The 480,018-nt window shown below is 42.1% G+C and overlaps 7 protein-coding genes, 1 long non-coding RNA gene and 1 other non-coding gene across 40 annotated transcripts; 5 read left to right on the forward strand and 4 right to left on the reverse strand.

Moving 5' to 3' along the window:
* The first annotated feature begins 68,714 nt into the window (after window positions 1–68,714).
* LOC114801407 (uncharacterized) lies at window positions 68,715–69,313 on the forward strand. The gene is made up of 3 exons (XR_003751519.1): window positions 68,715–68,833; window positions 68,913–68,957; window positions 69,035–69,313. It is a non-coding gene; the product is annotated as an uncharacterized LOC114801407 (long non-coding RNA).
* Window positions 69,314–143,535: 74,222 nt separating this feature from the next.
* LOC114799379 (mitogen-activated protein kinase kinase kinase kinase 1-like) lies at window positions 143,536–145,885 on the reverse strand. Its single transcript, XM_028995983.1, has 10 exons — window positions 145,878–145,885; window positions 145,475–145,557; window positions 145,331–145,389; window positions 145,000–145,042; window positions 144,794–144,863; window positions 144,597–144,698; window positions 144,369–144,429; window positions 144,216–144,285; window positions 143,994–144,059; window positions 143,536–143,549 (listed from the first exon to the last, which is right to left on the reverse strand). The coding sequence occupies exons 1-7, from the start codon at window positions 145,883–145,885 to the stop codon at window positions 144,417–144,419; spliced, it is 378 nt and encodes a 125-aa protein (XP_028851816.1). The 3' UTR covers window positions 143,536–143,549; window positions 143,994–144,059; window positions 144,216–144,285; window positions 144,369–144,416.
* A 4,836-nt stretch (window positions 145,886–150,721) lies between these two features.
* On the forward strand, window positions 150,722–160,392 carry mfsd8 (major facilitator superfamily domain containing 8). 2 transcript variants are annotated; one of them, XM_028971846.1, is made up of 12 exons: window positions 150,722–151,090; window positions 155,504–155,577; window positions 156,047–156,090; window positions 156,536–156,776; window positions 156,884–156,997; window positions 157,083–157,227; window positions 157,324–157,382; window positions 157,573–157,681; window positions 157,806–157,940; window positions 158,192–158,295; window positions 158,630–158,847; window positions 159,000–160,392. In XM_028971846.1, exons 1-12 carry the CDS (start codon window positions 151,032–151,034, stop codon window positions 159,204–159,206), a joined length of 1,509 nt encoding a protein of 502 aa, XP_028827679.1. In that variant the 5' UTR covers window positions 150,722–151,031; the 3' UTR covers window positions 159,207–160,392. The 2 variants fall into 2 exon arrangements, with proteins under 2 accessions (XP_028827679.1, XP_028827669.1); XM_028971836.1 differs by lacking the exon at window positions 150,722–151,090 and adding an exon at window positions 153,611–154,644.
* zcchc4 (zinc finger, CCHC domain containing 4) lies at window positions 159,452–171,614 on the reverse strand. The gene is made up of 13 exons (XM_028971859.1): window positions 171,441–171,614; window positions 171,184–171,302; window positions 170,990–171,072; window positions 170,571–170,849; window positions 169,236–169,322; window positions 165,020–165,092; window positions 164,786–164,936; window positions 163,249–163,349; window positions 163,030–163,151; window positions 162,835–162,910; window positions 162,642–162,693; window positions 161,433–161,556; window positions 159,452–160,697 (listed from the first exon to the last, which is right to left on the reverse strand). The coding sequence occupies exons 1-13, from the start codon at window positions 171,538–171,540 to the stop codon at window positions 160,601–160,603; spliced, it is 1,464 nt and encodes a 487-aa protein (XP_028827692.1). The 5' UTR covers window positions 171,541–171,614; the 3' UTR covers window positions 159,452–160,600.
* LOC114785544 (tripartite motif-containing protein 14) lies at window positions 160,694–169,245 on the forward strand. Of its 3 annotated transcripts, XM_028971889.1 has the most exons (8): window positions 160,694–160,751; window positions 165,586–165,663; window positions 166,088–166,268; window positions 166,402–166,497; window positions 166,725–166,946; window positions 167,047–167,066; window positions 167,219–167,352; window positions 168,502–169,245. In XM_028971889.1, exons 3-8 carry the CDS (start codon window positions 166,095–166,097, stop codon window positions 169,104–169,106), a joined length of 1,251 nt encoding a protein of 416 aa, XP_028827722.1. In that variant the 5' UTR covers window positions 160,694–160,751; window positions 165,586–165,663; window positions 166,088–166,094; the 3' UTR covers window positions 169,107–169,245. The 3 variants fall into 3 exon arrangements, with proteins under 3 accessions (XP_028827722.1, XP_028827705.1, XP_028827715.1); XM_028971872.1 differs by lacking the exon at window positions 160,694–160,751 and having other exon boundaries at window positions 165,586–165,679; XM_028971882.1 differs by lacking the exon at window positions 160,694–160,751 and having other exon boundaries at window positions 165,586–165,679; window positions 167,222–167,352.
* A 629-nt stretch (window positions 171,615–172,243) lies between the features above and the next one.
* Window positions 172,244–227,165, forward strand: ablim2 (actin binding LIM protein family, member 2). 22 transcript variants are annotated; one of them, XM_028957986.1, is made up of 23 exons: window positions 172,244–172,574; window positions 191,123–191,293; window positions 200,884–201,067; window positions 202,449–202,561; window positions 202,772–202,898; window positions 203,825–203,921; window positions 207,535–207,622; window positions 210,759–210,817; window positions 211,322–211,360; window positions 211,801–211,878; window positions 212,081–212,224; window positions 212,477–212,509; window positions 212,925–213,042; window positions 213,350–213,547; window positions 216,679–216,780; window positions 218,304–218,357; window positions 219,763–219,821; window positions 220,009–220,117; window positions 220,262–220,320; window positions 221,727–221,784; window positions 222,021–222,028; window positions 222,149–222,229; window positions 223,556–227,165. In XM_028957986.1, exons 1-23 carry the CDS (start codon window positions 172,565–172,567, stop codon window positions 223,667–223,669), a joined length of 2,103 nt encoding a protein of 700 aa, XP_028813819.1. In that variant the 5' UTR covers window positions 172,244–172,564; the 3' UTR covers window positions 223,670–227,165. The 22 variants fall into 22 exon arrangements, with proteins under 22 accessions (XP_028813819.1, XP_028814659.1, XP_028814913.1 ...); XM_028958826.1 differs by lacking the exons at window positions 172,244–172,574; window positions 213,350–213,547 and adding exons at window positions 183,925–184,197; window positions 213,990–214,058; XM_028957724.1 differs by lacking the exon at window positions 172,244–172,574 and adding an exon at window positions 183,926–184,197.
* A 909-nt stretch (window positions 227,166–228,074) lies between these two features.
* On the forward strand, window positions 228,075–281,107 carry afap1 (actin filament associated protein 1). 4 transcript variants are annotated; one of them, XM_029001683.1, is made up of 18 exons: window positions 228,075–228,170; window positions 256,806–256,934; window positions 257,133–257,215; window positions 266,102–266,210; window positions 266,358–266,569; window positions 267,009–267,188; window positions 271,956–272,048; window positions 272,211–272,286; window positions 273,884–274,036; window positions 274,539–274,750; window positions 275,395–275,540; window positions 275,719–275,836; window positions 276,070–276,300; window positions 277,435–277,555; window positions 278,019–278,183; window positions 278,379–278,572; window positions 278,943–279,107; window positions 279,268–281,107. In XM_029001683.1, exons 1-18 carry the CDS (start codon window positions 228,152–228,154, stop codon window positions 279,292–279,294), a joined length of 2,433 nt encoding a protein of 810 aa, XP_028857516.1. In that variant the 5' UTR covers window positions 228,075–228,151; the 3' UTR covers window positions 279,295–281,107. The 4 variants fall into 4 exon arrangements, with proteins under 4 accessions (XP_028857516.1, XP_028857524.1, XP_028857507.1 ...); XM_029001691.1 differs by lacking the exon at window positions 228,075–228,170 and adding an exon at window positions 239,319–239,368; XM_029001674.1 differs by lacking the exon at window positions 228,075–228,170 and adding an exon at window positions 250,072–250,243.
* Window positions 281,108–281,322: 215 nt separating this feature from the next.
* Window positions 281,323–473,188, reverse strand: sorcs2 (sortilin-related VPS10 domain containing receptor 2). Of its 5 annotated transcripts, none has more exons than XM_029001644.1 (28): window positions 472,797–473,188; window positions 421,111–421,178; window positions 365,099–365,198; window positions 317,191–317,355; window positions 315,865–315,938; window positions 315,057–315,121; window positions 312,605–312,723; window positions 307,269–307,358; window positions 303,100–303,279; window positions 301,926–302,072; window positions 299,095–299,197; window positions 297,956–298,032; window positions 295,606–295,697; window positions 294,735–294,842; window positions 293,104–293,224; window positions 292,160–292,293; window positions 291,881–292,009; window positions 291,218–291,389; window positions 290,578–290,764; window positions 290,302–290,435; window positions 289,948–290,071; window positions 287,573–287,685; window positions 287,204–287,326; window positions 286,998–287,097; window positions 286,734–286,778; window positions 286,158–286,257; window positions 284,794–284,939; window positions 281,323–284,628 (listed from the first exon to the last, which is right to left on the reverse strand). In XM_029001644.1, the coding sequence occupies exons 1-28, from the start codon at window positions 473,097–473,099 to the stop codon at window positions 284,564–284,566; spliced, it is 3,384 nt and encodes a 1,127-aa protein (XP_028857477.1). In that variant the 5' UTR covers window positions 473,100–473,188; the 3' UTR covers window positions 281,323–284,563. The 5 variants fall into 5 exon arrangements, with proteins under 5 accessions (XP_028857477.1, XP_028857461.1, XP_028857486.1 ...); XM_029001628.1 differs by having other exon boundaries at window positions 284,794–285,014; XM_029001653.1 differs by lacking the exon at window positions 286,734–286,778.
* trnat-ugu (transfer RNA threonine (anticodon UGU)) lies at window positions 360,223–360,294 on the reverse strand. Its single transcript has one exon. It is a non-coding gene; the product is annotated as a tRNA-Thr (tRNA).
* Window positions 473,189–480,018: the final 6,830 nt, after the last annotated feature.

Genomic DNA, 480,018 nt, shown 5'->3' on the forward strand with positions numbered 1-480,018 from the left:
GCAATTCGGCTAGGTACACATCCGCGCTAAAATATCAAGGTGAAAGTCATCATAGTGTAGCGGTTCTTCTTCTGCGTTGTGTAACTTTTTTATTTCGTTTCTTGAACCGCAAATGACGAGCTGACACCCAAGAAATTTTCTGTGCAAAGTATATTCTGTATAAAAAGCAAGGTCGTGTCAGAACAATGCGTCTTTCTGCACCTCTCTCTACAATATACAGTATTAAAAGAACATAAAAAAATATTCACAAAATAACACACATGCAAAATATTCCTAATATGTACATAAATTAAAATGAAGGAAACACAAACTCCACGCTCCTCTCACAGCTCACGCCATGTGTCCAAGAGACCTGAACCGGGTCTCAAAAACAAAATAAATGTCTTTAGGAAATAAGAAACTAAAAGACACAAGAAAGAAGCAATATACTTATAAATCTAGTGTAACCATTTAACTCCGGCACAATAGCTTGTGTAGAATAGACCCAGCTCCCAACCCAACTTTTAAATAGTGGTGGGCCGTTATCGGCGTTATCGTGCTATTCACAAAGATATAGTTATTATGATAAAAAGCAGATTAAAAAACATTTACTTACAAATCTCCTCACCTCAAGCCTTGCATGAGTGTATGCCATCTTGGTTATGTTTTCTGGTAACGTCAGTTAGAACAATGGCGTACATCCTGACGTAGATGACGTCACTAAACGTCCCTCCGTATACTTAAAAATATCACTTCATTGGCAATGTATACTCAAAAATGATGAGCAATGCAAAATTTGTTCAAAAAATGCTATAGTTAAGTTCAATATTTATAGTGTTCTTTTTTTGTAAGTTAGTAGTACTGTTTGGGTTCGCAGTGTAGGGTGTAGCTGAGATATTGAACCTCCTTTTGTGCAATTTGTGCCTTCTCTTTGTAGTGGCAATTAAAATGTCATCCACTGGCATCGATCTCCAGGCCCACAGTATGAGAGATAACCTGGTGTTTTCAGGTATCCCTAAATCTGCTGAAGAGGACGAAGATTCTACAGTTAAAACCTTTATCAAGACTCACCTAAAATTACCGGAGGACACAGTGAAAAACATCCGCTTCAAAAGAGTCCATCGGCTGGGAGCCAAGAGGCCTGGAGCACAGAGGCCGCATCCTATTGTGTCCAAACTTGGATACTTAAAGCAGATGGAGCAGGTGAAGAGTCGCGGCAGGGAGCTGAAAGGAACGGACTTTAGCGGAAACTATCAGTTCTCCAAAGAGATCTTGGAGCGCCGCAAAGTTCTGTTCCCGCAGTTTCATCCAGAAGGGCTCCCGAGCTGTCATCACCGTGGACCGGCAGCTCTACCGCGACTCAGTCAACACCCCGTATCTTTACACACCTGCACGGCACAACCATGTACATGACCTCACAGCGCACACAGACATATAGGACATACATGAACAGAAACGCGTACACGCTCACACACATTTTATTCATTTGAGCATCACACCCAGTGTGCAACATTAGCTACACACACTCATTTATGGGCACACTAAGGTTTGTCACATGGAATGTGCATGGAGCTGGCTCCAGAGAGAAGAGGTTAAAATATTTAGCAAGCTTAAACAAACTACAGGCAGATGTTTTATTACAAGAGATTCCTAGACCTGCCAGATGAACTTAAAACAAGGGGGGTAGGCAAAGGGGAGTAGCAATCTTAATACATAAAAATATTTATTTCACAATACTCAACACAGTTATAGACCCAAAGGGTAGATTTCTAATCATTAAATTTTCTATTCTTAACAAAAAGCTATGTATCGTCAGTATATGTGGTCCAAATGTCAATGACCCCTCATTTTCCAGAATTTTTTTCCACTGCACTCTCTGAACACCTAGATTGTGCACTTGTTCTTTGGGGGCGACCTCAACTTTGGTCTAAATAAGGAAATGAACAGGCTCAGTTGCAATTGGGAATCCACAAAAATAGCTAAAATTGATCAGTTTCGTAACTCTTAACTCTGGCATAACTCTTCCAAAATTATCAGGAATTCAAGCGATTGCTCTGGATTCTGAGCTGACACCAGATGAATTCCAGGAAGCCATGAACAGAATGCCCAATAATAAGGCCCCAGGTCCAGATGGATTTTCAACAGTATTCTATAAAGAATTATGGACAATTCTGGCCCCAACATTCTACAGAATGTTGCTAGAAACCAAGGAAAATGACAGTGTACCATCAAATATGAATTCTGTCTCAAGACCCTATATTGTCTACCAGCTATCGTCCAATATCCCTTCGTTAACGTTGACCTTAATAATCTGCAAAGCTCTCTTTGCAGAATAGAGAATATAACCCCTCTCATAATTCATTCTGACCAAACTGGTTTCATAAAAGGGAGGCACTCATTAACATATACACGTAGATTACTTAATTTGATAGACTATTCATGTAATAAAAACCTTCAGATTACAATACTGTCTCTTGATATGAGCTAATTCTCCAACCGCAGGTGTCAGGACAAATGATCAAACATCCTCCAGCTTCAGTCTCAAGAGGCGCACCAGGCAGGGATGTCCCAGGGATTTTTCCTCCAGCATTCAGAATCCACTTTCTGAGATTATTACATTAATAAACTCTCTCAAGAGTCTCAGATTATTCAATAAACTGGTTAAAATCTACAGTTCTTCCAGTTTACTGCTCCTTCCAGAACTCTTACTCTGCTCTACTGCAATTTGGAAATATTAAATATTTAGGTATTAAATGTTTCACCTAGTCTGGCAGAATTAACAAAATTAAACCACATCCCACTTTTAAAGAAGGTAGAAGAGAATCTAGCTAAATTTAGCTAAAATTACCTGCTGAATGAAGGTAAGTTTTGTTTATATATAGGTGTCTTATGTTGTGACAGTAGGTGGTATATTGCACAATTTGCTATTTGAACGGCACAAATGGAGAAAGGGTTTACTCACTGAACTGATCTTGAAGAACATAGATGTGTCATCTCCAAGAATGATTGGAAGTTCTCTCAAGAAAATATCAGTTTATTTGTCCATATAGAGAAATACCACAAGGGAAGGTTTGAACAAGTTTATGTATTGAACTAACAATCAATACAATCACAAGAAGAAAAAAGAAATATCAACCCACCGTTGTGTTTTGTAGCAGGTCAGCTAATTGCTTTCCAGACCTGTCTTCCTCTTGAAATTTCCATCAAACTTGGACACAACCCATCAATATTTCTACCAACAATCCTGTTTAACTCCAGGTAAACCTGAAAAATATCAAATATGCTCAGTTTTGTTATTCAGACAGTTATTTTTAACACAAACAAACCTCTCTGAACATGATGTATGTAAAACAAATAAGAAAAAATCATTAAAGAACATTCACAAACCTGGATTTCAGTGAAAAGTGCTGGTCAGAGTTGGATCATCTGGTTGATGTCAGGCTCATCCTTTACAAATGTGATTTCCTGATGCAAGCAAGGAAAGGGCTCAGTTTTTGCATAAGTTCCCTGTTTTAGCCTGTAATGTTTAAAAAAACTGTGCTCTTCTCGCACTACTTGCATTTCCAAAGCATTTTAAAGTGGCTTTAACCAAAACTAGTAGTGCAAAAACATTTGGCATATGTATTTACGTTTTCAAACCTACATTTGAAATTATTTGAATTCTACAATACTTTTGCAAAACTATGTAGAGAAGTAGAGAGCTATTCTAAAAACACAATGCTGCAAGTATAAATTATGAGGTCGTCTTAAGTGAACAGTGAGCATTTCAGACACATTCAAATGCATGTTTCAAACTACAAATGTTCCAGCAGTTTCTAATTAGTAGTATTTGAATAGAGAAAACTACTCACCTTGTTAATCCACAAAATGGTTTCCTCGTTACAGCAAGCAAAAATTCTTTCCAAACTTGAGAAAGACAAATGTAGACAGAAAGGTATACTTCTAAAATTAAACCCAAAACCCCCTTTCACAGCGTATATGCAAAATAAACCTTACCAATCTCTGTGTGAGTGAATACACACACAAATTGGTTGCACCAATGCAGTCGCAAGATATTAAGCAGTGTTAGCATAGCAAGTGTTATTTAGCAAGATATTAAGCTTCAAAATTTCTCCTCTCTCCTTCCCCCCCTGCAGCTTTTCTTTCAATTTTTTCCCGGCCGTCTCCTACCCCCGCGGCTGTCTCTCAGATTCTTATTTTTTTGCCCCTCAGAAACTAAAGACTGTGCAAAGACAATGGCAGCTCCTCTCGCTGATGTCCCTGGAAGTTGAGGTGACGTGCGTGCTCTCTTTCATGGCAGGGTTCCCAACCCAGCACCAGTGGGTTAGAGATCAAGACCGGTTTTCAACCCAAATAGGGTTAAATACACCCAACAGCAGTCTCAACCCAGCATTTGGGTTGAAACTATGTCACGGCATTTTTTTTTTTCGTATTTTGATATGGTTCCTGCTGGAGATAATGTTCCCTATCATCGTTGAGGCTGCGCAGCCCTATTGGGATGAGGTATGGGGACTGGTTAGTGCTGCTACGTGCGGTAAAACATCATGTGTTCTGTACTCTTCCGCAATGTTATGCCTTTTGTCGAATAACTGCTGTATTTGTTTCAATAGCCATCAGTCATTACGACCTGAGCTGGGACGCCGGGAGTTAAGCTTACAGCACTTGTGGGAAGGGTGTGTAGTTTGATGACAGTGAACACACGCAGGGTCCCGTGACCCCTGGCCTTCAGCTACCCACTGTTTTACCACGATGGTCAGATTTATTTTTTGCTCTGCATTATATTTTAGATGCCCATTCAATCAGAGGCATACATCTTTTGTGGTGGGCTGATGATGCTTGTATGCGAGATCAAGCATTATTGTTTAAAAATTGCAGTAGTCTCATTTTCTACTTGTTCATGGTGCGAGTATTCCTGAAATGAGACCCCACATGCATTCAGCGTATGACTCGAATGATTCATTTGGGGTTTGCTTAACTTCAACACCTACATCATGGGATAAAATTCTTGGACCTCTTACTTCCAGCACCGCTTTTCGTAAGCGTTCATACACAGCTGCATCTGCTTCATCTTCTTAAACGAGAATGGATCTTGATCCTATTTAAGATCTTCTCTCAAAAGGGATCGTGAGTAGAATTACTTGCCACACGTCTCTCAACTCCAATTTATAGACACTGGCTTGTAGCATTAAGTTGACCCAATATGGTTGAAACAGTCCCCTTCTAGGCATCATCCCCACAGCTTGTTTGTGTCTAGCTGTTTCATCACAAGTTAAAGGGAGGCTTACAGTAGTTTCAGCATCTTCAGTTTTTGTCTGGGTTTTTAAATACTGCAACATTTGCTGGTTTGTGTTGTGCTGCACTGCACTGATCAGGTTATTACAGAGCTCTGTTTAGATTTGGTCGGCCAATTTGAACATTAGGATTCATTTTTGGATATTTTCTGCTGTTAGGTTTATCTGTCAGTCTTACATTTACTAAACAAAGAGAAGAAAGACACAAAGCATTTGAGTCCGTTTTACTTGCAAGGAGAGCGAATGGAAGTCACGCCTTACAACAGGCCTCCAAAAGCTCTGGTGTCCTTCATCGCATCTCCTTCTTTTATTTGGTAGGTTCATTAGGGTTCACATAAAATCACACCATATTAGTTAATAATTGTGTATTACACGTAGTCTTATGAATTGATCTTTGGTCGAGTCATGGTGACATGGTGACATGTTCATCTTCGTCTGTAGATTCTTCAGGTGATTGGACTCTGCTTGTTGTTGGTCCTCAGGTCGCGGTCATGCAGTCCTGCAAACTTAAAACCTTTGCTTTGAGATTTGTTAATGATTAAGAGTTGTCAGTAATATTCCAAGGATTAATACATATTCGTGCTTAAAGGATATGAATAAAAGAAGTAATTACATGATAACATATATACATTTTTCCAACATCTGCATATTTACGCAACATGTTAAAGAATGTGCTACTGTGGGAGGTTGACTGTGAGCCTCCTATGGGCAATAACTCCTCTGACTCGTTATTGGCCATAAAACATTCATCCTCACAAGTGTCATGTGACTGGTAAACTGGAGTTGGTGTTCCGACGCAAAGCACCACAGGTATCGTCCCAGCTGTTGGTTGGCCCTCTCCACCTGGCCGTTGGTCTGGGGATGGTAGCCAGAGGAGAGGCTGCAGGTTGATCCAATAAGGCAACAGAATGCCTTACACACAGCTGAGACGAATTGGGGTCCCCGATCGGAGACGATGTCTTGGGGGAACCCATGAAAGTGGACCACGTGTTGCAGCACGAGGAGAAGCAATCCACTACGGTCAGGATGGTGGTCATACCATTAGCTTCTGGGAGACCGGTGATGAAGTCCAAGGCAAGGTGGGTCCAGGGGCAATGAGAAATGGGAAGAGGACGTAGGGGCCCAGAGTGTTGGGAGTCTTGGCCCAGGCACAGACGTCACAGGTATCCATGTAGGCCTGTACGCCCTGCCGTACCGAGGGCCACCAGAACGGGCCAGGGTCGGACACCTGGGCGGCCCGGACCTTGGTCTCTAGGGACCACCGGAGAGGGCCCAGGATGCGGTGAGGAGGAAGAATGGGTTTGGGGTCGGATATGAGATTCTGATGGTTGGTCCAGACCAGAAACGGGGTGTCACAGCTTTGTAGCCAGTGTTGCCACTCCTCGAGGGCCCACCTGACTGCCAGCAGCTCCCGGTCCCCTGTGCAGGGGTGAACTTCCACGAGAAGAAGCAACACGGGTGCAATTTCCGGTCCGGACCGCGTTGAGAGAGGACGGCGACAGCACCCACCTGTTACGAACCGGTCTAGGGGCTCCGGCCCATAACAAAAGAAAGGACACAAAATTATCCGTTTCGTCTTAGTAGGTTTACGTTTAACAAGTATTTTATTAACAACTAAATGTTACGTCCTTTAGGCCTTAGAATGGCTTGGGGTGCTCTGTTTTGTGCGTGTTCTCTTTTAGGCTGTCTGCTGGGGGGAGGAGATTTGGATTTATAGCTCCACCCACCAATTCCCTCATCAACTGGCAGCCAATCAGCGGACAGGACAGAGAACTACTGAAGGACCCTTCCAGCCACCATTCAGGGCTCATTGTTGTGGAGCCGTAGGAGGAGGAAGCGAGAGGAGAGTTTTGGAGTTTTTGGAGTTTGGATTGTGTTAGAGTTAGATAAGAGTTGTTCTTGTGTTAGTGATTAGTGTGGTTAGTTGTGGCTTTGTTGTGTAGTTGTTTTGTCTCTCCTTTCATGGTGTGTTGTCCTCCTGTGAATTGTGTTGTTGTTGTATTTAGCACTTTTGGTTTGGTTTGTTGTTCACTGCTCACTGTAAATAAAAGCACAATATTTCACTTGGGTTTGGTATTTGTGTCTTCCCACTGCACATATTCCCCTTGTTTGTTGTCACGTCCCTGTCTAGGGGTCAGGAGACATGACACTAAATATATAAATAAAGATGAAATACATACGAAATGAATTACAACGAATAACGGCAAACAAAACAGGAAAACAGAGGAAAAACAAACACAGAAGCAGGCCGACACAACAAGTTGCGTCGCCTCCTAGGGGAAGCGCAGGGGAAACCGGAAGTGATGTCAAAGGGAAATGGTAGTGTAAGAATGGACATCACGGGAGCCTGCTTTTGCCTTGCATAACAGATGTCTGCAGGGGGAGGTGTGACATTCCTGTGTCGACGGTTGTGGGTGAAGATTCGACACCCCGGTTTTTACATGCCTTTTGTCCGACGTCAACGTGTGAAGTATCAGCCGTCAGGACCGCCCACCCTCTTTGTCTTCCCCAAATGGGAGGCACCGGGGGCGAAACAACAGGTTCTGATTGGTCAGTGACAACTTCCTGTAGGCCAGGGGTATAAAAGTCTGCTCACATGTGGAAAAAAGCCGGAAGGCTTCTGAGACTTTATCTCCCCCTCTCTTTCTCTTCACCCTCTTTACTCTTTCTTCTCATGTTTATTTTCTCTGCAACCTTGGTACCTTTTTACATTCAATATTCACATGTAACTACAATAATTATTTACCGATGTTAATAAATTTGAAACTGTTCATTTTTAACCTCTATTGTGCCATGCCTCTTTCTGCCAGGTAACATCAAATTGGAGTGGTTGGAATACAGTGCTTTGTGTGTAGGGAGAAAGAGTTTTTTCTACACACTCTATTCTCTTCTCCCACACCACATGGTCTTCATTGTTTTTACAGTAGGAAGGCGGGTGGGTGGATGGCACGGCAAGCGCAGCCCCGAAAAAGGAGACTGAGGCTCCTTTTATTCTGTCTGTCCCACAGCAGGTACAGGTCGGCTCAATTTACAATCACCAGGCACCTGCAAACAACACAAACACAGAACAGAAACACACCCCAAAATGCCAGGACGTAACACCCCCACCACTAAAAATCAACATTTACTGTTGATCTAAAACATTTATTAGTAGGAGCGTGACAAGGCGTCCGCCAAAACGTTATCAGAACCCCTTTTGTACCTGATCTCCAAATTAAACCCTTGTAGATATAAAGACCAGCACATAAGACGCTGATTAGTGTTTTTCATCCTGGTGAGGAAGACAAGAGGGTTATGATCAGTAAACACTTTAACAGGAATGGAAGTTGATCCCACATAAACTTCAAAATGCTGCAATGACAGCAACAACGCCAAGGCTTCCTTCTCGATGGTACTGTAGTTGAGTTGATGTTTCAAGAACTTTTTAGAGAAATAACAAACGGGGTGATCAAATCCATTTGCATCTTCCTGTAAGAGTACAGCACCTGCTCCAGTAGCACTTGCATCCACCTCTAGTATGAATGGAAGATTAAAGTTTGGAGCAGCAAGAACTGGAGAACTACAAAGCAACGCTTTGGCATGTTCAAATGCCTTCTGGCAATCTGCGGACCAAACAAAGGCAGTGTTTTTACGGAGCAGATTCGTCAGTGGCAACACTACATCAGAGAAGTTTTTACAAAAACTACGGTAGTACCCAATCATCCCAAGGAACCTACGCAGCTCTCGCTGAGTGGTTGGTACGGGAAAGTCAGAGATGGCTACTACTTTAGCTGCAAGGGGACAAACTTGTCCCTGACCAACTTGTTTACCCAAATAACTCACAGTTGCTTTAGCAAACTCACACTTCGCCAAGTTTAGGGTGAGCGAAGCTTTACACAAGCGGTCAAACACAGTGTGGAGTGACTCGTCTACCTGGTCTGACCATGTGCAATGAATGACTACATCATCTAGGTACGCCTTACAATTTGGCACTCCTGCCAATACTGTAGTCATAAGACGCTGAAAGGTTGCTGGTGCATTCCGTAACCCGAATGCCATTACGGAATACTGCATAAAACTATCTGGCATTACGAATGCTGAGACCTCAGCAGCTCTAGGTGTCAGTGGCACCTGCCAGTAGCCTTTTAAAGCCCATTGAGACATACTTTATGTGATTTCGGGCTATATAAGAAATAAATGTTGTTGTTGTTGTTGTTGGACGAAAGAGTGGTCTATGAAATTTCCAGCCACCCCGGAATCCACAAAGGTGGTGGTGGAGATGACTCGCTGGTTCCATTCCAGGACGGCCAGAAGAGTGAGCCGGGAGGTCGGCGTCATCAGATGGGGAGGAATTGACCCAGCTGACCGTGCCGGAATCTTGCAGTGAACTGACTGACAGATGAGGAACCCTGGCGCAGATGGTAGAGCTGCGACGCAAAGTCTTCCACACCGTCCGGATGGCAAAAGGTGTTTTTCAATTCCTCCACGAATTCGGAATTAGAGGTGTGAACCTTCACTGGTCTCACGATTCGATTATGATTAGCAGTGCCTCGATATCGATGCATCGTGATGCATCCAAGACATTTTCTACATGGTCACATGATGTTTCCAAATACCAGAGTTACGGTCTCGTGCGCCTGTGTGGACGCTCTGATTTGCTCCAGAGCAGAAAAACTTGTTACGTTCGCACTCACCTTGTAACAGTTATATATACTGGTAGTTCTCCTTTAAATGCACACGACACTATGATGTGGGCGGAGTTAATCGTCTGCCCCGGTCCTGATGCAGATCGACATCTCCACCAAGCAGAGGAACAGAGGTCCTTGTATTATTTCATTTTGTATTACATAAAAGCAGTAATATTTGGTACGTGTGATGTCCAAATTGGTCACGTGAAAATACGTGCAGCGTAAAACTCCTACCCGGAGTGGCGCTGTTCCCAGATCAGGCTGAAATTGAATTCCACATCATCATGATATTATTGATTATTCAGTGCAGAACATAGTCCACGTCTGCATCTCGATGCATCGATTATAAGATTATAATCGCCGCTCCCCTTGGTCTCATTCCAGCGCTCTGGGAGCGTCAAACTAGGTTCGGGAACCGCAGGGGGAAGAGGGCTCTGCGCAGCATTCGCCGCTTCATGCTCTCGGTGCACGACAGTCATCTCATGTAAATGCTGCCGAAGGAAGCGAACCTCCTGCGACATACATTCAATCAGATTTTCCTGCTTCGCTACTCTATCACATAAAGCAGCAAAATCTGAAGCATTTACCGGCTCGGTCATTCTGACACACAAACCAGGATCAGAATGAGAGAGACGTGTAGGAGGAGACGAGAGACCTCGGTGCTGCGGGACGCACGGAGGCAGGTAGGTTCCTCCGCGTTAATCTGTGAAGCAATAATAATACCTATTCTTAAACCAGGGAAAGACCCAACAGATCCTTCTAGTTACAGACCAATTGCCTTGACTTTGCATTTATGCAAAATCATGAAACATATAATTACAGAAATAATTACTTCCTTCCTGGAAAGCAGATTGATATGGAGATAAAATATGAGTGGGTTTTGTAAGGGTCGAAATACTATGGATTTCTGTATTATGTCTTGAGTCAGATATAAGGAAAGCACAGACCAACAAAGAAGTAGTAATTACAGTCTTCTTTGATGTGGAGAAGGCATATGATATGCTCTGGAAGGAAGGACCATTGATAATTCCCACAGATTTTAATTTTAAGGGTAGAACATATAATTTGGTTTTGGACTTTTTACTTAATAGGAAGATACAAGTGAGGGTGGGTGAAGAATATACTGTATATACTATATACTGTAGAGAATACACACACTACCTTGTGGAGTACAGTCCGTTATTATTCAATATAATGATTAATGATATATTCTCTCAGGTTGAACAAAACATAGGGAAATCTTTATATGCTGATGATGGGGCTTTGTGGATTAGAGGCCGGAATATACCATATGTCAATAAGAAAATGCAAGCTGCAATTGATGAAGTGGAAAAGTGGACTAATAAATGGGGATTTAAATTATCTATAGCAAAAACAGAGGTTATTTGTTTCTCTAGGCGACACAAAATTTCACCCCTTTCCTTGTATCTGTACAGGCAACAACTGGAGCAAGTAAAAGTTAGGTTCCTTGGGGTTTGGTTTGATGAAAAAATGACATGGAATAGGGTTCGCTGTCTATCAGGGCAAGAATGGGGAGCAAGTAGAACATCTCTACAAAGCATATATTGGGCACTTATGAGACATCTGTTCTTGACTGTGCTGCTGACATGTAAGCTATACACCCATAATCAAACCTCAGGGAATTAGATGTATTGCAAGGCCCTGAGAATATGCAGTGGGGCATTTCAATCATCCCCGGTGTCATCAATGCAAGTGGAAATGGGAGAAATGCCATTAAGGATCAGAAGGATAAAATTAATGATGGCATATTGGGTCAGTCTCCAAGGACAAAATGAAAAACATCCTGTCAAAAGTATATTAAAAGAGTTCTGGGAACACAATGAAACAATATACACAAGTTTTGGGTGGATAGGCGATGCGAAAGCAAGAATCGTAGGACTACATCAATTGCAGTATAGTAATACAGTCCCACTTTCTCCCATTCCTCCCTGGTTATTTCCTTTGCCAGTAGTAGATCTTAGCATTCAGCAGGAACTAAAGACAATTATAATAACATTCCAATATGGCATATAGTATGCAGGTTGTATTTACAGATGGATCCAAAGATCCTGAAACACACTGCTGCACCTGCACATCCTATGTCCCAATATGTGAGTTTTATATTAAGAAAAGAGTAACAGACCATCTCTCAGTATACACTACAGAGTTACTGGCAATATTAATGGCCCTAAATTGGATAGAAGAAATGAAAATAAATAAATAAATAAATAAATAGTGTCATTGCATCTGACAGTTTTTTTTTGGGCGAGATGGCATCCACCCCATTTGGGCAGGTGCCATTCAGTTGTCTGAAAATCTGGCTCATAGTCTTAGAACAAAAAAACAAAGCTGACTCGCCAGAGCCGAGACCAGGCGGCAGACAGACTGGCTAAACCGAGTGTCTGCCATTTGCGTAGTCACCACCCACCATGTACACTATTGACACTGTGTCTTTACCTCACTCTATTAAAACAAGAGATTGTAAAAGAAACATTAATAATAGAACGCATCAATATGCTGACACTGTGTCTGTTCCCCAGGCTGGACGGGGTGTCTGTTTCAGCAACTTATTACCTGTTATTATCATTTCCTCTGAACGTACCACCTGATATAAGAATAGGATTATTAAATGTTAGATCTCTCACATTGTTAATGAAATTATTACAGATCAGGGGTTTGATATACTGTGCCTGACCGAACCTATTTAAAACAAAACTAATTTGTAGCATTAAACCAGTCTAGTCCTCCTGGATACAGCTATGTACACAAACCTCGCTTAACTGGAAGAGGAGGTGGCGTCGCAGTAAATTATAATGATAACCTTGATATTACACAAACCCGGACATGGATTTAACACTTGAGATTCTACACACCAACATAACTCACGTAGTCAATTCCAAGTTAATTCCATTGATTATCATTTATTGACCCCCTGGACCTTACTCCAAGTATCTTAGTTGTTGACATCTTTAACATCCACTGTGATAAATTAGAAGACTCACTAAGAACAGTGTTCAGTCCTTGTGCACATACACAGGGACTGTACCATCACACATAGCCAAGCAGCTGTAGGAAGTAATCGGTGCCATGAATCCTGATGGTGTCACAGAGATAATAAAAAATTACAGTCATTATTGATGTTGGGCAACATTTACTAAACAAAGGTGGAACATCAGGCAAGAATCAACAGTATGTGCGAGAGAAGATGAGAGAACAGGGAAAACTTGTTTACAATGCTAGGAAAGTCACCACCTTAAATAAAATGGAGGATTTCTTGAACCCAAAGTAGTAGATGGAGACAGTCAAAGCAGTAAAGTTCATGTGTGAAAGGAAGGATCCTAAGGAAGATCCTGAAAGATCACTGTCATTCCAACAATGAACTCTTCTCTCTTCTAAGGTCAGGGAAGTGCTTCTGCTCCCTTAAAGCCAAAACAGAGAATGAGGAACAGCTTCTTCCCTCAGGGTATTTGGTCCCTGAATCAGGTGTAGATGTAGACACTCTCTGTAACCACAATCTGCAATTTATCCTTACTGTCATACTGTTTCTACTGTTTTTCTGATCCGGACTCTGTAATGTATATTCCCAGTATAATTAAGCATTGTATCTTTTAATACCTACAACTGTAACTATCCAAACTGCACTCATATCCACATAACCCCCCCCCCCCCCCCCCCCATATAGTTCTTTATATATCTATTTATATATCATACGTTCATGTATGTATCGTCAATAATTTACCTGCACTTTTTTTCTTATAAACAGACTGTTTCTACTTTATTGTATATACTGTTCCTTTTCTTAGATCGAGCACTGCAAAAAGCATTCCATTGCATGTCTGTACCATGTATGTGACAAATAAAATCTCAATCAGACTGAGCCAGAGCTTGTGGTGCTCAGTAGGACCTTTGGTAAATGAAACTAAAATGTTTAGTGCATTGGATGGTGTTTCTCTTGATTCTATAAAATGCTGAAAAGAAATGTAAAATGTTTAACTCTTATACCATTTGGTGATCAGTTCATATTCTGCTTAACTTCACAGTAAGGATAGTAAAAATTGCAATAATTCTCAATTTTATACTTGATTGCTGATGCTTCTATGGAAAATAAGAGGAGATACTTCCTACTGCTGAGAGGAATGAAGTGGTCACAAGCACTACACTTCAAGAAAATCCAACCGCAATCAGAAAATAAGAGACATTCAAATCCTTCCTCTTAAGGTGAGTCAGTATTGTTTGTTCAATTCTGTGCCTCAATGAAATTTACAAAAAAAAAGGACTGAAGTAGCAAGTGGGACCCTTTACAATTTTAAATCAGGTGTTATGATTTTCTTTTATAAACAAAACATGAAATTAAGATCTACTTAAACTGTGTTTTACCATCCACTTTAAGGTAAAAGTATCCAGAAGAAGAGAGTACCCTGGCAGCGGACAGAGGTACAAGCTGTGAAAAATCACATCTTGCATTGTACCAACAAAGACTGTGAGGCATGTTTGAAGGCTGAACCAGAAGCTCTCAAAATTTCACATTTGTCCAGTCTCTGTTCTTAAGTTTATAATCGCATTACAGCCTACAAAAAGAAAATGCAGTGTAAATTGTTTGATTACCAACTCTCTGGTAAGGTTTCAGTCTTAGCAAATCATTCTGTAGAACAGATATTTCCTTTAATTTTTTAAAAATTATCTCGTTTTACAGCATTTGTCAGGAGGATACATGTGAAAGGAAACATGCTTTTTTGGTTTGTATTTAAAAGTAAGGAGAGTTTTTGTTTTTAAAATGTTCAGGTAAAAATAGAGTTCAAGATGTGAGGTGTTAATTCTTTTGGACGCTCGTGTGGGGTGCCCTCATAGCAGATCATCTTTCTCCTGTAACCCTATCCCTTATGTCTTTACATGTCAAACAAACCTTTCACTTTACTGTTCTCTTCTTGCCTGACTGTTCTAGCCTCAACTTCTTATAAACCCTTCCTCTGCAGATACCCAAACACCGATCTCCCTCCCTCTCTCTCATAAACCCCTTAACTGCAGTAGGGAACACATAGGTTGCATACCGCAGTAATAACCTACCATACAGCCTGATTCAGCATTTAATGCTGAATCATCTCAAAACTTGTACACATTCAACGGTTTATGGCCCTAAAGACCCCTGACAGCACAGAACCAGAGGTCACAATCCCAATGCCCGAACTTCTCTCTTCAGGTAATAAACAACTCTGAGAAATGTTGTTTTCTCTCCTGTGGTTTGGGAGTGAAGGCCTGGACAAATAGAGAACCCATGACCACGTTTCATAATTCACAGATAACAGGACACCACCACCCCACCGCAGTACATAAAAAGACCATAAAAGAATCATTCATACCACCCTCAGCATCACTAACACACTTCAGTAGAACATAATGGTTAAATGAATAATGTCCAGTGCATCAGTGTTGCATTAAAGTATAAAAAACTTTACACTAAGTAAGTCATGTTTGGCATCTCCTTGTTCAGAATTGTGAGTTAAAATTGATAGCTAATGTGTCCAAATGAGAAATAATAGATTTTAATAGTAGGTTGATTTTGGGCTTAAACGCTGCCCCTAAAAGAAGTGCAACCTGCCTCCGCTAAGACTTTCCAGCTCATAGTTTATCACCTACCATCGGGCGTGGTATAAAATCAACCAACGGCGAAAGACCAGAGCAGAAACTGAAACCATGTCAACATCCATAACCTGCAACCTCACAGAAGCCTGTCTTAGTAGGAACACCCTCATGCACAACATTAAGACATTGCCCCACTGTTAGCAATGTGCCATTCACAATACATGTTCTAAAAATGTTAGTAATAGTTGTGGGTTCACTTTCGTTAAATGTATAGTATATGCTTATAGTTGTTAATGTGTGAATTTCTTTATATAGTGATGTTAATTTGAAAATCATACTGATATTCAGGCCTGATTCCAGGGCTCTTTCCAAAAACTAGAGAACCATAATGATAAGATCCTTAAATAGACTACAATTAATGGGGGGAGGGGGTAACTGATTTCAATCAAAATGAATAAAATCACAATGTATACCCAGAGATTTTATTTCATTTTGCAAATCTGGAGGAGAAAAGAAAACTATGAGTTCTTGTTACAAGTTCCAGGTGTGCTGTCTTACCTGCATTGTTCAACATTAACACAAAGGGAATGAGCTCTCCTGTACTTTGATTCTACAGTGTTGTGTACGTTTTTTTTTCAAGGTCCCCAATAGTCACTTGGGAATTTGTGTGAAATATTAATTTAAATGTGGTCCCAATCAGACGCATTTATTGGGTTTTTCCCATAAGTCCCCACAGATCACGTTCCAAACAAAAATACTGCTATTCTGCCTTAATTATTTCATATCTCTAGAACCTTTAAAAAGGGGGTCCCCCACAAGTGATCAGACAGCTGGTCCCAATCCAGCATGAAAATTATGGATGTGTGTGCAAGAGAGTGTGATTTAAATGGTGCGTGTATATCAGTTTATGCTTTTCTTTTGTTTGAGGATGTGGTTTATTGTTGTGTAACCCATTGTTACATGACAAAGGACGGATACAGGGCACAATCTAGTCCACCGTTTGGAAAATCCGACCATGCCGCCATCTTCTTCATGCCTAAATACAAACACAGGCTTAAACAGGAAGTTCCGGTTCAGAGGGAGGTGACCAATCGGTGGCCACTCTTCAGGACTCACTGGATGACCTGGACATGTTTCAAAGTAGTTCCAGAAACATCAGTGAGTTTGCAGAAGCGGTTGTCCATTAGTTTCCCAATGAAACTCACGACACTGGGAAACGTTCTGACGATCGTTTTCTGCACAATCAGAAGCCGTGGGTGGATAAAACCATCCGCGACGCTCTGAAATCTTGCACCGCGACCTATAACGCAGGGCTTGCTTCAGGGGACATGGAACCATACAAGGCTGCGTCGTACAGCGTCAGGAAAGCGGTGAAGGAGGCGAAGCAACGCTGCGGGAAGAAACTGAAGTCACAACTGGAACAGAAACAGGAGGACCCTGCCAGCACTGAGAATGCGTTGACGTGCATGACGTGAGAAGACCCTTCAAGAGCACGAACACCAGGAAGGCAGCAGGACCAGACGGCATCTCGGGGAGAATACTCAGAGCCTGCGCAGACCAGCTTCCTGACGGGAAATATCTCAACCTGGTTCGGGAACAGCACCATGCTGGACAGGCGAGCCCTACAGAGGGTGGTTTGATCAGCCAAATGTATCATCCGTACCAAGCTCCCTGACCTTCAATCCATCTACAGCAAACGGTGCTGGGCCAGGGCCAGGAAGATAGTGAAGGACCCCAACAATGGACTCTTCTCACTGCTGCGATCAGGGAAGCGCTTTCGCTCCCTGAAGTTCAAAACAGAGAGAATGAGGAGGAGCTTCTTCCCGCAGGCTGTGCGAGCTCTCAACATCAACAGTACATAGAACTTTGACTTTCAATCACTCTTGACTCTTTCTACAAAATCCTTGCGTTTTTAACAATTTTTTTTAATCTTATATCATTTGCACACCTTCACCCTACCTGTTACACATATTTTATGTTAAAGATGTAAACGTGTAATATTTGGTTATGATTGCAATATTTGGTCTTCACTGTATACTTGCAATGTGCTGTCCTCACAACACGTGACCATGTGAAGCTAGACAGCCAGCGAACAAATAAAAGAGGTCTCCACACAAGGCTTGCTTTTCTTGTTTTTACTGAAGAACTCTTCTTATATTGTAACTGAAACATTCAAAAAGGGAAAAATAAATTACTAGCTAACACGTTTCAATGCCACACTTAATTATTAGCCTAGCTTACACATGTGCACATTGCATTACATTAGCGTCATATTTTAACAACCAAAAAGTGATTCCCATACATATCTGCATGCTTTATGAACACATCAATACTCACAAAGACGAAAGTTTCCCAAGGCACAAGCGTGTAGGGCACATTTAGCGTGTACATGCGTTGTTTTCTCTCCTAGTTCTGCCGAAGCACTCGTTTACATTTCCGGAGAAAATACGTCAAAGCGTCAAAGACAACTCCATTGTGAGAGCGCCCACTCGCTCATATGCTGCACGTACAACACGACAAGATCATTTGTGATACAAATGTCAGATTTTAAACCCAAAACATTATAAATATTTTCATTCATATGTTCATAGTTAAAAATACTATAAGTAAATAGTATAAGTAAAACTGTTATAAACTAATTACTGCCTTTGACCAAAAGGCATCACATGCAACATTTGAAATACTGTGGTCTTTAGCAGTCGCAAAAAGCATTTCACTGCATATCATACCGTGTATGACTATGTATTTATTTCTTCTGTTTCTCAAGCACCATTAGTTTTACCAGGGATCAAATGCTGATCATTCGGCAAAATTGCTAACAGATTTTGTTTTTTCAGATATTTTGCCGAACATTGTAGTTAGCGGAGCCAGGGTACTGTGGAAGCGCTTCAGGATGCACAGACGGGGGTAGTGAGCCCCCCCTAAGAACTTTAGGCACAATAAAAACAGGACACAATCTTGTACACAAACTTCAAATTCAAATGTCTTTTTTCATAAATGTCATCAAATTCACAAGAATACAAAACTCCCGTGACAAGTAGAAAGGCTTAAACATCTGTGTTGTCAGTCTTTCTGCAGATGCATACCCCTTGAAGGAGATACAGTTGTTGAATGAGTGCAACCATGAGTTTTATATCTGAATACGATGAACACAATTGAGCATCCAGAGCTGTCTTCTATGTATTGCACCACAGAGCAACCCACCGTTTGAGTGTTTACCATGGGAATTTACCTCAGTTTTTATAATTGGAGTGTTCATTCCACCCAGCGCTAATGCAAAGGAAGCACTCTGCATGCTGTAACGGAGCTGTTAGCAATCTGCAGAATGTACAGACTGTTCATTATCGCCCGAGATTTCAACCATGCAAATCTCAAGTCAGTTCTCCAAAGTCCATTCCACACTTTGATTCTTTACCCTTGTGATCACGTGACTGTCTTTCTTCTTTAGGAACTGTGAGACCGTATGTGGAGCTCTGTGCAGGGCACTCCCTTATTGAGCTTTATGAAGGTAACACCGCAGCAACGTTCATGCGTTTTCTTCCCCTGTGTCTTCAGGGCGGTATTTTGTGTTGTTGTCTAGAGCGGTATTTTGTGTTGTCCTTGTTTCTGTGTGTCACTGTGCATCACTTTTCCCTGTGTGTGTGTGTATGTATTTATAAAGGATGATGGTGTCTTTGTTCCTTTATTGTCTGTGTGTATATTGTGTGTTAACCTGTGATAAAACCAAGATGGCGCCGTGTATGGCGGCCTCAGTGCTTAGCTCTCAAGAGTTTGTTTTTGCTAGTATTTCCTTTCTTCTGTTTCTCAAGCACCATTAAATTTTACCAGGGATCAAATGCTGATCAGTCGGCAAAATTGTTAACATATTTTGTTTTTTCAGATATTTTGCCAAACATTGTAGTTAGCGGAGCCACGGTACCGTGGAAGCGCTTCAGGATGCACAGACGGGGCTAGCGAGCCCCCCCTAAGAACTGTAGCCTTTTTACTTGTCACATTTATTTTTTTTGCACATTTATTCTTGTGAATTTTTGAACTCCTCAAGCACATGTGAGCACAGTCTTACAGAAACTAGCAGATCTCATCACAGAGACTGAGCGACAACATCCGGACTCATCCTTAAATCAATCATTCTTGGGGATTTTAATAAAGCAAATCTCACATGAACTGGCAAAATACAGACAGCATGTTAAATGTCCAACCAGAGGCAGTAATATACTGGATCACTGTTACACTGCAATAAAGGATGCATATCACTGTCCAACGAGCAGCCTTGAGGTTTTCTGATCATTGTTTGGTTCATCACATACAGACTTACAGAGAGAATCTGAAATCAGGGACTGTAATCAAAGGACTGTAAAAAGGTGAGCTGATAGAGAGAAGCAGGCTTGTAAATCCTGCTCTGCTTCCACTGATTGGTTTGTTTTTGAAGCTGCTGCCAATGATATGAATAAGATCACAGAGACCGTAGAATCATATCAGTTTCTGTGAGGATATGTGCATTCCTACCAGGACTTGTTTGAACTGGCTGACTTTAGCAGTGATTAATGACTATAGACCTGTAGCTCTAACGTCTGTGGTCATGAAATCATTAGAAAGCCTGGTGTTGGATTATCTGAAGAACTTCACTGGACCCTTACTGGACCCACTGCCGTTTAAGATAAGATCAACCTTTATTAGTCCCACAAGTGGGAAATTGCATTTGTTATGGCAGAAAGTGGATACACACAGAAGTAATAGCAGCAATATATATATATATGCATGTATATATCTACAAATGTACAATTTGAGATCTACACATGTGCAATGGGTAAAGTAATAGGTAAAATGGGAAAAGTGCAATGGGTACACCTGTACAGTTGATAATTACCGTGATTTATTTAAAGTGTGTTTTGTCTGTGTGTGGTCAACTGTGAGGTCTTTGTTGTAGTCTGACAGTGGTTGGTAGAAAAGACCTTCTGAACCTCTCCTTCCCACATATTCAGTGGCTGGCTACTGCACCCATGGAGCTGCTCAGTGCTGTCAGACTTTCCTGCATGGGGTGGGAGATGTTGTCCAACAGGGATGACAGCTTAGCCACCACTCTCCTGTCACTCAGCACCTCCACTGGGTCCAGAGGGCATCCTAGAACAGAGCTGGCCTTCTGGTTCAGCCTGTTCAGTCTCTTTCTGTCCCCAGCGGAGATGCTGCTGCCCCGGCAGACCACAACGTAAAAAAGATTGCTGATGCCACTACAGAGTCATAAAGTCTTCAGGATTGGCCCCTGTACTCCAAAAGACCTAAGTCTCCACAGCAGGTACAGCCTGTTCTGCCCTTTTTTGTAGAGTGCATTAGTGTTGTGAGTCCAATCCAGTTTGTTGTTCAGATGAACCCCAAGGTACCTGTAGCTCTCCACCGTCTCAATGTCCATACCCTGGATGTTCAGTGGTTGCAGTGGAGGATGTTTGTGCTGTGTCAGTTCTATGTACTCCCGTTCGTCCCAATCAGTTATGAGGCCGACTATTGCGGAGTCCTCAGAGAACTTCTGCAGGAAGCAGTTTGTGGAGTTGTAGGAGTCTGCAGTGTAGATGGTGAAGAGGAACAGTGCTAGAACCATTCCCTGTGGGGCCCCCGTACTGCAGACAACAGTGACACACAGCCCTGAGTTCTCACATACTGTGGTCTGTTAGTGAGGTAGTCCAGGATCCATGTGGCAAGATGATGGTCCACTCCTGTGTACTCCAGCTTGTCCCTCAGGATTGTGGGTAGGATGGTGTTGAAAGCACTGAAGAAATCAAAGAACATGATTCTCACAGTGCTCCTAGCGGTCTCCAGGTGAGAAAGGGAACGATGTAGGAGGTGATTTGCATCATCCACAGATGATGCAAGTCAACATGGGACTGCATTATGTACTGCAACATCTGGACAGACCAGGGACTTAGTTGAGGATCCTGTTTGTGGACTTCAGCTCTGCCTTGAATACAATCATCCTATCACTCCTCAACCCCAAATTAGCCCAGCTCTCAGTCCTAAGCTCTATCTGCAGTGAAATACCAGCTTTCTGACAAATAGGCAACAGCCAGTGAGAATATGTAAAATCACATCCAGCACCAGCACTGGCGCATCTCAAGGTTGTGTTCTTCCCCCACTGCTCTTCTTCCTGTGCACAAATGACTGCACTTCTAGAGACCCCTCTGTCAAGCTCCTGAAGTTTGCAGACGACACTACACTCATCAACCTGATCTAGGACATTGATGATGTTAAAGAGCCGGCTGTGTGGTGTAGTCTTAACAACCTGGAGCTCTATTGCACACTCAAAACAGTGGAGATAGGTTCCTCCTAAAGTCCAAAATCGTCTGCTCTTGCCCCCACTCACCATTATGGCCAGCTCTGTGGCTACAATAGAGTCAATCATCTCCCAGGACCAGAAGTGGGACTCACATTGACTCCATTGTGAAAAAAGGTCCAACAGAGCTTATACTTCCTTCGTCAGCTAAGGAAATTCAACCTGCCACAGGAGCTGCTGACACAGTTCTACAGCACAATCATTGAATTAGTCCGCTAAAAGAGATTAGAGATTATCTATGTTCATGAAATGAAAAAATGGCGGCACGGACAGACGCAGGGACTCCTGGGGCCCATTTCCGAAAGCAGGTTTAGTGAAAAACCTGAGTTAGTTAAACCTGAGATGAGGGAAACTGTTTTTTTTTTGGTTTCACGAAGCCAGTTCAGCATAACTGCAGGTTTGCTTCAGGTTTGCTTCAAACTCGGAGTTTCTCCTGCCTGCAGTCTGAAATCAGTAGCAGACATGGCGTGTCCGTTTCTTGAAGAGCCTGTTGACTTGGAAGCGCAGATATTACGCAGAAATCGCTGTCGGGAAAGGACCCAGAGTGGATGTTTTATCACTCCCCGATGAGTATCTGTATGAGTGTTTCCGTTTTTCGCAACCATCAATAATTTAAGTAATATTCTCAGTCCACACATCTCTAATATGACCCATTGTGGAAATGCTCTCCACAACGAGCCCATTCTGTGTATAGCACTTTTTTTGCATATGGTATTGTACAATATCGGTGATTCGGAGCATATGTCCAAGGCAACCGTCTGTTGGGCTGTCAGAAATGTGACCCTTGCGGTGAAAAGACTTCTGTGCACCTTTGCAGTGTTCCCAGGTCACAGAACAACCAGACATCTCAAGAAAGCATTCTACAGAATTGCAGGTATCAGTGTAAGCAATAATTTATGTGGGTTCTAAAGCTTGGAGACTGGAAGCACTCACCAATGTGACATTTTAAAGTTTCCAGGTGTGATAGGAATGTGAGTTCCATCAATGCAGCCAATCATAGCTCCTTCAATAAATGAGGGAGATTATGTGAATAGGAGATCTGTCCACAGCATTAATGTAAGCATCAATAATAGCTTTTAACTTTCCAAAGGAAATATACTTTACAATACAGCTGCTGCAGCTAATTATTTACATATCATTTCCAGCATTGCTCTGTTGTAGAGAAAGAAGTTTGGTTTCAGTTAAGTGTTGTTCTGCAATCCAAGTTATTTTACAAAAGTGTAGACCTCAACAGGCCTCTCTGCATCTTCCCTTTCTGTGGCGGTTGATACGGTGTCATCATCCCCCTGTAGTGAAACAGAAATTCTCCTTAATATTCCAATGTGTTAATAATGGGTGGAATATAAAGTGTAGCTACTTTTATAGTCATTTATAGTAGAGGGCTCCACAAGACCAATTACACAATCACTAACTGGTAGAAGAAGATTAGTCAGCTAATGATTTCCCAGAACAGTGCCCCATCTAATGTGTTTTTGTTTAAATACAGTGCATGTCTCATCACATTTTTTCTGAGTCACCTTAGAATAGATTATCTGAGAGGAACAGCAGCCAATTACAGAGACCTGTAGCCTGTATAATTGAGTGGATAGCATTTACATTTTAAATATGCCAATAATTTGAATTACTTAACTCTTATGTAGGCCCTTGTGTCCTGAGGTGTGGCTGGATCTGATGAGCTCCCTCCAGGGATGCTCTCAGCAATAGGTTGCCCACTGTTTTGACTGGCACACACACACACAGACTAACTTTTAAAACAGAAACCTTATTTTAATGATATGCTTTTAGACTAATTTCTAGTTAAAGAAAATGTGAAAGGATTCAAGTTCTAGAGAGTGGAAACTATTCCTCTTTTCAAACAGTTAATATCATACCACTACTGATAAATAAACTAATTGTAATACTGTTATGAACAATCGAGTGTCCAGAGGTGTCTATTCTATGGTTTTCAGATGATATGCCACACGAAAATGTTTCAACAAACTATAATTTCTATTTAGTTGAACAGTGCACAGAGAGATATGAATAAGCAGCCTGTGAATTACCTATTAACACCTTCTGCTTTTCTACAAAAAGATTTTAAGATTGTATCAACTTTACATACCAATAGGACTCCTGTTTAACAAATAATGTGTATTTTATGAAACATGAACAAATATTTCTATTACTAACTCATGACAGACACACATGACTAACCTAAAAAACATTGGGGTGTTTTTTTTTTACGACCACAATAAACTTGCACATCCCCTTACCCATCTCATTACAAGTTGTAATTTTCTCTCTCTCTCTCTCACACACACACACACACACACAGCACAGATATTTTAATCATTTGACATACATTGAAATTATACTAGAGACACAGAAATGTTAATATATGATAGTAGTAATTAAAATATACTTTATCAAAAATGATTGATGACTTATCGGCATAAGGAAAAAGCACGTGATTTATGACCTCCTTCCCCTTCTCCACCTGGACACCCAGTGCGTAATTTAGGACCTCCTTCTCCCCCCTGGACACCCACACATCCTCTCACATTCATAGATGTCACATAATCACTTAGACAGGCTTTAAAAACAGATATCACTTGTTTACAAACTATGGCTGTTGTGGGAGAGGTCATAAGCCGGTATACCTTTACCCCTTTCTCGCAAACACTGAATCAATGTGTGGCCTTACAAATGTCACACACGCGCACACACAAACTTTAACTAGCAACAATTTTAAAACACATATCATTAAACAGATCACCACATACCCTAATCAGAAGCCTTGGATGAACAAGGAGGTGCGTCTCCCGCTGAAGGCACGCAACAATGCCTTCAGATCGGGTGATGCACAGGCCTACGGCATTTCCAGGGCGAACCTGAAGAGGGGCATCAAAAAGGCCAAGCACTGCTACAAACTAAAGCTAGAGGAATACTTCTCCAATGCTGATCCTTGACGCTTGTGGCAGGGCATTCAGGCCATTACAGACTATAAACCCAGCAACTCAGCCCCCACAACCACAAATGTCCTCTTTCTGAAGGAGCTTAACGACTTTTATGCTCGCTTTGAAAGAGATAACAAGCAACCTGCTGTCAAGATCCCCTCATCTACCGACCACTCGCCCATCATACTCACCTCCTCAGATGTTTGCACTGCACTGAGTCGGATCAACGCGCGCAGGGCTGCTGGACCAGACGGCATCCCGGGGCGCGTACTTAGAGCATGTGCAGAGCATCTCGCTGGCGTATTCACGGACATTTTTAACATGTCTCTCGCCCAAGCAGCTGTTCCAACATGCCTCAAATCTACCTCCATTGTACCAGTGCCGAAACATTCTAGCCCAACATGCCTGAATGACTACCGCCCTGTAGCCTTTACACCCATAATCATGAAGTGCTTTGAGCGGTTAGTCCTGGCACATCTGAGGGACTTTCTCCCACCAACTCTGGACCCACACCAGTTTGCGTACCGTAGCAATAGGAGCACAGAGGATGCAGTCTCCATAGCGCTGCACTCTGTACTCACACACCTGGACAAGCAAAACACATATGCATGGATGCTGTTTGTTGATTTCAGCTCAGCATTTAACACTGTCATCCCCTCTAATCTAATCTCTAAACTTAGAGCCCTGGACATCAACACCTCACTTTGCAACTGGATTATGGACTTTCTGACCAGCAGACCACAGCATGTAAGGTCAGGCCACATCCGCTCCACTACTGTCACGCTCAACACTGGTGTACCACAGGGCTGAGCCCCTTCCTCTACTCCCTCTTCACCCATGACTGATCCATACATAGGTCGGCAAACTCAGTTATTAAGTTTGCAGATGACACCACGGTGATAGGTCTCATCGACAACAACAATGAGACTGCAAGTGGCCAGATGCTGGACCTCCTCCCTGTAGGCACAGAAAATAACCTTCTCCTAAACACCACCAAGACCAAGGAGCTCATTGTGGACTTCAGGAGGGAGAGAAGAGGCTCGCATGATCCCATCCACATCAATGGGATGACTGTGGAGCCTGTTACATCCTTCAAGTTCCTGGGGACCCACATCTCAGAGGACCTGTCCTGGAGCATTAACACCTCCAGCCTGGTCAAGAAGGCTCACCAGCGCCTCTTCTTCTTGAGAACATTAAAAAAGAACAAGCTACCCACTACCATCCTGTTGAACTTTTACCGCTCTACAATAGAGAGCATCCTTACCAGCTGTCTCACAGTTTGGTAGTGAAGCTGCACTGTTGCTGAGCGTAAGGCGATGCAGCAGGTGGTGAAAACTGCCCAGCGCATCACAGGGACTCCACTTCCATCCATTGAGGAAATCCAGAGGAAGCACTGTCTGTGTCGAGCTCACAGAATTCTTAAGGACTCCTCCCACCCGGCCCACGAACTGTTCTCTCTCCTGCCTTCAGGCAGACGGTTCAGGCTACCACGGACAAGAACCAGCAGACTTAGGAACAGCTTTTTTCCCCCAGAGCTGTTTCCTTGCTGAACTCCTCTGCCCCCCCCCCATACACTCCTGATAATCACTGCACTGTATATCACTTTATGTGCGTGTGTGTGTGTGTGTGTGTGTGTGTGTGTGTGTGTGTGTGTGTATATATATATATATATATATATATATATATAAAACTTATTTGAACTGTATCCTGCACTTACTGCTTATTGCACTTCTGGTTAGACCTAAACTACATTTTGTTGCCCTGTACTTGTACATGTGTAATGACAATAAAGTTGAATCTAATCATCTAATTAAAATAAGGTTTCTGTTTTAAAGAAAATGTGAAAGGATTCAAGTTCTAGAGAGTGGAAACTGATGAATAAACTAATCGTAATGCTGTTTTATGAACAAGCCATTCTCCAAAGGTGTCTATAGTTTGTTGAAACATTTTTGTGGGGCATATCACCTGAAAACCATAATAATTTCTATTTAGTTGAACAGTGCACAGAGAGACATATGGATAAGCAGCCTGTGAATTACCTATTTTTAACACCTTCTGTTTTTCTACAAAAAGATTTTAAGAACATTTCTATTACTAACCCACGACAGACACACATGGCATGACTAACCTAAAATCATAGGTGTATTGTTCTTTGACGACCACCATAAACTTGCACATCTCACACACACACACACACACACACACACAGGACCATGCTTATATAACAAGAGCGATCTCCTTCAGACCCTCATTTGACTGTTCGTCAGGACCATCTGTTGAACCACTAAGGACCATCGCCAACAATGAATTATGAAGTTTTTCATAATACATAAAACTATATGCCGTGTTACAACATATGTGCGTATTCATTTATTTATTTGTTAATAGGTGTGATTTTTCTGTAGATTCACTAGAAGGACCATCAACCCTAGCGTTTTTTTGAAACACCATGGTTCGAAAACCTATGGAATGTGGGGTTCGGTGCGGATGATTCTGAACCACAAAATTCATACCAAGGAATTTGTAAAAACCATAGATTTTACTACTAATAATAATAACAATATCACTACATAGTTGTGTGTGTGTTCGTGTATGTATTATATTAGCAAGACATTATCCAACCTCCGATGTTGTAACCGCTGGTGTTTGATGCTCAGCCGACAGTCTAGGAAATATATTTATGATTACCTAATACGGTTTTATCATATGGTTGTGATCACTCGTTATGTACAGCAACCATCAGACAGCTTGTGGCTACCATTCCCGAGCCAGGCCTCGATAATGCTGGGGTGGTTGACAAGCAGTCAGGACGGAAGGCGACGTGAAAGCGGAAACACCTGGCTCCCGTGGTAGATCTGTGTGTGGAAGAGTCGCACAGGCATATGGTGAAAAAGCCACAAGATATGTATTACATATGTTTTTTTTAATGTGATTTTATTATTTTTAATAAAATATTGACAATCAGGTTTGATAAAACTACTAGGAAAGAAGGCGAGAACAGATTTCAAGCAAGCGGAAAAGCCAGAAGGTATGTATTTACACGGGTTTTAACGCATTCATTATTTAAATAAAAATATTAATTTTAACATCGTGTGATTTTGTTACAGGTAGAAAACCCGTAAACGTCGATCTCGACTTTGTCGCGGATTGGACCAACACGGATTACAAAGCCTGGGATGCTGTAGATTTCGGCAGATCAGACGTATCCACACAAACGGATAAGGCCGCTGAAACTACAGATACAAACCACATCACCCCACAGAGGTACCAGTGGCTTTCTAATCATTCTGAATGCTGTGTGTGCCATAAACAGGTATTAGATAGCATTGTTATAGTGTATGCATCGCAAGAGAAGTTGATTAAGGCTGTAGAGATTATAGCCAGGGCTGTAGATCATACATCAGATCTGAAGCGTGTTGATTGGTCGTCGCTAGCGACGGTTTTGTTGCGTTTAAGTCATATTTCACGTGTGCAAGGGTGGTTTTAAACTTGTTGTGTAATCCATAATGGAGCAGTCTAAAAGTCGATGTACTGGTGGAGATGCTGTGTCAGATTTTAATTAAACACTACACGATATATTAAACATCGGGACGTGGGGGGAAATTGAGATGTTTAACGATGTAAGCAGCGTTTTATCGACAGCTATTCTTTTCTACCGATGAGTCTGGCAAAAACAGCTGTGTTAAATCTCACCACCACAGAAAAGGGTTATTTCCCACACAAGTTTAACACTACTACATAGGGCCCGTATCCGGATATGTTGTCATATCCATAAAAGGACTTGTCTAATGCTGGTGTAACCCGCCTTCCCTGGACCTGTCTCTTCCAGGTACTCTGCGTTGTGATTGTACAGTAGACAGGACACAGGACGGTTGCAACTGACGTTTTTACTCTGTAACAAATAAAACGTGGGTTGTGGATGCAGAGCTTCTCACACAGGGCTCCCCTCTTAAAATTGATCACGCTATTGATCACGCTATTCTCCTTGCCAGGTTAGAGAATGTTATCGGGATTAAGGGAACAGCCCTTGAATGGTTCAGATCATATTTGACCAACCGATATCAGTTTGTGGACATCAATGGTGTTTCGTCCTCACATAGTAAAGTAGAGTTTGGTGTTCCACAAGGTTCTGTCCTAGGTCCGTTACTTTTTTCTCTATACATGTTGCCTTTAGGCGACGTCATCCGCAAACACGGTATTAGCTTTCATTGCTACGGTGACGACACACAGCTGTATCTGTCAGCAATGCCAGACCAGAGGCAGCAGCTGAACAAAATAGAGAATTGTCTGAAGGACATTAGACAGTGGATGCTCACCAACTTTCTCCTGTTAAACCCTGACAAGACAGAAGCGCTTGTAATCGGTCCTCAATCAGCCAGGCATAAACTGGCTGACTTCACAATAACCCTGGATAGCCTTTCTATCTCACCGAGTATTGAAGTGAAGGATCTAGGTGTCATCGTTGATGCAGGTCTCTCATTCAGTTCGCACGTAGATAATGTCACTAGAATAGCATTCTTTCACCTTAGAAATATTGCGAAAATAAGAAATATCATTTCAATGAATGATGCAGAAAAGTTGGTCCATGCATTTATTACATCAAGGTTAGATTACTGCAATGCATTATTGTCTGGATGCTCTAGTAGGTGCATGAGTAAACTCCAGCTAGTACAGAATGCTGCAGCCAGAGTTCTAACCAGAACCAGGAAATTTGACCACATCACCCCAGTCCTACAATCACTGCACTGGTTACCCATCAAATTTAGGATTGACTACAAAATCCTACTTTTAACCTATAAAGCTCTAAATGGTCTCGCCCCACAGTACCTGAGTGAACTTTTGGTTCCTTAGAGTTTTTTTTGTGTGGAGTTTTTCCTTGTGTGCAGAAGGGTCAAGTGTGGAGGGTGTCAACAATAGGGCCTGTCAAAGCCCATTGAGACATACTGTATGTGATTATGGGCTATATAAGAAATAAATGTTGTTGTTGTTAAAAGGTAAGAAAGAATCTGACCAGAATCACACAATTGATTCCCCATACAAAAAAGATATACAAAGTGAATATCAATTAAACATCCAATTAAAAAACAAATCACTACTCACAAAATTATTCTATAAATAATTACATAAGAACAGTATGAACATTTACAGTACAACAAATATAACTCACTAACATAATACAAACTAAACTTCTCCATACCTGTAACAAATAAAACATGGGTTGTGGATGCAGAGCGTCTCACACAGGGCTCCCCTAAAGAAATAAAACGCGCTCGGTGAACGAGGTGCAGCACATGTTCCAAGCGTTAACAATTAGCGCATATGCTAGCGCCGAACTAAAACTGTGTCTAACTCTATTAAACACTCCCGCTCCATTACTACCGCTCTAACCTACTTCTAAATGGGAAATATACAGCATAATGAAAATGAATTTTGATCCCAAAACCGATTTATTCGCTTTTCCCAAATACAGCGTGCCACGACAAACCTACCTCTTAATAGGTAAGAAAGGATCTGACCGGAGCACGCATGCGCACGCAGGTACCCGCGCAATCAGCCCAATAATGCGCACGCGCTCGCACACACACCTAAAACCAAAAGGCAGGAGATATCAAAAAAACATATAGAACCAAACAAAATGCACATAACAGGAAAGAAAAAAAAAAAAACACAAAAAAAAAAAAACACAAAATTCCAGAGGTTGCATGTTTTGGTGAATCGCAAATTACATAGCCTGTTACACTGGCAGACGTGAATTTGATGACTGGTACAATGAATCTGCATGCGGTGTTTTTGATTTTCAGAAGGAACTCTGTCTACGGTCGAAACAACATCGTGCTGTTAAGAGATGCATGTCTGAAATACCGTGATGACTTTATAGAATGCACGGGTCTAGACCCTTTTGGTCAGACCACGTGTTGCATGGCTGTATACAAGACACACTACCTACCGCGAGATACACTAGCACTTACACAATGCGTACACAAGCCAAAACAAAGCGTTTTCAGACATCAGCATCGAATGGCTGGAATGTGTCAAAACAACCAGGCATGTGGACATCCAACACGCTCTGACAGAGGGTGAGGTGGTGGTTGGAAAATACTGTCTTGACTGCTATTATGAAAAAAATGGTCATAAACACTGTTTAGAATTTAATGGGTGTATGGGCAGGTTTGTATTTACCATCATGTCCATGACTCAAACACATCCTTTGTCAAAGGTGCCGTACAGCGTTTGAAGGTGCTTTGACAAGGTTGAAACCCTCACCAAGGTGTACGGCTTAAATGTTGAAAATATGTGGGAGTGCGAGTGGCATTGTTTAAAACAGGTCGACCCGTCGGTCATAGAGTTCATGTTGACATATGCACATCCCAGTCGTTTAAAGCTGAGAGTCTCTCTGGTAGTCGAACGAATGCATACAAGCTCTACCACAAAACATTAGACGGAGAAAAAATTAATTACTATGATTTGACCAGTCTCTACCCATTTTGTCAAACATCAAAGCAATTTCCGATCGGGCACCCGCAGATCATTTTGAAAGACTTTTGATAGTCTAGATAATTACTATGGATTAAATCAAAGCAACAGTGTATCCACCACACGGTCTCTTACACCCTGTGCTACTATACCGATGCAAAGGCAAGCTGATGTTGCCATCTTGAGAATCAGAGTGGAAACATGTTCTACAAACACACTGTGCCCATACTGACGGAGAGATCTCTTCCGGGTTGTTGGGTTAGTGTTGAATTGCTGAAAGCTGTACAGATGGGTTATGTTTTGGTCGAGATTCATTAAGTGTGGCATTTTGAACAAAGGTCAGAAACATTGTTTACAGATTATGTGAAAATGTTTCTACAATACAAGCAGGAAGCCAGCGGCAGGGGTTGTGACGGATGCTGAAAAGAATGCGAAGATTTTTTTCAAAAAAAGGGTATCCGTCTGAATCCTGAAAAAAATCTTCTCAAACCCTGCAAGGAGAAGTATTAACAAACTCCTTTTGAATTCACTTTGGAAGGTTTTCCCTCATTGAAAATCGGCCCATTCACAGAGCTGTTGAAAGATCCTGATGACATTGCACGCTACATTTTTGGGGGTGGTCGTGAAATCACACATTTTGCATTTGTCTCGGTCGAAGTGGCATTGGTTCAGTGGTGTTATGCAGACAGTTATGGTGCTCAAATGCGTGATGTGTTTCTCGGAGCGTTTACAACTGCTCATGCACGCCTATAATTATATTCTGTGATTGAGAAATTGGGGGATCGTCTGCTGTACAGCGACACAGTCTAATCTTCGTCTCAAAAGATGGTGACTGGGAGCTCCCCTAGGTCCATATCTGGGTGATATTACTGACTAGGTAGGCCCCGGGGATTACATTACAGAATTTTGTTCAGGTGGTCCAAAAACATGGTTACATCACTGCTAACGGCAAGACATCCATGAAGGCCAAGGGAATCACTCTTAATGCTGAGAATTCAAAAGCTGTGAATCTACGCTCTCTGGTTGATTTGGTTAACAGCTATGTAACAGATAGAGACAGGTCGCAACATATTTTAACACGCACAGACACAATTACCAGGAATAAAAGACACCTCACATTACAACAAATCAGATGTCAAAAGGTTCAAAGTTGTGTACACCAAACGAGTCCTGCTCCCAGACTTTGACTGTCGGGGAGCGTAGTAAACTCTGGGGAAAACGTTTTTTGTGAAAACATTACGTAGCCAATGCAGACTGTTTAAATTTCTACGACGATTGAAAACAGTCTACATTTAAAACTGCTGGCAACCTCTTTATGACTAGTTGTTAATCAGAAGTATCAAAATTTAGAGAAGGGATCCCGGACACTTTAGCTGATGACCAACTCTTGCCACAGACCAAAGCATCGCTATTAATGATTATTTAATGGATGTTGCGAGTGGTAATAAGCAAGTTTAAAAAGTGTTTACATAATATGTGCATCATAGCGCTGAGATTTCTATCTACATGGTTCAGAATTAGTTTTTTCAGGGGAAATCCAACAGGACAATCTGTTTAAACACTAAATGACCTAATACTTTTCAAAAACCCTAGAGACAATCATATAGGTGTGTTAGCAAGACAGGTGTATGCTGGTAATACCAAATATTTTCTTGAATGTTTTAAAAACGCGACTGAAACCCTTTGGTTACATCATGATTGATTATAAATCTAGAACACCTGACACTCTGAAAGCAGATCTGTTCGGAGAAGCGTATCCGGTGGTCTGTTCAGAAAGAGTTTAGACGCTGACATGTCTAATCGTCTTTATAGAAACTTGCCGCTTCTAAAACACTTACTTAAGGCTAAGCCGATGCAGAGACGTCTCATTTTACAAGAATCTTCAAATGAGTTAATTCTAACCTTATGCAAAGTGACTTTGAACTTGTCAATGGTATTGTACCACTGAGCACAAGTCACAATATAAAAAGTTTTGAAAAAAAAAAAATTAAGCTATAAATTCATAGCCGATAAAAAAAAAAATTGGTGTATTAAGAAAGAAATATGTGATCAAGAGGGCGGGTTCCTTTTGCCTTTGTTAAGCGTTGCCATCCCCTTTATAAGCAGCCTAATCACATTCAAACAGGGGGGGCTAATGGAACACTCTGAAAAGATGTATTTGGTCCCCCAGCGACAGCCGGACAGGTTAAAAAAACGATGGCGCACCCATGCCTCTGAGACAACGCGCAGAAAACAATTTGGATTAATCAATAAAAAAAAAAAACGTTTTGGATAGGACTGATGTGGGGATTTTGAAAAAGTTAAAATATACACATGGCTTTTGCAGAGGTATATATCAATGGTTAAGCAGGGTGATCACAAGACTAAATCGATAACGCTTAACCTAGCACAGGTATCTGAAAATTTACAGAAAGCACCCACACAAGAAGCGACCATTGATGACGATGCAACGGTTAGAGGTTTTACAAAAATGTGCCGCAGAGAAGTAAAAGGAATGTTCGGTATACATTAGAAAAATTTATGAAAAATCACAGGGGGTTGCTGCATGGGGTAGAGAGGGTGAATTTGTTTTCAATGGCACAGTCATTCCAGGATACCACATTTTTGATTTGGTTAAGGGCGTCACCACCCCTCAAATGATGAATCCTTATAGGAGACCCAAGGGTTGTCGCAAAATTGAGTGCTATAGCCACTTTGAACATACCTCTTTCTACTGTTCCAAACAGACGTGTTAAAGATGAGGTCAATTAATTTAAAAACATTGACAAGTCTTTTACTACCCATGATGCTGATTCTGAACCACCCATGTTTTCAAGCACAAAAAGAAAAAAAAAGCTTATACAGGCTTGTTTTTAAATGTGTTTGAACACATGACAAACTCAACGATACATGTATTTTGGTTTTTGATTTCTCGTTTCTTTAATAAACATCTCACCAGATTGTATACATTGGGAGTTTTTAAACATCACAATTATAGGCATGTGGATGTAGTTTTTTTCACAAATAACGAGACCTTTTTAATCATTTTTAGTCAAGTCATTGGAATATTTAGATAAAACATCTTCATATCTCAACCCCTTTGACATGTGGTAAAGAAAGAATACACAGTGTTCACCGCATGTAACCGATGATAAATCCTGAACCTGTTTATTTGAATTGTACATTGTAACATGTAGTTTTTAGAAATGTATAAATAGTTTTGAAAACAAACCAGACAAGATGTTTCGCCTCGTCGTCTGCCACCTGAAGCGCGCGGTGTGGCCCCTCTCTCTCCAACGGTTCACCCTTCCCTGCGAGAGGAAGGTGCCACCAGGTTCCGGGGGAGGGTGTCTACTACGGCATGACCACAGCGGGCCCCCTGGGCGTGGCGGTGGGGGCCACCCCGACCAGCACCTAGCAGCCGACTTTGACTTCCCTGGTCTGCACCAGTTCTGACTAATTAAAACAAAGCATTGCGAAGGCCCGTGGCAGGTGTTGACGCGATGTGATTTCTGCCCAGTGCTCTTCACTTTGACATTCAATGAAGCGCGGGTAAACGGCGGGAGTAACTGACTCTCTTAAAAGCGTGCTTCTCCCTTGGGCAAGGAGACATTCATAGTGAAGGCCCTACCTCCCCATGGTTCCCGCTGGATATGGCAGAGACGTGTCTGTCAGCTAAGAGAATCGGCACGCTTCAACATAGTCCCCTGTATGGTGGTGACCTAGCGCCATATTGGTACAGGTCAAATAAAATGGAGAGAAATAACGTACAATCATACTGGATTGGACCGGGCCCAGGTCAACAATGGGCTATGGGCAGATCTCAGGAGGCCAGATCGCTGCCCATTAAAATTAGGCCTCCACTAAACCTGATTAGGGTGAGGGTGATGTTTGTGTCAAGTGGGACACAGACTATGAAGATGCCAAGTCCCTGACATCTGATGACACCCTGAACACATTCAGAAATTGATTCCCTTATCACTCACCATCTGGAATAGTTCTTTCAAAGAACACAGACTGAGTGAGAGCAAGATTGGTGCGAACAGCATAGACTTTGGCTGCTTTCATACCGGAGAGTCTGTAGACGACCTGTCTGATGACACTGGCAATGAGGAGGAAACCAAACTTCCTAGAGCTGGAGGCATCCAGTTATGCCGGTGCTAGGGAATGAGAACACCCCAGAGGGCAAAACTGTGACTATTACACTGTTCTACCAAATTCCATGATCCATTGCCAAGTATGCGGGGAAGTGCCTGGAGATGTTCCTGTGGCCTTCAGTTGCGGAAAAGTGCAGAAAGACAAAAACCCAAAATCGATCCTGAGCCACCATGCAAAGTGCAAATTCGGGGCTCCTCTGATCTCTCTGGCCAGAGGTAATGAGTCCATTTTATGCGGACAGTCTTTCAGTACCATCTTCATTCTTTCCCAGCACAAGGCACATGCACCCCGCAGAATGGAGTGAGGAAAGAATTGTGGCAGCGACACAGCACAAACTTGAAGTGACCAACAAAGGGAGCAAAAACAATTAATAAACTCATTGTTGTGGAACTGGGTAACAAGAGCCACATCCAAGTGGTGTAAAAAAGGCAATTGCACAAATCAGCTACTCCCAATGTCGCGCAAGTTGTGGGTGCGGACCCTCTCGTCTTCCTGATGACCGCTCCAAAAGGTGATCTCTGTTCCATCTGACTCCTTTTCAGGGAGTCCGCTGGGCTATACAGTTCAACCCAAATTGAGGAAGAAGGCGAGCTGGCAGCTGCCCTAAGGAGCTGGGAAAATGCAGTTGCTTTCTCGACAGTTTCCTCAGTACACCCATGGCCAAAGTTGATTTCAAAAACTGCCTCTCGTAGTGATAAGCGAACACACTATGTGAGGGGGAAGCATGACAAGGAGTGTGGGACCTACCCTTCCTACAAGTGGATTAAGAAGAGAGCAAGAAGCAGGGCACTATTTGGAAGATACCAGTGCCAGTATTTTAAATAGGGCACGTCTGGCGGTGCCCATCTTAGATGGCAATATAACCAGATGCCAAATCCCCTCTTCGGAGGTACAGTATGTGTACAAGAAGTGGGAGTAATCCACTCACTATGGAGGTCTGGGGTCCTTTGCACTTGGGGGCAGTGCTGACAATAATGTGTTCAAATGCCTTATCACTAAAGAGGAAATTTGGGAAAACCTGATGGCCATGAACCGCACATTGGCCGCAGGTCCCAATGGAATGAATTGGAAGGACGTAAAGGATCCGTGTGGGGGGTTCGATGGTGGTGGAGCTATTTAATGTGTGCTGGGCCACTGGAAAGATCCCAGTGGTGGTCAAGCAATGCAGGTTAATACTGGCAGATTGACCTCCAGATTGGCAACTGGAGGCCAATTACCATTGGGTCTGTACTCTTGAGACTACTCCCGGATTCTAACCAAGCGATTGGATGGGGCATGCACTTTGAATCTGAGGCAGCGAGCATTCATCCAATCTCCGGGCTGCTGGTAATGGTTCTCAAACAAATCATGGCGCAAGCCTAAAGGAAACGGAAACACCTAGAAGTGGTGTCATAGACATTCGAGTCTGTTTCGCACAACCACATTGTAGACGTGCTGAGGCGATGGGGGCTGGACAGCCACTTTATCGGAGAAATCCAGAACTCATATGAGGGTTGCCATACCTTGATTGAAGTGGGTAACAAAAAGATCCCAGACATTAAAATAAAAAAAGCAAGGTGACCCGATGTCTCCACTACTTTTTAACCTTGCTATGGATCCCTTGTTGGCGACGTTGGAAACCCACGGCTGTGGATTTCAAACTGAAGGCGGGAAGGTTGCGGCTCTCGCATTTGCAGACGATCTTGTTCTTTTGAGCAACGGCTGGGAAGGCGTGATCAACAATCTGTTGATCCTGGAAAACTTTTGTAAGTTGACTGGCTTGACTGTGCAAGCCAAAAAGTGTCATGGCTTCTTGTTAACACCCACGACTCCTACACTGTTAATAGCTGCCAACCAGGGACAAATCGAGAGGGCAGATTTGCATGATTGTCCAATACCTGTCCAAAGCCCTATTTGTACTTTACTTTTACTTTACTTTACTTTATTTGGCAGACGCTTTTATCCAAAGCGACTTACAATGGGAAGGTATTTCTCAGACTCCTCCAGACCAGACACACAAGTCAGCTGCAGCAAAAAAGGGGGCACGCTGGATACTGCACCTGCTCTGACTGACCCTTATTCACCATCAGTCAGCCTTGCAACACATATAGACAGGCCGATTCCACCTCAGAGGGTGAGCTATCCAGTCCCCCGGGACAGGAGAAGACAAGGTCAAGTACCGGTGTCTGCTACAAAGAAACAATCATGGTTTCTGTGGGCCGCATTACATTGCCGCTCTCCAGCTCAGGGCAAACGTGTACCCAATCGAGAAAGCCGCAATCGAGGTATAAGGGGGGCCTTGCTGCACTGCCGGAAGTGCAGCTCGAAATACAAGTCCTGTTCCCATATACTGGGACAATGCCCTGCTATCCAAGCTGCGAGGATAGCACGTCACAAAAAGTGACATTTACTACCAGAACTTTGAACAGCAGGTTCGTGACTACACCAATACCAAAACTGCATTCCTGCTTTCCTGTCGGAGCAAGGGGAAAATGGCACAGTCAGAACAACTCTGTGTTGCGACTCCTCGGGGTGACCATCGGGAGGATGAAGGCCCTTGGAAAGCTGGTCTCGGGAAGGGCCCTTCTATACTCCCTTGATATGCTTGCCATGTCTGGAGGTGGCATTAACTCAGAACAAACATTAACAATGACACGGACCTCCCAGCTAGTAGGCTCTGGGTTACTTTGGCCTCCCGTGTAACTCCATCTTACACGTTGGACGATTCTGCCAGCCTAGTCTCTGCCTGCCCTTCCCCCTCATTCAGCCATGATTATTATATTATAGTCACTGGACGGCCAATGCTGATAGGCAGCTCACAATAACCTAGAAAGGATGGAGTCGAACATCTTTCCGACACAAACTAACCAAATGCCTCATGATCTAATTAGTGACACGCATGAATGGATGAACAAGAACCAGCAGGTGGGGTCAGAGGGAGATATTGTAAGCCCAGCGCATGTGCATGATGTCCGGGGATTGTGAGTGCTGGACCATTTTATCATTTTTTGGATTCTTTTTTATGTCTGGGCATGTGATGGAAGTGTATCCGGCCATGCTACAAGTAGGCTGCTGAGAGATTTTCATTCTGATTTCTAATTAGATGAATGATAGACACCTGCTGCCCCATGTGTCCTTAAAAGCCAGGGTGCTGCATGTGAAAGGAACCTGGAACCCTGAGAGAGCAAACAAAGACTCTGCACCTTCTTTGCAAAGCCTCTTCAGGATTGACTTCAGGGCTCAGCATGGCAGTGGTTTACTTCCTACCAGAATCTACAACAGAGTGAATAAAAAGGTTGTATTCATAGTTGGGGGTCCTAGTGAACCAGAATTGATCTTCATCGATGGGCATCTGCCAAATACCTTAAATGTAAATGTTAAAAATGGCCCCACCTCACTGAGCAAGCCTTCATGCCACAAAAAAATCCTCCCTTTTTGAACATTAACAGTGTTCTCTTAACCAAGGGTTAGGAGAACCCTTTCTTATAGTTAAAAAGAGCAGGAGAGGTGTGCCTTTTTGTGTCATTTAAAATATATCTCTGGAAGGCCCAGATATGCTCTCACTGCATGCTTTTCTTTTTTTGGCATTGAAAAGCACAACACATGACTAATGTTGTAATGATTATTTTTCCTAAGGTCAGGGAGAGGACAGATTTCTTATAGTGAAAATGAACAGGCGAGGGGTGCATTTGTGTAATTTAAAAAAAAAAAAAAAAAAAACCAAGAGAGAAATAAAAAGCTGCCCAATTTGACATGGCGTGTACTGGAATTTTCACCAGCATCTAATAAAGGTCCACAATGTGTCAAATCGCAGGTGAGAGGAAACTCCTTCTGGCTGCAAAATCTGGCTCCCACATCAGAACCCAGCATGGCCTGACGTCCGACGAGTCATCTCGCCTCATCGCAAAGGCAAAGCAGAAAGCAGCACGGAGTGCTTAAGAAAGTTCCAGCTTGAACCAAACCCAGACACTGACATTAGTCACACTCCAATTGCTGCGGGAGCAAGTCAGACGGCTGGAGGAAAAACGGAGCGAGAAGGAAGTGCAGCCACAGCCCTGCTCATCAACCTTCGGTTAATATATTTTTATGTATTAAATGAGGCAACCTATGTATGTATTTGATTTATTTGCTATAACTATGTATTTGTTGTATTCTTTTTAAAGAGAAACTCCTGGAGCAGTACTGGGCCCATGTGCTTGGTCTGCATACAAAAATTTCTGCAACACGTGGGGAAAGATGTCTCCTCCCACACTGAACTTGAGCTTTCTGAAGAACCACACACGGATTTATAGGTACATTTAATAATTTTTTTCCCCCTAACATCACTCATTGTTTAATAACGTGCTTATTGAAATTATTCTTACCAGCTGGGTCTCAAACCTCAAGCAGTTTTAGGCCCACCACTATAAAGGTTTACCTGGGCAACATGTGGCAACAAGTCACCCCCAGTGGACCCACAGCATCCACATACACCAGTAAGAAAATGGTGATTGAGTAATTTATGATCTGCATGTGTACTTGTAATGCTTGAATTGGCCTTTTGTCATTTTAAAGCCCAAAATTCAGGACCACACTTTACTGAACAGAAGGCCTTAATTCCTCACCTGTCTGTATGAGTCCATTTCCCTAGGCAAAGACCTTTGTTGGTAGGCAAGTGGTGATAGAACAATATAGCAATCTGAATGTGGAATCATTATTTTTTATTATTTTTTTTTTTAAGGTTCAAGGACTCAGACGCGCTATGCAGTACACTGAGGAGTTTAAAAATACAATCTGGCAACTGTTTCAGGACAATGCTGGTAGCCTCAATTAAGAAAAAGTATGATATTATTTTTCTGAAAGAGTTATTAGTGAAAATTTTATTTATTTTTGTTTGGCTTCCAGGTCCATTCAGTACTATTAAGCCACCCAGACCTCCTTAAAGAGTGCAAGACATACCAAATGACAGTTCATAATATCAGGAGTCTGATAAAAAAAACCTACATCTTTTATAAAAAGTGTTGTTCCTTTTGACAACTCAATGTGCATGTTTTGACCCCCTGGGGAAAGGTGAGAAGAGATTAGCCAGTGTCAGAAATGAGGTACGTGCTTTTTCATTGTTTTCTGGCTCTGTGTGTGTACAAGAGCAGCGCTTTTAATCCCACAAAAATCCTCCCTATTCTGTCATATCAACCATGTTCTACTAACCTTAGGGACAGGACAGATTTTTTTATAGTCAAAAGGCGAGGGGTGCCTTGTGTTATTAAAATAGGAAATGTCCCCCAGAAATGCTTTTACCACAATTTTTGTCTCTAATATGGAAACCAAAAAAGCAAACTGCCCAATTTGCGACAGCGTGAACTGGAATGTTCAGCATCTAATGCAGATCCACATGTCCAGGGCCTTTTGTGCCTGGAGTCCCACATCAGAACCAAGTATGACCTGACATGAGTAGTCTCGCCTCTTTGCAAAGACAAAACGTAAAGAAGCACAGCGCATCTTAACTAAGATGGCCATTTCAGGGCTACAACTAAAGATTTACCTGGGCGACATCCAAACTCAATTATTTGACTGGGAGCGGCTTTTTGCGGGCGATCTCTGTTGAATGACAGATTGGTCAGTCATGTAAAAAAAAAAGCACAGGCTGAAGGTACAGGAGGTAGTCCAAGAGCATACTGACCCAGAAGACATTAAACCGACTCATCTGGCTGACAGAGCAAATCCCAGAGGCTTTGCATACGTGTTTGGGCTACCTCAGAATTAGTCACGCAAATTCAGCAAACACACCAAAAACGTAAGTTATGGCTCACTCACTAATCCCATGTGCAGTGTGTGAAATGTACAGCTTGACTAACTCAGTCAGTAGTGAGGATTTCACCAATGGGAAGTGTAGGAGACTATTTGAAATGACGGAGAAAATAAATTTAATTAGGGAAGCAGAAGTCTTAATTGACTTTCTAGTTCCGGACACGCACCAGCCCAGTCAGTCGGTGAGTGTGTCTACCCCGGCGCCGGTACCAGTAGCGCCATCCGGACAGCAGGGCAGTTGGGTGACGGCTCGGCGTAAATCACGCAAGCAAGCTTCCCGCCAAGCTCCCCCACCACCTGGGCACCACACACCGGTCCGCGTTCAGAACCGCTTCTCCCCCCTCAGCGAGGCATCCGCTGGGTCCTACAGTCCACCGGCTCTAGTCATTGGCGACTCTGTAGTTAGAAACGTGAGGATAGCGGCACCAGCGAATAAAACCCTGTGTTTTCCTGGAGCCAGAGCGCTCGACATCCGCGCAAATTTAAAATCGCTGGCAAAAAATAACCGCAGGTACTCCAGTATAGCGATTCACGTCGGCGCTACGACGTCCGGCTACGCCAGTCGGAAATAACTAAAGATAATTTTATAGAGAAGCTTGAACTGGCTAAAACGATGTCGGATAAAGTAATCTGCTCTGGCCCATAACCGCAGTTTCGGCATAGCGACGAGACTTGTAGCAGGCTCCTCAAAGACCAAAAAATGTCAATGAAATTATTACAAATCAGGGGTTCAATGTACTGTGCCTGACTGAAACTTGGTTAAAACAAAACGAATTTGTAGCATTGAATGAGTCTAGTCCTCCTGGATACAGCTATGTACACCAAGGAGGTGGCGTCGCAGTAATTTATAAAGATAACCTCGGTATTACTCATAAACCTGGACATGGATTTAGACTCTTTTGAGATTCTACATACCAATATAACTCATGTAGTCTCACAAAATAAAAATCCTAAATTCATTCCATTGATATTTATAGACCCCCTGGACCTTATTCTGAGTTTCTTAGTGAATTTACAGATTTTGTCTCCAACTGGTGGTAGTAAGAGGATTTTGTCTTCAACTGGTGGTAGTAGCCTAGTGGGTAACACACTCGCCCATGAACCAGAAGACCCAGGTTCAAATCCCACTTACTACCATTGTGTCCCTGAGCAAGACACTTAACCATAAGTTGCTCCAGGGGGACTGTCCCTGTAACTACTGATTGTAAGTCGCTCTGGATAAGGGCGACTGATAAATGCTGTAAATGTAAATGTAAACTTAGTTGAATCTGTGGATAAAGCCCTAATTGTCGGCGACTTTAACATCCACTGTGATAAATTAGAAGACTCACTAAGAACAGCATTCCAGTCTTTATTAGACTCAGTTGGAGTTAGCCAACATATAACTGGACCTACTCATGAAGGTGGTCACACGCTCAATCTTGTACTGACCTTCGGTTTAAATATAGAAGATATAGTTACTCTTCTGCAATCTGAAATGATCTCAGATAATTTCATCACTTTTAAAATATGTCTCAGACACAACAAACTCAATCCCCCTTGTTATAGAGACAAATGGACAATTACATCAAGTACGGCACAGAGGTTTATTAATACCTTACCAGATTTATCAACGCTAATAAACTCACCGTCAGACCCCGCTGAACTCGACCAAGCGACCAAATGCCTAGAATTAACACTGCGTAGTACGTTAGATATAGTCGCTCCCCTCAAAAGGAAGATGGTAAGAGATAAAAACGTAATTCCTTGGTATAATGATCACACACGCTCGCTTAAGAAGACCGCCCAGAAATTACAACGCAAATGGCGTCGAAGTAAATTAAACGTATTCCTTATAGCGTGGAAGGAGAGCCTGCTTAACTATAAGAAGGCTCTTAGCGCGGCTCTATCAACGTATCTGTCCTCGTTAGACAAGTACAAAAATAATCCAAGATTCCTGTTTAAAACTATAGCCAAACTAACCAGGAATAAGACAGAAACGAATACTACCCCTCAATATCATCATAGTAACAATGATTTTATGAATTTCTTTAATACTAAAATTGTCGCGACTAGAGAGAAGATTAAAAGAAAATAGCTCCACCGATATTTCCATGGAAAATATTCTAATAGACAACCACCGATTAGAACGATTCAACCTTATTAAAGAGCATGAATTAAATCAAATTAATCTCGTCGTCAAATCAATGTACTTGCATTTTGGATCCGATTCCAACAAGGTTCCTTAAGCAAATAGCACCCGATATTATAAATTCTAACCTCAAAATTGTTAACTCGTTGCTTAGCACCGGCCACATACCAAGTTCGTTCAAGGTAGCAGTCATTAGACCCCTGATTAAAAAACCTGATCTTGATCGCAGTCAGCTTTCAAATTATAGACCGATATCCAACCTTCCGTTTATATCAAAAATCTTGGAAAAAGTCATAGCCCAGCAGCTGAGCACATACCTAGACAGCAACAATACCCATGAAGTATATCAATCGGGATTTAGATCTCATCATAACACTGAGACAGCGCTGGTTAATGACCTGCTGTTGGCCTCTGATCAAGGACACATCTCGCTGCTTGATCTGAGTGCAGCGTTTGACACTATCGATCACGCTATTCTCCTTGCCAGGTTAGAGAATGTTATCGGGATTAAGGGAACAGCCCTTGAATGGTTCAGATCATATTTGACCAACCAATATCAGTTTGTGGACATCAATGGTGTTTTGTCTTCACATAGTAAAGTAGAGTTTGGTGTTCCACAAGGTTCTGTCCTAGGTCCGTTACTTTTTTCGCTATACATGTTACCTTTAGGCGACGTCATCCGCAAACACGGTATTAGCTTGCATTGTTACGCTGATGACACACAGCTGGCGCCGGTGAGGTCTGCTGCCGTCGCGACTGCTCCGACCAAGCTTAGTTTGTTTTTGTTTTTTAAACCCTCTTTTAACAACCCTACACTGGCAAATCCACCACCATGCAATGCATTAAATACAGTAGAGACACTCTTGTTTCTATTAGTATACAATGCACTTACAATACAAAGACTTTGACTGCTTTTCCGGATCCCAGCTGGCCGAGTGAAATCCTGAGGAAGAACAAAGGACGCGGCACGAAGCGGCGGCCCCGGGGGAAACGAGCCGGCGTCAGGAACAGGCTGAGGGCCCGTGCACACAGCACACCTCTGCCTAGCATCCTGCTCGCCAACGTCCAGTCACTGGAGAACAAGCTCGATGACCTCAGGGCCAGGGTAAGGTTCCAGAGAGACATCCGGGACTGCAACCTCCTCTGCTTCACCGAGACATGGCTGAACCCAGCGGTGCCGGACCACGCCAATCCAGCCGGCAGAGTTCTTCTCGGTCCACCGCATGGACCCGACACGCGACTCGGGGAAGACACGGGGAGGCGGAGTGTGTTTGATGGTAAACAGCAACTGGTGCAATTCTATTGCCCCCCTCACACATTCGTGCTCGCCGAATCTGGAACTATTGTCCATCAAGTGTCATCCCTTTTACCTTTCTCGGGAGTTTACATCGATCATCAGCGCCGCTTACATTCCGCCGAAAGCAGACACGGACACTGCCTTAGGCGAACTGCAGGAGGCGCTCACACAGCACCAAACACAACACCGGGACGCTGCGCTTATTGTGGCAGGAGATTTTAATAATGCCAGCCTCAAACGCGCAGCGCCGAATTTCCATCAGCACATCACCTGCCCCACCAGGGGCGAAAGGACACTGGACCATTGCTACACGACAATAAAGGACTGATACAGGGCACAATCTCGTCCACCATTTGGAAAATCCGACCACGCCGCCATCTTCCTCATGCCTAAATATAAACAAAGGCTTAAACAGGAAGTTCCGGTTCACCTCAGGGAGGTGGCATGCTGGACGGACCAATCGGTGGCCGCTCTTCAGGACGCACTGGATGACGCAGACTGGGACATGTTCCAGAGTAGTTCCAAAAACATCAGTGAGTTTGCGGAAGCGGTTGAGAGTTTCATTGGGAAACTAACGGACGACACTGTTCAGACATCGTCAGAATAATTCCCAATCAGAAGCCGTGGGTGGATAAAACCATCCGCGACGCTCTGAAATCTCGCACCGTGACCTATAACGCGGGGATCGCTTCCGGGCACATGGAACCATACAAGGTTGCGTCATATAGCGTCAGGAAAGCGGTGAAGGAGGCGAAGCAGCGCTACGGGAAGAAACTGGAGTCGCAACTCGAACAGAGTGACTCTAGGAGCCTGTGGCGGGGACTACGGACAATAAAGCACCAACATCCGGTACGACGAACGCGGACGTGTCTCTGGCAGACGAGCTAAATACATTCTATGCTCGCTTCGAGGCTGCAGCTAAAGGCGCTAGCGATGCTACGGCTAGCGGCTCCAGCAGCTGCAGACAGGAGGACACTGCCAGCACCGAGAACGCGTTAGTCATCACCGAGCATGATGTGAGGAGAGCCTTCAAGAGAGTGAACACCAGGAAGGCAGTAGGACCAGACGGCATCTCGGGGAGAATCCTCAGAGCCTGCGCGGACCAGCTAGCACCTGTGTTTACAGAGATATTAAACCTCTTTATCTCAGTCGGTGATCCCCACATGCTTCAAGGAGTCCATCATTGTTCCGGTCCCCAAGAAAACCCATCCTGCCTCCCTCAACGACTACCGCCCTGTAGCCCTCACCTCAGTAGTGATGAAGATCTTTGAACGGCTGGTCAGAGACTTCCTCATTTCTTCCTTACCAGATACACTCGACCCACTACAGTTTGCGTATTGTCCCAACCGGTCCACAGATGCCATATCACATCTCCTCCATACTGCACTCACCCACCTGGACACTCGGAAGGGAAATTACGTTAAAATGCTTTTCATTGACTACAGTTCAGCATTTAATACAATAATCCCTTCCACACTCACCACCAAGCTGGAGCACCTGGGACTGAGCTCATCTCTGTCAGTGGATCTCCAACGTCCTAACCGGGAGACCACAGGCAGTAAGGATGGGTGGACATGTCTCAACCTCCATCACCCTCAGCACTGGAGCCCCCCAGGGCTGTGTTTTGAGCCCCCTGCTGTACTCCCTGTACACCCATGACTGTACAGCCACTACTAACTCCACCACCATCAAGTTTGCTGACGACACTGTCGTGGTGGGCCTGATCTCTGACAACAATGAGACGGCCTACCTGGAGGAGGTTGGAAATCTGGTGAACTGGTGCCAGAGGAACAATCTCCACCTGAACGTCAGCAAGACAAAGGAGTTAATAGTGGACTTCAGTACAAAGCAGGAGAGGACCTACCAGACCCCTGTCATCAACAGGAGCCCAGTGGAGAGAGTGGACAGCTTCCGTTACCTCGGTGTTAACATCACGCAGGACCTGTCATGGTCCTGTCACATCAACACCGTGGTGAAAAAGGCCCGGCAGCGTCTTTACCACCTAAGATGCCTGAGAGACTTCAGACTGCCCTCCAAGGTGCTCAGGAACTCCTGCACCATAGAGAGCATCCTGACAGGAAATATCTCAACCTGGTTCAGGAACAGCACCATGAAGGACAGGCGAGCCCTACAGAGGGTGGTTCGATCAGCCGAACAAATCATCCGTACCAAGCTCCCTGACCTTCAATCTATCTACAGCAAACGGTGCTGCACCAGGGCCAGGAAGATAGTGAAGGACCTCAGCCACCCCAACAATGGACTCTTCTCTCTGCTGCGATCAGGGAAGTGCTTTCGCTCCCTGAAGTCCAACACAGAGAGAATGAGGAGGAGCTTCTTCCCGCAGGCTGTCCAAGCTCTCAACAACAGTACATAGAACTCATGCACTTTCACCTCCAATCACTCCGGACTCTTTTGCACAAAATGACTCTGCGCTTGTTTATGGCCCTTTTTCTCCTTTCTTTAAACATTGAAAAAAAAAAACAAAATAAATAAATAAAAAAAAACTCATTTACACACCTTCACCCTACAAGTTACACACATTTTATGTTAAAGACGTAAAAGTGTAATATTTGGTTATGTTTGCAATATTTGCATATTGGTTCATTGTTTACTTGCAACATTTGCAATACTGTGGTCTGTAGCAGTTGCAAAAAGCATTTCACTGCACATCATACCGCGTATGACTGTATGTGACAAATAAAATTTGAATTGGTCAGCAAATGCCGCTGAACAGAATAGAGAATTGTCTGAAGGACATTAGACAGTGAATGCTCACCAACTTTCTCCTGTTAAACCCTGACAAGACAGAAGCGCTTGTACTTGGGCCTCAAGCAGCCAGGCATAAACTGGCTGACTACACAATAACCCTGGATAGCCTTTCTATCTCACCGAGTATATGAGTAAAGGATCTAGGTGTCATCATTGATGCAGGTCTCTCATTCAATTCGCACGTAGATAGTCACTAGGATAGCTAAGAAATATTTCAATGCATGATGCAGAAAAGTTGGTCCATGCATTTATTACATCAAGGTTAGATTACTGCAATGCATTACTGTCTGGATGCGCTAGTAGGTGCATGAGTAAACTCCAGCTAGTACAGAATGCTGCAGCCAGAGTTCTAACTAGAACTAGGAAATTTGACCACATCACCCCAGTCTTACAATCACTGCACTGGTTACCCATCAAATTTAGGATTGACTACAAAATCCTACTTTTGACCTATAAAGCTCTAAAATGGTCTCGCCCCGCAATACCTGAGTGAACTTTTGGTTCTTTACGAACCGCCACACCCCCTTTGATCAATGGGTGCGGGGGTAACTACTAGTACCAAAGGTGCAGAAGGTCACAGCTGGGTGCAGATCCTTCTCCTGTAGAGCTCCGCAGTTGTGGAACAGCTTGCCTGTCAGTGTCCGGGATTCAGACACAGTCTCAGTGTTTAAATCCAATCTCAAAACCTATCTGTTTTCTCTGGCTTTTTGCTAAAGTCCTAGACCCTCTTTTCACTTCACTTTGACGCAGTGTCAATTATAAAGTCCAGTTTATCACAGAGTCCCCCTGTTAGACACAGACAAAGGTAAATTCACCCTAGTTACGCTGTCCTAGTTAGGGTACCGGGCCACTGTAGCACCAATATACCACTATAACCACATATTTCAGTATCGGTCGTACAGTGCAACCGTCTGCCGCTGCTTCTGTCTGTTTTTCTCCGAGACACGGAATCAAGCACCCAGACTACTGGCAGACCCCAGTGAAGAGACCAGTAAATAAATCCTGGTTCCTGACAACTGCTTAACAAGGACATACATGAAACAAACCAGAGGGTCACCGCAGCCACGCCCATCGTAACAACTACAGCTTTTTTTGTGTGCAGAAGGGTCAAGTGTGGGGGGTGTCAACTGTAGGGCCTGTCAAAGCCCATTGAGACATACACTGTATGTGATTTTGGGCTATATAAGAAAATGTTGTTGTGTTTGCTCTTTTAAAAATTTTTTACATAACATGTCTGTGGTGAAGCGTGTAAAGCAAGCATTTAAATACAAAATCAGTGTTAATGTGGTATCTGTTTTTATACAGTCATGCAGCTTAGAAGACCTCACTGATGAAGTGGAGGTCGTGGGGATCTCCCAGAAGGACCAGGACATCATGGTCGAGCTCCTGACAGCCAACATGACGTTTCACTGCTCCCATATCTTGCCTTCAAGGGCAAACAATGGATGAATTGATTCTTCAATTGCCCCTGAAAGTAAGAATAGTTCACATCAATCACATTGTTAAAAGCCTTGAGTTTTAAATATATATAGTTGAAAGGTTGTGTTTTTCTTATTAGTGCTTTTATTGTTTTAAATTCATATCAGTTATTATTTTGGCTTGGAAAGCCAAAATCTTGTTCTTCCACTTATTCTTATTATTATTTTGGCTTGGAAAGCCAAAATCTTGTTCTTCCACTTATTCTTATTTTGGCTTGGAAAGCCAAAATCTTGTTCTTCCACTTATTATTTTGGCTTGGAAAGCCAAAATCTTGTTCTTCCACTTCTTCTTTTTATTATTCTTATTCTACTGACGTTTTTCTAGATGCATCTCCTCTTACAGTTTTCACCCTACATTCTCCAAACTTCACACATGTATCCGGCCTATTGCCGTGGGGTGTGCTTGTGCTTTTCTAAGGGATACGTGGTTCCGCCCACCTGCCACACCCAGTTTTATGAGCCATTTTTCCCATAGACTTAACATTGGAGCGCTTTTTGACAAGCTCTCACATCAACAAATTTAGCCCTACACACCCGAAACTCAATATCCAGCATCTCCATGACCCCCTCTTTCCGTTGCACCCCTTTTTTCCCCAGTGGCCACGCCCACACTCCTCCCATTGAACCCCAAATTCTCCCCATTCACTTATAATGGGAACTTTAACCCTTTCTCACATCAACACACTTCAACATATTGACATGAAACTTGGTACACCCCTCCATCGGGGTCCCGCCTAATTTTCTAGACCACGCCCCTGACGACAACCACGCCCCTTGCACCAAAACCACGCCCCCAAAAACAAAAATTAACCAAATGAACTTTGCAGATCAACAAACATACCCCAATTGCAGGCCACACCCCCTTGTACACCACGCCCCCTTTAACTAAAACCACGCCCCCAGAAACTAAAATTAACCAAATTAACTTTGCAGGTCAACAAGCAACAATTAGAGGCCACACCCCTTGCACGCCACGCCCCTTTTAACAAAAACCACGCCCCCAGAAACTAAAAATGCCCAAAAAATTTTGACAGTCAACAGACGACACCATTCAGCAAAAAACATGCACCTTTTTCTCTTTTAACCTTTTTACGGCTTTCCAAGCCAAAATCGAAGTTTGTTCACAAACTTCCCCTTTCTAGTTCTTATTCTTCATCTCCGGTCATTTTTCTAGATGCATCTCCTCCTACAGTTTTCACCCTACATTCTCCAAATTTCACACATGTATCCGGCCTATTGCCATGGGGTGTGCTTGTGCTTTTCTAAGGGATACGTGGTTCCGCCCACCTGCCACACCCAGTTTTATGAGCCATTTTTCCCATTGACTTAACATGGGAGCGCTTTTTGACAGGCTCTCACTTCCACAAATTTAACCCTACACACCCGAAACTCAACATACAGCATCTCCATGACCCCCTCTTTCCGTTGCACCCCTTTTTTCCCCAGTGACCACGCCCACATTTCTCCTATTGAGCCCCAAAATTTGCCCTTTTTTCCCCTTGACTTAACATGGGAACTTTAACCCATTCTCACATCAACACACTTTAACATATTTACATGAAACTTTGTACACACCTTCATCGAGGTCCCGCCTAATTTTCTAGACCACGCCCACGGTGACAACCACGCCCCTTGCACCAAAACCACGCCCCCCAAAAACAAAAATTAACCAAATTAACTTTGCTGGTCAACAAACAACATCCCCCAATTACAAGCCACACCCCTTGTACACCACGCCCCTTTTAACAAAAACACGCCCCCAGAAACTAAAATTAACCAAATTAACTTTGCAGGTCAACAAGCAACAATTAGAGGCCACACCCTTTTGCACACCACGCCCCCTTTAACAAAAACCACGCCCCCAGAAACTAAAAATGCCCCAAAAAATTGCCACTCATCAGACATTAACAGAAATGAACCATTACCAAATTCACTTTGCTGGCCAACAAGCAACATCTACCAATTAGAGGCCACACCCCTTGCACGCCACGCCCCCTTTAACAAAACCACGGCCCCAGAAACTAAAATTGCCAAATTCACTTTGCTGGATACCCAAAACTCAACATCCAGTATCTGCACGACACCCTTATTTCCGTTGTACCCCTTTTTTTCCCAGTGGCTACTCCCACATTTCTCCTATTCAGCCCCAAATTTAGCCATTTTTTTCCCATTGACTTAACATGGGAACTTTAACCCATTCTCAGAACCACACACTTCAACATATTGACATGAACCTTGGTACACACCTTCATCGGAGTCCTGCCTAATTTTCTAGACCACGCCCCCGACTGAAACCACACCCTTTGTACCACGCCACTAGAAATTATCCATGTCCAATTTTTAACCATGGCACTTTGCTGGTCAACAAACAATATCCCCTAATGATAGGCAACAACCCTGTTAAACCACGCCCCCAGAAACTAAAAATGACCAATTTCACTTTTCTGGACACCCGAAACTCAACATCCAGCATCTCCATGACCCCCTCTTACTGTTGCACCCCTTTTTCCCCCAGTGGCCATGCCCACACTCCTCCTATTCAGCCCCTATTTTTCCCCATTCACTTATTTCCCCCTTATTCACTTAACCCTTTCTCTTATCCACACACTTCAACATATTGACATGAAACATGAAACATGCCTAATTTTCTAGACCACGCCCCTCAAACATTAACCATGGGCAAATTCACTTTGCTGGTCAACAAACAACATCCCATTTGAGTGACCAAACCCCCTGAAAAACCACGCCCATTAAACAAAAAACACGCCCCCAGAAACAAAAAAATGCCAAATTTACTTTGCTGGTCAACATCCCCCATCAAAAGCCACACCCCTAGCAAACCAAAAAGTGACCACGCCCACAGTAAATCACAAATAGCCCAAAAACTTTGCCCATCAACAGATAACACCACTCAGGAAAAACGACGCCCCTAAAAGTCAACCATGGCCAAATTTACTTTGCTTGTCAACAAACAACGCCCCCCCCCCCCCATGATAAGCCACACCCCCTGGCAAACCACGCCCCTTAAACGAAAACAAGCTCCCATGACCACAATTTTCACCGTAGACACACGAAACTCAATATACATCTCAATGACACCCTCTTTGCGTTCAACCCCTTTGGCCACGCCCACACCCCTCCTATTCAGCCCCTATTTCTCCCTATTCACTTATAATGGGAACTTTAAACCATTCTCAGATTTACATACTTCAACATATTGACATGAAACCTGGTTCACTCCTTTATCAGAGGCCAAGCAGGCCAAAAAAGAGAAGCCACACTCCCTGGCAAACCACACCCCCAGAAATCAATAATGGCAAAATTGACTTTGCCCGTCAACATCAATGCACCCCATGAGAAGCCACATCCTCAGCAAAAACCATACCCCATGCCCTTCCGAACAAAACCACACTCCCGTGTATATATATCCAGACACTCCCCTATATATCCAGCATCTCCACGACCCCCTTTTGTTGTTCATCCCCTTTATTCCTAAATGTCCTGTTTAGCTAGGCCACACCCACACTCCTATTTTTCACATTTACTGAAAATGAAAACTTTAACCCTCCCCAGATTTTCACATTCCAACTTACTGATAAGAAACGTGAGAAGCCACAAGACTTAACAATCCACGGCCTACGAAAGAGACCCCAGCAAAGATCACGCCTAACTGAACAGACCAACAGACCACTCTTTAACCCCCATTCTTCCATTATCACTTTTTTATCCTTCCATCAACCCTTTAACCCTTTTTCCCCTAATGACCATGCCCACACTCTTCATTTTCATACCCTTTGTTCTCATTCAATTATAATGGACCTAAAACATATCCCCAGATCCTCACATTTCAACATATTGCCATGAAACTTGGTATACTCTTTCGTCTGAGGCCATCTTAATTTTTTTTGTTTCTCCTACGATTAGGCAACGCCCACATTCCTCCTTTTCATCCTCTACTATTCACTTAAAGTGTGAAATTTAACTCATCTCTCAGCATCTCTGCCATCCGAACCATTCATGCCCATAGGCGCACTTCTTATCGCCAGTCCCTCCTTTAACTAGGCCACTCCACTCCAGACAAAGCCACGCCACACCTGGTTCATACCACACACTGCCCCTCAAACTGAACCCATGCCCCCTTTGGGAAACCATGCCTTCAGCCAAACCACACACCGTACCTGATCCATCAACAAACCATGCCCCCTGTGCAGCGGTTGTACTTTCAGCCTTCAAACATGATACACCCAATGTATCAGGGTCTGGACCTTCACTTGGTGTTAGCATTTTTCAAACTGATATGAGGGAATATTGAAAATTAAGTAATCCATGTAACAAAGTATTAGAGTGGAAAATTCCTAAATACACAGAGCACAAATGAATAAGGACTTCAAGATTCAATATGGTTCAAAATGATTGTTTTAATTGACTTATTTCAAGAATATCAAATGTTTGCAAATACAGAAACATACAAACTAAAACATCTGTAAAACATCCACATATGACTTGTATGGCTGTTTGTGTTTGAGGTGATTGTGTGTATGTATGAATGTGTGGTTTAGGTGATTGTGTATGCTTCCAAATGTGATCCTTAAGGTGGGTTCAAACAGATGTGTTTATGTATGTATTTATTTATTTATTTTACAACAAACACACAAAAGCAAAAATATATAACTAGTAATAAAAGTATAGTATAAAATAGAAACAACATTTTAGAAACAAATAATATTTTAGCATTTAGTATGAACCCTGTATATACACCATGTACTTCACTTTTACAGTACAATGAAACAATGAACAATACATCCACAATAAAAAGTGACATCTTAAAACGTCCATCACACTTTTCTACATTAGTAAATGCGGTCAAAAACAAATGTTACTGTGAGTTCTTGTGAAATGATTGCTTAATACTATGGAAATACCTAATCAATTTGAAATTGAGATTACTTTTTTCATATTAACCATTCCACCTTAGTTTCTTTTCCTGTTTTAGCAATAATGAAGGTGGCAAGTGAAGAAACAATGGCAAAATGTCAGTATAGATTTTAACTACAGCAGTGAGTGATGTTGAGTGATGTGAGTGATGTTCAGCATTATTGATTATTTGTGTTAATATAAGTCCATCTTCGTATGGTAAAATAAATAAAACTTACATTAAAAAAATGTACATAGTTTCTATTAATGTTGTCACAGCCAACAAAATTATGTTTTTTGTCTGTACAAAATGAGGTAGGCATACCTAAACAATCTGTAAGAGATCTTTTTTTTTTACATTATTGATAGCCTTTACCCCACAATTTTCATTGTGAGGAATTAACAAAATAATAAAGTTAAAGAGACCAACAATAAACATAAATTTGTGAAGACACCTGATCTGCTCTTCAGGTTTTGTCACAAAAAAATAATAATAAAAAAATCAATAAAATAACAAATAACAAAAATATGCACAACGCCAGCTGATTCTGTTGATCTGATTAATGGTCAGCTGTGTCCGAGTGCCAGTTTGAGCAAAATCTCTAGTACATTACTGGAGGTTCTGCCGCTTGTCTCATCAGGGCCTGTCACATTATTAAAAAAATAAAATAAAAAGTTAGCCAGCTCCTCTAGTGCGCTGCCACCCTATGGCGCTGGACGTCACAGCAGACCCCTGTCTTCTCAGCTTGTCCTGTTCCTGTCTTTCTGCTTCAACATGGTGTGTTGTGTCCAGATGCCAGGGAGTGTGCAGATGTGCCTCTTGCTTGGTTCAGCAGGGTCTCCAGTTCTTGGTGCTTTACGTGTGGTGCCGATGCTTGCCTCCTCTGGGTCTATCACACTAGTAAAAAAAAAAAAGACAAATAAATAAACAGATGTATAAAATTGTGTAAAAAAAAAAAACACTCTGCTCTATTCTATTTTGCATTTCCAGCATAAGTGGTGGCTGCAGCATTGTTCCTTATAGCACTTGAGTCTGAAATACTTCAAAGTCTCACCTTGACTGAAGACCCCTAACTTCCCAGCTTGTCCTGTTCCTGTCTTTCTGCTTCAACATGGTTTGTTGTGTCCAGATGCCAGGGAGTGTGCAGATGTGCCTCTTGCCTGGTTCAGCAGGGTCTCCAGTTGAGGACGCTATAGGTGTGGTGCCAATGCTTGCCTCCTCTGTGTCTATTCCACTAGTAATCAATAAAATAATAACGTAAACCCATCAGACAAATAAATATGTTCTGTAGGTCAAATTTCATTAAATTAATTTTATAATAAACTATAATACTGATTATATTCAATTACAAATATTAAATCATAGCTGTTCCTTGAAGTATTGGGCTACTTTCACTCACAGCAGGATGCAGTTTCTTTTTTCAGTGGGTTTTCCCTGCATGACGTGGACATGTGGGTGTGGGGTGTCCACTGCAGGGTCTGTCAAACCCTATTGATAGTTTGGGCTGTATAGCAAATAAACGTTGTTGGGTGAAATGGGTGAAGAAGAGTGTCAGTAGTGACAGGTGGCACATGGGTACCAGTAAGCTGAGAGGGAAGGTCAAGACATTAATGTTATATTGGTTGGAGATGGTGGCAGAGACAGAAGGCAGATCTGGAGATGATTTTTAAGGATGTGTTGGGATGACAAGGATGGATAGGACACAACATCAGAGAGGCAAGATTGCATTTGTTTGGACACATACAGACGACAGACACAAAGTATGTTGTGAGGAGGATGCTGAAAATGGAGTTGCAAGGCAAGATGTCGTGACAGATGACATGCAGTTGGTTGGTGTAAAAGAGAAAGATGCAGAGGACAGGGTTAAATTTAGAAAGTTAGTCCTTTGTCCTGCTGTGGCAGTAAAAAAAAGTTTAAGATTATTAGTCACAAGTTAAATTTGTTGAGCAGCATTTCTACATATATTTCTTTATGAAATTCTCAACATTACATTTTTAAATAACTGTATACAGGATTGTGGTAAATGTAGTAAATTTGCATAACTCCAGAAAGCATGTCTGAAAGTGAGTAGTTCCACTTTCTGTTCCAGTATATTTTCAGATTACCTTCATTTTAAATGACACAGAAAACGGGATTATGGTAACTATAGTAAATTTGCATGACTCCAGATTGAATGTCTTGATTTGAGCTGCAGATAAATATTGGATCCAGAAGTGTATTCTTCTCCGTTGTAGCTACTTTAATTACCTGTTTGTATCCTTTGTTTTGAAATGCAGAAGATATTGGCTTACTTCCTTGTAAGAGCTGGTCTTCATTGAAGTCACCACACACTACAATAGGTTTGCAATTCATGATGTCCAAAGCATTCAAAAGAGCATTAAGGTTTGGCATAAACTCTGACAGCCTATAATTTGGTGGTCGATACACAGCAGCAATGATGGCTTGATTAGGGGCTTCCACTTTCAAGACTAAAAACTCTAGGTCTGTTACATTTTGTATGTACTGCACCGGATGTGCCTGCAGGTTGTTTCTGACGTACATAGCAACTCCACCACCATTCTTGTTAGAGAGATTTGTGTAGTTTGTATATGATGAATGTCTGTTGCGCATGAACATTCTGTATCCATTTAGCCTGAGATTGTCTGGAATAACTGATCCATGCAGGTGTGTTTCAGTGAGGCACAAAATGTCAGCTAAACCAAGTTCATGATGGCTCTTAATGTCATCATTGTGGCTTTGCAGTCCCTTTGTGTTGTGATGAACCACTTTAAGTCTTGCATTCAGATCTGTGTTCATTACCAAGTGCCAAAGGGGTTGGGCTGCAGACAAGTCTGCTTTCTGCATGGTGTCCAGCGATGCACTTACTTCAGGGTCACAAAAGATTTTATCTTCATTAAAATCCATGATATGCAGTCCACTGAGTGAGGTTGTTCTGCTAAGTGCAACATATGCCATGCCTGGTTCAAATATCTTTTTCAGAGACACAACAGCACATTGAGTAGTCATCCCTTGGACCTTGTGACAAGTACAAGCAAAAGCAAGCTTCATGGGAAATTGTCTTCTCACTGTACCTTTTTTCCTCAAAGGTTCTTCTGCTCTTTCTATGTACACAATATTGTTGGATTCACCAGGTACTCTGTTTCGATATTTCCGACCTGCTGTTGCATTGTCAAGCTCGAGTCCAATCATTTGCACAAATGACTCACCCATGTGTGGTTTTGTTAGGATCGTTGCCACTTTACCAAACGTGCCATTAACTAGACCATCCTCTACATCGATGTTTCTGGTAAGCATCACTCGTGCTCCAATGGCAAGTGGCAGTGTGTCATTCAGATCTGATTTTTCCCCCTTAAAAGGCACAGGTTGCTGCTGCATTTGACCTGATCTTAGATCTTTCTTATAATCATTGGCATGCACATAGACAATGTCTGTGAAGTGTGAAGACATGATAGAAGAATTGTGGTCATCTACTTCTTTGTTGGTCGCAAAAATGTGTAATGCATCTGAGGGACATTGTTCAGGGGCTCTTGTGACCATTTTCAGCACTTCTCTGTCAGCATCTGACAAGGGTTCATGCCTCTGCTTTAATCGCAGTCTGTTCAACAGCTCAGCATAGGGCATGTCATCCTTCTGACGCATTATTTCTGTTAAGGTCATGACTTTAAAACTGTCCTTCCAAAAGTCCAAAATATGAGGTTCAAGTACACAGAGAGGTCTGGCCTTTCCAAGCGGTGGTAACTGTAAGAAATCACCCACAGCCAGTATAGAGATACCACCAAAAGGTCTTTTGCTCCCTTTGATCTGCTGTAATCTCCAGTTCACATATGAAAACAAGGGTTTTGACACCATAGAAATTTCATCCAAGATACAAATTTGTACCCGTGACAGCTTTGCTCGCATTTCATCCAAAGAATTTCCAAGACCCTGATATGGAGGCTTCAAACTTCTGGGGAGTTTTAGAAGGGAGTGCAATGTTTTTCCATTGATATTGAATGCTGCTGTGCCAGTAAATGCAGTTAATAGGACTGTGGGCTGAGACATGTCCATTTCCTCACTTATACTTGGCAGCTTTGATAAGTCACCTGATCAAATGTGTGTATGCTGAAGCAACAAAGCTCTTTTCCCAGTGCCTGCGGTTCCTGATACATACCAGAGGAACTGGTCAGGATTTTTACCATCAACTATTTTCTTGCACCAATCTCGAATTGCATAGAAAATAGCAGCTTGTGTCTGATTCAGGCTCTGGTACATTTTGCGCATCTGTGCCGGATTAAGCTCTGAACTCTCAATTGCTAATGCAGCATGACTGTTTGTAGCAGCTACTATATTAAAATCAGGGATGTCATCCTGTTCCTTTTCAAAATTGGGATCAGTAGATTCAAGTTCCATCACACATTCCAAACGGATGAGTTCATTGTTTGGAGCTAATGTTGTCCATGCATCTTCAATTGGACCATTTTGTTCAAAGTCTTCAATGGCTTGTTCAATAACCTCACTGTGTTTTTCATATTTCTTTCTATTCACCTTCACAATATGTGCCACACGCTCAAGAGTCTCTGAGTGCATCAGCCGTACAGAAGCAAATGCATGAAAAGCCTCATGTGTAGTGAATCGTGTAGATTTCAGCTGTGAGTCCCTCCAGTGAGGTAGATACAACTTCAGAATTGTTCCGTAGAACTTTTCTGCATTTTTTTCTGGTGAGAATCGTGCATATCGAATGACAGCTGGTTTTCCTCTGGATCTCTTTTGTATGAATCCCATGTCATTTTGTAGTGGCAAAACATTCTTTCCATCTTTCTGTCTTCCATATACAATTCTGTAATCGCTAGCAAATTCAGCCAGACACATGTTACCAAATTCTGGCAAGTACGGTCTGGCTTTGTACTTCTCTGGTAGCCCAGTCATCCACACGTCCTCTGCATCAGGATCTTTATTTTGCAAGTATCTCATTGGTAAACTCATCTTTACTGCATTGTCATCAGTAGGTATGAATACTACAGCACGTGATGACGATTTCAGTTTTAGACTGCAAGTACGTGCCACAGCTTCTTGTGCACTCACTTCTCGGTTTTTGGAGTAAGCTTGCATGACTTGCTTCATGCTGTCATGTTCAGATGTGTTTTGACACGTGTCTTTCATGACTCTTTTCAAATAATCACTTAGTTCATGCTCAGCCTTTGAAATATAAGAAAGGATGTACATAATGCAGGAATATGGACTTAAAATGAATTGAATGTCCATGTTGGCATCCCAGGCTCTCAACAACAAGGGGTTATAACCATTCACCCAACAATCTTTTGGTTCACGTTCCATCAGAATTAGGCTGGACTTAGAAAGAGAGTGCAAACATTCCTCATAGTCATCATAAGTTACACCAGCCTTCTGAAGTAGCTCTGTTATGTTTGCAAATGTTTGTGTTGAGTCATTTAATAAGTCCCACACTGTTTGAAGCTTTTTTATACCGTGTCTTGAATCAGCTTCACTGTCCTCATTTGTGGGGGGCCTTGGATGGGTGATCATGGTTGTTGGTATGGGTGGTTTAGGAAATCCAAATCGGCAATGTTTGTTGTGCTTTTTACAAGATTTTGAGTGGTTACGACTGTGTTTGTACTTCTGTTACAATTTTGTGGAGCTGTGGATCGTTTTTTTGGTCTGGCAACTTACACGAGATGAATTGGTCAATAAAGTCACATATCTCTTGGTCTGGTTTGTCTTCAAACTCAGGTGCATCCTTAATCCAAAACAATGCATGGATGTGTGGTGATCCTCTCTGCTGAAATTCAACTCTGTAAAACCAGTCCAGTACCTCTCCAATAGGTTGTGCAGGAGACATGATTAGGTTCATCAATGCTTCCACTCTTTTTTCAAACATTCGCATTGCAGTGACAGGGTTGCTTCGCAGTATATCACACTTTTGAGACCAATCCAATTCAGAGAAATTCACAGATTCACCCTGTTGCGTTTTAATGGCAGTTATCACTTCTGGCCATCTCATCTCAGCTGCACTGAATGTGCAAAAAAATGTTGGACATCCCAGTTGTCTGAGCATTGCAAACAAATCTCGCAGGGTTTTTTCCCAGTAAGCAGGTGTCCCTCTGAGAGGCTGCATAAATCTGGTAATCTCATTGTTATGCAAAAGTTTTTCTAACTCCTGTTTGTCTTGTAACATTGAGCTATTGATTCTGCGGCCATCACGTGTCCTGGACTTCGCTTTTCTCATTTGAATTGACATGCTTGATCTGGCTAGATGGACTTCAGTCACAAACTGTGCAAAGAAAATGTAATTGGTGTCTTGGGCAAAGCGATTATCGACAGAGAAGAGTCTTGCATTAAAATATCTGCTGGGAGAAAGAGCTGCCTGTCTGTTTGGTTCATCAAATGTATTCTTGCCATCAGGGAACAGTACAGGAAATGCCATAGCTTCAAGCTTTGGGACCTTATAAATGCTTACAGGTTTGTTTCCCTCCGCTGGGGCAATGCAGAAGATACCATCGTCAAAACTTAGAAGCTGCTGTCCAATGTCTGGTGGCTGAAGGCATGTGTCTAAAACAAGGCCGGTGTTGCCTGTGTTCTGTGTCATGTCTTCATTCTCATTGTCTGGGTTTTGTTGTGGCACATTATTTTCCTCAGTGTTCTCCTCAGTGTCCATTTCTTCGTCTGATGTGTTATTGTCACATGTGGATTCAGGGAAAGCATTCAATATTTCATCTGCAGCATTCAATGGGCTAAGTATAATGTCTCTGTACTCTGAATGTAGCTCTTTTAGTTTGTTTAATGCAGACAAGACTTTATGCATATTAAGTGTCTGAAATTGATAATGACCTTGGTAACAGAGTCTTCTTTTAAGTTTCACTGTAAGTAACTGTGATTCACTTGCTGGGCGAGGAAGGACCCTCACAGTAGTTTCAACCTCTGATGGAACAGAGACAACGGCTCCTTTAATTGCTTTTTGCTGACCTTTGGGAAGTGTCACAATTTTAGCAAAAGGGATATACTTTGCAATCACATGTCTTTCAAGCACATTCAATTCAGACAATTCAGGTGGAATAGGGGTGAGGTGAAGTTTATTTGAAGCAGCTATAGCTGGCAGGTGTCCATTCCGTAGATTTTGATGACAACTGTGGCAGATCCACTCACTTCGTCTTTCCTCAGCAACATTTTCATTTTCACTAATATCAACATATTCTCCAGACAGACAAGTTAAGGCAAGTCTTTGATCCTTCTGATAGTTCTTGCTATAACATGGGCGGACTTGATTAGAAAAAAGAGCTCTGTGACAAACAGTGCAAACAAAGGTTGGTCCATCTTTGATCACTTCATTAAATCGGGCTAATGCTTCACGTACAGAAGGGTTCTCATTCTCAGTACGGTCTATGTTATAATGTTTCTTTTGATGTTCCCTTTGTAGTTGATAATACTTTTTCAGTATCTGTCTTGCATACCTAATTGTTTGAAGCCTTTTCAGTAGACTTGAGTATACTTTACCTCGACTGAGACATTGTTCTCTGTGATGAGACCTGAAAACGAAATCAGTTTGATACCTTGTTCTAAGGTATTGTTTCTTTCTTTCTCTGAAAATAGAGTTATCCCTGTAATTGTCAATTCCATACTGCTTCTGTTTCTGTCTAAATGCAGAATTGTTTCTGTAATTGTTGATCACATTAACTTTGCGTTTCTCTCTGTATGCCAAATTATCGTTATAATGTTGTTTGTCTCTTTTTGTGCAGTTGTTGAAATACCACATTGCTATATTTTGTTTTCAGAGATATGTTCTTTTTCAACCTGGAAAGTTCATTTTCAGAATAACTAAAACGTTTACGTCGTTTCTCTTCTTCTCTGAAATGAGGATCATGTGCATATTTTTGTTTTTGTTTCTCATGTCGTGTTTGTGTGGTACATACTTGTTTCCTGGCATACCTTTGTTGATGATATTTTCTCCGCCGTCGTGCTTTGTTCAGCTTGGTCACAGATTCTAGTACGGATGCTGTTGTATTTGCTTGCATGTTGGCACCATCACTGTCAGGGCAGGTTTCAAGTGGCATGACATGGGACTGTTCACAATTGTTAGAAAACGCAATTTGCTTGTTATATAGCTCAGGACCACCTGGCAAGACATCATGCACTTCATAATCTGAAACTGTGTTGTTCACAAAGGAGATATGCAGCAGATCATACTGTACATGATCCCCTAGTCCAAGGCTTCTATACAAACACAGCAACTTGTCTATCATTTCATTTAAATCAGAAAATATCAGCATCACAGCAGAACCACTCTCATTGTCACCAGGTGGCAAGCCTTCAGGAGTTCTAAAGTGTGGATCAAAGAATCCAAAATTGCCATCACGATCTTTAAAAACCGCAATGCAGAGGCCGCCACATAACAGTGCGTCAGTCATATTTTCTCTGAAAGATTTTAGTGTTGTTGCTAGATTCACATACTCATCCATTCCAACTGGGGGAGTATTTACCAAGCTCCCAATCTTAAGGGAATGTCTCAGGATTTTGTACGAGTGCACACCTGTGTGAATTACAGATGGCAGTTCATCAAAGTGAAGGTGGTCACTCATATTTTCCTTCAATCTGCAAGGCCAGTTTTACACCCGTGTAAAGGTCATCACCCCGCTTTAGAATGCTGTCAAGATCCAAATTTTGTATCTCACTCTTTTCACGGTGTACAGCAAGAAATGTCAAAGCGTTACATGTACACTGATGATTTCGAGAGAAACTTGAATACCGGCTATCACCCTGCCAATGTGAAGCAAGAACAGAATGGTATTTAGGGAGTGGTCTTGCACTTACTTGCTCTGGGTGGCTGGTGGTAGCATTCAACTTTGATCTACTTTTGTATTCTGTCTCCGTCTCTGCAAACGTCTGCTGATTTTGAAGATCGTCAGGATTTACCTTTGACATGTCGGTAGTTTGGCTCCTTTGGGATGACTTCACAGTCTCACGTTGCTTTGCTGCTTGTGATCGTTTCCCTTTCTTAGGCATGGCTTAAGCTGTAAAAAAAGTTTAATGGATCGAGATAGATAGATAGAAAAGTAAAAGTAGTCGAGAAAAGTATCTGTGATGAGACCAACTAGGCACAGAATGGGTTTTTGGAGAATGAAAAGCTAGAGCAGCCGAAAGGTACAGCAGCAGAAAGGTAGAGCAGCAGATAGGTTTGTTTTTCCAGGTTTTGGTTTGGTTTCGGTTTGTGGTAGTCAGTAGGGGAGGATGGGGGGGATAAGGGATGTGGAAGTGTACTGGCCAACGGGCTGGTGCGATGAGGTGCTTTAAAGACTGGAGGTCCTGTAAAGAAAAGAAAAAAAAGGAAATTAACACAAGTCAACTTTTCAATTTTCATTAAATCTAGAATTTTACAACCCTTCAGTTGTACAGAAACTAAAAATAGAATAGAAAATTAACAGTTATTTTTTATTCTCATTAGTGAAGCTTTTATGCTGCAAGTATGAAGTTCATCATTTACATGACAGGTAACCATTCAATACATTTTAAAACTTAGGTCACAGTATATATAGCATGTATATAGACAGACAGATGAATAGAGAAATAAACAGATAGACAGACAGAGAGACACAAAGCTTATATTATGCCACAGTACATATAACATACAGATAGAGCAATAGGCATTTATTACTTTTCACCACAAGGCTTACATACTCCATATTCCCTTCAGCATGCACATGCGCAAAGACACTAATAGACCGGTACTACTTGGACAACAAAGAGCAAAGGAGATCATTGTGAAAATCATGTCCTGCCCACAGCCCACTCAGCATCAATGGTTCAGCGGTGGAGATTGTAAAGAGCACCACGTTCCTCGGTGTGCACATCACTGAGAACCTTGTGGACAGCCAACACCACCTCACTGATCTAGAAAGCACAACAGAGACTGCATTTTTTTTTTTTTTTTTTTACAAAGGCTAAAAGATGTAAGCCTTCACACACTTATCCTCAGCACATCCTACAAAGTCACTATGGAGAGCATCCTGACAAGCATCACTGTCTGGTACGACAACTGCAAGACTTGTGTAGGCAAGAGCCAACAGAGGAATGTGAAGACATTATTGGGGTTCCTCTCCCCCACTTTTTGGACACATTCTATAAAACACAGCCTGTAGCATTCTGCAGGAGCTCTATTTACACTCCTGCCCTGAAAAAGATCAGTCAAATATATCAGGTTGAGGGACAGCTTTTATCCTCAGGCTGCCCTGCTCCTTAATACCATGCCGTCCTCTGGATCATCCACATCACCTCAACCACCTCTGAAGCCTTAAACTATCCAGAACTGATGATTAGCCACTTTTCTGCAAACTGCACAAACTGAAAAAAACAACACTACTGACCTTTACCACTTCACACTGTGCTGCTGTATTATTCTTACTATTGTAATATTGTTACTATTATTACAGTTATTATTATTAATATACTATATACTGTACTTATAATAAATTCGCAATATACCAACATAATGATGTTCAAATTGCTGCTACTGGTTTGTCTCAACCTGCATTGTATAATGGGTCCTTTGTTGTGTGTTATATTAAATCTTTCTTTGTTGTGTTCAACACTGTGAATCCCTATCTGAAAAGTTCACATTGTTCAATTACTCCATATAGTTTATTCAAACTATGGTTCAGCAAGCACAAAATCCCTACAAAAAGATTGAGAGCGATACTAATAGAGTTGGTGGCAGATTTTCATAACATCTTGTAAGCGCATATTGACATTATTTTAAAATGCTATATAAATGAATAATATGGGATCATATTTTGACATAAAACTAGAAATATTTTGCCTGCCTTGAAACGCCTAAATATATTACTACTGTGACAGGAAATGTCCATATATTAAAAACCAAGGAGTATGTGGGCTCCAAGGATTTAAAATTGAAAAATAGTTTAGAATTATGAGTGCACACAGAGATCATGTCTCATTTTGCTGAGAACTCCTGGTTTGTGTGGTAAATAAAGCTTCTAGACAGCTCACAAGTAGCTGAGGTGTAACAGCAGCACCTATGCACTGACAAAGTTATACTGCGCATGACGCCCCCGGCCCCCATCACCACAACCACCAACCACAACCACCAACCTCCAACTGGCTAGCAAGGTGTAACCAGAAATTTATTTTCTGCCCAAAATACCACAAACTAAATAGCTCAGTGTTAGCTGCCAAGTTTTTCTGCCAAATATCAGAAAAAGCCACAAACCTCACAAACTCACAAATGTTAATAGATATACAAAATGCACAAAGTGGCTAGCAAAGACATAGCAAAAATTTGCTGGCTAACAATGTGATAACAAATGTTCAGTCTTAAAAGTAAAAAAATGATTTCTTTTAAGCCACACAATATTTATATAGAAAATACTTAGATAAAAAGTACTCAAATTACTTAATTGATGTGTTAAAGGAAGACCTTACCTTCCAACTCTGGTAAACGAGCTGAACGCGCAGCTGTCCAGAAACGTCTGACTTCTCTGCAAAGAAATGGTTGCCAGATCAGCTGATTAAAAGCCATTTGAATATATATCCTTAACTAATAATTAATAGCAAATAGCCCGTATTCAGATTCTGAAAGCTTTCATAAGAGTTATAAGTTTATAAGTGTGTGGCAACCTCCACAAACTGGCTGGCAAGGTGTTAACAGATATCTATTTTCTGCACAAAATACCAATTAGATATCAGAAAAAGCCACAAACCTCACAAACTGCCTACTAAGATGTTAATAGATACCTATTTTCTGTCAAAGCACTACAAAATACTACAAAGTGGCTAGCAAGGACATAGCAGAAATCTGCTCAGGAAAAGCAAACTTGCTAACAGAGTGCTAACAAGTGTTCTGTCTTAAGAGTAAAAAATATATGTACAGCCCAAATGTAACTTTTTTTTAAAGCATTGATGATTACTCTTAAGCCACACAATATTTATATAGAAAATACTTACATAAAAAAGTACCTACATTACTTAATTGATGTGTTAAAGGTAGACCTTACCTTCCGACTCTGGTAAAGGAGCTGACTAGAAACGTCTGACTTCTGGCAAATATGACTCCATTGTGACAACTTTTGCGTCTTGTCTCTCATTATTTGAGTGCTGCTATATCCTGGTTATTCAAAATGTATGCTTGTAACAATAAGTTCACAAATACAAATTTGTTGCATTGTCCAAATGAATAACTTTTTTTGTTTTTTCTTCTCTCTCTCTCAAGAAATGTCATCAAGGTACTCTCCTTACTCTCACCCAGCACCTGTGAGGGTGAAGTGTATTGCGAAAAGAGAGGGCACCCGCACCACCAAATTTGAGTTAAAAGATGGGGTGGTGGTGTCCACTAAAACCGAACAATTTGCGACATGTGGCTTAACTGATGGTAACAAATGTGTAATAGCATGAGGGCAGGTCCTATTACATTAAAAATGCAAACATTACATCAAAATATGGAGGTGAAAAATTATTCCTCACATCGAGTACCATCATTTTTGCCTGTGCCGACATGCCGGTTAGTGCGGAACTCAGTGGTACATGCTACACTGCAGTGTTCCCAAAATCCATTGACTGGCAAGCGGATGGTGACGTGGAAGGCAACCTGTTTTCCCTTTCGGGAAAGATCTCAAAAGTAAGTTTTTTTTATTATTATTTTTTTTTTCCCTCAATTATTGAATGACAACAGACCTTAAATTGGTTTAACTATACAGTAAAAGTTCATATTACTTTTAGGTATACAACAAACAAATTACATCAAGAACGTATTTTCTTTTAAACATAAAATCACTAAAACTGTAACTTTACCCTAATGTTCTTACATTTATTTCTCATTTTATTAGATCTGCACAATCGAGATGGTGACTGTCAGGGGCCAAAACGTCCCTGTTCAGGACCTACTTCTAGACCACCAGGCTGGAAGCTATCCAATCCGTCTGTGGCGAGAGCAAGCCCTTCTTGACGTGACACTGTCTTCCACAGTGTCACACACACACCTTAGAACAACTGACCGGTGGAAGTTTAATTCCACATCATTTACTGAAGTCAAGGTGAGCATTAAAACTACAAAACCTTTGGGGTCCGATATCAATGTAAGGTTCTACAGCCCAAGTAGTAATAATTATATACTTTATGTCAAAAATGATTGATGACATATCTGTATGAGGAAAAAGCGCGTGATTTATGACCATCTACCCTTCTACATTCTCCCCTTCTCCACTGGACACTGGACACAGTGCGCGTAATTTATGGCCTTCTCCCTTTTCTGCCTTCTCCATCGGACCCTGCGCGTAATTTATGACCTCCTTCCATCCTTCCCCCTTCGGACATCTGTTATGTAAGACAAGTATGTTCCCGCGATGTCCATTCTTACATAAACACTTAGACAGGTTTTTTAAAAACAGATGTCTTACCACTTGTTTACAAACTATGGCTGTTGTGGAGGTGTTATAAGCCAGCATACCATTACCTCTTTCTCGCAAACACTGAATCACGTGTGACTTACAAATCTCACACACACCTTAGAACGTTCTTTTAAAACAGAAACCTTATTTAAATGATATATATGTTTTAAAAACTGTTTCTAGTTAAAGAAAAACTATTTTGGCTTCAAACAATGTTAATTTCATACCCCTACTGTTAAAATAAATGAAACCGTTTTATGATTTCCCTCACCCACACACACACACACACACACACACACACAGACCCTAGCACATCCTCCAACAATCTTTTTAACAACTAACGCACCATATGTTTTTACAACGAGAGTCATCTGGTTCCACCATTCTCGCAAACGCTGAATCAACGTGTGACCTTTTACAAATATCACACACCCCTTAGAACTGTCTTTTAAAACAGAAACCTTATTTTTAAGTGTATGGTTTTACTCAACTACTGTTTCAGTGTTTAACACGTTTAAACACAATACTTACACAGACTTATTTTAAAAATACAAACGCATACTCTATTCATATACTGACTGAAATATGGTAGAACCCCATTTTGTATGTAGGAAGTATCACAGCACCTTCAGGCCCCACTCTATCGCTCTCTCCCATGTGACGCATTACAGATGTCATATACACTTAGACTAACTTTTAAAACAGATTTCTTATCACTTATTTACAACTACGGCCATTGCTGATGGCTTATGCCCCATTTCTCCCAATGACATCCCTTTCCCCACGCACATCCCTCCCCGGGTTCATCACACATTCTTCCCCGACACCTAGCAGAGTCTCATATTGACACACACACACACACACACACACACACACACACAGACCCTAGCACACCCTCCAACAATATTTTAACACCTAACGCACCATATGTTTACAACGAGAGTCATCTGGTTTCACCATTCTCGCAAACACCGAATCACGTGGGACCTTACAAATCTCACGCGCGCACACACACACAGAGGCCTATTTAACAAGAGAGGCCCACGAGGTCTTCATTCAACTGTTCGACATCACAAGGATCATCACCGGCTATGGACTCTCAGTAAGTTTTTCATAACACATAAACTATAAGTCTTGTTACAACGTATGCGTGTGTTTATTTATTTATTTGTTAATAGGTGTAACTTTTCTGTAGAACCACTCGAAGGACCATCAAACCTGGCGTGTTTTGAAACACCGGGGTTCGAAAGTCTATGGACCGAGGGTTTTGGTGCGGGTGATTCTGAACCACAAATTTCATACCAAGGTAATTGTAAAAACCACAGATCCTACTAATAATAATACCACTACATAGTTGTGAGTGTGTGTTTTTGACCGTGTATGCATTCTAATAGCAGAACATTATCCAAATTACAACGTTGTAACCGCGGATGTTGGATGCTCAGCCGACAGTTTAGGTAATATATTTATGACTATCTAATACGGTTTTTATGAAATTTTCATCATATGGTTGTGATTGTAATATCTCTCGTTCTGTACAGCAACCATCAGACAACTAGTGGACACCATTCCTAAGCCACGCGTTGATAATACAGGGGTCGACAAGCCGTCAGGTCGGAAGGCTACACGCAAACGCAAGCACCTAGCTCCCGTGGTGGATCTGTGCGTGGAAAAGGCACAAAAACATATGGTGAAAAAGCCGCAAGGTGTGTATTACATATGTTTTAACACATTTTATTATTATTTTAATAAAATTTTGACAATCAGGTTTGATAAAACTATCAGGAAAGAAGACGAAAACAGCTTTCAAGCTCCCGGAAAAGCCAGAAGGTGTGTATTTACATGGTTTTAACGCAATCGTTATTTTAATGAAATATTAATTTTAACATCGTGTGATTTTGTTACAGGTAGAATCCCCGTAAACGTTGATCTCGACTTTGTCACCGATTGGACCAACGCGGATTACAAAGCGTGGGATGCTGTAGATTTTGCCAGATCAGACATCGCTACGCAAACAGAACCAAACCACATCGACCCACAGAGGTACCGGCGGTTTTCTAATCATTCTGAATGCTGTGTATGCCTTAAACAGGTATTAGATAACATTGTTAAGGTGTATGACTTGCAAGAAAAGTTGATTAGTACTGTGGGGATTATAGCCAAAGCTGTAGAACATACATCAGATCTGAAGCGTGTCGATTGGTCATCGTTATCAACGGTTTTGTTGCGTTTAAGTGGCATTTCACGTGTGTAAGGGGTGTTTTAAACCTTGTTGTCAACCATAATGGAGCCGTCTAAACGTCAATGTATTGGTGGTGATGCAGTGGACAATTTTAATAAAACACTACACGACATGTTAAACATCGAGACATGGGGGGAAATTGAGATGTTTAATAATGTTTTACATCAAATTCAAAATGGTTGTGGTGCTGAATCTGATCCAGTATCCTTAGAAGAAGGGTCGATAAGGCATGCTGTGATAGACGGGTATCATGTTACACCTAAACCACGGTTCAATGGGGTGGTACTGCGTCGTGATATTAATTTCAGATCCGTTTCGAGCAGCGACATAACATCATATATTTCACACATCCACGATGTATTCAAAGACATCGTAAAATTCTCACACACACTGGCCGGACAGAGCGGTGTTTTCGACGTCACACTGAGTGGCGATACCCTGGTTTCAGATGTTAATGCGATCCTTTCACCCGCGAATAACCATTCGTATGAAATTCTGATGGACGCCATCGAAAAAATAATCCAAAGCAATAAAAAAATCATGTGCGATGAGACACTACACCTGACTGTTTCAATCGCTAGAGGTCGTGATGGGGGCGCACGGCGTAAATTGCGTGATTTGGCTCATGATCAGATAATAAGCAAGAACAGGATGAATCTATTCTGCCCCGTTAATGTTACAAACCAATTGTGCTTCGCGATATGCCTGGCAAATTTTGTAAACCCTGAGAAACCAACAGCTTATTTAGAAAAATTGGCTGCCACATTTCAGACACGGTGTGGGCTAACTATTCACCATAAAGTCGGCTTTAATGATGTTCCAAAATTTGAGAGCTTATTGGACATCAAGATTGTGATCTTTTACAGATCAGACGTAGGGGTGTTGCAGAAATTTCAAACTAGCACTGTACCGCATACAAAAACAGCCTTTTTATACATACACGACAGCCATTACTACGGAATATTAAACCTCAAGGCGTTCATGGGGGTGCCATATGTCTGTGAATTCTGCTATGCCGGTTACACTTCGTTCCGAGAGCATGGTTGCAAATACAGGTGTGATGTTTGTAACGACCCCGGCTGCCCTTCAAGGGTCACAGGTTCGAGATATTGCTCGTCTTGTGGGAGGTTTTGCAAGTCTGATTTTTGTTTTGACAAACATAAACAGCCGCGTCCTATGAAGAGCGATCCTGGCGTGGTGGCGTCAAATTGTGATCTTACAAAATTTTGTAAGAATTGTAACAGGCGTTACCACGTTAGTGTTAAAAAACCCAAACCACACACGTGTCCGACACCACACTGTGTTCATTGTCGTGAAGAACTGATTCCAGACGCTAAGCATGAATGCTTCATACAACCCATTAGATTGAAGGAGACAAACAACCGCTACATTTTTTTTGATTTTGAAACACGTTTCGAGAACGGCAAACATCATGCAAATTTTGTTTGCGCAATTACATTTACAGGTGTGGAGTTCACGGCTGAGGGTGACGGGTGTGTGCGTGAATTTGTGAATTGGCTCCGTCGACCGAGGTTCAACGGTTTCACATTTTTAGCACACAACGCTGCAGGGTTTGATAATTTCATACTTTTGGAATATTACTCCAAAAACGGGATCAAACTAGATGTGACAATGACTGGATGCCGTCTGATATTCATGTTTGATGCATGTTTTAAACAGCGTTTTATCGACAGCTATTCTTTTCTACCGATGAGTCTGGCAAAAACAACAGCTGCGTTAAATCTCACCACCACAGAAAAGGGTTATTTCCCACACAAGTTTAACACACGCTCAAACAGCCATTACATAGGCCCATACCCGGATAAGACCTTTTATGGATATGACAACATGTCCAATGCTGGCAGACGTGAATTTGATGACTGGTACAACGAATCAGCGTGCGGTGTTTTTGATTTTCAGAAGGAACTCCGTTTCTACGGTCGAAACGACGTCGTGCTGTTAAGAGAGGCGTGTCTGAAATACCGTGACGAGTTCATAGAATGCACGGGTCTAGACCCTTTTGGTCAAACCACGTTGGCATCGTGCTGCATGGCTGTATACAAAACACACTACCTACCGCGTGATACACTCGCTCTTACACATAACAACGCGTACACAAGCCAAAACAAGGCATTTTCAGACATTAGCATCGAATGGCTGGAATATGTCAAAACAACCAGGCATGTGGACATCCTACACGCTCTGACAGAGGGTGAGGTGGTGGTTGGGAAATACTGTCTTGACAGCTATTATGAAAAAAATGGTCGTAAACACTGTTTAGAATTTAATGGGTGTATGAATCATGGACATGATTGTAAATACACACCCACCCAATCTCATCCTTTGTCAAGGCTCCCATACAGTGTTTTAAGAAGGCAATTTGATGATAAGATTGAAACCCTCACCAAGGTGTACGGCTTAAAAGTCGAAGTTATGTGGGAGTGCCAGTGGCGTCGTTTAAAACAGGTCGAACCATCAGTCATAGAGTTCATGTCAACATATGCACACCCCAGTCGTCTAAAGCCGAGAGACAGCCTCTTTGGCGGTCGAACGAATGCGTACAAACTCTATCACAAAACATCGGACGGTGAAAAAATTCGTTACTTTGATTTCACCAGTCTCTACCCGTTTTGTCAATCATCAAAGGAATATCCGACCGGCCACCCACAGATCATTTTGAAAGACTTTGATAGTCTCGAAAAATACTATGGGTTGGTTAAAGCAACGGTGTACCCGCCACGTGGTCTCTTACACCCTGTGTTGCCATACCGATGCGGCGGCAAACTAATGTTCCCGCTTTGTAGAACATGTTGTCATCTTGAGAATCAAGCGTCACCATGTACTCATACTGACGGCGAGAGATCTCTTTCGGGTTGTTGGGTCAGCATTGAATTGATGAAAGCTGTACAGATGGGCTATGTTTTGGCAGAGATTCATGAAGTGTGGCATTTTGAACAAAGATCAGAAACGTTGTTTGCAGATTATGTGAAAACGTTTCTACAATACAAGCAGGAAGCCAGTGGGTACCCGCCGGGGGTTGTGACGGATGTTGAAAAGCATGCCTACATTGAAGATTATTTTCAAAAACAGGGTATCCGTCTGAATCCTGAAAAAATCTGTTCAAACCCTGCAAGGAGAAATATTAACAAACTCCTATTGAATTCACTTTGGGGCCGATTTTCAATGCGGGAAAACCTTCCATACACAGAGTTGTTGAAAGATCCTGACGACTTTTCGCGATACATTTTTGGGGGCGGTCGTGAAATCACACATTTTGCATTTGTCTCGGACGAAGTGGCATTGGTTCAGTGGCGTTATGCAGACGGTTATGGCGCTCAAATGCGTGACATTAATGTGTTTCTTGGAGCGTTTACAACTGCTCATGCACGCCTAGAATTATATTCTGTGATGGAGAAATTGGGTGATCGGCTGCTGTACAGCGACACAGACAGTCTAATCTTTGTCTCAAAAGATGGTGACTGGGAGCCACCCCTAGGTCCATATCTGGGCGATCTTACTGACGAGGTAGGCCCCGGGGATTACATTACAGAATTTTGTTCAGGCGGTCCGAAAACATATGGTTACATCACCGCTAACGGTAAGACATCCATGAAGGCCAAGGGTATCACTCTCAATGCTGAAAATTCAAAAGCTGTAAATCTACGCTCTCTGGTTGATTTGGTTAACAGCTATGTAATAGATAGAGACCGGTCGCAACATGTTTTAACACGCACAGACACAATTACCAGGAATAAAAGACACCTCACATTACATAACAAATCAGATGTCAAAAGGTTCAAAGTTGTGTACAACAAACGAGTCCTGCTCCCAGACTTTACGACGCTCCCCTATGGGTATTGACACAAGATGACTTTGAGAGATGTCACAGGTAAATATGTAAATAAAACATTTTTTTTTTTTTTTTTTATCATTATGTCTGTAACATCTGTATATATGTACAGTTTTCTATTATTTGTATCTGTGTGATTTTCAACATGTTTGTAACATATTGTATATATGGATGTTTGCATTATTTGCATATGTGTGATTTTTTCAATATGTCTGTGACATTTGTATATTTATATTTGTATTTTTATGCTATTATATGCATGTGTGTTATTTTCTACAATAAAAATTTATGTGTATCATCTCAGGATTCGATCTCAGATTGCAACATCCGTTCTCGTGTATAGTAAGCGGACCATCAAACTCTGGAAAAACGTTTTTTGTGAAAGCGTTAATAGCCGATGCCGACCGCTTAATATCTACAACGATTGAAAACATTGTCTACATTTACGACTGCTGGCAACCTCTTTATGACGAGTTGTTAAAAATTAGGAATATTAATTTTATACAAGGTATTCCCGACACACTATCGGACGACCAACTCTTGCCGCCGACCAAACCATCGCTATTAATTATCGATGACTTAATGGATGTTGCGAGTGGCAATAAGCAGGTTGAAAAAGTGTTTACACAATACGTGCATCATAGAAATCTCAGCGCTATCTACATGGTTCAGAATTTGTTTTTTCAGGGGAAATCCAGCAGAACAATCAGTTTAAACACAAATTACCTAATACTTTTCAAAAACCCAAGAGACAATACACAGATTGCTGTATTAGCGAGACAGATGTATCCGGGTAATACCAAATTCTTCCTTGAATGTTTTAAAAACGCTACTGAAAAACCCTTTGGCTACCTCATGATTGATTATAAATCTAGAACACCTGACACACTTCGTCTCAGAACGGATCTGCTTTCAGAGTATCCGGTGGTCTATGTTCAGAAAAAAAAGAGTTTAGACGCTGACATGTCTAATCGTCTTTATAGAAATCTGCCGCTTCTAAAACTCTTACTTAAGGCTAAGCCGATACAGAGACGTCTCATTTTACAAGAATCTTCGAATGAGTTGATTCTAACCTTATGCGAAGTGGCTTTGAATTTGCTCAGCGGTACAATACCATTGACAAAGTCACAATATAAAAAGTTGGAAAAAAAGAAAAAAGCTATAAAATTCATAGCTGATAAAAAAATTGGTGTGTTAAGAAAGAAATATGTGATCAATCAAGAGGGCGGGTTCCTTTTACCTCTGTTAAGCGTCGCAGTTCCCTTTATAAGTAGTCTAATAGCGTCAAGACAGGGGGGCTAATGGAACACGCTGAAAGGATGTATTTGGTACCCCAGCGACAGCTGGACAGGTTAAAAAACGATGGTGCACCTATACCTCTGAGACAACGCGCGGAAAATGATTTGGATGCATCGATAAAAAGTGTTTTGGACAGAACTGATTTGGGGGATTATGAAAAAGCCAAATTATACTCGACACTCTTGCAGAGGTATATATCGGTGGTTAAGCAGGGTGATCATGAGACTAAATCGATAACGCTTAACCTACCACAGGCATCTGAAAATGTACAGACATCACCCACAGAAGCAGCGACCGTTGATGACGACGCTACGGTTAAAGAGGTTTTACAAAATGTACCGCAGAGAAGTAAAAGGAATGTCCGGTATATATTAGAAAAAATGATGAAATCACAGGGAGTTGCTGCATGGGGTAGAGATGGCGAATTTGTTTTCAACGGTACGATCATTCCAGGATCTCACATTTTCGATTTGGTTAAGAACGTTACCACGCCTCAATCTACGAATCCTCATAGGAGACCCAAGGGGTGGCGTGAATTCCTGAGTGCTATAGCAATGTTGAACATACCTCTTTCTACGGTTCCAAACAGACGTGTTAAAGATGAGGTCAATTCATTTAAAAACATTAACAAGACTTTTACCACCCGTGATGATGATGGTGATTCAGAACCACCCGTGTTTTCATCGCCACGTTTAGATACAAGCGCATGGTTACATTTTTAAAAAGTGTATACAGTCTTGTTTAAAACGTGTTTGAACATGCGATGACAATAAACAAACTTGATGATACATATATTTGTTTTTCGACTCATTTATTTAGAATAAGATTTTTTCATAAACACCTCACCAGATTGTATACATTGGGAGTTTTTAAACATATCACAATTATAGACATGGGGGTGTAGTTTTTTCACAAATAGCGAGACCTTTTTATCATTTTTAGTCAAGTCGTTGGAATATTTAGATAAAACATCTTCATAGCTCAAACCCTTTGACATGTGGTAGAGAAAGAATACACAGTGTTCGCCGCACGTAACCGATGATAAATCCTGAACCTGTTTATTTGAAAATTGTACATTGTAACATGTAGTTTTTAGAAATTTATAGACGGTTGACGGAAACATCTTGCTGTCTGGCCTGTTTCCAAAACTGTCAAAAAAACAACCGACGCGGTCTTCAGTTATGTACACAGCTAACCAGTGTTCACCCGGTTGGTCCGAACTGTGTGTGTTAATTATCACAGATGCTGGTAATGTTGCCACAGGTCTTTTGGGTAATTGGTCGGACGGTAGTACGCCTAAAAAACACGTGTTTGTGGAGATTTTGTCCATAATATTTAATAGTTGTACGGTGTTCATTAATTCAGTAGTGGTCCACAAGAATCTGCCTGCGATTGGACACTTCAATCATGCTATCAAATATAGCGTAAACTATTAAATTGATAGTGTTTCGAAGCGGTTGTCTAAAACGCATTTCCAATCTGATGTTCCCTGATCTAATTAACGACATGTGTTGGCTGCATTCTTCGTCCGGCGTGAGGTTAAAAGCGTAGAGTGTGTAACCGTTCAAGAAATCCTCTCTGTCGATAGACAATGCCCGATTTTTTAGATGTCTGCCGGTTGATAACGCCAACTGATAAAACTCTCTTATAGCAGAACCTTCTATGTACTGTGGTTGAAACGGCTTGGCTGGGAATTGCTGTCCGTCCACATACACTGCTAGGAATTCTAAATCATAATGTTTGAATGCAAAAGGGTTTTTAGCATAAGATCCTGAAAATGCGTCATTATCAACCATCCCAATCACAATGGCTTTTGGTAGTGTCCCCAAAAACAGGTTTTCCTGATTAGCGACGCGTGTTCCGGCGGGCACGGAGAAATTTTTTAAGTATACCCTGTCGATAGGGTATTTAGCTGTTGCTGTGAGTAATGCCTGCGCGTGTCCCAACCTGACAGCTGGTGACACTGAAACCTTTTTAACAAACATGGACGCTGCCAGTATGTTTATTTTATAACCCAAATTGTCACTGCGCATTAAGCAAAATTCATCTTTAGCACGTGTTAATCGAATTTTTATATCAACGCCGTTCAACATGAGTTTTTCTTGAAAAAAGATATCGCTGTGTATGGGAGATAATAATTCAACAACGCTACTAGCATTAGTGAATGCGGCCCTCTTGTTCAACCCCCGGTTTGCTCCAGCCGGATCCGCAGTATCCATATGACCCGCAGTATCCTTGTAAAATAGGCCCGCTGAGAAAAGCGTTTCTAACGCATGACGGTCATAATTTATCAAACATTCAAGAATACTTCTGTACGGGTAAGTATTTGAACTCTGTGAGATCAGCCGATCCCCCAGGGATACGTCGACCTGTGAAAATATTGTAGCTCCGGGGTAATTAACCAAGCCGACTGGTGCACCCTCATCTACATCGGTGCCGTCCGGTTTAGTGATCTTGAGTCTTGTGTATAAAAGTGTATTGTTTAAATCAATATAGTCTTCACCGTTTCCAGCTATGAAAAACTCCAGGGGTGCCGAGTCAGTCAGTGCCGAGATAGGCGGCACTTCGATGTATGTACTTTTTTCTATAGACAACTGCGTCATGGGGACTGTAAACAAATCCAACTCTGACTTTACGCATTCATCGGACATCCCATGTATTAACGCCATGACTAAAAGATGGTTTTTAAATTTCTTTTAGTCCGATACTCATGCATGCGTTGTTTACCCCTCGAGTTTCTTTTAGACACTGAGTTTTGTTTCTTCTTTACTTTGCTTTTCTTGCCATGTGTGATTCGTTTTACACCCGGTGGTTTGTGTTCATATCGCCTGTTCATTACCATCATACCTGAACCATCTTGTCCAACATCATTTTGTCTAGGTCTCATGACATTCGTTACTACATCGGTAACAATGTTCTTTGCCGCCGATTTTAGATGGGGTTTTGCTATAGCGAAACCTTTTTTCAATAGCGGTAGTGCCATTCGGAAAAGACCTCGGAAAATACCGGTTATATGTACACATCGTAGAAGGGGTACAAAATAGTCACCCACCGCCTGATATTCTATAAAGTCTGTATAGACAAAAAGGCTATATTCGCCACCATACAGGTCGGCCGGATATGATGCATATGCTCGACTCAACGGATCCACAGTAATGCTTGCGTCAAAAAATTCGTTATTCTTAAATCCTAAAATAATCCTAAGCTTGCCTGATATCGCTATGGTGACAGGTTTGTTCGAATAGACATAAACCTTATTAATAAGGTCATCATAACCAAATGTAACGCCGTGTACCCTGGTATAGCCGCTTATCTCTTTGACTATGTCTGTAATGCTTGTGTAATAACCTACGCGTATTGTAACATCCAATCTCTCCCCTGTTATATTATTAGTCAAAAAGATGATTTTGTCATCCTCTCCAAAAGTCGGCCATGATCGCGGGTACTGGAATTCAATCAGCGCTACTTCCCAATCGCCCTTTAAAATAATAGGTTTCGCGAGTTTGGTCCTATACTTTGATATGGTATTATCAGGATATACGCTCTGTGAGGCATTACACGGCAGGGTTACATAAAAGCCTTCGTCCCCCATGGCGTTGTTTTATCGTGAATGAAAGACTGATTCTGGAACAAACTATTTAAACATCTACTACGTCTTTTTCATCAACCCAAGAGTTAAATTTTTCAGGCCACCCCAACCACTTCACAAAGACCATGCGTCTTTTCCCCATGTTCTTCCTTTCCAAAATTTTCTCAACTTTAAACGGTTTATTACTGATTAGTTTGATCTTTTGCAATTCTTCTTCATAAAAGGTACCGTCTATTATATCGCCGTCATAATCTACCAATTTGTAGACCGGTGGATTACGCGGGATACATGCTGATATAGTAAAGAATTCATCTGTGAAGTTTTGTTCATATCCTTTTGTGAATGCACCTCTTGCTTTAGAAATTCTTACAACGTCGCCTGTTTTGTAATTGAACGTAACATTTTTCTGCTTCGCATCGTTCACACCGTACAATGACTGAAACACTCGTGCTTCATTTGTAGAGCAGACCTGTGCAGGTTTCATTTTAATGCTACGATGGTAGCTGGCATTGTATGATTTTATTAAATCAGGAAGTACGTCTATATACCTTTTAGAATTGACCGATGTCAGATATCGCCACATTCTACCCTTAATAGTCCTGTTAAAACGTTCGATAACGCTTGCCTTTAATTCGCTACCTGTGGCAAAATGGGTGATGCTGTGTTTTCTCATTAGATTTTGAAATCCTTTGTTGAAAAACTCCTTTCCTCGATCGGTCTGTAATTTTTGAGGTACTCGTCCTTCCTTTAGAATAGTTTCAAATGCTCTAGTCACCTCAGCTCCGGTCTTGTTTTTTAAAATACGAGCCCACGCATGTTTACTAAAAACATCTATACACGTTAACATGAATTTATAACCATCGTTTTCCTTTGAATACATAGACATGTCAACAAGATCTGCTTGGAATTGTTTGTCTATACCATACACCACGACTCTATTCCGCTTGTATTTTAAACGCGCTGGTTTGTGTAACGTGTATGCATCCTCCCCTGATAACCAGTCAGAAACCGTCTTATTAGACAACCTGACCCCTGTATTTTTAAACACGGCATCTTTTAACCTTGTTTTACCACCGAAGGAGCCCTCGCTGTCTGGCGTATAGTAGTATTTTTTTAAAAGGTCAGTCATGATGGTTGCTTCGTGAAATAATGACACATTCTATTTTGGTCACACATTATTTATTTTCAAATTATGCGTTGTCGTGGTAATGTAAAAATTTCACACATACGTCTAAATCTCTCTCAATAAGGTATAAACATTCATCATGACATTTTCAGATTTAACAAATCTTTTGACAGACTGAAACCCATGTTTACAGAACAGTCTTCTCACCCCAGCTCTTTAGCGCTTCATAAATTACATCAGCACTTTGTGAGTCAGCAAGCCTCTCAGTCATCTGATCCAGCCTCTGGAAAAAGAAAGGTTCATCTTCTAATTCGTAGGCCAGCGCCCCCACAGCACCGTTGATTTTCTGAGGATGTACATAGAGGCCGCTCGCTGTTAGAACGTTTGTGATGAGGTGGTGTGTCTAAGGCTGGAAAAGTCTCTGCTTTATCTTGTCCATGTTGGTAATGTAGAAATATCCCTCCGGCTCATAGAGACACGGGTGTTGGGTCTGACTCGGATGGTCCACCATGCATCCATAACAGGTTTCCCGCAGCAGTCGTCCGATAATGTTTTGAAGGATTCTGCACACGCAAAACTTTATGGTTTTAAAAGCTTTTAGTGTGGAACATGTCAATTCGTCGCCATCCCATGGGTTTGAGACATCGCCCACATGTGTCGCAGCCTGTGGTGGCTTCTCATCAGAGGTTTGCAACGACGGGATGTCTACCAATGGTCCAGGCATGTATGTCAAATTCTGCAACCCCAGACTGTCACCCAGTTTGTCGATCCAACAACAGTCTTCAACAGCATCAGCAGCACCATTCAGTCTAACAGCCATGACTTAACAGAACCTGTGATCACCCAGATTGTGTTAGGGGTCTGAGGTCCTGTTCTGCTTTTTAATGGTTAGCCGGTGTGGGGGGGTGGTTCAGGGTGTGACGTGGCATTGTCACACTCCGCCTCCCCATGAAAAAGACACACCCTGATTTCGTTGTATCCGGCCAAAATCTCGCTCCATTTAAACAATCTGTCAATCTTCTTGAAGACGTTGTGGAGTATGGCCGCATCACACCACGGGTACATCACTTTCACATCCTTTGGCGATCCATACACACGGCGTTCACCGTCTGGCACCACACGACTGACATTCTTACCACTACACACGTAAATGTAAGACTCTGATTTCTGCTCTTGACATCCACCACACATGTAGTAGTGGTTTTGATCCGTAGCACCGGTCCACGATATGTAGAAAGGACCCGTATTTACATCTTCAATCTTTTTCCACCCGTTATTCTTGAACAAACACCAGTCTTCAGCATAAAACGACACACACAATTGGTCGTCCGGTGTATACTCCTGGTCCGTGTCCACCGAGTACAGTCTCACATGACGTTCCTTCTTGTCAAAAATATAACCGCCGACACGTCCATCGGATAACATCCATTCGTATTCTTCACAGCCACCAGGGTTCTGAAGAAAACTCACCAAGGATCGTGGCCTTCTCCTTTTTGGCGCAAATGGTGTATCACAAACTATCCTGTTTGTAACAGGCGTAGGCGTAATACGTCTGTTCATAGCTGCACCAAGCGGGCTCCCCATTGTAACAGAATCTGTTGTACTCTGTTCAGAGACATCCTACGCCTCTTTTATTACCCTATGCAACCGTGGTAAACACACACACACACACACACACAACACATTAGCCATATGTATGGGTTGGGTTAGAGAAGGGTCAGGGAGAAGGGAAGGAGGTCATAAATTACGCGCAGGGTGTCCGGTGGAGAAGGCTGAAAGGGAGAAGGCCATAAATTACGCGCACAGTGTCCAGTGTCCAGTGGAGAAGGGGAGAATGTAGAAGGGTAGATGGTCATAAATCACGCGCTTTTTCCTCATACAGATATGTCATCAATCATTTTTGACATAAAGTATATAATTATTACTACTAGCCCAGATACAAAAACATGTGCATCCTCAGTACCCATAGTACTGTTCAAAACATTTATTGAATAAAAAATTATGGTAATGTGAGTTTATTGACTAAAAGTGCTTTGGTTAAAATTCTGCTTAAATAGAAAATCAGGCTGAATGTGGTATCTGTTTTTATACAGTCATGCACCTTGGACCTGACTGATGACGTCGAGGTCGTGGGGATCTCTGAAAAGGACCAGGACCAGGACCAAGACGTCATGGTTGAGCTCCTCACAGCCGACATGGCAGTATTCACGGCTCCCATATCTTGCCTTCAAGGGCAAACAGATCAAATGATCCTTCAATTGCCCTTGAAGGCAAGAATAGTTCACCAGAACTATGTTGTTAAAAGCCTAGAATTTTAAATGTACATTTTTTTTTTTTTTGCCTTAAAACAAGATGAATTTAAACACAATAGAAGCATTAGGATAAATTATCTTGATATTTTATATGCAAATTGCTGTTTTTTTTTGTTGTTCTAAATAAACTAATTTGTTGTTGTATTATGTTGCTGTTCTTTCAAAATGATCAAAAACCAAAAAACGTGGTAAATTAAATTGTTGCAGTTGTCCACCTGACTAGGAGGTCTGTATTGGTTTTTCTCTCCTTTAAACCAGGCATTTTCCCAAACTGTGCTCTTGCTGTGCTTCCTCTATCATTTTCTGTTTTAACCTTTTTACAGCTTTCCAAGCCAAAATCGAAGTTTGTTCACAAACTTCCCCTTTCTAGTTATTTTGGCTTGGAAAGCCAAAATCTTGTTCTTCCACTTATTATTTTGGCTTGGAAAGCCAAAATCTTGTTCTTCCACTTATTATTTTGGCTTGGAAAGCCAAAATCTTGTTCTTCCACTTATTATTTTGGCTTGGAAAGCCAAAATCTTGTTCTTCCACTTATTATTTTGGCTTGGAAAGCCAAAATCTTGTTCTTCCACTTATTATTTTGGCTTGGAAAGCCAAAATCTTGTTCTTCCACTTCTTTTTATTATTCTTATTCTACTGACGTTTTTCTAGATGCATCTCCTCTTACAGTTTTCACCCTACATTCTCCAAACTTCACACATGTATCCGGCCTATTGCCGTGGGGTGTGCTTGTGCTTTTCTAAGGGATACGGGGTTCCGCCCACCTGCCACACCCAGTTTTATGAGCCATTTTTCCCATAGACTTAACATTGGAGCGCTTTTTGACAAGCTCTCACATCAACAAATTTAGCCCTACACACCCGAAACTCAATATCCAGCATCTCCATGACCCCCTCTTTCCGTTGCACCCCTTTTTTCCCCCAGTGGCCACGCACACACTCCCATTTTTCCCACACTCCCCACGCACACACTCCCACTTATAATGGGAAATTTAACCCTTTCTCACATCAACACACTTTAACATATTGACATGAAACTTGGTACACACCTTCATCGAGGTCCCGCCTAATTTTCTAGACCACGGCGACGGCGACAACCACGCCCCTTGCAACAAAACCACGCCCCCCAAAACAAAAATTAACCAAATTAACTTTGCAGGTCAACAAACATCCCCCAATTGCAGGCCACACCCCCTTGTACACCACGCCCCTTTTAACAAAAACACGCCCCCAGAAACTAAAATTAACCAAATTAGCTTTGCAGGTCAACAAGCAACAATTAGAGGCCACACCCCTTTCACGCCACGCCCCCTTTAACAAAAACCACGCCCCCCGAAACTAAAAATGCCCCAAAAAAATGCAAAAAATGCACCTTTTTCTCTTTTAACCTTTTTACGGCTTTCCAAGCCAAAATCGAAGTTTGTTCACAAACTTCCCCTTTCTAGTTTCATTTGTTCATCTTGTTTTGTTTAAGATTACATTGTGTTGCAATCTTAATATTGTTTAAAATGCAAATTGTTATTTCTTATTTCAGATTTTTGTTCTAAATAATGTGTTATTGTATTTTGTTATTGTATTTTTTTTTCTCCCCAAATGATAATCAAAAACCAAGAAACCCTTCATAGTCATAACGTTGACCGCTAGTGTTGTGGCAGAGTACATATTTCAATTCCCAATTAGGGAATACATTTACTTGTGATTTGAGCCCTAAGGAAACAAAATAAAAATGTTAGGTAAAATTTTAATTCTGTTGCTGTCGCCTCCACCTGACTAGGAGGTCTGTCTGTTGTCTGCAAATTTTTTCTCTCCCCCCCCCCCCTTTAAAACAGGCAGTTTTCCTGACAGATGGGGGGCTTGAGTGTGCTCCTTGCTTGCTTTTGGTTTGCTAGCTCATTTGGATGAAGAGGTACGGAGGCTGGCCCATCTGCATTTAAGATTGCCGTTCACAGTAGTTCAGGATGATAGAATGGGACTATGCAGAGACTGTTTTTATAGATTATTATTTTTATTTATTTATTTTTTTTATGTGGTCATTGGGAGAAACCACATGATCTGATAACCATCTAGCCATTCAGGACCTGGTCTGTTATGACAAATGGCGGCTGCTCGAGCTCGTGCGTGCGTGTGGTGTGTGTTTGTGAAAGTCGCTGCACATCCAGTTACATGCTGGAAATCCACTAATATGTACTTAACATTTCAATATCACTAACGTTTTTTTTCCCAACGCATCTAGTTTTCATCGTACGTCCTCCAAACTTCACATAAGTAGCTGGCCTATGGCCATGGGGTGTGCTTGTGCTTTAAGGGATACCTGGTTCCGCCCACCTGCCACACCCAGTTTTCTGAGCCATTTTTCCCCATTGACTTAACATTGGAGCATATTTTGACAGTTTCTCACAACCACAATTTTCACCCTACACACCCGAAACTCAACATTCAGCATCTCCATGACCCCCTCTTTCCGTTGCACCCCTTTCCCCCTCACATGCCCACACACCTCCTATTCAGCCCCTAATTCTCCCCATTCACTTAACATGGGAACTTGAACCCATTCTCAGATCCACACACTTCAACATATTGACATGTAACTTCATCAGAGGCCAGCCTAATTTTCCAACCACGCCCCTTACACCAAAACCACACCCCCCCAAATAACTATGCTATCACGTTGCTGGTCAAACACCCCTCATGAGAGGCCACACCCCCTGGCACACCACAGCCCCAAAAGTGACCACGTCCCCAGAAAAGCACAATTAGCCCAAAAATAGTCAGGACACCACCACTCAGCAAAAACCACGCCCCCTTTTCTCTGTCCTTTTCTCTTAATCTTTTTACGGCTTTCCAAGCCAAAATCGAAGTTTGTTCACAAACTTCCCTTTTCTAGTTGGTTTTGCAATAACTTATGTACGTGTGTTGCATTCTTCTTTAAAAGGAAAAAAAAACCCTCTTGGACCAGTCAGCCTGCATACATCAGCAAAGGCTGAATCCAACGCAGCTCAGCAGGTGGTCCATGTACAAAAATTTCTCCAGCACATGTGGGGAAAGATGTCTCCACCCACACTCAACTTGAGCTTTCTGAAGGCCTGCACAATGATCTATAGGTACATTAATTAATCCATTCATTCGTTTTTATTTATTTATTTATCAGCACTCACGTTATTAAACAAATTGATAAATCTCAATAAGCATTTCCCTTCACCAGCTGGGTCTCAAACCTCACAAGCCAATTTAGGCCCACCACCGGTAAGGTTTACCTGGGAGACGTGTCCAAATTAATCAAATATTTGACTGGACCGCCTGCGTGGTACAAAGATCGGTATCAGCTGATTGCGGGCTACTTTGGTTGCATTAAGGCATTTGAACGACACACTGGTCGCTCAGGTAAGGCGTAAGGCGTCACCATGCTGAGCCAGACACTGTTAGAAAGACTGATCCGGATGACGTCAGAGCAAATCCCAGAGGCTTTGCATACATTGTTATTAATAATACAAAGAGAAACAATAATAATATTATTAATACTAATAATAGTTGCGAGTTATCTATTTTGGTAAAAAAAGCCATTAATACTGTGTGCTTCTCGCATTCAGGACTGCCCCATGACCTAGAAAACAGGGATTCGGAGTCTCTGTGCTCATGCTTTGGCCTTCTGGCGAGGTACCTTTTTGCCTGCACAGGCCACCGTAGTGCTGTGGGACCTACCAATACAAAAAGAGCTCTAATTATTTTTGAACATAGAAATAGATTACCTGTCCACATTTAGGTGAAAGATCACAAGACTTGCGCAGCCTTTGGCATGGCAAAAATACCCTTGGCATCAGCAGAAATGGCCCGGCTCTGAAAACTCTTTCCATGCTGCCAGGCCACAAGAGGTGACGACGTTTTTCTTCACGTCAAATGGTCAGCCCTTTTCCAGGATTAGCCAGGTGGTCGCTGAGACGTGTCGGAAGCTCAGCTTCAGCCATAACATTTCTGTGACTGCCATCCAAAGCGCTGTTGCCACTTGTGTGAGACAGCAGACCGGCGGGCAAATCTCATGTGCCACTCAGAGGATGCGGTGAACGGTCCATAATCAAGGCACACGAAGCTCGCTTCAAATTGCACTCTGCACTGGGCCTTGGGGGGGGGGGGGGGGGGGGGGGGGGGGGGGAAGGCAGAAAAGGCAGAAAACGGTGCAGAAATACCCAAAGAGTCACCTGCAGTGGACCCACAGCGTACATAAGAAAGTGGTGATGGGGTGATGTATGGTCTGCATGTGTATTTGAAATGCTTAAAATTGCCCTTTTTGTCATTGTTAAAAGCCCAGAGATAAAGGCCAAGAGTAGCCCACACTTTGCCCAACGTCAATTCCTCACCAGTCACCTGTGAGTGTACTCCTCAGGCTGAGACCTTTGTTGGTAGGCATGTTGTGATGGCGCGATATAGCAACTTGCATGTGAAATAGTTAAGAAAAATGGCTCTGACATTTTTCTTTTTTAAAGGTTCAAGGATGCCGACGCACTATGCAGTACACAAACGAGTTCAGAAATACGATATGGCAGCTGTTTCAAAACCATGCTAGTAGCCTCACTCAAGACAAGGCATGGTTTTTTTGATATGGTTTTTCTGAAATAAATTAATTATTAGTGTATGATTTTATTTATTTGGCTTCCAGGTCCAGTCAGCGCTATTGAGCAGTCTGGACATCCTTAAAGCGTGCAAGGCATACCGGGTGTTCACAATATCAGGAGTCTTTTAAAATGGATGCAATAAAAAATAAATAAATAAAACCTACATCTTGTTGAGTCTCTTATAAAAGTGCTGTTCCTTTTTGACCACTCAGAAATTACCAGAAATGCTTTCACCGCACGCTTTCCGTATTTTTTTGCATTTTAAATAAACATTGACCATGCCCTGCGGCTTTCTTATTTTCCCTGAATTTAGGCACGACTGATTTCTTATGGTCAAAATGAATGTGCAAGAGGTGCCTTTTGTGTTATTAAAAACAATAAATAAATAAATAAATAAAAATAATAAAAATAAGCCGCTGGGTGGCGGCTCTATGCAAATAGCAGATGCTCGGATTTGCCAGTGTGTCTGCTGCCTGGTCTTGGCTCTGGAAAGTCAGGTCAGTATTTTGGTTCTAAGACTATGAGCCAGATTTTTAGATAACAGTGGCATCCGCCCAGTTGGGGTGGATGCCATCTCACCCAAAAAGACCAGGCTTCCCCAAAAATGTTGGCCACATATTAATAAAGCCCACTTTATTTTTTGGGACACCACTCCGACAGCCAGCGATTTATATAGAGGAGCCTGCTACAGGTCTCGTCGCTACACCGAAACTGCGGTAAAGGGTCAGAGCAGGTTACTTTCATGCATCATTTTAGCCAAATTCAAGCATCTCTATAAAGAGATCCATAAAATAGGCCATCGGACATCGTTAGCACCAACATGAAAAAAACACTATACTAGAATATGTATGGTTATTTTTTTGCCAACGCTTTTAAATTTGTGCTCTGGTTCCAGGAAGACAAGATTTTATTTGCTGGTGTCGCAATACTCACACTTCTAACTGTGGAGTAGTAAATGACTAGAAAAAAATGAATTGGATGTGAATTGTAGAAAGAATTAAACTGGTCATTTAAAATAAATTAACAGTATATTTTGTAAATAGTGGTTAAGGAAGTGGTTAATCCCCAGGCAGTTTTCTTGCTGCACAACCACACACACACACAGAAACAGTAGCACAGAATGCTCTCAATGCAACAGCGATAGGAGAACATCAGCAGTTTTTCAGACTGACAGAAATAAGTTCTCTGCTGAACCTTCAGTTCTGACAGGTCCTCCGTGATGTGTACGCCCAGGAAGCGGAATTTGGACACATGGACATGTGTAATGGCTTTGCTGTCAGCAAATGCAACTCTACACCACACTACAAAAGCTACCCTTTGTGTAAGTATTCTCCTATTTCAGCAGGACAGCAAACAGCACTTTCAACTCTACTGAGGGAACAGTGATATTTTTAGTGCATCTAGACAAAACACTGGAAAATGCACAAGAGTGAAGCATAACATTTGGACAGGGGGTCAGCCCCCAGTCAAGCAGCATGCATGTAGAACCTCACTCCCAGGAAAGAGAAGGAGTGGAACACATGGTGCGAGTCAGACCCTGAATCATATGCAGTGCCAGTGGTCTACATTTGACAAATTGTGGGCTGTAGGTTTTCTGGCATTATATTGACCTTTGCTCATTCACCATTAGAACTGGTCATTACACTTAAATCTGCAGTGTATGGTCATTGAAAATGATCCAACAGGCAGATATGGCAAGATGGATTTTGGAGCTGGACCCTCTTAATTAGAACATTGTGTACATAGATGGACAACGTCATGGGAATACTGACTCCCTTTCATGTCGGTATGAGGGTGATGCTCTGGAAGATGGTATTTGAACACACACAGGTTCCGCAACCATGATCAATGCAAGTCCACAGCTTCTGAGGCACCTTGGACAGACCCACAACTCAGCAGAAATGGACGTACATCAAAGGGTGGCCTCACACTGGCACGGTCAAGAGGGGCTGAGCAGAGTGTTCATGTTTATGTAACAGTTTTGTATAGTTTATAGTTGCTGTAGCTGGCAAAGTGTATTCTGGTACTCAAGAGATTGAGGATTTATCAATTCAGAGTTGTTGGCAGGCCACACAGGCAAAATCTAAAGTGGAACAAGTGTGTTTACAGTGCACCTACTACCACTGTAAATCCCTCAAACACTAACAAACTATATATAGACACACACAACACTGGCACACAGCCAGACACAAACAAAGAGGAATCAATGCACATACAAATACAAAGGAGCACGAACACTTGAGACTAGAATAAAGCAAAAAGCACAATGAACAACAATTCAAACTCCAACTCTCTTTACACCAACCCCATGAGCACTAAGCCCCTGTCTTCCACTTTCAGGCCTCCTCTTATGCTTGCAGCTGAAAATTAGCCACAAGCCCATGGGCGGAGCCAGCAATCAGACACCCCACATCCTTCCAGGCCTAAATTAAAGGAAAATACACACACAAACATAAAGACAAGCAAAAGATCCCCTATTAACACTCCCTGGCACAAAGCACCCTAGGACATATAATCTGTAGTCATATAGTGCATAAATATATAGCCAAGCACAAGCACACATAAAGGAGAAGAAACAAATGAAAAAAAATAAGGATAGAAGTTTTAATAATCCTATTCTTGGTATAAGGTAAAGTTAAAGACTGAATAGAAGAGTGCACTAAAGCTTTCAGAGATACAGGTTTGACCGAATTTGCCAACCAATTAATTTGAGGATCTGATGCTTTGGACTGAAGCCAGTATTCAGGATCCTAATATTAGATGTCCTTAAACCTAAAATGTGCTAAGGCTAACCCACCAAGTTGTCTTGGTCTTTGCAAGTACTATCTGCATTGTTTCTGAATCTTATTCCAAATAAACTCTGTGATCTGAGTCAACTTTCTGAAAAAATGACTGAGGCAGAAGTATTGGTATGCATTGAAATAATTAAGAAAAATGTGATAGAATATTCATTTTCACTTTATTAATGTGTGCAGTCAGAGACAGCTTAAGAATGGACCAACGTTCACAATCCTCTCAAACCATAGAGAGCAAGGAAACAAAATTGGCCTGTAAAAGATCCTGTAAAGTTATGATGGGCAATTTTGAAGGGTAAGCTATGAAGAGGGCAATTCTTAGCAGCAGAACTAATGGGAAATAATTCATTTTTATTCAAATTATAACAAGAAATCTGAGAGACTGATTGAAGGGTAGTAAGAGAAGCAGATATTTAAAGAAGCCCTTATAGTCATAATTATGAACATATATATTAATAAGAGCCACACAAGTTAATTTGGCCAGTATCAATAGCAAATATAGGGACAGATTCCCTGAAAAGAAAGAGAGATGAGTTTGATTGATCCAACCCTTAAGTCTAACATGGTCTGAAGGTTTAAGATGTGATTCTTGTAAAAACATATTTATTTTATTTTCTTCATCATGTAGGTGACCATGTAATAACATAACAGAGCAAAAGATAATATATAATAGAAATTTTAAAAAAAAGGACATTTTAAAGGTCAAAGAAAAAAAAAAAAAAAAAAAAAAAAAAGAAAATAGCTCTATTACAGTACATAATCAGATCTTCTAAAAAGATTCAGTGCCATAAAGAGAGTAAATAAAGTGCACTTAAAGTGTAAAAAAAAAAAAAAAAATCAATAAAATTATAGTAAAAAATTCTGCATAGCTCCTGGAAAACATACCTGGAAGCGGGAAAGGAGGAAAAACTGATCTTTCTCTGAGTGTCCAGATATGATCTACACGACATTATCTTACCAGGAATTTAGAAAACCACGTAAAACTAAAAACGCCAGTTTAGTTTGAAAGCTTCAATGAGCAGAAACGATCTGTGTGAGGGTTCATACCTCTAATGTATATACATGCATTATTTTTTTTTATATACTGATTGTTTGAGCTAACCAACAGATATGTGCTGAGGTTAAACGTATCACAAATGTGGACCTCCTTACAACTTTCCGATCAACATGTCGCGATTCATGAGACTGTACAAAAGTAAAAGGGGGATGTTTGGACCAGAAATGGATAATGTACTTGACAGGCTAGAATACCAGGTCATTTCAGATGCTTCATCCAAATACTGTTTGAAGATTAGTAATTACTTAGTAAAAGCAAACAACTAAATCCAATGTACTTTATTTAATTTTGAGTATTCCATCCACTTTTGAAAATTACTAGAAGTTGGTGATGTCTCACAGTGTGCAAGATGTGCTTGAGATACTCAACAGTGCTAGGTTGGTTACATGTAGGTTGAAGCTCACAGAAGCACCCAGACTCAGGTCTTAATGTTTATTGTATATCTTGTTTAGAATTGGATTGAATTGGTACTCAGGATCAGCCAATATCTAAACTGGTTACTGGTGTCAGAACTGAGAAAGCTGGATTAGAGTATCTTTAATTATTAATGTTAATAGAAATATGACAACTGAAGTCTGTATGGACCAGACCAGCAAATGTCTTATAAAAAAAATTAAATAATGATCCTGCACTAAATACAGTGAAATTCATTTTGGGACTTTGGGGAAAAGTGTTGTGTGTACTCAGCACTGGGAACATGACTCTTTTGTGCTGCAGGCTCAGAATCCCCACTAAGGCAAACTGGTGTAAAAGTCATGCAGTGGTTTATGGAGGTGAGAGAGATACTGTGTGTGTGTGTGTGTGTGTGTGTGTGTGTGTGTGTGTGTGTGTGTGTGTGTGTGCTTGTAATAAAATCACTGTATTTACACAGTCATGTCGTGGGGATGTATAACAGCATGGGGACCAAAAACCTAGTTGCCACGAGGAAGAGCCTTTTTTAACTTTTGTGAACTTTTTGTTCCCTATTTACAAAGACTTGACTATGTATACAGTTGAGTAATGAAGATGCAATTATTAAAACATTGTTTAAAGAGCATCATATGTTTGATAGTATACACTATCGAATGAAAAAAAGAAGAGAATCAGATAGTTGTGCTGCAGACAGGATTTTGTTTTCTGCAATAAACATCATGGACAAGGAAGACTACTTTTTTCCTGGGATTCCAACTAAGGAGCTATAAGAACTTGTGGAGTAAAATTAAAACCAGGTAAGCACATTTTTTATGACTAATCAAAACTATAATTCAGTGGCTAATATAGGTTCTTAAATTTGTATTAATGTTAACTGTTAATGGTTTGTGTTGGTGCTTTCACAAACAATTCACAAACATAGTGGAAAATCTAAATTAAACTGTAGAGTACCTTTTTATGAAAAATGTATTTATGAAAATCTATAATTTATGAAACATTATGAGCAGAGGTGACATTCTCCTTTAAGCAAATTACAGAAAGTGTCATGATTGAGTGCGGCTGGGGACCTGGCGCCAATCTGATTGACATCAGGGCTCCAGCCATGGAACAGGTGTGAGAAATTAGGTGGCCATGGCTGGATCCTTGTTATAAGGAACTTCAGAGCAGCCGGTTGGGGCTACAACATTTTATGTGGGCTGTACAATTAATATGTATGTTGTGCAGGGCAGGGAGGGATGCAAGAAGCGTCAGAGGAGACGTGAGAAGACAGGGCCTGCACGTACCTGAAAGGTTCAGCCCTAACTTTTGTGTGCAGGTTGGAGGGAATAATTGCAATGTATACAGTACCAATTGGCTAAATCATATAACTAGTATTAGCTGCACAAAAAAGTACACTCCTAACATTTTTACTATTTAAATATTTCTATCCTTGGGACAACACTGTGATTCAATGTAAAGTAGCCAGTGTACAGTTTGTATAAGAGGGTATATTTTCTGTCCCCTCAAAACAACTAAATACAAAGCCATTTATGACTAAACGTCTGGCAACAAGTGAGTACACCCTAAGTGAAAATGTCCAAATTGTGCCCAACAAGTCATTTTACCCTCCCTGGTGTCAATCGAGTTTTACATCGAGCTCGTGTAAAACTCGCCTATCAGACCAATAACTGAATCTGATATTCCACGACAATTGGGTGTCAGAAGTGGGATCGGTCATGCCTGCCAAGACCTGATCAGAAGGACTGATCACCTGGATTTAAAAAAGATCCATCTCCAAGAATTTTCCCATTTGTGTGAACAGAGTACTCTGGCGCTATATTGTGAAATAATATAGCGTGAAATAAGGGTGTGAGAAGATAGTTTTCTCCGTGAATCAAAATCACTGAATTAGAAAATATAAAATGAGAGATTTGTGAGCTATTAGTGCAACATTCAATTAAAAATTCGTTATCTGTGTGACTAGTGAAATGGGAAAAGTGAAGCTCCTATTAGTTTATCATTTTTATCATTGTATTAGTAAAAAAAAAAAATTAAAACCATGGTAATCCCCGTCTTTGTATGAGCACAGACCCCCTCTCACTCACTCTTTGGGGTGTGTGTGCGCGGGGGGGGGGGCTCCTTTCTCTCTCTATATTGTTCTTGTCTTGTTTTGTGTTAGTACTAGACTCTTTAAAAAATAGAATTTTCTGTCTGGACATTTACATTTTGTTTGTTTTAACTTTCTGAGCGTTTTAAAATTAGGTTTGTGAAAAGCTGGGGAAAATAAATATAAGTTTAAGTATATATTACTCAAGCTGCATTTTTAATGAATTTTGAACTTTTGTATGTCGCTTTGCTTATATGTGTGTGGGTTTTTTTTCTGGTTTTGATTTGATTTGAAAATGGAGACGTGTTTCTGCCGCTGCTGTTGAGTTTGTTTTATTTATTTTATAAATTCTAGGGTATCTTCAGCCTGTCTGAGTCTAGACTCTGCCCCTCCACCCTGCAAAAACAAGATGCAGATCTACAGCCGATTCCTGCTGTAGTATTACTTCTGTCAGAAGATGTCCCTGTTCCAACTCTACAAGAGCCATCCAACGCCAGAACAACTGTTGGCCCCAGCTCAAGTAGTGGACTCTCTGGACTGGTAAAAAAAAGTGTAATCCATGTTCTCCCTCCAATTCATGTTTAGACACTGTTTACAACACCCATGACCCCACAGTGACCACACTCTCCATGATCCAGGTGGCTGGGGGGGGCCCTGTTTTGTTTATAGGCCGTGGTCAACTGATAAAATAATTTACAGCTCTATAGGGCTGCTCCCCCTTGATCTGCTTTAGGGAGATGCTTAGAAGAGTTCAAGATGTTATCAGAGAGTTCACACCAACTGAGATGGCTAGGGTCCTGTTGCTTTATATGACCCCTGCCCAATATGGCCAGTTACGTGAATATTTCACCGCCCATCACCAGTCCCGCACCCCAATCAGCACTTGTATACAGCTGTCCACGGAACTGGTAGAAAGATTTTCTGTTTCGCCTACAAGTTGTTTTTGATGACCACAGCAGCCTTACTCGCCCCAAGGATTATTCTGGCAACCACATGACTCCGTATGAAGCCCTTCTGAAGATCACCTTTATTGATGGCCTTCTTCCCCACCTCGGTGAGGCCACAAAGAATTCCTGCATTATGTGGGCTGATGTTTTGGTGCGTCTTGCTGATGTTCTGCACCACGACCAAGCAAAGACCAAAGAACTTATACTTCTGCAACATGCTGCTGCAGCTCCTACTCCACATTGCAGCCTGGCTCATCAACAAAGCGAAAAACAGTATGATGTGTGCTTTTACTGTGGCCGAAGAGGACATTGGGTGAGAGAATGCCCCAACAAAAGCAGAGGAAAAGGATGCGGCGTCGCCTATGGTGGAACACGTGGACAGAGAAGAGGACAAGTCCACCACGGGCATTTACAATTGGATTGATGGGTGACGAGAGGTAGAGTTCTAGACAAAGGCATGGCTGAAGCCCTGGAGAAAGTTCCACATAAGGTTATGTACATCTACACTGACATGTTGGGAACCAACATACATTGACATAAATTACATAAACGTGCATTCTACACATTTTGCTGCAGATTTCCTTTGAGAAGACCAGCCGAAATCCAACTCCATCACTTCCAGCCAGGAGACGTGGTTTTAATCAAAAGCTTCCGGAGACAAAAGTGGAACCAACAACGCTGGACAGGACCCTTCCAGATCCTGCTGACAACCCACACTGCAGTCAAGGTCGCAGAGAGAGCCATGTGGATCCACGCATCCCACTGTAAGAGGGTACCGGCACCTCCAGAAGGCCCTCCGACCGGAGCAGACAAGGCACCCGAGCAAGATCAGTAAGGAAATCTGTGTCCTTACTGCAACACGTAGTGTGCAAAGCTACCAACCCGGCTCATCATGGATCAGCCTTGCCCCTGGCATCCCTCTCGCATATATGGCTGGTCCCTGAGAGGATCAGTGTGCTGTTTTTTCCTTATCGGTCTCATTACTACACTCCCCATCCTTCTGTGGCATGAACACTTTGATAACACTGAGCCCCACACCTGCCCCTACTAACTTCTTAAACCCAATATCTCCTGACTCCCCTGTCAAGAAGGAAGAGATTAGCTGAAGTGCCTCCTAATAATTCCCAATGTGGTATTAATCATGCACACAGGTCCCTCATACAAGTGTGCTTTCCCATTAACTCTTCTGCCACAATCTCAGTTCCTCTAATTGGCTTGTCCTATAAGGAACAGAGCAATAGACTATGCAGGCTATCCTTGGTATACGACTAATGATTAACTGCATACACCTTGGTCCACCCTAGTAGCAGGTCCCCTCGGATATGATTGGCGCTCCTATACTACTACTGATTGGGCTCGACATCAACATCCCCTACTAAACCTGACTCCTTCTGGGGGGGGGGGAAAAAAAAAAGTGAAGTGACTGTCACATGTGATGCACAGCACACGGTGCACACAGTGAAATTTGTCCTCTGCATTTAACCCATCACCCTGAGTGAGCGGTGGGCAGCCATGACAAGCGCCCGGGGAGCAGTGTGTGGGGACTGTGCTTTGCTCAGTGGCACCTTGGCGGATCGGGATTCGAACCAGCAACCTTCTGATTACGGGGCCGCTTCCATAACCGCTTGGCCACCACTGCCCCAAAGGAACCTACTGATAAGTGTGAACTTAACAAAGACAAGCCTGATCCAACCCTGCATGCCCCGACGTAGTGGCTGTTGGTGGTTTTATTTGTGGGCTTATTCTAGTGGTACCAATGTTTCCTTTCCTATTATCATATGCCAAGATGCAAGTGTTAGCAGTGAACCCATTCTGAGTCAAACATCCGCCTCCAACCTAACCACTGACAACTACTTTGAATGGATCACTGGCATATATGGTCACACTAATAACTTCAACTTATGACTCAAGATAACCTTCTTCTTGCTCTTCCTGGGACCTCCCTTTCCCTGTAGGAACAAAAAAAATCCTATTTTGGATGCTGAAGTGGCTAGTAACAATTTAACGTTTTGTTAACTCCACTCCTGGTGATATCCATGTTAGATCGGTGAATGTCTCGTATTGTGCATCCGTACACAGCCTAACTCGTTCCCCAAAAGTTGTTCGCTCTGACATCTGGTGGTGGTGTGGTGGTAAATCACTAAACATTTATTTCTTATATAGCCCAAAATCACATACAGTATGTCTCAATGGGCTTTGACAGGCCCTACAGTTGACACCCCCCACACTTGACCCTTCTGCACACAAGGAAAAACAAGAGAGGAAAAAAAAGAAAGGAAGAAACCTTGGGAAGGAGTGATACAGAGAGGGACCCCCTTCCAGGGTAGAGTGAGCCTGCAAATGGTGTCAGTGCAGGGTTGATGATATAATAATAAGTCCTACAGTTGTAGGGTTGGAGGAGTCCAGGATGTAGTCAGTGTCATGGTCTAGATTACATGTCCACAATTATGTTACTGGTCCATTTGAAGATCCCTGAAGCTGTAGTTGTTACTCGGGCATGGCTGTGGTGACCCTCTGGTTTGTTTCATGGTATGTCCTTGTTTAGCAGTTGTCAGGAACCAGGATTTATTTGCTGGTCTCTTCACTGGGGTCTGCCAGTAGTCTGGGTGCTTGATTCAGTGTCTCGGAGAAAGACAGAAGCAGCGGCAGACGGTTGCACTATACGACCGATACTGAAATATGTGGTTATAGTGGTATATTGGTGCTACAGTGGCCTGGTACCCTAATTAGGACAGCCTAACTAGGGTGAATTTACCTTTGTGTCTAACAGGGGGACTCTGTGATAAACTGGACTTTATAATTGACACTGCATCAAAGTGAAGTGAAATGAGGGTCTAGGACTTTAGCAAAAAGCCAGAGAAAACAGATAGGTTTTGAGATCGGGATTCAGACAAAGTCTCAGTGTTTAAATCCAGACACTGACAGGCAAGCTGTTCCACAACTGTGGAGCTCTATAGGAGGAGGAGTCAGCCAGTGCCGAAATAGGTGGTACTTCGACGCATGTACTTTTTTCTATAGACAGCTGCGTCATGGGGACTGAACAAATCCAGCTCTGACTTAATGCATTCATCAGACATCCCATGTATTAACGGTTTTTAAATTTCTTTTAGCCCGATACTCATGCAAGCGTTGTTTACCCCTCAGGTTTCTTTTCGACAGTTTTGTTTTCTTTACTTTGCTTTTCTTTCCATGTGTCATTCGTTTTACACCCGGTGGTTTGTGTCCAGACCTCCTGTCTATTGCAATCATTCCTGAACCAGCTTGTCCACTATCATTTTGTTTAGGCAACATGACGTTTGTTACTACATCGGTGACAATGTCCTTTGCCGCCGATTTTAGATGGGGCTTTGCTATAGCAAAACCTTTTTTCAATAGCGGTAGCGCCATTTGAAAAAGACCTCGAAAGATGCCGCCAAGCCCAGCACCACACATAGAAGGTGCAAAAAAAAAAAACAGGAATCCCACCGCCTGTTTGGTTTTGATAGACCCGCATCATTATGTGGCATATTAAAGTGTACGGATTAAATGCCTTCATAGTTTCTCAAATTCTTTGAGCTTGTTTCATGGGTCTGAAGTGTAGTTTTGTAACCACCTTGCCATACTTAAAATGGTATGGCACGATTCTGATCTGATTTCACTTCTACAGCTATATCATTGATGTGTGATTTCAATACATGTACGTAGTGTGCTCGGTCATACTTGACTGACATATGATGCGTACATATAACCGGAGAGTATAAGGGGTACAAAATAGTCACCCACTACCTGGTGTCCTATAAAAGCATGTATAGACAAAAAGGCTGTATTCGCCACCGTACAGGTCAGCAGGGAATGTTACATATGATCGACCCAACGGATCCATGGTAATGCTTGTGTCAAAATAGTCGCGCTTAGGATTATTTTAGGTTTCAAGAACGAAACCTAAGTTTGCCTGATATCACTATGGTGACTGGTTTGACCGAATAGACATAAACCTTAATAATGTAATCATAACCAAATGTAACACTGTGTGCCATTGTGTGGCTGTTGATCTCTTTGAATTCCAATACGAGAACATCAGTGACTTTTTTTGGAGAGGATGACAAATCAGCGCCACTTCATAATCACCCTTTAATAAGATAGGCCTCGCGAGTTTGGTCCTGTACTTGGAACTTGGAAATGGTGTTATCAGGATATACATTCTGAACCATTACTCGGCAGGGTTACATAAAAACCCTACGGTAATCTTTCTCGCACGGTTCTCTGTAGAGGTGAGTGAATAAACTTTAACTTAGCTCGCCTAGTTACGTCAACAAAAACACAAGCACTTCTTAAAAACAAGCTAATCCAAGACAGTCAATGTATTAGCTTTCGCTGTCGTTATTGTTGTCAATCGGCGTCAGTTTCACCCGAACTAGGTACACGCCCACTCTTGCGTAGTTGTGAAACGGGTTATAGTCAACTCCACTACCTGTGGACCGCACCTGTAGCCACTCACAATTTGACCTGTACTTCTGGTACTACTCTCGCGGTAGCGTCAGCCCTTGTGTGAAGACCCAGTTGGGTAAAGACCTGCGACTCGTCCTGCGCGACTCTACCGAGCAGTAAAAAACAAAATACAGGTAAATTCACCCATGTTCTTCTCCTACTTCTTTTTGCTAATCATGTCAATCCAGAACATTCTGCTCATTCACTCCAGGCGCCCTCCTCGATTCAATATACACAGAACACGCAACACACATAACCTGCACACACTCTCCCAGGCCTCATCCTGCCACCCTGAGTACTTGTTCGGACTGCTTTGTTGACTGCCGACTTACAGTTCCACAAACTTCATTCCTGCTTTTGCTACAGAACAAAACCTCCAAGTACTCGCACTGACTGAGACCTGGATCCGCCCCCATGACTCCGCTACACCTGCAGCCCTTTCCACAGACTTCTACTTCTTGGAAATGAGCAAGCCTGTGCCCCCTTCCCTTGCCAGTGGGGCGGGGGGTATGAGAGGACTGGAAATTCACTCCCGTTTCTGCTATTCAAACAACCAGTTTTGCGTTCCATGCAGTAACTATTACACACCCAGTAAAAATGTTCATAGTTGCTGTATATAGTCCTCCAGGTCCGCTGGGGAACTTTGTAGAGGAACTAGACACAACTCTCTCCTCAATTATAGATGATGAACTGCCCCTTGTGCTACTAGGAGACTTCAACCTCGATCTCCTCAAGCCACAAACAACTGACTTCCAACACTTCATCTCTGCTTCCAACTTCACACTTCTCTGCACGCCCGCAACGCACAGAGCTGGAAAACTAGATCTCGTACTCACACGCAAATGCTCCACAGCCAACACATCTGTTATTTTTCTACATCTATCCGATCACTCTTTTATTCACTTCAGACTATCCCCCCTGGCACGCACCACACCCACCTCACACTTAACACAATTTCGCCATAATCTCCGTAATTTCGCCCTACTCAATTGTCTTCCGCTGTTTCCTCTGAGCTCTCCCCCCTAGCCATCCTCTATTCAGGACACTAACTGTGCTACAGACATCCTCTGCTCCACACTAACATCTTGCCTCGAGAGACTCTGCCCTCTAACCTCAAAACAAACACGTGCGACTCCACCCTCGCCGTGGATCTCTGACTAGGTTCGTCGCCACAGGACCCATCTTAGAGCAGCTGAAAGGCAGTGGAGGAAATCCAAGTGCCCGCTTCAACTTAAGTATCAATCTCTCCTGAAATCATTCTCTGCTGCTGTAACTACAAAGACCAGATACTTACTGGACAAAGTAAGCAACTGCAATGACTCTCGAATACTTCGACTTTCAACAGTCTCTTGAATCCTCCACCCCCTCCACTTCTCTCTCATCTGAAGACTTCGCCACCTTCTTCACAGAGAAGGTGGCTGACATTAGCAAACAATTCTCACCGCCTAACCCCAGACCCAGTCCTGCTGTTACCTCTGAAACCAGGAATCTGTCTTCCTTTACTCCCCTCTCTGAATCAGACATGTCTAAATTTCTCCAGTCTAGTCACCCCACCACCTGCTCCCTGGATCCAATCCCCTCACACCTCCTTCAGTCCATACAGCCCACCATATTATCTGCTCTGACATCTTAAATTCCTCTCACAACAGGAAAATTTCCCACTGCTTTCAAACAGGCAGTCATTGCTCCCCTGCTAAAAAAAACCCCACATTAAACCAGTCTCTACTGGATAGCTACCGCCCAGTCTCCAACCTTCCTTTTCTTTCAAAAATTCTTGAAAGAGCAGTCCTGGCTCAACTTTCCTCATTTCTCCACGAGCATGATGTTCTTGACCTTTTTCAGTCTGGTTTCAGAAAAGGGCATTCAACTGAAACCTCCCTCCTGGCAATGATGGACGACCTTCGTGCTGCAAGAGCTGCCCGCAGATCATCGGTCCTTGTCCTACTTGATCTATCTGCTGCCTTCGATACAGTTAACCACAAAATTCTTCTCACCACACTCTCTGATTTAGGAGTTACAGGAACCGTACTAGATTGGTTCACCTCTTATCTTTACGACAGGTCCTTCAAGGTATCATGGGGAGGTGAGACATCTGTCCTCTCTAGGGTAACCACAGGGGTTCCACAAGGCTCTATCCTTGGTCCCCTTCTATTCTCAATATACACTCGCTCACTTGGTCACATCATCCAATCACATGGCTTCTCCTATCACTCTTACGCTGATGACACCCAGCTCTATCGGTCATTCCCACCAGAAGATGCTACTATAGCAACAAAAATTTCGGCCTGCCTCTCAGACATATCGGCATGGATGTCTGAGCGACACCTCCAACTCAACCTATCCAAAACCGAGATTCTGATCTTTCCGGGCAACAATTCTCCTCAGCAAAACCTTTCAATTCAAATTGGATCGCTACTGTTAACACCCACGGCATCTGCAAAAAGCCTTGGAGTTTGGATAGATGACAAACTGAGTTTGAACCATCATGTTGCTGGGATCTCCAGATCCTGCAGGTTCACTCTACAACATTCGCAAGGTTCAGCCTTTTCTCTAACAGGCTACGCAGCTCCTCGTCCAGGCAATGGTCATCTCCAAACTCGACTACTGTAACTCTCTCCTGGCTGGAGCCTCCGCAGTCACCATAAAACCACTCCAGATGGTCCAAAATGTGGTCGCCCGCCTCATCTTCAATCAGCCAAAATACACCCATGTACACCTCCTCTCACCTCTCCACTGGCTTCTAGTAGCTGCTCTCATTGAGTTCAAATCCTTGATGCTTGCTTACATGGAAGTGCACCCTCTTATATCAAAAAACTACTTGCTAGTTACACACATGCATGCCCTCTCAGATCAGCAAATGAAATGAGAGTCTCCAATCCCGATCTACTGTATTCTCCTTTGTTGTCCCTGGCTGGTGGAACAACTTGCCCTGCTCCATTCCACTAGCCAAGACTACTACCACCTTTAACACTAGAACTCCCAGGTTTTTCCTGACCCCCTCAGCGCCTACCAGAGGTAGGCCAAATGGCCCCTTGGTTTGAAACTAACAACTCAATCACCAACAAATGGCTCCCATTCATTTATAAATGGATGGCCGATTGGAATGTGTCACTCCCCTTCCCACCAAGAAGTATACTCTATGACTGCCGTGTACTCAGTGTACTCTAGCTGCCTGTGTGTGATATTCACAGTCACCTTCACAAAAGCTTACCATATCTATAACAAAATATCCCACACACTGACTGACCTGCAAATACGAAACACAAATTCATCAAATATATTAATACAAGTGTTTTATTTATTAGAAATAGACTGAAAATAGAATGAAAAGTTGGTAATAGATGTAGAAGGAAACCTGCTAACACATCAGTCTCCAATTCATGTTTGTTCACAAATGTCATAACCTGAGTGAAGTCATGGGCCATGGATGATAAACATGCACATACATTTACAGAATAAATCACTGAATTATTAAAAAAATAAAAAAATAAAAGAATTTTATTTGTGTGCTCTCTCCTCTGCCTGTTCATATAAAAATAGCAAAATAAATAAATAAAAGAAATAAAAATTCAGGTCCCTCAGTTCCAATTAATCATATCAGTGGTTACTATCCCACGCAGTCTGTGTTTCAAAGTCTGTGTTTGCAGACCCAGGGACCATTGTAGAGATCACACAAAAACAAAATTCACTTTTTGTTTTATACTTCAGTGATTATTCTGCTCAGGTACGAGCATATCAACCATGGACCATGACCTCACTCAGCTTATGACATTTGTGTACAAATATTCACTGGAGACTGATGTGCATTCTAATTTTTTCCATTTTTCATTCATTCTATTAGCAACTTTTCATTCTATTTTCAGCCTTTTTTTTAATAAATTAAACATACTTGTATTTCTATATTTGATGAATGTGTGTCTTTCATACTTGCAGGTCAGTCAGTGTGTGGGATATTTTGTATAGATATGGTAGGCTTTTGTGAAGGTCAGTCACACACATACTGTAGTTTTGGCCTGTCTTGAAGCAATGGTGTGGGTAAAGAAATGCAAATATGCCAGAGTTCACAGGTTGTGTTTTTGCACAACAGGACGACAATGGAGCTGATTGCCTCTCCACAGGAGGTTGGGCCAAAAATCTCTGCTTTTAGCAACTTTTAGCAAGCGAACTTCCTTTTCTGCTGAACTGGATAAAATCTCACTGCACATAGCCTATTACTTCAGTGCAATCAAGAATTCTGTGGTGTACGAACCTCCTCTCCAAAGAAAGAACATGTAGAGAAGACTCACCACTCAGCAGGCCTTAGAAATTCTCCTGAGTGAAGTAAACCCTTGTGACTCGGATTGAGAAGACATAGAACTTCAGCCAGATTCGGACTCAGAGCAGTCTGATCAGTATTCAGGTTATTTTTAATTTCCTATTTCACTCCAAACAAGTAAGTGGGAAAATACCAAAAAAGCAGAGCAGAGTGACAGAAATATCTACTCTGCCTTTTATATTTTCCATTTTTTTGTTTGTGCACCTTAGCAGACGATCACTGCCATCTGAAGTGCAAGACATTTTTCTGCTTTAGTTGTATATTTTTATTTAGAAAGATATTTCAGAATTATTATTAGTATCTATGCATGCATTTGTGATATTTGACTTTGCCCATTGCTCACATGTTGGACAATTTGTTCATACTGCAGATGAAGAGACTGCTAAAAGAGAACTCGTTTGGGGACTGACCTGACAGACAGCGAAAGATGGCACAGTGTAGTGTGAACAGGTGGGGACGCGTCTCCCTTTCACCCCAATAGAAGCGTACGCCACAGATGGAGAGCCAACGGCTAAGGCCAGAAGTAGTATCTCGAGTCGCCTTCAGAGCTTCCTGTGTTTCATCACTCTTGACATGCTTCGTCCAACATGCTATCCAGCATGTACAGCAAACGGAGCATGCTCATTGCTTCATGGCCTTGCGGGGGCTTACCAAGGTTTCATCCCTACATGACTGCTGGTCAGCAAACCTGGGAAACTCACAAATTATTGGAACTATGCCGCGAAACTGCTTCCAAGACATCATGCGACACCTACGCTTTGATGACAGGTCCACCCGCAGTGATCGAGCAAAGTCAGATAAGTTCGCTGCAATTTCCAGTGTGTGGGGATTATTAGTCACCAACTGCATCTCGTCCTACAACCCTGGTCTACATATCATCGTTGATGAACAGCTCTTCCAGTCAAAGACTCGCTGCGGTTTCCTGCAGTATATTGCAACTAAACCTGATAAGTTTGGGAGGCTTGCGACCTAAAATCCAAGTACATTTGCAATGTCCTCCCATATCTTGGCAAGGACCACAGTCGTCCCAGTGGGGAGAGACTGTCTGAAAATCTAATGATAAGGCTGATGGAAGCATTCCTAGACAAGGGCAGAAGTGTTACCACGGACAATTTCTTCACATCGCTTTCACTTGCACAAAAATTGCTTAGCCGGAAAACCATCTCGGCATAAGATTTGCTGGGAAATTCCTCAATCCGCCAGACAAACAGATCGCAGTGAATTCACCACTCAGGTATGTTGCAGGTCTTTTGTGGTTTTTAGAATAAACACCTCCAGCGAACTTATGGGGCAGTGGTGGCCTAGTGGTTAAGGAAGCGGCCCCGTAATCAGAAGGTTGCCGGTTCAAATCCTGATCCGCTGAGGTGCCACTGAGCAAAGCACCATCCCCACACCTTTCATGGCTGCCCACTGCTCACTCAGGGTGATGGGTTAAATGCAGAGGACAAATCACTTCATTGTGTGTAAAAGTGCTAAGAAAATAACTTTCTTATTTATTAGGCGTTTTCAACCACTGCTGCCACACTGACGCGTATTCGGCCAAACGGAAGACCGTCTATGTTCTTAGCAGCATGCACAGCATGGTTCAGACTGATAATACCACCAAAAGGAATCCAAAAGGATTGTGCTCATACTACAGGTGCCTTGTGTGGAGCTTTGCTAAACATGCTGCCCCACTGAATCACCTGATTGGTAAGAATGTTCCTTTTGAATAGTCGGCAGATTGTGAAAATTCTTTCAACTATTTGAGAGGAGCATTGTCATCTGCCCCCATTGTATCTCTACTGGACTTTAAAGTGTTCCTTCAGTGAAGCTGTGGGTGCGGTGCTGGCCCAGGAAAGAGAGTGAATGGAACACGGGGAGTGGAGACACCGAGTGTTGTGGGCTGTGGTGTGGGCTAGGGCTGGGCGATAAAACGATAATAATGTGTTCGATAAAATGTAGTATTTTTTTTATTCTTCGAGGCAGACCAGACACGACACCGATGGTCACGGACCCTCCCGAGCCTGTCGCCCGAGTTAACCATGTGCAGCCCTGGACACACAGTGTTCTGGTGAGACTGGCTATCAGTAACAGAGCAGCCCAGCTGGTAGCATTTAACTAAATTAACTGGGTGGCTAGGCTTACTGATAGTCCACGATTTAGATAAATGCAAACCCGTAAAAGTGGCACATTGTCCATATCTCAGTTTCATTTGTATTTTATATGCAAATGTTCAATGTTTCCCCTCCCATCTAAAATGCATGAAACCTACTACTACACAGTGACACATGCACAGCTTTGAAGTAAACGACAGACTAGACATTTTCCAGCACAGAACTACCACCCCTAAAAACCTAATGAAAACAGACCGACATTGACCCTGCAGCTGCGTAAAACAGTGCAGCGCACATTCAAATCTTTGTAAGATTATTATACAATACATATCTACACACAGGGCAGTGGTGGCCTAGCGGTTAAGGAAGCGGCCTCGTAATCAGAAGGTTGCCGGTTCGAATCCCGATCTGCCAAGGTGCCACTGAGCAAAGCACTGTCCTCACACACTGCTCCCCGGGCGCCTGTCATGGCTGCCCACTGCTCACAAAAGGGTGATGGGTTAAATGCAGAGGACTAATTTCACTGTGTGCACTGTGTGCTGTGCTGCTGTGTATCACATGTGACAGTCACTTCACTTTTTTTTTTTTTTTTTTTTTTTTAAACACAGGCTAATCAGTTTTAGGCAGATTAAACTGTCCAAAACCCAAACTTGGCATTTGTTTATGCAGCTGCTGATCACACCGCTTTGTACGGGATAAATTTGTCATTTCAAGTGCGAGATTGCGAGCTTGTACACTACAGAGGAGGCGGTTGCAATGGTGATTGCAATCCCGATCTGTTAGAATCGGACACAGAGACAAACTACCTGATGCTTTTTACTTACTTTTCACCAAAGAAATTACAGATTTATTAACCAGGACTCCTCCCTGGACTCGTCCTCCTGGCAGGCATCTATCGGTTCCGAGAAGGAACGCGCAGACTCTGGGACTGCGAGACGGGCAACCACATCTTTAGAGTGACCATGTCCAGAAAAACCTTTGAGAATTTCCTGATTGCTGCGGTTTGATAGTCTTTACAGACCACAGTATCAGGATGACAAGCTGGCTGCGATCCGTGAAATATGAGACCAGTGGACTGACCGGCTCCCACAGATCTTTAACCATGGAGCAGATGTATGCGTTGACAAGCAACTGGTGCCGTATCATGGGCGATGCAACTTCCAGCAGTACATGCCAATGAAGGCATGGAGGTATGGCTTTAAAATATGGGCAATCGGCAATGTATGTTTGGAGACTTTCGGTGTACACCGGCCGATCAGCCGGTGCACTGCCAGAAAAACAGCAGGAACAAAGGGTTGTGCTGGAGATGATTGAGGGGCTGACAGGCGTTACTCATCAGCACAAAGCACCAGGAGATCAACTAAAACAGCTGCAGAGGAGGAGTGGATACAATGCATAAGTTCACCTGATCTAGGCTGATTTTACTATTCAACATATCTTTTTATATAAAACATATTTCAATATCTGTGTCTCTGGTCCCAAACATAAGATTGCAGAAGACCAGACGTTGGCCACTGTTTAACATGTTGGACATCAGTGCCCTCAACGCCTGCATCGTCTGGACAGCCAATCCTACAGACAAAGGCTGTTCCTGGAGCACCTTGGGAAAAAGCTGGTCATGCCACAGATGACCCGCAGACAGAACCTCCCACAGATTTCAAAAGCAATCAGCCTCATTGCTCACACAAGCTCAGGTGACCTCACCATGGATTCACCCAACCCCCCACCAACAGCCAGCCACACCCACTTTCCCCACACAGGAGGCAGTGTGCACTCTGTTCCACATGCAAAGCCTGTACCTTAAGCTGCAAGAAATGTGGAAAAGGAGTTTGCAAAGCACATCTCAGTGCAATTTGCACATCCTTCCTCCCCTGAACTTAGTGTTAACATTCATGTTCTTGTTACGATTTTTTTTTTTTTTTTATTAATAATCTACAATAAAGTAGTAAAAATGGCCACAACATGAGGTAAGTCTTTATTAATAACTAAAAATAAATAAATAAATAAATAAAATAAATCCATGTTTACTAATCTTTCACATGTATTAGGCTGCAACAGAAATAATCCATTTTGCATGAAGTATATTGAAAATCAAATTTTTTTTTTTTTTAAGCTTTCAATCGCTCTGGACTCAAATCCCCCACTTTATACCTTGCTGTTACACATATTTAGTGCTTTATGTTAGACATAAAAAGTAATATTTGGATATGTTTGCTATATGTGCATCATTGTATACTTGCAATATTTGCAATACTGTGGTCTATCAGTCGCCAAAGGATTTCTCAGCATATCATAGTGTATGACTATGACAAATAAAATTTGAATTTGGACATGGACCAGCAGTTCTGTGCATGGCCACACAATCAGCCAACAGAGTAGTGGCACTATGCTATGCAGGTTCGTATATGTGCTTAAAGACTTGCTGAACCTCTGTGTGTTTTGATGGACAATGCTGAGCTAGAGAATGAGTCAAGAGGGAGTTAATCCACCAGAGCTTCTCAACGTGGCAGTGGAAAGCTATTCATGGCTTTTCAAACTAGCAGGAGCTGCTAAGGACTGTGGCTACAGCTCATGTAACATTAGCCTCTCAGGCTACCAACACACAGGCATGAGGTGTTTAGAGTGCTGGTTTTCTACTGCAGCTAAAAAGTGGATTTTGAGAATGGGCTGGATTGGCCCTTAAAGCATTTTTTTCATTTTGCACCTTAAATGTTAAGAGATTAGTGTTCATTGTGACTTTAGACTTATGTTTACATTTTCATTATTTGAGTTTTCCATGGTTTACATTCCTGTTTTAATCTGAGGGGGATTATGGTCAGAGAAAGGTTAAATTCAAATGTAATGTATTTTTCTCCTGGTCTTTATTTTAAATGAGTCATTTAAAATAAAATATTCAATAATTAATCAATCAATATGAAACTGATATTGTGATAGAGTTTTTAGCCATATAACCCAGCCCTAGTGTAGGTTTTTCGTGAGATCCGGCATTCACGGCCATTTGAAAGGGCGGTGGCTGACATTGTGGAGCTGCCAGTCACTGCAAAGGAAATAGAAATGTGCTTGTTGTCGACCACTATTTTACCAAATTTTTATGTATAATTTGTATAATTAGATCCCACAAACTTTGAGGATTATGTGCTGGTTCATAGAGTGCCAGAGCAGTTGCACAGCGACCAGGGTTACCAATTCAATGTGGATGTGATTCAAGACCCCTGTCGGCTGCTGAAGATAAAGACTCAGACCACGCCCTACAATCCTAAAATCAGATGAAATGGTAGGGCATTACAATAGAACTGTTCAACTTAAGTATCAATCTCTCCTGAAATCCTTCTCTGCTGCGTCACTACAGCAAAGACTAGATACTTCCAAGACAAAGTAAGCAACTGCAAAGACTCTTGCAAACTATTCTCTACTTTTAACTGCCTCCTGAATCCTCCACCACCTCCCCCCTCTACTTCTAGTAACATTATGGACACGTAATCTAGACCATGACACTGACTACATCCTGGACTTCTCCAACCCTACAACTGTAGGACTTATTATTATTAACTCATCCCCAACCCTGCACTGACACCATTTGCAGGCTCACTCTACCCTGGAAGGGGGTCCCTCTCTGTATCACTCCTTCCCAAGGTTTCTTCCTTTTTTTCTCTCTTTTAGAGTTTTTTTTTTTGTGTGGAGTTTTTCCCTTGTGTGCAGAAGGGTCAGGTGTGGGGGGTGTCAACTGTAGGGCCTGTCAAAACCCATTGAGACATACTGTATGTGATTTTGGGCTATATAAGAAATAAATGTTGTTGTTGTTCTCGCTCATCTGAAGACTTTGTTAATGACAGCCACCTTCTCTGTGAAGGTAGCAAACAATTCACACCCTAACCTCATCCCGCTGTTACCTCTGAAACCAGGACACGGTCTTCCTTTACTCCCCTCTCTGAATCGGACGTGTCACCCCACCACTTGCTCCCTGGATCCAATCCCCTCACACCTCCTTCAGTCCATATAGCCCACCATAGTATCTGCTCTGACATCAGTAGTGATTAAAATATACTTTGTCAAAAATGATTGATGACATATCGGCATAAGGAAAAAGCGCGTGATTTAGGACCACCTACCCTTCTACCTTCTCCCCTTCACCACCGGACACCCAGCGCGTATTTTATGACCTCCTAGCATTCTACCTTCTCCACGGACACCCTGCGCATAATTTATGACCTCCTAGCCTTCTACCTTCTCCACCGGACACCTTTATGACCTCCTTCCTTCCCTCTCCTCATTTCTCCCCCATGGACACCGCACATCCTCTCACATTCATAGATGTCATATAACCACTTAAGACATCTGTTTTTTTTAAATCTTGTCTATCAATTGTTTACAAACTATGGTTGCTGTGGGATAGGTCATAACCCGGTATACCTCTACACCTTTCTCGCAAACACTGAATCAATATGCGTCCTTACAAATGTCACACACACACACACACACACCAAAACAGAAACCTTATTTAAATGATATATATGTTTTAAAAGTGTTTCTAGTTAAAGAAAAATGTGAAAGGCTTCGTGTTCTAGGGTATGTTAACTATACAGCTTTTCAAACAAAGTTAATTTCATACCCCTACTGCTAAAATAAATGAAGCCCTGACCCACACACACGCAGATCCTAGCACATCCTCTAACAATCTTTAACACCCTAATCTTATCAATTGTTTACAACTAGGGTCATCTCCATGGTCTAGGACCCATCTAACCACCATTCTTGCAAACACTGAATCAATGCGTGGCCTTACAAATGTCACACACACACACACACACACAAGCGCTCGTGCTCACCCTTAGACTTTCACACCCTTAGAACTTTTTAAAACAGAAACCTTGTTTAAATGATATGTTTTAAAACTGTTTCTAGTTAAAGAAAAACTATTTTGCTTTCAAACAAAGTTGATTTCATACCACTACTGGTAAATAAACGAATTGTAATGCTGTTTTATGAATAATCCATTCTTCAATGTTGTCTATTCTATGGTTTCAGATGATGTCACACAAAATGTTAACAGACTATAATTTCTATTTAGTTGAACAGTGCACAGAGAGATATATGGATAAGCCTGTGAATTACCTATTTTTAACAACTTCTGTTTTTTTCTACAAAAAGATTTTAAGATGGTGTCAACTTTACATACCAATAGGACACCTGTTTAACAAATAACGTGTATTTTATGAAACATGAACAACATTTCTATTACAAACCCAAGACAAACACATGACATGACTAAACTAAAAACATAGGTGTATTGTTCTTTTACGACCGCCGTAAGCATGCACATCACACACACACACACACACAGGCCTATATAACAAGAGAGATCCCTTCAGACCTTCATTCGACTGATCGACCATCACAAGGACCATCACAGACGATGAACTCAGTAAGTTTTTCATAATACATAAAACTATAAGTCTTGTTACAACATGTGTGTGTGTTTATTTATTTATTTGTTAATAGGTGTGACTTTTCTGTAGAATCACTCGAAGGACCATCAAACCTGGCGTGTTTTGAAACACCAGGGTTCGAAAGTCTATGGACCGTGGGGTTTGGTGCGGGTCATTCTGAACCACAAATTTCATACCAAGGTAATTGTAAAAACCACAGATCCTACTACTACTACTACTACTAATAATAATAATAATATCACTACATAGTTGTGAGTGTGTGTTTTTGACCGTGTATGCATTCTAATAGCAGAACATTATCCAAACTCCAATGTTGTAACCGCTGATGTTGGATGCTCTGCCGACAGTTTAGGTAATATATATTTATGATTACCTAATACGGTTTTATGAATTTTTCATCATATGGTTGTGATTGTAATATCTCTCGTTCTGTACAGCAACCATCAGACAGCTCGTGGCCACCATTCCTGAGCCAGGCCTTGATAATACAGGGGTCGACAAGCAGTCAGGTCGGAAAGCGACACGCAAGCGAAAACACCTGGCTCCCGTGGTAGATCTGTGCGTGGAAAAGTCACAAAAGCGTATGGTGAAAAAGCCGCAAGGTATGTATTACATATGTTTTAACGTGATTTTATTATTTTTAATAAAATATTGACAATCAGGAAAGAAGATGAAAACAGATTTCAAGCAAGCGGAAAAGCCAGAAGGTATGTATTTACATGGGTTTTAACGCAATCGTTATTTTAATAAAATATTAATTTTAATCGTGTGATTTTGTTACAGGTAGAAACCCCGTAAACGTTGATCTCGACTTTGTCGCCGATTGGACCAACACGGATTACAAAGCGTGGGATGCAGTAGATTTCGGCAGATCAGACATCTCCACACAGACCGATACAAACCACATCGACCCACAGAGGTACCGGCAGTTTTCTAATCATTCTGAATGCTGTGTGTGCCATAAACAGGTATTAGATAGCATTGTTAAGGTGTATGACTTGCAAGAAAAGTTGATTAGGACTGTAGGGATTATAGCCAAAGCTGTAGATCATACATCAGATCTGAAGCGTGTTGATTGGTCATTGTTATCAGCAGTTTTGTTGCGTTTAAGTGGTATTTCACGTGTGTAAGGGGTGTTTTAAAACTTGTTGTCATCCATAATGGAGCAGTCTAAACGTCAATGTATTGGTGGTGATGCTGTGGAAGATTTTAATAAAACACTACACGATATGTTAAACATCGAGACGTGGGGGGAAATTGAGATGTTTTACATCAAATTCAAAATGGCTGTGGTGCTGAATCTGATCCAGTATCCTTAGAAGAATTGTCTATAAGGGGTGGTGTGATAGACGGTTACCATGTTACACCTAGACCACGGTTCAATGGGGTGGTACTGCGTCGTAATATTAATTTCAGATCCGTGTCGAGCAGCGACATAACATCATATATTTCACACATCCACAATGTATTCAAAGATATCGTAAAATTCTCACACACACTGGCCGGACAGAGTGGTGCTTTCGATGTCACACTGAGTGGCGATACCCTGCTTTCAGATGTTAATGCGATCCTTTCACCCGCGAATAACCATTCGTATGAAATTCTGATGGACGCCATCGAAAAAATAATCCAAAGCAATAAAAAAATTATGTGCGATGAGACACTACACCTGACTGTTTCAATCGCTAGAGGTCGTGATGGGGGCGCGCGACGTAAATTGTGTGATTTGGCTCATGATCAGATAATAAGAACAGGATGAATCTATTCTGCCCCGTTAATGTTACAAACCATTTGTGCTTCGCGATATGCCTGGCAAATTTTGTAAACCCTGAGAAACCAACAGCTTATTTAGAAAAATTGGCTGCCACATTTCAGACACGGTGCGGGCTACCTATTCACCATAAAGTCGGCTTTAATGATGTTCCAAAATTTGAGAGCTTATTGGACATCAAGATTGAAATTTCTGCAACACCCCTACGTCTGATCTGTAAAAGATCACAAACTAGCACTGTACCGCATGCAAAAACAGCCTTTTTATACATACACGACAGCCATTACTACGGAATATTAAACCTCAAGGCGTTCATGGGGGTGCCATATGTCTGTGAATTCTGCTATGCCGGTTACACTTCGTTCCGAGCCCATGGTTGCAAATACAGGTGTGATGTTTGTAACGACCCCGGCTGCCCTTCAAGGGTCACAGGTTCGAGATATTGCTCGTCTTGTGGGAGGTTTTGCAAGTCTGATTTTTGTTTTGACAAACATAAACAGCCCCGTCCTATGAAGAGCGATCCTAGCGTGGTAGCGTCAAATTGTGATCTTACAAAATTTTGTAAGAATTGTAACAGGCGTTGCCACGTTAGTGTTAAAAAACCCAAACCACACACGTGTCCGACACCACACTGTGTTCATTGTCGTGAAGAACTGATTCCAGACGCTAAGCATGAATGCTTCATACAACCCAATAGATTGAAGGAGACAAATAACCGCTACATTTTTTTTGATTTTGAAACACGTTTCGAGAACGGCAAACATCATGCAAATTTTGTTTGCGCAATTACATTTACAGGTGTGGAGTTCACGGCTGAGGGTGACGGGTGTGTGCGTGAATTTGTGAATTGGCTCCGTCGACCAAGGTTCAACGGTTTCACATTTTTAGCACACAACGCTGCAGGGTTTGACAATTTCATACTTTTGGAATATTATTCCAAAAACGGGATCAAACTAGATGTGACAATGACTGGATGCCGTCTGATATTCATGTTTGATGCATGTTTTAAACAGCGTTTTATCGACAGCTATTCTTTTCTACCGATGAGTCTGGCAAAAACAACAGCTGCGTTAAATCTCACCACCACAGAAAAGGGTTATTTCCCCACACAAAAGTTTAACACACGCTCAAACAACCATTACATAGGCCCATATCCGGATAAGACCTTTTATGGATATGACAACATGTCCAATGCTGGCAGACGTGAATTTGATGACTGGTACAACGAATCAGCGTGCGGTGTTTTTGATTTTCAGAAGGAACTCCGTTTCTACGGTCGAAACGACGTCGTGCTGTTAAGAGAGGCGTGTCTGAAATACCGTGAACAGTTCATAGAATGCACGGGTCTAGTCCCTTTGGTCAAACCACGTTGGCATCGTGCTGCATGGCTGTATACAAAACACACTACCTACCACGTGATACACTCGCTCTTACACATAACAACGCGTACACAAGCCAAAACAAGGCATTTTCAGACATTAGCATCGAATGGCTGGAATGTGTCAAAACAACCAGGCATGTGAACATCCAACACGCTCTGACAGAGGGTGAGGTTGTGGTTGGGAAATACTGTCTTGACGGCTATTATGAAAAAAATGGTCGTAAATACGGTTTAGAATTTAATGGGTGTATGCATCATGGACATGATTGTAAATACACACCCACCCAAACTCATCCTTTGTCAAGGCTCCCGTACAGTGTTTTAAGAAGGCGTTTTGATGATAAGATTGAAACCCTCACCAAGGTGTACGGTTTAAAAGTCGAAGTTATGTGGGAGTGCCAGTGGCGTCGTTTAAAACAGGTCGATCCATCAGTCATAGAGTTCATGTCATCATATACACACCCCAGTCGTCTAAAGCCGAGAGACAGCCTCTTTGGCGGTCGAACGAATGCATACAAACTATCACAAAACATCGGACGGTGAAAAAATTCGTTACTTTGATTTCACCAGTCTCTACCCGTTTTGTCAATCATCAAAGGAATATCCGATCGGCCACCCACCGGTCATTTTGAAAGACTTTGATAGTCTCGAAAATTACTATGGGTTGATTAAAGCAACGGTGTACCCGCCACGGGGTCTCTTACACCCTGTGTTGCCTTACCGATGCGGCGGCAAACTAATGTTCCCGCTTTGTAGAACATGTTGTCATCTTGAGAATCAAGCGTCACCATGTACTCATACTGACGGCGAGAGATCTCTTTCGGGTTGTTGGTTTAGCATTGAATTGTTGAAAGCTGTACAGATGGGATATGTTTTGGCTGAGATTCATGAAGTGTGGCATTTTGAACAAAGATCAGAAACGTTGTTTGCAGATTATGTGAAAACGTTTCTACAATACAAGCAGGAAGCCAGTGGGTACCCGCCGGGGGTTGTGACGGAAGCTGAAAAGCATGCCTACATCGAAGATTATTTTCAAAAACAGGGTATCCGTCTGAATCCTGAAAAAATCTGTTCAAACCCTGCAAGGAGAAATATTAACAAACTCCTATTGAATTCACTTTGGGGCCGATTTTCAATGCGGGAAAACCTTCCATACACAGAGTTGTTGAAAGATCCTGACGACTTTTCGCGATACATTTTTGGGGGCGGTCGTGAAATCACACATTTTGCATTTGTCTCGGACGAAGTGGCATTGGTTCAGTGGCGTTATGCAGACGGTTATGGCGCTCAAATGCGTGACATTAATGTGTTTCTTGGAGCGTTTACAACTGCTCATGCACGCCTAGAATTATATGCTGTGATGGAGAAATTGGGTGATCGTCTGTTGTACAGCGACACAGTCTAATCATTGTCTCAAAAGATGGTGACTGGGAGCCACCCCTGGGTCCATATCTGGGCGATCTTACTGACGAGGTAGGCCCCGGGGATTACATTACAGAATTTTGTTCAGGCGGTCCGAAAACATATGGTTACATCACTGCTAACGGTAAGACATCCATGAAGGCCAAGGGTATCACTCTCAATGCTGAAAATTCAAAAGCTGTAAATCTACGCTCTCTGGTTGATTTGGTTAACAGCTATGTAATAGATAGAGACCGGTCGCAACATGTTTTAACACGCACAGACACAATTACCAGGAATAAAAGACACCTCACATTACATAACAAATCAGATGTCAAAAGGTTCAAAGTTGTGTACAACAAACGAGTCCTGCTCCCAGACTTTACGACGCTCCCCTATGGGTATTGACACAAGATGTCTTTGAGAGATGTCACAGGTAAATATGTAAATAAAACATTTTCTTTATCATTATGCCTGTAACATCTGTAAATATGTACAGTTTTCTATTTGTATCTGTGTGATTTTTCAACATGTTTGTAACATAGTATATATGGATGTTTCTATTATTTGTGTATGTGTGATTTTTCAATATGTCTGTGACATTTGTATATTTATATTTGTATTTTTTATGCTATTATATGCATGTGTGTTATTTTCTACAATAAAAATTTATGTGTATCATCTCAGGATTTGACCTCAGATTGCAACATCCGTTCTAGTGTATAGTAAGTGGACCGTCAAACTCTGGGAAAACGTTTTTTGTGAAAACATTAATAGCCGATGCAGACCGGTTAATATCTACAACGATTGAAAACATTGTCTACATTTACGACTGCTGGCAACCTCTTTATGACGAGTTGTTAAAAATCAGGAATATTAATTTTATACAAGGTATTCCTGACACTATCAGACTACCAACTCTTGCCGCCGACCAAACCAATCGCTATTAATTATCAATGACTTAATGGATGTTGCGAGTGGCAATAGGCAGGTTGAAAAAGTGTTTACACAATACGTGCATCATAGAAATCTCAGCGCTATCTACATGGTTCAGAATTTGTTTTTTCAGGGGAAATCCAGCAGAACAATCAGTTTAAACACCAATTACCTAATACTTTTCAAAAACCCAAGAGACAATACACAGATTGCTGTATTAGCGAGACAGATGTATCCGGGTAATACCAAATTTTTCCTTGAATGTTTTAAAAACGCTACTGAAAAACCCTTTTGGCTACCTCATGATTGATTATAAATCTAGAACACCTGACACGTTTCGTCTCAGAACGGATCTGCTTTCAGAGTATCCGGTGGTCTATGTTCAGAAAAAAAAAAAAAGAGTTTAGACGCTGACATGTCTAATCGTCTTTATAGAAATCTGCCGCTTCTAAAACTCTTACTTAAGGCTAAGCCGATACAGAGACGTCTCATTTTACAAGAATCTTCGAATGAGCTGATTCTAACCTTATGCGAAGTGGCTTTGAATGTGCTCAGCGGTACAATACCATTGACAAAGTCACAATATAAAAAGTTGGAAAAAAAGAAAAAAGCTATAAAATTCATAGCCGATAAAAAAAATTGGTGTGTTAAGAAAGAAATATGTGATCAAGAGGGTGGGTTCCTTTTACCTCTGTTAAGCGTCGCCGTCCCCTTTATAAGTAGTCTAATCGCATCAAGACAGGGGGGCTAATGGAATACGCTGAAAGGATGTATTTGGTACCCCAGCGACAGCTGGACAGGTTAAAAAACGATGGTGCACCTATACCTCTGAGACAGCGTGCGGAAAATGATTTGGATGCATCGATAAAAAATGTTTGACAGAACTGATTTGGGGGATTATGAAAAAGCCAAATTATACTCGACACTCTTGCAGAGGTATATATCGTTGGTTAAGCAGGGTGATCATGAGACTAAATCGATAACGCTTAACCTACCACAGGCATCTGAAAATGTACAGACATCACCCACAGAAGCAGCGACCGTTGATGACGACGCTACGGTTAAAGAGGTTTTACAAAATGTACCGCAGAGAAGTAAAAGGAATGTCCGGTATATATTAGAAAAAATGATGAAATCACAGGGGGTTGCTGCATGGGGTAGAGGGCGAATTTGTTTTCAATGGTACGATCATTCCAGGATCTCACATTTTCGATTTGGTTAAGAACGTTACCACCCCTCAAACTATGAATCCTCATAGGAGACCCAAGGGGTGGCGTGAATTCCTGAGTGCTATAGCAATGTTAAACATACCTCTTTCTACGGTTCCAAACAGACGTGTTAAAGATGAGGTCAATTCATTTAAAAACATTAACAAGACTTTTACCACCCGTGATGATGATTCAGAACCACCCGTGTTTTCATCGCCACGTTTAGATACAAGCGCATGGTTACATTTTTAAAAAAGTGTATACAGTCTTGTTTTAAATGGGTTTGAACATGTGATGACAATAAACAAACTTGATACATATATTTGTTTTTCGACTCATTTATTTAGTATAAGATTTTTTCACCTCACCAGATTGTATACATTGGGAGTTTTTAAACACATCACAATTATAGCCATGCGGGTGTAGTTTTTTCACAAATAACGAGACCTTTTTATCATTTTTAGTCAAGTCGTTGGAATATTTAGATAAAACATCTTCATAGCTCAAACCCTTTGACATGTGGTAGAGAAAGAATACACAGTGTTAACTGCACGTAACCGATGATAAATCCTGAACCTGTTTATTTGAAAATTGTACATTGTAACATGTAGTTTTTAGAAATGTATAAACGGTTGACTGAAACATCTTGCTGTCTGGCTTGTTTCCAAAACTGTCCAAAAAAACAACCGACACGGTCTTCAGTTATGTACACTGCTAACTAGTGTTCACCCGGTTGGTCCGAACTGTGTGTGTTATCACAGATGCTGGTAAATGTTGACACAGGTCTTTTGGGTAATTGGTCGGGCGGCTGTCACGTTCCTAAGTCTAGGGGTCTCAGAAACGCAACAAGGGTGTGGAGAGGAGGAGGTCCACTGTTACACATGCAACCAAACAACGATACAAACAGTGCTTTTATTTACAGTGTGCTAACAGGTTTAATAAGACAGAGGACTCAGGACAGCTAACCAACATCAAAACAGCTTAATGGAAGGGATGGGATAACAGCAGGGATAACTAAAACATGTACAAGTTCCCAAAACGGCACATGACAAGCTAACAGCTAACAGGCTAATAGGCTAACAACAAAGGGTCTATCACACAAAGAAACAAGAAACACGAATGAGATCCCCAACGGAGCTCTATGCAGATCTCCGTGGACCCTGGGGACCTCCCAAAAGCATAAGGGCCTAGCAGACCCTGGGGACCTCCCGAAGACCATCTGAAGTCTCTTTAAATAGGTGGAGGTGACCAATGACAGATGGAGCTGGTAGGCCTCAACTCCTCCCACGAAGTCAACCTAAAAGGGACAGGACACAAAAACACAGCCAAACACACAGAACACGTGGGAGCATACGTCCAGGGACGTAACACGGCTGTACGCCTAAAAAACACGTGTTTGTGGAGATTTTGTCCATAATATTTAATAGTTGTACGGTGTTCATTAATTCAGTAGTGGTCCACAAGAATCTGCCTGCGATTGGACACTTCGATTATGCTATCAAATATAGCGTAGACTATTAAATTGATAGTGTTTCGAAGCGGTTGTCTAAAACGCATTTCCAATCTGATGTTCCCTGATCTAATTAACGACATGTGTTGGTTGCATTCTTCATCCGGCGTGAGGTTAAAAGCGTAGAGTGTGTAACCGTTCAAGAAATCCTCTGTCTATAGACAACGCCCGGGTTTTTAGATGTCTGCCGGTTGATAACGCCAACTGATAAAACTCTTATAGCAGAACCTTCTATGTACTGTGGTTGAAACGGCTTGGCAGGGAATTGCTGTCTGTCCACATACACTGCTAGGAATTCTAAATCATAATGTTTGAATGCAAAAGGATTTTTAGCATAAGATCCTGAAAATGCGTCATTATCAACCATCCCAATCACAATGGCTTTTGGTAGTGTCCCCAAAAACAGGTTTTCCTGATTAGCGACGCGTGTTCCGGTGGGCACGGAGAAATTTTTATAAGTATACCCTGTCGATAGGATATTTAGCTGTTGCTGTTGAGTAATGCCTGCGCGTGTCCCAACCTGACAGCTGGTGACACAAACCTTTTTAACAAACATGGACGCTGCCAGTATGTTTATTTTATACCCCAAATTGTCACCGCGCATTAAGCAAAATTCATCTTTAGCACGTGTTAATCAAATTTTTATATCAACGCCGTTCAACATCAGTTTTTCTTGAAAAAAGATATCACTGTGTATGGGAGATAATAATTCAACAACGCTACTAGCATTAGTGAATGCGGCCCTCTTGTTCAACCCCCGGTTTGCTCCAGCCGGATCCACAGCATCCATGTGACCCGCAGTATCCTTGTAAAATAGGCCCGCTGAGAAAAGCGTTTCGAGCGTATGGCTATCATAATTTATCAAACACTCAAAAATACTTCTGTACGGGTATGTATTTGAACTCTGTGAGATCAGCCGATCCCCCAGGGATACGTCGACCTGTGAAAATATTGTAGCTCCGGGATAATTAACCAAGCCGACTGGTGCACCCTCTTCTATATCGGTGCCATCTGGTTTAGTGATCTTGAGCCTTGTGTATAAAAGTGTATTGTTTAAATCAACATAGTCTTCACCGTTTCCAGCTACGAAAAACTCCAGGGGTGCAGAGTCAGTCAGTGCCGAGATAGGCGGTACTTCGATGTATGTACTTTTTTCTATAGACAGCTGCGTCATGGGGACTGTAAACAAATCCAGCTCTGACTTTACGCATTCATCGGACATCCCATGTATTAACGCCATGACTAAAAGATGGTTTTTAAATTTCTTTTAGTCCGATACTCATGCATGCGTTGTTTACCCCTCGAGTTTCTTTTAGACACTGAGTTTTGTTTCTTCTTTACTTTGCTTTTTTTGCCATGTGTGATTCGTTTTACACCCGGTGGTTTGTGTTCATATCGACTGTTCATTACCATCATACCTGAACCATCTTGTCCAACATCATTTTGTCTAGGTCTCATGACATTCGTTACTACATCGGTAACAATGTTCTTTGCCGCCGAATTTAGATGGGGCTTTGCTATAGCGAAACCTTTTTTCAATAGCGGTAGTGCCATTCGGAAAAGACCTCGGAAAATACCGCCAAGCCCTGCGCCGTACATGGAAGGGGCGCCATAAAAACCTGGAATCCCACCGCCCGCTTGGTTTTGATAATACGCCACATAACGATGAGGGTCTATCGTGTACGGATTAAAAGCCTTCATAGTTTCTCAAATTCTTTGATATTGTTTCGTGGGTCTGAAGTGTAGTTTTGTAACCACCTTGCCGTACTTAAATGGTATGACACAATTCTGATCTGATTTCACTTTTATAGCTATATCGCTGATGTGTGATTTTGAAACACGTACGTAGTGTGCTCTGTCATACTTGACAAACTCTTTGTTTTTCCCGGTTATATGTACACGTCGTAGAAGGGGTACAAAATAGTCACCCACCGCCTGATATTCTATAAAGTCTGTATAGACAAAAAGGCTATATTCGCCACCATACAGGTCGGCCGGGTATGATGCATATGATCGTCCCAAAGGATCCGCAGTAATGCTTGTGTCAAAATATTTGTTGTTCTAAAATAATCTAAGATTGCCTGATATCGCTATGGTGACAGGTTTGTCCGAATCGACAAACCTTATTAATAATGTCATCATAACCAAATGTAACGCCGTGTACCATGGTATAGCCGTTTATCTCTCTGACTGTGTCTGTAACGCTTGTGTAATAACCTACGCGTATTGTAACACCCATTCTCTGCCCTGTTATATTATTGATCAAAAAGATGATTTTTTTCATCCTCTCCAAAAGTCGGCCATGATCTCGGGTACTGGAATTCAATCAGCGCTACTTCCCAATCGGCCTTTAAAATAATAGGTTTCGAGAGTTTGGTCCTATACTTTGATATGGTATTATCAGGGTATACGCTCTGTGAGGCATTACACGGCAGGGTTACATAAAAGCCCTCATCCACCATGGCGTTGTTTTATTGTGAATGAAAGACTGATTCTGGAACAAACAATTTAAACATCTACTACGTCTTTTTCATCAACCCAAGAGTTAAATTTTTCAGGCCACCCCAACCACTTCACAAAGACCATACGTCTTTTCCCCATGTTCTTCCTTTCCAAAATTCTCAACTTTAAACGGTTTATTACTGATTAGTTTGATCTTTTGCAATTCTTCATAAAAAGGTACCATCTATTATATCGCAGTCATAATCTACCAATTTGTAGACCGGTGGATTACGCGGGATACATGCTGATATAGTAAAGAATTCATCTGTGAAGTTTTGTTCATATCCTTTTGTGAATGCACCTCTTGCTATAGAAATTCTTACAATGTCGCCTGTTTTGTAATTGAACGTAACATTTTTCTGCTTCGCATCGTTCACACCGTACAATGACTGAAACACTCGTGCTTCATTTGTAGAGCAGACCTGTGCAGGTTTCATTTTAATGCTACGATGGTAGCTGGCATTGTATGATTTTATTAAATCAGGGAGTACGTCTATATACCTTTTAGAATTGACCGATGTCAGATATCGCCACATTCTACCCTTAATAGTCCTGTTAAAACGTTCAATGACGCTTGCCTTTAATTCGCTACCTGTGGCAAAATGGGTGATACCGTGTTCTCATTAGATTTTGAAATCCTTTGTTGAAAAACTCCTTTCCTCGATCGGTCTGTAATTTTTGAGGTACTCGTCCTTCCTTTAGAATAGTTTCAAATGCTCTAGTCACCTCGGCTCCGGTCTTGTTTTTTAAAATACGAGCCCACGCATGTTTACTAAAAACATCTATACACGTTAACATGAATTTATAACCATCGTTTTCCTTTGAATACATAGACATGTCAACAAGATCTGCTTGGAATTGTTTGTCTATACCGTACACCACGACTCTATTCCGCTTGTATTTTAAACGTGCTGGTTTGTGTAACGTGTATGCATCCTCCCCTGATAACCAGTCAGAAACAGTCTTATTAGACAACCTGACCCCTGTATTTTTAAACACGGCATCTTTTAACCTTGTTTTACCACCGAAGGAGCCCTCGCTGTCTGGCGTATAGTAGTATGTAGTATGTTTTTAAAAGGTCCATCATGATGGGTTGCTTCGTGAAATAATGACAATTTTGGTTACACATTTATTTTCAAATTATGCGTTGTCGAGGTATTGTAAAAATTTCACACATATCTAAATCTCTCTCAATAAGGAATGAAACAAGCGTCTCGACGATGGTATAAACATTCATTATAACATTTTCACGCAGTTTAACAATACAGACATCGGTTACGTAAGCACACAGCGTTATGATGTGACCTATTTTAAAACTATGATTACACAACATGCTTTCTATGATCCTACATATAGATGCATGACAACACCCGTCACCATTTACACACATGTGTACAAGATTACACCATACTATAGAAATTCTTCTGGCTAACGTCATGTGTTTTTTGAGATTGTCCAAACGTATGCTAGATGTCACATAAATACTGTTAAAATCAATCACTTCATCCGCAATAACATTACACAACAATGATGTTAGTTCAGATTTAACAAAATCTTTTGACAGACTGAAACCCATGTTTACAGAACAGTCTTCTCACCCCAGTTCTTTAGCGCTTCATAAATTACACCAGCGCTTTGTGATTTAGCAAGCCTCTCAGTCATCTGATCCAGCCTCTGGAAAAAGAAAGGAAGATTCTGCACACGCAAGCCTTTATCAGTTTAAAAGCTTTTAGTGTGGAACAATCCAATTCGTCGCCATCCCACGGGTTTAAGACATCGCCCGCATGTGCCGCCGCCGGTGGTGGCTTCTCATCAGAGGTTTGCAGCGACGGGATGTCTACCAATGGTCCAGGCATGTATGTCAAATTCTGCAACCCCAGACTGTCACCCAGTTTGTCGATCCAACAACAGTCTTCAGCAGCATCAGCTGCACCATTCAGTCTAACAGCCATGACTTAACAGAACCTGTGATCACTCAGATTGTGTTAGGGGTCTGAGGGCCTGTTCTGCTTTTTAATGGTTAGCCGGCGTGGGCGGTGGTTCAGGGTGTGACGTGGCATTGTCACACTCCACCTCCCCATGAAAAAGGCACACCCTGATTTCGTTGTATCCGGCCAAAATCTCGCTCCATTTAAACAATGTCAATCTTCTTGAAGACGTTGTGGAGTATGGCCACATCACACCACGGGTACATCACTTTCACATCCTGTGGCGATCCATACACACGCCGTTCGCAGTCTGGCACCACACGACTGACATTCTTACCACTACACACGTAAATGTAAGACTCTGATTTCTGCTCTTGACATCCACCACACATGTAGTAGTGGTTTTGATCCGTAGCACCGGTCCACGATTTGTAGAAAGGCCCCGTATTTACATCTTCAATCTTTTTCCACCCGTTATTCTTGAACAAACACCAGTCTTCAGCATAAAACGACACACACAATTGGTCGTCCGGTGTAAACTCCTGGTCCGTGTCCACCAAGTACAGTCTCACATGACGTTCCTTCTTGTCAAAAATATAACCGCCGACACGTCCATCGGATAACATCCATTCATATTCTTCACAGCCACCAGGGTTCTGAAGAAAATTCACCAAGGATCGAGGCCTTCTCCTTTTTGGCGCAAATGGTGTATCACAAACTATCTTGTTTGTAACAGGCGTAGGCGTAATACGTCTCTTCATAGCTGCACCAAGCGGGCTGGCCATTGTAACAGAATCTGTCGTACTCTGTTCAGAGACATCCTACGCCTCTTTTATTACCCTATGCCACCGTGGTACACACACACACACACACACACACACACACACACACACACACACCTTAGCCATAGGTATGGGTTGGGTTAGAGAAAGGTCAGGGAAAAGGGAAGGAGGTCATAAATTACGCGCAGGGTGTCCGGTGGAGAAGGGGAGAAGGTAGAAGGCTAGGAGGGTAGGGGGTCATAAGTCAATCATTTTTGACAAAGTATATTTTAATCACTACTGACATCTTAAATTCCTCTCACAACAGGAAAATTTCCCACTGCTTTCAAACAGGCAGTCATTGCTCCCCTGCTAAAAAAAACCCACATTAAACCAGTCTCTATTGGATAGCTACCGCCCAGTCTCAAACCCTCCTTTTCTTTCAAATAATCTTGAAAGAGCAGACCTGGCTCAACTTTTTTTTAGCATGATCTTCTCGACCCTTTTCAGTCTGGCTTCAGGAAAGGACATTCAACTGAAACCTCCCTCCTGGCAATGATGGATGACCTTCGTGCTGCAAGAGCTGCCCGCAGATCATCTGTCCTTATCCTACTTGATCTATCTGCTGCCTTTGACACAGTTAACCATGAAGTTCTTCTCACCACACTCTCAGATTTAGGAGTTACAAGAACCATACTATATTGGTTAACCTCTTATCTTTACGACAGGTCCTTCAAGGTATCATGGGGAGATGAGACATCTGTCCTCTCTAGGGTAACCACAGGGGTTCCACAAGGATCTGTCCTTGGTCCCCTTTTATTCTCAATATACACTCGCTCACATCATCCTATCACTCTTATGCTGATGACACCCAGCTCTATTTGTCTTTCCCACCAGAAGATGCCACTATTGCAACAAAAATTTCAGCCTGTCTCTCAGACATATCGGCATGGATGTCGGCATCTGCAAAAAGCCTTGGAGTTTGGATTGACAACGAACTGAGTCTGAACCATCACGTTGCTGCGATCTCCAGATCCTGCAGGTTCACTCTCTACAACATCCACAAGATTAGGCCTTTTCTTTCACAACAGGCTACGCAGCTCCTCGTCCAGGCAATGGTCATCTCTAAACTCAACTATTGTAACTCTCTCCTGGCTGGAGCCTCTGCAGTCACCATAAAACCACTCCAGATGGTCCAAAATGTGGTCGCCCGCCTCATCTTCAATCAGCCAAAATACACCCATGTACACCTCCTCTCACCTCTCTCCACTGGCTCCTAGTAGCTGTTCTCATTGAGTTCAAATCCTTGATGATTGCTTATAGGGCTGTACATGGAAGTGCACCCTCTTATATCAATAAACTACTAGCTAGCTTTACTCCTGCATGCTCTTTCCTGCATGCTCAGCAAATTAAATGAGACTGAAAATTCCCTCATCACGGGGTCTCTGATACCAAACAACTATTCTCCTTTGTCATCCCTGGCTGGTGGAACAACTTGCCCTGCTCCATTCGACTAGCCGAGACTACTACCACCTTTAAGAACGAGTTAAAAACCCACTTATTCAAAAAGTATTTCAGACAAGTAACACTTACATATGTACAGGCGTACACACTGCACAAAATAAAAAAAATAAAATAAAATCTACGTCTAGCACTTAATCTCCGAGCATGTTCTTTATGACAAGTTAGGCCTTATCAGGGCTCTTAGTTTTTGTAATTTCAAAATCTATAGAAAGAGAATCCTGAAGGACCCCAGCCATCCTGCACTGTCACTTTTTGCTTTCCTGCCATCAGGCAAGAGACTCAGGACAATTCACAAACACACACACACGATTCAGGAACAGTTTTTACCCCAGTGCAATCAGGCTATTCAACACACACTATGCACTGCCACTTAAATTATGCACACTCATTTTTTTTATGCAATGTAGATATATCCTTCTGTGATTTGTTTATTTATTGCTGCTGCATTTTGTCTTCTATGTATCATGTTCTATCCAGGTGGGAGGGGTTTTCAAGTAAGAATTTGATTGTCATATGTACAAAGTACAGCGTACAGAGCACAAACCTCAACCTCAGTCACAGCAAACTTACACAGATTTTGACTCCTGGAAGTTGACTTCAGCAGGGTGAGGATGTCCAGCATGGCAGCTCATGAATGGCAGGCACTTTATTCTGATGAAGGCAAGACACCAGCCCTATGAGGTGGGTGCTATGGTGTGGCTTAATCTTATCAGGTCATGGAGGTCTTTGTGTCTGGCCTGGTTTACAGCATTGCCAATGACTGAAGCCTTATTCTCTGCCAGTGCAGGTATCACAACAACCCAAAACCTCAAGCGCTCATGTAAAGTTCCTTATGCTTGCAACGCTCCGGGCCCTGACAACATTCCTGGTCATGTACTGAAGGACTGTGCAGTGGAACTCACTGATGTGTTCACAGAAATCTTTAACATCTCACTCTCCCAGGCTGTCGTCCCCACCTGCTTCAAAGATACCACAATCATTCCGGTGCACCAAAAAAAAAAAAAAAAAAAAAAAAGGTCATCTCCTTTCTGCTTTAATGACTACCGTCCAATTGCACTTACCCCCATCCTCATGAAGTGCTTTGAACGGCTAATCATGAAGCACATCATGAAGCACCTCCCCCCCCTCACTGGACCCCTTCCAGTTTGCATATCGGCCCAACCGCTCAACCGATGATGCCATCTCCACTGCACTCCACTCAGCACTCACACATCTGGACAAAAAAAAGACTCATGTCCGAATGTTGTTCATAGACTTCAGTTCAGCATTTAACACTATAATCCCACAACAGCTCACACAAAAACTGATCCAGCTGGGCCTCGACACCTCACTGTGTAACTGGCTGTTGGACTTCCTCACAGGAAGACCACAAGCAGTACGGGTTTGCAGTAACACATCCAGCACCATCATTCTAAACATAGGGGGCCCTCAGGGATGTGTGCTGAGCCCCCTTCTCTTCACTCTGCTGACCCATGACTGCACTCAGTCACACTGCTCCAACCTCATCAAGTTTGTGGATGACACGACTGTGGTGGGTCTCATTAATAACAGGGATGAATCAAACTACAGAAGCGAGGTGAGCCGCCTGGCCACGTCAAAGTCAAAGTGAAGTGATTGTCACATGTGATGCACAGCACACGGTGCACAGTGAAATTGTCCTCTGCATTTAACCCATCACCCTGAGTGAGCATTGGGCAGCCATGACAGGCGCCCGGAGAGCAGTGTGGGGGGACTGTGCTTTGCTCAGTGGCACCTCAGTGGCACCTTGGCGGATCGGGATTCGAACCGGCAACCTTCTGATTACGGGGCCGCTTCCTTAACTGCTAGGCCACCACTGCCCACGTTGTGCGGAGACAACAATATCTCTCTGAATGTGGAGAAGACTAAAGAGATTGTTGTTGACTTCAGGAGAAGAAACACTCAGCATGCTCCTCTGACCATCAATGGTGCATCCGTGGAGAGAGTGAGCAGCACCAAGTTCCTGGGTGTGCACATCACTGAGGATCTCTCCTGGACAAATAACACCACTGCACTGGCCAAGAAAGCACAGCAGCGTCTCTACTTCCTCCGCAAACTTAGAAGAGCAAGAGCACCAGCCCCAATCATGTACACATTCTACCGAGGAACCATCGAGAGCATCCTGTCTAGCTGCATCACTGTGTGGTTTGGAGCCTGCAATGAGTCCTGCCAAAAAACTCCAACGCATAGTCAGAGCAGCTGAGAGAATCATCGGTGTCCCTCTCCCCTCCCTCCAAGACATCTACAGCACACGCCTCACCAAGAAAGCCCTCTGTATAGCAGCTGATCCCACCCACCCAATGCAAACCTTCTTCAGCCTGCTGCCATCAGGGAGGAGACTGCGGAGTCTCCAGGCCAGGACCAGCAGACTGAAGGACAGCTTCACCCATCAGGTTGTGAGGAAACTCAACTCCCTCCCGGCTCTGCCCCCACTCCCCTCACCTGCTCTACAAACTTTCTGAACTGTAACACACACAAACTGACCATGCACCAGTCACTCTGTGCAGCTTTGGTCTGCCAACTACCTCACTTGTTACTTTAAACTTACCTCTGTTGCACTACATGGTTTTGCACTCTCCACCATGTGCCCTTAATTGTATATGGTGTTTTTAAAATTGTATTTATACCTTTGTATTCAATGTTACTGTTTTGTATTTAATGTTACTTGTAAGCACCATGGGTCTGAGAGTAACGTAATTTCAATTCTCTGTATGTCCTGTACATGTGGCAGAATTGACAATAAAGCTGACTGACTTAATCTCCTGGGACACGTATGGATTCGAGTCAAAAAGGACTGTGTGGCAGTGTTCAACCAAAGATGCTGTTTGTGCCAAATCTAGGGGCAGAGTTCTATGACCTCCAGGACGACTGCAGAACTATGTTAGTCAGTGAAGAACCCTTGACTGACCCCATGCATGTTCTGAGAGATTGCAATATTACTGTTTGGTCAGTAGTGTTTTTTTTTAAAAAAAAAAAAAAAAGGCAACCAAAAATGAGTTGACGCCAGTGTTTTTTTTAAAAAAAAATTTTATGCATTTTTCTTACGGGAGCAATGTTGCAAGGTGGTTTTCCTTGAATCTGTGATGCGTGACAATTTTACTGTTATAAACTGGGACATTTATTTTCCATGAGGGGGCAAATAACATTTTTTGTATATATTTTTAAATCCCCTCAGGACTTGCTGTAGCTGGTACTCAGTCTTCAGCATGAGCAAACAATATTGACGTTTATTTTCAGGGGGTGCGTGCTGTTGTAGACTGGGACAAGGAGGAACACACAGACCAAACCAAAGTGCAACAAAAGTGTGCTTACACTGCAGGACGTGATAAATACCAAACATACTAGTGCTATATACACCCCTGTAAAACAATCTAATTACATAGAACACTGGCACAGAACCAGATACGCTAACAAAGGGGAATCCATACAAATATACACAAGAGCAGAGGGAAGTACACATAGGTGGTAGAACAAACACTAGAGTCACACACAAATCAAAAAACACGATCAACTCCAAACTACCCCATGAGCGTTAAGCCCGTCTTCCAGTTTCAGGCCTCCTCTTATGCTGGCAGCTGAATATTAGCCACCAGCCCATGGGCGGAGCCAGCAATCAGACACCCCACATCCTACTAGGCCTAAATTAAAGAAACATACTCACACACACAAACAAACAAACAGAAAGAGTCCCCATTAAAACTCTGTGGCGTGAAGCACCCAGGGAAATAAAAAGAACATATGTAGCCATACAGTGCATACATATATAGACAAGCACACAAAAAAGAAACAAAGGGGAAAAACACAGCCTACAATCACCACCACAAAAACAAACATTCCTGTCCCAAATCCTCCTCCCAAAGTGTCTTCAGAGAGGTTAGTGAATCAGTGTGTAAATTATATTATTTAATTATAAGAAATCAAACCTTTCAGATATGGAGTTGTTTTAAGAAACTATAAAGCAGAGTCTGGACGTAGGTACTAAATTGTACTAAAATGGTTCACCTCCTATCTTCAAGACAGGTCTTTCAAGGTATCATGGGGAGGTGAGACATCTGTCCTCTCTAGTCCTTGGCCCCCTTCTATTCTCAATATACACTCGCTCACTTGGTCACATCAACTAATCACATAGCTTTTGTTATCACCCTTACTCTGTCTTTCCCACCAGAAGAAACCACTATTGAGACAAAAATCTCGGCCTGTCTCTCAGACATATCGGCATGGATGTCTGAGCGACACCTCCAATTGAACTTATCCAAAACTGAGATTCTGATCTTTCCGGGCAACAACTCCCCTCAGCAAAACCTCAGCAAAACACCAACGGCATCTGCAAAAAGCCTTGACATTTGGATAGATGACAAATCGAGTTTGAACAATCACGTTGCTGCGATCTCCAGATCCTGCAGGTTCACTCTCTACAACATTCGCAAGATTAGGCCTTTTCTCTCGCAACAGGCTATGCAGCTCCTCGTCCAGGCAATGGTCATCTCTAAACTCAACTATTGTAACTCTCTCCTGGATGGAGCCTCTGCAGTCACCATAAAACCACTCCAGATGGTCCAAAATGTGGTCGCCCGCCTCATCTTCAATCAGCCAAAATACACCCATGTGCACCTCCTCTCACCTCTCTCCACTGGCTCCTAGTAGCTGCTCTCATTGAGTTCAAATCCTTGATGCTTGCTTATAGGGCTGTACATGGAAGTGCACCCTCTTATATCAATACACTACTAGCTAGCTTTACTCCTGCGTGCTCTTTCAGATCAGCAAATGAAATGAGACTGAAAATTCCCTCTTACATTTACATTTACGGCATTTGGCAGACGCCCTTATCCAGAGCGACTTACAATGTGCTTAAGTTACCATCGATGAAGAGATCAATTCTGGTTCACTAGGACCCCAACTATGAATACATCTATTTTATTCACTCTGTTGTAGATTCTGTACATAAGTTCGACAACAAGAAAATTACAATTTAATCTAAATATTCTTTAAAGAGGTCTTGAGCTGTCGTTTGAAGGTGCTCAGTGACTGAGCTGTTCTGACCTCGAGGGGAAGTTCATTCCACCACCAAGGGGCCAAGACGGAGAAGAGTCTAGATGAATGTTTTCCTTTTACCTTCAGAGATGGAGGGACCAGGTGAGTGGAGGCTCGGAGTATACGAGGTGCAGTGCGAGGTGTAATAAGGGCTGTGAGGTAGGATGGTGCTACTCCATGTTTGGCTTTGTAGGCCAGCATCAGTATTTTGAACCTGATGCGTGCAGCTACTGGCAGCCAGTGGAGGGAACGTAGCAGAGGGGTGGTGTGGGAGAATTTGGGAAGGTTGAAGATTAGTCGTGCTTCACAGGGTCTCCGATCCCAATCAGCTCTATTCTCCTTTGTTGTCCCTGGCTGGTGGAACAACTTGCCCTGCTCCATTCGACTAGCCAAGACTACTACCACCTTTAAGAATCAGTTGAAAACCCACTTGTTCAAAAAGTATTTCATACGAGTCTAACACTAAAACACACACATGCACACACACTGCACATTTTTTTTTTGTCTAGCAATCAACAATTTCCCAGCATGTCCTTTTTCTGACAAGTTAGTCCTTATAAGGGTTCTTAGTTTTGTAACTCAAAATCTATAGCAACTGAATGAGAATTGGTGTTTTCCTCTTGTAAGTCGCTTTGGATAAAAGTGTCTGCTAAGTAAAGTAAAAGTAAAGTAAAGGTTGGGAAATGTGGGAAAAGTATGATGAGCTACACTCCTGCAAGTATCTAAAGAAATGATGCTAAGGAAGAAAATACTTAGTCACCAAAGTTGTGAGAGAGTCAAAATGGTTTTCTATATATGGGTCTTTAAAACAGTGGATTCATTTACATTTACGGCATTTATCAGACGCCCTTATCCAGAGCGACTTACAATCAGTAGTTTCAGGGGACAGTCTCCCTGGAGCAACTTAGGGTTAAGTGTCTTGCTCAGGGGCACAATGGTAGTAAGCGGGATTTGAACCTGGGTCTTCTGGTTCATAGGCGAGTGTGTTACCCACTAGGCTACTACCACCCAGCTTTTGACCAAAACGTCCAGCTGCCCATCACTACAAGATGTTCCTAATGAAGAGTGACAAATTGTAAATTCAATAATTGTTCACAAAAATAAATGTATAAAAAAACTTTCCCTGATTATTACCCTATCCCTCAATAAGAAAATATAAACCTACAACTTGAAGACACTGGCCATATTAAGACACATGCACAATACCTACAGGGAGGCATCTTCACACAAAATAGCTACACACAAAACCTAAACCTACATTTTGATATTCATAAAAGGTAAAACAAAGAAAAAAAATCAACGTCATAAGAGAACATAATCAGATCTTCTAAAAGTAGAAAAAAACTAAGTTCACTTAATGAGAAAGTACAACACTGGGAACATGTATTCCGTAATGTTAACTACCAGCAACAATGCGACAACAATGCGTTAGCTAATTAGTTAGAGGGAGTCCAGAACCACCACTTTTTTTTTCAGTCTTCTCAATAAAGTCCAGGGCCAAAATCTGAAAAAACAAAAAAATCCTCTAATCTGTAATACGCAGTGTAGCCAGGTAAAGAAGTCCAAACCGAATGTTTGGCCAGCAGTGGAGCTCCTTTACCTTATAAAATGCTGCTCTTTTCTTCACCACCGCCGACGTTAAGTCTGGGAAAATAGAAATTTCCTTGCCCATGTAGAGAAGAGGAGACGTTTCTCCGGGTCTTCGCAGGATCTGATTCTGGACAGGTTCACACTAATAATGAGAGGACGCAGAGGTAAGCCATATGTGGGAGTGGGGCTGTAAAGAACGGTGGACACAATCACATACAGGTTTCTCACCCAGTCCAAGTAGGTCCTGCAGGAATTTGGCATCAAACCCCAGATGGCAGTCCCACCAAGCGAACATCTAAAGCAACTTTTCAGGTCTTCAAATCCCCTAGAAGGGTAATCGACCTGTGCAGTTAGCATGCTAACATTAGCTTGGAGCTCGGTTATCTTACCATCATGATCGTTTAAGATTAGCAATTGTCTCTACTTGTGCAGTCAACCTGCCGTCAAAAGCTTCCAAAGCCACCGTTATTTCCCTTCAAAAAGTTTTGGAAATAATGGGGTCAATTTGTAAATTATATCAGTTCGCATTTGGTCCATTCATGTCATAATCAGCATCAGACTTTTGTTAGCGTTTGACAGGGGAATAACTTCCAGCTCAGGAGAAGATCAATGTTTACTGTGGCCTGACTTAAATAACTTGTTTTTCCATGGTTAGCCATTGTAACATACATTGAAAAGGTTAAAAAAAAGAGGTGAGCAGCGTTGGCACTAACCCTTTGTGTGATAAAGAGGGTAAATAAAGTGCACTTAAAGTGTAAAAATTATTTTAAAAATCACCCTTCTGAGGAGCTACTGGAAAACATGTTTACATTCTCCTATCTATGCAGTGCCCCCATTTTAAAGTATTTTGAATAACAAAATACAAATAAAATAAAAAATATAATTCACTGAATTGCATTTAGTTTTGCCATGGGTTTTCTGCAGTTATTCACCTGTTGATTAATTTTGCAATAGGCAAATCAATGTGCAAGGTGCTAATGTAATTATTTTTTTAAATAATAAATAAAATAACAAGGCATTGACTTGCATTTCGTTGGCATTTTGTATTGCAAACTCTCAAACCGCTCATCTAGGCAGCCTTCACAATCTACTTCCTTGTTCACGGCCTCACATTTACATTTACAGCATTTATCAGACGCCCTTATCCAGAGCGACTTACAATCAGAATTCACAGGGACAGTCCTCCCCTGGAGCAACTCAGGGTTAAGTGTCTTGCTCAGGGACACAATAGTAGTAAGTGGGATTTGAACTTCTGGTTCTTAGGCGAGTAACTAGTAACGTAGTGGGTAACACACTTGTGCCACTGAGCAAAGCACTGTCCCCACACACTGCTGCCTGGGCGCCTGTCATGGCTGCCCACTGCTCACTCAGGGTGATGGGTTAAATGCAGAGGGCAAATTTCACTGTGTGCATCGTGTGCTGTGCTGCTGTGTATCACATGTGACAATCACTTCACTTTGTTGTTGTACTTTGTTGTAACTTGTTGGGTGATCGTACAGTTTGCAATAAGATATAGAGTATTGCAATAAGCTAGAGAGTTGTATCTCCACTTTACACATTTAATTGCCAATTGGAAAATGTAACATCAAATTACATGCTCTGATTTTAGCATATCATACTGCATATTATACAGTGTATGACTGTGTATGTGAAAATTTGAAATAATAACTGAATTGGCAATTGCAAAATTAATTTCCAATTGAATAATGTTTTTAATCTTTAATCTCATTAATTGGCAAGATGGCTGCTGCCAGCTGCTCAGTCATTGATTGCCCTGAACAGCAACCGACTTGGCCGACTCTCATCTCATCATCTCCTCATCTCTTGCTCTTGATCAGTCCCTAAACGCGAATGTCAGCATCCATGCCGGCTAAGGCCGGCTCTTGTTTGAATAGTAAACAGGTGGAAACTTACCTCAAGTCAAAGTCAACATTATTGTCATCTCACTATATACAAGTACACAGAGAGACGAGATTGCGAAGCTTTGGAGATTCACAGTGTGCAAAAAGACAGTGCAAATCGAATAGCACACAACACAAAAACATGACGAAGGACATTGTGGACATTGTGCACTAACCCATAAAATAGTACAGGTCAAGACAAACCAGGAAGACAAGTAGCAGCAATATGGCTGTATATCTGTGTGTGGATTTATTTAGTATAAAGTTTATGTGGAATTTGATATTGTCATGCCTGAGTCTGGATTGCTTAAGGAAGACGATGGACGGCAAAGGGGCAAGGGAGAAAACAGTTTATTGTGCAACCAAAACAATACCAGAGAGATGACCAAAAAACAATGAGAACCAAGCCAACATGCCTTGTTCTGAAAAACAGTGAAGGGGCTCCCAGCAACAGTGATGGAGCTGGCACGGATGTGACAGTAACTCCCTCTCAAGGTGCACTTCCGACCTGAAAGCGATGGCTCCCCCTGGGTCTGGGGCGGGGGGTGCGAGGAACTGGGAGGTTGCTCTCTCAGACGTGGGGCCAGACAGTCAGGCCAGGCTTGGTGGAACTCCTCCACCAATTCCGGATGCATTACGTCCCCGGCTGGCACCCAAATCTTTTCCTCCGGACCATAGCCCTTCCAGTCTACCAAGTACTTTAGAATGCCGTTGAACCCTGTACGCAAGAGCACAGTCCACCTCCACCACCGCTGGGGGTGTCACGTCCGTGTCGTCTGAGTGCAGGGGTCCCATAGTGACTGGCCTAAGCAGGGAAACATGAAACACAGAGTTAATGCAAAGGTCAGAGGGAAGTTTCAGTTTAAATGAGACTGGCTTCACTTGGGACACAACAAGAAAGGGATCGATAAATCGTAGGGTGAGTTAGTGAGAGGTTGAGGCATAAGTCCCTCGTGGAGAGCCAGACCTGGTGTCCTTCTCTGATGACCAGCGACAATGGTCTGCTTAGACTTTAAAGCAATGAACAGCTGACCGCAGGGCAGTGTGTGCCCCTTCCCAGACCTCCTCTGCCCGCCAGGGACAGAGGAGGCTGGCACCTGAGCATGCACTAGAAAGGTGTCAGGTTCGTGGCGGAGTGACACAAGGAGTTCTGGGCATATTCTTCCCACACAAGGTACTCCGCCCAATTGTGTTGATTGTACTGGCAGTAAGCCCATAAAAGCCTGCTTAGCTCCTGCACCATCCTCTCTGGCTGTCCGTTGGCCTGTGGGTGATAACCCGACGTTTGGCTCACAGCAACGCCCAGTTGCTTGAAAAATGCCTTCCAAACCCGGGAGGTGAATTAGGGGACACGTTCAGAGAGGATGTCCTCCGGGACACCATAGACCCAAAAGAGGTGTTGAAATAGGGCCTCGGCTACCTGGAGGGCAGAAGGGAGGGATCTAAACGGTATGCATTTACATCCCTTCGAGTATCGATCCACTGCCACCAGTACATTAGGATAGCCGTTCGATACCGGCAGATCCGTTATGAAATCCACTGCTATGTGGGACCACGGTCTGTCTGGACAGCCTTGCCTGCAGAATACTGCCAGGAGCATGCATCTGCTCTCCCGTTCAGCTTCCCGGGCCGGTACGTAATTTTTAATGGAACAGGAGAATAACAATGTCCACTGAGCCTGTCGAGAGTTCATACGTTTTGCCTGCCGGATGTATTCAAGGTTCCGGTGATCAGTAAGGACCTTGAAGGGATGCTAAGCTCCCTCCAGCAGGTGGCACCACTCCTCCAATGCTGCTTGCACAGCCAACAATTCCCGTTTGCCCACATAATTAATTTCGGCCTCTGTCAGTCTATGTGAATAGAAGGCGTAAGGATGAAGCTTCCTGGGGTTACCATGGTACTGTGACTGCACCTCCTCCAATCACACCTCTGCGGTATGAATGATTTCGTTGGGTCTGGAATTTAAGAATCGAGAACCGCTCCTTTAGGGCACAGAATGCCTCTTTTGCAGCACCGATCCACTGGATTTTTTTGGCTACTCCCGGAGGAGGGATATGAGTGCCGCTGCCATTGTACTGTAAAGTTTAATAAAGCAGCGATAATAATAAGCAAACCACAGAAAGCACTGCAGTCCCTTAATAGACGTGGGCTCAGACCACTCAGTCACCACTGCTACCTTGGGTTTCTCCATAGCGATTACTGCTGAGCTAATGTGATAACCGAGAAATGTTACCTCCTTCATGAAGAAAAAGCATTTCTCAGCCTTCATATACAACTGATGGGTGAGCCAGCAGGAGAGGACCACCCTCACATGCTGGAGGTGTTCTGTCCGGGTTTTGGAGGACACCAAGATGTCATCTATGTATACCACTACAAATTATGTCAGCATGTCTAGGAGGACGTCATTGACGAATCCTTGATTCGCATTAGCGTGCCCATAGGACATTACCCTGTACTCGAAATGCCCCGATGCATTAAACTTCAATTTCCATTCATCTCCTGCTCACACGTGCGCCAGATTGTAGGCACTCCAGAGAATCTCCCTCTCTCGGTCATTGGAACGCGGGTGCCTTGGGCAGCTGTCCCTCCAATGCTCCGAACTCCCACAGCGGAGACACACCCCTGCCTGGAGATGCTGCCTCCTTTCCTCCCGCTCTGCACAGGCTGAGGCAAGCTGCATCTCTTCAGGTGACTGGGACCTCCTGCTGTTGCCCCCCTGCAACTTCAACCCATGGCCTGAAAGCCCCCACCGATCAATCCGCCGCTGCTGCTGGAGAGAGTTGGGGAGAGCACCAGTTTCTCACTCTGACCCCAATGTTGCCGACTGCCTGCCCGAATAAGGATTGTCTCTGTTCCAGCCTCTGAGACCGCCATGCCATGCCTCCTGAACCAAGCCATGCCTTCTCTTACGAGCACCACATCCACTCGGCCACCAGTGCTATTTCTGGATTGGGGTAAGCAGGCCAAATGCCTCCCACACACATAGTCGCACTTGACCCCCCTCCATGACGTAGCCACGCTCTGCCTTGGCCATGCCCTTCGACCCATGCCATGCTTTGTACCTGGAGCTATGCCCAGACCAAGACCATGCCTGTGCCATGCCTCCTGAACCCAATCCATGACGTAGCCACACTCCACCATGGCTACACTCTTTTGCCCATGCCGTGCTATGTACCTCGAGTCTTGCCCGTACCAAGTCAAGTCGCATCCTAATCAAGCCGTGCCCACGCCTGTGCCAAGCACGCTCACCCCCTGACCAAGCCACGCCTCCTGGCTTGCCCTGCCCTGCTGTCTGGTCAATGACCACACATCTGCCTCAATGAGACCACACCTTGCTACAGGGACCCAGCATCATTGGACAGTCATAGTCTGATATACATCTGTTCCTTCAGTGGCACTGCAGGAGAGACGGGAAAAGAACCTTCTACAGAAGAGAAACTACTGAGGGGGGTGAGCTCAGCTGAGGACATCAGTGGGACCTTCCTTCTCACCATCTAGAGACTATCCACTCTCCAGCTCTCCCACTGACTTATTCATATTAATAAATTGAAAAAAATTAATCAGTTTCTGGTTATTGCATTTTAAACTGTATTACTTGTATTGGTGTTTTATTACTTTTTGTAATTAAAAAAGCAATACACCAAAACCATGTGTTATTTTCTGATTATAAATGTTAAGTGCCCTTCTCAGGGACTTTGTGGTTCAGTTAGCTCCTGTTGTCATCACAGTGGACAATGTTAAAGTGTACATTCCTTTACCAAAACCACATCACAAACCTGTTTGACGAACTCTCGCCCTTGGTCTGTCAAAATCCTTTGAAGTGTTCCAAAATGGTAAACCGAACTAACAATGCGCCGTGTGACCTCCGCTGGTGTTGTAGAAACTAATGGAAAGGCCTCTACCCACTTTGTGAAGTAGTCAATCAGTAACCAAATCTACTGATTTCCTTTCTCAGTCACTGTCAGTTTTCCTATTAGGTCCATGCCGACTAACTACCATTTTAAACATCTTCCATTATGAAGATTTACATGAAGATATATAAAATTCAATCATGATATAGTGTATTACTTACAATAATGGGAACATATGTTTCTGTCTGTTTGACAGTTTGTTTGCCCTGGCAAGCTGAACACTGTTTTATCTGTGCTTAGACAAAAACAATTGTTGATTAATAAATACAGTTCTACACATGTTTTTATGTATCATCATATATATATAAAACATAATTTGTATTGGAGTATTCTTGGAGAATAAGCCTTGCATCCCAGCACTTTCTGCGGCCACTGTATAGGCACACAAACACACCCAGTTCTGAATATCTGCACTCATCCCAGGCCAGAAGAAACACTTGGAAATGGCATCTTGTGTTTTCTCCTTGCCACTGTGTCCACCCGCAGGGCTTGCATGGAATTATTTGTACCTATACTGCTGCCAAATGCCTTAAATGTTTGAAAACAGCGTCCACTTCATTAGTGTTTTGAACAACCTTTACTAGGAGCTCTTTTTAGTTCCCTTGTTGAGTATATCATGTAATATTAAATATAAAATTATCTGATTGTATTTATAAAACTATATTATATCATACCAATACAAACAATTAATAATACCTATCCCTACATTATAATAGCAATATGACATGATTTTAACACCATTTACACTATACAGTTTGCAGTCAGTGCTAATAACCCTATTGTCATTCTAGTGGCCGCAGGTGGGATAGGACCTCTTCCAGAAGGCCCAGGGCTGTAATTATCAAAAGAGTAATATTATTACCTTTTATAGAAAAAATAAGTTTTCCATGTGCTTACCTCTGACAGCATACTGATGTGCACATCTTCGGATGACATCTTTCTGACTGTCAGATTTTTCGGATATTTTCAAATAAGTTAGGACCTCTTTGTACAAAGTTGGGTCCATTTTGCAACCTATACACTTTTCAGGTAACTTTTTTAGGTAGCAATGTTACCGAATCTACAATAGAATATATTTAAAATGTGTATAATGGGAAAGGGAGAGAAGCGAGAGAGAGAAAGCAATTAGCTGACCTGCTACAACACACAATGGTGGTTGATATTTCTCTTTTCTTCTTGTAATGGTATTGATGGATACATAAACTTGTTCTCCCACCTTCCCTTGTGGTATTTTTCTATATGAACAAATGGACTGATATAAGATATATTTCCTTTGTTCTATATTCAAGTGTGTTTTCTACCTCTTTGCAGAGCACAGAGCCAACAGCCATTAGATGCCTTCTTGGAGATGTTTACATTTACAGCATTTACCAGACGCCCTTATCCAGAGCGACTTACAATCAGTAGTTACAGGGACAGTCCCCCTGGAGCAATTTTAGAGTTAAGTGTCTTACTCAGGGACACAATGGCAGTAAGTGGGATTCGAACCCGGGACTTCTGGTTCATAGGCGAGTGTGTTACCCACTAGGCTACTACCACCCTATATATATACACCCTATATATATACAGCTGATTGTAGACAAATTGCTGTTAACCTGAATATTCTCTTTTTGTCTTGTTTCTTGCACTATGTAGAGTCTTACTGAGGGAGACTCCATGGACATCCCAGTGGGACTCCTCTACTACAAGGACAACAGTGCTGCAAGCCCAGCATTGCCACAACTCAACCCCACAAGAGTGGTCATCATCCTAGAGGGCAACCTTGCAATGGAAGCACTCACCAACCTACCTCAAGCAATGTGCCTCTTGTTTGGCTTTACCTACGCACTTCACCTGCAGTACCCGAAGTGCTTGAAAAACACTTACCTTCATTTAGCAGGTAATGCTAAATTTAGGTCGAAGTGAGCTACCTCCAAAGTTTATTTTTACCAACTCTGATCCTTACTGCATAGTTGTTCTTTGGTCTGATGTTCTTAATGCCTGCTTCGTTGTGTGTTTCTTACAGATGACTCTCATATCTTAGTGTCTATTGATGTTTATGCATGATGTAAATGTAATGAAAAATTTGTCAAATTGTGTTTTTCTAAAGTGAATTGGTCTGACTTCAGTCTGATGCATTGTAACTGAATTCAGTCAGTGTTTCTGTGATACATTTTCATAAAAATTTTCTTAATGTTGAGGTGGAAAAAATGTCTTGGACACATTTTTTAAATGTTTTATCATAAATAAAATTCCTTTACTGAAGTATTTATTGCTGTAGAATTGTTTTTATTTTAGTAATTTTAATCACAAGTTTCTAGATTAAATTTCTGACCCATTTTGGGTTGCATTCAACCCAGCAGCATAGTCATTTTGAACTAATAGTTGGTTTAAAAATCACAACTCAGCATGCTGGGTTAAACGTGTAACCCAACTTTTTGGGTCACAATAACCCAGCATTGGGTTGGCCCCTTTTTGACCCAGCGCTGGGTTACCAAAATGACCCAAATTGGGTTGTTTTTAACATAGCAGTTTTTAGTGTAGAGCATAGATAGATAGACAGCTCTCCATTCACTCAGCTATGTATGTCGTGAGTCAATTTAAATGCAGTGATTTATTTTTGTGTGAGAGTGAGTAAACATTTACATTTACAGGAATGGCGGCGGCCATGCGCAATTCATTTGCAGCCTGGATGTGTGTCTCCTCTCTGCTCTGACTGCTGCACGAGGCTACTGAGAGACTGATCTCTGAAGAGGGGCTCACGGCAGCGCTCGCTGTTCATGGAAAATGTGATACTGATTTCATATGACAGTTCAACAAACAAGCTAATAATATTAAGTCACTTACATTTTTGATGAAATAATGACTGTTTTGGTCTATTTTTGCAGTGAAAATAGATCCAATGAATCCAAACAAAGATCACAAATTTGCAAAAAAAATCTGTTTTATTCTTCCCATCCTATAGCCTACTCGCGCCCCCCTGTGAGTGTCCACGCCCCACCGGTTGAGAAACATTGCTCTAACTGACGAGTGTAGACCAGTACACTAAGTAAAAAAGGCTCCTATGCATTGTTATATGAATGTTTATGATCACAGATTAACAAAATAAAAATTCACAGATCACACATGACTGATCATCATGGCACAAATGAACACAATCTTCCTTTAAAGTTGCTTAATTGTTGTAATGTAATTTGTATATCATACTATGTCATACTATTTAATTTGTTTATAGGATCATACTGGTTATTCACATGATCAGTGTTTACAAATGCGATGGATATTTGGATGTTACTTTATGTATAAGGCTGTTCGATAAATTAACTGTCTATTGAACTTATGAGCTGTGAACTTGGTTCAAATTTTTAAAAAATTAACTATGAACGTGAACTAGTTCTTTTTCAGTGTGAACTGGCACAACACTGAGCTGGACATTATGCTAGCAAAGACATTAAGCTATCTTCTCTGAGCTAATAAACCAGTTTTATCCTACCACCGTGTTAAAAAAATAATGAAGCTACACTGGTGTGATTTTTTTATACTATTTCTGTATGTCAACATACATTTCGCTAGATAACAGTATCATAACATGTCATAACATACCCAAAAGCATAGCATACCATAGCATAGCTTACCTCTATATGTTTTTTTCAAATTTGAAGGGGAGTTTTTAAATGCCAACAATTCTTTATGTTGAGGACTCATCGCAAGGACTCATTCTTTGCTCCTTTGTAGTCAAATAAATTTCTTAAATACGGCCAAGGATTTCTTTGTGATTCAGAGTTGCAGGGTTCGTGTTCACACTCTGGGTCCATGTTGAATGTCTCGTCTTCTTGAAATCAAGCCGGTCTACCAGCTCGTGCTGCTAACTGACGCGTGCTCTGCCATCATTAGAGCTAATAAAGCCTGATTGGTAGGAAATGGCAAACAACGCCAGAATGCAATAGGCTAACTTTTTTTTCATGCAAGATTTTGAGGAAATTGTGTTCATAAAATGTAATGAGTGTAAATGTTACTGCATCGATTGTAGAAATGTAGTGGAGTAGAAAGTACAGATAATTGCCGCAAATTGTAATGGAGTAAAATAAAAAGTATGCATTATTATTTTTGCTTAAGTAAAGTACAGATACGTAAAAATGTACTTAAGTACAGCAACAAAGTACAAATACTTTGTTACATTCCACCACTGCATATTAATAGACAGTTTGGCAAGATTATTATATTTATTAAATTGATCAATTATAATTAACAGCCACAACAAGGTCAGACTTCAGTCCTCATTTTACTGTAATATCATACAATTATAAACCACTGCTAAATATTTAACACTCAAGAGCATTGAATTATGTGAGGAAATTTAAAATTGGGTAGGGTTCCTCAACCCATCTCACCTCTGTCTTGATAAACCAGCACCCGTTCACTGTCGAAACACACTTGTCAGGTACGTAGTGTACAGGTCTTCCTTGTGGTGTCATGGTAAGATGATATGGTAGAAATAAATCTCAATCACCTGAAAATCACGGATATAATCAACCTCTCCTCCATCTGCATTTTCTGTGCTTTTTCTATGCAGTTGTTGCCCTGGATTTCATTTCAAGGTCATTTTGCAGTGTGATAATCTCATTCTATCCAAGTGGAATAGTGCTACAACTGTATAAACAATGCAATCCACATCAATACTGGCACCAAATGGAAAACACAGGTAGCTGGAAATAGGTTTGATGGGTTAGCTTTCCTGATAGATCTTCCAAACTTCTCATTGAGCTTAATTTACAGGGTACAGATACGCATATCATCAACATGGTCAGTTCTGTAAAAACATTTAATAGCAATTACAACTACTGTCTGGTTTGCAGGCTGCAATGCTGTGACATGCAGCCAGAACTTCAGCATCAGGGCAAAGATCAGAACATCTTGTCAAAAGTAGTCTGGAGCAGTGTGTGGGGATGGTGCTTTTCTCAGTTGCATCTGAGTGGATCGGGATTCAAACCGGCAACCTTCCGGATTCTTTTGCACAAAACCACTTTGCACAAAACCACTTTGCACAAAATCACCTTGCACAAAATGACTTTGCACAAAATGACTCTGCGCTTTTAGGCCCTTACTGCTCTTTCTTTATGGCTCTTTCTTCTTTCTTTAAACATTGTAAAAACTGTAACTCATTTGCACACCTTCACCCTACCAGTTACACATATTTTATGTTAAAGACGTAAAAGTGTAATACTTGGTTATGTTTGCAATATTTGCATATTGGTTCACTGTTTACTTGCAACATTTGCAATACTGTGGTCTGTAGCAGTTGCAGAAAGCATTTCACTGCACATCATACCGTGTATGACTGTGTATGTGACAAATAAAATTTGAATTTGAATTTAAAATTTGAATTTGATTACGATACGCTTCTTTAGCCACTAGGCCACCACTGCCCCAAGCACATAGACACAACCATGCTCCAGCATGCCACATTCATCAGATTAGTATAAACATAAAAACTGGAGAGAAACGCTCCCACATGTCAATGTCATCTGCCATTCCGTCACATCGGTGTGTATCTGGCCTCCGAGATAACAGCACGTCCATCCATCTCTTCTTAATTTTATAGCCAGTGAACTGCACAGTAAACAGTAAGCAGCAAATCTACGGATTTCATTGTTTCACTGTTGAACATGAGCAGTCATGTGAAAAGTAAGGTTGGATGCACTTTGACCATGTAAATCCAAAACAGGTGAAATGTCATATTTGCAAGAATAGGATATCAACCCATGGAGGCAGCATGGGATCAGGGATCATGGATCAGTTTGCATATGGCAAAATACTTGAAGAGGTCATGTTGCCTTATGCTAAAGAGGACATGCCCTTGAAATGGGCCCAATTGCACAGCCTTAAGAGCATATCATGTCTGAGAATCTACTGCACCTACAGGTAAATTGTTTGCCCTGTAGCAATAAAAAATATACTAAAAACCTGGATTATTCCGGTTAGTCACATTGCACTGCTATTATTTTGAATAATACTGTACATTGTTCAAAATAATAGCTCTCAAACTGAGACTGGATTTTCTCCAAAAAAGGATAAATCATCTCAAACAGGAGACGCAGCCTAAGCACTTCAAAAGTACAAGAGGTGGAATTTTAAAATGCTAATGTATAAAGCAATTACATATGACTTTGTAAATAGTCATTTTCCCATCCTAAAATGGCACTGGTGGCCCAGTGGACGAGGGGCTCGTGGGAGGAGGCGTGACTTGGTTTAGGAGGTGTAGGCTTGGCTTGCACTAGAGTGGCTAGAGCGATCGGGAAAGGCTAGGGAGGCAGGCGGGGTGGATGGCACAGCAAGCGCAGCCCCTAAAAAAGGAGACTGAGGCTCCTTTTATGCTGGCTGTCCACAGCAGGAACAGGTGGGCTCAATTTGCAATCACCAGGCACCTGCAAACACAACACAAACCCACAACAGAAACACACCAAAAACACCAGGACGTAACAGCTCGGTCTGGTGAGGCTCTAGGTATGGATCACGGCATGAGTCCAGGAGCGTTGCTGAGGCGGAGCGTGGCAACATCATGGACTGGGTCGAGGGCGTCTGTGTGCGTGGGAGCCATTCAGCCTGCTTTTCCTGTCCTAAAATGGCACTGGTGGCCCAGTGGATGTGGGGCTCTAGGGAGAGGCGTGGCTTGGTTCAGGAGGTGTGGGCTTGGCTTGTTCAAATGTGTCTTGACTCAGCACGAGCGTGGTGGCCCAGTGGATGTGGGGCTCGTGGGAGGAGGTATGGCATGGATAGGCTTGGGCGCAGCTTGAATTGGCACAGGCATGGCTTGGCGCTGATCGTATGGACTGAGTAATGGGTGAGACAGAGGGGACCAACAGATTTACCTTCTGCTGCTGCAGCCGTACGTTCAACACGGACCGCGAAAGTTCAGGCCAGTTGACAAATGGATGCTGCACACAGACACACATAAAAACATAGAGGTTGGAGTGTTAGCACTGGTAGCAATTTAATCATATGTAAAAAAAAATAAGAGTTCAGTGTGATCAAAAACGTCAGTAGACGTTTTGACTCTGTGTCAGTTGAGTTAAAAAGTTGCAATTCCTTACAATAAACAATTCTTCCGCAAAGGGTCTGCTCCATGGATCCCGAAAAGTCTTTAAAAGTCTTTTTCTAGACCTGATAAGAGAACAATCTTTTTTAAATTATAATGCTCCAGTGAAGAGTATGTTTATGTGTGTGTACGTGAAGAAAACATTCACCAATTCGTCTTCCGGCAGCTTGGGTGGCACCATGATTTCAGATCATTTCTAGGTCACAATACTGAAAACACACAGACAGATACAAATACGTACATCAACCTTGAGAACACACACAGGGGCAGGCGGATACTTTTGAATAAAGATGCATTACTTGCACTTGGTTTAACTCTGCTGTTTTTTAAAAGTGTGTATACCCACGTCTTTGTGTTCGTGTGTGTGTGTGTTTACCAATCATTGGTCATGGAGCTGTGGGGAAATCGACCTTCTGCAAGCTTGATTGCAGTCATTCCCAGGGACCAAATATCACAGCGCTCATTGTAGTCACCGTCCCTTTATAAATACAGACACACACACAGGGAAAAGTAATGCACAGTGACACACCACACAGACACAAGAACAAATATTTGGTTTTGATAGAAACTTACCATTGCAAAGTTCCCACACATTGGACCCTGGCACTGGGGTCTGTTAAACTGGCTGCCAAGCCCAGATCACCTACAGGAAAAGATGTTTTAAAAATTATCACATCCACACTGATTCTTCATCCATAAATATAAAACACAATCATTCATCCAGCTTCTTTCTTGCTCTACACAGGAAGTGGTGAAATAATTTGGAAGTCAGTACTCACAGATCTTCACATTGCCAACATCTTTCAGGAGGATGTTGTCTCCCTGTGGGCCAACACGCAGACACAGGTTAGTTATGTAATTACAAGTAAGCTTGTAATAAATCCTGCTCTCCGCCGTCAGATCAGACCGTAAAGAAGCCTCATAACTTATAAATTGTGTTTGGTGTCGGTGTGTGATGATAAACTTTTATGTTACGGTGGAAGATGTTCTTTGCATGGAGGTACTTCAGCCCCTAGTGGCGCAAACAGGGAGTAAATCACATAGAGATCTGCTAAAGTATAAAGTATAGGTGTGTATATGTGTGTATTTGTGGAGGAGTCATGTTGTTACCTGTAAGACCTCTCGGCAGACATAGGCTATCTCCAACTCATTGAATGCGCCTCCAAACCCTGTCCAGAGAACAACGCATGCATGAAATACCGCCCTAAAGACACAGGAGAAGATAACACACACTGAACGTTGCTGCAGTCTTACCTTTGTAAAGCTCAATAAGGGAGCCCCCAGCACAGAGCTCCTTGGCAACGTACAGGGTGTGACAGTTCCTAAAACCCAAATGCCTAAAGAAGAAATATGAATGATTAGAAGGTTTTAGAAACAGAAACCCTCGAGCTGTGGGTTGCTCTGTGATACAATACATAGAAGACAGCTCTGGATACTTAATTGTGTTCATTCAGATATAAAACTCCTGGGGAGTTTTATATCTGAAAACCTACGTATTTCTGTTATTAGTGCAGGTTCATTATTTGTAACTTTTCTATAAGAATTTTTCTGGTCTGGTCACATTTCTATTAATATTAATAAATAAAGATCCACTAATCCAGCTATCTCAGTTCTGATACCAGTAACTGGTGTTTGGATATTGGCTGATCCTGAGTACCAATCCATTCCAATACCAGTGTAACTTATAATAAAACCGAATTTTGAACTGCTACTGAGGTGCCACTGAGCAAAGCACCATCCTCACACATACTGCTCCCCAGGCGCCCATCATGTCTGCCCTCTGCTCACCAAGGGTGATGGATAAATGCAAAGGACCTATTTTGTTGTGTCACCGTGTGCTGTGTTGCAGTGTTTCACGATGACAATCACTTTACTTTCATGTTCACAGATCAGAACGTCATTTTGGGTAAAAGGCGCATGTGCCATTCAAATGTTTTTTTTTATATATTAATATAAAATAATTTGTACAAAAAAACTATAACATTGGGGTGTGTCTGACTAGTCTCGTGCAGAAGCACAGTTCTACAATAATTTGGCCCCACCCCTCAATAAAAGGGGGAAGCTATTGAAAGTTAAAAACACAAGTATTTGTGCTATTAAGTATTATAGTGAATATCCAACCTGAAACCAACTTCTCCGTAATCTGATACTGTAGTCTTTATGCTATTTATCTTTGGCTCGTCATCTTGTAAAAGTAAAGTAGTGAAGTAAGGGATTGACATTGTGATACACAGCACAGCACATGGCGACACAACGAAATGTGTCCTCTGCTTTTAACATCACCCTTAGTGAGAAGAGGGCAGCCATGACAGGCGCCCGGAGAACAGTGTGTGGAGACGGTGCTTTGCTCAGTGGCACCTTGGCGGCTCAGGATTCGAACCGGCAACTTTCTAATTACGCTAGGTCACCACTGCCCCTTGTACTATGCACTTTCTGCCAGGACAGTGTAAATAACTAATAAACAATCATCTTATCTCTCATCTCATTTAAAATAATGTGGACTGTGGAGAACAATCAAGTCCTTGCTGAAGTTGTCACATCTCCTAGACAACGTAGGTTGAAAACAAAAATGGACCTGCCTTACAGACGACTCCTGCTCTTATTGGCTCCAACAGCCTGAAGTCCTGAACGAAAATACGCCCCATCGGGGAAATTAGTATGATTGCGCTAAACAGGGTCGGATAGTTGCAACTATCAACAAATTAAACTTGTTAACAAGTTTAATTCGATTTAATAAGGAACCTGAATTTAATTTGTTTAACCATGTTGCCGGCTAAACAGCGTCAGTATCAGAGACACAGAAATTCAGCAAAAAACATTGAATGGGTGTCATGAAAAGATGTCTGGAGCTTATCACACGAGCAACGCAAACCTACCTCACTCTAAATGGACCATTTCGGATCACCGCTTCATATGGAAAAATTGTCCGTTAGTTTAAATTAAAACTTTGCTCCGTGTAAATAAATACAGGTGCTGCTCCACCATCTCACAACCTACTAAAGTTCTACTGACATGAATTAATGAGTTTGGTCAACTAAGTTGACAGAAATGTGTTCTACCAAGGTAGGAGAGTTCATCGAATTTTGGTATTTGAGTCAAAGCAGATATGCAATTTCACACAATAAGGTCCAGCTAATTTTGATAACAGCTAATATTGATCAACTCAAATGCAAACTAAAAAAGCATAATTAACTACAACAATTTTATATTTACAGACAAGAGTCATATATAAACCGTATATCATTAGCAGCTTTTTAAAATATTACCATCCATCTTGCATTTGGAAAACTCTCTCAATGGTGAACATAAAGAGCAAATTTGAGAGAATACTAAATGTAATCTTGGTTGAGAGAGTGTGTCAAGTTTAGCCTGTAAATAAATGGATGTCATGATGACTCCATTGAGAGATTCTAATAAAACAATTTACAACCTAAGAAAAGCAAATACATGAAATATATTTTAAATAACTTTGTCTAAAATTGTAAAATAAATTGCTGCAACTGTTTCAATTCCACAAATGGAATGCCTGAATATGGTAAATAAAACTGCTTAAATGTAAACAAAATATGTCCATAACAATATATGTTAGAGTAAACATTCAATATATGTTCTGGTAGATCTGGAATTTTCTTAAGCACAGCAGCTTCTTCCAATACAATGGCAATGCTGGTCACAGCTGGAAAAGCGAATTGTCTTCCTCAACCATCTTCAGGATACCAGCTTTCATTGGTTTGGTTCTCCACTTTATCTGTATCCTGGGTAAAGCGTAGAAGTGGTTTAGACACTGAGATTGTTTCAATCTTTCATCCATCATGTATAATAGGGTATAGGGTACAGAATGGGGGCATAAAATACTCACCAAGCAAGACCTGAAAAGAAAACTGGGGTCTTCACGGATATACATGCACAAACCTTCCACACCAGCTGCTTTGTGGTGTGCCATGATGTCAGTAGACTTAGCTTATAATTAATTCTTTGTTGCATGTACACTAGGGTAATGCAGTGAATCAATCAGCATGGACCAAACCTAGCACTGAATTGAGTATTTCAAGCACAGAATTAACTCTTGCACATCAATTACTGTGAGACATCATCAACTCCCATTAATTCTCAAAATAGCTTAGTAAATGCAAACATCTATATCCAAGCTATATTCAAACTGTATTTGGATGAAGAATCTGGAATGACCTGATTTTCCAACCTGTCAAGTACATTGTTAGTGCATCATCTGCCACAAGTTCATCAACAAAAGCATCATGGTCTGTGATGATCTCAACTGAAAATCCCAGGATTCCGTAATAGCCACATCCTGTCAACACAAAAGCTTTCCTGAAAGCCTGCAAGTCCATGGGCTCCAGGATTATCAGCAGATACACAGATAATGTTAATAAAGAGCCTTAATATATACATTCCCTCCTGTTCCAAAGATTAGATTTGATAACCAAAGAACTACAAATCCACACTACTTAACATCAGCACTCTTTCCAAAGAGAGCTAGATGAATGGAAGGTAAAGAAGACCTGAATTCTGGAGATAAATTAAGGAGAACCCAAAATACAGCAGTAATTTTATGTGCCCAAAGATTGCAGATTTCAAAGTCTGGTCGGTTCAACAAATTATCAAGAAATCGAGTGACAAACAAAATGATTTGTCATAAATATTCAGGTACAAATAAAGTAAAATGTTTCTTGAAGTACAAGTTACTTTGTAATCAGCTGATAATCAGTTGGAGCAGTAGTGGCTTAGAGGTTAAAAAAAGCTGCCCCATAATCAGAAGGCTGCCGGTTTACAAGTGCCGCTATGGTGACATTACCGTTTCCCCACACACTGCTCCCCGGGCGCCTGTCATGGCTGCCCACTGCTCACCAAGGGTGATGGTTAAAAGCAGAGGACACATTTCATTGTGGCACCGTGTGCTGTGCTGCAGTGTTTCACAATTCCTGATGTTACATTAAGAGGATCAGTATAACTTTCAGCGTCATCCACAGCCACCGGCTTGGACTCAGCAGATACTGATGATCTAAAGGGCTTCTATGACCGCTAAAGCTTGAATGTTTGTTCTAAAATCACTTTGTTTGTTCTAAAAAGGGACGTCGTACAGACTCGAGACTCCTCAAATGATGTCCAATATGTCTAAAGAATGTCCGCTCATCACAAACATCTTTCTAGTCACACAATTCACATGCAAATGTAGAATTTTTTTTTGTTTCTTCCTTTTTTCTTCTATAGGATGACAACTAGATAGGTGTTCTCAGTGTACCTCGGGTTTTGAAGCTGCAGACACAATCTGGTGATGGGCAAGGCCAGTTTGGTCCTCTGTGGTTAATGCGTATTTTCTTCAGGAGAACCTTTTGATTATAGGTGCAGAACTTGCACTTTTTTACACTGCATATATTATTTCTGAAAGGACAAAAGTGTGAATATTAGATCTTACTGATATTCAGAATTGTAATGTCATAAAAACTGATGCACACACATGTTATTTTGCAATAATAAGAGTATATTGCATGGTCTATTTATTAACTACACATATATAATACAAGCACTTGAAAAAGCTCAGAATTTGCAATATGGAAGTATTTTCTAGAACCAGAGCAGGTAATTTAGTATAGCACTGTAAGAGATTTCTGCATCATATTTGACTGAACTGGAACTAATTCAATTGACCGTGATGTACCGTGTAAATTGACCAGAAGCAGCATTGAAGTTTTTAACATCAATATTAACTGGTGAGCATTGTGTATGTAGTGAAAATTAATGAAAGACAATATCCAACTCTCGTCAGCCAGTCAGTGTAAAAATGCTTAAAAGCATGTTGCATTACTACACTGGAAATGGAGACTATCGCGAGATTCTACCGTGGGAACGTGTTTTCCTCGTAATTTCAAATCCACGAATAATACGCACGGTGAATATAAGATTGCCAATAATTACAATGAACATTAGAAAAGGATTGTTTAACACCCCCCCCCCCCCCCCCCATTCCGATACAATTTCCGTATCATCAGAAAGACAGTACTGAGCAGACGGACAACAAAAATGAAGTCAACATTGTATTCACCCTACGCAAAAATCCATAGATTCAGCCCGCAGCAAGTTGAATTTATAAATTTATAATTTATGAACGGTCAGTGAATCATGCGGTCCGTGCGTGAAGAACCTCGCTCAACTAACACGTTACAGAAAACTACACTCAAATCATACTTCTATACACCACAGCTACGTTGTGGAGTGAATTGGACCCTGTATTCATAAAAAAATGCACGGTAAAAACGACACAAATTATGCACAAAATCTTCCCTTTATTCGGTGGTATGCCAGAATGATAGACGCGACCAAAACTCGACCTTGATTCTAAACTACGCATGCGCATTGACCAAGGAAGACCGTTCTCACAGGTATGCTGATTTTTTAGGACACCCCGGCAAAGGAGGCAGAATCGTCTGTTTTCATCACGTGCCAACGGTATCTGTTGTGTGACGACACGTTGCTTCGACCAATCCGGTTGCGAGAAACCTCGGAGCCGGAAGCGTGTACTGAAATCCGAACAGGAGCGTTGCAATGGCGCGCCTCGCACGTTCGACTTTTGACCCATGGCAGCGGCGTCATTTGTGAAAGTACGCAGCGCAGCTCGGACTTCAGACCGCGGGCTGCTGACGACCTTCCTGCGGAGTGTAGCGCTTTCATTCGGTCACTTACTTAATTAGTCAGGCGCCATGTCCTGCCCTGTCCAGTCGGTCTCTCTGTCTGAAGGACTGCTTTAGTTCTCGGTAGCCCGAGGTCCCCGCGATCGCAACTTTAAGGCCAAGCGATGTCGCGCCTTGCGGAGTCCGAGGAGAGTACCCCTCTACTGAAGGGGGATGCTGACCGGTGAGTTTTTCATCTGACGCTGTAGATGTTCTAAAACGGAGCATTGTGTGTTGAACTACAGCTATAAAGTCATTTGCTGTCCTTTGAATGGTGAAATTTTACTTTTATCTATCGATCTGTGCAGCATCATCAGAAAAAACATTTATCAGTAATCATCAATGATACCTGTTTAGTAGTATCTGATTTTTGACTTCTTTCGGAAAAGCTCATTAATCTGTTTTTAAATTTCGTCATGGATATTAAAAATGACACACAAGCTAGATGCAGATAGGACGTTGTGATAGTCAAACTTATATAAAAATGAGTGACCACGTGAGAAAATGCTTGAAAAGGTGAATTCAGGCAGGTAGGGTGCTTTGTTGGTTAAACCTTTCCCATCGGATAATGCTTCCATTATGAATGGGCATTGTGTTATTTCTCACATCAAAATAAAATTGTCTGCCAATCATACTGGGATCGGAGGGGAACATGAACACCCCAAAAAATCGCTATACGATTGGAAATGTGAATTCAGTTACAACTATTTAAAAGTAGAGCCTTATGAATGTTTATTTAGGAGAAAGCTAATCTGAGCCCAAAACGTATGCAGGCTAAATTCAGGTGGTGGGATGCATTTTTTGTCAATATTGACAAAAGGACATGTGACATGGTCAGTGCAACTACAGACTATAAAATCAGTAGCAATCTTACCATGAGCGTGCTCAAGAGCATTCGCTCCATCCCAACAGATGCTATATCAGCAATTCCAGACATGAGGTGATGTTCTGCATGAGGAACAGGGGCCATAACTGGACATGAGGAACATGCTGCAGTACACAAATTAAATGGAAAAGGCCCTGAACAAAAGAGGAATTGAAATATTTGTTGCCCCTTCTGTAGCCTTTGTAATGTCATGTTCTGGTAGCATGACCCTGCATGAAGAAATGCATGCGTTTCAATAACATCCATAGCTACAAAGCAAGATGGTGGTAAGTTCTGTTGTGGTATCCAATATGTAAACAGCCCTGCAAATCATTATGTAAAATATATAATGTATATTCTTGCCCTGATCATGCAGTCAGATCGTTCCATGAAATGTGAAAGAGCCCCTAAAGTAACTTTTTTGCTTGTCGTTCTATGTACTCCCAGTTATAGTTATTAATGCATCATTATTTTTTCTATGATTTAATTGTTTTTAGATTTAACAGTTTTTTTTTTTTTAATTAAAACTAATTAAGCTGGTTCAGAGCTATTCTTAGCTAATATGGCCGGTGTGAAAATATAGCTAAAGAGTAGCTGATCCACGAATAAAGCACAAGGGATTAAATAATAATATATATTTTTTAGTTTTATGAACTTGTGAACTTAAAAAAGATTAACCATTTTTTTAGATATCTGTGGTATTATTATTATTATCATTATTAATTTATTAAAATGAGGATGACTGGATAAAATAAGAAAATGATCACACCATTTTGTGTTGCATATTTGTATCTAGTTTGAATACATTTTGGATAAACTTCCATGATCCAAGCTGTGCAGTGAAGGACCTGGCATTGAAGGTGAAAGTGATTGTCATTGTGAAACAGAGAAAATGTGTCTTCTGCTATTAACCCTTTTAACCCTTGGTGAGCAGTGGACAGCCAAGAAAGGGGCCCGGGAGCAGTGTGTGGGGACGGTGCTTTGGTCAGTGGCATCTTGTCAGTTTGGGAATCGTACCGCCAACCTTCTGATTATGGGTTCATTTCCATACCCACTAGGCCACCACTGCCCCCACCACTGTCTTCTGGTGTCACACGTTCCTCCAAGTTCTTCATCTGGGCATCGCAGGCTGCCCAGATTTTGATGCCATACTTGCCAGATTTACTTGGCATATATTGTTTGAATCCACATCAACCTCTGGATCGGACCAGTGACTTTTCTGTTGTCATATCAGTGCTGGGAACAATAATCTGCTGGTGTGGTGTGGTACTCACTTATCCTACACTGGTCGGAGGGCAGCTAGTTTGGCTCGTTGAGTGCTGGTCTGGTGTGACGATCATCAAAATATATGACTTTTTTTATATGAGGTGTAATGTCTTCAGTAGCATTGTGGCCTTGACTTTGTATGCCATAGGTATACCAATGTATATCTGTAGAGATGTTTGATCCATCTTCCAGTCATCACTTTCTCTATGTGTTTTGGTGATGTAATTGGCATTGTGATGCACAACAAACGGTGCACACAACGAAATGTGTCCTCTGCATTTATTTAATCTTAGTGAGCAGCGGGCAGCCATGAAAGGTTCCCCACGGAGCAGCTTGTGAGGATGGTTCTTTGCTCAGTGGCTCCTTGGCTGTTCGGAATTCGAACCGGTGACCTTCCAATTACAGGGCCGCTTCCTTACCCGCTGGGCCAAACACTGTCCAATGGCCTTCTTTGTTGCTTTCATGTACCCAGTTGGGAGAAATCAGACAGCAAAGGTGTAAAATGAACTATATTTACAGCTGTCTAGCCTGTGTTTTGTCTGTGCGTTGGAATACCTGTTGCTTTGTGTGTGTGTGTGTGTGTGTGTGTGTGTGTGTGTGTGTGTGTGTGTGTGTGTGTGTGTGTGTGTGTGTGTGTGTGTGTGTAATTTTGTATGTCAGTGTGTGAAAAGTGCAATGGTTTGACCAATCGCTCCACTAAAACTGGCTGGGAGAAATAGTCTCCAGGAAGACCACGGGTATTATAAAATGTAACAAAATACATATAATTCATAAAAAAATAATGTCAAACTTATGACATTAACTTTGAAATGGGCTCATTCAGCAGGGTAAGAACACCACAGTGTGTGCATAAAGACCGCAGATTTTGTTTAGGGCATTGGAAATATACATAGTATGTTCAGCAGACTAAACTGGACTGATGTTCTCATTGCACTAATGGGCAAATCGTTTAACTGTTGATTCTGGCTGCAGTTGGATTTTGGCAACTCTACTGCCTGAAGCACCCACTTCTCAGAACGTTTCAAGATGACTGCCTTAAAGTGGTGGCCTCAGATGTTACATTTACATTTACAGGACTTGGCAGACAGATGTTCTTGATCACTCTTTTAATCAAATAATTTCATCCAAACATTCTCAGAGGGCTAATAAAGACATCAATTAATCTTTCTCTCACATGCTGGTGAGATGTGTGCAGTGTGAAAGCTGCAGTATTTGCAGGAACAGTTCAATCTTGTTAAAACCATACTTCAAAGGACTCTTGACTCTTTATCATTACTTGAGTCCTTCAACTATGGAATAGATTCCATTGTGCCAAATGGCCCATAAATATTAGGTACTGGTGATGTTGCAGAGTGTAATTTTGAATGGAGCTATTTGGTTGTGGAAAATAGATTGGAATAGGCCATACCGTTTATTTTCCTGTTCCTATAACTACTCTGAAAACACCTTACCAACACTGGAATGCAGCCAGTATGTGCCCCGCCCTTTGGGAATGTCAGAGCTTTTTCACATTCACAGACTATGTCTGAATGGGATAGAACCACACAGGCGAATCGCACCACCAGGATTGACTATTTAGCGGCACAACGGGACATTAGACTAAACAGGTAAGCGCAGAGGAGGCTCGGTCTTAGAACTCTCACAGTGTTTTCAGTTGAAGTCACAGGTAAAATTCACCTCTTGTTTTCTATGCCTGGGAATTCTGTTCAGTCATCCTATCGGAGATCTGCATTCCACCTCTTGTAGACAAGCTCAGGCACTGGACCTTCTGGATGAGACAACAAACATGCTGTTTTTATTGTGATTTGGTGAATATATCTGCCAAAATATTAATATTACCAACACATTTGTTTTATCTTAAGAGGAGAAGTGATGTTGGAACACTGAAGGACTGGGCATTTGGGATGAGCGTATCACCGCTATATTCTTCTCTCAAAGTGAAAAAACAAGACTGCATCTTTGCACTGAGGAGCCATCTTCACACTCCATTCCAGTGAACAGACTGGCTGATGTCTGACTGATGTCTGCATTCCTAAACATCAGCCGTAGAAACGTGTGCTCTGACTGCATTGTCCCAAAATCCAAGGGCAAATCCTTTCCGAACTGGAAAGACACTGGGCACTGGGGTGCACCAGGACCAGGTTCGACCTCTCAGCATGCCTGTTTGTGATCCACACAAGAGGACCAGAGTAGTCACCTGTCTGAACAACTGATGTCCTGCTGCACTGACAGCCTTTTGCTGTTTCTCTCTTCTGGCTTCTGTGGACCCTTTATCCACTGATCTCTCAAGACTAGACTCACCTCAAGCACTTCGATGTGCAAATGACTAATAAAACAATTTGAAATATTAACACACTGTTTACAATAAGTCTCTAGTGGTTAACGACCGTTTTTAAGTGTTTAGCGATGGTGCCTCCTCAGTGAACGTGATGCGTGAGTGTGACCTGTGATGTTTCATCTCTCTAGAGATGAAGATGCCTACCGGAGCAGATGGAGGTCCATTCGGGTCATGTACTTTACCATGTTTCTCAGCAGTGTTGGTATGTCCATCCCCTCCCGTTGCTGGCTATTATAATGCTATCGCTAACAATATTCTTGTAATTGTCCTTTTTATCTAAATAACTGAATAGTAGCATGTCATCTGCAGTTTATTTCCTAACAATGTGGCCGTCTAAACTGCATTTGTAGAAGAACGATGCAACTAAACTTTTGATAATGCATTTTGGACCATTGCTCTTTACAAATCTGTTTCGGTTCCTCAGAATTTCTGTTGTCTTGATTGCACAGTACTCTTGCTCAGCATCTCAGCAGAGCTAACATCTCTCTGAAAAACTTGCTTATAAACCTCTCCTGAATTAAGTTTTGTCAGAAACCCTCACCACCATCAGAAAACCATCATTCGTCATTGGTTTTCTGATGGTGGCTTCAGGAAGTAAAAGTTCAGTGATGTTTTAAGAGAAATAGTTACATCCAGCGTTTTTAAATAATTTTTATATATTCCTTCCCTAGGTTTCACAATTGTCATCACGTCTATATGGCCTTTTTTGGAACGGGTAAGAGGAACAAGTTAAATCATTGTTTTCCCCTCTTAGGAGGGTGAAAGGCGTGTCTCTCAGTCTACTTAATTGTTAGAAATTTGGACCTTGAATGGTTCACAATTTCAACAAGGAGATTTAGACTTATTCATCAGCACTGACAGCGCAGTACCAGTCCTTGTGCTGTAAAACAGGAAGTGTGAAAGGACTTGTGCTAAAACTGTATGTAGTTGTTTTTTTAACTGAGGGAACCAGAAGGAAAATAGAATTAAAAATGAAACTAGCAGGTTCCTACTTCTGCATAATTCAGAAAGGCTGGAAGGCTACAAAAATGTTCTTCTCACACCTTTCAGATGAACTGTGAAACACAAAGGCCTACTGACTTTGTCTGTTAACTCATTATTTGCATCTTCTGTATGTGAAAACCATGTGTTCCACACCGTGTTGTGTTTTTGACTGGCAGATTGACAGCAGTGCAGATGCCAGCTTCCTGGGCTGGGTGGTGGCTGCGTACAGCTTGGGCCAGATGGTGGCCTCACCCCTCTTTGGCCTTTGGTCCAATCACAGGCCCTGTCGAGAGCCACTGGTCTGCTCTATATTCATCAATGTCTCAGCCAACCTTTACTACGCCTATGTGTACTTGCCCCCATCTGAGAGGAAGTACCACATGCTGATGGCCCGGGCCTTTGTGGGCTTTGGTGCAGGTAGACAGCCCCACCCCATATTAAAATAAAATACTTGATGAAAATGATTGTGTTCATAGTAGATCGAATCCTTTGATCATAGCTTTGATAACTTTTGACATGTGCAGGAAATGTGGCTGTGGTGAGATCTTACGTTGCTGGTGCCACATCTCTGAAAGAGAGAACTGGGGCCATGGCCAACATGAGTGCCTGTCAGGCTCTTGGATTCATTCTGGGCCCAGGTACTGGTTCACATACATTCATTAACGCTTCTGAGTTAATGTGACAATTCATAAATGCTAACTGCCTGGGTGTTGGTTGTTGAAGCTATGCAGGCTGTTCTGTCATTAATTGGGGAGACGGGTTGGCATTTGGATGTCATGTATCTTCAGCTCAACATGTACACTTCCCCGGCTCTCTTGGCCGCCTTCTTTGGTGTAGTAAACATGCTGCTGGTGACACTTGTGCTAAGGTATGATTTAATTTGTTTACATTCAATAAGAAAAAACTATTAATGTATAAATGTTGTCCTTTTCCATATGGGTTGTCTAAAATTGTCTCCCAACAGGGAGCATCACGTTGACGATCATGGCCGGCAGATCAGAGCCATCAACTATGTCTCTGAGGGTAAAATTTTATGTTTTGAATTTTAATTTAATTTTTTAAAGCACACGATGCAGCAGATGTGACCATTCAGACAAGAAGCGACATTAATGATACTGTGCTCATGCTGGAAATGCGAGCAGCTCTCTGCAGACTCAGGACCAGTGGACTTGAGTGTGTGATTAGGACTGTATTTGTCTCTCCTGTTCTACAGAGCGTGTGGAGGTGCCCTCAGATGATGATGGGGATATTGACCAGCTTGCTGTGGTTACCTCTAATGTCCTGTTCTTTGTCATCCTCTTCATCTTTGCAGTGTTTGAAACGCAAGTTGACCTGATTTTATTTCTCACATTCCTTATCGTACATCAACTTCAGTCATTATTAAACTGAAAATTAAGTAATCATATGAGGTATGTCACATGTAAGGTAATATTTCCGTCTCTGCAGTATATCTACTCCTCTGTCTATGGACATGTTTGCTTGGACCAGAAAGGATGCTGTCCTGTATAATGGTGTGATCTTAGCCTGCATTGGCTTTGAGTCCATCTTGGTATTTCTAGCAGTGAAAGTCATTTCACAAAAGTAGGTTGTGTTTTTTTTTTGTTTATGAACTGACTGAAATCCAGATAACCTAGATTATTGGAAATGTGTAAATTTCTTCATCGATAAATAATTTTATTTGAATAAATGTTTTACTAATATTCACATGGGGTGACATAGAAATCATTGGTTGGGTGATAGTCTTATTTCCATTTCCATTTCAAAGTGCATAATAGTTGTCAGGCCATCAGCCTCCTCATATTTGATCTAACTGATCTACTGCTGTTCTGCAGGATCGGGGATCGGCTGGTTCTTTTGGGTGGTTTGATAGTCATATTCTGTGGCTTCTTCATTCTTCTTCCCTGGGGGAACCATTATCCCAAGATTCAGTGGGCTGGTATGTATATTTTGCTTCTCCAAACTGGTAAAGGGTGTGTGTAGAGCTGCTGATGGGAAAATGTCTCACTTGAAAAGCAATTTCCTCCTTTGTTTAGAAACTTTACTGCAGTTTCTGATTTATTACAGATGATCTGATGATTTTAATGACATCTATTTGTAAACATTTAAATAAGATGTGTAGAACAGTAGAAATTAAGTAAAATGCTCAAAGTGCACTACAGAAAAATGCACAAAGTTTGCAATTCTAACATTTTCTCTAAAAATTGTGTACAAGGGGACATGTTGATCTCATAGATGCTTCCTCTGTATATTTGCTGTACCTAATAATACAGATATTCACAACAGCACCACTCCCCAGGCAATGGCTCCGATCTCCAATTCAACAGTTGAGCCCACAGGCTGCCCTGCCGAACAGACCTGGTGCTTGTACACCCCTGCCGTACACCTGGCCCAGTACATAACCTCAGATGTGCTCATTGGGGTTGGCTACCCCGCCTGCAATGTCATGTCCTACACCCTTTACTCAAAAATACTGGGACCCAAACCACAGGTGAGACATGTGCCCTGCTACACACAGTTAGTCTTGGTTTTTGACTGGGAAGGAGAAGTGAGCAGAAACCAGGAAGTAGGAGAATCACCTGCTGACTTTCTTGCTAGTGTGTGCAATTTCCATTAATGATTTTTTTTCTGTTTGGGTGTTAGGGTGTGTACATGGGCTGGCTGACCGCATCTGGCAGCTGCGCCCGGACACTGGGCCCGGTGTTTGTGTCTCACACGTATACACTTCTAGGACCACGCTGGGCCTTCAGCCTCATCTGTGGCATGGTTCTCGCTGCTATACTGCTACTGGCCTTCACCTACAGACGCCTCATTGCCTTCTCAGTCCGCCATGGGAGGATACAGGAGTGATGGACAGTACAGGGACGGATAAGGAGTGGAAGCCAGGAACACTACGTCAAGCTTCTTTGCACACTGAAACTGTGGGCCCTGCTGCTCTAAAGAAGAAACTATTAATGGCTGGGCAGATCACCCCCATTAACCAAGCTGTACATTCTACATGTACTAATTCAGTAACACATTCAGTTTGCATTTTAATATTATTATTTATTATTGTAATATTCAATTATACCAACCCCTTTCTACATTTAGGGAACTTAATTGAATAAATGTATTGGGCTTCTAAGTACTTTACAATACCACTCAGTTGGATAAACATAAGGTTATTGCTAAATCTTCCATGCTCAAAATTTATCTATTGTAATTTAGTATGCTTTATCACCATGTACATGACATTGAAAGACTTATTGGGACCTACCTTAACACTATAGGCTGTTTTTGTGGCACTAGGCTTAGCACAAACAAGTTCATGAGGTTTGAGAACATGAAGAAGCACCTCTTAGCAAAGCTGCAACTAGATACCCAGGAAACTGTATTGTTCTTGATGTACATTTGTACTAGATGAGGTGTTGACAATGTGGCACTTGGAACACTGGCTTGTTAGTACTACACAGCACCTGTGTTAAAACATCCATTGCACTTTTCTTTATAATCCACCTCCCACAATCTGCCAGTCACAACTGCCACACTATACATTTTTAAAGGAAACTATTTTTTTCTGGAAAATGCAATAAGGCAATATGAGAACTTAATGTATCCAGATTGTAATGTTTATACCTCCTCATCTGTTCCAGAAATGTAGATACAGTGACTTTAATTGAGAGAATTTTATTACCATGGATGCTGACTTTTGGCTGGTGATACATTGCACCTGAACTGTAGATGTTGGATTGCCACATTTGGTGAGATTGACCTCTCAAAGTGCAGTGGGCAGCCTTGAAAAGCGCCCAGCGAGCAGTGCTTTGCATTTGAATATATACTGTACATGTGCAGTTAAAGGACATTCTGTATTCTACATTAAGTAATGTGTTTACAGGTTAATGCTTTTGAAGTGGTGGAGAAAATTATTTTTTTATCTCTTGAATTTGAGAAGAAATTCTAATGTATTGAGACTTCGCAATAAGAAAGATTTTTAATGTTGACATTTTATGGCTGGTGTTTGTGTGGTTTTAACTGCCATTAAAAAAAGTAACACATGGCTGACTCGTGTATGTCTTTATATAACAGTGAATACTTATGTATGTTTCTGACTATTAAATATTGAATTTCTGTGCATATGATCTGAATGTGCTGAAGTTTCTCTGAGAGCTCTTGGTATGAAGATAGGTTGCTAAATGACAAGATCAGCATCTAAAGCTACTCTTCAACACACACACACACACACACATTTATCCTCTGATGGTGGGTCATGTGATTTGGTGAGTCTTCCTCTGTACTTTTGACTTCTTGTGGCTGGCAGTGTCTCTGAGCTTTGGTCTCTTGATTTTCCTCTTGATTTGAGTGCTGACAGTGAAGAAAGGAACAAAGAACAAATTAGAGAAGAGACAATTCATTGAGGTCTGTATACTTGATCATTACATGTGCCCTGTTTCATGTTACACTGTGTGTGAGACTGTTTGTTTAAAAGAGAACATTTTAGAAGGTTACAGGGTGTGTTGGTGAAATCCAGCCATCTAGATAAATACAGGAAATATTCCCAAAACCGGAATATGGTTAGATTTGACTTGGAATTTAGATTTAGGGTTGAAGTCATGTCAGTGGTGCATTTGGCCTACATTTTCCTTAGAAATATGTGTCTGTATGTACCTAGGTTGCCAGTGCATAACAACCTACACTGTTTACTACTTTATGCAAATAGGGCTGCAAAATGCCAGAAAAGTAAAAATGCACACAAAGAATTTGACTTCTTTCTTTTAATAAATAATTTGGCACATCAGTGAGTGGTGTATGGGATGTACGAAGTTCTGCTTTATGTATGAATGTTCTGTTTTAGGAGAACTGCTTTATATTATATTCCGTTTTGTTTGTATTCCTCTACCTCGTCTTTTTGTAAAAGTGGCTCTCTACTGGATTTACAAAAGTGCAGAGCGGAAATTTGCACTGAATGGAGTATTACTAACAGTTTGTCTCAAAGTGATGTCACAAAGTAGCTGCCTGTTATACAAACTACTGGTCATCAGTCTCAACTGACCAAACACAATTCACCACTCCACAAGCTGTGTGCGTGTTGGTACTCACTGCTTGTTGGGACAGGCTCTGAGTTTGTGATCCATGCTTCCACAGTTGTAGCAGCCATTATGGCTCCGTCCACATGGATGATCAGGGAGGGCACAGCGGCCACAAGAAGAACAGTGGATCCAGGCTGAGATATGAAAACAGAGAGATAGGACTCACTATGCTATAAGACAGTGGTTCCCAACCTTTTTCCATGAAGCCCTGCCTGTGTCCAAGACTTGCCAGGACCCCCCAACCCCATTTCCTTCCCGCATGCACACATTTTTTTTTTATATTAGAGCTGGTTGAAAGAGGTTGAAAGAATTCAGTCCTAGCCCAACCTGACTTATGCCATGTGGTGCATTTAAATAAGTGACAGTCACAAAGTCAGTGTTTTTACAGTGGCATTTCCATACAGCCATAAATTCTTGCAATGTTCAGCTTTTTAAAAGATTTTCTTTGGATTATTTGGATTAAAAGAGATCTTACAGACACTTTATAAGCCGTTATAAAACTGTTTTATTCTGAGTTATGCGAACAATATCTACATATCAAGTCCAAGTGAACAAAACAAGGGTTTCCAGTGATTGATATTTAAAGCACTTGAATAATAGCGTCTGCCAAATGCTGTAAATGTAAATGTACGAGCAGGTTTAAAATATAATTGCAAGCTGCTTGCCTCCATTTGACCTTCTGAGCTTCTTTCGCAATAATTAAAAAGCATCACCTGACAAAGGTGGCCAAGAATTGCAAATAAAATTAACGTCATTAAATGTTTAGCAGCAAATCAAATGGAAATGAAACTTTGTGTTTGGAACTTTGTGTTTGTGGACTGACCAGTCCTGAACTGACTAAAATGATTGAAATGACCTGATGCAAGATTTACAGCTCTAGTCTATAAAGCATACTTAATTATACAGAGTTTTGATGGTCCTTGTGAGTGTTTATATATTTAATCTTTACTACAATAATTTCGTTAACCTCAGCACGGATACAATTCTGTGCCGCTATAGGATTAAGGAGTCACTATGCTATAACCATGAGGAGGAATATTAAAATCCTACATTTACACCTCAAACTAATTAACAGTGACTACTGCTTAATTATTAATTATTATTAGACTGCTTCCAATAGTTTATTTAAACCAAAGTCTGCTTTGTGCTATCCAAATTCCATGTAACACTTTCCTTTAATGGCAGATTGATGTCTCTCATTAATCCATAGTACACTTACATGGCTTCACACACTTCTGACACTGACCACAGTGTTTCCACTCCCTCCCATCCTGAAAGACAGAACCCAGCTTTGCTGAAAATAACCGGCATTCAACATGAAACCATACTTTGTTCATTATGGCATCTTCAAATACTGCAATTTAAGGTAAATTGATTTTAAATCATGATGTCTGTACGTCCTGGCTTCTGACCTTGGATGGGCACACATTACAGTCTGAGCAGTGCCTGTTTGCTGCTGAAATGTACCGCTCACAGATGACACAAAATCTGATGAAACAAACCATATAAAATAGTTGTAGGCTTCCTTGTATGTTTATATCTGCATAAATGGAGATGGGTGGACCTAATTAAGATTAATGAGCAGTAGTGCTTCATGACTGATTAACCTGTAGCCCTCCTCCTCAGGCAGGACTATTTCACGGGGGGAGAGGTTGGTGAAAAGGCGCACGGGGGACTGCTTTCGGCCTGTCTTCCCATGCTTGTATAGAGGGTGGTTATCATAATCGACCTGTCACAGACAAATAAAAATTCAGATCAGATAATGGAGGACTCATACTGAACTCATATTTGAGAAAACTATTATGGCTTGTGTGTTTGTGTGGTACCTGATAGTCTAACATGTTGAATGTCGGCAAGCATTCTCTGATCCGTTGCTCAAAGAAGTACGGGAAAATCCACACCATTGGCATCTCAGGTCTGATGTTCTCTGCACAAAGGGAAACGAAAGATTGTGGTAATCTGGGCATTAGTTTAACTTTGATCCACACAGAATGGTGTAGCCTTGATATAGCAGATATGAGCAAAACGTTAATAGGTTATTCTATTAATATGTTCAGTTTAGATAAGAGGTGGAAAGGGTACTGAAAAAATGTCATTAAGTAAAAGTATATTTACTTTGCTTAAATTCTACTCAAAGTAAAATGTCTGGAGAAGGTTACAGAAACGTTTCTGCTGCTTTGAAGGCAGCAGGAACTGGGAGACTTGTCAGGATAGAGGGAAAGATGGCTGCAACAATGTACAGAGACATCCTGGATGAAAACCTGCTCCAGAGTGCTCTTGAACTCAGACTGGGGTGACTGTTCATATTTCAGCAGGACAACGACCCTAAGCACACAGCCAAGCCATCAAAGGAGAGGGTTGAGAACAACTCTGTGAATGTCCTTGAGTGTTTCAGTCAGAGCTCAAACTTCAATCTGATTGATCATCTCTGGAGATTTTAAAATGGCTGTGCACAGACACTTTCCATCCTTCAGAGGTGCTGCAAAGAGGAATGGGCCAAACTGGCCAAGGATAGGTATGCCAAGCTTGTGGCATCATATTCAAAAAGATTTGAGGCTATAATTGTTGCCAAAGGTTCATTGACAAAGTATTCAGCAAAGGCTGTGAATACTTGTGTACATGTGCTTTCTTATTTTTTTAAATAAATTTAAGAAACAATAAATTAATAAAGACTCAAGTAAACTTTTTCATGTTGTCATTATGGGGTGTAGAATTCTGCATTTAATCCATTTTGGAATAAGGCTGCAACATAAGAAAATGTGGGGGTAATGATGCACGGTCAATGGGCTATTCTACTTACCACATGCTCTCAAGCTGCAGGCTGTAAAAGTTTAGCCTACAGACACACAGCATTGAAAAACTGATGCTAATTATCTGTATAACATTCTCTAACAGCAGTCAAGTTGTCGTTTGAGTCAAAAAAAATTTGGGCTTTGTTGTAACTTTAAAACAAAAGATGACTTACTCTGTGCTTAAAGTGATGCACAGTGCATTATTGGTTAGGTCAGCAAAGTTTTTGCCGATTTCATAACAAGTAGCAATACCTTTTCATTTGTTTTTGTGTTGCCTTTTGCCCAAATTGGCTATTGTATAGGCCTGTTTTTTTTTTTTTTTGCTGTCCACATCTGAGAAATGCGAACCTGCACAATTTCCTTTCGGTTCAAGCAGATTTTTTTTCTTCGTCATTTAATTTTTTACTCAGTAACGTTTCTGAATTAAATTAAATGTAATTCATTACTTTCCACCTCTGGTTTAGACTAATTATTATCTTGCCTCCATATGTCCTACCCAGAGAGACAGATCGTTGTATACAACGTACTTAACATATTGGTGGAAAGCTCCCTGGTAATGCTATAACTGTACCTGGGCCCTGCAGTCTTCTCCATGTCTCTGATATCTGCCTGAAGCTGTGGGCCAATGGCTTCACCAGTCCACCAAAAGGAGGATCTGTTACCATGACAACCTTGTTTCCTTCCTCCTCATGCAGAAATCCATTAAAGATCTGCTCTGCCTCCTGTGAAATGGATATAGATATATTTAAGTATAAACAGATAAGAAAGTTCAAACAGAATAAAACTCATAATTCTCCCTTCTTACTTCTCCACTGAAGAAATGGTGGTTGAACATGTTGTAGTGGCAGAACTCATCCTGACCATAAAACTGGGAGTATCTGCCAGAAGGCAAAAGGGAAATATGAGCAATCGAGGGAAGGAATGTGGGATGATGAGGTGTGCCCATTGCCCCCAGTGACTTTGTGCAAGTCTGAATTTGAATTGAACATACCTGTTACACGCAAAAAAAAAATCTAGGCTCTTATGATGATCTAGTGTCTGTACATATGTGCAGAATCAGAATTAAAATACCAACAATTGGTGAACAGTACCTCCCATTTTGCCAACTGATCCATTAAGTCATGGACTCCCCTAAAGCTCTGCTATGGTATGCCGATCCTAACAATGGTTGGCACTTGCCATCTGTAGGCAAGGGTATGCATGGTCACTGGTCTGGGGCTATGGAGCAATATACCAACTGTGCACTGACATCTTTCTATTAGAACTAGCTGGGGCGCGCACACACATTCACACACACAGAAGAGGAAAAACAAGCTCTATCTTGCTTAACAGCTTTTCTCCCCCTTGCCTTCTCCCCATCTGACATTCCAGACAGAACCATACAGGCAGGAAGGACAGACGGAGTACAGATAACCGCACTTATACCTTTTAAAGAACACGGACGACAAGGTAAAGTAATGAGACAGTAAGGAAGTTAACTTATGATCAAATGATTCAACTTCATGAATGGACCTCAAAAAATAATCTCAAAATTATTTATATGCTAATGCATGCAGCACTCATTAACATTGCAGCAAGGGACTGGTGTAAATGTAGTTGAGGAGTCAGGATGCTGACTGCTGCATCTTATATTGGTAAAAGACTGCACTTTCTTTTCTTAGCATGGTTGTATTTCTTAGCAGGCGTGTTGTGGCAAAATGTTCACTTAACCCAGAGGTACTGGTTCAGGAATGTCAATAAAGACGCATTGTCTAGGTTTCCAGATTCTTACCTTACATTTAAGATCTGAATATAATCCCAATTTGATTAAAAGGATATATCATTTTTGTGAATGTCATTTTAATGTACGTCATATGAGTGCTGTTCATTTCAGACTGGTTATGATGGACACTGACAATGACACAGCACCCTCAGGAGACCTAGAGGACAAACTGACACTTACCACCACGGGACTGGAGTCCCATGTCCTGTCAGAAGACCTACCCATCCAGCCATATCCCCGCTCCCCAAAACTGCTCCGCAAAATAACAGAGATCTCAGGGAGGCTTGCCCAAGTACAGTGCTTCCACATATAACTGATATACATTTTTTAAACATCATCTTCACCTAGTCATAGTAATGACTTGTATTTAACAACAGCATTAAGTAACTTATTGTATCTGTTCCATTTGGTTGTTGCTTCTACAGGAGCAGCTGTCCAAGAACTTACATGAACTAAAAGCAGAGCGACAAAAGACAGAGGCTCACTTGGAGTCTCTAAAGAAACGCAGAGCCAACCTGACAGTGAGTACACTTCCTCTCTGAAACATACATATTTACCTGGGGCTAGATTTAACTAAATGTAGGTCAATCTGAAAGTGCGTTAAACCTCATACAAACTAGATTTGACTTGTTGATCGAATCTGAATGAGCCCCCACTGGCCACAAGGTGAACTGCAAGTACTTGAAAAAATAGAGAATGATTCTTCAGTCCTCCCTCCCTTAAGATGTGTGTTTTATTTGTGATGAAGAGCAATATGGAGGCGATGAAGCAGGAACTGAAGGCACGCTTTGATGACATCCATGATGCCCTGCAGCGAGATGAACAAACAGTTCTGGATTCTTTAGAAGTGGACCGCAGGGAGACCAGCAGCAAACTCACTCGAGTTATAAAGGACTGGACCCAGCACCTAAACCAGGTCCAGAAAAACATTACTAACATTCAGACTGCTCTGGAGAAGAAAGAGCCACAGGTGAGATAGGGTCTACTCATCCGATATCTCCTGGTTTTTAGTTTGTCTACTAAAGTGCAACTAAATACCGTATTGTATTATTTAATCCCCTCATTTTTAGGACCTGCCAGAAGAGTTCAGGTAAAGTTACAGTTTTCACCAAAAGTCTTATTTTTACTTATTTTTAAGGTATTTAAGTAGTAAAGCCATTCATCTAATCTAGAGGGTAAATTATTTTATTAAATGATAAAGTGCATGCCACCTTCTTTAATCTATATTAAACTATTTCTCAGTAGTCAAAAGAAACCCTGCACTGCTGAAGACAATATAAAGCTAAATGAGGATAGGTTCCAGAAACTTCTCAAGACCCTGCAAAGGATCTCAAAAGATCTCCAGGGACAGCTACAGAGGAAGAGCTTCCTGCTTGGTAATATGCTGAAATTTTATTGGAGTTCCAATTTCTGGCTCATATAAACCACATTATGATAAATCTAAAAGGCATTGATGACAAACTGCATTCATGATCAATTATCCTTTATTGTCCAGACCAGTTCAGTGCGTAAGTCTAAGAAAGATCCTGAAAAAAATCAGCTGAATCTCTGTGATACGCTTTGGGCATTTTTCATGATCAATAAAATGGCAGAAATCTCCCGACATATTGATAGCAGCTCCCTGATGTCTGAGAAATTAACGTTTGCATCACACGCTCACACAATGGAATGAGAGAGAGAGAAATGTGTGCATCACTGTGAGTGTTTCCAATTCCATAGACAAACAGCATCCTGATTGGTTTACTTTTATTGCTTTTATTTAACTTCTCAAGAAGGTTATGACAACTTTGAAAATCCAAAACTCATCATGATCCTGAATTTCACAAGTTGAATTTGATAAAGCAGAACAATGTTATTTAAAATCTTGGAGCTTCAATTTTTTTCTGTGAATTTATAGGCATTGGAAATTATATACTGACATTATTTACAGCAAAATTGTAGAGGGAAATATTCAAATATTCAGTAACAAGATTTTCTTTTGATATTTAAACTGTGTTTGAAATTCAAAGGCTGATAAAATTTCTAAATCTGATGGAATTGGGGGGTTGGGGGAGCGTTCCTGTCAAGAAAAGGGTAGCCCTGAACAAAAAGTTTGAGAATCACTGGTCTAAAGCTAGTAAAATGGTTGAAAATGGAGCCAAGAAGGGGAGTAACAGTCATGGTTTCATATGTTAATAAACTGTTTATTATCTCTGGTGTCTTCAGTTTCAGTCTGCCAACATCACAAAAAAAAGTGATGATAATTGAATTGTGATCATGTCTGTTTCGCCATATCAGCGAATGTTAGTCAATCCTAGTTAACAACTTTGGTTCCTGAAAAAAGCTGGCGGTCCAATGTACTTTTATATGGGCCATCCTGAGGTCAGTGGGCAACATATAGTGTCCGCAGTTAGGGCATGTCCTCAACAACACTGTATATACAGGTCTTTTCTGAATAGTGCATCTCTAGCATTCAGTAAATGATGGTGACATGAGAAGTCAATAGTTTTCATACATGCATGACGCAGTGTCTCCCTCTCACCCAGATTCAGCCAATGTGGTGATCGACAGAGAAACTAGCCACAAACATGTCTTGGTGACACGGAAAGGGCAGAGCCTGTGTGTTTCCACTGAGTTACGACCCAGTCAACAGCAGCAACACCCCCTGCAGTTTGACAAAGTGTACTGTGCTCTGGGCACTGTCGCCATAGCAAAGGGACAGCACTACTGGGAGGTTAATGTAACCTGCTGCCCTAACTGGGCTGTGGGTGTGGCCTATGTGAGCCTGCAAAGGAAAGGGAATGATAAAAATGCCAAACTTGGACGAAACTGCAACTCATGGTGTGTGGAACTCCGAGACGGAAACCTCACCGCCTGGCACAATGACCGCTATGTGGCCCTCACAGGTTCTGTGGGTCGAAAGCCACCAAGCATTGTGGGTGTAATTGTGAACTATGAGAAGGGTCGTGTGGCATTCTATGATGGGGGAACCATGACATTGCTACATGAGTTCTCAGCCACTCTTAACCCAGTCTTTAACCAGGCACATCACCACTTCACTGAACCCCTCTACCCAGCGATCCGCTTCCTCAAACCACAGGAAGCTCATGTTGGTCCAATTCACATCGAGATTGCTAATCTTCAAATATAACTGAAAAGCTATTTATAACAAATATTCTCAAAGTAATATGTACACCCAACCTAACCTGTAATCATTAACTGATTGAGCTTTGGCTGCATCTTACCCTTCTGGACTGAAATAAAGCAAATAAAATTTTACCTGAAATCAATGTCCAACAGCAGCGTCTTCATTTTATCCTTTTCGATTTTTTGCTCAAAGTTCCTTAATTTAATCAACTCATGGAGTCTGCAATACACATACACATATGTCAGCAAAAGCAGTTCATGCACACACATATACAGTCATGGCTGAATGTGCATTAGAACAGCACAAAAAAAAAAACGGGAAAACAGGACAAAATTATTGGCAACCTTTCTGTTGTGCCACTCTAAGCATGGAGAACAGAAGGAATAGCAGAGAATTATCTGAGGACCAGGAGAAAAAAAAATTCTAAAAATATCAACAATATCAAGGCTGCAAGTCCATCTCCAAAGATCTTCATGTTCCTTTGTCCTGTATAATCAAGAAGTTCAGAACACATGACACTGTAGCTAGATGTGGACTAAAGAGAAAAAATGATAAAAGACTGAAAAAAAGGAGTCCAAATGGTGGATAAACTATGCCAAACAACTTCAAAACATAATCAAGGTGTTCTGCAGACTGAGGGTGCTGCAGTATCAGCTGGAACTATCTATTGACATCTGAACAAAATGAAACTCTATAGCAGGAGAGCCAGAATGACCCCACTGCTGTCACAGAAACATAAAAAAGCCAGACTGGAGTTTGCCAAAATGTACTTGAAGAAGCCAAAATCCTTACGGGTGAATATATTGTGGACAGATGAGACAATGGTAGAGCTTTTTGGTATAGCTCATAATTGTAATGTTGACAGAAATGGAATAAGGCCTACGAAGGAAAGAAGACAGTACCCTACAGACAAACATGGTGGAAGTTCTAAGATGTTTTGGGGATGTTATGCTGCCTCTGGCACTGGATGCGTTAACTGTGTGCAAGGCATCATCAGATCTGAAGACAACCAAAAGATATTGCCGTGCAATGCTGGGCCCAGTGTCAGAGGGCTGGGTCTGAGTCAGAGGTCATGGGTGTTCCAGCAAGAAAATCACCCCAAACATACCTCTAAATGCACTCAGAAATAGTTGAAGAGAAAGCACTAGAGAGTTCTGAAGTGGTCAGCAATCAGTCCAGATCTAAAGCCGATGGAAAGATCACACTTCTGCAAAGATCACAGAATTGCTGTTGGGAAAAGGCACCCTTCCAACCTGAGACCTAGAGCAGTTTATAAAAGAAGAGTGGTCAAATTCCAGTTGAGAGGTGTAAAAAGCTTGTTGGTGGTTATAGGAAGTGATTGATTTCAGTTATTTTTTTCCCCAAAGGCTGCGGAACCAAATGTTTTTAAGCCTTGTGTGAAATTGTCAATTTTTTCAGTTTTTGTGTGTGGTTACAATCCACATTAAGGGAAGAAAACAAACTCACCGAGGCGTTCCGACACAGAGAACCTTACGAAACCCGAATCCTGAAAGCATGTCCAGTATAAAGTGACAGCTTCTGTCAGCAAACAGGTATTGGGCATTGCTCTTTTTATTCTCCAGTGGGCTCAGCAACAGACTAGGCCTCCTCAAACGGGCCACTGTGATGTCGCCAGAAAGTGCCGCATGCTCTGAATGCACAGTCCACTCTTCTGGAAGGAGGAGAAGCTGGCAGTCAAGACAAAATCTCTTCTGACCCAACGGGAGAGCTACAAACTGTCTGAATCTGTGGAAGAAATACAACATTTTACGAGGTGTACATCATAATTGTGTGAATTCACTGCATAATGTCTGTCATTATGTCATTCATATTTATATACAATTTCAGTATAATGTCAAGTTTTCACCCCACACTCAGTGTGTTACCTGGAGCAGTATAACTGATGTGAGATGGGAGGTCTCTTGAACTGGTTCTGCTTTTCTCTGGCCTGTAGTCTAGCCTCTGACACCTGCGCCAATGTTTAATTATTTATTTTTTTTACAGCAAACGATTAGAAGTTCTTTTAAACAGGTCGTGTTAATGTCATGTTTATCACCACACCCAGCATTAATTACGTTACCTTCTCATTCTCCCACTGAAAGAAGTTGCATTCCTTACGGTCGCGACACGCCGAGCACGCGTAGAAGCGTCTGCCCCTTTCTCCTCCCTTACTGACCCTTTCGAACAACAGCGTTGGACCTGGAACATAAATGCATTAGCAAGTCCAACGGTGCTCCAAAACAATGGATGGATATTATCCCCAAACAAACATAATAATGGACCAACACGGAACTGCATATATAAACGAATATCGGTATACAATATCTTTGCACGTACCATGTGGGCAGGAAGGCGCGTTTGTGTCTTTTGCATCTTGAAAAATAATCTCTATCCCCAAACCATCGTCTAATTCTTCGAATGTTTTGTGTGCAGCCATGAAAAAGTTAAAACCGGGGCTATAGGCAAAACATTACACTCATGCTTGACGGGAGGCCGCCATATTGAAAATCATGTTTCCCGTCGCACGTTGATGATGTCATGCCGTAATTTTAGCGCTTTCTCGTTTTGATCGCTTCACACACGTTCATTATTTGAGACTCACTATTTGATGTTGTTTGTTATCCTTACTTATTATAATTTTTATCAGAAGCAAATTAATTTTTGTTAGTGTCAACTATTTCCGTTTATATGCCAGTTTCAGTTGTTGCAGACGAGATTATTCATTTTAGTACACCATCTGGCATGAAACAAAAATAGTAGTCATAATTAAAGCGAGTTGTCAGAATTAAACAGATTTTTGTGTAATTAAATGAACTGAACATCAGGTGGCGCACGTTCTCTTCACATTTTATTTGATTCTAAACGCATCATATTGTTATTCATTGTTATTTCATTCATCTATGGTCTATGTATCTTTCTTACTATTATTCTTACTATTATAATATCATGACCCCAAGTGACACTGAGGTAGTCCGCATACACATTTTTTGGTTTTACTATCAGTTGCTCCGAAAAAATAGTGTGTTACACTGTTGTATTGGTCCTCTGCAACCCTACGCTGTAGCTCCCTCCTCACAATACGACCCGAAGGCGTTTGTTCTCCCCAGTGGAAAGTGTGGTCAATCAAGTAATTCCCGAGGATTCCTCCTGAATGCTAGCGGTTTCGGGGAAAACTACATTACCCACAATCCACCGGGGATCTCAGCGGCGCTGTCAGGAGCGCTATTTATCACCTGGCTGGAGGAGGAGGGATGCTGCTGAGGCAGAGACACGGAGGAAGAGGCAGCAGACGCGGATCTCTGCGGAAAGCGCGCTATGGTCGGAGTTTATTGAGACGAAGCTGTATATTTGGACCATAACCTACACACAGACATTTCTAAGGAAATCGGAACCGTGGATTAGGGAGCGCTGTATGCGCCGATGCTCCATCAGCTGAATGAAGATCCATACCAGCCTTTAAAATGAGCACTGGTACGTTTTTATGCAGTTTTTCATTGTGATCTGGGATTTAATTCCCCGTGTAGACCTTTTGAAAATTCCCAGTGCAGAGCTTTTGTTGGGAATGCACCGTGCCTTTAATGCGCTGACATCAGTAAACATTTCCGCCTGCGCCGCTGTTCTGCACTTGAACATCAGCTGTCACCCTGGTAACCTTTCAGAGTCTGACTGTTTTTTTTTTTAAGCCAGGCATACTTCCACCTGAAGCTGACGTGCAAAATGAAGGTTTGCACCACGTGGTGATCTTGAAGCCACGATTTAATATGCATGAACTAAAGGCACAGTGAAGGTGCCAGATCGGTAGGTTTGCATCACGCGATTCGAGCCTTCATGTAGCGGCGGGGTTGAAGGGCATTTTCCAGGTAATTTTTTTTTTTTACACCCGAGTTCCCATCTATGTCCCAATGGGTGGCTGTCGCGGTGTTCCGAGGCACCGCATTCCCGAGCTCGCCATTCTGGTTTATACTGAATGGCCTCGACTTTGCTACAAGGGTGTCGTCGGGTTACACCGTGTTGCTGTAAAGTGTAGTAAGGATTATGTAATGCGACCAGGTCGGATTGTCGTCGTTCCAGAAACGCGAGGGCGTATGGGACGTGCCACCGGCGACGGGCGTGTTTCCAGTTCTGCTGCGTCTGCGGAAGGGTGCAGCGCGCCAGACAGGAGGACACATCACTGGACCAGACGTGCAGAGGAAACAGCATGGACACATGACATTAATATTGAAATATGGTATTTGATTTGGTACCTCCATGTGTTGTACTTTAAAATATTATTTGAATTATTTCGGAGTGGAATGGAGCAAGGGAAAAAAAAACCTTTAAGTGTTTCTTCCTTTCTGTCATTCTGTAATTTATACTATGTACTCCCCCAGCAAGATATCTCTGTATTTAGGCACAACTTACAGTAGTTTGTAGATGGACCCTAATTTAGTAGTCGTATTTTGATGGTGAGGGCATACTATCTTAGACTTAAAAAAGGCTCCATGACAGTTAATGCTGAATTTTTGTAAGCATTGCCCAAGGAAAGTGCTGAAGTGCTTATCTAGTTGCAATGGCATGGTATGGTATGATAGGGCATTTTTTTCTGCATACGCTTCTGGAAGTAATTATATTGGCCAGTGCAGTTCTTATGTTTATAATGATGGCTGCCAGTTAAATGTGTGGACATGTATGCCCAGTAATGTGGTATTTGACTAATAGCAGTATATAACATAATTATTTCCCATGACTTGCACATTTAGCTGGTGACCAGTCTCTTTGTTGTTATTTTTTTTATGCTGGCTTTGCTGGTCTGGCCTGTTAAATGCACAAGTCAGCCAGTTGAAAACAAGGCACAAACACACACACACACACACACACACACACAAACATGCAAACTGAATAGTCCTCTGTTTTAACAGCTAATGGAAGGTCAGTTTTTGCCTCACTATCACCGTAGACTCTGGAATTTAGTCCAGACAGTTTGACAGCACCTTGAGATGTGCTGCCAGGACATACCCTCATCCACCCAGGTTCCAACTCACACCCTACTTTGCTTTGAAGTACTTCCTTTCTGATGTTGCACTGAACAAAATCCGTTTTCTGGGATGTTGGTGAGTCATTTGAATCCCTGCCCAGGCTTCTTAGACCCCCGCTGAGTGATGATGAAGGCCTGGCAATGGTTGCCATGCTGCTGACTGATGTCAGTGCAGGGCGATAGAAGAAGGTAATGTAGATAAAAGGTCTTGACCTCCCTGCTGGGTTCCACATGATAAGCCCACCAATCAGACCGCTGAAGGTCAACATGAACCATTTATTGAGTGCTGAGATGCTTAAGAAGGTTTATTGCAACAAAACTTCATTCTAACGCTTCAGAACACAATTTATCACCCCCAAAGTGTACAGTGTATGGCTCTGCTAAAACTATGATCACATGTTTCATCACTTTAAATTAGGGCTGCACGATTTGGGGAAAAAGACATATTGCGATTATTGAGATCAATATTGCGATATGCGATTGCGATATGATAAAGGACACTTGCTTGTATATCAATGAAAAGTCGCAAACTAATAGTGAAATGTTTAATTTCAAAGTGAAACATACAAACTACTTATAACAACCTGAAATGCCCAGTGCTTTCAAAATACGATATTCTACAAATATAAAATAATCACAAAAAACTCTTTACATTACTGTCGACCGACAAACCCTAGTAAGGCTAAACAACTGTTTTGATTATATTTGGCCATTATAAAATCCCATATTATAGTTCTTACGTTTAACCAAAACGTTGTTTGGAGGCTGACTTGAACACAGGGATGCATAGCTTTGCTAGCTTAGCTAAGGCTAAGATTTGTAAACTGAGGTGAATTTCTTTAGGAAACCTTCAAAGTTTGAAAAAAGTTAACTAAACAGCTAAGAACAGTCTAAATAGTTAATGCCTACGTTTAGCCAAAACGTTGTTTGGAGGCTGACTTGAACACAGGAATGCATAGCTTCGCTAGCTTAGCCTAGCTTAGCTAAGGTTATGACTTATAAAACGGGATTTTATAATGGCCAAATATATTCAAAACAATTGTCCCGCTTTACCTATGCAATGTAATCCCCCGGGATCTGGTTTGGAGCGTACAGCAGTTTGTACAGCCCCAAACAGCACAAGAGTGAGGCATTTTTATGCACTTCTCTCCATAGACATGTATATGCTTCACGCCACTGCAGAGCATCTCGCAATATGGCAGCGACGTTGACGTACGATGCAGCTCGTCATGAGCCGTCTACCCATATGTCTCCGAATCGAAAATCATGTGACCAAACACGTCACATCCGACTGAGACCTGAGACTTCAGTCAGCTCGCCAACTTTGAGAGAATGAGAATGGATCGGCAACATATCTGATCCAATCCATGTTCTAATCATTTAAATCGCATCTTTTTGCGTTCATGTAATCGCATAGACTGACATCGCGATTACGATTGCGATTAGATTAATCGTGCAGCACTACTTTTAATGACATTTAAAATGGGAAGGCCTGGGGTAGGAGAGCCGATGTCGTGCTGATGTTGTTTTCCACAAAGCTTAGAGCCACCTAATTATGTAACCTACCAGAACTAAGACTTTGCCTAATTATTAAAGATGGGTGGTGGTGGTGCAGCTCATGTGGCTGCATGACATATATGGAGCATGACTTTGCTCACCACTCTGCTGAGGACTGTGCTGTTATAAGTCGTGCATCCGCATGTTCGTTCAATACCCTAGGCCTTATCCCTGTCATTAATGGCATATTGATCGTGTTGGTTGATCTGTAGTCAGTACTGGTGATTAGCCAGCTAACATACTCTGAAGATGTCCTCTACTGTATGCCGGAACAGACAACGGATTAAGTACTTAAAATGTTTAGCTCTTGCATCTACCAGAATCACCAAACTTTATGAGCCATGGTCATAAAACATCTGCAGCAAACTGTAAAAAGTCAAAGATCATTTGACGTCATTGATTCAGTTAAATGCATTCACCAAAATGTATTTCATATGATTTATTTCATTACAATCTCAGACTCACTGAAGGAACGGGGTTACAGGATATTATTGTAACCCCACGTCCAGTTTGATAATTGCACTGCACGTGATTGGTGGACTTGCATCAGAGTGAGTGTTACTTCAGTCCAGTGGGACATGAAGTACGTCATTTCCAGTAATGCAAGTGCAGCATCAGCCAGGTCTTGCTGGAGCCTTTATAGCTAATGGTGTGAGTGTGTGTATGTGTATTACCTAGATACTGTACACTACAACACCATAACAATGGCACCCTAACTGGATGGAGTTTAAAGTTCAGAAATAAATCATATTTAGCAAGTTGTTAGAATCCTCCCAACTCTGAAATGAAATTGCTCTGGGTCCAGATGTTGTTGCTGAACAGGACGTCTGGAATTCTGTATAAAGGGAGAGACTGATGGGTGTGTCAGAGTGTTGCAACAACCTGGTCTGTTGCTGAAAGGCCAGGGATAGTTCAGCAAAAGTTTATTTTTTGTCCCTTTCAACAACCAGAGGTCAAGATTTGTACTTTTCGTATTTAACAATATTTCCTTTGAGCTCCTTTTCTCAGTAGATTTATATTTTAAGTCGATCAGATGATTAACATGTTCATAATTGTTTTTGATATTATGAAATAAGACATACTGCTATTACGTTTTTGTTTTACATTTACAGCATTTATCAGACGCCCTTATCCAGAGCAACTTACAATCAGTGGTTACAGGGACAGTCCCCCCCTGGAGCAACTTAGGGTTAAGTGTCTTGGTCAGGGACACAATGGTAGTAAGTGGGATTTGAACCCGGGTCTTCTGGTTCACAGGCTGTTACCCACTAGGCTACTACCACCCACAGTTTGTATTATCTGTGCACAATATTGAGAGTTTAGTTTGTGTGGGAGATTTTGCTGGTCAGAAGACTCCACAGCTGTTGTAGACAAATAGCTTGTGATCTCACTGGTGCTAAGCCAGAGCATGAGGCGCACAAACACACACACACACATGCTGAAATGTGGCAGAGGCATGTGACATTTCCTTTAACCATTTTATTGGAAGCTTTAATTGAAATGAGGAGGAGTCACACTGACGCCTCATCAGTCAAGAGCTGTATGTATGTGTGCTTGTGTGTGAACCTCAAGACCGTATTGATCAAACACCAAGAGAGTTTAGTCACTCATGCAGAGAACCACTTTAGATGGCTCATAGAAAACTTTCAGTGGCTTGCTACAGGCCTCCTTTCATACTGCACATTTTACACCTGAGAGAGTATTTTTTACAGCACCGGTTCGTTGGCTGAGTAAGACAATTAAAGAGACAATTAAAAATCCCTACTTAATAGAAATACCATCATTAAATATCTGTTTTTGTTTTAAATAATCTTTAAGTTTATGAGTCTCATTTCCATAAAGTCCCACCACTGTTCCCATTTTTATGAGGACACAAGCAAGACACACACACACACACACACAAAGAAGTCACGAGTATAGCCAGTACTGACAGGTCAACTAGCTCCTGACAAGACTGTATGAATAGAGGCCTGTTTTGTATGGAAGTCCGGAAGGCCGGGACCATTTGCATTGCATAACAAAGACAAAGCAGCTGCCACTGCATCTATCAGCTCACTCTCATTGTAGCATCGCTTTCCTCTTATTAATATTTACAAATCTCTCATGAATCCGATCATGTTCTCTTTCTCTCAAGGGACTAGTCAGGGGGGTTAGAAGGCTAGAGGGGAACACAGTTGCCTATAAACCAGATGACCACAATGTCACAGGTTTGACACTTGTTCTGTCTCAGAGCACCCACAGGGACCGATTGTAAAGAGCGATTGCTTAATTAACTCTATACACATTTCTATAGCACTTCACTGACCGAAACGGCAAACGAGGAAGGGCTGCCTTGTTAATTAGCTGTAGCTGGGAGAGGAGGAAGTAAAATCCTTTTCCTGTTTTCATTTCTATGAAAATCTCAATAAGACGTAAGTAAACATGGCTTGTCCTCTACGTCTCATTTGCATTGGCCTTAGCATCACTAAAAAAGCTTTTTAAAAATCAGCTCATAAATATTCCTGACAGAATTCCTCAGCTATTTGAGCAAATGTAACAACTCCATGATAATATCTTTAGTTCTAGCATTCTAGTGATATATATAGTCTCCTCTTTTTGTTTTCTTAGTTAAACTGAGCAGTTTTCAAAGTTAATTAAGCATTTTAAGTTGCATAATACTTTAAATTGTGGTTTGAGTATGTAGCTAGCTATAGCTACACCTCACCATGAATAATTAGTCAAGGACCAGTTCAGGATTAAATATAGGTGATGAAGGGATCTGTCTGTAATGCAGTTTCATCCGCACCAGACAGAAATATTCCCTTGTTGCGCTTTTTTTGCTGTAGACAGTCTCTGTGATCTCATTGATCTCTAAATATATCTCCCAACATCCTCCTCTCTCAGTACTTTACATAAAGGCCTGCAGACCCTCACACTGCTGCAGGAAATCAGGTCGCAGGAGAACAGACCATCTTCATTTGGTCTGTTCTGGCGAGCGGGTACAGCAGTGGCATCCCACTGAGGAATGTCACAGAGGTCTGACAGACTCTTTCCTGTTGCAGTCAGCATGACAAGAGGAATGGGAATTCTGAACCTGTGCGACAACAGCATTCCGTGTCCTGCCGACAAAATGCCAGTAGGGCTTCCAGATGTCAGACATGAAATTCTTTGCCAGTCTTAATAAGTCTCAGTAAGTTCAGTCTAAGTTCAGTCTAAATAAGTTTAGTGCGAGCTTGGAAGCTGTGGTTTTAGAAAGCAGCATAGCTCAAAACTAGTGGTAAACTATTATTTTGTGTATATGTATTTTGGACAGTATAACATGCCCTGTGGTAATCTGTAATCAGGACTAAAACATTAATGAGAATGTAAAACATTGAGATAAAAAGATTATAAAGAGACTAATTAATATTCATATTACATTATTATTAATATTCATTCAAAATATTGAATATGATAAGTCTGAAAGTTTTATGTTTTTTCAGTTGTATAATGACAGAAAAAAGTCTTTTACTGGGGCCAGTATGGTACTGTTGAACAAGTGTTTCTTTATCCACCTCCTGTGTTTAGTTCATTCCAATGCTACGCTAACTCCAGCTGCTAACGAGACTTGTGACTGGTATTTTATCTTCTGGCCTATAACGCAATGAAAAATACACAGTTGTCAGTGCTATAGTACAAAACATTCTAGTTCTTGGTGAGGAAGAAGTCTTTGTGTACGCAGGTTAAGTCAGAAGGAGGCAGACAGACAGGATGAGGGGGTGCAACCTGTACTAGAACAGAGCGTGTTACAGCATTTCTCCACCGTCAGCAGTATAGGGATGCTCCTGCTGCAGTCGAATGTGGGTCATTGATTCAGGCCTTTAAAATCCCCAGCATGCTAATTCTGCTCTATGGCAGAAACCTGTATTAGGTGGGGGGCTTAACTGTGAGTTTCTGACAATCTTGTTCCCCAACTGACATAGTGGTGTTTTTTATCCTGAACGGCCATTTTGCACTCACACTGTGATTTCAAGCTTTTAGTTTAGAAGGCTTGGCATTGAGGGATATGCATATACTGTACAGATACATACAAACATATACCCTGATTGCACACTGTGTGACACACCACACACACCCGGTCCAGCAAACTGGGTCAGGGTGGTGGGTGGCTTAGGGCCTGCTTTGCTAGCAGGGATAAGGCAGGGGTCCAGCATTTCTGGAAGCTTGACCAGTCACTGTCTCATGCTACAGTTCAAATACCGAAGTTACTTTTCTATATTAGCCATGGTTTTCTACTTTATATTGTACTTCAACTTCGTTCGCTGACTGATTTGAGATCAACTTCAGGTACCACTCCCTGTGTCAGAACCGAGAGCCAAAGAATGTTCTAGAGCTGCAGTCAGGTTTGACTGATTTCCTGCAGCTGTGAAATGGGAAGATTGAAGTAAATGGAACCTACTGTACCGTGTGGTTGCTTATTTAAGATCTGGGATGGTGAAGGCTCTTATAGAAACGGCAGACTGCACACACAGATTAAAATGGATTGGGCCTGAGTTATTGCTGGGTAGAGGTTGGCCACCTAGTCAAATTTCAGCCATGCTGTGCTCAGAAACTGATGAATGGCTTAAACATTTTGAATATGCTACATTATGCAATATGTATTACATTTTACAGATTTCTCATGTGCCGGATATTAAAAAGGCCCAGAAGCCTTGATGTGTTTGTGCTGAAGTCCCATTTGTTCCTACTGGAGATATCACTCTTGCACAGTCCCATCCCAGAGTGTCCAAATCCTTAAGACTGCGGCTATGGTAGAATCCCTAGTGGCTCCCATGATAATGACCTGACTCACATTCCATAGGCAACTCAGTTAATGGGCTAAGGATGTTCCTGCATTAACCTCCTGCTTTGAACTTCTGCGAATATGGATTGAAGTAATGGTCCCTCTCTGAGCTTTTCTCAGTGGAGATGAATTTTTAAAAGGTTAAGTTAACACTTAAAGTTAACAGTTTTTGACAGTGTTTAAATAGTAGTTAAATGTGCTGTAATGTGGTTCTTCAATTCTGGACCTGGGATCCATAGCCACCTCATTCTTTTACCAAGGGGTTCTCTTTGAACTCTTTGAGCACTTTGGCCCCCTTTGGGATCTTATTTATTATGCCGAAATACCATGTGCAGCCTGCTTCCCAGGGACTGGAATGCAGCTTCATGATTTAAAATTACTTAGAGACATGCTGTTGCATTCAGGGTTCTTGCAAATTGTTATGAGCATATGAGATTAACCCTGTCACAGGGTCGAAAACAATGATTGTGCAATTCAAATATTCTGCTTTAGACAGTACCTACACTATTCGGGCCCCAGCCTATATTGAAGTCTTTCCCAGTTCCCAGAGGATGAGTGTTCTATAGTATTTGATTACATGGCCCATGATAAGAGTGAGGCAGGTAGACCCTTGAGAAACCATGCAAAATCCCATTCCCTTTTTGCATGTTTTGGCTGTTTTCCGACTCCTGCTGTTGAATTTCTACTTTATATGCTACCTTGTTATGGGAATGCTGACCAGAGTGAGATGACAGGCTGACATCCCAGTCACTTGCTGCAAACCTTGGTGGAATTGGCGATTGTTCTTTAGGAAGCTTGTGGTCACAGATTATTGCCTGAAAGCTCTTTAAATGTGTGGTATGCGCATTACTGATTAATTTACCAGATGAGAGCCAGATGAGGTCATCTGAGGAAGTGATGAGGAAGAAGTCATTGTTTTGCAGAACATCTACAACAAGTAAGTGGAACCTTTTCGAAGCTACCCTGCCACTGACTCTTCATGCACAGGCCCTGTTATGCAACACAGCACGAGGCACATTGAGTACAGAGAAAACAAACCTGTGTCCTCGTTATTGGGGTTCAGCTCATTCCCACCCAGAGGACTGGACTAAAAATACATAGCCTTCCAGCTATGCTGTCCAATCCAAGATGCTATCATAAAACCATTGAACAATAGGTGCATCTTTAACTGAAGTTTTAGGGTGTTGTTGAGCATTGCACTGAAATTGCTTTAGAGAATTTGCTTTGGGTATAATAGGTGCGGATTTTGTATTCTGCTTGGTCGGGTAGCTTTAACAATGATAAAAAATAATGCAGATCGTTATATTTCAACATTCAGAACTGCTACGTTGAAAATGCTTATTGGTTTTCGGTGTCATATAAGGAAGAATCAGTAAGTTGTAGTAAAATGTAATGTATTATCAACCCTTAATGTGGAAGGGAAAGCCAACTGATTGATGTGAAACGTGTGGACATTCTTTTTGGTGGTAACACCCTTTAAAACTATTTTTCAATATGTTTACATTTATCACCCAAAGACAGCATGACTGAGTATTTCTGTTGTTGATTATGAGAGCCCATGAGTATCACTGTATCACTGTTATGTTCAGTTATTGGCACAACTGAAGCTAACTGAGCAATGGTGAAAAGTGGTGGTGGAGTGGAGTGGTGGTGTCTCTTTCTCTCATATTTGCTTTCTCAATCATACAAACACACACAAACACACACATTTCTAACAATGGCTCTTTGACATAACAGAGGGCTTTTTTCATCAGCAACCCACATAAGGTCTTTCATTCCAGAGCACAGCTTGCTAAAGGCCATGAATCAGACCTCAGTAACATGGGTGAGATTTCAGCAATACAAGCTTAATATACCGTTATCACTTCAATGGGATCAATATCTCTTCAGCTTAGTCATGATGGCCTTTGCACACACAGGGTGGGCTGAGCTTAAAGGATCGAGCACGCTATGAAAGAGACATGCAAGCCAATTTACAGTAGAATATCAGTGTCAAGCAACCCTGAGAAGATGCTTGTGTGTGTATAGACTCTCAGTTTCTCGTTAGCTCAGGGGAAGATAATGTCACAAGGCTGCGTCACATGGCCTCTTTTTACATACATGTCCTTGTTGGAAGGAATAACTGTACAATATTTGACCCTGCAGGAATGTAACTGGAAACCCGTGGAATCAAGTGGGACCTGTGCTGGGAAAATGGCTCCATATGTGAGCCTGCTGTTGCCAGAATGCTATATGCTCTTCCTGTCCTAATCTGATTCATGGGCGATGGAAACAAGCCAAGAAGACACTGGCTGGCAGGTGCTAGGTGTCTGCTTCAGATGCTTGACCCCAGTAAACTCAGTGGTTCATTATGAGTTTGATCCTGTTAATATCAATGTTCATGATAAATAACAATGTTTAATCATCACAGATATAAGATGAAAGTGCTTCTTTATTAGATATGAGCGAGATATGAAATATGCACTCCCTCATTTCGGTTTCACAGCAGCCTGCCTTCACACACACAGTGTGCACCGATCAGTAGACTTACAGCATGAATGTCCCTCCTTGGTTCTCAAACCATAGTGCATGTACCATGGTAAATTGGGGATTCTCTGGTTCCCTCTAGTGGTATGATGAGATTATTGTAGTGTTCACAGCTCTGTTTAAATGCAGTGTAGTTATTATTCTCAATGTAGTACAGTTCCATCCACATTTGCTGTGTATTATTGACAGTGAATGGCAGTCAAAAGTGCATAAAAGTACAAATAAATATAAAATAATTTATTTTAAATGTGTAGGAAGCAAGTCACTCACTACCCAGGGCCCATGTGGGGAGGTGTCCTCATTAGCTGGCAAGTGGACCTGACTAAACTATCTGGACAGGTCCTTGTTTTGGAACACCCATCTCCTGTTATGCTGTGGCAATGATTTAGACGTTCCCTCTGTTCCTGATTATTCCACAATTTTGTGTCGTTCTTTATGAGCCTTTTTTTCCCAGTCACTCCGTTTTGTCATTTGCTGTCATTTTTATTGGACCCAGATTCCCTGACTTTGTATTCACCCCTCGCCCCTCCTCCCTTTCACTTCGTACTCCTCCCTGTACCACAGGCCCATTAATAATGGAGGTTATTTCCGACAAGCAAAAAAAGAAGGATCTGCTCCATCTCCCCATCACTATAAGTGGCCTTGGAGAAACATTAACTCCCTCTGCACTAGCGCTCACCATCATTATGTAGTTGAATGGCGTATTCTGTTCTTTACGTAGAAAGATAAAACACATGTGAGCTGCTGCTCACTGGGCTGGATTTGATGTAGCTTCTCCTACAGTAATAATTTAGATAGATAGGACATGTCACGAACATCGAAAAGACATGATAATTTCATTCCGAAATGCTGTATATTGCTCGATCCTGGCCAATTCCATAGGAAAAAAGGAGGAAGGAGAACCCCACTGCGCGTGGGCGGGTGAAGTAAACGCCCACAGATGTCACGGAAGCCGCGCCACTCGCATATTCTGCTCTTTCGCGCTCTAGAACGTTCTATTTATAATAAATGGTTGTAATAGCTGAAGTGACCCGGCGGCGTTCTGGAATCATATGACTCCGTCTCCGTCCCCGCGCTGTCGCCTCCGCCCCAGACGCACCGAAGCGCCGGCTCCTGGAGCATGTGCCAGACCCGAGCGGACCTCGGATGCTAAAACCGGACACCTCGAGAGCGCCTGACGATGCCGGAGGAGAAAGGTAAAGCCCGGTTGCCCCGTTTGTGTCGCCGCTTCACGCCGCTGTCAATGAGACGCTGGCGTCGCTGCGCAATGTCGCCTAGTCGGCATGTCTATCTGTCCTGTCACCAGCAACGTTGCTTTCATTTGCATTTGATTTAAAATGGTAAGAAACATTATATATATATATATATATATATATATATATAGAGAGAGAGAGAGAGAGAGAGAGAGAGAGAGAGAGAGAGAGACCCGTGCCTAATGAGTGCAAGTGTAATCGATTGTTCATGTCATAGGAAAGTAAAAATGTGGATTGTGTGAAATGTGAAAATTGAAAAGTCATGTTAAAATTCCCTTTTGAATGTCCTTGATAAGAGCCGAACAAAGCCACCCCACCCTGTGGTGTAATAATAATGCACCAGGGGAAGGACGCGTGCCACGGCACCCAGTGAGGTCTGTGGCAATATGGACACCTTGGACAGTAGCCTGTCATGCATATATGTGTGTGTGTGTGTGTGTGTGTGTAAGAGAGAGCCAATTTGGGAGTGTGCGATACGATTGAGTTCTGTTTTGTTGCCGATGATTGAGACAGGACAATGTTCCCTCTTATCTACACATTACATAATATCCAACAGTAAGATGAAATAGTTGTGCCATTAAGTGATTAAATGTGCCATTTGGGAACACGGTTGTTTTTTTTACCGTTTGGTTTCCTCACATTGTTGCTTGATTGGTTGTAAAAGTATCAGGCGTAACGGACCTCACACTGTTGGAAATGACGGAGTGGCAATAACAACGGCTGCCCATGACCACCAAGGGCAGCTCATTCTGGACATGACGTAACGTTTGGACCGGTCCCAGCAGGCACTGCGACGCCCTCTCACAGGCACATGGGCAAGAAATAAACAAACCCGGCTGTCGGTCTGTCAGTCCGCCAGTCAGGAAAGCAATCGGCACGACGCCGGCGTGTAAACAGCACCGAGCGCGGTGAGAAATGACCGAACGGGGGGACGTTATTGCACAGCTAATCAAGCCATGTGTGCTTCACATCAGAGATAAGATGGAGACACAGCAGTGACGCAACGTGATGCACACGCAGACAAACATGCGTGGGACAAACCATCACAAGCGCTTGACAATACAATCATTTATTTATTCATAACAAATTATTTCTTTGGCCCGCTCTGTCATCCGAGCCAGCCAAATGTGGTGCAGTGGTGGCCTAGTGGTTAAGGAAGCGTTCCTGTGATCAGAAGGTGAGGTGCCACTGAGCAAAGTACCGTCCTCACACGCTGCTCCCCGGGCGCCTGTCATGGCTGCCCACTGCTCACTCAGGGTGATGGTGTTCTGTTCTGTGTATCACAATGACAATCACTTCACTTTCACTTCATATCCAGTGGCCTTGTTAGGATGCAGTTTCGTCCTTTCATTTCTCATTCACTTAATCCCAATATCTCCAGATGTTTAGTGTGGCTGGATAGGATCATCCTGGTGTCCTGTGAGGTCAAATTTCACTCTCTCTCTCACAATCTATCGTCTGTTCCCATCTGGTTGATCACTCCTTTAGCAATGCACATCACCTTGTCCCACCTTCTAAATAGAAAAAAATAACGTATGTCTGTGAGAGAGCAGTGGTTAATACTTTTTTTATATACAGACTGTGTTCCAGTGAAACAGATAAATTCCACCTCTTCTAAAGAACAGAATGGGAATGGGAACAGATATGCACACTAAGTAGAGGCAGATAGATGTATGAAAAAGGAATGGTCCATCTTTTGCTCTCTTTCTTCCCTATTGTCATAAATCACGCTGAGGGCCGTAAGTTGAGGAGTCTTCTCTGGTTTGAGTTCACCCTTTAGAAGCCCAGTGGTCAAGAAGAGTCAAATGCCAGGTGAGCTGTCTGAAACTAAACCCTTGAAACTGACTCCTTTGGACAAAGAGTCGAGCCTTAAAGAATAAAGGAATGTACAGACTTTCTCCCACCCGTTAATAAGAATGTGATCACATTATAATGTAGTAGTTCTGTCACTGTGTTTGCACAGAACTGTGGAATAAATAATAATAATAACACACATTTGAATGATCATATGTTGCATTTTATTGAGTGTTACATTTCTGTGTTAATAAAATATAGTTACTCAATAATGAATGGATGAGGATCTGGATATATGTGGCAGCTGTCACACATCAGTTACTGACAACATTTACCATTCCGTTTCCTGACTGTTCTGGAACTTTAAGCATTGTTTATGGATGGTAGGATCCTAGTAGCCTGTATTGTTCCAGGATGACTACTGATTGTAAGATGCTCTGGCTAAGGGCATCTTATAAATGCTGTAAATGTTTAAGGATGTTTGGAGACAATCAGGAGGGAATGTTACCTCTTCACCCTGTATCTCACTATCACCTCTTGAGTTTCAAAGGGGAATTTAAAGACAGGCAAATATCATATTGTTTACATTTTTTCTTTATCTTTCAGAAATTTCCTATGTTCTCTACAATGAAACCTCATCAGTTTTGCCTGTTGCTTTTTGCCTGTTGCAAGTTGTTGCTTTCTTCAGACTTTTGAATGGCTGGGTTGAGGGTTCAGGTTAGCTTTTGGGACTCACTGTGGTAATGTGAGTGCTTAAGTGTCTAAATGGAGAGATGCCTGATCCTGTAGATGTTGGAATGTTGCAGAGCGTGATGGAATCTCCATGGAGCCAAACTATTTATAGATGACCTGCTCCAAGATGGCTGCATTCGTTACTCTACATGACCTAGGAGCATGTCTATATCTGTGTGTGTTTGCAGCATGTGAATGGGAATTGCATTCGTATATATGCCAGTTTGGTGTGCTGCGATGACCTTTTGTCTGATTTTAGTGTATGAACCATTGGGCAGTGTGAAGGTGATTGATAGCTGGGATATCAGAGTCAGACAGGGTACATCCGCTGGCCAGGGGTGGAATTATGGCCTAAGAGGGAATATACTGAAAGATTCTCAGTGGTGAGTGAGAGAGAAGGGAAAGCATTGCATTTTGGGTTATTTTGCTTTATATTAATCATCAAAACAAGACATATAACTCGGTTGTTGTTTCTGCTGATCTATATGTATATCTGTATATACATATAGATAAAATGTTCATAATTAATAACATTGTCAGTCTGCATATAAAACATTGTAAAATAAGCACAGAATTCTAAGAATTAAAGAAGAATCTAATGTTACAGTTTACAGATTAAACATTTCTAAAACATTTCTCTTTAATTAATTTTAAACTTAATTCTCATATAAGTACTGTTGCCTTTAAAGCTATTTCAGACAAACTCTCTACAAAAGATAATGAAAGCTTATGGTTTGCACCTTGTAACATTTGCGTTAATCACCATATAATTTATTGATTGATGTAGAGAAGAGTTCAAACCTTTTGATGATTTTATTATGTACATGGCTTTAATGAGATCCAATGCCCAAGTACCCTCATTATAAAACCCAGTGGCACAGTGGCAAGAGAAAAAAAAAAGGAATCAAGATTTTGCCCCTCCTCGGGTCAAAACTGGTTAACTATAACTATGTAAACTCTATTCCCATGGGTCGAAAAACTCGATCACCGACTTGTTGCAAAGGGTGTCTGTTCAGCTGGTCCACTTTGAGAGGAATTCTTGTTTTTATTGGTTCCAAAGCCATGGGCTAATGATGGGTAGCTGCTGGTTTACTGATGGGTCATGTGCCAGAGCAGCAGGCAGTGGTCTGCCTTTTTTCCATGCAATTTTCCAGTAGGCTGTTTTGACAAAAAGCCAAAAGCTCTCTCTAATCACACTAGTCAAAAAATCACTGATTGTGATCTGACAAATGAGGAGCAGCCAATGGGAATTTCTGGCTTGGGTTGATCATAATAACACAGCATAATCCAAAGAAAATAAACATGGATAAAAGAAGGGGGGTGAATGGGCTGTGGTGAGAGGGGCAACAGGCATCAGGAGTCCTGCAGGAGCTGGAGGGTTGCTGCGTGTTTTTGATCTTGACTGAGGTCAAAGGTGTGTGTGCCTTGGTTGGGTTGCACAGGATGTGACTGCTGTTGTGGAATGAGACCAGCCTATCTGTAAAAGAGAGAGAAAAACGGATTTCTCCACATTGAATTTGAGCTTCTTTCACAAAACCATCGTTCATCAGTTTTTAATATTGAGGAAAATATTACCTTCGTTGCTTCATGGACACTTATAGCATTACACATATGAAGATGGCTAATGTGCTTACTGCTGATATTATTAATTGAGATGCTTTGGTAGTATGGTTAATTCAACCTGTCAGTCTTTAAGCAGCCTTCCAGCCAAGCTACAAAATGAATATCCACTCTTTATGAATGTATCAGCATAGCTGAACAATTATGTCATAACATGAACAATGGTTAAACTGTCTGCTTTTAATTTATCATCTCACGTGTCTTGTTTTTCTTAATACAATATATGAGAGAACGTTTTGTTTTTGAATATTGTACATTCATTTCATATCTGCTTGAAGTCTGTCATCAAAAGTGAAAAAACAATTAAATGCCAAAGCAAACTGATCCGTGGCCTTCGTTCAGTACTCAATAAGCAACTGGCTCACCCACAAAAAATATACTGCTCAAAAAAGAAAAGGGAACATAAAAACAAGACATCCTAGCTCTGAAGTTTTTCTTTAGATAGTTGAATGTGCCAACAACAAAATCACTCAAAATTGATTGATGGAAATAAAATATAACAACCCATGGAGGTCTGGATTTGGAGTCACACTCAAAATTAAACTGGAAAAACACACTACAGGCTGTAGTGAAAATTAGGCTAAGTAGTGTGTGGCCTCCACGTGCCTGTATGACCTCCCTACAACACGTGGGCATCCTCCTGATGAGGTGGTGGATGGTCTCCTGAGAGATCTCCTCCCAGACCTGCACTAAAGCATCCAAAAACTCCTGGACAGTCTGTGGTGCAATGGAGCGAGACATGATTTCCCAGATGTTCTCAGTTGGATTCAGGTCTGGGGAATGAGCAGGTCAGTCCATAGAATCAATGCCTTTGTCTTTCAGGAACTGCTGACACTATCCAGCCACATTATGTCTAGAGTTGTCTTGCATTAGGATGAACCCAAGACCAACTGCACCAACAAATGGTCTCACAAGGGGTCTGAGGATTTATCTCGGTACCTAATAGCAGTCAGGCTACCTCTGGCGAGCACATGGAGGGCTGTGCAGCGCCCCCAAAGAAATGGCACCCCACACCATTACCATGCCAAACCGGTCACGCTGGAGGACGTTGCAGGCAGCAGAACATTCTCCATGGCGTCTCCAGACTCTCTTTGTTCTCTGGACTGTAACCACAACCCACACCTGTGTATGTATGGCCTCATGGAGTCTGTTCCTGACCGTTTGAGCAGACACATGCAGATTTGTGGCCTGCTGGTGGTTATTTTGCAGGGCTCTGGCAGTGCTCCTCCTGTTCCTCCTTGTACAAAGGCGGAGGTAGTGGTCCTGCTGCTGATGTCCTCCTCCACATCTGATGTTCTGTCTCCTGGTAGCCCCTCCATGCTCTGGACACTACGCTGACAGACACAGCAAACATTTACATTTACATTTAGAGCATTTATCAGACGCCCTTCTACAGAGCGACTTACAATCAGTAGTTACAGGGACAGTCCCCCCCTGGAGCAACTTAGGGTTAAGTGTCTTGCTCAGGGATTCAATGGTAGGAAGTGGGATTTGAACCTGGGTCTTCTGGTTTATAGGCGAATGTGTTACCCACTAGGCTGCTACCACCCCTTCTTGCCGCAGCTCGCATTGATGTTCCATCCTGGATGAGCTGCACTACCACTTGTGTGGGTTGTGGACTCCGTCTCATGCTACCACTAGTTTGAAAGCACCACCAGCATTCAAAAGTGAGCAAAACATCAACCAGAAAGGAATAGGAAGTGAGAAGTGGTCTTTTGGTCAACACCCAAATTATCGGCTAATTGCCGATAATTTCCACCTATTTTTTATTCCATTTGCTCAACAGCATGAGAAATTGATTGTCAATCAGTGTTGCTTCCTAAGTGGACAGTTTGATTTCACAGCAGTGTGATTGAGTTGGAGTTGTTGTTTAAGTGTTCCCTTTATTTAGCAGTGTATTATAATTGAGCTCCGGGGAACAGCTTTTAACTGCCAAGGAACAACTCCAGAGGCCAGTGTTCTCTCCCTGGTCCCTGCCTGAACATGCCCCTTCTTTGGTGGCTGAGTGGAACAGTCCTGCACCCCCTTTGTCACTTTGTGACTGTGAGGATGTTTCATTAGCGCATTACCTTTGTTAAGCACAGCTCTAATACAGGCTAGAGAAACAGGTTCCTTCGCCCTTCCAGGGGAGACAAATAGCTGCCCTTTAGAGAATCGACATGCCCACGATTAGAACAGGAGCTTAAGATGCATCGGGCAGTGAAGAAGATCTGAAAGAACTCTTAACCACTTAGATAGATGAATAGATTAAATGCTGTTAGATAATATTATTTTATAGCTCAGGTGAGATGTACCTGAGCTTATCCTTTTTTTCTTGTTAACATTTATCTGTTACAGTATCAGTGATCCATCCTTTTTGTTCAGGTGCTTTGTGTGTTTTGCAAGTGTTATTTGAACAGCAGGGTGTGAATCCATTCTGGGGTTTTCGAATGTATTCCAATGTATTCCGATTCCATTCTTGGATCAGAAAAGAGTCTCTCCAGCCCCAATCAGAACAATGTTTTCGAAAAGTTTTTTCTTCATAGGCTAAGAGATGAAGGTGGCCAGTTGTTGGCTGTGTTGGTTGGAATGAAGACATTCTGTCAGGATGTCCTCCAGGTCTAGGATTGGGAAATGCTATTTTAGATTCCTGTAACTGGATTGAGATTATTAATCTGTCTCTTTCATTTTTTTTATCCCTCCCTTATATCCATGCCCCTGTCCTTCCTTCCCTTTGCCTTAGCTTTCCACCAGCAGGCCATGCACAGTCCGCTGGAGCAACAGAAGTCGGTTGGGGGTTCTGGGGGGCCGAGCAGCCACTCCATCCTCTGCCAGACGTGCAGGAAGCCTTGCAAGGGCGAGGTGCTGCGTGTGCAGAACAGACACTTCCACATTAAATGCTTCATCTGCAAAGGTAATTGCCCTCACTGTACCTCACATTGAAATCAATGTTAAAAACACTAACCGTGCAAGGCACCAACACCTGAGCCTTTTTGGATTATTCCATCTTGTATATCCTAATTAAGTTTAGCAATGTGCCCTAAAAACAAGCAAGTACCTTTTTCCATTTTTACTAATCAATGTTTGGATGTTGTGCCAAGATTTCAGAGTATTGGATCACATTACATATTTCGTATGGATGTGGCAGCATTATGCATAACTAACCACATTCAACACACGAAATAAATCAAAATAAATCACATTTATGCAACATCTCTATCAATCCAAGATCTCATAGCATAATGGAAAGTGTTGCCAACACTTTCCAAATCCCTGTGAAATCCCTGTGTTGTCCAGAGAAACAACCTTTGGACTAGAGTCAGATTTTGGTTTCAGTCTTTTTGTACTGACTTCTAAAATGTCTTATTTCATGCATTTTTTTTTTTTGGTGATATACGTAAAGTGATAAATCATGCTGTGCATTTTATTTAAGTATCAGTTTACATGAGTGTGCGATTTGAGAAAAATCAAATGGTCTTAATGTGGCAACAAGTTTTTATCTCTTTTGTGTGTATGTCATGCAAGTGTTGTTGCACCCACCAGTTGCTCTCACATGCTAGTGTCAGATGGGTGTTGTTGGGTACACAAGCATCGGTTGCCAGGCAACTGCGGGGTCGGCACGGAGTCAGAGCGCTTCCTGAAGCTTTAGCGCGTTTATTCTTACCGCTGCAAACCGCGCCTGCCCACAGGCTCTCTGGCCATTCCTGTCTTTCACTGCCCAGCGCGCTTCAGATGGGGATCAAAAAAACCTCCAGCTGGCTGACAGCCTCTGTTGGCTCCCGTTCACATGGGGAAAAACTGTTTCCCATCTAACAGCCAATGATTTCAGAACATTCCACAATGTTCATCAGTACATAAGTTGGGTTCTTACTATGTTTTATGTTCGGTGGGGTTCCTATTGGGTCCAACCTTTGGTCAGTTGGGGACTTATTATTAAAACATGATAGCATTAATAACCACAGGACATACCATTGAAATATGCCATACCACAGGTTATGTAGGACGTAGATGTTAACCGCTAGATCTAAAATCTCCTAAAACATTAACAAAGAATCAATGGCTGTCCAATATCCCAACAAGAGTAATGTTAGTTTTACAGTGTAAAACTCACAACCTGTGGGCCACATCCCACGAGATCACTTTGTATAGATCTATTATTATGGCTCAGCAATATGAAGTGCTGATAGCACACAATCTATAGATCCCATAATTCAGTGCTTCAATTCCTGCAGCTGAATCTGTACAGGAGCAGTTTCCTCGTCAACGGCACATAAGTTGTGAAGTAGTTTGAACTTCTTTTTTTGTGCTTCAAAGTCACCAAAGTGCTGTGTGAACTGGATACTTTGTCAGCAAAGTGTGCACTGCATTATGGGATCTATGGTTTGTGTTTTATCAATGTGCTTAAGCTTATCTTTTCTTTGGTTCAGTTGAACCATAACCCAGTACTGATGTGGTTCTGGTACTGTAGTACTGTAGTACAGTACTGGTAGTACAGACCTGGTTTTTGGTCCTCCAGCTTATAGGCCTGCAACACAGGACTGGCCCAAACATGTAGAGCGACATATAAAACAAATACTGTGCCATGCTGAAACCCCGTTTTTGAGGGATGCCTCAAAGGTTCTTGTTGTCTAGTATTTTTTTTTGTACTAAGCTCTGCTTGAAGAAGTTACAGAGTTGATATGTTGCTTATTTGTTCATTTATTTTGTATTTTGTGTTTATTGTCCTTTGATTTAAAAAGTACTCAAGCAGTCATCAGAATAATGAAAAGAAAAGAAAATGAAAAACATGTTCACATAGCACTAGTGCAGTGTTTCTCAACACTCTTCCTTAGAGAAATCCCAACCCAGGTCCACGTTGTTCAGCAAATTGTTAACAGACTAGCTGTGGATCTTGCAGATTGAAACCAGAGAGAGCTGGAAAATTAATAAATAAATAAATATATTTTTAAAAATTATATATATATTTTTTTCTCTTATATATATTTCATCTCTCTCTGCTTTCAATCTGCAAAAGCAGATGTGTATATATGCACATAGACACACACACACTGTGGAGACCCTCATGGTTACTGTTGAGAAATAGATCTGGCGTAAAAAGCAGCTTCTAGGCTCAGACTGTCCTCCCCAAAAAAGTACCTCAGTTCTCTCCCTGGTCCCTGCAGTAACCAGGGTGTAAACTGAGGGAAATGTCAAGCATTAAGAGCACGGGTGGAAGAGAGAATTAATATCCTAGAACCCAGATAATGTATCATGTAAATAAATGTGAATCTCATTCTGCCACCTCCTTGAAGTCCCTGATTAACCATTTGCTGCTATGGGACTCTGTACCATCCGACCCCTACAATTTATACAAAATGCAGCAGCATGACTGATCTTCAACCTTCCCAAATTCTCCCACACCACCCCACTGCTACGTTCCCTCCACTGGCTCCCAGTAGCTGCACACATCGGATTCAAAATACTGATGCTGGCCTACAAAGCCAGACATGGAGTAGCCCCATCCTACCTCACAGCCCTTATTACACCTCGCACTGCACCTCGTATTCTCCGAGCCTCCAGTACTGCTCGCCTGGTCCCTCCATCTCTGAAGGTACGAGGAAGACATTCATCTAGACTCTTCTCCATCTTGGCCCCTCGGTGGTGGAATGAACTTCTCCTTGAGGTCAGGACAGCTCAGTCACTGAGCACTTTCAAACGACAGCTCAAGACTCTTTAGAGAATATTTAGATTAACTTGTATCATTCTTATTGTCTTACTTATGTATAGAATCTACAACAGAGTGAATAAAAATATTGTATTCATAGTTGGGGTCCTAGTGAACCAGAATTGATCACTTCATTGATGGTAACATGTTGTAAGTCGCTTTGGATATGGGCGTCTGCCAAATGCCTTAAATGTAAATGTTAAATGTAAATGGGACTGAACCTGTAAAGATGAATGGACAAGCCACTTTTACAGGAAATCTCCATGTCTCACTCCAGGCCAACTTCTCTAGAATTACATGGCCGGATTTCTGGGAATTGGGAATAATTTTCTGATTTATACCTGCCAGACTGAAACATGATACACAACACAGTCAGGTTCAGTCACGCACTCATCCGGAAGGGATGGACGGAGCTGAATGAAAGAGAGGAACTCTCTCTGCTGCCTGTGATCACTCCTGATGGGGCTGGATTTCTCCACACCTCATAGCCTTGAGACGACCTGGAAAGAAATCAAAAGCCTTGCGACCCCTCACGCTTATCACCAATTAGACAGTTGAGGGGGAGCCAAGTGGGCACCGGATGGAAACCTACTGGTGTGGAATGAGCGGTGTGACAGTGGCAAAACTAAGGCTGTAACCCTTAGTTTAATTCTGCTGCCTTCTGTATCTGATGCCATTTGTGATGCCATTTGCCAAGACTGTTTGTCATTTTTTGCTTCTCCAGCTAGGACTTTTTCATGTGAGCAGTGTGCCTGTTATCTACAACACTGGCTGAAACATCAACATTATGTGTGTCACATGCACGCACACACACACACACACACACACACAGATTCCTCTTTCATCAGATTTGATCTGTTATCATAACATACATGATTTTAGTGAGCAGTCATGCTCATAAACTGTTGATGTACTGCACCACACTTCTTTATTTGAGAGCATATTATGATCATTTTATCTAGGACAATTCATTGTGTTTTTTTACTGTCTCTCTTCTGCAGTGTGAGTGCACGTGCTTTTAAACCTGAAGGTACCTGTCACTTGCTCTTATGACATAAGGAGACATTTCCATTCTACACATTTATATTTGGGTCTAATGGTCCAAATTGACAACATCACTGTGCTATTTCACACTGTGGGGAATTAAGATGCCACGCCCCACCATAACACTTGCAAAGCCACTTTGAGCACTGACTCATGCGGCTTATGGCTTTATAAAAGCAGACGCCTGACTAGTTTTGCTTAATTTGTTCTAAATTTGTTCTTAAGTTCATAAAACAAGAAAGAAGGCTGAGTAAACATTTAAAAAGTACATCTCGCATCTTACTGGGGAAAGTACAGAAAAATTCACTCAAAATTATTTTTGGCCAGAAGTATTTACAGCTAAGGCTGTCAATCACTAAATTGCGTTATCCAAATTCTTTCAATATAATAGAATAATATTTAAAATTGTATTTGAATTGTGACAGACTTACTAATGATTTCAAAATTTTCTAAAAATTGCAAAATTTAGAGAAACTTTCATCTTTGATGACACGCGCCTGTGGGGAGGGAGATGGGAGAGGTACTGCCACCTGATTAAGAAGAAAGAGAGGAACATGTGATTTGAGAAAGCAGTTGGCTTACTTGCCTGACAGGGCAGCTGAACACACACACACACACACTTTGGTTAAATAGGAGATTGCAGGCATTCTGGGAATGGAGGTTAAAGGATAGGAGAGTTGGACATACATATGCAAACACATGCACATTTATCTAATTATGGGAACCTAACTGCATCAATGTGTAAAATGCAGTAGGTGAAAGTGTGTAACATTTTTGTTATATTAAAGTACACACAAAAAAACGTATACACACATACATACACCTACTGGAGAGTTGCTCTGTGAAATAACACTGGGAAGTATTTTAGGAATGCTACACAGCCACATTGGGATTCAGACACACACACACACACACACACACACACACACACAAACATAGATGCCAGACACAAGAAGAGTGGGAAAATAGATTCTTGTGACTGTCACAAACTGAGCCCCTTCCTTTTCTTTATTTTGGAAGCACATATGGTTTCTCACTCTACAGTGGCATGTAACAAGGAGCCACCATCATACCCTTCACCATAGACGTGCAAATATGAAAACGTAAAAGCTTGTTTTAAATATTGATTTTGTCACGGGCGATGCCAATCAGTGTGGCAGGAAAAGAACACTTAACGTAGACAAGAGGATTTACATAAAACAAAACCGCACCATGCAGGACAACAAGCATGAACACAAACATTCAATAAATGACCCAGTGAAGACTCATGACAATTGGCTTATTTAAATACAGACAAGAAGAGGTGGATAATTAGGATAAGGGCAGACAATATGAAAACAGATCTGGAGCACCCCAAAGTCACCAGCGTGACCATGTTGTTTTTGATCTATTCTGGCGTATTACAGATTGCCTCATGTGCGGTGTTGAATCTGACAGAGGAGTTGGATGGATATCTATGTCTACAACCATTCCTGTAGAGTTACTATTCTGATATGATCTAAAGCAGCCATTTAACCAAGTCACGTTTGAACACGACTGAACTGTAATGTGCAGAGAGCCAATCAGTTTGTGTCCGGGGATGAAGATTTTCAAATACTAATCATTGTAAAATGTGAAAATCTATAACTGCCCAAGTAGCAATGAAGAGTTAGGTTATTTTGGTCATCTTCATTATTAGGGGCAATCCTGAAAGATGTTCTAGACTGTCTCTGTTCCTATGGCTGTCTTCATTAAATTCATTGAGCCCTGAATAAAGTAATCCAAATACTTTGGGTTTTCATTACGTCATAGAGTGAAACTGTACTGATCCTTTCATCGGCAGGGATGAAACACAAACCCACACACACAGAGATTCATTAGGAAGACTCTGTGTACCTGTGTATTACGTTACAGGGTTAAAAGCTGAAGTGTGCAGCTGGTGTAAGAGCTGAAAGCCCTGGAGGTTTGTGAACTGTGATAGAGGGTTACTGGACGGGTAGAGGGTGTAGAGATCTGTCAGTCTTGATCTCCTCAGTTTATTCATTTTCATCTTTACCTATGTTGAATAATTACAGGTTTAGTCCCTTCACAGCAGCACATGGTTAAGTGTGTTGCTCTGAGACACTTTGTAAGTCAGCAGTTTCACAGTTGTGTTTTTTCGGTGCTCCACATCTGCACTGGGCATCAACTAATTGAACAGATTTTTATTCTTTCAACTGTATCTGAGGAATGTGCACATGGCTCATATCTTAGTGTGGACGTAATGCTTTACAAGAACATCTTTGTACTTTTTAAGACGTCTTTTTGTGACCTTTCAATGCCTGAAAAAAACCACTTTTCTGAGGATCGTTAAATAAGGCCGTCTGGGCATGCTGGTTGGCGATTTTTGAGTACAAAAAGTACAGCTTTTGCAGTTGCCAGCTGTATCACGTATATCCGTTTATTCATGCTGCAAAATAATTTATCTACTTAAATTAGTTGCTAATACTGAACATAGCTAATACTGAGTATAGTTAATGCTATACTGAAAATACATTATTCAAAAATATATCTATACAATTTTACAGTTCCATTAACTTGTATTTTGTGGACTTTTTCTCTGGGAATGATACAAGTGAATGAATGCTATTATTTATGATAATAACCATTATAGTAAAAATGTTACACCCACCATGAATGGGAGTTTTAGGCTTATTTTTAATGAGTGAATTAATGAGTTTAATGAGTTATTTTCGGGAGTGAAATCTAAGGAGATTTTTTGGAATATTGCACATACACACACACCCACAGTACATGTAGAGAGCTTTTCATAAAGTGTATCAGGTGTACTTGTGGCCTCGACATAAAAATAGAGGACATTGTATTAGAACAAAGGAGCAAATTACTTGAGGAAACCTGTTCACTGGGGCTCTTTAAGTATCCATCAGCGACCTTGACTGAAATAACCAAGGACAACAGCCCACAGTAGCAGGGCTGTTCAATATCCTTCAGCACTCCCAAAAGAGCAGGATTACAATGTATAGCCTCATTGTGAAGTGCCATGAGCCCAAATAAAACTCTGGATGTAATGTAACCAACGTTTCAGAGTGACATGCTCAATAGTAACAGTATAAATCAAAGTACTATAAGTGCCTGCTTTTTATCAAGCAGAAGTTCACAGATATCAGACAAGTGTGAATGTAATTCACCCAGGTCTTGATTCTGCTTTGGATCAGTTTTCAAGGGTTCTGAAAAAAAATACACTGATTGGTTACTGATTATTAGACAGAACAGTTTGTATTAGCACTTTATGTGCTATATCCCCCTTATAGCTACCTAATATCTATATCTGTAGTATGCAGACCATTTGCTCCTGTACACAATTTATCTACCACCGAGAAGGTCCTGACTCTGGGGGGTGTTCTGGCACCCGTGTTCTAGTCCAGAGTTTCATGTTGTCAATATCGTCATCCTGATTTCCTGATTGTGTGCAGTTCATGTTAAGCATATAAATGCAACCTCATTTTATCTAGTCCTTGTCAGGTCATTGTATGTGTGTCCCTGTACCCTGTCTGTAAAAGTCTGCCCTGCTGCCTTGACAACTACCCAGTCTACCTCATATCCAGGAAGTACCCATTCTGTGGTCAGAAGGTGCCAGAGTCACAGTTTCAGGAAAGATGTCCGCCTCTAATAAAAGGACAGTGTATTTTCTCACTTGATTTGTTGTATAAGCTGACCTGCTCATTGGGTTGAGTTATGTCTAGATAACAGATTCTGTTTAATAGTTTTAATTTTCAGTAATGAATACCTTTTATATTAATTTTAAAACCAGTGCACCAAGACCGTCAGCAGGTGCTGGTAGTACGTTGTCTGACATTATTGCAGCTCTGTGCTATGTGAACTTCCATGTCAGGAATGTGTGTCTTCGTTAACATGCGGCACCCATAAACCAACCATGCAATTTAGCGTCAGAAGCTGAAGCTAACATTTCTAGCCTGCCCTCAGCGGACCCCCTGCTTCCAACCAAACATGGGTGTTCGGGTGGGTTTAGTTGATGTGTGTGTGTGTGTGTGTGTGTGTGTGTGTGTTTGTGTGTGTGTGTGTGTGTGTGTGCCATGCCACACACTCCAGGCGAACAAGCATTAAGGTGGTATGCTGAAACTGAAAACCGCACCCCTCCCCATGCCAGGCTGGGTGTCACCATGTCCGATTGGCAGTCCTTCTGAGAAATGTGCAACCTTTTACCCATAGCTTTGACAAATGGGAATGATGATTGTGAAGTATTGATGCAGTACAAGAATAAACATCTTTTCATAATTAACACAAATTATGAAGGCTTTGAAAATGCCATTATGTGTCTTATAAAGCATAGAAGAAGAAAAAAAGCATTGGAGAGAAATTAGCTGGAATAGTGAAACTAGATCTTGAATAGGTCATCCAGTTCCATTCATTCATACAGTAAATGTTTTAATATATTTTGGATATTTTGCAAAATAATACATTTTCTGCGCACTGGGAATGTCCTGGTGCAGCTGACCCACCAGATGGCGCCACACTTTTTCATGCGTGTCCTGTGTTAATTAACCTCCTACTTAACCTCATTACTCTGCATATATATTCTCCCTTACGTTCTCCAGTCCTGGCTGGTTCTCTGTGTTGTGTTAGCTGGTCTGTGTTGACCCACATTTTTTATTTTAACCCCTGTTACTTTTGTGTGAATCACCATTAGAAGAACAGATGGGGTGCATCTGTGCTCTTTGCTAAATGTGAAAATCTTTCACTGGTGTCATATTTGCGATTATATGTTTCAGAACAAATTGAGCTTATGTTTATTAACTATTAAGTCAATATGGCTATGTAAATATGGCAGTCCGTTTAACTGTTTTCTCATTATTATTTCATTATAAAAAAAACTGTTTTTTTGTTTGTTTTTTTGTTTTAACAGGTGTGATGGTAGAGACACCCAGTAGAAAGTAGCCCTAACTAGCCCTTAATTTATCACAGAGCTTCAGTTGACTGTGTGTGTGTGTGTGTGTGTGTGTTTCTTTAATTAGATCATAAATCAGAAAGGTGAACCTGGAAAGAGTGTTTTCCATTTTCTGAGCAACATTCCTGAGCCATTGTTTGGTTTTATTGGAGAGGAGCCCAACTGTGTTAGCCCATGGAGTGTGTGTGTGCATGCATGAATGTGTGTGAACATGTGTAAGAGTGTGTTTTTGTGACTAAATGCTCCTGCGCGTAAAGTTGCTAATGTCTGGAAAACGCAGGTTCTCACACCTCACATATTTAGATTTTAGCATCCCAAAGACAAAGGACGATACATACACCTGTCAAAATGAGCAAAAAAAGAAAATAAAGAATGGCATGTTGTATGTTTTATTGAAGGCCAGGGGTGTGGTTTTATTGAAGTTCCTGGGTGTGGCGCCAGGAGATGATGTCATGCATATTGTTTTGTTACTGTTTCTGTGGAAAGGAGAGTGGATGGAGGACGAGAGAGAAATGGAGAAATTCTTTTTGTTTGTATACCCTCCCCTGTGTTTAATCAGCCTCTGTGGTGTGCACTGAGGTTGTGTTCTGGAGGTCAGAATTCAGAGTAATGTCTCTGGTAATACTAAATGGCCCATTTTTTACACAGTTTCAGATTACCCTACCTTTTATGAGAATAGCTGGTTCCAACCAAGATGTGCCCAGACACACAAGCACTCACATCACGACTGAACAACTCTAATCTGGCATGAAACTTCCTCCCTCAGGATATTATGGCACCCATCTCTCTCTCTCTCTCCCCCTCTCTGCAGTATGTGGCTGTGATCTGGCACAGGGCGGCTTTTTCGTGAGGCAGGGGGAGTACGTCTGCACTGTGGATTACCAACGTCTGTACGGCACGCGTTGCTTCAGCTGTGAGCAGTTCATCGAGGGGGAGGTGGTGTCCGCGCTGGGCAAGACCTACCACCCACGCTGCTTCGTCTGCGCCACGTGCAAGTGAGACACACAAACACACACATGCACATCAAGTAATGCAGTCACAGATAAACAGAAGAAAATACATATGTACACACATATGAATTTTTTTTTTTTTACTTTGTTAATTAGAATTAGAGCATAGGCAATAACAATATTCTCAAAAGGTTACAAAAGAAAAACATCAAAAAGGGAATTAACTTAAAACAAAACACAACAGACTTTACAGGGTGCAGACACACACATACATGTAAAGACCCGACAAGAACTAGACACAATAAGGCTGCAGTTATTCACTTTACATCAGACCCACGCAAACATCGACAACAAGAACACGGTAATTCTTCAACTGTGGTCCATTTTGGTGGGGAACTTGTAGCATAGAGTTATTTTCATTTTCATAGTCCTTGTGAAGAATTACCCAATTACACCAATATACAATATACAATACGTATATGCACAAAAAAACACTTGCACACGTGTATACGTAGATGCATTAATGCACCATTCACATTGACACAGATGCACAGATACATGGTGAACTACAGTAATGCATTCAACAATTATACAAACACAAAATTATGGGACAGTGCAGACACTGATCACACAGATGAGAACAAGCAAATGAAAGACACTCTGACAAAAACACAACCCATGCAGCTTTGAAAAAATAACCAGAAATGAAGTGCACCAGACATGATAGGGTGTGTTTCAGTGTTATCTAATATTTAAGGATGTTTTGCTCTAAAGGTTTCATGTGTTTTCACAAAATCTTATCCACAATGTTCAGCTGTGTGGACAATTTGATGGCTTCTATAAATGCGTCAGGGAGAATGGAGTGAAACGCAGCCCATCATTAAAACATTTCTGTAACACAAAGATACACTCACAGCCCTGGATGCACTCTTAACATTCCAACAGGAAGGAGTGCCCGGCTCTTCTTACCTTAAGCTACAGCATGCACTGTGTGTGTGTGTGTGTGTGTGTGTGTGTGTGAAGAGACAGATGACCAAGTTTTTGTGAACACTGTGTTCCAGTTTGGATTTCAGGGAGAATTTACATATCAGAACGTGTCATATTGATATTTTTATGTATTTACATGCTTGCATGTACAGTATGTGTCTGTCGTCTCTCTCTGTTCTTATCGTCCTGTCTTTTATGGTGCACATGACAATCAGTCCCTTCGTTATCCCTGTGTATCTGTTTCTGACTCTCAGCATGGCATGTTCCCTCTTTGTAGGAGGGCCAGATGCCCTGTGTTCTGAGTTAATTACAGCAGACCCAGCAGGTCTGAGTGTGTGTGTATGTGTGTGTGTGTGGCTATCACTGTGTATCTTGGAATTTTCTCACCCATTAGTAATGAACTTAACTTGGAATCACATCTTGTCCTGTGTGTTAACAGACAGCCATTCCCTGCTGGCGACCGTGTGACCTTCAACGGTAAAGAGTGTATCTGTCAGAAATGTGCACAGCCGCCGGCAGCCAGTAGCCCCGCCTCCACACAGGCAGTACACAGTAAGTTATCTTCTCTCTCTCTATCCCATCACTTTTTCAAGCTCACTCCTTCTGATCTCAAGTCCGTTTTATTATCATTACCTCTATGCCTCTCATTACCTCTTTTGTGTTTTCTGATCATCGTATTTCATTGTCTTTAATTGACTTGACTCTTGTCTTTAATTGAATTGACTCTCTCCCTGTCTCTCTCTCTCCCTGTCTCTCTCTCAGACTGCTGTGGCTGTGGTAAGGAGTTTAAAAATGAACAGTCGCTGGTGGCTCTTGATAAGCACTGGCACCTGGGCTGCTTCAAGTGCAAAGTCTGCAACAAAGTGCTGAACGCTGAGTACATCAGCAAGTGAGTTTTGAAGGTCAAATGCCCCCATGCTTCAGATGATCTCAGATGAGGCCATTTGTATAAAAGTGAAGAAGGAAATGCTGCTCTGCACTACAATATAATTGGCAGGGGAGGAAAACAAAGCAACAACACACAGAAAATTGTATTGGACGCTATTTTAATTGTACTGAGATTAGGGCTGAACGATTTATTGTATTTCATCTGAAACCACGATTTGTGATCTGAAAATTATTTTTGCCACCCCAGACTCTTCTCCATCAGTTAATGTCAAGGATGCAGCGGGAAGATGCATTCGAAGACATCCTGAGTTAGCTGGAGACAGTCAGTGAGCAAGAGAGAGACTGTAGCATTGGTGACTCCCTGGGGCATTGGGATGGAGGCAGAGGAGAGGCAGCTGCAACGATGGCGTGGTGGGGGCGTGGCTTGTGGTGATAGCACTGAATGGTGCGTGCGTGCAGCTGAATGGGCAGAACATAGGCAGAGTGAGTTCAGAAAAAGTTGATTCAGTGTGTCCGAGTAAACTAAGGTTCAGGCATTGGTCAAAATCCGTAAATCTGTCTGTCTGAATCACAAGGCTTGAGAGAGAGTCAGGGCCGAGTCCCATGATAGTTAATGATGTTGCATTGATGTCCCTGTGTGATAGACAGTAAACCAATCAGATGTGTCAGAACTTAAAGCCACGCCCACTTAAACACGAGCAAGGACACTCAATTAACGATATGTTACCTATAGAGCAGTATATTTTCACCCAATATATATTCGTTCAGCCCCAACTGAGATGCACATATCACCAATTAGATTTTTCTGTGTATCTCTTCAAACTGTCCAGCATAATGAAATTGGAGGTTAAATGCTCAGTAGAGGCTGATCAGTGAAGGAGTATTAATTTTGGGTAGATTTTGGTTCACTATGTCCTCTGTTGCTAGCAGGGATGGCGTTCCCTACTGTGAAATGGATTACCATGCCATGTTCGGTATTCAGTGTGAGAGCTGCAAGAAGTACATCACTGGGAAAGTGCTGGAGGTAGGACACATGCATTCACTTTCAAAAAGCTTCGAAGAATATAACATAACAAATATGTATAAGACATGCATTACCAGTCAAAAGTATATTTATATGTCTTACATTTATATGTCTTATCACATAGAACAAAGCTGAAGACACATAACTTATGAAATAAGTATATAAATAATGTGGGGTTATGTAATAAACCAAAAAAGATGGCAAAACATGGCAACTTTTGAGTCAATACAGCAGGTTAATGTACCCTTATTAATGTACCCCCCTCATCAAACACAGCTGGACTCAAATGAAGGTGTAGATCCAAGGATATTTCAGTTTTTCTTTGTTAATAAATCTGCAAAAAAGTCATTAATGAGCATTTATGAGCATTTAAGCAAATGGCTGCAATATAACAAAAAGTGAAAAAAGGGGTCTGAATACTTTCCATACCCACTGTACATAACCTCCACAGAGTAAGTGCATTCACACTTGACTGGTAGTGTCCAAACACATATTATTGGTGCATTATGCAGTCAAACAAAAAAAGTATTCTTCCACAAATTCATGCAAACAGCAACCGCCTTTCCCGTTTCTCAGTTTGTGTTCTCTATTTCATTCCTTTTGGACTAATGGGATTAACCCTGGGCAGTGATCCAATTTCACTCTCTCTTACCACTCTCTTTCTGGCACTTATTTTCACTTTTTTGCAAAAAAGGTATGTTGGTGACGTTTCCAGACTGGTGATTTGTGCCAAGTTTTCACAAATTAATTAAAATCTAATTACTTGACTGTGCTAATGTTATTCACTGTGACACATTCTTCAATAAAGTATCTGCCTGATCCAGCTGACCTGGTTCAGCAGTCATAATGTGTAATTTTCACGTCTCATCCCCTGAATGTGGGCTTCTGTAGATCACAATGAATAAGGGCTGCTGAGGTTTCATCCCTTGGAAGCTCTTATTTTACACCAAACTAGCTGGAGGATTATGGGATATTCCCTCTGGGGGGTACACGAGGATCCGCTTTCAGGAGGGGGGGGTCTCTGAAAAAGCCATTGACTGGAAAAAAAAAGGACAAAAAGACAAAGCGCCTCTTCAGTTTTTTCCTTTCGCCCCCTCTCTGTCACCATCCACTTTCCTTCTTATAACCTTCTGTCCTGATAGGTGCTTTCCTTTATATCACTTAATACATTCATGTAAAATAGTATATTTTTTCTTTACATTATAGCATGAAAATTGCGTGTGTGTGTGTGTATATGTTTTGCTTCACATTACATGTTATATACCTCAACCCTACAGCCAACCTAGGCAACTGTCACTACCATGTGTTGAATGAAAGACCATGTGTGAGAATGAAATGCCACAGTGACAAAGCTCATGTCATTCCAAATGAACCAGGGGAGACATTCTTTAAAACAAACAGCAGACGTCACGTGACAGAATTATGACAGGGCAATGATGTCACAGGGTTGGCTGTCGGAGGTGTGGCTCAGTCACAAGTCTGTCTGGCCTGCTCCTTTGTTTACCATGCAGTGGCTCATCAACATAAATGCAGCGTGATGGGCGTGGCAGGAAACTGAGATGGTCTCTGGGAACAAATTGGGCGTGGCTGCTGGTCTGGTGTTACCTCCGTTCACACACCGTGATCCTGATCCTTGGCCAGGATTCCTGCCGTTCACACCATGTCATGACATTCAGTAAGAGAGGAGAGAGGAGTTTTCTGGAGGGCAGCATGGTTTAGGCAGTGGATGTTGTTAGATTGGGTGCTTATGAACTAGCCTGATGTATAGAGTGTGTGGTTGGAATAAAGGATTTTAGCATGTTATGAAGCTCTAAATGCACATTGTGGTAACAACTGCATTTATTTATTGTGATACACAGCAGCACACGGTGCATACAGTGACATGTGTCCTCTGCATTTAACCCATCACCCTTAGTGAACAGTGGGCAGCCATGAAAGGCACCCGGGGAGCATTTACATTTACAGCATTTATCAGACGCCCTTATCCAGAGCGACTTACAGTCAGTAGTTACAGGGACAGTCCCCTCCTGGAGCAATTTAGGGTTTTACATTTACATTTACAGCAACCTGTGTCTCCTGGTTCACAGGCGAGTGTCTTACCCACTAGGCTACTACCACTCACAGTGTGGGTGCAGTGTGGGGGGACGGTGGGGACGGTGCTTTGCTCAGTGGCACCTTGGCGGATCGGGATTCAAACCGGCAACCTTCTGATTATGAGGCCACCACTGCCCCAATCAGGGGAGAGCGCGAACGCAGTCCCTCACTACCAGAAATTATGCAGTCGATATTCCCAAGATTCCCAGTCGAGATTCTTCAAGCCCAAAATCACAAACATTTTTATCAGAACCTTACAGATATAGGAGAAAAATATAGGAAATACTTTGGGAAAGAGTGAAGACATGTCCAGTAGGGACATATCAGGAATTATATTTTTGTGCCAGCAGATGGTGACATCCTTGATTTGGAGACTTTGCTTGGGCACGAAGATCCCTGCATCATCAGAAATTAGTAATTAGACAAAGTGTGGTTGGAAAGTGTGTATTATTTAGGGTTGTGTGTGTTGTTGGTGTGTGAATGATCTGTGGTGGTGAGAAGGTGTGAAGCTGTTGTGGAGGTGAGAGGGCGGATGAGGTGGCATTGTCATGGTCACCTCAGCATGATGAAATTTGCTGGATCTCATGGAAACTGTTGACTTCCTCCTTTCCCTCTTTCTCTCTCGCCACTTTTCTTTTTGCCATTCCCCCTCTCACTGTCATGCACACACACATACACACACACATAAAATGCATACCCTTGGTTCACAGTGCAGTTAATTATAGACAAATGTGACTTTGTTCATTATTTAAATGTTACAATACTTCTTTTCAAGAAAATGATGTGCTGCATGTTGCCAAACAGACAAACAGCCATTCAGACGACATCTCCTTCTGGAATTTCTCCAGAAATGCATTAATGAAAAACTGAGAGGTTCCTCTGTAAAAAGGGAACACAAGGCACAATTCTGGAATCCTGAACAGAGGTAGAGAGTTGATCACAATTAACGGATCACTGACGCTGATGCTAGCTCATGTTCATTTAAATGATGCATACTTCAAAATAGACATTAATCCATTCATTCAAAGTAACAAAATGCTGTTTTTTTCCTTGTATTAAGCAGCAAGAGAACATAACAGCAGTTTTCTGGGGTGGGTTAGTGAGGAACGTTCCACTTAGCACTCAGACTAATTTTTAACGCTACAGAACAGCATGACATCAGCTCATCACTCTTTGGTGTTCAGCGACATACAGCCTGGCCTGAGGAATTCTCTCTCTCTCTCTCTCTCTCTCTCTCACACACACACACACACACACACTCATGCACACAATATGTTTTTCTTCCAAAAAAGGACACTGCGTTGTAAACTTTGCTGCCCTCTAGTGTTCAGTCACTGAAGTTTAGGATGAAGAGACCTTACACCCATGTGGTGTCTGCGAGTTCAGGATGTACTCCTACAGGTTTATAGAAGATTCTAGTATAAGATACCAAATAATATGCATTCAGTATGCATATTATTAGGTTAGTCAAAGAACTCAGTCTTAGTTTTTAACAAGCATGTTTTTGTGTGTTATCTAGGCTGGGGATAAGCACTACCACCCAACTTGTGCCAGATGTGCACGCTGTGAGCAGATGTTTGGGGAAGGAGAGGAAATGTATCTACAAGGTAACCCAACCCCAACATTATGAGAACAATGCCTATCCGCCTAGCGGTTGTTCTTTTGATCAACTGTTCTTCAGCCGTGTTATTCCCCACGCAGACACACGAATCACCAACTGTGCTGGTGCTGGAGAGTACATATAAAGGCAATGTGTTCAAAAAGCTGCAGTTACATTTTATCATTATCTAGTTGATGTACGGCCAGTAACGCCTCACATTACGCAATAGCGGTCTGTTGAGCTCTTGGTGCTTACAAAGCATCCGTTTTACCATGATGCTATGAATATTTTGGAAGACAAATTTTCAAAGAGAGAGAAAATTGACTGCTGTGTCCTGCTTCATGCTTGTAATGTCCTTGGGTGCTCAGGTGGGAGTGTGTTTTACTTAATATTTATTTATTAATTCCATAAAGAAAATAGTGAATAACTGTATTTGTGTCCGTCAGTAAAAGATGATGCACTATACTGAGGACTTCATGTAGAGATAATGCCTGGCTAAGATTTCCTGTCTTATTTAATTGTGCAGTGACCACTATATGACACAGTCACATTGATTTTCATTAAATATCTAGCAATAAACAGTGGGCCTGCGGTGAACGGATTGCATTAGAGGTTGGAGTCGTGGTATGTGCGCCCTAATATAATACTCTCTGAATGAGGCATATAAAAGCAGGAGGCTGTGACCGGGCCTGAGTCTGATTTATATTAGCAGTCTGCACACAGCACCTCATAGCCACCACAGATTTATGTCCTGTTAAGAATTGCTGTGGACGCCTGGGACAGTTTATAACACACACACACACACTTACTGTGACGAGAAAAAATGCTGACTCATTTTACTGGTTGGCCTTTTTGACAATAAATTGCTGCAACATAATGCTGAATGATGAGTACAGCCATGAAACACTTAAATAAACAAAACGTACTGTTAATAATAATAACTAGAACAGCGATTTATGTTTGTATAGCATAAAATCACAATAATAAGTCTCAGATTCTCCCAGTTTACTTGGGTGTTGATGAGGAGCCTGTAGAGGTCCATGCAGGTCAACGTGTGCACAGTGGGGTACGCTATCCTCGCGCCGTCGTCCCACGTGTCTGCTGACCGCGTCCTACTGGCATCCGACAAAAAGAACAACGTGACTGAGAGGAAATCCAACCCTCCTTCCAGTGATCAGGTGCTGTGTATAACCACGGCGGACGTGAGGAAAACTCTTTGCAGAGTTAACTCACAAAAGGCTGCTGGACCAGGCATCTTCACACCCATCATGCTGAAGTGCTTCGAGAGGCTTGTCATAAAACATACAAAGACCCTGCTGCCCTCCACCCTGGACCCACTACAATTTGCCTATCGTCCGAACCACACCCCAGACTATGCCATCACCACTACCCTGCATCTGACCCTCACCCATCTGGACAATAAGGAATGCATGTGTGAACGACTTCAGCTCAGCATTCAACACCATCATTCCTCAGCACCTGGTCGCAGAGCTGAGCCTGCTGGGACTGAACACCTCCCTCTGCAACAACATATTGGACTTCCTGACTGAGAGACCTCAGTCCGGATCGGGAACAGCATCTCCAGCACCACCACACTGAGTACTGGAGCTCCTCAGGGCTTTATGATCAGTCCAATTCTGTTCACCCTGCTCACCCACGACTGTGCAGCAATGCCAACCACATCATCAAGTTCGCAGATGACACGACCGTGGTGGGTCTCATCAGCAAGAACGATGAGAGAAGGTGCAACGACTGACATCCTGGTGTAAGGTCAACAATCTATTTCTGAATGTGGACAAAACGAAGGAGGGGACAACTCTCCACTGAACATCGACGGATCTTGTGTGGAGGTGAAAGTGAAGTGATTATCATTGTGAAACACTGCAGCACTGCACGCGGTGCACACAACAAAATGTGCACTCTACTTTTAACCATCACCCTTGGTGAGAAGTGGGCAGCCATGACATGCGCCAGGGGAGCAGTGTGTGTGGACCTTCCTTAACCGCTAGGCCACCACTGCCCTGATCGTCAAGAACACAAGGTGTTCATCTAGAGGAGAACCTCTCCTGGAATCTCAACACCAGCTCAACAGGCAAGGAGGCACAGCAGCATCTCTACTTTCTGCGGAGGCTGAGGAAAGCCCATCTCCCACCACCCATCCTCATAACCTTCTATAGAGGGACCATTGAGAGCATTCTAACCAGCTGCATCACTGTCTGGTTTGGGAACTGCACTGTATCAGAACGCAAGATCCTACAGCGGATAGTGAGGACAGCTGAGAAGATCAGCTGAGTCTCTCTTCCCTCCATAACAGACATTTACAACACATGCTGCATCCAGATAGCCACCAGCATTGTGAAGGACTCTACACACCCCTCACATGCACTTTTCACCCTCCTGCCATCGGGAAAAAGGTACCGAAGCATTCGGGCCCTCACTGTCAGACTGTGCAATAGCTTCTTTCCACAGGCCATCAGACACCTGAACACTCAGGAACACACACCACCTCTGTTGTGTTGAATAATATAATCTGTCTGTAATATTATCTATTAATGCGCCTTTCCATTTTGCACAGCAATATTTGCACTATTTTACTTTGAACAATTAATACTCACTAGTTCAACACTGTCTGCCTCATTGTTGTCTACATCTTTTTGTTAATGTTACTGATTTTATGTCAGTATGTTAAATTGTTCAAATGTTACATGTAGCACCAGGTTCTGGAGAAACGTTATTTTGTTTCACTATGTACTGTTTAACATGTATAAAGCTCAAATGACAATAAAGTCAACTTCAACTTCATCTCTCTAGTAGTCTCATCACTTGGTTGTCTGGGTACTTGATTCGGTGTGCGTTGTAGAAAACAGAAGCAGTTCCTGACACTGGCACTGATAATTGGCACTATGGTTGGGATTTTTAGCAGAATTAACAGATGTGTTTTTAGTTTAGCCTTAAACACTGAGATTGTATCTGAATCTTGAACAATGCAAGAAATACTCTGATAATTGCACTGATGAATGTGGTACTGGGTCATTTTAAAAAGGAAGCTTTCGGCTTAGTTTAAAAGTTTCTTACAAATGAGTGGAGGTGATTTGTAGTCTGAAGTGAAAATAATCTCTAATCTCACTTTGTCTCTATGAAAGGTTCTTCCATCTGGCATCCACTCTGCAGACAGGCAGCTCGTATGGAAGAGAAGAGTAAGGTGAGAAACAAGTAAAGTAAAGTTAAAAAAATTGCTCGTCTTTCTTTGGCTCTTTTAACAGCCCTTGGCTCAGTTGTAGATTCATTGTAGAAATTGAATGGAAGTCCGGTCCTCCAATTAATTTGGGAACAGTACAGTAAAACTGTTCTGGTTACAAATAAGATTAGACTGAATGCTCGCCAGTGTTCATTTTACTTACATAGTTATTTTGACCTATTTTATTACATTTATATTGATTGAGTTGATGCATTAAATGAGTGCATAATTGTATTTTTCATTCACATCATTCATGTAAGTTTTTAATTTTAGCTCCCTTTTTATTTGACAATTTGTCAAACTGAAATTAGAGAATAATTAATACACTGCTTCTGATATTGATATTAAGATATTGTAAATGAAATTTTAGAACAATTTCATTGGAGACCTTTTTTATATAACATGAATATGTTAGCTGGTGGATGGGGCCGAGTGCACTCTCCATTGTAATTCACATCTTCATCCCAGAAGCAGGTCCGGATACAGATCAGTGACCCCCCTGTGCAGGTTTGTGTCTCGAACACTAAGTTCCCCCTGCATGGTTTGCTTGAAGCTCATTAAAAACCAGCCAGTTCCAATTCCTGGCAGTCAGAAGGAGTCATTGCACAGTTTATTTCTGACTGCACTCACCCATCTTGTATGGGTTTGAAGTTTAGCAGGGCTATGAAACCTACAGAATTATGTGTTATTCTAATGTTTTACTAATGATAATAAAACACACCTGACATTCATCATTTCAGAGCCCCCACTATCCTCTCAAAACAGTCAACTGTTTTAGACATGACATTTACCAACTTTATATTCACGTTTGTGTTTTGACTTGTACAATATCTATTTAACAAGAATAACAATGGATCGTTGGTGATTTTCAATTAAATGTTAATTTTATTATTTATTTTCAGATTATAAAATGTATGTTTTACGTTTTCTCGTTTCTATATCACCAGGTGACAAGAACATCATCTGAGAGTATCACTTCAGCACCAGCGTCTAGTGCTTCAGGATCCCCCAGCAGAATTATCTATGTAAGAGGAGGCACATGAATCTTTGACACAAGAAAACATTGCAGAGGGTTTTTTTTATTTGTATGCACCAGGGGGCACTATAATTCAACAATACAAATTCAGAACAAATGTAATGTTATTTATCTGAACAATTTTAATGTGCAGATGTCTTCAAAATGATTTTGCATAATTATTTTCTAACATTTCCTTAACTTTGACATAGGCAAAACTGGGTGATGAACTTCTGGACTATAAGGACCTTGCCGCTCTTCCTAAAATAAAGGCCATCTATAATATTGATCGTCCAGACATGTTGTCCTACTCTCCTTACATCAGTTACCCAGCAGATGAGCGAACATATGGAGAGGTAATTTGGGCCGGTTTGCATGAACTCTCCGTCCATTGATAACCAACCATTATATTTGCACTGTGGTCTAAGCAGCTTTCATGCAAATCATTCCCTGTTCAGCATTTCCAAATCTACTCAGATCAAACCCAAAACTTTTCATTGTGTAAAAAGTCATCAACACATTGTCATTAACAACCAATTAACACCTTTCATGGGCCATATGAGATATCAGCTTTCATTCATCTGCTTTCTTCCCCTTTCTGTTTGCAGTCACCCCAGTTGCTTTCTCCTACTCCAACAGAGGTAAAAGTGAGCAGGTGGAGGGGTCTGTGGTCACTGTGGGGTTTATTATGAAGATGTGGGGATCTACATCAACTCTGTAGTATAGAGGGGTTTAATAGCTGTAATATAGTTGTTTTATTTAAAAGTATTATTTGCACTGGTCTTAATCGTCAGCATCCTGTGTTTATGTTTTGTGAAACCATCTGTTCCAGAAGCAGTCCGGATTTTTCTAGTTTGTGGTGGTGATGTGAATGTTGTAGTGAAAATACATGTTTTGTTTTTATTTGAAATTAATCACTATGTGATTGATTCAACTGACAAATCAATGATTATGATTTTTATATGTGTTGTATGCAGTTAGTCAGTGGTGGATATGTATGTGTCCCTCTGTTTTCTGTGAATGTGTTAAACAAAGGGATCAACTGATATTTTACAGGGTGATGGAGAGAAGTCACCACGTCAGAGAAGGCCCTCCAGCCCCAGTTCCAACAGCTCCCTGGGAGGATATGGACGTTATACACCTTCACGTTCGCCTCAAAACTACAGCAGAGCAGGTATCCGCCCAGCTCTCACCATTCTTTCAACATGATTACACAAATCTTATAAAAACCTTAACAGGATGTAGATCCTTTTATATCCTTTTCTTTTTTCATATCTTTTAAAATCAATTATTCAGATTGACTTTCAATTTGCTATTCAGTTATCCTCACAATCAAGCATAAATTCTGTGGCTGTCTAGATTAACATGTGTTAAAGTAATGATTGTTTGTAAAATTCAACTTGTAAATTTCACACTTCCTTCACAATGGACTGCTTCCTGGGTGGAATTGAACTCGGGCACTTGGTACACTGCACATGCAGAGAATCCCAGCTCCTTAGCCCTGTATTTGAGTGGCAGATGTGCCAGTGGTGGTTCCAGAGACTCACCTTCCCTACCCCTGTACTATTCGGGTACTCCTAAACTTACTGGGCAATCTGGAACTAGCGGCTCTTCTCTACCCCTGAACCCCACTACACTGGCTATGCTCCAGCAGCACAACTACATCCCTTATTTCAGAGGTACCAGACAAATTCACTTGTGCCCTGTCCCAATCCAGCACACTCAGCAATAACAATATGCTAAAAAATCTCCAGAAACAATAATATATGTCTCTTGTTGAAGATCTCTGTTCTAATTATAGACATGGATTGGGAAACGGGCCAGTTTTTTTGCATGGTGTTTTGTGAGCTGTGATTGCACGTCTGAAACTCTTGCTTGTTCTGATGGAGCTGAGTACACGTCAAACAGTAATCAACTCAAGTTGACAAGGATGAAATGATTGAATTTGGGTTATAACTGAAATGGCAAACATAGCAGAAAGAAGAAAGAGAGAATAATGGAGTTTGTAGTAGCCTCCATCCAATTGATTGAAATGCTTTAAACACTTTTCTACAGATGGCTCAGAAGGTCATGAGTTTTGTCACAGAGTTTTGAGAATTTGGAATTCCACTCTTCCCCTAGGGCTCAAACAGGATCCAATTCTTGAAAGTAAGCCTAGGACATCCTTGCACCTCTGTTTACCTCCTTACGGTAAATTTCATCTGGAGACCTGTAGGCCTCCTTTTTTTGTTGCTTTATGCCTCTTGTTGTGTATAGTCTCTTTGTGGTTCACTATGGTATACATCAGGGTTCAGTTTTTGGACCTTTCCATTTTGTTTTTCAGTTGGTTGCTTGCCTGTGAAGAGGATGTTTTTTGTCGATGTTGCATGGTTATGGGACAGAAATGTTTAGTATTTGTGATGGGGCCATAGTACTCTTTGAAGTAACCATCATTCTTGTACTCTGTCTGGTGAAAAGTTAACAATAACTGTGTTAGATTGCATCACATCCTACTTGTGAAAAGTGTTTTTCCTGTTGATTACTGTTGTTGTTATTTTCCTTAACATCTCTGTGATTGAGTGGTGTTGTCTTTGACCTGTCTGTCTGACCCCGTGGATAGTGAGAGGCTTTCTGAGAAGGTTTGTTGACAAGTTCTGCTTGCTCCAACATCATTTCTCTACCACAGCTCATCAAAAAAAAGGGGAGGTCCTGCCAGTCGCCTCTGTTGGTTGAAAAATTGGGATAAGGGAAAGCAATCCCGCAGCAGAGCTCCACCAAATCTGCAGCAGAAATGTCAGCCAAACCACAGGGTTGAACACTGATAGCTACAGGCTCAAACTCTCAAAAAGATTTAGTAGAGGTTCCACACACATACACTCATACACGCTAATGCAGCTCAAGGTTGTTGGCTAGGATTGTCTGTGTGTCTGTGAGCTCAGACTAAAAGGATCCTGCCATCAGGGGATTGTGTAATATTCAGGCAAAAAACCTCCATGATATACAAGTGAGTAAGGAGTGAAGGAAGGTGACTGATGAAGAGTGAATTACAGGAAGACAAATGAAGTTTAGTGGAAGTGTGGAATGAGAGAGAGAACTGTGGCTAATGAAACATAGGAAGGTTTGTAACTCAGAACCGTTTCTTCGGTTTCTGTGGTTTCTCGATGAGGCGAACAGGCAAACGAAAATAAAGCTCTCAGCAGCAGATTAATAGATTTAACTGCAATTTAGAGCCTGGTGGAGGTTGAGTGCTGGAACTTGTGCCTTGTTCCAATTTCATGTGAAGGCACAGGCGGCTACTAATGTGGCGTGAAAATGTGTTTGTTTAAGTGCCGCTGTTTTTGTTACAGTTAGCTTGCTGATTGGCCTTCATTGGGTGGCAGCTCGTCACATGTAATTGTCTCTTTTGCACACCATGCGATTCAAAAGAGATCATGAGAAATGGCCATGATCACGGTTGGCGCTTTTTGTTATAATGTCTCATTAGCCAAAGCTGCACTCGATACACTGAAAATCAGCATTGGAAACAGTAGATGTACGATGATACAGCTGGTGAGAAATTCACCAAACTATTTCAGAATATTATGGTTCTCACAAATTTATTAAAATATGTGAGAACCATATTGAGGAATCTGAACTCTTCAGATGCCAGCCCAGCCATTTTAACCCCTAAGCAGCCATCCCATGAATTTCATGTTAGAATGAAGTTACCCTGTAAAACAGTTTATGGTGATGCTTCCTGGCATTTTAAAGGGCTAAAATAGTGCAACATATATCATTGCCACGTCTCACTTGGCAGTTACAGTTTTCAACTAGGGCCTGTCAAAACCCATTGAGACAAAATCACTGTATGTGATTTTGGGCTATATAAGAAATAAAATAAGTGTCTTGCTCATGGACACAATGGGCTTGACTTTGTGGTCATCTGGTTTATAGGTGAGTGTGAGTGTGTCACTAGGCTACTACCACCACCACCCAGTTTCACATTGAACACATCTTTTGTGGCTTTCAAGAAGATTCATCAGCTCTCTTAGCTGTGCCTGGCCGGGGAGGAGAGCAAATATTGCATTAATTCATACAAAATGCAGACGAACCACTGTTTGTACTTGGGACATTAATGAACGGACCTGTTGGCTAAAATGTGTTTAAAAACTCTCAAACTCAGTAAGTTTGCTGCACCATGAACCAGCATCATTTACAGATGTCTGCTGCGTTCCACCCTTTCTCTTATTTTAAGGCCTATACTAACTGCACTTTGTGAATGTGTGGGCTTTTGTGTGTGTGTATGTGTGTAGTTATGTGTAGATACTACCCATTAGTAACAGTCTAACTCTCTTTGTATCCGTTTTTCTTCCTCCCCTGATAATATTACATTTCTCTGTTTCTTTGTGAAGCCTTTGTGTAAATATTCATTAGTTTGGCATGCGAGGTGCCGGTGACATCATGAGCCAGTCTGTTCAAATGCCTTGTGATGGACTGATTCTTTCACCATGCCACCCAATGACACATAAGTGTGAAAATGGTCTGTAAGAGCTGCTTATTAAAAAAAAATGCATGTTGCCTTTCAGAATCCTGGATGTGTGATCATGAAACACATGGCCAGCGCATGCTGGAATTTGGTTGACGCATTATTCACATAAATATCATAAATATATTTATATAGGGTTTTGTGCAGTTTTCTAATTGTGAACAAATGCTGTATCATAATGTTGACACGTGCAGATGTCAGGCTTTGAAGATAAATGCAACATAATTCACTTCTTTCACTCAATTTTTGGTTGTTGTTTTCTGCTGCTTACATCCCCTAATGTCTGGCTGTCCCTTCTGTCTGGAGGCAGTGAAAGTGGTCGGAGTACCCCCAGTCTGTCTACGTATTCGGATGGGAAGTCCCCCTCTTCCACTTATGTTGCGGCCCCCCGACACTTCCACATACCAGGTAGGTCCTACAATTACTTGCGTGTGATTTTAATGCCTTCTTCTGACCACTGACAGACTCGTCTTTTTTGGGCTCCTCAAAATGTTCCTTGCAGGCAGTCTCTCTCTAAACTGATGGAATTTATCCATTGTTCTGTTTTCCCTCGGTTTTCTTTTTTTTATTCTAGCTATGCCTCTCACTGATTCCATGCTGATCACTTTTCCTTTGTTTCCCTGTGTACATTTACATATTTTCTTTTCTTCTCTCTTCTTTTTTCAGTTCTAGGTTTTTTTTTACGTATCAGCCCACCCCCTGTGTATGCTAAATGTGATGGTGTATATACTTTAAGCTGTGTTTGTGTATATATGTATTCTTCCCCACAACGTTATTTGATCACTCATAACACAGATGTCTGTTGGCACCACTACAGTTGACAGGGTGGCTGCTGATGACAAGGCTGCGGCCAGGCGTTTGAGCTTCGTCCCAGCCTCCCTGGATCCTATGTGCTGTTTTAACAGGAATGCTCATAACTCTTTTGTTGAAAGATTACATTGGAGGTTTCGTCCCTCTGGGTGAATCTCATTTTTCAGAGTCGCCTCTTTTTATCTTCATGTCAACTTTGCTATTGTCATCATCAAAAACTGTTTCATGAGATGATTATTAACATGAATGATAAGAAACATAAACTTCACTTCAGCAAAAGCTCACTGAATTGGAGAGCATAAAATGTTCACCAGTTTGCCTTGGTTTTTTGTTTATTACATAACTTCATGCGTGTTATTTCAAAGTACTGTGTCTTCAGTTTTGTTCTGTAATGTAAAACATATAAGACCCATAAATGAGTAGGCATGTCCAAACTTTGACTGGTAGTGTAGAACATCAGTGTCACTCACAATAAATGAAATGCTGCTGTTGTCTACTTGAAACATTAAATGTTTTCTATTCAATACGATAATTTTTATCATATTCTTTTTTACTTCAACTGTTTTGCCAATCTCAGAAATGCACTCAAGTCATTCAAATGTGGGTGGTATGTCAATTAAGTGAAAGGCAGTCATGACAAACGTGCTGAATAAAGTGTGTAAAGTGAGCTAATAGTTACCATTATTTATTTCATGCACAATATTTGATTTACTTGATTTTATTTTCAGTTGAATATAATGATGTTCAAACCTACTGAGGCTGCATTGCTTTCAGAATGGAGCCTGAGAAGCATTGTTCTTGTAGGAGAACAGGGAACTGGGAAGACTCAGCATTGGCTCAGCATTGGCTTCACACATGCTAAAAATGTCAGCATATACATTTATAAAAGTGATGTTGCTAGAAACAAATATGTTGTTTTTGAAAATGATAAATATGTCCTGCAAGCATATGTTGCCCTTTTCTGCTTTAATCTCATCTTCCAGTAACTGCACATGCTTGTTTCTCATTTTTCTTTCTCCTTTATTTATTAATTTTTCTGGTTCATTCACATTCTCTTTGTCTCTCTCTTTCTCTTTTGCTACTTCTCCATTTTGCTCCTTTGTATGTCGATTCATCTTCAGAGACTAAGGTCAAAGATAACATCTATAGAAAACCCCCTATCTACAAACAGCATGGTATAGTCCTCTCTGTCTCTCTTTCTACTCTTAAAGCCATACTTAGCACGTAGTGTTGCATGTCGCCTGCGGAAGCATCTCCTGCAGGTTTTTACCCCAGGCTGGAGCACTAGTTCATCCCTCCTTCAACAAGATTATGGCTGTCATGTAAGGGGCAGTGGTGGCCTAGCAGGTAAGGAAGCAGTCTCATAACCGAATGGTTGTGGGCTCAATTCCTGAAATGCCAAGGTGCCACAGAGGTCCCCTACTGTCCCCACACACTGCTCTTTGGGCACCTTTCATGGCTGCTCACAAAATGGTGATAGGTTAAGTGCAGTCGACATATTTTGTTGTGTTCACCATTTGCTGTGCTATGCTGTGCATCACAGTGACAAAAACAATCACTTTCACTTTTAACAAAACAAAAAAAGAAAACATAAACTCAAAGGACAAATCTGAGCCATGCTGGGCTGGACCAAGGTCTCTAAATGCACTTCAAAAAATGTCATAGTGTATATTATCGTTTTATGTTATGAAAATGATTACATTTTTCAAATGCATTTGTATCCGCCTGGATATTTCCGAAGTCTTGTGTTAGGCGATAGTTGCAGCCATTTGCTATAAAAATAGCCTGGTGTGGAAACAGTATTTTTTTTTCATTGTGCTCGTCATCACCGTGTAACAAGTAGGAACTCACCCATACTCAATGTGGAATGGTCTCCCACGTATATGATTCAGGGTGTGTGTGTGGTATCACACTGTGTTTGGTTAACAACGTGCAGTATTTGCTGTGTGCCTTCCTGATTCTTGCATCATCCCCTTTCTACTTTATGTGTGTTTGAGTTTGTGTGTGATTACTGGCTTTTGATATTCCCTGAGTGTGTGTCTGTGTTTTGTGGAACAGGAACATGTTGTTGTTGTTGTGCTGTTGGTTTAGATTGCCATTTGTTTGCCTTTCCTAACCACCATAAATGACGTCTCTGTAGTAATCAAGATGGGGTTTTTTGGGATGAGTTCTGTCTCTTTTTTTTGTTTATAGCAGTTACTTGCCACCCAGTCTTAGACCCCCCCAGACAGCCCCCTTTTCCTCTTCATCCAGATTTAGATGTGCTTGAAATAAGCAATATGTCAGTATGTTGAGAATTTCACCTCATTTGGTTGATTATAAAACTACCATAATGTAAATGCCTCATCACTTTTTGAATATAACTAGAATGGAATTGTGATTAGCTAAAGGTTATACTGGGATGGTACATACAAAATCCCATATAAAGACTAAAGGTCAAAGTTGAGAAATCAAACAATAAAATCTTAGACCCAGAATCAATCATTTTATAAGCTGGGGTGTGAACAAGACTGGAGTGGAACCTGCTTAGGTGAAAGTTTTTTGTAGTTTTGGTTGTGCTAACTGACACTGTTTTTTTAGCCTCCAGAACATCTTGGCAAGAGGGAGAAGATGTGGACAGAAAGGTGACTTATAGGCCTGTATGTCTTTCTCTTTGTTAGGTCTGTCTTTGTGTGTCTGTGGATGTTGTGCCTGTCTGTCTGTAAGAATGTGTTCATGTTTAAATGTGTGTTGGTTTGTTATTTGGTTCTTGTTTGTCTGTCTGTATCCAGGTCTCTGTCTTTTGGTGTATCTCAGTATTTTTAGTGTTTGCATTGTAATCTACAGACCAGGACCAGCTGGACGATGTTGAAGAGTGACATTGATGGTCAGTCCCCCGACAGCATGGACCCCCGAACGTCCACACACAGTCTGCCTACTGACACATCTCAGCCCAGTAAGTAGCTTTGGTCACAAACTGTAATACAGATCGTCTGGTTAGACAACAGATGTAATAAACTTTAATATAACTTTTATAGCTACTTATAAATACACATAGCTCAGCTCAAAAGACAAGACCCTAACTGTCCGTATTTTACAGATTTCCCTTACAGTAAATCTGCTTCTCTGCCTGGTTATGGACGAAATGGCATATACAAGGTACACACACACAAAGACAGATAGACACACTGACTCTGAAAAACAGATGTCTCACACCCAGTTTTGTCATACTTGGAAAACAGTCCCAGTCCAGGGGAAGTGTTAGAGCATAAACGTCTGCCAAGACGCACGTGCCTGGCCTGAAATGTGTGTGACATGTGTTGAACCTGCACATTTGACGGGGACGGAGCTCTCTGTGACCTGACAGTGGTTGTATGCTGCATAGTCAGACTGAGCGTTTATTGTCAAGCACAGTGGCAAATTAATTGATTGGACTAGTTTTTTGGCTGACTGCTTAAAAAACGTATTGTCTTAGATTGTCTTAATGACTTCAGAACTGCTCGCAGTGAGGTCTCTTTGCGTGGGCGGGCGTGGGTGTTTGTAACAGTGTGACCTTAAGCGTGACATTAAGTGTTGCCATGTTTTTGTGCCTTTCCTCTGATGGAGCTTATGAAGCTCCTTCTTCGTCTATCCCTGTTTTCTGGAACTCTTCCTGAGGCTGAGATATTGGCCGCAGATCTCTGGATCACAGCCATGCAGCTTGCATATAGCCCCACTTGCGTTTGAGGCGGGGTTCTGTGTCAGTGTGGAGAGAGACTGTTACACTATCTAATTAAAACAGCATCAGGCGTTTGGTGAGATTTTGCAATGACAGTGATGGGAGGTATGTGAAGGAGGGTGGCTGCATTTTGAACCTGGGCCAGTAGAGCGCAGGGTTGCACTTATTAAATGACTTATTAAAATGATGGCAAAACAATAATGTTTTTATTTTAGAATTGGAGTTTTTAGAATTAAGTTTCCACTAACTGACCTTTTTATTAGAGACACAAAGCCTGCAGGCTGTTGCCTTGTGTAAACTGTGTTAAGCGTCATTTAGTCCTTCATCATTCTGATTACAGACTGGAGGAGCATGAGTGGATTTTTAGAGAACCACCATCTATGGAGAGCCATTCCTTCCAATGCAATATCAGCATTATTTCAATACATGATATTCTGTACATTACCTTACTATTGCATGTGTGGTTGTTTGGAGTGAATGGATTAGCACAGAAAAGGAAATATGTGGGGGTGAAAGCCCCAGGACAGGCAGGTGAGCAGTGCTTTAGCTGTGTTTAGTATGGCGGGGCTGATAAGGTCAAGTTACACAGTTCCAAACAGCATGTTGAAAGTCTGGGTGCAGGACAAACAATAGGGCGTCTGTTCTGTGCCAGTATAAGGAAAAGAGAATACAGATGAGATGCAGCATCTGTGGTGGTATCTGATTCAGTAAAATGTAAATGTGTTGGTAATGGGTGTTGTGGTTTGTTTTTGTGACGTTCGTGAATGTAAGTGTGACTGATATGTTTAAAAAATGTATGTGTCTGTTCTCTGCCAGCAAGAGTGCTAACCAGTTTTTGCCTTTCCAGCCAGCTGACCTTGGTGAGGATGACCCAGACCATGACTCAAGTTGGGGAGGAATGAGAGGTCAGACTGGTCAAATGTGTACATATATCTAACATGTAAAACTTTTTCTACTCTTGATAATATTGTTTCAAAGATCAATCTGTTTGTAAAAAAATATGAGTGCCCATTAACAACAGTCTTGTGCAATATTAGAACAATTCATTATGTACAGTTGACACATATATTGAATGGACATTAATGCCAGTCATTAATATATATTTCTATATTTTTTCTTATTTTCTTTCTTTTTTTCAAAGAGTATAAGGTAAGAAACATCTTCTTAGTAAATGTTACTTGATTTAACCTTAAGACAATGGTAATTCAGAAAAGTTCTTTGTACACCAGGCTCACATCATCTGCTATTTGCTGACTGGTTAAATTACAGATCTACCCATATGACATGCTGGCAGTTACTCACCGTGTAAAAGTGAAGCTTCCCCGTGATGTGGACCGTACCAGACTGGAGGTATTTTAGAATTCTCACTATGTACCCATTAAGATATATATATGTGTCTTAATGTTTTGGTCTAATGAAAGTATTTTAAAAATATTTCTTAGGCAAAACCATTCACAAACATTAGATTATTTATTACCAGTATGGCCTAGGTACCACTAGCCATGTCCATACTTAGGCACTCAGCAAGGCAAATATGTCTCATGCTGCACATTTTTGTGGCAGTCTCTACTATGTGGCTGTGTGCTCTGCAGTCTGGACATTATCAGCGGTCATCTTTTTTTGCTATTTGCATCACATTCCCCTAATATTCCCCTCACACAGCAGTAATGTCTGTGATTTTTAATGCTTGGGAATTCTATGCTGAGGTGCAGCATCTGTGCTGTGGAACAGACTGTTTCTTTTTACATGTGTACAGACATGATTTTGTGTATGAGTGCATGTGTTTTATAGTGGGTTTGGGTGTGTTCAGTATGCTACAGAAAGCATTTTATTCTGAATTGAAGATGCAGTCACTATCCCCTGACAGTTAGAAAACCCCCCAAAAACCTGTCAACGTGAGCAGTTTTTAACTGGTGAACCACTGAGATTCGTCTGTCCACAGCTCTTCTACTGACACACCACTGAGTTTTAAGGGGTGTAACGTGCATGACAGCATGTGCCTCATGTTATAAGGAGAGGGATTTTGAGATTCTAGACCTAGAATCTCAGAGGGAGCAGGAATGGTTGTAATTATTTTTACTGCAGTGGTTGGACTTCTCGCTCTAGTCCTCACTGATATATGAATTGTGTGGGCACAGTAACTCATTGCACAGAATATAAATTAAAAAAAGAGGAGAAATTGCCATCTAGCCTTACAGCCTCAGTTACCGAAATGAGACACAAATGACTGTGTTTGTGAGGCACAGAGAGAAATAGGCATCATTTTGAGTGCCACTGTAAGCTACCTTTGTCCACGACCCCATTATTATGACAACAGCTATGTTAGAACCACGCTTACCTTTTGTAAATATGATGTGCTACATCATATTTTCCCAGAGTCCCCTTGCACCACGGGGGTGCATGACTACATGTTTAAGGTGAATGCATCTAAAATGTTATTGTATCGAGGTGGAACCTTTGAAGAAGGCAGTGAACAGACAGCTTCATTTAGGAAGAGAATTTCAAGGTAGCAGTGTTCTGTTGCTGGTTCCTTCAATGTTAGCAAGTAGTTTTTAGGTCACCAAAAGGGTTTATAATGTAGAAGAAATAGCGCCTATTTATTTACTGAGATTTAATATTAGTAACCATGTTGTTGTGCTGATTCTACATCACTCAAATGTTCTTTTGGTTTTTCAGAGGCATTTATCTCCAGAGGACTTCCACCAGGTGTTTGGCATGACTATTGAGCAGTTTGACCGCCTTGCCTTGTGGAAGAGGAATGACATGAAGAAGAAGGCACGACTCTTCTAGAACCCACACAGAGCAAAACACGTGCTCTCCCTTGACATCACGTGGTTCTTCCAGAAGTGAAGTGAAGACTGGAAACTTCTCGTTTTTATGCACCATCCTACTGCTGCACCCCTGCAGATGCCCCCACACCCATCAAGAGGAGCCAAAGGACAGCAGGACCTTTTCACATCAACGTTGATATGCAACATTGATATGAGATGAGGCGACGCATTGATTATGCTACTTGGTCTGAATGTGATGCTGATATAGGAGCAGGTGCCAAATATTATCCATATATTGTTTTATCTCCTTTCTTCTGCTATTCCATTGCCACACAATTCTCTCATTTCACTCATCTTGTGGTTTGCTCTAAGAGACATATCTAACCTTTTTTTGCTTCTTGTGTAGCATCCTGCTCATCTCAGCCTTCTGGGACAGAAGATAGCTTTAGTTAATGTAGCATATATTTCTTTTTCTTGTTGTTGTTACTTTGACCTCTTTCAGTTTTGCCTGTTTATAGACCCTCCATCATGTCATCAGCAACACAGCATATCTAGCGCTGTAACATGGTCCTGTACCAGAGAATATTTAAACATTCAGTTCTGGGAAATCAAGGTCTGGGAAGGTTCATGTACTAATCAAAGCGGAACCCGATCCACAGAGGGTCAGGATTTTTGAATCAGTCAGTAATGAAATGTTTTTTTTCATGAGCTTTTACTAGCTGATTGAAAGGTCACTCTAAAAATTGTACCCACCTTGGATCAGGTACCCCAAGCCTGCATGGAAGTCTGATTCTTTTAAATCATGTTGGCTCTGGCCCTTCGGGACTGGGGTTGGAGCACCACTAGCAGCAATTGAAGCTAAAATATGGCAGCCCCAAGCCTGTAGGTTGCTTCGTGAGAATGTTCAGCTGAAGGGTGGACTTGATTTGCAGCCTCTGCATGCTGACCAGAGATGGGCCACTCACAGACTATTCTTTTAAATTTACCAAGCACCTTATATTTGGATCCTTATATTCACTGACAGTCTTCAGACCATTTCTTCTTCTTTTTATTTTAATTGAACATCTAAAAACAGAACACTAGTTATTTGTGAAGATGAAGAAGTTATGACAACTCAGATAACACTAACATGACCGTGGACAAATGCCTTTAAAAGTACAAACATCTGAAATGAACAGAGGTGATCTGGGTGGGAATATAATCATATAAGATGGTGAAATTCTGAGCTCTTTCTCAATACCAATCCACCATCGGCAGAGATGCCATTTTAAACAAAACAGAGCTTTGTAATTCTTATTCTGGATGAAGAATAATAAGCAAATCCATCAAATGGCTATAAAGTGGCTATGAAGTGATATTATACTGAGAGCCTACATTTATATGTACAGTGAGGTACAGTTTTTAATGTGGAGACAAGGCTGGGGTAAATGAAAATGCTACCTACTTCCAGTGGCATGTGACTTCTTTTTGTTAGCATCATTTTGTCAGCATTGGTTAATGCTGTTCATTGCTGGTAGAACTAGTTATATCCTGATGTCACATGACTAGCCAGCATGTTTATCAATTGGCACTGGACGCCAAGGCTGGCTAACTGTGAGCAAGAACACAGAAATGCTACAAGGATACAGAAGCACTGAAGTATATAAGAATTGAGATAGCCTATGTCTCGGGAACAGACACATGACATCTTAACAACTGTCTGTGTTGATTGTTGAGAAGGTATAGAGGGAAAAAAGCTGTCTAGACATCACTCACATCTTGAGTCAGATTTCGACAATATTTCATTACATTTCGACTTATTAGATTCTCTGATTACTCCATACGGTTGATGATGATAGGTGTGAAGTTCCACCCTATTAGAGAATAAAGAACAAGAGACAGATGATCTTTTAACATATCAGATATACAGCATGCGGTTCAACGTGGGGTTTTAGCAAGTAAAATGTGTATATATGCTATGTGCCTGCTACCATCCACAAAAATTAGGCCACAAGCATCCGTGTATGTAGTCCCAATGCACTGACCATCTTCTATAGGATGCATTTTATAGATGACAGGATATGGACTTGAGTTTGCACCATAGGGGACACTGTATTTGTGTGTGAGTGTGTGTGCCTGAGTGTATGAGAGATTTTTTTTTCAAGGCTAGTAAAAGCAATGCAGAGAAATGTGTTGCAAACCTAAGATCCTATAAAGACATTGTTACCCACAATACTCAACCTCATTTATAAACATTTGAACTGGATCTGCCATTTTCTCTAGTACTTGGCAGCACTTGCATTTCCATCTTGTTACCATTACTAACTTGTCTGGTGAGATATGATATCAGTATTTTTCTAGCTGCAGTCCTCATTCAAAACCAAATTAGGACGTATTATTATTTTTCCTTCAAAATTTGCTTGGAAACGGGCTAATAACAAGTGTGCCGTTTTCGTGCTGGTGACACACTGCAGAATGCCTGTACTGTTACCCAATGTTTTTATTGAGCTTCTTATTGAATGTGAACAGGTGGATGTTACCATTTGTAAATGTAAGGAAATGTGTAGTTTATGCTAAATGTTTTTCATTCGAGTCTGTTTGTATGGGAGTGTGTGGTATAAAATGGACGAACTTGTTAGTCATGCCGATTTCTTTCTACCATTTTCTTTGTCAGGACCTGAACTGAATCTATTTGGATGTTTTGCAGAAATGTAATTGTGACCGGGGAAATCTGGTTGCAAAGTGTAGCTTCGGGGTGGGCTGCATGTGGAGATTGTGTTGCTCTTATTTGAACAGCTGTGGAAACATGGGTGTGTGTGTGTATTTGTGTGTGTGATGTACTACACATCTAATGGCTCAGCATCCCTTTAGTTGTTAGCTGACCTAAGATCAGACCTGATAAGCTAGTGTGCGAGCCAAGGACACAGCCCAACATGCACGCACACACACACACACACAAAAAAAAAATTTGGCAGTATATTTTAGTTTTGATTTCATGATCTTCTGAACTGTTTTTCATACCCAGCTGTTCCATGTCACAGTCATGATGTCTGAGTCATTGCTTATGGTCTGATTGTATTTGGCAGCATAAATCCAGGCTTTTTATATCATAACCATAAATAACTTGCAAATGCAATGTGTTCCATGTCTTTTAAATGGCTGCATTTTACCAAATACTTAACTGTTTAATGTTCAACACCATGTTTTTCTTTTCCTTTTTACAAATGTGTTTTTTTAGCAACACACAGAAGTTGTTTAGTTGCTTGATCTGAAAGACGCACTGTTGCCAATCAGTAAAAATAACTAAATTTTCTTGCCTTGTGTTTGTGTGCTAACAATTGTGTACCCCACCGGATGCAATTTTGGTCAGTGCTGTGATTTGATGTAGTCCTTGCTTGACAGAAATTATGATAATGACTATAAAGGGTTAATATATATAAAGCTTTTACTAAAGCCTTTTCTTCAGGATTTTTCTTTTTTGCCTTGCTGGTTTGCAATAAAACCTGATGTACAATAAATGTTTCATTAAGTTGTGATATTGGGTGTGTTTAATTAATTCTTTCTAAAGTGTACATGATCCTTATCCAGAGCGACTTACAATCAGTATTCACAGGGACAGTCCCCCCCTGGAGCAATTTAGGGTTAAGTGTCTTGCTCAGGGACACAATGGTAGTAAGTGGGATTTGGGTCTTCTGGTTCATAGGCGAGAATGTAACCCACTAGGCTACTACCACCCTACATTCAAATGATGAAAATGAAAGTGAAAACTTTTCTCATTTTGTGAGATTCTATTGCCTATATCTTTGCATAATTTCATGATGTTTAGTGACTTTATAAAATTTCCAAGTGCAGTTCTAGGGTATGTACTGAAGGTGAAGTGATTGTCATTATGATGCACACAACAAGATGTGTTCAAGGTTCACTTCGCCTAGTGGCACCTTGTGACAACCTAGTGGCAACTGATTACGGGTCTGCTTCCTTAGATGTGCCAAAAAGTGTGGTGACAAAAAAGGACCTTTGGTACACAGGTCAGAATCGAACCTAAACACATGTATAGAATGTTGGGTACATATTACAAGGTAAATAGATAGTTGTGTGTGATAGATGTTCTCCAAAGGCGTTGCGAGGTTCTAGGCATTTCAATCGGCCAATCAAGCTTACCGAATTCCGAGCCAGAGTGACGACTAATCTACATGACTTACTCCACAGAATGTTTTGGATTGTTCCTATTAAGCAAACGAAATGCCACAAATTGTTCGCTTCTCAGACCGGGAAGCACGGGCTCTTCCACATGCTTGTTGGGCTGAGCCACAACGACCCCACGGCCCGAACAAAACCACGGGGAAATGGCCCCGCCTCTCGCGTCACCCCATTGGACGGCTCGGGCGAGCGAAGTCGCGTCTAATTGGCTAGTGCGCGTTTGACAGCTTGCGTGCGCGTGGCGCGCCGCGGTGCCGACGCGCGTCTTTTGTCAGGACTCGGCCGCAGGTCCAGGTCTGCTCACCCGGGACGGAAACACGCGATGGACGACCGGGGGAAAGGTAAGCTCTGTCCTAATAAAGGAACGTAACTACAATTTTTTGAATATTTGGACAAGTTATGTTGAGATGGACATTGGTTGCCAGTGGAATACCGGCATGCTTTCTGGTTCACTTATTGCTTGTTTGATAATTGCCGGGATTTAATATGATAAAAGATATTTATCATTTTTATAAACAAGCCGCACGTTGGGTTACGAAAGATTCGTGTTTGGTTGCCTGGAGAAATAAGAAGAGTCCTATGAAAGCACAAAGGAAGCACGAGGAGGGAGCATTGATTCATAATCACTGGAGAGGAGGAGGAGGAGGAGGAGGAGGAGGAAGGGGTCTCGTGGTGCCCAACACCCGGTGGGATCAGCTGGCGCCTTGTCATGACCAGATGAAAGGATAATGGGTGGGGTTGGGTAAGATGCTGGAGGCTGCAGCCCCCCCCCCCCCCCCCCCAAACTCCCCACCCCCCATTTATGAAGCACAAATCCAATTAATCAATGCTAAAGGGGTCTTATTCAGTCCTTATTACATGCAGACTGTGAGGATTTGGCTACGGGTCCCAATTAACAGTGACTGAATTAACACCAAAAGCGCATGTGTCAAAATGACAGAAGTGACACCAGACTCGCTGATAAATCAACGCTGGGGGGGATCCCCCTGTCCCGGCACTGTGGTATAACGACGCCTTTGCCTGAAAGTGATTGTTTTATGCACAGCATAGCACAGCATGCACAGTCCCATCACACCTGTGCTCCACCTTTAGCTCCATTTTGTGTTTCTCATGTTTACGTTTCTTTTGTTTTTGTCCTGGAAGTGTGTGTAATCACTTATGGCTGTTTAGGAGCCAAGAAGTCAGGCCATACATCCTATTAACAATGGACAATGGGGCTGGGCTCACACACACACACACACTAACAACAACTGTTTACACTTACATGTAACCCCTAAACCTATTATTGTTAATAACATGTTATTATGTATTTATTTCCTGGTAAGTACTAGATTAATGTTGTCTTATTATATATTCTATTTCCCCCCTAGTAAGAGATGAATAAAGCACACACACACACACACACACAGAGGGGGTAAGATTTTGCTCTTTCAGGTTAAACAAACTCTTGACTGCAGCACAGATTAGCAAAGAGAGAGAACAGATGGAGTTGAAAGAACCCTTAAATCCAGCGTCACCGCTGTTATCCAAAATCTCCCACAGTAGCCAGGTGCCCCGAGACAATACCCGCAATGCATATTTGGATGGGGTTGTGACAGCTCTGGGTTTTTTAGAAGCCAGTGTTTTGGCCGTGCTGGGGGAAATATGATTTGGCCTGTGCAAGGTAGCAGCTCACTGGGCTGCACTTCAGTCGGTCAGCGATCCCTTTGATCTGAAACCAGTGCCGGCCTTCAGTGGGTGTTGTCTCCGTGTGGCTGGAAGAGGGTATTTTTACAAATGGGGTCTGGCCCGAAACACTACACACCTTCGTCTGATCTTGTGATATGAGTTTGAGAGCAGGCCTTGGGTGACTTTAGTTTGAGCTATAAGGAATGTGGATTACTTACTTTAGGCCAGTTGGGATGTGCAGTGTAAGGAAGGGACTTGAGAAATTGGAGTCTCTTTGGAATTGGTGTTTTGAACTGAAAGATACTTTTTTTTAGTTTTCTTCACAGATTGCGGCATGAAACCGGCTGGTGCCTGAAATCTGTTAAACGGTACTTTTCGTGGTATCTGAGTATTTGGAATGTGTCAGTTCAGGGTGAAAATCTGTGACAGAGAGGTGAAAAGGTTTTTGGGAGCAGGTGGGGTCATGGAATGATGACTGACAGATTTCTAGTTTTTGTTACTCGTCACAAATAAACAGGGTTTGGCCCTTGTGAACTTGGCCAGTAGTTCAGTTGCAGAGACTTAAATGTCAGGTTATTTTTACAGGTTGTTTTTTTAATGTATGCATTAGTGTGTGTGTGTGTGTGTGTGTGTGTGTGTGTGTGTGTGTGTGTGTGTGTGTGTGTGAGTGCGTGATGTTCAAACCTAATGGTCCAGATTCCCTTGGCAGCTGATGCTTTTTCTCCCAGCCATATCAATGAGGTCAGCAACAATGACATCACTGCCACTGGACGTCTGTGTCTGTGGTTTGTATTTCATGGGCAATTGTTCCGAACAATTATATAACTTTATATCAAATTGGCAGAATAAATATTTACCAAATAATTTCTGATTGGTGTAGTTGGTGTGCATTTTATATATAGTGGATCCTTTACATTTGCTTTATTTACTTTGCTTTATTGGTAACAATATAAAGTGACAAGCATCTGAATGATAACTGGTTTGATTTCTCTTCTAAGTATAAAGATCTGTCAGTGACGTAATAGCAATAATGCACCAGATTGTACATTGTCTTGTGTAAAGGGAATTTAATGAGTAGACAGAATGAAAATGTATCGTCCTCACTGTAAATTCCATGAGCGGACAACTGTTTCTGTCAGTATTAAACTGTGCAACCGTATGAATGGTCCAGCTGAATTGCTGTTATGTCTGGAGGCCGCTGTCTGTTCTGATCCGCCCCACAGCAGACCAGACAGCCCCAAACATACCAGTTTATCCACACCTCATGTCTGCCTTTTAAAGCCAAGTGCCATTGTCTGTGTTGTGGTGGTGAGTCTTGTCCTTTCAAGCCCAGGAAGGAGTGAACAAAGGCAAAGTCTGTGGTTTGCCTGAGTCAATTCACTTACGACTCAATATTGTGTGCTTGTGTGCATGGGTGGTTCAGCAGCGTTATACATTAGTGATGGTGAAACAGCAATATGATGTGGAGCCTTAGGCAGCTGCTGCATTCCTTGACCAGTAGATCCTGTCGAGAACAAAAGCAGGTCATGTTTCTGCGTTCCTGAGCCATTCGAGACTGGATATGTAGATCTGGTTTATGCCCGACCTCCAATTTCATTTTTTCCCCTCTCAAATCGATTCAGCATAGTTTCATTGGCACAGGCATTGGGAACCACACAAAGATACATAAAACCATGTTAGCTATAACATGAACAGGTAGCTTGGCAACAAATATGTTATATATATTTTTTAATATATATATATATATATAATTTTTTTTTTTTTTGAACAGCCCCCCGCGCCTGTCTCGTCTGCTTTGTTGTCTTTGTTTTGTTGCCTCTCGGTGTTGCTCTCCTGTGGTTATGAGTCTAACATTCTCCGCCTTAGGTCAGAATTCACAGACATCCACAGTCTCCACTCACACACAGATTATTTGGGGTAGTCTGAAAGACTCTGTGCTCACTTTTTTATTACCGTTTGTATGGTTTTGGTGTGTGTGTATGTGTAAATGTGTGTGTGTGTGTGTGTCTGAGCTACCAGCACTTACGTTAACTTGACTGACTGAAGGACCCAGCTGTGTACAGCTGCCATCATCTCTCTCCCCGCCACTTGTTTTCCTGTAGGGATTCAGCCTTGTCTTTATGTGTCACTTACCGGTGTATGACTAATTGCTGGATTTTTATTACATAGTTAATCTCCCATCTGTATTTTTGGCTTGGGATTGGTGTACAGTTCTCTTGTCTGGACATGCGTTTACCTGTGTGTGTGTGTGTGTGTGTGTGTGTGTGTGTGTGCGTGTGTGCGTGTGTGTGTGTGCAGGCGTTTGCATGCATACGTGAACAGTTATGCCGCTGAGTGTGCATGATCGGAGAGGTGTGGTGTGCTCAGTGTTTTGACAAGACTGATGTTTCACCCAGTCACAGGGGTAAAAGAGCTTTTCTGTCCGAGTAAATTGACTGTATGTGTGTGTGTGTGTGTGTGTGTGTGTGTGTGTGTGTGTGGGGGGGGGGGGGGGGGGGGGGGGGGGGGGGGGGGGGTGTCTAAAGTTGTCAGTTACCTGAGCTCCTCTGGGCTAAAGGAACATGACAGGACTGGAGTCTGAAAGTCATGGAACGCAGGATGGAGGAAAAGAGCTTTTAAAACGAGTGCAGCTCATGTGCAGCAGACACACAGCGGCTATTGTAAATCAATCATGTGTCTTAACTGTTTTTATTCTGCATTCTTGCACAGTTCTTTCTTGCCCTGGCATTGAAAGAGGGGGAGAGAATCGTATTAGGGAGTAAATCCTATTATAGTCAGACAATGGGAGGCTTGAGAGAAGTGTGTGTGTGTGTTTAGCGTTGTTCTCCCGTTAGGTAGTGGCAGGCAGACAGCGCCCCAGGGCAGGTAAAACACTAATAGGAGCAGGAAGACGCAGATTGAGGTAGAAGTTTAAACATCCTGTGTTTGTGTTTCGGATTGTGCTACAGGTGGCTGTTAAAACAGGTCGTACTGGTTTGTGTGTGTGTGTGTACAGGTATTTCAGAGACTAAATGTACTGGCCCTCTGTAATTGTTTTACTTTGTTTTAAATCGATTGCATGTTCTACACATACCTGCACCAATTTATGGTCATTGACATAAAATATTTGTGCTATGTCCATCATAAGTTGTGTGTTCAGTACAGCCCTGTGCCTAGTACGGGCTGTAATAGTCCAAAATGACGTGTGAACCACTGAGGTTTTATGGGTGCTTCCACACCCACTCAGGGCTCCGAAGGACGAGGCGAGCTGGCAGCAGAGCAGACGCTAATGAGCCGGACCGAGGTAAAAGGGATCGGTTATCCCCTCTCTCCCCAATACCGGCTCATTACAAGGGGCAGTGCTGGCCTAGCGGGTAAGGAAGCGGACCCGTAATTAGAGGGTTGCCAATCCCTGAGGTGCCACTGAGCAAAGCACCGTCCCCACACACTGCTCCCCAGGTGCCTGTCATGGCTGCCCACTGCCCCCTCAGGATGATGGGTTAAATGCAGAGGACACATTTCGCTGTGTGCACCGTGTGCTGTGTATCACTTCACTTCAGGCAAAGGTAATTAGCTCAGCAGGTCTTTTTATACTGTGTCTAGTACACACTGGGCTGCATGGAATATAAATATTTTTTTTCCTATGCCTTCATACTCTTATCCCACCCCCTCCTTTAACTTTTCCAAATGGCTCTGCAGTTAAGTCTTTGTGTTAAATTGTCCCCCCAGTGACTCTGGTCCTCCACTGCGAATGCTCGTCTTCTGAAGTGAGGGATGTAGGCAGGGGGTAAAAGTACAGATAAAAGATGAAAGTGAAGCACGGTTGTTTGCACGGTCACCACATCTGAGCTTCAGTGGCTTTTGGGTAATGTGATGTGGTTCAAAGGTCCCTGCTGGGTGGTTTTAAGAGTTTTTAGTGTGCGTGTGTGTGTGTCTACAGCAAACCCTGGGGTTTGACTTACGGGCCACGTTGTTTGCTGCCCTGACAACGTTAGCCAGCCACTGTGAAAGACTAGCTGTTTAATGGCTAACAGGCCCTAGCAGGGTTAGCTTTACTGGGAAAAAATGGTCTGGTAGCCTTAAGGAAAGCACGGATGTGGGTAATTTTAGGGGTGATATCCGCTCATGTCTTTACATATGCACATTATCATACACACACACACACACACACACACACACATGCTTTAATGCAAACTCATACAAAGGCCTGCACAGGCTCTTTACAAGTCTGTGTGTTTTGTATTAAATGGTGGGAGTAAAACAGCATGCTTTAAAAGGCAGGAAAAAAAACGTATTTCTGTCATCGCCGCATACGTACTTGTACACACACACATTTACTGCACACTTGTGATTCTTTTTCAGTCGATGTGTACAGACATGAAACCAGACTCAACAATGCCCTATATGCCGCACACACTCTCGGGTACACACTTGCTTCTTTCACCTGAAAGAAATCTAGCTTTCGTCTAGACCTCCGACCTGCTGCTTCCTTTCATAGCTAACACTAAGCAAAGACTAACAAATACACACAGACACACATACAAAGGCAACCTAGCTAACTCCATGTTCCATCCTTTGCAAAAGTGGCACTTTCACTATTGGTCTAAATATTTCAGATCCTTTTGAGCGTTTACTCTGTTGGCCAAGCATGCATATTAACTTTCATAATGAATTGAATTAAAAGTAGATTATCTGGAACAAACAGGAATTAAAGATGGACTGTGGCCCGGGAAGCACATCACAGGCTGAGGCCTAATATTCAACTGCTTCCCAGTTAAATTGAACATGACATGCATTTGTAAGGATGGACATCACGGGAGCCTGCTTTTGTGTTGCATAACAGCTGTCTGCAGGGGGAAGTGTGACATTCCTGTGTCGACGGTTGTGGGTGAAGATTCGGCACCTCTGTTTTACATGCCTTTTGTCTGACGGCAACGTGTGAAGTGTCAGCCGTCAGGACCGCCCACCCTCATTGTCTTCCCCAAATGGGAGGCACCGGGGGCGTGACATCAGAAACAACAGGTTCTGATTGGTCAGTGACAACTTCCTGTAGGCAAGTGACAACTTCCTGTAGGCAGGGGTATAAAGGTCTGCTTACATGTGGAAAGGGGTCTCTGAGCTTTCTTGCTCAGGGGGTTTTCCATCGGAAGTCGGAAGGCTTCTGAGTCTTTCTCTCCCCCTCTTTTTCTCTTTTCCCTCTTTACTCTTTCTTCTCATTTTTATTTTCTCTGTAACCTTGGTACCTTTTAACATTCAATATTCACATGTAACTACAATAATTATTTAATAATTTATGTTAATAAATTAGAAACTGTTCATTTTTAACCTCTATTGTGCCATGCCTCTTTCTGACAGGTAACATCAAATTGGAGTGGTTGAATACAGTGCTTTGTGTGGAGGGAGAAAGAGTTTTTCTACACACTCTATTCTCTTCTCCCACACCACATGGTCTTTTTTACACATTGTGTAGGTACTTTTGGCGTGTTTGACCTCGTTTTGTTTTCCACATTGTTATAAATTCAGCCCCTGAGGACTCCCTATTCATTTTTAAACCAGAAAGTGGTTGCTGTTGCAGAGCACCATGACCTGCAGGAGGGCACTTGGTGGACCGCCATTCACCACCTTTTACTACATGTAAGATTCCTGATCCAGGACAGTAAATAAAGCTATGCAAACTCATGCCGTTATGTTATGTAGTTCATGTAGTTTGTAGTAATTTGATTTCATCATGCTTACTATAATATGCAAATGTGTGTGTGTGTGTGTGTGTGTGTGTGTGTGTGTGTGTATATATATATATATATATATATATAGTTTTTAACAGAGCAGAAACTTAACATACAGAAAATTGATAATCATAATAAATATATTGATATAAATATATATGGACTGTTTGATGGACATGTATTCTTTCACTGCTGACCTGTATTCAGAAATTTGCCGGTTCAAATCCCAATCCGCCGAGGTGCAACTGAGGTGCACATGTGTATACCACTCTTACACACATTAAGCTCATGTATTCTCATGTATTTAGCACTTAATATTTCTGTCTGTCTGTCTATCTGTGCTCTGTGTGCATTGTGGCTAAAGTGCAGACAGAGTTGCATTCTGTGGTGGAGCTCAGACAATTCCCACTCTCTGAAGCAAGACCTCGAAATTGAACCAAATGTGCGTTTTAGTTACCCTGGCTATTTTAAGCTCCCACATCTTTTTCTCTCCAGCTGTCTTAAAAGTTGAGGCGAAAAGTTTCCTAATGGAAGCGTCTGATGAAATCACCCAGCAACCGGCAAGGAAAAAAAGCGAGTGCCAGTTTGATGATGTCACTTCCTGCACTGCAGGCCGTTGCCAGCTCCACTCATCTGTGTGTGTTCCTTCATTATTCACTTCATCCAAGGCAAAAGAAACCATACAGAGAGAACAAGAAGGGTATAGAAAACAAAAGGATGTGTGACCCTAAAGCATATTTAATATCTTGACAGTAGTCATTTTCTATGTCACATCTTCACACAATAAACATTTCAGTAATATATGTGTGGCCACCATGCTTGGGATTGATGCCTTTTTCATGCAATGGTAATCAAAGAAAATTATCAATATTCTGTTAAATATAGCTAAAAATAGAATTTGTATGTTGCAAAGTCATTCACTGTAAAATACAACTATTCACCTTAAAAATCATGGATGCTGTAGCTCCATTGCTTTACATTTAATGGAATGTAGATTTTCACCATGTGGTCACATGACAACAGTGGGAGGGCCAAGTTGGAGAAAATGTAAAATTTCAGGTGTCCAAATTGTCAAAGCTTACTGTCTTACTGTCTAACTGACACGGTGCATGAAAAGACAGTACAGGTGCAGCTAAAACCTCCAAACAAACTGACAAGCAAGCAAGATTTTGTATTGCCCGCTTGTGGTCTCCAAAAGCTATTACTACAACTGTAAATTACTTTAAATTAAATGTTATGAACTGGAAGGTGCACATATCACATCCAGTTCTGATATCCTCTAAAAATATTACATAATTACAAAATAATTTATGCATTAATAGTTCAATAGTTTAAAGTGGGGCAGTTGTGGCCTAGCAGTTAATGAAGCGGCCCTGTAATCAGAAGGTTGCTGGTTCGAATCCCGAACCGCCAAGGTGCCACTGAGCAAAAGTACTGTCCCCACACACTGTTCCCTGGGCGCCTGTCATGGCTGCCCACTGCTTTCCAAGGGTGATGGTTAAAAGCAGAGGACAAATTTCGCTGTGTCACCATGTGTTGTGCTGCGGTGTATCGCAATGACAATCGCTTCACTTTCACTTAAACTTTTAAAGGCTAAACATTAACCTATTCATTTGCATAATCTTAGTCCTTATTGTTTAAAAAGAAACATTTTTTTTGCTAGTGAGGTTGAGTAGTATACCACAGGAAAGACGTCCTCACAGAGTTATAAATGCAAAAACACCTGAAGCCATAGGTGGTCACACATGTTTCAACAGGGATACACTTTGCTTTGAGCAAATACACGTACCAGCATGGAAGGATCATTCAGTTATAATACATCCAAAATGTACATTAAACTGCTGGCTCTCTGTTTGCATGGGTGTGTGCATCTTTTTCCTCTCCTTAGAATATATATTTTAAGGATGGCCCTTTGTTTTAGAAGGCCAAGCCTTCCAAGCCTTTTTCTCTTGAGGTTCCCTTCCTGTCTTTCAGCCTGAGCAAAAATGCTTTCCATGTGGGTGTATTTGTGTGTGTGTGTGTGTGTGTGTGTGTGAGGTGGTGTGAGGTGGGGGTGAATTTTATGTGCTTTCCGTGGCCGGTCTCCCAATGTTGATTTAACCCACTTTGAATCCATTTGAAAAATAAGTTTTTGGTTTTCAGTGATGTTTTGTGTGCAACACTGAATGGTTAAAGGGGAAAGTCCGCAGGGCGGCATGCATTGTGTTGGTTGCCTCTGCAATGTGTCATCAGCAGGTGTGTTTTAAGAAGTGATGACTGTGTGTTTTCAGATGTCAAGTTCCTACAGGTCTGCTGTGAATGGGAATGTGCAGTCTGCTGACCAGCATATTATAGGGCTATGTGTGAGCATGTATGCTTTTTTAAATTTTATTTTCCTTCTGATCTTAAACTACATGATGTATATGACATACCTATAGAGTGCAAGTACACATAAGCTCTTCCCTAGCCATTGAAATTGTGTTTTTTTTTTGTTTTTTTTTTGGTATTTGCTATAATTATTCATCACGAATATATTTTTATAGCTCCCTGAGCTATAATGAACCCCCTTCCATACCTGCTGAAATGTATGTGTATTTTCTCTATTCTCAGTTCTCAGGACTGCAGCACACCCTACACTGGTAAACGCTGTATATTTGAAGAGTAGATTATGCGTATACCCCCTACTAAGGTCCAGCTAGGGTGTAGGTACTGGTGTAAAGGTTGCTTGGTTCTCAATGGAACATAGAACTGCAGACTTCCTTTTCTTGCCGATTAAATGGCTGAGAACGGCTTCAAGTTCTTGTTTCAAAAACCTTTGTGTAGTGACGGGTATAATGTGATTCGTGTGGTGTCCGAGAAAGATATTTATATCAGTTTATATTCCATTTCACACAAACACACACACACACACACACACACACACACACACACACACACACATCCTTTAACATACTCCCTCCCCACTCAAATTTCAGAAGAAGGGAGGACAAGCCAACAAAAATCTTTCATTTCCCAGCAGAGGACGAACTCAGCCCTCCCTCTGAACAACCCGCTGGTCGACGGGGTGGTGTCACGCCGCCCCGGCTGCAGCCAAGTATACTACAGCCGAATCACATTCCAAACTTAGCAAAGCCTTCCTTCATAAGATTGTTGTCAGTGTGATTTTCTCTTCCTGCCTCTTTTGGGTAATATATCTTTTGGGGAAATGGCAGATACATTTTACAAAAAGAACTCTTAAAATGAGACCATGTAGATCTACATCCGAGACTTTTATCCACAGCAGCTTCCATTGCAACATTTGACTCTGTGGATCAAATTTTCTACAAGGCTACTGTCACCCTAGAGGAGAAGCAAAATGGTGTGGGGCAAAATGAAAGATTGTAAGATTAATGAAGAGTGTCAGTGACCTTTTGAAAGCAAAAGGAATGACTAATTTAATGGTCCTTAAATGGTCCACGCCCCACAAGACAGCCAAATATGAAATAAATGAAATACATTTTTACATTATGTGAAATCAGTTCTTATCACTTATGAGTGGATAAAAAGAGGTCAAAACAATGCAATAAGTGACTGTCTTTGTGTATAGATACATGACTAAAATACAGAAATATGTACACGTGGAATTGTAACTAGCATATAGTATATATGTAATATATAGTAAGGGACAACATATGTATGTGTGTTGACACTCACACACACACACAAACACACACACAGACGCAGACACCTGGCTGATACGGAAAAATGGACTAATTTCCTAGCTCGCAGCACAAGTAGACCATCCCCACATGGCATGTTAAACAGCCACAACTGACAATTTCACTAGCTGTTTCCAAGGATCGTGGGCTCGCTGACATCATGATAATTCCACAAAAATGGACACTCTCTATAGGAGTCTGTGATGTCATATCCTGTTGGGAAGCAGCTGGCTGCTTTGATCTTGGGGCAGCACAGTATGGGGAAAGTGTGTGTGTGTTTGTGTGTGTTTTTCTGTGCTTTTTGAGTGTGAAACTTTTTCAGCTTCACGATTAAGCTGCCAAAATCCGCTTAGAGCAAACAATCAGACATATTGTAGGAAGCGGGTCTGAAGGTCACCTCAGACCTTATTGAACATTGGCCCATTCTGAGACACTACAGTGAAACGCATGCTGTGGCAGGATCACACACACTCACACAAAAACAGAAAGGTAAGTAAAACGATCGTTTGCTGTGTGAGGTCCTTCACTGAAGACAAGAAGACAACATGCCGTTCCTTGCTTCTCCACTGCAGCCACAACTGGAGAGCTGTCATTGTTCCAGCAGAGATTACTTTTCCTGCTCATCCTCACTTTCTTGTTCTCTTGCCTGGTCCTTGTCGTTACAGTAATTTAGTCCACATGCTCTTGAGACTTTGCAGATGTTGCCTCACCTCCCTTCACCACTTTCTTTAGTTTGTAGAATCCGATTATCTCTCTGCATTGGTATTGATTGAAACATTTTTTCCCCTTTTTTCATTTTTGATCTCTTTTGCCTGCAAGGGTCAGCATTTACGCTGATATTTATTCATATGATTTTGCAAACAGCCTAGAACTGTTCAGAGTCAAGACTGGTATAGTCCCAGCAAGTCTGCATTTGCAATGAACACAGTGAGGTGCCATTAAAAGTTACACCAGTCTTCCGGGTTCAGAAGTAATGAAAAGTCTATGCTCCCGGCAAGATTTGAACAAGCACATGTCCAGGTCATTTGGTTGTAGCTGAAGGGATTCCACACCGGAGGCCATGGGGGTGCACCTTAACTTTATTTGTTGCATTGGGATGTCTTACAGTGCGCAAACTAATCGGATCGAACAAGGGGGGCGTCAACACTTCCCGCTGCCTTGTGTTGAATGGGACAAAATAGTGCTGTTTTGTTCATTACAAGAGCTGAAGGATACAAGTAGAACCTTTACGAATATTCAAAGAATATTCTTTCCCCTAAGTTGCTGTAAAGATGAATTGGCCTACAATCGAGGTGGAAAACAAGTGACACGACTGCACATTATGATAATTTTTAATTCACATTTGCATTAAGATTCACTGTTAGTGTTGATCATGCCACATGAGGCTTTCTGTGTTTTAATAAAACAAAGTGTGATTCATATATTTACACTTGCTTTTGAAAATGGACAAATACTACCATTTTAAACAATATCATAATATATCATGGCCTATTATTGTAATTAACCGAATTAATTCTAAATCATTTATCACAACTAATGTATGTCATGCCACATGGCGTGAAGAGCGAGGTCATCATTACTGCCTTTTTGCTAATTAATGCCAAATTAGCTATGACCAAGAAATCCAGTGGTTGCTTGTTGGTTCTGGGATTCCTCTCCTTACTATTCCAGAATGATATTGCACTGCATCCAGATGTTAATGTTGCTGGTATTGCAAGCTTTGCAATGAGCATGGATAAAAATGAATTTTACACCTCGGCACCGAAGGGCAGATTAGTCTGTTTTGCTGGTCAAACTGTCATTTCCTGAAATAACAACAGGAAAATAAACAGGTTTTGCTGTTCTGTGTCCTGTGGCGACACAAGACCTCCGTGGTGGAAGTGTTAAGTCACGGTTTTATTTTTATAATGCGATGATGCTGAAAGGTCCACGCTAAGGCTGTAGACAGCCCGTCCCATTCAGCCACCGACTGTTGGGTGCAGTGCTCGGTGTGTGAGGTCACCCACTGGTCCCACGTCAGGCTTAAAAACTGCAGCGAGGCGAAAGACAACAAACCTCCCACCGTGTGCTGGTGGAGAACTCCATCACCCGGCTGTAGTCTTTTATTTAACTGTCCCGGGTGTAATCACACGGGAACGCTCCTCTTTATGCTGCCTCTCAGGAGATGAATGCAGTCCCACTTCCTGCTTCCTCTTCCTGTTTCTTTATTTGCTAATGAGAAGGGAAAGAAATGGGTGTGAGAGAGATTGGAAGATAGGTACGGGAGAGCAGTCTGTGTTCTCAGACTCATACATGTTTAATGAAGGCAGATTGCTGCCCCAGAGCAGTCCCCCCCCCCACATCCCTACAGGAGCCCCCCCGCAGACAGGAACAGATGCATTATATGCCCTCACTCAAAAAAAAAAATCCAATAAGTGCCTCCTCAGAGAGGCTAAGGACTGAGGCCGGGACAGATGGCGGGATGATGGTCAGATGGAAGGAAGGATGGGGAAGGAGAGGAAATTAAGAAGTTTGGGGGTGGGTACTAACGCTGCTGGACCGGAGAGATCACCGCCTCATGTCTGCTTGAGCTGATTCGCTGTGGTCACGATGGGACGGGGGGGTTGGTGGTGGTTGATGTGGCCGTGGCAGCTGGGGTCTAGGGTGGGTGGGGAGGAAGGGGATCATTAATTCAGATGGGGGATGAGGGGGTTATGGATTATAGGTGGACATTTGCCCTCTGAAATAAAAAAACAGGAACCGGCTTTCAGCAGAGAGAAGAGAGAAGAAGCAAGATGGTGAAGGGTGAAGAAGGGAACGACACAAATTACAGGGAAAGAAGCAGAATAAATTGGGAGGAGTTACGTTGTCTAAAGCCTGGCTGGACATCGGGTCAGGTGGTTCTCCTCGCGGTCTGAAATACAAAACCTGTTCCCTTGGCTGCAGAGGAAGGGCATGTCTTAGGAAAACAATGATGTCATACCTGAACTTTAGATCACACCTGACAAGCTGGGACTGGATGGACATGCAAGACTTTTAGCTGTTATCTGATCAAAGTTAAACCATCAAAACTCAAAGGTACCTGAGAGCCCAAATTGCTTGGCTATGATAGCATCTCAAATAATCTCTATTCTTTTTCAACTTTTTTTGAGTGCTTGCTCAAATGGAAGATTGAAATAAGATGTTTGCATGATTTCAGAGTTTGATGAATAAAAACATTATTTTTTACCTGGTTTGGTATTCATTTTAGACTGTTTCTTTTGATTTTTAACAATGTTAAAGGTTCATGGGGTTTAACATGAAAACATTTTTCATTGATTTATTTAATTGAATGTGTGCTTGTGTAGTAATTTGCATTCATATCTTAGTGTCAATCAAATGTCTTCACAAATATAGGAAAATATGAAATTTGAATAAGATCATCTTTATTCAAATTGGAATCCTTGTGCATGAACGTGCGCTGATGTGGAAGTGGGCTGGCTCATATCATGCCGCGTTGAAGAATATGAGTAGAGTGATTCATTTGAAAAGGGCAGTTGGATGGTCTGCTCACATTTCTCTGCTCGCTGCTTCACTTTGTTGAGTTTGGAATGCTAGACTGTTTTCTGTCAAAAGATGACTTTGGGGTGGTTTTTTTGGGAGGTTGTGGGGGGTTTACAAGGCAGGATGTTCTCGCCGAGGGGAGACACATGCATCTACACACAGACACACACACAAACTCTTAAGCCCCATCTGTGGTCCAGGCTGGTGGGCAGGATCCCTGGTTCCAACGCAAACACAGGGCTAACGTAACACTGAAACCGTGTCGGCATTTTGGGTGATGGAGTGTTGTGTTGAAATGAACTTGCTCTTGTTCCGAACCCCGTTTCCCAGTTTCCTCATCTCCTGTTCCTATTTTTTCTTTTCTTTTTTTTGGGGCCAGTCTGCTGTAAAGCCACATATGCTGCTCTACTCTGGTTATGGCATTCTGTTAAAAATTCCCTGCTCTCAAATTATGCAATTTTGAACAAGTTCCAAATCTGTGCTGGCTTTGAGTGTACCACCACTGAAGTCATGATGATGACGATGGTGGTGATGATGTCAGGATAGGTCATCATACTGATAAGTGGTAGCCAGTTCATCTCCTGGGACATGCTGATCAGGATATTTTTCTTCTAATCCACCCCGCTTCCAACTTCAAAACATAATTAAAGAAGTGTTGGGATGAAGACATTCTGGGTGCAGAACAAGGAGGAGGATGGGAAACTTGCTTCCAGGCCCATCCTGTTTAAATCTGGAGATACTGAACCATTTTGTACAACTGCACTTGGGAGCATGATGAAGTATATTGAATTATTTCTGAACTTTGTTCTTAGGTAGGATATATTTGTAGTCTCATGGTAGCTAATGTCAGATCTCATTTTCTGCAGAACTGTCATTTTAATAAAGCTAAATTTGTGAGAAGGCTAACAATACAAGCTGTTTCTATAGTAATCCATATTTGTATTTATTGATTATGAATTCAGCAGGCATACGTGCTATTACTGTTACAGATTGCTAAACCTGATTAATTTCATGCCACGATGTGCCCACTAGCTATGTTGCAAACGTACCCTCCCTGGCTGCCTTGTAGCTATTAAAGCCTTTTCATTGTTGGAAGTGGTTCACACCTATGAAATGGTGACGAAATACAGACAGTATGTGCAATGCTGAAGGGCTAAGCAGCGTTAAACTTTGGAGAGCTCTCACGTTCTCTGTTTTAATTGTTCAATCCATTGCATTCATTGCAATGATAGGATGTAACCAAGTTCATTCAATTCAAATAAAGTGACGTGAAGTGAACTGAAGTGATTATCATTGTGAAACACATGCACACAACGAAGTGTGTCCTCTGCATTTAACCATTACCCTTAGTGAGCAGTAGTGAGCCATGACAGGCGCCCGGGGAGCAGTGTGTGGGGACGGTGCTTTGCTCAGTGGCACCTTGACGGTTTGGGACTCGCAACCTTCGGATTGTGGATCTGTTTCCTTACCCGCTAGGCCATCCACTGCCCCCACTGCCCTCCGTCAAAGTGAGTTTGATGAAGGGCATTATTAGGAGGCTAGTGTAGGACACTACACTAGGGGTGGTAGTAGCCTAGTGGGTAAGACACTAGTGGGAAAGACATTCGCCTATGAACCAGAAGACCCTGGTTCAAATCCCACTTACTACCATTGTGTCCCTGAGTAAGTCATTTAACCCAAGTGTCCAGGCGGGACTGTCCCTGTAACTACTGATTGTAAGTCGCTCTGGATAAGGGCGTCTGATAAATGCTGTAAATGTAAATGTAAATATAAATGTAGGACCAATTTGACCATTGAACTACCGTCTACTTCCATCCAACTACTCTTCAGACCAAGCTTCAGTGTCTAAAGTAAGAGTGGCATAGCTGTTGGTTTAAGGCTAAAGCTATGGGAGAGTTAAATTACTTTTGCTCTCTGAAGGCATTCAATTTGAATTCAAGAGTGTCACGATCCGGTCCGAAATGGGGTTACCGGACCGAGTTTCATTATTGTCAAGTGAAATGTTCCCTAATCGTTTTCACATGTGTTAATTGTATAAAGCTGCCCTGTTCGTTTCTGTTCGCTGTCAGGTCTTTAATGTTATGTTCCGTGTTCACTAATGTCAACGTCTTGAATGTCTCCCCTGTCCTGTGTTCCACCATTAAACCCCAGTTTCGTGATGTCAACAAACACTTTTATTTTACAGTAAGCTAAACAGGTTAGTATTCTGCCATGGTGTATTAGTCCATTGTGAAAGGAGTATTCAGAAAATAAGAATATGATCTGAAGTTTACACTGGACGTAGTACTGGACATCTTCTCACCCTGCAGTCATGGGGCTGTCAGCTCTTCTGTGAATTGTAGTTTGAAGGATTTAAAAATCACTAAAGTAACCAACAGAGTGTGATTTTTTAAGACAGGCCTGGCAGACTGTGCATCTCCTTCATTTCACCCATTTCTCCCACTGCATCTTTAAGTCATTTGAATAGAGAGATGCATTATCCAGACAGGCATTGCTATGATCTTAATCTGGACAACATTATATCAAAGCATCCTCTTTTCAGCCTGCCAGTCGACCTTGTCCCAGTTTGAGTTTATGGTGGTGTGTTTAAGAAGATAACGTATTCTCCACCCAATATTAATCCTTTTGGCCAGTCGTGTCCATATGGATACCAGTAGTAATCCTGATTACAGAAATTCAGAGGCTTTTGAGGTCTGGTCTAGAGTGGGATGAAATATCCAGCCTTTGATGAAGAACTGATTGGAATGCCACTAGAAGGTTTTCTGGACACAGGTGGTGTCGAGTACAGCGAAAGAAAATGCCAAGCATTCTTTATTAATCCTGATCAACCTTGATTTCATTTTTTTTCTAATACTACATAATACTGTAAACTTGCTGTTCACCCCACTTGCAGCATCATTTGACTGATGTATTTGTTTATGCATTAAAAAAATCATTTCTTTCTTGTCTGTCCACTTGACCTCGCCTTCTCTTGTGTTGCACCACATGTGAGCTGTTTTGCAATTCAGTTAGCAAATTGTTCTCTCTTAATTGTGATCTCTTTGTATACTTTGATTTGAAAGAAATATTTATATAATTTTTATGTAGAAATCTGGAAAAAATATTATTTATATTATTATTTCTTCAATAAGCCAAAATGCTCACATGTCACGCCTCTTCTCACCTCTCTCCACTGGCACCCGGTAGCTGCTCGCATTGAGTTCAAATCCTTGATTCTTGCCTATAGGGCTGTAAATGGAAGTGCACCCTCTTATATCAATACACAACTAGCTAGCTTTACTCCTTTACTTCAGATCTACAAATGAAATGAGACTGAAAATTCCCTCATCACGGGGTCTCTGATCCCAATCAACTCTATTCTCCTTTGTTGTCCCTGGCTGGTGGAACAACTTGCCCTGTTCCATTCGACTACCCGAGACTATCACCACCTTTAAGAAGCAGTTGAAAACCCACTTGTTCAAAAAGTATTTCAGACGAGTCTAACACTAACACACACACATGCACACACACTGCACAAAAAAACATTTTTCTTCGTCTAGCACTTAACAATCTCCGAGCATGTTCTTTTCCTGACAAGTTAGGCCTTAGTTTTGTAAACTCAAAATTTATAGAAACAGAGAATTGCTGGTGTCTTCCTCTTGTAAGTCTCTTTGGATAAAAGCGTCTGCTAAGTAAAGTAAAGTAAAGTAAAGTAAATTTATATCAATGCCACCCCATCCTGTCACACTACAGGATACAGAAACGTGCAGAGCTCTTACATCAGTTATCACCCTTTGCAAGTATTTCTCCCCCTGCCTTCGTGCACTTGGGCTGTGAGGCTGTGTCTCTTGCGAGTCAGGGTCACGGGGTCGGCTGCTGTTTTGACAGGCATGCCTGGAATACCACAGGAGAGATGCTGGCCACTATGAGAGTGAGATGTTGGTTATTTTCTCACTTTATCTTGTCTTTTCTTTTTTTTTGCTCTTTAAATCCTATTTAGGTTTTAGCCTATATAGCTTGACATTTTCTTATCTTTTTCTTTCTTGATTGGTATTTCTTCTTTGCTGTCTAGTTTACATTTACATTTAAGGCATTTGGCAGAGGCCCTTATTCAGAGCGACTTACAACATGCTTTCATGTTACCATCAATGAAGTCATCGATTCTGGTTCACAAGGACCCCCGACTATGAATACAATCTTTTTATTCACTCTGTTGTAGTTTCTACTTTACTTTACTTGGCAGACACTTTTATCCAAAGTGACTTACAAGGAGTTTCTATACATAAGTCAGAGACAATAAGAAGGTCACAAGTTAATCTAAATATTCTCTAAAGAGGAAGGTCTTGAGCTGTCGTTTGAAGGTGCTCAGTGACTGAGCTGCTCTGACCTCAAGGGGAAGTTCATTCCACCACCGAGGGGCCAACATGGAGAAGAGTCTAGATGAATGTCTTCCTCGTACCTTCAGAGATGGAGGGACCAGGCGAGCAGTACTGGAGGCTTGGAGTATACGAGGTGCAGTGCGAGGTGTAATAAGGGCTGTGAGGTAGGATGGTGCTACTCCATGTTTGGCTTTGTAGGCCAGCATCAGTTTTTTTAATCTGATGCGTGCAGCTACTGGGAGCCAGTGGAGGGAACATAGCAGTGGGGTGGTCTTCGGAAGGTTGAAGATCAGTCGTGCTGCTGCATTTTGTATTAGTTGTAGAGGTCGGATGGTACTTAGAGGTAGAAGGGAGTTGCAGTAGTCCAGTCGTGAGATTACTAAGGACCGAACTAGTATCTGGGTGGCCTGTGTTTACAGATCAGGACGGATTCATCTGATATTGTAGAGAAGGAATCTACATGAGCGGGAAAGATTTCTGATGTGAGTCGAGAAGGAGAATTGGTTAGTTTGATTTCTCTTTATTTTTCAAATGATTGCTTTATTCTATATTGCTTTTTGGAATTATGTCTTTCCTATGATTTCTTGCTTGCGTGTTTTGTTTCAGCCTTGCAGTGTTACTTTTCTTACTGTTTTCTCCCTCCCTCTCTGAATTCACTGCTGGCTTTTGTTTCTTTTTCTTTCTTTGTGATTAATTTTTCCTCCTTTAATTTATTGCTTCTTTTCTATCTCAATCTCTTTGTGCTTCCAGCTTTGTGGAATCTGGCTGAAAAGTGTCTCTGACACTCTGCTGCACATTTTTCACCTTTGCACTGATTGACACAGCTGTAGCGGCTCAGTGCTACAGCGGGCGCGGCCCCCGGAGGTCACGTCCCACCCGATCTGCTGTTGTCAGCCTGCAGGCCCAGTTTTCGTCAGCGGGGTCAGCAACTCGAAGCCTGTTCCTCTTATCCTTTCTTCACTTCATCTCTCTGTTTTCTCTTCTTATCGCTGCCCTTGTCCCACTATTCCTCCTTTCTTCCTCGCTGGCTGAAAGCATGGGTTCCTGTGAACAATGCAGAATCAGGCCGTTGTGTGTGTTTTGTAGGAGCCGTGTTGACACTGGGGATTAGGTTTTTTTTTTGCGGGCCACAGACGCTGCCCACCTCAGGAACAAGAGCCATGTTGTGCACAAAACCTGAAAAATGTGCTTTTTAGCTCAATGAATCCTGCTTCGGGGGATGGGGAGGCAGCTTCTGGGGATGAATAATAGGTTACTTGTGACTTGGTTCTTGACGTGATGCATACCTCTCCGTGCTTCACATTGCCACTTCCACACACCCTTGTTTTGGTCTGTTAAACCCGCCCAGCTAGCCCTTTTAGGTGTTGTGAGTGGGTCTCTGTTTGACGTCCACTATCGACAGGCTTTATACGTCGGTAGATCGCACAGGTTGAGACTGGAGGATGATGCAGTCATGCAATGGCTGATTTAAAGCAGCAATGTTGACACCCCAGAGTATTTCATTCCAACTCCTCGTGTCAGCAGGCCCTCATTCCTTCATTACTGCAGAAGACACATCTGCAGTGTTGAAATCTGCTGAAACTAAATCCCACTTTGCGAATTAACTTCATTAGGAGGAAACTCTGGCCCTCAGCAACGCCCCACACAATGCTCTGTACGACTAATGATCCATCAACAAACACAGCACAAGTGCCAAACATTGTAGATCTGATAGCTGGGAATCAACCGCAGGGCCTTTTGCTTACGCACTCAAAAACATGGGCAAGTGTATTCCATTTCATTCCCGTCTGCTAAAAGCAGTTGCATTTTTGGTGAAGAAATTTCATGCCGTTTCATATCCTGGAGTTGATAAAGACCGCACGGCTGTTTCACTGGGGGGGGGGGGGGGGGGGGGGGGGGGGGGGGACGACACCCATGTGGTCCACTTCAGTCAAATTTTGTCCCATCTATCTCTCAGAATGCTGATGGCAGTAAACGTGTAGAAATGTTTGTTTTGTGCACGTACAGTGTGGGTTTACAGCACTGCTGAGAAACCTTTAATCACATGTTATTTGACTACTAAAATGTGGCATGGAGTCTGGCCTGCGGCCAATGTTGCCAGATCTCATGACAGAATTAAGCCAGTCTTTGTGTACTGAGCATATTGTCTTTTTAAATGTATTCCCAAAATACATTTTCTTGCAAACAACATAAAGTACATACCACTGTAATGCAATGGGTAGGACATTAGATTGTTGGTAATTTTTTCATTATCTCAATTAACTATAACATGTTTATAACATGTTGTATAGTCTATATCAGAGGTCAGCAACCTTTAACACTCAAAGAGCCTTTTGGAGCGAGTTTCTCCCACAAACGAGAAATCACCAGGGGCTGCAAATCCTTTTTGACATGTAGAAATGAAGATAAAACTACATATATTGTATTTTACTTTTATGCCTTTATGTAATCCGTTCGTTCGAAGCGATGCGCTGGAGGCTTTGTTCGGGGGGCATGAGCAAGATCGGGAAACGGGAAACCGTAACAGACAGAGGGTTTAATTTACACTAACCCCAGGGGCAAACAGGGTCAAAACCAGTGTAACAGTCCAAAAAATACGCAAGAATTACAGCACCATACAGAGGACTTCTGTTTTTGTCTGAGTTTCATTGCTGAGGGGTCTCGTGTACCTTCTTTTGAGTCTGAGGTCTGGTGGGAATCATTACAGTGGCATTTGTGATGCATAGAAATGCACCAGAAATGAATTAATACACTTAAATTATTATTTATTTTCTAAAGAGCCACATGCGGGGCCAAGGGTAAGTGACCCCAGGTCTATATAATGTAAAATTAGTTTGACCACAAGTAGACTTACCAAAGCCTCTGTGGAAGTATTTCGAGAATTACCATCTTGCTCTGCGCAATTTTTCGACAGTCTCAGTTATCGTGGAATAATTCGTGTTGTCCACTAGTAAATACGACCCTGGGGGAGCTGGCACGTTGCGTTTAAATGTGGCGGGACCTGGCAACAGAGGCTCCTCGCCGCATCCCGGCGTGCAGCGCCCTGCTTGCTGAGTTCCAGACCCCGCGGCGGATGGGAGAGGAGAGGAGAGGAGAGGAGAGGAGAGGGGCTTTCTGGGTGCCTTCAAGTACTGTTCATTACCCTGCGCGCACAGCGTCGTTTTCCCGTCTCTCCACCGGCACCCCACGCAAACAAAGAAACGAGCGAAAAGGAGAGAAAGAGGGAGGAGGGGAGAAAAGAGCCGCCCAACAGGATCGGGAGAGGGAGGGAGGGAGGGAGCGAGGGAGGAGGGAGGGAGAAGTGGAGAAAGTTTTAGAGGGAGAAGGAACGTCCGCCGGCGAAGCAGCTGGAGCTCGACCTGCGAATGAACACGCGTGTCCGTGTTGGGATTTAATGAAGACGCGCATGTCCCGCTGATCTGACCGGGATTCGATGCGTTTGGCTGCACGATGCGGAGCGACCCCGTCTTGTTCGCTTCCAGAGGTGAGTGTCTGCTGTCTGTCTGTCTGTCTGTCTGGTCTGCACCAGACCTGCGCTGACATGCCCACTGCTGCCCCTGTTTTATTAACCCCGCTTTCATGATCCTGCAATAAAAAGCTGGCTTATAATGAATCATAGGTAGCTGGATGGACAGACGCAGAACCTTCATGAGTCAGAACAAGTGTATTACAGCCTTATAAAGCACAGACATAGCAAGCAATGGAGTTAAAAAATGTGAATTATCAGAAGTCAAGCCCTGGGTGTAGCTGCCGCAACGCGATCCTGCGGCTGCTTACTGATGAATGGCTGATAATCCCAGTGATGAATTGCTCTGTGTTCTTGGTCGCTCCGTTCCGCTGGAGTCTGCTGCAGCAGGGCTTCCTGGGATGGCATTCTTGGAAAGCTGGCACGCGCGCCGCCCGCTTTGGCCTCCATGGTTCCTTTTATTCCTGCTGAGCTGTGTAACGTTAGACCTTTTTCCTCTGGCTTCGCTTTCTCAATGCCACACCGAATGCTAGTGCTAGGTTCTTTTTTGCATTTTAACACTGGATGCGTGTGCATTCAACCAGCTGGCTATTCAGTGTTTAATAGGGATCATGGGTACATTTTTCTGCTGCACTTAAGTAGGTGTCTGATAGACACTTTATTAACAAACATGTGCAGTGTTCTCTCAGGCAGTTGATTTGTTGGGTTGTCATTTGAGGTTTTGGGGAGCTACTGGTGTCTGCATTGAATTACACCATTTGAGAGTGTTTTGAACGTGTACTTTCCTTTTAGAACCCCCTAATCGGAGCCATAACCTGGTTAGTGTGTTGATGGTAAATGAGGATCTGCTGCTCCAGAAGCCGTAGTGGGTTGTTTCAAAGTTGATGGATGGTTCGATTAAAGCCTTTGTCTCAACACTTTGTATGAACACGGCTAGTAATAGAGCATTAGAGTGGCATATTACACATCATGTGATTGGATGATGCCAAGCTTATGTTTGCCAGGGTCTGACACACAGCCTTTGTTGGCCGTGGTGGTGAAACAGAGCTCCGCGGCAGCCAGGCCTGGAGTTGCCCTGGCACAGAGCAGGATTTCCCATTAGGGTTTTTGTCCCTCGTGTTGATTGGGTACCATTCATCACTGGGTCAGCGGCACTGTGGAAGTGTGAAAGTGTTTATAGGTGTTAAAATCTGTCCGTGCAAAACCCTGGTGGATGTGGCATTAATTGGTTTGTATGATGTGGGTGCTGCCTGCTCCCCGCCCTGTCTCCGTTTGCTTGGGGTACGCTCCGCAGGAGCCCCATCACTAAAGGCTTTTTAACTGCTGTCGCGTGTCAGAGAACCCCTATGAGACTTCCTCATCCTGAACCCATTGTGTGAAGCAGTAAAATCCAACCCAGGGTAAAGCTACACACATGCTGCACATGTATCTTTTCCATCTTTTTTCATCTCAAAGTTGAGCTCAATTACTGAGAATTTTCTGTTTCTAGTTAGAACTGTGGTATTATGAACTAGCTGGAGTTTACTCATGCACCTACTAGAACACCAAGACAGTAATATGTGGCAGTAATTTAACCTTGATGTAATAAAGGCATTGACGACCCTTTCTGCATCATGCATTGAGATGATATGTCTTATCTTTGCAATATTTCTAAGGTAAAAGAATGCTATCCTAGTGATATTATCTACGTGCAAATCAAATCTAATGACCCTAGACCCTTTATTTCTGTACTTGGTGAGATAGAAAGGCTATCCAGAGTTATGATGTAGTCAGACAGCTTACTTCTGGCGTGAGGCCCAAGTACAAGAGCTTCTGAGCTTATAAGGAAAATAGCAGCAGACCTAAGACGGAACCTTGTGGAACACCAAACTGTACTTTACTATGTGAAGACGATTCACCATTAATGTCCACAAACTGATACCGTTCAGTCAGATATGACCTGATGCAGGAGAGGGCTGTTCTCTTAATCCCCAAAACATAATTCTCTAACAGGTCAAGGAGAATAGTGTGTTCAATAGTGTCAAACGCTGCACTAAGTTCAAGCAGGATGAGCAGCGAGAGTCGGCCCTGATCAGAGGCCAACAGAAGGTCAATAACCACTTTAACCAGCGCTGTCTCAGTACTATGATGAGGTCTACATCACGATTGATGTACTTCATGAATGTTGTTGCTGTGTAGCTATGCACACAGCTGCTGGGCTAAACATTTTGATATAAATGGGAGGTTGGTCTATAATTCGAAAGCTCAGTTTTTTTAATCAGGGGTCTGATGACTGCTACCTTGAACGAACTTGGTATGTGGCTGGTGCTTAGCGACAAATTAATGTACTGCTGGGCGAGTGAATTAATCAGTGGTGATAAATCTGGTAGTATATTAATATACCTCTGTGCTATGCTTGATGTAATTGTACTTTTCATACCATAATATACACAATTTGAAGACATTGGGGTCTTCGTTACAGTATGGATTTACACCGTATCTTATACAAATAAATTCCTTAGATGCTTAGATCATTTTGCTGATCTAATGAGTTTTATTCTTCACAAAAACATTTAGAATAGATTTCATTACAATGGCTCTAACATTTAAGTCTCTGTGATGTTGGGCACTGTTGATGGTGGGTGTCCATGTGCTGACATAATTCTGTTTATGTTTATTGGGGTGACTGTTCACCTTCCATCTGTTAATTGGCTTTTGATCTGCTGAAGTTGGCATTGGCCTAAAGGGGACTGGGGTCTGGGGATTTAAGGATGGTACTGCAGACCACCCTAGGGTTGCCGGGGCGGAGTTGTCTTAGAGACAAAAATGAAAACAAGGTGTCATCTCTATGTCTTTGTGAAGTGTGACCTCGGGCCAATTGTTTTTATTTGTTATCTTTATGAGAGGAGAAGGGGCTGGAGGTTGGTTGATTTCTTTTCGTGAGCAGTGGGTTGGGGGTTCGTTCTTGGGTGAGGTCCTTCGGGCAAAAAGATCATCATCAAAGGCTGCCTGTCAGATGAGAGGGCCTGGGGGATCAGATAATCTGGCCCTGGTCCAGATGGGAAGCAGAGCCACTGAAGTTCTCCTTTCCTTCTGTCTCTTTTTTGCCATTTGTGGTCCTGTAGTGCTCTTTAGGCCCTGCCCCTCTCTGTGGATGAGTGGGATAGTGGTAGACTTGGCTTTTGGCCTGTCTTTCATCATGTGGTTCGGTGGGCTTCTGTTCCCATGGGCCGTTTTGGGCCTTGCAGACTTCATGCATATGGGTGTCATTTGAGTCTATCTGGGTGTCCTTTCTGAGACTTCTATTCAAAGCTCCTGTATTTTAAGCATTAAATATTAGGAATGGGATATTGCCAGACATGTTGACATGCTATAGGTTTAAGAAGTTGTGCACATATCCAGATATTATCTTTTTTATTGGCAATTCAGAATGTCTAAGCTCTTTTTCTTTCAGTTTTTAAGCGAAACAAATTCAAAGAATTCTCACATGCAATAATGTTATTGTCGAAGTAATTGTCGAAAATTGCCACTGCAAGTCACTAAGTGCATGGCATATGAATATCAAATGGAAGGTGTTATGGAATGTAAACCGGTGTAGGTAGGTGATTTTTGTGTCTGTATCAAACCCAAAATTCTGGACTTTAACATGGACTACAATTATCCCAAATCTTCCCTGTGGAAGTACAAAGTCAACACGCTTCATCCTACATACCCACACTGGGTCACAGGCACCATAGAGTCTCTCATATCTCCTGAGAGAGACTTTACTCCAGAAAGGGCACGGCACAAAACCGCAGCCCCCATTGCCGCCCCTGACCTCCTCCCCCCCGCTCCACCCCTCTCTTGCTCTCCTGCTCTATCCTCCATGTGGTTGCAAGGTTGACTCTCTGTAATTATATCCTTACTCTCACATTCACTGCCAGGCCACTCTAGAGACTCGACCACTCTCTCTCAGTGTCAAACATCCCCCTCTCTCTCTGATGAGGTTTTGGGGAGGGGATCTGTCAATGCCATGGTAGAGTGCGTCGTGAAGAGTCTACTCTGTTATTAGGTTAATAACAGAGTATTAGTCAGACTGGAGATGTGCAGTATGCAATGTGGGGGCCTTTGCATTCCTGCTGGTGCTTCAGTTCCCTGATGGGGATCTGCTGGGATTGAACACCTGCTGAAAACTCTTTACTTTACATTCTTTACAAACCCATGAATGAGTAACGGCGATGGGAATATTTCACCTGTAGTGTATGTCAACTGCAATTCTGTTAATATTTGTGTTATTAGCGAGGCACACAAGATGAACTGAATTTATGTGTTCCTGCATGATTTTCTTACAAGGTGGATCCATGTTGAAATTGACCCTAGACACCTAACATGTATCTGTAACCATTTTACACTTGACACAACTATGAATAATACATTGTGAGAACTTTGAGATCATAAGAGAGAACATAATGTATTTTGTGAAGAGTCTACATTTTTTTATATTATTTTTGACTCTTGGTTCAACCTAAAAATGTGTGTGTGTGTGTGTGTGTGTGTGTGTGTGTGTGTATATATATATATATATCATGAGAAAAGTGCCTGTGATACAGTCCACTCAGAGATGGTCTAAGACAAGCCCAACTTTGATTCAACCACCCACCTGTATCTACAGCTAATCCACATCTGGGTGTGTAACCCCTGTGCTCTTCAACTGCCACTCACGTCTGAGCATCATGCTGAGAGCAGTGCATGGTGTGAATCAAAAGCAAGAAAAAAAGTCTCCTGAATGTCCTTGTTCATCAGGTCTGGTCATATCCCTCGTCTGAGTGTGGGGATAAAGAAGATCGAGGGAGTGAGGGACATGGAGAACTTGATAGAGGTGGAACCGGGACAGATATCGGTTAGTGCCCAGCACTGAAGTAGATGCAGAACAGAAGAACTTCTGAACTTCCTGGAAGTGTGTATAAGTTTGTGTGTGTTTACATGCGTTTTTGTGTATCAGTACTGTGACGTTTGGAAGCAGACCAGATTCTGCTGGTCATGTGAACTTGGTTGAAAGGGCTTTGGTTTGTTTTGGCAAGTATATGTGCATGTGGGGTGTGTTTGTGAGTGTGTGTTAGGTGATGCATTTGCATCTTTTCGCCTTTTTTTTCTCTCTCTCACTCACCCCTAAGGGCTTCATGTGGGTGGTCTTTTCTAGTCCTGTTCTACATGGCAATTTTTTTTTCATCCCTCATTCTTTCCGCACCTCCATCTTTCATCCTGCCATCATTTCATTCCGGATGAGATTTTCTGAGCCTGTGTTTTGGTTGCGCTCTGTTCTGTCAGGGGTGCAGTGCATGCAGTGAGTATCAGCTGTTTGCCACTCAAAATGGAACAAACGGTTTTATTAATAAATACTAATTACTGTTATCCAGTAACATGAAATGTAAGTTGTATGGCAACATGGCCCTTGGCAACCATGTGGAAGTGGGCAACATTTTTGTGACCTGGCTGTGCCCTGTTGTCTCAATGACATAAGCACTGTAAGCAAAAATGTTCACTAGATTTTTATTTATTTTTTATTGCTGAACAATGCCAAACTGCAACTTGCTTTGCAAGTTTTTTTGTGACTTGAATGTGTGTAACTACTATTAATATAATATGCAAGCTTCTAAAGTTAGCTACTAATGTTATAGGTGAAAGAATGAAAACAAGATTGGAATCAATCATATCGAATTACTAGATTTAGTATTCCCAAATCTAATTACTTAGAAACTAAATGCAACTATATGGTTGCCACTATATGGTTGGGTATGTTTGGGTTCATAAATTAAGTGCACAAACTATACTAAATTTAAAATACTAAAATAGATGCACACACGTGTACCAACAACATGGCTCAGCATCGGCCGTGTAATCACACATGTGCATTTTGTATCACTTTATTTGTGGAAAGGGGTCTTTAGTTGGCCAAAGCTGTAATTCAGTGCTGATAGACCCTAAAACCTGACCAGGTGTTCTGCCAAACCCTCTCTGCCCGAAGTTCTTTTGTTGTCGATGGTCCCTTGGCAGCTGCTGGGATGGAGAATTCCTCAGCCACATTCCTAACTGTATTCCAGTAGACGAATAATAAACACACTGGGCCTCCTCATACCTTTGATATGGCTATTACAGAGGATTACAGTAAATTATGTTTGGTAGTCGATACCTGTATCCTTGCACAAATCCCTTCTTGCATTGTAGTTCTTACAAACTGACTCAAATTATCATTTGATTTCCATAAAGCAGTACCACATGACAAGAAACCTCCATCTATCAGTTTGAATCATCACATTATGAATCAAAGAACAACTCAATTGTTATATTCAAAAGTCTCAGCTCAAATTGTTACACTTTTATTGGTCTGATTTCTGAAGTCACCAAAATCTGGGAATTTGTGAGAAATATGCAGTTGCAACACCTGGAAGGAAACTGTCAGCGTCCGGATGTTTCTCATCTCTGAGCAGCTGTGACTCGCGGTTGTCACTACTGAGTCACTGTGTGTGTGTTGTGGATTATTGCTCATCTGTTCAAGTGTATTTCCGGTCCCATGGCTTCTGGAACGCTTTTGTGATACCATGTTTGTGTTTTTGTTGTACAGCGATGGAGGAGCTTGTGTCGGAGTTGCGTCACTTCCTGGATTTGCTGGACTCTGAGTACCTGAGCATGGCTGTCCGAGAGAAGAAAGTCCACATCTCCAACATTCTGCGCACTATCCTGGCTGCCACAGGTGTGTGTGTGTTTTTTTTAACTTTAATTTATTAATATTGGTAAGGACAAAACTGAGAACTGAAAGTCTGAAAATCTGTATATTGAAAAGTCTCAGGATATAGTGGTTACCCATCCATTGTACGTAATTACATCGTTATTACATAGTTGTGCATTGATGTGTGTGTGATTAAGTGTTGACCATCCCTCCATTTCTCAGAGCCATCATGTAAACCAGAGGTCCACAATCCTGTCCCTGCCCCGCCTCAGATGCCCCTTCCTGAGATTCCCCACCCGTGGCTGGTAAGTCACATGACCGGAGTGTTCAGTGTTGACGTAGGTCACCACAACTATTTGACTTTGCTGAGTGCGCTCCACCAAGCTGTCAGGAAGTCACCGTCTGCACAATGGAGACGAGAGTCGATGGACTCATTTGGTATGTACCTTGTAGATGGTCTCTTCCAACCAAACCTGCCAGTCAGATTGTTCACTAACTGTTGGAATATTTACACTGTAATGGAAACAAGAAAAATAAAAAATAAAAAGTGTATCCAACATGGGTACTAAATCTCTGTTGGTTTCACTTTTTAGACCCTTTTTGTTCAAGTGATGTGTGCCATGCTGCTGGCTGCTCATATAGGTAACCGTTGTGGCCAAAAAACACAGCTTTTGTTCATCACACTAGTGACAAGAGCTGAGAAATAATAAGTTGGCAGTTTCTGTAAATAGTGCAAGATTAATGGAAATAATTGGATTTTCAACGGTGAGGATAAATGAGCCCACTGTGAGCTGGGTGGCTGGTCAATTTCCAATTTCTTCCTGACAGTGAAAACAGATGAATATTCATATTGCCTAATAATAACAAGCCCAATGCTGACAAGCCGAGTTTGAGAAAGTATGCACTTCTTTGTGTGTGGGAATGCAAATGTGTGTGTGCTTTGTTTAGTGTGTAAAATCAGGGATGCAGTTCCCGGAAAACTCGGAGAGGGGGAGTGAGTGTGAGGGTGGAGACGAGGCTCCCTTCTCCTCTCCCCATCCGTAAAATGACCTCTTATTATAGAGCGAGGCCTGACCCCTGGAACACTGTCCACCAGGGAGGGAAGGCTGTCGCCTGACTTCTTTTTGAGTTTTATATCACAGTCCTCTCTGTCTCTCCCACCTACTGTTATCTCAGACAATGTGCTGTTTCGGTGTGACCAGTGCTGCCAGATTCCATCCGTCTTATTGTTAGGATAGCCCTGTGTATCAATGCAAGAATCAGAACGTGTGATTAAGGCAGACAGAGAGAGAGAGAGTGCATGTAAGTCCACTGAGGCAGAAGGAGGGGACACAGTGTGTGGGTGGACTGACCAAGAGTCAGCGTAAGGCCAACAGACACCACAGTGGAGGGAACTGTGTATGTGTGTCTGTGTGTGTCTGTGTGTGTGCACGTCACACCACTCAGCAGTCTGCCAAAGCCACAAATACTCAGGGTGAGTTCTCAGAAGTCATCTGATTTTAGTGTATATATTAAAGCACGTAACATGCCGTATAGATGATAGGTGCTTGGATGCCACCTTTTTTTCTCGCTCTTACAGGAACCTGGAGAGAGGGAATGTCTGAACTTCCTGTCAGTCTAGCTGCAGTGACACTCATATGATGGATCTTACCATTGCTACTGGTGGCTCTCCTGGCTTCTGGTGTCTTCAAACGACAAAAAAAACCTGTCAGGAAATTTACACTTCGTCTCAAACGTGTATTTTTTTATAGGTGTTGAAGTAGTGATGGATTTCGCTGGTAGGGATTGCGAAGTTGCGGCAACTTTTCTACAAAAACCGTAATCCAACTGTAGTGCAATTAAAATTTTCTCAAAGGCAACTTAAACAGCGCTGTCTTAAGCAGTCTTTTCTGTTGGTACACAGGAGTCATTTGTTGTACACCTGCCAGATCTGTGTGTACATGTGTACAGTGCTGTTCGGCTACTGCCGGATGGGTGAAATTGTGAGTGTGTGATTTCGTAAAAGCGTTTACATTGCCTTTCATAAGACATAAAGCACACACACATGATTATGTGATGTATGGCTGAATATAGGTTTTGTCTACTGGACGGAATTATTCTTCAAATGTGTAGTAGTGGAGGTCAGGGTGGTAGTGACCGCAGCGTCAGTCCACGGTGATTGGTGAAGCTCACATAAGATTGATCATATGAGCAGAAAGCTTACGGTGATGTGAAAGAACATCCCCTAAAGATACTGACTGCTCCCCCGTCTTGCTTTGAAATCAGTGTTTTTGGCATCAGTTCTGCTCCACTTGTCTTGTAGTAGCAGGATGTGATATAATCGGGCATTCAGTACTGTGCAAACGTCACTGTCACCAAATATGTTAACATAAAAAAAGGTAAACATTGATCAAATATTGATGTAACTCAACGTTTTTTTTTTTAAGATTTCCCTTGTTTTTTTTTATTAAACAATCACATTGTGTTTAGCGAGACACAAAAAATCTTCTTGAAGCAGATCTCTAGATATATACAGAATATACAAATGAAATTATTGCCGTCTGCACAGTACTGTACAGTAAGAGCTGTAGCTGGGATTTCCCAGAGGGATTTCCTCCCTCTTCACTAATTCGTGTACTTACTTGGTTTTCTGTGCTACAGTTTACCCTGTACTGTATGGCTGGTGTGTGTGTATGCGTGTGTGTGCATGAAAACTATTTGGCTGGGATTCACTTGCTGGTGTGTGCCAGATACCTGAGTGTGTTGGTGTTAAATCTTAACAATAGATGGTCTTCAGGAAGTGGGGTTATGAAGGTGGTAACAGGCCCTGCTTTTAATGGACTTGGTCTGGTGGTGGTGGCAGCTGGGTCTGGAAGAGGTGAGTGGGTTTGCAACCAAACGTGTGTGAGTGTGTGTGTGTGTGTCTGGCGGGGGGTGGGGTTGGTTTAGTCAGAGCAGGTCATTCTGGGTTGTAAATCATTTCCATCTGTGTTGATTTTGGCTTGTATGACTTACCCCCTCCCATTTTTATTAAAATTTGCACACACACACACACATACAAAGCCCTCCCTCTGTTAGGTCAGTACATCCTTACTGTGCTGATATCAGTAAGCCAATGATTCAGATGCGCTCCAATTACGTTTCATTTCCCCCTCTCACACACACACACACACTGACTTTCTCACTTGCCTTGGTTCTCTACTGGATAAATAAACGTCTGTGCAGAGGCCTGTATACACTAATGGTGGGTTGATGCACTGAATATTTATTGCGTGTTCACTGTGATCTTGCTCTCAGTTTGAAATTGGATGATGGGTTGTGTGTAGATCTGACATGTTTTGACTTGTAAGCATTGAGAATGTGTAGAGAATGCATTAAACTCTCCTCATTAATTAGAAAATGGAGACAGCTGGAAAATGTACGCTACATGTGCATGCATTGGTGTCTGCATTGGTCTGTCTCTGCATTTTTTCCTTCCACTGGCCAAAATGGATCTTATTTGTCAGATTTTGTTGGAAAGACAGATTAGTGGCAGCTCTTTACTGAACTGTACTCTACGGAAAAACCCAATTTTAGGCTCCCCTGTTGTTCCTGCCCAGTTTCCCATTTTCCCATCTGCTCTTTAGCCTCGACATTTGACTCTAATGAGATATTCGTAGATTTTATCATTTTATGCTGATGTTGAGGTGCTCTGCTTAAATACTAACGACTGCAGTCTGGGCCTGTATTCACACACTTTTCTGTGTGTGTGTGTGTGTGTGTATTAGAGTTTGGCAAACAGGCCACAGTTAGGAATGCAGTGATTTCATCTGTGCATTGTGTCATTGACAAAAGGAGGAAAGAGTGTGTTTAAGACTGAGCGAGGACCGTGAAGGAAAATGTATTATGATTCATTCATAACAATATGGGAGACATTTCCCCCGTTGCCCTGGTGACCGCAGCACAAACGCTGGCTAAATATTGTTTTATTATTCTCACAAGTGACAGTTTATACGCTCACGTGACGTGACACAGTCGCCAGCCCAGGGTCCCACATGCTCCACCGTTGGAAAGAACAGGTCATCCTCAAAAAAGGACCGGTGCAGGCCTGGAAAACCAATTTCACGTCATTTCTTTTTTTTTTTCTTTTACTAGAGCAAGTCTCACACTGAGCCAGTTTCTCACACCAGAATTACCACAAATTTCGTGGTAGTTCTGGATAAGCCTTATGACCAGGCCCAATTCTGTTTCCAGAGAGGACCTAGAAAAACTTTCTGATTATCATGGATAATCTCTTGAATAAATGACTGAAGGTACTTGTCAAAAATAAGTTATGACTGGAGATTATTTTGAAGGGATGGTTTGGACATTTGGAGTCAATAAGGCCATTGAGGGACTTTCATCTCTGACTTTAGGAAACCCTCTAATCTTTTTGCTGGATACACTGATTTTTATGGCTTTAGATTGTGTGCACCTTTTACAGCCCATCACTGTCCTCATCACTACATAGGGACTATTAAATGCTATTAAAAGGGAAAGATTGTTGGTGAATTCTTCTCAGTACAAAAAAAAAAACATGACCCGAATGTATTGCTTCTTATAAGATGTGATAAAGCTGCATCAAGTTGGAAAATGTGTCTTGTAAATGAGAGTAATTTTTAACTATGTTTACTGCCGTACTTTGTTCAGGTTTGTATTCGATCTCAGCGTCTCAGCGACTTTCTCTACATTCGGAGTAAACATCAAGGCCAAGCACAATTGAAGGTAGTGTGACCAGGTCATACAAATCTGTAATGCAAAATAAATCTATTCAGCTGCGATTTTTCTGGAAGATTTTGTGACTCACTATGGCAACCCATTATCTATTTGGCGACTATTTACTGACATACACATATAACACAATTTGGCCCGACCTTCCAGGACCTTTCGAGGATATACAGTGTCTCGTATATTTTGTGCACCACCTCAACAGCTGGAGCAGTGGGGGCTGTTTGACCCAGATGTGGTTAATAGGGGTTCGTGAGGGACATGCTAGTTCCTGCCGGCACACACACCTCCACACCTTCTCCTCTCTGCCCGACAGCACGCCTTGTAGCCAGCCAGGGAATGCAAACAAGCCTTTTTTCAAGATCAAGTGTGTCTTTGTTTTACATTTGAATTGAATTATGGTATAACTAATTTCTGCTCAATATCTAAAATAATGATCTCTTGATAACCCATGAAAAATCTAAATTTAAGACAATTAATTGTCTAAATTTATCAAATTGCACAAAATTCCCAGCTATGCTGCATCCATAACACCCTGGGGGTGAAAACTAGCATTTGACCTGCAGTTGTGTGTTGTGTTTCATTCTGGTCAGTCCTAATGTCTGATTGCATGGAATGCTGAGATGCATTCTACACCAGGATTTCTGGTCTGGTCTCTACTCCATAAACTGCTGGGTGTGTATGGGTATATGCTGCCTATAGTCTGACCATAACATGACTATCCATTTACTACCCATTTAAGTAGGCCCACCCTTTGGTATCTGATACCTAACCTTTTTGGCATGACTTAAGGCACAACTAGTTATCAATGTAAATTCTACAGATTTAATCTCAGACTGAATAGACGTGAAGAAAGCTGTGACAGAACAAAGGCTGACAAACTATAGGATTAAGGAGAGGAAATGTACTTGTAGAAGCTATGCACTGAAATCCAGAAATGCTCAGCTTTTGAAAATGGCCTCATGGAGGACCATAAGACATGTGGGAATTCAAGGCCAGGTCAGGACAGGACTCTTCTGAGCGAGGAGAGCAGGTGCTTGATGGGAAATTCCCTCTATCCCTCTCACTTTCCTTTGTCTGGCTGTAATTGTACATATTATTGAAATACCTTTACCTTACCCTGACCCCTCCAGACTGGACCGTTTAACACTAGAGCCTGCATTAAACATTACAGCGTGTGCGTGTTTATCTCTAACGTACCCCATAATGTGGGGTTCAGATTTACACATACATTACACACAAACACACACTCGAGTCTGACAAACATCTGAGACATATGGAGGCCTATACGGAGAGTTGGGCTGCAGTTGTCTGAAACTGTGTTGGAAAAAGAGTTTTTTTCCATTTGCATCATCCGCTGTGTTGCAGTCTTGTTCATGTTTGGCATCTGTAAACACCCACCAGATGGAGATAGCTCTGCTCTTTACCTGGTCCCTTATCTTTTACAAAACTTTTACTCATTCTTTTACTCATTTACAAAACAAAAGCATAAATCTTTACTTCTGACTGCCGAAGCGTGGCAATTGTTCACTAGTGTAAGTTCATTGTCAGGATTTAGAGATAAGAGATAAACAAGAAAGAAACACAGTCTTGTTTGAACATATAAAGGCCTGATGTGATATGAGCGCCTATTGACAGGTGTGGGTTTATATGGTGTAGAATGAGGAAGCATATGTTATAGTTGTTATTTGGGCTGGACAATATGGCAAAATAACAAACAATCGGAATTTTCGATAGATTTTTATCACAGTTTTCTTCCATTTTTATTGTGATCATGAAAAATGACCAAAGCTTATCACTGAGATCAAGTTGAATTTTATTGCATTCATCAGTCAAGATCATGTAATCGCCCAGCACGGTCAGTCATCAGGGCTCTTCTAATTTTGTGTAAACATTGTGTTCTGGGGGACAGAAATAATTCCACACCATCAAATAGGTGCTGAGATTGTCTAGCTAACTTTCCAGTTTATGTAAGCCTTTGACCTCAACAAGCCCCACGCTAAATGTGCAGTGTTGCACTTAGCACCAGTTTGATAGCGATTTACATGTGTTTTTGCAGGATCTTCCTCTCTTCTTTCTTCTGAAGTACATTCAGGGTCATATTGTATAATGTCTGAGGTCATGAGGTCATTTGTCATGAGGCTCTGTACTTGATACAGTCGCATGTGAAACGTTTCTGAGAAGCCTTGTCATCTACAGGCTATTAGTTGTTCCCAGAAGCCAGTAAATCTCTTTCACTGTATCATCCCCATCTCAGAAAAGGCAGACCAGTCCGAAAGATCCTTCGCTGAGTAGAATGAATGTTGTTTTTGCTAATGTGCTGGCAGAGGAAGCGAGACCCCGCCAAAGACTGCTCACCTCCAACATCAACATACCCGTGAGGGAGCGTGTTTCATCCACAGTATGCACCAAAGCCAAGATAATATGTGGTTTTAAATAAGAGGAATCCAAGAACAATGTGTTGTGGAAGCTGTCCGGTTGCAGCCTCAAAGTTTTCCTTTCCCTCTTTCCCACAGTGGCGTTTTTTAGGGGCAGTGTGTCTGTTTAAAGAAATGGTTCAGGCAGTACTTGAAGCATTCCTGAGGAAAAGTGATAAGTCTCTGGGTCAGAGATGCAGGTCACTGTTTGGAGCCCGGGGGCCGGTGAGAGCACGAAGAGAGGGTTCTAATGAAGTAAAGAGCTGCAGTTGAAGCATGTGGTAAAACATTTGATCAGAGCCTTTAATGGCAGTGCTGACTTCAGGTTAAAAATTAGCTTATTCATTTTCTTGGTTTATAAACAACCTGTTAATTCATCTTTAATTAAGTGAAGTTGACATAATAATTGCAAAATTATGTATTATGTCATTAGTCCTTGGACAAGAAGGAAATGATTAGGGGGTTGTGATGTTACGGTACCTCTGGTCCACCATGTGGCATCAGCTCACAGGCAGGTCCTTGTCACCCACGGGTGTACCTGGTTTGCGTTCCAGTGAAAAGTGTGATCCGTTAAATGTTGGTGCCTCCCCTCACTCCCCTGTCCTAATTGACCTAGCCTGACTGTTTGACTATCCCTGACCTGTGCTACATCATGTTCTGTTCAGTGTACTCTCCTGAGTGATTAGTTTATGCTTCAGCATTTTTGCTTTATGCACTGATGAAATACGTGTCGGCCACAGCAATGAACTCACCTCATGGCTCTTTTGCTGTGGAGGCTTTAATGCTCTGATGTCATTCAGAGTCCCTGGCGAAAGTCTTGGGGGTTTCCCCCTCCTCCTATTTTAGTGGAGCATGTGGGACCACGTAATGACCTGGTTTAGGAGTTGGTGACATGCAGCACACAGCCTGTGAGCTTTCAAGGCTCCCCTATCAGTCCAGATGTATGGTGAACTGGTGGCAGTGGTTCAAAATACTCTTAAAATTGGCAAGAGTTGTGAATCAAATAACATAAAAGGGAAGAATTTATAACGTCTTTAATTTCATTTCATTTAACATGCATCAGCTTTTACTTATATTTAACCGTATTCTAGTGTTAACCTCTGCAATCAAAATATTTTTTTTTCGTTCAATATTTAACTTTTATCAGCTGATTTGTTTTCTGTCTTATTGAGGACATTCGGACACCCACCCACACACACACACACACACACACACACATAGTCTGGATCTTCAAGGACACCCACACACACACTATGGAGCATAATGAGGAGCAGGTGGACACAAGGCAGATAATGAACACAAACTCTTTCTCACTCTATTTATGTAAAAAGTGATTTGGAAAAATATCCAAGGACCTCCAGTGTGTTAAAACTCAGCAGAAACGCTGTTTGTATCCATGCATGTGACATTATGAGATTTGAGATTTTTATTGGCCCAATTATATTATGTTAAGAGCAAGAATGAAAGTGGAGTCAGTTCCCACTGTCTGCCAAGTCCACAATGTCACTGGTACTTTATTCCAAAGTCTCTGAGCCTTAGATATGGGCAATGCTTCCACTTTCTGTTTTTCCATGAGTCCATATTCCTCATAATTCTCTTCTCTTCAATCATGCTTTGTATTAAATACTTTTATATGAACTTGTATTACTGCATTTACAGAGTGCCTCTATTCTCCCAGCTACTGAATAGCTGCAGCATATGAGTTCTGATGGCCACTCAGCTCTTTCCATGATAACTGGACCAGAATGTACCTGATATCAGCTCCTTTGAGCCAAAAACAAAACCGTCACTTTCTCTGAGACGAGACATTATATTTTAATCTCCCGTCTTCGATGAAGACATGGGATTGTGACTGATCCACTAGAATGTTTCCACACCTTACATCAGATCTGTTTGGAAAATCACTTTTGATGAGTGGGGCCAACTCTGGCCAAACAGAGTAATAAGTAGCTACTGAGTATACACTTTGCATGGTGGCATTTGGTGACTGGTGTAAATGTTCCTTCAACCAAACTCAATTTGTCTTCTTTTTTCTTCTCTTTTCTGCAGCCTCCAGATAACGGTCCTCCTCCCCTGCCCAGCTCCTCTCTCCCAGAGGGTTATTATGAAGAGGCTGTGCCCCTTGGTCCTGGCAAGGCCCCAGAGTACATCACTGCCAGTGAGAATAAACACACACAATACATCTAAATCTAAACTCTTGCAACTATTGTATTGTGTTTATGTATTTTAATTCAATCTTCATAATTTTCTACATCATTCATTCTAAGACAACACAGTCAACTATGCCTTTCTCTTTCCTCCACAGATTATGACTCGGATGCCATGAGTAGCTCATATGAGTCGTATGACGAGGAAGAGGAGGATGGTAAGGAGCAGAAGATGCGTCACCAGTGGCCATCCGAGGAGGCGTCTATGGACCTGGTGAAGGATGCACGCATCTGCGCTTTCCTGTTCCGCAAGAAGCGCTTCGGCCAGTGGACCAAACTGCTGTGTGTCATCAAAGATCACAAGCTGCTGGTGAGGAAAAGAAGACACTCAAAACCATTTACATGCACTTCGATTGGTTGTTCACTTTTCCAATTTTAATGTGTTTTGTCTGCTTTTATGTTGGAGTTTTCAAGCAGCAGGAATGCATTTTTTATTGCACCACTCACAGCACATTTTTAAAAAATGTGAGCGAAGGGGAGGGGCTTTGAGATGGACCATACGATCGACTCTCCCTCAACATAAACCTTGAGTTATTGACTTTGTTTAGAGAAGGCTTCTCAATAGAACTAATAATAGTCTTAGTATAAAACACGTCTTAAGGGGATAATATGAATATTTTAAGTACCAGCTGAGCTCCATTTATGACCTGAACAAGACTGAGATTTATAACCTTTCCACTCATGGGTTTGTCTGGCTGTTTATGTGCAATCGGCAGTTAAAGTCAGAGCTGCTGTGTCTGATTTTTTAGTGCTACAAGTCGTCTAAAGACCAGAACCCTCAGATGGAGTTGGTGCTGTCTGGCTGCAGCATCTCACACATACCCAAAGACGGTAAGAAGAAGAAGCACGAGCTGAAGATTGTCCACCAGGGGGCAGATGCACTCGTACTGGCCGTTCAAAGCAAGGAGCAGGCTGAGGAGTGGCTGAAGGTCAGTCATCCAAACACCTTTATGTCTTCAGCTAGGCCTTCAGTGTGGCATGCTGATCATGTGTTTAATGTTTAATACCCAAAAGTGACCTAGCAACTTTAAAGACATAAAAAGTACCAACAACAGCACAAATGGGACAAATAAAATGAGCATACACACTGGTGTCTGGGTATTACTGATGTCTGGAATTCACTAGACTACACAGTACCACTCTCATGCGTTGTTTCACAAATTACCCTATATCACCTATCACCTCAATTTGGGTAGTTTTAACATCTGACAGAACTTCGACGTATGACTCAACTCATCCACACCCAGAAAACCAAATTCATTCCAATCATATACAATGTCTGACTGGATTCTAAAACTCCTCTGACGTCACCATACAGCCTTTATCTTTGTGATTTCATGCTTTATCAGCCAGCCTACTGCTGACTGACAGAACTCAGTGAATCTTTTGTGGTCTTATTGTATATTTCAGTGATTCTGAAACACTGCAGCACAGCACACGGTGACACAATGAAATGTGTCCTCTGCATTTACCCATCACCCTTGGTGAGCAGTGGGCAGCATGACAGGTGCCCGGGGAGCAGTGTGTGGGGACGGTGCGGTGCTCAGTGGCACCTTAGTGGCACCTCAGTGGATCAAGATTCGAACCGGCAACCTTCTGATTATGGGGCCGCTTCCTTAACCGCTACTCCTCCACTACCCCTATTATTTATTAACTAGAATAATAACAATACTACTTCAGGCAAGATGGACCAATGTTATTATATATTATACTGTATGCTGGTACGTGTGGCTCTGGAGGGGTTTGCTGCCTGCCTGTTCCTGCACATTTTTTGGCTATGATGCCCTGTGACCCTGTGACCCTGAGCTGGAAGGGCTGGTTTCGAAATATGAAGAATGGACAGCAGTAGGAATGCAGAGCACAGCTCTGATTTTTGTGTGAACATCAGGATATTTCTGAGTTAGAACTCGTTGGAACGAATCTCACTCACTTCCTCGTATTGTGAAGAAGTAAAAGTACCCGGGTCTGGTTATTTTCAGACAGGTGTTTAAATAAGCCCGGGACAGGATGTTTGAATGGTTCATCCTCAAATCGCTTCCAAAATGGCCCCCTGGGGTTTGACAGAAAATTCCTGCATGCATCAAGCCCTTTCATTTCCACCCCTCACCCTCATTGTTATTATAAGACAAGTTCCTTTTTAACACTATCCTGTTACCTCAGGAGTCTGAAGGGGGGGTGGGGGCAAAAATCTCTGTCGCTGCACCCCCATCCCTCAAAATAGTCTTGTTTGCCCACTAGGACCTGTTGTGTGTGTATTTATGGAGGTTGAGTAAGAAGAGGAAAGTCTCCCCTGCCAACAAAATTCCCAAAGATCCAGTATATAAAAACTACAGTCAGATGTGTGATGGAAAGACCAGCGCCTTTGTTGGTGTGCGTTATGCTTGCCATTTTTACAAAGGGAAACAGTCGCCTGAGGCCCTCTGCTCGGATGAATTAAACGAGTGTGGAGGTTGAAAGCAGTTGATTACACCCTAGTGTATTTATTTGCAGAATTGGAACTCGTGCAATACCTGTCAGTGTACTGCTTCCACAAACACACAAATTGGCTTGGAGAACTGGGAAATCATTCTGTCTGCAACATCCATATGAACAGAATAAACATAAACATATGGAATGGTGTGCGTTTGTGTATGGACTGAAGCATATATAAAGCATTATGTATGTACGCATGCCTCTGGTTTATATAGTCATAGATATTGGCTTGAAGCATTGGGTCATCAGTGATGTATAAAAAAATTTGGCAGTACAGTGTCACAGTTGTCCAGACCTTGAAAGCGGGTCAAAACATTCCAAGGGTACAAACAGGGATTCCATTTATTCCAAACTTCCATGTATTTACTTTATTTCTCATTTGTTCTCTTGTTTATACTTGTCCATGCACAACTGCATTAAACACATTCAATTACAGGTTGGGCTTGGCTCGGGTCTGCTCTGCCCTGAAGCCGCGTCTGGCCTGCAGATGCCTGTACCCCACCCCCTCCCCGAACCCCAAAGCCGCAGTCATTACAGTAGAGCGAATGATTCATTCCCACTGCTCCTGATGAACTTCAGCCTGAGGGCGTGTAAGCGCCGAGCTGGGCCAGAGGGGGATGTCTGTCTGCTGTCTGTCTGCCTGTCTGTGCAGAATGGCAGAACCTGTAGCTGTAGGTTCGAGCGACAGTCTGGTTTATAAAACATGGCAAAGTGTGATATTCTCTTGAATCATTTCAAGATATTATTATAAATAATTTCATATTTCTAATTTCATTACATTACATTTAGCGGTAATGTGTGTTGCATTTGTAAGCATTTCTAATCCTTGTGCTATGTGCTAAAATGTGCTGACATATATGTGCCAACATATATATATATATATATACACACACACACAGCCCTTTTAAGCATGTTATATGCGGAATGAATGCTACAGATTAATAATGAAATAATGGAAGTTTTTAATGATTGATCACATTCTCTCCTTTTCCTCATTTTCCTTGATCTTATCCTTCACTTGTTTTTCTCTCCTGCACAGGCCTGATGAAATGCAGGCTGTGTGTCTCCTCTTCCTTTTCTTCCTCTCCGTGTCCTGAGATCCGAGCCGGTGAGCATCTGCTGTGCTCCAGACAGCTTTCCTGCGTGGCTGATGTTGTCTGGTCGTAGCGTGTGTTAACCACGCATTGGTAGTGTTGTGCTCGCTGCAGACGTGTGTTAAGCATGTGCTTGGGAATGATCAACTGTCTGACACTTATCAGCTTCTATGATTGATTGCTGATGCATAAATTCAGCGTTTTTAGGCTTCTGCTGGGTGGTGCCTGGTATGTGCTAATGGTTGTGAATTAAAATGGTCATGGGCAGAGAACCTTGCGCTGACAACTGTGAAAACTGAAACAAAAGCCAACATAATATTTCATTCAGTGGAAAATGGACTGGATCACATTCAGACTTTCCAGTACAAAAATTATATTTCAGAATGTATCTGCCTAATAATGGTGAAATCTGAAACTCTGTTCCGGTACCATGAGTGCTATTCATTGTAATATTTCCATATTTCTGATGTTTAAATAATGAGTTGTTAGTTCCAAACTGCCCATTTGATTGGCTGAGAGGACCTAATTACATTGTTCATGGTCACAGTGTGACGTGAACAGCTATATTCAGGATGAACCATTTGAGAAATAAATCTGAAGAAGATTTCTTATTGTTTCAACAAGGGGTGTTAGAAAATATTGATACAGCAATATATTGCGATATTTTATGGGGTGATATTGTATCGATACAGGGACAGCAAATATTGTTTTTGTATGCAAGTTCAAGATTCTATTCAAGATTCAAGGTTTATAGTCAGTACAGTAGAATACACACTGTACCGTGTATTGAAATACTGTTTCACACAGACATAGTGCAATCATAAAAGAAAAAATATATATGTATGTACAGCCGGACAGACAATAAAGAAAAGTAAAACTTTTCTGTACAATGAACAAGGGACAAACAGGACAACATCAAATAGGATGCTTTTAAGTGGATATGTTGGATATTTCAAACAGGACACACAAGACAAGACAAAGATGTGCAAAATGAGCAGAGATGTGCAATTCGTTTTGCACATCTCTGCTTCTTTTTGTGCTGTAGAGCATTTTCTTTAGTGAGGTCAGCAGAGATGATTGTCAGCGTGCAACTATAACCTCCACTCCTGTAGATGGCACTGTACAGCTGGGTACTTTGAATTACTGCTTGGTATTTCAGTCAGAGTGAAATTGCAAAACACGACAGACCTATAACAGCACCTTGTATATCAGACTTATTTTTTATTTTCAGTGAACTGTAGAATATCACAATATGAACAATATCACAATATATCACGATATATATTCGTATTGTGACCCTTGTATCGTGATACAAGCATTGTGAGATCCTTGCCAATACACACCCCTAGTTTCAACAGTGAGTAAATATGAATATTACTCCACGGTTAACCCAATCTCACTGCCTGCATGTTACCTGTATGGCACAATGATGACATGGACATTTTTGGGGTTCTTCCTGGTGGTTTGCTCTTGTGGCCTGCTCTTGACCTTTATTTTGAGAAAGACTGTACGTAGCAGGACGTATCAGAGTGTGTGAAATATGTTCATTTTTTTCTAAAATCTGGCTCAATTCAGAGCCAAAGCGAGGCAACCACAGTCTGCAATTTCCCCACAAGGCCAATTACACCGTCCGCACACACGCCAAAACCAGCACACTGCGGTAAGCTGCTGCTTCAAGCAGTAGAACCCAGCATCCATATCGTATCATACCACTGAGGGGGGCGTGGCCTGCAAGAACTTTTGGTCTGTGTCCAGATTAGGCTAATGTGGCTTTTTCTGTATTCATTACACATCATCTTATACACAAACACGCACACACACACTCACTCACTCCCTCACTCACTCAAGTGGACTGCAGTCCAGAGGTCGGCTCAGGTCATGCTAATAAGCATCGGCGCCCTACTGGAGTCACTGGGACTTCTGGATTTCCCATTCAGCCTGGACTGGGAAGTGCTGGCTGGGCACTCGGGCAGATTTCAGTTCCACTGTGGTCACCAGCGTACCGGCTGGAGTTCATGAACCTGATGGCGTTTTCTTGGTGGATGCTGAGGCATGAGCATGAGACATGGGAGAGTGTGTGTGTGTGTGCATAGATGTATGAATTATGTATTTGTGTGTGTATCCTGACAGGTGATGAGGGAGGTGTGTGTTAATGGTAATGGAGTCATTGAGTCAGACTGCATGGGCTCTGGATCCCCTGTGCACAAGGCTGAATTAGAAAAGGTAAGTGTTTTTCATTGTATATAATTGAGATATTATATAAAGCCCTCTAAAGGTTAAACATTCAACTTTTTGAGACATTTATTTCTGAAAGTTCATTGTACACAATTATTATTTTTGCTTCTGTTTGTTGCAAACTTATTTATATTCTTTGTACCTAAACAGAAACTGTCCTATGATCGCCCCAGCTCAGACGGAGAACCCAGCCATGAAAATGGAATTTCTGATTCAAAGGATCAAGGTATGTATTGGCAATGTTTCTCTCTCTCTCTCTCTCTCACACACACACACACACCCTGCTTGGATTGTGCAAAATGTGCTTGGGTGGGAACAAACATGCAACCGTTGCCGTATGTGGCGCAGAAACCCTATTTTTTAGTGCATCAGTAATTTACTGTCAGCCATAAATTCGGAGCCTGTAAATTTTTTCTCAACTCTGACCAAACCAGTAACTGGAATGTTTTGGCTTCTGCATGATTTGCATGTTGATTCCACCTTCTCCGGGCCTTGGCCTGTTTGAGACGCTGCTGGCTGAAGCCACTGTGGCAACTGGGTGGATTGAGTGCTTATTTGATCCGGAGGCCGTATGAAGGACGACAGCAGTCAGGAGAGAGGTTATTTAAATAACCTGCCCAGAAATTGTATATGTTATCTGCTCAGCAATCACTCAGCAATTGCTTGGATTAAAATGCCGTTCAACGGCATGCCGGCAGTAGTGATAATAATAATGTGAAGTGATTGTGATACACAGCAGCACAGCACACAGTGCACACAGTGAAATGTGTCCTTTGCATTGCTGCCCCAGGTAGTACCCTGGTTGGTAACACACTAGCCTATGAACCAAAAGACCACAAAGTCAGAGGTTCAAAATTCACTACGTCCCTGAGTATGACTGAGTGTCTCCAGGGGGACTGTCTCTGTAACTACTGATTGTAAGTCGCCCTGGATAAGGGCATCGGCTAAATGTAAACTTGTCCAGACTTCTGTGTCAGGGTTTTGGAAATCAAAACGTGTAGCAGATCAGGATTCGAACCGGCAACCTTCTGATTAGGGGGCTGCTTATTTAACCGCTAGGCCACCAGATATGCCTGAAATGACTTACTCTTATGAAGCCAGATGCATTAAGCTTTTACATTTGATTGACTGTTTGATGGAGGTGACTGATTGGCCAATCGGTACTGAGGTAAGTAGTGTGAGCCATTAGCTTGTGAAGAATAGAAAGAATCACATTGCGGAAGTTTTTTTTTTTTAGCCTGAAAGTTTTGTGCGTATGTGTGTCTCTACCTCTGTCTTTGGTCTTGATGCCACCTCTTTTTCTCTGTCCTAAGGCAATTAGCTCCAATTTCTCTTCGTAAAATAACGTCACTACAGAGGAATTCATCTCCTCTCCTAACGCTTCTATCTCGGTTCCTTTGTTTGCTGGAGATGAATTTCAGGGCAGAGCATGTGTGGTGGGCAACTGTTGAGATACTATTACATTTACATTTACAGTATATATCAGACGCCCTTATCCAGAGCGACTTACAATCAGTAGTTACAGGGACAGTCCCCCCCTGGAGCAACTTAGGGTTAAGTGTCTTGCTCAGGGACACAATGGTAGTAAGTGAGATTTTAACCTGGGTCTTCTGGTTCATAGGCGAGTGTGTTACCACCACCCCGCTATTAATTCCTATTCACACCTTAATACTGTCAATCATTACATTTATTTACCCAGAGTTATTCTGTTGACGCATGGCCATAATCTTGACAAACATTTGTGAGGAAACTCTGGAGACTTTGATCCAGAGCTTGGCTTCTGTACTTCTTTTCCACTCTGACATCACTTCCTGTGCCTGCAGCTGGCAAAGGGAAGAAAAATGGTAAGTCAGAACAGAAAGGAACTGTGGGTAAAGTTGCGGGAAAGAAGATCACGAAGATCATTGGCCTGGGCAAGAAGAAGCCATCGACAGATGAGCAGACCTCCTCAGCCGAGGAAGACGTGCCAACATGCGGTGAGAGAATCTTCTGGAAAGTTTATGAAGAATTCTACTCTAGTCTATTATACTTTATTCTGTTATATTTTACTACTACTACTCCATAAAAAAGCCATTACTTCTCTAAGTACTGTAATATGCCATGTTAATCTTGGAACTCAAGCAGTCATATCCAAAAATAGTTTATATCATTACATCAAGAACAACTCAATTTAAAGACTCTAATTCTTTCATTTAAAAGGCCTTTACTTGTGTTCTTCTGGCTAACTAGCTGATGCTAATGCATCAATGGTGGGTGGGGGGGTTAAAACAGTGACATTTTCTACAGAAATATTGCATCAGTGAAATATTATGTTCCTCCAGATACTTTGTGTCGTCTACTCCAAAAGTGAGAAAATGCAGCCTACTGTTCCAAATAAATAAACTGCCGTTAAGAGTGGCCATTTTTATTACTTTATGAATGTCGGTTATCAGTTAGATAGTTTTTCACACTCCGTAAATCCTTCTACCGGGCTGACAGGGTACCTGAACGTTCTGTCCAATAACCGCTGGCGTGAACGTTGGTGCCGACTGAAGGACAACCAGTTGCTGCTGCATAAGGACCGGGCCGACCTGAAGACACACATGGCCTCCCTGCCCCTGCGGGGCTGTGATGTCATCCCAGGCCTGGACTCCAAACACCCGTTCGCCTTCCGGCTGCTGCGAAATGGCCAGGAGGTGGCAGTGCTGGAGGTAAGAGGAGAGCATGGGAGGTGACGTGAGAGAGTAAGAAGCCTTTAGACCCTTTGTTCTCCATTGGTGGTATTCTGGCTTCCTTTAGTGGTACTACAGCAGCTTTCTGAGAGAATTATTATTCTATATATATTATTAATGTCCTTACTCGCTGTGTGTTTGACAGTATTGACAGTGGATGACTCCTGTACATATTTACATTTACAGCATTTATCCAGAGTTACTTACAATCAGTAGTTACAGGGACAGTCTTCCTGGAGACACTCAGGGTTAAGTGTCTTTCTCAGGGACACAATGGTAGTAAGTGGGGTTTGAACCTGTGACTTTGTGTTCTTCTGGTTCATAGTCAAGTGTGCTACTCACTAGGCTAATACTACTCCAAAAAATCGTGTCCCATACAGGGCAGGAACCACCACCTTGGCATAGAAATCTAAGCTCTGATCAGCTGAGCGATCCGACATTGATTTTTTTTGGCCTAAATTTTGCTTGTTATAAGCCAATATTGCTAACAAGTTGTATATTGCCACGAAATAACATAATACTAAATATGTTATGTTATTACATTGAATGGATTTGCTAGGACAATTTTAGTCACCTCATTTGCAACTGCTTTGCAACTAATTTTCCTAACTCTCCTTTCCCAGGCCTCCTCCTCCGAGAGCATGGGTCGCTGGCTAGGGGTCCTGCTTGCAGAGACAGGCTCCACAACGGACCCGGCTGCCCTCCACTATGACTACATTGATGTGGAGACCACTGCTAATGTCATCCAGCTGGCCAAGCAGTCCTTCTGGTGGGTTCTGCCAGCTTTTGCATCCACAGCCATTTCAGTTCCTGTTGGACATCACACATGGACATCGATTTACTCATATTTGATATTCCATGTAGAATTTTTACGAACAATAGAAAACACATGGTTCCCGTGAAGTAAATGAATTTAGCTTGATAAAATGCTTCAAATGTTCCTGCAGTTTCACCAGCAAGCGTGCTGTCTCTCCAAACCCCTATCTGGACAACCCAGTGAACGGCTACGCCTGTCCTTCCGGAGTGGCACTGCACTATGATGATGTTCCCTGCTTGAATGGAACGGTACTGGATGCTCTCACAAAAATCTCATTTGGTGTGTGTGTTTGGGGGGCTTCCTTCATTTGAAATAGATCCTGGCTGTCCACACCTGCATGTTGTTACATGAGGGATTCGTCTTCCACCCGAATCATTCCTTCTTCTGATGACTCCACAGTGTTTTATTCACTTATCAGCCTTGCTGGGACTTCCTTGCTTATCCTAACTGTCTTGTTGGCTCCTCTCCTCTCTAACCGAAGGAACCCGTCTCAGGGGGCTGGTGTTTGAAAGAGGAGGTGCATTATGAGAACACTGAACTCGAGCTCTATGAGAACATGCCCTCGCCAAAGCTGGCTTCACGCTACCCTCCCAAATCCAGCGGCTCAGCCGCCTCCTCAGCCGGCCACTACAAAACCCCAGTCTCCAAAGCACTCTCTTCTTCCTCTTCACGCTCCTCTTCCTCGGCTGCTACCCCTAACTCTGCTTCTCAGGTGACTAACCCTGTCTCTGTCCCAACTTTTCTTGCCTGCTATTTTCTTGCAATCCTAACCTTTCCTTTCCAGCACTAGCTCCAGCTCTGGGTCGAATCTTGTGGGAGAAGGGGGGGATGATTCTTTTTCTGTTTTTAATGTTTTACAACCATAACGCTATTAAATTTAATTAGCATGAGGCCACCCAACCACCTGAAGTCCCTAAAGGATCCTGCACCAATCACGCGTCCGGCTACTGAGTGCACGGATCCTTTAACAATTTATTGGCACACTAATCCAGGGGCCATTATGTCCAACTGTGTTAATATCGCTGTGTGACATTTTTAGAGGGGTAACACATGTGACCCTTTGCTGTGGTTTTTACTGAAACCTTTGTCAACCTTTGTTCACAAGGGCTTTACTTCAGACCACCCAGGTCTTGACTGCTGGTGTGTGTGTGTGTGTGTACACACATATAAATGTTCTCTTCCATAGGGGTCACATTTTACACATGTAGGCTTCGCACACATATTTGTAAGGCCGTAAAACTTTTATGGTTAATGTGAATGTATATTGGCATCAGGCTGGTTTCAGAACTATGTCACGTAGTTACACTAAGAAGTGCAGAAGGTTTGTATTTGTGGTGTGGTGGTCTGGGTACTTTCATGTACCTTGTGTGTTCATGGCACTCTGCGTTCTGCAGAAAAGCGGCGTGTTTGTTTAGGAGCGACGCTCAGACAGGGCGCCGTGGCCTCGGCCTGTAATTGGAGCTGAGTGGTGGAGGCCCTCACTGAAAGCCATTAGCTTCCCGTTGCTTGGCGCGTCAGCGCTCCTTTTCCCAAATTAATAGGAAGCTGGACCTTTTTCCAGGGCACGTCCAGCTAAACGTCATTTTAAGACACAGACTTCAGTCGCTTCAAACTTTCCACTATAGTGTGTTCAAATATTATTACAAGTAAACTGGCTCACAACTGACACAATCTCTCTCTTAATCTTATTTTTAATGGATGCCAAGGTCAGGTTGGCATCCATTTGAACTAAAATAGAGTCTGTGGTCACCATATATATGAAAATGTATTTTATTTTGGGCCAGGAGGAGCCAAAATGATTCATATTTGTTCATTTTTATGATTATATTCCACTTGTACTAATCAGCTGAAGGGAAAGAAAGCCCCAACCACTAATGGGACTACAGCAAAGCAGAAAGTGGACAAGAACCAGGCCAAAAAGACCACAGCAACAAACGGAACAGCACTGGTCAAACGTGTCAATTCCAGTAAGTATGCGTACGTGTGCGTGTTAACTGTGTATTAACAGGCGTCTGTTGTCCAGTAAATCTCATTACTGAATGACGCCCGGGGTTACTGCCGCACTGATGCCGACACTCTGGTCCCTGTCAGCTCACCACCATTTGGCTTCTAGGAAAACGAAGCCACAGAAAAATGTAAAAAATGCTGGAATTTGAAAATTACAGTTTGCAGTATGACAGCAGACACTGCAGGGATGGAACTGAAGTCTCTTTAACCTCAGTGACCTCAGTGACCTTCTGTATCCTGTTAACATCCTAATTAAAGTTCCGCTGATTTTACTGAAATGCAGTTTTCTTGTGTTTTTGAAAGTCTATATTAATTATTTTACCTTTGCTTTTTCGCTGCCTCTTCATCTTCATGAACAGAAAGATCGTCAGAACATAGATTATCAGGCCTTTCAGCATCACACATCCTTCTTTAATTCTGTAGGTGTGGACCAATACAAGTACGGCAAGAACCGGGTGGAAGCTGATGCCAAGAAGCTGCAGGCCAAGGAGGAGGAGCTGCTGAAGAAGAAGCAGGACATCCGGACCCGACTGACCCAACTGAAGAAGGAGAAGAAGGACCTGCGCACAGCCATCGACACCAACACCGGTACAAAAGGCAGCAGCACCACCACCAGTCAAGCCAAACATACCAGTCACCTAATATTAACATTACACTAACATTACACATCAGATTAGATCAGATTCATTAAATGCAAAAAAAAAACTCATCATGGGACACACCTGCTTAGAACTGCTTATACCTTGTTTAGGGTTTCACTGAAACGGCTCTGCTGTCCTTTAGGAAAGCGTTCCCAGGCAACTCTAACAGAGCGGCTGAAGAAAGTGGAGGATGAGTGCAAGCTGAAGGAGGACGAGCGGGTGAATCTGGAGCTGGAGCTGACAGAGGTGAAGGAGAGTTTAAAGAAGGCCCTGAGTGGAGGAGTAACACTGGGCCTCACCATTGAACCCAAGGCCACATCATCCTCTAGTCCACAGGTACACTCTCAGCCCTAACATACACACATAGAACACACCTTGAAGTGACAGTGATTGTCATTTTGATGCACTGCAGCACAGCACACAGTGACACAACGAAATGCGTCCTCTGCTTTTTAACCATCACCCTTGGTGAGCAGTGGGCAGCCATGACAGACATCCGGGGAGCAGTGTGTGGGGACCGTGCTTTGCTCAGTGGCACCTCAGTGGCACCTTGGTGGTTGGGGTTTCGAGCCAGCAACACTCCGATTATAAGTCTGCTAGGCCAACCTCCTAGGATATAAGCATATAATCTTTTAGGAATAAATATGTTATTCAAGAAGATATAGTCATAGATGCTTTTTAAATTAAATGTTTGTGTTTATTTTAGTCTCCAGTGTTCATGCGGCGCACAACCGAGAACTCGCCCATTTCCAGCTGTGATACCAGTGACACGGAGACCTGCTCCCTGCCCATCAACAGCGCATCTCTTCTCCGCAGACAGGCACCACAGAAAGCCTCACCCGTACGAGGACATGTCCTCCGTAAGGCCAAGGTACAAACACACACACACACACACACACACACACACACACACACACACACACACACACAATCATTCCCTGTATCTACATGTGTATAATAACTCCTGTCACACATACACATATATATGAAGATGATGTTCTGATGTTTCTCTCATTTTTCTTCTTTTGCAGGAATGGGAGATGAAGTCCACCACATAAAACCTGTTTATAAATGTTAAAAATCCTTTAATGTAAATATTTATTTATATCTGCATATAGGAAGGATGCTGAAAAATGAGTCAAGCTTAGACACCATAGTGCTAGAATAAAGGAAGGAAGAGCGCCCTCTTTAGCTTTTTATCTTTACAGCACTGTGTGTTACACCGCCCTACGTTTGGAAGGCCACGCTTGCCCGCAGATCATAAACACTCATCTGTCATCAGTCTCCTTCTGTAACTTTCAGTCTAAAGCCACCTTTGGATAGACATAAAACAAAGAAACTGAAGTATTTATTTGTAAATGATTTAAAGTTAAGTTCCTGCTTCTGTGTGATTTATTTATGTTTATATTTAAATATTTTCCTCTATTTTGCAGCATAGTCTCTGTTGCATAGCAAGCTGTTCTCCTGTAAGGAGTGGGCAGGTGCTCTGTGTGTGTGTGTGTGAGAGAGAGAGAGAGAGAGAGAAAGAGAGAAGAACATTAATTGGCACTTGTCAAGGTGTTCTTTTCTGATTGATTGTGTTTGGGATATGTGTTTTCATATTTCATATTAAAATTTGCAGCAAAATGATGGCCAAAATGGCGCTTCACCTTCATGTGGTGTTACATGCTTGTTGATCTGCATGCCTTTAAAGTTACTGAGTGCGAATAATTGCATATGTGAACGAGATTTAAGTGTACAATTTGCACTGTATGTTGTACTCTTGAACAGGAGTATGAGACGATTTCATTGACTGCCCCACGTGCAGTTAATAAGTGTGCTAGCGCCCTCTTGTGGAATCATACTAATTAACGACCCAACATGTTGGTTTGGTTGTGGTGCTTTTTTGTTTCCCTCATTCTCTTCTCCTCACTGGCCAGGCCATTGGCCCAGATTTAGATTGCAGGAGCAACACAGTGGTCCACTCCAAGCAGGGGTCAGCTTGGGCCTTTACCAAATCCTCTAGAATTTGTGCTGAACAAGCAGCGCTGTGATCAAAGTGAAGTTACTGCATTAACCCATACAGTTCTGGAAAAGTCAGGAACAGTAGAATGCATTCTTGGTCTAAAGGAAACTCTGACCCTGTTCTGGCCCTACTCTCTGTGTGTTTAGTGCTCTGCCGCAGTGATTACAGAGTATTCCTCATTTGGTGCTTTATTTGGAAAAGAGAAATTGACCTATTTAAAGACTACTGCCTGAAAGCGCTTTGCTTTATCTCTCCATACATGGCTGCTCCTTCGCAAAGGAAGAGTCGGCTCGCATTTCGTTTCAGGCTTTGCATTATTAAATAAATATATCACAGCCATTGTCATCACTGTATGTAAATACTTCACTTTTTTACTTATTATTTTTTAACCCAAAAGTTCCAGATGTCCAGAGGGAATATCATAAGGTTTTATTTAGACAAGATATACTAGGACAAATTAGCTAGCCGGTGGCCTAGTCCTAATACATTAATAATAATCCGATTTTTAATCCTCTAAGCTCCAGTTATGAAGAAGAATACCAATATTTCTTCATGGACCGATATTACTGTAGCAGCAAAAGGAAATAAATGGCACCACGGTGCTTCTGAACAATTAGGCCAATTTGAATTTCTCCTCAGATACAGGCGAAATGCGAACACATTGTACATAGCTTCAGGGAGGTGGATGGGGCTGGGATGGGGAAACAGCATGTTATGGTAAAGCAACAGTGTTTGATTTTGCACCTTAAAAAACTTTTCTCTGCTTCATTGTATTTTTTCTGAATGACTGTTGCCAACTTGGTGACAAATTGATGTACATAAAAACAATAAAGCTGTCCTGTCTCACACGGCATTTTCTTTTTACCTTCACCAAGGAGGTTGGGTTTTTCCTTACTTGATGCAGGATAACAGCAAAAACACTGGTCCAATTTCCTCCAACCTTGGTAAAAAATGGGCCTGTGCCAAGGAAAAACCTTTTTGGATCCCGCTAGATGTCAGTTATATTGATTGATTGATGTTATTTTTGATGCTATTTCACTGAAAAATATGTACATTTTGAATATGAACCCAGGCACATGCATTTTCCAGAAGAACGTTAAATCTTTATTGAACCAATCAAATCATTATTAGAACAAACCTATACAAGTTACGGGTGTGTCTCAATCCCGAACACTGGTTAAGTGCACTACACTTGTCCACTGTGGAAGTATAAACATTTACAAATAAAAAAATGTCAAATAAAATAAAACATTGATAAATCTGTGCAGTCATCACATACTTGGTATCCACCAGTGATAGTGAGTCACTTTCACAAATATGTCAGAGTCTGTTGCTCAGCCCTGACTCGGCCATTACAGGGAGAAGAGCAGACAGTAGCTAGAGTAAATCGATGAACAAGCTTAATGTGTGCATATACAAATACCCCCCCCCCCCTAAAAAAAAAAAAAAATAAAGGTTCAGAAGTTCTGGTGTAGTCGTAACTGTTTTGACAAGGTGTAGATTTTTTCAGATGTCGCAACATACAGTAAGATGCATCCAGCTATAGCTTAAAATTAGTCAAAGAGTGACCCCAGACACAAATGTGGTCCCAAATGGTCAATATCCCATCATTAAATAACAAAGTTTTCATGGGATGTGAAAGCATCTCCATCCATCCATTCAATCATCCAAATCCTGATCATTACTTTAATCACACTGTGAATATACACAAGCCGGTTTAATATACCAACCTCCATCTAACCTGAAAGTCTTTGGACAGCAGGAAGAAGAATGTGACACCTTCATATTTAAGATGGTTCAGTCAAGCCAACGTAGCTGCACAAAACACAGCAGTGACTTCAGACAAACTTACAGTCCTTTTAACATTACCAACTACACACCAGTATAATGAACTGGAACTGAAATTAAGAACTGTAATATATAAAAAAGAGATTCTGTTTCTAGTCAAAGTACAGCAAAGGCAGAGAGCAACTGAACCATCTGAAGTACACTGTAGAAATATGGTGGTGAAAGCAGAACAAGTTCACTGTGGTTGTGTGTGGGTTTGTGCACCCGTTTAGTGTTTACTGTTGGTGGGGCATCAAAAACGTTGATTTGGTTTTTAGTGTGATGTACATCAAAATTATATACATTTCAGCAATTCCCCAGGATATTACGGTAAATTAGTGATGCACCAATACAAAAATAAAATAACAAACAGCTATAAAATGCAATGGAAATTGAATGTGTTGTCAGGTCACAATTTCTCACAAATCCTTATGTGATCTCTGTGGTTAGCTACACTAGTTTTAATACAACAATCTATATTTTTTTAGATGGATGTTTATTTATTTGTATCATTTATGTATCTATATATCCAGTTCAAAATTAAATAAATGCTATTGGTTATATTTATTATCAAATTAAATGTTGAAAGTGGTCTGTGTTTGTATTTGTATGTGTTGACCAACCAAATTACATGGGCAAAATAATGACAATAGGGGAGTGCAACCGGTGCGTCATTAGTTAATACAAAAACTGTACAAACACAATTATACACACGAGCCAAATGAAAGGGGCTCTCTCCAAGTACTGCTGAGCCTAATGTAGGCATCTAATAACACAACAAGCCCGAGCTCTCAGATGGGAGAACAAGCCAGAAAGAAAGAAGACTGGCAGAAAACTGATTAAAAGTCTGGTAGAGAGGGTCGAATTGGAAAAAATACAGTAATAAAAGTGATCCAAATAAGTAAGCAATTTGGTTTGGAGACACGGCGACTTTAAACCATGCTATTGGTTTACAGAATTGGGAGCATGCGTGGGATCTGTCAATCATCATGCTCCTCCCATTGTAAACGCATTAAAACAAGATTTGGGTGACAAAAATATAACAAAATTATTCATTCTTTCAGACAGAATATGTTTCAATTGTTGAAAATACTTTCTTGTTTGATCTTTTTATGTATGTACTGAATACGCTGTAACATACATAGGCAAACCATCCTCATGCTTAGTGTGAAGCGCAGGTTTGAAAATAGTGTCCTTTTTGTCCTAAATACACCAGGCAAATTGTTTTAAAAAACTTAACTGAAAACAGAAGTAAAGTCCTAATTACCATACTTTTACTTTCACCATACTATGAGGCGACATCGAATGTGTCACTTCTATGCACATTTCCGAGGGGATAAAAATGCACCAGTGCCAGGAAGGGTCAATAAATTTCAAACACTTGGAGATTAATATCAGGTCCAAAATAAATATATAAACTGAATTAAACTACCAATAATAAAATAAATACAAATAAACAAAAGTAAACCATTCATTTTCAGAATTTTTCTCTTGCCTTCTAATTTTTGAGGGTACAGTAATCTAATTTGTTTCTCCATTAGACTAGTTCTCAAATTCTTTCGAACCCATTTGATTTCCAGTATTATTGCATCTTACGATGAGGAATTAGACAATGAGCTTGGGGACCATAAAATAGACAATGTCTATTTGAGGAGATTTCCAAGCAGGTATTTACCTGCAGATGTGTGAGAAAAGTGACAGAGAGAAAGAGAGAAAGTCATGAGACTAGTCTTTACTAGTTCCATGCATCCTGTCCCTGATATCAATAGAAATTCCCTTGCATGTGATGGTGAGACCATTTCACAAACTCCAAAGGAGACACCCGTTTGTGCTCAGATAAGGACCACAGTGAACCTCCATTCTTTAGGCTTTGGCCAAGTTGTACAGGATGTGAACCTGCTAAGTGCGCTGTAGTGTTTTCCATCAGTGTGAGAGAGTTTTACAGCTTACTACATCTTAATACCTACACCATGGTGCTATTTATACTGGAGGGAGACAGAAGGAAATAAGAGAGAGAGAGAGACGAATGGGTGGCATCAATTGGCAAACACCTGTGTTTTTAACAAATGAAAGGCAAATATAAAACCATTAAGTGACTTAATTTTGTGACATTGTCTCCAGGGCGGCCCACAAGGGCACACCAAATAGTCCCATGACTTGAAGTGGTATACAACACAGCTGGGGTAAAAAGGCGTGGATACTCTCAGTCCTGAAGTGCATTGAGGTGGGGGGCTTTTTGTGTCTGTCCCTCTGGTCCCTTCTGGTGTGAGAAGAAAGAAATACGAGGCACAGCACAAAAGAAGAGGAGGAAGTAAAGGCGTAGCAGGAGGAAGTGGATGGGTCCTGGGCGCAGAGGGGACTGATAATGGGCGTCTCCACCTCTCACCCTCTCTTCATTTAGAGGGCTACGGAGACTGGGGGCTTCGGATGGAAACGGTGGGGACGGGGGAGGCATAGTCCTCAGCCCTCTGTAGGCCATGCTGCCCTGCAGCCAATCAGCTGGTCAGGTAGCTATGCAGCTCTCTGGAGTTAATACTCAGCACCACGCCCGAATGGTTACCTGGCAACAGCAAAAAAAAAAAAAAATAATACATTAGCTTCAAGTTATACAAAGCTCATTACAAACTGGCAATGCCGTATTTACTTAGTCTCTAACATCTGTCGAAATTTATTACAGAAATTATCAAAGCAGTATAATATATCTTCCATCTGTTGTGTGGCCTACCTAGTGTTTGTGAGTCCAGGTCATCATCAATAAACTCCTCCCCTTGGATAATGTTCTGTGTGTCCTCACTGTGATTGACAGGACTGGTCATTTCCTGTTCCTTCTCGTTGTGCATTTGAGCATAGACATTCCTGCCGGGCAGCTTTCTGAAACGCAGCCAGGGATGCGTTAGGCTGCGCTCCTCTGTCCTCAGCAAGGGGTCATGGAACTTGAAGTCTTTCCTGTTATGGTTCTATGTTACTATCAAACCGCCAAAGATCATTTCACAGCAGTGATCATTTCACAAGTGTTGCATGCTTCAAAGAAAGAAAGAGTGATAATGATCTATTTCCTAAGATTAATAAAGTACTAATATGTGAATGGTAATTTCAAGAATGTAAATGCAACTGGTAGGGATGGGAATTTAAAACAATTTAAAAGGTGAAATAGTTACTATGATAAAAGGATGAGAGCCCTAATTCCCCACCTTAAGAAAATCAGTGAATCATTAAAACGCAATTAACTGCATTTAACTGTCATTGACCCGGACTCCACATCAGGCCTTAGATCCACTTATTTCATGGATTATCATGATTGTGTTCTCCTGTGTTTTAGTGTATAACTTTATTCCCTTTCTTCTCAATTCGGATCCTTTGTAGGCTTCATTTCCCAAGTGTTGTTGGGTCTGGCCTTTGGACCACTGCCTATTTACATGACCAACGTGAAGGTGCAATGGGTGGATACTTCACAGTGCTATTTACTTTATTTCACTGAATGAAGAATAGTTTAATACACAAGTGATACAAACTCCTACCTATGTCTGTAAACCCCCAAGAAATTCTCTATTTATTTTTTACTGTTACTAAAAGATGTTCTGGTTAAAATAATAGATTACTCAGAACCTTGTAAGGGGACAGTATGTAAAGCAGGGGTGTCTGATTGTAGTCCCATAAGCCCAGCGCAGCTCAGCTCTTCCTCCCATGAACCCATCAACAGCCGGATCTCTACCAGAGGATTTGTCAGGGAAGGAACGAAAAGTGTGCAAGAACACTTAAAAGTATGGTGTGTAGCATACTTACTCATTCCAGATGCAGCTGTAATCAAAAGTATGGACTGGTCTCTTGGTGTAGTTCACATTCAGTCCCTGACTAAACCCCTGTACCTGTTTTAATGCTACACAACATACCTCTAAATGCAGTTGACTGATAGGAGAGCCTTAGATCATGCATTAGGCCTTCAGGAAGTCAATGATGTGATGAGGGGTTTTCAGTGGTATGAATTGTGGTCGTGATTTGACTGATATGATATTTTGCATCCATTCTAGGATTCAGTGTTATGCGTGACTTTTTCAACATGTCAAAATTTTTGAATCAGACAAACCTCACCTCTTAAACTTGTAAAGGACGAATGCCCCACTGGCCAGCAGGCTTAGTAGGAGGATGACTGCTAGAGCCCACACCCCTGGACCCCCCCCTGAGTGCAAACCTGACACACAAATGAGATATATGAGATAAACACAGAGGTATACATAGTCTGATGCAGACAGAGTAACACATGCACATGAAACTTAGAGGTTTTTTTCTTTTTTCAGTAAAAATTTGTTACCATTTTGAAACTAAATGGTAGAGTTTCTACATCAGGAACACTAAACCTCACAATCTATACAATGATTAATATGAACACACACAATGCACCAGAAGAAACACACCCAAAGAAAAGGTGCACCATTATACCACCCCACATTCTCTCAATTGTAATGCCCACCACCACCAAGAAATAAAGTAAAAAAGAAGTGATGTACAGGCCTATACATACACCTTAAAGCTTCAGCTGTAAACATCAGAAACCACACACCAAGCTGAACACATCAATCCCATTTTAAAAGGCCAATCATGTAAAGATTCAAGCGAAATAATGCACAAAACTGAAGAGTCCAAACCATTCCAACCAATCAAACGCACCAGTTTCTGGAGCTCTTGAAGTGGAGTCATTAGCTACAACACCTTCTAAAAATTGCATTTAAAAGTGGACAAAAGAATTTAAAATAAATTACAATTGAAATATCTGAACCAGTCTATCCATTGTGTGTAGAGCGTGTGTAATATGCTTGAGCAGTGTGTAAGATTAGGGTGTAAAAGTAATAAAGTAGTAAATGCTGAGGGTCAACGTTTGTCTTCATCTGTTTTAGCTAACTTCACAGTGGTGTTGAAGTGTTGATATTGTACCTGCGTTTGAATCGGCAAGGGACACCAACACCTGCAGACCTCCCCTCACAATGAAACTTATATTGTTCTCGTTCAGGGCTTGTCTGATGCTGAAGATGCGCTGGTAACAAAACAAATTATTAAATCCAATTTGGTTTTCCAACAGTCACTAAAGAGGTCACAGGAAATAAAATAAATACTGCACTTGTATCTGTATTAGTTGTTACCTTATCTACCAAGACTTTCCTGGTGGTCTGCGTGTCTTCAGGGGGGAGAAGGTACAGGTCAGCTGTGGTGGGCAGCCCCGGCTTCACCATGGTAACCAGAGAGTCCTGAGGAATCCCGGTGAGCTGGAGGCACAACAAGCTGTTTCAGAAGTTGCTCTCAGCACACACACACACACATACAGTGTAGACCCCAGGTCTGCATCTTTTATCTGGATCTAGATTCTGAACACAGCACAGCTGCTGGTTGGCTACTTGTGGGAGGTGGTCTCCTTTCAACACCTCGCCAGAAGGCAAGTGTGTAAAAATCCTGATCCTCTCCAGCCATTGCTGTTGAATGTATATTGTGTTTTCTGTATGAACCCAACACACCTTAGCCAAGATCCTGGTGACCACCTGACCTACATCTTCTCTCCATTCAGGAATGTTGGGATTTAACCTGTCCAGGTTTTTGCTGAAGGACAATGGAATAACCTGGAAGTGATCTAATACACAAGCAACCAATGAGAGAAAATATACACACTAGACTATCTGTATTAATCATTCTCATCACAAATCAAACAAAAGAAACAGAACAGAGCAGTGCATTCATTAATAAATGTGTTATGAGCATCATATTCACACTCCTTCATCCAAAAGACAGGTGGTGTGCAGAAAAGAATAGTGTGATGGTTAAGAATCTGAAAAACTGTAATTTCAGTGCCGCTGTGAACAGTGGGATGCTGAGGTTACAGGGAGTAAGGCTGGTGAAGGAGCAGGATCTGGATCAACAGTGCAGAGCAATGGAAAGTGTGACAGAATGATGAAGAAGAGACCGCAGGCAGGGTGGAATGGGTGGAGAAGAGGGGCGGGAGTGATCTGTGACAGGTGGGTACCAGCAAGAGTGAAAGGGAAGGCCTCAGTGATGTTATATGGTTTGGAAACTGTGCATTGATTAAAAGACAGGAGGCGGAGATGGAGGTGGCAGAGATTGAGCAAGTACATAGGAGAGAAGCTGAATATGCTGGTAGAAGGATGCTAAGGATAGAGAGGAAAAAAAGAGGAAGGCCTTGAGGTTGATGGATGTGGTGAGAGAGGGCATGCAGGTGGTTGGTGTGGAAGAGGAAGATGCAGAGGATGAAGATGGTTGATCTGCTGTGATGAGCAGCCAAAAGAAGAAATGCTGCTGTTAAGTACAGTCCTAAATCGGACCATCTGAGCCAAATTCTAATTCTCTAAAACTGCAAGATGCAATCAGTGTTTACATGAAATGAAAAAAAAAAACAGACAGTCTGTTAAAAGGTTGTCCAGGACCTCAGCCCACAGTAGTAAATTAGCATCTTATCTCAGGGTTGGGTTTGGACATATTTTCACACTTATCTCTGTTATGAAGTGAAATTCTGCAGTGAGCCGCCTGTAAACAAATCTTGTAGCTGTCATGATATGTAAAAAGCCAGTTGATAGCCAGTGCATATTTCGTGGTGAAATTCCCATCATCAGCAGCCGAGAAAAAAAATGCTTTACCACTGGAAGGAGGCTCAAAGTAAAACTGATTTGGGGTCAGAATTACTGTTAGTAAAAAGGAAATTGACTACATTTAAGATGATGGATGACCACACAGTGTATGTATGCTGATTAACTGTCACCCAGAAGAGGTGTCAAAAGTACACAAATTCTTTACTCAAGTGCAAGTATAGATAGCTGTGTTTAAAAAGACTCTAGTAAAAGTTGTTGACTGAAACTTTTCACTCAAGTTAAAGTAAAAAGTATAGGCTCTGAAACATACTTAAAGTATAAAGTAACTTTGCGAAGAACAAAAAACATAAAATCTTCCGAGTGCAAGCAAAAGAGAAAGACACAGCCAGTGATGTGATCCTTTACGCTGGCTCATGTCGTCTTTCAGTATTCTGAGTTCCTTTAAAAAAACTACACAACTGCCAAAATTGCGGGTAGAACTTTACAAGACTGTAAAACATGGTGTGAAAATGTGAAAGTACTTTGATACTTCCCATCTCTGCCCAGCACTTGACGCTCATCACAGGTTTTTAATACTGTTACACATATTTCATATTTTATACTAAAAAACATAAATTGTAATATTTGGTTATGTTTGCAATATTTGCATATTGGGTCACTTGAATACTTGCAATATTTGCAATCTTGAGGTCTATAGCAGTCGCAAAAGAATTTCACTGCATATCATATCATGTATGTGACAAATAAAATTTGAATTTGAATTACATACCTACCAGTCAATCAAAATTGAGTAGAAATTCAGAGCATTCACCACTTACAACTCACTAATTACAATATTATTAGGGAAAGGAATACGGGCTGTCATAAGGAACCCATTCCATTTATTTCATTAAAAGCTGACAATGCAGGCCCTTCTATAACTCTGGCCTTACGCAATGCTCCACTGACACACATTTGCACCAAGCAGTGAGGTCATGGAAAAACACAGACAGCACTTGAGCTGAACCTCTATTTCTGATGCTCTCAGAGCGCATCAATATTTATCAGGTCCTGGATACACATAAATATTTATGTTCTCTTGAATTACAGTTATAAAACCACACTGGGGGGAGAGAGATGGGAAGGAGGTGAGGACGTTTTTCTAAGATAAAGTGGAGTAGTTTCACACTTCCCTGTGAAGTGCAGAAATGCATGCGATGTCAGATATGGTTAAAAAAGAAACACATTCATGTCACCATAGAGAAGACATCAGAGGTTGAAAGTAGTCATAACCACAACCGCATGGATCTTACCAAACACGCGCACAACTCTGGTGTCCTGCACCATAGAACGGCCATTGGAGGCCTGAACCGTCACTGACACCTCCCCCGTCTCAGGAAAGCGCACAATCAGACTGCTGTCCAGTGTCAAAGTGGGCTGCAACACACACACACAATATCCATAGGTTAATAATAATTATTCCTGCAAACAAAGGTGAGTAAATAGGAAATAAAAAAAGGGTTAAAATTAATGCATAATGTAAATAAAATGATGCCTTATATCAGAACAATATGGGATTCTGAAATCCATATAATAATAAAAATAATAAATGGGAATTTAAAGCAATAACCAAGTCAAGTCCACTGTTTATTTGCTGCTGACTTTACCTGAAGGCTGCCACCAATCCACCAGTAAAAGACGGTGAAGTTGGCCTCAGTAGGCAGCACAACTGCACTCAGGTTCACTTCCTGGTTCCTCCTGGCAATGGGAACCACTTCCAGGTGCACTTCCTGTAGAGGGTCTGTAATGAGAAAACCAAGGCTTTATTGTCATAAATGCAGGTCCTGTTTCTATTTATAACAGAGGTCAATGCAGAGCTTGCCAAGCATAAAGTCATAAAGTATTTTCAAATATCAATCTGCCAGAAGTAAGCGTCTCCTGACCTGTGACCTGGATGTACAGAGTGGCTTGGTCGTGTCCAGCGGGGTTTTCGGCTTTGACCGTGACGCGGTAGACCCCCAGCCTCTCATAACGATGCTGGATGGGCTCGTCTGTAACGGTCAGGTTCTGATAGATGGCCCTGACGCCATCGCCCAGGTCGACCTGGTACTTAGTGCTGCTGGTGTCTCCCTGTAGTGAAGAGGGTTTACTGCTGTTACTCACCAGAGAACTATTGTTCCGAGTCACATGGCCAGTGAGAAATGAAGCTGCTTCTCTGTTTGATCTGGGCAAATCTGGGATGAGTTCCAGTTCACTGAAGCTATTTCCTCTCCTCAGCACCGTTCCTCAGCTTCTGGACAGCTTGTTTAGATATGAGACACTTAAATTTGCTGTTGACCACATTGCCTGTCTTGTCTTGTTCCCCCCTAAGGGTGAAGACGAGATTGCTGTTTTGGCTGTCAGCCTCAGCAGTGACAGGTTAAGTATGTTTCCTGTGACTCCTGTGATACTTCTCAACTACTCAGTGCATAATTTAAAATTATATGGACACAAAGAGAAGCTTTAACAAAAGGGTGTTTCCTAATGGGTCCCATGATTAAACCAAAAATAATGTATTCTTTAAATGAATAAATTTTAAAATACCTGCTCCTGGTGCACGATGAATGTGATGTCATCACCCGGTGACACGGCAAGCATCTGACCCTTGATGCCGAGCTGAAGGCCTCTAGGAGGCAGCATGGGGCAGGTGTGCTGCTTAGAGCTCTGCTGCTTATTTACACCTCCCTCACACAGGTCAGACATCACCTTACGGTACCTTCACACACAAAGCACCTTGAGAGACCCACTTCAACGTTTCAAGTTTTAGGAGAAGACAGAGTATTATGCATTGAAAAGTCAAGAACACATTTATTATACAAATGTTGCAGAGCTATTACATTTATATAGATATAAATATATAAATATATTTGTGAGTGTGTGTGTTTTTTTAGTCAGGATCTGTGCATTGAACAGGACCACGGAGGAGGAGTAGATGTCTGACAGAGTAAGTAGGCTAAGGGGAAAGAGAGAGAGTGAGTGTGTGTGTGTGTGTGTGTGTGTGTGTGTGTGTGACAGGTCAGCATGCTGGCTGGTTTTAATGAAAGGTACAGGGCATCTGCCAGTACTGGCCTGTGTCATGCTCTACTTAACACAGCTCTCTGTGTGTGTGTGTGTGTGTGTGTGTGTGTGTGTGTGTGTGTGAGAGAGCTGTCCTCCTTCCCCGTGTGAGTCGAGAGGGCGGTGTACACACACTTCTCTGCCTCTTACCCTGTGCTGGATTCGTAGGTGTGTCCTAGGTGACAGTCGTCAGGCGGGGCATCTGGGTCGTGCCAGAAATCAGCAAAGCAACGATCGCCCTCGGCTTTCAGACTCTGAGCTCGCTCAAAGCCATAATCACTGGGTGCAAACAGACACACACATTGCATGGAAAGTTCATCTATAGAATAAGAGTGTCACTCATGCTATTCCTGCCTTCCTCCTGCAGAACTGAACCTGTATTTAATCACTCAACATTAGCAGATGAATGACAATACTGTAATTTCCTACCAGTTGAAGTCTTTCTCTGTACACTGGCAAGGTTTGGACATTAGGGCTGACGTATAGCTCTTCCCTTTGATGCACAATGCAGATTCTTTACGCTTCCTGTAGCTCCGTTCCTGTCCCATAATGCACTTCTCTCCCTGAAGGGACCAGAAGAAATATTAAGGGTAAAAACACTCATTAATGGTACCTGGCAAACTCTCAGAAAACGTTGACCCTTTACCAATTTTTTTATTTTAGTACATTTCATCATCATTTTTATATACACTTCTTCATTGCGGCCTCTCTTTACCTTCATGCACTGTAAAAAGTGAACTGAAAAACCTGAAGTAATCTGTCACACCAAATATTTGAACATTGCTGTAATGTAAATAAACCAGGTAACAGCATGTTTGTATGGTTTATTTATATTACATTGATGCTAAAATATTGGGTGTGACAGATTACCTCAATATTTTTAGCCGGTGTTCCCTTATTTTCCAGTGTGGCTTCTCTGCAGCCTGTTGGCCTGGTCATAACCAGCTTCCTGAGATGTTCATGTAAAGCAGCCAGTAAGTACATAGGAACTCACTGTCATCCCCACTGTCTAACTGTAAAAAGTGAACACTGGCTAAACTTGACATAAATGTAAGTAATCTGTCACATTTTAGCATTGACACAATATAAATAAACCAAACTGTTGTTACCTGGTTAATTTACATTAAGTCAATGCTAAAATATTAGGCGTGAAAGATAATTCTTATTTTTTATTTAGCCAGTGTGTGGAGTTCTAATGATATAATTTCGAACTACAAGGTGAAAGTGAAAGATAAGCTTCCGATTAAGGGTCCGTTTCCTTATCCACTAGGCCAACCACTGTCCCAAAAGACAAATGTAAAAGACATGTATATGTAAAAGAAATATACATTTGCATTGGTGTTGACATGTTTCTCTCAGTGTGTTTCTCTCACCTGCAGGTCAGTGAGTTTCCAGGAGTCGTAGTCAGCCTCAGTGCATTGCCTGGGGAAGGACTGTCGGAAATCCACCTTCACCAGTTCCCAGTCTGAGCGGTAGCTGATGTGGCCAAACACTCTATAGGAAGGGAGAAAAGTCCTTCACCCATACATCTTAAACCATGACCTTGAACTAAAGCAATACTCCAATCATTCATGAGGAGAGCAGAAGGCTCCGCTTCCAAGGTAAAAAAAATGGCATCTTGCCTTCGGGGAAGTCTGCAGATCATTAAAAGCCGGCAATCATGAAAAAGCCCAGTTTCACTCCACTCAGCCAAAAACACAATTACCCAGCATATCACAATTACCCGCAGGCCTGCTGTTGCAGACCTTTTCAAAGCCACATACAAAGGAAACCCCAGTTACTGTCAGGAAGGCCATGTGCTCAAACTGAACACACTTCCCATGAGTGGCACTAGAGGGCTCCCTCTGACAGACGAAAAGAGAAAAGGTCTGATTGCTGAAGAGGCAAGGCCACCTGCTGACCACCAGCCCACTCCCACACACAGACAGTCAGGAACATGACAGCCCACCCGCCAACTCCACCTTCTGCTCTGTGTGTTAAATGCTCAACAGCTCGTCTGGGATGAGACACAAGGGTCACGCTCAAAGACCCAGAACGCACTTCTACTGACTGAACAATTTGCCAGTAAACACCTGCTCATGCGCTCAGCAACGGGCAGGCTGTTCGTTTTTTTCCAATTCTTTACAAAATCAGCAAGCTATATGCATGGTATAAGGTCATCTGTATCTGAATGAGTCTTTGGTAGAGTATCTGTGCTCACAAACTTCTTTAGTGTTCATGAGCTGGGCAAACTGATATTATCACCACCAGTATCACTGCAACATTATACCCTTGCAGATTTTATCTATAGGTATGCTCTAACATTATTCATTAGTTTCTAGTAACAGCCATGGAAATGCATCCCCATGTTCATGTGTGTGAGACGTCCTGGATGGCTGAGGGTACCACTAATATGGAACTATTGCCAGAGGGGATTTTGTCTTTTTGCCTGTTAAGCTTCCTGCCCTCTGACATTATGTGGAGTTCCTTCCAGTCATTCCTCGCATCTCATTATCTATGTGTACCTGCCTAATTAGTTATGTTAGTTAGTTATGCCTTTACTGTCATTGCACTGACGCAGGATGCTACAAATACAGCCTGCGTTGTGAAAGTGAAAGTGCACACGGTGAAATTTGTCCTCTGCATTTAACCCATCACCAGGAGTGAGCAGTGGGCACCTCAGTGGCACCTCAGTGGCACCTTGGCGGATCGGGATTCGAACCGGCAACCTTCTGATTACGGGGCCGCTTCTTTAACCATTAGGCCAGGATAAAGTTCTGCTTGTTTTGGGGGCTACGTTCCTGTTTCCGTTCATTAATTGTTTGAATAAACTTGCATATGCATTCTGAAACCCATAATTTCCACTTTTTAAATCACAATTACAGCTTTAAACTGTAGCCCCAGCTAAGCTGACCGTTTAGGTATAGACGTACAGGAAGTAGTTTCGGACAATGCCAAGGACACAGACTTTAAAAAGATCGTTACTTCACACAGAATATGTTAGTTTGGAAAACACTGAACTCACGTCATAACTAGTGTCTCGTCTCCTGGTTCGCTGAGGAGGCCGTCCACGAACACAGATGTGTTAGTGAAGCTGTGTGTGCTCCATGTCCACCCTTCATCAATGCTGAATCTATAAGAGAGAACAATGGAAGCTGCAGTCTTGCTTTACATTAGCACCAGGAGTGGCAGGAGATCATTTTGTTTAACAAGCCTGCTTGCTAGTTACCCATGCAGTCCTTTTGTTGGTATGAATTTTTTTCAACAAAAAGATGAACATTAAAAAAGTTATAAAGCCCAATGACTGACAGCTCTCATACTCCCTGCTTCCTCATGGTTGATTTTACACCTGCTTTTGTCTATATGTCACACCCAGGGTCCCATCTCCCTTTTGTGCCTCCGTTTCCCACTAATTTCTTTGCCTGTAATACCCCATGCTTACACGCTGTCAGTCAACATCACACACAAAATCTCTGCTGTAGGTGTCTTGGCAGCACAGATGTTACCAAAGAAAATTTGCAGATTGATTATCAGCTATTTACTTCCAGTATTATGGTTGGTGAACAACCTGACCTGAAATTCGCATGCGCTGCCAATGCTCTGTGTGTTACGTAGCACCTGCCCAAATACCCTAGATATGTCATTCATTAAAATGACTGGCTGCCAGGTAGCACACTGAAAACTGAGCACTGCTCCCGAGAATGTCATCCCTCATTAAAATAAAGTTGACTGGAGTTTATCTTTATTGGGATGCCAACTCAACCAAAGAGGGGCCGCCAAGGGTTGAGTGACAGATTTCTGGCCATTTTGACACTCCTGGTGCACACGTAGGTTACACAAGACTCTCTCTCACTGTGTGCGTGTCTGTGTGTGTGAGTATGTGTGTTAGATCTTACTTCAGGACTTTAAGAGGAATTGATGTGTCCTTGATGGCTACAATGACTCCTCCATGATCCAGGTACAGTATGTGATGCTCTTCTTCAAAAACCTAACGCAGACACACAAATGGCAGGAGAGAGCCCAGGATTAGGGGGGAGGGAGGAGCTGAAAATGAGAGGGCGTCAGAGAGTGTCAGAAAGAAGGGAATGTGGCATAAAGAACCTTCCGATTCAAAGGAAAAATATCAAATATTCTCTTTTTTCTCCTTGTACGACTCCACGCTGAGCGGAGGGGGAGGAGATTGAAAGAGCCTCAGAGACACCGGTTCCACTGAGAGTCAAAGACAAGCCTACAGATAAAATATGTAACGTTCCATGAAGACAGGAATATTCTTTTTAATGTTTCGGAATGTCAGTCCACTGACTGGTAGAGTGATTTAATTTAGCATTTACAGAATCATAGGATTCATTCTGCGAATTGTCTTCTATTTTTAATAGGTATATTGCAAATATACATATTAAATGTTTCCCTCACTCACTAAATATCCATAAGCTAGAATCATCCCAGGACATTGGGCACAAGGTGGGGCACCCACTGCAGGGCGCGCACACACACTCACACAAAAACACACACACACACACACACACACACACACACACACACACACACACACACACACACACACACACACACACATCATGCATGCCTTCAGGTGGCAGGTGGAAACTGGAACACCAGGAGAAAAACGGCACCAACATGGAGAGAACATGGAGACACACAACTCCACACACACAAAGTTGGAGCCAGGATTCAAAGTCATGTCTGTCCTGACTGACATATTTACCTGTTTTTATACATTTATATAGTTTATAGCCACATTTCTCTGTCACATTTTTAATTATCTCTTTTGATCTAGTTTTTCCATTTGTCCTTGCATACTTTATATATATATATATTTTTTTTTTTCAGCCATTCGAGAGTTTCTTTTTTTGCTTTTGCAAGTTAATATAAAAACACATGCAATAAAGAGAGTAGATGAAAAATATACAAAATATATATTCATTCATAACACATATATGCACTAAATAAAACAGACAACAAACACAATTTACTCCCAGTGGTATCAATGAAAAAAATGCAGATTAGTTTTTCATACCTCAATCTCTTCAGAATGATCTACATTTTGGATGAAGTCCATAAATGGGTGTAACAAGTGAATTTAGTCAAATTCACTATAGCACTTCCTGTAAAAGTGTTCAGCTCCTGCCACTTGTTCTGATGCTACCTTTGTGCAGAGACATTTTGACTCTTAACAGCTCTACATTCTTTTCAAGTCACTTTGAACAAAAGTATCTGCCAAGTGAAAACCTTTAAATGGTGAGCAGCTCCACTGTTTCACTTGCCTTTTTTAACTTTGCCAGCCATGTTCAGGCATAAAGCCCCCATGAAGGTACTGCTTATAAGCCAGCGTTACTTCTGCCACATCAACAGGGCAATTGTGTGGCTACGTAAGCATGCAAAACTGCACAATTTGTAGAATCTCTGACCAATTCTGCACTCAGGTAAACACCCCCTCCTAAGAAATAATAATAATTTCCACACAATCTGATTAATGATGTCATGGCTTTCAAAAGAAAGCAACATCCCTCAATGTTATTCTCTTCTGATTTAAAATAGATAATTAATAATTTGGCAAAATTTGTTTTGGATGTTGTGAAATTCAAGCGTTTGCACAGTTCACTGGGGTCTGAAATATCTTTGATATGCTTTGTTCAATACACCAAAAAGGATTTATTGACTGGTCTTTTAAATGCTAATAAGTCTCTGCTCACCCCACACTCCGTCTTCTAAAGATATAAGGTGCTTTCAGGCAAGTAGTTCCAGGAACACAGTCACCTGGGGAGCTTCCCCGGGAACTTTTTTCCTCACAAACATAACTGAGAGCACTAGTGTGTCATTGCACGACTAAATGTTGAAATTGTGTACACGTATGACACTGGCAGCTCCTAGGGTATTTGGAGCTAAGTTAGGAATGTCTAGATCAACAATTGTTTCAAGTTCCTATGGTGTAAACACACAAAAAAGGGCCTTCTGACAATAGATTTGGGAAGTTTTAAAGAGTTCCTCCAATGTCAAAGGGGCTATATAATAGTTCATAGCCTGTGGGTGGAGATACTGGTATGGGGATTGTCTAATTGTAATAAGTCACAAGGGGCTAAAATTCAGAACAGGTTTTCTCCCAAGTTTTCTGATGTAGGTGGCTCATAAAAAATCTGGAGTTCACAGTTACATGAAGTTCATGGAGTTCATGAGTTACACGGATACATGAGGTATGGAAATTTGACCTAGACTCTTTTAGTGCCTCACCTGTCTCCAGGTCCTGCCACAGTCTGAAGTGATGTACATTTCCTCTTTGTACTCCACCAACTGAGAGCCAATGTTACCTGCGAGAGCAAAAAAGAAGGGGGGGGGGTGTTCATGCTTAAATGGTTTTTAAAGATTAGCATAGCTTATTGCACTAAATGTCAAATTCTAGTGCTGATGCTAATGAGGAACATTTCAATGGAGACAAGAAGGCCAGACAGGGAGAATTACAAAGGTTGAAGAAATTCAACACTCCCCAAGCTGCAGAGACATACACCTCCCTTCCTCAGTCTCTGATTTTTTGGGGGAAAAAAGCGGAGGAAAAGAAAGAGATCGTGTAGGAGTATAGCGCGTATGAAATATTGCTCATCTGCTTAATGCACTGCCTGGTTTTAAAAAACTCTGGCAGAGAGGGGGATGTGGAGAGAGATGGAGAGAAAGTTACAGTTATGACAGTATGAAGGATGGAGATGCAGAAAAAGGGGAGAGAGTGTGGGAGAGGGCAAGAGGGAGTGATAGTTGGTGATGGCTGTCTCTTGGGATGCAGTGGCCCATTTACACTATTTCACACACCCTCACTCACTCACGCCAAAAAGCCTTCACTCTGCTTGCCCTACATAGGCAGTGGGTCTGGTTTTCAGTGGGGCCATTTTGCCAGGAAGGGGGAGCTCTTTCACACGGGCCTGCTTTATTCACTGAGGAGCATCCCACAGGGCCCTAAAAAAGGCAGATAGACCCCGAGTGTCTTTGTCTTTATGCCTTAGGAAAGATTCAATGACCTCACAATGTTAGTAATTTCATCAAAAATAATTAGTTTTTCATGTTGGGGTCCATAGTTATGTAGTTAAGCCTTTACAACACATCTCTTATAGTGTAATTACCATCGGATCTCATAAAACAACCCACTCAAATTTTGGCTGAAATCCCAAGCCCAACACAACAAATGTACTAAATATCGATTCTGCTCAGTATTTTTGAGATTTCAGTATTGTGAAAACTGAATGACTGCAGGTTACTGCTGCATCTGATGAGGATGCGTCCAGTGTTTGATGATTGAATGCTCCATTTTTCTCCTGACCCGCAAATCAGACAATTTGTTCCTTTTCAGTTGATTCCGTTCTGTTGTACTGGATGGCACCTACCTGCACCCATGATGAGGCCAGGCGCTGAGTCTTTAGTGTGGACCGTTCCTGAAACGTAGGGGTTGTCTGCCCAGCGCAGGTGAAGGTGCAGCTGACACTCAGGCTAAAACAGAGATACAGACTGCATTAATGCGTGTGAAACAAACTGAATTTGATTCTGTTCCTCAAATCCTGTTTGCATTGAAAAATGGCTGCTCTGCATCCCAAAAGAAGAAACAGTTTAGTCACTCTACAGTCATCGCTTAACAAGGCCATTTTAACAGACATGTAAGTATTATTGTAGCCATATTGTTAAAGGTTGTAAAGGTTCTAGGTGGAACACCCAACTGTTTCAGGTATAAAGGTATAAAAACTCTATGTTGTTGGTAGGTGTTTGACCGCTTACGCGAACGCTTACGGGACGGCTTGAATGAGCGCTTACACCATAACTCACGCGATGCTTTAAGGAGGACTGTTTCCTGTGCTGCCTACTGCTGAACTAACTGGTGATATTTGCTATGTGCTGTATTGGAATAAATGGACATTTTGTATTTAACATCAAGATTTATTAAATTGCGTAGCTTCAATTCGAACCAGAGAGTTTAGCAATGTTACCACCAAGTGCGTGACAAAGACAATGTGGGTCATGTTATAACTATAGAGAAATATATCATGTAATATTGTCTCCCATCTGATCCAAAGTAAAATACAAATTTCATTGACTAAAACTAGACTGAAAAAGTCATGGATAATTCTGACTAAAATGTGACTAAAACGCTAAGACTTTTAGTCGACTGAAACTTGACTAGACGAAAAATGCATATGTAAGTGACTATTAAAAACTAAAACAACAGCTTTATGCAAAGACTAGACTAAAACTAAAAATAAAAACAGGCTGCCAAAAACAACTATAGGTCCAACTGACCTTCTACAAACAGGAGCATCTTGATTCATTTTATCTGGGTGTGTCACTCTGACTTTGAGAAGTTTGATTTAAAATCATTTCTGTCATGCATGTATTGTCATTTTTTGTTGGACATATACATTAATTAGACTTTTCCAAATGTCTCCCTCTTATCTGTAAACAATAAACAGGTTTGATGTAAGAATATATGGATCATAGCAACAATCACAGCAACGGAACAAATGGAAAAATGTGTAGTGTGTGAGATGATAGATGATTGAGGATAAATGATGTGTGAACCTGTTGTAATGGTGGTCCTTTAGTATCAGAGCCCAAACTGAAAAAGTCATATCTGTTCTTGTCTCAAAAACCCCAAAAAATGAAGAGAAATAAATGGAGTGAGCGACAGAGAGGGGAGGAGTGGGAGGGAGGGAGAGTGAAAGCAAGGTGTAGCCAGAGACAGATCGATTTTTCATTATGTGTCTGTCTGATGGCTTCATCCACCTTCTCCTGAATTTTGGATTTTGTGTGTGCATGTCTGTCTGTATGCGCCTGTTCGTCAGTGAGAATGGATTTTATTGCTGATTAATGAACGAGTCATCTCGCTGACAGTATCTGATTGAGATATGTGTTTTTTGGATCACTAGTGTCAAGTATCCAGACATTTAGCGATATTCTCAATTTAACATCCTCAGCTTGTCAGTTGTGCGACTTATGACTCCACTTAACATTGAAACAAATCCACTCCTTCACTTACTGCCCAGACATATTCTGATAGGTCCACAAATATTGCGACATTGACCCCATTCTACCTGCCCCATAAAAAGGGGGAGGTGCATATACAAACTGTTGTCATTTCAACATTGTTCACCTGATTTGGATGTTAATGCCCTCAGATTAAAGCTGCAGTTACAGAACATCGTCTGGTTGTGTATAGAGTCAAAAACATTGTCTCAAAAAATTATCGAACAGGACTTCCATTCCAGGATAACCAGTGAGAGTACAAATGCCTAAAACATTTCAAAGTACACAAAGAGCAGTAAATTCTAACTCCCCCTGTCAACTAGAATTTTTCCAGGAACCCTATTTTCAAGGCAGGTCCAGCGCATGGGGCATGTTGTTTTCAGGATTTAAAAATAATAAATAAAATACAGGATTTTTTTTTGTCTGAATACACACACACATCATTAGAGTGTCATTAATTGCATCCTCCAGAAGATTAACTTTATAGATCTTTTCATAAACAAAGTTTAAAATGTCAGGTGCCCATGTCGATGAATGACAGCTGTCATGCACCTTACTTCCTTATTCTGGACGACTTCAGCCCTTTCTTGTTAATACTCACACCACACACAGAAATATTTACCTGCTTGAACTATGCCTCTATCTGACATATTAGAGAGCATCATTTTTTGACAGATCATGACATTGAAATTAATGACATCGTAGTTAGTCATGTTTTAAATGACTGAGAGGAATTGTGACAATATCTCATATATCTCATCACTGTGACTTCCAAATGACACTGTTTATTGTCAACTTTTATAACTGCTAGTATCTCACCAGACAATCTTAAATTTGAATCTCCTTGTTTCTAATCATGCAGTGTGCTTTAAAAGCACTGTCCCATTTTATGAGCACAAATAGCTTCAGAAACTTTTTAGCTTTTGAAAACTTTTAGTTGAAGACGCGATGGTTTAGCATGCAACTCATGGTGCAGGCATAGGTTCTGCATGATAAAACAGCCTGGCATGAGTTGTAGCTAAGGATGGATCTATTTGATGGAAAGTGTGAAAAAACGGATACAGCTTCCAGTAATAGTCACTTGCCATTTAACCCCATCAAATCAATTTGGAAACAATGAATATTAATTAGATGAGTCAACTATGGCTCATATTTTAGGATGTGTTTAAACCAGCAGAACTCTCACAGAAAAGGTCACTTTTACCGGTTTGCAGTTCACTGGTTTGCCATTCATGTCGTTGGTGGGTGGATTCAGGGGTTCCCAGTCTCGCCCTTTGTTGTATGTGATGAGAGTTGTCACTTTGCCGTCCACTTTCTGATTGGCCAAGAAGACGCCTTTGACGCCTCGGACCTGAGAATGGGCAGGGGGGCAGCAAGGAGTGTTAAATCTTCATCAAACACTGTGCAATTACAATCGGTGTAAGTGTGTATGATATCACATATACATTTTTATCCCACATTCTTATCCAGCCATCTGGGTTGAAGACCAGGGTCTTTGACCAAAACTATGTCAAAAGATGAATAGGTCTGTTTGGTGTGCTGTATTACATATGTATTGCAGGTTTTATTTTCTGATGGTGGCAGTTAGTTCATGACCACTGTGATATTGATGGAGCACTGTAGTATGGTTGCTTCTCGCTGAGCCACTTGAAGGGCAGCAGGCTGCTGGATTAGTTTTATGACAATCACTGCCTTAGGGGCAGAACCTCCAAAAGGCTGCCCACCTAATCTTGGTACAGAAGTGATACACAAGGCATTTTCTCTCTCTGTCTATCTCTCTCTCTCTCTTTCTCTCTCTCTCACACACACACACACACACACACACACACCTACACAGACAGACAGACACACACATATATAGAGTATAATGCAATGCAAACTTCAGAATGAGTTAAACAACTACATTGATTAAATACTCTGCCAAAAAAGTATTATTTGCAATACCTCAAAACCAGAAGCTACCTCACAGGGTGATAGTAGCCTAGTGGGTAACACACTCGCCTATGAACCAGAAGACCCACGTTCAAATCCCACTTACTACCATTGTGTCCCTGAGCAAGACACTTAACCCTAAGTGTCTCCAGGGGGGTACTGTCCCTGTAACTACTGTCCCTGTATGTACCTTTTAAAAAATGTACCTTTTAAAAATGTTTGTGTGTGGTTTGCATCACAGTGCATCAAATTGCACAAGTTCTTTTGAATTAAAATGCATTAGAATTCAAAAAAGCTGCAGTACTGAGGGGTGAATATAATCAGCAATTACACAGCCGTCAGTATAGCAGATTACGCTTTTCTCCTCACAAGGAACCACAAGAATACAGATCTAGCAAATGAAGTAGCGCCATGGTGTGTGGTGGGTCCAGGCAGGGGCAGCTAACCTCCAGAATGTCAGTGAGGACGCTCTCTTCAGGCTGCTTGGTGCTGCGGACGTTCTCCAGCACCAGAGAGTAGTACACGCCCTGAGGGTCTGACTGGTACAGGTTATAAGTGTCTGTTTGGTACCATTCCTGAAGGGCCAGGAAGACTTGGTTCTCATCCGTACTCACAATCTGCACATCCTGTAGTAAAAGAAAGAAAGAAAGACATGACTTTTACTGTAAAATCGCCATACTGCCTCAGATGCGGTAGGAAACCTGTGCCAACAGAGCATGGAAACTTGGAGGTGTGAGCCCACAGGCCTTATAAAGTGCCTCTGAAATCTCTCCCAGCGTGTATGCACATTCTGCATATTTGTAAGGTTTTATCTCTGTGTTTGAACTCTTCATCCCACTGTGTGATGTACCAGTGTGTGTGTGTGTGTGCCAGTCTGACTATCCGTGTGTGAGAACTCTCATTAGACAGCAGCTTCAACCGGAACATGAAGATGTCTGCAGTGGCGGGTGTGTGAATTAAATGATCTCACTCCGCTCTGCTGCTGCCTCTGTGAATTCGCATCGTTCAGCCGTGATGTTCGGGGAGCTCACTGTGCCTTCTTACTCTGAAAGCAGCCCTCACACCGACAGGAGCGCAGCTTCTCACCCCTTGAGGCCATTCCTTTTTGGGGTTATGGTCTCTGAGTACATCACAAGGACGATAAATAGACCATTAACCACGCAGCAACACCACGGAAGGAGACAGAGAGAAAGAAACGACAGCTCCAGCATAAGCAGGGAGAACCAGGCTGGGATTTCAGGTCTTTATGATGCAGAGGAAAGACATACTGAAGCCGCGCAGAGCGTGTTTCACACACTGATGCCTGACTGTGCGCTTGTGTGTTACAGACAAGATTGGCTGTGTGGGCAGATACATAATTGGGCAGATGAATACAGGAGGTCAATTTAAATTGACTGTGTGTGTGTGTGTGTGTATATATAGTGTGGTGTGAATGCCATAAATGTGTCTGTGTGTGTGTTTGCGTGGGAAGGAGCACAGCACTTCATGAGAGCAGCACAACATCCTCAGACAAGAGAGGGGGGCTTTGACACTGATGGGAGATCTGCCAAGAAAGCTGCAGCACATAGAGCAAACAACAGATAAAGTGTGTGTGTGTGTGTGTGTGTGTGTGTGTGTGTGTGTGTGTGTGTGTGTGTGTGTGTGTGGGTGAGTGTATGCAGTCATGCACTTCATCACTTTTATATAATTTTTTACAAATCAGAAAAGTCTGGGTTAAATCAGTGTTAAATAGTCTTCTTAAAATAATATGACAAGGTAGAGTCCATTATGTTTTATAACCCTCTTCTGAATACACATTCAGCAGTAAATTCATAAACAAGACACTGAGGGACCATTAAAAAAAAAAATGTCACCAAGAGGCCAGTCGGAAATGCACAGGGAATAAACAAAGACAAATGAATGAAATGTATTGTTCCCCTTTGTTGCATGAGACAATTTGTCTGATTAAATGGAGGGGGGGGTGAATAAAAGAAGGTAAAAATAACTTGATGAAGCAGATGAACAAGCAGAGAATGAAGGAGACAGGCTTTTATTCAAAGTGCCTCCCGAGTCCTCAGTGGGCCTGCTAATGTAATCTGGGACCATGGGAGAGAGCGAACTGAAAGTGAAAAAAGTATGAGAAATAAGCGTGTGTATGTGTGTGTGTGAAAGAGGTCTCATGATGAACTTCAAGGATGTTAGAAAAGTTGCCATATATTTAAATACAGATGAGTTACCACCCTACATCCTCACAAAAAAAAAAAAAAACGTCCATATTGCCCTCATGTAGTCAGTTTTGGGTTCAAACCCCCTCCATCCATCCATCCATCCATCCATCCATCCATCCATCCATCCATCACAGCGTCCATAGCCTGGCTATCTGTGTGACAGGACATCCTATGTACCTCACATCAGCTTGATGCCCCTGTGTCTGTGTTTCTGTGTGTGTGTGAAAAAGAAAGACTATATGCTCCTATTATGAGTGCATGTTTTACAGCTGACAAGAGCAAGAGCTGTTTGCTCAGTCAAATCACATCTTTTCAGTAAGAGCAAGTGACAATATGTGTGTGTGTGAGCGAGAGAGAGTTTTCACTTCTTTCGAAGTGTTTGTGTATTTGTAAGCCTCACACACATCACACCAAATTGCCAGCTATTTACAGAGCTCAACACAAAAGACACAAAACAAAAGGTGTCTCTTCACAGGACTGTTTTCACAGGACAGATCCAACAAGATGCACGTCACACGTCATCATCATTCATGGCTAAAGGGCTTCCACCAAGCCGCTTCCCACTCAACCGCTATCCACGTCCCACACTAACACACTAGCACAGGCATCAGAACAAGGGGACTGAGAATGTGAGAAAAGAACCGGATCAATTTAGCAAAAGGCTCAGCTCATCAAATCCCAATCTCTTTAAAACACTGCAGCATTCTGGGTAATCCCCCAAACCCCACATGTGTACCACTGTAAACACTCCTACACACACACACACACACACACACAATCATTCCTCACTGCTGTTAGGTGTGTATGCAGCAGACTCTTGAGTTCTGCACTCCAATCAATGCCATTCATTTATATTCCATTAGTTGCCCCTGACATGGGGGTCAACTGTACGGCCTTAACCTCTTACTTGCTGATGAGAACCTTCTAAACTGCATCGTCTACTGCTGTTAATTGCACAACACAGTTTTTTTAGGTTTGTGAAATTCAATTAATGAGTATCATTAATAAAGTTGATATGATAAAAACTTTTCTTGGCACGGTGAACACAACTTTGACCTTTTAAAATACGTGTGGTAAAACATGCATGAGAAGATTTTTACACATACACTTTTTTTAAACTTATTTATGTCTTAAGTGGTGGCCTTAAGGAAGCGGCCCTGTAATCAGAAGGTTGTCGATTCGAATCTCAATCTGCCAAGATGCCACTGAGGTGCCACTGAGCAAAGCACTGTCCCCACACACTGCTCCCCGGGCATGACTAAGGGTGATGGGTTAAAAGCAGAGGACACATTTCGTTGTGTCACCATGTTCTGTGCTGTGTATGACAATCACTCTGACTTTTTCCCCAAATGATGTCTTGCTCCCTTGCAAGTCGTGACAGAATGCAGCCACCCAAACCAGAAGCAAAGCAGGCAAAGAAAAAAGGCAGAAGGGGAGAGAGACATGGAAGAAGCGCACCCGATATCCTGGAGTACAGGTGACAGTGGGAGGCCGGAGATCGCTGGGTAGCTGGTCCTGGGAGAGTTTCATGCTACGGACACCAGGTGGGGAAAACCAGGACGTGCAGGGACAGGCCATGCTCATCCCTACAGATGCTGAAGAAAGGGAGGTGCAGTGGCAGGGGCTGCATGTGCCCTGACGGTATAGCCCTGCAATATGTGGCCGACAGGGATGGACACAGGACGCATCAGTAGGGCCATGCAGAAGCAGGGCCTGCACGTGCTGGGAAAGGAATGGCCCTGAGGTATGGTGAATGATCTGGCACCACCTCCCTGTGTTTGACAGGGAGGTGATCTCACACTAACACACTAGCACAGGCTAGAGTCATACTGGAGTCCCCTCAGAACAAGGGGACTGAGAATGTGAGAGAAGAACCGGATCAATTTAGCAAAAGCTCAGCTCATCAAATCCCAATCTCTTTGAAACACTGCAGCATTCTGGGTAATCCCCCAAACCCCACATGTGTATCACTGTAAACAGTCCTACACACACACACACACACACACACACACACATTCCTCACTGCTGTTAGATGTGTATTCGGCAGACTCTTGAGTTCTGCACTCCAATCAATGCCATTCATTTAAACCGTATTAGTTACCCCTGACATGGGGGTCAACTGTACGGCCTTAACTTCTTACTTGCTGATAAGAACCTTCTAAACTGCATCGTCTACTGCTGTTAATTGCACAACACAGTTTTTTTGGCTTGTGAAATTCCATGAATGAATATCAATAATAGCTGATATGACATGTTTTATAATAACAATCACTTCACTTTCATTCAGGTTGTATTTTAATCATCTGTGTATTAACCATCTCATTGTTGCAAAGACATATAATAATCCTAACATTCAGTTCTAGCTGGCATGCCATGCAATTTTTGTAATTATTTTATGAACTGCGTACCTTGGGAAGTGCATATTTAGGGAACCTCATTTGGACGAACTCGTTCCTCCGATACGAGACATAGTGCTTAGTGCGGTTCCCTGTAGTAACCTGTGAACACAGATGCGGGACAAGAAAAGTTTTAGGTTACAGGTTCCCCTACGCAGTGCACATTCAATAAAATTCTCTATGTGTTTCATACGTTTCAGCAGCCCAAAATAATCCAATCGGATCCAATATGTCCCAGGGCAGCAGTGTGGCAGTTTTTGATAAGTGAGTTTTGTTTCAGAACACAAGATGCTTTGGAGCTGTGTACCGATGGGACTGTCAGTTGTGTTGGTGGTTATTCTCAGATCAAATGAGTTTTCTAGTTTTTTACTTGCAGTTTTACAGCATAATCTGTAAAACTGAAAGTAGAGAAAAATAGACTGCATCCACCGTAAACTGTTAAATTACCAGGCCAAACACCATTTACAAAGAGTGACTGTCAGAGGGGAGGGAGATGCAGAAGAGGGAAAAACTTATGAAACACAGATTTTATGAAAGTATAACCAGGCACCAAAATGTGATTCATGGGCTTTATGAGAATCATTGAATCATACATCAATTAATGAATCATGAATAATGCATTTAGCATTCTATAAAGCTTGTTAAACTACCTGAGCTCATCTTAAAGTTTTAGACATGGACAACCTTCATTTTGGGCTCTATTTTTAAACTGGTGCTAGTATGAGGTCAAAGGTAAAACAAGAACGAACCAATTGTTAGTTAACTGTATGTAGATGAAGTGATTCTAGAATCCTAGAATCTTGGCAGAAGGTTGCCGGTTCAAATCCCGAGCCGCCAAGGTGCCACTGAGCAAAGTACCGTAACCACACACTGCTCCCCGGGCTAGAAATGGTGACAGAAAATGGTAATTCTGCTTAACCATTCAGAGAGCAGTAGCTCAGACGGTCAGATATGGAATATGTCCCTTAAAGGGGAAATGTAACCTCCCGGTTTTCATGTGTTTTCCACCCAGAGAATTTCTCACCCCCCCCCCCCCCCCCCCCCCCCCCCAAAACATTATCTCATTATTTTTGGATGGATATAAAAATGAGCACAAATAAATTTTTTTACGAGACTCTGAAGAAACAATGGGTTAATTTGATTTTTTTTTGGAATAATGGCAACCTGACTTCCTGTCTGTGCTAAACACTGTCACATGACTTCGGTCTCAAGCCGGTATGACCGCGGAACCAGGTGGCACACAGCATCCTGACAGCTGGTCTGTGCTCAGTCATTGCTCTTTATCGTGACAACGACTCGGCTCACCTTCAACTCACTAAACCAATAACGCCCGATCCTCTCTCCTGCCTTCTTCAACCATGCTGTCCTGTCTGTTGCTCCTGGTGTGCGAGCGTCAACATCCATGGGTGCTGCAGCGTAAGATGAATGCGCTCAAAGATCAAATGGTGGAGACTCTCCCACCTCTTTGCGCCGTTTCACAATGTGGTTACATGTCTCCTCCGACATTTGCTCGTCCCCTCGCTGCAGCGTGACAGAATGACTGAGCCCAACATTAACCCCGCAGACTTTGCCACTTCCTGTGATATGATGTCCTGGCTGGCCGCCTGCAGCAGCGCCTGCATGAGGTGGCTTCCGGGTGCCATGCACACAAAGTGCCGGCGTCAGCGCCTGCAGTGGCGGTCATGCTCTGCCTCCTCCTTCTCCCCCGCCAGAGCCCAGTCTGGTGCTTCTCGAGTGCTTGTGAATGGGAGTGGCAAGGTTCTTCTCACCACTCAACCATTACCTTTCCTCCCGTTCCCAGAACTGGTTAACTGCGTCAGGTTCCCTGCCAGCCAAGACCGCAATGAATCTCCACACCCTCCAGACCTTGTACTACAAAGTTCTGGCCCCTCGGATCCACAGTGAGATGGTCAGTACATTTTGTCACTGGTCTACTGGCCGTGGAGTGGCTCAAAACCATATTGACCATCGTGGACAAGTTCTCCAAGACCATCCACCTGGTGACCCTCCTAAGCCTTCCTTCCTCTATCACGCCCACCAACCCCCACCAACCAACCTACTCCTGAAACACACGGTTTGTCTGCATGGGTTCCCTCAAGTCTGACCCAGGACCCCAAATTGTCTCAGCTGTCTGGAAGGCATTGTGTCGTCTCATTGGTACCACCTGCAGTCTCTCCTCTGGCTATCACCCCCAGTCCACTGGCCAGGAAGAGAGATCCTGTATTCCATGTCAGTCCAAACCATTCATCACCTCTCCTCTACACCCAACTGCTCTGGCTCCGCCTCCACCCCGCATCATTGACACGGGTTCTGCGTATACGGTCGATCGCTTCCTGGACTCACGCTGCCAGGGCTGCGGAGTCCAATACCTTGTCCACTGGACCAGCTATTGCCCTGAAGAACGGTCCTGGGTGTCGAGTCACTTCATCCTGGATTCATCTCTAATCACTGATTACAGGCGGCGCTCCTTCTTTGTTCTGAAGCCATGCACTTTTCTTTCAGAAAGAGACTTCAGATATAGTATAAGGGGACCACTGAAACTACTAAGACTTCATCAGGTCCTGCCTAGATCAACTGTGTGGTGTTTTGTCTCTGTGGTGTCCTCATCCATCTTTTATAGTGTGGTTTGCTGGGAAGGTAGCATCTCTGCTGGGGACAGAAAGAGACTGAACAGGCTGATCTGGAGGGCCAGCTCTGTTCTAGGATCCCCTGGTGACCCAGTGGAGGAGGTGAGTGACAGGAGAATGATGACTAAGCTGTCATCCCTTTTGGACAACATCTCCCACCCATGACAGCACTAAGCAGCAGTGGGACATGAGTGTGTGTGTGTGTGTGTGTGTGTGTGTATGTGTGTATACAGTATATGGGTCCATGGGGGATCCTAGAAAAGAGCTGGCCCTCCAGTTATATACACAGTACAGGCCAAACGTTTGGACACACCTTCGCATTCAATGTGTTTTGTTTATTTTCATGACAATTTACATTGGTAGATTCTCACTGAAGGCCTCAAAACAATGAAAGAACTAAAAGAACTAAGAAATATATTGTAGTGTCTTCTAAATAGCCGCCCTTTGCTCTGATTACTGCTTTGCACTCTTCGCATTCTCTCGATGAGCTTCAAGAGGTCTTGAAGGAGTCTTGAAGGAGTTCCCAGAGGTGTTTAGCACTTGTTGGCCCCTTTACCTTCACTCTGCGGTCCAGCTCACCCCAAATCCCCAGACTATTTATTTGTATATTGAACTTTTTATATTATATAGATGTCATATGGTCTATGCCATTATTTTTTTAACTGTCCACTTTCTGCCACTCTCTCCACTGTAGGGACTAATAAAGGATAATCTTATCTTATCTTATCTTATCTTATCTTATATAAAAGCAAAAAACATTTGAAAGTGAAGTGATTGTCACACGTGATACACGGCAGCACAGCACACAGTGCACACAGTGAAATTTGTCATCTGCATTTAACCCATCACCCTGAGTGAGCAGTGGGCAGCCATGACAGGCGCCCGGGGAGCAGTGTGTGGTACCTCGGCACCTCAGTGGTACCTTGGCAGATCGGGATTCGAACCAGCAACCTTCTGATTACGGGGCCGCTTCCTTAACCACTAGGCCACCACTGCCCCAGTGAACCTTTAAAATGAGAGGAACTTTTCAGTTCAGTTTCCTTTTCCGGGAACCTTTAAAATGAGAGGATCCCAATGATTGACATGCACAATCTTCATACTGGAGCACTATGACTTACGATCAAATTCATTCATGTATATAAAAATGAGAGAGGTGGCAAAAGGACATGAGACAAAATTAGGGGGGGAGTGGATGAACAAGTGTCAACTGAAATCTTAACCTGAGGCGATACAAATCAACAGGGACAAGGTTTAGCTCAAGAACAGAAAAGGATGAAAAGATGTGGAGACATCAGTGCACATGACAGAGCAGAGGGATGCTGGGTAATGGCTGAATCCTGCTGAATTCTGCCTGAAGATCCTTACTACACACACACACACACACACACAGACAATCCAGGAGAGTAAAAAAAGACACTGTGTGTGTGTGTCATTACTATGATTTGTGCTGTAGTTGTAATTAATAATGTGATTCAATTTAAACTGGAGTAATTTTCCCACAGATAATGGGCTTTATTTTTGACAGTAACATTTGACTCCTACTAATTCTGTTATTTATTAGGTGAGGCCATAACATGTAATATACCAGTCAGAATGACATGTCATCTTAGATTATTTTAAAAAACACCAATCTGACAGCAGAAAACTGTAATTTTGAGGATGGGTGCATAGTGAGAAAATAAGCAATGCGCCTCAGGTAAACACCACAAAAAAAGTAAAATCTGTCAAGATACTGTCTATGCTGAACAATGCCAGCATCTTATACCTCTACCTGAATGACATATAAATGACATTCAGCAATAAATGCAGTATTATTTATGGTGCATTTGATGGGTTTGAATGTTAGTGGGACTGTTGTGGAGTGTGGTGGCCTAGCGGTTAAGGAAGCGGACCTGTGATCGGAAGGTTGCAGGTTTGAATCCCAAGGCACCAAGGCACCACAAAACAAACAACCGTTCCCACACACTGCTTCTCAGGCCCACTGCTCACCAAGGGTGATGGGTTAAAAGCATAGGACACATTTTGTTGTGTGCACTGTATGCTGTGCTGTGTTTCACAGTGACAATCACTTCAGACATACATAGTCCATTACTAAAACAGTAAAAATGTCACTTAATAAATGGGGCCTAGTTGGAGACGGCTCAGTGTTGGAGGTGATACCTCAGAATGAGTCACACTCATGCACACCTGCCACACAAACACACACATGCATGTGTTTCTAGAGATTTGATGACCTAGACCTTCACTGTCAGTCCTTCACAAACAAATTCACTGCATAGATTTTTGGTATCTTGTGTATATGTGTGGTTTTAAACTGTTTATTTCTGTTTATCACTGTGGTATATCTGTCTGCCTGAGTACATGACATTCATACAACATGTGTGATATGAGTGTGTGTCCTGTGGGGATAATCCCAACAGATAATAGTGTGAGTGTGTGTTTTATGCCTGTGACTCCCAGCAGGACTAATGAGATTTTAAACATTTTCCCCTCTAACCTCACACGCGCGATCAACCTTGGCCGTATGGATATTCCCTGGTGATTCTCACACACAAACACACACACACACACACAGTGCTGTTCTTTAAGGGCACTTTACAGCGATAATCAGTCCCGTGAGAGATATGACCAGTCACCCACTGGGATGATAAAGTGAGACAGGGGTGGGGTTAATTACATCATCTGAAATTCCGCCCTAGAGCAGCTGTCTTCACCTCTCACCTTCACAAATATGTACTCGTCCTGCACCGACAGCGAGTTGCGGTCAATCTTCCCCAGGAACTGAGCCGTTACCATCTTATCCGAGCAGTTCTGGATCAGACACGTTACGTAGAGGAAGCCTGCAGAAATGAGAGAGATGATATCACACTGACCTCAATTTATTTAACTCTGGCCCACAGACACTTACATGGCTTCATCCAGTCAAACAGAGGGATGAACTCCCTGCTCAGTATATACAATGGAAGTAAGAGGATTTATAAAAGTTGTGTTACTGACTCACTCAGATACTAAACTGTAGGCATTTTAAGAGTTGGCACCACACTGCTCATGCATAGATACTGTCTATTAGTGCATCTGTTGTGGAAGTATTTACTGTTGTAATTCAATTTAAAACGATGAACCTCCAGTCTTTCACCTCCAACTAAGTGTTGTCTTCATACATAAAAAGTATTGTGAAACCCAGGGTCCATTAGGTGATCACAGCAGGTGCTTCTGCATCTGATTATGGAGTCCTGACCCTTCCCAGCTCTAACCAATTAGGTTTGATGGACCAGGACTCCATAAGAACCCAGTAGGTGCAGCCACATTGATGTGGAACCTTAACCTACCCTGTGTTTGTGTCAGTTCCTGTCTTTATGCCACACGCCTTCGGGTTTGTTTTCTTTCTTTCCATTTCCTTTTGGCCCTTGAGTCGTGTTTTGTATTGTGTCCCTTGTGTATGCTGCTTTTGTGCCTTCTTCCCCAAGACATTTTGTGTATTGTGATTTTCATTTGTAGGATGCATCAAACAAATTTGAACAAGAGTTCAAACAAGAGTTCAAATTTGTCCCAACATGGACACAACATTGTCCCAATATGGACCTACGTTAAAATCTACTTTGTATGCAGAATGCATATTTGGTTTTATATAGTATGGTAACAAAGGTAGCATCAGTTTAACAGACTAAGCAAACGTATTAATAGCAAAACATACCAGGAGGTTATGGGAGGTTCAAAATGGAAAAATAAGTATTGAAAGGTTGGTAAATAAGGACCAAAACCATTACACACACCATAGAAATAAACACGATGTGCTGATTCTTTCAGGCAGCATTGAATGTTATCATCTGAGTTGCTATAAAACTGTATCCATAGATATGTTATCAGCTCATACCCTTGTGGGGACAGAGATAGAAAATAAAAAGCTAAATGGAAGAAGCCATCGCCCAAAGGAAAGTTTGCAGCGTCACTTCATGATCCATCTTATCTGCATCCAGCCTGTGGTCCTGGCTGGACTGTCTGTGATTGTGAGTCGGGCGGAGCACCAGACAGCTTCATTTACAGAGACGCAGAGATGCTTAATCAAAGCAGCAGACGGATGAGCTCATTAAAAGACTATTAGATTTGGTGGAGCTTTTCAATTATCACAGCCGCACACAAACACACACACACACACAACAAGCCTAATTTACATGTTTTAAAAACACAATTTGACGTATAGATTACACACATTTATGTATGGATTATACAGAAAATTCACTCACAGATATAAAACTCCAATGTGACAGAGATTTTATTCGTTTCAGCAACCAAAACTGTTTAGTTTTCACACAAATCTGTGCTGGAGCAACAGTTGCACGCTATTTCAACCTAAACTGTGTTCCCCTCCCTGAACTCCCTGTCCTCCAGCTCTCCCCTCCGCTTCATCCATTTATCCATCGCCCAAGGCCGGGAAGAGCAGATGCCTCAGTCATGAGCCTCAGGCCTGGCTAGGGTCCCTGGGACCCGAGTCCCAGGCTGCGCCGTGGAACAGGTCTCAGCACTTAACCTTGACAGGGTGGAGTGTGACGGGGAGGAGGGAACAGATTGTGTCTGAATGCTTCACCAGAAAGAGGCAGCGAGAGAAAAAAAACCCAGCAACTATTTTACAACTGAGACATCTGCCCCCTGACTTAATCACAAACTCACTCTCACACTCACACACGCACACACACACACAGAAAGAAACAGATGCTGCCTCTGTCTGCTGGTCAGTCTTCGGTTGACTAACAGCCCCTGTTCCGTATGCTGGGTCCTCAATGTGTGAGTGTGTGTGTGTGTGCAGTCTCTCACCCAGGGGACACTCTGTCAAACTGAATTAAATAACACTACCACATGTGTGTGTGTGTTCTACATCTGTTCTCCTCTACTTGTCCTCTGTGAGTGTTCTTTTTTTCTTTTTAATCACTTATTTGCTTTTTTGCTCTCATTCTTACTAAACTGAAGGATTATGGGTAATGACTGTAGTTGAGGCACATGTGTATACACACTCACACACACACACACACACACACACACAGAGCTCTGGTAGGGGGAACGGGGACCTGCTGTGTATGTACTGATATAATAATCCTATTTCACAGACAGGACTGGGCTTGGTAAAAATATAAATACACACACATACACACGGACACACACGCACACAGTGCCGTACCTCCACTTGTGTCCTGCATCTCCATATGAACCAGGTCAGGATCCACATCGACCCCAGAGACCGACCTGTAACAGAGCAGAGAGTTGAACACACACATTGGCAGACAAGCAAGGTGTGTTAAGAGTTGTCCTTGGTAAGACTAATCTAGTGAGCGGTCAACAATAAGATCTAAAACTAAATTAACCAGTTGTAGATTAGTATGGACTGAACATGTGTGTGTTTGTGAGGAGAGAGAGGTGAGACATTGCAGAGGTGAGACATTAAAGTTGGTGTTTTGACTGTTATTACACCCTGCTCCACAAACAATATTGCTTTGATCTAATCTCCAACATTCTCAAACATTCCATTCCACATTATGGTTTATTGCACTTTATAAATATTGTGTTGTATTGTTGATAATCTAAAAATGTAGACAAAGTGTATTTGTGCGTTGTGTGTCTGGAATTGGTTGCAATCGTTTTTTACATTGTATTGTATTGTTTTTTGTTTGCTTGTTTTGTTGTGAGATGGCTGGAACCTTGTTTACTTGGCCAATAGACAGGATTCTGATTCAGACATGTATGTACACACAAACAGCCTTATCCTTCAGCTCTCTCTTTAATGTGATAACCGCAGAGAGTTTATATGAGATTAATAGCGTAATTAGCTGGGTTAAGAAGGGAAGGGGGGGGGGGGGGGGTCCACTCACAACACCCTGCTGTGCCTCCACCAGCTTCCAGAACTTTTTTTAGCCATTTAACCAGGAGTACAGCATTCCTAAGTGAGTCCCTACAGAATTTTTAATTTTTGACAGATTGAAAAAACGTACCAGAAAACATGGTCTTTGGAGACCCTCTCCTGTAGTAACGTCCACTTTCGCCCCAAATCAGTGGACACATAGAGCTGAGAGCAAAATGAAAGTTTGAAAGTTATTCCATTATTAATGTCTTATACAAACCTGAGAAAAAGGACAAAAATGATCTGCATTTTCTGTACATAGCCAATCACCATAGAAAATCTAGGGTCAGGTTGAGCACTTGTTAGCTTTGGATATAGGCTGATATCAGGATGTAAATATTACAGACAGAGATGTTTTGAGATCGAGAAGAATGTACCAATACGATATCCATACCTGATGTTTGGATATTGGATGATGCTGAGTACTGATCCAGTATTAGTATTTAGAGAATAAACTGTCTTACGCTGGAGACTGAGAATGTGTAAGGAGATTTTTACAATTACACAGATATATTTATACATTTCTTTCATAGACCCCCACACCAGTAATGATATTTCATCATGTCATCAATATCCAGTACTCATGCATATACATTTTACGTGTGTGTGGTTTCAGTGGGACTTCAATGCTCTATTAAGTACAATAACTGCTGACCATGGGTGTGATTAAACCTGGAGACACTCTGGTCTTACGGGTCAAACCATTAAATTTCCTGCTTCATCTGTTCCTTTTTACCTGATTGTGCATGTGTGTGTCTTTTGTGCATATGCACACCCACGCAACATTGATTTTCCACATAATGAATAGCCATTGATCTTCCTAAGCAACCAAACTAAATTATAGAGGGTGGAATATATTTCATCACTTAAAAACAATTGCTAACAAATTCCCCCCGTATCCCCCAGAACCCCTTAAACACACTCACGCATACATTGTTATTAATGACAGATTTGGAGCAAAATGACTAAGGCAGGCAGCAGCCATCAATACACTTACACCTCCACACTCTCACACCACTGCGGTTCTGGACAGAGACAGACAGGCCAGAAAGACAGTCCTCACGTTGCTGATAATTAACCTGTCCATATGCACAGCTCCAACCAGCCCACAGCTACTCAAGGGCTGAGTGGGAGCTGCCAGACGCTGCCAGATGAATCACCATTTTTTAAAAATATATATTTATTACAATGGAACTAGTTAGCCAGGTTCTGAATCAGGGTTTTAAATTAATTTACTTAATGTTGTCATATACTGTGCTATAATACTGGACAGGGTGGAGTAATAAAGCAACCGAGGCTGCAGAGGCTTTATCATGACACTTTCATGCATGACAAAGAGTCTAATGTAAAATTGTTATCATAGCAGTTATAACAGCAGCAGTCAATCATGCTTATTAGTGAGTTCTTTTTAACACACCTTGGCCTCCTTGCTGTAGGCCAGCAGCTTGTCCTCCTCCTTGGGATGGAAGAGCAGGGTCTCAACGGTGAATGCCAGAGACTGCCTCTGGAAGGAGGACCCTTCGTCTGTGCTGATGAATAGCATCTGGTCATGCTCGTTTATGGTGGAGCTGACGAGGATCACCTATGATTCAGAAAAGCGACAATTTGTCTGATTCACAAAATCCCTGTAGCCACATTTGCAATTCAATGTGTGTTCAAATCCACCGTTATCAAGACAGTGTCAGATATGATTCCAGGAGCAGCTCTAATGTCAAAACCAAACCCAAAACCTCTTATTTAGCAACAGGTTAGCATTACGTATTACATATTTGTTCACAGTACCCACCTTGATGACTAGGGCTGATATCAGAATTGCAATTCACAAATCTCAATACACAGACCTATCGAATTCACTACTACACTTACTGGTGAATTCACAATTAACACTAACAATTAACACCCCTTTCTGTTAAGTTGGTAATTTAAGACAGTTAATTAATCTGTTTGGAGATATTTTTGCAGTGATACAGTATATACTGTACTGTCCAAAAGTCACCAGTCAAACCGGAAAGAGAGAATCACCTCATCCCCCAGATATCAAGATATTGACAGTTTTTCTGATATCAACTGAAATGATTGTCACGTTTACGTTTTAGTAATTATTATTTGTGTGGTTTACACTTTCTGAGTTGGTGAATGAGATGAGAAATATTTAGTTCCACTTCTGCACAGTACTGTAAAAGGAACGATTGTCGCATCCACAAAAAAAGGTGTCAGACTTAAACCAAGCCTTGCTTTCCTTGGTATTGTTACACCACTACTGAAGTAGACTATTGTCCTCACGTTTGCCAGAGGCAGCTCCTCTAAGGAGTGGTTAATGTTGGCAGGGTGGGAGGAACGTCCCTTTAATTCCTACACGAAGCACCTCACTAATCAATCTCCTGCACCAAAGCCTGCACCCTGCATTACATTTAACCAGGGGGGCACTGTCGCAGCACTGTATTGATTATTCATTTAGCGTTTTATAGACCATTAAATTAACACATTAAGTCTGGGACACGCCGGCTGGGTATGCTGCTAATCACCAGCGTGCGCAGGACAGGAGCGCAGTCACTTTGGGCTGCCACCATGATAAACGACACTTGTGGTCCAACATTTAAAGAAATCCAATAAGGTATTCCTCATCTCCACCTATTTTGCTGACACAGAGCCTTGTAGAAATGGATTGCACTTCTGCTTTGCATCATGTTAATACATTTATAAAATTACACAGCCATAGGAGTCTCATTGTTTGTTTTTTACAAAGTGAAGTGGTTGTCATTGTGAAGCACAGCAAGCAGTGCAAACATTGAAATGTGCAAGAAAGGCGCCCGGGGAGCAGTGTGAGGGGACGGTGCTTTACTCAGTGGTACATCACTGGCACCTTGGCAGCTTGGGATTTGAAGCAGCAACCTTCCGATTACAGGTCCGTTTCCTTACCCACCACTGGGGTGAACAAGCTTCACCCATGCCTTATAGGGGTGAATTTGTTATGATAACTGCATAATTGAAGACACTAATAATCAATAAATAATTATCAGCAGAAGTCAAATTTGTCATGGCAAGTGTGTCTTTCAAAAGATCAACTGATTAGATGAAGACCCTCACCCTATATGAACACCATTTAAGACGATCCAAAAAGTACTTTATGCCATGAGCAACTGAAGTTGCCTTAGGTTATTAAGAATGGTAAAGGCCTCAGACCCACCATTAAAGGGATTGTGCAACAGTGCATCATCCGACAGTCACTCAGACTTAGAGTTTGAAGGTTAGATGATAACTAGAAGCAGAAGTTAGTAATCCCCAATTCAGGAGTCTATTAATTGTCATACATAGTGGGTTTCATCTGTTGGATTTCCATTTCTTCCACTGAGGGGGTAAAAATGTACAAGAAAAAATTCACAGGGGATTCAACGAAAATCACCAGCTACTGAAAGTGAAAGTGAAGTGATTGTCACACGTGATACACAGCAGCACAGCACACAGTGCACACAGTGAAATTTGTCCTCTGCATTTAACCCATCACCCTGAGTGAGCAGTGGGCAGCCATGACAGGCGCCCGGGGAGCAGTGTGTGGGGACGGTGCTTTGCTCAGTGGCACCTCAGTGGTACCTTGGCAGATCGGGATTCGAACCAGCAACCTTCTGATTACGGGGCCGCTTCCTTAACCACTAGGCCACCACTGCCCCACAGAGCTACATTTTTGTACGAAAAACTTGCCAGTAAGCTTGTGTTTAACACCATAAATTCATACATTACTTTCCTATTTTGCATACGTGTCATGTGTCTGAGAAGAGCCCAGAGTAGGATAATTGGATCCTGTCTTCTGGTGTTGCACATTGTACTGTCAAATGTTCATTCTGAAGGTTCTAACTAATTCTAATGTCACTAATTCATGTTTTGTTCATTTATGTAGACTGGCAGCAGTGTCTATGTAGCACATTTTGTTTCCAATCACAATAAACCCTGAATCAGATTTTACAGCCAGGAGTAACCTTTTTATAATGAATTATTAGCCTACTGTGAGGACGTTATTGAAAAAAAAAACTGTTTTGGTGACCACAGCCTACTGAGCCCAAACAGAAGGGCTTGGTCAATTAGAGCTCCTCTGCCCATGCTTTCACTCAGGGGCCATAGAGCTGTCCAAATGTTGGCTGCCACTATTCTCTGGGTTGTGCCCCAGCCGGCAGAGAGGACAAAGCCTGAACAGGCCGGGGAAATAATTAGGCTTGCGGATGTGTGTGAGCAGCAATGGGCTGGTTAAATAGAGAGGCTCCGACAGAGAGGCAAACGTCAAGAATACTAATCATGCCCCCTCCTCTCTCTCTCTCTCCGTCTCATGAAACATAACTAAATAAAATACCAATCGATTAGGGGACAGACAGAGCTGTCTAAAAACAAGATCTCAAAATCCCATTAGAGTATTTAACGCTGCAAATGGCTTTTCACTCCGTCTCCACTCAGTAAAAAAAACACCCGAGAGGCCCTGCTCTTACACTTAAATGCCATTAAAATGCCACCCATGAAAAAGCAGACTTGATTTACTGACCCAACATCAGTTTCAACCCAGTCCCATGAAGGCCGTACTTCTGAATTACATAGCCCCTAACAACAACTGTAATTAGTACTGTCAGGTTACTTGACGATTCTATTCAGTTCTACTCAGTGCCTGTAGGTGGTGCTGTTGCGTAGAGTATCTTGGTCAAAGGCCAAGCAACTTGCAAGGGTGAATTTTAGGATTTAAATCCCCAAGCTGAGGACCCCAAGAGAAATTGGGAAAAGGTCCCAGTCGAGTCCATGTGAAATGAATAAGAAGAAAAAAAACAAGGAGTTCTACAAAACCTTTCAACATTAAAAACACAAAAAGACCTACAGAAAGCCTATTGTCCTGTGTCCTGACTTCAATGGTGATGTGGGCTGATGAAGGTCAAGGTATTAGGCATGACAGAATATGACTTTTTACATTTTTGTAAGCAGTAATGGGGGGCCATCAATCTGCCTGTCATGATTAATGTGAAACCGGTCGCCTGTGGTTTCTGGATTCTTCTACTCAGAAACCAGGGTACCCACACAGAGTTACAACAAATTACGCTTTGCGCGTAATTACATATGAAAATTGTCAGTTCACTGGTGATAAAGGAAGTCTACATGATACAATGGTGCTGAACCATGAAACACCTTGAGTTTCTGTAGGACGTACCTATCACCTTCCTGATGCTGTGTGTACAGACAGCATGAAATTAGCAGGTTTCATATACAAACACGTCTACACTATCCCTGTACAACTCATTGTAAATTAAAGTGAAGTGATTGTCACATGTGATACACAGTAGCACAGCACACGATGCACACAGTGAAATTTGTGTGTGGGGACGGTGCTTTGCTCAGTGGCACCTCAGTGGCACCTTGGCGGATCGGGATTCAAACCAGCAACCTTCTGATTACGGGGCCGCTTCTTTAACCGCTAGGCCACCACTGCCCCACCATTGGTAGGCCACCATTGAACTAACACCTGCCCTTAGACAACATTTATTTATTGTACAGACATTTCAGAGTTTTTTTTTTCCTATAGTACATACAATAGTATATAGTAGATGCATTTGAAAACATATTCTCTGCATTTGTGTGTTATCACATTCAAGTTGGACGCTGATCACCAACCCATGTCCTGTCTGAAAACAAATCTCCCTCTGAAAAATCTTTGAAGTTACATGAATGAATGCATTATCTGGCCTGGTGACGTTCTAGAGCACATAACCGCTGAATCGTTCAGCAATCTGTTCAGCAGCCCCACATTCCACAAGTTGTCTAGTCACATCAGGTGCTTATTTGATGTCATGTGGTGATCAATAGCTACCGCAAAAAGAAGCGCTCTGTAAGGAACACCCTTTGTGAGCGTGGCACACAGACAACAGTTGTCTTTCAGGCAAGAAAGCAAGCATGTGCGCGCATGTATTACAGCAACAAAAAATATATACATCCTTTCAAGTACGAGACAGTAAGGGCCGTCTCCTGCTGCTCTAACAGCCGAACGTGCGTTTGGGCTCCAGCAGCGTGAAAAAAGGCAGGTGCATCTGTAGCGCGTGCAGAAAATAGATGGATCTGAAAATCATTTTGGCTCCACTCCATCAGCGCAACACAGTTCAACACAGAGTTCAGTCAGAGCGCGGGAGAGAGTTCTTCTTTGCCAGTGCCATTCTCTCTGCCCCAGTTTCAGCAAAATTCAACTTTTCACCTTCTGCCAAGAGGGCTTTTAATGGCCATTAGATGAGGGTCATTTCATCACAGTGTCCGCTGAAAAGTTAAGAAAAGCACCACAATCCATGAATTACTATGTTCTAGGACTAATGCAGGACTAAGGGTAGATCTCCGGCTGACTGGAGCACACACACACACACACACACACACACATACACACAGCACACAAAATACCAGTGGTCTAAGCACAGACATGACTCTGTACAGTTAAATTAACTTTCACCAGTGATTTACAAGTCAGTATATTTTAGGTGTGACCGCGCGTGTGTGTGTGTGTGTGTGTGTGTGTGTGTGTGCGTGTGTGCGTGTGTGTATATGGTACAAAATGTGCTGATGTGCTTGTGTGTGTCTGCAACTTTACACACCTTCACCAAAAGCACCACTCACACTTGCAATTTGTTGAGGTCAGACTGAGAAAAAAGACAGCCATCAGGGCTTGTGCCTGTCACAAACATTTTCCTCTAGGCAAGTATGCAAGCACACGCACGCGCACACACACGCACACAAATTTGGTATGAATCGGGGGGAAAGGCTTTAGTAATTCAGGGTCTGTGACAGAAAGAGAAAGGTGGTGTTCGTAGCAACTCCAAACAGGTCCACATTCCAGCATAAACAGAAAAAGTGCCATGTGGTAAAACTGTGGTTGTGGTTGTGTGCTTCTGTGTGTGGATTAACACTGTTGAAATCATCAGTATCATCTCTTCGGCTAATGTCTCATACATCATCCTCTCACCATCTGCAATTTAAACCTACCAAGTCCAGCATTGTTTGTGTGGTACTATGCTGCTGACTTCCTGGACATCTAAGTAAATCACATCATAAGACTTGTTTTGGTCAATTTCCCTTGAATGTTTTACTTTGTTTTTCTTGTTTCTGGTTTATAGCCATCTATTTGTGAAACTCAAGAAGAACATGCAATGATTTTACAGAAAAACACGTTTTATATGTTAAAGAATTCAAATTCAAATTTCAAATTCAAATTCAAATTTTATTTATTTATTTGGTTATATATAGAGCATAAACATTAAAATAAACTTTATAAATGTGTAACTGTATCTATATGTAACAAGTACCGAGTATCCTAAACGATATTTGGTGATCAGCAATAGTTCTCAATTGCAAATTTCTTTTTGTCCCATTTTTAATGAGAACGTGTTTAAAGGATTTAAGGTATAAAATATTACTTACTTTGTATACATTACTTCCAGTTTTAAATTTCCTTTCCAAGATATTAATCCAAGAACGCATACACAACCTGCAACAATACTAATTTGATTCATATTTTGTAAAATATACATTTAGATTTACATTTGAACTTCCACAAATACACAAATAAATCAAATAAATGTAAAAAACTTTAAATCTTCTCTCACTGCAGTGTGTGAAACACATCTCATAAAGCAGTCAGTTCTAATTGGCCACACCACATTCAGAATCATAGCTATATAGTCAATAAATGCAAACCTAGAACTGCAAAGCAACTGAATTCTATTACAAAATACAGACAGACAGACTCTACCTGACATGGTGCATGCTGTTAAGTACATATTTAATACAGCCGTATATATTTAAACAGCATAATGCCTATGAAAAATCAGATGTCAATCATTCATGTTGCTGTCATTAATAAGCAGCAGGGGGAAATCTTGTCCACCCCTGCACTGCTTTATGATTTATGACAAGATTCACAGCCCTGAAATACTGAAAGAATAACGTTTTCTCTGACAAATATGTGACTTAGCTGTAAAGTGGTGCTTAAATTGCTGCATTTCATGAAGGATGGCTAATCAACCAAGCTTTTAAAGTCACATAATAAACTTAATTGCAGATTAGTGATATGATGTTTTGTAGAGATGCAAAAATCAGGGAGACTTCTGCTTCTTTGTGGTTAAAATGAATTTCTCTGTTTCTTTCTCTTTCATTAAACTGCCTGGTTGCACCAAATGCCTTATGAACAGCACAAAATGTTGATTTCTAAAGTAACTTTACTGTTTATCACTATATGATTTTTGTCTTGTCGTTTCATACCCTTCAGCCATTTAGTATAATCTAACACTAGCCTTTATATAAATAAAATAAATAGGTGTTATATTTATTTGATATACAATCCCAGCCACTGTGGACGCATGTTATCCTGTGCCATTTTTGACAGAACATTTACATTAAAGCATTTATCAGAGGCCCTTATCCAGAGCGACTTACAATCAGTAGTTACAGGGACAGTCCCCCCCTGCAGCAATTTAGGGTTAAGTGTCTTGCTCAGGGACACAATGGTTGTAAGTGGGATTTGAACCTGGGTCTTCTGGTTCATAGGCGAGTGTGTTACCCACTAGGCTACTACCATCCTACCCTACCCTACCAACAACATATTTATATCTCATGAGCTCACCATTTACAGTGTTTGTAGTTTGCTCACCACTTGTTTGTCATGATTTGGCTTCCAACATTGGGCTGATATCCCCTCAAAGCACTAGCAGATAAGCAAATAAACACTTAATGTGGTGTGTCTCACATCCAGACCACCAGTACATCCCCCTGTAGGATAAGGAGGGGAAGGACTGGGTTCATTTGTTTTAATATTACTTTAATTGAGAGCTTGGATGGAGAAGCATGGCAAATTAATTTAGCCAGCTGCCAAATCGCTGCTGTCAATTACATCGCACAGAGGCTAATCACTAACAAATTCTGTCAAATCATACCAGCAACCTGGGCCATTTTAACGTACTTGGGGGCCCCAGGCAAAAGGGGCCAAAAGGATCCTACATCTAACCAAACCAGGCCTTGCTAAAGGAACTGCTTTTTGAATAGATTTCTGTATATAATAGCCTTTTTAGAAGCATTTCATTTTTTAGGCAGTAAGTAATGTGCATAAAATAAAAAAGAAATAGAAATAACATGAGATTACAAAAAATGCTCTCTAGAATCCAGATCTCCACCTATTTATTTTTTGTATCATTTTATTTTCCCCCAAAATATCCCAAGAGATGATTTACTAGACTAGAGGCCTTGTAAAGAGATCAAGGCTCAAGAGAACAAGAGATCAAGGTCACAAATAGTTTGAATTTTATGGGAGAAATGGAAAGCTTGGCTTTGTTGAAAAAATCTCATCCTCCCGAGAGATGTTTAGGTTATGCACTAAAAATGTTAATTTTTCTGTTAAAGATTACATTAAGATTCCTTAAATAAAAATCAACTCATCTTCATGTGGTCTACAGATACAACCTAATGTCTACTTTGTACAACCTAAAATTGGCGAGTCCAACAGCCCTGATGGCGAGTCATATTTTATCAACCTGAGATGTTCCAGTCCATGGCTAGAGCTTTCTCCTAAAACCCATCAGTCTATTCTTGAGAAATAGAAGCTTCACACAGGAATTCAAATTGGGATCACTAAGAACATTTGTGAGACGCAGAGCAAACAAAGAAAAAATGGTTCAGTGCAGCATGGATTGCAGCATGGCAGTGTGATGCTCTGGGGATGCTGTGGTGGAGATAAAGTAGGTGACCTGTACAGCATAAAAAGGGCCGTGAAGAAGTAAAGCTATATCACAGCATTTGATTGTCCTGCAAAAGGACGATGGCCCAAAGCACACCTCCAATTACGCAGGGAATGAAGCATCTGTTTTACTGTCCCACTGAGCTTGGCCCAGCTTGACCGAGAAGCATGTTGGAAGCGTCCCTGTAGCAAAGAGGCAGGAACTGCCTCCATGATTATCTAATCAAATTAGATAATCAAGTTGTGATTGCTACGTATGGACGACTCTTTGACGAAAAAAGGTCTAAGTGACCCTAAACTTTTGAATGGTTGTGTATGACATTGCTTTGTGTGTTCCTCACAGAAAGAGCAATGCAAACTGTGGAACAGACAGGCACAACTAAAATCAATTCTCCTGGCAGTCTACACCTGCCAAGGTCTCCCGTGTGAAATGCTATAATGCCGTGTTTGTAATACACATTGGTTTGTAAGAGTGTGTGTGTGTGCGCGCTGGAAGATCTTTTGTATGACGCTGATTGTACCTGTTTTGTCTGCCATTGTTTGCATTGTGTCGTGCGTTTTATTTGCACTGGTCCTTTTGTGTTTCTGCAGCTGCTTCTGGGCCACGTTTCTGGTGAAAATTAGATTTCAAATCTCAGAGAGACACACCTGCTACAACAAATATATCGGGCGTCTGCCTCTAAGAGAGCAGGGAAAGAGAATGGAATGACAATGGGGAGAGGGAGTCTCTCTCCGGCCAAATGAAAGTCTGTTTAGACAGATAGCTGATATTACGAATAAAGGCTCGCACCAGGGGGTGCGGTGACCCTGGCGTCTCCTCGGAAACCGCTCAGGGTGAGAGGTGAGGCCGGTCAGCTTCATTTCATTTAACCGTAGATGCTTTTCATTTCTTTCCATTTTTTCTGCCAATGAAAATGGCTCTTCACACCAATCTCTCTCTCTCTCTCTCTCATTGTGTACTGCTTCTGCCCTTAATGAAATCCCACTGTGGTGCCTTTTCACACATCTCCTGATTTGGAGGAGGTGAGGTCATGCAACCTCCCAGACACAAGGGGTTCAGGAGGCTCGTGTCTGATTAAACCACCCTGATCATAATGAAGCAGTAACACACGATCAGTATTGCTATGCTTCTGATATTGATCAGCAAGGTTGAAACAAATAACAGACATGTGCCACATGAACTCTTCTACCAGGGTCTTGCCAAATATGAGCAAAGCGAGTCACAGAGAAAGAGAGCGGGAGGAAGGGAGGAAGGGAGGTGGGATTAAGGGGTGACCTTTTGCTTCCTGAAATGGAATTGAACATTGTTTGCTCAGCTTATTGGCTGGCCTGTATTTTATAAGACTGCTTTTTTCCATTTCATCTGTGGTCTATTGAGCTGTCATTTAAGAGATTATCTCCTCTTTCCCCATTGCCCAACAGCACAAAATGATACGGGGAGAAATAGAAAAGCTGATTTTGCTGTGGGTGGCATTGGCTTGGCAGGATGGATTCTGCTGTGAGCAAAGGAGGTCTGCAAAGGATCTGTGTTTGTCTGTGTGTGTGTGTGTGTGTGTGTGTGTGTGTGTGAGACAGAGAGAGTGTGCGTCTCTATATATTTCACATTGTAACTGTTCAGATAGCAGTTCAGAGTCAGTGTTAATGACAGCTGAGGGAGTCCCCAGCAACCAGAGAGATCATAGCCACGCAGAAGAAAGGAAGAGAAAATGAAAAAAGACATTTAACTTTTAAGGCATTTATATTTCGATTGGGAAGAGAGATGACAAAAGTGAACTACAACAAGAGCTGGATGTGACCAGTTCATGTTAGATTAACCCTAGATTTGCTAGTTTTAGACATAAGATCTCTAAAACTGTCTGTAGATGCTTCTATAGATACTCTAGATCTGTGCACAGAGCAATACACACATTTCCAGAATCAAAACCCTAGCTGCTTTGTCTTTCTCTACCATACTTAATTCCTTATTTCCTCAATCAGCCAGTCAAAACTGGGTATTGTTACTGGGTCGCTGCTGAGGTGGAGTCTCCGGCATTTGCGTGCATGCCTCACTCCCTTCTCACCTATGAACCATAAGACTCTATGAGTTCCATCAATAATAACAGCAAAGACAGAAACACCTTCAGCCAATCGTCGCCCTAGAAATGGCCAGCAGTCCAATGAGCAGTCAACATAATTATAGGATTTAGTGTTCAAAATAAAATTTAGGAGAAGAGCATCACATCTCTGAATGAATCACTTGTCTGTGTGTGAATAGTGCTCCATTTTTTCCAGGAGGTGGGCTGAATAAAACAAACACACACACAGATATGTAAGTACCCTCATAAGGAGACATACACACACACACACACACACACACACACACACACTTGCTGACCTTCCTCTTCTCATTACAGAAACTAACTGAATGTTTAACAAATGGGGCAGAGGCAGGAAGAGAAGAAGGAAAGGAAAATGGAAGCAAGGAAGATAAAACAAACATGCATATTACAAAACGGGAGAGGGCGAGAGATCGGTTTGCATGGTTATTCAAGTCTGTGTTCATAATGCAGCCCGCAGGAAGTGGGATAATGGGCAATGGAAATGAATGTGGGGACATACAGAGATAGGTCATTAATTTGGACATACAGACAGACCAACACTCTCCCTGAGACATGCTGACCTCAAGACAGATGCCACTCATGAGAACACTGTGCGTATCCAAAATAAAGACAATTTTCACTTTTCTTCATGGAACATAGACAGAGTTTATCTTTACCGTCACTCATTGTGTTTGTCTCCATACTGCAGATGTACTGTACTTTAATTTGTCAGTCCTTTCATTTCTGAATAAACAATAGAGTGGGTACTTTTTAATGAATTGTTGCTTAGTTATTTTTTTTTTCTTAGCAGTTATGACAGCGTTTTATCATCTTATGTAAATATGATTTGGATTATGCAAGCAATGCTTCTTTTAATAATAAAAAAAGACAGAACGGAAATAAAAGATGCTGCTTTTTAACCCTGACTGTCATAATGGAATGCTGAGGAAAGTATTAACAGTATAAGCTGTAGGTCAGGAACCTCAAACCCCCTTTTTAATGAGAGTAAACAGAGTTCCCGGTCACTTTATTAGGTTGATCTGCCTTGGACCTGAGTGTTGGGTGTAATAGTGGGATGCTGGCATTGTAATGCTCTTAGTGGATGACAAGAAAGTTCACATACATCATCTTTCGCCTGTACTCATTGTTTCCTGTGCTGTCAAGCTGACTAAACAAAGCAAAGTGTTTCGTATTTCAGGCTCTTCAAAGAAGTGAATTTTGAGATGATGACAGCATTTCACACTCTTGGCTCCTCTCAGATACCTTTAGTTAATCAATGGGAATACATATCACCGCCTCTGCTTCAAGTGTGACCAACACAGTGATAACAAAAAATATCTCAAAAAGGCAAATTTTAGCATACCGACTGACTTTAGATTAAAGACTGATGTGCCCGTGTGCGACTGTGCTGAGACTCACACTGCAGCTTTACTTCAGTCGCTTTTGGCCTTCAAGTAAATAATCCACCCATTAGTGAGATAGGCATTGCATAATCCTCCAACGAGACATGCACACACACAACGATGATGGGCAGAAGCTGTAATTGTTTGAGGCATATGTCTAGGACCTAGGGGGGAGGAGGAGGCTGTTGCGACTTGCCGCAGGAAATGATCGACGGAAAGTGGGAGTCTTGACTATCAAAGCCTGTTTTTTTTCTTACGCCTGTTCCTATGATTGTGTGTGGTGTGGTGATTTAAAGAATTTTACAAATCCATATTTTTATCATTTATAATCATCCATCCATTGTGAAATGAAATTTACTGTGCCTCTTCAACCTGGAATTTAGTCATCATAGTGCTTGGGTGAAGCCATGACATGTTTGTTTCAACTGTCCCATGGTGCCACCAACCTACAGGTTATGAATCTGGGGTAAATGTGTGAACAACTGATGACCGGTCATTACTTTTTTCCAGTTCATTTGAAGGTTAAGTGGGTATTCATCACAGCAGTGTGGAAGTGCATACTTTTGTGTTTATATATGTGTGCATGTAAAAGGGCATATGATATCTCTCTCTCTTTCACACACACACACACACACACACACACACACACACACACACACACACACCTCACATCTCAAGTGAACACTGACAATCTGTGTTTTAGAGAACGTGGTTGTTACCAGCAGTCTGTAAATAGACACACATCTGCAGATGATCAGAGTACAAAGCTATGTCATTAAACCCCCCTCCCCCCCACCACCACCACCACCACACACACACACACACACACACACACACACACACATATTTGTAATGGGTTAAAAATAACAGCAGGGGATTTGGCATCAGCATGAACAAACCCACCCATCGTACTGCTGCAGCTATAATGCTGGAGCCCGCTGAGAAAATGATAGTCTTTACAAACAGAAGACACACACACAGAGCCACTGATCTTCCTGTATCTGCAGTGTTATCTTGCCATCTCCTCTGTCTCATTAGGGTTATGATTTCCATCCCAGCTTTTTACTGAAGAAAATGACAGCCAACCATTAAAGATTCTGAGCCAAGAAGAATAGACTAGAATAGACCCCACAAGTGTGTGTTTGTGTGTTTGCATTAGATCATGATCAAGTTTAAACTGACCTGATATTTTTTGTTTTTCAACTAACAGAAGCCTTTCGGGCATGGATAGAGAATGTAATTGACTGAGGAAGATCCACAGAGGACAACGAGAAACAATCCAAACGATCCAATTACGGTGCCTCTGAGATGCTTACACAGACTATTCTAACCCCATTTCCACTTCAGGACTCATCAACCCAGGCCTAGCTCCATGGTTCCATACTGAAACATCTGTGGCATTATCCTGACACAGGGATAAGGGGGCACTTTACCCTGATACTTCGAGCAGAACTCGAACTGTGCACATGATTTTCTGCAAAATAACATTAATGTTGATGCTGAAATGCAAAAGGTAAATACATTGTTCTTTTTTTACATACTGTAACAAATACATTACTGAAACATTCATCGTTCACTACTTTATCTGTAGGACATTTAATAAAAATATTTTTAAAAAGTCTTAGCTAAATGAGGAAGGAAAGGCTTGATCCCCATCTGCACACAGAATTCACAGCGCATCACGTCTTCTACATTTTGTTATGTGACAGCCTTATTCCAAAATTGATTAAAATCAGGGTTTTTTCCCACAGAATGCTACACACAGCACCCCATAACGACAATGTGAAAAACTAAGAAAACACATGTACATAAGTATTCACAGAGTTCACTCAACCAGCTGTGCATGTGTGTAGATGTCATGAATTCTCATGAGATTTTTATGAAAATATTAACTGAAAATTATTTTCTAACAATACTGAGGCAACAAGGGGGAAGTCTTTGTCTTTATTTCCATTCTTAGTCCAGAATCACGTGAGTCTTTCAGTGCCTTCAACACCCACACCCATCATAATTGCTCTCCTATATGTCATCCTTCTCCATCCTTTGTTCTAAATTGATTTCCACTGAGCCCCATCCCCAGCACTGCAGCCATCGCGGGGGGGAACGTGACAGCTTGTACGCCCGACACACAAGACAAAACACTCCTTTAAACAACGAACAGTAAGCAAAGCTCTAACAGCGCTGTACACTCCCGGCCCACACACACACACACACACACACTGCTGTAGCTGAAAATGCAGTCGTGCGTATCCGAGTCAGATTTTGTCAAACACGCAGCTATGTGGAGTACAGCAAGTAAACAAGCCCTGAAGTCGAGGATAAACAATCCGGTTTGGTTTCTGTCATCGATAGGCACATCCAGGCCCTCAGGAGTCCAATGAAAGTGGGGCAGGGTGGAGTGTGAACGTTCTGTAGGCACTTACAGCGGTGGAGCCGGACGGCTTTAAGTGTTCCTTCACTCCTGAAGACTCTGGAAGAAGCACTTAACCTGAATGCCTACAGACACACACACACACACACATGCTCAGAAATAGACTTACACCTGAGAAATATGTTTCTGTGTGTCCTTACATTAGTGTCTGTGTGTGTGCGCGTGTGTGCCTGCCTGTCTATGTGTGCATGTCTTTGTAATTATATACAGTGCATCAGGAAAGTATTCACAGCGCATCACTTTTTCCACATTTTGTTATGTTACAACCTTCTTATAGGATTAAATAAAAATGTCCCTCAAAATTCTACACACAACACCCCATTATGAAAAAGTGAAGGTTTGACATAGTGACCATTGGGTTCTTGGTCACGTTCCTGACTGAGGCCTGACTGAAGGAATCAGACCCGTTTTCAGAGGGTTACTGATTTGATTCCCAAGCTGCCAAGGTGCCATTGAGGTGCCACTGAGCAAAGCACCGTCCCCACACACTGGTCCCCGGGCACCTGTCATGGCTGCCCACTGCTCACCAAGGGTGATGGTTAAACCGTATATGTGCATCTTTTCACTTCACTCGTTCTTACCAGACAGGCACCAGAGTTCGCTGTTTCATTCAGACCGAGACCAAGACATGTGGATTTGCTACATAATCTACCTGAAAACCTGAGAAAAAACGGCAACCAATGGGAAAAGTAAGAAGAGAAATTTTTTAATCTGAGTGGAAAGCCGACAAACAAAAAGAAGGGTAACAGGTAACGAACGCTGTGAATGAAGTGAGTGCAGCAAACTATGGGACGGTGGGAAAAAGTGGCCAGGTTTACAACTGATCATCTGCTACCAGAGGCGGTGAGGGGACATCGGAGCTGAACCTCTGGAAACCCGGATGGCTTCAATACTGCGGGGAAACAGGTGTGTGTGGGATGGTGTCTGAGAAAGAGGGAGACACAGACATGTGGATATACAACTTCCTCTAAACCTCTAAACTGTATTGCTGTATTGCCTGTCAGAGGTTTAGAAAGGCGCTATTTTTAGCCTATGTCTTGGTGAACCAGTGTTATAACACATAATTTGTGTGTGTTAGTGTGTGTCTTCCTGATGGACTGTGTTGATTGTAGTCTCTGATACTCATTGTACTCATTTTTGTGAGTACAAAAGAATTTATCGACTAATTATTTCAAATGCAACAATTCAAATGCAAAACCAAACATGATCCCTCACCATAACATTAAAAGCTGAATGCCCCCACTTTCATTCCATGTCTGACACTTACAGCACACTCCTGCCTAAGCACACACACAGACACAAGCCACGTATCACCACAGCCTTTAGTCACCGCTGAGCGGCATGACTGTAAGAAACCATGAGCCTTGAACTTTTTTTCACAACATCTACACTCTCACCCTATTGTGAGCGTCCCCTCCCATGCATTTAATCAATTGATAAGGATAAGGGAGGGAGGGGAGCTCACTGTGAATGCTGCTAGTTGAATAAAATGTGTTTGATGGAGCCTTTCTAATCTTTATTTTTGTTCGTCAGAAGCAATTAATGTAGAGATGATTAAAATCTTCCCACTGCATACATTACATCACGCTCCTCCCCTCTGCTGCTATATGCTGAAACTTCTGAAAACAGTGCAGCTTCAACATATGCCATGATGTCTGATGAACAAGAGCGAGACACCAACGTGAGAGTCAAACAGAGTGAGCCAAGGGTTGTTCCTTTATTCTGGCTGAGAGTGAGTTTCAAGTCCTCCAACACAAACTCATTCTATCACAAATATCAAAGGGGTATTAGGGGTATTAACTCAATCACAATTTAGAAACAAATCCACAAGACTTGAGGAAAGATAGAAGGAAATTACAACACTGACAACCAAAAAAAAAACACTGGGATCATGCACACAGAAGATTGGAGGTTCCAGATTATAACATATTTTACCTAAAGGCCCCACAAAACACACTCCTCCAGTCCACAGAGAAAGTGAAAAATAGTCCAGTTTCTCTATTTTGTCTTTCATCTTCCAAAAAGAGAAAATGACTGCTTCCTGTCAGAGGAATAAAGTCTCACACCTGCACACACACATTCACACCCGCTCACAGCTCTCTGGCCATTATTATGTCTGTTTACAGCTTTTTGCTTGGTTACATAAGCTCGGCTGCTGCCTATGCTGCGGCACAGAAATAGTGGCCATTAAACAATTAGGCCATCTCCCAAATAGCGACAACAGTAATGGCCCACAGTCACCAAAATACTTCAATAAGGCTAATTATGCATTTGTGTATGGCTGCACCAGTGCACACTCTCATTTCTGTGGCGCAGCACTTTTTTCGTGGCTCTTATCTGATGGGAGCGGGTCTCTGGACTGGCTCAGACCTAACAGAAGAGAGCTCCATCTCTCTTTGTGTGTCTGAAATACTTTTAACATTTTCACAAAGCTGGTTAGGCCACAAGCTCAGTGCATTCTGGGTAGCACGACAGGCAACCTGTAGCCGCTGCATGTAAATGGTGCATCAATGTTGCTATTCTGGGTGTATCTGATCGTGTGTCTCGCTCTATAGCACACGCCTGTTCCCGACTCAGAGTTCAGCTTCTTCGCTTGTCACATAACAGACAGACTCACACGCCTGCAGCTTTAATGCTGTCTTTATAGGAGTAAGGCTGAAGAGCGGTGGACAGTGTGGAGTCTGAAACATTCACAGCCACTGACACTTGAGGCTTAGCCCACAGCTGCACAGTTTAACCACTACTGATAAAAAAGTAGAAACAATGTCACTCCATGGCGTTGGGAGTAGACTCTCTCCAGGGAAGAATTAAATTCAAGTTCACAGGAATTCTCTTTTCGACCATGAAGTGGTGCCTTCCCAGTCTACTAGGTACTACAAACATCCATTTTAACACTGGAAATCCAAAATTGGCCAAATGATGATAATCATAAGGGATGACGTACGATGATAATCATAAGGGATGACGTCAGTACAGAAACCAACAGAAGGCAAATGTGGTCTTGATTTGTTTGGCTCTTCAGAGTCAATATAGAGTGTGGAGTAAAAAAAAGTCAAGCAGCATAGGATACTTCAAAGACAGGAGAACTTACACCATCCCATTGGTTGGATATCTGTCTTCTGATTTGTCAGATGGAAAAACTCAGGCCTCATCAGACCATGGGCATAACTTACACCTGCACCCGGTCACCTTCACCCGAGCACTGAAAAATCGACAGACCCACTTCATTCACCAAACCTGAACACTCACCAATCACAGCCCTTTAAAGCTACCTGAACTTCTCACTCCTCAGACTGACTGTTTTCCTGAACTCTCCCAGGCTTCCACCCTACACATAGAGACGCCAGCAGTCCCTTTTATGGCCTCGTCTATTGTTTTGTTTCTTTCCTGTTTGGTGTGTTAAATAAAGTTCCTGTGAAACTGCACTTGGGTCCCTTGCTTACGCTCCTTCCCCATGGCATTACAGTTGGAAATCATTACAGAATCAGAAGCAGACACTGGCAAACCAAAAATCACTGGTCCCTGTTGAGGACGCTTTTTTACCCTCACACAAACAGAACAGTCTTTTACTCGGTTTGCTAGATGTAAATGCCTCATTTACACATTGAAAGTGGATCGAAGAGCACATTCTGGTTATGAGAACTTAGACCCCTCTGGAAACTGGGAAAATCCAGATCTAGCTTCAGTCATGCAAGCTCGTATTAAACTTCATCTTCTTTAAAGAAAGAAAACTTGCTATTGCGAAGTGGCAAAGGGATTTGATTTTGGTTCATCAGAGTGCGTTTCAGAGCTTGGTGCCTGTCTGAAGTGCATGATCTTCTTTTGTAGTGAAGAGTGAAGTGAAGTTATTGTCCCTTGTGATACACAGCAGCACAGCACACATTTGTCCTCTGCATTTAACCCATCGCCCTGAGTGATCAGTGGGCAGCCGTGACAGGCGCCCGGGGAGCAGTGTGTGGGGACGGTGCTTTTGCTCAGTGGCACCTCAGTGGCACCTTGGCAGATCGGGATTCGAACCGGCAACCTTCTGATTACGGGACCGCTTCCTTAACCACTTGTAGGCAGTAAGCTGTACACAACTTTGTTTCTGGAGGAGACATTCCCTCTTACGTGCCAAGCACAGCCAGTCAGAATAATCTCAGAGGACCTTACAGCAGGTCAGGAGTTGGGACAGTTCCGGGGGAGAATGACAGCTGATGGGTCTGGCCGCAGGGTCTGTATCGGATCATTTGATGGCACCCGTCAGCTGCTGAAGTTGATACATGCTCACCTAGGAGTCCTTACTTGAACCTGTCCATGTCTGCCGGATTCACAGAGGCAGAGTTTCCAATTAGAACACAAACGGCACTCTAGTTTTGGACCCAAGCTCAAGGTTTTATTCACAAATCCAGAACAGATCCCTGTAAACAGGCAAGCAGTCCATCAGGGGCTACTAGAGCAATAAAGGTAATGCAAAAAAGTAATAACAGAAACCTCAGAGGGAAAACACAAAGAGCAGGCAAAAAATGGACAGAGCTAATGGTCTCAGTCAAGAAACAGCTATCCCACAAATAGGAGAAGAATTAAGTGCTGCATTAACAGTCATTATGGGCATGCTCTTTTAAGACAAGGTTCCATGTCAAGGTTCCATGGGTAATATCGTGAGGATGAGCGCCTGCTAGATGAAGCTTTTTGTGTGGAGTTTTTCCTTGTGTGCAGAAGGGTCAAGTGTGGGGGGTGTCAACTGTATGTGATTTTGGGCTATATAAGAAATAAACGTTGTTGTTGTTTTTGCTATATGTAAAGAAGGCAGGATTTATAAAATGGCTGTGGCCTGTTCCCCCTTACTGATGAGTTAGACAATTGTCATGATAGCTGGCACAAACAGGGAAGCTTTATACAATCATACAGAGGTGGAAACAATCAGGAAACATAATAGCACATGGTGAACATAAAACTCCGGATCCGGAGTAGACCCTTCCGGACCGGTTCCTGACAACAATAAATCAGTAAAATAGACAATTAAATCAGTAATGCAGTGAATGTGCATGATCTCGGGGTACCATGTATTAGTCATGCAATGGCGGTGTGGTGGATAAATTTGCTTGCCTCTGGAAAAGACGAACATCCCCTCTGGCGCCCAGGGCACTCCCCTCAACTCCCAACAAACGGGGAATAGAAAATGGGGAATGCCCATGTAATCCAGAAAATGCACTGTCGTGATATATATATATATATAACTCGACTAAATATATAACTCGACTAAAATAAAATAAAAACTCTACCCACACCCCTGAATACACATAATAATACACAATGCACAAAGCATAAAGTTGTCCGAGACACTGATTGACCCTAAAGAACAAGATTCTTTAAAATGTAAAAGAACCAAGCGTCCTGTAGGCTGCAGAATAACAGGCAGCACAGCCCATAATATTGTTTTTCAGCAGCTTCTATTCCAAGTCACCGTGTCTTATACCCCCACGTGTCCCCCTACACATGCTTTGGTATTCAATGGTCTGAATTATAATGATGGCACTCCTATATTTCCTAATTTTCCTTTTTTTTTATTTTAAAATTTGTATCAGTTTATAAAAAAAGGTTTGAATGCACTGGGAGCAATTTGGGGGCATTTGGATCGTGACACAGAGTTCACCCATGCCTCACTGCATCTGCTGTTTCCCTCCACCTCTCTGCCTCATCTGACCCCGCCCCAGTCCCATCCTGCCTTTTTTGGCGGTGTCTGCACTGAAATATTTAAGAAGATGACAGCATCCTAAAACTTTACTCTTCCATCAACAATTTCTCCATCCCCATTACTCTTTCTCACCCTCTCAGCTCCATCATCTGTCTCTCAGTTCCTCAGTTCTTGCCTTTATGTCTATTTATAGTGGCATGATTTTTCTTTCTTTCTGTCAATTCATACTTTTCAGTATCTCTGCATGATTTATTATTCATTAATGGATTTTGAATAAAAGTTGGAAAAAAACAGCTGAGAAAAACAGAATGCTGCACTCCAGAATGTCTAACTTTGTCACTTGTTATCTTCGTTCCCCAAAATGTCAACTCGACTTCGTTTCAGAAACACACTTGCAGATCCAACGAGAAGAAAAAAGAGTAAGAGAGAGAGAGAGAGGGGAGGAAAAACAGTTTCTCCTATTTAACGTCTGTCTGAAAAATGACAGGTAATAACACGTCCATATGTCAGCCAGCTGCCGCTGTCCCCTGTATTTCCCCCGCATTTTTCAATCCGGAGAGGACAGTCGGGCATTTCTTTATTGCCTTGAATTAATCCACCTCAGCAATCCAGGGAGAATCTTTTTTGGATTTGGCATGACCTTGTTATTGTTAAAGTCAGACTGTATGTGTTATTACACTGACGGGTGTAACAACATGATTTATAGATTTTTCATCTCTGTAATCCCGTCAGGATTAGGATTTAAGGCTCACGTAATAATCAATAGGTATGACAAAAAGGTGAAAGTGGCTAAAAATACCTTTTTAATACAAATGGAGAGGGTGTGTAACATGAATCACAACAGTGCAGGAATCCTGGATAAGTGAGCGGGTATTAAAAGCCCATCTGCTTACTAAAAAAAAATGTAAAAGCAAACAGATGTGCAAGAGACACACCACTGATTTCTCTCCTAAAGGCCACAAAGATACAGAAGACCTGCACAACAGCCATCTGTACTCACAGCAAGCCAACTACATATGCATAACATAAATAAATACATTTTGAAGAAATATTCTGCTGTGATTATATTCAAGAAATCCATAAATTGGAGGGAATTAATGAAAAATGTTGTAATAGTCCAAGCCCCAATCAACAGACACACACACACGGATAAAATGTTAGCATTCTAATCAAAACCTTTAGCATAAAAACAAACATAAGATTCTTTTACCATTAAGTGAAGTATAAAAAAAGAGAGGAGACAGAGCTCGATTTCCAGGAATGCTTGTAATATGTGTTACTGCTCATATAATTCTTTCTTGTATATCAGGGGCTTCTGGTTAATATATCTTACAGATGCCTTACAGTTTTTTATTAACATTTTTCTCTAAAAAATCATAAGTCAGCATTAGTCACATCTGACCCAGCAAGAATAAAAATGTTAAAAATATGAAAACTCTTTGGATGGCAAGCGGAAGGTACACTTTCGAAAATCTATGGCTCAATTTTCCCTTCCAACAAATGGGCTGAATTCAGTGTGTAATTTATTTAATAAACTTTTTTTTCAACTTTTAAATGGCCCCAGCAAACAGGGGCTGAGACATAAAAGCTTCTTTTAGAAGCGGCACCTCCATGTAAAGCTCTGTCGGCTGAAGGGTGGCGTCAGGTTAAACCGGAGCTACTTTCAACACGGTGCTTTCTGCCATGGCAGCGGTAATGCTGTGCCAGTTGTCATGGTAAAGCCTCACTCCCGCGCCACTTCTGGCGTCGGAGGCTTACCAGAGGCAGTGAAGGGAGGGGCCGCCTGGGTGTAATTGGAGGGCAACCGTCGGAGTCCCTGGCTGGTATAATAGCTGCAGTCTGTCAGGCAGCCAACAAATACAAAAGCTGTGCAGTCCAAAAGTCAAATCTCAAGAATCCCAAACTTTTATAACTTTTTTCAGTAATAGAACAACAGCACACTATACATTTGTGATTACCGCACTAGACAGTATAGCATTGACTATTGAAATGTTTAATATTTAAATTGTAAATCAGGATGGCAAATAAAGGTCAGAGATCAGACATGTGATACGATGTTCATTTCAAACGTTCAACATGGCCATAAAAAGCCCATCACATAATCAGCATTAGCATTATTCATCTAGACGTTTTTATAATTCATGGTGATTGCTTAAGACGTACAATGTGAGCCTGTGTGTCAGTGTTGGTTCGGTGGTGGAGAACCACCTAGCAGGAGGTCTTCCATCGCTGCTTAATCAGACCTACCTTTATCTGCCATCTGCTGTGTGATGCAAATTGCTTTCTTAATGATCTAATTAAACCCAGTGCACAGTTGTGAAAGGCTGTGTGGCGTCAGGAAGACTTCCCAGTAGGCAGAGCTCTATGATGGACCATGCAATAATTAAAATCATGACATTTCCCATCGAAATTTATTTTACCAGAAAAAAATTATGGCATTTTGATTTGATTGCAGGAATGAGTGCATCTGCATAGATCTCTATCAAAACTGCAAACCACTTTTATCCCACTTGTCTCAGCAGGACAAATGAGAGGGCATTCAGGACCTAGTACACATAGAAATTTGGGATGTTTTACACCTGATGATATTTTTAAGGAACGTAGATTAAAAAACTAAATTCTTCTTTGCAGAACATTATCTGCTATTTAATTTGACTCCTTAATCCAAGTATTCCTTTTTTGTGCGTGGGTCACGCCCTTATGTTTTCTTTCATTTAAAGCCAGAATGATTAATATACAATGTAAAAACCAGACAAAAAGTACTTGAAGTGGAGCAGTTAAAAATAGTCAGAAATCATCACTACTTGGCAAGTGCACAAGGGTTGAGTTCGCTGTTTGCTTTGGATTCAACTTTTCTTTAAGGCCTCTGATGCAGCCCAGGTTTGCAGTAAGACATCATCTCCCTCCCATCTTGATCAGAGCCTGTTTCCTTGCTGACAAATAGCAGCTCCATACATTGTACACGGTAACTTTTCATTGGGTGATGGGTTATGCTGATACTGCACCTTTTGGATGTTTGGCAATGGTGTCTAGAAGTAGAGCATTGTATTAAATGGCTTTAGACATTCTGTATACTTTCTCGGGAGGACCCTGAATTCAGAGCAAAAATACTCAAACAAAGTGCAGAGAAAAACAGAAACAGCACACTGCCTACAATGATTAATTATTAATGACTTATGTGAGTGTACTGTTTCTTTTTTATTCTGAAATAAGTCGATTTTCTGCTTTTGCGAACAGTTTTTGCTCGAAGCATTGATCATAAGACTAGACTTAAAATAAGGCTATCAGAGAGAAAAAAATGCTTAGATTTGTGTCAACACTAGTTAAATATTTATAACATACTTATAACATATATAGTATTGTGGAAGCTATGAATACTAGTATAGTGGTATATGCGAGTGTGTTCATTTAATCTTATTGCTCTGTTCCTCTGTCCCTAACATGAGCTCGTCACGGCTCCAGAATGGGTTTAGAACAAAGTAGCATCCATATCGAAATTATTCCATTTCATTTCTGCTTCCCTCTCATCTTCGGTGAGCACATAGCCCCTCAACAGACCCCCGCTCTCCTTTCATTCTGGCTATTTACATTACATCCAGCACTCTGTCTCTCTCACACACAAACACACACATTCCCTCTGCACTATGTATATCTAGTGTCTTTTTTTTTTTGGAGGAGGAGAACCTTTCACAAGTTCTCTTCGCTGCAGTACCAGCAGTACTCCAACACTGGGGCCCCGGGCCAACCAAAGGGTCCGCCTCTAATGTCTGATCAGAAACAGACCACCACAGGAATAACGGGAATAAGCACCAGCTGCGGACACATGATAGGATGTGTACTGATACCACTGAAATCATTCTGAGAGATGATGGACAGTAAATCTATCTATCCATCCATCCATCCATCCATCCATCTATCGTTTCCTCCACTTTTTTTGGCACCCCTGTAAAAATTTACCTTTGTTTTTTGTTTCTTTTCTGCCATATACACTTATGCATACATTTCACATTGTGAGAGGTAACCATATTTCAAATGTCTGCCAAACCTTCAGTTTTTTTAAACACATTGAAAAAAAATTATGTTCCGTATTATCTGAGTGCCCATCTTAAATACTAGGACAAGTAAGTGCAAATATTACAGAATTTTTAAAGCATTTTGGTTTCATTTTCCGGGCAATCATACAAGAGGGATTTGTTTTCTTTGCAATTGTTTCAATCAAAATGCTATTTTCTTTTATATTTTTATATTCAGTGTAAGATAATGGTATATCAGCAGTAAGTTTTTCTGACCCTTTTTTACTCTTTTTAAAAACTTGGTGCCAATAATAATGGAGGGGACTGTATCTAGTGTTTCTGATAAACACAAAGAAGAGAGAACATATCACTCCAGCTCTGCAATCATTAGTGTTGGTTTAGATCGCCTAAAACAAGACCAAGACATTGCCGAGACTTGAGACCAAGACCAAGTCACACTAAGGCGAGACCAAGACCAAAAAAAGGCTAGGGCTAGAGTCAACATCACATTAATCACCCATAGAGAACAAACAGCGTTGCTGTGAAGTTTCATTGCTTTCATTGATCTATGTCATGTTATCTTTTCAATTATATTGTCCATATGTCTCTTGTTTAAAATCTCCCAGATTTGTCATAGTTACGAGGCCTGATGGAAAATAATATTCTCAGAAAATCTCTCCTATAACCATTTTATTAGACCTTGTCAAGCTAAATAGATACCAAAAAGATGTTCATATTAAGTCTCTTATACCAGGGGGCCTTGGGTAAGCTATGAATATGGCTATGTAATGATCCCTTGATTTGAATTGAAGACAAAGGACATTTGGCCCTCAAATGTTGACACCCTTAAATACATTTTCTTCTAGCAATTTAGTCAAATTAACATTAGTAAGACAGTGCTGGTTCACTGATCTACAGACTTAACAAAGGGTAGTGTACAAAGGCCCTAAAGTTTTGTTGATGAGTTTTGATGATGAGTTTTGTTTTCATTTTGGACTGTCATACAATGAATTTGTGCTGCTCTTGCACATAGACACAGTATTCTAATCAGCCGGACTCATTTTATACTTGTACAGAAAAATAATGACAGAAGGCCTACACACCATACAGGCTTAAACAGAAACTTCACAGGAAACCTTATATATTTGGCAAATTGATTCATATTAAATGTTAAAACATTTTGCTGTGTGTATTAATGGGTGTATCACTGGTTTATCATTTCCTACAAAAAAGCAGTGACCCAAGAGTTATTGGTATATTAGAAATATTAGAATAATAGAAGCTTTAGAAATATTACGTAACTGTCCTAAACTGGAGCCCACAGACCATGGTGGATGCGCACAGGATAATAATTCCATTTCATGGTACTTAAGGGGTTACATATCTCCCACTGAACAAACGACTTTACTATGCATGTATACACGTTTTTCATTGGCAGATTTAGAATTTATTGCTCATAGTTTGACGGCAAGTATCAACAAGCTAGTCAACAAGCACCCCCCCACCTCCATCCCAAACTTCCCCATCACATCGAGATCGCTAAGACAACAATGAGACCAAATACCATTTAGACCAAGACAAGACCGAGACCACAAAATATTGTCTCGAGACCTGTCCTTTACAGAATCAAGTGCCATTACCGGTCTATAAAGCACTACAAAAATATATTTAAGGAACATTTTTGGAATACTGCCCTGGTAGGTATCCTGGAACTGTTGGACACTATTGGAGAGACTAGAAAAGGAGAAATAACATTTAGATAAAATGTTACTGATTTTACTTAAATTTATATTATTTTGGATTATTTTTCATGTTTTACTGTTCTTATCGGTTTCATTTTCTTTTAAAGCACTATTGCATAATTTCTGCCATTTGTAAAGCACTTTGAACTGCCCCTGTGTACGAACTGGACATATAAATAAACTTGTTTTGCCTTGTATCTCGTTCAGAGATCAACATCTCACACCAAGATTGCTTTGTCTGGGTTTGATCTTTTGTCTGGTGTTACCATTTCTTAATTCTACAATTTGTAGTGCATGTGGCGGGCCTACACTATTAAAAAAAAAACGACTTCAAAACCTGCTGATGTACAAAACCCGTTTTTTGTACATCAGCAAAGGTTCTTGTTGGGCCATCATGAACCACAATTAACAAGCATGTAGTTGCTGCAGTTGCTTACCTTTCTACAGTGAGGACAAGAGATGGAAAAAGTCAATATTACAATTATTACAATATTACAAATATGCATTGTCATGGCAACAAAGGATACATGGTAAAATGTTCAAAATAGGGCATAAAGAACAAGCTGCTCAGTCAGGGATGGAGAAGAATGCCTGAGGAACTGTGACATTAGGTTTTGTGGTGTGCTAATGACAAACAAAAAGAGGAAAACTGAGGCCATAAAATCCCTACAGCACAAATTTACCTTTGTTCATCCTGTTGGTCATGTCAATTAAAATCCTCTGTAGATTAGCTGAGATCCTACTGATTAAAAACCCAAATAAAAGTTGTCCAGATGGTTGAGCTGATTTCAATTTCTGGCCAAATGTTCTTTTTTTAGGTGAGTTAGTCACCACTGATGTTTTTTTTACAATGATCGAGATGTCTTGGCTTTGAGCTTTACAGTGGTTCTCTGCACTGTGCAGTCTGTCTGTGGGCCATGATCAAGTGCTATTCTTAGCGGTATGTGTGTGCGTGTGTGTGCGTGTGTGTGTGTGTGTGTGTGTGTGTGTGTGTGCGTGCGTGTGTGGACTGAAAATAAAAAGTTATCTTTTTATTTTACTTCTCTTTGTTATGACGGCGCTATTCACAGTTGGAATCCAGAATTAGTAAAGTCTAGGGGGGCTTACTAAACCCCTTGAGTCATATTCTCAGCAACTTCATAAAAGAGAAAGTGAGATAGAGAAAAAATAGGGGTTCATGCTTTTTTTATGAATTGTTTTGTATTGTATTGGAGGGGAATGTTGTAAACTGATGCCTGTGTGCAGTCTGTCTCCTTTAATAAAAAGTTTTCATTCCTCTGTTTCATTGTGACGCTGCAGTCAGTGCATTTCTAGATCGCTGCTAGGGATAGCGCGTTTTAATGACCATCATTAGTGCTTTGGACGAATGTTAACAAGGGTAATACAGAACATACTGACAAAAAGGGCTTACAGCTTATTGCCAGGCCAATTGCACCATGACAGAGGGAACAGAAAATGAAGAGCAAGAGAGAAAAATAGATGCTGCATGAGCAGCTAAGAATTACAGCTGACGTACCTATGTTGTAAATAAATAAAAATGCAGATTTGAGAAAAAAGGCACTGAGCTTGTTAAGAATTCATATTGTACCACGGCCTCCTGTTGTCTTCAGTTAACCTCCTGTTCTTTCGTTTCTCAGACATGCTAATGATGTTGTCCCATTTGAGGCCTGGCGTTAACGTTTTCATTTTTGCAGAGGTGAAAGTCAGATTTATGGCACCAGATGAGCATAATTGGCATATAAACATGCCATGCCAGCCACTGCACTGCTCAAAAACACAGGCCAGACACAGGCCTGTGTGTCGGCCCTCTGGCTGCGAATAAAGTTTCGCTTTCCAAACAAAGTCACGCTCAAACTTGGTCTCCAGTTGTCCACACTGATACACAGGCCTGCATGGCCACTTTTTTACCAGAACAGAACAAGAATGGAGTGCACCAATCAGAATGCTTCAATTAAATGCTCTTTAGCATTTTCATTTAGCAGAGAATAGTGGAGGGAGGGAGAAGATAGGAGCTTGTGTTACTCTTCCTAATTCTGGAAGATTTAATCCATAATCAAGAAGTAGGGTGCTTATGAGCTGTCAATCATGCCCATTGGCTCCAGCCCATTTGAAACATTTTATGAAAAGGTAATTACAGTGTCATTGAACTGAAGTAACTACACTTAAACTGGGTATATCTCCAAAATACAGATAACTAGCATCCCTTTCTTTCTGTTTATTTTGATAAAATAAACAGAAAGGAGTAGATCATTTGGCATTAGTGAACAATCTCCATGTGCTACATTTATTATTGACTACTCACTCACTCACTCTCCTCAACTGCTTAGTTCCTTTATTCAAGGTCACAGAGGCCATCCAGGGACACTGTGCGCAGGGCAGGGACTCACCCATGGAGGGGACAATAATAAATCATTCTCTGTTGCAAAACACGGCTGCCTAAAACCTCAGACTCAGACGCAGGGGGTGCAGTCAATAGTGGTTTTACTTGTCTGTGTAGTGGGGATATGGGAGGTAAATGGGAATACGGAAACATGGCAAATGTCCCTGATTACCGTTCAGATAAATGAAAAAAAAAACAGCAAGAGACACACAGATGGACAAAAAACACAAGCAGATGGACACAGACATACACACATTGTGTAATTTAAGGTTAGCAGTCTAACCTAAATGGGCCTTGTCCCAGTACAATGTGGATTAGGCCAATTCAGCTATTCCAGAACAAAAAAATGAATTTCAGAATAAGATTAGTACTAGTTATTAATGTTAACTTGCTTTCTACAGAATTCTGTTTTTTATTTGACCACAATAAATGGGTCCACTTCCTTCCCCGCTAGGCCACCACTGCCCTCTGTTCATAAGGAACCAGATTACTATTTTGTGTCCCTGACACATAATCTTTTGATCTTTTCCTCGCGGTGTCTCTGCCCCCCTCTAAACTGTAAAACACACGCAAAATGTCACTTTCATGACCCCTGACTGCACCAGGACAAGATGCGAACAGACAGATTCTTATTCAGTCACACGCCAGCATCAGCAAAATGTGTGTCACGTCGGCTCGATGACAGCCCCAACCAAGAAAAATAGTTCAACGTGTGTGTATGTGCGTGTGTGTGTTTGTGTGAAAGAGAGACAAAGAGAAACAGTCCCGTGTCCGTCTGACAGTTGCATGTGAATTATTTACGTCAGGGCCTGTGTACGCCTGTGTGTTGTGATAGCTGTTTTTTGCAGTTTTGATTGGTCAGAGCATTTTTAGGGTTTTGTCCAACTTTTATTTTGCTATATAACACGTATCAGCAGTTCACGTTTGGCATGTGTTTGATCGTCTGTGTGTGTGTGTGTAAGTGACAGAGAGAGAGCAGTGTGCATCTTTAATGTAGACGAAGATTGAATTGTTCATAATTCATGTGGCTGTCTAGGTCGCCCCGCTAAAATATTCATCGAAGTTTGTGTGTGTGTACGCAGCTGACCAAAGGCCTTGCTTAGCATGGCACCAAACATGGCCTTGGTTTGCAAGGGAGAAGGGGGGGAGAGAGAGAGAGAACTCTTTTCTGTCTTTATCAGCAAGGTCTCCACAGGAACTGACTTGTTCAGTAATTTAGGCTAATGTAACTGCTGAATAATTTAACCCTTTGCACAGAGGACATGGATGGTTAAATATCATACTGGCCTACTACATCATGAAACTAACGTGCCTCTTATAATCCACCCAATAGCTTGCCATAAATTAAGCAATATGTCATCTTATGTCATGTGTTCAGATTAGCTCAAGCCTATTGACAACATGTAATTTATTTAAATATTGGTTTTATTTAAGACAATGTAAATGCCTATTAATTACTTTACTGCTCATACCTAATCATTTTCATGGTTGCTGGAGCTGAACGTCCCTGCACAGTTTACTGTCAGCAATAATTCACTGCCTACACAAAAGCACACACTCTTCAGAAAATGAACTGATAGAGAAAGAGGAGTGTTTTTCTGTGAAATGTTACCACTGAACGTGTAGTCTGTGTCATTTGTGTGCTTTATGAAGCATAAAGATTTATGTGTTGGCATGTGTTGGGTTCCAGGCCTCATCTATCACAGCACATGACTGAGTGTGTTGTGTGTGTGTGTGCGCATGTGTGTGTGTGTGTGTGTGTGTGTGTGTAGTTATGCAATACTGAGAGCAGAAATCAATTTTGCGTTCACATTTTGGAGGGCAAGTGTAAAGAAGTAGCGGTAACCCCCCTTATGTGTGCGGTTGCAAAGATGAAGTACACACACCCACACCCCCTTGGGATAACTATGCTTGACAGCAGATACCAAAAGGTTATAGTGTTAATTAGCAACAATTATTTGTTTCATTTCAGCCTGCACCGCTCTTACTTCTTCTCTCTCTCCAGTGCCTCCTTTTATTAGCTCCTACAACACCCTACCTTGCTCTGTCCTTCAGTCACTATTGGTCTGGCATACAGCCCGGTGATTTAAAAAAAAAGATGAGTACCACACTCAGGGGGGCGGAAAAAGCCAGGTTAATGGTGCCGCAAAGTGCGGGTTAACAGCCAATTATCAAATGGGGATCTGACCGCAGGTCACTGGCAATGGCTGTACAGTGTCTCGTGGGACTTAAAGTGTGACACGAGGGACATGGAAGCGTCAACTTTCGAAGGAAGACCAGAGACCAACCGCGCGATGACTGGAGGTTGCAACCTGCTGATGGGCAGGCCATTAAAACGACCTCCTGCAGTGCAGGCTAAAGGCCGATGGTCACTAATGGTTCGGCCCTGGGGACTTGGTACCAAAGGAATACGTAGGACTTCAAACGGTAGTGTGTGATGTGGCGGTAATGATGCTGTTCTCCACCCTACATGCATAAATCGTGTAGGGAAGCCCTTTGGAGTGCGAGGGCCTTAAAACAAGTGATCTTAAAGGCAGCAGGAACAGTAATTAAGAGATTTAGAGGCTTAAACAGGGAAGCGTAGAGACAAATGAAGTGCAATTGTAATTGTGCATGTATACCTATATACCTATATATCTTACTTAAAATCAATGTACAGAGCATAGCAGCAGATGTCTACCACTCTGGCCTTCATTGTGCTTAATGGAATAAGTTGACTATATTCCAGGATATGACAGATTAAAAAGCAGTTTTAAAGCAGTTGCCCATGGCTGCAGTTTTGGCAATGGGCACCCAGGGTGTGGTGCAAGGAATTTTCTCAAGAAGACACTGACAATTATACTGCAAGCATTTTCTTCAGCGTAACCATGAACCTTTGTCACAAAGGCGAGAGAGGCAGAAAACAAAATAAATGTGTTAAATGAAAGCTTAATCATACAAATGGAATGTACACGAGGAGCACACAAAGCACAGACAGGGGTAGTGCAATTAAATAGAAATTGTGAAAAGGGAATCAGAATGCACACAAGCCCAAATTCCAGTTTGTATCAGTGGCCTCTTTGTTGCCAAAGACCACCAGGGCCGGATGGCTAGAGTGAATTTTTTTTCAAATAAAGTGTGTTTTATTGGGATTGTGAGATTCATGATGATGGGCTCTGTCAGCTGTGCCAGGTCAGGGGACACAGTCCTAAAGGCCCACTTCAAAGGTCACTATTTTCAAATTGGCTCCAAGATCATGTTCTGGATGACACACAAACAACAATGGTACTTAGTTTATTTTCTTCAAGACACAGATACCCTCTTGTTTTATAAAAGTATTTATGTAAATCTTTGAAAATTCCTCCAGGTATGGTGGATTGTGGTCACTGCATGCTCGCTTATGTAAAAACCTCTACACACAAAAGCACTGCATTCAAACCACTCCAACTGGCAGAAAGAGGCATGGCACAATAGAGGTTAAAAGGATGAGCAGTTTCTAATTTATTAACACCAGTAAATTATTATTGCAGTTACCAATGTTACAGAGAAAAGAGAAAAGATAGAAAAAGACGGAACCAAGCTTCAGAGACATCACCTGATCCAGGAGAAAAATGAGAGGAGAGAGAAGACTCAAAACCGGAAAATGCAGTTTTGATGGAAAAACAGCTGAGAAAGAAAGTACCGTCCCCCATACGTGAACAATCCTTTATACACCTGGCCTACAGGAAGCTGTCACAGACCAATCAGAACCTGTTGTTTCTGACGTCACGCCCCCGGTGCCTTCCGTCTGGGGTCCTGACGGCCGGCACCTCACACGTTTGGCTCGGGGGAGGGCCGCCAAATGTTGCAATGCCATTCGACAAAGACATGCAAAAACGGAGGTGTTGAATCTCCATGCACAACAAAAGCACAGGAATGTCATGCCTCCGCGACGTCCCATCCTACAATTATTTTGGTTTTGATCTTTGGAAAACGTATTTGAAAAAATATTCGCTTTGCTTCATTTAGACTCTTCAAAATATCCAACTGACTGTGTCTATGACTGCGAGCCAGTTTTGTCTGTGCTATGTTCATATATAGATATTCACTTTGCTTCATTTAGACTCTTCAAATAATCCAACTGACAGTCAGCTGGAAAAAGCAACGTGCAGAAATGTACTTTAATCACTTTTGTTTAATTGCCACTGTGTAACCCATCTACTGCAGTGCTAGTTTAATGGGATTGCCTCAGCGAGAGCACCACAGGACATCTGAACTGGATGTAAAACAGCTATTGCCTGCCTGCGGCGAGAGAAAAGCAGAGGTGATGAGAGCTTTTGGCAAGCTGCGGCGACACGAAGCTTCCAACAATCTGGTGAGGCGCCTGGTGGCACAAGCAATTAACTTTGAGTGTTAAATGTCAATAAAAGTTCACGTCAGGCTCGTTTCACGCTTGAAAGTCACGTCGGTGACAATGCTCATGCTCGTGTACTGGTGTGAGTGCAGAGTCGGGGCCAGTGAGCACACTCATTCTACCAAGAATCCCATTTATCCTCATTCACACGGCTGCCACGAGACAGGGGCCGTTCTCATACGCACAAGAGCTTGTGATGCTGCTGCATATTCCGACGCATGCATGCGTACACACCAACATAACAAAAACATAAATGTGTGTGTGTGTATATATATATGATAACAACACACCAACACCCAACAAAGGGGTGGGCAGGCACACATCTGTTTAAATATTAATGGGTTTATTTATTTATTCATCACATCAATAATAAATGCCAGGGCTCTTCTGACAGAACTGCTCAGCTTCAAACAAACAAACTAGAAATGCAGTGATCACCCAAACACAAATTGGTCTATGACTGCGAGCCAAATCCTGCGTTTTGTCTGTGCTATGTTCATATATAGATATCCAGCTTAACAGCATGCTGACCTTGATCTTCTTGGTCTACATCTTTGTCATAGTGCAGGTTAAAGGTCAGCAATCATGCATTAATGTGAGGTTTTTTTTTTCCACTGACGATCAGCTCCATCTAATTCACAATAAATTTGCAAGGAACCCTAACAACTGATGTGACCATTTAAACAGGGTTTTAGCATTCAACACAGACCATTCTATTTCATTAAACTGATCTGTAGGAGATAGTGAGAAATGTCAATTCTTTGTGACAGACAGATGTTAAGGGTTATTCTTAAATATAATAAACATTTATATAATAAACAAATATGTATGCTTATAAAGTGTACTGCAGTTAAAAAAATCATATACTATTTTGGATGATCCGCAAATAAAAAAAACACACTCATTCACACATAATGTAATTATTTATTGCCAAACTTAATAACAGTTTAAAATGTAAATCAGGGTATGGCTATACAGCCTTTATACCTTCAAAAGGCCATACAGCTTTTAAACATATCAGAACAACAAAAAACAGTAAAACAGGTCACACCGCTTGATCTCTGTCCACTTTAATTCCTGAAATCAGGCTGAGCTACATGTAAAAACACTTAAAAAAAAAACGGTTTGACCTTTTAAAATGCTCCACTCTCCCTTAAAAACAGTTTTACACAGCAAGCTGATCGCTTCATATAAGAATCCAACATTTGGAAAAGATGTGGCCAGAAACAACTACCTAATCCAGATTCTGATTTCCACCACTCATCCAGAGCGACTTACAATCAGTAGTTACAGGGACAGTCCCCCAGGAGCAACTATGGGTTAGGCATCTTGCTAAGGGACACAATGGCAATAAGTGGGGTTTGAACCTGTGACTGTGTGGTCTTCTGGTTTGTAGGTGTTACACATATGTGTTACACGTGAATCTGAGAACCTGACTTTTTGTGCAGATGCATTCACTGTATAACCTTATAATGTACCTGCTTAAAATAACTATGTACTTTACTTTAATAATGCTAAGTCTAGAGCAAGGTGTAACACTTATTAAAATTGTAGTAAATCAATGGAATTCTTTTGGAGCCATTAATTCGGTTTCGATCTTGCTTTTGACAAAGCTATGACTAATTACCCAGCAGCCCTGTTCACATGCATCAATTTCAGGTAATGAAAGTGAAAGTGAAAGTGAAGTGATTGTCACATGTGATACACAGCAGCACAGCACACGGTGCACACAGTGAAATTTGTCCTCTGCATTTAACCCATCACCCTGAGTGAGCAGTGGGCAGCCATGACAGGCGCCCGGGGAGCAGTGTGTGGGGACGGTGCTTTGCTCAGTGGCACCTCAGTGGTACCTTGGCGGATCGGGATTCGAACCGGCAACCTTCTGATTACGGGGCCGCTTCCTTAACCGCTAGGCCACCACTGCCCTGTGAATTTATATAAAGCTACTCCAACAATTACCATAAATATCAGCACAGGAAAACATCCCAGGCAGTTTAAGGCAGGAGCTGCAGGGAGCTGCATTTGTGTAAACTTGCTCCACCAGCAGAATAACCACAGTACAAGGTCGGGGGTGTCGTTTTTTTTTTCAAATCCGGGGCTGAGACAGCCTTGGGAACAAAACTATTCAGGAGCCACAAAGTTCTGGATTTGATAGACCATTGGCAGTCCAAGACGCTCAACATTAATTCAACGCTGACCACAGCATGGGAAATATTTCAGGCAAACACCAGTGTAAAATGTCAGATGTCTGGTATTTAGGACTTTTTCCCTTAAAAGGGTTTGATAATTGGGATATAGGGACACAGAGTCCTGGCAGCATTGGTTGGAGGTTCAGGAGTACAGGGGGTTTTGATGCATGGGTGTTACTTAAATGGGAAAAGCACATCCTGTACAGTTCTCCTGAAGATAAAGCTGTTCAGGAGTCTTCAAAGACTACTAATTTACTTTAGTTTACAACTAAAGAAAGACATGGGGACATGGGTCCACGGCAGCGTTATTTTCAGGTCAACGGCATACAGATGAGCATCAATTTTCCTCTAGAGAGAGAGAGAGAGAGAGGAACAGAGGAACACAGCCATCCATACAAGTGCTGAACTTCAACTGATGACATTTAAACATGGAATAATGAGCTGCTCATCTGATGCATGTTATCGCCCACCCCTCCTCACATATTCCCATTGACACTGACTGTTTCTTACATTTTGTCTTACCTCGTTATTGCTGATTTATTTTCGATATCCCTTAAGTTTCGTTTTGCTCATTAACTACTTTCTCCACGGCTGCAAAGTTTGGTTTTGCTTGTTTAGCACCACTATCTTTTATCACATCCGTTGTCACAATGATGGGATCCTCACACACCGCCATCCACATCCTGTGGAAATGAAGTGTATTGTGATGCATGGCAGCGGGCCCGGAACCTTCCGCAGAGCTCCTTTACAGATACCCCAAGCTCATTACTCAGCAGCTAATGAAATCAGCAACTCTCACCCACACACAATGTCAAAGTCTCACACCTTCATGGAGGGGATATGTTACACTGTATTCATAACCATCTGGATTGTTATTATCGTGAAAATCTCAGAGATTAGAGGTGTTGTATTAAACCTGGAGACGTATTTAAGACCAGCAAGTATTGTGAGTTTGGAAGAACTGAGGCAGCCGGAAGGTTTTTTGAGAGTGAGAGAGCTTTGTAGGGGTAAAGGCTTCTGGGGTTTGGACAGAGCCATAGTTTTGATTGTGGTTGAGTAGGAATTTGAGCTGTAGAGAGTTTAACGTTACGACTACATTGGAGCAGTTATTCAGTTTATTAGTCGTTACATAAAGTCGTGGTATTTCGATGTGTCTGCATAACTTCTTCATCTTCTGAACGCACAAGCATTCAGGCCATAAAAATATATAGTGGTCAAGTTCCTAAATGCTTCGGCAGAAAGCAGCATTTGCGCTCTCCTTAGACCAATTACGAGAAGGTCATCAAAAGAACAGACCGATACAGAAAACTGCATCATAACACAAGAATTGTGTAGACTTTATTTATGTTTCGTATTTTACAATATTTCTCTCAATTTAAATATCTGTAGGGATGGGCAAGCATGCATGCAAATGAACATAGCTGAGGAAGATGGAGATGTTTCCTGTGGTCCTAACTGGTGTTTAGTGCTTTTATATGGATGGTAGACTCGCCATGTCTAATATCCGGCCAGCTGTCAATCATGATGCGTATTATATTTTTCTCTTACGGATGTTTCAACCACATGATTATAGATGTTCAAATCACTGACATGAAGTAGTAAGGCCTGGAAGCAGCAGCACTGATACCTGATATAGTAATTTACTACAGGCCAAGATGCTAAAAATCATGTTTTCATTAAGACATTTTCTGACTGAACATTCAATACAAAAATGAATACGAACACTGAAAGAAAAAGTGCTTGTATTTTAGTTTCATGCTTCTGTCAGGTGTTTCCAGATTTGTCTCTGTTTTGCCATATATTTTTTACGTTTTGGCAGTGCAGGGCAGTTCACTTCACTCTCTTGCATTCATCTACCATGAATAAATCATAAAGCACCCCTACATGATGAAACCCTTACTGTTGTCTCAATTTTTAAACCATTATTTTATATAAAAAGGATGTCATTACTGACACATGTGGACCATATTCCAAAGAAATGCGGAAGCTCTGTGATTGGCTCAGCCAGACAACATTTGGAGACAATCTGGTTTGTATTTTGATTGGAGTCTCGTTCAGAACTACATTAGAGGCCTTAATTCAGCATCATAACTGAAAAGTTAATATAACAAAAATAAATTAAAATGAAGTTGTACATTTTGATAGCATTTGTAATTTTGACTATTGTTCCCGACTTAGAACAGCACCTGAACCAAGAAATCCAGCTGCTGAACATGAATCTGAACTTGAACTTGCCTTATCTGGGTTCACGAACATTTATGTCGTGGCCAAACTCTGAAGTTGTTAATTATATTGAATCAAACTGATCCACGTACAACGTGTGTAAAAATGTCCCAGCTTCCCTGTTTCTTTTCTGAAGTAATTGCCATCTTAATTAGTGCATTTAATAGGATGATGCAATAAATCACCTTGATAAACGATTCAGCACAGTCTCATTGCCATTCAGCTATTAGAAGTAATTATTTTTCACACAATCACACTGTAAAGCTTCCAAATTGAGCTGAAAAAGAGTAGAATATGAATCAGGGGTGGAAGGGTGGATTCTGTCGCCACTTGTGGTGATAGATGCTCCTGTCTGCTCCCAACAGAACCCAAATGACACATGTGCCAGCTGGATAATATGTGAATGAATAAATAGGATTAAGAATAAATAATGCATTGACAATTGTCACATTAATCCACATAGGCTGTGAAATACTTCTGGGACCATCTGTGACAAAGCCAGCAAAAAGATGAGAAGTCACCTCTGTTGCAAAAAGGAGGACATTTCATGGTGCTTTTTCTTCTCGGGGGAGGTGCGAGCACATGTTTTAGCGTTGTGCTGAGTGTTGGGTGCATGAAAGTGTGTGTTGGTGCTTTTAGCACCCTTGTTGCTGGGGTGTGCCACTGTGGAGCAGCGGCACATCGGGCAGCCCTTGGATGTTCCCAGAGTAACGTGACTGGAACGAGGCTGAACAGAAGAAAAATGAAAGCTGCTGAGTGTGTGGTTTGTGTGTGTGAGATAGAGTTGTCATAGGCATAATATGGTGTAAATATGAATGTCACACACACACTTTGTTATTCAGTTAGATAAATCAAAGGACCCAAAATCTGGGCAGTGTTGAATGGGACCTGGGATCTTGAACTCACAAATGTCACTGCCATCTAACTGATAAACAGAGCATTTTTCATGTCCACACAGCTGGTCAGTAAACTGACCCGAGTCAGAAATAGTAACCATTTGTAACCAAGCAACTATTGTCACCAGGAATGGGATGCTGGTTTCTGTAAGAAGGATTCCCTGGACAACCCAGTGCTCGTGATTACAATGTGCCTCTGCATTCAGTTTTCTTTCTCTTGCATCTAGTGGAACAATAGAAACTAGAACTTTCAGACTTTTTTCTTGAGACCAGCTATCAGGGTGGTAGTAGCCTAGTGGGTAACACACTCGCCTATGAACCAGAAGACCCTGGTTCGAATCCCACTTACTGCCAGTGTGTCCCTGAGCAAGACACTTAACCCTAAGTAGCTCCAGGGAGACTGTCCCTGTAACTACTGATTGTAAGTCGCTCTGGATAAGGGCGTCTGATAAATGCTGTAAAATGGAAAATGTAAATGTATCAGCATTCCCCTCCTCCTCCTCCCTGTGGCCGTCTGGAACTCAATCTCTAAGCAGCCAAGATGCTTTTAAATGTGACTGGCTAAACGTCTGAACTGCTGTCAGTGAATCTGTCCTGAAATATTTGAAATGGGACAGGCATAAATAAAGAAAAAAAAAAAAGCACAAACAGCAAGCTTGTTCAAAGTGGCAAACAATCACTCTTATGCACACATGTCTCTTTTGGTAAGAAAGCTTGAATAGAGCAGTTTCAGGTAGGAAATAGATGGAAACAGTGGGAACTTTTGAGTTGCCATATCTTGGAAAAGAAAAAAGGTTTGTGAGATTCAGTATACACTGAATCATGCTCTCCCTGTGTTAATGCAGGCATCCTATGGGTTTTCCAGTTTCCTCCTGCTGACCAAAGGCAGGCATGCTAGGTGTATGCGCCCTGCCCTGGGTGAGTGTCCACCCTACACCCAATGTCCTGGGATGGAGTCTGGCAGCTCAAGACTAAGCAGATGTGGAAAGTGAGTGAGTGAGTGGATATTGGTGGTATGAATAACTCGACCAACACCACAATTCATGGAATCTTTCTAACAAATATCCAAGAATTTGGATAAAAGTTTTTTTTCAAACAATAGTAAGAATCCAAAACTTCATTGAGAAGGTACGTTCCTCGGCTTTTCAGCTGGGTAGTAAAGGAAATATCTTCCCTGGCAGCAGACAGCTCACCGCTGCACCAGAGTACTAAAGAGTTCTGTGTACCGTCGAGCGATTATTTTTTGTTTTTCTGCTTTAGATGGATCCTACTCCCACACTGCGTATCTCACCACTGCTGTTCCACATTTGAAAGTTTTAGAGAACTTCTCCCCACATGCTGCTGAACTTCGGACACATCTAAAATAATAAAGTGAAGTGATTGTCACATGTGATACACAGCAGCACAGTCCATTTACTGACAGATGAAGTAAATAGCTCAGCTTACCTCGTTACTATGGAACCGGTCAAAGAGGGAATATCAGCTAATGAACAACCAGTTCATGTGTTGCAGAATAAAGTAAAGCTAAAAACCCCAGTCATGCTGGGTTGCTGGAGACCAGTCATTGTGTGTGCAACAAGGTGTGTGTGTTTTCAGTTTATGGAGAGGGGTTTTCCTGATCTAAACCAGTCAGGCTATGATTGGATAGTGATTGGATTTATTTTGCAATATAGTTCATAGTGTGTTTTCTTTTTTTAATAAATAAATAGACATTTATCAGTATAAATGTGTGTGTGTGCGCGTGCGTGCATTCGTTTAAGACAAAATTATAGTCACTTATACAATTCTTATGACTGCTGGACTGTAACTAGATACAACTAGATATTACAGATATTAAAATTATTATGTAAACTAATCAACTCTCTACTAAAATATTAATATATCTAATATTATACAATGTGGTAGGCCAATGTTAAAACCACCACACCACCTGATAAGACAATTCTGCCAGATGTGCTATAACTGAGAACCCAACAAAACTATGCCAACGTTAATACATTCCTTGTGTAATCTACTTTTATTCATATGTACATTTTATTTATATGATTTTCAGTGCACAAAGCCAGGTTGCTGAGAATAGTTCTTTGGCAGTAAATGCATTTGGTAGGTGTCCTTTAAAGATGATCCATGGCCCCCACAGCACAAAAGCAGCCACAGAGTGGCTGGGTGCTGGGCAGAATCGTTTTGCTGAAACTGCATTCGTGCTTAAAGCCTTTAGAGGAACACTCCAGTCATTTCATTGTCTTCACTGTAGAGCCTAGTGCAGTGGACCTTTAAATTCTGCAGGCTTGACGTGATTCACCTCAAGGGGAATTTTCACATCAAACTTGTCAGTGTTCTGCCATAGACAATGGCAGTCCTGTCTTCCTCATCTACTGAATGAAATGAAAGCGCTTTTCAGCGGTAAGGGGTCTGTTTTACCAACTTTCATTCAAGTATCACTGCTGTCAGACAGGCGCATGTACCTTTAAAGAAGAAATAATGTCCTGAAGACGACAAAATATTCTCTCTACCCTCAATGTATAGCAGTTTGACGAAGACTAGACAACTTTGCTTTCCAGGAGAACTTTCATAACAGTTTGTAGAGAACTATAATTAATTATAGTGAACGTTTAATAATAAAGTGCATCACAAAGCATATAAATATCTAGAGAACTGTAGTATGAAATAACCTAATATTGTTTTTTAATAAAAAAAAAAATAGGCAGGAACAAACAAGAGTGCACAAAACTGGGTGTAATTATTAATGACAATTGACAACTCTCAGGCACGCTGCTGATTTGATTGATTGTTAAATAAATCTGTTGATTTATGTAACTCCTGAGGATACTTTTGACCTCACACTCTCACAAGCTCCATACTTAGGACTTAGCACCAGTTTCAAAATAGTTCCCCATGACACATCAATATAACTGGCACTATTCTCGGAAACCAAAGATTTGTTTTTCCATAACGTACATCTAATGAACACTTTCAATGATGTGACTATGGTTATCACTCACTATCCATAACCAATTAATCCCTATTAGTTTTGAAGGTGCAGAAGCTCATCCCGGAATCTTCGTTTCTTGCCATCCTCTTCAGTGCATTTGAAAGCCTGCATTATGAGTTAAAGTTAACTTTATTGACCTTGGTCTTTATTTAAAAAGCTAATATTGGAATGCTGCTTCAGTAGCGCCATGCTACGCCTGATCTTGCAGCCAATTCAGTTGTTAAACGGCAGCTACGGAGTTAGCTCAAAACACTCTGACAGCAAAAACGAGGGCCTCCCCTGAAACACGTCCATCACAGCCATCCGCGGAGAAATCGAGTGCGTGTCTAAGAGTCGCCCGTGTCATGGTGAGTGTCGCACTCGCTGAGAAAATTGGCAATTTGTAGATGCAGCAGGACAGGCGCACAGAGGGTAATACGAGGTCATTCAGAAATCACCAGACACCATCTGCACCACACTAACACACGCACAGGGAGGGAATTTGTTTCACGTTGACCCAGAAGCAGGGAATTATGGAAGTTCACAAATGCATACATTTATATGCAGTGTGCGGAAAAAGGACAGGAGAAAAAAGTATTGTTTTTTCCATCTTTGGATTTTATTCCCCTTATTCTTTTATGCTTTTTTATTCTTCTGTCTTTCTCAACAACTTCAGTGTCCTCCTGCACTACGCAAACACGCTAAGTGAGAAAGGGAAACGGAGAGAGATTGTGTTTTTCTGAAAGCATAGATCAGATAATGATCCACAGGCTTGCAGCTGAGCTGATGTTGTGTCAGGGCCATCGTGTGTGTGTGTGTGTGTGTGTGTGTGAGAGAGAGAGAGAGAGAGAGAGACGGCTGCAGATCCCCTTTTCGGGAGAGTGCTATTGATCCTACCACCAACCAGACAGGATCAACCAGCGAATGAACATGTCTCACACACACACACACACTATCCATCTAATTTCAGGACATCATTTTTTCTTGATCGTAAAAGGTCATATGTACTCCCAAACAGTCTAGATGAATCTATCTCCATTACCCCAGCCAAAATCAACCCATCCAACAGCATCACTCGTGGCAAAACATGGTAAAATAGTTTTCTTACATACACAACATGTCACCCAATGCAAATTTCATGCATACTGTCACCACAACAGTTATGTGTGTACCTTTGATGTGAAGCCAAAACACTATTTTAAGCATTCTTGCACCCACCTCTCTCCAGCCAAATATCTCCCTCTAAAGAAATGAATGTGGTGAGATCTACCCTTACATCTGCAGCCTAGTGGGTGTCACGATGAACCAGACAAGCACAAAACCACAGGTTTAAACGCTTGCTCCAGCAAGACTGTCCCTTTTAACTACTGATTGCAAATGAACACTGTAATCGCAGGCTTCAGATCTGTTATATATGTTCAAATGCTAATCAAATGCTAATCAAATGCTAATCAAATTGAGCACCCACACCTCTCTCAGACGCTCTGAGCATATAAACTCTGGATGCCACCATCCAACTATGATCTATCGATAGAAAGAAAATCTCCCCCCAGCCATCAAACCATGAAGAATCCATTTCACAGAACCACAGACTCCATCCAGCAGGGTTCAATCTGTCTGCAAACAGCCATCTAACCTTCGCAGATCACCTGTCTCTGCCCAGCCATGACCAATCTATCTCAGAGCTGCTCCGGATCTGGGTCACACCTCCACAAGGTCTTGAGAGTGAACCCCAAAAACAAAGCAAATAAACATTAAAGTGCTAGAGTAGAGTAAAGGAGGATGAGACAAGAGAAAGGGAGAAATGCTGAATAGTTCTGGTGCTCCTGGGGAATGGTACGGTAAATAAGAGGGAATAAAATAGGAAGACAAGGAGCGACAAACTGGGCTGCTATTATGCTCCTCTGCTACAAATCCTGTTCCCAAATTCCCAAAAATCCTCTTGTTTCCCTTTAGTAGCTATTATTGAAAAGTGAGTCAAATTAAATGGCTTCATGGCAATTTTGTGGGTAGTGCTGTTAGGATTGTTTTGGTCTGTTTTATAGTGAAAAGTAAAAAAAGACAATTTATTTAAGATGTTCAGATTAACTGCGTGCATTAACATTTTGTGTTAAAAAGTGAAGTGATTGTGAAACACAACGAAATGTGTCCTCTGCTTTTAACCCATCACCATTAGTGAGCAGTGGGCAGCCACGAAAGACGCCCAGGGAGCAGTGTGACACTACCTTCATACCACCTCTGTGGCATTTTGGTGGCTCGGGATTCGAACCCACAACCAATTATGGGTCCGCTTTCTTCCCCGCTAGGCCACCACTGACCCTAAACTGAAGGTAACATCTAAAGGCTCCAGTGAGGACGAACTCACGACCTCTGGTTTACAAGACCAGTGCTTTGGCCACTGAGCTATGAAGCCGGTAACTCAGCCACTGAGGCTTTTGCCAGGTCAATTGTGCACACAGCCAGACCGATTGATACGATGTGGGGACCACTAATGAGAGCATCTAAAGGGAGACGATGATTAACATGTTCATGTTGGCAACACCTGTGATTATACACCATATAGCCACAATAGAGAGTTACTGTAATTTTATCACAGTTTTAAAAACCTTACAAGAAACTTCAACCATATGGTTCCATCTGTGATCCAGGCAGAAATTGATCCAATTTCGACCATAAACAATGCATCGGACTGTTGTCAAGATTCTAAGACAATCAAATGTCGGCTTGGAACTAACTGCATGACTTCAGGCCAAACGGTGCCAGGCGGACGTCCATCAACCCGAGACCATGAAACCAGTGCTGAACACCGTCTAGATCAGATATAGTGCAACATGGTCTGCTTGTGGTTTGTCCCGAGTTTTTTTGTATGTGGATAACTGCCTGTGTAGTTTTATTTGGATTACACCTTTTTTGCAACTTTGTAATAGTGGATTTAGGCTGGGACTCTATTAATGTAAACTAAACTGATTTTTTTCTGAGTGAGAAACAATGTCTATAGAAAATTAAGGGAAATTTCCAAAACCTTACCTCCAATTACAAGCTAATCATGTTGCACAAAGTTCTTGATGATAGATGCCGAGCTACGCTACACTAGTGTCAGCCATTTCCCCCCAGAAACTGTTACTGAAGTCCTGTTTTACTCCAGCCCATTAATCCGTTTAATTAACCTTTAATGAAACAAGATAAAATCTATTTTATCTTGCCCCCAAAATTATGTGATCGTTACAGATTTGGTGGGGCGTGCCTTCCATTATAAAAACATTACATTTTCTGTAATTACACTCTCATTCCTGTAATTTATCTAAGCAGGTCAGATGACCTTAAAAAAGCAAACTTGCGAAGAACCTGTAGGTACTGTCGACAGATTTCGCTGAAGGAAAAAAATGGATTTGAACCTGTCAGTGGGAGAGTGAGGATAACCTCTTACCCCAATTAATTGACTCATAAAATCTCATCAACTGTATGTGTATGTCATAAGTCGTTGTGATATTTAATTACCCATGTGTTATTGTGTTACTACGATGTTTATGGCGCATGTTCCTTGGCCAAGTAGCGGTCTCCTCACCTTCCCACTTTTTGCAGAAAAAGAATTTTTAATCACCAGTAGCCAAGAGGCAAAATAAGAAATGAAAGTGATTTCTAATATGGCATATATGTACTTATCTTGGGTTGAGTTGTATGTAGTGGGTGCAGTGGGGTGTAACAAAAATTGTTCTTGGCAAATAGGGTATATAGTAAGAATTTAAATTCTTTTTCCACAGATTTGCTTTAAATGGCACTGGTGTGAGTGTAAAATCTGAATACATTAAAATTTTACTGTTTTGCTGCACAGTATGTCACTCCTGTGACAGAATATTACATTTACATTTACATTTATGGGATTTGGAAGAGGACCTTATCCAGAGCGACTTACAAAGTGCTTTCATGTTACCATCAATGAAGTAATCAGTTCTGGTTCACAAGGATCCCAACTATGAACACAAATATGTAGTTTTTTTACTGCCTAAGTCAGACTATAAAAAGTTACAAGTTACAAGTGAATCTAAGTATTCTCTAAAGAGGAAAGTCTTAAGCTGCCATTTGAAAATGATCAGCAACTGTGCTGTTCTGACCTAGAGGGGAAGTACATTCCACCACCACCTAAGGGCCAAGACAGAGAAGAGTCTAGATGAGCATCTTCCTCGTACCTTCAGCGATGGAGGGACCAGGCGAGCAGTACTGGAGGGTCGAGGTGCAGTGCGAGGTATAATAAGGGCTGTGAGGTAGGATGGTGCTACTCCATGTTTGGCTTTGTAGGCCAGCATCAGTATTTTGAATCTGATGCCTGCAGCTACTGGGAGCCAGTGGAGGGAACGTAGCAGTGGGGTAGTTAGACCTGCTCGAAGGGAGTTACAGTAATCCAGTTGTGATATTACTAGGGACTGAATTAGTATCTGGGTGGCCTGTGTTGACCAATAAGGGCGGATCCGTCTGATATTGTGGAGAAGGAATCTACATGAGCGTGAAAGATTAGTGATATGAGTCAAGAGGGAGAGTTGATGGCCTATAGTTGTGGACCACTTTAGTATAGGACCACTACAGAACAGATCACTATGGTATAGTGGCCTATAGAGTCCTATTCTTTATTAGTATATTACTCTGATCTAAACAATACTACCTGCAATGCATAAGCCAGGACAGTCCCTAACCAGATAGAAATACATATTTATGAAAAGGATTTTACTTTGTTACAGGAGCTGGGCATTTGAAATAAACTAAAAAAAATTCTTCACATTATTACATTTGCAAGTCTAAGCACAACCTTTCATAATGGCTAAATAGTTTCCCCTAAGACATGCCAGAGTTATTTTCATTTTTAAAAATTAACAATATGAATTTTTTTTTTCAGTGCACTGAGGGGAATAGTTGATCAATGCATATGAGCCTGAGTTCCCAAGGCTTAGGAAAAGAATGATGTGCAGGTGTACAAGTGCAGGTGTACAATTTAGATCCACCCTTCAAGCTGGAGTTAAGGACAGCAGCGATTTTCATAATCATTCTAACATCATAAAGTCACCATCAGATTCACAGCATTCAGTCTCTTTTGTTTTTTCAATGTCAAGAACCAGCATCTTATTTCTGCACAACTAAGCATGGGCAGCAGAGCAAAAGTAAATTAAGGGAATGAGTAGACCAGAGAACCAAACTGTGAGGAAATCGAATATATTTTTTTAACAAAATTAAAAAGGATCAAAGCCACACATAAACAAACCAGTATACAGATAAAAGGGCTTCAGTAGAAATGCATGTGCTTTGGCTTGGACAGCAACCAGTCTACATAGTCTGGTGGTGAGCTGATGCAGTTGTAGCTGCACGGCTTGTGACTAGAAAACTCTCAATGGGGGGTTGGGGGAAAACAATTGCATTTGGTTGACAAATTAATTTAATCTAGTCTCAGCTAATTTATGACACTAAATAAATATCACTCACTAACTAATTATCCCTAACCGCTTATTCATAGTCAGGGCCGCAGCTGTCAGAGCTTATCCCAGGACATGGGGTTCAGGGCCAGAATACTGCTGCAAAATAAATATAGAATGCCAATAAAAAAATGCCTGAATGCTTATTTTAGATTCAACGTTTATTTCTTATGAGTCCTAACGCATGACGACTGATTTGGACTTTCAGATTAATGTGTCATAATGCACTCGTATATTACTACTGTTAATACAGTTAATTAACAGTGGGCTGAGAACATGCTTATCCAGTCCTGGTTTAGCACAGTTGTGGAACACAGCAGCTGACCACCATGTTTGTCAGAAATATCGATTAATGTGGGAAATTCAGGTCAGGTCTGTCCATTCAGTCCTGTCATGGGAGGCACTACATCAGCATGTTGGTACACAGGCAGCGTTAGTGCCGCCTCAAACAGATCAATCTTGTCCATTGACACAAGGACATTGCTCAAGGCTGTATTCAAATCGGCAGGAGAATTTTTCCCCCCTCTGACAGCTGATTTTGTTTCATTTACATAACGATTCTTCTAAAGTAGACGTTCCACCGAACCATCCCTGCAGTGTCTTCATTTCTGAGCTCAAACAATACTGGAGTTCTGTGCAACAAAAGAGGCACTTTGCAATAATTGCATTTAGGCCAAAAGAAAAGAACACACAATCCGTGGTAATTGGCTGCTCTTCTCAACAAAGAGAAAATGAGCTCAGGGGTTTAAAGGCAGAAGGAGTTCAATTGAAAATTTTTGGAAAATTAGATATACATACATACATACACAAACAGAGAGAGAGAGAGAGAGAGAGAGAGAGAGAGAGTATTTGGAGCTTGCTGACAGCAGTAACCAAAGAATTGTTAAACAATAATATGCTAATTTGTGTGTGCGTATTCTAAATAGAAAAGGGGGAGCAGCTGAAAAAGCTGGTCAGGATGGAAGAGGGAAGTGAGAGAGAAGAAGCATGAGTATATTGCTCAAGACGAAACACTGTCTGGAAAATTCCCGGGTGGACAGATCATCACTTTCATCTTCCTCCATCTCCACCGGCCCAGAACATTACGGCTCTGGAGGAAACACTCTCCTGATTTTTACCCAACGAGTGGGTAGTCATTTCACAAGGACCTTCCCTGGAGGTGCAAACAGTGCCTGTTAACACTATTGCATGACACATTAGCAAGATACACACCTGGACATGTGGATCATTCAGAAGTGTTTTTAAACCTTTTCAATTCTGACTGATGTAATCAAATGGTCATTACTTACACATTACTGACGCATATGGTATTTTTCTGACAGATTCTCACTGAAATGGATGTGAAACCAGACATACCCCTAAAACACAGTATCTTCTCTCCCTATGTTTTTACTGACACATTTGTCAAAACAGTTTAATTTTCCTGAATCGCTTCTCAGCATATATTTGTAATCTGTTTTGTTGTAGCGGATCATGCAGCACAATCTAAAAAGCATGATGAAAATCCAGAATCCAACCACTTCATTCAAGATCCTTGGTCCAGAGGTCACGCTGATATGAATTGCCTATTTACTTGGAGAAACCAAATTAATAGGACCTTAAGTAAGACCTTAAGTAAAAAGCTAAAAATGATGCATTTTTCATGGCAGTGAGCATTAAAAAGAAAGCACTAAACTTAACCGAAAAATAAGCAGCAAAAAGTTTCAGAATGCATCTTGAAAACCACCTGTTCTACAGTATACCAAGACTTTGACCTACCTTTCTCTTATTCATGGGACAGATGTAAAAGTTTGTGACAATGATGGTGGTTCCCGGCATCAGGTTGAGCTTGGTGTAGGTAGTGCCGTAATCGCTGGACCTGAAATAAAGTGAAGTCAGTGGGTCAGTCCAATGAGTTGCACTCAAGGTACCATATTGTTTGACCAAGATAATGTTGTGAAGGTCTTATATGAGGGTTTAAAGAAAGTACAGGTTGTACCACACACTGTTCTGCAGCAGAACCAGGAATAAAACAGGATATTTTCTAAACTTGCCAGGTTACAGTTCTATTGAAGCTTGAGGAACTGAAGCACAGGGAGAACACCCTAATAAGCATTTCACACACATGATGTATATGGTTATTTGTGGGTGTGTTATTTACTGAAATCTCCAAATATACAGTGTCAAAAAGAGAGATGCAGAGTTAGAGGAGTTCCAACAATCTAAAACCCAAGCTTTGGTTGTTACTGAGTGAATTACAAAATATGTCAACCCATTGGTCTAATCTCCTGGATCATGAAATGATATGGCAGGTTAACTAGGATCAGTTTGTGTTCACATAGACCTTTTTTCATGAATGGAAACTAGAAATGCTGAGGCCCTGTAAAGCATCTGTTATGATGAATAGCTTCACACTGTTGGTCTACAAATTTATTTTTCTTTCTCTGCATAAATGACAAACTACCTTACCTCTAGGGTCCACTCTATATGATAAATGACAGCCAATAATCCTTCTAACTCCTTCTAATCGTTCAGACTAGCAGAGGAACACTTCAGGACACTGCTCCACATCCATTTGATTCAAGCTCTGTTGTGCTGAGTGTAAACCACTCCAGACATTTTGTCATTTGTAAAGATTTTCCAAAGACTCTTTGCCTCAGTCACTTGCTTCTTTAATAATCAAAAGCATTGCAAGATTGATTTGTTGGTGTAATACATTCCCTAAACAGCTGAGTCCTGAGGAGAGGTTAGATGCTAAAAAAGTCACTGTAGAAATACAAACACTCCATATATAAATGTATTAATGCTTGTTGTTCATAGTTCATTGTGCATTTGGCACATTAATGTTATGGACAAACTAGCATTAATCTCTGTATCTCTTACATCTTCTGACATCTTGTCTTGTGAGTTGCCAGCCAAGAGAGTTTTGAACAGGAGACCCGGTCAAGAAAAGCAGGTAAAGGGAATGAGAGGACGATAGACCAAAATCCTGCAACTGTTTGCTGTGCTTTAAGTTCTGGCAACTGGGCTAGTTTTTCTTCTCCCCTTCATTTCCCCTGTTTTTGGCCATTTCACTGTGGTCATTTGTGTTCCTTAATAAATCCTTGATTATAGTATGTCTCACCTCCGCGTTTCCTTCCCCCGTCAGCTCGCCGACGTGAAATTTTTCAAACACATACTATACCTGCTCATGTCTATTATAAAGGTAGTTGAAAGTCCAAGACTTTCTATTAGCAGAACAATCACAATTCTGAGAAACAATGACACTAGATGCCAATCTATGGATGACCAGAATTGTTTCCAATCCGAGCTGAGCCACATTGTTTTAAAGTCTAAAATGAACACATTACTGCTGATACTGATACACATTCCAATACTGTCACTGGAACGGCCAGGGGTCAAGGTCATTGGGAGCAGAACAAGAACAGGTTGGGCAATCCAAAGAGAGAGGTTGAGGATCAGACAGTTGGCTTGAGATCTGATCAATCAGAAAGAACGTTACGTGTGATCCACGATGAGTTCGCAGTGACACAAGCGCCTTTCTGGGTTGGTGACCCTGTGGGGGGTTGTTGATGGGGAACCATGTTGGTTGATGACCAGTGGAGGCCTTGACTGGGACAGGCTGGTAGATTAGGTGTTTTTGCGGTGAATGCAGGCATGTTCAGCGAGGAGCAGATATTTGGACCAGGTGCTTGGGCAGGCTGATTTAAACATTCAGTTTGCCTGTTGGATTCAGGGTGGTAACTGGAGGTGAGACTGACTGATATGCTAAAATTGACCCCAGAACTGGTGCCAAAATCAGGCTATAAAATGACATCCTCTGTCAAAAGGTTGATGGGTGGCCTGTAGTGCTACACCACCTCCCAGAGGCTGTCACGAATGGACATGAAGTTTGGGGGGGGGGAGATGAGAATGTCATCCAGGCATACATCCAGGCATTTGAGTTAGTCCCTGAGAATTACATTGACAATGGCCTGGAAAGCTGCGGGGCTGTTAGACAACCCAAAAGGCATGACCCTGTATTCGTAGTGGCCCATGGGGGTGATGATGCTGGTTTTTCACTCGTCCCGTCAATGCATGGCCATATATTCAGGAGGTGTGGCTTTGTCATCGGCATGGCTTGGCAGGCAGGCTTTGCAGCAGAGAGCACGGCATAGGCTTGGGGCGAGGCCTAAACTGATTGTGTTCTAAAACGGCACAATGTTTGGGACAGACAGGACATCATGGGAAGAAATTCCAGATCCGGCCGTCTGAGCTGCCGCTCTGAACAGCAATTTCAGCCACTGCAGGACCACAGGCTATGTGAACTTAAATTAATGTTAAATAATCTCACTAGTTATGATCACTATTTAATCACTATAACATGGAGGTTTTCGGCACAGGCCTGTTTTCTGGTGTGCACCATAGCTTCCCAAAACACATGCATGTGCATGGCAACATGGTCAATAACACAATGAGACAAACTTCTCTGGAAAGCTTTTCAGGGAGCTTATGTCCTTTTCAGGGGGGTGACACTCTTCTTGTCTCCCTCACGCTCTCTCTGAGTCTATGTGTGTGTATGCACAATAGGCATTTCAAATCAAATACTCAAAAGACAGCTCCAGTGAAATACACCCAGTCCATCAAAGCCCATTAGCACAAATGATGTGACTCATGCAGAAACAGGGGAAAACAGAAGAGACTAAAACCAGTTTAAATTCTGAGCGGACGGGAAAACGTGTCAAAGGCCTTGCAGGCGTTTTATGTAACTAATAAAAGCTAATTTGGGAAATTGGGTGGACTGTCTTGCTCTGTTGCCAAACATGCCAGATAATGATGTTAACCTCAGCCAGTGCCTCATTTATTACCCCCACTCAGCACACAAAACCACTACAGAGGGGAGAGGTGGCAGGAGGAGGTCATGAGAACGACCCATAAAAATTAGATGAAAAATTGAAAAAGCAGAAACAGAAAAAGGCTTGATTCAGTTTTTTTTCTTTCACTCATGCGCAATGGAATTGATTCACAAGGGAATACAAACCGGGGGTTTTGGTTGTGCTATGTTGTGGCGGTTGATTGACTTTTAATGTCCTCATAAGTCAGCTGGCATCTCTGGTCTTCACAAAGACAATTTGAAAGCATCGGGGACACACAGTAGTGTGGAAATGGAGGTATTAAATTGTCAAGATGGAAACTCACAATAAGACTGGAGATCACCAATGAGTGCACTAGAAACAGGCTGAGGAAGGATTTATATCTATAGTACTGATTAAAGTATTACCAAAAGGGCCTTGGTAGCCTTGCAGTTAAGGAAGTGGCCCCGTAATCAGAAGGTTGCCGGTTCGAATCCCGATCTGCCAAGGTGCCACTGAGGTGCCACTGAGCAAAGCACCGTCCCCACACACTGCTCCCAGGCCACCTGTCATGGCTGCCCACTGCTCACTAAGGGTGATGGGTTAAATGCAGAGGACACATTTCACTGTGTTCACCGTATGCTGTGCTGCTGTGTATCACACTTCACTTTAGAAAAGGTGGAAACGTGGCTGAGTAATAAATAAACAAATGACATAAAAGTTGATACATATTTCTCAATACTAAGTGGGCTCTCAAAAGCGCTGAGTGAAACTCGTATATTTAAAATTCCTAGATATCATTGCTGACATTTTTTATCCAATATTATCCAATAATAGCAACAATACTCATATTACATGAATTCCTTATCTAAAAATAAGTGACGCTTGAGACACCAGCAGCAGACGTGAACAAAAATAGCTACCGAAAACGACCCCCAAAGTCTAGCGTAGCAAACATATCAGCCTTTTATGACATCTGGTCATCTGTAATGGTACACAGGCTGAAAATAAATGTGCAAATATGCTACAGCCATTGCGGGTAAGAGTGTGATGTATCCCGATGGTAGCAGGTGGGAGCGGAGATGTGATGGAAAGTGAGTAATTTCCTTGCCGAGTGGCTCTAATCTCACAAGTGAGGGGAAGGAGTTTAGCAGATGCTCACCGTTCAGTCCTATAATGTCTAATGTTTTCACAGGCTACTAAAGTAGTAACTTTGAAAAAAAATCTATCAGGACTTGAGAGTTTGACTGAAACGGCCAAACAAATGCAACGAAGGATAATAATGTTCGGTGACATTTTTACAGCCACTCAGTGATGGAAACAAATTGCTTTAAATTGCTTATGTGCTCCTTGATGCCTGAATCCACATCGTCATCCCACAGTACGACAAAAGACCACATGAAAGCATAACATCTGCATCTTCAGCAACTCGCGTGTAAAAGGAACCGATGAAACATTATAATCAAGACATTATTAATATAATGACCTAAAAAGCCTTACATTGAGGTGTAAACCATTTTTGGGGATGAGTTTCCCAAAATTGTAACATAATGCTTGCCACTTTTCACACCATTGAGCAAAATATAATATAGATGTCATGTTAATGGCATTTTGATTTTACAAATTTTCATTTGGTGATTTAAAAGCATGAAATGACATTTTTGTGTGATGTACCGTTTTAGGAATAGAAGAGCAATCAGAACGACCGGTTTGCAGATAAAAGCAGCAGCACTGTTTCAGATAGTGCTGTCATATTTCAGTGCAGTGACAGAGGTGAAGCCGGGGTGGGAATCCGTTGTACTCATTTTATATGCATTCCCCAAATCTGCTGATTTATGGGAGAGAGACGGCAGTGCCTGAGTGGAGATTACTTTTCGCTGTGTTGTAAAGGCGCTTGTGTCACTGTGAAAATGATTCACATCTCCGGCGAGGGGAGATTCATGCGTTGCATAAGCATTGTGATGGATCTTCTTCCTAGTGGAGACCAGCTACTTCCTCTCGGATGAAAATGGTGGCCGGGTCATTTCTTGCATACTTCATTTCACATACACACCCTTATTTGCATACTTCATTTCCCATACACACTTGTTCAGCCCATCACATCTGATTGATTTTGTAATTATTGTAATCAGATATTCTAAAACATTCACTCATGTTCAGTATATATAACTATGAGTATACACACACACACACACACACACACACACACACACACACACATACACACCGTTTATTTGTTACATAGATCCAGGCAGTATATTAACTACATGTATAAGACCACAGGTGCTAATGTATCTGTTTTTTAATAACAACATGTAATTCTGTTGGAATAAATGTTTCCACAAAAATCTTTACAACACATAAAATTCTATTGACATACTACAGCATCCATACTCTCTCCACCTACACAAGAATCATGGGGTTGCAAAAACAGATCTATATGCCAATATTAAATGTATTAATTGTAAATAGGTTAAAGTAAAGTGTTTTTTCAATTGTTTTTGTTGAAAAGCAACCAGCCTCTCTCAATAGTTTTACAACCACCATTTGACGACTGTAGTCCACTATGCATGATGGTACATACAGCTTCGTTATAGTACTATGAAGTGAATTAAATAAAAAATGACTGATCCACTACATGTTTGAAAGGAAACGCACAATTTAGTCACTAGATAAACTGGCTGTTATTCTGTCTTTGAGAATGACTGGGGGAAATGGTAGGGTGTTGTCACATTTTGCACTACTATTACAGCTGATGGAATAGCTTTTGCATCCCATCCTTTCATTCATTCAACCACATTTATTTTCTTTTGTCCTCTTTTTTGAGGCTCCTACTGGTGTTCAGCGACTTGGGTAATTGTGAAAATGTCTGATTAAAATCACCAAAAATGGTCCTTTTCAGTGATCTGTCCTCCTTTTGCGACTCAGTGATGACAAACGTGTTGCCTCTGATCCATTTTGTGCATCTATAAGATTGGACAAAATATCTTTTTGGATCTGAAGAATCTGCAGGGATGACATCGCACTCTGAACCTTTGAAAGGGTCGGTGCTCTTCAGGGCAGCCCCCTTGTTAATCTGTGAGCCCAAGGCCGAAGTCATCAGCTACCTTCGGAAAGTTTATGAGCCCCTTTTTTGACAGTTTAGTGTCACCATGGCAACATACTTCAGTTAAACACCTAGCTGCCCCCTCACGCTTCAATAGAGCTTGAAGACAGGAGTCGTATCCATAGCAACCCAACCGCACGCGAAAGTTACGTGAAGGCATATGAGACATTCCTATAATGCTGACAATCTCAGTTCTAAAATCTTTCAAGGCCAAATTTGAATGTTTATTTGATTTATATGCTGGGACCACATCATATCACATCTTAACAAACTGCATCAATAGAAATGGTTTAGGCCCAATTTCTGCAGTATAATGCAGAGTAATGTCCTTTTGCAAAGTAATGCAAAGGAACTAATGACATTTATGGGACTCTCCAACTCCATTGTGCTATTTTGTCAGAAGAAATAAACAGACATCAGTCTTTTGCGAGTAACAAATCTCACCTCACCTTTTCTGACAGAGAAACAGAGCTGCTATCAAAATATCCAAGCACCTCATACATGGGAGGACCACTGTTCAACCTAATGTACATGATGTATGTCATGAATGTAAATTGGCTACCTTTAAATTGTTTATTTTAATTTACAATCAAAATATCACTGGTATACAGCACAAGTTGACATGGAAAAACATCCCAAAATGGGATCTTGCTTTGATCAGTTGTGCTCAACACGTTTATGTAAAATCAGTTGATCCATACAGTCACATGGACAAATTGTTGTCACAATGTGACACAAGTGAGAGTATCCTAGTGTGTAACACGCTTGCTTATGAACCAGAGGACCGCAAAGTCACTGGATCAAACCCCAATTACTACCACTGTGTCCCTGAGCAAAACACTTAACCATGAGTTATTCTCAACTAACCGTGTAAATACTGATTGTAAGTCGCTGTTATAACATGTTCTAACTGTACTAGCTGAGAAGTCCTGGCTCCTCAAGCCCTTTCTCACATGCAGACTCTCAGTGCCTTCAGGCTCAGTTTCCATGGCTTTGAAACAAAAGCTCAACGTCATTTGGAGCCCGGCCATCCCTTGCTGCACTTCTTCATCAAAGTCTAGTTGTGTTCCCATGGAAGCGATACGGACCCCCATCGCCAGTGCGTCACCTTAGACAGTGATGCACAGTGGGGCTGAGGGCCAATACCCACCAGACCTTTCATCGGGGACCATGATGGAATGTCACATTAGAATGTGGAGAAGCAGCAAAGCAGACAGAGATGGATTACAGAAGTAAGGCCCCACTAATTTTGAGCTTCTTTGGGGTTTAGGCAAAAAACATAGTTGGAAGTGTGAATACTCTCAAAAAAAGTCACACAAAAGTTTTCACACTCGCCCACACGGCTATACACATAAATATTCACACAGTGGAGCAACATAATAACTACCAAACAAGACTTTTGTACATAAATGATTTGCACACAGAATATTACAGTCCACTCTAGCTCTCAATCATTCATGAACAGAAACCCTCACACACACCAGCAAAAACAGTTGAACAGAAGTGGGCTGATCAGATGGGTAAGGGCCCTTGTGAAGTGCACTACAGCCGCCCTGGAGAACTCAGGCAAGGGGGCGGTGGCCAAAATCAGGAAGAACCCCCCCTGCAGCCCTGATACTGTTATTTGTTTGCTAATTCAAACACAGGGGGCTCATCACCAACTTAATATAATAAATTAATATCTGATGCCAGGCAAGTGACCCCCATGACATACAGGTCAATGAACACTAAGTTATTGTTGCAGCCTCACCGCCCTCTCCCATTATTCTGTTTCTGCTCTGCACTTCAGCTAGTTTTCTTTCCATGCTCCTGGTCAGACTACAAAATGGTGAAAACCTTACAGTCCTGTCACCACCTGCAATGTTAATGTATAATTATACCAGTGCATAATTACTGAAAAAAATTCATACAAAGTCATCCATAAACTCCAATGACACTATGTCTAAATTATATATGAGTGCCATTATCCAGGGAAGGGGATCTGCATTTAAGCAGCTGGATTTTATACTGAATTTTAGAGGTTTTAATGCACTCTGATGCACAACATGGGCTGAATGTAAATCACCGAGATTGGTACAGACATAGAATTTCAAAGTTCATAACATACAACAGCATATAAAAACAGTATATTGCAGGATTTTTACTCAAAACTTTATGAGATTAGGAAAAAAGATACACAACACAGCTAACTACTGGGCCTCCTGCTATGCACTAATTGAAATTATTCAAATCATTTTCATCATTTCAGCTCATCAGAGGGCTTTCTACATGTGGGGAAATGATCTTGACCCTTTGTGACCCTACTCACATGTAGTAGACCTCTGGCACGCAATCAAACGTTTCTTCCGACTGGTAACCAATTGTAATTAGCCATGCTCTCCCAAGGCCTTCACACAGACATTATCAAATTGTGAATGATACGGTGTCATATTTCAATCTGGGGGAAGAGTAAAGCAAAAGAGTGACACCTCCATAGTCTAGAGTGGAGGTGACACATAAGCATTGTTATGTCTAGACACAAGACAAAAAAATATAAAGACTTAATAATGGAGGTACTGCAAAGAAAAAGTGATCACAGAGCTAAATTCACACACACAATAGAAAACCAAAAATGCAAAACTGAATTTAGTTTACTTGGTATAGAGCAGAATTACAGAGTACACAAGTGCAACATTTGTCCTTGCAAGGTCCTTACAAGGGCATTAATACAAACTTAACCACTAGGCAACCACTGCCCCGGTCTGTGGCTTCTGCTTTGTGTGTATGTGTGTGTGTGTATGTGTGTGTGTAAAACAATAAGAATAATTGATAATTGAGATTAGAAAAAGTAGTGGTGGCCAGTATATAAATGTATGTAATATCTGTACTGTACTTTTGTAGGTTTATTGACTATCTGTACTTTTTACATTTGGGAAGACTCTTTATTTTACTCCACTTCACTTACCTTACTTTATACCATAGGTGTGACCAGAATATCATGTGTGGGTGAGCATTTGGCAAAAAAAAAATAAATAAATAATGATTTAATCATTATTTAATAACAATAACAACAACAACAATTATTATTATTATTGTTGTTGCTGTTATTATTTCATTTTCAATAATAATAACAACTAAAATGGCAATTGTGGAAGAAACCATAGCCTAATACAGAATGTAGTATACATTGAAGCCATGCAGACATGCCTCTGACATGCAGGATACTAGATGCATTTGTAAATAGAGTGAGACTGCACAAGCACTGTATTAAAAAAACGAATCTGATGTTTCCTGGCATAAAAGACGCATCAATGAACAGTTTCTAATTTATTAACACCAGTAGATTACTATTGCAGTTACATTTAAAAGGTACCAATGTTACAGAAAAAAAAACCATGAACCAGGCTTCAGCAGCCTGGCCCAGGAGAAACAGGGACAGAAATAACAGGTGAGGGGAAACACCCCAGCTCCCGGTGGAGGGGGGAAAAGAGAAGAGACTCAGCCCTTAAGAGAAAATTCTTTTATACATTTAACTCCCAAAAAGATCCCACAGACCAATCAGGATTTGTCCTTTGATGTCTGTGCCTTGTAGCAATTTCCTTCATTTCGTGATTCTGATTCTTGTCTTTCTTGTCGTTATACCTAAAGCTTACACGTTTATTTTCTAAAGCTTTTTTCCAATTAGTGCAGCCATGTTTCATGAATATGAACTCGAAACACAAAATTTGCAGCAGGCAAAGCAGAAGCTGACACCAAGGACAGCGGAATGTTCCAGCCATGGTTGAGACTGATAGTAGCTTGCCTTAAAACTTCAGAGTGTCTTTCCGAATGTGTGCTTGGTATAATTAATTAAAATGGACTAGGATGGGCTATCCATGTTTAAGTCAGACAGACCAGACTTTATATTGCGTTGAATGTAGAGGGTTCAAGTATCCGACATGGGCGCAGAGCTGGAGGATTGTGGTAAGTTTATATACATCTTGTGAAGTTTCAGGTCGCGACGTCAGTGCTCCATGTTGGAAGCAGCAGCGCTTGGCACAACCACAGAGCAACAGTGCTTGAAGATGTCTGCTTTAAAAAGCCAGTTTTGCAATGTGTGTATGCGTGTATTCACCTTTTGTATTTTTGATAAATGTACCTCGTTTCTGCTTATTGAATGTATATCTCTCTCTACGTTGGTGTATTGTGCTGTGCATTGCTGTGTATTAGGCATGCTTTAGGAAACCCTGTATTGTGCACATACAGAGCTTATGCCTCCTCCATCATTGCTTTTTTATTATAACCTGTGGTGACATTTCTTAGCTGCTATTTCTAGAGTAATTGTGTGTGTTCCTTATGCCTGATTGTGTGCACCTGTCATGTTATGGTTGTGTCTTGTCCCCATCCGGTCATTGTGTTTTTATTGTGTCTCATGTGAGGCCCTGTGTGCCCTGCTTGTTGCATATTAAATTATCTGTGTTTGTCAGCTCCTCTTCCCACCCAACACCAATCCTTGACTTGCTGCCTATGGTTTGTATACTTTGTCCCTCACTGAAAACATGTTAAAGTACTAAAATGGCCTAATTTAGAAACACACACAGTTTCATATGCATGCATGAAATCTGTAGCAACTGTCAAATGGGAAAGAGAGACAATACACTGAGCAGGCAGGGAGAGTGGAAGAAAAAGGGGAATGATGGGTAATGAATGAAATCGCCATAATGCAGAAACCAGTTCCTGTCCCGATAGGTCCTTGTGAGGATGTCATTTAGATAAATGTTCCCAATTACAATCCATGCGGCTTGCACTGTGAGTGTGGAAGCAAAGGAGTGTGTGGCTGTACAAAAAGAGGTGAGGGCATGTCGAATTGGCTGTGTTTGTGTGTGTGTGTGTGTGTGTGTGTGTGTGTGACTAAGCAAATGTCTTTGGTGTATGTGGTCACACAAGGTGTTATCATTGTATGCTGGTATGTGGTCAGAGTGGTGTGTGTCTATGTATGTCTGTGTCTGGCTCTCTGTAGATATATTAAGATCTGACTGTGGATAAAAATGTTATTTTATAGTGCTTATTTACTATATATTAAGTTTATTTCAAAAACTAGTTATTACCACAATTTCTCCCTAATGTTTCTCCGGTCCAAAAATCTATCTCTCGAAATCACACTTCACTCTCACTTTCTTTCTGCATCTCTCACGTCTTTGATAAATGAGTGATTCTTCTTGCCCTTTGACCCTGTAGAGACAGGCCTGAGAGGTGACAGACATCCCGCCTCTCTTTGATGTCAGAGGTCACATCTCAGAGGGACACTTCCTGTCACTGTTCCTACAGACGTCCAGAAGCTAATCCATCAAATGCATGAGAAGCGATCGCTTCACACATGTGTGTGCATGCGTGTGTGTGCATGCATGTGCACATACAGAGAACAGACATGAATCTATATTTGCTTTTGGAAAACAGCATCAGACCAAGGCCCATCCTAAAATCTGTGCCACATGTAGGCTTTATGATACAATTTTTGCAGCCAGAAAGACAGGGATGCCAAATCCGTCTAAACCCCTCTGGTCCAAAAACAGGAACCAGATCTGGAGCATTAGGTTCTCATTTGGTGCAATTTCAAATGCACTAGTCCTGAACTTCTGCTATTCGAATAATAAAAGAATTGTAGTAATGAAATGAAAAAGACACAAAGTTCATGCAGTCGGGTGCTGTCCGTGGTGCTGACATCTTGTTCATTCACCAGCCATTTTGTTAGAGATCATGGCATCCCACCACTGATCTAGTGGGATCACTGCACTGTCAAATCTACATTTCTGTACCTAGCAGAGCCTTTGTGTAGCAGTCTTCGTCGTGGTGACATACAGTGCTGCTGTGTATCACATGTGACAATCACTTCACTTTCATTGGCCTAATAAACTGGCCAGGTAGGTTTTTCTAATTCGGCCCGCAGGGACACTTCATCAACATCACTGCTGCACCCTTCCATTTAATAAGAACATTTAAGCACATAACTGCTGCCCAGGTATACAGGTTCACCATCTTACTGTCCATTCTATCATCACACAATAATGAGAAGAGGACCTCTGAGGTTTAAGCTCTCACATAATAAGACAGACTCACATCCACTCAGACACCGCAGAGTAGAGCTGCACTATTATGGCCAAAATGATAATCACGATTGTTTTATATCAATATTATTTAATTTATATTGTTTTCACATGAATTGTGATTGTTCATTATTTTCGTAACAATTTTTATTACTCTTTCTATTTTAAACAAACAATAAGTAAACAAGGTCTTCAGGTCAAAATGGGTCCATAGACAGAGGCAAGTGTCAGAACAGACATATGTGGCATAGAAGTCCGGCATTTTTGCTCGTACCGTCAGAGAAGTGTGGAACCCCGTCCAAATATGACAGCGGTATTGACGCATGCTGAAAGGTTGAATGCGACATTCTATTTATGTTGTCACCTACTGATCCTGATATTACTTTCACTCTGTCACAATTTGAGGTTGTACAGTCTATGATTTCTTTCAACCCCCTGGTGGTTGGTTGACTATTGGTTGTGAATATCAACGACAACCATCTTAATTTAATCGTGGCAGCCAAAATCGTGATGGTGATTAAAATTTGACTAATTGTGCAGCCCTACCACAGAGGCTCACTGCCGGAATGTCATATCTGACGTATTACCTGTATCATATTTGATAACCCGCAGAGGGGCTTCTGGCGCTGTTCTGACTCACTCAGCAGATACCCGCTGCATCCTTCTATTAGCGTCCATTAGTGCCAGAGCATAGAGGAGCACTTGGAGCTTTATTACAACATCGTCCATTTGCGCTTCATTATATTAAAGTGCACTTTAAAAATGGGGAGAGAGAAAAAGATGAGGGGCAAGATGGATTAATAAGCGTCGCTCGCCCTCGCTCTCCCTCTATTTGTATTGAAAAGGCTGAGTGGTGATCAAAATCTGCAACCTGTCATTCAAGAGCATACCAGTCATGGAGTGTCTTTTATTCCTTGAAATAAGCCCCCCCCCCACCTCAATTTGCGTGATTGCATTAAATAAGACCCACTCCTCCTCCTCCTCCGCCCCCAACGCCTCACGTTTGAAAGATCAAGCTGCTGCCTGCTGGCAGCCAACCATTTCTTCCGTATAGAATGCATCAATATGAAAAGTGACTTCCTAGCCCATCATCCAAAATGTGACATCACTTGACATCACACAAGTCAATGCTGGGGTTTTTGTCTGCAGCGGCCATTGGCAGTGTTGAATTTCTCTGTTCTGACGGGATGAATCCTTCCATGACAGTGAGACAGCAATCATCTGCAGGTTAATTTGGTCAGAAGGTGAATGCTGACTGGCTTTGTGACGGCATCATTCTAATGATCTACATTTGCTATTTTCCATTGGAGTACATTTTTACATTTACATTAAAGGTATTTGGGAGACACCAGTGATCAGTTCTGGTTCATTAGGACCCCCAACTATGAATACAATCTTTTATTGTACAAACCGGATTCCAAAAAAGTTGGGACAATATACAAATCGTGAATTAAAACTGAATGCAATGATGTGGAGGTGCCTTCTAATATTTTATTCAGAATAGAACATAAATCACAGAACAAAAGTTTAAACTGAGAAAATGTTTCATTTTAATGGTGTCAACAAATCCCCCAAAAGTTGGGACAAGGCCGTTTTCACCACTGGGTGGCATCTCCCCTTCTTCTTACCACACTCAACAGACGTCTGGGGACCAAGGAGACCAGTTTCTCAAGTTTAGAAATAGGAATGCTCTCCCATTCTTGTCTAATACAGGCCTCTAACTATTCAATCATCTTGGGCCTTCTTTGTTGCACCTTCCTCTTTATGATGCGCCAAATGTTCTCTATAGGTGAAAGATCTGGAATGCAAACTGGCCATTTCAGTACCTGGATCCTTTACCTACGCAGCCATGATGTTGTGATTGATGCAGAATGTGGTCTGGCATTATCTTGTTGAAAAATGCAGGGTCTTCCCTTAAAGATATGATGTCTGGATGGGAGCATATGTTGTTCTAGAACCTGAATATATTTTTCTGCATTGATGGTACCTTTCCAGACATATAAGCTGCCCATGCCACTCGCACTCATGCAACCCCATACCATCAGAGATGCAGGCTTCTGAACTGAGAGTTGATAACAACTTGGGTTCTCCTTGTCCTCTTTGGTCCGGATGACATGGCGTCCCAGATTTCCAAAAAGAACTTTGAATCGTGGCTCGTCTGACCACAGAACAGTGTTCCATTTTGCCACACTCCATTTTAAATGATCCCTAGCCCAGTGAAAACGCCTGAGCTTGTGGATCTTGCTTAGAAATGGCGGATGGCGGAAGTATTCCTGAGCCCATTCTGTGATTTCCTTTACAGTAGCATTCCTGGTTGTGGTGCGGTGTCGTTTAAGGGCCCGGAGATCACGGGTAACCAGTATGGTTTTCGGCCTTGACCCTTACGCACAGAGATTGTTCCAGAGTCTATGAATCTTCAGATGATGTTATGCACAGTTGATGATGATATGTGCAAAGTCTTTGCAATATTTCGTTGGGTAACACCTTTCTGATATTGCTCCACTATCTTTCTGTGCAACATTGTGGGAATTGGTGATCCTCTACCCATTTTTGCTTCTGAGAGATGCTGCCACTCTGAGAAGCTCTTTTTATACCCAATCATGTTGCCAATTGACCTAATTATGTTAATTGGTCTTTCATTCATTAATTGGTCTTTCAGCTCTTCATTATGCTCAAATTTACTTAGTCTTATTGCCACTTGTCCCAAGTTTTTTGGGATTTGTTGACACCGTGAAATTTTGAATCAACATATTTTTCCTTTAAAATGATAAATTTAATCGGATTAAGCATTGATCTGTCATCTACATTCTATTACATATAAAATATTGACATTTGCCATCTCCACATCATTGCATTTAGTTTTTATTCACAATTTGTTTAGTGTCCCAACTTTTTTGGAATCCGGTTTGTAGTTCCTATACATAAAAGTCAGACAATACAAAGGTTACAAGTTAATCAAAATTTTCTCTAAAGAGGAAGGTCTTCAGCTGCCGTTTGAAAGTGCTCAGTGACTGAGCTATTCTGACCTCAAGGGGAAGTTCATTCCACCACCGAGGGTCCAAGCCAGAGAATAATCTATAAGAATGTCTTCTTTTTACCTTCAGAGATGGAGGGACCAGGCGAGCAGTACTGGAGGCTCGGAGTATAACAGGTGCAGTGCGAGGTGTAATAAGGGCTGTGAGGTAGGATGGTGCTACTCCATGTTTGTCTATTTTGAATCTAATGCGTGCAGCTACTGGGAGCCAGTGGAGGGAGCATAGCAGAGGGGTGGTGTGGGAGAATTTGGGAAGGTTGAAGATCAGTCGTGCTGCTGCATTTTGTATGAGTTGTACAGGTCAGATGGTAGACCAGCTAGAAGAGACATTTTCCTGGTACCGACTATTAATCAGCAAGAAAATACCATACTACTAATACAATACTACTACAAAGGACCGCAAACAAAGAATTTGGGAAGGTTGAAAACAAGTCATGATGCATAGTTCTGTATCAGCTGGAGAGGTCGAGTAGCACTAAGAGGAAGACCAGCCAGGAGTGAGTTACAGTATTCTAGACTGGAGAAGAGACTGAATAGCCTGTGTTAATAAAAATTTCTGGATCCTTCTGGTTGCAGAGAAGGATTCTACACAAGTGAGAGAGAGTGAATTTGCTTTTGCCGTATGAGGTAAATTTAGGGGGCAGAGGTAAAGGTAATTGCAAATGTATGATACATAGATTTCTCTTGGTCATCACAAGGGCTCAAAATCAACTGTCTGTAGTGTGTGTGTGTGTGTGTGTGTGTGTGTTTGAGATGTTGACAGTACTCCCTTGTGGTAGCAGCATGTCTGTGACTCAGATGAGGTGAACTGGAGCGTGACCACCCTGCCACCAAATCCAGCGAGAATGGCGACAGACAGCCAGACAGCCAATTAAGAAAAGCCCCTCCTCCCTCACATCCCACTACCCATGTCGCTCCCCCTGTAGCAAGACTTTAACCCCCAGCACCCCATCTCCCCAGCTGTACTCCTCTCTCTCTCTCTCTCTCGCTCTCTCCTTGTGCCTGTGTGTGTGTGTGTGTGTGTGTGTGTGTGTGTGTGTGTGTGTGTGTGTGTGTGTGTGTGCGTGTGTGTGTGTGTGTGTGTCTGTGTGTGTCTGTGTGTGTGTGTACTCATGTGTGCGCTAAGGTCACACACACACACACACATACACAGATCACACCCTCTACAGGTTTGATTTAAGAGACAAGTGCATCTGCTCCATCCCTCTGGGCCTCAGATACTCACACACACACACATACACACACACACATCGTGATGTCATTATAAAACTAAATATCTAGTTGTCAATATTCTGTGAATTTTGTGAATATTCACACATTAAAGAGATTTACAGTGTGGCAGTACAATTTTCTAAACTTCAAGCCTGATCTTGTGTAGACTGTCCTCATGCCACCAAAACAGTCCTCTCATCATGGCATGGACTCTGGGACACCTTTAGGTTGCATCTCCATGGATCTGCAGTTCTAGTTTCCGTCACATCCTACAGATTGAATTTGCAAGTCAAGCCAACTCAAATCAACTCAAATAAAGTAAATGTACCCAAACGTCCACAAAGTCCATTTCTGGACTTCATTGTGTGCAGCATGGGATCAGCATGTTGACCAGTCTTCAGATACACAACTCCATATTGGCAGAAAATGTAATGCAATTTGTTCTAACACCATTCTACCATTTCAAGCACGTCTACATGTGAATTTTTCAGCTATTTCTATAAGCGTAGTTTTTTGTACAACTAGACCATGTAGGCTAGCCTTCCTCAAGCTCATCTGTGAGCGGCATTGAAGTGACACTCCATCAGTGGCATCTGTGTTACACTGACCTAGTAGACTACCTATCATTGCTTGACCCTTTTCCCTTTTCTCGACCAAGTCTGGTATAAATCTCCTCACCAGTGGTTTCAATGATGTGGCTATTATGTATTTGTTTCTTTGTGTGTGTGTGTGTGTGTGTGTGAGAGAGAGAGAGAGAGAGAGAGTGATCTCCAGGTGGATGCATTAGCAGAAGTGGCAGTTAGTCCTTGAGAGTGTAATTAACATCCATTTCTCCTCTTCTTGCACCCAGTCCCTCATTGGATCCGTAAAAATCCCCAGCAGGCTTACAGGAAACCCTCCATAATCATCCGTTTAACACTCATCACACTTCCAGAACTGTACAAATGCTTAAAGCGCCGCCATCCTTAAACCATCAGCTTAATTTAACCAGTGAAGACAGAATGGGCAAACACATGAAAAGCCTCTAGGACCGAAGGACCACACAGCCTCATTATAATCTGTAAGCAGTGGTGGCCTAGTGGGTAAGAAGCGGACCCATAATCGGAAGGTTGCAGGTTTAAATCCCAAGACGCCAAGGAGCCACTGAGCAAAGCACAGTCCCCACACACTGCTCCCCGGGCATCTGTCATGGCTGCCCACTGCTCACTAAGGGTGATGGTTAAAAGCAGAGGACACATTTCATTGTGTCACCGTATGCTTTGCTTGCTGTGCTTCACAATGACAACCACCTCACTTTCCCTTTCATCTCGAAAGTATTCACAGTGCATGACTTTTTCCACATTTTGTTATGTCATAGCCTTATTCTAGAATGGAATAAATTAATTTCTTTCTCAGAATTCAACACACAACAACCCATAATGATAACATAAAAAAGTGTACTAAAAGTTTTGGCTAATTTATTCAAAAATAAAAAAAAATGAGAAAGCACATAAGTATTCACAAAACCACCAGCACTCTTCCAAGAGATGCCTGGCCACCTAAACTGAGCGAGCTGGGAGAATGGCCTTAGTCAGGGGGTGACCAAAAACCCGATGGCCACCCAATGAGGATAGAGGAGAACCTTCTGGAACCTTTAGTAAAAGGCACATGCTAGCCCGCCTGGAGTTTGACACATGAAGGACTCTCAGAGCATGAGAAACAAAATTATCTGGTCTGATGACACAAAGATTGAACTATTTGGCATGAAAGCCAGGCATCACATTTAAAGAAAATCAGGCACCGCTCATCACCAGGCCAACACCATCACTATAGTAAAGCATGGTGGTGGCAGCATCATGCTGTGGAGATGTTTTTCAGCTGCAGGAACTGTAAACTAGTCAGGCTAGAGGAAAAGATGTGCACCACTGCTTCCCATCCAACTGATGGAGCTTGAGAGGTGCTGCAAAGAGGAATGGACGAAACTGACCAAGGTTAGGTGTGCCAAGTTTCCATATTCAAAAAGACTTGAAGCTGTAATTCCTGCCAAAGGTGCATTGACAAAGTATTGAGCAAAGGCTGTGAATTTGTACATGTGCTTTCTTGTTTTTTGTTTTATTTGTATTACAACAACAACATCATTTATTTCTTATATAGCCCATAATCACATACTATGTCTCAATGGGCTTTGACAAGCCCTACAGTTGACACCCCCCACACTTGGCCCTTCTGCACACAAGAAAAAACTCTAGGAGAGAGAAAAAAAGGAAGAAACATTGGGAAAGAGTGATACAGAGAGGGACCCCCTTCCAGGGTAGAGTGAGCCTGCAAATGGTGTCAGTGCAGGGCTGGTGAAGATTTGTTGAATAATAAAAAAAAAAAAGTTGTAGGGTTGGAGAAGTCCATGGTCTACATAACGTGTCCATTATGATGTTACTAGTCCATTTGAAGATCCCTGAAGCTGTAGTTGTTACGGTGGTGATGTCTCTGGTGACCCTCTGGTTCGTTTCATGGTATGTCCTTGTTTAGCAGTTTAGTCTCTTCACTGGGGCCTGCCAGTAGTCTGGGTGCTTGATTCAGTGTCTCGTAGAAAACAAACAGAAGCAGCGGCAGACGGTGGCATCGTATGACAGATACTGAAATATGTGGTAATAGTAGTATATTGGTGCTACAGTGGCCCGGTACCCTAACTAGGACAGCCTAGCTAGGGTGAATTTAACTCTGTCTGTGTCTAACAAGGTGACTGTGTGATAAAGTGGAGTTTATAATTTGACCCTGTGTCAAAGTGAAGTGAAATGAGTGTCTGGGACTTTAACAGAAGGCCCGAGAAAACAGGTAGGTTTTCAGTTTGAATTTAAACACTGAGACTGTAACTGAGTCCTGGACACTGACTGGCAAGCCGTTCCAATACTGCGGAGCTCTACAGGAGAAGGATCTGCTCCCAGCTGTGACCTTCTGTACTTTAGGTACTAGTAGTGACCCCACACCCGTTAATCGAAGGGGGCGTGGCGGGTCGTAAAGTTCACTCAGGTACTGTGGGGCGAGACCATTTAGAGCTTTATAGGTCAAGAGTAGGGTTTTGTAGTCAATCCTAAATTTGATTGGTAACCAGTGCAGTGATTGTAAGACTGGGGTGATGTGGTCAGATTTCCTAGTTCTAGTTAGAACTCTGGCTGCAGCATTCTGAAAAAATTGAAGCTCTGTGAATACTTTCCGGATGCACTGTACATTGTAGTGAATTCACTGATCTGAGGCAGGGAGATGCAAGTCAACAAAGCTGTCGCAAGCTCTGAAAAGTGCTTTTAGCTTTTACTGTGCCGAGGTCTGTTGAGATTTATTTTGAGCCCAAAAGGGTTCATGAAAGTATCATTCATGTCACCCATAATACTGGAAATCAAAAGCAAATTCACATCCAATACAATAATGGGAGAAATTCACATTAAAAAATTAACTTTTGAAATTGATGGAGAATATGTTATACAAGTATGATATAATACGTATAAAATATATGTATTATGTTATTCATGGCTGTCAGAGAATCTATCTGCATGTAGTCGCTGTGGTCCCAAGATCCCTACAACAATCCAAACATATTATGAGCAAAGAAAACAGAGAGAAATGTAGGAAGGAAGGAGATGGGACCTTCAGCTTCTTTGCACATGTGACATATTAACAATAGTAACTAAATAATCCAGACTGAGAAAATAGAGTGAGTGAGTGGGCTGTCAGTCATCACTAATGATAGTTTCTACTCCAGTGTGTTTTTTTCTGTTAGACAAACCTGATGTTAAATAAGCCAACACTCCCCATACACTAGGTCTTCAACAGCACCGCAAAAAAATCTTTCCTGAAGAGTAACCCAGGCAATGCATTCTGGGCCAATGACCAATTCAATATGTGTTCACCAGTGCATGTCTCGTGTGTGTGTGTGTGTGTGTGTGTGTGTGTGTGTGTGTGTGTGTGTGTGTGTGTGTGTGTGTGCGTGCGCGTGTGTGTGTGTGTGTGTGTGTGTTTTGTAACATGAGCACCCCTGCGGGGGGAACACTTGAGAGCGTTTCTGTCCCTGGAGGGTGGCGGTCTGTAATAAACAGTCAACGGCATGCAGCGAAATACATCAAAGCTCAACCTGGCAAATGAATGGCTACTGTGAAGTGTGCAATTTGTGTGTTTGTGAGTGTGGTTACTGTAGGCAGGATTTGTTTTTTTCATTGCCGTGTATTTTAAATGACAAAATATAATTTATCTTTGACTGAACATTATCTTTGATTGAATATAACATTAAAATGTCATTACCATCCAAAAATTATTTTATAAATGAGAACATTTTATTCAAGTGTAAACTTTCATTATTAATACACTTAATGAAATGAGCAAATATATAAAAAAAAAAAAAAAACAGATTAAATCTGTCACAAATGCTATTACTGGAATTAAAAAAATGTTTTCTTCTTAAAGTGAGGTGTGACCAACACACAGACACACATACACGCATATTAATACAGAGCACCAGAGTATCAAAGGGCAGGGAAGTCACACAATGTCTGAACCACATGGGATCCAAAAGGCCAAACTGGTAATCCACCAAACAATATTCCAAAAACAAGAGAACCTCAGGAAATGTATTGAGACCCTTATATCCGGCTCTGAAAACAAGTGCATCTTCCTCAGCAGAAGATGCTTGCTGTACTGTGGAGTATTTTTAATGATGATTCTTCTCCACACATCTACAACCCATTGATGCTAGTTTGACAGTTGCCTTTCACTTTTCTTGAACATCTCTCCAGAATGCAATCCCTCACTTACAACCAGAAGAAAAAAACTTGGCAGACAATGATAAACAAGGTGGAAAATTATCTCTGCCAACTTTCTTCTTAAAAGTTAAACAGCATTGCATTTTAGTATCTCCATGCACACACTGCAGTGTCACTTGCCAGAAGTCAAAGAGTGTATGAGAGAGCTATGTATGTCATTGTGTGTGTGTGTGTGTGTGTGTGTGTGTGTGTGTGTGTGTGTGTGTGTGTGTGTGTGTACACATGTGTGTCTGTTCCCAAGGCAGCACTCTCATGGACCCATGGGACCAGATGAAGGACGGGGGTCACACTGAACCTGTCCTGACAGATTAAGCTCAGACGGAGGAGAGACTCCCTGGGTCATGAAAGGGTGAACTGAACACACATGGGGCTCATATGGCAACCATCATAACAGCAAAGACAAGTTCAGAAGCACACACACTTACACACACAAACAACGTGAACCCCTGTGTGAAAGACTTTTGGGGGACAGAGCCGTAAAAAGCTGTTTTTATGTTTTACAGCCTTGGAGAAAAAAACATAACTGCTCTGAGTCAAGCAGAACCATAACACAGGATATTAAAGAGAGAGATTTATAAATGGGAAGAACAGGACATGACGCTTTAATTGACTGCAGCCATGGGGCTGAGGGAAGATGAGAGGCTGAGAGAGAACCGAAGTTATTGATCTGTATAAATATCAGCTGTTTAAAGACCTTTTTTGGACAGTGGCAAAAAAAGGAGCTCACGTATCATCTTAAAAATTCAGTGGAAAGTAGAAAGATGTTTGTTTCTAAAAACCTTGTGCATATTAAATTTTTTTGCTGAAAACAAGTATAAAATACTGCAAAATTTTGGAGTAGAATCTTTTAATTTATCACTAACAGGTTCAAGATTTTTTCAGTGGGTCACATTTTTTTTGTTTTTTTGCAAATTTTTCTCTTGATTTTTTATCATGACATTTTTTGTCTCGTTTAGATACTAATTAAACAATCTCTGGCATACAGTCACCCTGCAAATAGCCTAATTCTTCATTGCAATACAATGACTGTTTAGTGATGAGTCCCCTCTCCTGGGCAGGCTGTTCAGTCTTGTTGACTTGGGAGGTGGAACTTCTCCTCGTTGAAAAAGCAGCCGAACGGTGTGATTCAAGGTTGGCAACTCAACCTCTGTTTTCTTTGTCCATTTCCATTTACAGCATTTATCAGACGCCCTTATCCAGAGCGACTTACAATCACTTACAGGAACAGTTCCCCCCTGGAGCAACTTAGGGTTAAGTATCTTGCTCAAGGACAGTGGTAGTAAGTGGGATTTGAACCTGGGTCTTCTGGTTCATAGGCGAGTGTGTTACCCACTAGGCTACGTACCACCCATCATACTGTTAAAACTAGTCCAGGATCGGGGGGATTTAATGCGATATAGGCGAGAGCATGGGGAGGAATGGCTACTTTACATAAACAAGGCTGTCACTGCAGTGCGACACCGGCCATTTTATGACTGTGACGAGTTTCAAATACATTCTGCCACCTACACCCCTCTACACATATAGTCTCACATACTTAAATCACAGTCACAGTCTTTCTGACAAAGCCTGTTGAAATGAACCCACTCTGTTTGTATGTGTGCGTGTGTGCTGTAGAAACTGAAGGTGGGCATGACTCATCAGATGCATTTTTACATAAAGACGTGAAGGTACACGCCTGTGTTTTTCCATCTCTGTGGGGACAATTATTTTTGAAAAAACACACACAGAAGACAGAGAGCGTGTGGAGTCAAATGTCCTGCATCCAGTGTGTACTAGACATCATTGTGTGTTAGTAGTGTGTTAGTAGCACCCTGTGTCCCTGATTAAATCCCTTTACCATGAGTTACAAGTAACTGCTGATTGTAAGTAACAAAAACTTTATAAACAATAGGAACTTTCCCTGGTTTATCATGGGGTTCTTAACCCTATGTAAGCAATACCAGCATAAATAATTCCTCAAAGGCGACTATGCCATCACACACACACAGACACATAATGCAAAGCCAATTTTGTATCAGCGGTCCAAATTACAAAAATGTCTTCGAACTGTTGGTGTAAATTTGAACAATTGCACTCAAACCCACAACACAAAGCACACAGTGCACACAGTGAAATTTGTCCTCTGCATTTTGCCCATCACCCTGAGTGAGCAGTGGGCAGCCATGACAGGCGCCCGGGGAGCAGTTAAATGCAGTGGACAAATTTCACTGTGTGCACCACATGCTGTGTTGCTGTGTATCACATGTGACAATCACTTCACTTTCTTTTCTTTCACTTTCACCAAGGAAAACAAGACTTTGCAGACAAAGGTTCGTCACAGTTAGTATTGCAGCAGCACTAACCACGGTGCTTCCTAACATCCATTTTATTTTGGTGACCTTGTAAGGAATCTGTTCTAATGTACTAAAAAGAACTGCTCAGACACACACACACACATAGAAAACTATGTAATGGGAAAAGCACCTCACCGGCTGCTCGGCTGGCCAGCGGGTATCAATTTCACAATTAAAGTACCACGCGTCATCCAACAACAACACAATGCCCCACTGCACATCCACACTTCGCCTGGCAGGGCAAAAAAACAATCCTGCTAAGAGGATTAGTGGCTGCACCCTCACTGTGCTGTATTTTCACACACACACACATACAGACACATTCACAGACTGCAATACACAGACATGTCCATATAAAAACAAAGGCCTTGTGCGCATTTTAATACAATCTGAGATTAAATCAGCACCATGAAATGAGCGTAACAAAAACCACGCTTTACCTGATTACCCCAACCGGCAGCACTTCCTATTACAGATGACAAAAAAAAGCTCTGCGGCAAGATTATGATGATCTGACTGCATAAATCACCACCTTCAAATGCCTCGATTCCATTTTCAGCTTCAGAAAAAAAAAACATTAAGTGCTGTTAAACATATGAATGTCTTTAAAAAAGCTCTCGGTGGGCAAAGAATAATGTTCCTCACCTAAAAAAGGCGGCACAGGACACCCAGAGCAGGGACATTACATGAACTTGAACTGAGTCCTGTGTGTAACCACTTGAGCCGTGGATTACAACCAGTTTGGAGCACAACAAATAAAAACAATATAAAACCATTTGACCCAGTCAGAACCACACTGTATAGCGTAGAGTAGCATCATTATTTTACTGCAGCGATGATTTGAGAACATGTTCTATTGTTTTCCAAAAAAATATGAATTATCAGCCATTTCATTCCATAATACTGACTTCCCATTACGGTTTAATCCTGTAACTCAGGACCGGGGCTGCTGGAGCCCATCCTGGGGCGCTGGGCCCTCGCCCAGGGTGGGGGTCCAAGCGGGTAAGGATACGGACCTGTAATCAGATGTTTCCCGTTCCCCACACACCAGTCATGGCTGCTCGCTGCTTACCAAGGGTGATGGGTTAAAAGCAGAGGACACATTTCACTGTGTGCACCGTGTGCTGTGCTGTGTTTGACAATGACAATCACTTCACTTTCACTGCAGAACACAACACGAGCATGCAAAACTCTGAGCACAAAGGGTCCAGGCCAGGACCCTTTGTGCGGCAACCTCCTGATTACGGGCCTGCTTCCTTAACCAGAAGGCCACAACTGCCCCTACTGCTTGTGATGCCATGTCACTAATGGCCATGACCCATGCGGCCCAAGTGCAATGGATACACTACAAAAATACAATTAAAAAATAGTCTCAAAAGTATTCCCCTCAATGTTCCCCTTCAGTATCATTGAATGGGCGCTACTAAAAGATAAACAGCATGGCCAGCTAGCCTGACCAGCTCTTCCATCAAATACCAGATTAAGCTAGTTGGTCAAGATATGCTTTTGAACAATGGTAAAACTGGTAAGACTGGTTTTTCAGCAAGGGATTACCAGTTGCTATACCCCATTTCCCATGAACAATCTGGACTTTAATGGTCAGTTGCGGGGTTGCCTGATGTGAAACAGCCTTTAACAAGCCAGGAGATAAACATATGGAATTAGAGGCAGAAGCAAAAAATTATCGGATCCCAGGCCTTACCCAAAAGTAACCCACAGAACACACTGTCCGTAAGAATGGCTGGGCACTGGAACGTGTGATCCAGGGTTTATTTTTTTTAGTTCTCGCTGCTAATATGCATGCCCCTTTGTTTCCCAGACTTTTTCATCTGCGACATCAACAACCAGCTGTGACATGTAATGACTCTTCCCTTCCACTGAAGAGCTGCTGAAATGATGCCCACATACAGGGACACTAAGTGTGTAGCCTGCTGAAACAAATGTTCGGAGACTAAAAGGTCAAGTGCTTTGTTCACACAGGACCGGCTATGTCTGCACATCAGGAGAAGAGCTGGAATCTCTTCATCACCAACCATCCGTAGGGACGTCCAGTGTCCAGTCACATACTGCGTTGTCCACACTCATCAATGCAGAGTTAAACCCTGCAACAAGCACTGCTGTGTGCATACAAAATGATGAATGACTACAAGTGAACAGAAATCAAAGCCATGTTGTCTTTAAGGTGGTTTGAATGTCACTCACAACACTAAAAAGTGACTGAGAAATTTGGCCTGTGATTAAGAAAAGATTCTCGGCGGGAAGAATGTCGGTATTTCACATAAGTGTAACCGCACTGCGGTGAGGCATTTAGTGACATGGCCGCACACCTCCAAGGTCTGAGGAGCAATGTACTTCTCTCCCTGTCTTCACATGGGTTTCCTCCAGGACAAGGGATATTTCTCATAAAATCTTTCTGAATGAATCACTTTTTACAAACCACATAACAATTGGCATCATTAGGTGCTTGTTTGTTAACAGTTAGGTATTCCATTATTATGTTACCTGTTCCATTATTAAATGATTCTTAAATGGAAAGAAAAAGTGAGTGTTGAAAATCACAGGAACAAATCGCCGAAATTAGGAAACACAAGTATGAAATCCACCTGAAACTTAACAAAGAACAGATTAAGGGCAACAAATATGCATAGCCAGGCAGGTAAACACAGTCTGTGTGAAAAGGCCACGACAGTGGGCGTTTCAACGAAGAGCTCACCAAAGCAGTGCTTCTCAGTCCTACATCTGGTGGACCCCATGGATTTCAGTCCAACCCAGACTGCTTACAACCTGCCTCCTTCATTATTAGGCAGAAGAAACAAATAAATCAGAGTCTGAAAACGTACTGGTATATGATGCTCCAGGTCCTGGATTAAGAACCACAGTTTTACAGGCTGCATTTGAAGGATTGCACATTAACAAACAACACCAAGTGCAAAGAGCACTTAATAAATTAATATATTTGCACAATGTTGCACATTGAGACTATGCAAGAATCACTGTAATCAAGGAAAATTCTCGCCTGCTGTTTAGAAATGTAATTTTGCCCATTCATGGTTCATATCCACCCATAGCTCAATTTTAATGGTTGCCTGGTGTTAATCAGTGTCACAATGACCTTTGTGCATGCTGATGACATCATCATAGCAGGTCTGATCTATCTGCTCTGAGAAGATGGAAAGTTGAGAGGACAAAAGAAGGCTTTCACACACACACACACACAAGGAGAGATAGAGCACAATAAGTTCAGGCCTGGCCTCCCTTTCTTCACACACACAAAATCAATATGACACCTCTTTCAGGATAGAGAAGAGCCAGCACAAGCTTTGTTGCCGTGGTGAGATGTGTGTCACCGCAGGCGATTTCACACCTTTCATGCATTCACACCCGATAGGTCAAAACCAGGAAGATGCTGGGCTAAGAAAAAAGGAAGAGCTCATTTTTAGAAAGAAAAAACAAAGTTGCTCCTCTTGCTCGATAAAAATAAAGACAGAGATTTAGATCCATATTACGTTTTTGAGTGTGTGTGGCTCACTGGCGATGTGTTTTTTTTTTTGTTTGTTTTTTTACCTTAGAGGACTACTATGACCTTCTATAACCTATTTACACAATTCTCATACACACATAACAGCACCATTACATTGTATGAGAACCAATTATCTAAAATTCTCATTAACAATGTAATATTCCTCCAACTGGCCATGAAATACTCAAAGCCCAGATATTCTGCACAATGTCACATCAGCGTCATCCCCTCATTCTAGAGAAGAGAAGAAGAAAGGAGGTTTGTGGGTGGAGAGGAGATTGAGGGATCTGTTCTGAATAAGCCATAGCCAAATGCTGCTTTAATTAAATGGTCATTAAAACTCATTTCAGTCATCTCTGGGAATCTGTTGAGCAGCTCACGCTTGCTTAGGAGCCAAGCGGCATCTCAATTCGGCAGGATAAATCACATCACATCACAACAGCAGAGAAGGGAAAAAAAGAGAGAGCATGCATGGACTTTAAAAAAGTATTAAGGACAGTCAGGAAAAGAAACAGAGTGAGAGAGAGATGCACAAATGATGGACAGAAAATGTGAGACTATAGATAGATAGAGAAACTAGAAGTCTTCTGGATTATGTAACAACACTCGAGCCTGTAAATACTATAAACCAAGACTCTTGGGGATTTGGGATGTTTTGTGACACGCCTGGCACTAAAAACAACGTGTCTTATTTTTGGACCCATTAAAAAGGTCCAGATATACATTCCATATAACTGATTGCAGAGGTTTGTCGTAATGCCATGCCCAAATTTAAATGTACAAAGTTCCATCATAAATTGGTGCATCATGCATGTGGTTGATATTACTGAGAAGCTAAGATGGATTTTGATGATCTGGTGCACAAATCACAAATTAAATGTTGGTCTATTTAGCTATTTTGCTGTCTTAATTATTCAGATGAATCTTCTGGGTATAACATGAAATAAACTAATAACCTCACCCTGTTGGAAGATCTATGGCAGCTTTCAGTTGGCAATGGTAAATACATTAACACATCATGCACGTGAATATCACTGTTCCACCTAATTTAAAGAAAGAAGTGTGAACAGTTTGCATCTAAAAAACAGTCTAGAAAATTAACAATATAAAATTGTTCATTTAAATTTCACATTTAGAATATGAAAAAAATGCGAAAAATTGTTACACAGCTCTTGTGGAATCTCTTACATTGACAAATGCATCGCAGTGCTTATGGCCAGCATCAGTGCCATGAACCTGCTGTGGAAATATTTAACATTCACTTTGTGACTTTGCCAGTCCAATTTTTAGAGGTTTTGAGGAATTGAGACTATAGTTAAAAACTTGGACTTACTGTCTGTCATGACTCCGGGATCAAAGGGAAAGGAGGCACCAAAGTGAGGCACAATAACGAAGAACAAACACAAAACTGGCACGAGGGCCGAAAAGCACATAAACAACCCCAAGGCATGTGGCGACTGCCAGGAACTGAAAACTGCAAATAAGGTTGGTACAGGTCCATGTCAATGCAGCAATGTCTGGCTGCTGCTTCTCAGGTTTTTATGTGTCCTGATCCATTCAGGCTAATTGGTGTCAGCTGGGATGGATCAGGACTCCATGATCAGGTGTATGGTCACCCGCAGTGGCGGCCCCATGGCCCCGGGGCAAAGCAGACTTAGTGGATATCTACATTTCTTCAAAACTGCATCTATCTGTTAAGCCCTGCTTTGTAGATGTGCAATATTTGCACAAGACTGCAGGGTTACAAACTACCTCATGACCTAAAATGACACCAGTTGAAGTCTCACTTACTGCCTCTGTGTCCCTGAGCATGACACGCTCAGTAAATGAATGTACATGGCTCCTCAGACAGTGAAGTGAAGTGAAAGTGGTGGTAGTAGCCTAGTGGGTAACACACTCACCTATGAACCAGAAGACCCAGGTTCAAATGCCACTTACTACCATTGTGTCCCTGAGCAAGACACTTAACCTTAAGTTGCTCCAGGGGGGGACTGTCCCTGTAACTACTGATTGTAAGTCGCTCTGGATAAGGGTGTCTGATAAATGCTGTACAAGAATGTAATGTCATATTAGAGACTTCTGCCCTTGGAGTGGAGTCTGAAACAAAGACCTCTTTATGTTCCTGTTAGGGTTTCAGGGCTTAGCGCCCCACCTCACAAGAAGCCAAGCGGTGTTGTTATTGTTGTGGGTTACTATGGTGATCATCGGGCAGCTCTCTTGACCTTGGCAAAAGGAGAAAGGGAATGTGCTGCTGTTATAAATGTCCATGTGCATGTGTGAGTTTGTGTGTGTGAGAAACAGAGAGCATGGATTTTATTGTAGTGGAAACCAAGTATCTTCTCAAAGGCATGGAAATGTAAGGTATTATGCATCAGGATATTATGCACCAGTTATTAACATTTTATAATGGCTTTGTTATAAGAGATACTCTACTATGCATGTGTTTGTTCTAGTAAGAGTGATGTTTCTGTCACCCTGTCCCCCTTATTTCACTGCCTGAGTCTTGACACATGTCTGCCTCTCCTCATCTGGAGAGGAGGAGGAGAGTGGGGAACAGACAGGTTGCCGTTTAGGCCTCAGCAGAGCAAAACCGCACACATGATGAAGGTTCGTCTTTTGTTTCTATATCTTGCTCGCTCACACACAAACACACACACAATGCTCTCAGTTTCCTCTCACTATCTTCTGCATCACACACTCTCTTTATCAGCTTTTATTCTCTTCCTCCTCACAACATTTTGTTGCTGCAGTTCAAGCTCTTCACATCTCTCAGTGCTGAACTGGGCCTTGGGAGACAGAAGGGATCATGGGATATGCATGTGGCTGAGTTCATGCCTCACTGTCCGGCACTTGAAAACATTTACCATTCACTGACAATTACATCTTACATGAAACTAAGAGTTGAAACAAGTTGAATTATATTCTATTCATTTCATGCTTCCCAAACAAACCCGCTCTACCAACCACACAGTTAACCTCCTAATGATCAGTCTTTAACGTTAACTGTCTGTGGAACATTATCAAAGGCTTCATTGTGCAGCAGTTCATTAAAAAAAGAGCTGTAAGAAAAGAAGCTGTTATAAGATTTTATATAAAACGTTCCCTGACCATAAAATGTTCCCGATTGTGGCTCAGCAGTGGCAACAGCCAAGTCTATTCAGCCAGGATTTTGGCAGGCGCTCTACATCTCTGGATCACACAGACAGTATGGAAATTGTGCGTGTGTGTGCATATGCGCTTGTGGGTGTCCCACAAAACATTTCTGTGACAAAGTTTGCCACCACTAAGAACAGTGAGTGAATGTTTTTTAAACTTTATCTTTGCAGGATTTGGAGAGTGTTGTAGCACAGTGTAAGTGGTACCATTAAAGCCACACCCTGTATATGACACTTCATCAATACTTGGCACAATATAAACAAAGCTAAACACTATGGGGGACACACACAATTACTGTACAATTTTAGATCCAGCAGCTGCAGAACAGCTACAGAATTGAAAGAAAAATGTGATGAGATATCATCACTGAAATATACATAAACTTTAAGAATGCAAATCTCTCCAAAACTTTCACTGGTTATACAATTTAACATAATAGAACTGCTTAATGTAACTAAGCATTTCAGAGTAGTGACTGTATAAGCAATCTATGTAGGTCCTTGTTGGCCTGTTCAATGGAGACTGTGTATAAATGTGAATTGTGTTTTGTTAATGACAATGGTCACAATACAAAACATCTGAAGGAGCATTTATTAAGGAAGAACCTGCTGAGAATTGTCCATTTGGAGACAAGGCAGGCAGGTGAAGATTTTATAGATATTTATAGAAATGTGTGTACTTGGGAAAGTCCAGGTTCTTTGCCATGCTGAGATTCACATGGAGATCCACAGGCTTTAGCATCCATCCAGGACCAGGGCCAAGCTAAGTTCTCAGTGTTGTTCTGTATGGCTCAGAGTGCTGGAAGACAATGGCCACTATTGAGCAAAAGCAGGCCAAACACAATTTCTAAGGAGGACCTGTGAAATAAAACAGGGATGCCCACAATAGCATAACAGCTCAGTTGCCCCAATGGAGATGGTAAAAAACTTCAAACCGACCTCAATGATAACGGTATACAGAGCCAGGTGGAAGTCCCTTGCCATCACCCAAACACCAGATGGCACAAAGAGGACTGAAAGAGAGTAAGACAGTTTATGTATATGTTGGTAATTTGCCACTTCATGTACAGTCTGACATGGTCCACATGTCTCTCGTCTTTTCAAAATGTCACAGAAGGTGATTTAGTGTGACCCGGTTATCATTCATTGGTCAAGCAGATACAAGCTTGAATTTTAGAACCCCTGCTCTAGACTAAATGTTCTTATTTGGTTCCTGTGCCTGTTTAATGTTATGTTTTGTTTGAATGAAGCACATATGACATCATGGACTTATGCCCTATTTACTTGCCACCATGGTTACACTTCAGGATAAATTGAATGACAGGCTTGGCAGTCAATCTTGACATCTTGTCTTTTTTTTTTGGCAGTTAAACCATAAAATGGCAAATGTGATCTAGCATAAACTTCCATCTCTACAGACTCTGGCTCCAAAAGGCAACAGAGGATCTCTGCTGAACACTGGCTCTAAATCTGACAAAATAGTGGGGGCATTTTGGCTTCATTGCTTTATAACAGAAGGGGACGGCACACCGTTGTTCATGTTTTGAACAGTTATTGGTTTGTCCTTCCACAGTGTCCAATTAACGCACTAATTAGTGATGACAATGGGGGTTAATTTCTGGCAAAGCTCTTACTCCATCTAACAAATTAATTGTGGATGGGTTAAATAACTTATATCCCCTTCCTCCATTTTTACCATGACCCCCAAGGTTCAGGGTTGGAAATTATCTAAAAAGTTGATAGAGAAATGCCAAGGCATTTAGAGACTTTAAGGATGTAACTGGGACAGCTTTTGGTCCCTTGTCCTCTGCTGGCGTGACTCACCACCATGCTGAGCTCATTAGTTGGAGCAATTTTCACTGTGATTTTGCAAAAATGTGCTTGATACCAAAGAAACCTTCCAACAATAATGAACTGCATGAGACAAATGTATCTTACTGGTCAAATGGTAGCACTTATAAACAACCAGTTACAAAACATCCCAGTTATAGAGGGGGTTGTGGGAGAAGTAACCCTCAGAGAGGGTGTTCCAAAGCAACCTTTCAAGAAAACGACAAGGCACAAGGGTGTGTACTGGTTTAGAGAACATGACATAGTTATCCCAGCATGCACTGGATTTAGAACCCCTGGTGATTATCCATTCGTTCAACCAAATTAGCCAGGGTTGAGATCACTTTTCCACTGATCTGCAGGCGGTTATGTTAAGCAGGGTTAGGTTGCTTCCAGTTAGCATTATTCATGGTAATACTTTGTAAGGCATTAAAGTGAATATTCTACAGGGTGGGCCCTGTATACAGGTGTATATGGATACACCTTAATAAAATGGGAATGGTTGGTGATATTAACGTCCTGTTTGTGGAACATTAGTATACATCATGTGACATCAAATTTATTGGTAATTTCACAAGAAAAACTATGGTGTGCTTGGTTTTAACGTAAAAAGTTTATTCTTTCATGAGTTATTTACAAGTTTCTGACCACTTATAAAATGTGTTCAATGTCACCAACCATTCCCATTTTATTAAGGTGTATCCATATAAATGGCCCACCCTGTAGTTACTACACCTCATTGATTAGTGGACGGTAACACTCCATTTTTAATTTAAGGTCATTGTAGGTCATGTCGTCAACAACTACACAGATGTCTCTGAATGAACAGTACATTTGGATCAACCATTTCGATCTAAACTAGCCATAAACACACCTCTGGATAATCAGTTACAAATAAGAGCACAGACAACAGAGGGGAGGAGAAAGGGAGGGGATTTATGCATGTCAGATAATGACAGAAGTGGCCTACATCCTCCAGAATGACATTGTAGCGTGTATTAAATCTTTCAGTCATCGCTATAGGCTACTCTCCTTAAAAAAATCTTTGCTTTGAAGAACATCATAAACCTTCCATAAAGTTGGTAAAGTTGGTAGTCTTATTCCTTCTGGTTATAACCCCTCATTATAAACATATTTATTGCCGGTTTTGCACACATTTCTGAGTCATATACATGTATTCCTCTGTATTCCTCTGTCAGTATTTAGCCTTGTGTTTGTGTACTAAGATCTCCCTGTAAACAAGACTCCCATTGCGTCTGTAATGAGAGCCAGAAACCTTAAACTTGGCATAGCTGAGTGTAGGTGAAGCAACTGGTGGTGTTACGCTACACATCTTCCATTGAGTTTAGTTTGTTTATTGTCCTGATGTGACAAGAAGACATACAGGAATAATGTAAAATTGTATGATTTCTAGAATTAGAATACACTGATGTGCATGTTTATTTATGCCTGAATCCTTCTAAACTGTATGTCTGTGTGAGTGTGTGTGTCCTGTAGAGCACGTGATAAGTCACAAGTCCATCCCTCTCCACACAGGTTTGCTCTGGACCGGTTTTTGTCTCCCTAGTTTAAGTGCAGACTGAATTGCTGCAGTCAGGCACACCCGGAGACACCCCACAGAGACACCCCTCTGTGCATGCTGTCCCCAGCTTTACTCCTCTACAGGAACGTGCACCTGATACAAACCAGAGGATTAAGCCTCCTTCAACTCTGTCCTACACAGAGACTCCACATAGGAGAAACAATGGCCTGACACACATATATACACACACACTTGCCTTAAGTCCCTCATTACCCTGCTGGATGCATTCCTGTCATCTGCACACCATCTCTGTATTCACCACGCTGCACTGCTGTGGAAATTCAACAGATATGCACTATTATCTTTTGGGGATGGAGGCCAGAACAGACAGTGTTCGAGAAAATACATAATAGTCCAAAATACTCTGGATGTTGGTAAATATGATCCATTCAAGTTGAGTAAAATATATTTAATTACATAAGTCAATTAGCAAAATCTAAAAGAAATGAGTAAATCATATTCACACTACCCAATTTTTAAGTGTAAGAACAGCCACATAAAAAATGTAATAAAATTTACGCAAACTGAATGTGTTCTGGAGAACATGATTTTTTTGCATTGGTCAATTTGCATGTGCCCGCCTAGTGGGGACATGCAGGTACAGTTTATGCATTGTGTGTCACTGTTGGTGATGTCGTGTGGAAATTACCGCTCATTATTGCATGGTTGGAACTGGAGAGGGAAGGGATTACCCGAACAAGGAGGCTCCTGGTGGGGGGGCACACACTGTTAGGGTGATTGCCAGTTGGGTTGATGGATTGATGACTGAGCAAGTACATTTTAGGAATGTGCAGGGATTCCTGTGATAATTTGGAGTGGAGTTCCACTATTATATGGCTATAGCTAAAAATACCGGTCAAATTGTTCGTCGCTGGGAGCAAATCTAAAATTTCCTGAATAGGTAGGGGTTAATAGATTAAACAGATTAGTTATTAGTAAATGTTATTAAGAAGGTTTAACAAATGTGTACTAAATAAAATATACTTAATTAGAAAATTAGTTTGATAAGAGTTAGTTATATTTTACCTAATTTGTTTTAGTAATAATTTGACATTGTAAATAAAGTAATCTCAACTAACAATATGCAGGAAAGTGTTAGTTACAATACATTTGGTTTATTTCTTAACTTTAAATGTAAGATAATGTCTACGAAAAAATATCAAATTGTCTACAATTTGACTACAGACTTATGGGGGAAGGAAGCGCAGAAGCAGGACATGCTGGGAAGGGGTTTTATTATAAAATAAACAATAAATAAATACAAATAAACAATGGCGCGGTGGCCGAAAAGGATTTAGACAAAGGGGAGAACTAAAACTAACCCGCAGGCGTGTGGCGATTGCCAGAACTCACATTCACATATGTGCTCTAGGTCACTAAAATGTCATCCCTTCCGAAGGGGCGGAAATCTGCGGTTTTTATGCACCGTCAGGATTGGCCACCGGTGATGAGTCCAGCTGCAGTCAATCCTGACACAAATATACAGGGTGGGCCATTTATATGGATACACCTTAATAAAATGGGAATGGTTGGTGACATTGAACACATTTTATAAGTAGTCAGAAACTTGTAAAGAATAAACGTTTTACATTAAAACCAAGCACACCATTGTTTTTCTTGTGAAATTACCAATAAATTTGATGTGTCACATGACCCTCTTCCTATTGAAAAAACAAAAGTTGTATCCAACATGACCGACTTCAAAATGGCCACTATGGTCACCACCCATCTTGAAAAGTTTGCCCCCTCACATATACTAATGTTCCACAAACAGGATGTTAATATCACCAACCATTCCCATTTTATTAAGGTGTATCCATATAAATGGCCCAGCCTGTACATTAACTAAACAAAATGTGTGCAAATTGTTACCTCTATTTTATTGGGTAAATTCTATAGGTTTTTTTTTATTGTGCAGATGCCCATTTGCATAGACGAGTACATGCGCACATTGTATTTAGAGGCTAGAACATGGATGGATGTGTGCAGACTGGAACTACTCAGCAAACAATAACGAAGGCTAAACACCACTGATTAGAACAACAGGGAAAAATTGCGTGTGTGTGTGTGTGTGTGTGTGTGTGTGTGTGTGTGTGTGTGTGTGTGTGTGTGTGTGCACGTCCTGCTGTAAAGTCATTATTGAACATGATTTGAGGTTCAGGGTCTCTCACACTTTCTGCTTTAATAGCCATTCACAGGAGGTTTAAATATAAATTAATACAGTCTAATGAGCTCTCATAACTCATCTCCCCACACCCCTCTACACAACTCGTTCACTAATACATTAACCTCTTTACTTCACACTTCATTATTCACCCTTTCATTCACTCGCCAACACTGTTAGACAGTCTCATTTCTCTCCCGCTCCTCTCCTCTTCCTCTCTCTTTGTCAGATGGAGAGTCCAACAGGAAAGGACAAGGTGGGTCAGCTCTTCACAGACAGAATTAAATGGCTGCTCCGTAGATCAGACCAGCCAGGTCCTGCTCACATCAACAGTCATTTTTACAGTGAGACAGTCAATATAGAAGACAAACTGTCTTCAACAGACAAAAGATACAAAGATATGTGAGCCTTATGTAGGATTAAATACTTAAAACAATAAATTAAATACTTAAATCCATTAAATACTTAAAACAATATAAAATATGTTTCATACAATATACATTTTTTTGTAATGGTTCACATAGTTTGCAACAGGTTGTATTACAGTAAGTATCTACAGTCTACTGGGTAACAAATCCAGGTCCTTATCTAACCTGTTAACCTGAGTATTAAGGAGAATTTCATATTTGTATCACCAGGGTTCACCAGCTGTCAGTGAATGATGGTGTACATGAAGCCATGACAGTCGGTGGAGGTAATGTTTTAGGGGAGAGGTGGGAAAATTCTCTGGCTGGAAAACATAAGAAATGGTTAACATAAGGTAACCTTTCCCCTTGTGACAACATAAGGGTACAAACTCCAGATCTGAACCATCTGAACGGCGAAACAGAATGACCAAAGCACCTATCACCATTTCCACTGCAGAACCATAGACAGTCTAAGGGAACTAGTATTACTAATTTCACAAAGTGAAATTTTCATGATAGGGGACCCTTAAGAAGTATCAATTCTATGTATTTAAATGACAAGCTTCAATGGGGGAGAGCATGTGATGGGAGACCAGTAATGCATTTGTCCTCCAATTGCAGCCATGAAAGCGATGTGCCCCTGCAAGTGAAATATTCCCCCTATCTTGCAGGCCATGGGTCTCTTACCAGTACCTTTTTAAAAGCAGCCCCATGGGGCTCCTCTTTATTATTCAGTATCTACATTTTTCATGTGGTAACTACATTTTGCTAAAATAGACTAGACTACAGCTCTCTGGATGCATGCATTGGTTAAAGAAAGTGGCATGGCACAGGTAGACACCTGTCTGTAAGCCAGCCAGACCAGCCAGAGTCCAGATCTAAAGCTTGAACCAACTGGAAGGCTCTGGGAGGAACATGCCTGTCAGAGCTGTGGTTTCCCATGAGCCCCCAGACTGGCACTCCAAGTGTTGGTGTAAGAAAGCAAGGACTTCATGAAGACAGGGTGAAGAAGATGAGCGCGAAGAAGAGCAAAAGAAAAAAGGGGGCTATTTCCTCGTCTCTCCGAATTTCTCACAAAGCAAATCCAGCTTAATTCTCTCTCGAGATCTGTCTTTGTCTCACTTTTTCCTTCTCCCTCTCTCTCCTGAGTCCAGCTGTCTGCAGTTTGGCCTGATCTGTTTTTCATTTGTTAAAGAATGTCTTCGGAAATGTGAAACTCCTACCAGATGGCTTCTGGCTTTTCCCATTCAGTGAGTTTAGGAAATAGTCAAAGTCTCTCTCTTTCTGTCTCACTCTCTCTCTCTCTCCCTCACACACACTCACACTATGGCCATGTGTCTACAGTGTGTATTTGTGTCAGGAGCTTCTTGTCCTTGTATGACTTCACACACCATCAATGCAGGATACATGATGGGGATAACCCTTCAAATGTTAAATGTGATCTGTCAATTCAGGGTTCAAATGTAGGGTGGCATCACCCCAGACAAACCTCTTTTACCCCTAAACTATTTGTCATAATTTTTTGGTTCATTTTTAATAAAGGCAGCTTTTGGACATTGTTCCTAAGGAGACAAAGGCGAGAAGTCCACGATAAAAACATGCCTTGCATTTAGAGAACAGCAGCACAAATTGCCCAGTCCTTATTTAATCATTTATTTGCAGAAACAGTATTTGCTTATTTAAGTACAGAAACGTGCCCTGTATCTTTTCTCCTCATTGAAAGACTTCTCATCGCCCTCCCTCATGCTCACATTTTTCTTTGGAAAATCTCTAATTTGTTCTACGGTAGGAAGCGGCCGGGTCCCCGAATGTAGCACTGAGTAATTCATATAAACAGCAAGCAGTACCAAGTGCAGACTGCAGCCTGCAGCTATCTGCATTTCTGAGGGATGAATTGATAAGCACCGTCTTCGGTCAGAGAAGACAGAAGCCCCAGTCATTAAAACCATTCTGCTAAAAATATTGGGTCATTTTCCCGTCCGTGGATTAAGCCGAGTCCAAGACTGAACGGGAAACTGACCCATTATGTCTGCTCCTATGCATACACACAGATGCACACAGACCAGAAGGAAGGGAGTTTCTGGTCATTTTTCACTCCTGTTAGCAAAATGTTTTAATTTGGATGCTTTTATGTGTCCTGTAATGTAGTAAAATGTAATCTAAATGCTCACATTAATAAGTGTGCTCTTCACAAAACACAATGCTAAAAATTGAGCAGACAAACTCACGGCAAGTCACAACACAAATATCTCCAACAAAATTGACATTTATTATACTCAAAAATGTACTATTCTCTCTCTGTACCACAATTGTCACTGGACAAAGAGGAAAACACTTCAGTACATGCTTTGCAACAAAATGAACAAAACCTGTGAATTCCTGGAGGGACTGGCGAATTAATGAATGACACATAATACATTTGACATAAAAGAACAAACCAAAACAAATTTACCAATGATAATTAGAAATGGGGCGTGTGGTCAGAAGTGATCATTTGATTGATTGTGATTCTTGTTCAGCGCTGCTTGGCCGCTGCACACTAATTGAAATGTCTGTGTAATTAGAGGGGTCCTGTTTTAATGAAGAGCGGTAATAGGCCTTGGCTACCGATGTCAGGAGGGCAGCAGTCAGGAGTCACTGAAGCACTATCAAGCACGAATTGTGGGCTTAGTTTATTTTATTCTCGAGGATCTCATACCTGACAGTGTCAGCGTGGAGTGTATTTGTAACAGATTGCAAGGCTTGTTCTGAGCTACACACTACACACAAGAACATGGCCACTTGTTCTATTTGTTTTACTTCTTCTGCTGAAAGGAGAGATTTCAAAGGGCCTAGCAAAACATGATCCGGCCCTGAATAAAATGGTGACACTTTGACGTGAACTCTGAGTCAACTCTGAGCTTGAGTCAATTTGTGTCAATTGCTTCACTGTTTAGCTGGTGATGGAACCATTACCTTTATTTTGCAAAGTGTTGAATTTGTAACATGTAATGGCAATGAAGCGCTGTTAAAAAGTCCCTCTCTTCTCCCCCCTCTCTCCCCTCAGGAGTAGCAGGCTCATTAGCACCACTGATGTGCAAATTAAGTCAGCGTTAACGGCACATTCACAATAATCACCATCAGCGCCATCTTCATCGCACTCGCTCTGGGCGCACTTGCAGTGCACCAGTTCGCTCTCTCGCTCACAACAGTTATGCTGCATGGCAACAAGTGGGAGTGCGAAGGAGGTTCTTCCTCAGCTCCCTCTTCCTCCTCCACCTCCTCCTTCATGTTTAAAACCATAACTAGGGTGAGGAACACTACTGCACAAATTGCACACTGATTAAACCTGTTATATTACATGTTAAATATGTTATAGCATAATTAAGGTGTGTTTGTGTGTATTGTTCAGAATTCTTTTTCATCCTGACATCATTTCACATTTCGCCCTTCATCAATCACCATGGCATTTCTTCAGCCAGACAGGAAGCATACAAATGCATTCAAAATGTGCACTGTAATGCCTAGATGGCCCTGGGCTGTTCACATGCCTGTTAGGCTGGTGTGAATAGAACCCTCCCACACCCCTGTGTCCTGCATTAGCCACACGTTATGGTGAGTCTTTGATTTTCCTTGTTATTTCTGTGTCTCTGGACGTCCTGCCCTAATATGATTTCATATTATTTATTAAAGTCATAACTTATTCTGACTTTTACAGCTCTACTATCAGGTAAGGAAGCGTAAGAGCTGGTTGGAAGAATTGATAGGACACAACGAGGCAGGTAAATTTCCTCCGGCTTAATGTGCGAACATGTTTCGGCATGAGATGTAACACCCCACGGATGTTGACGTTCGCGTTAGGACACCTACTTATCATGGTACAACAAGGAGAAAAGTTATTTATAGCGGTAAATTTATGGGTTTTTTTATGCATTTATCAGTCACCCTTATTCAGAGTGACTTATGTGTCTTGCTCAGGGACACAATGGTAGTAAGTAGAGTTTGAACCTGGGTCTTCAGGTTCATCGGTAAGTGTGCTATCCACTAGGCTACAACCACCCACTTGAATCAAATTAAATTTTCTTTTTTTCCATGCAATTTCGGTCGGCCGGTCGGATCTGGAATTTGCCCCCTTATTCAGTCATAAGGGGAAAGGTTACCTCCTGTTTCCCATGCTGTTTCTGCCCAGAGAACCCCCTCCTCTCCCCTAAAACATTATCTCCACTGACCGTCATGGCTTCCAAATGTGCGAAGCATTGCAGTAGCTCAGTGATTGGATGTAAAAATGAGCACAAATGTATTTTTTTTTTATTCCATGATGCGAGAATAATCTTTTCTGGAAAAACACTGACACAACTTCCTGTCTGTGCAAACCATTGTGGTTGGTTAATGGTGTTAATGATGTCATTTCTGCGAATGCCCCGAACTTTTCATTTTTGGTTTAAATGTCTAGCTCAGGGATACAATGGTAGTAAGTGGGGTTTGAACCTGGGTCTTCTGGCTAATAGGCAAGTGTGTAAACCACAAGGCTACTACCCTCCAACTTTTATAGGTCGCTCTCCTCCTTGTTCCTGCCTCATTAACATTTAAAGCTACACACACTGAAATGGCGCATCCTGGGGAAATCTCTTTGTTGGACTGGCTAAAAGTGGCTGTAATTCTGCACCAAGGCTGAATTTGGAAAAAAAAAAAACTTCAGATATAGTATTAGGAGATCACTAAGACCTATATAAAAACAAAAAAGGGGCAAAGAAAGCTGGGCTTTTAAAACAATATACTTGTCAGTTTGTGTCAGATTCGGTCGAGTTGGGCCCAACTTTTAAGGCCCAATTACAGCTCTACCTGCTAGGCCACCACTGCCCCAAAAAATCCACAAAAAGGCCACAAAATGCCATGATTGTCTGAATCTGTCTGAAAGAACTGTTAATTTGATTTTGAAAAATGAAACCCCCTTAAGGAAGGACTTCTGAGCAGCAACACCCACAAAAAAGTGAAATCCATAGTAGATTTGTCACATGACTCTGGTAACGTGACTGTCATGAACATGGAACTGGGTGACATTAGGCATCTAATCAGCGTTGGGCAGGTGCTCAGGGCCCACGTGAATATGCACACTGCTGGTGTTTGGCAGCTTTGGTTGTCTCGTATTCACATAGAAAAAAGTGGATACTCACCTACTTGTGCATCTTACCGTATGTGGGTTTACTGTGTCTCGCAACATTCGCTCTCGCACTCTGCTCCATATCTGTGCGTGACAAGTTTCAGCAGAAGGGATTCAACGGTAAAGTGAAAATCTGAATATCTTAACAAGCCTGATGCAGTCTTGTAGACTTTTGTCAAAACAGAACCTTTTGGCTACAATGTGCAAAAGAGAGTTTGAAAAGGGTGAAGAATACTTGAAAATGAACACCTCTGTCATTAATTCTATGGCCTTGTGTGATTGAATGATGGATGATGATGAATGGTGAATGATGGATTCAAACAAACCCCATCAAATAATAGAATCAAGCCTCAAACTATCTAAGAAATAAGTAAAAAGGGGGAGGGGGTCAGAGTTAGAAGTGTGAACCTTCACTGGTCTTGAGATTTTGTTTGGGTTATGATTATCAATGCCTCCATATTGATTCATATATGCATCCCATATATTGGGGACTGAGGTGCTGAAAGCATACTAAATAGAGAGTGTCATGGAATCCCCAGCGACGGGGGATTTCTCTACATGGGTGGCAAAGCAGATTAATAAGTGTGAGTGTATTGTGTCTTGAGTGTATCTGTCTTATCAGAAATAACCAGTAGAGGCATGACGGGGTGAGTGGGAAGAGAGGGGATTTATGGCGAGCAGAGGAGCAGCAGACAGAATCTCTGACTTTTTACCAAAGGTGGTGTACCTGAGATGCTGTAAAAACATAAAATAAATATATGTAGCACCAGTGCAACCTCTCTGGGGTTGTCCTTGGGAGTGCCACACATGCTTCCTCCAGTACACGACTTGAACCCATAACAATCTAAAGCCAAAAAAACCAGAAAAAGTCCGTGGCTGATGCAGTCCTGTAGACGTATGTCAAAACAGAACTTTTTGGCTACAATGTGCAAAAGAGAGTTTGAAACAGCTGAATAATACCCTTCTTAATTTTTTCTGCTCATTGGAGAAAATCTAAAGCCACTTTCAGACCGCATGTGCACTCACTGTGGAACTCTGCACAATATGACATGTGTTGTTGCGACTGTTAAGGTCAACTTTTCCTCCATTCCAGCTTTGTTGTGTGTGTAGAACACTAGCCTGCTTTTATTCTATTGGGCGCACTGCTCCGAGAACAAGGCCACCGAGTGACGCACAGCATGAAACTCCTACCAAGGAGTTATAATTAATGTGTAATGTGTATTTCAAAGTATTTTATCAGTGTTTTATCAATCATGATATCAATGTCATGATTGCTGATGCAGCATATGACATCAATGTCATGATTGGTGTCAAAGCCATTAAGCACATCTATTGGGGAACACTGTAATATCTGTGATAGGAGGAATCGACTCTACTCGCTTGTTATTTTGGTTTTTAGGTAATGTAGAAAATGTATGTAGTCACGAGTGATAATCAATCTTGTGCATACTATATTCAAGCTGGATTTTAAAAAACCTGACAGGAAACTGCGGTGGGCTGGTGCTTGGCCCTGGGTGAGTCCCTGCCTTGTGCCCAATGACCAGGGATAGTCAGATGGCATGGCAGAAGACCCAGCAGCGTCTGTGACTGCACACCAAGGAAAGAAGAGAAAAACAGATCTTTACCTTGTGATTAACAGTCTTACATACTGATCACTGTTTGCATTCAAGTGGCAGCCATTCCTGAGCCTGCTCTATGGCTATGTAATTAATATAATTAACTGTATAATTAAAAACTGTACAGAAGAATATTAAGGTATAATTGTTGCAGATATCAGCCGCAGAGAATAAGACACAACAGGTGTTTCTTTTCCCGTCCTCCCTTGTTCCTCTTCACTGTTTATCCCATCGTCTCTCTTATACTCGGTCCTGTCATCTGGCTCTCTCTTGGGTATTTGCTGATGCTGCACTGGGAGGCACCAAAGAGCTCAATTATCCAGCATCAGCATCAGATCTCACACGTGTTTCCACTGGGTTTCTTAAGAAGAAACAGCAGGAACACCTAAACTTCCCCTACACACACACACACACACACACATCCTTTATCTCCTCCAGTTTCCCTTTTCTAGCTCTTCCAGGCCATGAAATATTCAGCAGAGGCTAGGGTCCAATGGTGCAGACCACACACTCACCTATTAACTATTTACAAACCCCGGACCATCTGGCCAAAGATAGGGAGAGAGGGAAAGGGATGAGACGGACTGATTCAGAATGAAGGGAAGAAGGTATGAGCAAACAGATGAGTAAAAAGAGAAAAACCAAACAGCTACATCAGGATCTCAACCCTTTTTCACTCAATCTGTTTCTTACAAAATGACAAAATTTTTGTTCTACTATCAGAGTCATGTGCTAGTAGATAGCAGGGGGTGGCTTTTAAGCAGAGGAGGAAAGTAAAAAATTACATTTACATTTATAGTATTTATCAGACGCTCTTATCCAGACCGACTTACAATCAGTAGTTACAGGGACAGTCCCCCTGGAGCAACTTAGGGTTAAGTGTCTTGCTCAGGGACACAATGGTAGTAAGTGGGATTTGAACCTGTGACTCTGTAGTCTTCTGGTTCATAGGCAAGTGTGTTACCCACTAGGCTACTACCATCCCTTTTGACTGTAATTGAGTAGTTTTTATGAGTAATTTGTCGTTTTTAAGTTGCTTTTGAAATAGGTCATTTTACTTTTACTCATTTACATTACATTTACAAGTATTTTACTTCACTACATTGGAAAACCCCTCGTTACCGAGTAAAAAGGCCTACACAACAGCAGTACTCTATCAAAGCATAACGCAACACAACAACCAATGAAAATGTATCCGGGAATTCTTTATTCATTATTCTGCTACTTCTGATTCAAACTTTCGAAAAGGATTTTGACCTGTAACATTGGGTGTCGCAGGACCATGCTTTTGTTTTGCATAGCAGCCGTCTGCAAGATGAAATGTGACATTCCTGTGCCAATTGTTGTACATGAAGATTCAACACCTCTGTTTTACATGCCTTTTGTCGGACGGCCTTTTGTCGGCCTCCCCCGAGCCAAACGTGTGAGGTGTCGGCCGTCAGGACTGTTACAATTGATAGTTTACAGTTTAAATTCATGTTCAGTATGATCAACATGTTTAGGATCAGAATTTATATTTATGTGAAACTGTTTTTCTCTCTGAACACCTCAACAGTACCATAATCTCAAATAATAACTTTTAGTGATAAAGGTGTAATTCTCTAATCACATGGCAACAAGCGGGACTTTTTATTTGTATTTTTTTTTCCGGCCACTGTTGTTGATTAGGCTCGGTAAGTCGGTGCAAATCCGCAAAGTTATGAATTCCCTAATAAAGGTGGAAATTCTCTAATCATATGGCAACAAGCGGGACTTTTTATTTGTATTAATTTTCCGGCCACTGTTGTTGATTAGGCTCGGTAAGTCGATGCAAATTCAGAGTTATGAATTCCCTGATATCATTTATGCCTCCCACTATATTTACATGTTTTTGCATTACAGTATCTGATCATTGGTGTCATTTGATTTTCTGGTTTGGTTTTAATGTACAATTAAAATGTACAATACTGTACAGTAAAAATACTGTAAATGTAAATGTACAATGAACACTGTTTTTCTACATGTACAATCTGTATACAAAACTACAACCTTTTAACTTCATCAGACTCCAGACAAAGTGTGAAAAGCCTTTGATCAAGTTAAATATTCTATGTATGCTGCTGTGTTTGATCTATGTCAAGAAGGCAGGTTTCCCTGCAAGGGTGATCTCAGATGTCTGAAGATCGTAAAGGACACGGAACCATGACCCAATTGTGATCCCCATGGACCCTGAATACTCGAGTGCCCCAGGGGATCAAGCGGCCGTCTGTAAGATTGGGCGTCGCAGGACCATGATTTTGTTTTGCATAGTGGCCGTCTGCAAGAAGAAATGTGACATACCTGTGCCAATTGTTGTACATGAAGATTCAACACCTCTGTTATACATGCCTTTCGTCGGGCGGCCTTTTGTCGGTCTCCCCCGAGCCAAACGTGTGAGGTGTTGGCGGTCGGGACCACCTACCCTCTTTGTCTTGTGCAGACGGGAGGCCCCGAGCCAAACGTGTGAGGTGTCAGCCGTCAGGACCACCCACTCTCTTTGTCTTCACCAGATGGGGGGCACCGGGGGGCGTGACATCAGAAACAACAGGTTCTGATTGGTCTGTCACAATTTCCTGCAGGCCAGGGGTATACATGTGGGGAGGGGACTTTACTTTTCTTTTCCAGCTGTCTTTTCATCGATTTTCCGGTTTTCGAGCCTGCTCTATCATCTCATTTTTTCTCATGGCTCTGCCTCGTTCTCTCTCTCTCTCCCTTTACTCTTTCTTTTAATTTTTGTTTTCTCTGTAAACTTGGTACCTTTTTACATACAATATTCACATGTAACTGCAATAATTATGTACCGGTGTTAATAAATTAGAAACTGTAAATTTTTTAACCTCTATTGCGCCATGCCTCTTTCTGCCAGGTAACATCAAGTTGGAGTGGTTTGAATACAGTGCTTTTGTGTGGAGGGAGAAGGAGTTTTTTTACACTCTGTTCTCTCACCCCACCACACGGTCTTTTTACAGACCCAAACAATAATGCACCGAGCATCACTTCATGCAAAGAGTCGTCTTTTGTTTTGATGTTATAACAAATTCACTATTTGTTTGACACAAATGACAATTTGACTGGACAATTTTGCCCAGATCATTAGCATCAGTTTTTCAGTGCTGAGTGTCTGTATCTTAAACTTTTTACAGCTACCACATGCAGCCTGAAAGCTTGCGGTAGTAAGTAGAATAGCCTATACAGTGCATCCAGAAATGGTATGTCACAGCCTTATTCCAAAATGAATTAAATGCATTTTGTACTCACATTTCAACCCCATAATTATGTGAAAAAAAATTACTTGAGATAAACTTAGAAAGCACATGTATTCACAGCCTTTTTGTCCTGAAGCCAGTCCTTTGATATCTTGACTGTGTGCTTAGGATCATTGTCCTGAACGGTCTGAGTTCAAAAACGCTGAAATTCAAATTCAAATTTTATTTATCACATAAATAGTCATACATGGTATGATATGCAGTGAAATGCTTTAGCGACTACTGCAAATAACAGTGAACCAATATGCAAATATTGCAAACATAACCAAATATTACACTTTTATGTCTTTAACATAAAACATAAAATATGTGTAACAGGTAGGGTGAAGGTGTGCAAATGAGTCTAAGTATAAAGTGAAAAGTAAAAAAAAAAAAAGAAGGAAGGGGGGGTTGATTCCTGAGTGATTGAAAGTAGAAGTGTAAGTACTGCAGTGTATTAGAGTTCTATGTAGGGTTGTGATTGTTGAGAGCTTGAATAGCCTGTGGGAAGAAGCTCCTCCTCATTCTCTCTGTGTTGGACTTCAGGAAGTGGAAGTGCTTCCCTCATCACAGCAGAGAAAACAGTCCATTGTTGGGGTGGCTGAGGTCCTTCATCTTCCTGGCCCTGGTCCAGCACCACTTGCTGTAGGTTGATTGAAGGTCAGGGAGCTGATCGAACCACCCTCTGTAGGGCTCGCCTGTCCTGCATGGTGCAGTTCCCGAACCATGTTTCCCGTCAGGATGCTCTCTATGGTGCAGGAGTAGTGGTTCCTGAGGACAGCCTAATGTCTCTCAGGCGTCTAAGGGTGGTAGAGACGCTGCTGGGCCTTTTTCACCACAGTGTTCATGTGACAGGACCATAACAGGTCCTGCGTGATGTTAACACCGAGGTATCGGAAGCTGTCCACTCTCTCCACTGGGCTCCTGTTGATGACAGGGGTCTGGTAGTTCCTCTCCTGCTTGGTAACTCCTTTGTCTTGCTGACGTTCAGGTGGAGATTGTTCCTCTGGCACCAATTCTCCAGATTTCCAATCTTCTCCAGGTAGGCCGTCTCATCGTTGTAAGAGATCAGGCCCACCACAACAGTGTCGCCAGTAAACTTAATGATGGTGGTGGAGTTTGTAGTGGCTGCACAGTCGCGAGTGTACAGAGAGTACAGCAGGGGGCTCAAAAACAGCTCTGGGGGGCTCCAGTGCTGAGAGTGATGGTGGCTGAGACCCATCCTTACTGCCTGTGGTCTCCCAGTTAGGAAGTTGGAGATCCACTGACAGAGAGATGAGCTGAGTCCCAGGTGCTCCAGCTTCAGCTTAAATGCTGAACTGTAGTCAATGAAAAGCATTTTAACATAATTTCCCTTCCGAGTGTCCAGGTGGGTGAGTGCTGTATGGAGGAGATATGAGATGGCGTTATCTGTACATCGATTGTGTAAGAATGGACATCACGGGAGCCTGCTTTTGCCTTGCATAACAGATGTATGGGAGGTGTGACATTCCTGTGTCGACGGTTGTGGGTGAAGATTCGGCACCCCTGTTTTTAACCTCTTCTGTGCCATGCCTCTTTCTGCCAGGTAACATCAAATTGGAGTGGTTGAATACAGTGCCTTGTGTGGAGGGAGAAAGAGTTTTTCTACACACTCTACTCTCTTCTCCCACACCACATGGTCTTTTTTACAATTGGGACAGTACGCAAACTGTAATGGGTCAAGTTTGTCCGGTAATGAAGAAACAATGAAGTCTCTGACGAGCCGTTCAAAGATCTTCATCACTACTGAGGTGAGGGCCACAGGGTGGTAGTCATTGAGGGAGGCAGGATGGGGTTTCCTTGTGACTGGAACAATAATGGACTCCTGGAAGCATGTGGGGATCACCGACTGAGATAGAGAGATGTTGAATATCTCTGTAAACACAGGTGCTGGCTGGTCCATGCAGGCTCTGAGGATTCTCCCAGAGATGGTGTCTGGTCCTGCTGCCTTCCTGGTGTTCACTCTCTTGAAGGCTCTTCTCACGTCATGCTTGGTGATGATGAACGCGTTCTCTGTACTGGCAGTGTCCTCTTGTCTGCAGCTGTTGGAGCCGCTAGCCGTAGCATCGCTAGCACCTTTAGCTGCAGCCTCTAAGAGAGCATATTTAGCTCGTCTGCCAGAGACACTACCGTGTTCGTTGTACCGGATGTTGGTGCTTTAGAGTCTGTTATTGTCCTTAGTCCCCGCCACAGGCTCCTAGAGTCACTCTGTTCGAGTTGTGACTCCTGTTTCTTCCCGTAGCGCTGATTCTCCTCCTTCACCACTTTCCTGACATTGTATGACGCAGCCTTGTATGAGCCCATGTCCCCAGAAGCAAGCCCCGCATTATAAGTTGCGGTCCGAGATTTCAGAGCGTCGCGGATGCTTTTATCCACCCACGGCTTGATTGGGGAAACGTTCTGACGATCGTTTTCTGAACTGCATTGTTGCAAACGCTTCCGCATATTCGCTGATGCTTCCAGAACTGTTACGAAACATGTTCCAGTCTGCTTCATCCAGTGCATCCTGAAGAGCGGCCACCGATTGGTCTGTCCAGCGTGCCACCTCCCTCTGTACCGGAACTTCCTGTTTGAGCCTTTGTTTGTATTTAGGCATGAGGAAAATGGCGGCGTGGTCGGATTTACCAAACAGTGGACGAGATTGTGCCCTGTAACCATCCTTAACCCTAATGTAGCAGTGGTCCAATGTCCTTTCGCCCCTGGTGGGGCAGGTGACGTGCTGATGAAAATTTGGCTCAGCGTCCCGGTGCTGTGTCTGGTGCTGTGTGAGCGGCTCATGCAGCTCGCATAAGGCAGTGTCCGTGTCTGCTTTCAGTGGGATGTAAGCGGCGCTGATGATGACCGATATGAACTCCAGAGAAAGATAAAAAGGATGACATTTGATGGACAATAGTTCCAGGTTTGGTGAGCAGGAGTGAGTGAGGGGAACAACGCTGTTACATCAGCTATTTACCATCAAGCTCACTCCGCCTCCCCGTATCTTCTCTGAGTCCCGTGTCCTGTCCAAGCGGTGAACCGAGAACAACGGCTGGATGGCGTGGTCCGGCACTGCTGGGTTCAGCCATGTCTCGGTGAAGCAAAGGAAGTTGCAGTCCCAGATGTCTCTCTGGAACTTTACCCTGGCCCTGAGGTCATCGAGATTGTTCTCCAGTGACTGGACGTTGGCGAGCAGGATGCTAGGCAGAGGTGTGCTGTGTGCACGGGCCCTCAGCCTGTTCCTGACGCCGGCTCGTTTCCCCCGGGGCCGCCGCTTCGCGTCCTGCTTTGTCCTTCCTTAGGATCACATTTGGCCAGCTGGGATCTGGAGCAGTAAAAATCTTCGAATTGTACGTGCATTATCTACTAATAGAAACAAGAGGGTCTCTACTGTACTTAATGCACTCAATGGTGGTGGATTTGCTGGTAAAGGGTTGTTAGAAATAAGTTTAAAATACAAAAACAGACGCAATGGCAGCCGACCTCACCGGCGCCATCTTGGACCATAGCTTGACCATTGCCTGGAGCAGGTGCTATTGAAAGTAACTTTTTCTCAAAGTAATTTTTACTTTTACTCAAGTAGTTTTTAGATGGGATTTTTAGATGAGCAAAGTAAAGATACTTTTACTAAATACATTTTTTTTCGTACTCTTTCCACCTCTGCTTTTAAGGCATTTCTCTGCATAATGAGGTGAGAGATCGGCCCTGACCGTTCGAGGGATGAACTGCTCTATAACATGCTGTACCATCAGAATTTGACCTTTTTTCTACTTCCAACATACTTTCACTTCTTAAGATGTACTGCAACCAGCTGGATGAGTTTCCATACCATTTAGTATAAGTCCATTAATTAGTCATATTTTGTTCTAATGTTAAAACCAACCAGACATTCTCTTGTACAGTATGATCAGTAAAAAAAAGTATGAAAATTGAAAATGTTCAATAATAATTTTGGATATATAGTGTTTAGTTTTTGTATTGATTTGTTGGGCTGTCCAAGAACCTAAGATTTCAGACTCACAGCAGCCATGAGTTGCTCGATTTCAGCTTTCAGCCAAAATAAACAGCCACTGCACCACTTCATGTAGGTATTTAGGAACCATGAAATAAAGTTGCATTATTAATATTTTTCCTTGTTTGTATGGGTAATTAAATGTATAACGTTTTATTAGGAATATATTTAGTAATTTCAGTAAATCTTTGGATTGAATGGGGTATGTGTCCTATGAATATACAGTGTATTCTCTCTTCAGCAACATCTTAGAGAACAGAAGAACTAGTGAAAGGTAAAAACCTTACTCTAGAGCGATCATACAGTGAAATAGGTGGCTGTTGAGATATTTACTGCTTTAGAGAGGAAATGATGTAGAAGAAAGCATCACACTGCAGTGAACCTTATCTGTATATTGTGTGTGTGTGTGTGTGTTTTTAGAACAATAATCTCTATGATGCCCCTCTGAAGTATGGCTTCCAACTGTTCCATCCCCTAAAGGCCCCCTCAGGTGTGTTCTCTTTTCCTCTCCATCGATCCCTCTCTCTGCTCCTTCTGTCTCGGTCTTCAGCAAATCCTCCCTCCGTCTTTATCCCATACTGTACTCCTCTACTGTCTCCCTCGTTTCTGTCTCTTGTGTGTCTCCGGGGATCTGTAATTATGTGTGTCTGAGGAGCAGAGGTCAGTGTAAGCAGGGGCCGCCGGCCTGTCAGGCGGACCCCTCATGCATTATGAAGGTTCTTCTGCTCTGGGGGTGGGGTGAGGACTCGGGGGGCTGCTGCTGTCTGTGGGCATTCAGCCTTCACTTCAAAAGAAGTGTGAAGAATGCATGAATTTTAAACATGTCTTCATCAAACATTCTGTGTGTGTGTATGTGTGTGTGTGTGTGTTAACACTGCTTTTACCAATGTGGTGTATGTACATGTTTCAGTAAATGAGTTTTTGCTCATTAATATGCGAATGAGGCCAACCGTACAAAACTAAAGGAAGCTCCTCTGCTGAGTGTTGAAATTCTGCATATGCTGAATGCTGTCTTTTATAACACACACTCGCACAGTTACACAAACACACACAATGACAGGGGTGACAGCTCAAACCCTTCCTAATGACAGTGATCCGTCACTCTGTCCCTGTCTACTGTCATTTACTGTGCATATTACTGTCTTTACTGATGGAAGGGCAGTTGGAAGATGATGGTGCATGATAATGAAGCGAGGGACAGACAGGGAACATCAATAAACACGAAAACAGACAAGACAGAACATCTTACTGAAGCAGTTAACATGCAAACTTAGTAAAACTAGCATGAATAAAACTGTTTAAGACCTACAAAGCTGATAACCAAAACACACACACACACACTCTGACCAAATGAATTATTGACCAGAACCATTGGACTGTGTCTTCTTCTGTGGAGGAACAGCAACACACAGAGCAACGAGAAAGATGGTGAAGAAGAAGGAGAACAAAGGGAGAATTAAGAATAAACCTGTATGTGTCGAACAAACAGAGAAAAAGCACTCAGAAAGTGCTGAGAAGGAAGCACATGACGGCTTGAGTGACCTGTTCAGTCTGTTCAGTGAAAAATGGATAAGTGCAACAGAGCATCTTCTTAAACATGCTGTAATGTTTGTAAAATGCTGTAATAATGTAAAATGCTGTAAATGTAAATGATAAATGCTGTAATTGCAGTAGAACTCATGCTATTCTTTGTGTTAGTTTCTTACTGTAGTGTACAGAAATGCAGACCTGCACATTAATGCCTGTTCTGTGTTAGCAACCAATGGGAGTGAAACAGCAGCAAATTCAGCTGTTTACCCAAATACACGCACACACACACACACACACACACACACACACACACACACACACACACACACAGCATTCACAGACTTACACACTGAAACTGACAATTAACAAAATACACACACGTGCACAAAGAGGGCTAAACAGAGAAAACAACACACACACACAAACACATCCAGCTGTGATGCACACTTCACCACTCTGATTACAACACTCTGTGTTTCTGCCGCTAACACGGTGGAGGCAGGTGCTCCAGTAAATACTGGGCTGTTTCACCGTCAACCCCCCTCACCACACACACATACACAATCCTTTTTGTTACAATTAATTCCCTTTGTGTTCAATCTTTGATTTCACTGCATAATTAACTCAGCACAAGACTCACAATGACTTTTATTCTGAGAACATTTCAGTCAAAGGGAAGGAAATTTCCACCACACCACCTCACACATCCTGAGACAGAGGGAGACACATTCCTCGCTTTCTCCTGCAGCTCTGTCTGATTGGTAAAACAGCCTCCATTCCCCACACTGCTGCACACCCACATATTTTACACATTAACTGTGTGACACGAACACACCACCTGCATATCTGTCTTCATGCAAGTGTGTGTGTGTGTGTGTGTGCAGGCGCACTTCCATGACTAACTTTTCAATTTTACACAAGCATCTTGCTCTACATTCCTTCCCATTCTTCTCCATACATTAGACACACGACTCTGAAAAAGAGAGTACTGGGCTTCACCTCTTTCCTTCCTCCATCAGAACTTTGGCTTTAGAGAGGATGTCAGTGCATCAGCACCCTCAATTAAACCCAGAGCGCCTCATTTACGCAGCTCTCCCCGCGGGCGTACAGATTTGTAACATCTGGAATACACTTCTTATTACGACCAGTAAAGAACTGGAAACCAATGCTTCATATAAAAATACAAAAATGACAAAAATACAATCTGAGTCATATTCCCATAAAACTACCCATATGGTTATGTAAATTGATTGAGTGAAGATCCATATTTATCATTAATTAAAATATTGTGAGTACGGTGTGAATAGTTGATTTCTTAATTAATTAATTTGTTAATTAATTCAATTTAAACACCTAATTGCGCCAAAGACTGACAACATGAGCAGTAGGCTGCAGCAGTTTCTTTCTATGCTTCCAATCATGTGGCATTGTGCTAGAGATATAAGTAGAAGTCAAGAAATTGATGATGCATGAGCTGCCATGTGTTTTGGACTCATAGCGTAATATGCAGAGAGAAAAAAAATTAATCATGGCAAAATTACGCTCAAGGAGATGCAGTCTTGCCTCGGATACCTCTCATGTGAACAAATTGCAAATCTTGCAAAATGACTAATGTGAATGCAAAAAAGCATATTAGAGAGCATATAAGTAAAATATATATAATATCTATTTTTATACATGCAAAACATCCAGAGGTTACCTGTTTTGTGTTTTCAAGTCTTCCACAGTGCACGCAGCTATTATATGGAGTTTTTAAAAAAGACTCCACCACTTTGACACCATGGAAACAGCACCGTGAAAGTGGCACCCACGGCTGGGCTCCCTGGCACAAATGATGCCCACGGCCCAGCCTGTGCCACACTGATACACTATCAGGCCACTAACACATGCCCAGGGCAGCTGCTCCACCACCTTTAGGCTTTTGTACTCACACTCAGTGTTCTGGTTGGTTTGTTACAACATCTTTAGCTTTTAAAGAAAAAAAGAAATAGGACCCAGTTTTTTTCACATCCTTACCATTGATATGTAATTTTTTTCTATATTTTCTTACTGACATTCTCTCTGTCCCCTTTAACTTCATGATTTATTATCTGTATAATCATTGTCTTTGCAAAGCAAAAACTCACCATTTTTTTGGTGCAAAAACATTACAAAGATTAGATTACTGAAATTGCATATTAGTAAGATATGTGGAACCTGTTCCCTAAAACCTATGAGTTCAATTCAATAATCTGATTATAAGTACGTAGGTGTAAATTAATAATACATTAAACAAATTAATAATAAATAACTCAACTTCCACTGAATTCTCCACAAATTCTTCCTTAACTGCTAGTGGTGGCCTAGCGGTTAAGGAAGCGGCCCTGTACTCAGAAGGTTGTTGGTTCGAATCCCGGTCTGCCAAGGTGCCATTGAGGTGCCACTGAGCAAAGTACCATCATGGCTGCCCACTGCTCACCAAGGGTGATGGTTAAAAGTAGAGGACACATTTCATTGCGTCACCCTGTGCTGTGCTGCAGTGTATCACAACGACAATCACTTCACTTTTACTTTCACTTCACTTTCAAAGGTCTCCAGTGCAATCCTGTTGAACTTTAACCCTAAATATTCCACCGCTTTTGGTGGCTGTTTCCCACAACCTGAATGTGTATATCATTTATGAAAACTGATGTTCTTGATGTGGCGTTGCAAAAAAAATAAAAACTGGTCCAAAAACCGCGAGTGTTGAACATAACATTACTTTCTCGGTGAGTCTGTGTTTATTTCTGTCTCCCCTCATCCTTCTCTCATTGTGTTTATAATCCACAGACAGATGATTGGTAACAGGAACATCGGCCATGCTCATCCAAGCAAACGCACAGAGAGCACAACAAAGCGGAGACAGCCTTGTCAATGCAGACAAGACGCTCACTCCTAGTCAAGGACAGACAGGTAATGAGGAAAGCTGGCGAATGAGCAATTAAACAGGAAAGCACACACTGACACACATTCTCAGCCAGTCACTCGGCTATAATTAAGGAATAGTCCTTCCACATTTTGTCAGTATTGACTGATTTCTGCTTGGCAGAAGGAAATAACAAACAGAAAATCCCGTGGAGGCAGACATGTTGGATCACCACCAAGGTTTTCACATGAAAACGCACAACATAGACAAAGAGTTTCTCCCACACGCATCTCCAAGATAAGAGCTTTACAACTAAAGGCTGTCAAAACAATAGCTTTCAGACATCTTCAATATAAACACCTAATTAAAATCTTGACATTATTTTCAGGACAATGGCACAGAAGGCTTTAGCTTGGAGAATTGTAGACGGTCTTTTCTTTTCTCAATCTAATTAAATGAAGTGCAGTGGGAGCTCTGGAGTAAACATGCTAATTACATCCATCCATACCTGCAGTTCATCAGTGAACTATTTGGACCTGTCGAGTACTTTGATGAGAGACCACTTTAGAGGGTTTCCTGAAGAAAAGCGATTGGTCACCAATCCATGTCAGAGAGGGCAATAAGGACGCAGACCCATAATCAAAAGGTTGCCGGTTCGAATCCCGGACCACTGAGGTGCCATCACTGCTCTCCGGGCGCCTTTCATGGCTGCCCACTGCTCACCAATGGTGATGGATCTAAAGGACACATTTTGTTGTGTCACCGTGTGCTGTGCTGCAGTGTTTCACTTCACTTTCACGTTCAAGAACGGCTCTTTTGCTTTTGCATTCTTTGTGTGCTTCTACCATTTTGGTTCTTAGTCTGGAAATCTTGCACAGCAGTTTCTCATTACCAAAAGTGACATGCAGGACCAGAAGAGACTGACCAATCAGCACATTGCATGAGCATGCACTAAATAAAAAAATAAAGTCAAACTGAAGTGATTGTCATTGTGAAACACTCCAGCACACAAAAATAATGTGTCACCCTTGGTGAGCAGTGTGCAGCCATGACATGCGCCCAGGGAGCAGTGTGTGGGGACGGTGCTTTGCTCAGAGGCACTTTGGCACCTCGAGATATGAATTGGCAACCTCCTGATTACCGGTCCACTTCCTTGTAATGTATGACATTTTGATTATGTGACATGGGACATTGTCAGCAGTACCACTTTTTGTACCACTTCACCTGAAAAGCTGAAAGAATGCCTACATTTTTCAAAACTATCAGTGTACAACAGACATCTAAAAAAATGCCTGAATTGTTTCTTCAGTAATTCCACCCACCTCCAGAGGGAACTCTCAAGGACCTTGGTTGAGTCAGCATGGTAATATTTCGTGAGGATGAGGATCACCTGCAGGAAACAGTGGAAGAAAAAGCAGTTAGAGTTTCTGTATGTCTAAAATTCCACACTTAATGTTCATATGAAACCAAACTTGCAAGACACTAAACCGGTTTACCAGCCTGAATTTCAGATACCAGCTGTGGTTAATGGACATCTTGCACCAAATGTGACAAGATGTGCTCTAAAATGCCTACTACTGTGTAATTACACAAAAGTGAGTTGAATGTTTAGTATGAAGTGCTCAGTATGGCATTTCAGACTCACAGACTGAAGACGTTGACAGCTCTTTAGCACTAGTGGCTTGAAATGTATCCACATTCATATATCATTTACATTGCAAGAACACTCCAAGGAAATATGAGGCTGTGTGTATTAAAACTGTAAAATCTCACAGTGGGGGGAACCGAAGGTCAATTTTCATTCAGAGATCAGCTGGGTAGTGTGAGAGACTATTATCCTGTACAAATAACCTCAGCGTTCAGCACCTAACATTTATACAGCATCCAAGGTTCCCATTAACGTCGTTCACACAATGGAGGCTGGGGCAGAGTGAAAGGAATACAGACACTTCTGAACATCAGTTCAAATATAGAAATATTGACATGGACAAGCGCTTCTGCAGAACAGCACCCCACACACACACACACACACACACACACACACACACACACTCTGCAGAAAACGATGTTTCTATGTTTTTCCTAATTAATCACGAATCAGCTTCATGGTGCAAATGACAAAATCGTTTATATCCACCCTGTACTCGTTTATTCATGGCACTGGGGTAAGAATATCACGAATAGGTATTATTTATGCAAAAAAATTAGCATTCCGTCTGTATCACAGTACCCACAATATCTCAAAAAGCTATTATTCCAGACTGCACAGACAGGAAGGCCTTCGGAAGAAATAGGAAAATGCATCTGTTCTGCAATTTATTGTCAACTAATATTGATACATTGATTCTTTAAGATTTTTTTCTTAAATGGAAATGCTGATCAATTCCGTTTTTTTAAGTGTTTGTTTTACACACAGAGATGCAGCCACAATAACACACACACACACACACACACACAAACACATAAATCTACTGTTATCCTCGCTTGTCTGTCAGCCTGCTGAGCAAATCCCACAGACCACTACCAATCTTTTATTCAAGACACTACAAATCTACCTGCCGAGTGAATGTCCTGTTCCCCTTCCCTCACACTCTCTCAGTTTTTTCACTTGTCCTTCTCATCACTCATCCATCTCTAAGCCAGAGGGTTTGTGACAGCATTGCCCATTGGGAGTCTTCTGCTGTGGTGATGCTGCAAACGCGGGGGTGGGTGTGGGCCAAGAGTGGCAAAACCTTGTCAGGATGATTGGCAAAGGGGTACCGCATGTCTTGTCGGGCATGGTGACTGTTCTACAACAAGTTCAAAAATTGAATAGTGGACATCTTTACTGCAAGTGTACTGAATATAAAACAAATAAACAAATTAATTGGTTAAAAGTAACCATAAATACAATGGTTATCTCTAATCTCGCTTTATCTTCATCTGCTTCTGCTCTTACTGCACCAAGCACTACAGAAGCTGCTCATAAATATTGCACAGGTGTGCCTTAGACTGCCCAAAGTAAAAGGCCACTCTGAAACGTGCAGTTTGATCATACAGCTCACTAAAACAGATTTAGACAGACAGATTTGTGAACAATATTTGAGAGTAATCTGTCTTTTGTTTCAGATCTTTGAGTTCAGCTCATCAAAAATGGAAGCAAAAACAAAAGTGTTGCTTTTCTATTTTTGCTCAGTGTAAAAAGATTATTCAACTTTCAGACCAATGAGTGAGCAACAAACAAAAAACAAAAAATAGATCCTTCTTTTGTATCTATACATAATTAAGAGTGCCATTCCAGTTGGCAGTGGCTCCATATGCCAGTTAATGGTTTTGAAAGTCCTTTCTCAAGACATAAACGAGCCCAGTCGAGATTTCAGATTAGGTTTTGGGGTATGTTCGAGAATATGTCTATGGCAACTGGGGTCTATTGTGAAATGAACCCGTGTGTATATTGGAGCAACGGCCACATTCGTGTCGAGACACTGCCATTAGACTGAATAAGGTAAATGAAATGTAATAAGAGCTGTGGGACTGAGATCAGAAAAGAGCTATGTTTTATTTTCATATGCTTCAGATATTTTACTGCTCCTGGCACGGGGCCTGGTTACCCACACAAGTCTATTTTTCATCCGGCGAGCGGACATTCCTTTCGAAAACGACTGCCCTCTAATGGACAGTGCGACCCCAAATACATAGCCCATTCCTGTCGAAGCTCTTCCATAAGGAAACCCCTTCATAACTGAACCATGTTCCTTTTTGAATCATGTTCAGTTTTGTCTGAACCATGTTCCTTTGGTCTTTGTGGAGTCATGGCTGCTTCTCAGCAGACGAGTGCTCAAAGACAATGGAAACAGCGAACAAAACTTTTCTTTGTCTGCTTCTTTGTTTAGTACAGAGTAGTCAGAGAAGAATAGGGTCTTGACTCAAGCTTTAGATCAGAATGGTTTGAGTCCTGTACTCCAGCGCCAAACGTCTGAGACTCGGCTGCCGAGTCTCAGCGGTGATATGCCGTGCAAACGAGAAAAAACACAAGGTGGAAAAAAGACCACGACCATCGTAACTCTTTCAGCTGATCCGTTGGGAGAAGGGCGATTCTGCGTTTTAGCTTTGCAGGTTTTGCAGTGGCACTGGGAGACTCGGAGGAAGCTAAAAGCACTTGTATTTGATGTTCAAACATTTCTGAACTTTAAACAGCTGCCAGTTAAAGACTGCAGAGCCAGTTGTGAGACTCTGGAGGTAATCGGAAGCATTGTACCAGCAGCCTGAGCCATGTGCTGGAATAACGCCGGCTGAGCCAAGTGCATTCAATTTGCCTCGATGAGCAGGGTAAGCGTTTTTGAGGCGACCCAAGAATTAGTTGAAGATGAATGGCCTTGAGCTGAGTGGATTCATTAACTTGAAACGGGTTGAGCTGAGGTGAATAGAATAGCACAGAATAGAAGCAGATTTTGTAATGCTATGATAAATTATAATCCCTATACACAGATCTGCCACAGCATAAAACCCCCTGACGGGTGAAACGAATACTACTGATTATACGTCTCCAACAATCATGCTGTAGATGGGAACCAGTGTCACCGTGTCACTTTAAAAAAGAAATAATGCTGCAACACATCGTTTTTTTTAAACAGTCCAAAGAACTCTATATTTGCTTTTCACAGTTTCCTTTATTTAAAGTTGCCCCAACTATCGTGACAACACAGGTTGAAGATTGGGAAGAGGAAGGGCACCGGAGTCCCCTGTTGCTGCCTTTGTAAACTTAATATTTTTGAAATAACATTCTCTCGAAATATGATAAAATAGAGACTGCATGTAATAGGGGTTCGATTTCATGAAGGATACAGATTCTCTGAGTGGAACCTCAGTTCTACGTCCTGAACACACACAGCAAACCCTCAGGCAGAGTTTTAAATAGCTCATGGACAAAGAGAACTTTTCAGATCTGCTCTTAGTCACCACACATCGAACTCCATAGGAAAGGGGGAGATGGAGGCAAATGCTTGTGGAAGGTCTGAAGTGGAGGTTCATGGCCTCTGTAGGAGGGAAAGCTATTTGTGAGGGTGCTAGAGTTCCTGTGATTCCAAAAAAGGGAGAGACACCTATATCTACCCTGGCGAAGGTGCAGATGTGTGACAGGGTACAGGAATGGGTTAATGCACTCTATGGACGTTTCATTATCACACACACGCACACACACACACACAAACACAGTGCTTTTTAGAAATTACACGGTAAACCGCATTTAACACCGGGTCACACGGAAGGCAAAAAAGTCAGGAAGTAGGAAAAGCTGCTCTCACTCTGTCACTGCCACCCACACACACACACACACACACACACACACACACACACACACATGCACACACTTAAATGCATCTCCATTTCTCGGACTGCCTGACCTTGTCAGCGTCTCTGTATATAAATCCTTCACTTTCTCGTCAGCACTGTAATAATGCATTGCCTTGCAGGGTCAAAGTTCAATGTGGCACAAACACATTTTCAAACAAATGCATGGGCACACTCAGGGAAAAGTAATTGTCTGGCAACCCTGTTCATCACACAGCAGAGAGCACAATCAGAGTCAGGAGTCTGGCATGAAGTGTGCTGCAGAGGTCCGTCCAACGATAGGAATAGTATTCTCCTTACTTCCCAAATAAAGTAATGCGGTTCCTCAATTCGGTCCATTCCAGTTACTCTCTAAAACAGGAGGTGGGGAACCTGATCCATGGAGAGCCGGTGTGGTTCCAAATTTTTTGGGATGACCTTTCCATCAGCCAAAAATAAAAACTCCTCACATGGCTCTGAACACCTTCATTAGTGACCGAGTGGAAGGTTATCACAACAGTGGCTCAGGTGCCCTTTCCCTGATCTTTATTTATTTCCTTTAAATCAAATGATAATAAAATTCATATTGAGGAAAGACGTTAATATCTGTCATTTTTATCAGCTGTCTCCTACATTATGTTGCATTTATCATATTTCCATATGTTTCCATATATCAATTCCATATGGCATTTAACCCATTCAAGATATAGAAAGTACTTAAACAGAACTAAACTAAAAAAACAGAAGGTTGGGCAAGAAGTGGCCCTTTCTCTGTCTCTGCAATGAACCTGAGTCATCGGTACTGTACTTGCAGCTTTGAATGTTGCACAACCTGTTCAAAAAATACCCATGCACCAAAAATGGCACCATTTGCCACATATGCCACAATATGGGATGTTTTTGACCCCCTGAAGTTGTTTGTATCCATTTCTTGGGTCTCTAATTTTTGCAAATAATGCAAAATATTTAAAAAATGTATAACCAGGTCAAACACATTTTGACAACAATGCTTCTTGTTGCAAAAGCAACCACAAAGTAATTATTTTCATTATTAATGTGCGAGGTTCTATCAGATGAGTGAACCGCTTGAAAAACTGCTCTGCGTCTTGTGGGGGTAAACTTTTGGCAAACGTTGTTGCAGCGGCGCCTCAGCAGGACTGGCGGCACAGAGGCTCATTTGTGCGCCAGTTGGTGACATTTACTGGGGCAGGAAAAAGTCATCTGGATGACACACAGGCATGAATGGCCAAACATGGCGGCCACAAGAGCCGCTATTCACAGAGATGAGTGCAAACAGGCCTTCATGTGAACTCTTCTTCTACATGCAGCCCCCTGCCCGTACCCTCCACAGAACAGGGCCACTGGGACGGAAAGACAGAGGCCACATATCAGCTACTGAACTGGGAGCATATGACGTAACAGAAGGTTGGGGGGGGGGAACAGATGAGAGAAATGGGGGAGGAACGTAGAGTGAGTACAACTGGGATAGGACATCAATATATCTATATTTTTTTAACAAAATAATTGCACATTATTGAAATGAATTGTGATTCCTAAAAAATTCTATAATGCATATTTTACAATAAAACAGAGACAAGTTTTGGGGGTGATGAGTATATGCCACCAGCCCATTGCTCCCATGTTCGAGATTTAATATTGTACTATTCTACTTTTTTTTTTATTAAATCACAGTGATTAACACACTCATTTTGACAGTCCTAGTGGAGAGTGATAATGGATTGTAGGAAGTAATAAAAAGGCAATGAAAAAGAAAGAATGAACTGTTTTATTGAACTTTTATTTTATTGAACTTTTAATTTTTTTTACCATGAATCCATGGTCCTTAAGGCAAACATCAAAGAAAAACAGATCATTGTCTCTCGCACACACTTATACCCACACACACATATCAATAATTCATCTGTTAAAAAAGAACAGTTCTGCTTTCTGGTTTCTAAAATAAATTACAATCAATTTTCATTGACCAGAAACTGTAAAGATTTCCAGCCTTTATGGAGAGTGAAATAAATGATCACATGACTCTAAAGAGAATGAATTCAGGCATTCTCTGCAACACAACACAATACACACACTTACCCACAAACATAGCTAAATACATCTGGTGATATTTAATTAAAAATACTGACATTTTCTCCTTTGTTCTCCTCTCATTTCATTTTAATTACATATAAATGAATCAATTAACAATCACTGTGAACCACAAAAGAACAGACATGACGAAAAATAATGTTCCACAGCCTCTGTTCAGTCCCACTAATGACCGGACTGTTCTGCTGCTGGTGAATGGAGTTAATCTATAGTAATCTGTCATAATCCGCTGCTGTGATCTTCTCCCCCCTCAGACAGGGTGTCTGACCTCTTCCTGGACTGAGTCAATGGCAAATCGATCAGTGTGATGGACAGAGGGACCACAGACCCTCCCCTTTGACCCAGTGTCAGAGTATTGATTGGAAGCTACATTCAGATTGTGTGACTACAGAAATGGAACTTGTGTGTGTGTGTGTGTGTGTATGAAAGAGAGAGAGAGAGAGAGAGAGAGAGAGCAATAAATCTTCATTCAAAACACAGCTACCAGGCTGTACAAGAAAGAACAGCTTGGTAATGAATTTGCATTGTTGCCAGATCTTGTGAAAGAAACAGACTTTTAGGTCTATGAAATCAAACTAAGCAATCACCCTTTCTGAAGACAGAGGACTCGTTTCAATCATTGTGAGCCAAAAGTGTTGTGAAAAAAAGAGGCGTGGGTGGTGAACAATTTTCAGTTCTCTGCCCTCACACTAGGGGACACTGCTCCATATTTGGGCCAGAGCATGACAGACCTTGATAGAACCCCAAGTGTCATCTGAATGCAAAGTCTGAATGTTAAAGTCTGTCTGCCTCTGAACCCCAAACATGGTGGAACCAACCATTCTGGACAGGATACTGTGGACTCCTTGTTTTCTGCTTTCAGGACAGATGGAGGAAAACAGCTGACAGCCGGTGAACGGGTGCAGGATGAGTCCTCTCCATCCATTGCGTGAGGACAGCCTCTCCGTCCAGCTGTGGGGTCTCAACTCCTCTATTTTTTCCCCTCCTTCTTTCCAGTAGACGGTCCTCAGGCGGTGGAATACAAGAGGAAAATAAACACGTTGGAACACTGCAGGTGGGGACAGAGGAGACCCACCTGCGTTCATCCATTTCTGCATTAAAAGTCATCTGCAGCACATGTCCCTCCATCCTGCTGAGCTTTTGTCTGTTTAAAAAGCCTATGGCTGTCTGGTTTTTATCGGGACGTGGAAATGTAAAGGCCGCAACCTGGCTGTGGCTCGAATCCAGAGACGGGTGGTCCAGAGGATTTCCAGCACCGATGGCAGCTCGGTTTTAGTGGACACAGCTGTCTTGGCTGGTACAACAGCTGCTGCTGTAGCCTGGCTAATCCAGTGTCTCTCGCTCATTATCATCCCCTCTCTCTTCGTGGCATCCGTAGTCTCTCTTGGTCCTTGTTCTGGTTTTGTTTTCCTTTCCTTTGACTTTTTTTCCCACACTTGATCATGTTCAGTCCTGCCTTTCCGGATCTTAGATTTTAAGTCTGCTTCTCTTTTTCCAATTATTTTGTTGTATTTTTTGTGTGTGTGTGTGTTATTCATTGTATCTTCTTCAGGCCTTGAAGCTCCTTCAGAGCATCTCCAGCGTGGCCAGGAGCTGACAAGACACTGAGATGTCAACAAACTGTGCAAGACGTTAATATGTCCAACGTCATTTGGATGATATGAGTATCCAGGATCGGAAAGACCAACGTGGACTCAGGGTCACAGTAGGGTGTTGGGCACCATGATCCACCAGAAGGGCGCAGTTTCAGGTTCTCCAGTTTCCAGTTGTGCATGGGACACAATACAAGATTCATTATGTCTGGTCAGAGTAGGAATGAGGTGTCGCTACATCACATCACTGAGTTACACATTGCACAAATGCCTAATCTGTACGTCTCTCGACCCAGACATCTTAGAAAAGAAATACTGTCTCTTTCCAAGCTATAGCTCCAAAGATGAGGTCTGGAGGCTCAGGGTCAACTATTGGCCCCCAAGAGATTTTTATTTATTTTCTATGTTGCTGTCAAAATTGAACAATAGGTCATTGTTCCTTATCCAAGGCCAAGCACACAAATACATTAAGCATGTTTTATGGATCAGTGGTTTACATCTCACTCCAACACAGACAGGGACCTATGACCTCAGATGCTGCACTGGAGCCAAACCCGTCCCTCTTCTGTCACTGGACTGCAGAGTTAAGATTCCATTAAAAAAGTGTATGTGAGTTAGTGTCTCCACCTATTTCACTCTATACAGTGTTCTCAGGTTGTGTAATTGATGTCTTTAACATCTCAGCAGGATCAGGATCCCCCAGAGCCTATTTGGTGATGAGGGGTCAAGGTATAGGGATGAGATGGTTTAAAGTGAGGGCCAATGCTTCTTTTAACAAGGTCAATGAGAGAGAAACAGAGCAAAGCCACAAAAAACATTCATGACAAAGCCTTCACCAAAAGCGCTAGAGAGATCAGTATCCTGATCAGGGGTCAGTTTTGCAGCTTCACGTTTAATGGACGGAACATCATAAACAATCGAGAGAAACCATATTGGCAATACGACTGATTTGCCTGACACAAATGCTGTGCTTCCTCCGGTTCACAAGACATGACAGCGCACTACTTCCCTCAGGTCTGTTCTTCAGATATGCTGGGGAGCCGAGAGTCTCGTGCCTGAGGTTCATTTCCAAGCCGTTTTTTTGGGGGAGATCTGGCGTATCCTCTGCGTTCCTGTCTGTATTTGGACAAGGAGTTGTCTGAACAAATATTTTACAGAAAAGAGTTGGCATGAAGACAGTCATTTTAAGTTAGTAGTGAATTAACAGTGTCACTAGACCTGTGAGCAGGTATGACTTGAACCTGTCCACAATTACTGGTTACACCAGGAACGCGACTAAAGGTAAACGCACAAAGCACAAGGTCATAAGTCGGACATGCAAGTGAGGAACAAAACAAATGAATTGCAGTCCATGTGATGAACACACGTCCCCAACTCCTGTTGGTCACAAGGACTGTAAATCGGTTCACCTGGTGTACCAGGGCCACCGTGGCATCACATGGATTTTTTTGGGTGTTTTTTTTCACCCTTGTCTGCTTTTATTTGGGTTCTGATGCTGCCGTCTCACCGCCCACCCCAGGGCTTTGACTGCCCCTCTAGATTTACTGCTCCACCCGGTTTGGATCCTTTTTTGAAGACGATGATTCCTGCCATCTCCCCCTGTGCCCACACTCAGTGACAGCCCAGTCCCCTGAATCACCCAGTTCTCCCACTATGTCTGCACATGTATTGCAACAGGACCTTCGTGACGCTTCCATTCCAAATATTGTTAAACTTCTATTACAAAGCAATTGCATTATGTCCTTCAAGTCCTGAAGTTCATGACCACTTTAAAGCTAACTTAAAAGCCAGGCAATATGCTTGTATTCATTTCCTAAAAATTGTGCAATGGCCACATCTGTATTCCACACAGACAGAGGAACATTTGAGATTTGAACCCCCTGTTGTACTGTGAAGAACTACACGAAGACTCCTGCTTTAATCAGAACCCAATTTCAAATGCAAACCATCCAGACGCCTCTGCACAACACAAGGCGTCTGGAACCAAGACAAGTGTGGAGGTGGACGCAGCTCATCCTAAACCAAGCGCTGACATCCACAGTTCTTGTTTAGGTTTGAGAGTCACATAAATGTTATATTCACGCTCTGCGGAGGAGGATATTGTTTGAACTAAACAAAACTGACAGGACTGAGATCAGAATTTCAAACTGTGAGAAAACAGTGGACGTCCCCTGGAGACGTCTGGACTCCCTGCCAAGCGGCTGAGGTAAAGTCTGATGCGGGTTACAGCGTTCAGCCCAGAACTGTAAAACTATTTACATCCATCTTCGCGCCAAGCGAGGGGAGAATTGCGCTGACTGCATAACCACACATGAGGGGTGAATGGCGAGCAGAGGGGGGAAGGAATGAGGGACGGCGACGGACTCCGTACAAACATGTTCATGTTAAATGCATCGTTACGCTAAGCCACACATTAGCATGGTTAATTGAGCTGGGAAGCCCTCTGTCCCATAAAGCCTGTGACAATAAAGCCGCCCCACAGTGCACTGCTCTCTGTTCCGCCAGAAATGTCTGATATTTCACTGCACTGCATTGAAAAAATCTCTGTCTTCCTCTCTTTCTCTCTCTCTTTCTCCGTGTCTAACAGCAATGCAGGTGCAGCAGACGTTCCCCAGGAGAGCCGAAAAGCCCTTTCACTCTGGCGCACAATCTCCTTCACTCTCTGACTCCAGACGTTACTGTAAATGACAGGAGCAGAAATGTTCCACTTGTCTGCAGGTCAGTCTGAGTGAGGTGAGGTCTAAGTGTGTGTATATGTGTGTTTGTGTGTATGTGGAAGTGACAACGGTGTTTAGTCTGAAAGGGTTGTGTGTACAAGAGCCGACTCCCCTGTACAAAAGCTCAAGAGGAAAGGGGTCTGGCTACAGGGTAATGCAGTGCCACACTTCATCACGCTCTGTCGATCACACAAAGGACCGGAAACTTCTGAAAGCCCTGCTTGTTGGATGGCTAGAACATCTTCTGGGAATTTTTTAGATTCTGAACCTTTGTCGACTATGAAGGATTTTGGAAATAAGTCCAGTGGACTGGTGAACTCCCTAAAAAGAAGTGCAATCAAGGCAGTCCTAGAATCTTTCAGAATTAGAAGCCTTTTGCAACGACATGTGGATGAAAATCCCCCAGGTAAGAACTGAAAGACCCTTGTGTGGGGTGGTGGTAGCCTAGTGGGTAACACACTCGCCTGTGAACCAGAAGACCCAGGTTCAAATCCCACTTACTACCATTGTGTCCCTGAGCAACTGATTGTAAGTCGCTCTGGATAAGGGCGTCTGATAAATGCTGTAAATGTAAATGTAAATGTGTGGCTTTAAAAAAAAAAAAGAGTAATAAGTACAACCTATATCAAACATTTACATTTACATTTACGGCATTTATCAGATGCCCTTATGCAGAGCAACTTACAATCAGTAGTTACAGGGACAGTCCCCCCCTGGAGCAACTTAGGGTTAAGTGTCTTTCTCAGGGACACAATGGTAGTAAGTGGGATTTGAACCTGGGTCTTCTGGTTCATAGGCGAGTGTGTTACCCACTAGACTACTACCACCCTTACATTTGACTTTTTGTCAAGTTGAATGCTTTTTAAAATGTCAGCCTACTACAAATTTGATGCCAATATTGTAAGACATATTCTAAAATACTTTAGAATATAAACTTGAGGTGATCTAGGTGAGATTTGTACGCCCTTTGATTGGTCCACTGTGCGGGTCGAAGGTTTTTCCCACCGAGGATACACGGCATTGCTGCTGCGGGAAGTCCAAAGTTATGGTAACGCACACACTGTATGCACACACACATGCACAGCATGAGCGCGTGTGTGACCATTTTGCCACATGGAGAATAAATTGCGAGTAAAGATGTTTTGACTGGCTGGAGAGGAGCCCTTCTGGCCGAGCTGGCACCCATGTCCGTGTTTGTTTTGAGAAGTGGTGGCGCTAACACCAACTCTTCTTCAGGAGTAACCCTACCCTGCTGAACAGGTGCCAGCCCGCTAGGACAACAGAGGGTAACAGACACCCCGCTGCTGCCTTATGCCAACGTGCCAAGGGTGGGCAGCAACTGTGAGACCTCCGGCAAGAAAATGGTGGTTCTTTCTGTCAGGGGGGCGGCCAGGCGATTACAACATGGGGAAAATATCTGCTTCCTGTCTGAAGGTCGGTTTATGAAGGTGAATTTGTAATGGTTGGCCAAGTGCATGAAAAAAAAAGGAAACTAGAAAGACAGAGTTGCTATGGTGTGTATTAACACATCTCTCGCTCGTTCTCTCTCTCTCTCTCATGTGGGGGTGGGTGCTGGATCGAAGTGGTGCATGATGGGAAGTGTCAGCACAGATGGTGGGTTTCTCCAGTCCGAGAGCGAGAGCCTGCAGCTCATCCATAAACATGGTATTGGCGTGGAAACGGCAGACCCCAACATTCATTATTCATTGGGGAAAGGACTTTGTTCCAGTGTCGTAGCGCTCTCGCTCTCTAACAAGGCAAAATTAAGGTGTTCCCACCCCTGCCTGCAGCCGCAAACAAAGGGTGAGGAAGACGTAGACAGACAGACAAAAGAAGGGAAAAGAGACGTTCAAAGCAGAAAAAAGAAGCCAGGAAGAAGGGTGAGGGAGCGGGACGGCCCTCATTAATGTGGCTCTTTATGATGAAGCTGTTGCTTTTTTTAAACCCAATTGATCCTGAAGGATGGGTGACCTACACCGGTTGTGCCCAGTTTTCATTCAAATACCTTGTCTGCCAAAAAAAGATTCTGTCAAAGCTGCAGAAAAGCAAAAATCATTTTTTTGAAGCCATTCCAATAAAAGTGAAAGTGATTAGTTTTGTCACTGTGAAGCACAGCAAGCGCAGCACACGGTGCACACAAATAAATGGAACCCATCACTTTGTGAGCAGTGGACAGCCATGAAGGGCGCCCGGGGAGCAGAAAAGGGCCAGAAATACTTTTTTTTTTTTGGCTGAGACTTTTAAACACAACAGAAGGTGGTCGGGCAAAAACTGCAACATGCATTTCAGTGCAACAAGTAGGTGTACATAATGCCATCAATGCTCATCTCCCTCGCGATTCCGCCAAAGTACACACAGGGAAAGGACGCTCTTCATGCCATAAGCTGGTACCAGACCGAACGTGACGAACATTGAGCTGCACTTTTTTTTTTGTGTTTTATGAGAGAAGATATTTCATTTTTACAATCTGTCGGTTACAGGCCTGTGGGCCATTCAGGAGTAAAACATTTTGTTTTATTCTTTAATTGATTATTTCTTTGAAGCATGATTTTTTTTTTTTACATTTACAGCATTTGGCAGATGCTCTTATCCAGGGCGACTTACATGAGTGCTTTAAGATGTCTATCATTTTAATTCCTCATTTGGTTCGCTTTGACCCTGCAAATACCATTAATTGAATAACTCAGAACATAAGAGCCCTGTTTAATCCTATTTACGTTTCTAGCTTGATTTTGAAGATCTTTAGTGACTCAGCTGTTCGAACATCTAGTGGAAGTTCAATCCACCATCTAGGAGCCAAGACAGAGAAGAGTCTAGAGTAATGTGTTGCTGCTACCTTGAGAGATGGAGGTACTAGGGCTGGGGTGACGTGTCGACATAATCGATTGCACCAATTTTTTACCTGTGGTAAAGTTGCCTAAAGTTGCCCTCAGTTGATAAATTAAATCATATGCCGTTGTAACTTCAGCAAAATATGGTAACACTTTTAAGTCCTGAAAACCTTTTCAGCATGATTGTATAATTCTGTTCAAGAATGACACAGTCGTCTTCTGGCAGTTTTCATTTCTGCAGTTTATTTCAAAAAAAGCAATAAAAAGTTTACATTGGTGTATTCTTTCAATTGCTCTGAGGTGACCTTTTTTTTTTATGAAATGTTTTTTATTTATTAAATGCTACCGCTAACATTATTTTGCTCTTATTTCACTCTTACTTTAATTTTATTTAGCAATTTAGATTTAGAACAATACACATGTATTGGAATGTGTAGAAAAGTGAAGTGATTGTCATTGTGAAACACTGCAGCACAGCACACAGTGACACAATGAAATGTGTCGTGTGCCTTTAACCATCACTCTTAGTGAGCACTGGGCAGCCATGACAGGCGCCCGGGGAGCAGTGTGTGGGGACGGTGCTTTGCTCTGTGGCACCTAAGTGGCACCTTGGCAGTTCAGGATTCGAACTGGCAACCTTCTGCCCTAGTGGCAAGAAGTGGCAATAATGACACCACACACACAAACATACTGAGTGGTATGATTCTGCCAATATCACACATTATCACAAACCTCCTTTTTTCACTGACGGTCAGCTTACTGGATTTAGGAAGACACACTCTTTCCGCACCACAACCTCAAATTTTGTGAGCCAGAACAAGCTGAAGGTTGTTGTTTGTGTGTGTGCGGGTGTGTGTGTGTGCAAATCATGTGAGGAGAGTCATGTTTCTGATGAATGCACAGAAAGTGTGTGTACATGTGCGTGAGACTTATGATCCAAATGTTATAAGGTTGTTTGTCCCTCAAATGTCAACAATCCCATCATCCTACAGAAAAAACTGGCAATTGCACAGAACAGAAACTCGTGTTTCATCTTTCCGTTCAAGATATGAATTACATTTTCTACTTTCAAATGTTGTCACTACACAGCCCCACAGTCAAAATGTAACAATTTTCTAGCATTCCCGAGTAGAGCAGCAATACAGATAATGATGCTTTTATGGTCTGTTTGGTGGAGGAACTGGGCACAGGGGTCATATATAGCCTGCCCAGCCTCTCTTCCGTTTCTGAGCACTTTTCTTGAACACATATAGTAATAAGGATCAAATGTTCTCAAAAAGGAATTAAAAACCAAATGGGGACATTTCATGCATTGACAACTGAAGATGGCTAGTGAGATTACGGTAGAGTCAGGTTTAGGCTCAGATAAATTTGTTTAAGAACAAATCCGATGTGCCACTAGCCCCATGCTTAGAGCATACTGCTGCTCTAAGTGGCTATTTGAAAATAGTGCCCAGACCTATTTTAGAGAGTATATAATCCCTCTATGAATAATGTGTGAGTTCCAAGTCACACTGTATGGAAACAGATTTTGTGTGTGTATGTGTGTGTCTCAGTTTTTTTTGTGTGTGTATGTGTATCCTTGAAGGGTGCTGAAGTGCATTTTCCTGTTCTTTGGCAAGGTACTGACCCAAGACCAATTAAAGAAAGTGTTTCTGTGTGTGTGTTTGGAAGTGTATGGTTGAGTGTGTGTCCTTTCATGGTCTCACACACACAGAGACACACAGACACACTCACACAGACTGTTAACTCAAATGCATTCCCACAATCAGTGCTAGAGCCCTGCTAAAGCACGCAATTTAAAAACCCACCCGAATGTGCATGTTTTGGCCAATTTGTCAGATTTACATTTATAACTAATGGTCTGCACTGAAACTCCAAATGTCTGCGGAATTCATCCACTGGCTGAGCAAACCAATTATTCCTTAACTGGACTAATTGATTCCACAGCAGCGATTAGGGGATGTGATTTAATCAGAGTTAAAATGCGAGTGATAATGAAACTAAAATCAATCAACAGTTTTCTCCCCGTTTTCATCAATTTGTTGGGCAAATGAACAGAGAACAATAGCAAATTAGTAAACATCATGACAAGAAGACTTAATTATTCCTTTGTGTTTTGACGATGACAGTAAATTACCTGTTTGTTTTTCCTGAACTGCTCTTCCCTGGTTGGTCTTTTTTTTTGACAAGGAGAGAGAAAAGTTATTTTGCATTATTACTATGTACTGTCAAACACGTATATAGCGGAAACAAATAAAGTCAACTCAACCAAAGGTCTGTCTTTTGCAGTGCTGTGAACAGTTCGTCTCGTCTCGTTTCCAATTTCTGTATAGACTCATGCAGTGACTGCAAAGATAGAACAGGAGGGGCATCCGCCGCAGCAGCGGTGCTGATCAGGCCCCAGCTGGGGTACTTAGCCGGAACCATTAATGTGTTGCTATGTCAGAATGATGAGAATGAGAATTTCTAAATATACTGGGCATGTGTGTGTGTGTGTGTGTGAGAGAGAGAGAGAGAGAGAGATGGGCAGTGTCCACTGCTGAATCTGTGAAAAGGTCAGGGCTTCAGCAGGTATGGCCTTCTGCACCTTTTCGCCTACTCTCTGCATGTCAATAGCATAAAGTAAATTCAAACCACTCCTCTAAACCTGGAGAAAATAATTTGAGCTGAAAAATTATGATTTAATAGATTTGGATTGGATTTAATAGAATAAAGGATTGGATTTAGGACTGGGTATTGTTATAATACCCAGTATTGTTAGAATTGTTAGGGGCAGTGGTGGCCTAGTAATCAGAAGGTTGCTGGTTCGAATCTAGATCCGCCAAGGTGCCACTGAGGTGCCACTGAGCAAAGCATCGTCCCCACACACTGCTCCCCGGGTGCCTGTCATGGCTGCCCACTGCTCACTCAGGGTGATGGGTTAAATGCAGAGGACAAATTTCACTGTGTGAAGCGTGTGCTGTGCTGCTGTGTATCACATGTAACAATGTACATTTTTCTGCTATATGACACTGTAATTTATGTGAACAAAGTAGTGATTTATGTACACATTTAGATATCTAGATCTGAGATTGGTGGATAAACTAATAAACCTGAATATTTACCATTTCTCAACTAAAGTTCAGCTCCTCACATGAAATCTTTAACACCGCAGGCATCTACATTTGTGTGGACCAGCGGAATGTTCCCATTTCACAGAACTGTAATGTATACATATCAGTCTTTGGGGTTCACTAAGACATAAATAACAGAACAGACACACAGTCTACCATCTTTCCTCTGTGTCTGGTAGGCCTGTGCTGAAATGAATGTGCCCTTTGTGACTACAAGGCCACTCTTGGGGCTTCAGCTATTGACTGCAAACGTGTGTGTGTGTGTGTGTGTGTGTACGCACATGTGGTCTTATGGGTGTGTATATACTCACCATGTGGAGAACAACTGTTCGCACAAGGCTAAAGATACAAGTCAAAACCTGTCTTGTGGGAAATGTCCTCAATTTTTTCCAAAAGTGCATGTAATAACATAATTATTATATTTCTAATAATAAATATTTCTAATAATAAATTCTTCTTTAATGTGATTAATAGCTTCTTGTATTGGTGCTATAGATATGATTTATAATTATGTGTATCATTTCTATATGAAATATAAATACTTGAATATGAAAACATTATCACTAATCAATGCTCTCAGTCTGTCTCTCTATCGCACTCTCTCTCTTCCTACATGTTGGTCGGTGGATAATGTTAATGACAGAGTGTGTGTGAGTGTGTGTGTTTATTAAGACTTTATATCAGGCTCACACACCCTCATTGTCCTGTCAGAATTCTAGACTATTTTAGGATACTCTACTCCGCCCACTCCACCCACACATTACCCACAAGTCCCTTTGCTGCATAACACCCAAACTATAACCCAATATATTTCCCCCCACTGTTAACCAGTATTTAGTCACCATTACGGTGTTTGCTGGCCGCTGCCATATTCTCACCCATCACCCTGCTCAGACACTTGGTTAAACTAGTTGGTTAAACTAGTAAAATGGAATAAATATGTTTTGTTATTTTGTGAATAGGGCAAAAAAAGTGATCAAATGATATTTCCTCTAGTGATGAAAGTGAAGAGAAAGTGATTGTGACACACCACAGCTGTCACGATCCGGTCCGAAATGGGTTACTCCGGTCCGGGATCCGGACCGGAGTTTCATTGTTGTCATGTGAAATGTTCCCTAATCGTTTTCACCTGTGTTAATTGTATAATGTCCTGTGATTCACCAGTAAACCCGTTTTGTGATGTCAGGTGAAAGCGTCCTTCATTCCTCGTCTCCTCGTCACTCTTCGTCCTGCTCTCCGTGCAACACCCGCTGCGTCATGCCCGCATGGACGTGACAACAGCACAGCACCCAGTGCACACAGTGAACCCATCGCCTGAGGGAGCAGTGAGCAGCCATGACAGGTGCCCGGGGAGCAGTGTGTTTTTGATTTTGAGTCAGTTTCCTTACCCGCTGGGGCACCACTCTCAATTCTCAAAATCATGTGAGCGTTTTTCTTAAAACATAACACAAAACGATATCCTGACGGTTGATTTATTACACTTACTTTCGATTTATTGTCGAGAGAACAGATAATTTTTACCAAAAAAAGTAAAAGGGATTTTTTGGAAACTGACTGTACTCAAGATCAGAGAAGTGTCAAATGTGTGTTAGTCAAACCAAACATAGCATGACATACACACTAGTTGATCCAGGGAGATATACACACAGCCAAAAGGAAATACTCACACACACACACACACACACAAAATGGCCTTCTCCACACTGTGAAACAAACATTCCACCCAATGTGGTGAGACACACATAACTTTTCCAGTCCACATCACTGTGGAACACACACACACACACACACACACACACTCAATCAGCTGTAATGAAAGTCTAACCACTGGTTCAGAGTGTGATGAAGAGCTGCAGCACTTGAGACAGGGTGCAGGAACCACAATAACTATTAATATTCATAATAACAGCTCAGCAGACATATAATGAGCACCTACGGGGGGGGAGAGACAGACAGAAACATGGACCTGTCAACAGCCCCCTATGAGCGCAGAAAGAGAAGGAAAAAAAAACATCACAAGGAAGATGGGGAAGGCAACGTATGGGAGGCGAAGGAGAGCAGCACGGCTGAGCAGAGTGGAGACTCGCTCGCTGAATGATAGCACTCCAGCCTGAGGGCTCTTCTTTCTTTCCCTCACCCGGCAGAGCAGCGGGACGGCGCTTCAGCTGATTACTACACCTCCACAGTGCCAGAGAGAGGAATGGCGGACAATATATCAAAGCCATTATGTTCACCCACGTAGTTCCTTTATCAAATTAAACGAGCGCATCAGACAAAAGCCCAGCGTTTATTCTCTAAATGGAAGTTTTTTTTTGTACGCCGCTCACCTGTGATGCTAGATCTGTGCAGCTTTCTTTTTCCTCACCAATTTCTTTTCTTTTGTTTATTTTAATTTAAATTTGAAACCCATGAATAAATGTTTCATAATGTTTTTGGGAGACCCACCGTTTCCGTGACAACTGTCTACTGGTGGCTGTGCTAGGTAGGGAGGAATCGGGAAGCCCCTGATCCAAAAGAAAATCTCACTGGCACCACAAATCTGACCCCCCGCTTTCATGTTGCACAAAGATACACAGCAGAGCAAAGCAACACCCTGCAGGTTTTTAACTCTGGTCCACAACATGGGTCCAATAACGTGTGGACTCAGAAAGAAAGAAAGAGTATAAAGAGGGAAAGAAATAGAAAAAAGGGCCAGGCTAGGTGTGGGACAACCCCGGATCAATAGAAAGTGACAAAGAACAAAGGAAGAGGGGTAGGTACATAAACCCAGGAGCCAGAGAGAGGAGGAAGCGGGGCGATAAAGAAGTGTGCTAGTGATAGGCAGGACAGATAAAAAGGCAAAGAGAGTCGTAATTGGATGAGTGTGAGTTATTAATCATTAAAGAAGCCCACTGAGATCAGGATAGGGGGAGCGCCGCATACAGGCCATGAATAATGAACAAGAACCTGAAAGAGGGAGAGAAAGAAAGAAAGAATGCAGGGGGTTGTTGTTGACGCCCTTGTACGGTGAAAAGCAACAACAAAGTAAAACGTAATAATTTCACATGCATCACAAAGCCTCTCACAAAGAGACAGCATGGTAGAAATTGCTGAATTAATGCGTTTATAGACTGTGGGGCTCGTTTCATAAAAACCGAGCGTCGGATCGGCTGTTCTCATTGACCAATGGCAAATAACCAACCTATCAAAGCCAGTTTCCTCAAAAACCTCAGAGGTGGCTGACATGGTTCGCGAGCGTTGATCTGACTAAACCTCAAAGACAGCTCCTCTTTATTTATTCAGGAAGTACATTTCATTAATGCTGGAAATGCATGGAATAAATACATCATGAATCGGTCTCTAGTCTACAGTGAATAGTAAATGGCAGCGAGTTGGGGAAATAGACAGGTATGAATAAAGGATCCATAAATTCAAGTGTAATTTATTAACCCATCAATGCATACCTTGGAGATCCTGACAGCCACTCCATGCTGCTAAAAGATAAAGGCAGAGCTGGTGTCGATTCCTGAAGTGTTAAGGGGTAAATATTGGTCTATGATGAACTGGTGTTTCATGCAAATCAGTAAATAAGGTATGGAAATAAATGTTAAGCTGTAGGAACGGCTTAAGAGATTGTCAAAATGGGAAAAGGGTTGGGGCGGAGGGTGAACAGAATGTGAATGAAGGCGCATATCAATATGCCAGGAACAAGCACATCGTGCCTGATAAAGATGATGCAGTGTGTAATCAAGAATTAAATATCTGCTAAAAATAATAATTCATTTTTTTCTTTAACACTGGCCAATAAATAGCAAACATGTTAGAAAGCAAATCTTGCTTTATAAATGGAGCATCACTGCCAATATCTGGTCACGTTCCTTTCATTTTTTTATTTGGCACATTCTCATAACACACACATGCACTAGTTACATGTATTAAAACCTCAAAAGCCAGTACATTGAAGGTAAATTTGGCTGATGAGTATGCAACACTGTCAGGAACTATTGTCTCTTTTTATGTGCTTAATCCACAGTCTAAATCAGACCCCATCTTTACAGCAGCCAGAGGCACCACCCACCTCAACCAATCAAAGCGGGCCTGGCTGCTGCCTCCCCTGTCCATGACGGAAGCAGGTACAGACTCAGAGTCAACATGAAAGGAGAACCCCGGTGCCTGCTGAGAGTTCGGTCGGCCTTTGTTCACAGGTGGAGTTCAGCCTCGGGTCTCCGCCCACCTTCGCGTCCCCAACAAACAGTGACAGGAGGCGTTTGATCCTGGAGACCCGGCAGACTAACATGTTAACACTGCCCTTGATGTCTGGGCAGGGAAACCCCTGTGGGTTACCTGCTGCTGACTCCTCCCTTACAGCATGAGTGATGGGATGGGGTTTCCCATGGCAACAAGGCTGAGCCTTCAAAAAGGGGAAGAGAGAAAAGTAAGTGAGTGCGTGTGTGTAGGTGAGTGAGAGAGTAAGAAATTGAAAGAGTATGTGGGTGAGTGAGAGAGTGCTTATACTGTACTTAAATAATAATAATAATATTTGAATGTGTGAGTAACCCTCATTCCCATAACGAGTTGTCATCAGTGATGTGTATGTGACACTCTCTTGTCTTCTCTATTCCACTGAGATAAAACCAGCGGGTTGGAAACAGAGTTGGGGTCCGGAAACCCCCTCCACGGTCCCCTCACATCTCCATCAGCCAGACCACCCCCCCAGTGTGAAAGGCTAATTAAGGAAACGTGTCGACCGTTAACTGATTGCTCTGCAGACGTCAAGCAGCCATGAAAAGGCAGCAGTGCTCATTTGAGCTAAAATTAATGAACCCCTCATTATTGTGCCTGTCGAGAGTGGGGCCCTCTTTGTGTGTGTGTGTGTGTGTGTGTGTGAGTGTTTGTTTGTGTGTGTGTGGTGCATGTAGGATGCAGGTGCAAGATTCCTCTGGCATGAATGATAAATTTGGGATGTTACCCAAAAGTAGATTTTTTCCATGATTGATTCTTGTTATGTATTAACAATTACTTAAACTGTTAAAAACTGTTAAATTCTATGTAATATGGCCCTCATGCAGTAAAAGTACAATAACAGTATGTTCATTTATTCATGTTAATTTATGTAATTACATCAATGATGGTGTTATTGTTATTATTAGTAGTATTATTTATGAAAGTATATTTGGAGTTTTATTAATATAATTGCTGAAAAAACACATTTCAGTCTTGCTGAGTATCACAGAAACAGGAAGAATGTTGCTCTCTTTCACTGCACATTTCTGCCCCTCCACAATTTTCTGTGTTTGTCTGTCTGGCCCGACGTCCATTACCCCTTACTGTGCAGTTGTATGAGCTGAACCCCAAATTCCCCCCCACACACACACACTCAAAAAAAAGCAAACACAGCAACAGCAACAACCCTCCTGCTCCCACCCTCTCAGTCTATTTGGGAAGGTTTTTAACACAGTTGGTCGCTCTGAATACACTTAATGGGGCAACTCAACCAAGGACAATCTACACTGTTTGGGGGAAAGGAATGTTTGTGTGTGTGTGTGAGTGTGTGTGGGTGGGTGTGTTTGTTAAAGCCACAGATTCAGTGTTCTGTTAAAGACCTGGCATCTCAGTCTCTACAGCCGTGTCTGATTCCTCCCAATGTTGTTCCAAAAAAGGTGGACAGAGAGAGGTTTCCTCATGAACATAAAAACAAAGACCAAGAACACTTGGTCCACTTCAGACAATGCACAAAAAAGAGGTACCAAAGCCATGGCCTCAACTGAAATGTTTCCGGATTATTGGCATGACATTTTGTTCCAACCCCACACTCACTTCCATATGCCACCGTTTCAGTAAACTACTAGACCACACATCTCTCTAGCACACACAATTGTGCAAGGACAATAACTAAATTATATGTGGATTCCATTGGCGTAACTACCTCTATATAGTGACACTGCCTAAAACTATCCCCTAAATTTCAGTAAACCCCAGTAACCAAATCAAAAACACTCTCTCAGAAGTTAACACCATAGACAGCTCACATTTTATTAATGTACACAACATTATCTATACATTGGGTCCCCACAAAGATATAAGTTTGTGGTCAGGCACACAATTCTACAGCCTCCCCTCCACACACCTGTCAAGCCCCTACTGCTCCTCTCCAGCTCCCCCTGTCTCGGCAGAATGGTTCTCTGATGGGTTCTTTAGCACGAATTAAATATGACAACTGCAGTAATGAGGAGTGAGTTAATCATCCTGCCCACTCATCAATCACACACACACACACACACACACATACACATACACACATACAGCAGTCCTGTCTGTTGTGGCGGTTAACGGCGTCTGCCATTTCCACACCCCAAGGGCATCACATCTCTTTACAAAGAAATCAGGACCATTTACAAATTACCATAACATCATCGAATACAATTATCTTCAACACGGCATACAGTGACAAACCTGAAACAAGAGAGCCCTTCCAACATTTACACACACGTCACACACACGTTCTTTATGGCTCTTTCTGGGCTTTGAACAGTTATTTAAAGGCACTGTGACCAGAACAAAGGCTTCCCCAGGTAATAACCTCACAGAACCACTCTTACAATCACACACACACACACACACACACACACACACTATCAGGCTTCTGTCCAAGACCCACTCTTACTTCATTAAGATCTTATCTTATCTTAAGCAAAGACAGCATGGCTATAAATAACATGAATACTTACAGGCCCAAATTTTTTTAAATGTGGGAACGAAATATGGCATTTAAATGAGTTATATTTCTGCTTTAAATCTGTGTCATATTTTAGGAAACTACTGACACTGATTACATTTGTACATCAATAGTGATGTAATGGTCTCAGTCTTGTCTTGGTCTCAACATTATTTGGTCTCGTTTTTTTCTTGGTCTTGACATTGTTTGGTCTCTGTCTTTTCTTGGTCTTGACGTTGTTTGGTCTTGGCCTCGGTCTCAAAGGGATGAAGAAAACAGCGCATCCTCACAGAACAGTATCATTGTTCATTACGCACCTAAATTGAAATGCAACTAGTCAGATGCCTGTATTTTAAAAATGTTACATTGAATACATCTTCTCATCAGACACTGCCAGTACATCACAGTCCACAAGCATCGTACATAGCCGCATAGTAAAGTTGTTTGTGCAGGGGGAGATAGGCGCAGAAAATGAGTCTGGATGATTAGAAACCCAGTTTCTATGTGCGAGAGCCGAAATAATTTAATTTCATGAAAATAAAGCTTGATTAGATGAGTCCTCTCCATCATAAGGTGTGTATACTTTTTAGAGATGTAAATTAATTTAGAGAAAACTATTTAAAATAACTTTTGAACCGTTCAGTTCATGGTACTTTAAGGGCTTCATACACTACCCTTTGTTAAGTCTGTAGATCAGTAAACCAGCACAGTCTTACTAATGTTAATTTGACTAAATTGCTAGAAGAAAATGTATTTAAGCGTGTCAGTGAACATTTGAGAGTCTTCAATTCAAAGCAAGGAATCATTACATATCCATATTCAAAGCTTACCCAAGGCCTCTCATCCCTGGTATAAGAGACTTCATATGAACATCTTTCTGTTACATCCCATCTCTTTCCCTTGACAAGGTCTGATAAAATGGTTATAGGAGAGATTTTCTGAGAAAATCAGTACCCTCGAGTCTCCACAGTGTCTTGGTCTTGGTAATGTCTTGTTCTCAGTTTAGGGGGTCTTGACTACAACACTAGTATGCAGCATTATTCTCTGCAACACACAGACAACCACTATGGAAGGGTCACCAACTACCCCACAAATTAGGTAAACAGAGGGAAGACCTAACTACTAATCAGAGTTCAAACTGTAGAAATATGTTCCAGAAGATTATGATGATGATGATGATGATGATGAAGGCTGGTTGCAGGGATAACCTGCTGATGGCTGCTTACTGGTCACTCAGCTGCTGCTGCCACCATGAAAATAATATTAAAGTACCAGGCGCCCTGTATTCACACATGACTGAATTAGAAAATAAAGAAATGGGTGAGACATCATAACATGCGGGACCAGAGTCATGAGTCAGCAGGTCCATAATGAAAAAAGAGTATTCGAGCCGTATCATGTGTTGTACAGCGTGCAGCGAAACTGAAAAACGGGTCACACCCCAAGCCTTTTTGGACCACAATAACATAAAATTGTCACAAGACAAAAGACGGGCCAGAGGAGGCTAAAATACTAAACATCCTTTATTTTTTACTGGACAAACAAACATATAGGACTCTACTTCGGGGGGAAGGGGAAGTGGAAATGGAAAAAGGGAAGGCTCTCTCTCACAGGGGACACTCCACACTCGTAACACATCTGACGTACACAGCACATCAAATCCATTCATACAAACACTGGACCCTGAGTCCCACAGACTCGGGCCATGACCAAACCGCTGGCATGGAGCACTCCGCCACACGACAGGTATTCACAGGGAAACCCTGACAGACGACACCTGACAGTGACAAGACAACAAAGACCGGATCCATAACACCGGTCCATGCACCGGGAGCAACCGGGAGCAACCGGAAGCGGGGTGTCGTGACTCCAATAGAATGGCAAGATGGCCGCCTACCGTTTGCCTTCAGACTGAACGACTCGGCTCTCTTCCTTCATCAAAGTAAGATCGTTCCTGTTGCCCTTTCTCCTCAATGCTGCCTGCCTGTTTTTCCCTGTCCCTCGTCTTGCCGGTGCCGATGTTGCAGCTCACACTGGTTACACGATCGCAGATTAATTAAGAAATAGGTGTGGGGATTCAGGAGGGGGCGGGGCCCCAGGACGCCCAGGATTACAGTCATTACAACAATGGTGTACAAAAGCTCAACACAGTGGAGTTAAAAGCTTAAAGATGTGGGCACATTTAAGTAGAAGTCGGTACTCCACTGTAATGTCTCGTCCAGTTATCCCAGTATTTCAACCGCTTTCACGTTCCCATTGGAGCTCTGCCAGAAAATGATTATTACACCGGTTCAGCTAGAGTAAGAAACACAAGGGACGATATCATGAAAACTTTACAGACAAGAGAGAGAAACCATGTAGAAATTCTGCATTTGATTGTTTTCTAATGCTATCATTTGAATGGCTCATGTATTCCTTATTCTCTCCTGTTTTTCCAGGTAAACCATTCAGTGTAGCAGGTACACACACACACACACACACACACACATATACCACACAATCCCACACCTGAATGAGCATTTAGTCTTTTCCCTCCTGAACACGACTGAATGCCAGCACTGAGGTCATTTACATTTCAATTCAGCATTTCAGGGGAAGTGAACTGTAATTCGATTCTCCCATGGCTGGGGCATAAATAAATAAATAATAAACACATTCATATACCTCATGTATTTCAGCCAATGAAATGTCTTCCAATAAATTCTATACAACGGAAGCGAAATGAAATTGACCTCGGAGCTGACCTACAGGCTTTCGCTCAACTGAGATCACATTACCAACCCAAGCGCTGACTCAGCGGCCCGAATGGATTCACTCACGCAGAAGAGTAAACATTACATTTTACAACCCGCTAACACCGCCATGGGGATATATACACACACTGGCCACTTTATTAGGGATGTTCCAATCTGGGCACATCTCAACTGCTACCAGTCAGTCTTTCTTCATGGGTGGACAGTTTACGCCCGCAGGGCAGCTATTTTGGGGTGTTGGACCACCCACTAGCCAGCAGTGACACTGACATGTATAAATCCTAATGGACTGCAACAAACACAACACCACCTCCCAATACCGCATCAGGCAGTACATTAACTTGGCGTAAGAAAAAAATGAAAACAGAGCTTTTATATAATAAAAAAAAATAAAATACATTTGAAATAAATGTGAATTTGTTGATGATGACTGAAATTCTCAAAGTCAAACCGACCAATCCGTCCAATGCGATTGAGAATCAAGCTACTCCTGCATGGACCCAAACGGGACAAAGGCTTTGACCCAGAAGAGACAGAAGAAGCACATCAGACTTCCCATGACTTCCACAAAGGGATAATGTTCCTCTCATTTGCAACACACAGCATGTTTGTTGCTACACACATATGTACAACTCACACGTACTACACACACCTCCTCATATACCTGTCTTCCACAGGAACTCTCAGCCATTAGTTTTTGGGCCCACAGGACCAGGCTGTGTGTGACAGCAGGGCAGGTAGGTGAAGAGGTAGAGCTGAGAATAATGAAAAGGCATTGGTGCAGGTGTATGTGTGTGTGTGTGTGTGTGTGTCTGGACAAACGAGAAAAGTCTGAAAGGTCTACTGGGTCTCAGTAGAAGTCTTTGGGGAAAAACCATAAGCAGTCAGCACTGTATCAGAATTATATGCCCGCTATGTACAGCTCACCTACAAACGCACACACACACAAAGTTAATAGGTGTGCATAGGCTCAAAACTTTGAAGAAAAGGCCGTGTGAGTGAGAGAGAGAGAGAGAGAGAGAGAGAGAGAATGGGAGGGAGGGAGACGAAGCTGTCAACAGTCCATGAAGGTCAAATGAAAATGTGGGAACCTGCTCATTAAACACACACACAAAAACACACTCTTTGCTCTGACGGTATGGTGGCCGATGACACTATTCATTAAAAACTGGAATGAGAAGCTACTGATGGACACCACTCATATTAGAATCATTCTCACAAACTCACACACATAAACACACACGCCAGTCTCTTCTCACCTGTAGGTCTCCAGCAGTTTACTTGAAACTTTCCAGCATCTGTACCGTGTGACCTTTCCAACTCCATGCCCCTGTTTAACACCGGCTGAGCGTGCGTGACTCGTCCTGCCCTATCACGTCTCTCCCAACCTTTCCCCTGACAAACCATCATCTCACCTCACACCGCAGGCCTCCTCAGTCATCGCACATCCGGACCGTACCCGGGGGATCTGCTGCCTGCTGCTGGCTACAGGCTGAGGCCGGTGAGAGACTGACAGGTGGAGGTTAAAAACACTGGAAAAGTTGGACCTTCAACCAAAGAGCCGATCTGAATACCCATTCTCTGACGCAGACAATCTCCCAGTTCAGCCATTCCATGTAATGGTGTTAATGTAGATCACTACAACACAGATCATAAATTGCACATACACAAGGATTGATGAGAGATAATAAATACAAACTTGACTACAATTGATGTACAATGATGAACAATGTGGTATTTCAAAGTAACTAAAATTCAAAAAGCCAGCTTCGTTATTTGTGGCACCGCTTGGTACCAGCCTGCAGGACATTTACAACTCCATAAGGCCACCAGCACTGTGACTGACCCCAGCCCTCCCTCCCATGGACTGTCCACCTTCTTCCCATATGGAAGCACCAGGCGCGGGTCTGTCAGACTGTGGAACAGCTTTGTTCCATCTTATTCTACACAAAATGCTCAGTCCCACTTGACAACGTTTCCTGTACATATTATGACAATTAACCTCAACTTGACTGTTCATTAAATCTGTGATCTGATAACAGAATCACTAATCGCCTTCAGATGTCATTATATTTGCTGCTTTTAACACACGGAGTGAACTTTAGCTCACATGCACACAGACCCACGCACTTCTAAGGTAATCAAACCCATAAGCAGGGGGATAAAGCAGAGTAATGATCACCACAGAAAATACAATGTTTCTGAAGAATATTACAATGTTATTGTTCTGTAACTACAGTATTACAGTAGTAATTTTGTCATAGCTCAAAAACCAGGGATTTGGGAAAATGCACACATGCACGCGCACACACACACACACACACACATTAACTTTAGAAAGTCTTAGTTAATAGTTTCTGCCTTTGACTCGATTTCTATTCAAATACAAATTAAACACACATCCTGATTTCCTCAAACTGTAGTCTTCACAGCTTTCCACAGCTGGAACACTGCCACTCACCACCTTCATAAAGTACATTACCCACAAATGCCTGGGGTCAGAGCTGATGGACACACTACAAAAGTTTACCTACAAATTCCAGTTTGTTATTTCACCAGACACATACACACATACACACACACACTTAAACCCCCAGTATATTATATTTGCGTTTGTTGTTGTTGTTTTTTTTGTGTGTGTGTGTGTGTGTCTGTTAAAAGCTGACTCTGACAAACGGCCACATACCCACATACCCACCATAGTTCTGAGCTTAAAATTCCAGTGATTGCAGGGGAACGCAGGGCTGCCAGTTGCCACTGTGGAAACCGGACACTTTGTTCCCATAAATCATTTTATTTTATTACCATGGTAGGAGTGTTCCAAATGGGAGTGTGTATGTGTGTGTTTCTTTGCATCTGCTGTTTGATCGATATTGGCAGAGGTCTAATCCAGATGGTACTGAGGTCAAACAGTATGCAACACAATAGTCAATTTTGTGCCGTGTACTGGCGACTCTGAATTGACTGTAGTTGTGAGTGTGCGAGTGAATGGTGTGTGTGTGTATGTGTGCACCCTTCAGTGGGTCGGCAGCCGCGACCCTGAGTTACAGGACTAGGCGTTTATGGATAGTGAGTGATTAATCTGGAAACTACTGCTTTTGGGGGCAATATAAAAAAAAATTGATGAGCTTATATACTATATGACAACTTCTTCACATCTTCACAATCTGGCCTCATTTACTCAGGACACTGACTATGATAACAATGTATGATTGAAATGTATCTACGGAAATTGAAGAATGCTGACATAAGTTAATAAAAATATCATACAAAAACAATAAAAAAAACACTTAAACATTTACTAAACATATTCCGTATTTGCACTAAAACCAATATTATTCATAAAACATGAACAAGTAATATTGGACCACAGTTATGCAGATTTCACTGGTATTCCCAATTTCTGTAAAGAAACCCAGTTTGGCCGGAACTTTGGCATGAATTAAGGCCTGAATTACTCTGTGCTGACAGCCTGATTGGCTGGAATGGCTGTGAAACGGAGCGTGGTTTTATTTGACAGTTTTGCTGGGCTGCTTAAACTGCAGCCGCACCTCATATCGTTCGAGTCACCTCCTCTGTTGGAAGCGAAGTGGCCAGTGCTTCTGGTCAGTGCTGTCGGACTGCCTCTTTTTTCGCTCCCCTGCCGGCCACAGCGGGTTTTAATGAGTTTTAACAGGCCACAGCTGGAAATGGCCGCTTAGGGTCACCTAGACCGCACAATCCAACCGGAGACATAATTAACGGACTAATGAGCCAATATCCAAACTGAGCATGAGCCTGTGACGACTGAAAGACCCTTGCATCCTCACACCAGCATTAAGACCAGGTTCTGTTGACATCATATACTGTACTGCCATCTGGATTTAAATAAGCTAATTGGCAATAATGTGTTTCTGGTGACACGTTATTACATCTTAACTGATGCAGTGGACAACTTCTGAGTTTTAAAATGACAGTGTTAACACCTGAAGACACATTGCATGGTCATGGAAACAATGTTTCAGGAGGGAATAAAATAATTGTCCACCATGGAAACGATGTCACTGTGTTAAGTTAAAGTGAAGTGATAGTCATTGTGATACACAGCAGCACAGCACACGGTGCACACAGTGAAATTTGTCCTCTGCATTTAACCCATCACCCTGAGTGAGCAGTGGGCAGCCATGACAGGCGCCCGGGGAGCAGTGTGTGGAGACGCTGCTTTGCTCAGTGGCATCTTGGCGGATCAAGATTCGAACCGGCAACCTTCTGATTACGGGCCACTTCCTTAACCGCTAGGCCACCACTGCCCCTGTTTCAAGAGTGTATAAAATTATTGTCAAGCAACTAAACATCAACAGGACATCAATGAAAAGGAATAAAGGACTCAATAAAGAACATATTATTACAACTGGAAAGATCCTAAAGGACCATCATCTCAGTGGGAAAATTGTGAATGGCCGCGATCAGACATAACTTAAACATTTGGTGAATTCATAAAAAAGTCAACTTGTAAAAAATCCACATTTTGTCCTCACAGCTATGTTTAATATTTATTTGGGTCTAAACAGCTGGAACCTGTAAGTCCAAATTTACCCTGTGGGCAAGTGCACAAAGTGATGTATAGTCCCATCATAGTCCTGAATGCGGGGGCAGTGTTATTATCTAGTGCGGGTTCAGGTGACCACCTGAATGTGCAATATGCTGCTTTTCCATCAGTGGCACGGGCTTGTTTCAAGACGACAACGCCGGGAATCGTCAGCCTCTTATTGTCAAAGAATGGTTCGGGGAGCATGAGACCTCATTTTCACCCAACCTTAACCCCACTGAGAGTCTAGGGGATATGGAGAGGCAGACGTTCTACTGTCTGCTCTTCTACTCTCCCATCCACAGTGCAAAATCTGATAAAGCTCTGGGCTTTTTTGAGGATGTAGGATGTATTCAAAAGGTGGTCCAACCAATAATGACAGTGTGCAGATCACTGCGAAGAATGCTCGTGTACAGCGTTCACCACTAAATTATTTACTCTGTTTTTATTTATTTCTTTGTTTTAGAATATTCTGTGAATTTCACACAAGATCACAAATCGTGCCGACTTACTGAGAGAAGAAATGCCGAACAAACTGGATGTAAAAAAAATCCTACAAAGAGAGAGATGAAGGGGACCGGGAAGGAGCGCTGTGCACTCGGACACGATGGGTTTAGTCTCTCTTTCTCTTCTCCCTCAGCCTCTCGGTCTCTCTCTCTCTGTTCGATACCTTCCCTCATCAGCAGTCAGGGCTAATCTGCAACAGCCAGGCGCGTGTCTGTTGTGTCTGTTTGAATCCCACATCAATAAAAAAAGATGGATAGAAAGAGAGAGTGCAGTGGGGGGGGTGCGTACAGTAGGCTTAGGCAGCCGCTTTCAGAGGCCGTTTGCAGGTGGATCTCACATCTTCTACACTGCTGCCCAGCTCACAGGATTAGATGACTAATTCCCTCATCCAGTTATTCACCCTAAACACTGCCTAATCCGGTTACTAACACAAAAAAGTCAGGAACCACACACACACACACACACACACACACACACCAGACTCCCTGTACAGTCAAAAATACACAAACCACATCAGTCACTCTTCACGACAACGCAGTTATTGCTCCTCCAGGCTGGCTGGTGGAGGCTACTGCATCTTTCAGACAAACTTTTTTTTTTTTAAATTAGGAAGCACAGCGAAGCAGCCCGCACTGACTTAGGGGTCCGGTGGGAGCCGGGTTAGAAACCACGCATACATGCATGAACTGAACTCCAGATGCCCCAAAGCCCAGAAACTACTCAAACTCATATGATCTCAGCCTCTTAAAATTGCTGCTTCCAGAGTTATTAGTGGATATGCTGGAGACTTTTGGATCATGGCGTCCCTCCATTTCTGCCTCACCGATTCGCATATGCTTTCTATAAATGTACAAATCCACCCCATGAAGTCCTACACCTCCACTTCACCCACCCACACAACACACTCCATCCGCACGTGTCTGGATCGGGGTAAAGCAGGTCAAGTGTGACTCCCCCCATTCGCTCCCCACTCATCAAGCCCTTGATTGTAATCAGGCTGTGGGTGGGGGCGTAGGGGTGGATTTGATGCCTCCCATCCAAATTCTTCCTTCCAGCTAACAAAATCTAGAGCTGGGTACAATTAAATATATAGACACAACACATGCAGACATACAAATATGTCATGATCCGGACCGGCAGGGGTTACTCCGGATCCGGAGTCCGGACCGGAGTTTCATGTTTGTCCTGTGTAATGGTCCCTGATCGTGTTCACCTGGTGTCTATTTATATAATAGTATAAAGCTATCCTGTTCGTGTCTGTTCGCCGTCGGGTCATTGTGTGTGTTCGTGTTCCTTTGTATCGTGAAGTTTGTATTAAACCCCTGTCCTGTGATCATGCGAATGCGTCCTCCTTCATGCCATGTCCAGCCCACCCGTGACAAAATACTATGGATGTTGATGTCATTGCTATACAATCCTAAAATGAATGTTCTGTCTTGGGTACTGTACAATGTCTTGTCAGCATTTATGGAGACCTGTGTTATTTCGCCACATGATGTTCGGTCGATCTTGCGCCACACCGTGCTTCAATGTGGCCTTGATTCAGTTTACATTTTTTGTCATTTCTACACCTTTCATTCTGAAACAAAACCATGTTCATCCAGAAACATATTAATACACAAAAACAACACAAGGTTACGTACGAATCTGGATGAAACAGGACAAAACAGAGTGCAAAAGACAGAACGGACTACAAATGTGGCGATTTCAATAAAATCTATCTGCCTATTTAGATTTGTCATAATATTAGCTCCATACCTATTTAAATTGGATCAATTACAAATGCAAGACAGCACAGCATACAGTGCATCTATATCATGTGCATGGTGAAACTAGTCACTATTCTGCTTAGCATGTATGTATGAATGAATGTATGTATGTATTTATGTATGTTGATTTAGTATGAACACAAATCAACATACGATCCAGGCAACTGCAACCTTGATGTATATTTTGTCTTTCTGCGCACCATATTTGCTACTTATGAAAGCAATTTTAAATGTGCTCTACTTCACAATACACACACAGACACACACTTCCGGGACTTCAGCAAATTAATTACAGCCTGCTAATTAGTCTGCACACACCTGAGTGTGTGAGTGGGCGCATTTGCGCAGGCGCCAGGGCTAAGATGTAATTAATGTTCCCGGGCTTTAATTATGCGTGTTATTAAGCCCTTAACTGGCAGTCGGCACAGAGCAGGGATTCAGCATTTCATTATAACCGTCACAAAATCAAACACACACAGAACGAGAATACTGCCGTGGGATGCAGAATGGTGCACAGGAGCCCCTCGATTTCTCCAGGTTTGAGCAGGGGCCATTCAGCTCTGGATTATTTGATCCTTCGTGCCGCCATTTCACAACAGCTTAAAAAGGAAGTGGCGCAATCAAGGATCATCATCCATCATCAGTGTATTTATTTATCAGAAAATGGTGCACTCTCCAGAATGGATCTGGTTCACTCTTGATGCAGAGGAGCAGAAATATGTTCGTAAGACGTACTCCCCTTCATTCACACTGGTGGCAAATTACAGCAAAATCTAAATCAATGAGCGATTTTTTTTGTTGGCAGGGTTTAGGTGCCTCCTGTTCCCTCAGAGTGAAGGGTCACTGCAGATCAATACAAAGAATTATTTGGTCATGGGTCATTTAGATATTTTATTGTATTCTATTAAACTAAGTTAGAAACTATTAGATAATTAATGAGAAATAGTTGATGACAACGCTAGAAACAAGCCACATTTGCTGATGCACCAGATCCTTTTTTTTCTCAGGAAAATGCCTTTTTTTTTAATCACTTTAAATCTTCTAAAGGGACCTACTTTAGAAAGTGAAGTGATTGTCACTTGTGAAATTGTATGAATTGTTAAATTGTGGAAATAACGTGAAAGTGAAGTGATTGTCATTGTGAAACACTGCAGCACACGGTGACACAACGAAATGTGTCTGCTTTTAACCATCACTCTTAGTGAGCAGTGGGCAGCCATGACAGGCACCCAGGGAGCAGTGTGTGGGGACGGTGCTTTGCTCAGTGGCACCTCAGTGGCACCTTGGCGGATCGGGATGCAAACCGGCAACCTTCTGATTACAGGGCCGCTTCATTAACCGCTAGGCCACCACTGCCCTACTTGCAATGACTAGACAGGATTTTTGATCTATGGACAAAACAATTGTTTTCTATTGGACAAGAGGACATAAATTATTATAAATTATATTATAATATTTGAACTATAGCACAAATTGTATTTTATGACCTTCAGTCAACATATCTGAACCCAACTCAACACCTATGGAAGATTCTGGAGCAACATCTTAGACAACATCTCCACCACCATCATCAAATGAAGTAATATAATTTGGAATTAGAAGGGTGGTAGTAGCCTAGTGGGCAACACACTGGCCAGAACCAGAAGACCCAGGTTCAAAGCCCACTTGATATCATTGTGTCCCTGAGCAAGACACTTAACCCTAAACTGCTCCAGGGGGGGACTGTCCCTGTAATGACTGATTGTAAGTCGCTCTGGATAAGGGTGTCTGATAAATGCTGTAAATGTAAATGTAAATAAATTATGGAGAAGGGGAACTGAGACTGAAGTTGTTTTACAGGACCAGAGAGTCAGTATTTGCTATATTCTGTGACTCTTTTTTTGCTGTTTGCTGTTTTTTCACATTCATCATTTTGCTCCTCTAATTTTCTCCAATTATCACACTTGACTGAAAACTGTATTAGACATGTTACTGTTGAGCAATATCTGAATTGCTATTAAGCAACCAAAACCCCATCGCCCCCTCCATAATTCACATGAACAGACTCATACTCTTCCAAATCACGTCATTTTAATACAATGTTCCATAAACTGACAAAGTGAGTGTGAAGAAATGCACAGCTATAATAGCCTGCGCCCACCAGATCCTAAACATGGCAACTCTGTTCCTTACATAGTCTTTTGTGTGCATACGTGTTATGTGTAAATATAGCAGGGGTACCTTCTTCTGTTTCTATGGCAATGTGCAGTTTAGGAATAACGTAAGCCATTATAAATAGCTGGGAAACGGAACGTTGGTCCAGGGCGTCATGTGAATATGAGTCTGGCACCATGGAGCGTAATGTGGCTTCTAAGATGGGTTGATATGCTCAACTGCAACCAGTGGGGAACAAGAACAGTTCCTCCTTCCTGACTGTCAGTACCTGATCCACATCTCAACATCTCACTCATACAAAAAGATTTTACCAGTACAGATATAATTTGCCCATGAATAAACCAAAACCGATCTTAGAGTATGAGATCATTCTGATACATGCTATAATTATGTTATAATTATTTTAAATATTAAATATTTAATAGCGTTTTGAATACATGTTTCCCCAACTCAGTGCAAAGGTGTTTGCATTATTGAGAACCGATCATGGTTTCACATATTACCTGGAATAATAATTTGAAAATTAGCTTTATACGTATTGGTACAGGTAAGCATTACATTATTGTTAAAATCACACTACATCAGCATTCACTGGAAATCTTAAGGGTATAAATATTAATATTCTGAAAATATCTCCAAACACCAGTACAAGGACACTAATATGCACAAATAAAAAGAATAGTGGACTATTTGGTTTTTATAACATGGACTTTTGGACTATTTATGTTTTATATAGATCATTTCTCCATCCGAGCCTCCTTCCCACAATTGTCCCTGTCATAGTTTTGATGTCTCATAGCTAACCTAGCTAAAACAGCAAAATGGGGAGGGTTGTGTTAGGAAGGACATCAGGCATGAAACCTTCGCCATGTCCATTGTCCAGACCAGTTGATCTTCTGTAGCGTCCCCAAACCGGAGCAGCTGAAGGAAGATGAGGACAAATACCTTCCAGAGTTCCGGGCTCCTACTGAGTCTGTGTTATGGGTTATAAACTTTACACTTGTGCAACAGCAGACCTAGGGAAAATTGCCTTGATACTGGTGTGTGGTGTTGTTTCAATTTTCATGCGATGTTGCTGAGTCATATTAACATATTAAACGTCTGCATGCACTTATACACTGACCAGTATATTTATAGTAGGAAATGCAGAATTGAGTCTGCATTTCCATCCAGATGCCCACTGCATAACCTCAATCTGCCCGTCAAGACGAGGCAATAAAGTGCTGGGAGGGCGTTCTTCTCTGGTTCTGCTCCAGGTGCCGGTGGGCGTGTGAAGAAAAAAGCCTGAGGTCAGCTGGAGAGATACCAGGTGATCTGGCACAGGTGAGGCTTCAGGGGGAGGCAGGTGGGCTCAGACAAAGGCCCAGTCTGTGCCGGGCGGGATGAACGCCACCTCATTTGAGAAAGAGTTAGCAGGCATTTTCCGCATTTGAGGTGGCAGCTGCTTTCAAAACATAATTCCGGTAATCCCACCAATCACAACCCCCCCTTAAACAAGCCCTGCCTAACTCTGACCTTCTGACACTCCATACACACACACACACACACACACACACATGGATCCTATCAACACAACTGGTCATATGTGTGAGTTCTTAAGGGTTCTGTCCTATAGGATTTTCTACCTTATGACCTATAAGACAAATCCCGCTTTCAAATAAACCTCACTAAAAAGAGAGCAACACTTAAATAATGCACTGCCTACACGCCCAAGCACACGCGGTACGCGCTACAGCCCTCTCCGGAGGTGATTCAGAGGGAACAGCTGCTCGTCCTGTGTGAAGCTGAGACTCCCTTGAAACCGCACATACGATAAAGCTGTGCTCCTTTAACTTGGCCCATCTTACTTCCTTTGTGACTCAGATGCCATTGGCACCGACTAGTTCCTGTAGCACAGAGACGCAAACCAGCAGGCGAGAGGCTCCAATGTGAAAAGACAAATATGGATGCCTTCAGCGTAAAATCTTTAGCGGCGCCATCGTTTAAAACACACGCTCAGAAAGATCCAGAAATGCTGCTGTGACTAAAGAAAACGTGCCTCAGAGAAACCTGCTTTAAATACAGAGAAAGGTCTTCAAGGTGCGCTTGGTTCAGCCCGTCTGCAAGTTTCTATTTGCATATGCACCTGAAGCCCTGCTGTGGCACCACTCGTAAAGAGATGAAGGCTGAGCTTTGCTTTAATTATGCGCTATGCTTTAATTATGTGCTGTACATAAACCGGTGGGCTACTTCATAAAGTAAATTCAGAGGCTTCCATTTTTCCAATTTGCTTTAGTGAACCAGGTCTCCAACGACTCAGGGCAGTGGTGGCCTAGCGGTTAAGGAAGCTGACCCGTAATTTGAAGGTTGTAGTTTGAATCCCAAACCGCCAAGGTGCCACTGAGGTGCCACTGAGCAAAGCACCGTCCCCACACACTGCTCCCCGGGCGCCTGTCATGGCTGCCCACTGCTCACCAAGGGTGATGGTTAAAAACAGAGGGCACATTTCGTTGTGTCACCGTGTGCTGTTCTGCAGTGTTTCACAATGACAATCACTTCATTTCACTTTCAAATGTTATAAAAACAGGGATTTTTGTCAATGTTTATAATTCAAAATATATAAATATATTTGGCCAGTGTGCCATTTTATTAAATATGATAAAAAATAACTAATTTCCCTTGAAAAAGGAGGGCAAAGTGAATTACTCTGCAGAGCTCTATTTTGTTTTTCATTCCCACAGAATCAGGTCAATGGTACCGTAATTATATAATGAAAAACTAATTTCACAAGGAATTAGGTGTAGCAGATTCAGCTCCCTAGTTGACGGGACCGGTGAGATTCAGTGCAAAGGTCGTCACTTCATCTCTCCTACGCTGTCTGGTCAAATGACTTGAATAAGGAACATTCTAGATCCTTGATCTTTTCAGTCAACATGCAATAGCCACTGAGAAATCACCAAGCATGCATAGGAAGTGGACTCTGGCTCACCCCGCTCACTGATTGGCCCAGAGCCAGGACAAGCCCGCTCTCTGATTGGCCCACGTCCAGCGACAGGGTCGCGAGCATCTACAAGCCAAGCGCAAACACACCAATGCCGCAGTGGGAAGACGATAACGGGGAGACTTCAGCTCCACTTAGAATTTGGAACGTCATGGTGATCACAAGATCACAGGGGAGTGGATTCGGGAAGAGATGGGGCGGATTGTGGTCGTCAGTGTGGTGGGAGGAATAGCTTGCCAGTAAATTCGAGAGCCTCGAGGAACCCACACCACTGATGGCAAAAAAAAAAAAAACACAACATCGGAGACAAAGGAAGGAGAAAGACAGGAAAAAAAAAAAAACTCTGAATGTATAGGGATGGGAGAAGAAAGGGGGTCCCTGCGAGACGTCGAAGTGAATGAACAAGTCGCTGGGGCCCTGAATCACACACAGGCCAGCGGAAATCAGACAGAAAAGCACGAGAGAATGGGAGAATGGCAGCAAGAGAGAGAGAGAGAGAGAGATGAATTGCTGGCCGAGAGAGATAGTCTTACAAGGACGGAACGGGAAAAAAAAGAGCAAGGTGGGAGTGGGAGCCGTACAGCATGGATACATTTAATTAACTACTTAATGAATCAAATGCTTTTTCACCCCCAATCAGTCACGATCATTAATGTGGATGATTTACTGTGTTTAGCTGAAATCCCGAGCTGACATTTAGAGTGTAAAAACAGGGCAGCCTCCTTCCGTCTCTGTCTCCAGCTTTCCCATTAAGCGCTCGCCACGGATCACCTGCTTTGTGTGTGTGAAAGAGAACTTCTCAGACGCACCAGAACACATCCTTACGTCGTTTTCTGATCCCGAACGTGCGTTCTGGCGAATGCCGCTCTCCATGATCGGCTTTCAGCTTGGCCCAGGTTCAGCCTCTCCTCAGATTCTGCCTTTCACATAGGCCAGGTTACATCCTATCATCCAGACCATTGTGAAAGGGAACACGCACAGAGAGACTGAGGACATGAACCTGGAACTACCGACAATAGGGTACATCTGTATATTTCTTTTCAGGAGAGAATAATACCTTTTTCTGAACATTTCACTTGCATTTGTATCGGTTTTGTTCATTTTTTATTTTTTTGGTACCATAACATTTTGACCAAAAACCTGGTCTGGGAAAGTTTGGTTCCCAGCTGGAACCTTGCAAAAGTCATTTTGCCGTTGGGAGGGGGAGAAGAAAGGAACAGGAGATTACACACTTGCTGCTCTCTTCCGCTGTGAATTGTGCACTGGCTTCTGTTGATGATGAATCCCTGATTGCACTGCTTCCACGCAAAACTGGTGGAAACCCATTCATCCGGCCTGAGGAAAAGGAATATATGCCTGCCATCCAGTCAGTAAGGCACATAATCATTCTCTCAAATCCAGGTAAATAAAGAGACGCCAATACAGTGATGGGGAGCTGAGGGGATCCATAAATAAAATCCCATTACATCCAGCAGCACTGCAATTTGATATTTCAGGGCGAGACACTAGAGAACCGTGTTCTGGGATTTTGAGGGCACCTTAGGAGATTTAAATTTCCGCACTTATGAGCTGTTTACACTGTTCTCAAGTCAGATTACAGGATACAGGTTGAGCCGAGCTCTACAGAGGCGTGTTTTGAAAGCGAGTCTCATTGAAGCCACTCAGTGTTTTTTTTTGAGGACTGTTAATCACTGCTTGTGTGTATCTTACCTCCACCTCCTGCCACCTATCAGCTACGGCTACTTTATATGCAAAATACTGAGTGTGTGTGAGTGTGTGTGTGTGTGTGTGTGTGAGACTGTCGAACTAGAATCACGTGAACATCGCATGGAATCAGACTGGCCGGTAAACCTGGCCCTGCCCGCTGTTTTAATGTCTGTCTGTGTTTTAATATGTGCTCTGACCACAACATGAGCTTTATATAGCAGCTGATCTCAGGTCAGTGAGTACAATGAACCTTTCTGTCACGGCCAACATACCTCCAGCCCACCAGAGGGAGCAAGATCAGCCGGGGCGACAGCGACCAGGACGCGGAAGTGAGGGGGGGGGTCAGCATCCAGTACAAAAGTCAGGTGGCCAGGGGGACACTGGCCACTCTTTCGCAAATTATTTTCTCAAGAGACGCTAGCCTTCTTTGTAGCACTTTTTGATCGTGCCTTTTTGACCACGACCTTTGCCTGCCCTTGACCTTGAGTTGGCCTGCCCCCTTTTTGCAACGACGATACCTGTATGCTGCCCCACCTTCCTGCCACCCATAGCCAAGCAACAGCGTCTGCCTGTACCACCCAAGACGCCCCCCCATCCGACCCACACTCCCGGATCATCCTCAAGCCAGCCGTCTTCCTGTTTTCCTCTGCCCTGCTCCACCCCGGCTTGATCCCCTCGCCTCCTTCCCCGCTGCTCCACCCGGAGCCAGAGTTCCCCTCCTGCCGGGCTGTGGCACGTCCTTTGTCCCACCTTCTGCCTCCCTCCCTCAGGCCAAGCGCCTCCGGTCATCCTCCCCAGCTCTTCTAGTGCCCACCCCCCGTGCGGAACATGTCTGCGAGTGCGTCCCCGAACTCGCGCGATGACACTTTCATTTAACAGAGTGATATCAATCCCGTGAAAAAAGCTCATGATGACAGCACATAAGACATATTATCCCAGTAGCTAGAATATGATCTAATACTTTTTTGGAGCAAGTGACAGGAATCACAATGACCACCGCATAGGACTGCGATGTGACAATAATTGCTGTTAAGAGGTGGCAATGTGTGTATATATATTGCAGACTACTGTCTGTGTGTCCAACGTACCCACCTATGGCTTTTACACGGTCCCCAGGGAGTGCGGGGGTGGACAATCTCAGCAAAATCACCCTGCGGTAAGTGTATGTGCACACATTCTTAACTGCTGCAGACTCCCAGCAGCTGTCGGCTGTATCTGCCTTATCAGGGGGTCCTGGTCGGGCCATGACGGCAGCTGCGTATGTGTGTGTGTGTGTGTGTGTGTGTGTCGTCTTCGCCACCGCGCCCGTGCCCTTGCTGTCGGATTAGTTCGCCATTGGGAATACATAAACCAAATCACAGCCAATCACGTATTCATGGGAAATTCAATTTCTCCCCTTCACACAACCATGATTAGGTCTCCTAGACAGGGGGTCCACAGTCCACTAAATTGCATCTTAAATTGAAAAGCTTGTGAATAAATCTCCTGCCATGACAAAAAAAATCCTGTTGGAACAAAAATGTAAGGGTAAGGAGAGAAAAATGAGGATTGCCTTCGCTGGTCATTGTTATCTTGTATTCAGTGATTGTGAAGAATATGAATTTCCCCACATATTCCCTTACAGTGTATGCACATACACAGACACACACACACACACAAGTGACAGATTATTATTATTATTATTTTTAGATTGCTGTTTATAATGAGGGCTGCACAGTGGCGCGCCGGCTAGGGACATGGACTCACGCCTCCAAGGTTTGAATACCGGTTCGGACCTTGTGAGTCCAATGCTCTCCCCGTGTTGGTGCGGGTTTCCGCCGGGTCCTCCAGTTCCCTCCCACTGTCCATCGGAATGCACACTGGGTGGTCTGGTGGCTCTTAATTCACCGTAGGTGTGAGTGTGTGACCCTGAGTTGGACTAAGCGGTTATGGAAGGTGAGTGACTGCCTTCTGTCGCATGCACACATAATTCAGAGATTTCGAGTATTATATTATTATTATATTGTATTGTATTGTATTGTATTATTATATTTTTATAGCTGTGTTACATCCACATTCTCCAGGTGGCAGCCAAGTAGAAAGAAATAGAAGATCAGTTAATAGTGTAAGGAAGCTAACTGAGGCAAGTAATTGGAACAAAAAAACTACAAGGTTATTCTAATTTTCATTTTTAATTGACATATAATGTATATTCAATATTAATCATATTAAATAAGCATTTTCTTTGCCATTACATTCATTCTCCACACCATTTGTAACCCACCCCTGTTCCAATAAAAGTGATGTGGCTTTCTTGTATACACACATATTACAAGAGGAACTGAAAATACGTGGTGTGATGTCTGTGAAGAGTGAGAGTAATTGTTGAAGGAAGCATATTGGACAGATGTTGGCTTCTAATTGGAGCCGATAAACAGACACTAATCTAATAAAAACTCCCCAACTCCAGCAGTCATTTTAACAGATTTCTGCAAATCATTCGGCAGAAATTCAGCACACGCACACACACACTATTTACTTTTAAGAATATATTTCCATAAGCCACACACAGGTCATTTCTGGCTCACTCTCTCTTTTCTCTCTCATGGTTTTCTGATGACAAGGCAAAAAGTCAGCAGAGCACGCAACATTCACCAGATCCTGAGATACAGATAATCCCTCACTGTGTCTGTGTGTTTGAAGACAGCAGCCCATAATGACTTCCAGGTCTCCTATCTCCCGCATCAAAAAAATAACATAAGCTATTCGAGAAGTTACACGGCCTTTCCATTTCCAGCAATGACCACCATGCTGACTTTATAACCATGAGTCACCTTCAGGCCTGGCAGGAATGAGCTGTTTTATACTGTGCAGTGCACACGCCACAGATACAGACATGGTGGATGCCGTGAGTTCGTTGGTCACGATTGCTGCAGGGCGTTGGAAGCTTCCAGAATAAGGTAACAATGCAATGCATCAGTAAAACAAGACAATATTTCAATTTAATCTCAGCTACATTAAGTATCTGATACATATAATTCCAATGTGGAACCTAAGCCTTGTTGATGTTGGCGAGTTGGATGTATGAAATCTCAGTTCACTGTAAATGGGATTTCAGAAAGCACAATCTGTTGTAAAATTTATAGAATTTATAGAATTGTTTCATCTTCTCTGTGGTAAAGTGGTAAAATGACAAGTAAAGAAATATATTTTTTGGCAACTATGACCATACAGGCAGCCAACAGACTCTGAACTGTGTCTGAAAAATCAGAGCAATAAAATAATTCTTCTTTTGTACAATATATGTATTCAGCAGTACACACTACCACAATATCATTAACTACTTTTTTTCTGTGAAGCTTAAAATAAAATAATTCAGTGAAATGTGATTGATGCCCCCTCAACAAACTTGACTGGTTTGCCGCTGCAGATATTTAGCCATGCACTGGACATCACCACGTAAAACAAATAATTAAAGGGTTGCGTGTGGAGAAAGAAATGGGGAACATCCGAAAACACAAAAATCCCAACAATCCCAACATGAGCAGAGAATGGCAGTTCCACCTCATTTAAACATCTGTAGAATCGCAGTCAGTGTGAGGAAATGAAACCTGATCTGTCTAATGGGGAGCAGGCCACGTCACCAAATCTAATACCCATCACAGAGCGGAAAGCTATTAGCGCGTGTATGAGAGAAAGTGGGTGTGTCTGTTAGGTGTCACTGTTAGAGGTGGAAGACGTGTGAATGGAACATAGAGGTCGGTGTGTATTTGGGCAAGGTCACCCGCTACAGTGTGGGTACAGCGAGAGTGTGCGACTGAAACCAAGGTCTGTGTGTGTAGGGGGGAGTGTTAAAGCAAAGCAACTGATTAAGAGACTGACAGTGTCGGTGAGTGTGAGAGAGAGAGGCAGAGTCAAAAAAGAGAAAGAGAGAGCGAGAGAGAGAGAGACCAAGGTCTTGTGAACAGCTTATTCGAGAATGTGGGCCTCCTAGGCAACAGGCGACCATGGAGACAAGGAAGACGGTGCGGTTAAAGGACTCTTTCAGAGCGGCACAGAGACCGGGTTCATCCGAATTTTCACACACATACACACACGGAAGACGAAGATTGTGGGATATTTTACAGTACAATAAATGAGTACTGTATTGGTGTAGAAAATGGGCCACAGACAGGTACAAATGAAGAGTCGGGGGAGCCGGGTATAGGAGGGTTCCAGCAGACGTTGTGACGTCAGCGGCAGCAGCATCGATTGAGTGTCACTCTAATTTCCTCGGTGAACGCAGTGTCTGGCTGTTGACATTGGAGCCTGTGGGACAGTGGGCCACTGTTCCCTCCACTAAACACAAAAGTCTGATAAACCTGCAGTAAACAAGGATCAGCAGGAGCCTTCAGCCTACAAAACCTGCTTACACACACAGATGCATGTAATGTCTCACATGCCGATGTAAAAACAGACGCTGTAAATAAGACCAGACTCACACACTCACTGCCTCACACATGCACACATATTCAGAGAAAAGCTTTCACACACACACTTGTATGTGTAAAAAGACTTAGGAGCCACAGCGGTAAATGCAGACGACAGGGTGGGCCATTTATATGGATGCACCTTAATAAAATGGGAATGGTTGGTGACATTAACGTCCTGTCAAGATGGGTGGTGACCATAGTGGCCATTTTGAAGCAAGTCATCTTGGATCCAACTTTTGTTTTTTCAATAGAAAGAGGGTCATGTGACACTTATAAAATGTGTTCAATGTCACCAACCATTCCCATTTTATTAAGGTGCATCCATATAAATGGCCCACCCTGTACAGGTCTGTTGAAACAGTGAAACCAAGGACAAAGGGTTTATTACCAGGAACGTAATAAAAGCAGACACTAAGCGCTGTGCAAATGTTTACTCCCTATACTCTTGAATAAAAAAAAAGTCTTTATGGAACAACTGGTTACATCTGTTTTACAGACCACGTCATGGTCAGGAACTCTTACTAAAATAAGCCTAAAGCCTCCGCAAGACTTTAATTAAGCCAATTACATGTCGTATTGACCACCCATCCATCCATCAATCAATTTGGGCGTGCGGCAGGAACTGCAGCTTGACTAGAGAGCTGCACAGGGATGATATCTGTCCACTATCCACATCTATCTCCATTTGCATAAAAAAACTGGTCCCAACCCAATCCTCACATTCACCAACACAGTAACAATATGGTGTAAAGAGTTATACCTACGATGGTAAAATAAGCCCATATTTTTCATGATTAGCAATAAATGAATCTGCAGTGCGCTACAAACACTAGGAGCACCAACCCACACCATCATAATGGGGCCTGTGATCAGGAGGTTGCCACTTCGAATCCCAAGCCATCAAGGTCCCACTGAGGTGCCACTGAGCAAAGTACCGTCCTCACACACTGCTTCGTTGTGTCACCGTGTGCTGTGCTGTGTTTACTTTCACTTCACAAGGGGAGCGTGCAAGCTCCACTCACACGAATCTGGAATTGGGATTTGAACTCACGACCACTAACCGCCATAGGGAACCTTGAGGCCTGCACTTCCTGCCCCTTCCCTCAATAAATAACCCCTTCGGCACCCCTTCCACTCCGCCATTACCTGGGGGTTACGTTGGAAGAATATCTGATCAGTCAAAATCCATAACCACCACGTCGTGCCGCGCGACGTGACGCCTACCTCCACACGCAGAGCACCTGACTTCAGCCTTGAAGCTCTACCGACAGGCAGCCGGCGTCACACAGAAAATGTCACTCTTCTCTCAGCCGGTGCCACGACTCGCCTGTTAATCAGGGACCACTTAACCACAAACAGAGAAAAAGGAGGCACACAACACCGAGGCGCGGCAAACCCTGTGCAGCGCGTGGGCTTTTTTACCCGCGTACGACAGAGGGGAGCGTCTCTGACAGCCTGTTTGTTCAAACCTGCCAAAGGAACAGCGAGTTTTCAGATGAAGGGGTCTCGCCGTTTTGTTCGTCCGCGATGCGCGCCCAGGCTTCGCGCACCCCCTCCTCCCTCCTCCACCTCGCCGCATTCCCTCCATCTCTCGCTCGCCCCGCCGGATGCACGACAGCCCTAATTGCGAGCAAACGTTAGTCACGGCAACTCGGCGCTCGTCTGGAAAATGATCGGTGGCGACGGGCCGGCCAGAGGGAGAGGCCCGAGCTTCCCGTCCACGGCTCCATTACTGAGCCTTATTGGAACATCGAGTTCACCTCGCTCACGTCAAGCAACTGTGTTCACTTGGGAACGATTTCCGCTGTATTCAGCCTCTGTTTGGCTCTCGAAAACCCGAGCAATACTATAGGTTCAGTTTACTCTGACTTGGTTGTGACTTGTTTTTTAAAAATTCGTAACTAATGAATCGGTTAGTGACATGACCTCACACCTCCCAGCTCAGATGCTAGGCCACCACTGTGCCACCACTGCCCCTTAATTGCCCATAGGTGTGAGCCCATCAGTATGTGCACCCGTAGGGGTGGTAGTGAAAGTGAAAGTGAAGTGATTGTCACATGTGGTGCACAGCAGCACAGCACACGGTGCACACAGTGAAATTTTTTCCTCTGCATTTAACCCATCACCCTGAGTGAGCAGTGTGCATTTTTTTCTCTAGTTTCCTAGTGGGTAACCTAGAAACCCACAAAGTCAAACCCCACACACTACCATTGTGTCCCTGAGCAAGACACTTAACCCTGAGCTGCTCCAGGGGGGGCTGTCCCTGTAACTACTGATTGTGGTCATCTTTGGCTCTCGTGGACCTGATGCGGTTTACACATTGAAAGTGAGAGAGTGATGAAACTCCCCTTTCATGTTGAACTAAATAAAATGCACTTTTGCATTCTGTTTAACACCGAGGCATTTTATTCCAAGGGAACAGAATATTAGTGTGTGTACATGTGTACCTGGCCAATAAGTGAATGCTGCCAATACTTAAGTGACGTGGGTGGACGTCTGTCAACAGTGTCTCACCAGCTCTTTTCTACCACGGTTATAACAGCAGTGAGAGCTCATACAAGACACAGTGTATTCAGACTCTCTCCTGAGTGTGTGTGTGTGTGTGTGTGTGTGTGTGTGTGTGTGAGACTCTGTCAAGTTTGGAAAGCCTGGCCTCCAGCAAGAAGGAGACCTGCTGGGCGAACGTTCCCCGGCTCAGACAGGAGCAGAAATGAGGAACGAGTGCAGCTCTATAAAAAATAGCATCAAGCGTAAGCTGTATTCCCAAATAATTGTTTTGCCTGTTGCTAAGCTACAAACCCCCCCCTCCCCAAACACACAGATGCACAGGTCCATGCAGAGCCACGGCGATGATGTCCCAATCCTAAATTCCATCCTCCGGAGCGATATATGTTTAGTGGCTCATCTTCACGGTGCTAAAAGGTGCTGTTAATTTACGAATCCTCGGCACGATTCTCCGACTCAGTGGAACAGATTAGGTCGTCTGCGTGGGCCTTTCGGTTTAACGCCAGTTAGGATGACATCTAAAAACACTTTTCCACACCATCGAGACCATATCATCCTGAAGCTATTGCAGCACTTCCAGACCATTGGTTGTGTTTTATGTAGGAATAGATATTTCCCTTGAGTACTTAAACACAAACTACACTCTAGGATGGTATTCTGTTAAGAAAGTCCAGTAAATTGTTGTTTTTTTCAAGCAGGACTTCAAAAAGTTCAACTCATTCTGAATTCATTTTTTTTAACAATTTAAATGTGGGAAAAACCCATGCAGGTTGTTAGAATCATGCAGACGTTTTCCATTTTTTGCATTGTTAAGATTTTCACGGCTTTGCCGTGCCGAGTTTGTTGACCACTGCGCTCACACCTCCACACCGTTCACTCTGGCAAAACACGGAACCCCCCACGGAGCGACACCAGGCTAATGCCGCCACCCCGGAGCGTCCCGTCAGTCTGAGTGACACTGGCGGCATGGCTGGGCTCTTAATGACAAATCACAGTCACTCCCGCGCACTCTGACTCACGCACCGCCGGGCTCCGCGCCGCCGGGCTGCATGCTGGGCCGGAGGGAAAGCTGAACCAGGGCGCTCAAGCCGCCAGGGTTTTATTTGCTGCTGCCTGCAACATTTTTTGCTTGAAGGTGTGTGACATTTTTTGAAAAACACGTCTATTTCATCACACTAACCTTTGGCTAAAGACAGTAAAAGAGGGTATGCTCTCTCTCTCTCTCTCTCTCGCTCTCTCAAATAAACGTACAGACCAGCCTGCACGCACGCACTCACCCACCCACACACACACACACACACACACAGGATGTAGACCAAACACTCCCCAGTAATCCCGCTCAACAGGCACTCTGGAAAAACCCCAGAGCTCTACAGCCCATGACAACATCATATTAAGAAAGCCACCTACGTCCGTACTTCTACTTGAAATGTATTTCTTCGCGTCGGATTTCGGCTCAGAGCGATAGTTCGTGCTGTGGCTGTGTGGGTATTTCTCCCCCAATAATATCCTTCAAGTAAATATTCATGAAAACTTTTTAAGGACTGCCATTTGATGCATGCTTGCCACCTTTACACCTGCTTTACAAATACATTTCACTTATTTACTTCACCTGGGTGTGTGTGTGTGCGTGTGTGTGTGTGTGTGTGTGTGTGTGTGCGTGTGTGTGTGAGAATGTCCCCTGCATAAGGGCTACGTGAAGGGCAGATTCAGGAGGACAAGATAAACGATTTGAACAACTTCTCTTCCACATGTGCAAACAATTTCCCCCGAGTGGAGGCCAAGGATGAGCGAGGAGCCGGATTAACCGTCTGGTTAGCATGTGAAGCATGAATGCGGCCTCGGCCATTAAGCCAGCAAAAAAAAAAAAAAGTATGTCAGTGCTTGAATACCATATTCCCTTTTAACCGATTTGTGTTCATTTGTACTGTAAAATGTTAAATGCACACAGACATGTAATGCGGGGATTTCTCACCCCAACCTCACGTGAAGCCCGGTTTTCACCATAGGCCATAACAAATGGGGACCGTTTATTAATGTTGATGTTCACGTTGGAAGATGAACTTTCATTGTGTTCGTTTAACAAGAGCTTGTACTGCTGACTGACGGCTCGAACTTCCATGTTCTCGACCTGCTTCAGTCCGGGATACAGTGGCCTGGCGGAAAGGAAGTGGCCCCTTAATCAGAAGGTTGCCGGTTCGAATCCCGATCCGCGGAGGACACATTTTGTCATGTCACTGTGTGCTGCGCTGCAGTGTTTCAGAATGACAATCACTTCACTTTCACTTACAACGTGTGCCCTCCTTTGTTCGAACCCCTAGTACCAGCGTGATGTCTGATACCGTCTTCATTAAACCCCAGCAGCTACTAACCGAGCAAACAGAGATTGTCATTGCTTTAATTCAAGTGTTCAGATGGGTGAACCATTAAATCTCGTATTTGCACTAACTACATGTTGCGTGACGCCTCCAGAATACTCCTCTAAATGTCATTTTCTGCTTTCCAGCTGAAGCAAAAACGAATTAAAAAGAAAAATAAATGCCATCTCTAACACCATAGTACACTACATTTACAGCAAGGCTACAGCTGAATTAACTCCACATGTGTTCATTCATAGTTTTGATGCCTTCAGTGAGAATCTACCAATGTAAATGGTCATGAAAATAAAGAAAAACACATTGAATGAGACGGTGTGTCCAAACTTTTGGCCTGTACTGTACACAAAAAATGCACACATATGGAGGAACAGACTTTCGGTAGTTTTTATATTCTGCTGAGGACGGTTGCGAGAACAATGTCACAACTTTCTCCAAATATCTACACGCTAACTTGAAATAAACTTGAACTTGAACAGAACCATTCAGACCAGCCACAGCGTGTGTGAGAGGACATACCCACGATGCTCCAGTGCGCTGTGGGCGTCCCTAACTGACCTGTTCACTGTCAGGGCGCCATGAGGGCCTCATTAATCAGAGCTAATACTGCAGGGAAAACACTCTCTCTCCCTCTCTCGCTCTCACACACACACACACACACACACACACACACACTTAGCGCTGAGTGAGAATGTGCACAGTCGTCCATCTTCCATGATCTTACTGATTTTAATTTTGATGTCAACATCCTAACAGTCCTCCTCAGTTCCAGACACACACACACACACACACACACACACACTCGCTGGCTATCAAGTGTGCAGCCAGTGTATATATACAGCGGGAGAGAGAGAGAGAGAGAGCGGGCAAAAAAGAGAAACGCGTCTTCGTACAATAGATAAAGAAGTGCAAAAATAGAGAGAATTAAATTCTCCTCCCCGGCCCCAGAGCTAGTTAGCAATTCCCAAACACAGTAAGAAAGAGGGACAGAGACAGAAAGAGAGGAGCACAGAACGAGAGCGGCGGAGAGAAAAGCCAAGCCGACACAAAGGAGGCTCTTTGACCAGCGCAGGCCCTCTGTGCTCGGAATGCTGGTATCATATTCGCCTTGTTCCCAGAACCAGCATCTTCCGGAACTAACAATGGCGCGGGGACAGAATTTACGAGGGTGGGTGGGGGTGTACAGTCCCGGAATAAGGGACAGGATCTTCCGTACCATCTCGTTCCCTGCACTGCCGGTCCACCTCTGTCAGCAGCGTCCTCCCGCTGAACGGGTCACCGTTCGCTGCTTCCCTCACATCTCCCTCACACCGTCCTCCTCTTTCACCGTGCAATTTATTACAGACATGTAATAAAGTGGAGCTGGACAAATTCCGCTTCTATTCTGTACATCCATAGAAAACGCCAACGCGTCCCACCAGCACATGCGGACGACAGTCCCACGGCGGTCCCACGGCAGTCCCGCGTCGTGGTTGATGAACGGGGTCTGATGACCTGCACGAAATAAAATGGCCAAGCAGTGTGGGTACGAGGAATTTTGTGCGAGGGCCCTTTGCCTTAAATGCCGAATAGATGGCAGATACAGTGAAATTTTATGATCAATTTTGCTTTCTGAAGCTGAGCTTCTTACCTGCTGCTGGGCAGAACCTACAGAACGCTGGTTGGTCAGAGGTGTGTGTTCCAGCATTCTGGTGAGGGGGGAAAGGTGAAGGGCAACCGCGTAGAAATGTCAGATAACACACAGCCGGAGCTCACGCCAAGAAGCTTCTCGTCACAATCAACAGGGAGCACACACACACACACACACACACACACACACACACTCGCGCTCAGGTTATGCATTATGCACAGACCTAAGCCACTTAGCCAGGGAGGGGTGAGCACAAGCTGCCCAGAGTAATTACAGGCAGAAGAGATCACACACACGCCGTGTGTTATCGTGACAGCACGTACAGTGTTTGTTCAAAGTGTGTGTGCGTACCTGGACCAAAAACGACTGGACGAATAGCATCGCAAACACACGGATTCGGATCAGGGTCGTAGAGTCATGACACAGTGAACAACTGAGTCGACTCAAGTACCCGCAGCTCCTCGTTCAGAATCGTGATTTTAAAAAGAGTGAGAGAGAGAGAGAGAGAGAGAGAGAGAGAGAGACAAAGGTGTCCAACCCAGTGACCGAGGCGCGCGCACCGCGCACCGGGCGCGCGCCAGGAGAGCAGAAGGGCCGCGCGCGCGCCGCGGCCGCGCGCACCGAACACACGCGAACAGAACGCGATCTGTTCGTTCAGGCGGCGCGCCGGCGGAGATGTCCCCTGATGACACTGACAGTTTATAAAGAGTTTTAAAGCCACGCTTGCGTTGCATTTTTCAAACACATCGGTCGGCGGGGATCTCCACAAAAAAGAAAAATGTTTTTTTTTATTTTTTATAATGTTTTCATATTTTAATTGATGAGCTAATACGACGCCATGTCCCGTCATACGAGCGCCACTGGTGACCAGCATGCGACGCCGGTGGTTTTCAATACTAAACATGACAAAGTGTCCTCTGCCCTGTTCACGCGTGACGGGTTCTTCTTTATTTGTTACCACTGTCTTTATTACAATAACGATAAACCAACCGGTGCAGCGAAGCTGTACATTAACGCCACATTAAAACATTCCGCACACTTTTCCTGCAGATGATGCTCTCAGACAAAAAAAAACTCTTCCAACATAGAGCAGCGACACATGCGCGGTGGCGATTAACCGGCCAATCAGCAGCAGCGACAGACACCACAGACGAGGTTAATTGGAATTTTTTTTGTTCAATCCAACAAAGTTCCTTCCCTGGCATTTCCCGATCCCCGCCGGGACGGTACCGGCTCGTACTCACGCTGCTGTTCTCGCCGGTCCAGTGGACCATCGCCTGGTTGTGAGTTGCGTCCCCCTTGAGCACGAAGGAGCTGCTGAGCAGCGAGACTTTATCCTGGGACGGCGCTCTCCTGAGACGCCTGGACAGCTGTCCTCCGGGCGCTCCGTCCCGACCCGCGCCGCTCCGCTTCACCAAGCCGCCGCCGCCGCCGCCGCCGCCGCCGCACGGAGCCGCTCCGAGCGCCAGCGTCACCGCCAGGACGGCGACCAGCAGGTCCGAGTAGAATGTTCCGCCGGCGCGGAGAGGAGCGTTGCGCTGCGCCATGATAGCGCCTTTCTCCCGGTACCGACCGAGCGATGCGAGCCCGACAGACAGAAACTATACTGGAGGCGAGGAGGGAGAGAGAGAGAGAGATGGGGAGGGAGGATCAGAGCGAGGGCGCGCGCACCCACACACACACACACACACACACACGCACACACACACGGAGAGCAGCGTGCTCCGACGGCCGAACCGCGGGGACAGCGCTGGACCGCCATCTGGCGAGGAGACCGTGGGGTTGCCAGGTCCACGTCCGCCGGTTCACACGTAACCGAGGACCGTATTCCACACGCCGAAAAAGCAGGCGCGTCTCCTTATTAAAGATGAACAAACGAGGCACCAGCAGCCAATCGGAAAACGGTATTCACACTGCAGCACAGCACACGGTGGCACAAAGAAAGGGGTCCTCTGCTTTTAACCATCACCCTTGGTGAGCAGTGGGCAGCCGTGTGTGGGGACGGTGCTTTGCTCGGTGGCACCACTGCTCATGAGTTACGCATGGGTTACAGAACTCTCCTATTGCACTGCCTTAAAGATTTTCATTTGACTTTTTATTAGAAGTAATAAGCTGTAATAAACATGTTAATATTCTGTTTTGATCAATAAAAATGTAATATGTAATGCAGATTGTATAGACTCGTTTTAAATTAGGTTGTGTGTGTGTGTGATGCATAGTAATTCAACAGTCTTACTGATCGGGACCTGGGGTTCAGGGTTTTTACTACCAGCTCCGGCCTTCATTAAATGAAATCACTCGCACATAACATCATATATATCCACTGAGTCGTTTATTGAGATGGACAGCTCAAAACAAATAGCGCTCATTTTTATGCCGTTTAGGTTGAACGGCGTCCCGTAAAAGGTCTGATCTGCTGGACTGCTGTTTGTGAGCGGCTCTAATGAGATATACACCATCAGTCACCGGATCATTCTGTCAGAAACAAGCCCACTAAACCTCTAACCCGTAAACAGCCTGCCTGTCGAATCCATCCCTCTGCCCAGCTCTCAGGGAATAGATTAGTCATGCCTCAGGCCCGAGGTCGCTCGTCTGTTGGGGTTAGTTATCAGCGACCTTCAGCCTTCAGCTAAGGCCGTTAATCTGCCAACGTTGTTTTATTCTCACATCAAAGAGCTGGGATCACTGCTTTGAATCCCAGATGTGTTTCCAGCCATTTCACCTCACGACTGGCTGAATCTTTGGGAGGGAAGCAAATGCTGTCCATGATGACAAATTCTCCTTCATTGCAGATTCTGGACTGGAACTTGTGAAATTCATTCAATAGATCGACCCACCTCCCGCCGCCTTTTTAAACAATCAATATGTTGAAGCAATCGATATTTGATGTTCTCCTGCTCCTCTGTTCAGGAGACAGGAGAGGATTGTTAGGAAGAAGGTGAAGGAACGTGGTAAGGGTGCTAGTAGCCTAGTGGGTAACACACTATTTGCCAGAAGTCCCAGGTTCAAACCCCACTTACTACCATCGTGTCCCTGAGCAAGAAACTCAACCCTGAGTGACTCCCTAATGATTGTAAGTCGCTCTGCATAAGGGCGTCTGGTAAATGTCGTAAATGGAACTGAGCAGTAACACTACTTCCCAATCATGACCTCTGACACCTGTTATGAGAAGGGCACCTACAGAATTTCCAGATGTAAGAGCAGAAGTGTGTGATTCCTGACTCTCCTGAATTCATTCATTGTGCGTCCGCATAACCGCAACCTAACAAAAAATTCCATTATACTGCAGATACCAGGTGGAAAAGATAAGGGAAGGTGATTGACAATTTTGAAATGGGGAATATGAATGTAAATGTAAATAGAAGAAAAGGAACCTGTGTATTTAATTACCCAGACTGCCCACTGTAAACATTTCGTGGCACTGACAGGCGCACAGGTGTGAGAGATGGACATGAATGTGTAAGCGAGTGGGAAAGATGGTCAAAATGAAAGTCACGCATATGCAGCATTATTGTACAATTCTGCCATATCTCTCCTGTCCTGACTCTCTCATTACTTTCAGAGCCATGCATGAGATGGTGATGATCTTCTTCACCTCTCAGATCCGTGGCTCTAGTCTATGTCCAACGGCTGGCAGAGTTTACTCAGCTATACACATGTTAGAAGGTTCACAGTGAAATAAAACAATGTTTCTCCGGAACCTGGTGCTACGTGTAACATTTCAAGAATTAAACAAAGATACATCCTGACTGGTGCTTTAATAGATAATATAACAGACAGATAATATTATTCAATATAACAGAGGTGGTGTGTGTATGGCTGACCAGAGTGGAAAGTCCCTGAGTGTTCAGGTGTCTGATGGCCTGTGGGAAGAAGCTATTGCACAGTCCGGCAGTGAGGGCCCGAATGCTTTGGTAGCTTTTTCCAGATGGCAGGAGGGTGAGGAGTGCATGTGAGGGGTGTGCAGAGATGCAGTGTGTGTTGTAAATGTCCGTTATGGAGGGAAGAGAGACTCCGATGATCTTCTCAGCTGGCCTCACTATCCGCTGTAGGATCTTGCGGTCCGATGTGGTGCAGTTCCCAAACCAGACAGTGATGCAGCTGGTTAGAATGCTCTCAATGGTCCCTGTATGGGTGGTGGGAGATGGGGATTTCCGGTTTAAAAACTTGCATATTAATTTTTGCTTGTTTTTACTCAATATACACCTTACTTCTTACGCCCCTGTGTTTATTACTGTGCCAACAAAGTTCAAACTGCTGGTTTACTCCTCTTCTATCAGCTCTTTTCATTTTCTCCCTACTATGGTGACTGCTGACCTGAAATTGCTGGGTGGACGAAGTCGAAACATGCTGCATGTCCCAAAAACCCAGGGTCTCATTTCCTCGTCCACTTTCCTCAGCCCCTTTCTCTAAACGATGGCCGCTGGTGTGAGGTCACTGGCTGAATGAAAGCATTACTATGCTCTAGGTGTTGAAATGTGCCTTGAAGGTCCTGCGTGATTAAATCACATTGCTGGTTCAGTACTTCTGTATTATATATTCACTTTTTTATAACTATAGAGAAGCAGTATGAACATCTCCTTGGGCAGCCATAAATCCTGCTGGTGGTAATGGCACACACACACACACACACACACACACACACAGGGGACATCAGGGGAACAGGGGGCTTTATTAAGTACAAAAACGCAAATCGATGTGAGGGCCAAAAGCGGGTGGCGATTGCCAGAACAGAAGAATGTAACGCAAGTCTCTGTACACGTTAATGTTGCAGCGTTTTTTAACAGGTCCTGATGCCTCCTGCTCCCAGAGCTGGGAATCAGCTGGGAGCCATCAGGACCAGCCAACCAGGCACATGATGGCCTGCAGTGATGGCCTTCTGGGCGTGATGGCTTATTTAAAAAGGTCACCTTTTTAAACCCTTTACATCTGGGGGGTTTCACCGTGTTCAGCGAAGACGTCAAGCTTTTTAAAATAAACCTTGTTGTATGTGGTCAGTATTCACATACAAAATGTTACATTCGCTCATTGCACATTCATGAAATTGTGACTGTCTGAAACTGAGACATAGTGATCCAGAGACAGCATGACTTATTTTCATCGAGATGTTTTTGGTGTTTGTGAGGATGCCAGCCAGCATTTGGCCCTAGAAACCTTCCAGAGTGTTACTTCAGCAGTCCCGACTACAACCCGAAATATAAAGCCGGGTGCACACAAAAGAAAGAAAAATAGAGGCTGACAACATAGAGCCCGGATTTCCTGTCTAATATTCATGAGAAATACACAAACACTACTATCGCAGGCAGCGCATGCCCTCTGGCATTCTTCCCGGAAGCAGTGGTGAAACAGTGACACGGAGTTTGATCAAACAGAAGGATAAGGGCACTTCTGTTCATCTACACATGAGTATCACTTTCAGCATCAGAAAACGTGTGACAGAGAGCGACCAGTGAACGTTGTGGAAGGGCGAGGGAAAGAGATCAAGTACAGTACAGTACTGAAAAAATAAACACATTCTCAAGTCATGGGAGCCTGAACACTTCAGCTCGGGCTCAGGATGGCTGGACTGGTAAATCTCGTCATGGAGAGAGAGAGAGTCACGAACGGCAGACCTGCAGTCACTGTTCTGACAGCGTACGGTCAGCACGGCACCTCGCTTTTTTTTCGTGACAACGACATGCTGGACAGCATGGCTCATGTGGGGGAAGAAAGCTGCATGAAAGGACCAAAGAGAGGACCTACCCTCCATTCATCCGCTCTTCATTCTGCAAGGAGGAACGAAAACTCTTCTTTGGGTACATTTTTCAAGATGCACTACTGTGTGTGTGTGTGTGTGTGTGTGTGTCTGCTTGAGCAGGGGAATTAGTCACGGTCTTCTAATTGCATAAACAGTGATTGATTTGTTTACAAAAGACGAAGGTAAACACCATCTAAATCATAATCAAAGAGAATTAAAGGATGGGAGAGAGGGAGGAAGAGTGAGGAGGAGGAGATATTAGCATCTGGAAATGTGAATATAATCACTGCAGCAAACACACACAAGCACACATATATTTCTATATTTATATTTGTAAAGGTCTAGATAATCATAAATGCATAATTCTATTAAACATAACTTTTGGGGACATTTCTTTCTTTCTTCATTTAATTTGGTTTATTTATTTTTTTTATTTCTGTTTATTTTAATGTCAAATGTAATAAAGATTCCAATTTTTCTGCTCACTAAGACTTTTCTTGCATGTAAATTTCTCTCTGCCAACATGTGATGCTGTTGCTTCCTGGCAAAGTAGACAGACGTTGAAACACATCCTGATGTCTGCTCTTGAGCACACCTCAGTAGGGTCATACAGGAACATCCAGGCAGATTAACGTGCTACTTATTATTCAGGACACAAACTAAAATCATTATCAGATATAAACTCTGTACAGAACATGAGAAATTTTGGGAATGCTTCTTTATATTAATTTCAGCAACATTCATTCCACCTTTTAAACTGAGGGTTACACACACCAGAAGACTACAAAATCACAGGTTCAAACCCCACATTGTGTCACTGAGCACTTAACCCTGAGCTTCTCCAGGGGGACTGTCCATGTCACTACTGATTGTAAAAAAAAAAAAGGTCATTGTCATTGTGATACACTGCAGCACAGCACACAACGAAATGTGTCCTCTGCTTTTAACTATCACCCTTGGTGAGCAGTTGGCAGTCATGACAGGCGCCTGGGGAGCAGTGTGTGGGGACAGTGCTTTGCTCGGTGGCATCTCAGTGGCACCTTGGCAACCTTCTGATTACAGGGCTTCCTTAACCGCTAGGCCACCCCTGCCCAATGCTGTAAATGTAATTTTCTACAATCATAACTCATTCATATATAATGCTAAACATTAGCACTGCTCCTTCTTTAATGCCAATTCTGGAGACTGATTGGCTGAGAGGAAACTTTTTATTAAAAATAAATCCTGCCTTATTTACCTATTTTTGCAGTTTTACATGCAGTTTACAATTCTGAATAAATACAAAACCAATATAAAATATTTCATAAAAACCTATAAATAAAAACCTTAATAACAGTATTTAGATGATGGTAGTGGTGCATTCTTTCTTATTTTAGAGGAAAACTATTCAATTTTATTACACCTCACTTGGTAAAATGGTGTATTTAAAGCTATTGCCACAACTGAGCATTGTGTTGAAGGGAGGCAGAAAAAAATACATCCTGGCATGTGGACTTTCAGGACAGGACAGAAACAAAGCCTTATGTATCATAAAGTATGTTCTCATAATGATACTGTTTAAAATATACTCTTTATATACACAAAAGAACCTGTTTGGTAGGTTCCTTGGTAGTGTTTTTCCCAGGCTTTGGAACAGGGGTCATCCTTACACTGTGGCTCCCTGTGGCTTTAGAAAATAAATGCAAATTTAAGTGTATTTTATTCTTATCCATGTCTTTTTTATTGTACTTCAAAGCTTAAGATGTTTATGATCTTTTTTGTTGATCAAAATATTCATCACAAATGCCCTATATGCGTGTATGCCAGCCACCCAGCCTGACCACTCCCACTAGATCTGTTAATATACTGTAAATATAACTATAAATTTTACAATAATTTAAAATAAATACAATTTCACAAGCAACACACTAGCCAAGTTTTTTATACATGAAATAAAAATAAAAATAGTACGCAGTTTTTCTCGTTTGTGGAAACCGGGTCCAAATGTCTCTTTGAGTGTTAAAGGTTGCTGATCCCTGATATAGAATATAGTCGGTTTTACTACGAGAAAACGTTTGAATGATGTTCAGTGATGTGACTTGCTAGTGCAGAAGAGCTTTTGTCCTACCTGCCGAGTGTAATATAATGTTAAGGATTAATATTAAACGTGCCCTAATTAAAAAACACTGCCTTTGGTTACTGCTCTCCATCTACATTTACAGCAATTACCCGACACTCTTATCCAGAGCAACTTACATCAGTAGTTACAGGGACAATCCCCCTTTGGAACAACTCGGGGTTAAGTGTCTTGCTCAGGGACACAATGGTGGTAAGTGGTATTTGAACATGGGTCTTCTGGTCCATAGGTTAGTGTGTTACTAACTAGGCTACTCTCACCCCTATCTAACCCTGATAACAAGAATACTATACAACAATAGTAATAAGACTGAAATATGGCTACAGTCTCTCCTACTGACATCTCACATTTTCACTGTTTTTATTAAGCCACTAAATAAAGATATTAATGAGCAGCTTCCCTTATTAAATTACAATTTTTCCGACAATACATTTGACACGCAGTTCTTCTTTTGAACACTAGGTGCTGCTATAATGTATCATAGTAAATATCATTATAGACATTTGATGGATTTGATGGAATGTCATTTAATAGGATTACTTCGTAGTAAAAAAAAAAAAAGTAGATCTAGCTGTTCTGTTCATTATTATAATGTATTATGTTATTGTAAATC

The sequence above is a fragment of the Denticeps clupeoides genome, chromosome 1, assembly GCF_900700375.1.
Source record: "Denticeps clupeoides chromosome 1, fDenClu1.1, whole genome shotgun sequence".
In the NCBI taxonomy this organism is placed as follows: Eukaryota; Metazoa; Chordata; class Actinopteri; order Clupeiformes; family Denticipitidae; genus Denticeps; species Denticeps clupeoides.

Bases quoted from the DNA above. Each gene is read 5' to 3' on its own strand.
- zcchc4 (XM_028971859.1), bottom strand. From the start codon at position 171,540: ATGGCTGCACACAAAACATTCGAAGAATTAGACGATGGTTTGGGGATA. The intron at 171,073-171,183 runs GTAACGTAATTA...ACATTGGCGCAG, and splicing joins TTCAGTGGGAGAATGAGAAG to GTGTCAGAGGCTAGACTACA. The intron at 164,937-165,019 runs GTAAGAAGGGAG...TCCATTTCACAG, and splicing joins ACCATTTCTTCAGTGGAGAA to GAGGCAGAGCAGATCTTTAA.
- afap1 (XM_029001674.1), top strand. From the start codon at position 250,210: ATGCGGAGCGACCCCGTCTTGTTCGCTTCCAGAG. The intron at 266,570-267,008 runs GTGAGGAAAAGA...CTGATTTTTTAG, and splicing joins TCAAAGATCACAAGCTGCTG to TGCTACAAGTCGTCTAAAGA. The intron at 274,751-275,394 runs GTAAGAGGAGAG...CTCCTTTCCCAG, and splicing joins AGGAGGTGGCAGTGCTGGAG to GCCTCCTCCTCCGAGAGCAT.
- LOC114799379 (XM_028995983.1), bottom strand. The intron at 145,043-145,330 runs GTAACAACATGA...GTTGGCCCACAG, and splicing joins TCTGCCGAGAGGTCTTACAG to GGAGACAACATCCTCCTGAA. The intron at 144,864-144,999 runs GTGAGTACTGAC...CTTTTCCTGTAG, and splicing joins TGTTGGCAATGTGAAGATCT to GTGATCTGGGCTTGGCAGCC.
- mfsd8 (XM_028971836.1), top strand. From the start codon at position 154,499: ATGCAGCCAGTATGTGCCCCGCCCTTTGGGAATGTCAGAGCTTTTTCA. The intron at 156,998-157,082 runs GTACTGGTTCAC...TGGTTGTTGAAG, and splicing joins TGGATTCATTCTGGGCCCAG to CTATGCAGGCTGTTCTGTCA. The intron at 158,296-158,629 runs GTATGTATATTT...CTAATAATACAG, and splicing joins TCCCAAGATTCAGTGGGCTG to ATATTCACAACAGCACCACT.
- ablim2 (XM_028957724.1), top strand. The intron at 191,294-200,883 runs GTAATTGCCCTC...CCCTCTCTGCAG, and splicing joins TAAATGCTTCATCTGCAAAG to TATGTGGCTGTGATCTGGCA. The intron at 222,230-223,555 runs GTATTTTAGAAT...TTGGTTTTTCAG, and splicing joins TGGACCGTACCAGACTGGAG to AGGCATTTATCTCCAGAGGA.
- sorcs2 (XM_029001628.1), bottom strand. From the start codon at position 473,099: ATGGCGCAGCGCAACGCTCCTCTCCGCGCCGGCGGAACATTCTACTCG. The intron at 312,724-315,056 runs GTACGGCACTGT...TCATTTCTGCAG, and splicing joins GATGCAGGACACAAGTGGAG to GCTTCCTCTACGTAACGTGT. The intron at 307,359-312,604 runs GTGAGAGGTGAA...CTGTGTTCACAG, and splicing joins ACGAGTACATATTTGTGAAG to GTTACTACAGGGAACCGCAC.
- LOC114785544 (XM_028971872.1), top strand. The intron at 166,498-166,724 runs GTGAGTACACTT...TTTGTGATGAAG, and splicing joins AACGCAGAGCCAACCTGACA to AGCAATATGGAGGCGATGAA. The intron at 167,353-168,501 runs GTAATATGCTGA...CCTCTCACCCAG, and splicing joins GAGGAAGAGCTTCCTGCTTG to ATTCAGCCAATGTGGTGATC.